Source organism: Pelmatolapia mariae, linkage group LG12 (assembly GCF_036321145.2).
Source record: "Pelmatolapia mariae isolate MD_Pm_ZW linkage group LG12, Pm_UMD_F_2, whole genome shotgun sequence".
Taxonomy (NCBI): Eukaryota; Metazoa; Chordata; class Actinopteri; order Cichliformes; family Cichlidae; genus Pelmatolapia; species Pelmatolapia mariae.
Window position 1 is genome coordinate 29,372,773 of NC_086237.1, and position 576,716 is coordinate 29,949,488.

At 39.8% G+C, this 576,716-nt stretch overlaps 15 protein-coding genes across 39 annotated transcripts; 5 read left to right on the forward strand and 10 right to left on the reverse strand.

Moving 5' to 3' along the window:
* Nucleotides 1-1,644: 1,644 nt before the first annotated feature.
* On the reverse strand, nucleotides 1,645-23,020 carry rnf122 (ring finger protein 122). 2 transcript variants are annotated; one of them, XM_063490539.1, is made up of 6 exons: nucleotides 22,590-23,020; nucleotides 16,164-16,320; nucleotides 5,581-5,626; nucleotides 5,451-5,492; nucleotides 5,253-5,332; nucleotides 1,645-3,491 (listed from the first exon to the last, which is right to left on the reverse strand). In XM_063490539.1, the coding sequence occupies exons 1-6, from the start codon at nucleotides 22,612-22,614 to the stop codon at nucleotides 3,377-3,379; spliced, it is 465 nt and encodes a 154-aa protein (XP_063346609.1). In that variant the 5' UTR covers nucleotides 22,615-23,020; the 3' UTR covers nucleotides 1,645-3,376. The 2 variants fall into 2 exon arrangements, with proteins under 2 accessions (XP_063346609.1, XP_063346608.1); XM_063490538.1 differs by having other exon boundaries at nucleotides 5,253-5,335.
* Nucleotides 23,021-23,546: 526 nt separating this feature from the next.
* LOC134639428 (gamma-glutamyl hydrolase) lies at nucleotides 23,547-33,208 on the reverse strand. 2 transcript variants are annotated; one of them, XM_063490606.1, is made up of 10 exons: nucleotides 31,756-33,208; nucleotides 30,713-31,592; nucleotides 30,452-30,566; nucleotides 30,031-30,081; nucleotides 29,850-29,934; nucleotides 29,251-29,389; nucleotides 27,347-27,453; nucleotides 26,871-26,964; nucleotides 26,644-26,781; nucleotides 23,547-24,024 (listed from the first exon to the last, which is right to left on the reverse strand). In XM_063490606.1, exons 2-10 carry the CDS (start codon nucleotides 30,828-30,830, stop codon nucleotides 23,906-23,908), a joined length of 966 nt encoding a protein of 321 aa, XP_063346676.1. In that variant the 5' UTR covers nucleotides 30,831-31,592; nucleotides 31,756-33,208; the 3' UTR covers nucleotides 23,547-23,905. The 2 variants fall into 2 exon arrangements, with proteins under 2 accessions (XP_063346676.1, XP_063346675.1); XM_063490605.1 differs by having other exon boundaries at nucleotides 30,713-33,208.
* Nucleotides 33,209-33,353: 145 nt separating this feature from the next.
* On the reverse strand, nucleotides 33,354-42,015 carry nmrk1 (nicotinamide riboside kinase 1). 4 transcript variants are annotated; one of them, XM_063489466.1, is made up of 8 exons: nucleotides 41,851-42,015; nucleotides 36,212-36,302; nucleotides 36,083-36,131; nucleotides 35,069-35,214; nucleotides 34,632-34,703; nucleotides 34,399-34,505; nucleotides 34,157-34,240; nucleotides 33,354-33,798 (listed from the first exon to the last, which is right to left on the reverse strand). In XM_063489466.1, the coding sequence occupies exons 2-8, from the start codon at nucleotides 36,292-36,294 to the stop codon at nucleotides 33,788-33,790; spliced, it is 552 nt and encodes a 183-aa protein (XP_063345536.1). In that variant the 5' UTR covers nucleotides 36,295-36,302; nucleotides 41,851-42,015; the 3' UTR covers nucleotides 33,354-33,787. The 4 variants fall into 4 exon arrangements, with proteins under 4 accessions (XP_063345536.1, XP_063345535.1, XP_063345534.1 ...); XM_063489465.1 differs by having other exon boundaries at nucleotides 41,847-42,014; XM_063489464.1 differs by having other exon boundaries at nucleotides 35,069-35,237; nucleotides 41,851-42,012.
* ostf1 (osteoclast stimulating factor 1) lies at nucleotides 41,448-52,767 on the forward strand. Of its 2 annotated transcripts, none has more exons than XM_063489461.1 (10): nucleotides 41,448-41,530; nucleotides 45,765-45,811; nucleotides 47,614-47,664; nucleotides 47,926-47,989; nucleotides 48,134-48,187; nucleotides 48,430-48,537; nucleotides 48,763-48,812; nucleotides 49,679-49,757; nucleotides 50,419-50,517; nucleotides 51,694-52,767. In XM_063489461.1, exons 1-10 carry the CDS (start codon nucleotides 41,485-41,487, stop codon nucleotides 51,750-51,752), a joined length of 657 nt encoding a protein of 218 aa, XP_063345531.1. In that variant the 5' UTR covers nucleotides 41,448-41,484; the 3' UTR covers nucleotides 51,753-52,767. The 2 variants fall into 2 exon arrangements, with proteins under 2 accessions (XP_063345531.1, XP_063345532.1); XM_063489462.1 differs by lacking the exon at nucleotides 41,448-41,530 and adding an exon at nucleotides 42,433-42,585.
* Nucleotides 52,768-53,536: 769 nt separating this feature from the next.
* On the reverse strand, nucleotides 53,537-71,143 carry mapkapk5 (MAPK activated protein kinase 5). Its single transcript, XM_063489531.1, has 14 exons — nucleotides 70,220-71,143; nucleotides 68,349-68,422; nucleotides 63,671-63,746; nucleotides 62,807-62,904; nucleotides 62,584-62,692; nucleotides 62,285-62,374; nucleotides 61,738-61,833; nucleotides 61,533-61,613; nucleotides 61,254-61,441; nucleotides 60,312-60,432; nucleotides 59,583-59,713; nucleotides 59,328-59,443; nucleotides 57,935-58,039; nucleotides 53,537-57,651 (listed from the first exon to the last, which is right to left on the reverse strand). Exons 1-14 carry the CDS (start codon nucleotides 70,253-70,255, stop codon nucleotides 57,557-57,559), a joined length of 1,416 nt encoding a protein of 471 aa, XP_063345601.1. The 5' UTR covers nucleotides 70,256-71,143; the 3' UTR covers nucleotides 53,537-57,556.
* Nucleotides 71,144-76,186: 5,043 nt separating this feature from the next.
* On the forward strand, nucleotides 76,187-97,846 carry atxn2 (ataxin 2). Of its 10 annotated transcripts, none has more exons than XM_063489367.1 (26): nucleotides 76,187-76,681; nucleotides 78,441-78,471; nucleotides 78,865-78,924; nucleotides 79,291-79,362; nucleotides 79,989-80,139; nucleotides 80,991-81,005; nucleotides 83,902-84,026; nucleotides 84,179-84,270; nucleotides 84,451-84,639; nucleotides 85,375-85,547; nucleotides 85,872-86,120; nucleotides 87,113-87,301; nucleotides 87,605-87,784; nucleotides 87,947-88,051; nucleotides 88,242-88,312; nucleotides 88,440-88,804; nucleotides 89,046-89,109; nucleotides 89,226-89,372; nucleotides 90,020-90,037; nucleotides 90,673-90,739; nucleotides 91,648-91,841; nucleotides 93,093-93,219; nucleotides 93,294-93,482; nucleotides 93,605-93,819; nucleotides 95,581-95,758; nucleotides 97,047-97,846. In XM_063489367.1, exons 1-26 carry the CDS (start codon nucleotides 76,569-76,571, stop codon nucleotides 97,073-97,075), a joined length of 3,408 nt encoding a protein of 1,135 aa, XP_063345437.1. In that variant the 5' UTR covers nucleotides 76,187-76,568; the 3' UTR covers nucleotides 97,076-97,846. The 10 variants fall into 10 exon arrangements, with proteins under 10 accessions (XP_063345437.1, XP_063345438.1, XP_063345440.1 ...); XM_063489368.1 differs by having other exon boundaries at nucleotides 93,608-93,819; XM_063489370.1 differs by having other exon boundaries at nucleotides 90,673-90,733.
* Nucleotides 97,847-102,079: 4,233 nt separating this feature from the next.
* On the reverse strand, nucleotides 102,080-164,899 carry sh2b3 (SH2B adaptor protein 3). Of its 4 annotated transcripts, none has more exons than XM_063489524.1 (8): nucleotides 164,880-164,899; nucleotides 142,710-143,843; nucleotides 112,273-112,374; nucleotides 111,217-111,305; nucleotides 106,965-107,062; nucleotides 106,261-106,475; nucleotides 105,850-106,027; nucleotides 102,080-105,562 (listed from the first exon to the last, which is right to left on the reverse strand). In XM_063489524.1, exons 2-8 carry the CDS (start codon nucleotides 143,814-143,816, stop codon nucleotides 105,180-105,182), a joined length of 2,172 nt encoding a protein of 723 aa, XP_063345594.1. In that variant the 5' UTR covers nucleotides 143,817-143,843; nucleotides 164,880-164,899; the 3' UTR covers nucleotides 102,080-105,179. The 4 variants fall into 4 exon arrangements, with proteins under 4 accessions (XP_063345594.1, XP_063345592.1, XP_063345595.1 ...); XM_063489522.1 differs by lacking the exon at nucleotides 164,880-164,899 and adding an exon at nucleotides 163,427-163,690; XM_063489525.1 differs by lacking the exon at nucleotides 164,880-164,899 and adding an exon at nucleotides 163,423-163,690.
* Nucleotides 164,900-172,975: 8,076 nt separating this feature from the next.
* Nucleotides 172,976-178,547, reverse strand: pheta1 (PH domain containing endocytic trafficking adaptor 1). Its single transcript, XM_063490486.1, has 3 exons — nucleotides 178,209-178,547; nucleotides 177,644-177,755; nucleotides 172,976-175,270 (listed from the first exon to the last, which is right to left on the reverse strand). The coding sequence occupies exon 3, from the start codon at nucleotides 175,236-175,238 to the stop codon at nucleotides 174,342-174,344; it is 897 nt and encodes a 298-aa protein (XP_063346556.1). The 5' UTR covers nucleotides 175,239-175,270; nucleotides 177,644-177,755; nucleotides 178,209-178,547; the 3' UTR covers nucleotides 172,976-174,341.
* A 392-nt stretch (nucleotides 178,548-178,939) lies between these two features.
* On the reverse strand, nucleotides 178,940-198,856 carry prr16 (proline rich 16). Its single transcript, XM_063490432.1, has 3 exons — nucleotides 198,060-198,856; nucleotides 190,798-191,878; nucleotides 178,940-183,591 (listed from the first exon to the last, which is right to left on the reverse strand). The coding sequence occupies exons 1-2, from the start codon at nucleotides 198,192-198,194 to the stop codon at nucleotides 191,012-191,014; spliced, it is 1,002 nt and encodes a 333-aa protein (XP_063346502.1). The 5' UTR covers nucleotides 198,195-198,856; the 3' UTR covers nucleotides 178,940-183,591; nucleotides 190,798-191,011.
* Nucleotides 198,857-200,791: 1,935 nt separating this feature from the next.
* On the forward strand, nucleotides 200,792-235,808 carry hsd17b4 (hydroxysteroid (17-beta) dehydrogenase 4). Its single transcript, XM_063489213.1, has 25 exons — nucleotides 200,792-200,929; nucleotides 201,427-201,480; nucleotides 203,255-203,362; nucleotides 204,871-204,930; nucleotides 205,074-205,095; nucleotides 205,303-205,349; nucleotides 205,565-205,649; nucleotides 208,655-208,842; nucleotides 210,296-210,387; nucleotides 210,535-210,559; nucleotides 210,703-210,831; nucleotides 215,438-215,550; nucleotides 223,373-223,485; nucleotides 223,759-223,882; nucleotides 225,238-225,289; nucleotides 226,931-227,002; nucleotides 229,166-229,269; nucleotides 229,397-229,462; nucleotides 229,825-229,894; nucleotides 230,023-230,129; nucleotides 231,721-231,807; nucleotides 231,913-231,999; nucleotides 232,204-232,342; nucleotides 234,142-234,269; nucleotides 235,323-235,808. The coding sequence occupies exons 1-25, from the start codon at nucleotides 200,878-200,880 to the stop codon at nucleotides 235,410-235,412; spliced, it is 2,214 nt and encodes a 737-aa protein (XP_063345283.1). The 5' UTR covers nucleotides 200,792-200,877; the 3' UTR covers nucleotides 235,413-235,808.
* A 2,325-nt stretch (nucleotides 235,809-238,133) lies between these two features.
* Nucleotides 238,134-300,337, reverse strand: LOC134639189 (dmX-like protein 1). 3 transcript variants are annotated; one of them, XM_063490293.1, is made up of 51 exons: nucleotides 299,962-300,337; nucleotides 298,322-298,560; nucleotides 297,098-297,223; nucleotides 293,511-293,588; nucleotides 292,875-292,953; nucleotides 292,543-292,687; nucleotides 292,163-292,229; nucleotides 291,774-291,958; nucleotides 289,352-289,559; nucleotides 286,838-287,009; nucleotides 286,037-286,213; nucleotides 285,665-285,900; nucleotides 283,299-284,016; nucleotides 282,773-282,894; nucleotides 282,260-282,349; nucleotides 281,754-281,856; nucleotides 281,537-281,656; nucleotides 280,852-281,070; nucleotides 278,095-279,359; nucleotides 275,477-275,729; nucleotides 272,105-272,238; nucleotides 270,798-270,984; nucleotides 270,593-270,703; nucleotides 270,172-270,341; nucleotides 269,715-269,812; nucleotides 269,400-269,565; nucleotides 268,196-268,324; nucleotides 267,932-268,070; nucleotides 266,011-266,762; nucleotides 265,597-265,695; nucleotides 265,101-265,268; nucleotides 263,371-263,562; nucleotides 261,486-261,562; nucleotides 258,841-258,962; nucleotides 256,917-257,174; nucleotides 256,394-256,599; nucleotides 255,993-256,144; nucleotides 255,702-255,787; nucleotides 255,385-255,586; nucleotides 254,151-254,268; nucleotides 253,711-253,773; nucleotides 251,170-251,256; nucleotides 249,843-249,961; nucleotides 249,313-249,460; nucleotides 246,026-246,086; nucleotides 245,436-245,563; nucleotides 244,800-244,877; nucleotides 244,567-244,658; nucleotides 244,382-244,434; nucleotides 243,696-243,913; nucleotides 238,134-241,610 (listed from the first exon to the last, which is right to left on the reverse strand). In XM_063490293.1, exons 2-51 carry the CDS (start codon nucleotides 298,406-298,408, stop codon nucleotides 241,377-241,379), a joined length of 9,297 nt encoding a protein of 3,098 aa, XP_063346363.1. In that variant the 5' UTR covers nucleotides 298,409-298,560; nucleotides 299,962-300,337; the 3' UTR covers nucleotides 238,134-241,376. The 3 variants fall into 3 exon arrangements, with proteins under 3 accessions (XP_063346363.1, XP_063346362.1, XP_063346364.1); XM_063490292.1 differs by having other exon boundaries at nucleotides 298,322-298,564; XM_063490294.1 differs by lacking the exon at nucleotides 253,711-253,773 and having other exon boundaries at nucleotides 298,322-298,564.
* Nucleotides 300,338-318,018: 17,681 nt separating this feature from the next.
* sema6a (sema domain, transmembrane domain (TM), and cytoplasmic domain, (semaphorin) 6A) lies at nucleotides 318,019-420,761 on the forward strand. 3 transcript variants are annotated; one of them, XM_063490813.1, is made up of 20 exons: nucleotides 318,019-318,390; nucleotides 363,693-363,843; nucleotides 364,702-364,819; nucleotides 376,133-376,193; nucleotides 377,493-377,555; nucleotides 378,193-378,294; nucleotides 384,618-384,708; nucleotides 386,030-386,149; nucleotides 386,647-386,735; nucleotides 388,422-388,639; nucleotides 390,305-390,436; nucleotides 392,527-392,682; nucleotides 395,180-395,353; nucleotides 397,385-397,525; nucleotides 397,647-397,724; nucleotides 401,532-401,590; nucleotides 402,511-402,531; nucleotides 402,744-402,764; nucleotides 406,052-406,231; nucleotides 417,652-420,761. In XM_063490813.1, the coding sequence occupies exons 2-20, from the start codon at nucleotides 363,744-363,746 to the stop codon at nucleotides 418,812-418,814; spliced, it is 3,087 nt and encodes a 1,028-aa protein (XP_063346883.1). In that variant the 5' UTR covers nucleotides 318,019-318,390; nucleotides 363,693-363,743; the 3' UTR covers nucleotides 418,815-420,761. The 3 variants fall into 3 exon arrangements, with proteins under 3 accessions (XP_063346883.1, XP_063346884.1, XP_063346885.1); XM_063490814.1 differs by lacking the exon at nucleotides 402,744-402,764; XM_063490815.1 differs by lacking the exons at nucleotides 402,744-402,764; nucleotides 406,052-406,231.
* A 57,773-nt stretch (nucleotides 420,762-478,534) lies between these two features.
* Nucleotides 478,535-552,241, reverse strand: commd10 (COMM domain containing 10). The gene is made up of 7 exons (XM_063490026.1): nucleotides 552,121-552,241; nucleotides 549,795-549,885; nucleotides 548,450-548,560; nucleotides 547,611-547,766; nucleotides 544,849-544,959; nucleotides 479,279-479,338; nucleotides 478,535-479,052 (listed from the first exon to the last, which is right to left on the reverse strand). Exons 1-7 carry the CDS (start codon nucleotides 552,147-552,149, stop codon nucleotides 479,014-479,016), a joined length of 597 nt encoding a protein of 198 aa, XP_063346096.1. The 5' UTR covers nucleotides 552,150-552,241; the 3' UTR covers nucleotides 478,535-479,013.
* Nucleotides 552,242-553,214: 973 nt separating this feature from the next.
* On the reverse strand, nucleotides 553,215-564,492 carry ap3s1 (adaptor related protein complex 3 subunit sigma 1). 3 transcript variants are annotated; one of them, XM_063489946.1, is made up of 7 exons: nucleotides 564,210-564,492; nucleotides 560,336-560,427; nucleotides 559,362-559,473; nucleotides 559,164-559,235; nucleotides 557,829-557,936; nucleotides 556,338-556,379; nucleotides 553,859-553,968 (listed from the first exon to the last, which is right to left on the reverse strand). In XM_063489946.1, the coding sequence occupies exons 1-6, from the start codon at nucleotides 564,276-564,278 to the stop codon at nucleotides 556,344-556,346; spliced, it is 489 nt and encodes a 162-aa protein (XP_063346016.1). In that variant the 5' UTR covers nucleotides 564,279-564,492; the 3' UTR covers nucleotides 553,859-553,968; nucleotides 556,338-556,343. The 3 variants fall into 3 exon arrangements, with proteins under 3 accessions (XP_063346014.1, XP_063346016.1, XP_063346015.1); XM_063489945.1 differs by having other exon boundaries at nucleotides 556,338-556,421; XM_063489944.1 differs by lacking the exon at nucleotides 556,338-556,379 and having other exon boundaries at nucleotides 553,215-553,968.
* Nucleotides 564,493-569,366: 4,874 nt separating this feature from the next.
* Nucleotides 569,367-574,579, forward strand: cdo1 (cysteine dioxygenase, type I). Its single transcript, XM_063489366.1, has 5 exons — nucleotides 569,367-569,626; nucleotides 570,963-571,040; nucleotides 571,782-571,939; nucleotides 572,473-572,642; nucleotides 573,613-574,579. The coding sequence occupies exons 1-5, from the start codon at nucleotides 569,457-569,459 to the stop codon at nucleotides 573,640-573,642; spliced, it is 606 nt and encodes a 201-aa protein (XP_063345436.1). The 5' UTR covers nucleotides 569,367-569,456; the 3' UTR covers nucleotides 573,643-574,579.
* The last annotated feature ends 2,137 nt before the right edge of the window (nucleotides 574,580-576,716 follow it).

Below are 576,716 nucleotides of genomic sequence, written 5' to 3' on the forward strand. Positions count from 1 at the left end.
ACTATAAATCTGCAATTAAAGACAAAAAAAAGATGAAAGAAATGCACTCACCTTCTGCTGAAGGGAAGTTATCATAGGGCGTCCATTGTCCTAAACAGCTTGTCTCCTTTACTTTAAAAATGTGTGGAGACATTAAAACATCTCCCTGCCCTATCAAAAAAAGAGGACTGAAGTGCCTTCACACTGAACTGAGGACCTCCTCTCTCCGTTCCTCTTTCCTCGTAGTCTCCACCTTTTTCCAGCACCTCCTTCTCTCTTTTTCTCTTCCTCCCTTTTCCCTTTTATTACTTTTCATACTTCTACTTGCCCTACAAGATCTCACACCATCTGCCTTCATCCTTAATTCCCTTTCAGTTCTTCCCAGGCTCCGCTCCACCCTTAAGACTACTTAGAAGGCAAACAGAGTAAAGAATGCCATTCAGACTTCGATGCTCTGCCACCTGCAAGCTGCTGTGAGGGAAGTAGCTAGGTATCCATCCGGTCCCACCATTAGGATGGGGTCTTGCACATTTAATGAGACACTGTACAGATGGTCCTTGTTTTCATTCAGCCGTCAACTCCTGAGGTCAGACTCCTTAGGGGCTTGAAGTTTGCTGATTCGTTACTGCTCATAGATTTTCTTTCTAAGTGCAGTTACTTCAATTTGATATTTAAGTATTCTCTTTTTTCATCAATATTTTAAATAGTGTTTCTGAAATTTCCATTATTGTAATGTAAGTAAAATTTAACTCAGGCACAGAATAGATGGGATTTAGTTAGTCTTGTTACATTGTCTGATTCACTGCTTTTAATTCACCCTATCCAAACACCTTCTTTTCACCTGCTTTAGTCACACTTTTCTGGATTTTGAACTCTTGAAAAAAACTCTTAAACACACTTTTGTTCATACTTTTTCGGTTTTTTTGTTTTTGTCTTTCATCGTAAAGCAGTCTCATGGGTGCATACTCATGGAATATCAAGCAAATCATTCCATATAAACATATGTTGCCTGCTTCAGTGCATACTGCTTAGAATTAACTGAAATTTGCTTTGTACTGAGTTTTGATCATGTTGGAGTCTCGGAGACAGAGTTAAAGTCTAAAAAAGATTCAGGAAAAACTATCTGCATGGCTAGATGTCACTGCAAGCTGGTGAGAAACATAAATTGGTTGTTATTTGTGCTATCTGACAATTAAAATCCAAAGTCTCAATAAATTATAACAACAACTGTTTCTGAAATATAAGTCTAGTATTAACAAAACAAACAACAATCAAGAGTTTTCTCAAGTTAAAAACAAATAGTGGCTGGAAAGAGGAACTCGAACATTACTTGTGTATTTAATTGAAAATCTTACATTTTTCCTGCTGAAATTCAGTGCAAACAGTCTGGTTTCCACCAAGACTCTAAAATCTTTGACAACTGTTTGACAAGTAAATAAACAACCTTAAAACAATGTACATCACATACACCTGGATACATGATTTCACCTGATGGTGGTGCCATAACCATGATTTTCAAGAAATAAGCAAGAGCCTGCATGACCAGAGAACTGTATTTTTTATTGTTTAACTTATTTACATCTGTTGGATTACAAAATGTGGAATGTGGTCAGAATCAGAGTGAACATTTCTTTTTCTCGTGTGCAGAAAATGAAACATGATCAACTCTTTTTTTGTTTGTTTGTTTGTTGTTTTCTTTTCTTTCTTTTTGGCACATGGCACATTTTAATTACAGTGCAGCTGCCTGCTGTATCTGGACAATGTGCTTTGTGAGTTTTGTGCTCAATTTAGGCAGTGTTTTGCTTTCAGAATCTGTAAATCACAAAATAGACAAAAATAACTTACGACTGAGGAATGTAAACCACCTGCAATAATGCCACGAAAATGCGGTTTATGAGAGTGAGATTTAGTTGCTTCCCAGGTGAATTCATTGAGGGCTTGCACTGCTGCTCCCTTTATCACCCAGCTCTGGTACTTCACAGACTTTTATGAAAGATTCACCACACCTCAAAACACAGCTGTGCTGTAACCAAACCGAAGTCTAACATTTATAAGAACAAAGGCATGGAAACGTGTGTGTGTGTGTGTGTGTGTGTGTGCGTGCGTGCGTGCGTGCGTGTGTGTCTGAATTCAAAGTGCAAAACCTAAAAATAAAAAACCTTTCAACACATTTCAACAAAACTGTTACCGTGAACGTCAGGATGTGTTCCTTCTATATTAACATGAGAACACAACAGGACAATAAAACATCCCCTTGAACAACAACAACAGAAAACAGCTAGAGCCTGTGGTACTGTAGGGGTTGGCACCAGTATGGATTTTAGACGTTATATCAGAAATAACTGGTTTGTAAGAGACTTGATGCAGACGTTTACCACACATGGACGAAAGCTGGAGTTGCATCTCGAAGGCTGTTTTTACAAACGTTCGGCAGTCCTGGACTTTTTTCTATATATAGAGCAGCCAACTGTCTGGAGGATTCACAGCAAACGGGTCTTCTGCACATTAAACCTAGGCACCACGCCTCAGCTCAGCCTTTCAGAACATTTCTAGTAAATTCATCACCTTTTGCATGCTACATGTGAGAAAGGGCAGCTTCATGTCCCGTTCTTTTTCTACCACTGTTCTGAGTTCATCTGAATAAATGCAATATGAATAACCGTTTCCTTGAATTTTAAGCAGCATGACCTCAATTTAATCATAAAAAAAGTATTTCTTAGTTTTATTAAGCCTTCTGTGTCTTTGCTACAGTGATATTTTTTCTCCTCGGCTGCAGTTTGTTGTTCTTTTCTACTACATCTTAAAAACTGACCTTGAGCTACTGCTGGGAATGTCAAACACAAACTATAATTTTGTCTCAAAACTTGTAAACTGAAAAAAAATTCATGGAGTGCCACGTACTGGAATAATTTTTCCCATTTGAGTTTTAAATAACTCAGCCAATATGGATAATATTTAACCCCAGGTAGCACATGACAGGCAGCATTGATACACACTCAGGGGGGATCGGCATCTTCTTGCGAGCACTGCTGTTCATAAACACTCATTTGTCCACTTCAGTGAGAAAAAGCTGCCCTCTGTTCAGTGCTGTTGTTAACCTCAGTCGAACCAACAAGAGAGGATGTGAGGGACGTGTAGAAAAGGCATGTAGAATGGGATCGTGAAAGGAGAGTGCTGGAGTGATGTGTGGGCGGCTGAAGTTAATCTCTTAGACACCACAAGGTGTTGTGTTGCTATCATGGAGATTGTTGCTAGGCAACAGCATCCTTCAGATCATTTTTGTGCTTTGCCGTGTTTAAACAGCAAAGCGGTCTCCCTCTTCCTGATGGTCTGTAACTCACACCAGCTAGTTTGGCCGGGCGTCGGCGTCCCAACCAGGCTGGTTGAGGCTGAGAGGTTATACCAGTTCATCCAGCAGAGTTCCTATACTGTGGTGCTGCTCAGGCGGGCCGGCTATGGGTTTGTTGCACATGGGGCAGACGCAGCGCACCTCCAGCCACTTTACCAAACACCTGCATAGAGGAACACAGACAGGACAGGAATGAGGAAAAAGAAAGCTGGACTAACTTCAACAAAATCTTCAATGTTTAACAGCTTAGTCGTTTTTTCACAGAGTGGCAAGCTTATGACCCATGCATGAGTACGTGAGAGCCCTTTAGAACTCACTTACACCAGCAATCAAAATGCAATGCTGCCGCCATTCATGCGTAAGCAGCATTTGCAGAAACTATTTCTAGGCTGGGGGCAGTTAATTCCTGGAGCCTGTGCTGGTTGTCTCACAGTGATGACAAGACTGCAGAAAGTTGGACCGAAAATAGACCTATGCACAGTCTCCCCAATGTGTCAGTTTTACAGTTTACGGAATGGACAAGCAGAATGTGCTTTACCTTTGCTGGTGCTGGTATGAAGGTTCTGTTACCTTTGGATGGAATCAGGTTCCCCACAGTTTTCCCAGTGGTCATGGTAATAGATTTTTAAGTATGCTACATCTTACTGAAGCTCTCCTTACTGAGAAAACAGCTGGACCGGTCACTTGTGCAAGCTGCTCCTAGAGTCATATTTTAAAACCAAGAAATCTCTTTGGCCATCTGAATTGATCCAACTAAAGCTGTGTGCAATAAATGAAGGATGCTTATATTAAACAAGACCAGAGTTTCAAATAATGGGATCAGAGTATATACAAATAATACCTGTCTGCCAAAAGCTCAGGCTTCAGATGGTCCTAAAAATTGGCAGATACATGCAGCTCTGGCTGTGAGCACAGCAGCTCGACGTGCCTGCAGTTCAGACCTTCTGTTTGTGAGCTGAAGCCAATCAGAAAAAGGAAGAATTAAAAGGGGAGGAGCTATGGCTCATTTTAGAGAGGGGAATAAATGAAAGGCTGCACCGAAGCCGATTATTCGGAAACTTGCATGAAGTGTAGAAGTGTTCAAGAATAATAATGATCCTGGGTCCCCTCTAATGGACTTGGTATCCTTGAAACCTAGAAAAGTGACATAACCCTGAAAAAGCCGTTTTGGTGCCTAAACCTCAACAAACCACAGGAAAAGTAAAAAAAAAAAAAAGACAAGCAAACAACAACAACAAAAAAAAACCCCACGTCTTATATGAGAGGTAAACCCCCACACAGATAAGTGTGTTTGCGCCACCTCTGCAACACCTATCTCCTAATGCAAGTGTCATCTCAGGAATGCTTGACACAAGTGTCTTGAGGCAATAGCAGCAACCCACATATGGTTGTTTACTTGCAATATTTGACTCACAGAGCTTTTTCAGTTCTATTTTTCTGTAAGAGAGTCTTAAGAAACCAAAATAATGTCCTGCTGCCTTTGACTGTAGTTAAACCATGAAGTAGAGAATGTTTAGCAATTTATACCAAAACTACTGTAGCCCAAGGCTGCTAGCCCAGAATATCAAATTGCTCCTCTGATAAGGCCTCTTTGCTTTTAAACTCTTCTCACAGAACCCAGTAAAAAAAAACAAAAAACCTTCTCACATTAAGAAGCATTTCAATTTTAGACAACTGAAAGCACAAGGATATAGCTTTGCCTCCTCTGCAAGGTCTTCAGACCAGCTCTGTCTGATGTGCATGCTGGGATCCTCAGCAGGAACCAAGACATGAATGAATGATGACGAGTACTCCACCAAAAATTTCCATTTAACTTTTGATCAATGGACTTCACATCAGACGTGACCATTTTCACTTTAACAAGCCCTAGCAGGTGCAAACTGGCAAGCGAGTGTGAAGAAAGACTCCACTGTGCTCTACTCACTTCCTGTGGAAAGCATGTTGGCATGGCAACACTCCCAGCTCGTCTTTCACTTTGAAGTCCTCCAGACACACAGCGCACGTCTGCTGCGTGAGTGACAGACGGAAGGAAGTGGGAGAGGACAGTCGTTAGATTAAATTATCCTGAGTCAACAGCTTAAAGCTGAACGCAAACAGGTAGAAATGTAAATTTCATTCTTACCCCATGAAGACTCAACTTTTTTGGATCTCCTTTTAAAACTACCTGTAGGAATAACACAAGATATTTTTAAAGAAATGCTTTTTTTTAAATTAACAGCTTAAATATCTTAAATTATCAACACCAGTCTTACCTCTCTGTATCCAAACCGCTCACTCTGTGCTTGGTGTCGTAGTTTGCTGTGGATGAACAGAGAAACACATAAATAAACTTTGGCAATTTGTAGAATGTTCCTTTAACCACAGTGTGCATGCATTTCTTGGTTTCTGTCTTAAAATACACCTGCAAGAAAACCTAAATTCTTTTTTAGAGGCAAATTTTTATTTTTAAATAGATTTGCACGATTCATTGATCAAAATAATCTTCATTTACTTTAAAGTGGACCCTAATTTTCTTCTGATTGGCTCCCCCTCCCAAACAAAAGGTTTAAGAAGCAGTTGGGTGGGCTGCTGTGCTCTCTCTGTGTGACTCTGACATCATGCAGATCCAAGATGGGATAGACCCCTTAATGTGCTCACTGTAACGATGTATATATGGCAGAAAATAAGGAAACAGATAAAAGCTCCCTCTTCATAAGACTTTTATTAACATCCTTAATTTTTTCAATAAATACCTAGGGTTGCTGGTTTAGCTCAGATGTTACTAAGCAACCACATACCTTGAGGTTAAATTTAGTAGCCTGGGTTCAACTCTGACTTGAGGCTTTGTCTGTTTCCCCACTTTTCTATCTAATCTTCACTGTAAGATCAAATAATGGCAAAAAGCCTCCAAAAATAATCAAGATTATAAATATCTATATAACCATGAACTAACTGCCAGAAATCCTTAATTTTTTGATAATGGAGTGTTTGTTGTACCTTTTAGACAAAAAATATATAAAAATATATCAGATTTGAATCTGCATGTATGACTTTTAATTTGTATCACATTTGCTACATTAGCCATATTTTTGGAATTTAGTCATTAAAAATGTGTCATGCAATTTATATCATTTTTTGAGGGCCAAAAAAGGTCACGCTGATGATGCAGAAGTCTCAAAAACTCACAAAAACACATGTATCAAATACAATACGCTTGGCTTTAAAGGGCTAGTGAAGTACTGTCTGCACAAATATATGGTATCATATTGACTGCTCATATTTTCTGTATGCAACCAGAAAAAATAGACAATGTGCAAATGGTTTTTGAGAAGCATGTCAATGTGGGACAAGGTTGAAAAAGCAAGCTTACTGATGCTTAGACTTATTAGAGACAATTTCATGCTGAAAATAGCTTAATGATCTTCCTGCAATCTCTTCATATTTAACTTATTGTGTAACCTTCTTGTCATAGTCAGTAGCTACAACAGGCGGGCCCTTAATGACACAGTTAGTCACACAGTTATGAGAGCAAGATTGCATAATTGTCCCTTGTGGTTCCACTTAAGAGTTTCGGGCACAGAAAGACACTGAATGTCCAAAAGGAACTGTAAGGTACTCTCATGCGAATCCAACATGGGGATTTCTTACATGCAGAACCCAAAGTGAATGCTGATTCATTTTAAATTAATTAAACAGTTTTAAAAAGGCAATTAGCCATGAATGGGTGCTTCTTGATGCATTCTTACTGTTTGTGCCTCGTGCTCTTTATTTGTTCTGCCTGTAGTTTCCTAATCAGTTTCTGTATCCGTAGCTGTGGTTTATGTATTTTTCAGTCTTACAGGGATTTCAAATTGTAGCTTATGCTAAAAATACTGAGGTGTGTGGCATCAGTTCATGCCATATACTCGGATATATTCCCAGTACTAATAAACTTTAATAAAAAATTTATCAACCACTTGATTAAATTAAATACAGTAGACCAAAAAATAGAATATTTACACATAAAACTCGATTTTTAACTGACGTTTTGTCATCAGTTTGTTGGTCTCAGATTAAAAAATTGTTTGGACAGTGTTTGTGGATAAATACACACAGACACATTGTTCACTCACTTAAGTAATCATGCAACTACATTCAAAAATGCTAACACACACTTATGCGCACACACATGCACAAACAAGTTAATGAGTATGTTGCCTCTTTGAAACTCCGCACCACCCCTGAACCCAACAATGGAGAGATCTTTATCACTTGGCGAGCAGTGTCTATTCAAGAGGTTATTTTTGGCCTCTTGTTTTTGAACCAACCGAACATGGACCAAATGTCTGTTGCTGTCCGTAAATTGGGCCTGAAAGTATGTGCAGCGACAACATCTGAGAACAAATTAAATGTTTATCTATGATGATATCCCCCTAAGCAGTGATTCAGCGCTTACAGTAAGGAACTGACCATTTTTTCATTGTTAATGAAATTTGGTTGTAGTGTTTAGAACAGTTACTCCTAACATTTTTCCACGTGAACAATGTGAGGATACACGTTTTTCTTGTTGAGGTTTCCCATGCTCGAATAATGATGTGAAGTGGGTGAAAGGGGCGCCATGACAGAGATTTCTGTGTTTCCCTCTAACCATTGTGCAGCAACATCTGCAAGACTTAAAATTCCTCTCGACAAACGTCAAAGCCTCTCATGCCATGTCCTGCTTTATTGTGTGCTCAAATATGAGACCCGTTACAGTGTTACAAAACACGGTTAAATGCTCGCATTGCTACACCTTTGAAATATATGTTTGAAATACTTTTTACAGTGGTCCTACCCTGGCTTTTCTAACACAGTTAATTCCAAGCCGATTACTTGGTTAATAAATTGATCTGCTAATCTGCTACAGTTGTATTAAAATAATCGCATCAGAAACATTTTCATAAACTTTAACTGACAAAAATTAAAAAGTTACTTAGCTTAGTCTTTAATACTGAATATCATTCAGATTCTAATGATACAGCAGTGGTGAAAAAGGCATGAATGCCATGGTAATTTTGGACTTTTAATCATTTCAATTTCAAATTTTAATTTAGTTTGGATTTTCTCCAATCAATCAAAAGTATTTGATTTGATATTCCTTTATTAGTCCCACAAGGGGAAATTTCATGTTAAGGCTGCCAACCTATTGCACGCAATGGCGGCGCCATAATACATTCAGTACATACATTCTTGGCGCCAGTATACATTCAGGCTCAAATATATACATACACCCCCAATAATATTTGATTAAATGTTAAATTTAATTAAATGCTACACTTTTGCTAGCCATGAACAAGCTTCTGACATAATTCTGGCTGGATATTTGAACACTTTTTTAAATGAGTTTGTATAAATTGGCTAGTTTCCTTGGCATTCCACTTTGTTCCATGTTGTGTAGAAGATTCCAGTTACCTTCAGGATCTGTCACTATTCCCTGATATGATTTAAACAGAGCAATAAATTGATTAGCCATAAACAACTTAATCAATAATTCCAACCCTACTACACAGAGACTTTTACGTAAATAAAACAAAGATACTATCCATACCAATCAGGTGGAATTCCTCATTAAAGGGAGTTGGACACAAATCTTTCATTCAAAAAACCCCAGCTAAAAATACTAAAAATACTCATGGGAGTCTTAAAAGGTCGAGTGAGCACAGGCCGTCTTCTGTGACATAAAGTCCTTTGTCAGTATAACCTGGGGAAAATGAAGAGCCCCTCTTATGTGCAGAACATCAGCAAACATAAAACTCAAACTAACACAGCTGAAAAGACCACCGCCATAAGCAACTGAGTAGCACAAGGATCAGTACTTCTACATCAATCCGAGCAGAGTTAAAACTGTAAAGGTCCCAACCAAGCAAGTATTTCCAACTAAGAGTCATCACAGGAAACTTCGAGTCCTTCCTGGTCAATGTTAAGATACTTCGACATGGACTCAAAGATGAAGTATACCTGGAGTGCAACAATGACAGAAAACAGTTCCAGGCCCAAACAAAGATGAGAAGCTGCCAAATCTGTGAGCTCCACCATAACTCCAAGACTGCACTAAGCCAAGAGTCCATACAGCATGCCCTAAACATAAATACCATCCCTTTGGCCTCCTAAGGCATGGTCATGTCCCAACTCAATAAACAGTCTCTTTTCCCTCCCCCTTCTTAATTAATGGTGTTCCAACAAAGTTCACCCATCTTGGCTTTGCACGCTCCTCCAACTACAGTCTTGTAATACCCGAAAGTTGGCACCAAGACTGGTGCATACACTGTGGTAATCTGCCTTCATGCTCGATGGGGCACAAACATGGACGCCATACAAAAGGTATATTTTAAAAAACAAAACTCTCCCAACATCTTGTGCCTTAAAAAGATGATCTTTTGGGAAGATCAGATCCCCCGGGCTGAGATCCTTTCCAAGACTAATCTGCATGGAAGCAGCAGTGGCCAAAAACCGCGTTTGCTAGACAAGCCATGGTAACCACATGACTGACCTACATCCACCCTTCCAAGCCCAGAAAACAAGCTGCTGATAGGAAAAAGAGGTGCTATAGAGAGAGAGAGACAGAAAGAGAGAGAGCAGATTCCTCAAAAAGGAAAGGAGAATTTAATAATTGCCAGTCAACATTCAAACTGGGAAACCTGTGCACAGTAGGCATATCTACTTGCTATCGTAGTAGGCATATAAATAAATGTACATGATCGTTTTATACTGTTCATTATTAGCATGGCTTTTTATCAGTAAAGTGAAACCAGTGAGGTTGAGGTCAGCACTCTCGACTAATGAAGCAGTAGTATCGTGTAACTTTCTGCATGCGTATCAGAAGAGAAAAAAAGTTTTGTAACTCTTATTTTTGGGGCAAAGTCGGAAACCATTTGAAGAGGTTTTCATTTCCATGTATTCCATAAGTAACCTTTTTTATATCCTGGAGACCTTTGAAATAAAGGTTATGGATCTCTCCCCATTCATTTCAATAGAGGTTAAAAAATAACTACCCCGAGGCTGCCAACGACTTGTTTGACTACACCTAAAGTCTACTGCACAGGAAATACCAACTATTTTGAACATCTGGCACTCAACAGATCAACCTGGACAGACTGAGACGACTGAAAGACGTGATAAACCTGGATTACCCCAGCATCTGGGCTCTTTTGCACCACATGTGAGCAAGCACAGCCGTGGTGCTGAACCCCGCCATTCCCCGGTGCAAGCGTCATTATCTGACACCAAGGACAGCTAGAAAAACCGCTGACTGTATCTCTGTTTTCACAGTAGATGACCTCCAGTATGCCCTTTTCGCTGATGTAGCATTTCTGAAATAATCATCCTTATATTTTGCTAAACTCAATCTGTCCTCAGAGTGTATGCAAGTGAGATGACATCAGTTTAATGATGACAGACGAGATTTAAGAAACTCAGTTTGAGACTAAACTGTTGTTAGATGCACAGTTTGGATGTAAAAGGCTGCCGTAGATGAGTAACCATTTATATTTCCATGTTTTCAAATTAACTGTCTGTTGCTGTTCTTGTTGTTTCTCTGGGGTTTTCTCCAAGATCTCTCCCAGCAAATTAAAGTTTATTTTAGAAAGCCATTCACTTAACAGCTTAATATCTCTCCTCAGTCATTCTATTGTCTGGACAAAAACACATTACCACCTCCCTTTTGAGCCTCGTGGATCTTAAAATATCTCTCTGACTAGCTGCTGTGCTGCTGAGTACAAACCCTGTACTGCACTGTAAGACCAGATGGGGACGTAATTAAAGTTGTGATATTTTTGGCGTGCCCTTGGTGTGGAACACTTGTGTCTTTTCGGTCTCGTACGATCTCGACTCTGTGCAAGAAGTGGCGTGTATTTGCTAAAGAAAGCTAAATCTTAGCAAACTTTAACCACCACATCTTAAAAATTAGAATAGTTTTAATAGTGGTGGTCGGGCATAGATTTTTAGGTCTCAATCTAATGTTACAGCTGTACATCACAAACATGATGACACACAGGATTAAGAAAAGAGCCTGTCTGAAAGAGATAATGGGAGACCTGCCCCCTAACACAGAGCGCCTTTCATCACTCAGTATTCATGTGATGAATCACCCGGTCTATAAATGAATTCACAATCACACTCCCACCCAAGAGTACCTTCAGCATGTTAATGGAGCCAAAGGAAGTGAGTCGCTGGTTATGATCCTTCAGAAAGGGCTTTAAGAGAAACAGGAAGGATCTGAGCTTTTTCAGACAGAGTTGATGCTCAATTTAGTGGTGAAGCCAGGTCACAGAAAACATTTTCAATCAAAGAAGCATGTCTTCAGCATGTGAACATGAGTCAGTCCAAACTGAAACAAATATTTACCACTTACAATTTATCATTATAGCTGCTGATCTTTTGAGCATATGAAGGACTTAATGGTTGAGGCTCAAAGTTATTCCAGATCTTGAATGCAAAAAGTGAAACATTAATCTCGCCACAAAGTCCATTTAGAGCTAGGGTTCGCTTTAGGGAGCAAGCACATCAGCGAGAGACGCAGAGGAAAAATGCACGCCTCAAACGCTTTCCATTAGTGTTTGTAATGAAACTGTTTAGAGGATGGTGGTTTATGAATTGTCATTTTCATGCTGCTTTATGGTTGTTTTTTATTTTTTGTTTTTTCTTACCCATTAGTGCATATTTGTTTTGTTTTTTTAACATCAGCTATACTTGTCATTGTTAGGACAGCTTGTAATAATGGCCTTCCTTCTTGTTCTGTGGTGCCACAGTATTACAGTGTGTGTGTGTGTGTGTGTGTGTGTGTGTCTATCATTAGTGTTATAATTTTCATAATTATCACTATTGCTACTGATTTTGATATCACTTCCATTTTTGGTGCAAACACTAAGTTTAAAAGAATTACTCAGTGATAGTTCTTCTTTTTTAAATGCATGCATACATTTTAGGTCACTTTGTTAGGTACACCTGTTCAACTGCCCCTGAGCACAAATATTTAATCCTTCAACCACATGCATTTAGCCATGTGGATATGGTCAAGACAACCTGCTGAAGCTCAAACAGAGCATCAAAACTGACTTCGGTGACTTTGAACATGGTTTTGGTTGTTAGTGCCGGTTGGTCCGGTCTGATTATATCAGAAAACGCTGATCTATGCCCACTTTCTGATGGCTGCTTCCAGTAGGATAACACATCACAAAGTTCAAGTCATCTCAAATGCATTTCTTTAAAACGATGATGACTTCAAATAAAGCACAGAGCATCTTTAGGATGTGTTGAAACAGGAGATTCACATCATGGATGTGCAGCTGACAAATGTGAAGCGACTGTGTGACGCTGTCATGTTAATATAGACCAAAATCTCTGAGAAATGTTTCCAGCAACTAGTTCAATACGTGCCACAAAGAATTAAGGCATTCCTGATGGCAAAAGGGTGTATCTTATACGTTTATAAAGTGGGTGGTGAGTGTATATCTCTTTAAAAGAAGAAAAAAAATTAAGATGAAAAAAAGGCATCAAACACAATGTGCTTCCTTTTGAACATAACCAAAAGAACAGGACTTCTTTGTTACTATTTTCAGGCAGCAGAGGAGGAAATGAGATGCACGCTTGTAGATACAATCTGACATAAATACGCCCGTATTCCCAACTTTCTGGAATATGTTGCCAGCATTAAACTCAAATGAGCATATATTTAAAGAAACATTTTCGTCATTTAATAGCTTCTCCTGTGGTGTAGGGGTTTACATATTTGCCTGACAAGCAGAAGATCCCCAGTTTGATTCTGGAAGGATGCACTAACACTTTTGGGTTTGTGTTAAAAGGAGGATTTGGTGTATATAAAAAAGAAAATCTACCAAGTCAAACATGAGGAGGTATCTGCTGTGGTGACCTCCTTGTGTAAAAGGGAGATGCTGAAAGCAGCTTTTAAATGCAATGATTTTTTAGTTATTTCATTGTTTTTATTGGCCTCTTTTAAAAACATCGTCGTAGTTTGGACATAAGAGTGGATGCAAACACCTTAAAATACCCAAAGAACGCTCTGAGTATATTTCAGAGCCTGTACTTTTTCACTTGTGGTTCAGCTTTTACCAGAGAATTTTATAAAACAACAATCTTTTCTTCCACTTAAGTGACAAATGTGTGTACTTTTGCCACCTCTGCTGAATTGCCTTTTGGGATAACTATATTTTGTCTTAAGGAAATTAACTTTAGGTTTAGATTAATTTAGATGTGTAGTGATGAAATTTATTTCACTAGATTTCCATTATATTTAATTATAAGAATTAAAACGACTGAGGTACAGAGGAGGGATGTTATCTGCACAAATGCGAATCAAGATTCTCGCTGACGTCCGTCTTTATTCTGACGTTATTTTTTCTGTGATTTATTTCCTGAACAGCACATTCGTCCTGCCTGTCTTCCAGACAGAAAATGTCTTAAACTCTCTGGAATTTTGATAACACTAAAATTTGAACATTTCAAATTCATTTAAATGTCCAACAATAGCACACCGCATTATGAGACATCAAGCAATTTTCCAAAGACAGATGCTTAGTCATCCAGAGAGAGCTCAAGATGAAACACAATCCCTACAGCAGGTGCTGACGTTTCCTTTTTGTTCACTGTGGACCTTCATGTATGATGGCTTTATGTTCTCCAACTGTGCGCTATTTAGGCTGTGTTTATTCTGAACACAGTTTCTCCTTTCCTCACTGCTGTCTTCACACATTGTGACGGGAGGCTTCCTGTTGCCTCACATCCCGTCCTCCCATCCTCAACTCATCAGGGAGTTCACAGTCAACAGCAGGATAGGTCACCCTGTTCCTCTTTTCTTTTAACCTCAGTCCCTCCTACAGTGTGTTTCTTGCCTCCACACACATACAGTGTCTCTACAGTGGAGATATTTAGGGATTACGATGTTGGTCTCGGTGGCGTAGTTTGGTCTAGGCCGGAATTCAATGCCTACAATCACAGATGCTTAACTTTTCCTGATGATTTATCATGAGAACCTTTTATGTGTTTATTTGTTTTCCAACTAAAATAAATGTATACAAATAATTTACAGACATTTATATTCCCCATTACATTATTTCCTATTGCTTAATAGGTCAATATTATCCCACTGGCCAGTTTACAAATGTATAACTGAATTAGTAGAACTTACAGTTTGTCTGAGCAGATCTGAATATGAAGTCTTTGTTTGTGGGGGGTAATTTATGTTACTCGAAATGAGAGTTGGCTGTATTCATTGTTTGGCTGTATTTCAGGAGGGAAAGCAGATCATGTACTAATCGGAAGGTTGGCGGTTCAATTTCTGGCTGCCCCAGTCTGCATGCATGTCCTTGGGCAAGATACTGAAGCCCAAATTGCGCTCCGATTCATCGGAGTGTGAATGTGTGCAATAGAAAGCACTTAGTTAGGAGAAAGTGCTTGTATGAATGGGTGATTGAGGCATTTTGTGTAAAGCAATTTATAAGAACAAGTCCATTTACTATGAATCTGATTAAACTATGAAGCATTTTCTGAAACTTAGGCTAAATTCTTGTAGTCAGGTGTACTTTAGATAACATAAACCCAAAGTTGTTAGCGTCTACAATAACCTGAGATCTTCTCAGTAATCAAACCAGATGAATTTGAAGTAAACAGAAATTTCTCCCTAATATGAAACATAAGTGTTTATTTCGCTTGCCTGTAGTGCTATTTGTCCATCTTGGTTCTTTTTCCATTCATGAATACATTTCACCGATTATTTGAGAGGCTTCTTAAGTTTAAAAAACAGATGGGAAGTCTTATCTAGTGGGGTTGTCCGCTTCAGTTGGTCCTGATGCTGCACTTCATTTGCTCCAGTTGAGCATGTTCCAACAAAAAACAGAACTCGTCTGGTCCTTAGCAAGGTAGAATTACTCATACATCACTCGCAATACGGAGCAATGATTTTTGAGAATTTTCTTTTTGCACTTAAAAACATTGTGGCGCCACGTTCATCAACACAGCCTGGTCAGTGCTTTGCGTATGACTTCTTTAGCCAGACACAAATACACAACAAGTTTTAGAGGTTTACCAATGTTTGCATGGGCAACTCATGCCTGATTCAGACTCCTTTCAAACCCTACGATGTAACCTTCCACATAACCTGACATGCACCTCTAGAGAAATATAACTACTGTTGGATCAACGCAGCCTTCAACAACTGAATGGCAAGCAAGGTTACAGCGTAGGGTTGAAAGCAGTTTCTGGTTATGTCGTCAGTTAGGCCATAGATTTTTCTGCAGAAGTCTAAATCAAGCTTTAGATTGTCAAGTTGAGGTTGGTGGGGCTGTTCCAATCTTCCAACTTGAGGGTCGCTCCAGGTTAAAATTCCAACATGGAATAAGAAATTCTGCCTGTAGACTTCAAATGGAACAAGCCATGGGAGTCAGTGACCCGCGCTATTTTTATGTGAGTTGTTAAGTTTTACAAGAGGTATGAATCAGGAGTGGGTCATTATGGTCACAACAGCCATTCAGTGAATTCTTGGTGAGACACTGCCACACTCTGACAAATGAGGACTGCCTGGCTCATAGCTGGTGTCACCACCTCCGTTCAATAACTCAGTAATTCACAGGACATAGATTTTATCCTTACTCCCCTTATTTAATTCTAATCAAGGGAAAGCAGATGTCTAACTGGGCAACTCTCACCAAAACAGTTCTGAAAGATAAATAGCACCACAGGCAAGAGGAGATATATAAAATTTATAATATTGTTTTGCTGTGAAACGTTAACATATCTAGAATCTGAAACAAGGAGAAAACATCTCTGCCCTAATTTGAAGTGGATTAAGACTTTGGTCTTGCTGTACGATTCTGTTGCCTCTCACCTAATGAAATAACAGCAGAAGATGAGGCTCAGGATGAAGACAAAGATGCCTGTCCCGAAGATCACCATGTAGATGTTGAGAGGTAGGTCCTGGAAGGTGATGGGCGGCATGGTGCACGACTTGTTGGAGTAAACGAGTCCGAGACCACAGAAGCACCCTAAAACAACAACAAAAGCAAATTTACAGGAAGGTTATAGCATGAAACAGCTAAACAATGAAAGCCTGACACTAACACACACACACACACACCCCCCCCCCCCCCCCCCCACCACACACACCCACACACACACACAAATATACCGCAAAACAAAAACTGAATTCAACCTGTAACCTCGTCTCTTTTCTTAGGCTCAGAGCTGCATTGTGAACCTCTACGAGAATCCACAACCCGAGCCTTTAAATACAACAGGCGGGTGGGGGAAATGGTGTGTTAGACTGCCACTGTGCACATGTGATGGTTTTAATGTACTTTCATATATATGTAACAAACTTTTTGTCTCTTAACAAGCAGTTTTCAGACTCTGAGACTCGCACACCAACAATCAGTGAATCTGTTTTCATTAAAATGGCAAAATACAAATGCACACGGTTTTCAGTATTTGATCAGGGGTGTTTATTATTTTTATACCAAAGCCACTGTAGTCTCCTTGGTTGAAATGTTTGAAATAACTGTAAGTAACTGGATAATTTAACTGTTTATTTGCTCATCTGCATCTACCCTAAAGGATTAAACAGTTGGTTAATTGCCAACAGCACCACCCAGTGTAATTGCATATCATATAATTCAAAATCCCCAAACAAATGAGGACTCATTAGCAATTGTGAAGCCTGGTAGTGTGACTCCAGGGCATAGCTGCAGAGGAAGATGTGGTGAAATCTCCACAAATGGAGCGCTTTGTAACCAGATCTCTGCTTGACAAGCTGTTTTCAATAATAACATGCAACAGAGCACATAGCTGTGTTCTGTAAAAGAAAGGCAGAAAATTCTGAGCTGAATCTTAAAGCAGCAGGAAACAGTGACTTATGCTCAAAAACAGGACATTAAGTTCAAAATTAGCAATTTGTGTAAATAAACTACCGCTAATCGACTGATAATACCCTCCAGTATTTGAATTAGGTGGTATCCAGTTTTGCTATCCAAATAGATAAATCAGTCTAAAGTTTGACCTTTATATACATTAATAAAATAATAAACAGGAAATAACCTTAAATTCACACAAGCATGAACTGACAAGCTGTTTTTAAGTTAGATAAACAGAGACGCAGAGAGCACACTATGTGTTTTGTGCATCTGAGTGAGTAATGAGAAGTCAGCATGTGAGAAGGAGCTTTGTGAGATCAGGGTCATGCTAACCCAGGGAGTGATAGTGAAGTGGAGCTCACGCAGTATTCGTCGCACTCAGGCTTCTCATGTCCAGATTAGAGCAGCAACAAGGCAGAAAGCTGAGAGAGTCTGCAGGTTTTCATTTTCATCAGACACCGCAGCAGCTGATTTCACTGATTAGCATATTCACACAGAGACAAGGCGCTAATCAGTGAACTTAGCCCGTGTGCTCTTTCACAGAGACACTTTTGGCCTTCCAGGGCACACGCATGGAAACAAATTTAATGTAAAAACAAACTGCAACAAACTTAGCCTGAAACAAATTTAACACCCACTCCGTCTGCTCTGCTCTGTCTGTGGGTGTTCGTGTGTTATTTGTCTGTGCTTACTAATCCTGTGCTGGACTGACAAGCCCTCCATCATCATAGGAAAGATCGATTTTCAGCACCATATTTTAATTTAATTTTAACTTCTAGACTCTATGAGAGGAGCTGTGTATGCCTCAGAGGACCAAATGATTGATATTTATCTTTAAGAGGTTTCTTAAGTGGCGTTGTGACCCAACCACAGGTCCCAAGGGAAATGTGTACTCCCAGACTGGTTGGTGACTGGTTGGTGAGTGGTTGCAGCAAGACAAGTTGATACAAAATAAGAGAAACGTCAGATATCTGCAAGTGACAACAGCTGTCACAAGGACATTTTCGACAGCCAATTAGGTACTACATGTTTTTCCATAACTGGGGCTTTTTTAACTTGACCAAACTGTGTCATGTGGTTAGCAGTGTGACTGTAAAATTTCAGTACTGGTCCTTGGTACAGCTCCTTACACCTTCCTATTATTTTCTGCCTGTAACAAACAAAATATTTAAGCCATAGAAGAGCTGGGCTTCTGTACCAACAGATGATATTAGCTCTCATTCACATCACATAGAGCCAGGATTTAAATAAATAAATAAATAAATAAAAAACACCCAAAAACTGAGCAATTAGAGCGCCTGAAACCTGAGATTTTGGCTCACAAGGAGCACAACCTTTGAGAGGCTGAGCATTTTTAATTTAAGCATCCACCATTATAAAAATATGTTTATTTAACAGAAATTCAAGAAAAGCTGAATGGGTCAACTTACTGAAGAGATGGATGAACAGATGGAGGAATAGATGAAGATCTTTACCAGTTTCATTTTCGTGGGTATTATTTTCTTCCAGCAGCACTTTTTAAATCAATGAGGATATTTCCAGTTACTCCCACAGCCAAAGTAATAGACTGACATTTCTATCTGACGCCTCTCCCACCTCACAGTGGAAACAGCAGTATCAGGGGATCAATACTATCCGCCTCTTGGTTCCACTCGTGCTGAACAAGCAGAGCATGTCTATTAATCAAGGATCGTTGAAGTTCCACCACTTCACTCAGCCAGAAGCAATCCATGGCAGATACACTAAGGGTTGAGCCTGATTTTTAACCAAAAAGCCACAAATGCCTGAAAAGAGTCTAAAGAGGACAAAACTTTTGTCAGCCAGGCTTATAATTATTCATGTGACTGACTGGAGAGAACTCACATCAGGGTTGGAAACTCCAGCTGACAGGATTTGACAAAGATTTTGAGAGATTTAAAAATGTAAGAGGCGAAATAAAACCCACAATATTTTTAATAATGCTCCTCCCTTTTCAAAAAATGTCTTTCACATACAATAATTTTTTCATCAAATGTGCCCATGCAACCAACACATGTGCAATAACCTAATAAGGGCCTATTAAGCTCTATTTGAAACCATTGTACTAAATACCCAACAGTAAGTATCCCTCTCATCGTGTAATGAAATGTGCTATACAGCTACTGTCGTTGTCATCCCCCCTACCAGTTATTAAAGGTAGGCCTTCACTACCGAGCCTGATTTTTGTGAGGTCTGTGCGATCACAGCTAACATCATTCTACAAGAAACAACTGGCAAAAAAGGTCAAAGTTACTTTGGTTTAGTAACAGCTGATAGAACAGCAGGTTTGTCCAATCACCTACCAAATATTTTTTCCATATTCTTGCCGGTGATAGCCTTTTATGTGCTATGTCTCCTTACAAAGACATGCAAAGTAATTATACTGATTGCTCACTGGCTTTCACACTTTGTCAAAATTTAGTTTGCTTGTCTTTTTCACACTCTCTACTTCCTGTATGACTAGAAAAGGGGTAGAGATGGTGATAGACAGCTCCACTAGTGCTCTGACAAGTATTTATGACAAGTGACTACTTGCAAGTGCTTTTGTGCACAAATTGTCCTCTTTGGTCATCTATACGATTCATAATTATAGACAGAATAAAAAAGGGGTGCAACTTCTGGGTCTGAAAAGTGAAACCAACACTGACGTGTCTTTCTTATGGTCACCAGGGTTTCACAAAGAAAAACAGGGCTCTGACTGGACTAAACACTGTCCTCTTGAGTTTAAGGCCTCAGTCACTCATTTCAGGTCATGTTGAGTAAATCATTAAGTCCTTTTTTTGTACATTTTGGTTGTTCTACAAATCACTGTGTTCACTTTTCCATCATATTGTTGCCCAGAATAAAACACACTGGAGAAATCCAAATATTCAAACAGTCCTGCTGAAAGCATGCATTTCTGTTACACGATTTCAACTCACTATTGTCACACCTCTATTTAGATGTGACACAGAGAAATTTCTACTACATAAAATGTCAGATAACTCTGTTTCTCACATTTTGAAATAAAGACACACCCTTTATTTTTAATTGCAGATGTTTACTCTCTCATAATTAAGTTTTATTTTTTTTTACACTGCAATTAGGTGGATGAATCAGACTGATGCTACATTCCCTGAATATAACCGAGGACACAGAAAGATGCAAGGCGATCGAATTTACTTCATCCTGTTTACACGTGTCAAACAATCTGCCTCACAAAAATCATCAGCATACAAAGAGACACACACAGTGAGAGAGAACGGTGTAAATGTCAGCCCCTGTATTCATGTCACTGCCCTGCTGATGACACAAATCACCTGAGCAGACTCACAATCCAAATCTAGGGCATTTGCATTCAAACCTTTGTGCGTGCTCACCATGTCACATCACGTCGCATTTCCCTCCTCCACCTTTGCATGTGGGGAGAGCAGCTATATTAAGTGATTTTTTGATTTGGTTGGAGTCTTGCATGACCAGTGACCTATATATCAGCAATCTTATGAGGCGCGCCGTTGCCATGGAGTAGTAGATGCAGAAAGCGGCTGAAGGTTAGCTAATGAAAGTTCTCATTTCAGGACAAAGAGAATCCGAGAGATTCTCAAGTTATTCTTCAAAAAGGCAGGAAATTCCCTCTGAGATTTGATCGAGCTGTAAAATACCTCGACTATTGCAGTTTCCCTGACAGCTCCTATGAGATGCCTGCTGGGGTTTTGTCCTATATATGTCGTGTTCAAACAAAACTGCTTTCTGCTGCTGTTGCTGCTGCTGCCTTTGCTAAAGACTGAGCTTCCCATCAAATATTCAGCAGTTCACATAGGGGGGAATCACTCAGGCCTGCCTGCATGGCTGCTGCTGTTTTCAAGACGAAAGTAGGTTGGGGCACAAATCTCCCCATCACATGCATGAAAGCACGACATGTGTCACATATAAACAGTGGAATGAATAGGCACGATCACAGAAACACTGACACACACACACAGAGTTGTGGCTGCCTGTTACAGCTTCATTTTTCCAGCAGAATGTTACTCTTTGATACTGTGTGTGTGTGTGTGTGTGTGTGTGTGTGTGTGTGTGTGTGTGTGTGTGTGTGTGTGTGTACTACTTCCCCTATGAATGGCAGGCGAGTTGCTGCACAAAGGGAGTAATTGTTCTTGTCTGAACACCAACAGTCCACTGAGGAGGCTGCTGTAGTTGTGCATTCAAACAGGCAAAGTCAGAGGAAAAAGACCCCCAATCCATCATCTTCACCCAGTCTCACCATGACAAAGAAACACTGAAAGACAATTTCACTGGAATGAAGGGTTTCATTTTTGTTTAAGTGTGACTGCTTTTGTTCACACTTTTGGCCTGTTGGAAGATTATCAGCTGAAGCTGTGAAGAGTGTAAGTGAGAGACTGTAGATAGGGTCAGAGCAAACAAGATTACCTAGAGAGGCAAAACATTATACAAAGAGCACAATGACCGGCCTTGGGTAACTCTCTGGAGTGAGTTTAGGTCAAAATAAAGGTTTTTATTGATCAGGTAGACTCTTAACCTACAAATCAATACAAAAAACTGACCAAATTTCTGATTGCCTAATCGCCCTTTTGGTGGATAGCGTATTAATTTAGATCGATTACAACGTTTATAACATGCTGTAATCTATAGGGCTGCATCTTATGATAACTTTCTTTATTGGTCATTTTCTTTGATTGTTGCGTCTATAAAATATCAGACAGTCGTGGCAAAAGCCTTACAGCCAAAAAATAATGCATTCAAGCTTCAAATTAATGATTCAAATCTTCACGTTTGAGAAGCTAGAACTGGGTGATGTGCACATTGCAGCTTCAAAAAAAGATTGTTTATTAATACTGCTGCTGATTAATCTTCTAATTACTGCAGCTCTAACAGTCCTTCTCTATACAGGGCATTTTTCTAGTATTCACTCTGCACTTCTAACTTTTGCTGTTAGTACTTTTCTTTTCTGTGGACTTTGACTTATTGGACAGGACGAAGTATAGAGCTGCTTGTGGACAAGAAATCACTTATCACTAATACCACTACTATGCAGCTGTCTGCCTACATTAGTCTATTTAACGAAACTAGATTTTTGTGTGTTTAACATTTATCACGTTTATGGGGTGTTTATATGTCATAGCTGTGGCATTATTAGGGACACTTTTAAGAACAAATGAAGCACCGAGCACACAGCTTATGACAACTCATTTTGTGTCTCTTTGTTAAGATCCTGCACATTGTCGTTGCACTCGCTGGGGATGTCTAAATTTAGAAAACACTGGGCTGAGTCAGTCTTGTTCTAAAATCTCTGTTTTAATCCTACTAAAATAATAGGACGTATTGTTCATTATTGTCACAGAGGCTAGCAAAACCAAACAACAACAACAACAACAAAAACGACTCCTCACCGTTACACCACTGAAACGGGTGCATCAATGCACCAGATGGAGTCCTTGCCGTCGGGATCCGATTCGTGTTTACCAACAAACCGCAGGCCTCCTCGCAGATGGATGACCGCAATGAAGTGCACAAGTAGAGCCGGTGACTGCCCGCCAGCTGTGTCAAAGGTGAGCGAGACAATAGCAGCCCTGAAGAGGTCGTGAAAGACGAATAAAAAGGTGGATAAAGGGCGTTTAATCTTTTTGTATCGGAAGTTGCAGCTGGGTTATGTCACATTGTCCACGTTGGCTCGTCTCAAAAAGCAGAAATGCTGATGTGAGTGTTTCCCCAGCTTCTCCTCGCTGTCGCTGTTTTGACTCTGTTATTATTAAAAGACTGCATGACACTGACCCAGCGGCAGCATCTGTGTGAGAAGAGAAACTAGAGCTCAGGCTCCCTGCTCCCGCCCCCTCTCCGGCAGACTGACGTCCGGGGAGACCAATGGCGAGGCCGGCTGATCCGCGTTGTGATGTGACGGGCTGGTGTGTTTCCTGTAGCTCATTAACGTCTGCAGCTTACTGATGCATGTATGTTTCACAGCAGGGGGTCTGGCTCACTGTAGCTCATGAGCCAATCACCAGTGTGGCATAATAACCTGTATATTAAAGCACACACACACTCACACACCTCTAAATGTCACGTCTTGAATAGATTCACAGTGCCCCCCAAAGGTACTGGAACAGCAAGGCTAATTAATTTGTTTTTCTGTGCGCTGAAGATGTTTGAGAGCTTTTATTTCCAGTTTTTTGCATTACACACATCATGAATGTGTTACCTCCTATGCTGAAGAGCAAAGGAGGTAACACATTTATGATACCCAGGTTTGTCATAAGAAGTTGATCGCTTAATTATTAAGTAGAACTGGAAGATATTTTTCACTTGGCCTTAAAAAAAATAAATAAAAACCCACACACATTAAAACATTGTTTATTAAATGACCACCAAGTACAAAAGACGTGGACCTAGTTGTCCTAAAATCTATCCAGATGTTCTACTTCAAACACAGTCACATTTACAGGGTTGATAGTCTCACTTCACTTTTACAAACGAGCACATCAATGTGTTATTTTTCCCATTAAAGTAATAGTTCTGCATCGGTAATGCCATAATTGCCAGCAAAAATACTTCCTTAGTAAAATACAAATACACTCTGAATCAGCTCAAAGGTTTAAACTGCACTTTTGATTATCTGGTATTAAAACCAGCAGACTTCGCAAGCGTCCTACAGACACTAGAGCATATAAACATTTACATGTGCAGAGATCCATTCAGCTGCAGGAGTAGCTCAGAAGAAGTAGACCTGCTCATATGCTGTGATGTTTGCAACATAGACAGGTGAGTAGTTGTAAATCAGTGATGATTCCTCTTCTGCAGGACTGTCAAAGTGATGTAAACTTCTCCTTGCTAAACAAAGCAGAGCAGACATACATGTGGTTAGGTTACGTTAGAATAAAATAGCTTAATGGAGGAATTTGATAGATCGGCATATATAAACTTTAATGGTAATATCTGTTGGTGCTGGTCTGTTCTGCTCTTATGTGGTTCATGTACAAATCCTGTGTACATTTTAGCCATTTATCATGGACTGATGGAATTTTGAACATTTAGTTTTAGATCTGCGGTCATGTGAAAATCCTGTGAAAAACTAAGTATACGTTTACTTCTTTAATAGCAATTAATCAAACTCACTTGATAAAATAATCGACAGCAAGTAACGATTTTATAGACCCCTCCTATACAAGCAGAAATTTTGACAGTTTGCAAGTCTGGAGCGTTTAGGTGTGTGCCATAGTTTTCCCAGAAGAGGACAGCCCAGCAAATTCACTTAAAGTGCAATACTCAGAAATTTAAAGAAACAAAACAAACAAGAGCCAAAACAAGACATCTCGTACTCGGGCCTTAGTAACCATGTTAAATGCTACAATTCATGAGAGTATACTGATGGATGCAAATATAGCTTGTTTGGAAGGGCTGCCAAGACAAAGCGACATTTTTCCTAAAAAGAACAAGGCAGCACAGTTTAGGTTTGCAAAGATGGATCTGAACAAACTGCAAGATTTCTGGAACAAAGTTCTTTGGATAGCCAAGACCAAAGTAGAGATGTTTGGGCATTATGCTAAGTGCCATGTTTGGAGAAAACCAAGCAAATGCAAATGAGCACTAACCCCTCACACCAGCTGCCAAGCACAATGGTGGAGGGTAATTATTTGTGCTCTTTTGCCAGCCACAGGACCTGCATGCCTTGCAGTCACCGAGTTAACCATGAACTCCAAATACTAGTGATGCTCCATCACTGCATCTCACTGGGTGTTAGCTCGCTCTGCGGTAAGTAGTATCACTTCCCGTTCCTGTTACAGTGCACAGTGGCGCCTGTGTAGCCTTTCTACTTAGCCAATTTAATCGAAAGCGTCTAAATTCATAGTGTAATCTTCACGTGCTTTATCCAAAATTGTTGGGACAACGATCCCAAGCACAGCAGCAAACCTGCAACAGAATGGCTAAAAAAAAAAAAAAAAAAAAAATGGAAAGAATCAAGGTGTTGCAACGGCCCAAATTCCAGACCTCAACCCTAGTGAAATCCTGTCACGGGAACCTAAAGGAGCCGTGCATAAACAATTGTCTGCAATCTTTAATGAACTGAAGCACTGCTGTAAAGAACAGAGGGCCCAAATTCCTCCACAGTGACGTGACAGACCGATAAAGTCATACAAAAGGATTACTTAAGCTATTGCCACTAAAAATGGTTCTGCAAGCTGCTAGTTTACACAGCACTGCATGGAGTCCTGTGAAAAGTTGTTTTGGGTTTTTTTTTTCTTTTCACGTCTGCAAGTGAAACTGATCAAAACAGGGCGATAAATATACCCACAGTTCTGAAAGCAGTTCATGAGAAGATAGCACGCTGTTTTATATAAGGTTTGCATCAGTGATGCTGATTAGTTAAGTTGGTTTCACCAGGAAATAGCGGTCACCACAAAGGAAGCAAAAAAATAAATACAAATAAAAGATTTAAAAACACACACACACACACACACACACACACACACACACACATGTCTGGTTTGCTATCCTCGTGGGGACATCCCATTGACATAATGCTTTCCCTAGCCCCTTACCCTAACCCTAACCATTAAAAATGAATGCCTAACCCTAACCCTTACCCTAAACCTAACCATAACCTAATTGTAACCCTGACAGTAAAACCGCATTTTGAGTGTGAAAATTGCTTTCAACCCCGAGGGGACCTGGATTTTGGTCCCCACGGTGCAGAAAGTCCCCACCAGGATAGTAAAAGTCAGATTTTGGTCCCCACCAGGATAGTACGAACCCGTACACACATACACACACACACACACACACACACACACAGGAAACTGACAGCTATTGGCCACATTAGACCGTCTTCATTGTCTTCAGCACTCAGTTTCACTTCACTACAATGAAGTTTTTTTTATTACCACTTATTTTTTTCCTCTGTGTTTTTGGTTATGCCAGTGAAATAAATGATTATGTATTTTCAGCATTAGGCACAGGGCTCACTAGAGCACGGCAAGCCCTCTTGCTACGGTCAGTTTCTGATTGTTTGGTCAGAGACATTCATACTAGTGGCCTACTGGAAGTGATTTTGTAGGACTCCAGCAGTGCTCATCCTGTTCCTCGTTTCAAAAAGGAGCAGATACCAGTGCTGGTGATGAGTTAGGACCTTCTATAGCTCTGTCCAACTCCTTTTGGTCATTGTACACGCTGCTGTGTTATCCTGGAGGTGTTGGACTACCTGTGCAACCTATGTAGGGTCCATGTATCACCTTATACTACCAGTAGTGACATTGACCCTAGCTGAATGCATCTGTTGATTTCATGTAATACCAATGCAACTGAAAACTGATTAACAACTCCCTCTGCTTCTTATTCGACTAGATTAATATCCCAGTTTAATTGGGTTGATACTATACTCTGATTAAAAAGTGTTCCTTTAATTTTGTTGAGCAGTGTATGTTTTTTGATAATGCATGCTTGTCATGTTACCTTCACTGACAAAAAATTCAGCTAGCACCGACGATAGCTGCACAGCGTGACGGGAGTGAGGGAAGTTCAGCTTTCTGTTCCACTGAAAACGATTCACCTCCGGGTGCCACTGAACTCCGTAGAAAGGATATCTTTTACCTGTCGTAACAAAACAATATATCTCTTGGTACAGTGCTGTTTCATGGAAATCCTTCAGCTTCCCAAATAAAAAAAATAAACCTTGTAACCTTCGAAAGTTGACACAAAGTGAGCTCCGTTCTTAGCGATGTTTGTTGACAAGATGGTGAAGAAACTCTGTAGCATCTCATTTTCCTGGAAGTCCTGTGAGAACATTCGTCATATTAGCAGTTATCATTTAAGTGTCTCTATTTGTTATTATTTTAACTCTCCTTCTTGTATGCAACACTCAGAACTGTTTGGATTTATTAGAAGAATTCACTTTTGGGCTTCATTTCTACTAATGCTTTGTTTAATGTCCGCTCAAATGACGACAACTCTTTTCATGGCAGACAAATTCATTCTGAATGCAGATTAAAAGACATATCTGTATAGTATATCTGTTAAACCCCTGCTGAGACGAAGGCTCCTAACTGTGATCATTGGCTGGGATTTTATTTCTCCAAACAATAACTATTCAAAACCTAATAGAAGAAGTAAAACTTTCTGTTTGGCGACACTGGTCAGAAGAAGGCTTATGCTGTACCTTTATTGTAATTCCATAGTTGTGAAAATTGCCAGTCAGAGGTTCCTGGGTCAAAGCATTGATGAGCTCATCTGGGAAAGTATTGAACATCCGGCTGGACTGCGCCTCTGCACGCAACACAAAAGGGTATTTGATTAAGTCCACTTATAAAATTGAACACATTTAACACAAAAGAAGAAAAAATGTCTGAATAGATATATCAGCTTAGGATAAGAGAATCTAGGCAATTTAACTGTTCAGAGGTCTTCAGAAGTCATCATAGCTGATATATCTAACCTCACACTCTGAAGAAAGGCAAAAATAGACTTTTGGGGGGAAGAAATTTGAATATTTTTTGATGCATCTCAGTTTGATTATTTTATTTGTTCTCTAACTGACAAAGCTTTTGAGAACAATTTAATAATTTAACAATTTAATGCTTCAAGAGATCCATCATCATCCCTGTGCCCAAGAACAACAAGCCCTCATGCCTAAATAACTACTGGCCAGTTGCACTGACTTCGGTGGGAGGCTGTTAAAAAAACATCATCTCCTCCTCCATCCCAAACACCACAGATCTGCTCCAGTTCGCCTAATGACTCAACAGATCCACGGAGGACGCCATCGCCCATGTTCTGCACACCATCCTTAGCCACGTGGACAAAAAACAAGGTAACTATGTGAGACTGCTGTTTGTTGATTACAGTTCAGCATTTAACACAATAGTGCCCAGCAGACTGTTCACAAAGCTGAGGGATCTAGGACACAACAGCCGTCTGTGTGCATGGGTGTTGGACTTCCTCACTGGCAGAACTCAGGTGGTGAGGGTGGGTAGGTGCGTCTCCGACAGCATCACCATCAACACAGGAGCGCCACAGGGCTGTGTACTCTCGCCACTGCTCTACTCCCTCTACACTTCAGACTGTGTGGCCACTCTTGGCTCCAATACAATTATGAAGTTTGCTGACGACACAGTGGTGTTGGGTGCCATCTCCAATAACGATGAGGCGGCCTACATGGATGAAGTGAAGAATCTGGCATCGTGGTGCCGGGACAACCAAGTCCAGCTGAACGTCTGCAAGACCAAGGAGCTGGTGGTGGACTTCGGAAGGAGTAAGCACAGAGACTACAAGCCCATTACCATCAACGGCGCTCCAGTGGAGACGGTATAGTCCTTCAAGTACCTCAGTGTCCACATCTCCTCAGATCTGACATGATCTGCCCACATTCAGGTCCAGTCCTAAAAGGCTAGGCAGCGCCTGCACCACCTACGACAACTGAGGAAGTTCAGGGTCTCTCCAGGGATCCTCAGGACTTTCTATGCAGGCGCTGTGGAGAGCATTCTCACACAGAACATCACATCCTGGTATGGGAACAGCTGTGTCAAGGACAAAAAAGCTCTTCAGAGAGCGTACAGCAGAACGCTGCTGCAGGACTGCTCTCCCCTCCCTTCAGGACATCTATACCAGGAGATGCTGCTCTAGAGCAGCTCGGATACTGAAGGACCCGTTGCACGCCAGCAATAAACTGTTCCAGCTTCTGCAATCAGGCAGAAGGTTCCACACCATCCGGGCAAGAACAGAGGCTCAAGAGGAGCTTCTTAGGGTAAGAGTAAAGTTAGGGTCAAAGAATTACAACAACAATCTCATCCAAAGAGCACATCACATATATGCAGAAAGAGCATTTAAAGTTGGGCCAAAAATCCCCCAGATTTGTAACTTGCCTCTACTGACACCAAGTGTTTTGTTCAGGCACTCTTCTGCAAAAAATTTCTAACCACTGAAAAAAAAAAGTTCCAGCTAGCTTGCTTGCATGCATACATACATACAAAAACACATTCCTCCTGTTAATTTAAAGAGTAAAAAAACAAAAAAAAAAAAAAAAAAAAACACAGATTCACATAAAGACAGCAACCAAGCATGAACCTGTGGTTAAGTTGAGGGGCAATGCTAAGTTCTCAGCTGGGGTTTTTGTCAGGAGATTTTCACCAGCCACCAGCACAGTGAGTAGCTGCATTCCCATGCATGTGCCCCAAATAGGGAAGTAGTCCCCGGCATCATTAGCCTGAAAGTCACAGGAAGTTGGAAATGTAATTTTTCTGCACCAACAGCAGGAAACCAAAACGAAAATTTACGCTAACGTACAAAATGTTGCTAAATTTTCTTTTTTTTCCCGTTTTGCAGTCAACAGTAGCTTAAATGTCCTGCAGATGTAGGGCAAGTGTACGTCATATTAACAACAAACTAGTCTTGATCTTAAACAATGTTCTCAGTGCAAAGATTAACCTCAAACTATTAATAATTGATTGAAGTTAACATTAATTTTGTAGAGCAGAATTTCAAAATGCCAAGTGTAATTGTTCAAATGTTGTTCAATAAGAAGCTCTTATTTTTCTTTGCTATTAACCATTGGAAACCTTCAGGACAGGTACAAGATCTTCCCCTAAGAGGAGTTCATTTCTGCACAAACGAGACAGGCTTTTGAAGCAAAAAACAATAAACAGAGAATGATGTTCTGTACTAACCGCCAGAGCGAGCCTGTAAAAAATCTTCGCCACCCGGGCAAAGTCTGAAGTCTCCAAATCTGCAGCTCCCCCGATGAAAATCAACCTGAACCGACATCACATGGCAAATAAAACTTGGTGTAATCTATTTAGACACAAATTTCAGTTACCAACACATTTAAATTAATATACAGTAGCTCACCCGTTTATCTTCCTGAAAATGTTCTCATATTCAGATGTAGTCAGAGTTAATCTGTGCAGGGAAACAAAAAACAATGAGTGTTGTACTATTTTCCATTGTTCAGACTACACAATGGTGAGCTCACACAGGGGTCAACTTCTTTTCCACAAAATGTCAGCAACAATGGAAACATCAGGCGAGTTAACATTCACCTAATGTTGAATGCAGATGCAAAGTCAGCAAGCTCCAATGACTCAAAATGAGTCTGCTCAAAGAAACCCTCTCTCTGTTTTTAATATGCAGATTTAAAGAGACTGTTGTTTTGAGTGAGGTTTAATAGGCATAATGATCTCTAAATACACCCAGTTCTTTCCTTTTCATCTGAGCCAACAGAACAGACTTCTTTAAAAGCTCATCTTTACTCTTAAATGACTCAACCCACCTTATAGGCATCACTCTGCTGCCCCCAGACTCAATGTATTTCACGTAAGAGGAAGGTATGTAAGTCCTCCCAAATGGTTTCATAATTTCATCTGTAACAACCTGAGTTAAAACACCTGTGGAACAAAAATCACAGCAGCTCTGATTGAACAGTCAACAGTGACACAGCTACAGAAATGCAGTGATTCGCTCTGCTTTCTAAAGACATGCATCTCTCTGAGTGAAATACCAAATATAAGTCCTGATGGTGTATTTTACTCACCTATCACAGATCTGTCATTCACAGCCTCGTTGCTGAGTTTAGTCGGCATAGCTCTGCTGCAGCAGAAGCAGCAGGCAAAAAAAAGGCACAGATAGGTCGAAACTCCTGTGTTAAACATGTTTTTGGTCACCAGCTTAGTTCAGCAGAGCAGTCTTTTTTACAAAGCTGTCAGAGCTGTGGATAATGAAAGCAGCAGACTTATATAAGTCGTGTTAGAACAGGATATAGTCAGTTCAGGGAAGTGAGGAATGCCCAGATTTACATGTGACAACTCCTGTACCGCACATGCCGGTCAAGCAACATGACTGCTGAGGCAAACATAAAGGTTTTGCTGACAGCGTGGAGTTTTTGGCAACATTTCTGATCATTGAGTGTATTGGAAATTATGTAGCCTCATTGGTTTGTGCTCAGGTTTATAGTAGAGGTCATGTGACCACTATAGCAGCCAGCTGCAGGTTCATGCATGGATAAAAACTGCTGTCAGACAAGTTTCTGTTCCAAAGATAAAGCGTGGTTCCTATTTAAAAGGTTTAAAGGTGTTGCAGGCGTATTTTTCCAATAGTGCTGTTTAAATACAAGTTCCTCATAAGAGACCAAAATAACAATCCCCATGCATGACTGTCGCAACTTTTCTAATGCTTTATGTTAAAAGTGGCAAAAGCAACTGATTTTGTAACCGATACAGTTGATTCACAGATTGTGTAACACATGGTTTTTTTTTTTAACTTCAACCACTGATGAACACACATTCCTACCTTAAATTATGCAGACAGATGGCTTATGGTTTAGGAAGAGGGTAAAAAAAGCAATTGGTGCTCCAAGGGTTTCTAATACAGCCCGCCCAAATTCTCGCAGGCATAAGGAAACGCTGACATGAAGGCTGCTTGCGTAAATGGAAAAATTCAACATTCGGTTTAGGCAAACACACGTTATGCAACAATAAGATGTTATTGTAACCACCAAAGCTTAACATGCATTTAAATACCATACATAACATTTATGTAAAATGTCACTTGCTTACTTTCATATTTTAAATGACTAACCTGAATCAACAGGAAGGATTTGAGTCACCAAAACAACTGTGCACCATTTGAGCACTCCAGCCTTTCCACTCATGGAGGATTGTTTGCATCCAGGGCTTTCTGCCAAATGGGCAAAAGTACAACACCAACTCCAAAAAAGGCATAGTTTGTTATAAACTGGACTCCGTGAGCAGAGTCAAGCAGATGTTTGCACGTCTTTATTAGAAAACGGAAAAGCAGGTTCTTTTGAGTGAGTAGTTGAGTTAACAGGCATGCTACTGGGAGCTCTGTCAGACAGGAGAGTGACTATTAGTGGAGTACCAGGTAAGTGGGAATGAGTATTGCTGCATTTGTAATTGATTGTAACAGTCTAACATAAAAAGATGGCATGGGGGAGCTCAAGAGGAGTACTTGGTCAACAGGAGGCAGGCGGAGACCTTGTAAGTCATTCCACTTGCAGGTAGTAAATAAGAAAAACTGCCTGGAGGTGCTCACAGTCCACAGGAGTGTTTGACTTGGAGTTCAAAGGTTTCCTGGCAGCTAGAGGAGGAGCAGAAAATACAGATTACACAAGGTAAGTGCAGGAAATTACTCAGAACCAAGGAGCCCTGACGGTCACCATGTTGACAAGGACAATCTGACATAGAACTGTGGCACCCAACAGCCTAGCTCTTGATTACGCCATAGAAAACAGCTGGGGGAACAACAACGCGAGCCAGAAGGCTCCACCCAGGGGCGGATCAGAGGGAAGGTGCTGGCCCAGCTATTCCACCTGAGGCTAAGAACAGAGGTTAACAAATAATGAAAAAAATAAATAAATAGAAGTAAACCATGACAAAATCAGGATGCTATAAAATGCAAATAAAAACTGAACCCCCCCAAAAGGTAAGTTGAACATCAAGAGATTTTTGTTTCTTATAAAAAAGCTTGTCAAGTTATCTTACTGTTACTAAAAGTAAGGTATATATGTAAGGCAATACTTTCCTCAAAGACGATAAAGAAATTGTCAAACATGATATTGAGCTGCCTGGTAGTCATGTCAACGAGTCACCCCTGATGGAAGCAAGCTTGTCAGATTTTGCTTTAGTATCTGTTTTCACATCTGAAGACTTTTCATATCATTCAAAAGGTCTGAACGGACGTTGTTGCCTGGAAAATATGAAAAATATCTGGCATAACCAGATCAAAACATGTTTTGGTGTCACTTATTCTTGTCACAGAAAACCTTGCAATCCCAGGGGTCATTTTGATGACATTTGCAGCAGTTGCCCTGCCATATAAGCCACAAGGTACTGGACTCCAAGAGATGGTACCGCTTTTGAATTTGTGTGTTACAGGAAGAGCAGCTTCAGTCCCCATGACCACCTCATAAGACCTCATATCATTGTTCTCTTCAGAAACCGGCTCATCCATATTTCTGTTTTGTGTCCTCTGCCTTTAGCAGAGCAAAATCTAAATTTAAATACAAATTTAAAAGGCCCTTTTATGTATTTAAAACCTAAAAAACAAGTCTGTGCTGACCCCTACACAAGAGGAAGGTTAATCTGTCTCCAGTATATTCAGTTCAGTCATCAGATAATAACGAATTGTGATGAATGATACACAGACGTCAGATAACATTTAGTGTTTCTGTTAAGTTGCTTTAATGGATGTACACTTAGCAATTTATTTTACAGAGCATATTAGAAAAAAGCAAACTTTAAAAATTTCCTCACAGGATGCAGAGATCGAGTAAGAAAATGGAGTTAAAACCAAACTTAAGCTTACACATACTGATACGATTATTGGATTAGTAAACTGCAAGTCCTCAAACATCACATTTATATGTCCCACAGTGTTTGTCTTTTCAAAATACTGTACATTTATGGTAAAGACATTTGCTTCAGTCTCCAGGCAGATAACTTCAGATGCTACAGCTCGTTTATTCCAGGATATTCGCACAGCTTAATTTGGTCCTTTTAGTCACACATTAGTCTAATTGAGAGTGGTCCTAACATCCATGGGAGCAGTGATCTTCATCTTCAAATGGAAAATAAATAATACTCTGGTCAATTCAGTTTTTCTCTGAAAAGAAAATAGACAAAATGGTACAAACTTAAACTCAAATAATAAATATTTATTTATTATTCAAATTATGAATTGGCACAGTTAGGTCCTCGTGTTTTTGCTGGTTTATACAGACTGCACTTCATATGATTCTTACTCTTAGAAATGATTTAAAACTAAAATTATTTAACTAAAAAAGTCTGAAAAAACTTGTTTTTCAGAATAAGGAACAATCATGCATACCTGACACTGATTTTTGTGATCAGATGATTCTCTTATAGTATACAGTATAATCACAAATAAAACGTAGTGATCTTTTTTTAAAGTAGATAATATATTTCAAACAAAATAGCAAAACAATATCAAGCAGACTTACCTCTGAGTCTTTGTATTTCCTGACAAATATCTTTATACACAGCTGCCAGCAGCTCTTCTTTTGGCTTCAAACCATCCAGAAATACTGGGAAAAAAATAAATGTCACATTAAAAAAAACACATCAGTGTCATTTATTTTATTATTCAGTGATAGTGCAGTTTGTTTGTTTTGTTTAATAATATTTTGTTCTAATCATCACACATTAATCTCCTCAACATCCTCAACAGCACATGCATTTTTACCAAATTCTGATGTGTCGCTCTCGATCTCTTCTCGGTTTTTCAGGTACATTGGCCACACGTATCCGTCGAAGTAGCCGGGAGGATCAGGAGGTGTGTACACTCTTAAACTGTTGAAGACAGCAAAGAAAGTAGACACAGTTACTTTCTTTTTTTGCATTAAGCGATACAACAGAAAAAAAGTGCACAAATAATGTCAAGAACTTCATATAAATACTCAATAAACAAATAGATACCTTCGTCTCCTCTTGCAGGCATCATAAGGTATTTCCATGAAATATTTTTTGTCAAACAGTTCATCCAGAGGCCTGGAAGGGTAAAACATAATAAACCAGTAGAAATCTCCATCAGATAAACACAATTCACAAATTCTTCAGTATAAATTATTATTTCTATTTATATCTTTCTTTCTTTTTTTCTAGAAACAAAAATACATTAATGAATGCTGTATCTTTGCCTAACGTTTGACGTAAGGCTCAATAATTGCCCCGAGTGATTTAAAAAAAAAAATAGAATGTCATAAAAACTGACATGAACAGCAAATTCCAGTATTATAAACAAAGTATTTAGTTACTTTCCAAAATATAAAGTCCTGTAAATCTTAAGATTTAATTTGCTAAATTTATAACTGAAACACACATGATGTCCTTTTATTTAATCCTCATTTGTGTACCTGTAGTTGAAAATGAGGAAGCCTTCCACTATGAGCACGAACACCTCGTTATCGACTGATGGTTCTATAAGCTGAGTCTCCAGGCCTTGCTGTCTGAGGAACGACTCGGGATCTCTTCGCCAGGAGTCAACGTCCCTCATCATCATCTGCATGTGCAGAGCCTCGAGGACTTAAATAGACCAGTGAGCATGACTTTCTTTCACATTTAAAATGAAAACAATTAAATAACTGAATGGATATTACAGTCAGCCAACTATTGTTTGGATACTTCTCCTTTATTTTCTGCCATTGTGGCATTTTTATATCTTTCAGACTGTTGATTGACAAAACAAGGGATTTTTAAGGTGTCACCTTGAGTTCTGTGAAACATTTTTACCATTTAATTTTAATTTGATTGCAATGAATGGAGAAAAACAAAATCAGTGATACCCCACATTACAATACATTACAATACCCTGCATTTCTTTTTAAAAATGCTTAGAAATGTTATTGTAGTCAACCAACCACATTTCTATATTTTACATACATTTTTATGTAATTTTAAAACATGTGAAAGGCTAAAAACGATGTATTAAAGATGTCTTAATGTCCTTACACTATTTTTCCCAGTTATTGACCCTAATAGTGGTGCATATTAACATTTTCAGACTTTAAAAACTTCTCCAGTTTGCTAAAACTTGGGAACTCGTATAAAAAAAATACCACAGGTCATATTTTTAGATGGACAGATGAACTACAAATTCTGTAGTGATCATAAGTCTGGATATCAAAGATGAACGTAGCCACCAAGTCTGTAATGTGAACCTGAAGGACAAATGCCCTAAAACCTGCAACCTTTTTACTGACCAGTAGGGGGTGGGTTTTCTTGCTGCACAAAGAAGTCTAATTGTATAGAGGTCTATGAGAAAAAACAACCTATTTCTAGCTTTTATCACCACAGGTTTTTCCAATAATCCGTCCTAGATAGGTCTTATCTAATATGTTGTAATACAGTGTAAAGCAAATTGTCCTTACTGTCATATTGCTTGAACCCATTGCTGTCCACCGGCACCTCAGAGTCATCCTGAAGAAAGAAGCATATGTGATGCTTGCACCAAGGCTGGAAAAGTAGCAGTACGACTTGAACACAGCCTCACAATCTACCTTAAAATATGAATCCTGTGCAATGATGCAGCTGTTGGGTATTTGCTCTTGCAGACTTGTGGCAAGTGTAGTTTTTCCTCCATTGGTCATCCTAAAGGAAAAAGAACATACATTAACTAATGAACATGTACTTTTAACAGTAAATCTACAAAAATAGCCTTGATATTTTTTTAATGTTTGCATCACAGTCAATACAGAAATGTTTATATGTAAAATGTCCTGCTCAGCCAGTGTTTACTTCCATTACTGAAATTACTGCAACTGAGAAAGCGGTTTCTTGCCATCTATATGTTCATGAATAAATAACTGAATATGTTTTTTAATTATTCTGATGCTCCTTTTTTTCTCTCCCTCTGTTTTGACTCTTAATTTCTTTTCCACTTCCTGTTTTGTTTGCCTTTCCCATCTCTTATTCCACCTGCACCTTGTCATCACATATGACAGTTTTCCTGCCCTCTTTCTAGTTTCAACCTTTGTCTAATCAGCCTTGTGTGTATATACACTCACTGGTCATTTTATTAGGTACACCTACTTAACTGCTTATTAATATCTAATCAGCCGATCATATGGCAGCAACTCATTGCATTTATGCATGTAGACATGATCAAGATGACCTGAAATTAAACCTTGATTGGGGGAAAAAGATGATTTAAGTTTTTTTTAATGTGGCATCGTTGTTGAGCTAGGTTGTTCAAAAATTGCTAATCTACTGGGATTTCTGGGTTTTAGAGCTGCAGAGGACCACGACAGGTGTCACAGACATCGGCTACATCAGCTACAATTCACACAATCTCACCAAAATTGGACAACAGAAGTTTGCAAAAATGTTGCTGGGTCTGATGAGTCTCAATTTCTGTTGCAATATTCAGACGGTACGGTCAGAATTTGGTGAAAACAACATAAACTGTTCAGGCTGGTAGTGGCCACCAGAGTCACCGGCAATGTTCCCTCTAAGCTGCACGCATGCGCAATTGCGCACTACTGGCACGGTCTCTGCGCAGAGAAAATCTGCGTTGCGCACAAAAAAAAATCTAACCTGAATTGAAATTAAAATTAAAGCTTTAACAATTCTGTTTAGCAGTGTTAGTCAGTAAGTGACTGGCTGCTCCCGTATGGGATTAGAGCGATGCCACCTTATCCCATAGTCCAGCCAATAATGTGATTCACATTCGTATATAGCCTGTCAACGACGTTGATTACTAATCAACGTCGTTGACAGGCTATGACAGCGTCCTTATGTGCCGACACCGGTGTTTTAGCTAGCAAAGCGGCGTGGCTGATGTGGAGTGAAGCCACGTTAATGACAACGTGTACAACCACTGGAGACGGAACAGGACAGACGGAACAATTGACGGAAAAAGTGTGGACTTTATACCAGTTTTTAAATTGTCTTGATGGGCCACGTAAAACCAGAGTTATGATAAAAATATATGCAATGTTTGTTTTTCTTCCTGAATACTATCGTTGTTTATATTTACTGCGGAAGAAACGCTAAAAACGACGTTTTATAAGGAAAACGCTCGAAAGCACTCTCCGCCTGTGAGCAAAAACAAAACCAAAAAAAACCCCACCCTTTCCTGTTGGTCGAAAAATGTACCATGTCGACCAATCAAAAAATGATATGGCAACATGGTTGTTAAGAAACGGGGGGAAGTTTTAGAAAGTGACGGCGGTGGTTTGAGATGTAAGAGATTTGCGACGTTTAGCGCAAATCTTGTGTAGTTAGAAGAGTGCAATGTAGTCAATAGTTTTGTTGTGTGTGTCAGAACAATGTCAGAACAGGTGTTACAGGAGTGATACATCTCCTGTTGTCAGCCCTGCAGGTGTCAGGCTGTTGTTCTCATTTATCTCATAGTGGACAGAAATTATTTTTTGGAGTGGCACAAATAATTTGTGTGGCATCAGATTTGATGCAGAACACCTGATTGTTCTGTAAATAGTTTGAAATGCTTATTTTAAAAACCGCCTTGGCTGCATTTTTATGTAAACGGCTGCAAAAAACTTTGTTGTTTGCATAACTCAGTTACTTTTTTGAAGAATTAACTATATAATTAATTGCCCAACATTGGTCATTATTTACTGTATTTTGCAGACAGAGAGTTACAGGACTCTCTCCCAGACCACAGACACATACTCATAATACAAGTCAGAGCTTTATAAAAAAAAGAAAGAAAGTTATGTTTTCAAAATTGGAGTTCAAGTTATTTTAACTTCCAATAGTGTTAACATACTACACAGGTCATGAACAAGATTTTTTTTAATTTTCATTGTAAGTGGGCTAAAGCAGTTAATTAAAAGTAGTCTAACATAAATGTAAATGCTGTAATTTGATTATTTTAATAAACCATGTAACTTGGATGGATTTGATGCTTGCGTGACCACAGTGCACACGTCTGCTGTTGCTCACAGTGGTCACTGGATCTGAATCTAATAGAGTACCTATGCGTCACGGTGAAATGGGAGTTTCACATCATAAATGCTGACAAACCGACAGTAACTGTGTTTCATAGCCTTATTTTAAAGTGTTGTTTATTTGATTTGTTATAGGTCAACTCTTGCTTTATTTTATGATCTAAGGTGTAGATGTCCTTATGACATTTTTCATATTTTGGTTTTCTTTTAATTAAATTACCTTTAACTTCACAGAAAGCAACATTAAAAGGCAGAAAGCTTGTAATGTCCTGATGCACGCTCCAGGTGAGGAAATCCCAGAAATCTGATTCTGTTCCTGTGGACATAGCGTAGCGTTTTTGTTGGGTCTAAACTCAGACCCCGCTGTATCCAGGACTTATTCCCATGAAAGAAAAACAAGGCAACAGCGTTCGATCGATTACTTGCGCAAGGGAGGCCTCGTCGGTATCTTAGCTCATCACGAATGACCCCGACGATGGCCTCCTCCTGCTGCCTTTTATTGAGAGACAGTTCACACAAAAAGTAACGCCCACATAGTTTCTAAGACAAGACATTGTGTGTGAACTTCTGTATGTAAGTAAGTAAGTGTGTGTGTGTGTGTGTGTGTGTGTGTGTGTGTGTGTGTGTGTGTGTGTGTGTGTGTGTGTGTGTGCGTGTGTGTGTGTGTGTGAGAGAGACCTCCTGCTGACCAAAGGGTCATAAACGCAGGAAGCTTACATCAAAAGAAGCAGATCTTCCAGATAGGATGTATCTGCAATAAAACATTACAGCCCCCCCCAACCAGAACCTCGAGAATCTGGGGGGAAGGACAGTGGAATCCCTTTCATCAGAGTTGGCAAGCATAGAAATGACAAACATTTAACAATTCACTCTAACAGTTTTAGCAAAAGTTTTTCCCACTAAAATGCTACATCCAGATGAACAGAATCAACATTCTGGGGGTAACGCTGTAATGTATTTACTGCCAGGTCATGCCAGTGAACAGCATCCCACTCTTTCATTGATAGTTCCTTCACAGGCTTGCCTCAAAGTTAATTTCATGACCTGCCTACTCCTTTGGCAGCAGGTTTTTGTCCATAGTCATAGTCAAATCATAACAACAGTTGCCTCAAGTCGATTTATATTGTAAGGTAAAGACTCTGCAATAATAAAGAGAAAAATAATCAGACGAGGAAGCACTTGGAGACAGCGGGAAGGGAAAAACTCCCTTTTAACAGGAAGCAACCTCCAGCAGAACCAGGATCAGGAAAGGGCAGCCATGTCCAACTAGCAGTTACTCCCATCACTCCTAGTTGTAATATGCACCAATCAATATATATCATGGTCACAAATATTTAAAAAAACAAATTTAACCCCTTAGTGCCTAGTGTACTATATTTCATACATAAGTTTTTTGTGAGTTTTTGATACTTCTACATCAACATCAGTGCGATTTTCCCCCCTCAAAAAACCTAAATAAATGTCATGGTCCTGGGTTAGTTTCTGGTTGTATATTTGTGACTTCTAGTTCTTAGGCTTTAGTTACTGAGCCTCCTCATGTGTTCCATGTGTCACATCTCGTCAAATTAGGTTCTCATTTCTGTTCTTCCCCAGTTCCAGCATCGAGTCTCTGTCTGTGTCTCATGTTTCCTGTTTTATTTTGATAGTCCCTCGTCTTGTGTTAGTGCATTCTGTTTTGCTTCCTCCCGGTCTCTTGGGTGTGATTAGTCCCAGCTGTGTTTCCCTCCTGGTCCTCATTCCCTCGTTCCCCTTTTGTGTATTTAGTCCTCTGTCTTCCACTGTCTGTCTTTGGTTTGTCTTTTCTCCCTCTGTGTTTCCAGGTTCATTGTTTCATGTATTGTTTAGCTTTCCCAGTTTAGGTTTTGTTATTTCCCTTTCTGCCTTTTGTTTGTAGTTTTGTTCAGCCCCCACACAAAGGCTCACTTTTTGTTCAACTCCTAGCTCCGTCTCCATTGTGTGCTTTTGGGCCCACACTCTCTTCACTCTACACTGTCTGCTACAGCAGACGTCAGAAAAATTGCACAATACATTTTTAAATGACATTTTTAATTATCTAGCAATTATTTCATGGTACAGACTTTAAAGGGTTAAGGTATCCTCGTTGCAAATGTTGCTCATTATTTTTATTTATTGTAAAATTAAAAAAGAATAACTGATTATTATGGTGCTATCAGCATCAGTTAGGCCCTAGCTGGTTCTGTTTATTTTTTATCTGCAAAATGTGTTGTCAAATGCAAAATAAGAAATGGTTTAAATTCTTTAAGAAACATTTTTTTTTTTTTTTTTGAAAAAAGTTGTTAAAATAGTACCAGTTGACATGTTTTTATAACACTCTCAGCTATTTGTATATCAGCCTAAAAATAGCATGTAGTTAGGGGTACAGCCAGTCCAGCATTTGCTCCATATCAAACTACACCCATCCGCAGTTTTGGGTGTGGTCTGAGGTTTAACTAGAAAACTTTAAAATGCAGATAAGTAAAGAATTCCTGCATGCTGTTGGTAATAAATGGGCAGTGCAAAGTTCAGTGCCCTATCTTTCATCCTTCCATCAGCCTATGTACCATTTTCAGAGGAAGGGTTATCTTAAAACTGCACCTTCTACTGTGGACGCAGATGTTCAAAGCATGGTTCGCAAACTTTTTTTGGAATATTTAAAATAAGCATTTGCAGACAAGGTTTGCATTGATCATCATTAAACACATAACATTAGATTAATACTAGGAGAATCAAAGCAATTATCTGTTGTATTTAAGTTATATTTAAGTAAAAAACCCAGGGAGATTGGGGGTCACATGTCTAAAGAGTAAACAACTCTTATCGGTGTTTTGACATCACTGCCATATGCAGTGGCTTACTGACACATGTGCCCTCTGCTGCTCTCTGATACATACATGCTAAACAGCACTGGTGAGTAATTTAACATTTAATAAACTAATATATTTTGTTGCCTTTCTTATCTGCCTGTAGTTTCTACTCATATGAGCAATTACCAAAAAGGATTTCACAATCTGAAATTATCTTGTGTGATAAATTGTCTGAGGCTAGCTTGAGTTTGACTTTATGACATTTGTGGTATAAAAATTAAAAATTAAAATAAATAAATAAAACTCGAGCATGGAAAATGTCCTCCCAGGCTATGTCCCAAAATGACCTACAGAGAAGTAGGCTGTAAAATTGGTGTTTTGCAAAAAGTTCAAAATTATTAGTGTGTTTAATCACTTACCCACCAATTCCTACAATTAGTGTCTTCATTCCAGTTGTCTGCGTCTGCTCGCTGCAAAGCTACCGATTTATAGAACTTGTAATACTAACGTAATTAAGGAGTCACGTGCAAATGTATACACTACGCTGGTAGCTAGTCTGTCCCTAACAGTCCTCCCACGTGCTATTCTGCCGGTGGACGCTTACGATTTGCCGTTGGAGCCTCTACGTCACTCACGACCTGCCCATTTAGGAAAAAAAATTTGTTTTGTTTTTTATTCATGTTGTTTTCTCTTCTTTAATCATTTATTACATTTTATACTGATATGTTCGTACTCAAATATTTATTTGCAAAAAATTTGTTTCAAAGTGTTACAACTTAAATCTAAACATGTACAGTTATGAAATAACAATACAAAAATAAAAATGAATTTTAAGAAAATGTAAATATATTTATACTTAATATATAGTCTATCATTATATCTATAATATAATCTATAATTTGTTTGTTGTGAAACGTTGAAAACTTGAAAAAAGCGCTGCATTACATCCAAAAGGCAACGAGCGAGCGAGCCACAGGTTGGCGCATGCGCTGAATAACTTTTCCGCGTACTGAGCACAACTTCCTCATTGAGGGTGCTAGCAGCAGAGAACTCGATAGTCTTGCGACGATTGTGACTGAAACAGCACAGCGCGTTTCTTTTCGCTTTATCCGCCAGCCTCACAAATGTCGAAGCCTCCTCCCAAACCAGCCAAGCCAGGTAAGACCAAAACTACGAGGACATGTTGTTTAAACTTAACACAAACTTGTGACGTGTTTATACGAGGACAACGCACCTTGTTGGCGTTAAACGGTTAATGGGCGGGCGCTCAACACTCCTCCACGGGCTCGGTTGATTTCTGTTGTTTGTCTGTGAAACCTTGTTTAGCTAATAGAAAGACAGGTCTTAAACTTTAATTGGAAGCCGTGTCGCTTTATCGCTAGCCCTGCCAGGACCGCGTTAGAGTTATTGAAAGCGCTTTCTCGCCATTCAGTACACTGACGGAGCTATCCAGCTCTTACCAGCAGGCCTCTGTCACTTCCCTATTTCCATCACTCATGCAAAGAGAGCACCGCGAGTCAGTGGCTTTGGGTGAATAGGTGATAAGTCTGCGTGGTCAGTGACATCAGCTCTACTTCCTCCTTGCTCAGGTTATTCTGGTAACCTCTTCCCAAACCTTACTTACCAACGTTAGAGCACGTCATAGCGTTAGCATTTACCTACGCACTGTGTCAGTGCAACAGGTGTACACAAGCAGCCTGTGTAGGAAGGAGAGGCGATATTCAGCTTAATAGGTATCCTTTGTTCAAAGCAATTACACAGATCTCCTGGTGCATGTGTTTGAGGCTAAAACCGAAACTCCCTCAATAAACTTGTAATGCTGTGGCAAGTGCTTTTTAAATTTCTATTTATTAAACGAAGTGCAAAATTTCATCCATCAAGGCTGTAAGTACAGCATATGTGCACCTGTGATGAAATTTTAAGGCAGCGTGATGAGAGGGAGGCAGAAAATTGTACTTTAATGCGATGAAAACACCTTTTGATTTATTGTTGTAATCATTTTTGAGCATTTCGTTTGTGCCCATGCTGCACTCTACTGCGCTGGTCTACCCATATTGAAATTGGGTGACTATGAATGTTTTTATATGATTTGTAAAACTTTGGGATGTACAGAAAGACATTTAAATGTCCACAATGTCAAATCAAAGCTTTCTAAAGGAAAACGTCAATTTCTTCACATCTTCTAGCCAATGGTTTCTGCAGTAGTGTTGGCTAATTGCACCTAGTACACTAGTCTCATCTTATGAATCAAATGTGGACGCAGGTAAATGCAGGTGTTTGGAGAAAAAAAACTCCATCTCACAGATGGGGAGAGAAGCATAAAATAACCTTCCTTGTATGTGAAGTTAAAGGTGGTTTATGTCTACAAACATGCTGACACGGCAAACACAGGCGCATCTCTTTACCCGCATGAAACACAATCTTTTGCGCTCCTCGCAGTCCTTGACGAATCAGTCACGACACCTCACCTGGCTGTAGGTGAGCTCGCCTGTCAGTGACAGGTGACAGGCCGGTGGGGCTCGTGCAGGAGTAACTAATCCATCCTGCTAAAGCTATTTTATCCAGATTCAGGATTGGTTTTCTGTAACTTTCCCTTTGGTGGATGTGCTCAGTGTCCGTGCATGAATTGGCTTTGAAAAAAACCAAAAAAACATTGGCAAGTGTTTGTAGCCATGTGTGACCAAATAGCACCTCAAGGTATGCGTTCAGCTTGAACAAGAGCTGGCATGTTTTTGGGTTTTTTTTGTTTGGTTGTTTTTTGCACCCACTTAGCCACATTTTTACGAGAAGGTTATGATTCTGTTTTTGAAGTATGTGCAGTTTAACAGAGGGAGCCCTGTGCAAACTCTGGTTTAGCAGATTAGAAGTTTAGATTGCGTTGTTAAACTGAGCACTGAACATGACTGAGGGATCACATAACCACCATGACCAGACATGCTTTTTCAGAAGAGCTGCTGCAATAAAGAAAAATGTGGGGGGAAATAAACCCCCACACAACTGGAGTTCATTAAAAAGCCCACACAGTCATAGATGAAATATATACTGTCATTGCTTTGCTCATGTCAAGGCACAAATTTTCTTCTGTTTATTCATTAGATTTCTTTTTATCTTATTATGTGCCCAGGGTTTAAAATGTAGCAAGAATTTAACTGAGTCAGCAAAGGCCTTCAGTATGGGTCTGCAAAGCAGACGTGCTTACTGTGTTTGAACAGAGCTGGACTTGTGCGGCAGCTCAGCCCCCGTCAATCTGAGACACCGAGGCAGTGTGTTCACTAAACAGAAATCCTGAGTAACAGCACAGGCAGAGGGGATTTACAGGGTCCAGCGTTTAGGCCTGTGAAGTAAAGAGATCAGGAAAGATGGACTCTAACTGGCCTTTGCATTTAAATGTAAGACGGTGAATCAGTCAGCTTTTGTTTAGTTGTGTTGAACACCTTTAACATATAATTTCCTCTGTTAGACAGTTGACACTGTGATAATCTTTCAAGTTCAAGGTGAAAGGATTAATAAAATAACCAAATAAAGGCATGATTGAAGATATCAGATATGCATCAATAGTAGGGGCGGACACATATTTTTTTCACTGGGTATATTATTTAAAGCATATTATTAAAGTCTGTCTCTATATTTAAAACAAAAAACGGGTGTGTCAAAATTTTAAAAGGAAGTCCAAATTACGCTTATCTACCAGTCAGATGCAAATCACAGGAAATTCTTTAACTTTGCAGGAGAGCATATTTAAGTCAAAACAGGGTCGGTATTTGAGGGCTGAGTGTAACCAGCTCAGTAGTCCGTTTAGTAAACTTTGTGTCTATATTGTAAACAACACAGCAGTCTATATGTAACCTCATGTTAATGCCCAGAAACGGGCAGCTAGTTAAAATATAAAATGTTTATATCAAGTATTTAAATACGTTTTGAAAGCTTGATCGTGGCTGTTCAAGCTTTTGATGTAGTTTAGCAGTCGACTAAAGCCACAGCATAGTAGCATCTCAGCAGCAAAGCTCAACCTCAAGTTTGAGCTACCAGTGGCCCCGAGTGCAGCTACACACAACAGCCACTCACACTGTTGATGCTGTTTTCTGTACGTGCTGAAATGTTTCTTTTTGTTTACATAAAAGATAACGTCTCACCTTTGATTTGTGCACTTGACAAAAGAGAGTAGTTTACCACATTAGAAGCTGCCTTCTGCACGCACTCACCTGCATACTCACCAGACTGAAACTAGCTGGGTGTTCTGCAGGGCTTAACCAGGAGTGATTTCACCTCACTTTTGTTTGTCACAGAGTGCACACACATATTGTGTCTAACATCTAGTCTGTTTTTGTCTTCACTAGGCCAAGTCAAGGTTTTCAGAGCTTTGTTCACCTTCGACCCACGGACAGTAAGAGCTTTTTCTTTGTTGAGATTGATTCTTTTTCTTTTTACTTTTATAACTTTATTCTGATCATCAATTAATCTTAGTGTTTCTCACAAGGGTAGGTTCTAATTGTGAAAGGCAAGTGGAATGCAACCCGACTTTGCCATCATGAACTGCGGCTGGCTTGTTCTGCTCTGCAGCCTTAGTGAGCTCTGAGTTACAGGTTCTGGTTAGAGTGCTTCTTTGTTTGTTAGGGACACGTCTTGGAATTTTCTTTTTCTTTAATACTGTGATGCAGCAGGGGAAACCGAGTTCAAGAGACAGGGTTGAGATGATTTTGGATATCTACAGAGGAGGAATAGTGGACATCCTGGGTAAAGGATGAATATGAAACTGCTTGGCAGAAGGAAAAGAGGAAGACAACAGAGATGTAGTGAAGGAGGGCATAGAGAGGGGGATACTAGGGATGGGGTAATGCCTGAACTGTGCTTCAGCTGGAAATCTACGACGTAACCAGAGAATCCTTTTAACCCTATGCCATAACCTGATGTGCACCTCCCAGAAAATGTAACTACACTGTGAGTAAACACAGCCAGCAACGACTTGAATGGTGTGAAAGGCTGTGGTGTAGGGTTAAGAGTAGTTTCCAGTTAGATCCTAAGAGGCAGCTAGAAGAAGATGATGATGACGCACGGGAATCAAAACAAAGTCCCAAAATCTGAATATTTGATTATAAAATCTTAATTATACTTAAATATTAGTACAAAGCTTTAATCATCATATTTATGCAGAATCACTCTTTCTGAATTAATATATTTGGTATCACAGTGATTGTATGTGTTCATTAGTTTAAGGCTGGAGCGGGAGAAGATTTTATTTATACTAATATATCCATACACTCCTCCACTGGTCCTGTCTAGGCTGTTGGCCAAAGCAATATTAACATTACTTCAAACCAGTGGCTCTGGTGGGTGGGCATCAGGAAGGGCTAGGGAGTACCATCCCACCACTCTGCACACTTCCTGCAGCTCAGAGCAGGTGTCTTGAGCAGAAGGAGGACTGCTGTGGCAAGCTGCAGTTCATGATGATGTAGGTGGATTGCATCCATCTTTGTGATAAGATCTCACTGGGGAAGTGGTTAACTGATATCGAGCACCACCACAATAGTAACCTAGACGGGAAGCTAGCAAGTACGTGAAGCTAAATTCGGGAAGGGTGGGGCCAGCTTGTTAGCAATGACTGAACTTTCAAAACAAGAGCGAAGGGATTGTTCACTGGTAAGTTAGCATCAGAAGGTGGCATTTTTCAGACTTACTAAGAATTAATAAATAACCTACTAAACCTACCATAGAAGGTAATTCTGTTCATGTGGGCATAGCTACGTCCACAGGAACAGAACAGAATCAGCTCTTTGGGATTTCCTTACCTGAATGATTGCACATGCATCAAGATACCGAACCTTTCCTCCAAGTAAGCGCTATACGTGGGAAACACTTTGGCAGAATAAGTCTAAACCACCGAATTGCAAACTGAGTTGCTTTCATGTTTTTCATGTGTTGGTCTAGATTTGGTTGCAGAAAAAAAAGGGGGGGGGGGGGGGGGGCTGCTTAAAATACAACACAAATCTGACATTAGTGTTGAGGGCAGAAAAGTGTGAATGCCACATCCTGGGTCACTGATGGTTATAAATGGCCTGCACTTGTATAGAGCTTTACTTAGTCCCTAAGGACCCCAAAGTGCTTCACACTCCATTCAGTCATTCACCCATTCACACACACATTCACACACCGGTTATCAACTTGTAACAGTGTCTTTTTGTTTTCTAGCCAGATGAGTTATATTTCGAAGAAGGAGACATCTTGTACATCTCTGACACAGTAAGTGGAAACCCTAGAAGCTACATCATGTAACAGCCATCTTTTATTCCACGGTTTTGTTTCCCATCGAGTTTTAATTTAACTGAGGTTTTTCTTCCCCTTTCTGTGGAATCATAATCTTGCTTTCTTTGCATTTTTTGCCTTCCTTTTGTGTTAACACTTCAGTGTTGTATTGAAGCAGATTAATTTACCTATTGCTTCATTTAGTTATTAGTTTATTTTGGTCTTTTCTTTCTTAACAAATATTTCTATATTACTCAGAGTGACACTAACTGGTGGAAAGGGACATGTAGAGGAAGAACAGGATTAATTCCAAGTAACTATGGTGAGTACACATCTCAATTTCACAGTTAAAGAGCAGATATATTAATGAGTACAGTACTATGAGGTGTAGCTCGTACAAAAACGATAGTTCTGTCCCGTAAGTTAATTTTCCATAATGCATTGATGCCCTTGCTTTGTTTTTCAGTGGCTGAGCAGGCAGAGTCTATCGACAATCCGATGCATGAGGCAGCCAAACGAGGTAGATGTCAATATTTCTACTAGTTTTTATTTGTTGCTCTTGATTCTTGGTTGAGGTGTGGCTGCATTTAGATACAGGAGGGGTTTTTTTTAATCCTAAGACAGTTCTCTTTTGTCTGTCTGTGTGACTGTTATGACAGTGTTTCTGTTCCTGCTGAAAACCTGTACCACTGTTTACATTATTAGTAAAGTTCTCCATTTGACTCTTTGTGTTCGTTGTGTACATGCTGGTTATTTAAACAGGCAATCTGAGCTGGCTGAGAGAATGTTTGGACAATAAAGTTGGAATAAACGGGCTGGATAAGGCTGGAAACACTGCCCTCTACTGGGGATGCCATGGAGGACATAAAGGTAAGAGTAAAGTAGTTTTTTGATGTCAGAGATTAAGGATCGGCTACTTATTACATTTCAGAAATCTTAAACGTTGACAGACACACACACATACACAGGGAGCTCTGTTTTCAATGAAAAGTTAAGTACAAGAAAATAGGAACTTGTTCTTTGCCCTTCATTGTTTCTCCATTACTGTTAGGTAACATTTAACATGAAATCTCTTCTCTTTTATTTCTGTACCAGATGTGGTGGAGCTTTTACTCACCCAGCCCAATGTGGAGCTCAACCAGCAGGTGAGGCAGGTTTAAAGTCACATTCAGAAATCACAATAGTTTACTCATTTAGTCTACAAAAAAATAATAATAATCTGGATTTCCACACAAAACTTATTTTGGAAGAAGAGTAGAATGAGTGAGAGAGTGAAAAGTCTTTCACAACCTCGGGATGCTGGACCAGCACAGCTCATTTCTACAAGTTTCATTCACACTGTCCCCTGTCTCACAGCTGATGAAGTAGAGCTTATCTCACAGGAATAGATATCTGTATGAGGTTATTTGTCAGTTTCCATTGGTGAGAGTAAGACTGCAGGCTGCACTCTTAACATCATGAATTTGGTCATTCTAATTACTGTTAAAGACTCCCTGAAACTATACCAGCATGCACTGAAGCTAATCTGGAGACTGCGTACTTTGTCGTATGTTTTGCCTGTTTGGTTGCATGTTCCATCCAAAGCCATAGTAGTTTATGCCCATTGGTAACACCTCTTAGAGTTAAAAGCTGAGCTAAGATTTGCGTTTATATTTGCATTTGCATTTATATAGCGATGTAGACTAAGTTCTGGAACCTGAAAAGACATTTCAATTTTTAGTTAGTTCTCCTCATTCAGATGGTATGAATGAGGTCTTGCTGCATTTCTAAGCAAGCTGCAGTGAGGTTTGGAAGGAGTGTCAACAGTTTTGTGTGTAAGGAAACTGATGTTATTCAACACCCAGTTTATCATGCTAGAAAAACAGAGAAGAAACTGTTGTGGACAAAAAATTGAACAACAGAAAGTTCAGTGTGATGATGTCTGTTATGATTTCATAAAGCTTGTGTGGTTTGGGTGAAAGTAGATGCTTGTCAGGGTGTTTGCCAGTAACAATCATGTTTTGTGTTTCAGAATAAACTCGGAGATACCCCACTGCACGCTGCCGCCTGGAAGGGTTACTCTGACATAGTGGAAATGCTGCTTAACAAGAGTGAGTATACATCCATGCTGCTTTTTTGGGTTTAAAAGAATACATTGGTCATCTTTGCTGTTTTGCTAGAAACTCTGCAGGGATGGACTGAAAGAAATCTCCTGAAATATTTTATGAAACTCTGAGATGGGAGCGTGCGGCTTCAGTTTGAGTAGACGATAAGTGACTGTGATCCACGCATTTAAAACAGCGTTTTTCATGAAAACAAGTTTCATCTTTATCAGTTTTCATTGGCTGTTGTATATTCTATGTACAAATTACACGTAAAAAAAAATGCTGCCAGACATTAAAATATACATAGGTAGGTTTCCATAGGCAACTGCCGTGAAAGTACTGACATTATAGAAACATTACTAAAATTACACATCCTGTTGGGCTGATTTAAAAAAAAAAAAAAAAAAAAAAAAAAAAAAAAAAAAAGTAGATCTTACCACTTGAGGGAGGTAATGTGGTATTATGAAGAAAAAGCCTGCATTTCCTGTTAAATCTACCCTGAGGATCTGGTTTACTCATACTCATAATTCTTCAGTTTGTATAACAAATAACGTCTTTTTAATCCAAGCAAAGGTGGGTGGCGAGATTTCAAGTTAAAAGAAAAATTCTAGCTGCAGACCAGTCTGGATGTCAGGTGAAAATTTTATGTTACTTATGTTTGTTTCAGATGCGAGAATAGACATCAGGAATAACGAGAACAAGTTGGCTGTGGACATGGCCACGAATGCCCAGTGTGCGTCGCTTATCAAAAGGAGGCAGGGAGGCCGTAAGTAAAGCTGCCGTTACGGAGCAGCCACACAGCATAACCCACACACACTCACACAATCTCACATTAACACAGTCACAGAAACTCTCTCTGCTCAGTCAGTGTAAGTTCAGCACCTACCACAAGAGTCACTTGTTGTAGTTACTGAGCTGATCACAGGATAACTGAACTACAGTCAAGTGAAAAAAGCACACCCTCTTGTAATGACAATAATAATAACGGGTGAAAGCAGCACATAACATATTACATCATGCCACCATTTATTTAACAAAAATGAAGCCAAAGTTTATGTGAAATGCTGTAAAAATTAGGTACATCTTTACTGCTTCTATAGGAATTAGAAGATTCATTGGCATCCGTGAATGCACTCGATTGAGAATCAGCAAATGTAACCAATCAAGCAAATTATAAAAGCAGAACTTTTGCACCTTGAAGTCATTGAGGTGACCATCAAATTGTCTGAATACCAAAGTGTTCTAGAGTCAGATGTGAAGACGGCTAAAGCTTGGCCCAAATATGGTCATGAAACAGGACAATGATCCAAAACATGGTGGCTAAAAAAACAGGAGAGAATGAAAGGTGTTGTAATGGCCCAGTCAAAGTCCAGAAATGCTGTGGCAACTTAAGAGAGCAGCACATAAATAAATGACCTCACTGAACTGAAGCAATGTTGTGAAGAAGAGCGGGCCAAAATTCCTCCCCAACAATGTGGACTGATAAAGTCCCACACTTTGAGTCACTGTTTCCAAAGGTGGTTCTACAAGCTATCAAATTATGGAGACTATTTAGTTTTTCAAACACTGCTTCTGCATTTGTGGTTTAATTATGTATACTTAAGTTTAATATATAGTGGCATGGTATAATATGCAGTGTTTGTGCTCATCCAAAGTTGTATTTACCTTAGAACCTGGTATGGGTTCTAAGGTAAGGTTCTGGTATGATCCTGACTTGGATCTACAAAGCTTCTGCAACAACCTGCCAAACTTTCTTAGATATTTACCAAAAGAAATGGTAGTTAACTGCACTGCACACCAAGAGTATTATATATTTTTTTTTTTTTTCCCCCATTCGTCAGTTGAGGAAAGACATGAAGTGTACAGAGATGATGCAGTTACACATAATATGTAAAAATACTGTAGTATGTTTGTCATTAACTATCCATTTCCTGTGTTGCAGAAACCACCCGCACACACAGCAATGCTGAAGAGTATTTGGACGATGAGGACTCGGACTGAGCTGGCCCCATTAAACCATTCCTCTGTCTTCCATTGGGTTTGGGGGTCGTGATCCTTGCAGAGTTTTATTACAGGACCTAAAGTGGAATTGCTGTGTAACTGTAACTTCATTTTAGTTCAGTTATTTTGTTCAAACACCTCACTCCTCTGCCCTCAGCCTCACTTCAGTGTGAGTCTCAGAGCTTTGAATTAGTGTGTTTTACAGTTGGCCTGCTTTTTCTACCCCGAGTGGATTTCCACACGTGGGGGATTTGCCTTGGAGGATCGATTGTGCACTGTGGGCTGAAGGGCAGAGTATATGTAGTAGCAGAAAAGGGACCAAAACTCTTAGAAACACATTCCAAACATACAGCTTATGTTTAACCTATTAAAGTGCCAATGCAGATTAAACATTGATCTGGTGTGTTTCTACTTAAGTTTTTTCAAGCTCCACTTAAATTGCTGAACTACAAACATGACCAGAAGGAATTGGAAACACATTATCACAACTACAAAGCTTTATGTACATTAGGAAGACTATTAAACATGTATTTAGCGCCAACATTTCCCCCCTAATAGATTTCCCCACGTATATTCTCAACACTTAAATTATGCATGCAACCGATGTGCATAAATGGGCTTAATGTGGCTGGAGTATGTGTAAGCATCACATCTAGCAGTAAACTCACTTGTTGAACTCTATACTGCTTGTGTTTTTATAACATTTCCACCGCCGTTAAGAGCCTGCTTTCAGTTCACTGTAATTAAAAATAATATTCCTCATGTAAACTAAACATTACTCTGAACTCTTTCAAGCTTTTGATTTCCATCTTGTGAGCATATTTCTGGTTTTATTGCTGCTTTCCAACAGATTGAGGGGAAAACGTGCCTTAAATGTAAATTCGTGCGAGTGTTTGCGGTTGTTTTTCTCTTCTTCAGTGTGAACATGTTTGTCTTCAGAGATTATGAATTTCTTAAGAGGACTGTTCAGGATTTCTGTCTGCTCTTTCTTCAATCTCAAATAAAGATTTTTTTTTAACTTATAATGTACACTGAATGGATATTTTTGAAAGCAAATAGAGAAATGCGTCTTGACAGAAGCAGTGCAGTGGGATTATACACTTACTGACCACTTTATTTGGTACACTTGTTCAGCTTTGAAGGATTTGATACCTGTGTTAATCACATGGCAGCAACTCTATGCATGTAGGCATGGTCTGCATTCACACTGAGCATCACAATAGGGAAGAAACTTTGAATGTGGCTCAATCATGCAGTTCGGAAAAGTGTGGGGGATAATTTATTGGCCTATCACCAACTGAGCATCATTTAAACACTACAGCCTGCCTAAGTATTATTATTATTAATAAATTGTTAAACGTTATGTGTACCTGTCTTCTGATGGTTGCTCAACACAGTCACCAGATCTCAATCCAGAAGAAGATCTTTGGTATGTAGAGGAACGGGAGATTCACGTTATGGATGTGCAGCGCCAGCTGTATGATATCATCATCTGAAAATGGACCAAAATCTCTGAGGGATGTTTCTGGCAACTTATGAATCACATGACAAATTAGGGCAACTCTGAAGGCAAAAGGGTGTCCAACTATTTACTAGCAAGGCATACTCAATAAAGTGGGCAGTGAGTGTAATTAACTACTCATAGCCTCTCATCTAAACAAATTCCTCTCATTACTAAATGCACATGTGAAAACATGTAATAAGGTTGTAAACTCTAATAATTATATTAATCCAATAAAGAACATGTTCCACAAAATTTCCTCAGACCAACAAAAATAAATTCATAAAAGTTAAAGATTTCCTTTATTACAAAGTCGGCATGTTGATGACATTCCACAAAGGCAAAAAATACAAGAACCCAAAAATACAGCAAGTCTTTGATGAGGGATTCATGCTACATGACTGCAGGACCAGAGAAACTAAGAGGACAGGTAGAGCAGAACCAGGACATCTTGTTCTTCCTCAGTTTCCTCCTGATATACTGACATAGTAAGAACTTTGTTTTTCTACATCCATTCAATGCCAAATCCAAAAATAAATAAATAAACCAAACAGTTACTGAACATGTTTCCTATACAGCAGAAGAAAGGGAAGCAGCTGCTTTTATTTAATCAAGAGCTGAAAAAGAAAATTCTTCTTTTTATTTGAATGAGTTGGTTCTTTTTTGTATTCTTTTAGGACTTGATTATTCTTTGCTGGGACAACTTTTTTGCTTTTTTAAAGAAATGTTGTCCTTTTCCTTATATAAAATTATGAAACTAATTTATCTTCATTCAGCAGACAAGGAAGAGAAGGTGAAAACTAGATTTTACCTAATATTTAATAAAATATTTCTGCAGCTGAGTGGTAAAAGAATGTAGTCTCTTCGAAAAAATCTACCCAGCAGGATGTTTAGTAACACCGAGCAGCAAACAGCATGTAAATGGTGTCTCAGCAGGACTGCGTTTCACTCCTAGGACTATCAATATAAAGATGCATGCCTTGACTTCACAGTAAAAAACTGGTAATAAATACACGGCTCACTGTCAGGTAGCAAAAGATACAAATGATGCTATCTGTGGATTCCACATTATCTGTGGAAGTCATTAAAGAAGCTCTGATTGACCTCCAGAGATACAAATAAGGTTCTTCATAGTGAACCACACACAGAGGCATACATATATGTATATATTTATAAATTAATTACACAGGTTCACACAGTCAAATAAAAAAACCCAAATCATGTCCACTCTTTTCAAGAAGCTCTAGTAATTCTGCAGGATTTAAAGTAGCAGTACTTGTAAGACTTACTAAAACACACTTTTCGTCTCTCTTTTTAAAGCAAGGGTGTCAAACTTATGGTCCACAGGCCAGAACCAGCCTGCCAAAGGATCCAGTCAGGCTCGTTGCGTGACTTTTCCAAGTGTGAAATTTGCAAAGAAGACATTAATTTTAGGTTTTCATTTTCTTTTGCACTGGTAAGCAAGTCGTTCTGAATAAACAATGATGAAAGTGTTATTGTCCATCTGAATCATCATTAGTCTGCATGTGGAAAAACAACCGTTTTTCTTAAAGATGTTTCAGTTTGACCATCATCAGTTTTATAAATAGATCATTAGCAATAACCTGAATGTACTGAAACTGCTCTTCACAAAAAGAAAGGGGAACAATTAGTCAGAAGCTTCAGCGATGCAGGCGGCCCACTTGAGCTGTAAGTCACTTATGAGCAAAGATGAGTCTGACACCCTTGTTCTGAAAATGCAAAAACCACATTTCCCCATTTTCCGTGACGTTTCTGTCAGACTGCGGTTCAGGCCGTTACAGGCGACCAGTTGAGCCTATTGGTTACATAAATGGTCTACATTGTCTACACTGTAGACTCTACAACACATAAAGCACCCTGTGTGAAGGGGAAACTAGGTTTTTAAACTTTTTTTTTTTTCAAAACCACATCAGATTCCAGACCTATTTTTTTACTTTTAGAGGCATCTGTGGGCAGAACCTGTTGCTGTGTAAACATACCAAGTGGAGCATTTTACAAACTAATCTAATCTTTCAGTTGTTAAAAAAAAAAAAAAAAATCTTTTTCCAAAGGACACTTTTTTTTCTGCTAATATGGTGCTACTTTAATTTCAGTGTTGTCAAATCCATAACCTTCATATTTTCATATAAAAAACAGCAAATTACAGCCAGAAGTTTCCCCTAATTCCTGTCAATTATTTCCAACTAAGTAAAGGATGGAGATGCCGCCCTTTCAAACAAGGCACATTTGAGTGTGAAACTTGAATAAGGCCTTGAATAAGACCTTTTTAAACACAAGCTGTGGTTATCATTAAGCTTCAAGGGGAACTGAAAGAAAGTGAAAATGATCCCGCCTAATTGTCGACGCCACCTAAATTAGAAATACAGACATAAAAAGGAAGACTTGCACTTTTTTGTTTGTATCAGTTTTAAACAGTGTGAAAAATACCAGCTTTCAACATGATTGCCATCTCCTGCCTCCAAAGAAATAAATATTAAGAAAAGCAGACATCTAGGCTGAAACTATGCTTTTTTTTATGATAATGCAATGAGTTTAAAATCTGACCATGTCCCCCCCCCAAAAAAAGGAAAAAAAAAAGTCAGAGAGAGCAGAGATACGCCGGACAGTGATGATATATTGCACCAGTGTTTGCAAATTACTCAGAAGAAACACTTCTTTTTAATGAAGATCACATAGTTAATGCAGTAATCTTGACAAAAATTTATGTTCACAGAAAAAGTTCTGTAAAAGACTTCATCAAAGGAGAATCTCAGGACAGACGAGGTTTTCTGAAACACAAAATAAACATTTCCAGCTGTTCAGCAGACTCAGTGTGGCCTCAAACACCTTAAGAGGAACCCTTTCTTCAAACGCCTCTTTTAAAGGATATTATTGTTAGATATGAGTAGACCACAAGAGTCAAACAGTGTAGTGAAGATTTCACTCTGACCAATCAACTAATGATATGCCATTAATCACACCTTAAGGGTGAGGATGTGGGAACATTTCTGGGTATTCAAACCTCTGAAATGAAGTGAAATGAAACATGGAAGGCCTCTGATAAACAGTAATACTGACACATTAGATACATACGGTCTCAGTATGTACATGCATTTGGAGCCCCTATTGCACATTCAGTTGAACATCAAGTTATGACACTGAAATCCAGTCCTTCCCCCCGATCTGCTCTGGTCTAAGACCACACTGGACCAAAAACACCGGGGTTTTTCTTTTGTGTGTGTGTTTCTTTGAGATCAAGTAACAACCACTCCTGCTAGGAAAGAGTTCAAATATTAACTATGCAGGTCTAAATTCCAGCAGATACAACTGTGACGTGAAAGCAGCAGAGATTGTGTCAGTTTCACAGATAAACAACTTCAAATAAAACAGTGGACTCTCATCAAAACCATCAGAAATCAGAAAAACACATTGTTATTTTTATTTATTTTTTTGAAAGGGGGGGGGATTTGGGGGGTGCTTCGAAAAAGTCTGAGAACGTCTTAACTAAAGCTCATAAAAAAGGTATTCAGATTTTATTTTTTGGCTCAAACGATTTAATAACTAACAAATTTAGTTGGAAGAGAGGTACTGTGAAAAAAAATGAGCAAACCTGCCTCCATTTTTCTGATTTATGATGCTTTCTTTTACCTGCATTTCTGCTTCTCCCCAACCTGTAAACAACAAAAAAGGTCGAGGGAAAGACGCACGAGACGACAGAAAACCCAAAGCTTCAGATCATTTCTCTCTAGCGTGAGATTTTAAAGGTGTGTGGAAGAACAAAATCACATTGTAGAGCGCTTCTCTCAACTTTCGGACCCCAACCTACGAGTAAGGTATAAAATAATGGAATTTTGTTTAAATAAATACATTCCTTAGCAAGGTTAAAATAAAATAACATAAAATAGAATAAAATGAAATAACTGGGATAAAACACATGACATCTTGAATAAGCTGGACAAACAGCTAATAAAAATTTCCTCCCAGAAAATAATTTCTTTCACAGATTTTCATTTTTTTTGTCTTGCTTTTTTTTTTTTTTTTTGCAAAAATGAAAATATAGTTGTTTTTTTTCTCCCCACGTTCTTTGCAAGTATCCATAAAAAAAAAAAAATTATAGTACCAATGAGTCATCTTTGAAATATATCTACAGCTGTACAATAGCTCTTGCAACAGTTTGACAATAAGTCTTGCAAGTAAATTTACAAAAAAAAAAAAAATTATACATAAAAAAGCCTTTTTACAGATATGAGTTAAAAAGGGTAATAACAAACAATATAAAAAGAAGATAGAAAGACAGCAGCTGCTAATGAGATTCTTGGAGATTTGTCTTCTCTTCGATGGCCTGTTTCACTATTTCAGCCAACTTCAAGCGGTCGACTTTATCGGAGAAGGCTCGTCCTGCAATGAAAAGCTGCTGGTTAAGGATCTGGTAACAATAAAATTACACTCCTAAATGAGAGCCATGCTTAGTCTTTTTCCCCTAATCTTAGAATAACAGAGACAATTAATCTGGTTTCTGTAGATTTTTGTCAATCTGAATAATTAGGGGTGCAGAGATATTGTTTATACAGTCTTTTCTGATCTTTGCAATAAGCTATTCATTCACCATACATAAGCTCACACCTGAAAAGTGAATGAAAAAAAAACATGGATGACTTTAGAGAGAGCAAGCAACACTGACCGTCCCAACTGAGCCCCTGCAGGCCATCCCTCAGCAGCTTACAGTCTCTGTTGAACCTCCAGGCTTCATACATCACCTCATTCAGCTTCTCATCCTCGTTCTCTCCTGCGCAAAAAATATTTTTTTTTTTACTTCAGAAGTTTTTTTTTCTCTCTGAGAGATGTGCAACATTGACAACAGAAAGAATTCACACGCAGACTCCATATAGACTTTAATGTACACCATCCATGACCACTTTGTTAGCTACACCTATTCAACTCCTCCTTAATGCAAATATCTAATCGGCCAATCACACGGAAGCAAAAAAATTAGTCACAGGGAAGGAAAGTGATTTCGCACACTAACATCTCTGGCATTTACAGAGACCAAAAAATGCCTTGTTGATGCTAGACGGACAGCTTTGAGCTGACAGGAAGGCAACAGTAACTCAAATAACCACTCGTTACAACCAAGGTATGCAGAAGAGCATCTCTGAATACACAACATGTCAAACGTTGAAGCAGTTGAGCTACATCAGCAGAAAACCAAACCTGGAGTCAATCACATCAGCTGAGAACAGAAAACAGAGGCTGTAAGTCACATAGGCTCACCAAAATTGAACAATGTAAAGGTGTGGGGGATATTTTTTTGGCACACTTTAGCTCCCTTAATACCAAGTGAGCATCAATTTAACACAGCCTACTGCAGTGTTACTGCTTATGATATCCATGACTTTACGGCTACAGTGTACCCATCTTCCAATGGCTGCTTCCAGCAGCTTAACGCACCATGTCACAAAGACCAAAATGATTTCTTAAACATGACAATGAGTTCTTTATACTCAGAGGGCCTGCACAGTCTCCAGATCTCAGTCCATTAAAGCACCTTTGAGGTGGAACAAGAAATTGTTGCCTGCACATCCATCATGCCAAATCTGCAGCAACTCTTTGATGCCATCATGTCAAAATGCACCAAAATCTCTGAGGAATGTTTCCAGCACTTTGCTGAAGAATTAATGAAGGATTAAGGCAGTTCTGGAGGAAAAAACAAGGTCCAACAAAATACTAGAAAGGTGTACCTAATAAAGTGGTCAGTGAGTGTCTATAACCTTATACAGCCTGATTAGAATTCCAGCAATTATTAGTCATAAATGTTCAAACATCAGTGAGTTTCTCTGCATTTTCAAGTTAAGTTACAACCAATTAAAGGTTTGAAGAAAAAAAAAAAAAAAGCTTAGCTGATCATCTGTTCCTCTGTACTTTGGCAGTTCCTATGTTTACTTTTCATCACAGACTGCCAAAATTCTTCTTAGTTGAATAGAAGTGAAAAACAGACGCCAAACTCAAGAAGCCAGCACAACTTTTCATACTTCTTCATTAAAATGCTAGTTGTATACCGGCGTGGGTTTACTGACCAGCTTGTGGTAGTATACACTGTGCAATGACATCTCGTAATTTTTCCAGTGCTACGTTGGAGTCTTCCCCTCCGTTTTCTGGGTCGTGAATGAAGAAACTGTCACTGGGCTTGGGGCTGCAACATGGACAGAAAAACATATTTCAGAGCAGATCCTTTTCTTTTTCTTTTCTTTTTTTTTTTTAAATACAAGGACTTCCAAATAAAAACATTGGAGACACACACACAAAGAAAAAAAACAAAACAGCAACTATACCCTAGAAGTTTCCGCTTCCTGAGGATTGGGTTGTTGACAGAGTTTAGGGGCTTCAGGCTGACATTCAGATCCTGAATTCTCATGTTGGCCAGCTGCTCTGCGTGGGCCTGCTGAATCCCTGCAACTACCGCCTGGGAAGCAGAAAGAGGACAGTCAAAGCTGGTATCTATATTTCTGCCTAAGGAGGGCTATACGTAGACTCCAAGCATATGCCCTAAAATGATCCGTGCTCTCCTCGAAAAACAAACTAAACATGGTGTTGACAGAAGGCAGAAACTGAAACTGATCCCCTGTGTCTCCCCATCATGTTACAAACGCTGGTGAAGTCTGTGGAGAGTGCAGAAAACGACGACGGCAACAAACTTCTAACAAAGAGATAACTCTTCAGGCCTTCTCCCCACAGTGCCTATACATCAGAAGCTCCCTATTCACTAACAAGAGCTACATAAATAACATTAAATATTACTGTGAAGCAGCTCCGGTGCTATTGATTTTTATGTGTAAATAAAGAAACATGAGACCTAATTGAAAATAACACAAGTATGCATCACTGAAGAGGTTTCTATCAGCTAACAATCAAAACCTGCAGCACGACTCCTGTTAATCTGAAATGACTATAAATCCAACATCAGGAAAGGTAGAAACTAAGTCTGTTATATTATAATAATTAAGAAAAATCATTTAGCACAGTTTCCTCTGCCAGTCAGATCACTGACGCAATGCACTCACCTTATCCATCATCATCTGTGCCGAGGGCAACACGTTGTCAAGAGCCTCGGTGCAGTTAAGCCAAGGATGAGCCAAGACTCCCTCGATTGTCAGCCTCTCCTCTGGCTTCACCTTCAGCAGCCTGTAGGGAGGAAACAAAGAGGCAACAGAAAATACATGTGGGTCAGAAAAAGAGTGAATGAGTGAGACTAACAGAGGGATGGGACGAATAAACACAAGGAAGACAGAGGAGAAAAGGAAGGCAATATGGGGTAAACAAGATGACAGGGGAGTTAATGAGTCTGCTGAGGGGTGTACTACAAAATATGCTGGACAAAGTCAGGTATTCTTTGCATCAACTGGATTGACAAACCTAAACCATAAAACAGAGATAATGGGTAGGACAGTAGGGATTGCCAAGTTTCGTTGTCATCAGGCTCTGTGCCTACTCACAAAAGGGGGGGGGGGGGCTTGATGGGTCATGTGATTCTTCAGTTTTCTTCAATTAAAAAGGTCACAAAGGACGATGAAGAACATTTAAAAGAATTTACATGGCAAAAAGCAAAACTTGTGCAGTGTTATTGGCGTGAATGACTATTTTATTATATAAATATTTAATATAATTTTTATTTTGGTCATTTATTTATTTTAGATAATTTGAAGGCTTTTTTTTAGTTTTTATTGTGATAGGAGAGTAGAGAAACAACAGGAAGCTGGAAATAAGATCAGATGAAGACAAACCCAGCCCTGTGCCCTCAGAGAGCTAAAGTGGCACCCCAATTTTCCATTTATTTCTCATGTTGGAGCTGCTCATCTGAACTCTGATACATACAAACTTAATATTTAAAAAAAAGGTGACTGAGGTCTGAAATCGTCTCATAATGAAGGATGTGTGATAATCTATTAGGTTATAGAAAAAAATCCTGTAGGTAGACAAAGAATAGAAATAGGAAGAAGACTTACTTGCGTACAATGTCCTTGGCCATCTCAGAAATCTGGCTCCACTCGTCTTCCGGAAAGTCAAAGCTGCCGGTCATAATCTTCTTCCTCATGTCCTTTGGGATGGTGCGACTGTGATGCTTGGAGTAGAACGGAGGGTAGCCACACAGCATTACGTAGATAATCACACCAAGAGACCACAAGTCACAGCTCTGTAGACAGAAAAGAAACCTTTTAAAAAATAATTCACCAGTGAACCAGGCCTGACGCACCTACAGCAGGAATCCCAGATATGAGTCTTGCCTTGTTATAGGTGTAAGGAGTGGGTGAGGTAGGTATAATTCCAGACTTTTCCTTCTGGTGCCTTCTTTGAGCCTCAAGTACCTGTACAGAAAACAGGGCCAGAATACATCATTAAGATATGATGCATTCAGTCGTTACTGATGTGTCAGTTGTCACTGGAATGAAAAAGCAAGTGCATCTTTTTTTTCCTTTTCTTTTTTTTAACCTGAGGTGCTACGTAGTAAGGAGTAAACTGAGGGGTCATCAAGTCTCCTTGGTCGATTTTGGCAAAGCCAAAGTCACACAGCTTCACAGGTGCATCCTGCAGAACAGACAGAATCACCGAATGAGAGATACGAATATGTTTTGAGCATAAAAACTTTTTATTAGCAACTTCATGTAAGATATTTTCTCCGGGGCTTTACTGAGTTTCACTTGATGGGATTTCTTAGCTGGAACACCTTTGGGACATTACTGAAATTGCTGCCAGACCAGAATTGATTTCCAAGTCTGTCACAGCCACTGCAGATTTTCTAATTCTACATTATCTTTGCCAAAGTCTTCTAGATATAGTCTGAGAAAAAAAACAAAACAAAACCCTTTGATCCACTGTGTCAAAAAGTCTAGCAAAGCTTCTACTCTTTTGGATTTCATTCTGTATTTTGTATGAATGATTAATTAGCTAAAAGTAATAGGCTGTAGCAGCTTTAACGTTACTTCAAAACTGCAGTGTTTACATCTGTGTGTGCAACAACGCAGCATCAGGAGCTTACCAGAGAGTTATCTTTGAAGAGAAGGTTCTCTGGCTTCAGGTCACGATGTGCAATATTAAGAGAGTGACAATGCTCCAACGCTTGGCTGATCTACAGGGAGGGAGACAAAACTGAGACACCATCTATAGATTTATTAAAAACAGCCTAGGGTTGAACTGGTGTGTGCCACTTAATCCAAACAGCAGGTAGTAATGACAAGGCGAGGCTGTGCGACATGTTACTGCAGCTTTACAGGAAAAGACAGACGATGTCACAAAACACAAGATAAAGGTGGGCCACAGTTAGGTCTGTTCACCTACCTGTTTGGTGACCTGACTGGCCATCTTTTCAGTAAAGTGCCTGTGCTGACTGATTCTGTGGAACAGCTCGCCACCCTCCATCATTTCCATAACAATCAGGAGCCTCGCTCTGTGAAGAACGATTGGAGGAAACCGTGAAAACCAGGAGATGGAGATATGTTAAATTCTTTCTTTTATGACAAGAGATTCACTGAATCCTACAAAAACAGACTGAGCGCCTCACCTTGGGCTGGATTCATGTGGGAATTGAACACTGTTGGCATAAACTTCCAGGATTTGCACTATGTTTGGGTGGTTGGCACACATCATATGGAGACGCACCTGGAGAAAAAACAATCAAAGTGAATTTAGAGTAACTCTCTTAAATAGTTTAAATTCTCCATGTTTAAGCCAGGTGAAAGTCATTGCAACAGAGAATAGCATCATATCATCAGTACAGTCACTCTGATGTGCAGTGTCCGCACTTCCCAGGTAAAAAGAGAAATTTAATGTGAGATCAATGACATCTATTAGTATTCAAATGTTTAAACTACATCAAAGCTGACACAGAAATCACTTTATTACACGTTTCCACCGCTTTACTAGTTTTATTAAGCAGATGAGTCAACTAATGCACATTCGTTACCAATGAATGCCAAAAATTGACAAATTCTGCAAATGTAAATGCAAATTAAGCAGCTGCAAATACCAAGACTTCTTCTAAATAATTAGACCATCGGAAATTATACAGTGTCAGACTCAGAAAAAAGCAGATTGCAAAACAGACAAAGACAGTACGCCAACACCAAGTCTGTGTAGCTTGTTTTGACTGCACTGCTTAACTGCTGCATAAGCTGCTTGATCAAAACAGGGGGCTGCTAATGACACGGAGAGGCTGCTAAGACAAACTGTTCACTGCAGGGAGACAGCGTTACAGACAAAGGCGCTCATACAAACAGGCTGAAGTACAAGAGAAGCAAGGAAGAAAAAAAACAAAAACAGGAATTAATACAGACTGATAACAGGCAGGCAGAACAAAGCATACTGACACAGCCCCAGACAACAAACAGCAGGTATTAATCACAGCCATGACAGTGTTTCCTCTAACCTCATTTCTGGCCTTGGGGCGATCAATAAGGATCTTCAGGGCCAGGCGTTCCTGAGTTGACTTCTTCACACAAACTCTGCAAAAGAAGAAAACAAGTATCAACAAACACCTCACGCACCATGATAGATGTGTGCCTGTGCCAAGAATCAGGAATTAAGTATATCTAAACTTGCAGGACTTTTCTCATTTTCTGGTGTTTCTATTAACAGTCAGTTGCTCTGCTTATCACTCATCTGTATTACGTCATCTGTTCTCAACAACAAAGACGGGCTAATGTAAGGAAAGATCTGAAGGGATGATCTGTTACAAAGCTTAGTGACAACATCTGAAAAGGTGGTGTTGTTTTAGGTGCATCAAGAACCTAATCAGATGAAAACCTAAAAACTGTGCAAACTCTTTAACACATTATTGACATAACTTTATAGCAAATTGGCTTAATTATTTACAGTTTCACCTGAAAACGATTTAAGCCTTGCCAGCTTTTCACGACATCCTGATAAACACACTAAATCATTAAAAGGCGTCTCTCTTATACTTGCAACCAGCTCCTCTACATGAGGTCACAGGTGAAATCATTAAACCACTATGTCACATAAAACAACCATCAAAGCATTTTACAGCATTCCCATATACCTATCTGATTAAGAAACAAGATTATCATCAAGTCCAGTCAGATTAAACTGCATTCCCCAAATCCACAACAAATAAAATGCCAGACAGTGTCCTGTCTTTACTTAAACAAAACAGCTGATATCAATGAGGGACAATGAGTAGGCTGACAATGTCTGGACACTTCTTTTTCTTTTAACTTGAGATGCCATTTCACCCTTAAAAAAAGCTTTAAAGTAGATAAAAACCATAATTCAACAGTATCTACAGTTTCAGATATATATTTTGTCTGCAGACAGCTAATTATTTGCATGTTATTTAAAATAAATATTCTTCTGTTAATAGACTAATCACTTATATTTATAATCTGTGGATGTGTAAATACTTTATCTGTAAAGCTTGAATTTATATTTGCGTAGGCGTTCTTATTGTATTTAAAAGACTTTAAAGTTGTAAAGTTAGTTTCTGTGTGCTAACGTGCCGTTTTAGACTATTACACTCCTACATACCGCCTGGATATGATCTGATGTTGAATTAAATAAGGCCAAACAAAAGCACAGAGAAGACATCAGCTGACTAGCTGGATTTAAGAACTTTATTTTGTCAATATCAAAGTTTGTTGTGGGAATGGTGAATCTGCTCTGCATCTTTGTATGTAGAGTAAACCAACGGAAAAGTCATCTGTGGATACATATTTTTCATCGTCACAAGGATAAAATGAAGTAAATAACTCCTGGAAATGGGTTTCCTCAATCCACATTTTGAACTGCACACTCATTAAATATGAAACGTGCACATACATAATTCATTTTTGGAAGAATCTAATAACTCCCTTTCCCTCTCCTCTAATCTACAGGGGCTCAAATATTCACTTTAAACACTTACTTTGAACTCAGATTACACTATTAAAGTATTACTGGGAGAAACATTCAGCTCTGGCCAAAGTTCACTTCACTAGAAACCAATACCTTCCCAAATGAATGACAGAATTAGTCCGGTGGCGGGGGATACAGTAAAAGACATGAATGTGCTAGCAGACGGAGGCAGGTAAGAAGGAAGTAATAAGACTTCCAAGCAAAAAACCGAGTTAGAAATATAAAACATGAGGTGAGCAAAGGTTGCTCAAAAAATAGCATGAATCATACCAGCATGTTTACATGGTGGGCTGATGAGTCAATTTCACTGTTTTCTCATCACTCAAGGCCAAAAATATACACATTGGGTAATAACAGATTGCTCTCGCTTGATCCAGACTAATGATAGCCTCAAAGTGCAGAATGAGCAGAAGAAGTCAGTGGCAGACACTGATATATTACTACTGGCATCTAACTAGAATCAGCAAGACAGACAGACCTGCACTAAAAAGACTGCGTATAGCATAAACAGACTTAAATCTGCTGGCAGAGCTGCTGCCTCTCTGTGAAGTTCAGCAGAAACAGACTGAATCTAAAAGTCATTCCTGTGAACAGATATCCCAGTGAAGCAGGGCAATGCAGTGTTTACTAATTTTTAATATTAAAAGGAGTCATTTATAACAGTGATTGCTACTTATGCATATGCGGTATAAGCCTTCCTGTGATCGATTACTCCCCATTTTACGATGTGAAGACAATTAGAGGAATATAGAAGGGAAATGGACGACTTAAGCAAACTGCTATGTTTTATAATTGATCCCTTGTGCATCCACAGCTAGACTAAACCCAACAAAGCCAAGGAAATGGAAATAAACTCACTTTCTTCAAGAGGATTACGATTTTAAGCTGTTAGTTTACACACCACATGGGTAGTAATGCTTTTAACAGTGAGTCTGTGAACTGAATCCCAGCGAGTCTGACCATTTGTTGTATTCCACTCGCTTCTCACACTTCATGTTTCTTGTCCCTCTCAACTGTTCCCATCAATATGGGCGCAACAGGCTTGTGCAACAAGCTTGAAAGAAACCTACCATGCCCACACGCTGCTGTGTTTTTTACAGCATGTCTACACATTTTTAAACTTTCATTCTGCAATGCCAAAAGAACCTGCACAAATGGGCACAAATGCTGAACTCCCAAACTCTGCTTAGGGCCACCGTCCTGTTAAAGGAACTTTCTTTTGGACTGGCTGCCCCTTGCAAACAGATTGTCTTCCAGAGCAGCTGTGTGGAGCTGCTGTGCTCACAGCCAGAGCTGCATGCCTGAAATGACCATATTATCACTGATGCCATAAAGAAGCAAGAGTAGAGACAAAAACATCTGAAACTGAACTGAGTAACTGAGGTTACTTGCACACATACTTACCTCATTATGGCACAATGCCAAGTGTTGGATGGAGCGGTGTAAAGTACACCACTACTGGACTCTGGACAAGTCTAGGTTTGGAGAATGCCAGGAGAACATTACTGACCTGACTGCACTATGCCAGGTGTTAAGTTTGGTGGAAGAAGAATAATGCTATGGGGCTATTTTTTCTGGGGTCTACCTGGGCCTCTTAGTTCCACTTTTCTAGTTTTAATGTTTGACTCTGCTATGAAAGAACTTGTCTGCCCTGACACCTTTGGGATAAACTAGAAGCTACAGGCCAGCTAATGGCCAGCTTGACTGACGCATGCTTGCATATCTCACTTAGACTGACTTCGCAGGGGAGATGGAGAGGGCTTAGCTTCCCTGCCAATGGAGCTATCAGGTCAAGATGCCAGGGCAGAATAGCATCATCCTCATCCTCATTATTATCATCTCTGATGATATCCATGATAACATCCTCCTCCTCGTCTTCTCCATGCTTCTCTTAGGAGTTGAAGAACTCCAGGTTCTTGGGCGGGGCTACAGACTGTTACAAAGAGGGTCAGGAAACCCCATGTCCTTGAAGTCATTGAGCTGACGTTGTGGTAGTGGAGCCTCTGTGAATGGTCATTCAGAGGTCATTCCCCATAGTGAGATACCTCACTTGGTTTTCAGAGAACTGGGGTTACGCCAGTAACCAAAGGATTCTTCAGTGTCTGATCTGATAAACGCTCTTTTAAATGAGTGGGGTGAAAAATTCCCACAGACACATCCCAAAATCTTGCAGGAATCCTTTTCAAAATTGTGGAAGCTATTATAGCCACAAATGGGGACCAACTTCATATTAATGCCTCATATTAATAGAATATGATGTCAGAAAATCGCCTGTAGGTGTAATGTTTAGTTAGTCTAATACTTTTTCCTCATATGGTGTACTTGAACATAACAAAAGGAAAACATAATGAGTCCAGTTTAACTGACTTCCACTGAGGTTTTGAGGGATACGTGCATTGGGTGGGATTCAAGTCCACCATGCTGCAATTACATAGACTGTGCTTGTGCCAACTGAGCCACCTCCAAAAACAACAGAAATCGTGCCTGTGCCAAACATTTTAAGCTCCCAGCTGCAATGCTCTTACACACGGGTAGCAGGTCCAGTCAGTTAAAGCAAGTGACAAGCACCTGGTCCTTTCATAATTTTTAATGTGTTAATGTGCCAAGGATAAGGTCAGGCTGTGCAACAGCAAATTTAATGCAAGAGAACCGCTAGAAATGCATACAGACGAGTTCGTCTAGTCAATAGCTCAGCTAACAAGTAAATCTAAATCAGCTCTGACATTGACTCTGCGGTGTATTCAGAGACTCAGATGTATACATAGATTTAATCATGCACTGCATGGCGACACAACAATCTCTGTCACCCTCTTCAATCAAATCACTTTACTTAAAAATACTCTGAATCACAATAATCTATTTTCAGGTATAAACAAAACTACACTGTAACCTCAGTTAACGCTGACTGTGTTCTCATAGTTGTGTTTAACCCAGGATGTTAAGAGTTCTCCCTGTGGGATTCTGCAGCGCTAATAAATGGCAATAACTCATTTCCATAGACGTCAGAAGCACAGGTAAAAGGTGATTTCTCGATCACAAACAGATATCATGATAATGTTTCCTGGTTGTGTAATACTCCTCACACTGGCCATAGTTCAAGAAAAATAATCCCGTTCCACATTTTGGCACCAACAGACTACAGCAGAAAAGATAAAATTTCAAGAATAAAGAAAAGTCTTTTTAAAAAGACTTACCTGACAGGGCCACTGATGCCAGCTCCCAGTTTCTGTGTCCAGTTTATGTTGTACTCGTCCAAAATAGATGTCTCCTGTTAAAAAGACAAAATAATACCATATAGTATATCAGAACATTGAAGAAAAGGCAGACCACCGTAGTAGACAGGAATGTTAAAAAAAGACCTAGGCTTAAGTTTATGAATCATCTGTGCCTTTCACAACAGTCAGCACGGGGTATGTAAGGCTTTATGATCATTAGCTCAAGAGAAAGAAAAGAAAATACTGTATAAAAAAAAAAAAAACCCAAAAAACCCCCCCAAACATTTGATCAATGCCAATACACAGGCAGTGATTATACCAGTACACAGAATATGATGTTTATTATAATACATACTGTATGTTATATTCATAACATATATTCAAAAGACTACTGCAGATACTAGTTACATTATACTAAATGGAAAGAAACACATTAACCCTACTGTGTTAACACTGGGTGGTGTAATAGCTATACATCTACGGGCTCTAGTTTCACAATACTACCATTCCTTGACAGAAAAAAGATTTAGAAAAAAGACAGCTTGGCTGGTATAAGACAAATGCACCTGGAAAATCATGCTGCTACTACTGGTGCCAAAATAAATTATTTAAAGACAAGTTCACCCAGACAAGTTCAGTAAACAACTAAAAATCAAAATAAAACAAATCAAGTTCTCTTTGACAAACCCTCAAACTTGAGGTCAGAAATTTTTGGCATTAGTCCCTTTTCATTATAACATAATTTTCTGGGACACGTGAACATTGGCTGATTAAAATATAACTGTTGCAACACATGACAATGTTTTACTACAGCTTGACAACCAGGAAAGTGCAATTTCATGTCAAGACACTATTAAAGAAATCCAAAAAAAGATATCCTCTTATTTGGTCGAGGTGGAGTATTCGGCCGAAATCTCCCATAGCTGTTTAACTGGGACTAGACTTGCTGATTGTGAAAGCCAGCATATGATTCACATGATGTTCACACTCATCAAACCCTATGTTTGATGAATGTGAGGTTTAGTGAATCACTGGTGACTCACTGAACCAAAAGACAGAAGCACTGTCATTCTGGAAAAACACCCCTCCATTTAGTTTCACTAAGAGATAAACGCAGTCAACAGAACAACTCTATTGATTTGCAGTGACTTTTCATTCTAAGGGGACCCAAATGATGTCAGCAAACCCCCACAACGTAACAAAGTCAACAGATCTCATCACTTTAAGAGGGAGTCCAGGGTTCTTTAATCACACAACTTGAAGGACGAGTGATCAAAAACTACGCAGATTTGTAATGCTTTAATACATTTTTTTTTCTGGAGCCAGGAAACATGCAAGATTATTTCCCAGCATTTGGTTTAATGCGCCAGGAAATTGATAAAACAGAGTCAGGGTTAAGCCGAAAGCTACTCAGCAAACGTGTGCTCCAGTTCTAGAGTACCTCTTGCCCAACCATGAAAGCAGGGGCCAGGACAACTCCAGATCACATTTTACTGTTGACATAGATGCCAGGGCAATGACACACTGAGGGGAGCCAGCCAGGAACAAACCCCAGATCCAGTTTGCAGGGAAATAAGGCTGGTTAATGATCATGACCATTGTTAAATGGGTCTAAACTGCAAAGAAATGAATATTATGTTTTTTAAAACATGTTCAACACTTCTGCCATGCAAATCACACATAAAACTCATCTGCTGTCAATAAATATGAGTTTATGACTGTCGAATGAAACAAGATAAAACTGCGCTCTTCATGTAGCATGCATTGAGCAACAGCTTTAAAAAGATAACAATATTTCCATCACCTGTGCGGACCAGTAACCAAGCAGAAGAAGTGTCATTTTAGGTTACCTTGATGAATTTGTCTGCGTTGTTATCCTCCGACATGGTTTTGTGCTCCGGACAGATGAAGTCTGCCTCCCCAAACTCAGACTGAACACAGTGGAAACGAAGCGTTTGTGTCTTGTCTGACCTTTATAAAGTACCCCGGGCCGCACCAAGGCTTTCTACACTACTAGTTATAACAGGAAAAGGCCATCGGGGCAAAATGATACTCGGCTACAGAACAACCAAAGCCGAGTGCCGTTCCCTTGGAAAACTGAAGCCCAGCAGCTGGTACGATTTAACGTTAGATCAGACCAGCTCGGCTCACAACCTCGGGGCCCGACTCGCTCTTCCAGTCGTCTCAAATTCACTGTAGTGACCATGTAGAGTGGCAAACTGCGAGCAAGGTGACCAGAAAAGAGAAGTCCAACAGGGACAAGTCCAGCACTTTTGGAGGCGCACCGAGCAGGGGGGCCTTACAGTGGTATTTTTAGCCAGCGCAGTGAGAGCAGTGCTCTGCTAACGCTGCGGAGACACTGAAGACTGGCCAAGCTGCTGTATGCTGCTACATTTCACGGTGAAAGCAGTCGATTACATAACAAAGACAACAGTGAACGATACGGCGGAACGAAGATACTCTCTGAAAATTAGTGATAGTACACTGGGTGACACCTGGGTTGATCTGACAAGAAGAGCACACTGCGTTCTCAGCAGCAGGACAATCTATTATGTCGTCGAGCCTTCTGACACGCTAGCTAACGAGCTAACCGAGTCGCGTCGGTTTTCCTGCTCCAGTCAAAGCCAGGGATGTTAAAATTCTCAGCAGACTGTGATAACTATCAGAACTCGTATGGAACAGCAACAATACATAGCAGATGACAGGAGTTATCGGAGACTGCATTCAGCGGTGGCCAAAAGATATCCGCATCTCTGGACTGTTTTGCTAATCCCATAGGGGTCTTGCCAGAGGAATACACACAACGCCTGTCCGAACAGAACGCCTGATCAAAATTATTGACAACATTAATAAATTCGGACAATATGTGAGGCTACACGTTTTAATCTATCACACACCACGTAATTTTCGGCGTACAATACATGTATTTGTTTTTTGTATTTTTGAAACAACAAATTATTTTTACAATCAAATACGTTTGAACTGGATACACTGTAATGGGTCCTTACAAGGACCTAGTTTTCAATGCGGACTCAAGTCCCATAAGCAGCATTGAAAACTACCAATTACTTAACAGTGGAAGAAGTTGAATTACAGCAGAACTACCCCTGGCGGAAATATAGTTAAGCTCAACTTAAAAATCTACACATTATAGGAAATTATATTATATTTAAAAAGTTAAATGCCAGCAAAAAACAAGCAAACAAAAAATCAACCATCACACTTTAATTAATATCAGAATGTGCTAAAATTAATTAATTAAGATCATTTGTAAGACACCTACCTTCCAAAAAAAAAACCTATCCCCCCAGGTGGCAGTATTCCATCAGGTAACCCCTAAAAATAAGACTTCCACGACTTCTTTAAAAATGTTTCTTATACAGAGATATTACCTGCACACCCAATGAGCTTTAGCTACATCCAAGTGTGAAAAAAATCTCCTTTGCTTTCAAATTTTTATTTATTTAATTAGATTTGATGTACTTTAACATAATATAGATTTTATCAAATAATCAGAAATACCAAGAAAAATAGATACTGTCAAATGAGATAACAGACTCTTATGTTCATGGCATGGGTACTCACCAACCAACGACTCATTTTGGGGCAGGATAATACAATTCACTAAACAATAGTAATAAATAACAATAAATGTAACAATAAATGATTTGGGGGAGGGAGCATTTGGTATGATTGTCTTTATTCTTTAACACAGCCTGACACAAACTTTACACAAACTTTATTGTAATTTCTTTAAGTAGTCTTCAAGAATAGTTCTTCAGGCTTCTTGAAACACAGTCAAAGCTCTTCTTTGGATGTTGGCTGCCTTTTGTTCTGTTCTTTTTCAAGATGATCCCATACTGCTTCAATAATATTGACGCCTGAGGATCCATCAATGCTTTTACTGCATTGGAAATGTGTTTGGGATCACTGTCATGCTAATGGTACTTTTCTGGATTCATAATTCCATGAATTTCCACAAGATCCCAAACATCACTGAAATGCTGAAATGCAGTCTCAAACCATAACAGAGCCTCCAGCGTGTTTTACAGATGGCTGTAGATACTCACTGTTGTACCTTTCTCCTGACCTCCTCTGTACATATTTGTGACAATTTGAACCAAAAATGTCAAATTTAGACTAATCATTCCATCAGACCTGTTGCCACTTAGTTTACATCTAGTTCTTGATACATCAGTCTTTTCTCCCTGTTTCTCTTCTTGATGGGCACCCTTTAACTGAGACCATTTCTGGTGAGGGCTCAGCAAACCAAATGCATCTCTGAAGGACCAGATAAATCTCAGGTGTTCTGTGTCAGATCTTTGCTGCATTTCCCCCCATATTTCTCAAGGACATGATTTTCAGATACTGTTCATCAGCTGCAAACAGTTCTTTAAGTCTGTTGCTTTTTCTTTTGTCCTTCCCCTGTCCAGTTTCCTCAATATGCACACCATACTGAGATTTGCCACATTTCCAGCTTATCTGTCTTTGGTAATCACCTTCTTTGGGATTTTTTGTAGATTCAACAAAAGAAATGGGGACAAATTATGCATTTTTGTGAAAGGCTGCTAATAACAAAGTCCCCAAAGGTACAATTTAAAATTGGTTCTTTGCTAAGATGGCTGTTATGTGTCGACACATCACATTGGTCAGTGTTAAGTGAAAAAATATTTAGTGGGAACAATAAGAGAGCCTGGATAACTATTGCTCTAGACTACTTTAAAAATGCTAAGAAAGTCTGGCTTTGGAAGTAAAATATAAAGAAAGAGAGGTGGGTTTGTTTTTCTGAAAGATTCAGTATGGTACTTCTGTACCACATTGAATCTTCAAGAAAAGCTAAACAAACTGTCCGAACAGTTTTTGTTCTACTTGAATCACTCTGCAAATGCAAATGTTAATTAACCACAAGCAAATTATTGAGAAAAACTGTTCAACTATGTAGTGCTCTAGTGCCCAGGACTATCCATAAAATGGTATGTAACTATGCTTGAGTGGCAAGTTTGTATGAACAGTTTATCTCCTGTAAACAAAGCTATTTATTGAATGCTAAATGGTTTTTTTTAATATTTACTTTATGTACATATGTTATTTACCTTGTGCACACATCATTATATCTAAATATTAATGCATGTGCACATTATAATTTACTACAACGCTATATGTCAGTAATAGTGTCAGAAAACCCAGCTAATTATGTTTTCTTCTCACCTCAGAATGTCATACAGTGAAATCTGTGCTGCTCAAGCACGTAAATAGGTGGAAATTTCTTGCTGCACCACCTATACTACTATACAGTCCTTTAGTTAGTGCTCAATTTATGTGCACGAGAAGAAGGAATTTTATTTTATGACCACCCAAGGTGAAAATAAAACTTGATAAGTGGAGTTATCACCATCACATGCATTTGATGGTGTTAGGCACTTATGGGCTTTTATTTAGTGTGCACAAGTTATCTTGTAAGATTATAACTTGTCCAGTCAAGATAAGAAACATCATACCAGAGAATCCATCCCAGAGCAAGTAGTAACAGCATCAGAGTATTGCGCAGCACTGAATCATTCTATTTACAATTCACCAAATGTGTTTGTCTGTGGGTTCTTTGCTGTGTCGGGTAGATGAAGAAGAATATATGGAACAAAGTAATCACAGCAAGGCTTTGGGGTGGGGTTTTATTTATTTACTTTTTTTAACGAAACCATCAGTTGGGGGCACATTGTGGAGGGCAAAATGGGAAAGACTAAAGTGTTATGACAAGATTAAGGAAAGGTCATACTGGTCATTGCAATTCTCTCTTTATGGTTGAAAAGCATAAAGCATTTTCTCCCTCTCTCACTTTTTTCTTTTTTTGAGAATTGTTAGATGACAGACCTTTGGGCCACAGTCCAGCTCAGATTGTAGTAATGCAACTGAAAGATGTTTGCCAACCATAATAAATCCAAAAGAGGAAGACAACAGAAAAATAGCACTAAATAGCACTTGATAGGCATACACTTTGTTCAGGATAACATCTTCAATAATAGCTTCAATATTAATACCATTTTAATAATTTACATGACATAAATATTTATGAATCTCATTTAATCCACATGCTACAACATTAAAGTGGCAAATCCATCAATACCTACTTAAAGGACTATGTTTATCTCTTATTGTTGGTCTTTACATATGTTTCAGTTCCATATAAATTATGAAGTAATATCTTTTGATTATTATAGAACAGAAAGTCCTGGTATTTCTTCATGCAGTGACTCATTATGTTAGACCAACAGGTCAAACCTTTGAACTTTTCTCAATAATATATTTAATATTTGACCGTGGAAAATTTAAATGAAAAAAAGGACAATGACAATTAATATTATTTATTTTAAAAAATATTGGAAATAAACTTCAGACACAACATGGACATGTTGTGAAAGTCTTTTTTCCCCAATGTTATTTATAATATAACATTCTATTCATTTTTCATTTTTATCAGAAATTAGTCTCTCTTTCTATTAAAAAAGAAAGACAGATGGAAAAAACCCAGGAAGATCAAAAGCAACATTCAAAAAATTAGAAGAAAATTAAGAAATGCTGAATTATGACTATCAAAATAAGTGCAGCATGACCCTAAATTGCATAAGAAAGAAAACAGATACTCGAATGAAAATCCCTTGCAATGACTGCCTGAAGTTTAACACCCATGGACATCACCAAATCCTGTTTCTACACGTAAGTTGTTCAGTTAGGTTTTTACTGCAGCCACCTCCAGTTGCTCCTTGTTTGTGTCGCTCTGCCCTTGAGTAAGTGAAAAGCATGCTCTGTTAGAAATCAGGTGACCAACTTGGCCACTGAAGAATATCACATTTATTGCTGTGAGAAACTTTTAGGTTGCCTTTGCAGTAGGCTTTGGGTCATTATCCATTTACATTCCAGTCAGTCTTGCACTATTTGTCTGACTCAGTTCCACTGGCAGCCCATACCTGCCCATGCAACAACATTGTCTCCACCATATTTGACATTGTGGGAAAATGAAATAAAATAAAAATTTAAAAGGTATAGAAATGGGCAAGAAAACACAATTTTCAGGCTCATGTGCAGCCCTGGTTCTTATTGCAGATTTGTTTTGTATAAAGTGATGCTGCACAAGAATTTAAGCACAATCACGCACTGTATAAATGTTTTGCAAAGTGGTAAAAAGTATTTAGACTTGTTACGTAAGATCTTAGGGGGATTGGTGCCACCCAATGCCCCTCTTCTAGACACGCCCCTTAGCCCTACTAGTTAGTTTTCTAGGTCCATTTATTTATTTTATTTTATTTTACTTTGTTTTTTATTTGATGAAACTTTTTTTTATCCCTACTTTGTTTTAGTTTAGTTTACTAGACTGAAATCCTCTTTGTACAGCTGTCTTGTCATATCAAGATTGTGGAAGTTACACCAGTTATTAACGAAAAATGGGACTATCTCAAAGTGACCCTCCAATCCTGCTAATTGGAAACCTTCATGCTGCAGTGGATACTAGCCATCACTATGCCCACACCCGCCGTGTGTGTGTGTTTGTGTGTATGTTAGTAGTGCGTTCGCCGGCTCACGTGGATGACACTACATAGTAATTGAAAATTCATGGACTTCCTGAAAATAGTGCCATGATGTAACTGTGTCTCTTTTAACACAAATGTCTGCATTGGGTTTTTACGTTAAAGATGGTCATGTTCATCTGTTTACAAGATCAATAGTTTTCAAATAACACAGCGTATAAAAATATAGCGTGAAGTGTTGCGAGTCGTCACGCCTCTCATATCCCTCCGCTGTTTTTGTCCCCCTTTCAGGCTGTTTTGGTCTTTTCGCTGTTAGCAACGGAAAGAATCCGAGATAGCTGCAAACCCGATTTTGAGATAATAATTATATAACAAATTGACAAGAGGTGTAACACACATGTTCATTTCGGAAAAGTTACTAGAGCGTGTTGTCTTTTTTAAATATTATTTTTTTCAGTTTTAATAGGAATTGTACAGGTCGCTAATTTAGCTAGCAACTGTTAGCCAGGCTAGCTGCTTAGCAAAGCATCCTCCTGAACAGGCACGTTGACTTTAGCCTGCTGGCTAAGCTAGGTCTTCGGATTGCCCAACGTTAGTGAGGTACCGCACACCGTCTCAGCGTCAAGAAATTGCGGCGTGAAACTGGTCTGTTAAAGACCCTGTCTTTTATGGGATCACCATGTCAATGAAGGCCGGTGGAAATCGCAGCAAGCCCGGCGGTGGTAGCACCGCTGGTGCCGCCGCCGCCTCCGGTGCCGGAGGAAGCGGCGGGGGAAGACAGAATCTGGGCAGGTATGTGAAATTAAAACGTTAACATAGCGAAGCAAGAACACAGCAAGGAGGGTTGGTTTGACACGTTTTCGATATTTGGCCATAGTCACTGCCAAACGGTAGCGGTTGTAAGAGATGACATTGCCGTTAAGTGGTCCAAAACTAGTGCGTGTTTGTGAACGTTGTGCGGGCCTTGCGACGTGTTGGTCAGCCAGTTGTGCAGTTCAGCTAGCGAGGCCTGCCTGTCTGCTTGGTCCAGTGCTGTTGCAACTTTCGACGTGACATTACCTTCTCTGGCACGTTAAATCAAACATGCCACCACGAGGTTGATTTTGCATAAATACATGTTCGGGTGGACATTTATCTTTCCTCACATGTGTGTAGTACTAGTGACGCTGCTTGCCAAGTTGCTGGTATCAGTTTACTCTAAGCTTGAAGCCAAGTCAGCTAGCGTTAATTAGCCAATTGACAGCCTATGCTTGCATTTCAGTTTTGTAACCGTTGGCTAATGGGGGACACGCAACTGCATTTGTTGTCTTTTGGCTGCCATGTAGCTTGGTACGTTACCGCAACATTGCTGCAACGGGGTTGCCAGGAAATGGATATAAAGCGTGTGGGCGCTCAGAAGAAAGGGGCGGGTGTGGAGACGGGGGTGAGGTGGAGGAGGAGAAGGGGGAATTACAGACCGACTGGCTTTCAACCTTGACGTTGCCATTGCTGTTCGTGAGAAATAGTGTCCTTGAGGCATGACTTTCTCTGTACACGTCGTCCCAAGATGAAGATAAAGCACACTGTCAGTGCATGAACAGCATGCATGCTGTGATTTTTGGTGGTCAGGCTGCTGTTCACCGGTCACTAGGACAGCACGCCCCATTCATTGCGTAGGATTCATCGTGAAGATGCTATAAATGAATATTGGACCAGTTTATAACCATGCTCACAAAACATGCACATTACAGCTCAAAATGGCATGGCTAAGTGTGTTTTAGAAAGCTTAGGGCTGATTTACTGCAACGGATATAATATAGGGGTTAGTGGCCATTGCTTACGTTGAATGGTTGGTTATGTGCCAGCTGCTGAACAAGGTGCATTTTAGGACATGCCTGGGAAAACTGTTAGCTGCTGAGCGTTTGGCTAGATTGCATCACAAACGTCATTAATATAAGCATAATGTTGTGGAGACACTGGGGAAATTTCAGAATTTACATTGTACATTGGAAATGTGATCTGCAAGAGCACTTCTGTCGATCTTAAATATGAAGTCAATGTCCACAATTAAAACAAATGATCAAGTAAGATGGCTGTGTTGATGGTTGTGGTGATGTCTCCACAGCTGGAATCGATAGTGATGGTGATAAATCTTATACTTGATAAAACCGAAGTGATTTCATTTTCATGTCTGCAGCTGCAAACATTTCACATGTGCTCTTCAGTCATAATCTCAGTAAGCATCATTATAAGACCCTCATGTATTCTTAAACCTGGTTCTCTGTAGTTTGCTACAAGTGATTGTAGTATGCAGATACTTGCAGTATGCTCTGAAAGTATATTTTAGAAATGAGGTTAAGGTTAAAGCAAATTATATAGCTTGTATTGATTAACTTCAAGTGCAGTTCTGTATCATCTTAATCACTGCCTCTTATGATTTCTCTTAGTGAGTTGCACATATCAGAGCATGTGCTAAGTCAAGTCTTTATTTATTTTATTTTTATTTTTATTTTTTTGATGGTGAGTTTGACAACAATTTAATCAAAATGCGATTTTTTTTTCTGTCCCTCAGGGGGAGACACAGTGGCAAAGGTCCAGCAGCAGTAAGTAACCTGTTATTTCTCATATACATTTGAGAAACAAAAATACCTTCAAGCTTGAGTATTTTAAAACATTTAAAAAACAAATTAAAAAAAATACAGATTTTTGAACATAGTGATGGTGTTTTTTCCTCTTGAGGCATGTCATTGGTGGGCACCAGAATTTTTCTTATGCAGGAAAAACCCTCACAATGCTTTAACACTTCTTTTTCTTGGTTTCCTGTTTTTAAAGCATTTTAACGCCAGAGAAAGCATAAATCCAGATATCGCATATGCCTTTTTAATTGCATTAAGAATGGAACAAGTGTATTGGTATTCCACAGTGATGAGACATTATTTGGCATCTTTTTTGTGCTCAAAATGGGAGCATCAAAATTAATTGTATCTTTTCTTTAGGTCATTTTCAATGGTGTATATGCAAATATGAGGATGGTCCATGTCTTGACTTCAGTGGTGGTACGTTTACTGTGTGCCTACCTTGTTCCTTTTTTTCTGTGTGTAATGATTATAAGAATATGCATAGTTGCAAAATTCCTTGGATGAAGCAGCCATGTGAATCATGCTTACTCTAAGTGAATTAGTAAGAACAGTATTTACTGCAGTCTGTTTTACCACATGCTGTTTCTTCAAATTGTTTACACAGCACTAAACAAAGCCTGTTTGTAGAGACAGCTGGTTGCATAAAAGGAAACCAGTGATTGATCAATCACTGGTTTACCTTGCAGAAAAATGGGTTTCTGAATTTATATTTTTGAACATGTAAATTAAAATTTGTACTGAACTGCACATACCGTATATAACGACAAGCCTCTTTAATTGTAGGGGACCAAGTGTGAGCTTAAAGTGAAAAATGGAGCCATCTATGAGGGAGTATTTAAGACCTATGGCCCAGAGGTAAGGCTCATGCATAATGTGGTATTCTTTATTGTGCCAATATGGAGGGAAATCTGTTACTTTCTCACTAGCTGAATATGATTAGGCTTAAATGTGATGGAGTCTTGCTAACACTTGGTACTAGTTTCACCCCTAAGGTGGTTTAGACCTGCATTGCTTTTTCTGATATGTGAGCATTTACCTTCCCTTTTAGGTTGAATTATTTCCCAAAAGTAATAATCATAAGTAAATTTGAGGTTTTCCTCTAATTCAGATCTATGCTAGTATGCTGATGCCAGGATTACACCAAGTAGTTTAATTGATAAGATCCCCTTTTATGTGATTTATTTGACTAATAGTTAAAGTAAGCCTGCTACAATTTTCCAGATCTTTAATTCATAACCATACACCACAAATCTTTTTTGTGATGCTTAAAACAGATCTCTTGAGATTTCTCAGTATGTTTTAGTTTTAGGGTTGTTCTTGAGATTGTTTATAGCCATTTTGTTTCTCTAGCTACTGTGGAGTATGATGAGCATGAAAGAGTGCATTGTCCCAGTCTCCTGTGTCCATAGTTTCTCGTGTCTTTTGCAGATAGTTTTTTTTTTCTCTCTCTCTGTGTTTCAAATTATATTTTTCTCTCTCAGTGTGACCTGGTGTTGGATGCAGCCCACCGAAAGAGTACAGAACCGAGCACAGGGCCCAGGAAAGAAGATATTGTAGAGAGCATCATTTTCAAGGCTTCTGATGTCGTAGTTGTGAACTTCAAAGATGTGGACCTAAATTTCGCCAGGAAAGGTAGTGTGGTCATATTTTTATTTTTTGGCAAAGATTTTTTTTAGTTATTGAAACTGGAGATGTTATCATGCGCATGTTGAAAACTTATGGACAATGCACAATGTTAACTGGGTGAGTTTGTCACACTGTTCATTTACACATACGAAAATATAAACGTATGTCAGTGAATTCCCATCTTTGCATACATACAATGTATTACCCTTCTCAGTCTTCTCTATCTTGATGTTGCAGAGGCTTTTCTGTGAGTTAAGTCTTGTGTGTCTGCTCAGAGTGGCCAGTCATTGAAGTCTAATTTGATCTATCGATTGGTCCAAAGGTTGCTCTAGTGCAACAAGGACACTCAATAAAGGCTGAAGGAGCCTGCTTCATGTAATTCATGTGCACCCATATGATTCTGCTTTTTGAACGATAATGGACTCTGCGGGAGAGTTTTGTTGTCTGAAAATATACAGGCGTGAAGGTGTGAGGGGTTTTGCTTCATGATTTGAAACTATGGCACTACAATGATGCCACTTCACTTTAACAACTTGTGAAGTGAGTGAAATTTACACAGAAAGATAAAACGTCAAAAGTACCAATGTTTGTCTGCTTGCCCCTTTATTTAATTTTTTTAAAGAAATGCTCAATAAGTGATCAGTTGAAATCATGGGATGTGAGGAGTGCGCTAGACATGGCTTGACCCAAGCTCAAATTGTTAGAATTGACTACCTTTACAACTTATATCTAGGTGAACCATATCATAAATATGTCTGGTATGAATTTAACTGTTGGTGTGATCGCCAGTCATTTTATCTGTCAGTCATTCTTCTGACTATCTGTCATCTGTGTGTCTCTCCTTTCCAATGGTCTAGTCTCCTCAGACACAGGTAATCTATGGCTGTTTTCTCCTTTTGCACATCTTTGTATGCTCTTAAAAATATGTACTGTGCTCTTATATTAGACCTGTTAAATTAGAATATTAAATTAGAAATGTAACTTTTACGAACATTTGGGCATGATGTTCTATTTATTTTTTTGCTATGTATTGTTACTGCATTTTGATTCCAGTATGATTCTCAAAGTTTTAGGATCACTGCTCTCATACACCCAAAAACTAAAAATTAGATATGTACTGCTGATCAGTGTTGCTTTATATTTTTACCGCGTCTTCAGACTGCATGTTGCTTTCGGTGGAAGAGTTATTCCCTCAAAGTCATTCAGGGTTTAGTCAAGCTGATTTTTGGAGTTTTTAAATATTATCCAGTTTTAACTGATTCGATACAGCCTATGTGATACATTTGGGTAATTTTTAATACTAATATAAACTAGAGCTGGGCGATAGAACGATAACGATATGTATTGCGAAATAACTTTTTCTCGATAGAAAAATTAAACTATTGCGATAGGCCTCATCTCTCTTGTCCTCTTAAAAAAAAAAAGGAAAAAAAAGAAGAACAGCCAATCCAAATTAAGTAGCGCAGAGCCGAACCAATCACAGCCGCAGCGTCACGTCACATGACTTGTTACGTACAGCACAAGTGCCAAGCCGCAATGTGTATTTGCCGCCGTGCCGCCCGGGTAATGGAGGACTGTGCCGACTAGAGAAAAATCAACCGAGAGCGTGACCGAAGAGAAAACAGATGATGGTTCCAATGCCGGAGAGATTGTCGAACGGAAGGGCCATAGAAGTTCCGTAGTGTGAAGGTGTTTTGGCTATTTCAAGTCTGACAAAACACAGAGTAGCACGCACTGTAAATTGTGCCGAAAGCAAGTCTGGAAATACAATAAACCGGTGCATGCTCAATCTCTGTCTGAAAGCGCTAATTTTTCATTCGGCTTTTGTCAGACTAAAGTAACTGTTAAAACTGTTTGAAAAGCTAAGCTATACCACAAGGAGAGATTGAGAATTTCCTTTTAGTTCTCAGTTTATTTGATATTGACAAAAGTTAGTCAATTTTGTCTGTTCTTCTGTAAAACGAACTAAGATTTATTTTTAGAATTAATATTTTGTTTCTAAGTGGAATTGACAATTTAGTAGTCTGTTTTGTTTGTTCTATTTTGAAACTTAAACGCTTTAGCAGCTGCCTTTTGTGTAGTTTGCAATATTCGCCTTTATTTATCTGAAAAAGTCATGTTCCTTAAGTACATCTACCCTGTTGAACTTATTATGGGAAATAAATATTTAAATCAAAACAAGCTGCTGATTATTTCACATTTTACTTGTGAGCAATGGCACATTTAAATCTTACAAATAGTTATTTGGCTTATATCGTGATATATATCGTTTTCGCCTGAAATGAAAAAAACATATCGTGATATGAAAAAATCTTATATCGCCCAGCTGTAATATAAACTCTATTTTTGTTAATAAGGTTACAAAGTGCTTTGTATTTAAAAAAAAAAAAATCACAGAAATTGTAAAAACTAGAGAAAATAGGATGGGGGGAAATAAACAACAAGCAGTGGTAACGATGAAGCAGTGACTTGTATAAGAAGAAGGTAATGTTTATTGCTTTTGTTTAGTTTATCTTTTATAGGATTTTTCCTAAACATCAGTTTTTGGTTTGTTTTTTTTGTTTTGTTTTTTTAAACCTTTCTTGGCCTTGCTCGCGTCATGCCACACTTAAATGGTAGATTATCAGCAACATTAATGTGATTCCATTGAAAGCAACTGATTCAAAAGTCATATTGGGCTCTCTTACATCATTTGTTTTCTGAGCATTGTTTTTAAAAGGTTATTAGGAGAAGTTTAATTTTGTTTGGCACTGAAATGCTTTGAGGTCATGTAATTAACTGCAGTCTAAATGCATGTTTGCTTACCTCTCACTATTCTCACATTTGATTTTAAAATTTTTCTTACTTTGTGCACACTGTCCACCAAAGGAATTATACAAAGCATGCCAGCAAACACTGGAAATATAAACCAGGCCTATTGGCCCAACTGCCCGTATGGTAGCAGTCTAATGTTTCTGAACTTGCTCTGTGCCTGAAACGCTTAAATGCCTTTTGTATTGTGAGATGAGTTATGATGTGTGAGATAAGCAACTCCAGGTGGCTGGTATGCTTTGAGCACATAGTTCACTGGTGCCAGATCTGCAAATGTGAGAGCAGACTTGGGCTAACATGAGATTAGAATTTCAATTCCGTTATAATTGGGGGTTTTCTTTGAGCACATCTGTCCATTTATGACTTTGTTGAGTCTATGTATTCCATACATTTACATAAAAATAATGAACATCCTGAAACCGCAATTAGCCCAAAGTAAATTTTTTAATTAATGTGCTCCCTTTCAAGATGTTGCTATGGTGATTCTTAATAAATAGGGTGAAGTCAAGCATTGTAGACACTCCTCATAGCTGGATTTAATTTCTGATAAAAGTTAGCCATCTGAAAATACTGTAGCACCTAGAGACATTATGCTACATACTGTGACAGTGATTCAGGATTCTCCCTTTATTCACAAGTCTTGCTCACACTTCCAGACTCACCAATGCTGGCTCAAGAAAATGGCTTCTTTTTTTTTTTTGTAAAGGAACACCCCCCCCCCCCCCCCCCCCCCCCCCCCCCCAAAATCCTGTTGAACCTGTGTTTGGATGTAACTCGGTGTGTCTTTCTGAACCATTAAACTCTCCATATAGACATTTGCTGTAAGAACTCTCTCAGAGGCTCTTGAAGCATGATGAGCACTTTGTTTTCTAAGCAGTGAGAGTGGAGCCCGCGTGCATGCGTGTGTGTGGCATCATGCAGTACATAAATATATACATTCTTTTCTTCATGTTTCAGACAACTTCACAGATGCAGCAGTGACTGGCCGGATCAATGGCGAGCATAAAGAGAAAGATCTTGAGCCCTGGGATGGAGGAGAGACCCACAACTCTGATAGCCTCGAGTCTCTGGATACTGATGTGGTGAGAAAACTATCAGACACCAGAAACAGGCTGGTGTTAAACTTGCTATATATTCAACCGCAACAAAGAGTTTGTTTCATGTGATCCAGAGCATTTAAATTTGTTCACATGCTGATAGTCAAATTCTGTCTCTGCTACTGTTTTCACATCAGTCTAATGGGTGGGATCCCAATGACATGTTCAAGTACAATGAGGAGAAATATGGAGTCTTGTCCACATATGACAGCAGCCTGTCCACATATACGTAAGCTTCTTCATGTTCTCCATGTATTTATTTGTATATTTGTCATACTAGATATGTTTAATTTTGAATCTCTGACAGTAAACAAACGTTCACTCTTTAATCTGGTTTTATTATAAAATTAAAGACTTAGAACCATGCTGTCCCATGTTACTCCTTGTCTAACCTGAATTTATTTCCCAGGGTACCTTTAGAGAGGGACAACTCAGAAGAGTTCTTGAAGAGGGAGGCGCGTGCTGCCCAGCTGGCAGAGGAGATCGAGGCTAGTGCCACGTACAAGGCCCGCGTTGCTCTGGAGAATGATGAACGGACTGACGAGGAGAAATTCACTGCTGTTGTGCGAGGGGAAAGGGAGACTCACACACTTGGCAGGTGATGCCAGGATATTAGTTTTTACAAAAATACTACTTGTTTCTGTGAATACGTTTTGTGTACACTTTGCAATTATGTAAATGTAATTGTGTTCGTAAACAGCGGGTTCATATTTGAACGATTTTTAATTTTCATTGCCTCTTGATACATTCTGTGGAGTTGTTAGAACTCGCATTATTCACAATTTATTGTTATAATAATTTAAGAGGAGCTGGAAAAGGATACTGCGGAGCTTTGCATACAATCATCTGTGTTGTAGCTGTGTGCTGTCACCAGGGGGCACTGAAATAAAACTGTTGCTTTAGTTTATGCTTCTCTTGCTCATTTGGCTTTGCACTGGCAGTGAAGAACACAAAGTCATAATACACAAAGAACTTCTAAACTGAGTGTTAAAAATTTTGAACAGGGCCTACTACTACTGCTGTTAGTGCCTTTTTAAAAAACATCTTTGTGGAGTTTGTTTTCTGTCGTTTTTTTTCTAATGCTTCTTGTGCTGCATGTAGAACTCTATTGCCCCTTTTCCTGTTCTTTGGGAGGAATATTTAAGCCTACTTGACAAGTAGACAGCAAATGTTCCTATAACAAATACTTTACTGGTAATTAAAATTAAAAAATAAGCTCATTTTAGCTAATGACCACTTACTGGAATGGAATAAAGTATAGAATTAATTGCTCATCTTTATTATTGCCTTGTGTATATGTTTAGCTGAGTTAAGTCTGTTTGTATGTTTGTAGAGAGAACAAGTACATTCCTCCTGGTCAGAGAAACAGAGAGGCAATGTCATGGGGGCCAGGGCGTCAGAATTCACCTCGTCTTGGTCAGAGCTCAGCTGGACCCCCCACTCCTCGACCAGGACCCCACGACTACAGTCCCAGCTCTGGATCCGACCAGAGGGTGGTTAATGGAGGTATATTTAATATGTCACCTACAAATCTGCTGTTACTTGCTGCAAATCAAACACAGTATTTGTGAGAGTAAAGGAGTGGATGAGTGAGTCACTGTTGTGGTCAAACCACGACTCGAAATAAGTTCTTTTGCAGTGGCAAAGTGTTTGGGTTATTCTTGTGTTATCTTGTTAGTTTATTTTTATTTAAGCAATTTTATTCCTGTTTCCCCATCCCTTGTCATTTTTTTTTTTAAATTTCTCTCTTCTTTCTGTCCCCACTATACCTTTGTTTCCCCTGCACTATAGCTTGTGTCATCCTTGATCATTTGTCCTTGCCTCTTTTAGGTTCATCCCATTGGCCCTCACCCTGTCCATCTCCTTCCTCCCGTCCCCCTTCTCGTTACCAGTCCGGTCCCTCCTCCCTGCCTCATCGGGCAACCACGCCCACCAGGCCACCTTCCAGGCCCCCCTCTCGACCTTCCAGACCTTCCTCTCATTCATCCCACCTCTCTTATCCCTCCTCTTCATCCTCCTTTTCCCACCATGGGCCCACATCGCCAGCCTCCGCTCTGGCCAAACGCATGTCTTCAGAAGGTACCCACATCTCTGTGGAGTAGACCTGGGCAAAAAACACGAGTTGAAGGTGGAGGGATTTAAGTCACAAAGAAATGTGAAATATTTCAAAGTTGATGGCGATCAGTTTTATTTGAAAAATAAGTTTGCCCAGGTCTAGTGTGGAACAGCAGAAATAGGAGAAATTGCTTGGTCAGACTGAGTTGGGATCAGATTTGAAAAACTCTGATTCTCTGTCAGTACATCAGGCAGTTTCACCTTGGCATGTGGGTGCACCAGTGTGTGCCGTGCTTTGGGTGTGGTAACACTTACGGCACCAATTTATCAACTTTTCTGGTAGATCATTCAAAAGAAGGTGCACGATGATATTCTAATTTAAAAAAAAAAAGGCTTGATGTTTGAGGCATGAGAAAGATGCTCGGAGATATTTGAATTGACAAATTTGATAAGTGGTTGTAATACCAGTTAAGTTTCACATGCAGTTTTTAAAAGTCTTCTCTGTATTCCACTCCATTGGGATTCAAAATGTTGACCAGAAATGTGATCCGTCAATTTCCAGAGTCCCTCCAAAAAAACCCCCCAAAAAACTGGTAGTGAGGCTTAATCTCTTGAAGTTAATTATTTTTACTTGAATAGAAACATTTTTAACTAGTGTTTGGCCTCTCATTCTTTTTTAATATGCTGTTACTGTAGGCCACTGTTCATCTCACTTTTTGACCTTTGCTTTCCCATTTCTCATCTCTCACTTTGCTTGGTTGTGATGTGGCGTTTGATCACTTTACAGGATCATGTGTAATTTCTCCACTAGCATGCATGCAAAAAATAACCTTACTGTTTGGTGTGATATTTATCAGCATGTAGACTTGAGTTTTTAAAAGTTTTTGTGAGGCACTGGTGAGTTAAAAAAAAAAAAGAAAAATTAACAGAGGGATGCTAGGAAACACATTTTACTTTGCTGTCACTGTGTGTTTACCAGTTTCTATCCATTTGCCTCTGTCTTTATACATCTCTAGGTCCACCAAGGATGTCTCCAAAATCTCAGCGGACGCCTCGTGCTCACAGAGTGCCACCCTGTCGGACCAGTGGAGTACCCCAAGGAGTGGACTTAATTTCCCATAATCCCCCTGGAGAGTCCATAGTGACTCCACAAACCAGGAGTAGCTCTTCCTCTGGAGGGACATGGTCCTCAGTGGTTAGCGGAGGTAGACTATTAATCTGAATAGTTTGTACCCCTCAGCCATAAAAGGCTGATGGGATATTGTTGTCACCCTGCTGGGCGGGCAGGTAGTGTGGACACCAAAGCTTGTGAATGCAATGCAACTTGAGAACAAGGCAAGATAGGATTTTTAAATGCATCCCAATTGTGAACCTACTAGTCCAGTATTTTTCTCCCTTTGCAGAGATTTTAGTTTAATGCCACTGGAGGGCATATTTCAAAGGACCTGTCATTGTTCGTTATTTAACCTGAATGTGTTGTAAACACCAAGTTCTTCTCCCCTCCTCAGCTCACAGACCTCGCTCCCCCCGACAGAACAGTATGGGTGGAGCTTCCCCTGGCTCCTCTTCCCTCCCATCACCTCAGACAGGTACAGCTCCTGTGGAAACTGTTACTACTCCAACATCAGCTTCCTCTCCTACTGCTGCTAGCCCTGCCCCCAGCATAGTCACTTCTTCATCAGGAGATGGTAAGCTGAAGTTTAACAAAGGATTTTTACTGAGTATGAATAGTGATATGAAAACACATGTCTGTTGGTTTTTATAATGTATAAATAAGTGCTACAATCAGAAAAAGCTATCGTTAAATCATTTTGATGGGAGTAAGTAAACTTTCATTTTTGTTTGTTTAGCAAAAGAATGTCGTGCCCAGGAGACTAGACAAACATCTCCTACAAACAAGGAGAACATCAAGCCTTTGGAAAGTTCACCTAGTTTTACAAGACAAGTTTGTAAAGGTTGGTAAACACTAGAAATTTGCATTAACTTATTCTTTTTAACCTCAGAATGTTGAGAAGCAATACAATTTTAAACATGAGTACGAGGGTTTCTCATCTGTTCCTTTCTTTAGTAGTCGCAATGTAACAATGTCTTTTAAAAATTGATATTTCCAGAATCTGCATTTATTTCTCTCTATTCACCTTACAGGACCGCCTTCTATACCATCAGACCACAGAAAACAAATAGATAATTTAAAGAAATTTAGTGTAGATTTTAGGGTAAGTATGTCTTGAATTTATATGACATACAAATTGCTAAGATATGACTGATCTCATCTCATGTTTGTGAGGCTTCAGCAGAGGTTGTGCCCCTCTTCCACTCATCTTTCCTCTGTCCCTCTGCCAGTTGCAATCTAGTTCCAACCCAGACCCTCCCTGTGAACCAGTGATGACCAAGTCTGCTAGAGACCCTGCAGACAAACCTAAAGATCTTCCCCTGGACAAAGCCTCCACAGTGGGGAGGGAGGCCACTGAAGATGGTGTTGTAGTAATTGCTGCTGGCACACCTAGTGGTACCCCTGCTCCACCGACTACCACCACAAGCACCAGTAAGCCTGGCAGCCCCGCTGCAATGTCTCAGTCTCCCTCTGCTCCTGACCAGAAGAGGCCAGGGCTTGATGTGACATCACAGGGAGTTCAGACGACGGCCACCTCAATGTTCAGCGGACCCAAGCATGAAGAGAAGGAGGAGAAAAAAGAAGCAGTGCAGGAGTGAGTGGACAGGAGACCCATTCCACCAGAAAACCCAAAATGCATTTATTGCATTTTGTGTGGTCTGTAGTCAGTTTACTATAATGCACAGTAGGGATTTATTAGTGTCCAAAAACAACAACAAATTATTTAATGATAAATATTTATTAATTTAAAGAAACGCAATTTAATCAAGTTTAAGTAGCTTCAGAAACAAATTCTTCCTTTTCATCCCTTTTCTCTATTTGTTTTCTCTCTGCAGTCAAGTGAGAAAATCAACCCTGAACCCAAATGCTAATGAGTTCAAACCCAGGTTTAATACACAGGTAAGTTATAACCCGCTTCTGCCAAGCTTAAAACATTTGGAAACCAAAAACTGGGTCTGGTATTTAATTTATTTATGTCTCTATATGCTTTTGTTTTTCTTTGTATTTTCCCTCAGCCCAAACCAGCCAACACCCCAACGCCTCCCCGGCCTCAAGGCCAGCCCAGCCCCTCCATTGTGGTCCAGCAACCTCCGACTGTTTATGGCCAGACAGTCTGCTTCCCCCAGATGTATCCGCTGACGCCAGTCAGCCCTGGAGTTCAGGTGAGATACACACCTGCATGCTGAAATGTGCATTATGGAGATATTCATTTTTATTCAGTGCAAATCACCCAGAGCATCACACTGTGTTGGTATGAAATGCAGGGTTCATTCAGACAAACCCCTAACAACAGTGACTAACATGTCTGTCTATGTTTGTCCTCGTGTGGTAATTTTCTTAACTTTTCTTTGATTCATGCCTGCCATCATTATTTTCTCAGTGTATTTTATGTTTTAAGGACAAAGCTCACATTTGTTGTCATTTGTTTCATTGTAAACTTTTTCCCTCCATGTAGCAGAAGAAGCATTAGGGGAAAAAAAGGTCCCCCTCCCCATGATATGTTGTTCCCTGTCTTCTTTTGAGAAGGTGTTAGTTACATGGTTTTCTTACAGAATGAACTGAGAAATGTTTAGGTGATTATTTTCTTAACAAGCTTAGAAATGTTTAGTCAAAGCATTTTTTTTAAAGTTTAATATAGATATAATTTTGATGTTGCATATATGTAGCTGTGATCAATACATTTCTTATGTTGCTTTAAGAAAAACTTGGTGATCCAACATCAGACACGTGCAAACGATAACAACTAAAAAGTGGTTCTTCTTCCCTTTTCTCCCCCTCCTCCTCCTCCCTCTCTCTCTCGCTCCATTAGAAAAGCATAATATGGAAGGTTTGTGAATTTTTCTAAGATTTCTATTTTTAAAAACTTTTTTTGTATTATTTTTATTTTATTTTTTAAGCCCAATAAGTACTGGGATGTTTTGCTTGCTTGTTGAATTAATATCATCAGATGTTGGTTTGCCAACTTCTTATTGCAATTCTTCAGATGGACTTAAAACTGTGCTCATTTCCCTTTGTTCCATCTGTTTTCCAAACAAATGGCTGCAAGCTAAAATGAGTTTAAGCTAGCTTGTTTTTGCTGAAGGGGTGTTTGTAACACAAATGCATGGTGGACAATGTTAATGAGTTCAGGAACTGAAAAAACAGTATTATGAATGCTGTAAAAACACCTTTTTGGCTCATGATAGTCAGGTGTAGAAAGTGCATGTGGCCCCAGGTAAGCGATGACTCCCACAAGCTCTTACATTCTAGTAAGCTGTTTGTGTGAGACAAGAGAAGATGAAAAGTTTCTCTGCAGCCAGATTGTTATTAAGGGTCCCAGAAAAATGAGCATAGATGCACCCATGTTTATCCTCAGACTGTCTGTTTTATAATCTTGTTGGAAATCTCACAGAAAATTGAGTATAAACATGTTTTTTATTTTTTGTTTTTCCCCACCTTTCCTCATTCCTCACCTCTCTATAGTCTCCCATGTACCAGGTTCAGATGCCTATGACAGTGAGCCAATCTAAACCCTACAGACCAGGTAAAGGTGAGAATAACCACCACTTTCTTTCTCTCATTTCCCTCCCACATAATCTTTTTCTCAACTTGGTGAACAATATTTACAAACCATGTGAATACATAAATATTTTTAACCAGCTATTTGGACAGTATGTGATAATAAAAGGCTTGTTTTCAGAGTCAGCCCAAACATTGTTTACAAAGCGGCATTGTTGTGGCATTTTTTTTACAAAACAGTTAAGTTAAAATGTCTTGTTGGTGGAGTAAATAAATTCCTAATGGGGTAAAAAACAAAGAGAGGGCTTCCTGCAGAAGCACACCACGCAGGAAGACTGCAATTTGAAATATTACCAGTCACTCAATATCATGATGAGAATAATGAAGGCTGAAAATAATTCCCCAGGCTTACATGAAGTGTGATGGATTGGTTGATTAATTACGTTGATTATTCATGTAGGGGATTGAGCTGCTTTGCCCACACAAAATCAAACGTGCAACAACAGCAATCGCTATACAATAATTTAAAAAATGTTGTGTATTCTTCTCACTACGCGGGACACCAAAAACCACTGATGCTGTATATGTTATTTTGCCACACATGCTTACCGACCTGCAATTATTACGCAAGTACAGAGATGCTGTTGTGCAAGTATTTTTGTAGTTTGCTTTTACAAGAGAGAGGCTTCAGGATTTTGTTTTTAATTTCTGATCTGGCCAATCTTTATTATCTTTCAGTAAGTTTAAATATGGCTCATAATATGATCAGTTGCTTGTGTTTTTTCTTTCTTCTCCCCCTCACATATAGACTTTACTAGTGTCTTTCATAGCCAACGGCACTTCTCTCTCACCAAAGCCTCTAGAGTTGGTATATATATGTGTGATATGTGATGGTGAACTTATTCTCCATCTTGCCCATCTCTTAACATAAATCTCTAGTACCCAACATGCCCCAGCAGAGGTCAGACCAGCACCATCCGCCAGGCACACCCACCATGATGCACCCAGCCACAGCAGCAGGGCCACCGATTGTAGCACCGAGCCCGGCTTACTCAGCGCAGTACTTCACCTGCAGCCCACAGCAGTTCACCAGTCAGCCGCTCGTCCAGCAGATGCCTCACTACCAGTCACAGGTATGATTTACTCTGGCACCAGCAGTATCACAACTATATAGCCTTTAGCAGCTCATTGAGCAAGGATGGATTGAACAGGCTCGTCTATTAAGACTTGTATGTAACCATTAAAGTTTCTCTGGTACCATCAATTAGAACTGGAAGTTTTTATCTCCCGCAGCTGTTCACTTGTCGGTGATTTGGCTGACAGATGCTGGTGGTCTTTAGCAGTTTGATGGGGTGCCAATGTCATGCCAGTTTTTTTTTTTTTTCCTTCTTTATCACCTCTGATTTATTGAGCTCAAAGTGTACTCCTGCTTCTTATCCTGAAGAGTTACTACCTGTTTGCTACAGGCTGTCATAGGAAAAACTGCAGCTTTTACTGCAGTGACTTAAAAAATCCTGGAAAATCCTCAGTAATACAAACGGCTAGGCTCAAGCACTTTTTGGAGCAGAGCCTACTCAAAGCACACATTTATATTTTTTATGTTGATTACTAATGAATAGTAGATGGTATTGACAAAAGGATATCTGAGGCTTGATGCCAGTACAAAAATGACTGTTAAGTTTAAGAAATGTAAAATAGGTAAATAAATGTAAGAAAAGAAGTTAAACCTCATGAATGTTGCATTTTGCTTTAACACAGTCATGAAAGGATTTGCCCTCTTAAATACATAATTCTTTAAGGAAGCATTTTTCAGGACATATCGAACACACATCGTACGCACATAATCATTGATGCCCCAAAAATAATGAACCTTATGTCACTTTGATCGTCAGTGCCAATTAAATTGAGTGGAGATGGGCAGCTTTGGGATGAGACAGACTCTGACAGACAAACATGATCTCACACACAGGCTCTTTAAATGACAGCTCGTGAGAATGTTTTATGCAACCTATGAACAGAGAATGCATTACTGTAGATTTTATCAGACCACAGTTCATGTGATATGCCAGAACCACAGAGTGAGACCATAGAAGCCATTTTTTTTCTCTTTCTGTTTCATCACAGCGCTTACAAATTGAGCTGGTGTTAAGAAATGCAAGTCGGCTAACTAATGATTACAAAAAAGTATAAACCAAGAAAGAAATAAGCTTCCTTTCTCTGAACAGATGCATCAGAAGCACAAAAAAGTGTTTATGTCCATATTTCATGTGCAGCCTTTGAACAAATGTTGGCTCTCTAAATTGGCACTCAGTTACCAAAACTGTGACGGCAGGAGTTGATAGAGGGTTTCCTCAGTTTTTTGGCTTCCTTTTTGTCTCTTTCAGGCACAGCATGTGTTCAGTCCAGTGATGCAGGGCAGTGCCAGGATGATGGCGCCTCCCACGCACGGCCAGCCCAGTCTCGTCTCTTCCTCTACTACACAGTACCCAGAGCAGACACACACCATGTATGGTACGTGTGCGGCCAATGCACGGGGTGTGATTTTTAATGCTTTTCACTATTACTAACGCTGACTGCGGTTTCAGTGTCTCCAGGGCCAATGCCTCAGCAGTACCCCCACCCTAGTGCCACTTTGCACCCTCACCCGCAGCACCCTCAGCCCTCTGCCACGCCTACAGGCCAGGCACAGCAGGGTGGACCACAACATGGAGGCCCTCCTAGCCATCCAGCTGCCAGCCCAGTCCAGCACCCACAGCACCCGCAGGCAGCAGCAGGTGAGTGCCCTAAGGTTGGCGGTAGTACTTATCGCGCCTTTACCCCCTCCCCCCATGGAGCTGAATTTTTTCAAGTGGAGCATTATGGTAATGTATACATGTGTTTATGATTTATGTTGTAGCAGCAGCAGCAGCAGCCCAGGCCCTCCACCTGGCTAACCAGCCTCCACAGCAGCAGATGTATTCGGCCTTGGCACCCACGCCACCTTCGATGACCCCAGGGCCAAATCCTCAGTCCCCACAGGCATCTTTCCCTTCTGCTCAGCAGGCTGTGTATATCCACCCACAGCAGGTCCAGCATGGCTACAACCCCAACCACATGGCGCACGTGCAGCAGGTAGGTCACAGTCTGCTGTGAACTTGCTCAACAGCGACCACAGTGGCTCAAGCCAGGCAATCAGATTGGCAGTGTTTCCTGTGCTGGACTTAACTGTCGGTGTGAGAAAGGTCTGGGATCCATTCCAGTAGGTGTTTGAGTTTATGAATGGGTCATATTTGGCTCTTGTTAATCCCTTTAAATGAGGTAGACATTTTGTTGGCAGTATGATCAAGTTGGGATGTAGCGCTGTCATTCTCACGGTACGCTGTGGGGTACAGAGGAAAAGAAACATTATTTCCTGATAAGAAGACAACCTAACCGTGCAATTCAGAGATATTCTTGGATACCCATAGCAGTTTGGCCCCATTGAGTCTATGAAGGAATTCTTTAAATAGACCTATTGAGAGTTCCCTTGTTGTGTGTCATATATAGGTTATAGAGTTAATCACAGAGAAGGCGCACAATAAACCTGCCCAAAGTTTCAAATGATGACTTCAGTGTTTGTGCACGACTTAAGTTACTAAGTGATCAGTTTCAGTCTTTTCTACTCTCATATGTATGAAGTCAGTGAGAGTGGATGACCTTAATATGATCATTTCAGACATGCAGCTCTTGCTTAGAGCAGCTGCTGTTCAAATAATCGGTTTATGAGGGGCAGCTAATCAGAAGGAAACTGGTTAAGGAGATAAAGCAGATTGCTTCAGATGGAGGATGACTAATAGCTGACAGTTTGTTTGTTTTTTGGGTTTTTTCCCCCCTAGATACATGAAACAAATGGGTTTCCCTAGCATTGTTACATTATGTGTCGTTATTTACCTGTTTGTGCTCTGCTCAGAATTGCACACCAGAGGCCACTCTGCAATCTGTCTGGCTGAAGAGTGTTTCACACATCTTTACTTTACTTCATCTATTGGCCATTATAAATGCAGATACCAATAGACTGCCAATTAGCTAATATTGCCATTCTGATACATCATTCTGTCTCTACTGAGGGCCTCCACCAAGGCCAAATATCAGATATGGATATTTTTAACTGTAAATTGTATGATGCTACTCGAGTGGAGTAGCTTTCCAAAGCCCTAAGATTGTGATTGGCAGGATTTCATACCCCTGTCTCAGTACAGTAGAGATATTATAAATCTTGTGTTTGGCTAAAGGAAGCTAAACTTTTTCTTCTAGTGGTGCATCCGTTTCAGATTTTGTCTGGGCATGTATAAGTCTTAAAAGCAAGACTTTCAAGGTAATCATTGTGCTATTGTCCTGTCCTCTGTTGTCCTGGCTCTTCCTTCCCCGTAAGTTAAGGGGACTTTTATGTGTGAAGGGTCGACCACAGTGAAAGTGCTCTTTTATTTTCTGTTTGTTCTACAGGTGTTAAAGTGCTCGCACCGTTTCATTTTACAGGAAGTTTTCGTTGCACATGGAAAACAAACGTTGCCGTTTCCAAGTCAAACTTGAAAAGTAAACTGTAACCTCGTGTTATTGTCTCAGCTGAAGTCACATGCTGTATGTGCGTTTGTCTCTGAGCCCCACCTTTATGTAAACAGGCTGCTGAAGAAGACAGAGAAAAAAAAACATTCAGAATCATGCGGTTTCTGGTCAGAGCTGCTGCTCCTGTCGGTAACTGACAGGCGGAGCCGTGAAACGCTGTGTCACTGAAACTCATCTGATTCATCCTTTTACCCAGTCTGGCTTTTGTCCTTCTGTTGGTCTCTCACTGTCACACTTTTGATCTCACTCTGGCGCACTCACTCACACTTGTGCTCTTTCTCTCACTCCCAGGCCCATATGCAGTCTGGTATTGTGCCATCCCACCACCCAGCACCCACCCACCCCCCAATGATGCTCATGGCTACCCAGGGTCCTCCAGCTGGTCCACAGCCACCTATGCCCCAGACTGCCCTTAACCCCATCCCTGTTTCCTCAACCACACATTTCTCCTACCTGGCACATCCACAAGGTATTTTTATTATTTTCTTTCCTCTATAAAGAGACTGTGCTGTTTTCCTTCTCTAATGTTCTTTTACATTACTAGCTCCTCTTTACACCTTTGTGCAAACTGAGGCAATAAGTGAGTACTCTTCATGGCAATGGTTGAAATATTTAGACTTAAATTTTTTTTTGCATGGAGGTGAGTGTTATTAATAGATATAATGGCAGTTAGCTGGGGCAATGACACATAATTTTATTTTTTGAATTCTTTGGACAGTTATTATCCCTCAGCCATGAAAGTCTGAGGTACTGTCGTCACTCCCTGTGCAGGCAGGGGGAGGCGTGGATACCCAAGTGTCGGTGCCATGGAGAACAGCAATGTAATCGGTCATGTTCATGGACACAAATTGTGCTTTTTCTTTTTTGGTTACAGTCATCTCAAAATAATGAATTTTAATGGGAAGTAAGATTTCTGTGTGGCGACTCCCGCGAACACAGAGGCCAAGAAAAGGTAGCTTTGAAAGAAGTGGCAGCTGCTGTGTTTGACCCAAATCATAAACTTGGCGTGTAAAATTTGTCCTGTGTAGGAATTGATTCAGATGAGAATTTATCCCCTGGGAAATAAAGCAATAAATAAAAGTTGTGCACATGTTACACCTTTCATCTGATTCAGTTAAAAATGACCATAAAGAGGTGATTTTTGTATTATTCCCAGCAGGCAAATATGTGCGTGGACACTGTTGACACATAGGTCAGCAGTCACTGGTCAGAAGATTTTAACATATTGTCATATTCTTTGGGACAAAGTAACAAGTGTCAAGTCAGTACAAGAAACACATTTCACCCCTGAGTCATAAAAGGCTGAAAGACGTAAAGGTGCATCCACTGGGAGACTGAGGGGCTAATAACTAACCAGCTCTGAGCTAACTGCATTTAAACACTGGTCTTTTGTAAGGAAAACATCTGTTCTCTATTCGATACACACGATAAGAGCCATGCAGATGGTCGAGTCATACTGTGGGCTTTGCAGAACCATCAGTTATTTAAAGATAGGTCTAAAAAGATTCAGCTTGGACACGTGATCAGCTAGGGTGAGATTTTTAGTAATGGTAATTTCAGAAGAAACACTTTTTTTTTTTTTTTATCAGATATTTAATTCTCCTCAGGTTAAACCAGGGAAAACTCCGTCTTTAGGTGCAGATTTAGATGATTGGAGGAGAATTACTGGTTTGTTATTTGAGTGTAATTAAAACAATAGTTTGTATTTTGTAAAGCTGTCTAACGTGTTACAAAGAAACTTTCTGTCATCCCTGCAGTGCAACCTCATCATCAGCAGCAGCTGTAGATGGAGTGCGTCAGCGAGGGACCCGCTCTGCGCCACGCTTCTCAACCAGAGCCTTCATAACCAGGCGATGAAGAGGATGAGAGAGCCCACCCTCTCCTCTCTTCCCTCATCCTCACCAGACATGCTTCACATCAGCTTTTCTCTTCCCTCCCTCCTCCCTCTCTCCCTGACCAGGCAATAAGAGAATGTTAACAGGTTGATGCAGTGACATGTTTTAACGAGCTAGAGTTTTAACAGACAAGACTGCTCCTATTCAGGCCCCCCCACACACAAGCACGCACACACACACATACACATACAGATCTGCAAACACAGATAGTTATACCTACATCTGCACACACTTTCAGGGGTCCCAAATTGCAACTTAAGTCAGCTTGCCAAGTAAGAAGTGAAAGAGAGTAAACAATCAGCGAGTGTGACGAAGAAAATTCAACTGGAACTCGTAATTTTTGTCCGCACCTTGTTATGAAAAGAATCTTCCAACCTTTAGACAGTATTAATCCTACTGTTTATTGCTGCTGCTATGTGCTGCATTTGTTTCCAGACTACACGACACGTTTCTAACCAAACTAAAAATGAAACATGACGAGAAACTTTCTGTGAAATAAACTCATGTTGGCAGCCGAGAGGACAGGAGAAAGTGTTATTTATGAAATTATAACGGCTGAGGTGATCAGATCCCACTTCTCACCCGACCCTTATGTAACTTTTAAGTTAAAACTTTTACTTTGTAGATAATATAAATAATTTAAAAAATGAGCAAAAAAATTTAAAAACAATAAAAAAGTTTTAAAAACTGAACTGCTTCTTGTGGTTGGCTTGTACTGTTGGTGTGTCATTACTGTGAACGTGCACTCTTGTGTTCTAGCTTTTTACAGTGGCTTGCAAAAGTATTCGGCCCCCTTGAACTTTCCCACATTTTGTCACATTACAGCCACAAACATGAATCAATTTTATTGGAATTCCACGTGAAAGACCAATACAAAGTTGTGTACACGTGAGAAGTGGAACGAAAATCATACATGATTCCAAACATTTTTTACAAATAAATAACTGAAAAGTGGGGTGTGTGTAATTATTCAGCCCCCTTTGGCACTGAGTGCAGTCAGTTGCCCATAGACATTGCCTGATGAGTGCTAATGACTAAATAGAGTGCACCTGTGTGTAATCTAATGTCAGTACAAATACAGCTGCTCTGTGACCGCCTCAGAGGTTGTCTAAAAAAATATTGGGAGCAACAACACCATGAAGTCCAAAGAACACACCAGACAGGTCAGGGATAAAGTTATTGAGAAATTTAAAGCAGGCTTAGGCTACAAAAAGATTTCCCAAGCCTTGAACATCCCACGGAGCACTGTTCAAGCCATCATTCAGAAATGGAAGGAGTATGGCACAACTGTAAACCTACCAAGACAAGGCCGTCCACCTAAACTCACAGGCCGAACAAGGAGAGCGCTGATCAGAAATGCAGCCAAGAGGCCCAGAGATCGAGCCGCAGAGATCTACAGCTCAGGTGGGGGAATCTGTCCATAAGACAACTATTAGTCGTGCACTGCACAAAGTCGGCCTTTATGGAAGAGTGGCAAGAAGAAAGTCATTGTTAACAGAAAACCATAAGAAGTCCCGTTTGTAGTTTGCCACAAGCCATGTGGGGGCCACAGCAAACGTGGAAGAAGGTGCTCTGGTCAGATGAGACCAAAATGCAAAACGCTGTGTGTGGTGGAAAACTAACACTGCACATCACTCTGAACACACCATCCCCACTGTCAAATATGGTGGTGGCAGCATCATGCTCTGGGGGTGCTTCTCTTCAGCAGGGACAGGGAAGCTGGTCAGAGTTGATGGGAAGATGGATGGAGCCAAATACAGGGCAATCTTGGAAGAAAACCTCTTGGAGTCTGCAAAAGACTTGAGACTGGGGCGGAGGTTCACCTTCCAGCAGGACAACGACCCTAAACATAAAGCCAGGGCAACAATGGAATGGTTTCAAACAAAACATATCCAAACATGTGTTAGAATGGCCCAGTCAAAGTCCAGATCTAAATCCAATTGAGACATACCCTAAAAGACTGGCAGCTGTAATTGCAGCAAAAGGTGGTTCTACAAAGCATTGACTCAGGGGGCTGAATAATTACACACGCCCCACTTTTCAGTTATTTATTTGTAAAAAATGTTTGGAATCATGTATGATTTTCGTTCCATTTCTCACGTGTACACCACTTTGTATTGTTCTTTCACGTGGAATTCCAATAAAATTGATTCATGTTTGTGGCTGTAATGTGACAAAATGTGGAAAAGTTCAAGGGGGCCGAATACTTTTGCAAGCCACTGTATCTCTGAACACTAACTGTATTTATTCAGTCTCAAGAACGCTGATAACACAGCATGGCAAGTGGACGTTAGATTTACAAAGTTTCAGGTCTTTACATGGCATTCCAGTAGTAGGGTACAGTACTGTGCAAAAGTCTTGAGCCACCCCACATTTGTATTTGCTTTGAAAATGGGTGTCGAACTGCATTTTCATTGATTCAAGTAAATAAATGAGAACAAATTGTGTGTTTTTGTGACAGTCTGTGCCTAAAGATAACCTAAGAACCAACTCAAAATATTATCTGTTTTGTACAAGAGTGTAAACACAAATTCATTGCTTGAGTTGGGTGCCTTTTTACGCTTGAGTAATTCATAAGTCACTTTTAAGTGGCTTAAGCAACTAAATCCATCCCTATGAAATGGTGAGGTACAAAGACTGGACTGAAAATAAGTGAAAACGTAGCCAGTATCCAAACAAGAGCTCCTTTTGAAGGAAAATGTTAAGAAATGAGTGACGGCTCAAGAGTTTTCCACTGTACTGTGCATTGAATAGTAAATGGAAAAAGTTGTCCATTTCACTCGTTGAGAGCAATTTTAGCAATAAAAGGACTGGATTTGATTTTAAGCAAGGAAAATACATAAGTGCAAGTGTTAAACTGCTTTTTTATAATATTGGGTTTTTCTTTGTTTAATGTAAAAAAAAAATAAATAAAAATTCTGTTTATTGTGAATAACCCATAATGTATCCATGTGGGTTTGCATGTGTCCAAAAACACTGAAAAAATCTCAGGGGGTGGAGTTTACAGTGCAAGGTAGGAGCTACCAAAAAAGTGTTTTATAAATTACTGGGCTAAGCTAGATCACAGAAAACTCAGATCTACTTATCTAACAAAATATACTTTTTTGCCTTTGTCAACAACCATCATGAAAATGACTACCATCTTGAGTTTTATCAAGAAAGTGATTATAAAAGAATGTATGTACCAACTTTGGGCATCCATCTGTGAACCATTTCCTTGTAATCTTAAGTTATCTGCTGCACTAAGATGGTTATGTGGGGAAAATCCCAGCAGAGCACACCACGTCATGTAAATCACCTTTCTTCTGATTCTCATTTGGAGTTTTAACAGGTCATCTTGACCGTGTCTAAATGCACTTGGTTGTTGCCATGTGAACAGATGTAAGTAAGGTAAGTGTAGTGACTGTAATCTCTGTATCTTACAGCTGTAAAACAGAGAAATGCCACCACTGTTCACATTCCATGTAACTGGATATGTCGCATTTGCCAACTTTGTTCTGTGTGATGAACAAAGACAAACATCAGACACACAAACTAACCACACCATTTTGTTTTTTTGGTTGGGTTTATTTTAAAAAAATGGGTCAAATATACAGTTGATATATATTTAATATAATTTAGATGCTGAAAGGGATGCAAACACAATGACAGATTTTCAAAGGTGGTTTTCGTTGACTGTAGAAGGGATGATGGGTTAAACTGGAATGTTTACAGTGGTGAGTTAAAAAAAAACAGGATGAACAGTATTGAGAACACATGACATTCATCTACTGGACATTAAAAAAATAAAACATGGATTTGGGGGGTGAGTGGGGGCGTTTCTGGAGTAGATGTTAAAGATTAAAAGACCCCTGAGGTACATGGGGATTTTCTCTTGTATTATCTCGATTCCTGCAAACATCAGCCATGAAGCAACACAAATATGCGGTAGCCCTGTTTATTTTTTCTTACATAGCACGTTTTCCCAGGATCTTGGGCAGTCATCGACTATTTTTTACTTCAATCTATGACCAGGTGCAAACACCAAAAGCCATCCATCCAAGCTTCTGATCGCTCCCTAGCTACAAACATGAAGGTGTGAAGCACGGGGCATCTCTCAGATATTGCACTACACAATCACACCCTGAGCTCTGGAGAGGAAAAAACAACAACAACAACAATAAAAAAGGGGAAAAGCAACAGCAGCTTTCTGGCAAAAGGCACAGTCATTCTCCCTTAAAGGGAAATCAGCAAAGAGACGGGACTGGTATTTTTTTAAAAAATAGTTACTGTTACCGTTGCTTTCGTTTAGCAGAAGAGAAACAGAGGTGTTGATGGAGAAGGTGATTTGTTTTGACTTTGAGCAACATAAAAGTTAGGAAGACCAACCGTACTTTTGCCAAAAACATTCTTGTTTTTGTTCCCCTTGAAAGATGTCAGTCTTTATCATGATGATTACATTAAAGAGAACTACACAACCATTGTAACAAATATTCCTTTGGTAGACAAAGCTGACTTGTTATTAGAGGAGTAATGACGACGATCTCGCGCTGATCGTGACAAGGAGGGAGTCAAGTTGCATTTATGCATTTTTCTTTTTCTCTTATTTAAAAAAAGGAAAGAAACCTCTCCAGCAAACTGCAATAATTAAGAGGACAGAGAGACAAACAGAATCATATCTAAACCATATATTAAGCACAGATTTACTGCAAGTAAACCTAAAATCATCTGCTAAAGTTAGTGTTAAAGCAAGGTTAGAAGACAGACAAGTCCTACAACACCATTCCCCAAGAAATCCTGCTGCTAGTGGCACTGAAGCTTCAATTATTAAAATAAAAATAAAGTAAAAATTACAGAAAACATGACATTTCATGTTTGGCGTGTGAAAAACGAGAACACCATAAAGTCTGGGGTAAAAATCAGCTCTTTAGATGCCCTTTGAAGAAACTCAACATGGTGGAATGAGAATTTTTTTTAAGTCAGCTCACAGCAATAAAATTTACACCTGAGTTGACAGCTGGCATAGTCAGTGCACTTTCAACTGGTGGGATAAACCTTACAAAAGCTATGATGACAAACTCACAAGGCACTTTATGTTATCGATTAAATCCAGTTTAAGTGCACAAAAACATGAAGCTGGAGGACAGAGGAACAGCGTCCGATCACTGGTGTCTAACATCTCGTGACACTTTCAAAGCGTTGCTGATTGAAACCAAACTTCTTCTATGATATAAACATACAAATTCTATTACAAATAACATATAGTGTAAAAAAAAGACATTAACTTCACAGCCATTCCTTGGTTTTTAGCTGCTGTGGTGAAGTTACACAGAAAATACTAAAAAAAATAATTAATGCTGTGAGTGTAAAAAATACAGATAAGAACATGACGCTCCTCCCCCAAATCAGGAAAGCACATGTTAATATTAACTGAGCCACCTCAGTTTTTCCGGAGCATTAAGGGTTTAATGCTAGATTAAGAGCCCAATGCAAAACTGATTGGAAAAAGGTTGAGACTCCAGACAACGTGAAGGATAAATCAATTAGACTTGTGTTAAATGCCCGACTTTGACTCAATTCCTACTTTGTTTTGGTCTGCACATAAAGTTTCCCCCCTGTTGTGCTCTTTGGAGTGAAGCCATTCAAGTTTATGTCTTTGTTTTTTTGACATACGAGTGCAAAATTCACATTGGAGTGCCAAGTCTTATTTTGGTAAATCGTTCCTTGCCACAAAATCAGGAAAATGCAGTGAAGGTGTTGCTGAAAAAACATAAAGAGACCGCTTAAATCACACATTACTCTATGCAGAAAAACTAAGAAGACCCTTATTCTTTCCATAGTAATTAAGAAAGTAAGAAGCAAATTAAACGCACTTAATTGATCATCTGCAAGTGTGAGCACCTCCATAGCATATTTAACATGTCTTAATGTTAAAGTCCATGACAGAACAAGTATGAATTGTTTGGAAGGAGACAGCCTCTTCTCTCTAAAAGGAACATGTCAGCACACAGATTAGGTTTGCAAAGGAGCATCTGAGCAAACCACAAGACTTGTGGATCAAAAGATGCCACAGTCAGTGCCACATTTGGTGAAAGCCAAACACAGCATACCTGCACAAAGCTGTCACACCAACGTTCAAGCATCGACTGAGTCGACTGGGAACTCCTTTGTGTACCAAAGTATTCTAGAGCCAAATGTAAGGCCATCTGTGTGAAGGCTAAAGCTTGACTGAAACTGGATCATGCAACAGGTCGATGATCCCAACCACAGCAGCCTGAAATACTGAAGTGGGTCCTGAACAGAGGTGTGCACAATGAATGCCCGCAAAAGAAGAGTGGGATAAAAATTGCTCCTCAACTGTGAGAGAAACTGATTCAGAAAACAATGACTCAGAGTTATTGCTGTTAAAGGTTGTTTTATGAGCTCTTAAATGCCTGCGACCTGTAAACCTGTGACAATGGAGGAAAACGTTTACACGTCACATCTTATAGCATATAAACCAGAGCAGAAGTACAACTTTCTGTCGTTAATTCAGTTGAAACTTCAAACTCTTAAAAAGTGCGTGTAATAATATCCACAGAACATCTAAACCCACCGTTCACAGCTGCAGGATGGCAACATATTAAAATTCTCTTGTTATTTTATCACTCCAGCTTCTCTGATTTTGTGGCAGAAATGATTTCTGTGGTGCTTTGTTGTTGATTTTTTGTACCTTGCATCAGAGATACTCAACTTGCTTTGACCTGGTGTCCCTTTGAAAAATGATCGGTGCCACGAGCCAGTTAATAAACATTAATATTTGTCAGATCAACTTAACAGTAATAATTTACTCTCCTGTAAAAAAGTTTATTTTTAAAATACCTGACTATATTACAAGTAAATAATATCTTTTATGGCATTCAGCAGCTGGATTGTAGCTGCAGCTGCTTTGGGTACAATTAAAGAGCCGGAACCTCGTCTATCCTTTTTATTTAGTAAATCTGAAAGGGTAGATATTCCAGCTGACACTCAAAGTGACCCTGATCTAGCCCATAAGTTGAGTATTACTGCCTTAGGTGATCAAAATTCAACATAACACCACACACTTGCTTTATTCTCACATAAACTACAACGGTCACATCCAGATGCACAACTCAAACTTAGATTTAGGGTAAAAATTAAAGAGCGGTGATGAAAATCTGATTCTGAATCCGTTCTTCTCTGTAAGTTTGAAGGAGTAGAAGCGGTGCTCAATCCATTTTTAGCAAAATGTAACAAAAGTTTCCCCTTTTTAACTGTAAAAAAAATAAAAATCATTATTATTATTTTTCTACAAAAGAATCTGTGCATAGAAAAAATACACATTGCTTTCAAAGTGCACTGAAGGTATACTTCAATACATAATAAAGCACAAGTGGGAGAATATCTAATGTAATAATGCTCTAAAATGAGTGCTCTTTGTCTGTGTACAAAAAAAGAAAGAAAGGTGAGAGTTTGCTCCACACTGGAAACTTTGTGTGGAGAGTAAATGTCTTTTAAATATTTTAAATTAACCAATTTTGCAGGGAGTGCCTTCCCATCAGTTCAGGTTAAGTGCCAAAGAAATGAAAACAAGTGCAGGTCTATAAAAATGACCAGAATAGAAATATAGAAAACTATTTTTTGCCTGGGCTTTAGGTCAATAGTCATTTGACTCTCCCACTCTCACAGAGAACCTCAACATTAATAATCAGCACTGTTATAAAGCTCCGAAAATACATTCACTGTGGACAGTCTGGGTGGAGGATGTGAAGGTCTGACACTGGTAAACACACACGCACAAAGCGAGTGTTTGTGTGTGTTTCCACATACACAGTGGTATGCATTCATCAGACAAAGACTTCTTCACTCAAGTTCATGAGTCTGCTGCAATCAGGTTATATACCTGTGGGAGGGAGCGACAAGCGAACACAAGTGTGTTTGTGTGTGTCTGAGTGTGTCAGCTTCACAGGTGTCTGCTGTCGTTCAGAGGTGTTGCAGGTTTTTGACTCAGCGGGGTCAGAGCAACATGTACTGGTTGTCTATTGCCCGCTTGCGACCGCGGTCAGGTTCCAGCTCATAGTCCGAGTCCCGCTGAGGGATGATGGGAGCGTGGGTGCTGGGGTGGCGTAGCAGGTTCCTCCTTCCCACCGACTCGCTTCGACGGAGTGGAGGCGGGGCTGACAGCGTGGGCTCCGGGACCATGCCGGTGCGGGTAAAAGAATGGATTCCAGACTGGGAAAAGGAGCTGGAAGTGGAAAAGCTGGTGCTGGCCGTGGTGTTGGTGGAGCAGGAGGAAGGGGGCTGGCTGGAGCTGCGAGCCAGGCTGCAGTGAGCCAAGCTGGGCTCAGAGCTCCAGCGATGGAGGGAGAACGGGACGAGGAAAGCGCCTGAGAGCTGACCTGAGGGAAACAAGAGGAAATAAATCAGCAAACATGAGCTGTAGAAGTTAATTATATAAAAGCTAAAAACCTCTTTATTCAGTCTGAATTTCAGATGTGCACTGATTCGCGGAGGTACTACAACCTACAGTGGAGCAGAACCACGAACCACTGGAGAAGCTGCTCCTTTTTTTTATATAAGTAAGGGTGTACTGCCTTTAAACGTGTGTGCATCACACTACTAATTTAGTGATAACACTGTTGGTACACATTATTATTTGAATGAGGTCCAAATCCACGAGTCTCACCCTGTGAAGGCGGGGTGGAACCCGCCACTACGAAGCGGGACAGAGTGACAGCACCGGCGGCTCCACACTCCAGTGGGATAGGGAAGAGTCTGAAATGACTGAGCATGTCCATAACAGATGGGAAGCGCAGGTGCTGCACCCTGCACTGACCCCATTCTGTCAAAGAGAGGCGCAGGTGCTGCAGAGAAGAAAGGGGGAAAAAAGATGAGGAAACAGACGTTTCACGTTGGCTGAATTGAATACTTTTTCCTAACCACAGTGCTCAGTGTTCACACTTGTTTATCTATGCTTGTGTAATGCTTCCTGTGTCTGCACAATTTTCATGTTTCCAGATGGAAAAAAAAAACAATTTGGGTTTCAAAAGACAATCTTCAACTGCAACCACAACTGTACCCACATACTGATCCGTACCTTTGCTTTTCCCTGGTAGTTGAAGGTGAGGACGTAGTCGCCCCTGCGTGTCTCACTCTGTCGGACCAGAAACACCCCGTGTCCCTCTGGCCCGGAGCTCTGAACCAGGTGGGCCGCCTTGACGCGAGAGATGGGTCCGTGGAACCAGGGGTAGGAGAACAGGAAGTGATCTGTCTTCTGGATTACCTGCTCTGGCAGGGTGAAGGTGACAGGAGCTGTAGGGATGAACAAAGACGGCAAATGTGTTTGTTTCTGTCCGAATGTGCAAAACTGTCTGAAATAATCAATACTGTGTAAACTGTAATGGTTCAGTGTTCACTGTGAAACACTGGTTCAGTGTTCAGCCATCCTGCTTGTCTGTTTTTATCTTTGAGCTGCTGAAGACAGCAAATAAGCTCTAAAAACACACCAGAAACCCGGTGACCACCCAGTTTAAGACAGAGGAGCGCTTATAGCAGATGAACGGGAGTATGTTGTTGTAGAGACTAAAAGCAGAGCTAAAGGAGAGCAAAACAGAAATAAAATAAATGTTTGCACTTCCTCTCGTGCTGTTACTTTATCTCTGGGTACCCACGTGTGAACGAACAGGATAAAACAAAACCTCAGAAATATAAAAATAACAGTTTTGAACTGAAATACACAGCAACACTCTGATTATCAGAGGATGTGTCGCCGAGGTAATGTCCCCTCATCCCAGTACTCACGCTGACTCTGACTTTCTGGCTCTGAGCTCCCTCTGTGATTGGCTGGGGCAGAAGTGTCAGGCGGGGAAGGGAGGGGCTCCAGATCCACGCTGACTGACCTGAAAGACAAGAGCAGACTCAGATTATACACACATGAATGTTATTCTCTCTGTGGACTTTGCTTGGGATTATTTCACCACACCTTAGTCACATTTAGGTTGGACCACAGTTCCAATAACACGGATTCAGCTCTGGGTGTACATAACCACGGTGATGAAAAGCTGCTAAGACACTTTACTGTCACTGCATAGATGTCTTTGTGAGAATTTATTCTGGTCATTGATTTATTTACTTGTCACAAAAAGGATTATTTGAACCCTCTTTGGTAGTCTTAGCCTTTACTCGCTAGCTATTAAAAACAGCTAATTTAATACTATACTGCTATAATATTACTCTATATTTGTGACAGAGATGCAAATTGTTTTGCAAATTGTCATTTGTTTTTTGAAATTTCTCTTGTAACCAAACAGCTGTTTGTCATAATGGATGCGATATAATCACATGCTGCTATGGAAAAATGTGTATTCCCCGACTGGTTGGCAGTGTTTCCTGGAGGTTTCTGGCTCTAGCGTCTGCTTTGGCTGCTGGCGGATTGCCGTGGCCTCTGTAGCTTTTCATGTTTGCCCGCAAAAATTCACTAAGTACTAAGTCAGCTGTAGTAGAACTTGAAAAAGTGCAATGCATACAAAAAATGAGAAAGTTCTCCTTCAAAGTAAAAGTTGTGCAATCAGCACTGGAGCCACCAAAAGGTGCAGCTCTTAATTTGAAGGTGAACCTGCAGCAGCCACTCGCAACTGGTTGGGAAATACTCATTTTTCCCTAACAAGCAGTGGTTGGCAGATGTTCAAAGATCGATCTCTAGGAGTGTGTGACTGCAACCTTATTTACTTGACCCTAATCGTCATCAAACCTCAATGTGTAAGCTGCGGTCTCCCCATTTCACTGGTGGGGCTTTTATAAAGTGAAGTGCTACATTGAAAGCCCTTCAGGACTTTACAGCTGTGGACTCGAACATAACACTGAGTTGTGAGCTTAGACACTGTCAGCTTCAAACTAATCTACAACATATCAAAAATGTCACTGGCGTGGCTCCATGTTGTTAGAATGGACCTCCAGAACGACTTAAATGCAGTTTGCATATCGCAGCTCAACAGCCAAGATGACATAATCTAAAAACTGTAAGCTGTCTGCAGCTTTAATGTTTAACACTCCGAATCAGCAGGGGTATATTTGAGTACGTGTCAATACATAGTGTACTACACAAACTGGTTAAAGAGTTGCACAATATCAGGCAACCAACTTCTACATTTGCAACTACTGTTGAATTTCTGAGACATTATGCAAATATTTAGACGCACAGTATAAAAACTGAAAGTTGAGCTTTTTACAAAATAAATAAATGAAAAAGTGAGGCCTAATATTTTTGACAGAAGGCCAAACATTGCCTACAGACTCCTATCTGCTTACTACCAGGCTAGGAAATGCATGACACTACTGAGGGTCCTCACAAGGATGTGTTGGTGGGGTGAGTCTACTGAACATGGAGGAAACTGCAGGCTGAAGGCAAACAAAGCCACAGACGGGAAGTGAGTCCAGTTGAGATCTGAACTTACATTTCTTCTGTTTCACTGCTCTCTCTCTCTCTCTCTCTCATACACGCACACACAAGTGGTATATCTGGGCCACTTGTGTGTGCCGCTTCCCGACAGATGAGAACGGGAAGGTTAAAGAAGGAAGTTGGAGTAAAATCCTGCTTAAATGCTGACTTGAGTTTGCAGAGCAATGAATAACAGGAAGACTTTACTTCTCACTGTGTATGTGTGTGTGTTCATTCTTGTTCTTCTATATTTGTGACAATCATTTTTTCCCTGAGTATGGACATCATTTCACACAGTCAGCAAATGTTCAAGGAATAGAATTTAGCCCTCAGCACACTTAAAGCACGCTACACCTACCACATCTGACCACATCTGAAGAAAAATGCGAGTTTATTTCCCTCACACTGCCTCCCTGATGTCTCATCAAGTGTTGTGTGCCTTTTGAGGTCCTCTGTAGTCTGCATGATGAATCGCACAAATAAAACCACAGACTTTTGGACAACAAGCCTTTTCCACAGTAGACATTGTGAGTTGTACTGATAGGAAAAGTATGGATGCTGTTAATAGGATTAAGAATGACTCTGCTTCACATAAGAAACAATGCTTTGTTAGATTTGGTATCTGGACCGTGAAAGTAAAGCTCAAGTGTAATTGTTAAAATTAATATTTACATTTGAGGCGTGTCTGAACAGCACTGCAGAGTCACGATGATCCAAGTGTTGCTTGGTGAAGTTACAAAAACTAAACCGGCTTTTAGATGATATTAGTGGGAATTTAGACAAAAACAAGCTGTTTTCAAAGGTCCAGGTAATGCATTCAAAGGATTATCAGATGCAAAGTACTACACACTTGATTTTACAACACTGGACTGTTATTTCTGTACGTCCTTTATTTTATTTTTAACGCAACACTACAGCGAAAGTTGATACAGAATCATATGATTGTTTCCAAACAGCCCTTCTTTCATCTGAACATCTTCCAGCTCCAACGCATTTGTGGGCTGCTTCCATTCAATTAATGCAACGTGCAGGCCAGCTGCGGCTCTAAACAAAGCCTTGAAGAATCTAACATGTACTTACTTTAAGACATTTATTCAAATTTAACGGCAGTTCTTTTTCTAAGTTCATTGTTTGTTTGTTTTTAGAGTGTGTGCACTTCCAGATATCTGCAGAAACGAGAAATGCCCCGAGATTCTCAGACCTCCCCCACACTTCCTTTCAGAGAAACGCACACTGACACACACAAATAGACACAGATTGTCTTTATAACAAGAAACAGAAAACCTTTGTACCACTAAGTTTTATTCCAGGATTGGGTATTCCTGTGAGTACAGTTTGCACTGATTACTGCTTAACAGAAGTAGCTTCAACAGTGCGGTCTGCATCTCCTTTTAGAAGATGACTGATAATTCTGTCTTCTTGCATGACTTCTACTCTTCTTACTTTTCCCATTTCTTTAAAATTCAAAGAAATTTCTTTCTTTCTTCTTTCATTCTTTCTGTCCAAAGTAGAGAACTGATAGGAAATGAAGGATCAGACAAAAGATCTTAATAACGGGGCCTCCAGGACTCTTAAAGCCGTCTCCTACTTTAACTCAGTTCCCTTTGAAAAGCTACATTTACTGCTACACGTTCCCTCTAAACATCATACGTTACCTCTCAAAGGTGTGCAGCGAACACTAAGTTGACTAATGTTGCTGTTGACTGATCAGTTAGGAGGAATACTTCAAATGGAGCAAAGGTGAAACCAGCACGGACAAACCAGAGCGAATACAAACTGTGCAGTTCAAGAAAAGATAAATACGCTCGAGGCCGCACACACACACACACACACCTGTTTGTCTACATATGCACATACATCAACATTTATTCTCACTTCCTTTTGCAAACACATACCTCAGGACAAGTAAACATCCAACACACCCACAAACACTAAAAACAGCCAAGTGTTAAATATTTCCTCTCGGGATGTGAATTTCTGGGCTGACGCTCGTATTTAAAATAACAATTTGGCAGGTAAGATTTTTTGACTTTTTGCATGCTTTGTTATTCTTGTTGTTTATCCCCCTTTTATTCCAATATAGACAAAGAAACCCTCATTATATAAAAACCCCCACAGTTTTAGGTTCAGCTTTTCGTCACGATATCTTTGAAAATGTACTAAATCAATAAGACGCAACAGATAAATATCATTTTAAAAATGCCACGTAACACTACCAATGTACTGATATCAGTCAACAAAGCTGAGATTGGCCAATGCTGACATGTCAGTGTGTTTCCACTTTCCACTCAGAAGTGAAAGTACAGCAAGGAAGTACCCACAGCAAGCTGAGAATAAAAAGGCTCGTTCTGCACTATATAACTAATGTGATTGATGAATGTAATCTTCTACATACTTTAAACCATAAACAAAGTTTTCTCTAGCGACCGGAGGTTACCAGGGGGTTGCAGACCTGTTGCTATGCCTCTGTGACGTTACAGAGTGTGATATTTAGGTTTTGATTCTATCTTCAGTTAATTTACACTCATAAAAACAATGAACGTGTAAAGAAATGAGACACGTGTAAGGCAGATCACACAAACATCTGTCCTTGTTTTGTGTTTACACATCTCTCACCTGCTGCTGATGCACTCTTTTAGCTCTGTGGTCCAGGAGCTGACCTGCTGCTCGTTGTCCGTCTCAAATATCAGGCTACCTCGATTAACCTGCAGAGATAAAGATGCTTAAAAAAAAAACAGGCTACACAAAATGGACATGATGCAAATGCATAAAATGCCCTGAACCTCTGCACTTACTTAGAGCTTTTTCGTTTATTTTCACTAAAACAGAATTCATAGTGTAACAGGAAGGAATGCACAGGGCAATAAAACACTGCATACTAATGTAACCACCGCAATTTAATAAGTACAAAGAAGAAAAAAAAACCCTCATAACAAAATGTTCTGTTAAATTTCAAAAGGTTTACCGTTAAAAAGGCAAATAGCTCGAGGGAAGGTGTGCTTACTGTGCTCCGATTAAAAACAAAGAAAAGCTGCCTGCACCTGCTACAGGAAAGCATTTCCTTGGTAAGGAGAGATACTATCAATATCAAGAGCCTCTGGGTGAAGCAGAACTTTTGAAATGAAAAACAAAGGCATGAGAGCTTTTTGTTAAATTTACTAAAAAAGAAGACAACAGTGAAAGTTAACACTTTTCACCACTGATGTGCAAAACCGCTATCAAATACTCGCTCCTGTGGTTGTGAAAACTTTGTAGTTTGCTTCTTCGCTGTGAACAAAGGCTGTAATCCTCTGCTGTGCACAAATGTGCTCAATAAACAAACAAAATGCCATTCAAATATCGCTGCAGATAAAAAAAAAAAACGGCTGGAGTGCAGCAACACCGCTGTCTGTTTGAGTGGTTTTATGTTTGATGGAGAGCTGAGCAGCTGGTGGATAAAAAAAAAGAGACTTTTTGGTTGAATATCGTTTCACTTCAAACCAGCAATGTCTACTTTGTCAGTCCACTTTGTGAGTTTTGAAATGACAGTGTTTATCCTGTTCTGGCTGAACGGTGAAGATCTAAGCAATGTGGATATAAACAACTCAGCGGTCAGAGTCCCAAACTACAGTTTTGAGAAAGACTTCTCTTAGGAAACATCATTTTTCCATTTAGCTGTAATCCTGTACAAACCTTTAGAACAAACGTGTTAAAGTTGTCAGGCATCTCCAGCCGGTTGCAACGCCGGACCTCTTGGATATCTGAGCAGTGAGTTGTCAGCTTGGGACTGGAGGCCTGAAACACACAGTGAGTGCATAATTAGCATCTGATACATGAGAGTAATTCCTCTGATGAACACATAAAAGGGAAAGAAACGGAAAGAAAAAGGGTGTCACAATTGTATGCATCGCGTCAACCTTCCTCATAAGCTGCCCTGATAATCTTTAACACATTTTTAAATGGGCTTGTGCAAGTTTCAAAGGTGCAAAATGAGTCATCAGATACGAGCATGTGCCAAATTCTTTGAAAGAAACAGGTCAGGGTTGCTGCAGGTAGTGTACGAGGAAGCATGGTTTTTCAAAGAAAATCCTTTCACCTCCATTGTTTTTGCATAGCAGATGATGTGCCGGTGACATACATCACATTTCAACACTCAAGTATTATAAGAAAAACACAATCAGCCCATCGTCTTTTAAACAAAATTAAAACATTTTTTTCATGCAAACGTCTTCTTTAACTTAGCTTAAAGCGTGCAGTGGTCAAACTTTCATGGTCTGTGTAGATTTGTTACTCATTTGGTTTTCCTTTTCTGAGAAGTAGAGACTGTTCCAAACAGGAAATTGCCCCCCAAAAAAGGATGTCATGCAACACTGTGTACTACTCAGCTCAATCTGGCTCTCATGGGTAACATTTAAGAAGGCTGCCAAGTAAGGACTCGTTTGTGCACTGGGGCCTTTTTCTATTTTGATTAGAGGCAGTTTGCACTTTTGCGATCACCTCTGTAGCTTTATTTTAATGTTGACCAATTAGGCTAAAAATACCACGGGACACAAATGAGCGTGACGCAAGCTCCCGCAGCAGGGCTTGAAGCCAGGCTGTGTTTGAAGAAACCTAAATGAGATATGAGGGGCTTTCTGGTGGCTGTTTGACCCGAGGCCCTCAGCATGAACTTATGACACTGCGAGTTTATTCACCACCAACAAAACCAGAAAGGATCCAGGCTTCAATATACTAAAAAATATACAGGATACTCTGAATATAAGAGCACATATGGAGATATTTTAAACTTCTCAAAATCCCCTCCCAGTAAGGTGAACCTGAAGCCAGCTGGACAGAAGGATGATGATGTGAAAGGATCTTGAAAGCAAAAATACTCCATCCCAGCCTGCTCTCAGATGACTCCACACAGCTGTTGCAGACTTGTGACATACTTTACCTGGAGCAGTTTGCACTGGACCTCGCTTTATTTTTTATTTTTTAAAACAATCCATGAAGACACATTTTTGGGGGGAAAATGTATTTTTAAAGAATGCTGAACAGATACACACACAAAAAATCCACTAAAACAGCTCTGAAGAGCCTCCGAACCCCTACATCCAAATGAGTGGTAACAGAGCCAACGGCATAAACAAACACACACTGCACGGACGAATGACTCAGTCAGCCATGTGTAAAGTGCCCGCGGCATGTCTGGGTCAGAAGTCACTGCTGAAACGAAGGCTGAGTGACAACTGAGAGAAACACATGTAGACAAGAACATCAGCAGCTACTATGAAAAGTTTAAAAACTACAGCGTGTCTTATGTGTCAGCTGCATATAGTATTTTCATGTTTGACAACTGGAAATGTCAAATCCTGTCAAACCTTGACATTTAGTAGTCAAGCGTCATGAAGAAGAAAACGGCTCTCATCACTAGTTTCTTTTACTGCACGTGTACGAGTGCAAACTTGGTCATACAGAACAGAATATGAAAAAAGCAAAGTTCTGGATTGAACTTCTGATTATTTTCGCAATAATCCAAAATTGGAGATAAAGAAATCTCTTGAAAGAGCAGAATTTAAGAGTGAACGTAATCACAAGCTGTAGCGACAACTCGTGACTCTTTACCTTATCGATTTATCTGACAATTATTAAAAAATGTGGCTCGCAAACTCCCTTCAGTCCAAGCTAACATCTGTCACACCCAGCTGTGTTTGACAAACGTTTCAAAACACAAATCTTAAATTGTTAAATCTGTCTCATGCAAGGGACAAGATTTCTGCAACGATCCAAGTTATATTTCTGTGTGGAGTTTGCATGTTCTTCTTCGGCCTTCGGCTCAGAAGACATGTATGTTGGCTTTACTGGCGATTCCAAATTGGTCAGGCACGAGAGCTAGATAATGTGTGTGAAGTGTACAAAAGAAAGCACTGAATGGCTAAATGTGGCTTGCAGGTGCTTTGAGTGGTAAATACTGGTATATAAATGCCAGTGCATTTAAATACTAAGCAAACATATTTAAGGGAGCATTGGTTGCATGAAGGTAAACAGTGCACACGCAGAAATGTAATCTCAAAAGCACTGACATCAATTTATCTTTATCAAATTAATCTGTGTTCATAACCAATGCGAGAAGTTGGCCTGTGGGTTTCCAGACTGCATGACTGTCTGCATCTGTGCATTAAATTCAGCTTTTTGTCTTAAAGTTTTGACCAGAAATAGTGATTTGTATCTGGTTGTTTTCTTTGTCAGCCATGCTGTCGAACTGCAAGACGAAGTGGATCTCCGAAGTGCAGCAATTTGCCTTAATAAATGCGTCACAACTAAGTGAACTCCGGTGTAGTCCATGCTGTGAAGCATTTCTTCACATGATCTGTTCAGTTCCTGTGAAAAGCACATCACCAGCCAGACGAAGAGCATCAAATTGCCCGCGAAGTGAAACTGTGTAATTAAACAGACTTGCACAATAATGGAGGCTAACTAAATCAGCACCGTGAGAGAGCAGAAGCAGCGAAAGGAAACAGACGAGACAGTAAAAGACACGGCATCGGGCGGGTAAGAGGGAGGAATGGAGGGCAAAAGAAAGTGCAGGGAGGACAAATTCCACTGCTTTGTGCACCGCATGAGTTTCAGCGCATGTGACAGTGCATGAGCCCGAGGAATGCATATGTTAATCCTTTGCACACGCATAAAACAACACAGGAGCGCACTCATCAAAAGAATAGTTACCTTTCTCCCTCACAACCCTTAATGCTATGAGTTTCAACCACAGTGTCTAATATTATCACTAAAAAGCACAATGACGCAGACAGGTCAAGGATGTGACTCATTTAGAGAACCTGAGTCAGTGCAAGAGGAACTGATTAAAGGGAGCTCGCACCAAATTGCTGCCGCAGCTGTATTTCAGTCGAGTATGTTCACAGAAATTTACATCAGATTCAGCGTTACAAGTTTCAGGCTTTCTAATAATTTCCCCTGTAGAAAGATTGAGATAAAGCCAGAAAGATGACATAAATACACAGTCTAAGAGAAAAACAACAATGCAAAAAAATGTTTTTTTTTACAAGATTCGTATGAAAATAATCATGTTGGCTGATAACAAATTGGAAGCTGAGTTTGAAAGCTAATATTAATCAAAGTTTAAAAAATGGATTATTAATTTAGAAATAAGAGGTGACAAAACTGTGCACTGAATAATCCTGCTTTTCTTTGGCCACTTGGGGGCAGTGAACACAAGTTTTAAACATCACCTTATAGGTCGAGTTGCTACCAACACATCTGGCAGCCACAGAGCAACATCATGGCTCATTTCAAGTCTTGCTGAATTCAATATTCACTCTGTCTTAGCTCTGCTTTTGGTCTCTACCAACTCCCGAGGGAAAAATCTGGCTTTTTAGCTGCTAAATACTTCACTGTGTGGATCGGTGAGTCGCTGACTGTCTTGGTGCTGAGCACTGAGCAGGGGGGTTTGTAGAGCTCACCTCGATAATGAACCACAACAGTAAAGCTTGAGCCTGGGCAGCCAAACAATGAGGTGAAACTTACTGTAAAGCTCAGAGGATTCAGGTGATGATTATCTGGGAGTGCGTACCTACATGTGACCCCTCTGATACCCCTTCTTTGATCTATCTGAAATCTGATCTATGTGCCACATTTCTGTTCGTTTTTCTGTTTGACTCAACCTCAGCCTCTTTTACGCCACCTCATGCATAGTGCGGAAACAGGGATGCGTGATAAATCAGTGACTCGAATATCATCAGCTCATCAAACGAAGAATAAAATATCTCCTTATCATTTTGTCAGCTTCTTTCTACTTAAAATGATCTAAAAAGAGATTATAGTTGAGCTTTGGACTAGAGTCTGAGCATCTGCAGCCCCAAAAAAAGCAGAAGAAGAAGCGAGACATTTGTACGTTGTTTTTTTTTATCATTTAACACGGCATGCAGTTAATCAAGAAAGCAACAGGCAGATTAACTGCAGCCTAATTTACAAATGCAAGTTAAAACTGCACCGGATGTGCGACAACTAATGCTATCAGTCACTCTCACTCTGGGTGTGTGTGCTGGTGAACATTCGAGCAAAGAGTGACTCATTGAGAAGAATTTATTGTGTGAATATGAATGAGAGCCTGACTAGGAGCATCTTTGAGGAACCATGTGTGTCTGTGAAGGGGAAAAAACAGAAGAAGAAAAAACATTCAGCAGATGTCTGACTGGTTGAGCAACAACGTAACAGGCCTGATTTCTGTGAATCAACTTCATCGAGGGAGCAAGTTCAAGCTCACAGCATATTTCCTATTACTGCAAACTGCTGCAGCCTGTAATACTCCCTGGAGAGTGTAGGCACGCACGCACGCACACGCACACGCGCGCACACACACACACACACACACACACACACACACACACACACACGCACGCACACACACACACACGCACGCGCACGCACGCACGCACACGCGCACACACACACACACACACACACACACACACACACACACACACACACGCACAAGGCGCAGTCTTTGCTGTTTTCCTTTCATTTTTTAATCTGGACCCATCTCCAACAGAACCAGTGAGTAATGTGGGAAAACAGTCAGAGCATTTACGAACTGCGTGAGTGTTAATGTTTTAAAGCTCTCAAAGAAGTGCAGAGGTCTAGGTCTCTTTTTCTTTCTGCTCACCCGTGGTGACCCCCCGCCCCTCCCTCGGCAGAGTCAAAGGAAAGAACACAGCAGTCTTGTTAGTGTCATAAACCGTATATAAAGACAACCACAGCCACAGATGCTATGAGGAAGAGATTCAACACTGCGATCTTTCTAACTTCCAGCAGGATCGAAGAAACAAAAAAAGACGTTCACAACATAAAGTATCGATTTGTGACCTTTTTAAATACTTTCCTCATGAGTTTATGGTCTCAAACTCTAGTTTCAGTTCTCTATGAATATAAAATTATCTTTATTTTGTAACTTATGGAGCACATTAGTGTTGAGAACATGAGGAAACAGTAGCCTGCCCAAAAAGATGCACAATGATCATGTAAGGGATACAAACGGACTAAAAATAGCAGCTTTCTACCCATAAAAACGTTTTTATTGTTCCTATAACTTTTTAAACAAGACTACCATGTTTTGTATCTTTACAATACAGGAACCAGCATCACAGAAGCAAGTTTTGGGTTTTTTTGGTGGTACCTATGTCCAGACAGGTACCTGCCTATGTCTAGCACAACTGACCTACATGTACAATGACTGATGTAGACGTAAATATATGAAGTTGTGTCATCAGGATTTTTAAAAATAAGCAACAGCCATGTTAGCAAGAATCAGGTCTAAAAATGGGCCTGGCTTTATTAACCACATGTGCAACAACAGCATTAAAACAAAGTACTGACTATTCTGATCTCAACTGGGACGGACCATCAAAAAAAATTATAACTGTGTAAAGTTGGCCAGACTGTCCTGTAAACCCACAGTAAAAAAAAACACAAATTAATACAGTAAATGCTGAAAAGTTATCATTTAACTGTTTATCCATTACTTAATTGCTTTGGTGTAATTAGGGATCTTTATCAATAGAGAAATTGTAAAAGTTATGAAAATATAGTTAAAACTAAAATCTATGCACTCCTTTTTTCCAGAGCAGTCCAGTGGGGCCGATTCTGGCCCCCGAGCCTTATGTTTAACACCGCTGCTCTATATGATACCATTAAAAAACCCCAACAACAACAAAAAAAATCCACACATAGTGCTCTTTTGAAGCTGCTGCTCAGCACACTGCCAGCTGGTTACTATTTCGACTTAGTGTTGGTGTGAGTACAAGTAGGAAACAGCCCCTGAAGCTATGTAGCCCTGACAATGCTCTGTTCCGAAACTACTGTCTGATGATGGAAAAGATTTTTTTTTAAAGTGCAATGTCCATAAAGACACACAAAGTGATGGCAAAGTGATGCAAAACACCTAAAAACACAAGCAGCACTACAGTGTGATGTGAGAGGAGTGGGGTCCTTTTGCATGACTTTGTGCAGAGGCCTGTTGATTCGTGACATATTATAATAATTAACAGATAATGCAGTAACAGCTATTTACTGTCCCTGATATGTTTGAATTCATTTTGCACCAAATAAAAAGCTTTAAAAATGTCAGTTTAGCATTGTCCACGACCGGGGCTTTAAATGTGAGTCACAGCAGCACATTCTCACTTCTGCTGTTTTCGCCCCCTCCCAGACAAAAACTTCAAACCCCGTCTGTGAGGTCTGCGAGCGACTACACAGCCTGATTCATTACTAGAGAGACATCAACACACAAAAGCTATGCTTGTACCAACTACTGCCTGGCATCGACCTCCTCCACATCCAGACGCAAGTAACCCTAGAGACTGAGTACATTGAATGCGTAAATATACAATAGCGCCCACGGGAAAGCTTTTCATTTATGTCTTAAATTACTGCTCCTCTTTGTCTCGACAGCTCGCTGCATTGTTTTGCCAGCAGACCTTGAGGCTATGGCCTGTTCCTCACCCTGCAACTGCGGAAGAACGCAAGGCTGCAGCACACTGCCACTTTCACTTTTTTAGCAATTATTTAGGACAACTTTCTGCAAATTATTGATGCATCCAATCTGATTGTGGGTGGTTTAAACAGTCAAGAGAAAGAAGCTCAAGTTTTACCAGTAAAACACAACATATATACACTGATACCGGACTGGTTGCGTGGATCCTCTGGCCCGCGTTAAAGGGCGGTTACATGCTGCTGAGTGCTCGCAAAGCTGCATGCGCTGTTGTCATGGTGGTGATTGAATTTGGGACCAATCACACGCCTCTGTGATGCTATCTGAGCTTAATACTAATTTAGCTCAGAATTAAACTTCCCTTTTTAATGAGGCCGGAAATCATCTTATTTCACAACGTTCAACATTATCAGTGACACTTTGTCAGTGTCAGCTTGTTCGGGCTCGTTACTGTTATCATTTATCTTTTATTGAAATATATTAGACATTATTTACGGATTAAACCCACCAAAACTGTCTTTTGAAGCTTTGACATCCCCACATGAACGATACTTGACTAAAAGTTATATGTTTCTGTTTAAAATCCAGATGGTGATGAAAGAACATACGAGATTATGACTTTTAATGAACCAAAATGTCAAATTTAATCAAGTCCAGCAGCAGGATTGTTTTTTGGGGGGGCTTTTTATTACCGTAAATTGAATATGACTGTTTAAAGACATTCTCTGAGTCATGTTTTATCCATCATTTTGAATTTGTTTTAACAAAATAAATTACAATTTATCTGATAATCAAAGTAATTATGGGTGGCAGGACAATTTAAAGTAAATCCTTTCATAATACAGTTTTTCTGGGACGAGAATGTCAACTATGAAATATTAAGCTGATGGTGATCAGTGCCAGTAATAATACGACACCACAAATTTTCACTTTGAGTCAACTTTCACTACTATGTTTCAACTTCAAACATACGCACAGTCACACAGATATGACAAATATGAAACACAGATATGCAGCAGTGACACTACAGCCTACATCCTGGGCTGCGAATTCCTAAAAATTAACATGAGTTTGTAATAGTTGCCTTGTATAGGTTACATCAGCCAGGAAAATTTAATCCAAATCCTACAGGTCATATTCGTACAAACACAGTTGCTTTAATAACGTGTGAGCTGCTTTTTTAACTTTTATATCATCATTAAAGTACCAAAATAATTATTTTCACCATACAATCATAAATTACTATTAAAATAACTTTTCTTTAAAAAATTTTAAAAAATCAAAGACAAAGTAATTTTCAGACATGACTCTTCTTTCACCTTGGTTTACACACATGGCAGCAGGTGTAAACAGTTGGTGAAAGTAGCGCACAAACAAACAGAGACACGGCAACAGATGCAACCATGCAACCTCTCACCCACACAAACAGATCTACAGTCTGTGCGCACACACCCACACACACGGGTGACACACAGGATGTTTGGAGTCCAAAACAATCTTCCCAGGGTCCCTTTCTCAAGGCCGTCGGCACAGCAACTGACTGATACTCAACATTCCTCTATCCCTCCGAGGGTCACCGTAGCCAACGCCGTCCGGGGTGTGTGTGTGTGTGTGTGTGTGTGTGTGTTGCACTGACTTCAGACTCTGCAGGGTTACCAAACTGGTCTCTGGAGAGATTCTGCAAACTGTATGTGCACAGTTATCCTACACACACACACACACACACACACACACACACACACACACACACACACACACACACACACACACACAGCTTAAATGGTTAGAGCACCACCCATCAGACCCTCTTCAAGCATGGGAGGTCATGACCTCAATCACAGTAACCAACACATCGGCCTGTACTTCCCCCGGTTTGACGTTGGGATCACTGACGATTTGTTTTGTGCTTTTCTTGTCTTTGAAATTCCATTTAAAAGGACTCACACAGCGCAGTAAAATAATCTTACTAAACAAGCAGAGACCTATATCCAAAACCTAATCCATTTTTCTGTGCAACAGAGTGTTATTGTTCCAAAATATATCAAGAAACTACACCAGCCAAGTTTCCTTCTAATGATATTATATTTTTCCATAAAAAGCATTCAAAACAAATCCTAACTAACTTTCCCAACCTAATTGGTTGTGATTTTTTTACATTAAAAAGAAATGATTTTGCTGTTCCTAATGTTCTGACATATTAAAGATAATGTTTATAATGACCCACATTTCAGAGAGTGAGGTCAACCTATATAAAAGTAACCCCTGTGAGCCAGATGGGACAGGGACTATCCCTGATACAGTTATCTCCGTGGGCATAGAAGCCCCGCCCAGCTACTACTCAATCTTCTGTTTGCGAGGGTCAGCCAATCAGCAGAAAGCTGGCTTAAAGGGAGACTAGCTGCACTACCTACTGAGCGTCTGCATCCAGGCCTGCTTTAAGAAAACAGTACAAAACTACTACGTTAGCTTTAAACTACGAGAGAAAAAATGTGCGCATCTGTGATATAACTAGAAATGTCAACTACATGCAAGCAATGTTTATTTTAGTAATTTCAGGAAGCTACACAGATGTCATGTGTTCATTTGCATGGTTGACATTTAATGACAACACAAATACTTCATATGAGAAATGCTTTTGTGCAGACTGGGGCGGACAGACTAACTCTGGCTCTGGTCTGTTATTAGCTACAGAAAATGGCCTGCTTTAATCTTCCTCTCTGTGTCTGTCTGCATGTTTTTTAGTGGACATTTTTGACCTATATATGTTACAGGATTGTGTTTATAATCTAAGATGAATAGCTTATTGCGCCGCCTGAATCTTGGCTACCGTACACAAATTCCTGGTATGTTTGTACAGAAAAAATTGTTCCCTTTTTAACGACTTTATAAACACATACAGCTGCAGCTGGCATTGTTTTTCCACTCTGTTGTTTGAATTTAGCACCTGTTGCATGTGTCATGCAGATAAACACTCCTGAGTTTGCCCTCCATAGCTGGTGGGACAGAAATAGACTTTCTAAACCCCAGCTAACTCCAGCTTTTGTCTTTGAGGAGGTCTCTTTTAGCTTGCAAAGAAAACAGATCCAAAACACGATAAGAACTTTAGGTCCCTGCTGAGGATTACATAGACGGAGAGCAGCTATAATCACAAAATAAAACATTCAGGCAAACTGAATCATGTTTGAATTTAACTCTGGCAGCAGTAGCATTTTGAGATTTGTGCAAACTTTTTTAAAGCAGCTGTGCTAAAAATGCTACTTTAAAATTAATCATCACTACAGGCATTGAAGTTTAGTTTACTTTAGTTTAGCTTTAAAAACATTCACGTCACTGAGAATAACTCAGTACATTCACCTCTGCGCAGACTAGCTGTGCATATAGGTGGAGTTCATGCAGCAGGAGATCACTAGAGCTGATCACATTCACTATCAGCTCTATCTGTGGCATCATGGAGGATGTGGGAAACGCACACACACTGAGCACTACTTGTGGGGTTACCAACACTGATGTGATGACTGTGTTCTTGGAAACCTGTCAGAAGCTGTCAGAGACGTAGCCTTCTGTAATGAATAAATGTGTCACTTCACTGCGCGCTGCCCTCCTTGCTTAGTTCTCAGAAATACTGATATATAAGCAAATATGAAGAAGTTAAGACAGCGCACTAAAGATTCACAGAACCTAGGGCAGTTCCTCGTAAATGAATTAGCTGCGGTTTTGCACACGAGTAAAGACCAATTAGTAAGTCTGACAGAGCAGAAAAAAAGAAGAAAGGAGCAACATCTTTCTGAGTTTGTGAAAACACGACTCCTGTGACAGCGAGCTTGAAAAGTCAGAGAGTTACAACATAACTTATCAACATCCATTTTTTATACACAAGCTTAAAAAACCTAAAGCCTTTGAGCCACAAGAATATACTATAACATGATATAAACAAGTCAACACTTCTGAGTAACTGTTTGTCAGCTATTGGTCATGCATAGCTGTATAATGTGCCTTTATTCTGCCAGTGTTTATGCAAATCACAGAGAAGCATTTTCCCCATTTCTGCCTTTTTTTAAACCCCTCAGCAGCACTCTAACTGTGAGATATTCACCAGTGAGACTTCTGTCATCGCTGAAACACAGCAGAGGGATATGGCATTTCATTTTCTTGTGCTTCTGACATTAAAAAAACACAACTTTTTAAAACCTCAACTGAAACAGAAATCGCGTATCAGTTACTCGAGATAATCTTCAGGCCCACTGAGAGTTTTCATTGGATCTTTCTTCTACCGAAAACGTGCACTGTTTGTATTGGGGCTGCTTTCGACCAAAGACATACTCCCAATAATAACATTTGACAGAGAAGTCTGTGAAATACTTTGCGGCACAGAAGTTTTTGGAAATACATCTTGCTTTGGAAATTAATCATCCTTTTTTAAGCTTGAAGCACCACAAACTGACCTGCACAGCATTGATAACCAAAGGGCAAAAGTGGCTTTATGACCCTAAATAGAATTGCATGGCAGCGACACCACTTTCGGGGTGTCTCACTGGGCCGACGAGTGGTTCTTAAACACAGGGCAGCCACTGACGGATAATCATGGAAAAAAATATGAAGTGAAACTAAGCTGAATAAATATCATCTCTGCAGGTTTTCCACTAAAACCTACAGTGTAAACTTGTGTGAACGGCTTGCTTATAATCTGGGATATATAGGAGGGTCACAGAAATCCCAATCTGAGTCCCCTTTCTTATTTAAAGCCATTTCTTTACTGTCACTATTAGTGCTGGGCGATATGGAAAAAATATTTATCACGATATGAATTATTTTATATCACGATAACGATATATATCACGATATACCACCTGACCTGTGGTCATCTGGAAAGTATGCAGTCTGTAAACAGCGAGTGGAGAGGGTGCAGTCTTTGTTTTGAGTTACCGTAAAGCATGTCGCAAATCCGGGTGCACGTAAAGCAGCACCATGTCGCAAAACCACAAGATGGAGTTTCTTTGCGAAAAATATCATTTTTTTTATACTTTATTATCTCTTGCATAAAGTTAAGAGTATGTATAGTGAGAAGACAACACTAATATATTTGCACAGGCTATTTAACCCTTTAAGATCTACCATAGAACCAAGTCCGCCAGAGCTTATCTTTACATTTTACATGCTGTAGTGCCATTTGTGGGAGCATTTCAAGTTGCTATACATCAATACAACCGTTATAGCCCAAATTTTAATAATATGTATGCATTAAGTCCATAGTAACTACATAAATTGCAAAAAAGTGCAATAAACTACAAAAAATTGAAATCTTTTTTTTTTTTTTACATACATTTTTACATTTTCTAGTTAGAGAAATTTAAGAGGCTTATCCCTCAAAACTGTAAATACAAAAAAGTTGCACAAAATAGTTTCCAACCACGAGAAATTTATTTTGAGTGTCTTCATAGTTTTATTTTTGAGATACACAAATTTTTATATACTACAGGAAAAATGAAAATAAATAAATGCAAATTTGCAAAAACACAGCATGTGCATCAAAATAAACTATTTCCAACAGTGCAATTTGACTTCTAAGCATCCCAGAAACGATACAGAAGAGCATAAAGTCAAACATGACTTTTAAAAACACCAACATAGGCTTTGAAGCTTAAAAAACTACATCTTCCGCGAAATGACGTCACTTCCGGTTTCGGACAGGTAATGGCGGACATGCGATAGTTCGCGCTGACTTATATTCCAACGTAGGAAGTGTTATGAACAGCTGATCGGATCGGCAAAGCCTGTTTCTGGAATATTACGTTTTTGTTGCTGCAAGTCTGGAATATTATGTTTTTGTTGCAATTTTTGCAAAGCTATATGTGGAAGAAAACCGTGACCTAGGGCAAGCTAATGGAATAAGATGTAAGTACAACTCCTACGGTTTCATATGCAAAAAAAAAAACATTATTGCGCTACCTTACGTGGTTCCAGTTCTACAGGGATTTAAAAATAGTTAGGGAAAACGGAGTGTGCCTGCTCCGACCGGTTGTAAAGGGTTAATTATATATTTTATGTAATAATTTATAAAATTCGGGTTAGAAACGATAGAAACGATAGAAGACAAATGGCACGATAGACACTTTTCTATCGTCCACACGATATATATCGTCATATCGCCCAGCACTAGTCACTATGGTAAATGGCAAATTGATCAATACTTATATACCGCTTTTGTTTTCTTTTTTTAACCACTTCAAGTGCTTTCACACTAAAAGCCACATTCACCCATACAGATTTACACAGCACTTTATTCTATAGGCGATAAGAGCTTTTATCCATCACTCAGACACCGCATCAAGGGTAGTTTGGGGTTCGCTTAGACACAAAGAGTGGAAGATCTGGAAACCGAACCACTAATCTTCCTTTTGACCCCCAAAAACTGTATTTAAAATAACTACAAACTATAGAAATATATTTTTCCAAACTCTCTATGGAAAGACAAATGTCTGTGGATAGTTGTTACTAGGTCATTGCCCTAACCGCTGTTCCAGTCGAATTAAACTTAAATCTCTTTATCACGTAAATACAAAATAATCCATTCAAGATGAATTTTCCCAAGCAGCACCTTTTTGGAGACTTTGCTCCGATGGTGAAATGTGCTTACTAAGAAGCAGAAAATAGATTATGCGATTGGGTGTAGTGGTGAGGCGAACGCGAAACTGCGCACGCTTACATGGGCTTTGCTGCAGCTGAGTTTCCAAGTACTTTAACTGATTCAGTTTTGCATCAATGAGCAAAATCTTGCAAAAATATTTTCACACCTGCATGACACGCTTTTCTCAGTAAAGAAGTTAAGAGATGTATCGTTTTGGAAATCTAACAGACTATGAAATAACAATGAAAAGCTGGCCCACAGCTCTTAGTCTTCCATAAACTATGCATGTAGTTGTGTCGTTATTTGCAGCGCGACACTGTTTATGCTTTTTACTGGCTGAGCACAAATTTGTAAAAAAAACCAAAAAAAACAAAAAACAAAAAGGCACCAAATTCATGCAGCAGTGAATGGAAAATTGCTTGTTTGTGTAGGATCTACTAACCCACATGTGTACTTGTGTCAGTTATGGGTGTGTGTGTGTACATGTGATGGTCAGTTAAGGGTGTGTTGGGTCCAGTAACTGTTCATATGTGTGGAGAAAAGTGTAATCCTCTCCAGCATGAAGCACATTTTTCTTCACTCCCTTTTTGCTGTGCATTTTTGTTTTCTGTTTTAAAACTGTGTGCAAATCCTAAAATAACAAATTAAACTCAACTTTAACTTTGACCCAGACACAAGCCGCACTAATCACTCCTGTCTTACTGGGACCAGAGAAAGCTCTAAATGTTTATAAGCTACAGCTCATTTAACAAATCATATCAGTTTGCAACAAGATTAAAAAAAAAAGAAAAACAAGAATGAGTCCCAGACTTTCTGAGGTGAAATTCAGAGGGGTAGATAATGAATAAATGTTAGTTGTGTTTGGCTCTCTAGTGGGAAGTGTTGTCCAGAAAGAACCGGGAGGAGGGAGATCTGCAGGGTTGGAGATGTGCCTCAGAATAAGCCGAGTGGAGAGAGAAAAGTGTGATGAGTAGAGGGTAAAGTACGCATGGACTTGTTACAGCCTATTTAATGCTTCACGGAAAAACTGTAATGAGAAGGAGACAAAAAAGTCATTAGTCTGCAGATTAGTTTCTCAATTAATATTTAATAACTTAGTGCCAATACACATGCCCTGAATGTGTCTGTAGACTGCACAGAAAAGATGCAGATATAGAAACATTTTTAGTACTGTTTGAACAATTTTAGTGCTTTTTACAGACTTTTTTTTCTAGTATGTGAATATTTAGAACACATACCACAATTTGTTAGTAAATAACACTTGGAAATAAATCTTGTTAATGAAATAGTTTAATCAGGGATTTGGACAAGCCACGGAAAACTCAGAAAAATACATTCGAGTTATATTAAAGTTCCGTATGCCTTTAAGCTCCTTTAGGTAGAAGTAACAAAGATGTTGTTTAGCGCAGTGGTTTGCAACAATTTCTAAAGTACCATTAATACATGTCAGTCGTCTGTTCTTTTATTGCAGTGTCATAGTAAAGCTCTTCTGGCAGCTAATTTGCAGCCTTTTTTTTTTCCAGTACTGTTGCAACTTCCTATATCCGACATATACCTCACCTCTTTGCTATATTACACAACCGAAAAAACTTGGTGCTTATCATTCAGATTCAGTTCGTTTTTTGAAACAGGCCAAGTTTTTCTCAGAATAATGATTAGTTTCACAGAGCCTCTTTAACGAGAATCGCACCATGTTTAAGTTAGCCTAACTCTCGTTCACATTCCTGGTCAATATATATATATACATATATACACACAAAATCTCATGTCTAATATATAAATCACAAAATAGTGCATTTTCTGTAAATTCTGTGAATCTCGGGCAACTCGACGTGTGTGAAGTGTATTCAGCTGGGCGTTGTGCACTGGGGTCGAGTGTTTTGACCGATGCATGAAACTATATATTTTTAGATATAATTTGTAACGGCCGTGATTTTTATTTTATTTTATTTTTTCGAGTATTTATAACATGGCATGCTGCGGGGAAAAACCTGTTCTAACATTGAGTCTAAGGTTTATTTTGAACACCTGACAGTTCTTTTTTGCTTCTCATCTGTAAACTCTCTCCATATTCTTGCGTAGGTGGTAGAGGAGGTTTGTCGCGTTTGAGTCTGTGGTGGGGACCGGTTTGCGGCATAATTTGCATAGTGCAGCTTCCTGGTCCGTTAAAAAAAAAAAAAGGTTCCTGGTCCATGTCAGACTTTTCATAGCCAAACCATGTCCATGCTACAGAGGTAGACCCTCGTTTAGGAACAAGGTCCTCGATTTGTTTTGACTGGTCCTCCTGTTTGGAGCTACCTGGTTCTGCCTCATCTTCACTGGTATTCTCTGTCTGCATCCACGTGGTGACCATCCAAAAGATGAAAAAATACTGCCGTAAACAGTGTATTTTGCGACACCACGAAACAAAAGATGCTGTATAATATGAAACGATAGACGTTTTATATTTTGTCATATCGCACAGCCCTAGTGGTGAGTGTCTGCACTGGTGTTGGCTACACAAAATAAAGTGATTCATGATCTCCCTTATTTACCAATCACAGGCCCATGATGCATTTCATAATTCCCAAAAGGCAAATGGGTGCATGCAATATACTGATTCAGTAATCTAATATAATGCAGTAATAATCTATTATTCCCATAATACCACCAAGGCACATCTGGTCCATCTGTGAACCACTGCTTTACATGTCTGAAGGTGCTGAAAGAAAAAAAAATATGTGTGCAATTTTTTTTTTGCAGAGTTTGCACAAAAGTGTTCGTTTCGACAGTAAAACCAAATATGAACAATGATAGATTTTCACACTAAAAGAGAAAACAAACAAAAAGCCCTCAATAGCCACATTTAAAGAACAGGAAGTTTGTCTGCAGCCTTGAGAAAATTTGTAAATGAGAAACAATTTTAGAGCACAGCCAACCTGAACAATTAGCAAATGTCAGATTCTCACAATGACCTTGTGGGAATCAGATAAGTGAATGATCAAAAACTGGTATTATTAGAAAAGTGCAAAATAAATATAGCAGGCAGAAACAGATCAATTCCCCAAATCATTGCGTACATTGAGCTAAAAATAATGCAAAACAGTCCTGTGACTAAAAAAGTCCTTCTTTAAGGTCATAATATTTATTTTTCCACACATAATGGTTTCCAATATTTGCTGAACTAAATTTTAATAAAGTTTTGCATAATCATTTCAACTGTGTGGATCTAAAAAAAGAAAAGAAAAGGGCAACCATGGAAAAACCTGCTCCAACTGTGCCTTTATGTAAAGATGTAGAAAAATCCCAGCACTATAAAAGTAGGGGGTACAGGTTAGGGCATAGCATTGCCACGGCTAAAGCAGTACACAAACATGGTGTCGGTTGAGGGATGTGCTCTGCTGAGCGCACTGCACTAAAGAAAATTAAAGGAAATCACAGAGCATGCAATATGTGACCTTTGAATTCCTGTCTGAGGAGTTCAGCATTATGATTTTGGGTGGAGGAAGACCAAACAAAAGGGGTCAGCCTTGTCTTTGTGCAACCCTTTCTGCCAGTGCTTAGTCTGCAGCTCATGCTCGTGCTGCATTAAACATTTCCAGTTGATTTTGCAAAACAACTATACACGAACTTCATCCTCTGCCGACTGCTATGCAGTTCGTTTCCGTGACAACAAACCACCTTCGATAAATGCACATGCCTAATATCGCTGCAATTCTGCTTACTCAAACCGTGACATAATTGTTCTTGGTAATACAATAGCCTTTGCAGGTGAGTGTGAAAGTGTGCAGGTGTGAAAGTGTGTTCAGATCTGCATGGGATCTGATGAAGAAGATGAACAAAGGCCAAAAAAAACCCTGATGGGTGAGGGTGCTGCACAGCTTGGGGGCTTTCCACACGCCACTCAGCAAGGTCATGTGCGCTGGCACTGTGGTTGTAGGTTGCACACACACACACAAAACAGAGGCCAACAAAGAGCTTACAACACGAGGGGGGAAAAAACACATTTAAAATGCATGAACAAATAAATAGTAGCCATGTCATGAGTCACACATATGCAGTTTTCTTTGACACAAGCAAAGACACATAAACGCAGCATGAGAGGACCTTGTGCAGAAGAAGACAGAACTAGAAAGACACAGCAAGAGATCTGACAAACATCTTGACCACATGACTCTAACCACTCTACTTCCTTTAGATGTTTCTCTACATTTTTGTCACACTGAAATACACACAGGCAAACACGTGCATTTTCAGCACTGTGAGAGAGGAGAGAGAGAACTTTTCCACTCTGCATGAGAAATATGTTGGGCTCCTTTAGACTTAATACAAACAAAAAAAAGAAAAAAGAAAAATGATGTGACAAGCTGCCTGCTGCCATGAACTTTTTCTCGTTTTCACCATATCTCAGCTCAGCTGCTTCTGCTTTACAGTGTTCTTTTAGGTATTAAAAAGCAACCTTTTGCGCCTCAATTTTAAAAAAAAGAAGATTAATTCAAGTATTTAAAATAGCATCAATTTCTTTACTATTAAACCTTTCCAGTCACAGAGTGAGCAGGCTATGAAAGGTAGCCCTGATTGTTTTCTGTGCAGGTACAACCTACAAGCTGCTCGTGAGGTTAACTTTTATTCAACCAGGAAATATAACTCGTGAGATTAAGAATCCCCCTGACAGGCTGCATATTTTACGATGACAGGAGAAACCAGAGTTCCCGGTGAAAGCGAATCCCGTTTTGCTGGAAAACTTATTGGAAGTAAATTCTTGACCTGCCATGAGATCTTTTACAACTTCTACTTGCCTACATCCTCCTCAAAGGAGTCAGATATCCAAGTCCAGTGTCTGTGCTGCTTAGCTGGCTTCTTTTCTAATTGCAGATATTCACTCTGGGCTTTTTAAAAATGCTGCAAAACTATGTGGAGGAACAACTGCTATGCATTAGTAAAATGCATTGCACAAGTCAGATGGTACACAAGTCTGTTAGACTCAAGCTGGACTTTCTAGATTGCAGCTTAATGGCTTCATGGTAATGGGTGACCTCTACCAAAGACCAAGGAATAGTGGGAAAAAATTACAGAAAATTATGTGGTTATTATTTGACAAGCATCCAAAGGCACAAATGTGTTTGGTTTTGTGGTTTTAGGAGGCATATTTTTGACTTTTTTTCTTGAAACCTGTCTGAAAAATTAGGCAAATTTCCTAATAGTTCCTGGCTATTTTTCTGCGCAGGTCTTACAAAGTTATTTTTCTGGGTTTCCATTCATCCTCTCCTACGGATACTGTTAATGACAAAGTTATGGAAACACTGAAACATAACTCAGATGTTCACTGAAGGCTGTTCTGCACTGAATAAATGAAAACGAGCTGCAGATGGAAACATCTGATCTGTGTGGACAGATGAGGCCATCACAATGCTCCTCAAATCAATATGCGAAACAAACACTAATGCAAAAGTTTGGTGAAGGAGTTCATATTGTTTGCCATGGCTTGTGGGCTTAACTATTTCCCTGTTAATTATATCATCTTGTTGTAATTTAATGGCAGGCAGCTGGAGAATTAGTGCAGCCAGCTGTTTAACAAACCAACTCCTCATAACAGTGGATGGAAACATTAATCTGCATTGTTTTCAGGAGATTTTCTTAAAACGTTATTGAAAGTGCAACGCTCGAATGAAAACATAGCCGGTGCTCGTTCCATATAACTAAAGCTGAATGACAAATTAAAGGAGAAATTACCAAAATAAAGTTATGGGCCGGTGATTCTTCTAGTCTAAAGTCTGATGGAGCGATGTTCGTAAGCTATTCCCCCATTTGGTGGTTTGGTGATGAAGGTGGAAGGCAGTGTCAGAATACAGGCCTAATCTCTCAAAGAGGACTACAAAGGTCATAGCACAATTGTCATGCACACAGTACTCAAACCATTCGGTGACTCTTTGGCCCTGTGAACGAGGGCTTTCTAGAAATATTTCTGAACAACTCGGTATTGATTTAGCTTTCCTTAAACTATGCCAGCATCTCCTCGCAAGGGTTCAGGATTCCCATTAATATGTAATCCATCTGTACTAGAAATATGAAATTAAAGCAAAGATGCTATTTGATTGTTAGTAGTCAGGAACTATTTGACTATTCTTCCACAAATAGCAGTAAAATGATGTGAAACGTGCTAATTTTGCTTGCAGCAGTGTACACTGCACCTCGTTATTTTTTTTTCCTTAAGGGCTTTATGAGCTGTTTCTTTCTTCTGTTTGTACTAATCTCACTGCAGCACACTTGCTTTACCTGCCGCCTGGTAGGTAGTAACACATCCATCCTCTATTTTGGTTGTTTAATATTGGTTTTCAAACAGCGTGTAGGTGCATTACTGCCACTTTCTGGCAGAAGAAATGCCTTACATCATCCAAAGCATTGGCAGAAGATGGAAAGTTGCTAATTTAAAATGAAAAATACTTGCATAAGCGATCCCATTTTTGTTTTCATAATTTAATGACTAATATATTTGAAAGTCATGGCCATCCCTGGAAACAGGATCAGCTGTTCCTTCCTGCTGTGAAGTGCGTGGGTAGACAGGTTCATATAAACACGTCAACCGAGATGGATCCAGTACATAAACTTAAAGAGTGTTTCCATCACAAATCTGTACATAATTCATATCACAGGACATCAATGCAGAGCGAAAAGAATTAAAGGTTAAAAAGTGCCTTTGTTTTGTCTGCCCATATCTAGATCGGTTGAGGCAAGTTGAAGAAGAGGAACGTTTGCCAGTGATCTATTGTCTGTAGTCTAGAACCTATGAGAGGTTTTACTCCTTTGAAGCCTTGAGATATATCAACACCAAGTGCTTTTCTTGGAAATTTGTGGGCTTGTACTTGGCGAGATTTCTATGAGTCCTCATGTGCTCCTGACAGGAGTCATTACTGCCAGTTCTTACTGAACACTGGTTTTCTACTCAGTCTTAATCCCTCAAGCCTACTTTCATGCAAGACTGGTCTGTGAAGACTTTTTAATTAAGATGCAAAATCTAAAATTATATATATATGAAAAAAGACTCTGGACGGGGAATTGTCTGAAATCCAGCACCGGCAAATGGAGCTCTTATGTTTAACCACACAGAGAAAATGGCCTAATGAGACATTCTGGTAAAGAATGACTAACACTGACACTAGCAAGCTACCCGTGCTCACTTTTCACTTTCTAATCACCAGGCTATGTACTTGAAATCTTTCGTGCTTATTATGCTCACTAATTCATGCTCCTGTTGTATCACTTCATAGCACTGCCACTTCAGCTCCCACTGTGACAACATACAGAGGCAATTTTGTGACTAGTTTTGTCCAAGCACTTCACTGCACTTTCCCATGACTTTACTTTCAACACTGGTGAACTCAGCCATAATTCAGCACCTCACCTTGCCAGCAAACCTTTAAATCCAACTCTTTGAAACTCCACAAGAAACTGATTTCAATAAGCTCCACACAGGACTTCCAGGTGATGTCATATAATAACCGATCCACATAACTTGCTGAAGCTTCCAGCCTCTGTCAGCTGCTTTTAATGCATCTGATGTTAAGTCCAGGTGCTTTGTGAAATGTTTGTTTTTAGTTAGGGATAACCAGCAAGACTTCATTTGGTCAGCAAGAGCTGAAGTAGAAGGATTCAGCCCTTGTGCAGGCTGTAGCCTGTTGAATTATGTAGAGTTGTGCTTTGGGTGGTTCTTTTAATATTTACTTTCTTCCCGTTTGAATATAAATGATTAAGAAAAATAAACATATGACTCAAATTCAACACGAAAATCAACTGACTCGCCTCTAAAGCAGTTTCAGTAATTAATGAAAGTTGAAAACTTCATGAAGTTGGATTTTGTTTGCTGCTGACTTGGTACATGAACAATGGAAAACAGTTACACAAAACACAAAATGTAGTGTTAGAGACTGGCAAAGATCAAACAAAAAAGCCAGCAAAAAAATGGGACATCGAAAGTAAATACAACTTCAGCAAATCAATCTGTGCCTTCAAAATAAAGAATCTTTGAATATTGCCAGAGGGAAAAAAGCAATACAAATCCAGTTTTCCATCACAAATAACTTTTGGGCAGGCTACCTGGGTATTTTTTTCAACTCTATTTTATACATTTTTTAAAAAAAATATTAACAGTTGGACATTTTAGCCTTTGTTTGACATGACAGTGCACAGAGTACACAGATAAGTAGGGAGACAATGTGGGGAATGGCGCCAATCGTTTAGCCAGCAATACAGATTCTAGCCTTTGGTTTAGAAGTCTCCAGTGCACTCAATTGAGCTACAGTGGCATCCTCCTTTTAGTAAAATAATTTCAAACTTGTGCACCCAATGTTTGTTTTTCAGAGCTGTTATTGATGCTGTACAAGCAAAAAAGAATAGATCACATAAATCATTAAGAGCCCAAAAATTACCACGACATTCATGCCCATGATGTGGGTATATAAACCTTTGACCACAACTTCATGGCATTATTCACTTAGTAACCTGAGAATGTGTGGGTTTGCCGTCTTTCACACTCTCACCCGCACAAAGGCCAGCCATCAATCATCTACCCGAATGGTCACAGACAGAACGTAATGTAAGCCAAAAACTTATGGCTATCTTTTTTTTCCCCACTTTGACTTGAAGCCATTTTAAAAATCCTGCTCTAATCTCTATATAACCCTCCAATCAAATCCACAGTAGCGCCACATACAACTCTTATTAAAGAAAAAAAGACATCAATAAACTCATCCAGCAAAACAGACCTGTTTTTCCTTCACTTCAGAGTCACTATGGGCGGTCGTTACATTTCAAAACATTTATTATTCCAACCAACCACACATGCTCAAAGCCAACTGGCTAGCTGTGTAAGGTCTTTGCAGAGCTCTAACTATCCTGATTTTTTTTCTTTCAAAACATCCCTCAGATCTCTGTGGGCTGGATGAGATCAGATGATGTAAAATTAGAGGAAGTGAGGACGAGTTGAGGCATGTGAGAAGAACCTTTGTCCTCTTCAAACCTTGTTGCCTTTAACGTCACAAACACGAACATGAACATTTAGTCTCGAGTCTGTTTCATCTGTCTCGTTCCACCAAATGGATTCGTTACCTGAAAGTTTGCACCTAAATACATGCGGTAAGCACACCTTTGGTGAATAGTCAAAAATGCAAGTGCACCCACACATATTACATGACTCAGTTACTTGAAGGCATCATTTGAAGATTTCATGAAACTCGATCCCTGGAAAGCAGAAAAGATACAACTTTGTGGGTGAGATATGAAGACAGTTCTGAGTAAGAAGGAAACTATTTCTGAAGAGAGACAATCTCTGCTGTTCTAAATACTGTTGCGAACGGTGACAGACTGATCATTGTGCTTCTCTTGGAAGAAAAGACATATTGCATTTCACTTTGCTAGGGTAATATCTCCATTATTGATTAATCTGCTATTTGATTTGAGAATCGACTGACTAAATGTTTGGCCAGACAATGGAAAAACATTATAATTTTTTTTTATTTTTACAATCACAGCTGGGTAATGTCTTACAGGCAGTCTTTTTTTGCCCAACCACCACTCCCAAACCCAAAGTTATTCAGTATACTAGAATACATAAAACCTAAAGATTTTTCTAGATCATGTAATCAATCTATTTCTTTACTGATGTGCTTAAGTCTGGTTTGCATTTTCTGAGAAAGCTGAAATCGACTTTGTTTCTAAATTAGTGTAAACAAGTAGTCATCCGATGTCATTGGCATACTGGAAACATATCGAAAAAAAAAAAGAAGTTTGTAGCAGAGAAATATTGTAGTTCCAATAAAGCCTCAGCACTGTGCATGTGATCCTCACGAAGTAGGACATTATTTATGGAAAAACACACTGATGTTGAGCCTTTGAAATGCCATTTGCAAAAGCTTGGAACAGCACAAATAAAATTTGATTCACTTTGATTGTGCCGGCTTAGCAGCAGAAACCACAGAGGCAAACTTTTAAAAATATGCATGTCTCAATGTGAGAAAACATGCATTTTTAAATTATTCGATATGGATAAAATGGGCCTGTAAATATGCCTATGTGTGAAACTAGAGAAGACTTTTCACGAGGGAAAATTAACTTTAATACATTCTGATATTTTTTTGATTTCAGCCTAACCGTCAGTCTGTCTTTCTCATGTCTCCTCCTGTTGTGTTTCCTGCGTCTCTCTCGCCTGGTTTCATTCTGTTTCTCGGACAGCTGACTGGGGCCCATGTGTTTAGGGCTTTAGTTGTGGTATGCAACGAGCCAAGCCAAATTAACGCTGCATGTTGCCATATGAGAGACTGAATTACAACAAGTAACACAGAACAGATGGACACCAGAGTCTGTTTGAAAACTATTTTCCACTGATGCTGCAAACTCCTCTCTTACTGTCAATAAGAAAGTGCAGAGGAAAAAAAAGCAGTGAATGTTCACTCAAAGAAAACAGCATCTAATGCATATAAGAAAGCATTTGATTCTGTTGATCGTTGTGGTAAAAATCCATGTTTGACTCAGAAGATCCATTTTTGAAAGTTCTATTTCAGACTTTTTGCTGCAGCTTCATGATAAAGCATGACATATTAAATGGGAGGCAAAAAAGAAGCTTGTACGATACATGCTCACATACATAAAAGTATGTGTGCGAATGTACAAACACACTAAGAAAGCGAAGGACCTGCTTGAAAATCAACAATATACATCATGCATGCACATGTACACACAAGCATGAAACAAGAGCATGTGGGAAAGATTAGAAGAGCTGGAACAAACACATGCGAATGGACAAGCACGCACATATGCGCAGCTGAGATGAGATGGGATGAGATGAGAGGCGTATGATTAAGATGAAGTCTACAGGAGGTCTGAGGAAACATATCAGACTGTAGCAGTCTGTGGGAACTCTCTCTGGAAGACAGAGCCACGATTTTCCTGGCAAGACACAAACCTTGTCTGTAACCTTGACTACTGAACATCAGATAAAAGGAAAAGTAGGAATCGCTATTGAATAAACAGCCTCAGCGGTACAGAAACAGTCAAAGCAAAGAAAAGCTAAACGAATTATGTCAAACATACACACAAAACCTCACAATAAAACACTTCATCACAATAAATAATTTAAATTAACTTGTAACATGAAGTTCCAGCGTTGAATACCGAGGCGAAATGAGAATTTGGAGACTGCTTCTCTTTTCAGCTGACATAACAATTTTCACTTCTGCAATATATCAAGAGTTACATTGCCTTTGTTTGCACACCTAGGATTCCAAGTAGCCACACCCCCTATTCCGGTCTCATGTTGGACGAGTTACACATAAAAATTCACCCCTATAGAGGTCTTTAGAAAGGGGGAAGCCATCCACAGAAACCAGAATTGTTATTTGTTCAAGGCAGTTAATAATCGATGGTTGGACATTTTGCTTTTTGGAGCATGCCTCAAGTGGCCATTTGAAGAACTGCAGTTCATCCAACTAACATTGCGGGGGTGCTGGAGTCTATCCCGGTACACACTGGGCAGGACTTGAGTGCACATTAGATGAGACATCAGTGACTCACATAGTTCACACAGACAGTGGTGGTTCAGCAAGCAGCAGCCTGCAAGCCTAAAAAATGAAAGCAATTATGCTATTGCTACTAATTTGACCAAAGCAAGCAAACTAAGCAGGAGAAAGCAGTTAAAGTTGCGTTAAGTTCCTTAACTAGAACACTATCGTAATTTTAGTGCACTGTTAGGTTAGGGGATGATAGGTTATACAATTTTCACAGTATGATAACCATCTGAAGAAGGAGATCAGATGCTGTGATATACTTTAAACATGAAACCAAGTTATTAATTTTGACAAGCTGCTGATGATGGAAGGATAAAGATATAGAGATATATTATCTCTCTTGTTGCCCTTTTTTTAAACACTTAAAATGCACATTCTGTGTTACTCATCAATTTTAATATGAAACCCAGTAAAGTGTTTCAACTCTACTATAAATGTGTGCAATTTATGACCAATATTTGACATTATTTTTCTGTAGAATATTAAAACAGTATAATATATTAACTTTGCAATCACCAAGGAAACTCCCACAGCTGTACAGAGATAAAATGATGTGATACAAAATGTTCTTTATTGTGTTGCCATCAGATAAACTGCATTCACAGATCAGTTCCTTAAAACTGCACTTCTGGGATCTCACTTTTCCTTGATTATACTCCATGCTGCAGATACGGACACGGATGGAGTCCCAAGAGTTGAGAAGTCATTCTCTCAAGTCGACAACTGGGGTGCACATGCACTGTAATGTAAACGGGCTGGCAGGCAGACATCCGCGTGTACCCTCACCTTCATCGTCTGATCACAGAATTGACGTCACTCAGGCCCGTGCGGACCCAAGTGTACTCACGGTGTAATCGAGGCTTTAATCTTCCACACAGTACCTATAGCAGCTGCATGCTTCAAATCTATTTCAGGCCTAAATATGGGCTAACACTTCAGATTATGCAGAAGTGAAACTGCCCTCAGTTTTAACTATAATTATAGGACAAAACAGACATTTGTTAGGACTTGGCTGAAAAGCGACTGCATCTTTCCCAGAAGTAACCTAGCTGACTGTTGCCTTTAGCAAGTCAACCTACTAAAACAGCAATACTCAAAGACAACCTAATGTGTTGCATAAAATCTTACAGGGTATCATCTTACTGGTTTATTGCCTTTTCAGGCTAATACTAAGCAACCGACAACTGTGCTGTTGCCTGCTGCTTTCTCACGCAAACTCATTATCAGTTTCCATGCAGCTTGCGCCTTTGTGCTAAATGAGCTCACTGATATTACTTCTGTTTCTCACACATAAATAAAAATGCATGCGTACTTTGCTCATGGATTATTATGTTCTGTGCAGCCAAGATATGTGTGATGTGTGCAGGCGTGCATGCTCACACACTGACACATTGCCTACAGATGTGAAAAACCCCAACTTTCATTCAGAATAGGGAAACTGTACTAATAGCAACCTCAACGCATTCCAGCTTGGTGTGTTTAAATAACTGTTAAGGGCATTAATGCACAAGTTTTTCATGTGTACATTAAATGTGAGAATGCTAGTCCACAGCTCTCCTTCCTTTTAAGGTCATTCTCAGGCCCTTATCTATCTGCCTTCCAAGATCACACATGCGCACACACACACACACACACGCGCGCACACACACACACACACATTAAGAGAGAGCGTATTCAGAGCACCAGTGCATTAAAGCAAAATTGCAAACAGCCAGGCAAATCCTGCCAATGTCTTCCCATTCTAAATAAACACGCAAGCACGTGCACACATGCACAACTCTGGCTCTGAAATCAACTGAATTACCTCACACACATGGTTAGGGCTGTAGGCAGCTGAGGACTCGAGGGCTGCTAAATATAAAACTCTACAGACACACATACGCCCTCAGACACATGCACATGCATGCAATGTCTCTCTCATGGACCTCTATTTGTGTCTGAATGCACACTTGCACACACCCTAAAGAGACTAAACTCTGCTCACAGTGACCTTATAGATGGCAGGGCCCAGGACAGCATTCGACCTGCTCTGATTACTGGTTTAGGGGCTAAGTGTGCAACTACATGCAGCCTCACAGCTGGCCCCATCTGGAAATATTGCAGGGTTTAATGCCATGAGGCCTTGTGGGGGGAGCTAAGCATGCGGGGAGAGAGAGAAAAAGAGAAAGAGAAAAAGAAAGAAAGAAATACATCCTGCTGTGCTGCGAAGAGCTTACAGCAACAACTGATGTCATGTTTCCAACTTACAATTGCCACTTGGCATTAACAAGTGTTAATTAAGAAGTAATACACCAGTCAGGCACTGCATTTAAACCACTGACAACTTTAGTGAATAAAACTAATCATCTTACATTGAGTCCTATCATCCATCACCACCCACCTACACATCGTGGCAGACCAACATCCCCCTGGAAATACACTGTACAATACAGAAGGGATAATCCTGGCAAGTTATTTACTGGTTGATTAACTGGGAAGAAATACTACTACTAATAAATAATAATAGTTGACTAATCCAAAAGTCAGAAAGCTTGTTGACATGTGTCACTTTCACGCACATTATCAGATTAGTTTGCTATGTGAGGCACTAATGTTTGCAGTGCTAGCAGCAGCAGCAGCCTTCTTCTTTCTTTACTTGCAGGTTAACATTAACATGCATGTGCTGAACATGGCTACCTACTACTCCTCTCCAGTGGTTATATGCCAGTTTACTCTGTTACAGCCAACATATGGATCGCATACAGTTCAAAGTACTGCTGGTTTGAGGGTTGTTATCCATCTAAGTTTCCACTTTGCTTGTTTACATCTACCTGCCACTTGCTGCAGCTACAGTTCGGTTAGTGATGTCATAGACCTAACAGTTAATCTGAACTGCACTTTGATAAAACGTAAATAATTTTTGAAGCTATATAAGCATTATTTTTAATTATTTACTAAAAATCTCTACTATATTCAAACCAAAACTGTTCAGACCCCAGACTCCAATCTGACCAACCATCTGTGGGATTATTGTGAACAAGCTCGATCCACTGAGGCCCAACCCTGCAGGTATCAGGTCATTGCACAGTCCTGACAGGGTCAGAGCTGTTTTACTGGCATTTGGGTAAGTTAACTAATGTTAGATCGACGGTTTTAATGTCGTGGTTGCTTCGTGTAAGGAGAAAAGTTGTGACTGGCTGCAGAAAACCCCAAGCAAACAGGAAACAGTGTGGGAGGTGTATCTACTCACCAAGGATTAAAAGAAGACATGAATGTTGCAGATTCGTTGATGTAATCGAGTGAAAATGTCACAGCGAGAAAATACTGAGCTATATTTCTGAGCTATAGAAATGCCCTGTATATGTTTGTAAATTAATAAAGGGATGAGTAACAATAGTCAATGAAGTACGAACTGATTAAATTTATCTCATATGACTAGCAACTTAATTTCCACTTCTTTAACTAGGTTAAAGGGTAAACCAGTTAGGCTAATCTTTAAAGGGTACCAGTGTGAAACAAATCATCTATGAACTGTGATGACCCTATTGTGCATGGAAAGCATGAGTGAACCTGAAGCTCATGCTCTCCTTTAAACTAAGCTGTGAGTATATGACTAATATCTTTTCAGTTTTTGTTTTCAGTTTGGTTAACAAAAAAGCTTTGTGTTTATCATCAAAACACTCCCTCTAGATGCCACTGAATCACCAGAAGCAAAGGTGAAATGCAAACCGTCAGTAAGACAAGACGTTTTTTTTGAGGCAAAGCTAAATGTCATCACAGTTTTCGTCTTGTTTTGTCATGTGGCAAACTATTCACTAAAAGGAGCTTCTTAGAGGCAGTAAAAATACCATTTATGCAAACAAAAACAAACACAGGCAGAGAAAATAGATGATTTGAAGGAGGGGGGGAAACCCCTGCAACTAAACAGCTGGAAACAGGAAATGACTTTGTGCCTTAATGTGTGTGCGCTTGTTTTTGTGTGTGCGTTAACTTAAGAGTATGTGACACTGCTTGGCAAACTTTACCCAGCCCTTTAAAGGCAAATGTGGGTTTCCATCCAATTGACACAAACAGATCTAGTGACCTACCATGCATAGATATGAAACACAAGATGACGAACCTGTCAGCTGTAACATGTCTCAGTGTGAGCAGTTCTGAGAAGAGGTTATTTAAAAAAAAACACACACAAAAAAAACACATGCACATCTGCAAAAGCGGCAGACACAATCCAGTGAAACTCGGCAAAGCTCTCCTGTACTGAGAACAGCAGCAACAGAAAACGATCAGTGGTTTTCATGAGCATCTGCTTGTTGCAATCAAACTAAGCATCAAGAAGATAAATCGTGATGTGTGTAGATCAGTAGACAATATTTTGAATTGACTTCTTCAACATTTCTGAAAATACATTTGTTTTCTTTCTTTCTCGCTCATATCTATAAAGTACTGAGGATGCACTTGTAGTGCATGACTAGTCTCTTTCCATACACAGTTAACAAAAGCTGCAGACTAGCATAGCTAAATTCTATTTGTTTGAATATAGGAGGATATGAGGTGACAGGAGGGGTTACACCGTGACTTTTCAGGCAAAAAAACTCTAGTCTAGTGTGCCGAGAAAGAAAGTAAACGATTTGCAATCTCCTTTAATTTGCAACATCATGGCATAATTTTATATGTTTAGTTGCCTGACAAGCTAAACAGTATTTCTGTAACCTCTTGACTTAAACACTCCTCACACACTTTGATGACTTTTATGTCCAATAGAAACCAAAAGAAAACTATAAAAAGTGTGCAACTAAATAATTATTTTACTAAAAAACTCATACTCTTTTGTCTTTTCCAAATGATAATAAAGGCAGATAAAGATATTCATACTAGCCTGACTAAATAAACTTGAAAAAATTGAGAATAGTGCCATCGGTACCATTCTTACACTTCATGCATGCAACTAGAGGCGAGCAATCAGACCAGAAGATCATACAAGGGTTTTACAGTTCATGATATAAATGATACTTCTTTCACATATTTAGTTTAACTCAAGATCACATGAGTAGTTGTGTACACGTGAGATGGGCTAGGCCGGGGCTAGCTGGTTAGCAGCAGTGGAGCTTTCAAAATAAAATACTTACACATAGCAGCATTAATGATTTAATCTGTATGATTTCTCTGCAGATAATGTGGCAGATAAAGAGAGACCACGATAAACGATTGTGAGATCACCTAAACCTACACGAAACACCAGTCCACTGATAAGGATGTCAAGACAAATCTTTCTCTATCTTTCTCTTTGTAAGCAAAAGTCATGAAGCTGTTTCAGATGGAAACCCCAGGAGTCAAATTTTGTACAGAAAGCTATTTAAAAATAAAAATGAATACTTTTCACCGGCTGTGAACTGTTTTCAAAGAAATGCCCACATATTATCATGTGAAACCACAGCTGAGCTGTTAGAGTTTAGTGAATCGCGTGTACGATGAATATAAAGTGCGCAAAAGCTTGTGTTTCTACCTTTGGAGGATCATAGAGCTCCAACTGGTAACTTTCCCCTGCTCCTCTTCCTCCTTGAATGTCTCTGATCCTCCTGACCAGCAGGTGGCAACGCTGCCAGCGGGGCTGTGAGTCTGAAACAGTTTCATCCACCAGAAAGTACCTCAACTGGCCCTCTTTACAGCAGCCGCTCGCCTCGGATCGCCTCTGCCTTTTACTACGAAACCTATTGAAAGGAGCCATGATCAGCTCCTTCATTCCAGGACGGTGTGAAGCAGCTGTGGGTGTGGCTTCGGAGGAGTGGGAAGAAGAGGATGACACCTCTTCGCTGATGGAGGAAATTGCACCCACTCTGTCACCATTATTTGGAAGATTACTGTTGGTGGTGGTGGGGTTCCTAGGAGTAAGGTCCCGGGATGAGCGCGGACTGGCTTGGGGTGATTTCTTTAAAAGCTTATTTACAGACTTCCGGATTTGGCTGAAAGAGAAATGTGTGACTTCTGAGTTTTCAGGGTTCGAGGTTAAAGAGTCAGAAGAGTACCGTTCAGATACCTGGCGATGATCTGTGCCAGAGATCTCCTCGTTGCTATGGCTATGAATCACCAGTGTCCCGCTGCCAATTGTGCGAGATCCTGAAAAGGAGTTTCCCGCAGCGCATCTCAGTGGCAGCTCCTGCTCCCGGCTCAACACCACCGGCTCCAGTTTCGGTGACGCAGTCAGTGGAGCAGCTCCTCCATTTGGTCTGCCAGTCTCCCGATAGTCCTGCACCCGAGGCAAAGTCCGCACTCGAGTGATTACAGACTGAGGACGAAGGACCACTGGAGACGATGAGGGAGCGCTACCGGTTGCGGCAGAGCTTGTGTTCTGACCCAGTGGCGTGCCGTCTTTGTCGACCTCGCAGCAGAAGTGTTGCTGGAAGAGGTCAGTAAATTGTTTTGAAAAGGTCTCTGGTGGAAGCACGTCATGGTGTGGTCGCTCTCTTGCAAAACTCCGGTAGTGCCGGGCCAGCTCCTGGGCTGCGGCGATGGCATGCAGCTCGCAGAATTCCGTCCAGCCTTTTTGGGCAACTGCCACACCTTGGCCTGCTGCTGTTGTGGTGTTGGCTGGATGGATAGTGTTACCATTCATTGCAGTAACCAGAGTGGATGAGAATCACTGCGGAACAGAAAAAGAAGGCGGGTAAGAGAAATGAATGGATGAAGCATGGAAGAAAAGAACGAAAAAAGCCAGAGGAGCAAATAACGAGAGCAAGATATGGGAATGCAATTAGATCAGGATAATGTGGAGGGTTGTGCAAGACATGCAGCACTAAACATGGGAAATGGCACAACAGTTACAGGACATTTTGAACTGCTTCAAAGTTTAAAAACAGTTCAAACACTAAGAAAGAACATTCAAAACTCTGATTTCATCTGAGCTTGATCTGTAACCGCACAAATTGGATTACATGGGCCTGCAAAAAATCTCTGGCAATCAACCAGAGTATCCTAGAGTATCTCAACACAGGGCCACGGTTCACTCAAAGGACAATCGGTTACCATTCAGTTAATGGGAGAAAACGCAGCGAGTGTACACATTTTAAGTAAATTTCAGGAAATTGTTTCCTACAGCAGAGGCGAGCAGAGAGAAAGGAGAAACTGCGTTCTAACCTCCACTGATACGGATGATGGCAACTCAAGTATTTTATGAATGGAAACAGTAATTAGCCAGTCAGACAGAAGGTGAATGAGGCCCTGACTGAGGAAGTACGGTTAGAAAATCTCTCAATCAGCCACACTGCCTGTATGTTCATCCGTGTGTTTGTGTATTTACACGTGACCTATTTTAATGGTCCTTCCGTTTTTTCCCCCCAGTGTATCATTCATGTTTTAAAACACGATACACAAACAACATGATTATTCATTAACTTAACAAACATCATAAGTGTAGTGAAAACAAAAGTGTTTATTTATTTATTATACTTAAAGGGGATTTCTTTAAGTACAATTAACACGAAAAATAAATAAATCAGTGGCGTTGGTGGAGGGGGACAGGCTCATCCGGTAGAGAGCGATGCCCATATTAATGAGCGTTTTTGACCCTATAACCTGTCTCGCAAGGGTAACCACTTCTGCCGGCTAGCCTCCACCACAACATCTGCAGGTGTGGGTGGAGGGGCAACAAGGGGCCCAGGCAGAAGCTGACTTAATAGACAGAAAGTCGTAGCAGTCAACCAAAGGGCATTTCAGTCATATGCTGCCGAAACCAGGTTTGGTGAGAGACCCTCAAAGATCTGGAGAGAAAAACAGCTGCAGACAACATCTAATAAACCTCCTGAAAGATTTTTAGCTTCTGTTGGACAGCTCTTGTTGACCAAAGCCGCGCTTTTCATAATCTTTGCTCAAACTGAAGTAAACACCGACTGAGTTTGGACTTAATGAATGTGGCAAAATCTTAAAATTTTAAACGGATTAATCATCCAACCTTAAACATTCACACACGTAACCTCATTTTATGAGTGAGACAGTAAAGATGTGACATGTGGTAATATACTGCACTGAACTTGATGTGTTCGGGTTGCCTTGGAAGGCTTGGCCTCCTACAGTAGGGCTCTGCTACTTTTTTTTGTGTGCACTGTTTCACTTCCTTGCTTCTGTTAATGCACAGTGCTTCAGTGTTTGCTGATTAGTCTAATCCCACAAGGCTTTCTCTGTACAAACTTGTGGCTTTTCTTATAATAATCAGTAAATTGAAACTATCAAAAGCCATCTACCATTTTACTCATCAGGGCCCACAAACACATTATCAACTGTAGGCACTGCATCATTCGGTGCACGAAGAAGTTAACACGCAGCTTCTCTATACAGTGCACACATGTTTCAACCTGTCCACCACCGTTAAAAAACTAGTACTGTTGTAATTTAAAAGAACTGTGTGGTTAAAGCTGTTAACCACACAGTTCATCAGAATAAAGGAAGGATGTATTCCTAAGTATTCACCAAGCCCTTCTCTTTTCTTTCTTTTTAAACGCCCATTTGCTGTGTGTGTGTGTGTGTGTGTGTGTGTGTGTGTGTGTGTGTGTGTGTGTGTGTGTGTGTGTGTGTGTGTGTTTATCCCTTTTTGACCTCGAGTAAATAGGTATAGGGGATCAGGGAGAACACACTTTTGGGCATGTAGCATAAGGATGACATAAAAGTGTGTTGACTTGGAAGTGAGTAGCCCAGGCATGACTGGGTTTTTATCCTAGTTTTGAGAGACCCCAAAATGGTAACTGGAATAACTGGACACGACTTGTCCAGATATCTGTTCAGGTATAGCAAGAATCAAGTGACGTTTAGAGACATAGCCAATGATGGCAATGAAAGAGTCCCATTTTCCGTAGAATAAAGAAGCAGAATTGTGTCTTCTGGAAATGAAAGAAGACAAATATGATTGGACATTTAGATAAAGTCCTAAAACGCTGACATATTAAATTCTGAAGCAGACAGGAAGAGCCGTAGATAGGATATTTTAAAAAAAAAAGAAAAAAGGATGTAGCTACTGTGATATCAGCTGTGTGGACTTTTGGAGCACATATTTTGGTACTTTGTGCGTGTTCATCTTAAGTTTTTGTTTCGACCCAGACGTGGCCATATTGGAACAAGAAGGCAGAGCTGTGGCATTATCACCTGGTGCTGGTGCAAGCTTACTTAGCGAGCTGTTAACTAAAACAGAATGTTTCCTGACTCCATCGAATGGACAGAAGACGCCCACAATGATGCCGAACTTTAAGTCTTAATATGATTTAGCCAGGAAACAGGAAAAAAGAAACTTCTGAAGGGGAAAAAAAACATCTGTAGAGACCATAACTGATTTTTGTGCTAAACTGTCAAAATGTTTCATTTCTGCACTAACTAAATGTGGGCATTTTACCACGAGAGTCTATGGCGACTGACTCACTTTTGGCACCTCCTTCAAATAGCCATTAGTTGCCATCTGCAGTTCCTGGCACTTCTACATTGGCTTAATTTTACAACTGGAAGTTTGTGCTTGGGTATAAGACACTCAAACCCACCACTGGAAGAAATACAGTCACATACACAGACATACATACAGAGGTGAATTTAAGCTTCATCTTAAAACTGCCACTTTGCACGTGTAAACACTGCAGACACATGGTGTAACTAACAGACTGTAACTAGGATACAACAACTAGTCAGATTTCTTCTTATGTGTTGCACAGTAAAGCGGTGAACACAGGTAGAATATTCACCATAACACAAACCAAAAGCAACACCTCAAGGTGCTTTTAGCAAAGAAGTCAACATGCATTATATATAAGCTGCTTCTTTTTCTGCCCTGCATGTCTTTCCATAATAAAGTGTTGAGCAACAGCTGAACAGTTAGACTATAAGACGTAAACTGCAGTATCATTAACAGGAGTTTAACCTTCTAACTTCAACATGTGCCTACAGTACATACCATCTTCCTCCAGTGCTGCAGAGAAGAGTCTAATCGGCATACAGGAAGTGTGAGAGTGCTTTTGCATATGGGTGCGTGTGGGCTGTTGTGTCTCTGTGTCTGGTGGGGGGGGGTTGTCACAGACTGTGGTCCAACAGATCACAGACAACCACAAGAAACAGGGGGTGGGGGGATGGGGGGTCGCGCTGTGGTCGGGCCAAAACATGGAGCAACACGTCTTGTTATCTAATTTCTCTCCGTGTCCTGAGCGACAACCTTCTGAGATGTAGACTTGTAAAAGTTGTGAGGTCACATCTGAAAATAAGCGTGCCGTTTTTTCATTAGCACCATCAAACATATCAAGGGGACACGTACGTCAATGAGGCAGTGAAAAGTTGGCATCGTGAAATATTGCGTCACTAAAGTTCCTGGATGTGTCCTGTCACAACAACTAATTCCCTTCCTGTACTTTTTCAGAGCATGCTCAGTGCATGCCTCACTTTGCCCCTTCAGCTGGCCTCCCAGAAGCTTGGTTCTATCTGCCTGGCCAGCCCAGCGATGACTCAGCACTGCCTAGAGAACATACACACACACATGCACACAAAAACACAGACACACACTTCCTCTCGCCGTATCCATTGGGGTCTTGGCCGTCTCCGTTCCCAGGGTTTTCCCTTTCTCTTCATCCTCTCTGTCCTCTGAGGATCTCCAGATGTGTTTGGACTCAAACTTCCTTGACTTTTTACCTTGACGAAGAGCCATATTCAAACTGTGAGGGGAAACAAAAAGGCTAACACAGTGTTTGTGTCTCCTTTCTCTGTTCTTATCCGGGACCTCTAACCTCAGCTCAGTGTTTTGTTATTGTATTATTGCTTTCCTAGACAGCATTCGGCAGGAGACGGCAGAAAAAAAAGCCAATCCAAACACCCGAAATTGCAACTGGAAAACATTTGTGCACTCCTGCCTTTTTTCCTTCCTCACCTTACTCATCACTCCCTCAAGCTCCTTCTCCTCCCCTACAATGCCCGCATTCTTCTTCTGCGAAGCACACGCATGCTCGCGATGGCACACTGATTGCTTTCTTCGTCTCTCTCGTGGGCTTTACAGAAATTTGGCACCGCTTTTTTCTCCCCCATCGACACCACAAAACAACCTGAGGAGCTGCTGCACTGTGTCGAGATCAACGTCAGATTTTTTGGCAAGAAGAAAAAAAAGAAAAATGATCTAACCAAACAAATGCTACTGTGAAACTACTGATGCAGCAAGTCAACCACTGCTGTTTAAAAGAGCAAACAGGTAGTGACGCATACCACACAAGTCTTTAATGGACACATGCAAAATGTCAAACAAGTGTCAAAACGCAGCAGCTAGTCACACTTGCTGACATTTAGACAAATATAAAACAATCTTTTCTGAGCATGTGACATGAGGCAAAGTCCTTCTAGAAGCAAGCCTAACCACTCAGCAGCCATCTTGAATCACCTCCACAATAACTTAGGCAGTAATTATCTATTATCTAAATTAGCTTGTAGTTGGTCAGTGAATATAAAAACTGTACTCCTGACCTTGACCTATAAAGTTAACCCCACACCAGGTCAGGTTGCAAGACACCACAATGAGTCACACAGCTCTCATCTATCCCTAATACTCATGATGTACACGCTCCAGAAGTGGACATAAAAGAGTCTGATTTTAATCAAGACGGAAGGAAACAGGATGTGTGAAACACAGACATGAATCGATCTTGTTAGCGTGAGTAACCTCATGACTCAGGACTTACTGGGGAAATTCATGTGTTATATTGCGGCATTTTATTCCCACTAAATGGAAGTGCTAGCAGTATGATTTACAGTAAACAGCGTCCTGGATGTGGTCTACAGGGAACAGAGACAACATGATCTTTTGCTCAATATTTTTTTTGTTTGCACAAACATTAACACCACATGGCTCCTCTCAAAAAGAAAAGAAAAAGCTTTTTTGGAGCAAAAACAAGAAAATAAAATCTCCCAAGACTGTGGCTTATATAACACTACAACTCATAGATAATAATCTATGCTGCTGGTGGATGTAGACTGCTATTTATATCTCACAGGCCTGGTATCAGCTCTCACACACCACTGAGTTACCCTGTTGTCCCCATTAGGGAACAGCTCGTTTGATGCAACGGACACACACACCCATGAAAGTGTTGAAGTGACCTGAGTTTTCAGGTCATGCTTTCAAATTAAGAGGTAGGGGTCTGGTTTGAGAGTGCTGCAGCACCTCTAATGGCCACTAGATGCTGGATGCATAACCGAAATGCAGACTGGGTGGGAAAATGTTACAAGTCTGACAAGTACTAAACTACCTCGTAAAATAAGATTTTAAAGGGTTTTAAAAACAAGTTTACTTAACCAATAAACTGATCTCGAGGCTCCTGTGAGTTCGTATAGGGGAGAATTTTTGAGTGCCGCTGCCAACCGAAGCTGAAATGATTTGTCACCCGAGTCATATGGCAAAAAAAGCATTATTAAAATAATTTTAGCTTAAATGTAAAACATTTGATGTTGGTAAACATCAAATAGCACAATTATCTAATTTCTTTTCTTAAATTTTACTTAATGCCTTTGAGTTTTAAGTGGTTTAACTCAAGTTTGCCAATGTAAAATTATCAGACCTTGCATACTGAAAAATGACAGTATTGGAAGATCCTAACACCGACAAGATGACTATATGCCAATGAGTTCTCTGAAACAGTATCAATTTAATTTCAGCAGATTCTGTACATCTCGGAGTTGTTGGGGTTTTTTCATGCTAAAAGTACTCAGCACTCCTGACAATACTCAGCTCAGAGTCCTTGATAGTACCAAAGAGGCACAGCCTCAGCAGCTTTGACACTTTGGTTGCTAAACAGGTGCAGGCATAAATACTCAGAGAGCAGCAGCATTAACTTGTCCCTTATTGCTGTTCCGCACTTGTTGTGACATTTGGTCAGTGTGTTTCTCGACCGTCTTTCCACTGTTACTGGACAGCTGGTTAAGCTAGGAAGAGGTGCACGGCGTGGAAAAGATGACTAGCACCTTGTTACGTTGCTACTGCTGTTTTTGCCACTGTAAACAACTGGAAAAAGCACGCCAGACTCAGGAAAAATAGACGAGACTTTGCAGATTTATGGAGATTACATTTGGATGTTTCAAAGCATACCATTTTTCATAATGTAGTCTTCTTTTCCAGCTACTAAACTACCATTAAACTGGTCCAGGAAGGCTATTGGTGTTGCACTTTTCTCCTTATAAAAGTAAGGGGTCAGCAACCTCCAGTCACTTAAGGAAATATATGTATTCCCCAACAGGTGGTTGTTTCTAGGTGAAACTGGTCACAAAAAGGATGCTATACCAAAACCTTAATGTGATAGTTTTGGCTGCAGATTTCTACAGTTGCCCATAGTTTGCATGGAAGATGCCAACTTGACTGAGACGTAAAGTGGGAAGTGATTCAAAAGATCCAAGTTTGATTTTGAAGGCAACCATTCTTGTTCTCAATTTACATCACACTCCTCACAGTTTTAACATCACTTGGCAAACATGTTTGCAAACAAGTCAGCATCTTCCATGCAAACTATGGACACCCACAGCAATCTGCTGGCAAGCAGCTTGGTTTCAAGCAGGTTTTCAGCGCAGTACCACACAGGCAGCAATCACCAGCAATCACTTGCCATTCAACTGAAGAACACACATTTTCCAGAGTGACCTGTGGTTTTCAGGGGATCACCAGTCACTAGGCATGTGTGGCCGGGGCTTGTCAAAACCTATAGTCATGTAAACAATATCGCCTAAATAATCAACTAGCCAACTCTATGATTACAACTCTACTAATCAGCAAATCATTTTAAAATAAAAAATGTTTACAAAAAATTCCAAATTCACTGAATTCACAGAGGAAATCAAGCAAACTTTCCCTAAAGAGCAAGCTGTGAAGAAATTGTAAACTATAAGAATAAAAAGATGAATATGAGAAACTAATGACAACAGAAGTGGAATTGAACTCCTTTTTGCGCAAAGACAGGAAGAAGATGCAACCACAGGAGCTATAAAGAAGATCTGTTAGATTTATCAACACTGGAAATAAACATTAGTTACTACTTGACTGCTACACATCAGCTCCAACACTGCATTCCCTCCAGACCCTCCAGACATGACATCACAGACACTACCTCCATGTTTTTTCAGACACACTTAAACATGAATAGATATCAGATTCTTGGGCGATGAGCTAAACTGTTTGCTCTTGCTCTAAAACACACAAACATACAGATGTGTGAGCAACTGGTCTGGGAATGTGTGTACATGTACACCTCTATGTGCTGATTAGTTGTATATTATTGCAAAAAATAGGATGCAGTCCTAACTGTCACGCTCATTAAGTAAAATGCAATTTACAGCGAGCCACATCCGTCCGACCTTTATATAGCCCGAGCCTTATTACCGAGATCAGCCGGATCCAATCTATTGCTTATGACTCAATTAATCTGCATGGCATAAAGGCTCACAGAGACATCAAACACTCGGCGTTTCCTGTAAAAACTGCAGTGGAAAATTTATATAAATCACACACACAAAAACCTAAAGCCAAAAAATAAAAAAAATAACACAGCAACATGTGCATTCAAGGAACTCGGGTGAAAAACAGATTTTATTACCTCTGAATTTTCACTCCCTGAATCATTGAATGAATCACAGAGATACGGATAAACTTATAAAGCAGGGGGACAGTAAGTGATTGTAAGAGGGGGGAGAAGGCAATAAAGCAGTGAGAAAAGGAAGAGGAGGAGGAACAACAGTCACAAGGACAGAGAGAAAGACAGATGGGCGGATAATGAGAGGCCAGGCAGGAAGTGAGAATAACAAGCAGGAGAAAGCTGAGAGGAGAGGAGACGGCGCCAGGTTTGTGGATGAAGGTCCAGGTGGCAGAGCACAAGAGGAAAGGAGACCAAAGGATCACTGCTCTGCTCTGCCTGGGCAGCAATCACAGCAACAGGAAGCCCTGCCCTGGCAAGCAGCAAACAGTGCACACATGCAAAGACACCGTGCATGTACACACACATGCACACCAACGTGCTGCCTTACGTCAGGGGTGAGGAGAGAACTAGAATATCAAGTACAAGTGCTGTTACTTAAAATATTTAACTGTGAGCATGATGAATACACATTTGTGGTGAAAGCTGCAAGTGAAAAAAAAACAAGCAGTTCTGGGAACTTTTCTGTTTTCGTATTTTAGTTTTCGTATCGTGTACTGCGATTTATCGCAGTACACGATATTTGAAATTGTTAATAATTGTTAATAATTAATTAATAATAGTTAATAATTATTTGATAATTATTTAATAATTATCAAATATCAATATATTTAATAATTATCAAATTGATAATTATTTAATAATTATCAAATATGTTAAATTTAAAGGTACAGTGTGTAAAATCTCACCACTAGATGTCAGTAGATAGCAGACTGCCATCAACTTAATTCTGTATTCTTACTGATCCTGTTTTTGCCGCTGTTAGCAACACCAGTCTTTGGAGTGGAGCTAAGGTCATTGGACTTGGACACTTAGCGAATAAACTGTCATATAATATGAGAATATAATCAATCTATTTATCAGAGGGAAAGTGTCATTTTTAGGACACCTAAGCCTAACATTAGCCAGCATAATGTTAGCTTATAACCATCTGTTAACCCTTTAAGACCTACCATAGAACCAAGTCCGCCAGAGCTTATATTATATTTGTACATGCTGTAGTGCCATTTTTGGGAGCATTTCAAGTTGCTATACATGAATACAACCATTATAGCCCAGATTTTAATAATATGTATGCATTGAGTGCATAGTAATTACACAAATTGCAAAAAAGTGCAATAAACTACAAAAAAATTGAAAATCGCTTTTGTTTTTTTAACATATATTTCTAGTTAAAGAAATTTAAGAGTCTTATCCCTCAAAACTGTAAATACAAAAAAGCTGCACAAAATAGTTTTCCACCACAGGAAATTTATTTTAAGTGTCTTCATAGTTTTATTTTTGAAATACACCAATTTTTATATACTGCAGGAAAAACGAAAATAAATATTATAATGCAAATTTGCAAAAAAACAGCATATGCATCAAAATAAACTATTTCCAGCAGTGCAATTTGAGTTCTAAGCATCCCAGAAACTATTCAGAAAGTCATAAAGTCAAACATAACTTTTAAAAACACCAGTATAGGCTTATAAGGCCCTGAAGGTAAAAAAAACTACATTTCCGCGGAAATGATGTCACTTCCGGTTTCGGGCAGGTAATGGTGGACATGCGATAGTTCGCGCTGATGTCTATTCCAATGTAGGAAGTGTTACGAACAGCTGATCGGATCGGCAAACCGTGTTTCTTGAATATTATGTTTTTGTTGCTGAAAGGTTTTTATGCAATTTTTGCAAAGCTATATGTGGAAGGAAACCGTGACCTAGGACAAGCTAATGGCATAAGATGTAGGTACAACTCCTCCGGTTTCATATGCAAAAAAATTTATTGTGCTAGGTTACGTGGTTGCAGTTCTACCCGGATTTAAAAATAGTTACGCAAAACGGAGCGTGCCCGCTCCGACCGGCTTTAAAGGGTGAATGATCTGTTGTGAGCCAACTCCTGAGAAGGAGAATAACAAAAAATAACTATCGGAAAACAATAGGCATGCTTACGCACATTTTCGTCTCTTCGCCACTACATAATGTATTTTAATAATTATAATTCCCCAAAACAGCTCCTCAGATAACCTAAAGAGTATGAAACATATGATGTATAAAAAGCATCCCACTAAACTCTGTGTTAATGAGCATTTACTTCTAAGCCATTACAAACTCCTGCACAACCCTACAAGTTTTAAAGAAGTTTAAAAACAACAGCTAAGTTGTGATTTCAGCTATAGGGTATTTCTAACTTAGACTAAGGGGGTGGATGCTATGCGAAAGTGGCTGATGCTAATTTGGCATATGATCTTCTTTTCAGAGAAATGCCGCAGACCGTGTCATTAAATAAATATATAATTAAGTACAATTCAAGCATCCTCTCTCCACAAGAACAAAGCAAAACCGAGATCATTTGTGACACAGCTAAGACAAGGTTCACCACAGCCTGCACGATGCACCTTGGAGGTGCAGTTTCTTAGATTTATGCGTTGGACCTTCAGCTTAGAGTTGCAGGGGTTTTTATCCACATGCACAAAAAAATTGTTGAGAGAAAAAATGTAAGTCAGATCATAATTCAGCACCGAAAGCTTGTGACATGATCATTTGGTCAGATATACGAGAGCACACAAGAAGCCAAATTAGTTACAGAATGTTCCCGCTGAAGAACAGCTGGTAATTTTAGCTCTTATCAACATGATATTAATGGAAGGAAATGGGTCAGTTTTTATCGGCTTCTGAGATAAAAATAAACCGAGTCACAATATGAAACTGAAAAAATGTGAAATCGCTAATTGTTTTTTTTGCCATCGCTATACTGAGACACGTCGTCACTAGTGATCTTAGTATTATGATTACTTATTTTTGCTATGTTTTAACACTGCTGCTATAGATGGGAGAGTGAGAACGGCGAGCATAAATGGGCCATTACAATCCCATTTTAAGCAGCAGCAATCACGTTAGCAGCCTGATACAGAAACTGCTTTGGTCTCTATAGCTTATTTCTCCTTAATAACTGTAGAGTGGATGAATAAAACCATTTAGATTTTGACTGCCTTGATTGACAAGTATACAAACAGAGACCATTATAACCAGTAGCTGTCTACTAATTAGTCTTCATTCAAATCCTCTCAACCGTGTCTGTGCTGCTGGTGCCTTTTTGAGCATATTAAGTAAATTTTTTTTAGAACATGTGGGCACCACTGAGTGAAAGTTCAATTTTAAATTTCATCTTTTTTTAGTGCTATCAGATTTTAGATACAACTAACCAAGTTTTCTACAGTTAGCTGTTAAGTTAGTGACAAGACAAACTGGCAGTGACCAATAACCTAAACTAAATACTTTAAAACGAGGAATCAAGAAATTAATGGGTACTGCTTCAGTGGCTGCCTCCATCTTTTATATACAGTCTATGATACGAACTAGCAAATTTATACTTTCATAACTTCCCTAGTTTGGTTGGTAAACTAAGAAAAAATATCGCCATGCCTGTGAAGAGACTGTTTCATGGCTGTAAGTGTACATAAAGTTAATAAATGTCCCACCATGATCAACAACATCCATAAAAAACAAAAAAATAGAAAACCGACATGAATAAAAATCCACATACCACTACTATCCAAGTCTGTTTTCAAGAGAAAAGGGTCCAGGAATTCGCTCTAATACAGCCACCATTCAATATTGTTTTGACAAGCACAACTGCCTGCTGTACTGATAGACAACATACCAGTTAACACAAACCGACACCATGTGACCTTTTTTCCATTCCTTTCACTTCATGTTTTATACTTGAATGCAACAAGCTGCTCTGCATCACGCCAAAGTGGCACGGCCTGACATCAGCTACCCGCAACGAGCTGCGTTGAGGCCGATTGATCAGGTGCATAAAAGCAGAGGCCGACATGAAAAAGACATACAGTCGCAGGGTTGGGATTGGCTGAGGCTTACTGTTCCTGTTTGTGTGAAGTGAGATGTGAAAGAGCTTTGATAATACACAGAGCAGAAAGCGAGACGCACACAGCTTACATAATTGAAGAACATATTGTAAAGGAGGAAGTAGAGCTGAAACATGAGATAACTTTGGGCTTAACTTCCCATAGCCAGAGGAAAGCATCAGCTGATTCAAAGGTATAACACGAGGGGAGGCGGCGATTGCAACTACTAGGCACAGCCAGAGACCAGTGGTGTTGTTATACAAGGTTTAATCTGGATATCACAAAGACATGGAGAAGCTTTGGCTCTGTAATCCCTGTTGCAAACGCTAACTTGTTGCTCTGTGAGAATGAGCAGGAAACCTTTTGTCTAACACACGTAAAAGGAAAACAATTCGGATGTAGCCACATTACTCACAAAGAAGCTACGGAGTAAGAGCAGGGGTGTAACAATACTGAAACTGAGACTGAAATCACACTACAAAGGTCTGCAAATCTGGACTTGCCATGCCATAAGATTGAAAGTGTTAAAATATTCCTATATTACAAAATAAGTTGACCAGCCATCTATCCCACATGGTGATAGGAGTCTTTCAAGTTTCCCCAAAATGCACTTTTTCAGGTTTCCTTCATTGAATTATCAAAAAATAGGTCAAACATCCTGGATTGCCAGTGCTTGTTTCTTTTATTTTGTATCATCAACATCAAATTGGTGCAGTTTTGCTTTTATATCTCATCAGACAGATGCTTACATTTATGCTCAAAAACTAGATTTTGGCTTTAAATTCTGAAAACGTGTTTCTTCAGACCTGAAGATTTCTTTATTGGTGTGTTTTAAATTTATGACCTTATAAAGACTCAAAAATGCTGAAATAATAGGAAAGATTAAAGAGCACTAAATGTAAACCCAACTCCACGGGCTTCAGTGTTGGCCAGTACATCGGATGTACTGATATACTCTTTATAATGTCAAGCGCGATATGAATTTTTCAAATACCACTGCAGTGCTGAACAGATAACATACCCACTGTGGCTTTCAAGTGGTTTAAATGTACTTACTAGAGGCCACAAGAAATGGTGATGGGGCCTAGAATAAACTGTTCAGTCTTCCAAAAGCTAAAATACTTCACATTGATGCTCCAGGAGAATCAGAAGGAAATATTTTGTAAAATAAATCTCCACGTTAGATGTGGAGTGAAAGCAGGGGGTGTAACAGTTGTGAAACCGAGACCAAAATCAGTCAAACGTCTGCCCGTGTGGAGCCTGCTTTAATCGTACTAGTCGCTCATGAGGAGTTTAGTTTTTTATCTGTGACTCAATCAGAAATCACATGATCAGACCTCTGGTAAAAATAATTTTTACCAGTCTTCTTTTTAAAGAAAAAAACTAACAAAACCTAAAGCTGTAATCTAAAACCGCTGTTTCTGAGAATTGCTACACCAAATCAGACCTTTACCGGACCTGATTGTAATGAAGTGTTTGCCTGTAACACAGACCTCATTGTGTGTTGTGTTTTGTCAGCTTTGAAGCCTGTACTGTCTGTGATGCCTGTCATTTACTGCTGACTTCATTCCCTCCTCACATGTCAAATCCACACAATCATAGCAAAGTCATAACTTGCCTCTCTCTTTTTTCTTTTTTTTTGCCTGTTGCTACACGAGCCCTATATTTTAGTATTTCCTTGACATGCCAGGGTCAGGATAATGACAGACTGCAGATTGTGTAAAGATGTTTTGTATTAGTCATTGGTAGGATGTCGGACAGCTGGAAGGATGTGTATTAGTCAGGACACATAATATCATCATATTAACCGTTTCATTTAAGCTAAAACCCCAGTTTTGTTTTCCAGTGCTCAACATGGATTACTCCTGCACACAGTCTGAATTCCTTCTTATCATCGTAGACCCAGCCTTTGGTTTTCCTACTTTCCCAACCTGCCTCCCTGTTTCAGTTCCCACACCACAGGAAATAGGCAGAAAGTGGCTGGACTTTCTGTGTCTTAAGAATAGCAGCATTGTGTTATTGTTGTCGGAATGCAGAGGCCTGAGCCCCCCACCTCCTTAAGTAATAGCAATTTGCCCATATGTAGTGTATAGCAAGAAACAGTGTAACCAATACAAAAGACAAGTCTTGACCACTGTTTTTATCCCCTCTTGATTTCTCCAGCTCTGTGATGCAGACTAATGCAAACATAGAGAAGAGAACAAGAGAATATCCACCACTGATGTGTCAGAAATCTGTTGCATTTCTGCGTCATCACAGGATAAAATATACGCTCCTGACTTTTAATATTTAATTATTATTTTCCCTAAAGCTACACAAATGAGTCACAATATCAAAAAACACTGACAGGTGGGTTGATCATCTTGTTACAAAGCAATGTTCTGCTGACATTCATATGGATATTACTTTTGACACTCAGCTCCAATAGAGAACTGAAACTGCCAATCAATAAATAAACAGATGTATGAATAATTACAAAGACCAGTGGCCAGACTCACTCACAACAGAAATGGCTGCCTGCAATCCAAACAGATCACTGAAGAACTGAGCCCCTATTCACACAGGTCTGAAAACCGAGCCAAAACTTTACCTCTGACCTTTTGGGTACAAAATATCATCACATTATCAGGAGATATTCAAATTTTGGTCTAATTAGCTTAGAAACTGTTGGCCAAGAACAAATGAGAGTGATCTTTTTTTTTTACCGTTAAACACAAAAATCAGTTCACTGTTGAATTTAAAAAACAGCTTCTCAGCTCGACTGTCACCGAAAGCTCGACCTCAACTTCTTACTGGAAGGGAAGGGAACAAAAGCTTAGTTTCGGAAAAGCTGATGACACAATCCTTGACTCAGCTACTCACCACTAAAACTGAGTCAAATCAAAACAATTCAGTCGATTCAAACATTCACGACTCAAAACTCCAGATGCATGTCTGTCTGAAATCCACAAGCACTTTATGAATGAGTCACGTGATTGTTCTGATTCACTTTGCCAATATTTAAGAGGTGCAATACTCTAACACTGTGTTGAGTTGTTGTCGGGATTTGGCTGAGACATAATTGACTCCATCATTCACTCAGATCAGCAGTGAATCATCCGCAGGCATCTGACTTCCCGGAAGGCTAATTCAGGAGTCTAAACTTTTCTACGTTGGGGCTTATAAGGAGCCAACAGAGTTTCTGTGTTAGGCCTTACAAAGTGCCTCTTTTTGGCACAAAGACATTTCCCAAGAATCCTGTTTTTCTGCACTGATAGCAAATTCTGTGCTTGTAATGGGAACAAACTTATGCGACTTGCTGCAAACTGGACATTTTGTGTGAGAAATGTATCCCTACTTTCACTTCAGCTGAGACACGACTCGTATTTCTGCTAAATAGAAAAACACAGTTCTGTCTGACATGCAAGGGCAGAAAATTCTCACATTTGCAATACTACAACCATGAAGTACTTAGCATTTTTGTAAAAAAATTAAACAACAACAAAAGAATAGCACAGTTTAAATGCAGCGACCAACTCCAGCTCTGCACCACGCAGCCAAGGAATCTGGAAAAACTTGTCATGACGGGCAGTGTTTCTTTGGACAACTTGAAAACAAAACAAACTCTTGACCCCATCATACACCTTCACTGTGTGCAACCACCCACACACACATATCCATCAATGTCCAGCAAATGCCGAGCCTACAAGCGCACACATGCTTTTAAGTGAGATCCTTATGCTGCTGCAGCTAAATCAAGACTATAATCAACATTCTTCCAACAACAAGAACAAGGGTGCATTGGAGTAAAACACACACCCACACACAGAGACACACACACTCTCTAATTATTGCTGTTTTGGAAAAAACACAGGCACGCATGCGTATCCCCTCTCTAACACTTGCACAAACGTGTTCACAGGCAAGTACTTAACCCTAGTGAACGCCTTATATGTATATGTTTGTGTGTGTCTGTGGTGGGAATCCACAGTTAAAGCTGAAATTTTAGGCTTCAGATGCCAAAAGCTGTGCAAGTCATATCACATAAACACACGCCAACAGCTCAATAATGTCCGGGTTATTGTAGAAAGTCTGTTATGACCAGAAAATAGCCTTCTTTCCTTCCCCTTTTTTTGGTCCTAATTTGTTTCTTCTTTATTTCTCAGTCAACTCCCAGCTCCCTGCCAAATTATCTCCCATGGCTCTCCTCTCTCTTTTGCCGCCTCCTCCCTCTTCCCCATAGGGCCACTGTGGGTCAGACCTCTCTCGTGGTCTCATCAGTGGATTTCTTAGAACCCCTGGGGCAAGCGGAAAAGCTGACTCTGATAACATCTCAGTTCAAGATATCGAACCATGACAGTGTCTGATCCGCATCTGATAGCCAAAGCTTCAGAGTTCACTACTCTCACTTATTTCTGGATGCACAACTGGTTCAAAAAACAAAAATGATCACGATGAAGCTGCACTCCTTTCTTTCAAGGAAATACGTCTCAGACAGCTTCCAGGATATTAATGTGCTGTATTGCATAAAATCCCCAACCAAGTAATCATATCAAGTTGGAGAAAATCTTGTTATAATCATGCTGAAAAGAGTCATGCTCCTCTCTAGAGAGACTCCAAGATACTCTGGTGGTGAAAAAATTATGGCAGTATTGCTAGGATGAGCCACAGAATTCAGGTTTATTATATATTTTTATGTTTGAATGCTTACATGCGTACACCACACCGCCTCTTTAGTCCACGGGTGTTAAACACGCACCACCAGGAGCCACTGCATGGCTTTGCAAAGTGTGAAAACTGAAAACAAAATGCACTGCTAATCCTGGATAGCACAGGAATGAAAATGTACAGAAAGCCAAAAGGATTTTGAGATCTAACCAGGCTGTCGGATTAATAAAGGTCATAAAACACTAATGCTGTTTAGTTACAAAAACACCACATGTGAAGGTTTTGTTCCTTCTATAGCTCCACTCTGATCAGTAAATTGCAATGAGAGCAAACTCACTACATGAATGCCAAAGGTCAGGCATAATGTTCAACTCGAGCTCATTTTTAATGGCTCTGTTTAGCTTTTTTTTTTAAAACATTTTCAGAATATTCTTGTAGTTGTTTACAACTATATTCAGTTTTTTCTTCCCTTTCTTCCTTTTGCATTGATACGGTTTTACGGGCATAGCCCACTTGAAATCAAATTGGGTTGCATGTGGCCTATGAGTGTGACACCCCCACTTTAGCCATACCACAAAGAGCAAAAGAGAAGTGAAGACAGAACCAATGCATCCATGCATCAGAAATCAAGAAAATCTGTGGGGAAGTAAAAGGGTTTTTTTCTGAGAAATAACAGTTTCGCTTGAGACTACACAAGCCAAACAGGAATCTGGAAGCGCTGCAAACCTGTAAAAAGATTACAGATAGGCTTTAGTCTGTGGAGGGTTTTCACCAGCTTATAACAATGACAACCAAGACTGAAGACTTTTTTAGGATGCATTTTCAAACAAAAGATACTATCACAACAGACAAAAGAGTTAAGTTGTGGTTAAACTACAAAAAAAGGAATATTTCATGACTCAATACAGTTTCACCTTCTGATGCAATCAGTTCAGTCATTTTAGTTTGTGTCTGATATGATTCACTGTTTTCCAGCTGGTATGGCCTACATTACATTCTCTTCATGCTGGAAGCAGGAACTAAACTCCTTGCTGTCTTCTTTCGCCTTTCTAATTCATTAATTTCTGCACAGAAGACGTAGCCATGGCTGCACCTACATCGCTCAGCATCGCTCTTTATCCCACACTGTAAGTTATGGTGACTGAATAGTGCTCCCTTAACCCAATGCACCATTAAATATTCTCCTGGCTTTGCAGGCCTGTCTGGCATAAACCCGTCAGGTTGGCTCGACAGAGTTAAAATTATCAGCCAAAGAAACTATATACAAAGCCGTGTTACTTTACCACCCAAGAGGCATATTTTTTTGTCTTCGGTGCCTCTGTGGCTCAAGGTGTGACTGTTGCATCGAAATGACTCAGTCATCAAAGTATGCAGACCTCATAAGGTAAATATGTACCTTGCAGGTAAGCTTCAGCACCTGTTTAGATCACACACGGGCAAAAGTAAAATAACATGACCACCGAAAAATGTAGAAGAGGCAGAATTATGCTAAGAAAATGTTAAGGTGAATGACAGCTCATTATTACCTCCAATATAATGTTGTAATTATATTGTGACCCAAACAGTGGTGCATGTAACGGGCCATCTAATTTTACTGAAGTCAGCATGTCTTTATGCTATTTTACCCATTTGATGGCGATTAAGGAGGGCAAAACATATCTGATGGGCATGAAAATTTTTAAATAAAAAATGCATTTAAGCCTTGATGTGGAACTCCCCAAGTTATAACACTTACAACAAAACAAACCCCAATCGAGTGTTAATACATTGGTATTAACATGTTTAGCAGCCTCTGGTGTTTGTTTGTTTTTTTTCATCTGCACCATAACCCCAATATTTTCCAAAAAGCATCTTAGAATGTAGTTTTCCATCTGCTCTTTACTACACATTTTTGGTCAGAGGATTTCAGCAACCACCACAGCTAGTGAAGCTTTTACTTTGAAGGATCATGCTCCTGTAGTACACACACAGACCAACGTTGCCACATAAAGCACTCCACAGTCACACACCTTGAACTGAACCATCACAACTAAAGGCACGTTGGCCAACACGCCTTCACCTTCCCAAAAGTACCTTCATTTCAAAGCTCTAAAAGCTGGAGTCGGTGCAAACAAAGACACACACACAGCCATGAGCCAGAAATAGACCTGAATTCCTTCCAACACACACACACACACACACACACACACACACACACACACACACCAAAATGAGTACTTTGATTTACACACACACACACACACACACCAAAATGAGTACTCTGATTTACACACACACACACACACACACACACACACACACACACACACACACACACACAGCACTGGACTCTCAAACCAAGTGGCTTCTCCCCACTAGTTTCTAATCTCCATCCAGCAGTCATGAACAGGCGCAAACTAAATTGCAGATGCACGTTTTTAACACGGTATTTTTTTTAAAGCGCACTTTATCAGTGCCTGTCTCTGTATTTAAATACCTGACACGAATCACTAAAATCAAGGGACAGTGGGATTAGTATTGCGTCATCACCATGGCGACCACTGCTGAGTAAATTTGCGCCAAAGCCTTAAACAGTTTTTTTGAGTGGCATAAATTCACTCGAGTTAGTTACAAACTTGCCAACTGCACATTTTCATGTGTGTATATTGTGACAGCTGTGCTCGCTGAGACAGAAGAAGCTGTTCTGTGGTTTGACAGGACCAAGTTAATTTCTAGTTAAAAGGAAAAAAAAACAATTTAGGGGCAAAAGGGAAAAGAATTAAAGGAAAATCTGCGCCAGCACCGCCTGCATGCAACCAAATCGGGAAGCTGCTCCTGCAGACCCTTTAAACTATACACGACCACGTTTTTTTTATTTTTTACATTTCTTTTTTCCGACCTTAAAGAAAAAAACGTTCATATCGCTGCTGCACATTTTGGGATTAGTCTCCAAGCGGCTACATTTAATAAAGAAAGAAAAAAAAGAAAGACAGAAAAGTTTAGCAATGCTAAGAAGAGAGTGTGGGAGAGGGAGGGGGGTGAAAGTTACTGCCACAACATACTCACGTTCTCCGTTATCTCGGATGGGCACCCACCGCAGCACGACGACTAACCAACAAGTTGGACTTCGCATAACGGAAATGTGTTGTGCATTAAAGTAAGTCTAAACGACGTCAGTGAAGAGCAACGTGAAGTGGACACCGGAGGAGAAGCCGTGCGATAAAAAGTCCTTCGCTTTCTCCCTCATTGTGACTGCATGCGACTGGTCCTCCGCAAAAGGGGGGAAAAAAGAGAGAGGAAGAAAACTTTCAGCCACGAACTTGACGCGGAAAAAATGGTTAGCCCTCATTTCCGTCAAAAAAAAGAAAAAAAAGTGTGGCGGTCCAGTGAGCTTTCGCGATTAAACTTACTTCCGCGCTGGTATTTTCAAAATAAGACTTTCTGTCTTAAGGAGGCAATATCCGAATTGTAACACCGTTATTACAGTAGACTAAAACAAAAGTAAAATATTGCGTGGAAAATATTTTACTTAAATTAAATAAGAATTAAAAATGAGTTTTTTTATGAAGACAAACAAACTGTGTGCTTACAAAACTCATTAGAATAAAAACCACCAAGGTAATGTGCTTAGTTTTAGCGTTTGCTTTTTTCATGTTCATTGAGACTGCAATGTCTACATGATAAGAAAGCATTGTAATAGACTGACAAATGCCACCCCAATTAAAAAATAAATACCAAAAGTAACACTGAAACTAATAAAAACTGAACTGAAACAGAACATTTTCCAACAATAAAAACTAAACTGAAATGAGCAGATCCACACAGGAAAGGAACTGAAACTAAACCAAAATGAAAATAAAAATTCAAAGTGAAATGTAATGTACTTTTCTTGTCTTACTGCCCCGTAAAAACAATTTTTTAATCATATATTTACAAGTCACCTTTTCTGCCTTACATGGCGAAATTAGAATGACCAATAAGTCTATAATGCATGTCTTTGGACTGTGAGAGGAAGGTGGAGTAGAGGAGGAGGCCCACGCAGGCACACGGGAAATGTCCAACCAAAAGGGCAAATGGAGAGTCAGTACAAACAAGACAGAATACGTGTGTGTGAACTGTAAAGCTGCAAGGAGTAGAGGTAGTGAAGATGCATGAGTTTAAATACCTGGGGTCAACAATCCAAAGCAACGGACAGTACGCAAGAGAGGTGAAGAAGAGAGTGCAGGCCCAGAGACGAGTGTCAGATGTGATTTGTGATAGATGAATACAGCAAAAGTGAAAGGGAAGGTTTACAGGATGTTGGTGAGACCTGCTATGATCTATGGTTTCGAGACGGTGGCACAAACATAAAGACAGGAGGCCGGGCTGGAGGCAGAGTGGAAGATGTTTACAAGTTTGTTGGGAGTGACCAGGATAGACGGGATTAGAAATGAGTACATCAGAGGGACAGCTTGAGCAGTTTTAGGACAAAGTTAGTGAGATGGTCTGGACTTGTGTAAAAGAGAGACACTGGATATACTGGACAAAAGATGTTGATCACAGAGGAGGCTCGTGGATGTAGTGAAGGAGGACAGTGCAGATGGTATGAATCCTAGGGATAGGGTCAGCTGGAGGCAGACCATCCACTGTGGTGACCCCTAAAGGAAGCAGCCAAAAGAAAGAGTAGAATTAAATTGTCTTATTCAAATAGATGGCCATTGAGATTGAGATCTTCTTTTCAACAAAGGGCATACAGTTTAAGAGCACAAAGTCACAAAGACACAGTATACATGCTCAGAAATGAAAAAAGCTATGTACAAGAGGTCCCTTTAGGGGTTGCTTTGGCAACCCCTAAAGGGACTTGTTGTAAATAAGAAGACAGAAGGAAAAAGAAAAAAGTACAAGAGTAGTTGCAGATACACAAATATAACATTTTAAAATGCTCCAATGGAATCAGATAAGATAACTTCATAGGTTTTTGTAGCTTGTTCCATCTGTATGCAGGAAAGTATTCAAATTGAGTTCTTCCACAGTTTGCTGTGGGTAAAAGGTACAGCCAAGGTAACAATGTCCTGTGAGCTGACATTTAAAGTCCTATGTTTAAATTCAGGCAAAACGCAGAGATAACCAGGCGATCTTTGTGGAGTCTTGCAAATAAACCCCGTACAGTGCTGTTTAAGATCTCTAGTACAAGATGAGAACAAAACCCTCTGTGATGAAACAGTGATACATGAAATCAACATAAACCACACCTTACCTTTTTGTGCTGTTTTGTATTTCTAATGAATTTTCCTTTATATTTTTCTTTCAGTTTGTTTCCAAAGTTCACTTTTAGTTCATTTTTCATTAGTTTCAGGTTCAGTCTTTTTAATTATTATAATATGTTGGGTGTTTCATGTAAGTAGGCTATTACAAAACAAGCATCACATTGGCAGTTAACATGAAATCATGAAGAAATGTGGGGCTTGTTGACAAATATGACCAAAATTACACAGACAAAAACTGGGGACATTTCCTGTTTGATTTATGTATTTATTTATTGTTAGTGTGTTTTATGAGAGTGCTTTACTTTGTTTTTATTGGTTTTCAGAGGCAAGGTTTTATTTTTATTTGAGTCAACTGAAATTCTATCACGCCTACTTTTAGGTTTCAGTTGTTGTTTTGCTATCAATATCCTCACTTTGCATGCAATATGGCCCCTGTTCACATTATAGTAAATATTTATCATCACCTTAGTGAGGTGTTATTATTAATTATACACGTGGCAAGTATTAAACAGCTGACTGCATTTAGCAAATGCTCTGTTTAAATGCAGAATTTATTAAAAAATACAGTAACTGAATGTGCTCATCTAATTCTATTTGCAAACTGCAGCTGTCAGATATTTTCCTGTGACATGCATGTGGCGCAAGACAAGCACAAAACAGCATGAAATCAGTCTCTTAATTGTACAGCTCAGTGCACACCAACTAAATTACTTACAGCCACTTTTCACTGGCACTGTGCTCAACATGATACAATCAAATATGAACCTATTTAGGAATATGCACCAAATATTGAAACAAGGCACAATCTGCCTGAAAATACGCATATCATTTAATTTATTGTCATCCTGTATGACTACATATTCACAAAAAATATGAAGTTAAATGAGCTCACAACAAACACAGGATGTTTGGGACAGCTGGGCGGTCTATAATCACTCTGCCCAGCAGTGTCAGCAACCTATTTCCTGTGCAAACATGCTTATATGTTTGCCACCACTGACCCATTTTTATGCACACAAACACTGTATTGTGTCTCAGGTGATTTCACTCAATGAGATGTATCCACAGCTGTAAATGTATCATTTAATAATCTTCTAAAACTGTCATAAGGACAGATTTTATGACAGAAGTGTGATATACATAGATGAAAAAACACTTTCTGAGTCATCAGTGTTTAGCTTTAAGCGTGTACTTTTATGTTGAAATTATCAGGGAGGAAGTAGCTCCTACTGAATACCATCCTGGGCAGGTTACTGCAAAAGGTGTCTAGTTTCTTAGGTGAAGTCTTTTAGTTATTGTACCTTTATTTTGGTACTTTATTTATGGATGCAGATCATTTTTTTAAAAATTATTATTAACAAAACATCTGTGCAGGTGTGTAATGTTGTTTGCTGTGGCTTTAACCCAGTAGATCTGCACTATGCTATACTTTAAAGTAAGGAGATCACTTAAATGTGACGTTAATATTTTCTCTTTCTCTCTAGCACATAAGACAGGGGAAATAAAAACAAAGAGATATTTTATCTTGACCTACAATGGATAGTTGTGTTTTTATGTTTTGTTTTGTTTTTTTGCTTTTTACTTCTCTAGAGACCCGAAATCCGTTGTTTATTTCTTGTTTGATGGTAAAAACGTTAATTTATATTGCCAGGTATGAGTATAAAGTTTGCAGCTATTTGTGAAATACATATCTAAAATTGTTAAACAGTGACATCTGATGGCAGACGGACTGCAGTGCATGAGGAGCGTGTGCCTGTTTATAGAAAACGTCTTTTTTTAAGGTATCATAAAGGGAAATTGGTTAAAAATCACTGGATATTTACACAATAAACTTACATTTCCTGGAGTCTATCCCTTCTGTCACTGAGCAAAGGCAGGATATACCTTGGACAGGTCACTAGTCCATCCATTCAGACGTATAGCCACACTTACTGACATTTCAGAATCACAATTTAATCTAACTATGCATGTCTTTGTACTGAAGGAGGAAGCCACAGCACCCGCAGTGAACCCAGCCAGCAGAGTCGAGGCATCAGACTGCATGACAGTGTTAATTTGGCACAGTCACATATTCCTTCAGTCTGCGATTACAGTAACGAACTTTCAGAGTTGTGAAAAAATGTACCCATCCAACTAGAATTTTAATGATACGTGCTAAAAATGAAAGCTGTCTTAATATTACATTTTGCAATTTGAAAAAAACCAAACATAAAATCACACTGTATCACTCCTACCACTTTTCTGCGCAAGTCATTCATGTATCAGTGATAACGGTGTTATGCACTAATGAAAACTGACGGAACTGAGCCATGGTACCAAAAGTGATTTGAATAGAGATGAGACTTTGTGACAAAATTAAGAAACCAAAAAAAGAGCAAAAGTCAGCTATTGTGGCTGTAGATATATGCTAATGGCTGCAAGTGTAATAACGTAATTGTGAATATAACACAACGCACACATAATGTGAACAGCTCCATGACTGGATATGCTAGAATTTCAGTGTCAGCAATTTTGAATTTAAAAAGGCCCGTTGCAAAGTCTCTCAGTTTTAACATCCAAAGTTTAATACTAAATATTCATATAAACCAAGAGCACCACACACATTTTTGTGTGAGTTCCCCTTATCTAGAGATTTTCTACCAGTCTGCCGTGGTGAGAACGGTATGTTGTGCTCTGGGAGCAGCATCGGAGCAGACTCAATAAAGTAATTAGTGAGTCTTACTCTGTGATTTCCTGCAAAGTGGGAAAACACTTGAAGTTAAACAAACTGTTATCCATTATGAGCAATACTGATGGCCCTCTGCATCACTGCACAGACAGCAGAATCAGCTCTGCTGCCACAAGGACAGACATAGAAAATTTTTCATACGTCATGCAATAAATCTACAATGCAACCTTGAACTTACTGAAGTTGAGCATGAGCTACAACAGTACAAAAAAAAGGCTAACTATGCGTTTTCATGCTCATGTTTTTCATTCCCCTCTTTTCCAATCTCTCCTTCTGTGCTCCATGTTTCTTCTAGAGGAGTCAGCATTATGCCGATTGACTCCACTAGAAGCATGTACAGGCTTTACAGAAAGAAAGTAAGAGCAAGCCCACATGCACTTCCCCTTTGGGGTGCTCACCATGAACCCTGCAGAGTCACGCCTGAGAGGTCCGTCAGCTCTCTTGTGTTTGCTGTGACTTTGCTGCTCAAGTTCAATGCATGTTCACTGACGGTTCGCTGCAGGCCGAAAACGACCGTCAGGCCACCGGGAAATGCTCTGGCAGTTTGCAGGTTTTGAAGAACCTCACACATCTATTCTCTGAAAAGCAGAAATACATCTTTAAAGAATGATTTAATTTCACTGCAATTTAGAAATGCAGTTGGTGAGACAAAGTGTGAATATGTGTTTATGTGTTACTGTTTAGATCTCCTCTAGTGAGCAGAAGAGCTCACAAAGATGCAGGAGAGATGTGTGCAGTCTGTGTCTGTATAGCTATTTAATATGACTGTATGCATTCAGACTCATACTGTACCAAGACTGATATAAAAGCTAGGAAGCGGCAATAAAAACTAAAAACCAAACTAGGTGTAAAACCTTTGCAATTAAAATTTTAAAAACTAGAAAAGATAATAGTCAGGTGCATTTCCCTTAATGTCTTGATATGATATGCATGCATATTCAAATAGAACTAACAGTGAAATAAATAAAATAAAAAACACTGAAACAAGAAGCTTGCCCTCGAAACTAAATTAGGAGAAAAGTGAAATGAACTTCAAGAAAAATGCATGTGTGTGTGTTTCTGTGTGTGTCTTTTTTATGTGCTGCAGAGCTAATGGCAACCCAACGAAAGAGACATCTCTCTTCTGAATTGAAAATGTCAAACATGCATCATCAAAGAATTTCTTAATCCTTTTGCAAGTGAGAAACTGAGCGTATCAGACACCAGACATACAGTTATGTAAAATGTGAGTCTCCATTTCTGGAAGAGAAAAAAAGAGACAAACAATAAAAATAATCATGTAATCCACTGTCGTCCTAAATGTCTTACTACTTACATGGTAGTATTCAGTTCATTAAGGCACTAATAGGTCAGGAGGTGCAGGTAAATAGAGCAGGCAGTAAGCAACACTTGCAACCCTGCAAGACTAACGCGTTGCAGAAGTTCTGCAAATAAGGCATTGACTAACAGCCCAAGGCTAACTGCACCTCACTGAGTGCGCAGTCGTGACAAGCAAAGTAAGTAGTTTCTTGACCAGTTAAAGTTTGAGACAGCCACCAGAGCACAGCAAAACACATCTCTTCACGTATCATAACAACTTTCTCTCAGGTGGCAGTTGCATGGGGGATGTGGATGGGCGGCATGCATTAATGATATTCATGTGCAGAAGCCTGGAAGGACTTCACACAGAAAATTCAGATTAATTAAGAGAGGGAACTCTGAAGTCCAGTGATCAGTTTGTTAATTACTCTACCTTATGTTTATGTGTTTATCAATTACCTGTACATAACTTATAGTTAACCATGCCACATCATACCCGAGCATTTTAATTCTGCTGTGCTTTTTAGCTCTCATATTTATATAGTTTCCGTTCTGATAATCAAGACATAAGGCACTCTGCAGATCTGCAGTAATATGCACAGTGAGGCAGTAAAATACAAGGTTGTGACAGGAGTACAAATACTTTAGTTTTCCCATTTTGTGTGAATTTAGGCTATACTTCCTCTGAATTATACCTCAAAGGGAAATAATACATATTTTGTACAGAATACGGTGCATTTCTATAGATTACAGCACTGAAAGACTGACAGGTAAGATATTTTTGTGCTGCAGAGTGGTGATAGAGTATTGTTGATATTTTAAATACATGTTGCCGGTAACATTTACATAATTTTATTCAAGTAAGGTTTTGAATGGAGTCTTTTTATGCATTTGACATGCTCACAGGCAGCTCAAAGGAAGAAGTTCTTACACAGCCAGGTGAGACTGCCAAAAGGTGAAGCTGTGCAAGCAGAGTGGAACAGGAGAGATGAAGGTAAGAGAGTCCAGTTGAAAATCACAAAGTGGTTTGCTTTAGTCTGCTTTACTTGCTGCTAGATTTAGTGTGGATATTTTAGTGTCGCAGCACTGCCTGCATTTTTGTAAAAGTCATGCCACTAAAGGTGGAGCAGTAGACAGAATTCCTATTAAAGCTTCAGGTGCTGAACTGTGAATTGTAATTCACCCACAATGCACAAAAGTTCTACACGGGAAGCAAAGCACGCCTGTGGGGGGAAATAAAGGTGGCGACTTACCTGGAAAAGTTCAGTGCTTCTTAAGTGAAGTTTTGACAAAACTCCTGGTGGAAATGAGTAAAGGTTTTGGAGTCTCGAAAGGAAGGAAAGCAGCTTCAGCGACCAGGTCACAATGCTACAGGTGCAGGCGAGAAAGCAGTGATGGTACCGAAAGCGTAGTGACTCTGCTGCTTTGATCTTCATGTCTCAGCTCTCACACTGCCACAGAAAATACACAAAATATAGAGAAGATCCCTCAAAACCCTTTCCGATGATTATTTAAAAAGCAGGTTAAATGGGCCTTTTTTTCTGCACACATGACATCTGATCATGAGATTATTTCCATATTTCAGTGCCAGTGCTGACTCACACAGACCTCTCTACGATTCACCAGACTGTAATTCAGGTTCTCCCAAAATGTTAAAAGGGGTTGACTTTAGTTTGCTGCCTCCGGCTGCTTTTAGGATTATTTCCGATGAGCAGAACTGTGCTAAGGGGGCCTGCTACCTGACCTGCATGTAAATTGCTTTGCAAATCAACACCTCGTATCCCAAAGGGCTGTTAATATAATTCCTTAAAACCGTTTGTTCCATCTACGAAAAAAATCTGTGCAGAATTAAACATAGACAATAGTGTCAGAATATGAGTGAATCATATGAACCATATGAAGGTGAGTGACCTTCATATGGTTTCTGTAACCTGGAGGATATTGGACAGGCTGTGGAGGATGGAGGATTTAAACAGATTCAAACTCAAGTCTGACTACTGAATACTTTTGTATTATTTTAATTTTGCTCATTAGGCATAAATCTGACCATAATGAATAACATTTGGTCAACTTTGACAATCAGGGAGTGAACATAAAGGTCTAAAACAGGGATAATTACTGATGGATATTTTCAGAGGCCTACTGTTTCAGAGGCCTTGAGAAAGATATGTGTGAGAAAGACAAGCTATGAACAGGGGTACAGAATAGCGATGATATGAGTTATAACTGTAGAGATGAGACCAAAGTTTTGGTTTTCTTCCTGGTAATTACAATATAATACAATTAGCTTGGGTTATGCTGAAAACAAGCAGCAATAAAGGCTGCTGCTGTACTAGGCTTGTATTAGTCGATCTCCTCAAATGAAAAACTTCAGCATAGCATTATTAATTCTGTCAACCACACAATTGCTGCAGACTTTTTGGTGGCACATCCATGACACAAGTGTCCCGTTCCACCACATCACAAGGAACTCTACTGGACTGGGATCTGGTGACTGTACAGTGAACTCCTTGAGATGATTAGAGCTTTACCAACTGGTATGATATCCTGCTGGAAGCAGCCCTCAGAAGATTTGATCATCAAGGAATGGTCGGCAACAATACTCAGATAGGCTGTGGGATGTAAATGATCCTCATATTCGCTTTGCTTGGCCTAAGCAAATATGTCCCACACTATTACATCATCAGCCTGATCAGTGCTTAATTTTGACCATGATCTGAATGTTGCACTAGAAATTAATTTTTAATTTTCCAACTTTGGTGAATTAGTCTGATTACAGCTATCATAGTTAGTTATCACCTATTCTTAGTTGTCAGGAGTGGGACTCGGCATGGTCTTCTGCTGCTGTAACCCATCTGCTTTAGGGTTAGATGTGTTCTGCATTCAGATATTCTTTTCTGCGTACCTTGAATTCCCGTTGCCTTCCCATTCTCCTCTGAACTCTGAAATGAGCAAGGAATTTCTACCCAAAGACCTGCTGCTCACTGGACGTATCCTCTTTTTCTCACCAGCCTCTTTAAACCTTAAAGATAGTGTGGGAAAATCCCAGATCAACCATGCTCAGTTTGAACTTCATGAGGTTGCCTTGACCATGTCTACGTGACTAAATGCTTTGAGTTGCTGCCATGCAATTGACTGATCAGATACTTGTGTTAAAGAGTGTGCCTAGCAAAACGGCTGACACACACAAGCAAACAAAATGTGCAACTGTGCGCGAAAACAGACTTACTGAGATTTACAAATGATGTCTAATTAGGTGAAAACGGTTAAATGTTTAGACAAAAATATCCTAAAGAAATTCAGAGAAACTGTAATATGTATAATAAAGTTTATTTATGCAGCACTTTTTTAAACAAAGATACAAAGTGCTTCACAGAAACAAATTAAACAGAAAGCATAAAAATGTGGAAATGAACAGAATATTAAAGACATTCATAAAAGCTCTCAGTAAAAAGAAGTTTGAAGCAGACAGAGTCAGTCAATATCTGCAGAAGTGATTATTGTATCAAAGTTATATGCATTGATCCCGACTACTATAGAGGACATGACCTCTTTAATCATTAGTGCATAATATGGCAATAAGTAGCCTAGTAATGAAATGAAAACACATTTTTTGTGCCTTATATTGTTGTGGTTAGAAGAATTTTGCCTGTTTCAAGAATGACAACGAAATATCTGAGGTAATATTGGACCTCAAGTAGACTGTGGCACTTCTCACCCTCGGGTATTTAAAGATTTGAAGGGCCAGGTCACCTAGATCAATAAAAAAACCTGGCGATGGCCATACACAGTACATACACCTGCACCTTACTATAGTGAAGTATCTCAGCGTTACGGCAGTTTGAACAAAACAGAAAATCCTGAATTTATAACTTGAAATATGAAAACTTTCCTGGAGCCCAAGTCATTAGGTTAAACACGATTCAAAAATTCAGTCCAGCAGCTTTGAAAAGTTGCATCACCAAAAGGGGTGAAAGCTGGACAGCACAAAACTGGGACTTCAATCATAAAGCTGCAGAATTGTCTTTGCACTATAACGTGGTTAATGTGACATAACAACCTCAAACTATGTGGATTTGTCTTGTGCAACGTCTCCAGATTGTTATTACACAACAGAAATCACCTCATGCTTTTCCTTTTCCTTATAAAAAGACTTTCCTGTTGTGACCTTATCAGTTACCTGTTGTTTTTTGCAATGTCCACATGCTTAGCAAAGTCATTTGCATGTACAATCTCTGCAGAATGATAAGGAAGGAATGACAAAACTTATTAAGGGAAAAAGGTCACAGCAAATATAAAGCTGCATATTATTTTATTTGTATCTAATAAAGGATCAATCAAGGCTAAACTCATTGCATCTTTTTTGAAAAACTGATGATTGTAATACAAGAATTATGATTTTAAATACTGCAGATTTTCAAATTGCCATTGGCAAATGTAACTCGGTTTGTGGACAAAAGAGCATATTTTGTGTTTCTTGGCTTATACAAAGGATAGTGTTAACACTTATGGCAGTTTTTTTTCCTCTGACAGGATTTTAAAATAATCTCAAATGCTTTTTTTCCTTCATTTGCCATTAGTTAAGACTGCAGTTAAGTCTCCATTCAGTCACTTCACTGTATTGCTGGGTTCAGATAGGTGAAGCACTGCAGAATGATCAGGAAGGAATGATATACTGTGGAAAAAGAGGCGATCTACCTCAGTAAGCTTACTGGCTCTGCAGCCACTGCACTCTCAGTTCCTCCACCTCTTTGCCGTACCAGTCATGGAGTTTGGAGAAGCAGCCGGTTCCAGGGCATACGGGGCTTTCCAGAGATGCACCTTTTCTCCGGGGAGGCACAGGCGGAGCCCTCGCTCCATCAGCTCCGTACCCAGTGACATTCGCAGGGTCCCCGGAGCTTTCCCATACCGCACAGGATGAAGCTCCCTCCACAAAGCCGTTAGCCAAGGCAGCTGGTGGTTTACTCCATGCAACTCCATTCTCCTTGGAGGGCCCAGAGATGAGCTGCAGCTCATCCTGTTGGTTCTTCTGGGCAGAGAAAGAGGCTGAAATGGGAGGGACACTTGATGATGACGATGATATGGAGGACGAGGAAGATGAAGAAGAAGATGCTCCAGACCTGGACCGTCCCATATGGTTTCGCTTTGAGGACTTGGGCCTGCCCTGCAGGTTTCCAACTCCAGCCCCAACAAAGCCACCTCCGGCAGCCTCCTGGATCTCCTCCAGCTGCCTCTCCAGCTCTTTCACCACCAGCCTCATGTAGTCAAAGCTGGCCCTTGACAGCGCTTTCACCCAGGACTCCATGGCTGCTTGGTTCTCAGCAGCCATCTTGTACACACGAGCTTTGGCGCAATCAAACTTGATGGCAAAGGCGAACTCCTCGGTCGACTCACACAGCTCCACGGTGCATCCTTCAAGAACGATGACGCCAATGGGCTCTCGGCTGTCGCGCTCTTCGAAGTAGAAGAGCATGTTACCCTTCAGGACAAACCAGCGGCGGTGATAAGCAGTGTTGCGCTCCCCCTTTTTGAACAGGAAGCCCGTCTTGTCTGGTGGTGAATCACAGGTGGCGTAGTGCGCCACGCTGCGCTCGTTCAGCTTCATCTTCTCCCCTCCTCCGTTTCAGATTTATTTACCTAAAGAATATTACAAAGTCAGAGGTCATCACAAGGTTAAATTTATCAGCTCATACTCAAAAGGTACAACAAGAACCTGCACAATGTACTTCCTGCAAACTTTAACTTGTGCTTATCTATGTTTGCTGAAAGAAAACAACCCCCCAAAAAACTTCATCACAGTGCCACACTAAATTGTGGTTCACTGACACTGTAAAGTAGTTATAATAAGTACTTCAATAACAGTCTATTTGCGTTTTTCCTTTCAGAAAAGGTCAGAGCCGTGGGGCAGGAGTTAAAAACGAGTGACTGAATGTTGCACTCTTGGGAACTTTAGAAAGGGCACATGCTCACAAAGCATGTTCTTCTTCTCCCCGCTGAGCCATCCTGCCAATGTAAACACTGTCCATTTACTTTGTTTTACCTGTCATAACACCAACAGAGTGCTGTAGCACACATAAATACTGCAACCGCCTGCAAGTGCAAGACAAATTGAAAGTCTAACTTGCACAGCATGGACAGATTAGTGCGTTACATGCTGTTTAATCACATGTTCAACTGTAAACTGGGGCTCAGATTACCTCCTGCTAATCCAATTTTACTCTTGTTAGGAAACAGAAGTAAGGCACTTTATTATCTTGATGGTAGTTAATAGCTTGTTTGTATTATAGCTTTCGCTTTTGGTAATGAAGCTATTATCTGAGGACCATGAGAGTAAGCTGGAAGGGAAACTTGTCTGGGAGGCAGTGGAAGTCATTGAGGAAGATGTGGTGGAAGATCGGGCTGGAAAAATGAAGACAGTGGAGCGTAGGAAGGTGGTGGAGCAGGAAGTCCACCTTGGTGTATTCTCTGTAGCTCCTTGATGTCAAGCAAGGCTCCTCCGAGTGTTCGAGATTCCTTAATTTTCTAGTCCTTGAAATTCTACAAATGTTTTTTATTTTCTTTTTCCTTTTTAAAATTTAAACTAGATATGTACTGCCTTAGGATACAGGGGAAACCCCACGTCGATAGTTTTCCCAAAATGGGCATCAATACCCCATCAGACAAATTCACCTTCGCACATGCTATAACTCATGTTTCTTATTTTCTTCCAACATCAGAATAAAAACAGGAGATACCAATTAAAAAGCTCAGATGTATGGGCTATTCCCTGTCAGGTTCACTGAGTATGCACTAAGTTTATTATAGTTCATTAAAAGTATAATAACTTAGATATGAAACAGTATTTTAGTTAACTGAGATATAAGTACTTTCCAAAAGTCTCTAGTCACCCCTCATGTCTTTATATATTTTGCAAGGACAATGGTAAACAGTTGCAGTGATTTATTAAAACATGCAAACGTGACAGGAAATACAGCTTATACAGTGTTGAAGACATTCAGAGCTCCTCTCTGGATGTTGGCTGCCTTTTGTTGTGTTCTTTGTTAAGATCATTGTTTCAGTAATCACTAATAATTGCTTCCATCAGACCCGTTTCCACTGATTTTCAGTTCTTCTGTAATTTGGCATTCCTTTGCCTTTTGTGTTTCCCTTCCTTAGAAAATGGCTTCTTGACTGCCATTCTTCCACTGAGACCATTTCTGATAAGGCTTCATGGAACAATAGATGGATCAACTAAAGAGCCAGATGCATCCCTCAGATCTTGTGTCAGATTTCTTTTCTGTTTCTTTGGAGCACTGTTCATCATTTTTAGATACTGTTCATCTGCCGTAGTTTTTTTTTTTTTTTTTAAACCTGCCTCTTCTTCTTTTTTCCTCCTCTTGTCCAGTTTCCTCATGTGCTTTAAGGACACACTGTATACCATGCCAAGATATGCCAGGTTTTCAGCTAATAGCTCTTTTGGAATCAACCTTTGGTGCAAGAATGTCATTTGTGTGCCTTTCAGACTGTTATCTTTGGCATTTTTCACAGATTCATCTGAGGAAATGGGAACAAATTATGTGTCTTTGGAACAGCCTGCTAGTAACAAATTTCCTGACGACACAATTTAAAATTGGTTCTTTGCCAAGTTGTAGACAGAACACTGGTTCATCCTTTGAGTCAGGTGCCTTTTTTATGCTTTAATGACTCATAGGTTAGTGTTAAGTGACCTAACAAACAAGTAAAAGACTGCCCTGAAAATGAGTGAAAAAGAGCCAAAGAAAAACTTTGAGAGACCTTCGGAAAGCCTCGACAGCCAATGCTCCCGACCACTTAAAAAAAGAAAGGAATAACAGAGGTAGCCAAGTGTTTGTAACACAGATTCTTAACTTCTTAAATCTACTCCTGACAAATAAATATGCAAGTAAGGAAAAAGTATAACTAAGAGTTTAAAACAGCTGAAATTAGACTAAAAAGAAAATAAAAACATGTCTTGCTTACTGACCGTCCAAACAAAACCCATCCCTCACTTACGTGCTTGTCTCATATCCAGCAGACATCCACCTCCGTCCTCCCATCACATCTGGAGCTCTTAACTGAACAGTCTCCCACTTCTTCTGACTTCTTCGCCCTTCTCGAGTAAATACTAAAAAAAGACCAAAGTAACGAGTTTTATTTCACGTTTATTTTACACTCAGGAAGCCGCATAAACGTCAGAATCCAAGAGGAAGCGGCCAGTTCCTCGCTCGTTTTAGACGTTAAGAGGATTATTAGCCACAAGTTTTTTCCACCGCTTCGTGTTTTTTTGGAGCGAGTGATTCAGCATCAAGGAGGGCTGACTGGTCACAAGCAGTTGACACATCAGCACTTTACAGGAATTCGTGCTGGCCTTCAGTAACACAGCGAGAGCAACACGAACGAGCGTGCTTGAAGGCACATCTCTCAGTGCCAACTAGCTTCACGCCTTTAGCCTCTTTCGTGGAAACAAACATGCATCCAACGTCTGTCCAGCCCGGAGACTGCAGACGAGCTGTTAGAGGTGGACTCTCACAAGTTAGGACAATATTATAATAACCAGCTAAGTGTTAGTATTCATTACCTGCACGTAAACAGAAAACCTCCCTCTTCTTCCAAGCGGATAGTCCCACAGTTTTTTTTTGGTTTTTTTGCTTTTCCCTTTCTCTCTTCCTCGCCTCTTTCTTTTTTCTTCTTTTTCCCCGGTCACGTGACACACTAACAGAGCGCGCGTTGTGCTCAACCCTGCCAGCTTGACAGGGCGGGGTGATCACTTTAGCTCTCGTGCCGTTCTGGTGAAACAGCCGTCATCCGGATAAGCAGTAATATAAAACAGGCGCGCCTGTCTGTGCCCTTGGAAAGGTGGCTGCTGTCTGTTCCACCTGCACAGATGGAGCATTGCTAGATATACAGGTCTGTGCAAAAGTCTCGAGTCACCTGTCATTCCTTTATATTTAGGGTTTAAATAGAGTTTGTATTTAAAAAGAAAATGTATTGAGCAATAATTCACCTGGATTTCCGAAGGTCTTTCAAAGTTCCTCTTTATGACTTTATGCCTGACCATTTTCATAGACATTTTTTTTGTTTATTGGGCCACTTAACACTGAGCTATGAATCATTCAAGCATGAAAAAGGCACCTAACTCAAGGAATTAACCAGTGTTGTGTCTACATCACAAACAACTTGGCAAAGAATCGATTTTAAATTGTCTCTCTTTAGGCACTTTGTTACCAGCAGCCTGTTGTAAAAACATATAATTTGTTCCCATTTCATTAATTATATCTACCCGAAATACCAACAATAACACAGTTTGAACGGCTTAAAATAGTATTTGGTACTAACAAGGTGATTCCCAAAAGACTATTAGCCTGAAACTTGGAATACCTCAGCACTTTGTGCAGTGTGGCCTTAAAAAAATTGAGGAAAGTGGACAAACGGAGAACAAAAGATGATCTGACAGGCCTAAAAAAACCTCTCTATAAGCGATATCCTTAAGAAACGGCAAAAAATCTAGCAACAGGATCCTGAGAGATCCCTTCAGATGATCCAGCTAATGTTTGGAAATGGTCTCAGTGGAAAGATGGCTGACATGAACCCTTTCTTAAGCAGGGAGAAAAGGCTGAGGTATGGCACATTTCACAAGAACTGGACTGAAAATCAATGGCAACAGGACTTGTGGTGTGATGAATCCAAATTTGCCTCAGTAATATTGATGCAGTGATCTTGACAGACAAAAGACACCCAACATCCAAAAAACTCCTTCAAGAAACCTGGTTAACTATTCCTGAAGAAATAACAAGAAAGCCTTTCTAACCGACTTCAGGCTATGATGCACAGCAAAATTGATCATATTAGACATCAATTTTCAAGCTTGTTGAAATTTGTAGGGGTTTTTTTCTCCCTTATTTACTGGATTTTCATGTATGCTTGCACATATTTTAATTAATCACCGCGTTTCCCATTTTCACTGCCAAACATAAAGAAATTGGTGACTTAAGACTTACATGGTATTGTATTAATCTGAAAACATTGTTTTAAACAGTCAGTAGCTTCTCGGGATTCATGTGGTCCAGATCTGACAAGCATAAGAGTAGTTGTTTTTACTCTAGACATTATCTGGTCTCTTGATGTGGTTTGATGTGGACTAAATGGAAAATACGAACACCAGCCTCCCTTCTTGTGCTTTCACTCTTTCTCTGTAAATCTAATCGACTTTAACAAGTGCCTGAATAACATATTTTGTTAATCATATTTCAAGTAAAATAATCACATATTATGGAAATTACTGCCTCAGCATTCAAAATATATTTAACATTCTCCAATCAGTAGGGCTATTGGTTTCTAAATTTTTAATATTGTAACTAAATAAACATAGCTTTGTTATATATCAGTAACACATTCATTATAGTATCATAGCACCACGAGCATCTTTAGTTTGTTCTGCTTTGTGAAAATTTGCACATTTACTATAATTACAGCATAAGGCAACCCGGGATTAAAGGCAAGTAGTTTTTTATTGTCATGGCCTGATTCCCATTCATTTGGGCTGCAAACAGCTGCCCAGCTCTATTGCAGTCCTTTCATGGAGAGCCCTGCTTGAGGGCACTCCAAAAGGCAGAGTTAAAGATATCTTTCTCTCATGCACATTCTTAGCAGAGCTTTCCAGTTCATGCATTTGAACTTATGATGTTCCCCTCTGTCCTCTAGGCCACCGCTGCCCCGTTCCTGTAACCCTGTCACTTTTATGGCACTGAGCTGCTGGCTGCGGTCTGTTTTTGTATGACCATGACAAGCCACCATGAATTCATCTGAATTATTCTAATGAATACGATATTCTGAATATCTTCGGGAGACAGCTGATGGCCTTTAGCACTGCCAGCCTGCTATCTCATCACACTAATCTTCAATTAACTGATGCAGCTGCTGATGCCATTTTCTGTCATTCTCTTTTTGAAACGTTTGCTCTCACTGCTTTTTGGTAACTTTGATGAAGTGTGACGCTCTCGGAGGCGGTTTAATTTCCTCCGTTGGGCTCCCGGTTCACAGAGGCTCAACATATCCGTGAGATAAACGCACAAGAGGACAGCTTTTAATAGAGAATACAGACATAAAATCAGCACTAAAAGTATTGTTAGGTTTAAAGTGCACACACACACGCACACTGACCAAGTGCAAAGTGTTTACTTCTCACAAGTTATTTCCCAACAGTTTGTGGACACACAATAAAATATCACAAACAACTTTTTGAGACATTCCAATCAGCTTTAAAAGTGATTCATTGCTGAGTCAGAGTTTAGTCTTTAATTCAGTATCTGAACAAAGAGGTGAGGTTTACAAGTGTGTGATGCCTCTAATCTAAATGTATCAAGGGGGTGTGTTAATAAAAAAAAAGTTGCTCACCAGCAATCATGTTTGCATGAAATACCAGTGAATGCCTCTCATCTAACCCCCCAGAAAAGCTATTTTTGTGTGCAATATCTTCAGCATACCAAATGAAGTCTTGCAACATTTTATGTTCATACTGTGGATATTTTCTGAGTTACAGACCTGAAATGAGTACATGGAGCGGATGGAAATTTAGTCGCCTTTTAAGTCGCCTTATTTTTTTAAAGCATTTTTTTTTAGACCTCAATGTACTTCTTAAGTACATGAAGTACATGAAACTATCAGAGTGGAAAAACACATTTAACCTTAACCAAATGAATTTTACATCCACCCACCTAGAAGAAGTCACAGATGAGCCTGGTACCAAACTGTAGGTACAAAGCAGACCTTTCATGCTGTTGGTTTTTACCAGTTACACACATGGTGATATCATTAAACTAGAGCCTGACTGATGTAGGACTTTTAAGATACCCGTATTTTGTGATTTAAAAAGTCTGATATATTGGCCAATATTTTTTTTCTTTCAGACACACATATTTGTTTGTAGTTATTTATTTACTCCTTTATGCCGACTCTCTTCAGAAAGGCTGGTTGTGTTTCTGGCATTCCAAATAAGTTGCAAAGTGCCCTCTGCAGCTTCTCTACGCAATATCAACACTCATACCATATTTGATGGGTGTTTCTGTTACTCTACTTCACAGATGTTAAATTAGTACAATTTTGCTGCTGAAACGGTGATTATATTCCATAATATTGATGCTTACAGTTGGTTTTAGAAAAAAATATACTGAATTGGCTGTAGATGGGGACACTTGGAGTGGGTATAGAATTTATTTAATTTTAGCTTTTAACTGAGTTTAGTGCCTTCTCAGTGCTGAAAAGGTCATTTGGTTATCTCCTGTGGTGAAATTGCAAGGAATGAAAAGTGAAGGAAAAAAAAAGTTTTAACCCTTCTCTACTCTGATGGCCAGTAACTAATTTTCATTGTACTAAACCTTGCATGATTTCATTTAATATGTAAGTTATTGCATTTTTTGTTTAGCTGATTTTTTTGGATGTCAGGTGGGAACTTTGATGAGTTTTGACTGATTTTCTATGTATATACTGTATATATTTGATCTATTTAGAGCAATATTCATCTTGTTACTCTGTTTCTTTATAACTTATTTGGTTTTTATAAGTGCTATATATATATAAAAAAGCACTTCATCATTTTTTTAATTACCTATGACTCATTACCCAGAGCAACATGGAAATTTGTCAGGTTTATACTGACGTCAGGATTGACCCGATGGATGAGGGAATGAGAGGGAATACTTCTTAACTCTGTTCTGAAGGGCAGAAAATCCAGCATTTCAGGCCCACTACCAGGCAGCCTCTCCACAGAAATGCATAGAAAAACAGTGATGGCAGGACAAAGTGAAGAGTCAGTCATGCGTTCATTCAGTCCCATGCCTCTCTTCTGATAAAGCACAACTAGGTATTTGGTTTTCGTCACTTTTCATCTCTGCATTATATTTTCTTCCTCCCGCTGCAGCTCACATTGTAAAGTTTCTCTAAGTTATAATAGTTAAGTTTTTCATTCATGTAAACACGATTCGGCATGTATAAATAACTCATCTGGCTCTGCCCTGAAAAACATATACCTCGAGGGAATGTCAGCTTTCATCAAAATACCTCTCAGTCATCCAACACAATATCAAAAATATCATCTCTTTAAATGTTAAAGTCTCTGTAGAAAAATGCCTGAAATATACATGTACATTTGTATACAAAAAAAATTTGATGCAAATTATTACTTCTTCAATAACCCTTTAAAGCTGTAACTATGCCACACTGTACTGAATCTCTGCATGTCATTGTGAAATAAACACAGCTTGCATGGCACCAGATGAGCGGATAGATTTTGATGTACAACGAACATAATTTCTGGACAAGGATCAGTGACCGCATCATCAACCATTTCAAAACACGAGTCTTTCCAAAAACATGCTGTGGTTGTGCATATGGCACGTACTGACATAGTTATTATTTTCTGCTTATCTGCAGTCCAGCAGAGAGCGTTTTGCTCCCAGGCAGAACTGTTGGGCTTTCCAGACACAAACAATTACAATTCTTAAAAGGCAAATTCCATCGGTTGAGTGGAGCTATTGATTTCCATCTGAGTACGCACAAAGCAAAAACCTGTATAGACATCAATCAAATACTGGCTGACATTATTTCAACCCATCTTGTACTGGTTCATCTTTACTTTTGATGATAAGGTTTCATCGGTGTTTGAATCTTTAAATCAACCTTTTATATGAATGAAAATATCACCTCCACATCTATAGATTCATCTTTTTGCACACACACAGTGACTACCCTTCCTGCTTTGCCAGTTAGACAGTAACACTGCTCCAGCACAGCTGGTTCCCAGAGGTTGCTTAGTGCACAAACAGCACAAGCACTATGCAAGAGCTTTGCAAATGGTGGTGGATGCTTGGCCTCAGCTCTGGCTCTTCCCTGCCTGATCAACCGGGGTCGATCGGTGTATGAAGCAAGCATCCCCTTGTCTCGTATCTCAAGTGTGTCAATGGGCCCTGCAGAGAGAGAGAGAAAAAAAGAGGAAACATATTAGTGTGAATATCTGGCTGCACAGTGGAGAGCCACTTGACAGAGCAGTCACAGCACTAACAATCACTTTTCATTGACCAAAATGAAAATATGCCAAAGCACAAACGCCCAGTAACACATACACGAGCCATCAAAGTTATTAAGACTGAACAGTCTTGCATTTTTCTTTGTGGATTAAAAAGCCTTCCCTTTTGTGACAGACAATTTGCCCAGACTTGTGGGACTTCTTAAATAGCATTTTTTTCTGTGTTTCTCACTCAAGTCTGAATTGGTTCAATGAGCAGAGGACCCCATCTGGGCCACTGTGGCTCTTACAGATCTGATCCTGTTGTTGAAATATTGTTTACCTTCCCCGAGTAAGGTGCAGCTGATGCCTCTAACTTTTAACAATCTCCAAAGGAGCGTGAAAGCCTCAGATTAAGTTTGCTTCACCACCAAAGCTTTCTAAGTTGCACCGAGCCATCTCACGGCCTTTGACTCCATCTTACACACATGGCTGCATACACCCATGAGTCTTTTTGCACTCTTTTTCACCTTTTAAAACTCATGCACACGTATCCCCTTTAAAATGAAAATAAATGCATATGAGCACGCACATGCATTTTAATAACACACATGCCCACTCACGTTCCCAAATCATCACTTTGCCTGAGTCACTGACAGAGAGGCACCAAGACGAGCCAGTATTCAGGCCTAATGTGCACCAGATTTACTTCTGAATGCTCTGGTGTTTGGCAATGTAGGTCATGTCTATTTGTATTCTAATGAACCCTGCACACAGCATCTCCATTACAGATGTAATGCCTCTGGCACAAAACACCAAAATGATTTGGTTTTCATTTTGTTTAATGCATCCCCCATACCAATTTAATTTTTCAATGATTGCTATGAAATATAGTTGATTGAGGGAAACAAAAATCAAAGTAAATGATGCATGCAGAATGGGATGAGCAAACAGACAACTGTGTCTCTTGGCAGACTATCACCACAAACAATCAGACCGAGACACAACAGCTAATTAATATTCACTGGCAAAATGTGTCTCACTCTGACACATCTTTTGGGTTTTATCGCACATTGTGCACATGCCAGGTTGGAAAATGGAACGAAGACAATACAGTCAGTGGGAGCACTATAAGCACATGCATTGACTATTATAGCAAGAAACAAATCATAGTAACAGAGCTGAGGGGTGTACTACAAAGCATGATTAATGGGTTAGCAAGCTATGTTAAGCTTAAAGTCAGAGTTTTATGTGTTATAGAGGTGGTTATCACCTGATTAGATCACCAAGGCAACTTATCTTGAACATATAGCCTGGTCTGGAGCAGGTTATGTTCTTAAATGTATTTATAATCAGCTGGGATCACCACATTTACGCTGATTTATTTACAGTGTGCTTTAAGTGCCATACAGCTTCTCTGCTGAAGGAATACAACCTGTTAACACTACCAATTGAAGCCCAGCTATAAAGTTACACCAGCACAAACTGTGCTTCGTATTGTCTGTGGTTTTACATTCATTCAATTGGTGATGCAGAAAATGTTTACCTCTGCTTGAATTGCAGCTTCTGGAACACAGAAAATCGATCAGGTGCATTTGTAGGCTATGTATCACCAAGAATACCAAAACAATCAATAAAATTAATTTCACTTTGATCTGGGCACAAAATAAACTGATTTCCACGTCTCCTTTATTAGGCCGTGGGACAGGTTTGGATTTACAGTTTTACTAAGACTCTGTGTGAGTCTTGGATCCAAATCCTGGACAAGCCCCTGTTTAAGTTACAATAATGTGAAATGGAGACCTACACATGTAATTGGTAATTCTTAAACTTGGATTGTTTGTTAATTTAAATGAACCCCCGTTCATGAGCTCATCCTCTCTTCTGCACTTGTTACTGTAACATATCTAAATTTACACATCAAGCCTTTACATGTAAGAATTTTTCAACTCATTATGGAACGCGGGTGTTTACCAATTCACCCGATAAATGGACAATTGACGTCAGCAGGACGTGGGATTGAAGTGTAAAAGCTGTACATGGAGGCGGTGCTGGACGCATAACAATGGGGAGTAAAAGCCTTCATCCCTAGAAGGTTTTTTGTCATTCAAAGTCAGGAAGTGCCTGACCTTTTTTATTAAACCTACAAACAGGAGTGTTTGCTGTACAAAGTGTCAGATATGCTTTAATAATAGCTACCTCACCCACATGTATATGGAGCTGCATGTGCACAAAGACAGTGTTATGCATACAGATGCTGCTGAGTGGGAGTAAAGCATCATCCAAGGGGAAAGGAAGAAAGAAATGAAGAAATAGTGAGAGAGAGCATGAGACGGGGGGGGGGGGGGGGGGGGGGAGTGAGAGAGAGAGAGAGAGAGAGAGAGAGAGATGGGTTATAAACAAGAGCTGTGAGCTGTAGGGAGTAGGTCAGTGCATTTGAGTCAGTCCTGACTCATGATGGAGGCGGTGAATATCCACCTCCTCCCTGCCCATTACAACTTCATCCTCAAGCCTGGAGCGCTGGAGCTCAGCTAGCCTTTACAAAAACTGTGAAAAACTCCTACACCCATGGTCAGAGGAGTAGTGATTTTTGTGTTACAAGAACAATCTGATAATAGGTCATGCATGTATTAAACCAGTGACTGATGAAACACTTTTGCATCGGTCAGCCAGCCCAAATGGCAGAACAATTTCTCCCACTTCATACTGGCATCCTTCTGTCACGCATGTCTGGTAGATTAATACAGAGTAGGTTGAAAGTAATACCAGAAAGGCAGAGCAAATCTCAACACACTGAAACATGTAAACCTACTGAAAGCTAGCTGTAGTCTGTGTGTCCACAAATTATATAATTTAATGTCACTTTTGCAAAACAAAGTTCATGTGTACCTGCTTCTATTTTAACAATGTTTAATGGTTGTGAAATTTTATTAAGATGAATAAATTGCCACTAGTGCCAAAACATTTTAAAGGTTAAGAACAGGTTGATATAATGATAATATGTATTGCAGTGTTGAAGTTAGAGGGCAAAACAAACAAATAATCCAAAAAACCCTCAACAAAATTTTGGAGTCAGCAGATTTAGTTTAAGAGAGAAATACTTTTTGAATAAACATTTAGAAACACTTCAGAAAAAATGGACAATGTGAGCCACTGTGATGTCTTGTATTGGTTAGTCCTGTTGTGAAACCTTAAGCAGAGCAAGTGTTCTAGTCTATCCTTACATGCCACGCAAAAGGCAGCATGTAAATGATGCAAACATGCTTTTCAGACCAAGGGAGGAAATACTTTCACTTTACTGAAGCACCTAGTTATCCAAATCTATAAGAATTCAGGCTGAATACGTTTTACGTAATATTAAAAACATTTAAAGTATTATCCTTCTTATGTTATCCTGAAATACACATTACCATTTTGTTTAAGACAGCTTGTTGCCACAGGCTAAAATGTTTGCAATGTCTAATATAACGTACTTAAGGTAATGTAATGTAATTGTAGTAATGTAAGCAGGATTCATAATATTTCAGTCAACAAAATATACTGTTAGCTTTTTAGGTTTTGTACTGTTCTTTGTACTGTGCTTTAATATACAGAAATGCCATTTTTGTAATTTTTTTAAATACATGATCATACATTCAAATACATGGGAATATCTTTGTGTTTTTATATCAACATGGGTATTGAGAGCCATGTCATTCTACTGTTTCTGGTATTGACCACCACCTTTCTGGTACCCTGGCAACTTTATGTTGATGTGGCAAAAGCTTATTAATGCCAATGTAGGCACGCCCTAAAACATACCAGAATTGAGCACTTTTGACTCTAACAAGGCCCATAATTTACAAAATGTATATCATGCTGTATTCAGTAAGACATCTGAGTGGAAGGTGCAACAGCAAATAGCCACAAACGAGACAGAGTGGGAAAGGAAAAATAGAGCAGATGCCTCCAATGTTTTCAATGTTTTTCTTTTTGTGTTTAGTTATTTGATCACAGTTTTTGATCAGAAACAGGTAAATTTGGTATGCAATTTGGGTGGTATGATGTTTAGCGCTGTCGCTTCACCGCAAGAAGGTTTTGGGCTAAACCTCAGTTGGGGCTGGCCCTTTCTATGTGGAGTTTGCATGTTCTCCCACAGGTTAAAGTAAGGGTTAGGTGACTCTTAATTGGTTGGATGTGATGTGAAGTCTTTCTCTGTCTATCTGTCTATGATCATGTCTGACTCTGTTTATCTATGTTAGCCCTGGTGACTTGTCCAGAGCGTACCCCACCTCTCACTCTGTGACAGCTGGGTTAATTTCCAGCCCTAGATACTGAGGTGGATAAGAAATTAAAAAAAAAAATATGGTAAAGGAACCTCTGCGACAGACTGGCAACCTGTCCAGGGTGTACCCCGCCTCTCGCCCTAAGACAGCTGGGACAGGCTCCAGCGTCCCCCGTGACCCTGAAAAGGACACGCGGAAGTGAATGGATGGATATGGTAAAAGATTTTTAAGTTAATTACTAAACTGAGCTAGCCTAAGAGTTTTTAAGCACAGAATTTGCACCAAAACAACTTTAAACATCTGTAATCACATGATTACACTGTGCCAATTTCCTCAGCTACTAAAAAACTACTACAGTGGCAGAAGCCCATATGAGTAGGATCTACTGATGATGTACCTATTTGTATGAGTATTTCAATATGTACGTATGTGTGCATGCTGCTGCCAGACATAAAATCCATGAATACAACATTAATACAGTGGATGTTCTGTGCCGTGAGCACTAATCGAGTGGAAAAACATACATCCACATTTGCTACATAACAGCAGGGCAATGCAGCTAAAAGAGCATCAGCTTTCACTGCATCACCATCTCTCTGTCTGTCTCTCTCTACAGCACACTCACTTTCTCTCTGTCCCACACTTTCACCCTATGTGCCCTCATCCCCACTCGTGCTTACTCTTTCTCATTTTTCTCATGGCTAAATATCCACTGATCCCTAATCTAGATGCCGATTTTAGATTGTAAGGCCAGCGAGGTCTTGCATTGGATTTAGTCATCAATGTGCGATTTTCATTCCCTGGTTTTCTCAGCTTTAACCTTCAAGATTTCCACCCCCACCACCCCAACAGAACATATAAGTGATATACATATTAAATTCACTGTTTATATAACATGCCTCCTGAACATCACAACTGTCCTCCACACGTCTTTACCTTGCTCTTATCTTCCTTATTTCTTTCCTCAGTTTCTCTGCTTGTCGGCTTGCTCTCTCCTCTCTCACTGTTTGTCATAAAAAATATGTTTAGCAGCGGTTCAGAGCTTTGTCAAGGCTAATGTTGGTACAAAGGCTTTCTGAGGCAGTGCTGTTATCTCCTCAAGTCTAATCCAGCTAATTAAGGGCATTGCTGGGAGGAAGGTGCTACTATTCTCATCTAACTCCTGGGTGTGCTGTCTCCCCAGTCTGGCAAACTGACTCGTGCTTTTACACACACCTTTGTAAATACAAAGACGTATATGCAGACACACACACACAGATTTGAAAACGATCTCACATGTACTGAAATATCAGCCATATGCTCACACATTTCTCTCTCTCTCACACACACATGCAAAAATAACAGACTTTCTAAAACATACTTTTTAATGGAAGCCAATAAAGTGGAGACTACCAACTGTTCATATAGACTGAGATGGTCCGATGTTACTGCTGATTTATAAGGAAATAGTTCAGCATTTTTTCTGCCTGATTCTCTCCACTCAAGAGCAGAACTGATAGGTTTACTGTCCATTTAGCTTCACATCACAGGGGAGTGGTGCTGATATCACAGCGGGTGGAGGGTAGATGTCAACAAAAATGAGACTTGCATTGCTAAAGACAGATTTTTATTAGAAAATAAAGTAAAAGATTTTTCAAATAGTATGCGCTGTGGAGACGTCTGTCGACGCAAATCAAAATGCCAGCTGTGTCAGCTAACACTTCTTTCTCTCTCTCTCCAACCTACCGTGTCACTCTTTTCATTTTCTCTCCCTCCTTTTACTTCTACAGTCTCACACGTCAACAAAATGAATCCTGGAAGATGATGAAGGAAGAGGTAGTACCAACTCACTTGTCTGTCTCACAACCCTAACTGTGAATCTAGGCAGGTATGTGAGAAGATATATTCTGTTTATGTGCCAGCATATTGGAAGATCTTTAAGTCTTTGTATAAAATCTTGGGGAAGTGGGTGCTATTGTTTCATCTAGAAAGATATTAATTAATTATATTATTATTATTATTATTGCTAATGGAGAAGATCCCAAGTAATAGACTCAGTACCAACAATCTCCTGGAAGAAACAAAACAAAAAACAGCCTACCAGTATCAGTTGCTCAAGGACCAACAAACAGATGCAGTGGTGTGTCCAGAGGGGAAACATGGGGTGGCACTCGCCCCATGTTTGAAATATGAAATAGGCACTCCTGGATACAGTGCCCTATATCTTTAGATAATAGCATTAGCAGGAACAGTACTGGGACATAACTTGTTATATTTAACAAGTTACTTTATAGTGTTTTAATGTACTTTATTTAAGTATTTCTTAAATTAAATATACAGACTTGGTATGGCATATGCACATGAAATTTTCTTTTAGTGCTTGCTATTTCTTTTTCACTATATTTTAAATTCAAATATACTATGTGCTCCACAACAACTGTTTTAAATTGTAAGAAACTGTAATTACCTTTTTTTTTTTGCTTACTTTAAAATATACTGTCGTTTTAATATTTTTTAAGCTATAAGTAATGAAATAATTTCCAGCTGCAACATTAAAAAGATACAAATTCATGAATCAACAGTTATGATCTAATAATATCATGTATATTATACATGCTAATATTGTGCCTATTGAGGCTTGGTAAGTTGCAGTGGCAGTTTTCAAGCAATGGCATCTGTATGAGGGCACAGGAGTACCCATGAACGTGAAAATTGTAAGTTTTCTACACCAATTTTAATTCCCTGTCTTGTTCTTGGTTCTTCCTGTGTTGTGCTCTTTAAAAATATCCTGGGAACACCTCTGTACTGTACATACGAAGATACTCTAAAAAAACACAAAAACACAGACAGACTCATGGGGATGTGCTGGAGCAAACAAACCTTCCTGATGAACAACTCGTATAGGCACACTCAGGAACACTCACCGCTTCTTCCTGATCTCTCGATGTACGTCTCGATGCCCACGGCGATGCCTTTTTCTGTTCCACACACTATATCCGCTCTTTTGTTTCTTATTTCCAATCCTTTCTTCTCTCTGGATAATCCAAAGTTCAACTGGAGTAGAAAGCACTCATAAAGTAGAAAACACTATGAATGATTCAAAAATGTTTAAACTAGACACAACAAGGGGGGTTGGTGTCAAACCGTGGTGGTGGTTGATTTGCGAAGGATTGTTTTCTGGGGCTTGAGAGAAGGTGTGTGGGGAGGCACACAAGGTGGAGCAGTGTTTCCTGTTGGTGGGAAACTGTGGCTGACTGGTAGACCGCCATTTTCCAACATGAATTCATGGGAAAGAGAATGAGGAGGAGGAGGGGAAGAGGAGCAGCAGTGTACTGGGCTGAGCCTCAAGTCATTCAGCTCAGCCTGCAAGTGTAGTTCTGTGTCATCTACATCGTACTGGAGGTCGCAGTCCGGGCAGTAGCCATGAAACTGAACCTTCTCGCTGAAACGTACACGTTCCCTCTCACGTGGCTCCCTGCCAGGGGCCTTGGGGCATTTGTTCTTTTCATGCCGCAGAAGAGGCATGGGTCTGGGCAATGTAGGAACAAGACCCGACTCAGGGATTCCACTGTCATTAGAAATGAAGCATGGTGTGGAGGAAAATAAATCCCTGTTTGATTTCAATGGGAAAACCCCACCATTCCTTAATAGAGACCCGTTAGCCTTGGATAGATTCCCTGATAACACTAAAGTTGGATGAGGCAGATTTTTAATGTTGTGGTCCTCGGCTCTCAGCGGGGTATGTCTTGGTGGTGGTAGAGGTGGGTGTGGCTTCTTGAGTACAGTCAGGACTCCAGGAGGGTTGATGGGGACTGGCATTAGGGAAGCAGGTGTTTTAAATATGCAGTCTTCGGGAAAGAGCTTCATCTTCTCCAGGCTGGATGCAGTGGTAGTGGTGGTGGTGGAGCTCGAGCTGGAGTTCAGTGTGTCTGTCTTTGAGCTGTCTGTTAGTCCGTCTTCCTCCAATTGCAGGTCACAAGTTAGGGTGTCAATCTCATGAACAACCTGTTGGTGATAATAGGAAGTGTCACTATGACAGCTGAAGGGAAAATAAATAAGTGTGTCACAAGAAGATGAAATTAGGGCATTTAGATTATGGTATAAACTGTAAAAGCTGCGTCCTTATTCACAAGGGATGTCCACAGCAGGTATCTCCACATGTTTCACTTGGCAGAATTTTTATGCTGGATGCCCTTCCTGATGCAAGCCCAGAGGGATTTGCGTCTCCTCCTGAGACTCTCCCGAGGAGCTTATGATTTGTTAGGAGAATGTGTGTAAACCACTTCACCATGGAGCCACTGGTTATGATATAAATTGTAATGATGAATATTTTGGTCAGTGATGAGCTGATTATTAATTAGATTGACCTAATTTTGAAACATTGTTTTCTAGAACCAAAGTTCCTCCTAACAGCCAAACTCTTGTTAACAAAAGGTTCTCTTTTTGTCATCCTGGTTGAACTGAGATGAACTAAACCAGCCAAAGCATATGGGAGAGTTTGTTTGGACTTTTTAGTAAAGGGCAAAAGTGTAACGCTTTAGCAGATAGCCCACTTTAAAATTATTTGTTTTATATCAATAATCTTATTTCCATAATTGAAGAAGCCATCATAATTTTATTTAAATGTAAATGAATTGCGAAGCCCTACAGAAAATATTAACTATTACAGTCTCATCTAAAAAAGTTACCAACTTGGAAAAAACGCATTAGGATATAGGGTAAGAAGATGAAGTAGAGGAAAAGACAAATTAATATCTTTGTAAGTTCTTAATTACATTTTAAAGAGGAAACACTTCCAAATTTATAAGACTGAAGATTGATTAATACATCCCAATGACAACCACAGTGAGAGAAAATAAATATCAATAGGATTTATGAGAAAAGCCATGAGCCTGCCAGATTCTGACCTAAGTGATAGATTACATCAATCTCATGCACCAGCAGAATTCAAGAGAAGTAGCAGCACCAAACATAACCTGTGATGCAAGACGGAAGAACCATCATTTGTAATATGCAACCAATTTTGAGAAAGAAGAAAAGAGGAAAGATGACAAAGACAAAGGAATGTAAAAAAGAACAGTGCAGAGGAGTGAAAAGATCACTAAACTGTTTCTCTTATCAATCAAAATACCATGAAAAAGACATAACCGAAGGCTTTGTTTCCTTGAAATGTAACATGTGACAGCAGACCATTAGGAGACATTCAACAAATCTGTAATGAAAAAGAAAATATGTAAAATGCCCTACTAACTTTAGCAGAAAGGATATGAATACAGTAGATACAGTAGATATGAAACAGCAGATAGAAAAATACATCTATGTGTTCCCATTGGAAGTTTGCATCCACATCCTACATAATGAAAGTACTTAAGAACTGTTTGGGAAGATAACAAGCAATATGTACTGCTAAAAATAAATAAAAACAATAAATACAGGAAAACTTTAATCAGAGTATAGAATTAAGCCAGTTAAACTTCTCGTCATTTAAGTTGCAGAGAGGGTTAACAGATGCACTAAAGGTGCTACAGTGAGACCCAATACAAGAATGGTTTTATAGATGAAGGCTACTGACCCCTTTTTTAATCCTCATCTTTTCTGGTTGTTTTTTCACTAGTTTTGCATTTGGTTATGGTCAGTGTCACTACTGGTAGTGTGAGATACCTGGACCCTAGAAAGGCTGCACAGTCCAACACCTCCGAGCACAGTCTCCAGAGCATGGAGGAGAATTCAGGAGACAGGTAGATACTCTAGGGGTGCTGGGCAGTGTTGTAGAAGATCCTTACCCATCAGCAGGGCATTCCTTTGTGTAAAGAGGAACAGGATGAACATTGCCAGAGGCCTATAAAATGAGCTCCAGCAGACCACCGATGGGAATGTCTCTGACCAAACAATCAGAAATAGCTGGGCTGGAGAGCCCAACATCCTCTAGTGGGTCCTGTGCTCACTGCCTGGCACTGTGGAACCTGATTTGGCATTTGCCATAGAACCACAGAATTGGCACGTCCACCACTGGCACCCTGCGCTGTTTACAGATGAGAGCAGGTTCACCCTTAGCACATGTGACACATGTGATTTTGGAGACACGTGATTGTTCAGCATGACCAGTTTGATGATGGGTCAATGATGGTCTAGGGAAGCATATCCATGGAGGGATGCACAGACCTCTACGAGGTGAGCAACAGCACCCTGGAATGAAATCCTTGGACCCATTGCTTTAAATTGGCAGACACACTCAATTGAGCTAAATCCTATACAGCCAAACTGAACCCCAGACTGTCCAGAAGCTCAGATCTCCTCACAGATCGGGGAGGAGATGTAAAAAACCATTACTCATCTCATTAGGAGCAGGTCCTGATGTTGTCGGGCATGCATACAAGCACGTGGGGCCCATACACCAATGAGTACCATTTTGAGCTGCTGCATTTTGGCAAAATGGACTAGTCAGCTGCATAACTTTTTCACTTTGATTTTATGGAATGTCTTTGAATTCAGCCCTCTGTAGGTTGATAATCTTAATTTGTGATATCTGTGACAATGTGATATCCTTTCATTCCTAATAAATCCAAAACCCAGTCCATATCAGTAGAGGTATCCAGCATGATTTTTTCCCCATTGAGATCTTATGTGTTTTTAAAATGTTCCTTTAATTTTTTTAAAATTAGACCTACATATATTCAAGTGCACATACAAAATGCTATAGCTGAATTTCCTCTAACACTGTCCTGTTAGATTGTCACATCATGATTATTGTTGTTATAAAAAATGTATCAAATGTTGATAACTATATTAACTAGATATCTATTAAAAACAGAGATAAATACTTCATCAATATTCACTGGGAAGTGTTTGACCATTCTTGGAAGATTGCACAATACACCACGCCGTACTGCTCTCATACAGCTAACAAATGATGGAAGTAGCCAGGTTAGTGATGTCCCTTCCTATGTGTTTTCACTGTTGCCATCTTGGTGCTTTGAAACTGGATGCGATTAACAAATGGTGGATCTGAAGGTTGGATGGACTACACATCTAAGAATGATTAATATATATATATATATATATATACACACATACATATATATATATATATATACACATACATATATATATATATATATATATATACACATACATATATATATATATACATGTTTTGTTTTTCTTTTGTTTGTTTCTGGAATTGATGAATAGAATTCAGTTTTAACCAGATTATTTAAAAATACTTCTGAAACAATGGCTAAAAATATTTTGCTAACACTTTGGTGGTGATTTTTCTTTAGCAAACATTTATAAATCAGTAGAACAATACATGTAATATTATCTTATATTCATTATTGACACAATATTAATATTTCAATTTTAAATATCAATGTTATCTCAGTATGTGATTATATTTATCAGTGGTTCAGGTGGTAGAGCGGGTCGTCTACCAATTGGAGGTCAATGGACCCATCCCATATACTCCTGTCCATGTGTCGAACCCCAAGTTACTCCAGATGCATCTTTCAGAGTGTGAGTTTAAGTGAATATTAGATAAGTGCTTGCATATAGATAAAAGCACGGCCTGAATATGCGTGTTGTGTAATTGGATGAACGAGACTTGTAGTAGAAAGTGCTTTAAGTGCTCAAATTAAGTAGAAAGGCACTATGTAAGTACCAGCCTATTAACCATTTACCATCAAAACCAAGGCTATTATAGTTAACTAGAGTTTACTATGTAAAAAGTCCAGTTAACTGAATTGAACTAATGAAAAAAGAACAAAGATGTAGACTGTAGAGGAAAATTCTTTATGTTCTGAACTTCTGCTTTGCCCCTGACAAATTTTAACTACAATGGAAAATAAAATTAACCTTTTTAATTATTCAAAATTAAACTGAACATTTTAAACAACTGGCAATAAATTGAATAAGTAAACTCACTAAATAAAATCATTAAAAAGTCAAAATAAATTAAAAAAGATAACAGCTATATTAACCCTAACTGTGGGAAATTCCAGCTGTCGACCAATCAATATGCACCCACCTAAAACCAACCAAGGGCTGACTAGACAACTAAAATATGATAGACCATGCACACTTTATCTGTAGAAATTTAAGTACTTGCACTTTCAGCACTTCCATGGACACAGATACTCTACTATTCATTTACACCTACAGTGCTCAGGCAATATCTGGATGCTGGAAAGGTTTATAATACATCATAAACATTGCCCAAGAAGTCTTTAACACAGCAGATAAAATTTAATAATCATAGTAAACTCTACTGGGAACTAATAACTGGTACTTAGTAATATAATGCCCACGTTATTGAGGCATTTTCAGAAGTCTTTCCAAAAACCTTCCCTTTAGAGTACATTTCCTTCCTGCTTCTCTTCCCTTGTTGGAGAGTGGCGCTTCCTTTGAAGCCCAGAACTGAAGTGGTGTTGGACATTTTGCTAATGTTTAACTCGGTAGCTCTCATAGGGTCTAAAAAAAGTCTAACATAAGTTGAGCTGAGCATGCATAGGTTCACAGTATCCTAGCCATTAAAGCAACCAAGGAGAAAATTTCTCAAGAAAGTAAAATTACAACATTTGAGACAAAGATGTTGTTTATCTTTTGGATTAGGGGTTCTCATCTTAGAGTACCCAGTATGTTAGCCTGCTCTCAAGCACATTTGCTATCATGTGGTTTTAAATGCATGTACAAACAGCAACTAAGGAGAGAGCAAGTGACTGAGAGGGAGCGATAAAAATAAAGATGAGAAGGCTAGGGCAGAGTGCTAAACTCTCCATGCAGTCTTTAAATGGATAATTTGTTGGGACACACACAAGAGGTAATACCAGTATCCCAGTGTGCAGCCCCTGCTGTAGGCCAGGCAGCTTCGGCGGCAGTGCCAAGCATCTGGGCAGGGTCCCTCCTTGGAGCCAGGCTCGGCTCCAGCCCCGTCTGTGAGTTATAACAGATAACTGCATTTCAAATGGATTACACCCCAAACACTGGCTTTGATAGTAACACCCCCCGGAGGTATGTGTTTAGTGTGTGCGGTGTCAGAATAACTGATCCTCTACACAATCTCCCAGAAGCAAAAGAAAAAAAGCAAGAAGGGAAGAAAAAAGGAAGGGCACATCACATAAAAAGATCACAATAGACAGATTACAATGGCTTCTTCTTCTCATTTATCTCTGGTGCCTGCTGTGAGATATTGTAAACTGCTGAAAAACACAAAAGGAGTGTAATTCAGTCAAAGTTGCAGGAAAAAATGAGAGTGAGGGGAACAGAGCGGCAGAAGGAGACAGATGCTGTGTCGGCTACCCATCCATAATGTACCACAGGCTGTACGCAATAGAGTTGTATTAGAATGACAGCTTGTCATGTTAAGGTTAGAGGTTTGGCAGAGCGGACTGGATGCCTGGTGTGCGGTCGGCAGAGGAATGCAAGCATAAAAGCAGGTAAGACTGCAGGTTATTTCAAGTGAGGGGGTGAGACTGATTCAGAGAAACCACTCTAATGTGAATGAAGGGAAAATATGTCACAGAGGCAGCTATATATTACTGGTTCTGTGACTGTGAATATAAACCTGAAATATCATCCTGATTTCTACAGAAACATCTGTAGTCTCTCCATCACTGAGATTTGAGACCTCAGTCAGACAGGTCTAAGAGTTTTGATCTTTTAGGACTAGAGAGGAGGAGGACAACCACAAATACACATGCCAAGAGACAAAGAAAGATGAAGATAAGCAAGACACCACAAGGACTCCGGGGAGGTGACAGGTGAAAAGAAGAAGACCACTTTCTCTCTATTATTTGGCAGGAAATCATTTGGACCAACACAACAGTCAGCATTAAGATGATGAAATTCAATGCAAAATCACCTTCCTGCTTGCACCAACTTGTCCATTAAATATTAATTGTGATCACATTTTTTCACACTTTCATCAAAGCTTATGAGTCAGGGTGAAGAAGCTGTCCTGCCATTTCACACCCTATGTCCTCCCAGTGCCAAATGTCTCTCATGTTGGTGATAATGATCACATACATTAGTGGGAAAGGCAGGAGCACGGTGTGTAGTTTTTCCAGGCCCCACTGGTGAGGTCGATGTCAGCCCTCCATCTCCTCTCAGTCAAGGATGCTCAGAAAAAGCACCCTCACAGCAAGCCTGTGGAAATAACACGACACATGGCAGAACACTTCTTCTAATTTACCTCTTTGAGCTCTTTAGCTACATCCTTAAGATCTCCCAGGATGGTTTCCAAATTCTCCACGATTGTCTTGATCTCCTTTTTCACTTTTACTTTGGAGACTACTCCTTCAGCTTCTGCATTTGGTGTCCCTGACATTCTTCAGTTTATGGCACAATCTATTTCATGAAGGATCTCAAGTCAAATCCTTTGCTCGCCACGCTGCCACTTTGCCAACGCATTTTCTCTCTCTTTTTTGCTATGTAGTCCCCCAGCTGCCGTCACTTTTTCTCTCCTAAATCACGGCCAGGACGGAGAGAAGTGGCGTCGGGCAGCATTCTATAGCTAACACTAGGCATGCGCAATAGAGCGTAACACACAAAAATAACGGTTATGTCAAAATATTGTATCATACTGCCTGGGAAACGGCGCCCGTCCACAGGTTTATGTCCAACGGCAACAAAAAATGACGTGCCACGGGCATCCTTCACGTCGACAGAGCGCTAAATTCAACATTTTGTGAGAAAATCACCGACGCCAGCGCTTTAAAAAATGTTTAAGCAAAGAAGGGAAAGAAGAAGAAGAAGAAGAAGAAAAAGAAAGAGGCAGCTGTCCGAACCGTTACACCGTTGTTCGTTATTGTAACGGTCCATAATCCTCAGGCATCGACAAAATGATAATAAGCTCCTCCTGTTCTCCACATAATTAATAGATGGTAATGATATACCATGACAGGTAACGACAACCGATAGGCACGGTCCTCGGAAAAACACCCCGCCAGTTTCATCCTGTCTACATCGCAGCCTCCTTAGAGAGTCTGAGCACAGGATGCTCGTGCGCGGTCTCTCTCGCTGTCCTCACGCGCTCTCTCTCTATCCTCCTCACGCTCTCTCTCTCTCCCTCTCTCTCTCTCTGTTACATCAAGAGGATGCTGCTGATTTAGTCACTTTGTTTGGTGTTCTCGTCATTTGTCCTGCAAATTTGTTAACATTTCTTCGTGATTCGGAACGGTTCTGTTTGTTGCGTTCAAATAACATCATTACATCCCCACCACAGGTGGGCTATCCCTACAGTCTAACTACTGCCAGTCCCGCTACTGTTAGTTAAGCGGTGGCCTGCACAGGTGATCGTTCTGGAGCAAACAAACCCGCTCACATTCTCTCTGAAAGTGGAAAAATGATCTAGCAATAATCAACGGCATCATTCCAGCTGCGATCAGCCCCATGGATAACAGCTGCAGTCAGAGGTTGGGGAAAATTAAAACGTTTATTTAAGTGTATTCTATAAAGTCAAACACAGATTTATCCAAACTAAAGTAACGTAAAGAGATCTGTAATGTCTATAAGCATGAATCTAAAGAGAGAAGCCCATTATTCAGTTTCAAAGTTGATATTCCACGAATCCTGCAGGATCTACACCCTGATGTGATCAGATTTTCCACCTTCAGCATGCATCTTTACAAAGAAAGCATTATACTGATTAACTGATAAAATAATGATGAAAATAGCAGATGCAGTCATACAAAACAGTTAAACCCTCTTGAAAATTTCTCTTTTACTCTTTCTAGGGCAAATCATTCCTGACCCCCCCCCCCCCCCCCCCCCCCAAACAAACAAACAAACAAACAAACAAACAAACAAAAAACTACAATTACTATTGTCCCAATCAACATTTACTTTTACTTAATATGCATAATTAATATGCAGGACTTCTTATTATCTCTACTAGGATATAGAAGAAATAGTATTGTAAGGGCTGTAAAATAAATGTATTAAATATGACTATTATGAATAAAATTAGGATATTTGCCAACTTTATTTTGTTGATTATTTAGATATGGGTACGTAACGCTAGGAGATAAAAACAGTGATTTAAAATCAAAAGCAACCAAACAATCTGCATCTCTTAAACTAGCTTTGAACTGGCTTATATTGCAACCTGTGAAGCTTCAACTTATTTTAGGCTACAGTTTAATATTCTGATTCACAGAGGAGCAAAGGACTTCTTAAAATGGTTAATCTCTCCCTGATGAACTCTAAACTATCTGCCTGATGGTAGCAACTCATACAAAGAGTACAGAATGTACTCAGACGGATCACACAGCATTCTCTGTGATTGTTTAAGTAGCCTACATACTTGTTCTGTTGTACTGGCTCAGACAGAGTATTGTTGAACTTAACCTGCTGAGTCCTATTTGTTAGAAATTCGTTAGAGAGATACCACTTGATAATTGAAGAAGTAACTCCTAACTGTTTGGAAACTAACAGACACTAAAGGGGGGGGGGGGGGGGGGGGGGGGGGGGGTAAAACACTAAAAGGCAAATGAGCATATGCTTTCCTCAAGATGTTTTGAAACTTAGTGGATAATGGAAGAAAGAACGTCATCCGTGCTGAAAACAAACTGTTTTGTAGTTTACAGCTGGAGATATGAAGAAAAATGGTGTTTTAAAAATTGTTGTGAAACATAAGAACACCTGCACTGCTGCTAATACAAGCAGTCTTTGAGATTTCATCACCATTATCCTTTATCTTTTTTTGACTGATTATCTTTCTTGTTGTAAAATTCAGATGCTACAGATTATGTGAATTGGACAATGTCATAAAACAGCCTGAATAATTTTAATATCAAAATTTGAGGTCAAAGTACACAGATTACACGTGTAAAAACTGATAAAAACGTTGTAATAAAATCCTTGCTTCTGATTGGTCACTGCTCGTTACAGCCTCCCTATATCGCGGAAGTGGAACTTGTCAGAGTTCGTCCTGCTGTCTCAGAAAGCCAGTGCTGCAGCTTTTGTAGCCTCTGTGACCCTCTCAAACCAGACAGTAAAATCTCAAAACAATGTCTCTGTCTTTCGAGGGAAGAGTCGTGCTTGTTACTGGGGCCGGAGGAGGTAAATATCGCCGTTAGCTGAGCTGTCGACTATGTTGACGCTAAAATAGCCTTTGTATTGTTAGCACCAAATGCTAATCTGGTAGTTGTGGAGTTAGTTTCTTAGTAAGCAGCCCAGTTATTAGGACGGAAATTGCATTAATCTTTTCTCTTCTTGCGCGTTTGTTAGCTGCACAGCTGCTCTAATCACGGCGTCTTGCTGACTGCTAACACTGGGCAATAACTGCAATATAGTAACCTAAGCAAAGTCAGTAAAGCAAGTCTTTGTTATTGTTATACAACATGAGCTATTTTAATTCGAGCAGAAACAGACGTCTGTCGGTCTTTTTATTTAATGGAAACGGAGAGCAAAGTACGAATGTTGCAATGGCTTGTAGCTCCAGGGAAAGTGTGTGAAAGGGCATGCAGCAACGACACAGTGCTGCAGGTGGTGATGGGTTTTTTTCATTCTTTGGAAGTAAGCTTATACCTTTTACTCATGTGTCTTTCTTTGCACAGGTCTTGGCAGAGAATATGCACTGGCTTTTGCTGAGAGAGGTGCCTCAGTGATAGGTAAATAAAAGATATTCATTTTTCACTTATCTTACCTTGTGTTTCTATCATAGTATTGTTAAGATGTCCTGGGACACGTGCAACAAAGCAGAATTTGGCTTATCCAGGTCAATGAAGCAAAGTCAAATCTTATTTATTTATATAGCACCTTTCAACATAAATATTACAAACAGCTACACAAGAAAAATTCCAAAACATTAAAACGAAAAAGTTACTTAAATTTTTTTTTTTTTTAAAAAACATTGAATTTTTGCTGCTCTTTCAAAGACATCACTGAGTCGACATATTCCAGGGTCAGAGGGAGAGCTGCTGTTGGAAAAGCGCTGTCTTCCTTTAGTTCTCAGCCTATTATCCTGCATAGCCAGCCGACCCTATTCAAAAGACCCCAGGGATCTCCTGGGGATGTACAGATGTAAAAGTTCACCGATGTGTGCTAGTGCTTGTCCATGCCGAGCTCCAAAAGTCAAAACCAGAATCTTAAAAATTGGACTCTGAAGTTAATGTGGAGCATGTGGAAGTTAATTAGCAATGCTGTGATATGTGAAATCTTGGAAGATTTAGTCAGGTTCCGAACAACCTGCAGACATTCCAGGGAGGTTTGGGTAAGAAAAGTGAACACTTAATTACAATAATCCAGACGTGATGAAATCAAGGCATGAATAACAATTTCCAATTCAGAGCGTGACACAATGGAACTCAGCATAAAAGCAACAGCGAAGCAGAGATGTAATATGAGCATCTAGAAAGAAAGCTGAGTCAAAAGTTACACCAGGTTCCCTGATAGATTTATCAAATGTGGTATAGGGACATGGAGTTTCCAGGTAGGCAGTGTACCAAGTTAAGCTGCCATGGTAACACAGCTGTAGACTTAACCTGTGCTGGTAAACACCTAACATGTAATTTAGTTAGTTTACATACTCCCTCCCTTTAGGGAGAGAATACTCTGTTTAGTTAATCTGTTTTTTAGCAGTCTAGCATCTTCAAGTTATCATATTCAAATTTTGTGTGATGGTAGACACCAATAACAGCTCGAGCTGATTCAACTTTGGTGAAAATTGATTTAAGGTCCCACCAAATGTGAAAATCAGTACAAACTTCATATTACCCACAATTTTTATGGGTTGTCCTCAGAGCGTTTACTATGAATCCAGCTAGTTTCATATGTCCCTTTAATAATTTGAACATAAGGGTTCAAATTAGGTTTGAACCTTCAAAGGTTCACACTTTATGTTCATATCACTTGCTGCTGACTACACTAAAGCACCAGCTGATTTTTACCTGAAATGAGCAAAAAATGTGCAGATTGCTGCATCTGCATGACATACTGGTGAAAATACTTGCTGGTTTAGTGGCGTTCCAGGCTGACATTGAGTTGATTTGGGATTCACTGATTCAGTGTTAAGAGACTGCCACTGACTTCCATATTACTAAGTGAAAAACTGTGGGGCACAACAGAACTCCTGTATCAGATGTCCTGAATTGAGGTGCTAGACAGAATTGGTGGAGGGAGAAGTTGTACTGAGATAAATTATATCGAAATTGTCAGTAAGAAGCTTGCATTGCAATGACTGTTGGTTATTTTATTCTTAAAATTACACAGTTGCAGGCATAAATATTTTCTAATTTCAGTATATTCCTCCTGCCATGACTGAATTTGATCTTAACTCTGTCAAGGAATCAGCTTGCCTATGCTGTTTTCTTAACCTAATCACTCATGGAGAATTGCAAAACTCACCCCATTATTGCTAATCTTTTTCTCCTTGTTGCAATAAAGTGAATGACCTTGGGGCAGACACTAAAGGAGGCGGAAAGAGTTCTGCAGCTGCTGATAAGGTGGTGGAAGAGATAAGAGCGAAGGGAGGCAAGGCAGTGGCGAACTATGGTGAGTTCTCTTCTCTTCTTCTCTTCTCTTCTGCTTGCTTCACGTATTTAGTTCATGTAATGGTTGAGTGAAAAATAGTATTGATTTCTATCAGTTGGACTTGCTCCGTGATGAAACTGTTCGAGTATTGAAGATGTGTCTCACCTTTAGGAGAAAAGTAGTTTTTGAAAACAAAACAATCACTCTGTTTTATTGGCAATTTTGAATGTTGACTTTTTGTCCTTTTTTTTTTTTTCTTTTTTCTTTTTTTTTTTTGCCACACATCACATCAATACTTAAACTTGAAAGAAGAGTGAGGCCATAAGCTTTATCACTATAAAAGTTTCTTATATGCATCCCAAATCTGCGCATTGCTTCTGTGTATATATAACTATGAGCCAACTATAAAGGAAGTTCAATATAGTCAGGCTTTCTTTGCATTAGCTGGCTTGATAAAATCCCAGTTGTAGATAACGGGTACTGCAACAGTGGTTATCAACTTTCTTTGTTAAGCCCGGATTCCTGCTTCAGCCTCTGTGAGTGCTAATATAAAAAGTGACTTTTCACATGTCATCAGAAGAAGAGTCTTCTTCTGCACAAATTGCTGCCTGCTCCGATCATTATCACATGATGATAATGATAAAATGGTGATAACATCTATAAATAAAATAAAAATAAAGCAGTGAAATGCAACATCTTGCAAATAAGACAGGAAATAAATTCTGCAGAAAAGCATTAATCTTTGGATTTAGTGCACAGAGTGGTAAAATAAACAGTTTAACTCAAGTTAAATATGTTAATGCTGCTGTGTATATCTAAGGTGTTGGCTGCACATGTCAGCTCTGAAACTTTACACTAGATACATTTAAATTTTAAATGTTACTGTCCCCCAGCCTAATAGAGGAGATGTGGAAATGGCTTTGTGATAGATCAAAGTGAAATAAATCTTATTGATTGAATCTTTGTATGTTTCGTGACTCTGCAACTCCAACAGTGTAAAAGAGACTTAGTAGGAGATTAGACCCCCATCATATGTTCATTTGTACACCAAATGAACCTATGCACATTCCAGTTGTATGCTTCTGCTTACAATAAAGCTTATCTTAAATCTTAAATCTGATAAATCTGATGGTTTACACTGATGTAACTTTACAGCTGAGCTTCATTCATGACATTAGTAAGGTAGACTGCTTAACAACTTGTACATATAAAATGTATTAACCCAGCAGAGCATCTGTATTAAATTTGGTGAAAAAATGCTGATTCCAGTCGATTTTAACCTAAAATTCCCAACTAGATTATATATTCATATATTCAACATAAGTTATCGCTGTGATTGTACCGGGGGGGGAAAATAGTCACTTTTGTGACATGAAAAACTCAGATTTTAAATTCAGTTAATCTCACTTTGAAGTACACCCTGAACTAAAGCTAACAAGAAGCAATCTTTTAAGACCAATTTCTCAAAAAGAAAAGAAAAAAAAAAGAATGTAAAACTGTGAAAAAATGACAGTTTTATGTCTATGCAGATTCTGTAGAAGATGGAGAGAAGCTGATCCAGACAGCATTGGATGCATTTGGAAGAATAGGTGTGTATAAACCTTCTATGGAAATCCTGCGGCCACTAATGCTGATACCTGTCACTACTGATTTACGAAATGATCATAAAATGATTGTCAACAATGTCGTTACAGTTATTCACTGACTTTAATATCTTACATTTTTTTTCCAGATGTTGTTGTAAACAATGCTGGGTAAGTCCTCTAACAGCAATAATCACACATTTTTTTTATTTCTTATTAAAAAAATGTTTACTCGTATCATCTGCTATTAGAATGGCCATTTGGTTGCAGTTTCCAGATTCATTTGAGCATGTAATATTGGCTTATTAAAAAAGGGGGAAAAAAGCTAAATGCAGAAAAAAAAATGCTAAAACCCTTTCTTTGCTTTTCCCTACCAAGAATACTTCGTGACCGATCATTTGCCAGGACGAGTGATTTGGATTGGGGTAATTACACTTTTATCTTTATATTTACTTTACTGATTACCTGTGTGTCTTCTTTTGTTTGCCTCACAATGATATATGTAGATCAATATGTTTTAAATTGTGTTTAAAACCTGCCATATGCTTCGAACCACACTGTTCTAATGCTAAATATCAGAGATGTGTATGTGTTATGCATTAATGTTTACTTGTGTTTTTCCTCTTACTCTGCATCACAGACCTCATTCAAAGAGTTCACTTGAGAGGCTCTTTCTTAGTGACTCGAGCTGCCTGGAACCACATGAAAAACCAAAAGTTTGGCAGGTAAGTAGCTCAGCTTGTAACAGCTATTGACGCAGGTAAAACTGTGTCATCCTCTTATTACGTGGGTAGGATATTTTTCTTTCCTTAGATCTGTCAAGTTACAGTATCCTCAACAGGCAACATTACTGGAGTGTTATCAAGATCTCGGTACCATGTGATGCATGTTCATACGTCAGCAACAGTACTAAAGATAGTCAAAGTTTTTTGTCGGCCTTAGATTAAGTGGTCTCTTGAGGATAATTGTCCTAGACATATTCAGATGCTGCTTTAGTCAATATTCTTTAATACAGATAGACCTCAAATGGTGCAAAACCAAATTCATATCTTGGGTTGTTTTTGGGTTTTTTTGATGATTTTTTTTTTTTTTTTTTACATGCTTTTATTAGCATCGTTTTTGTGATTTATGGTTTTGTTTTTGTTTTTTTCTCTATTATTTTACACCATAAAAACTGCTGGATCAAGACATGCAGTGTTAGAGTCTGTAAACCTTTTGGAATTACCAGGATTTGTCCGTGTCTAATACAGTTTAGTCTGATTTTTGTCTAATTCCCAAAACACCAGCTTGATGTTCCATAGCACCGTTGGAATATTGAAATAATCAACTTGTTCTCAACCTGTAGTCATTTTACAAAAGTTGTCTTTTGCCCGTAAGGCACCGTACACAGAGGGATATCAGGAATATTTTAGAGATCTGCAAACAGATCTGGGGGTTAGATGAGTGCCATTAGCATTAGTCCCATTTTTATTAGCTGTGGCTAACGTCCAGGTGGCACCTTAGTGTTTTGCTCTTGGTGCAGCTTTTTACTTTCCGCCACTCATTATTTGTAGAGGGACGATTGAACAGCTGTGTCGAACTTGACCACATTGGAATTGTGGTCAAGTTGCACATCTGTTCCATATGAAGCTTACTGCCCACTCCACTGAGACTATCCTACACTTCTTTTGCCTTTTCTAAAATAATTAATTTCTTTGGCTGCCTTGGAGCAAAGTGGACCACAACCGAGTGAATATGTCAGTTGTGTTTATGTTCTCCTTTGTTAGCATTTAAGACTTTCTTGAACTTGTACTGAGGATATGTACAGATTGGCTTTGGCGACAGTTATTTTAGATTACAATGTATTAATATATACATTGTTTATTTGGAACTGATGAAACAATTAAGTTTCCCTTTTTGTTTCATGTTCTTCTGTAAAAGCTGAAGATTTTACTTTATTATATGTTATATAAACCTGTGGTAGTTGTGTTGTTCTTCAGTATATTCATCATGTTCAAGTTCGGACAGTAAAATAAATAGTATTTGAAACAAAATTAACCTTAATCTTCACTTAGGAGCAAAAATGAACCTTTAATCTTGACAGAAATTGTGATTTGATTTATAACATACTAATATTTTTTCCATGTCGCTTAGCCATTCTAGTGGATGATTGTTACTAACTTGAAACAGTGATGAAGTTAGCAGATGAAATGTGTATTGATTTTTGCTTTAACGATGCCATGCGTTGCTTATGGAAGATAAATGATGACAGTGTAGGCTTAAACAGACATGCAGTGCATATTCCGGTGTTTGATTAATGGGAGTTTTACTAACAGGCCTCTGTTGCATGTGCAGCTAATAACATTAGCAGTGGATGCTTTCTGGAACGGAACTGTTATTGAGATTTTTATTAATTACAGATGGGCTTTTTGTGACATGCAAAACATACTCTGAACAAAAGCCTGTTTTATTTATGTTCAGAAAAAAGTCTGTGTTATAGTTTGCAGAGGAATGTTGCTCAAGTGTTATCGTAGATGTCCTTCTCAAGTGCACACAAGCCATTTTACACAAATAGCAGCTCATAAACACTAAAGTAACATTTGTACTGCACTGAGCTCAAGAGCATCTTATTACTGTGTAGAATAAAAAACCTTTGGAAATAATGATGCTGATATTGAATGAAGGTTGTCCGGTGGCTGTGGTTGGCTGCTTTTTGGTATAGTTTGGATCTACTTGCCCCAGTTAGAGCAGTGCTTCTCAAACCTTTTTCTGCTATGCCCCATTTCAGAAGACAAGTCCAGGCTCCACACCCCACATTTTATTTTTATTTTTTTAAATTATTCCTCTTCCAAAGAGTTCTGAGTGATTAGCTTTAGTTTTAAACCATCTATAACCCAATAACACAATGTCCCCGTCAGTGGGCCACGAGGAGGTCATTAAATGGTGCAAAAAAGGATGTACTGATATCTTACAAGAAGCTGTCCACCACCATCATCAGAACACCAAAGGAGGGACTGTCTCTAGAATGAACAATGTCAGTAGAGTTCCAAAAATGTATAGAAATAATGTCAAGCTTTATTAAGCCTGTTCTATAAGCACATCTTGGTCCACTGCCTTACACTTTGTGTTTTTGTTTTTCATTTAATTTGTCATCCCTCTGTATTTTGCAATGCTCATGGGAAATTTTAAAATCCAATCTTGGTGTGCAGTCACCTCAAACAAAAGTGTACGGTACATTTAAAGGTAAAACCACAGCAGAAAGAAATGAAATGATAAAGGTCATAGCCTGACTCCCCTGCTCACTCACTATATGAAAACATGAAAGAATACACTTACATAATGTGTTTATGTTCTGGATCAAGTCCCTGGTGCAACATTTTATCATGCGATGCTCTTTAAATATTACTGTGCTGAGACTCAGAAAACTGACTGAGACATTTGAGCACAGAAATTGATATTATTATACAGAGTATTGTATCTGATGACCGGCAAGGTGTTCCTCAGAAGTTTCCTGCACCTAATGTAGGGTTGTTTGATGGTCACCTTGTTAAAGCTAGTGTCTGTGTAAATATGCTAGGATTGCATGACTAGATGCTTACATATGCACGTTCCTGGGTGTAAGCAGGCATGAAAAATATCTAAGTCTTTGTAAGATTGTGTGTGGAGAGGCCGTCTGGGTCTCTTATGACTCCTTCGTGATGCCTGTCACTTTGCATTAACCCTAACGTTGCCTCCGGTTTTCTGTGGCCAGAATCATCATGACGGCTTCAGCCGCAGGGATCTATGGCAACTTTGGCCAGGCCAACTACAGCGCTGCCAAGCTGGGCTTGCTCGGGCTGGCTAACACTTTGGCAATCGAGGGTCGCAAGTACAACATCCACTGCAATACGATTGCTCCTGTTGCTGGGTCACGGCTCACAGAAACAGTCATGCCTCCAGGTAAGAGTAAAAAACATATTGTATGCAGCTGGTTTATATGATGTAGGTTCACACACTCTTACAGAGATACTGTTTTTTGTTTTTTTTTCTTTTATCTCATTGGACAGGCTGAAATGGACAAATGGGTTTTAACCAAAGCATTTTTTGAGAGCAGTTGCATAATGTAATACCATGTAATGTGGATTTACAAAATTTGAGGCAACAGCACTCCCGTTTGACATGCAAATTTTTCATCTAATATTCAAGAGCAGTGTTTTCTTGCTTTTCCAAGGGCCATGATGAAATCATGCACCCTGTGAGTGCTTTAAAAGTTTTAATGTGTCAGCCCTTTATTTAAGCAGGCGGCTATGTCCTCCTTGCATTACTGTATGTGTTGTCTTCCAGTATTAAGAGAAAAAGTAAGCTAATAAATCATTTGTAGTTTTTGTGTTGAACGTATTTTAGAAAGGGGGCATACAGCATTGAATGCCTACAATTAAGATTAAGCAACTAAGATATAGAATTGGCAATCTTGTGTATTAATATAACACAAAACAAAAAAACATCACCCTTAAGAATAACTGGGACTGGGAATGTTTTTCCAACCCCTGACTCAGTATTTGTAAAAGTCTGAACGTTACAGTTACACTGAGCATGCTCTGACTGCAGCTCTGGAATAAGAAGTATTAAGTGAATTAAGGGAAGGGTTTTGTTGCCCTGCCGTGCCAGCCTACGGTAGCATCTGTCGCACACTGCGTTGTGCCAACTGTCACAGGGGCCTCACCTTAGTAAATGACTTGGTTCCATATGCTTGCTTTCACTCACTGACACTTTTCTAAAAAAATTAATGACAAAACCCATCTTGCTAAGCAGCAGCGAGTTCAGTGAAGCAGAAGGGCTTCTTTTTACCACTAGGGTACAGATATTTTCAGCACACGCAAGGGATATTTAAAAAAAAAAAAAGAAAAAAAAAAGTTTAAGCTTGTGCCATATTTTCTTTTTTCAGTTAATTCCAGCATGTTTAAGAAATATTTCCCTAACAGATTGCTAGTACTAGGACTCATACTGACCTGGTCTCATGAATTCAAGCATTCTGTTTGTTTCTTCATGTGAAGCCAGTTCATGTTTTTGCCATCTGTCTTGCTGAAGATTATAAGTTAAGCAAAAAAAAAAAACAGACAGTATGTAGTATCACTTCTTACTGTGTAATCATGGGAATATGTACACATCTGATGATCAGGGGCATTATTGCAGACCATGTTGGTTAACCTTAAACAAACTGCATATTTTAGGGTATTAATAGCTAGATTAAATCATAGTTCAAGAGCAAAAGGAGAGGTGCTTTTACTTTTTGTTCTCTGCTATTTTTTGCTTGTACTCCATGTATAAATGAACCAAATGCAACATATTTTAAAAATCAAGACCTCCTTTGCCCTTTATTACAGATGTAAACCAGATGTTTTGTTTTATGTAGATCTTGTGGCATCTCTGAAACCTGAGTATGTTGCTCCTTTGGTCCTCTGGCTCTGTCATGAACAATGCCAGGAGAATGGAGGACTGTTTGAGGTACTGAAACTGTCACTACACTGTTTGTAGCTTTGTTTCATCTTAGAGAAAAATAATATACAATAGCATATTCTTTTTCTATAGAGAGGCAATATTTCTTAATCTCCATGTGCATTTGCTCTTCTGTTCATGTTTGACTCCCTTTAGGTTGGTGCAGGCTGGATTGGTAAATGTGAGTACTGTGTGTTTTGTCCAGAGGAAATGTCTGTATGCATTTGCCATATTCATTAGTCCCCCAGACTGCTGCTACAGTATGTGTGGGGTTTATACTGTGCCATGACCCCTGTATTTGTGTGTGGGTTTCTGTGTGTGTAGTGCGCTGGGAGCGTACTCAGGGCTATATAGTGAGACAGAAGAACCAATCCATGAAACCCGAGGCCATCAGGGACCACTGGGAAAAAATATGTGACTTTACAGATGCCACCAAACCTGCTAGTATACAAGGTCAGTGATTTACCAGGCCAAATACACACTTATACATTTTTCTGTAGGTTGTGTAAGTGTGTGTATATCGTCACACTTGAGGACAATATACACACACATGACTTCAAGTCCGTCCTCGTGGGTTTTAACTGTATTTTTTACTATATTAAAATATGTTTAATACAATTTAATCATAAAAGCAGATTGTTCACAATAACTAATACATGGCTCACAGAAACAGTCATGCCTCCAGGTAGGAGTAAAAAACATATATTGCATGCAGCTGATCTATATGATGTGGGTCCACACACTCTTACAGATACTATTTTTTTTTTTTCTTTTATCTTATTGGACACACTTGAGGAAAATATACACACACATGACATGATAAAATATGGGCTCAGAGAGAAAAGAATGAATAAAAACACTCTGAATAGGCAGGCTTTTCCCCCTTTCACTCCTAGTGGAGTGGAGTAAAACTTAGTAATTCAGCCTAAACAGGCAAAGATGAGCTAAATGGAATTAAAATGAATGCTGTTGAGGTGCTTGTCATTTGGATTTCAGATGTGATTTAATTCTGTTGTGCTGAACTTGTTGTCTGTGTCCAGACTGGATATTAAAATTACCATCATTACCTGAGGCCTCAGTCAGATAGTTTTATTGATCTGCAACCACTGCACTGGCGAGTAATCTGTACTCCCCAACTGGCTGTGAGTTTGCTGGCAGTTGCTAGCATGACACTGGTTGCAAAGAGGCTGCACTGAAACCTCCTTGTGATTGCTTTGGGTGCTAACAGGGAACCATTAGTTTGCATGGAAGATGCCAACTTGTCTTGCAAACTAATTACTAAGCAGTAATGAAACTGTGACAAATGCAGTGCAATTCAGAAACATAAAAATGTTTACCAGTCTGGATGGGCAAGACAAGATACTCATGGCTGTGAATGGGTAAATGAGGCGTGTAGTACAGGTCGGACTCGAACCTGGGCTACTGTTCTTTAACCATATGCTTGTCTGCTCCCCGCTGAGCTCAAGTGCCTCCCAGAAAGTTTTTAAGTTAAAAAAATATTACACTCTGAAGTGATCAGGTTGTCTAAACATGGTCTCACAGCACTGCAAGCCACTGTGGCATCTGCTTTCTCTGAGCAGATAGTCGTCACAGATGTGCTCTAGTGTAACGTTTCACCAAGACTGCAGGCACGGCTTTTGACAGTTTCGCATGTGAATTATTTCATGTTACTGAAGCTCAGTGGTCTTATCCTTCAAAGTAATTGACAACCATCAGATTTGTCCATTATTGTTAAAAGAAAACAAAAAATTCAGTCAGTAATGGAAGATTCAATCGAGAGATTTAAGCTTTTATGAAAATGTAAAACATAGTCTTTAAGAATTGATTTCTTGCCTTTAGTCTTGAATGGTCATTTATTCACTGTGAGCTGAATCATTTCTCTTCAAAGCAGTAACCACGCAACACAGACCAGAGATGAGACTATTTTCACAGCGGCTTTCCTTATTAGTGCCCGGATCACACTTTCACACTTGTTTGACTCACTCTTTGTTGAGTCAGAATTATTCAGATTTCAGATCATTACATGGCTACATAATTTGCCCTTTGGTCTTGGAGTAGTAGTGGGCTAACTTTGTGCTACTCTAAAGAAATTCATGTCTTTCATGTTTTAGTAACATGGCCTTAGTAAATGTCTAGATATACACAACCTTTGAGTCATTTTCCACAATACTGGTTTATACCCAAATAAATCTGCAGTCTTGTTGCAACATGTTATGTGTTATTGGTTGATTGTTTTAAGAGAGGGAAATAAAAAAGCTGTGTTTTGAGACCTGTCTTTTAATTAAAGTTGTGATTAGCCTCTTTTGAGTGGAACCACTTTTGAAGAGCTCAATGAAAGGAAAAATAAAAGCACCTGGCTTGTTAGCCCTCATGTAGTCATGCTGTCAGGTTGAGCACTTATGAGGGTGATAACCTTCTGAATTGACATTTTCAGGTCATCTGTATTTACAGTGAGTTAGGTAACAATCAAAGACTGAGGACCAGATGGTGGTGGAGATGATGTGAATGAGGTGGAGAAAAGAAGCCAAGTTCAGTATGATGTTGAGTGTGAACGAGTGCAGTATTGTTCAGAAAAGAGCTCCAGCAAACAAGAGGCTGGCGATTGTTGATTATTATTTCTCTCCACCTCCTCCACCTTATCCTTCCTTTCATATCCACATTCAAAGAGAGGGTGGCGGTGTTAACATTAACAGAATGGGGGTGGCAGTCCCACAGGGCACTAGCTGGTCTCATTAGCATGGCTTTGTAGTACCACCTCATTTGTATCTTATTTGTTGCTACCTCTGTTTGGTAAGTGCCTGCCGCTGAGTGACGGTAATAGGATCTCTGGTTTTCTCAGTCTTACCCTGGTCCCGGTCCGTGCACGTTTCAGCTATTTTCCTTTGTTCGTGCAACAACAGGTTGAATCCGCATATATATTTAAAGAGTTGTGTCGCCTGTGTTGTTACATTTACACTTTTTGGGTGTTCTTAAAACAACCTGAGAACCCACAGTGAGGACTCGTGCAAACAACTGTTTGAATAGAGAAATGTTTATTCTGCAGGTACATGAGGGCTCTCATGTATTTCCATTTTAAAGCTGCTTCTGGATCAGTATGTTTTAGACTGAAATTCATTTAATCAGCATTTGTATAGTTTCACTGAAACATGAACCCCAGGGTTGTTGTTCTATAGCTGGGTTAAAAAAAATCAGTCTTTGCAGTTTTCTAACTGTGAAACCAGAATGAGCAACTACACATAAGAGACATTTGAAAGAATATTTCGAAATTCAAAGACCTCTCAGTGTAATCATCAACTCAGAGTGAGGTTCGAAAAACGGGACCAAATTCCTGTTTTGCAGCCTTTTAACAGTTAAACAATAAATGCTAAAGAGCTGAACCTACTACTACATGCCCATGCTGCTGTATTATTTCATCTGCTCATACTGATATTTAATCACACGTAGAAAATGTAATTAACTATAGTAATTACAGTAATTGTAGGTCTCCTGCAATGCTCAGGTCCTGCTCAATTATATAAATGTTGTTGTAGTCTGTTTGGTTGTTGCTAGGCGACGTGATCACATAGTATGTCATGCATAATTCAACCTTTTGTAGATATAGATTAATGTTATTGTCATGCCATTACAATGATACAATGGTTTTATAAAGTATTATAGTTGCATAAACACTAGAAAACTGGTCATTTTAGCTCATTGGTAAGGTGTATACTGATTATGTCATAATATACAAACCTCCAGGGGACTAAGATGTTCCTTCGGGCTTATAGATGGAGACTTTTTGCATTATATTAAGAAAGATATAATGTTTATTTAGAGCCGATATGACCTGGAAGGTGACGTGTGGATGCATCTGTAGAGCGAACATTAACCTTATTCCTGCAGATGTGTTGCTGTAATTTAGATTATCTGGCTGATTGCTTCCCTCAAATGAACCCCAAAGACTATCAAACTGTGATAATTTTTTTTTTTTTTTTTTTTTTTTAAACACATTTTGCATCTCTAAGGAGCTGTTATCATGATTTTAGATTGAAAACACCCATATTTTCATTGGTCGTTATTTAACATTGATTACAGTTTAACCGTTTAATTTCTGCAATACAGATTTTTTTTTATCTGTTAATGGTTTGTCTTATATTGAATTAGTGAAACTTGAATAGATGCCATTTGTTTATAACTATTTGGTTTAAAAAAACATCATTATATTTGGCTGTATACACAAACTATATATAATTTATGTGGAGCAAATTCTAATATGTAATAAATCTGAAATGGCATGCAGTACCTAGATGATGAGTATTTGGTCAAATCCAGCATGATGGGGAGGGGGGGAGGGGAAAAAACAAGCGGTGCAGAAGGAGTTGGGGGGAGGCAACAGTCTTTCTTCTGTTTGCAACACACATGCATGCAAACTGTGTACTCAGCTGGAGACTGCCCGGCATGGTGAAACACACTCAAGATACTTCTTAGACTTGCTGCACAGCTTGGGGGGGGGGGGGGGGGGGGCGTGCGTACGTGTACGTGCGTGCCCGTGTCCAGGTTCCAGCATGCTGCTATATAAAACTGCTCCCTGAACTAACCTCCTTCATTAGCCGAGTTGTAAAAACCGCACCCCACTCTACACAATATGCTTAATGAAACATTTGACATTTAGCAGATGATTATGTTGATGCTTATTCGTTATATTACCAAGAGCTACACAAGAAGACTAATTATTATTGTCATGCCTTTACAATATATTAAGCTAAGTGCAGCGTCTAAATTAGTGGCACAATAAAAACAATCTGTGTAAGTTATTGTTCGCATAGATAAAACAAACCTCACACAGTTGTTTTACAAATGTCGTTGGTTTTCCTTTAAGACGGGTAGTTTCCTCTTCTGTAGCAATTGTTGATTTCTACTCATATAAGAGAGCCAGTTTCAACACTTCACTCATGCTGTGTTTATTTCCAAATGAAAATAAAACTCTTTGACTATTGCTGAGGAATAAATTCATCTTGCTGAGAAGTAACATGATTATCTTGGTTGGCTAACAGCATGTATCGCTCTCACATTTATTTAGAGTCTCTGCAGTCAATGGTGAGTGTGCTGTCTCAAGTGGAATCGCAGGGTGATGTTGGTGTGAATCCAGCAGCAGCTGCAGCCTCTGCAGGCTCGGGATCAGGGATTTATCCTGTAAGTAAAATCTGTTAATGTAGTAGTAATGTAGTTTTCTTGCTTTTTTTTTTTTCTTGCTTTTTTTTTTTCTTCTTTAGTTCAATATTGATATAATGTTGATATAGAACTAAATCATAAAGTTTAGTTTAAAATCTGTATTTACAAGAGTCCTAACTGCTGTCTCTTGGCTCCTGTGTGTTATATGAAATGTGGAACATGAGAAACCTCAAAGGTGGATGTCAGATATCAGTCAGACGTAAACAAAAACTCAGAGCAGCTGTTTATTAAATGGTTTGCAAAACGCATGTCTTTGTCTGGAGGGGATCACTGCATGTGTTTAATACAGAGCCAGTGTATATTAGTAAAAGTGGAAGTAGCTACTGTGACAGGTCTAACTGATTTGTGGATTGATGTTTTGAAGGCTTTGCCCAAGCATCTAGGGCATCTACCCTAGCATCTGACTATAAATCGAAGGACTTTCATACTCGTATGGTAGCAATTTGTCCATGACATGGTATCAATGCCTGAAAGGGATCAGGGTGTGGAACAGTTGCATCTTCAGGTACAGAGTAGCATTATAACATTTGAGCTAGCTGGTTAGTATTGTAACTTCAGGAGATATATCTGGAACAGTTTAGATAACTGTAGACATAGCTTTTAATTGAAAAACATCAGGACTTTATTATCTAATGCATCTGGGATGCATTTAGGAAACATGAATAAAGAAATCTTAGGCTGTGTGTCCCTGATAGCCATTCATGCTTTACTTTTTTATCATGTAAAAAAACAGAGTTACCTTTATAAAATCTTGCAAACAGACATACAAGATTTTTAAAGTCTTCCACTGTTTCCTGGCTTCTGCAGTTCTTAACCTTATTGCCATCAATGTTACTCATTTATCTGTTTTGTCTTCTTCATTTAATTTCTATCATTCTTCCTACTGAGACTGTTCTACTCTCTGATATAGCTGGGTCATAATGACACATGCAGCTGTAGACCGTGTTTCAAACATGGCAAATCATGACTTTCTAATGTCAACACATTATTATTGTTCCCAACTAAATTTAAACCTCTCAGAAACTGCTCCTACGACATGCATGTATACTTGGATGTCACCTGTAAATATTGGATGGTACCAGACAAGGGCCTGCTCAGACTAGCTTTTAAAATGTAAAGTACCTAAGCTGTTGGAGCGCCACAGAGCAGCGATGAATCCCTGGATATCTTACTTTACTGTTTTTCCTGTAAAGCTCAGAAAAGGGAACTTGTTACAGCTCAAACATGGCTGAGTTCCTAAATAAAACATCAAGCTACAAGTAGTGCCGCATCCTGGCATGGTTCTCCACATAAACGGCCAAATTGAGCTTGTATTGAGCTGCGTGTAGTATGCAGTAGTTAAACTGCCCAACAGATGTCCAAACTGCTACTCAAACCGAATTCTCTTTTTGCACAAATATTTAGAAACTTATTTTGAATTGTGTTGTGGTTGCCTGATAAAATGGCTAATTAACCATGTATCTGAATTGCCACATGTAGAAGAAAGAAGGAATGAACACAATTCAGTGGAGTGTGAAATGTGCATTGGTTAGGGTAATGCATTGCTTAAAAATATTATTAGGTGCCGGATTATGCACAGTGAGGGTGTTTTAATGGTTCAGTGGTTACAGTGTACACCAAATGCATGCCTATACATTTCTGGACAATATTTGGGGTTTTCAGTAAATGGCCACAATGGATTCATGTAGAAATTACACATAAAACTCAAAATGTTTTATAAAAAACAAGATTTCAAAACTATGTTAACCAACAACAACAAAACTTTCATCCATAAGAATGAAATAAGATAAATAGGCCTGCAACAGGCCTGTCTAGTGTATATTCATACTTTCACCCAGTACAAGTCAAAGATAATGTCAGTATTACTAGCTGCCTTGGTTAAATAATTGTTTCTTCCGCTGTGTCTTATGGTTGAAACAAAACTAAAATCTGCTCTGTGTTAAACTGTACTTTCACATCGGTGCACATTTTGTTTCTTGGTGTTTTATTGATTTGCCTTCTCAAAATTACCTTTTTTTGCAAACTGTTCTTTTAAATCCTGTGAGACATTAACAGCACTTACTAGCCAGGTTCAATAATATCATGATTCAATGCCTAAATGTGAAATGAGGTATACTCACTCTTGTGTATCACTGTCCTCTCTGCTGTGGCTCTCTGAGCTTTTGTGGCTCCCTGGTTAGGAGATTTGGAACAGAGTCACACTGTAGCCTCAAGACAAACATCACAATCGTGTCCTCAGCTGACGTGTGTGTCTGTGTGTAGTTCTGCCCACACATGCTCTGCTAGTTGCATTTGTGCCTTTGTCCTTGTCATGCTAAGAGGTACACACACTGCTTAAGTTATCAGCTGTGCTGCTTCTGTATTGCTGGCATGCCATGGAGCTCAATCTGTATACAGGTCTGATAGCCCAAAATATTATTTGTTGTAACATTTATGTAGGCGAAGCAATATACCAGAGGCATAGCAAGGTTAAAATATAGGTTTTTATTCTAGTTTAGTGCCATGTTCATTCAACAATAGTAATTATGATAGTGTCATTGAAATGTCTTGGTTCATACAGAGAGGTGTTTCTATGTTGTTTTCTAAATGGGGTGAAAAAGAGAAGAAAGCACCTTTTTTCATAATGCAATTCAAACTCCAGGTTTCAAGGTTAATCTTTCTAACACTTCCATAAAACAGACAGAAATGGAACTCGATCATATTGAAATGTATTTATTATGTTTATTGTGTGAGCCATATATTTTTGTTCTTGCACTTCTTACTAAAGTAGGCTGGCCTTATTCAAAACTCAATAGTCTTTAGTTATCTTATACTAGTCCATAGTGCAGCCCTGTTCTGTTTCATTCTACCTGACTGCAAGAGACTGTATGAAGTAACTGGATATTCATTGCACACATGCACAGGGATAAAGACATAATGCCGTTAAAATTACATATGTGAGCTGAGTGGTGCAAGCAACCTGATGAGGTATCTGGCTTTTTAACAGGTGTGCACAATGAGGCTGCAGGCATGCTGCTAGAAGCCCTGTCCCAGTGAAAGGATATATGGCAGTGTGACAGTCAACCTGTTTGGTGTCTCAACATTTCCAAAGCAATCTACTGTTCTTCTCTCCCTTAAAACCAACTAGGCTACCAGAGCACACACTGGCACACTCCTGGCCAGATTGCCTGCTGTATGTCTTCTCTTGCTTCCTTTGCTCATGCACTTCACAGGATAGAGGGATGCATACTGACCAGGGAGGGATTGGTTCCCAGTGATCCCACTGAGTTTTGATGTCCTATCTCAGCTGCAGGGGTGTGTTTTTTCTTCCACACCCAGATCTCCTTCATCTATATGTATGGCCATTGAAGAGCTGGGCAAACCTTTGAGTTCTTGTGAGGAAACTCGGGACCAGACCATATTAATTAATTGGGCATCATTAGTTAGGGTATTGTATCACCAATAGGTGAAAGCTCATTTCCAGCTGATGTAAAGATCAACATGTGGTCCCTTAGCAATGCTCTAAGCTTGTATTTCCAAATGTTACTGAACCACCGGCTCTCAGTCTTAACTATCAAAGTGTATGTCGCGCCTGTCTCAGCCCATCATGTTGTGGTGGATAATTGTTATGTTGGGTGTCATCCTCTGGTGGGTCATTTTCTGAATGGTGCTCTTTGCCTTTGGCCACAACATGCTGTCACTTCCTTCATGGTAAATACAATCGCTCTGGAAGCTTCGTCTTCTCCATCCTTTGAACCCCTCGAGGGGAGTTACCAGAGATGGTTATCTGGTAAGACTGCCTTTCTTCTCACTGTTGCATCAACAAAGCATGTAACTGAACTTCATGTCCTGTCTGCTGCCATGGACTGTTTGTGTTGTCATCCTAATGGCCGTGGGATTACTTTGTTGCTCAACACTTCTTTTCTTTCCAGAATGCTGTCCACCTGTCATACCTATTATTTTGTCTGCCTTTGGTACTCAGAGAGGGGACAGAGGAGCTGTGTTCTAATGTCAACTTTGCCCTTTTCAGGCTGTAAGATTGTAGATTGGCACGAGTGCTGAGTTCTATAAGAAGGATGCATTCTTTGTCCGTTATGGGCTCAGGATGGGATGTGCCTTTCACACTGGGTTGTTGATACCACTTCAGAAGCATAAAGACTTTGGGGTTTCCAAATTCTGTGCCGCTGTAGCTTGGGCTTCCTTCTTTGCCTGCTTCTACAGGGGTAATATGGCTGCCCCCCCTTTTCCCTGCAGTCTGAGCTTGTCGTGAGTGGAGATCCCCTCTGACTTTGCGGGTATGAGTCATCCAGGTATTTCATGCCGTCTCTTGCAGTCAGGAACAATGGAATGAAACAGTTAAAACTGTAACTAAGGGTCTATGAATTCTGGTTGACCGCCAGAGTTATTGTAGGAATTTTGATGATTGCTGGGTGCATGTGTCACCCAAGGCACACACGTGACTTTCTTGGTATTTATTGACCTCTCTCCACATGCAAGGTGGATATCTAGGTATTTCATATTATTTCATACATTCATATTCATATTTCATGGCTGCCATTCAGAATTAATACAGTCTTAGTTACATTCATACTCTTGTTTTAAATCCTCTCCTCTTGAGACAACAGCAGTTGTGTGCCTGGGATGATCACATTATCCTCCTTCTCCTTTAATACATAAATAGCCAAGTGTAGGGGAAGGAAAAAAAAAACCTGTCACAAGGTAGTGAACTCGTAGTGCCAGTCCCAATCTGGGATAAATGTGAGGATTGTGCCAGGAAGAGTGAAAAGTCTGTGCCAACCCAAATATGTGGATCCATCTGCTGATAACTGCTTGGGCAGTAATGAAGCAACTGAAAGTACTCCTTTAGTTTTAGGTTGGTGTACTTTATCAGAAATTGGCAACTATAGTTTTAATATAAGGAGTACAAATGATTAAAATGTGCATCAGTTTCAGGTGGAGGTGAAACAGTTGTTATGGATTTTTCAAACAGAATTAACAGAGTACTGTGTGTGTGTGTGTGTGTGTGTGTGTGTGTGTGTGTGTGTGTGTGTATATATAAGTGTTTTGATCAGCTAACTGAGTAACAATTAAAATTTTATCACCAGTCTGACTCTTCATGGGAAAAGCAATAATTAATATATGAGGAAAAAGTGGCAAAATATCAGCAAGCTTAATTTGAAGTCACATATTTGTACCCTGAATAATAGATGGAAAGAAGAGAAACAAAAACATAGATCTGCAGTGTGGAGCAGACAGTAAATGAGTGAAGAGGGACAGGATAATAAAGCTGTCCTAAAACCGAAATCGGTTTTGCTTTAAACCTTTTTTTTTTTTTTCCCCTCTCCCATATCATCTCACTCAAGTAACTGACTAACTTGACTTACTCCTACACAAGCCACTACTGCTTTTTATCCCCGCTCCTCAACTGTAGCTTTAATCTCGCCGTGTGCATGCAGGAGAGCAGGCACTACTAATATTCCCAAGTACTGGGAAGCTGGAATGGGTCTGAAAACGCACTATTCCCCACATCTGCATTTAAATGCAGTTTTAATTAAAAACTGCTCTCCAAAAGCCAGGTTTTATGATGTCTTTCGATCAGCTGAGAGGTGATATTATGCAGAGTGTGAATTGCACCATTCTGCCAAGCAATATTGTTTCAAACAATAGCTGTCATATTTACAGCACAGTGGCTGTAAACATGACAAATGAGTAACTGCAGTACTGCTGTGACTGTAATGTTGCCAGAGATGTATATTTATAGTGTGCTTTAACTGGATTTCTTGTATGTCTTAATAATACTCGCTAACATGAAGGAGTCAGCGGGACAGTTTCACCGCCTTTCCTGCTCTGTTTGAGTCAGACACTTAATACAGTTTGTGCTCTTATGTGTCGCATACTAGTGCTTCAGTACAATGATAAACAACATTCATATTACACAGAAAGCAGAGCAAGAGCTGCTTCTGAGAACCCCGAGGACCTTCATGCTTTTCCTGGAATATGTTTTGTCCTTCAGTTAAAAATACATTTTTTAAGCAGTTTTGAGTTTATAGGATGCAGTCAAGCATATTTAAATTTGACAATATTATGCTGACAAATAAAATATTTATTTAATCAGACCTCAGTTTCTGGGATTGAGAAATGGCATTTTTATCAAGGCCTTAAAATTCTGAAAAAATTATTTTTTGCACCATCATTCTTTCAAAAGATATTTCTTCTTTTGGTGGTTTCATGATGAGTTTCAGTCAGGCCACAGAAAATTATTCAGATATGCTATATTCATAAAACTTCTACCAGTAACAACCTCCTACCAACCTCAGCCAGGGATTAACGAGGGCTTTAAAATATTTACAATACCGCTGAGGCCTTTAAAAGTGACTTTGTCATTAACACTCGATTACTGCGATGGCGTGTTCAGGAGTTTCAGTCCATTTTCTGGCTGCTCGTTAAGAGAAGTGCAAGCACAAATTTAACATGGCTCAATTTCTGGCCTCCCTGCACTGGCCACCATTCAAGACCGGGATTGTTTTGGACTGATTGTGCTGATCGCTCACAAAGCTCTGCCTGGTGTGACACAGGAGTGCATTTCTGAACTGCTGATTCCTTTCAACTCTGAGGTCCCACGAGTCCTCAAACTACCTCCCTCACAGATCACAGCCAAATCAAATATGTGATCATCTGGGGAGAATCTTTTTATATCTTCTGATACGGTCTCCTTTTATAATATTTTATTAGCAGTCATGCATACTTTTGTTTTCTACATGGTTCTTGTATATTAAAGAATAAGTTCAGCAAAATCTTTTAAGACAGCAGTCAGGCGTTGGTGTGGACACCTCTTTTTCAGACCTGATGATAAACTCTTTAATGCGCTTGTAATGTGATGGGTGATTAAATCTAATCAAGTCAGAGTCAGATGAGCGAAGAGGAAACGATCCATAGTAACGATTAACTGTAAAATTTCTTTGTGTTACTCTAGACAGCGACTCACTGCTTAACAACAGCGGAGGGTGATAACAAAAAGAGTCTTTCTAACAAATTTCCTTCTAACTTTGGAAGATATGCACTCACTTGTTTACACTGGATGTCTGCAGCCTAATTGTTGTCAGATTGAATAAATTTTTGAAAGAGGGAGGGGTGCATTTAAAGATTTATCACCGGCACCTGAAGCGCAGCAACAGATCTTCTCATAAGCCGGCATTTTACCTACTCCTCAGTAGTGCTGGGCGATATGGAAAAAATATTTATCACGATATGAATTATTTTATATCACGATAACGATATATATCACGATATACCACCTGACCTGTGGTCATCTGGAAAGTATGCAGTCTGTAAACAGCGAGTGGAGAGGGTGCAGTTGTTTTGAGTTACCATAAAGCATGTCGCAAATCCGGGTGCACGTAAAGCAGTACCATGTCGCAAAACCACAAGACGGAGTTTCTTTGCGAAAAATATCATTTTTTTTATACTTTATTTTCTCTTGCATAAAGTTAAGAGTATGTATAGTGAGAAGACAACATTAATATATTTGCACAGGCTATTTAACCCTTTAAGACCTACCATAGAACCAAGTCCGCCAGAGTTTATCTTTACATTTTACATGCTGTAGTGCCATTTGTGGGAGCATTTCAAGTTGCTATACATCAATACAACCGTTCTAGCCAAAAGTTTAATAATATGTATGTATTAAGTCCATAGTAACTACATAAATTGCAAAAAAGTGCAATAAACTACAAAAAAATTGAAAATCTTTTTTTTTTTCTTTTTTTTAAATCCCCTTTCTGTTTTCTCTTCTTTCTCTTCTCAGACTAAAGCAGTGGGACAAAAACTTCCTCCAACCACTTTCAGCTTCAACCATACCCAGTGTATCCTGTATGCGCTGGGTGTCGGCATGTCCACCAAGGACCCAGACCATCTGAGGTGTGATTCTGCATGTGTTTGTGTTATTGACTGTAGTTTCCTCAGTAGTTGTAAAAAGGCAAATTACATGAAATTAGACAGAAAATAATGCTAATCATGGCTTCAATCATTACTTTTACCTTGACCTGCATGGAGGGGGGGAAAAATGCGCTGGATTCCATCCACGCTGAAACGCCTGTGCAGCCATCTGTGCTGTTATTTTTATCTGTCAGCAACCTATTCCTACAGAGGTATGCTGTTTCACTGAGCACTAACACTTGCATTTTAATGTAGGTTCCTGTATGAAGGCCATCCGGACTTCAGCTGCCTCCCCACCTTCGGGGTCATTCCCTCCCAGGCAGCTATGATGGGTGGTGGTCTGAGCTCAGTCCCTGGACTCAACATAGATTTTACCCAGGTTAGAGAACGTGCATGTTGATGTCTGCCGTGTCTGTATTTGTCCTTGTGTGCAGCTGAGTTTGACTTTTTTTGTTGTTGTTGTTGTTGTTGTTGTTGTTGTTGTTGTTGTTGTTGTTGTTGTTGTTGTTGTTGTTGTTGTTGTTGTTGTTGTTGTTGTTGTTGTTGTTGTTGTTGTTGTTGTTGTTGTTGTTGTTGTTGTTGTTGTTGTTGTTGTTGTTGTTGTTGTTGTTGTTGTTGTTGTTGTTGTTGTTGTTGTTGTTGTTGTTGTTGTTGTTGTTGTTGTTGTTGTTGTTGTTGTTGTTGTTGTTGTTGTTGTTGTTGTTGTTGTTGTTGTTGTTGTTGTTGTTGTTGTTGTTGTTGTTGTTGTTGTTGTTGTTGTTGTTGTTGTTGTTGTTGTTGTTGTTGTTGTTGTTGTTGTTGTTGTTGTTGTTGTTGTTGTTGTTGTTGTTGTACGTACATGTTCATATCGTACGGGATGCTTTTAATTATGCTAATGCATCACATCGGCAGTTACGCTTGCATCTCTTTGTCGCGTCTTTGCAGCGAGAACGTGAGGGAGCGATACAAGGACGGATAAGCCAGAGCTGCTGAATGAGAAATGCTTAACACCCCAACATCAGTCTTAAGCGATGCCAGTTAGTTGTGATGTGCCAAACAGCTTAATCACCTGGCCTTTTATATATTTAGATTTGTAGCTTTGTTAATGGAGCTGATGATTTATCATCTTCGTCCTATTAGCAGCACCACTCACTGGCGTTTGTTCTTTCTTTGCATTGTTTGCACAATAACGCACCACATAGCTGTCGACAAATGTGTGTATGTTTTAAAAACAAACTGCCGCTTTGTGAGACGCTAAAACACATTAGTGTTAAGTTATCCCATATATTCAAATGTGTTGTCACACCCGGGGTGATGGCACATTGTTTGCATCTCGCCGTCTGACTGTGTTCTGTTTTATTATCTGTTGATCCATATGCACAAACACTACAAAGTATGCACTGTAAGAATCAACTGTCACACGGAGGTGAGGAGTTTATGCATCACGCCACTTGATTATAAAAGCTCTTAGTTCCTCCAGAAGCTTCCTCTCTAAGTTTCCTCAAGGCAAATTCATGGATTTAAAAGATCATGGCAGAGTGAGGGGGCGGGGGGAGTGACAGTTTCTGAGTATTGGGAGGAGAGGAAATACGAGGAAGCACAAGCTGGCATTAAAGAGAGGGGGGGGGAAAAAACACCCCTGTTATAACATTTTACAAAGTCTTGCTTAAAACAGTAACTGAGGCTTTATGACTTTTATAATTATATGTCACAACTGCTATATTCATTTTTCTTTTTTGCTTGTTTGTTTTTTAGGTGTTGCATGGAGAGCAGTACTTGGAGCTTTACAAACCTCTGCCAACTTCAGGTATTTTCTCTCTGATAATTCTGCAGAAAACATTTTTTTTTATTGCTGGAGAAATTCTGGGAGATGAAGCAGCTTGTTTACAGCTGCTGACTCTGGCAGCTGCCGCTGCTGCCTTCTTGCAGGACTTGCTCACAGCTGCGATGGCGGGCTCTCTGTCCTTGCAGCTGGCTTGCAGCTCTCAAAGCTGGCAGCGGCGTGGAGCTTTGACCTGCCGAGGGTTGGGAGCATGTTTGTAGCTGAAAGCGCATAAGAGACAGAGCGTGAAAGTTGTGTAGGGTTGTTTTTTTTGTTTTTTTATAACTTGGCATTTCTGATCATGTGAAGCATTTTGCCGTAGGCCAGATGTGTCCATTCTGTAGCTTTTACAGTTGTTACAGTATCATTACAAAATATTAGATTCAATTATTTTGGCCATGCCTACAAATGTTTGTTTGATGTAAAACACACAAACAAAGCTCAAGGTTGTCCAGACATGGAATCTACAAAGTTTGGTTAAAAACTTCATGAAACGTGAAAACAAAACGTGTCAATCTGTTCACTGAATCAATAAAAGACTGAAAAAATGAACTTACTGAGATTATAACTAAAATATTTTATAGAGCGCTTCCTTGTGGCTCCATGGTGTACTGGTTGACACATTTGCTTTTCACAAGCAAGATCCCTGGTTTTAGACTGGGAGAAAACACAGCCAGCCTTGGGGGCTCAGAAGCTAGTGTACTAACACTGCCAGTCTCAAGCCTGATAAATAGGAGTGTTGCATCAGGAAGCATAAAATCTGTGCCAAATCAAACATGTGGATCCAGCCACTGTGAGAAATGAGGGAGCAGCCGGCTGTTGTTGTGATTTAGAATTGAATATCGACTCCAAACATTTATTTCTTTTAACGTTTAAACATTTCTGTTCATTAAAAGCACTTTTAGAGCCCTTCTGTGTCACTTTAGCCTAAGTCACGCTGCAGTGCATAACACATTACATACAGCAAAGGGACGAGTTTAGGTGTATTTACATGGATGGGTATTTTCAGTCTCATTTTTTTATGATGCGTCTAGAAATCTAAACTCTGATATGACCGAGGTTACCTCAAAAGCACTGATACATTTTGCACGTGTCCTATAATAGGACTAATAGGATTCTGAGGAGCCCAGCTCTGCCTCATGCGTTACCATTACAGAGAACAGTTTTTCTTTTTCTTAAAGATGAATGCCTCGGAGTTTCTCACAGTAGCCGACATGTCCTTGCTTTGTACAAAGTGATCAATAAAAAATTTATTTGAGACCAGATGGTGTTTTTTTTTTTCTGGTTTGATCCGTGTTGTAACACCCAAAACTCTATTTAGTTATCCATTATTTAAGACAAGGAGAAGTAGCACACCCTCGTGAGTCTTGGTGTTTTGGCTTGAAAATTGACTTTAGTAATTAACCTACTGCAGATTAACTTTCTGACTGACTAATCTGTAATTGGAGAATTGAGGATCCAGCACATGCTACACAGAGGTTTGGAGATTTGTCTCAAGGCTTTTAGAGGACTTGGGGGAAATGGTTTGTATGTTTACAAAGTATTATTAAATGACCTTATGTCAGATAGTTTGACTTAAAACTAATGAGGGCTTGAATTAAATAAATAAATAAAATGCATTTTCAGGTAAACTCACCTCTGAGGCCACGATAGCAGACGTGTTGGATAAAGGATCTGGAGCCGTCATCCTCCTGGATGGTAAGGTTTCTTTGTTTTTGTTTTTTTTGTTTTGCCATATAGGCCAAGCACGTGATATCATATACAGTATTTCTTCCATATTCATTTGTTTTTACCACTTTAATGTGTTTCTTCCTGAGAGTTGCCTCTAAGGCTGAATTAACACAAGTTAATTTACAGTCTGTGTCTGCAGGGACTGAAATAAGGGACTGAGAGCGGCTCTTATTTTTGTTGGACAAGTCCATAGAGATGGAGGATATTAGAGCAACACTGATTTATAATTAATCCAACTTAAAACAAATAGCATGGGACACAAGGTTCCCTGGAGCCTTCACAGAAACGTCTTCATGCACACAAAACCAGTCAGCTTCTGTTAGGATAAAGTCATTTCTCAGTAAGATGGCCTGTCACAGTCATGTCTCATACAAACAGCTTTGTTTGTCTCTGTGCCTGTTATGTTTTGAATTGACTTAATTAAATTAATCAGGCAGCGCGTCGACTATGAAGAGGATTTGATTCCTTCTGATAGCTGCTAATTGTTCCTCTTCATTCGGCTTCCGTGCGGTTATTCGTGCGCTTCCTCCTGCTCTGGCTTGTGTCTGGCTGGTTTGTTTTTACCCCTGTCTGTTTATTGTTTCAGGTAATGATATGTGTAAGTGTGTTGAGTTCACCGTCGTTCAGTGTCTTTGCCACACTAGGGATGTTTGTTTAAATGTTTTAATAAATTTCTCACTGCGTAGTAATCGTGTACTACACAGGGATCAGTTTAGCTTTCTGAAACTCAAAGACATCTCACTTCAAAACATAAAAAGTCTTCCTGGACTGTTTTGCTGGACGTTAGTTGAACATTCAGATCTATCGATCTGCTGGGGTTTTTTTTGTTTTTGTTTTTGTTTTGTTTTTTCCCCACACATCTCACAAGAGAAACTATGCAGGGAGTGTCAGTTATCTGGACAAAAGTGTCTTGTTGATGTCAGATGATGGCCAGACTGCTTCAAGCTGATGGAAGAGAAACGTTAACACAAAGAACCATTTGTTAAAATCTGAGGTATGTGGAAAAGCATCTCTGAATGCACAACACTAAAGTGTTGAGTGCCACTCTGGCTAAGAGCAGGAACCTGAGGCTTGCACAGGTTCACCAAAATTGACCAGCAAAAGGTTGCCTGGTCTAAGTGTCAATTTCTTTAGCCACATTCAGATTGTTGCATCAGAATTTGATGTAAACAACATAAAAGCATGAATCCAATCTAGGGTGTATCATCAGTTCAGGCTGGTGGTAGTATAATGGTGTGGGGATGTTTTCTTGTCACACTTGGTAACAACTAGGCAACATTTAAATTACTTGACCTACCTGAGGATTGTTGCTGACCATGTCCATCTTTTTATAACCAGAGTGTAGTCATCTCCTGATGTCTGCTTCCAGCAGGATAATGCAGCATGTGGCAAAGCTCACATCATCTAAAACTGATTTCTTGAACATGTCAATAATTTCACAGCCTCCACAGTCTTAGGCATGTGGTCCAGCTGGAGATTCAGCTCTTGGATGTGCAGCACCTTGTGATACTATTATATGACACATATGTAAATTTTTCCAGCACATGTTTGAATCCACACCACAAAGAATTGAGACAGTTTTGAAGGCAAAAATGTCCAACCTGGTTCTAGCAAGGTGTAATTAATGAATGTCTCGAATGTATGTAACACAGTTCCAAAAAAAGTTTGTATTTCAGGTCTAAATACCTCAATTATTTACATGATTGGTGACAAAGGAGCATCATAGAGTTTTACAGTAGGGGCTGGGAGTGGTTCTCTGCTGTGAGAGACTGCGAAAATAATTAAGAAGAACAATATTTCTAATTGTAAGGTATCTACGGTATGCAATATAGTTTATAGATTTGGAAAATCCTAAGTGTGTGTGTGTGTGTGTGTGTGTGTGTGTGTGTGTGTTTGTATGCAGAGGAAAAGACTTAAACTACTGAGTTATAAAATAATAAATGGTTGTATTTTATTTTTTGTGTGCAATTCATTGCAGAAGTAAAATTTTGCATGTAGGGCTTTAACATAAAGTGTTGTAGTAGTAGTAGTAGATCATTGTGGATTTGCTTTCCCTTAAGTAAAAGGACATGAATGTTCTCTCTGGCTCTGATATTTGTCATTAACTGCAAGAAATTGTGCTTCCTGCAGTGAATACCTACAGTGGCAACGAGCTGGTGTGCTACAACCAGTTTTCAGTGTTTGTTGTCGGCGCTGGAGGCTTCGGAGGAAAGAGAAGCTCTGAGAAAGCCAAAGTAAGTTTTCTGTATACAAGCTGTTTTACTAAAAAGGGACCGTATAAGAAAATGTTAAAAAAAAAAAAAAAAGTTATCACATGTCAATTTTTAAAAAAAAAAAGTGTTTGTTTTTTACTGCCTCCAGCCTCCTGTTCCTCCTCCTAAACGCTCACCAGATGCTGTTGTGATTGATTCGACCACAAGAGACCAAGTGAGTGAGTCTGTGTGGGTTTTGCCGCACAATAAATTAGCTGCGTTTATAATATATGGGTGATATCGTGTGGGTCTGAAATAAACGTGAAGTTTTTCAGAGAGGCAGAAGTGTTTGGGGAGGGGGGAGGGGTGTGTGCTGACTGTGTGATGCAGGGGAAAAAAGAAGAGGAATTTAAAACTAAATCCCTTAAGCAATTTAAAGGGCTGTGACTGTATTACTTCAAAGATATTCCTATTTTAGGTATCTCTTCCATTGCCTTCATGATAATTTAATTTCATCCCAGATCTGTGCATGAGAAGTTCAGGGGTTTATGAATTAGATATAGATCTAAACAATTTCTGTTTCCCCTGTGGTCACAGGCTGCCTTGTATCGCCTGAGTGGAGACTGGAACCCTCTTCATATAGACCCCAGCTTTGCCGCTATGGGAGGTTAGAGTCTAACATGTTGGGGGTTTTTTAAAAAATTTTGCTCAGGACTAAATCTTTGTCTGGTATTTTGAATGAATTTTGGTCTTATTTAAACGTGACATGCTGTACTTGACGTGCTCTCTGGTCAGGCTTCAAAGCTCCCATCCTGCATGGCCTGTGTTCGTTCGGCTTCGCTGCGAGACACGTCCTCAAGCAGTTCGCCGACAACGACCCCTCCAGGTTCAAGGCCATCAAGGTGAGCGTAACCTGTGATTTTAAACTGTGTGATCCTGTGAATGAGGCTTTGGAGTTCATGCAAGGACTACTTTCGTGATTTCAGAGAATGTCTTACGTCAGTGCTTCCTGTTTGATTTTGAGGGTGAAAAGAGCTGATGAGCAATCATTAGACTACCGTAGGTGCTCCAAGAAAAGTCTTAGTCTTTACAAAACCAAAGATGAATGGAGGTCGACCTCGTAAAGCACGGATGTCAGACTAATTTCACATCATCAGCCACATACAGCCAACTTTGATCTTAAATGGGCCGGAGCTGTGAAACTACATGATAAATGTATAAAATTACAGAAAAGTTTAGGATGGTTGATTACACAAAAATGTCTTGTAATGATAAAATATAAAGCTTTTATAAATTTCCGGTGGGTTCACTAATCGTGGGGAAAAAAGGAGCTTTGTACAGTGCAGCCTGGATCAATGGGATAAGCTGTAAAACTGGCCTTCCTGTTTTCTAAAGCTGTCCAGTGGATTCAAGTCTTCACTGGGGCCGATTGTTTGACACCACTGCCCTAAAGTGTGAAAATCTGATGAACCGCTCTGATGCAGCTGTAAATGAATGATTATATTAAAAAAACTGTCCAATTTTATTAGTACAGAATGATAAAATAAAACGTGAAAAAAGAGGAAAGGCATGGGTGGATCGTTACTCTGGTCCACCGTCTCTCTAGATGATTTTCTCTAAGAGACAATTACTGACAGATATCATCTGAACCTGTCATTCAGGCTGTGCGCAGAGAGGCTTTCTTTAGACGAAGGAAAAAATCATTTTGATTTCGATCATCTTTGATTGAGACTGAAGTCTAATATTCCGGAGTCAGAATAACCTCAATAAAAATGCAAAAGTAGACCTGCAAAATTAATATTCTGCCATAAAGTATCATCTTCATGGTCGGAAACTTTACCGAGGTGTTAGACAGCGTTTAATTTTGGCCACTTGTACAGCTGCGTCAGCTTCTTTAGGCAAATTGCTTTCCAGGTTAACGTCATCCGTTGCACCCGACAGCGTGACAATAGTTTAATATTCTCTTATTCATTCCCATGACGTCTCACACTTCAGTAATGGACTGATTCACATTAACATAACATTTTATAATCTAATTCTGTGTCAGATTGCTCCCTCCTTATTTCCATCACAGCATGGCTCTGCTGTAATGATGTGTCACTGAAGCTTACGTCCTTTTTTAGCTCCGCAATACCGTTGACACTGTTGTATGGTTTCATCTCCTGATTTCTGTCACAAGGCCTTTAAGCTGTTTGATGTGAAATTCCTTTTATGCTTTGGAAATATTTTTTTTGTGATGGAAGCTTGTGTGCAAAAAGGAGTGGGAAGTGAAGAGCTAATATGGCTACCATCTCAGAAACCTGTATCTGCACACGGTCTGAGCACGTGACGAGTTCAGTTTAACTTCTAATGCAATCAAAATTCAGACAGACAAAAACCAAAAGGCTGAGTGAGTGATTCAGAGTAATCTCTTAGGCTGATTGAATGTTAACACTATAGATCCATCAGATCCGCCACCCTTGCTCTCCTTAACCGCCCGTCTTTGCTCCTCAGGTTCGCTTTGTGAAGCCGGTGATGCCGGGTCAGTCACTGCAGACTGAGATGTGGAAGGAAGGCAACAGAGTTCACATCCAGAGCAAAGTGAGTGTCTTTAAGTTTGGCTTGGACACAATCGGAACGATTTTAGGGATGAATGGGTAAATGTTATGCTACAGTGAAGTTTCAGCTCCAGTCTCTCTCATCCAGGTGAAGGAGACCGATGCAGTCGTGCTGGCAGGAGCCTATGTGGATTTGCACGGAGCCTCAGGAGCATCTCCAGAAAATCTCTCTCAGGTACATCAGTCGGAAAATACTCCATTCAATTAACAATAGTCTCTTTTACCTAACTCTGTCCTAGAGCACCTGATGTCTTTTCATTTTTCATATCTGTAGGTAATTTGGACAAAATGAATTTGTACTTGGGACATATCACGATAATGGATCCTGAAAATGAGAATGGAGATGAGCTTTTCATGTCATTTCTACTTATTTGTGCAGGGAGGTGGCCTTCAGAGTGAGCTGGTGTTTGCAGAGATTGGCCGTCGTATCAAAGACGTGGGCTCAGAGCTGGTCAAGAAGGTGAACGCTGTGTTCGGCTGGGAGATAACGAAAGATGGGAAGAAAGCGGCACAGTGGAGTAAGTCTACTGAATGCGTTGTGAATAAATCATGGAAAAAATATAACTTTAGTTCAGGTAATTACATTTGATCATCAGTATAACACAGAGTCAGTTTAATATCAGGTTGCACAGGTAGTCCAGCTCCTCCAGGGTGGCACCATCTACATGTGCCGCCTCAAGAAGGGTTTCTGTCTAAAGGGAGGAGAGATCATGAGGAAAGCTGGATGGGGTTGTACAAGAGTGTCAAGTTCCAGTGTTCTACAAAACGACCTTCATCATGACAGTTGCACAATGGCGAGCACAGATCCTTAAATGAAGTGTGTGCACCATGCAGCTGTGCACCATGCAGCTGTGCACCATGCAGCTGTGCACCATGCAGCTGTGCACCATGCAGCTGTGCACCATGCAGCTGTGCACCATGCAGCTGTGCACCATGCAGCTGTGCACCATGCAGCTGTGCACCATGCAGCTGTGCACCATGCAGCTGTGCACCATGCAGCTGTGCAATACCATTCCTTTTCTAGGGGCTGTCTGATTGCTTTGCTAGTGGATCTGTTGCCTCTTTCGGTTGCACCAAAGTAGGTCTGATGCAGTGTATTTTCAGCAACGCCGGGCAGCGCGGTGGTTGTATCATATTTAGAATGTCCTGACTTATATGTGGAATAAATAAATACTACAAACATCCTGTGGATGTTTGCAGATGACACTGTGATGTGTAGTGAGACACGGAAGGAAGTTGAAGAGGGCCTGGAGAGGTGGAGGAATAAAAGTCTGTAAGGAAAGGTGTAACAGTGAAGCTGCTGAAGCTGAGGCAGTAAAGGTAGAGTTTAAATACCTGAGGTCAACCTTGCAAAGCAACAGGGGTGAAGATGAGAGTGGAGTGGGTGGAGACAAGTATCAGGGGTGATTTGTGACTGGAGGAGTGAAAGGGAAGGTTTCTAAGATGATAGTGAGACCTGCTATGATGTATGGTTTGGACACAGTGTCTCTGACAGAAAGACAGGAGGCGGAGTTGCAGATGTTAACATTTTTGTAAGCAGGATGGAGAAGACTAGAAATGAGTGCATCAGAGATACAGCTAGAGACAAAGTAAGAGATGAAAGGCTGAGATGGTTTGGATGTGTGCAGAGGAGTAAATATGGAGCTGCCAGGGAGGACGAAAAGAAGAAGACCTCAGAAGATGAATGGATGTAGTGAAGAAGGTTATGCAGAGGGCTGGTGTGAGACGGGGGAGATGGTGCACTAGACAAATCTTAAAGGGAGCACATGAAAAAAGAATAAGAAATAATAAAGATTTGAACCTTTTACATGCAACTTTTGGAAGTGGGATGGTTCACGTATTCCAGGAGGATTTATCATGTTGTAATTGGTCTGCTAAACATATCTAACAAAAAAGGCTGTTGCTCGGGTGGTTCGGAGTTCGCACATTTAAATTTCCCCAGAGAGGGTTGGGAGTGATTTTTGTGATGGATTTACAAGGCTGCAAACCTCCTGTCAGCATAAAATTGATTGTGCTGCAGCTCACTGGAGTGTCCCGTAGTAAATTTGTGCTCGACTGTCTTCCTCCTCCTTTCTTTTCTCAAAAAAAAATCATACGATTGGCTCCCACACGCACCCATGAAACAAAGGTTAAGACACAGGTCACGGGTTAATCTGACCCTCACTGACATTTTGCTGTCCAGTGTACCATTAAAACCAGAAAGAGATTGGTTAATGGCTGAAGAAGAATCTCTGATGTAAACTGAAATAAGCCATTCAGGTCAACTTTGAAGCTTTGATTTTGATTTAGGTTTTTCTTCTGTGCCGTTTTTCTTTAGCCATTGATCTGAAGAGCGGCAGCGGGTCATTGCACAAAGGGCCTTACAGCGGAAAGGTGGATGTGACCATGACTGTGTCGGACGAAGACTTCATGGAGGTGGTGCAGGGGAAGCTCAACCCTCAGAAGGTGACTGTTGAGTCGTAATAAACCTCTAACGTGACGTTAATTAGTTGCTGTGTGAAGAATGACCTCGTTTTTAATTATTTATTTTTTTAAATTCTGCACATTGACTCACCTGCTTCATGCTCTTTAAAGCTTCTGTGCTCACACTGGCAAATATTTTAGTTAAAGTTTACAAAAACCTGCAGAAATCCTTTTATGACCAAGCGGTTTTGTTTTTTAAAAAAAGCCTCATATTTTAAATCATGTCTTCTTTGGGATGTTAAAATCACTTCTAGTACATTCTAATTAAAGGGAAAGTGCCTTTGAGGAGCCCTTCAGTCTGTAATGACTACCTCCCTGATCTCGTCATGTCAGATTTTTAAAAAAATAATGGATGCAATGATCTATCAGATCAGAAAGCTCTCGGCGGGGGTAATCAATCGGCAGTACTTGTTATGTCTGTAGCATCCCATCTGTCACTGGCGATGGCCGTCACTGTAAAGAATTTATATGCTTCCCGGAGCGCCTGATATTGATCTGAGGAACGCGTGTGCGCGCTCTTAACAACGAGTGTCATCGGGCTGGGTGCCGAAGATCCTGCGGGCGGGGTCCTTTTCCACTCTCCCTCATGATGAAAAGGAGCAGCTGGAGGAAGATTAGTCGATGGGGTTGAAAGGGACACCGCTGTCATTGCAGGGTCATCATAACCTCATCATGTGATTGATTTTTTTTTTTTTTTTTTTTTAAATATAAATCTTATCTGTGGAAAGTGGTACAAGTCGGCAGTGGTTCAGTTTTTCCCAGTGAAGGCGCTTCTCTGCTGCACGCTTGGCTCCGGACCTCATGGATATGAATATGAATATTCTTTGATTGTTCTGCTGCCAGAGAACCAGTAGCCACAGATTCCCTTTTGTCCGAGACCTTGTTGGTGTTAGCTGCAGGCGTCTTGGCCCATTTTGCTCTCTCTTTGTTCTTGAAAACGATTAACAGCCAGCCCGCTCCTAAACAGAAGAGACTGTGGCTCTTTGGGAAGAAGAAAAAAATAAAATAGTGTTTCTTTGTTGTTTTCTTTGTTAGGCCTTCCTCTCTGGCAAGCTGAAGGTTAGAGGGAACATCATGCTGAGTCAGAAGCTCGAGGTTATCCTGAAGGACTACGCCAAGCTGTGAGCTCCTCAGCCAGCCAATCAAACGACTTCAAGAACTGACCGACCTACAAGCTCGCCTTCTCCTTCTGTGCGTGTGTGTGTGTGTGTGTGTGTGTGTGTATTTACATACTTTTCCTCTCGAGGGAAACACACAAAGTGACCCTGAGAATTAAGTCTGAAGTGTCACTAATCAAGTTTCAAAGAGTCTGAAATAAAGTGTCTTTATTCTCAGCCATCATGAGGAGAAACTGTAATTCAGAGCACCTGGTTATTTACACCTGGGTACAGTCGGTCCTTGCTAACCTGTGCCTAATGAATCATGTAGAAAATAACCAAAGCATTTCATATATGTAATTGCTTCACAAAGACTGTGCTCAAATGTGTCTAATGAAACGATTGCTCTTCTATTAAAAAAAAAAAAAAAAAAAAAAAGAACTAAATGAGAATAAAAACTCATCGTTTAACACTTAAATGGCTAAAGATGTCTTGTTTTTTACTTTAATGTATCTACTGACTGTGTTTAGTGTGAATGAGAGACCTGCATCTGCAGCAGCTCTCTCTCTCTTTGTCAACACTGTTGTTTTTTTGTATTTTTCGCAACAGCAATACATAAACGCTCTAAGCCCCCCACCTCGTATATGTACCTATACTCACTGGCTAAGGGGCCCCGGAGGGGAAAGCTATAAGATTGTCAGGCTGTTGGAAATGCCACTCCAAATGTCAATGTTGTGTCCAAAAATGTCAGTTATTGTAGGTTAATAAGAACTCACTGACCACTGGAGCAAACGTTTTTTTATGCTACAGTCCTGTTTTGTTAGTTTTTCTGGCAGAAAATGTGGGACACTGCTGCACTTCTTTGCATGTTAGCCAAACTGCCAACCATGGCACCGAGGAAGACCTGTCGTATGTACAGCGCTCTGGGTTTTAAAGTATAGAAAAATACCATATTTCCTGCAGAATGACAGATTTGCTTCACATAACTCCTTTTTAAAAACAGTATTCATCCTGTGTTTTTGTTGTACAGTTATCTGGAGTTATATATAAACATTTAAAGAGTGTGTTTTGAGTGTTAATATAGACGTAAACTTCAAGCTGAGACTGATTTTTGTCTGAAACGGTAACAGAACTTTTATTAAAGCATTTACGGTTGGTCCATTTAGAGCATCTAAATTGAATTTTCTTTTTTTTTTTTTTTTTTTTCCTTTGTGCACCACCGCAGTGGATTTGAAATGAAGCAATCAAGATGTGATTGAAGTGCAGAACTTCAGCTTTAATTCGAGAGGTTTAGTAAAAATAAATTGCAGCCAGGTGTGGCTTGTTTCTAACAAATGAAAGGATAGAAGGTCTGAAGGTAATTCTTTGAGCTGAATTTGTTTTGTAGCTGCTCATATTGAAACTCTCATTATGTAGATCCACAAACAAGAAGGCAAAGACTTTGGAAAATCACTAACTGAAGAATTTTAAAACATAATTCTATGTGTAATTACTTCTTCCTCTTCTTTGTAAAAGTACCACCTAAAATAAACATGTAATTTTGCAGTTAGAATCACGCATTGATTGTTCATTTCAGGTCTATTGTGGTTTTACACAGAGGCAAAAACTTGTCAGGTGGACCTTGTTGTAACTACTATAATTACCACCAAATCTTTATCAGAGCAAAGGTGATGTGCTTTTTTTTCTCCCTCCCTTTTTAAAGGAAATGAAGTGATTCAGAGTCGAAACAAAGAGTCACCACCGGCAGCTCTTTAAAAGAAAAAACTGAATTTAATGTATTTTTAGCTGGTGTTGCAGTGGTTGCCACTATCAGCCTACAGTAAGGACTCCTCTTTATGAATATGTTAGTCTTACAGTGGTGGATCCTCATTTTATATATAGTTTAATATGAGGTCAGTGTATGTGCAGTTATTCCCTATGAACCAAAATTTCTGATTCTAAATGCTCAGATTAGGATTTATTTTTCTACCTTGGCTCTGTATGATGTCACAGAGAGCGGATGTCCCTTACGTGGTCATTCGTGGTACACAACTTTGGCTGTGGACACAGAAGCTCCACCCGCCTTAATGCCGAGTGTATCAAAAACTGCATAGTTGATACATGCAGTTTTTGAGACTTCACTACATCACCAGTATGACTTTTTCCCCTCTGAAAAAACTAAATAAATTGCACAACGCATTAAAAAAGCCAGATGCAAATTAAAAGTCAATATGGAAGTTAAATTTATTTTTTTAAACAAATTTGTCAGATGGTTTAATAAACTCACCATTGAAAATTAATTTAAAAAAATGAATTTTCAGGCTTTAATGGGTTAAATCTTTGGTTTGTAAGAGATAGCTCGTATGTATGTAACACCTATAGGTGGAATAAGTGTGAAAAAGTTAACCATTATTTATTAAATTCACTTTTATTCATATAGTGCCAAATCACAGTAAAGGTATTTCAGACCAGCTCATCTGACAGTAACAACCACGTCTCGTTTAAAATGACTTAAATCATCGTTCTTCCCCATTCTGATGCTTAATTTGAACTTCAGCAGGTCATCGTTTCCATGTCTACGTACCTAAATGGATCGACTCGCTGCCGTACGATTGGCTGATTAGATTAATATGCAGATTAACAGGTGTAACTAATGAAGTGACCAGTGCAAACGTGCGTATGATGAATTTGTACAGTTCATAACTTTTATAAGTGAAAACACAGATATGATTGTGTATTGCAATGCTCTGACATCACAGAACACATCTGCTCGTGTTATACAATTCTTTTATTACATCAGTACATTTTCCTGTTTATAATACACTGATTTATACAATATCTACTATAAAATTAGAATAATCTGATCAAATTCACATTTTCAATATGCAAGTGTGTTTAAAGCGCTTGATATGACGATCTGCTTCTTTGTCATCAAGCCAAGTGAGTTTTTTCTTCATCTACGACTTGTAAAGTTAAAGAGAATCTGAAATGTTCGAGTCTTTGAAAGAATAATGAGAAGTATTAGATTAAAAAACAACAACAATTATTTATTCTCCAGTGTCTGTACGAGCAGATATCGTTTGGCTTTGATAAAACTCATTTTATTGTCCATCTGCTGCAGGAGTACACAGGAATCTCCAAACACTTTAATTGGTGTGAAAAACAAAACAAAAATAGTAGTCCACTTCAGAAAAACAAAAAACCCCAGAACAAAACAAAAAGAAACAATGACGAGAAAAGAAAAATTAGTAAGATTACATCTGCCGCCTTAACAGTATAATTCTAAATATGAACATTTTCATAAATATACCTGTTTGTACACAATGATTTTCTTCATAAAGTGGCTTTCGTCGTTACCTACCGCTAATCTACGACTAATCGTTGCGATTATGCAGGTATTATCAGAAGCTAGTTCATGGATCTTTATATTTACACACGCAGTATGTAACTGATAAACCTGCTTCATATAAAAGGTTTTCTATACTTCATCCACCCTGAAATCAAAGCTAATCTCTATTTGCTTCCCTACAGCAGCAAAACAAGGCTCTATGGGCAGTTAGCTTACTGGATTAACTCTGCAGTTTGTAAGAGCCTCTTCCTCACTCAAGTGGAAGACGCATCATGTGATACAACAGCCTAGATTGCATTTTCCAAACGTGTACTGAAGGCAATGAGCTGCATGTGGATGATATAAAAAGAAGTTAAAGAATTTTTAAAAAGATAATTGATAATTAAGTGTGACAAAAGAAGAAGTAAATCTAATAAAATTAAAATAAAGGCAAATAATTCAAAAGACATCTGTCAATCATGGTCCATGTGAAAAATTAGAGTTAGGAGTCGATGAAAGGGAGGTGCAGGGTAACCGGAATAAAACATTTCCACAGCAAAACTGAATTTCCATAAAATTTGAACCCCTCCCCTCAAAAAAACCCTTTCCATTGTCAACAGCAAAGCTTCCTGCTACATGATCATAAGCTTAACATTTCCAAAAACAAAACTCACCCAGAGGTGGTGTTTTCAGTTATGACGGCCCCATTCAATGTGTTAAATTGAAGCTACCTTGTGCAACCGATTATCAATAATAATCAATATGAGCAGGACCAGCAGTCCTAGTGCTGTGCCAGGTTGGCAGAAGTAGCCTTCAGAGATTTAAGGACACTTAATAATGAATGAATACCTCTGGTTCTAGGCCGAGATGAACAAATATCTCATTACGTATTGTCATCATCTCATCACCAAAGACTATGCCTGCCTTCTATCCTTATATTCATAACACTACATATAATTTAGCTTAGTTTTTATGTGCAAATACACAAAAATCTGGCGCAATCAGACAGTCCACTGGGTGGTGGCACGCACACACCGATCAGCCACAACATTAAACCATCCAAAAAGACCGAAACGGTTTCCCAAAGCTGCTCAGATGAACAGCTCTGACCGGCTGAGGCATGGAGCGAGTGGTTTCGGGTCGGTGCAGCGGATCCTTTGGGTCCTGTAGGGTTGTGAGTTTGGGGCGGGGGGGTGGCCCCCGAGGATGAGGCTTGTTCTGGTGGCAGATCACATTGGAATCTGGGTGTCTGGGCTCTTTTCCAAGTTCTTCATGCTGTTCCTGAGCAGTATTTGTGGTGGCTTCTGGGAGGAGACGCTGGGGAGTGAGGGCGGTGTGCTTGCATGGTTGGTGTGTGTAAAAAACAAACAAAAAAAACAGAGGTTTCCCGGCAGAACATGGATGATGTATGTTACTCACGTCACGTGAGAGTGGTTTAAATGTACTAAATCCTGCTAGCTTGGTTAAGGAGCAGCTCAACATTTTGGAAAACACTTGCTTTCTGACAGCGTTCGACCACTTTCATGTCTGTCTGTTAAAAATAAAGACAGCCCTGATGTGGAAACTATTGGCTTCGTCTAGCAGTAACAAAATCAGCCAAGGAGCACTTGTACTGCTCTCTGATGGTGTGTATGAAGGTAAAAAGCGTCAATATGCCAGACTCTTCTTTAACGGACGGAGCTAATTACCTATGAGTGCGTGGATCCCAGGAAAGTGTGTGCTGGTCGGCTGATTTTGTAACCGTTATTAGCAGTTTCCCCATTTCTGGTTTTTGTTCTAAGCCACCCAGCAGCTCGCTGAAGGCTCATATTTAAGCGGACAAACACGAGAGTAGTCTAAAACTGTCGGGTAAGGTCTGTATCAGAAAACGAATGAGAGAATCTCCCAAATATGTTAAGCCGCTGCTTTAAATTCATGAACCATGTTTATTGGTACCATAGTTATGAATCCTGCGTTCATTTCAATTTCAGCTGGGTTACAGAAAGGTGCCTAAAACTAAACACAGCAGCAACATGAAACTAGTCCGCTGTGAAGCGTCCTGATCCTCTGCTACTCCAACCAAGCTGGTTTATCTGGAGCACCAGAACTTGATATGATGTGCTTTGAACGTCCACCGACTGTTCTGCTTTGTGCCGAGGGCTCTGAAACCTCTAAGTGATCACCTGAATGCTTCCAGAAGAGCTTTTGCCATCATCACAACTGATTTCCTAATACAAACTAAAACGTATCTTGTATAAGTGAAACAATGCTGCAGGTTTAGACTTCACACCTGCTCCTACAGCTTTCACTTCCTGTGCAAAAACTGCTCTCCATGTGTTGTTCGGTGGAGACAGAGATGGCAGTTTGTTTTGTGCAGAGTCTCCAGCTGCGTCTTTTGTCTCTCCTTCAGCTGATTCTGACTGAAGGTGTCCCGCGCACGTTAGCCTGCATTTGCCTTTCTCTACATTTTAAAACACTTGTAAAAGCTCCTGTGTTTGGTTAGCTTTAAAGTCAAATTTGGATTCAGGTGAATCACAACAGGTGACACAGCATGGTCACGCCCGATCAACCGACGAGCGCGCCCTTCTGTGAAAGTCTATAAATCCTAGAAATGAATCAGTTGCCATTCTTCCAATCACGTATGACGCGCACTTCACAAATCGTGCCTCTGCTCACATAAACTGTTTTAATGCCACACTTTTCTGTCTATAAGAAGAATTTCACATCGTTCTTGAGGTTGCCGTGGTTGTTGTTCGTAACGCTGAAGCGGTTTGGGAGGATCCTCATCTTCATGGTACCGTCGGCGCCGCAGGAGAAGATGTGGTTAGCTGGTCCCACCTCGAGCTGCATCACACCTGTGCCGAGGTTCCTGAACAGCGACTGGCGAGCGTGTTCGTTGGGAAAGGTGTAAAGGAGGCTATGCGTGGTCAGGCTCCAAACCTGGAGGAAGCAGGGAAGATTTGAAAAAAAAAAAAAAAATCAGAAACAGGACAGTTTAATGGAGTTTGTTTCAGTCGAAGTGAGAATGCGTCTCTATAAAAACATCTATAAACAGGACCAAACCTGATTGAACTGAACCTGCTAAGAACCTGATGAAGCTCATTCTCTGATTAAAAAAAATGACCAGTATAAAAAAATTAATTAAAATCCCCCAAACCAAATATCTTTTGCCATAAATTCTCTCAGATTCTCTTACTCCAAGATCAAAAAGTCACAAACTGTTTCTTAATTTGATGATTGTGCTGAATTCTTTGTTTCATACAAGTAGCTGTGGCAACTGGTTGCCTAGATGCCCAGACCATCGAACAATCATGTTCTGACTCTGTCTGAGACTGATTCCAGTCTAACTGGTGAAGGTTCCAATTTAGAAATGCCAATTCCAGTATGTTTAAATTCATGTGAATCAGTCTGGATCAATGAGTGCAACTTGTCTGCGACGTGTCTCAATGTGCAGTAGGAGATTCAACTCAACTGTTTGCCAACTGATTGCATCCTTGTTTATATTCCTGTATAAAAGCAAGGTTACTAAGCAACTATGTCCTATGACTTACAGTTAATAACCATCCTGCAGCAACTGGGTCACTGTTTGCGGATGATTTTCTGAATTTCTCTTTCAAATTGTATATAATTGCCATCTTGAAGCATGAAAGTTGCTCCAAAGAATGCAACTGACTGCAAGTGGCTGCAGACCTGGTCCAAGCCTTCAAAACTACTATTTCAAAAGCAAGTTCACAGCAAACCGTCCTAATAATCTTTGCAGTGCCAGGGTCTCATCACGGTTATGATTATTATTGTGATGTTGGACCCCCCCCCCCCCCCCCCCCCCCCCCACTCCTCTCATCCCTTTGTAGCCGATAGTCACTAATATAGTTTAAACTTAAATGTGCTCTTAGTGGTATCCAGTTCAAACTTGAGATTAATTTGGTACCTTTTATTCTGTCATGGCTACAACTCGCTGTTGACATTTCATTGTTTCATGCATTCTTACTTTGGGACTGCCCCTTTAAGCCTGTATTTAAGAATTATTTCTTCATTGAAAACAACATCAATGTGACACGGTCAGGTTTGGGTGCTACTGTAGCAGAAAGTATTGTGGCATCTTTACCAGAAAAAACAGAAATGCATGGCTGGGTTTCCACTGAAGACCTCGAGAGGCTCTGAACAACTTGGATCATTTGACTCGTATTCTCAGTCTGGGAGCTGCATGATTCATTAAGGTATCTAATTTATTGAAGTTCCAGCTCTCATCAAACACTTTAATTGTATACTGACTGACTGCAAACTGAAAACGGTTGTGCTGCACATTTATAAGCTTTTAAAGACTTCAGATGAGTAACCTCACACACAGCTTTGAAAGGTTTTTTTTTTTCTGAGCAATTATCCAGAGTGAAAGTCATTTGAATTTCAAGCAGATGTGCACTGCACCATTCTACATCTGCGCGACACAGGGGCTTCATCCTTGGAGTGACAGCTGTGTGATCTGCAGCAGCATATCCAAGTCAAAAAGATAAAAAAAGACCTGCTGTCTCTGGTAATATATTAGCTGCAGACATTCACATCCTCCTCCTACTGCCTTCTCCTCTGCCTTTCCCAGTGTCAACCCACTTTCACCTTACATGTTAGTCTCCATCAGTCACACAGCTGTCCCGAGCAGGTGGTTAATCACAAGTGACAATGCATTTCTTTTGCTTTGCTGGAGCTCACCGTCTCCACCGATAAACGCAACAGTGTCCTGACTGAACCAGAGACATACACGTCTGGGTGCCAAACGCCCTGCAGGACAGTTCTGCCGGGGACGAGTTTACGAGGGTAGAGGAAAGTCTCTTCGTATAGATTTTTAGGATCACTGTACCCAGCGAAGCTCATGTAAAATTAAAGACCTTCGAGAAGAAACTCGAAGAGCATTTATATCACAGCAAACTGTCTGCTTCCCACTTGCAAACAAATTAACAAGTGCTGTACACCTGAAAAAAATGCCACTCAGAAAACATTTTATCACAACGTCAAAGAGACTAGCTGACATACCTTAATGTTGCCCTCAGCTGATCCACTGATAAAGCAATCCTCAGTTGGATCGACGGCTAGTGCTTTGACCGGCGAGTCATGGGCCTGGAAGCTCTGCCGCTGGTGCTTGTGGGAAAGCTCCAGCACGCTGATCCAGCCCTTCCTCCCACCTGTGATAAGCAGCTGCTGCCTGGGGGCCATGGAGAGCACGGTGGCACCGGACTCGTGGCAGCTGAAAGCTAAGGATAGAGAGGTAGACCGAAGAGAAAAATGTCAATCATAGCTCTTAAATGTTTTTCGGCATTTGATTTAATTTGTTTTCAAACTTTCTTTCCAACACCAAAAGGTATTTATTATAGAACAGCGGCTCTGAATGTGGGGACACTGGCAATCTCCAGGAACCTGTGAGCCATAACCAAGGAGCCTGCAAGGCATCCTCCATTAATTTAATATCTTGTCTTTTTCCCTGCTGTCATAGGGGGAGAAAACTCTGAATAGTCCACCAGTCCATCACAGGGCTAACACAGAGACGCAATCACTCATGCTCACATTCACAAGTACTGCCAATTTAGAAAGACCAATTAGTCTTATATGCATGTCTTTGGACTGTTGGAGAAAGCTGGAGTAGCTGGAGAAAATCCATTGAAGCATGTGATTAACCATGCCAAAGACACTACTAAATAGGCTAATTAGGTGCAGTATCTTACCTTGCACAAGGCTGTTAGCAGGAGTCACTAGTGTGTCCCACAGACACACATTCCTGTGGAGTCAAAAATAACCAAATTACAATATTTTCTAACATTTTAGTTACAGAACGTATCATTAGACACAGCAGATTCAGCGTTTAATGAGAGGTGGCATAGGATTAAATTGACTGGAAAGTCTGTGGGACCTGTTGTCTGTTGAAAGACCCGCAGTGGCGATGAGGGAGGAAGAGCCCACAAAGAGAAAGTCATTAGCTGTCTTGTTGTGGCACTGCAGAGTCTGGTAGAGGGAAACAGAAGTGACAGTGACGTTAATAATAAAGCAGGACAAGAGTAAACAAAAAGAAGTGTGACAGAAAAACAGGAGGACACTCGAGGGATATAGAAGAAAAACCAGCTAAATGAGCTGCGAGCATCTCACCAGGTATGGTTTCGGTGTAGTCCCGCTTGTGTTGGTCTGCCAGAGACTCAAGGCTCCATCAGCATCTACAATCCCAAACTACAGAAAACAAGCACAAAGCAGATATCACACTTTGCTGTAAATAGGATAGAATGATCCCTTATATTGCATTTGACATATATATTAAAAAATGTTTGTGCTCACTCCCTCACTGTGAATTTGTCCTCCAAAACATGTCAACAGCCTCATACGGCCAAGCACCACTTACATAACTAAAGTGCTTTCTATATCCTCTCATTCCTTTTTTCCCCTCTTAAAGCATATTTTGCGCTCTGGGCCGCATCAAGCAGGTAAGATAGCGCTGGCACGAGAGAGGCACCATCTGAGAAAATTATTAGCTTGAGGCGAGTGCCTCAGTTCAGAGTGTTTGAATCACTGAGCTGAAGAACAATGCGTGCTGAAGCCAACCTCCCCGCTGTGGTTCGTGCCTGAACGGCAGAGGAAGTGTGAAAATGTTTCTGAATGTGACAGGCTCACATCACTCTGCAGTCATGTTGCAAAGCTAAGAATAGCCTGACATCTGTATGGCGGTAGTCAGCAGGCCAATGTGTTCACTATCCTGGTACATAGAGCAGGAGGGGTGTGAGAGTTTGTAACCTTGTTTCCTTGATGGTTGAATCGTATCCTGGTGACTCTGGAGTTGCCTGGACTTCGGAAGCAGATGATCTGCTGGGAGTGACCCCATTCAAACATCCTCACGCTACCATCCTGAGCTCCTGTCAGGTCTGATGAACAGAAACAAAACCGCACGTGACAACAGCTCATCTTCCAGTACATCCCAGTGACCATTCAGACTTCAACAGGAGGTTTTTGCACTTCTTTTTTCCCAAATTCATCTACTACATAAGCGAAGACCAGGTTAAATTCAATGAAAGCCGTTTTCATCCCAGACAAACACTCCTCAGCTGCATCACCAGTCTGCAGTTTGACTGGAAAATACAAGTTTGCAGCAAAGTGAGCGCACTCAGCCTTTTCTAAATCAACAGCAGCACTGGGACTAACTGAAAACAGCTCTGCCAGTTTACGAATATCGACATAAGAGAAACTTTTTTGGGGGGGTGGGGGGGTGGGTGATTATATCATCCCCTGAAGGCTGTTTTTCAACAGCAGATATATCATGTCTGAATACCACTTTTAATAGGCGAATAGTTTTCTTATCTACTGACAGACATCGGAGTTGTACTTACAGTACGGCAGTGTGGGATGGGAGGTCATTCTTCGCACATTGTTGATATTTCTCTTGATCATCTGGGAGAAGAAAAGTGAAGAGGGGGAGGAGGAGAAATTCAGTGAGAAAACAGAACTTCATCATGGTAAAGAATAAATCTTTAAAACCGGGTGAAGTGCAGAGAGATGTAGTGAAACAGTGTTATACTGTTTTAAAGCCCCTTTTACACAAAATACACGTTTCCTGACGGTGTCACATGACTTGAAGGAATGATTTTTAAATCCATTCTCACATGGCTCCCTCACACATGCTTCATTCAGGAATGACATGATGTAGATTCTGATGATTAACTTTAAGGTGACCCCTTTATTCATGATCATCAAAAGCAAGAAAGGTGCTTACTCCTGCTTCCAGTGAATCCACTGACAACCTATCATTTTCTCGTTAAAGTAAATTCTGTCTACGTTATAGTCCAAAAGGCAGACACTAAGTCTAACTTAATGTCTTCACATGCTGTAGGTTAGGCATTTTAATTGATATTCAATATTTTGTTCATGCAGCTGATGGAGGGTTGGCCAACTGCCATTAGCCAACCCTCAGCCTCCCAGTCAACACATCTATGGTATTATTTTGAAAATCCTACGTTGCCTTGTTCTCAAATTACTACATTCACAAACTTAGGTGTCCACGTTGCCCGCACGCCCAGGGGGGTGAGGACAATACCCCATCAGCCTGAGCGGAAAAAACTTTTGCCACTTTGCTTCTAGGACTGGGCCATACCATAACGTTCACGGTAATACCGGTATAATATTGGGCAACGATAAGAAAATGAAATATCGCGATAGAATATGGGTAAAACGCGCATGCGCAGTGCCTTTGTTTTCATATGCACATGGGGGAGAAAGAGAAGGACGAAAGCGGATCGTTGAATGAAACGGATGAACCAGAATTGGTTTGTAAAAATGCTGCAACTTCAGTGGTGTGGAACTGGTTTAGCTTTCGTCTGTCAGATACACAACAAAGCACTATTTTTGGAAGAGCATGCTAGCGGGCCATCGTTATTACCGTGTTTTTTGAAAAATACGGCACCCTTAAAATCAATCTTTTGATTTGTCTGAAAATCGACAGTGCCCCTTATAATCCCGTGTGCCTTATGTATGAATTCTGGTTGTGTTTACTGACCTCGAAACGATTTTATGTGGTACACGGCGCTCGAAAATCTGTCAAATGTTTTAGTACAACTTTGCTAAGCTACGAAGCCGCACCGCTTGATGGATTGTCGAAGCATTACGGCTATCGCAGGCAGGAGCCTCGCGGAGTGATACGTACTGTGCTTCAACATAATATTACCGTATTGTGTGTGTATAACCTCTTTTTAAGTTTTGTGGATATTATACATGGTTATGCTGAGGATATGTCGGCCAGTTTCCACTGGAAATGCCTTTTGGTTAAACTGTCAGCAAGGAATTTGCATTTGCACTGTTAAATTTTTATATAACTTTAATGCACATAAAAAACAGCTGCTTGTTTAAGTGAAAATACATTGATGGGTTTTTTTTGCACTAATAAAGTTGTGGAGTTGTAAAGTATTTTGTCTCGTGTCAATTATATTGTCAGTTATATCGTTATCGCAAATTTTCAAATGTATATCGTGATAAATATTTTTGGTCATATAGCCCTGCTCTATTTGCTTCCCTCCTGTTTGACGCTCTCTTTCAGGGGTGACTCATTTGTAACTCCATATTCGTTCTTGCACTCAGAAATAATCAGTTAAAAAAAAAAAAAAAGATGATAAAATAAAGGAGGATTTTGAGCAGTTTTATCTTGGTGCATTCCATGTTTACTCCTCTCCTTTAAAGGCCACTGTTTCTTCTGATTGGCTGCCCCTCATAAACTGTAGCATTTACATGCTCAGTTTTGGCTTGAAGAAACTGATGTTCATACAGTGAACCCATTATTTGAAACTTCTGGCATGTGTAATATGAGAGTTAATAAATAACTGTAGGAGTACACTAGGGCAGCGCCATATCTTACCATCCTCATCTGGTATATATTTTTACACAATTAAATATTCCCTAGCGTTCACACAGAGCTAATCACTTCTGTCTCTAAGAAAAAGTTGCCAGATCTGGTGCCCAAAACCACTGGGTGACATCACATTGACTACATCCTTCATTTAAGCAAAGAAAGAGGACACCGTTCACATTAGTCAACAGAGACCATCCTAGTATTTACTGTATTTCATCATCTGATACCAAACTGATACAAGTATTAGAGTTCTCGTGTGTCAATTTGTTAGCTAATAATAAATCCTGCTTTGAAGTTAAAGAATAAATACAAGGCTGTTCTATTATAATCATAGGAGGAAAAACCTACTGAGCCTCAGTATATCAGAGTGAAAATATGCAACATGACTGTTGGCTGAGAGAGGCTGAAATTAATGGCAATGTATTTTCTATCGAGGATTTCATTTATCATTCATCTCAAAATATACTCCACTCCGACACTGAACGAACTGACTGGTTGGTAAAATACTTACGATGCAAAGTGGCTCTTACTGTCCAGTCTGCATATCAGGAGCAATAAGTTAACTAGCTGAAATAACAAACATGACTCACAACTACTTGACTCAATGACACCACAAGAACCAAATTATCTCCCTCCTGCTAAAGCAAACCTGCGCTCGGTAAAAATCAGCAGTTTTCCACAAAAACAGCAGAAACGTTTGATTCATACATCTCACAACACCATCTCAGTTCCTCAGTAAGCCAATGAGAGGAGCTAATGTTAGCAGCCGCAACGCTTTTGGCAAAATAGACAGAGACAAAAATGAATTATTTATTTAAGCTATGCTTTGAGGATTTTTGCTTTGAGTACAAAAAGTGCAGACAACATCAATTAATTACACAAAAGCAGCAGGGAGTATTATAAACCCATTATCACTGCGTAGTGAATGAAAGCTCATGGAACCAAACTGTGAAAAACTGTGCTTGATATTACATCTGATCGTTTCCAAACATCAAAACAACAGAAATCTGCAAAAATCTATTTGTTTAGATAATCCGGCGAACATTCAGCCAACTTTAATTTCACAACTGTTTTATCAGGTTTTGGTGAAATGCAAATGTTAAAAGTAGCACTTTTAAAACAGTAGCACATTTTTGAAATCAGCCCTATATTATACAACAAAAGTCACAATTATGTTATTTATATGTAAACACAAAACAAACAAAAGAACCCAACAAAAATCCCAGCACTCCTTGTGATTTGGCTGTTTTATTGTATAAATCCAGGTTCGGAGCTTACCACGGCGGCACCTCTGCCCGTCTGCACGCCTCCTAGCCACGGCACATTGATAGGAGTGCCAGGGTTACTGTGGGTGTACGGCGTGGTGCCGTGGAGGGCGGCAAAATCATCGCGTGTATGGACCACCAGGAAGTCGTCACCACCCACACTTAGAGGAAAAAAAAAGAAAAAGAAGTGATATATGTGATAAGATGAGGTGCCTGGCTGGTTCAAACCAGTCATAAAGAGCCATCATTAGCAACAATGAGTCCTGCAACAGCTGGACTGATATCCACAGAGGTTTCAACAACAAACCTGCAAAGTACCTTAACGCCTAACGTGATTTGTGAGCTAATATTTATAATTCTGTATATAAAAACATACTCTCTGTGCTACACAGAGAGAAGCAGTGCAGATGCATGTACACAATCTAAAGTTTCTTTATCCCACGCCTACATTTTGCTCTTTTGGCACGAGGGTGAACAGTTGATGGCACTCTGGATGAACTCATGGCTGTTTGTATATATGTAAAAAGCAGACTGCTGTCTTACCCTTTGGCTTCAGCCTCGTCATCATCGATCCATGTCAAGATCTGAGTAGCCAAGATGGATGACACATCCAACTCCTGAATGTCATGTGTTGAGGCCATGACTAAACAGTTACGATTGGCCTGGGAGAAACACGGAGAGAGAAGTGAGCGCAGAGAGGATTGGGGTATGGGAAATATGCTGAGTCCCAATGTAAATAAAATTGGATTGGATGCATGTGCCAAATCTGAAATGTAGAGATTCACCAGCACTAAAACCACCCTTTTCCATTTTCACTTTTTAGAAGAAACCAGTACTAATGCAGCACTCTGGATAAACACACAGCTCAGACTAATGTAGACTAATGTGAACAGAGATGAATATTGAGAAGAATTCACTAATACCAGGTCCGAACCATTGAATCAAAACACAGAAGATAAAAAGACTTGCACAATCAAAATCTGCACTTTAGTTTGTCATCGTTTTAGTCTGCAGCCCTGAGAGTGCGAACACGTCAGTCTGATTTAGTTTGCACCGACGAATGCATGTAAACAAAGCATCCGATATGGATGTGAAAATGTGAAAAGAGTAAATCGTGATTTGCAATAAGCAAGTCCTGTAAGAATTACATATAATCATACATTATTTATCAAAGGGAAAAGGGAAGAGCTCCCCCGCCCCATATTCACAATACATATTCCTTAATTTGGTAAGTGGTACTTTTGTTTTACCACACAAGATCGATCTGTCACTATGCACAATTGGGGTAAAGCTACTTGTTTGATTTTTTTGCCTCCTGAGAAATGCAACACTGACATATTTATTGCCTATTAGTCCAATCCTCCTATTAGTCTCCTTCTTTGGTCTGCACAAACTACTGTTAGAAGTATCTGTATCTTCTGCGAGTTCTTCCTCGTAACTGACAACAATGTTTGACCCCCTGCACACATGAAAATATTGATTAGAGAAACAAATATTCTTAAGGAAGATTTCTGGAGGCGAGATTCTTATCCTGGGGGTGTATATCACATTAAATGTCTAACTCCCACAAAAGGTTACCTCACACTTAACAAGCTGAATAAACTTATCAGTTTATTTAAGGTGTTAACTTTTGTTTGTATTACAGTTTTCCAATAGATAAAGTATGATTTCAATACTTTTGCACTGAGGAAACTTTGTGTTTATTTAGTTATCCTTCCAAAAACTCTCTTAAAGAGAGAGATTACTAAATCAATTTAATGGTAATTTTCTTATATTAAATGTTTAATTAAATTGACCAATACAGGCTGCACGCTTGCATTCTCATAGTACTTCATATTGTTCGATGACATCTGTGTCAGCAAATTGTTACCTTGTTGATGGCAAAGGCTGTGATGATGTCAGATTCCTTGTGGATGATGCGTGCTTTTCCTCCAGGGCTGCCCAGATCTGACTCAGTCTGCAGACAGCAGAAAACACACACACACACACACACACACACACACACACACACACACACACACACACAGACACACACACACAGACACACACACACACACACACACACACACACACACACACAAAACACACACACGGAGATTCAATCATTACAACTGAAACATTTCCTGCAGACAAATATCCGCCATAATTTCAGTTTCCTTTCATGCTACAGGACCAATGACCCGACAAGAGAAGGGTTGACAAGTGAACTATCAAATTATTTGCTGTAGATGATGCTCATAAATCTAGGTAAGTGTACTCACAGTTTTCTCTGCTATGCAATTTGTGTATTTTATGTTTATGTATTCGCTTGTCTTGCCCTTAGGGTTGGGAAAGGCCATGTTCAGTGCATCAGGCCACACTGTTAAATACAGCAGCCAGCATAACTGGGCTACTGCCATTAGACAGCATGAGAACAAAAACCCTTCAGCAATAAGCACAAGTACACACTGTACCACTGTGATCCTGTGGGATATTGTATAGAGATGTTACACTTTGATGCCAAAGACAAGCATCCTCTAAGCATGAGATTGAATTAACGTCTTCACCGCATTCGTTCGAGAGGAAAAGACCATGTCATTTTCTGTCGGATGGAATAAAATATAACTTGACTTGCAGAAATCTAAATATGGTGGTTTGCCATTTTTGCCGAGCACATAATCCCTGTAGGATGCAGATTCACTGCGACAGTGTTGGGCCCATTAATCAGAAGCTATTCAGCTTCATAGCTTGTCCTCAGAGAGACTGGGTTAATTAACACTGAGCCAAATGGAGTAGCTATAATATGGGAGCTTGCATGGTGAGAGCAAGAAGATTAGAAAACCTCTATGAAGCATCAGTTTACAGTGCAATTTAAAATTTATGGTTCACATTCACATGAATATTTAGACAGCTAAATGCAAGATTAATATCAAACTCTTGACAAGAGCATTCAGGGTACATGGCACTAAAAATACATGTACTGTAATTTGGTCCTGATCACAGTTTTAGCATTTAAGATAATATGTGACAGGTTCAAGACGTAAAATGTGCACATCTGCATTTAACAGTACGGTCTTGTTTCATATGGTATTTACATTTCATACAGTGTATAATGGCTCAGCCACACTAGAGTAAAAGTAGGACAGCAACCTCCCTGCGACTAGAAACCATTGAATGTTTTTGCTGTTGGTAAATGAATGCAACAGATCCCACAGGTTCAGTGTATAACCCCCGAACACTGAGCAAAAATTTTGATTGTACAGATTACATCCAAACAACTGCAGTCCAACCTGGATCGGATGCAAATAACTGGCATTTAACTTCTAAATGCAGACACATTGTCAACACATTGCAGTCAATCAGACTCAGTTGAGTACAACTCACCTGTGACGCCTCTTTGACTCTCGACTTCTACTCTACTGGTTGTATTTTGGTTATACTATGAAAAGCACAGCTTGTAAGTATTTATAGAGAAGTTTCTGAATTTCAAATCTATGAGGTTTTGACTGAACTCTGAATGTAAGTACTTAATGTTTAATGTGAATTTCTTTGTAGATGGCAACAAATTTGCAAGTGACATCAAGAGACTTGTGATCTTTACCTATTTATTCCAACTGCAGTATTATCACAAACTCAGAGCAAACTGACACCGATTTCAAAAGCAATGAGACTGCAAGTTCTCTGCACCCGATCGCCAACAACCGTTTTTCCTTAGTGTGACTGTAGCATAAAGAGGGGTCTTGTCAACTCAGACATACTACTTTGTTATGCACGTCTTAGTAAACATGCTACAAGAAAAACAAAACGGCAAGGTACTGCAGGCTTCAAAGCTTTAAGTTTGCAGTTGTGTCATAGGGACAATATGTAAAACTCATATTTAAGTCCCTTATAAACTATAAAACTCTGTGACCAATTAAGCAGCCTTGAAGCGACAGTGATTTTCACTTATATATATATATATATATATATATATATATATATATATATATATATATATATATATATATATATATATATATATATATATATATATATATATATATATATATATATATATATATATATATATATATATATAAAAAAAACACACACACCAAAAAAACAACCAAAAAAAACGAGCAAATAAATGTAAGAGGATTTTTTGAGGCCGACTTGTCAAACTTGTAAAAAATTTACACAACATCTGACATGAATGTTACATTTCTCGCAAGCATGCTATACTTGCAAGGCATTTGATCACCCGCAGTCTTTCAGTATCCATCACTGTCGACGTATGTACCAATCTTAGGCATCAAGAACTGCATTCAAGCTTTTGCTGACGAGCTTCAGTTTTTGATTTTTCAGTTGGTTAAATATTGCAACAGATACTGAGGTTTGATCAGCAACCCATCCCACTGCAACATCATGAGCAAAAATTCATCATAAGCAGTACCTGATTGTTTCCTGTCTCGTCCATCCCTGAACATTTCATATTGTCAGTCTGGTCCTCAACCGACTTTAATGACAGGGGAAGCAGCACAGGGTGGACACACAGACAGACAGACACACACACACACACACACAAGTGCAACCACCACCAGTGGCAAGCCATGCAAACACATACAGAGACTCAATTATTGTGCTGTTAATCAAAAAAGGTGGAATTATTTGAATGAAAATAATGCAACTGGAGGCAGTAATAAGAAAAAAAAAAAGAGGCTGGCATGCAAAACAAAAACAGTATAACAAGGATGTAAAAGCAACAATAATGCAGTTTAGCTTGGGAATGATGCATTTTGTTATCATATCAAAATAGTTAATGTGTTATTCAGTGACTATGATTACAATGTGCCAGCAACGCAATCATGCAGCAGGGGGATATGATGTAAATACCTGATGTGTGCTCGGTTTCTTGGTGAAGATATTTCTGATAAAGGTCTCCTGCACTTCTTCCTGCTTCACCAAAAAGTGCCATAAACGTTTGACTGGCAGCGCCGAGTGGTGGCTGGACCTGAAAGGAACATCGTCAACAGTAATGTGCATTTAACATTCAACAGCGACCAGATGCTCACTGAATCACGAATGATGTTGTTCAAAGAACAGTAAATCCATGGACTATGTTACTGTGGTATCCACCGGGGTCAGTCTGCACATGGATAAAATGGTGGTCTAAAAAAAGTGAGAAAAACTGATTTCTGTTTGAATTTATTGAATATTTTTCTATTTATGCCACAATTTATTAAAGATAAGAGATATTTGAGTTATCACAAAAATTGGGATTTTACTATCTTACAGTAGCCAGTTAAACAAGAAAAAAGTAAATAACAGACAGTAATTAATCTGTCTTTATCCTTGTGTCTGCTGTTCTGAAACAGATGTTAGCGAAAGTGTTGCAGCTGGATGTTCACTAAGTGGCAGGGAGGATGACTTGGATCCATTAATTATCCACATTTATTTATTTATGGATTATTAGGTTAGCCATTTCCTTTCTTTTGTTTTACTTTCGCTTTTAATTATTATTAATAATACCTTTAATACAAATTTTCATTTAGCATTTTTCCCAAACCAAATTAACTGATGTTTTTCTTTATTTTCTCCTTCAGTATGCAAATTGTGTAAGTTATGAGGTAGTCCACTAAGAACTCTGCAAATGAATTTATTAGAACTGCCAATCGGAATTTTCTCCACTCATGTGGACGCTGTTAAAGACAGTGTTTTAATTAGCAGTATACATTAGCAGTACACAGAGGTGTACTTGCTGTTCATTGTGATTCATAGCCTGAATCTGTATGTAAACAATGCAGGGACAGTTGGGCACTTTCCTCTTAAGCTGCATGCACAAGCAGGGAATATTGTTTTTTTTTGCTGATCCGTTTACTTTGCTGTAGATGGAAACTTTACCCCAGGCCACAAACTGAATCACTGCCACCTCATTTACATGCCAAAATAAATAAAAAATATATGAAGAAGTACTGACATAAACAGGTTTGTGGAAATAAACATGGGGAAAATGCAAAGCATTGACTAAGGACCTTTGTGAATACACAAGAGAAAAAATGAATAAATAAACAAACCACAAGACAAAAAAAGTTAAAAAAAAAAAAAAAAAAAAAATCTGATTCAATACCTGAAAGGGGTATTTGATGCTTCAAATAGGGCTTTGTGTCTGAGGAGGGCGGGGCCAGGTGTGGCAATTTCATCATGGAGGTGGGTGGAGATATACTTGGAAGGGGGGCCCCCGAAGATCTCCAGCCTTTTCTGCAGCACCTGCTCCCACCGCTGCAGCGTCTTCAGCACAGCGTGACACAAAGGAGAGGCCACAGGCAGATCTGTGGTTAAAAAGAAGACAATAAGACTAGCTGAGACAAGCAGTAAGAAATAGGACAGTGCTTATTTACATCCTGGATGTACATCCGAGGGGCTGGCGTATATTTTAGTGTTTACCTAACAAATCATATCCTGCCGTAAGGTAGAAGGACTTGAGATTGGCCAACACCAGCTGAACCATGGCCAGCCGCATCAAACACCAACTTAAAAGGAGAAGAAACCAGTTTAGAACCGAAATAGAGTCTTTAAAAAACTACATTTAGGTTTATTCAGATAGAGTGGAGAAAAATTTAGAGGCAGCACAAATAAATAAAAGACAAGCAGCTGTAAAGAGCTTCAGGTTAAATCTTGGCAGCTCAAAAATGAGTCACTGACTGGAGAAATATGCACTCAGTGCTGTGCCAATACCTGTACGAATTGTGGTTTGAATGCTCCCTTTGCGGTGAGTTGGGATCAAACACATCATCATATTCATCGTCGTCGTCGTCGTCTTCATCTTCGCTGCCCTGGCTCGCCTCGGAGTCATAATCAACTCTGTTTTCTGACAGTGGTAGTGAAGGCTTGAATGCAAGAAAATAGAAGGCAGACAAAAAATTGTTTAGATCAACAACAACACCGTATAAGGAAAGAAGAGACAACTTACAAAATTTAATTTAACATCCTCTACAATACATTTAAGTTATATTAAAATGTCATTCTATCATAATACAGGCTGAAGATGCAACAATATCCCAACAGAAATGAGAGCAGATATGCAGGCTTATGTTTTAAAACCACTTCTTAACCACTGTTACTAATATTTGGATTACCTTTGCGATGAAGTAATCCCAAATGCTGAGCTCTGGAGGGACGAACTGTTCTTTAAAGATAGAGGGAGCTTCCTGTTCCACAACAGGGACATGGTGCTTTGGACTCAATGGTCCCTCCCTCTCTATCCCAGACTCTTCCTTGGATCCGCTACGTGATGAGAGAAGCCTGAATCGTTTGGACTTCCTGTCTGTGCCACTTGGTGAGGCTGAAGTGTTGAGAGAAAGTTAAGAGTGTGTTAAATCGCCCTTTCAAGCTGCCATTAAAACGCATCTGATTGTGCTCATATACAAAAAAAAAAGCGCCTAGATTTTTTCCAAATATTTACAGTAACTTTATATCAGGTCTACCAAACAGAGTAGCAAGCACTAAGGCAAACCCACACCCACACAAATAAGTTGGTGGATTTCACTACGCTAAGAGTCCAATTAATTTAACAGGAGTAAAGTGGTTTATAGTTACAAGGTCACCTTCAGAAGAACACACCAGTGTCACAAAGGAAACTAGATCCTCCAAATGAATCACCTGGTGGGGGTGTCCTTGTTGGACTGCTGGGTTTTTCGATGACAGGGATTCGAGCGCCTCCTCCAAACACTGTCACCCAAAGCTTGCTGTTGAGTGGGTGTGCCATGATGCGAAACAGCTCGTTGCAGGAGTGAGTGGCCATGCCGTGAACAAACAGACTGAGGAAGACAGCAGTCAGGATCTCACACAGCAGCACAGCTAAGCCTGGCTGGCTTTCCTCACCTGCTGAGCTCAACAGACGAATCAGAGAGGCAATACCTGGTGAGAGGAACGAGTATAGGAGAGCGGGGGGAAAAAAGAAAAAGAGAAGATATTTAGACAGCAGAATCTGAATACACACTTAAAAACTACATTTGCTAATTGCTGAGTAAAATATTGAGCCCCACAGATGGCATTCTTTTTTGTATTTTAAGAAACATTTTATGGAAAATAGAAGTATACTAAAAAGTAAGTAATACATTTAAAGTTTTAAATGAGTCTGGTGACATCATATACAGTACATGGACAAATGTATTAGGCCACACTTCTTAATCTTTGACTTTAGTTTTTAGTCTCACTGGGACAGGTGCAATAAATCAAGCACTTAGCCATGCATTTGTTAAAAAAAAAAAGAAGAAAAGAAAAAGAGTCTTTCGAAAGAGCTCAGGGAATTTGAGCGTGGTACTGTAACAGGATGCCACTGTTGCAACAAGTCCATGAAATTTCTTGCCGTCCTAAATATTCCACAATCAACAGAAAGTTGTCTGACTGCAAAGTGGAAGCGTTCAGGAACCACAGCAACTCTGCCAGTGCAGACCATGTAAAGCTACAGAGCGAGGCTGCTGAATGCTGAGGTGCATTATGTGTGCAAGTTGCCAACGCTCTGCTGGTTCCAAATCTCCTCCTCCATTAACATCAGAACAAAAACTGTGAGCTGGGAGCTTCATGGCATGGGTTTTGATGGCTGAGCAGCTCCTGCAGATGCATTCTGCATTCTACTATACTTGTGAGAACCAACAGTCACTTGTGAGGACACACTCACCGGTCCTCACATGTTTGAAGGCCTTTTTGAGGCTCAAAATGTGGTTTTAGTGTCAGGGTTACAATTAGGTTATGGTTAGGTTTAGGGTAAGGGTCAGGGTTAGGTATTCATTTTTAATGGTTAGGGTTAGGGTAAGGGGCTAGGGAAATCATTATGTCAATAAAGGTCCTCACTAAGATAGCTGAACGGTGCTATGCTATGCATGGTCACATTATTAATAGTGTTCATAATTAAGAGTTCAAAGAGAAGTTTAAAAAAAGTTTTTATCTTATTAATTTAGAAACTTGTGCAGTAGGGAACACCACAATCCCATCAAATCCCCTATGTATGGAAGACCTGTGATATTAAGACATTTATGCAGTGCTTCGTTCTTGAGTTTTCAGGCTCACAGTCGGTGTTCTTAGTCCATTAGCTAATTAATTTGCACAGATTTGTAATGACACATTCGTCTTTAACACATTTGCAAACCACTTATGAAATTTCAACTGGATTTTGTTAGCTTAAAAGCAGTTTCATTATTGAAATAAATAAATTAATTAAAAAAAATCTCAGTCTTTCCTCATTTAAAAGCAAATTAATGCAGGAAAGTACTTGAAAATCTAATCAGATCAACTAATCTGTACTTTCTACCTGTGGCGCAGGTAGCTAAAGTGAATTATTCAGACAAAAGCATTAAAACATAACCATGTGTGTAACATGTGACATGTTGGTGTGACGTAGAAATAAAACAGCATACCGATGACAAGATTTGAATAAGTTACAACTGCAAAAAACTCAAAGGGTTTATTGCAGCGTGTCACAAACAGCAAGGTTGAGCTGGTAAAGACTTAAGTGTGTTGTTCTTGTTTACTGAAAACAACCAACGTACGATTCGGTGTGAAAAGTTTGTTTTGATTGATTTACCTGGCCACTGTGCAGGAGAAGTGTTGGGCTGAACAGACTCATCCATGCTTATAGTTTTGAGAGGCTGCTTCTGAGACAGCAAAACACTCTGGTACACAGTCCCAGTGAAATGATTCACGTGGCTGTGGGAGAAACAGAAACAAGAAATCGACCCCGCAAAGTATGAGGTTGCGAAGCAAAACATTTATATTAAACATGAAAAGCTGTACAGAAAAGTGAGGAAAGGAAGGGGTAGGTGGTGTAAATATATAATGCTAAAATGTTTTACTTTGTTCCCAATTCTAGGATGTTGTTTCTAAGAGACACCACTTTTGAGCTCTGTTCTGTCAGGACATGAAATTCTAATGGGCTGCATCTCAGGTTAGCTGCCTATCTATGCTGTTTGGTGATAGAGAAGAAACGCTACATAATAAAGAAAACATCAGTGCCCGAGTTCTCACATCAAGTGGCTTTCGAACATACAAAAATCCTTGGACGGTTAGAGAGGAAATCTTTATAGAGAATATGGAATGCTCAAGTCACCAGGGAGTCTATTAAGTTTGTAACATCCAATAAGTCCCCCTTTAAGCTCCTACAAAAAAAACCAATTGCCTCCACTTCAAACAGAATTCAAAAGTCAAAGGGAACGTCATTCAGAAGGAGCGGCAAGTCACAACTCTGAAGACATTTTTTCACAACAAACTTTATTCATAAAGCCACACACGCTGCAACTGTGCAGGTATTGTAACCTCACGTATGTTTAGGCTTCATTTTGATACAGCTCTTGGCTGATTTCCTAACCAAATTAGACTGAAGATAACAAAATCACTGGAAGGAAGGAAAAGAATTAAAACCCTGTCAACCTTGCAACACTCAACCCCCGCAACCTACATCCTCAAAATACCTTTTGAAAAATTCACACACTTGCTCAGATGCTCAAGAGGAAAAAGCACTTCATCAAACCTCTGCAGCGACACAACGGGAGATTTTTATATTATAATTACCATAACAAAGAGTGTTAAATTAGAAATTGCCTTGCAAATTTAGTTACACTATTTAACTCATAACAGCATGGGATAGATGGCTGTGTGTGTGTGTGTGTGTGTGTGTGTGTGTACGGGTTCGTACTATCCTGGTGGGGACCAAAATCTGACTTTTACTATCCTGGTGGGGACTTTCTGCACCGTGGGGACCAAAATCCAGGTCCCCTCGGGGTTGAAAGCAATTTTCACACTCAAAATGCGGTTTTACTGTCAGGGTTACAATTAGGTTATGGTTAGGTTTAGGGTAAGGGTCAGGGTTAGGCATTCATTTTTAATGGTTAGGGTTAGGGTAAGGGGCTAGGGAAAGCATTATGTCAATGGGATGTCCCCACGAGGATAGCAAACCAGACATGTGTGTGTGTGTGTGTGTGTATACACGTTTAAAGTATTTAGTGAAAAAGATGCCAAACCATGTGCTCATTTAATCACATCACTTAGAGTCGTGTTAACTTTGAAATAGTGAGGTCAGACAGCTTGCTCTGAAAGAATAATGAAAGTTTGCTCTCAGTTTAAAAATGAATCTTCATCTTTTCTGACACATGACACACGAGCAATTCTCTCTGCAGTCACAGCAGTGTGACTCAGGTCCCAGTCTGGTGAAGCACTAGTTAATAAAATTTGCTACATTATTTTAAAAAAAAAAGAAAAAAAAAGGAACTCACATAGCAACAGGACTGTAAGCCAAATGGGTCATTAAAAAAATTTAATAAATAAAAACACACTCATCCATTCTAAGCTTAAATCCTTCTGGGTTGTTGTCAGAGTGATTGGGAGTTATGGTAGATAAGAGTCTTAAATAAACAATGTTCCTCCCATCTGTCAAAACCAAGAATCTAATTAAGTATTTACAATAAGAATGACAAACAGCAGCCTTGCAGCTTTTATAATTCATTCTCAACATGATCAAAACAGACAAGTAACTGTCATACTTCTGTGCGGTAAACGTCCAACACATCTTTATTTCACCCCTCCCAAAGAAAAGTGCAAATCTGAAACAAAGAATATGCTTAGATGATCTTGAATAGCATTTTCTACATTGCTATTACATGTATAGTGTTTGGCTTAAACTGTATGACTGCATTACGCTCCCATTATCAAGTATGCTTGGTTACCAGCAGTCAGGTCCTGTCCCCATTATTTCTTATTATTCTGCTCCAATAAGCCTAAAAACACTAACACATATACAGAGAGAACCAGAGGACACAAATGTGCATTATTATTGGCAGCATTTTGGCTTTAATTGAACCACCAGGGACATATAATAAGAGTAGTTATGACAGATTAATAATTTGTCTTAATATTCAATGTGAATGTGATGGAAAATGAACAAAAATTTCTAATTAGCTTTGCTTGAAGACATAAAGAATTCAAGACTTTTGCTCAGAGATGCGGCCCAGTGGATACCCACAATGAGCTCCAACCCTTTTGGGTCAGGTTATGTAAGAGTTTTTCCAAATTGCCCTGGTGGATTTCAGTTTAGTATAAAGCTACTCATGTACTCATGATGCCTTGGTGAACAGTGTCTGTAACATGACAGGTTAGGGATTAAAAGTCTAAAAAGTATAGTAAAGTGGGTGTATTTAGCAAATGCTCAAGAGGAAATAAAGTTCTTGCAACACTTACCTGTATGTGTGTCCATCACACAAACACTGATATATACAGGCAGACAATGAGGCTGCCAGTGTGTGCATCACATAGATCTGAAATAAGAAGTAATGAAAAACAAACAAACAAAATAAAAGATGAATTAGCATGAGAGTTTAATAATTAAGCTACACTTAAAGTTTGTTTTTCAATCAACGCATAGTTGCCAGAAATCTGATCAAGAGCAAATAACAGCTAAAAGACAAGTGACTGACACATTCATCTGTTGAATACAAAAACACATTCCTTTTCATTTCCCAAATGCAAATGCTTCATGTGCAAACAGCCTCCTATATGCAGCATAGCAAATATATGTTGACTCAAAATATTGCAAAATTAACCAAAATCTCTCTAGAAACAAGTTTAATGATAAGGCAGCAATTAGCAGTCATGGAGAGACTCATACACACACACACACACACACACACACACACACACACACACACACACACACACACACACACACACACACACACACACACACACACGAACTGCATCTATTAACATCAATTCTGATTAAAACTGCCTAACATTTGCCTTACTACCCCAGGTTATTCTTATGTTACGTATTGCAAAGTCTCCTGAAATTTATAGGTTTATTTACAGTTCAGTCTCATATACTGTATATAAAAGATCAATATACAAGATTTCACAAGACTCTCTGCGGTTCTCTGAAAAACTACGTACATTTAGAGGATCTGAGAGGGCAAATAGCAGCCAGGTGCAACACTTGATCATTAACAAGTGTGAGCACCTCCATAAAAGCAGAAGTGTTTGCTGGTCTGGCGCATTCAGGTGTGTGTTAACACAATGCCACATTCTTCCCAGGAGAGGATGTCCCAGCAAATTCACCCCAATATCAGACTGTCCAATGCTCAGAGAAATTGTAAAACAAAGAAATCCCAAGAGCTACACCTCAGACTCTACAGGCCTCAGTTAGCATGCTAAATGTTAAAGTTCATGTCAGTGCAATTAGAAAAGGACTGAACAACTATGGCTTGTTTAGAAGGGTTGCCAGCAGAAAGCCTTTTCGCTCTAAAAAGAACATGGCAGCATGGCTCAGGTTTGCAAAATTACATCTAAACAAACCACAAGACTTCTGGAACTATGTCCATTAGACAGATGAGACCAAAAGTGGAGATGTCTGGCATAAAGCATGGCAACATGTTTGGAAAAAAACAAAAAAAAACAAAACCAAAAACAAGCACCTCATACCAGGTGACAAGTATGACGGTGGATAGGAGGTGAGCTTGGCTTATTTTGCAGCTACAGGATCACCTCTCAGTCATTTAGTCTACCATGAACTCTTTTAAATACCACATTTTTCTAGAGTGCATCTGTCTGACAGCTTAAGCTTCAATCCATACTGGACCATGTCAGAACAGTGACCCCTAACACAGCAGAAAGAGAAAAGAATCAAGGTGTTGCTTTGGCCCAGTCTAGTCTAGACTGACCAGGCTGCCTGAAATGCTGTGGAGGAACCTTAAGAGAGCTCTGTATCAACAAATGACCATAACCCCCAAAGAAACAGAAGCAATGTGGGAGAGAAGAGTGTCGTATAGAGGTTTCCATAGGATTCGGTACAGCCCTACTAATAAACTTCATGGATACCAAGAAAACTACACAGTTGAAACTGTTGCAAACCTCTACTGTGCACATATGTTGGTGCGAAAACACAAACAGCTCACTACAGTATTTAATATTATTTGAATGCAATGTCTCTCCATCTTTCAACGGTTTAGCACACACATAATCCAAATAAAAAGCATATGTACACAACAGTATGCAGTATATAACACTACAGACATAACACAACAAAATCAACTCTTAATTATCTGGATAAGGAAGAAATTAATTGTCTGACCTCGTTGGTAACAACATCTGGATGTGGAGGAGAATCGAGTGCACTGATGGTTTGCAGGATGTCGTGAGTCAGGTTGGTCAAATAGACAAGTGGATTGGCCACCACTGTCTTTACATTGGTTGTACAAGCCATCAAAAGAGGGATGGAGGTGGGCTGTGAAGTCACCGTCACCACAGATTGGATGAAGTCATCCTGGGTACAAATGTCAGAGATGAGTGTGTCAAATCACTATGGTACATCTGTAGGTGTCTATCATAGTAAATACAAACCCCCACACCTATATACAAGGACACAAACTAAGGTTACACAACAGTAAACTTAACAAACTAAGAAAATGTAGATGGGTTCAACTTTCTTATTTCTTTCTTTAGGATGAAGAAAGAAAGACAGCTCACTAAAAGAACAAGATACAGAGGGGAGCTGCTTTGAACCTTTGACAGCACAGCCTTTTCTGTAGCTATAATGACAAGATGAGCCAACTCCTGGAAATGTCATACATGATTTCTACATACATTTTGTGTGAATGACAGTTAATGAGCAAAAAAAGAAAGCTTTGGCACTGGAGGGGTGTCTGGTTCTTTATGTATCTACCAAATTCCTGAATATGACTGTGTGTGTGTAAGAATACCACAGACTTATGTTCGTCACTCTTGATGAATCACATTCAGCTGTCACCATCTTAACAGAAGCTCTGCACCCTGACTGAAGTCAAGGCAAAAGCAAAAATGCAAAAATTTCCTTGACAGCAAAGTTTAAATTTGACAACCATGGGAGCAGAGCTGGTACAAAATAATCCAATTTTATCTCAAATCAAAATAGAAAGGACTTCCAGTGCCCATTGCTTGTCCTAACATTTAAGAGCACTGTTCCCATGTTGGCTCATTGAATTGTTTACCTCCTAAAATTTGACTCTCTAATCGCCAGCCTAAGGCACGACCCTCCCTTAGGATCTCCAGGAATCAGCACAGCCTGTCAGCCTATTGCTGGCAGTGTGCAGACAGTTGCCTGGGCACAACAACGAGGTCTGTGCATGCGTGTGGTGGTGTGTGCTAACACAAGCTATTCAGATGGCTTTATGTTCCGTCTATCATGTGTACTCTTTGACTCATCTGCCCAGTATCATTCCCTTCAAAGAGAATATGCTTCAGTTAAATTAAGTGGAAACTCTGGGCGGATTATACTGCCCAGAATACTTTACTGTCTGTAGTGAAAAAGACCTGCTTTAAATATGACGCAGTATTCAAGTACTGTAAGACAACAGAGTGGCCATAAAGAGAGCACTGTCATAATTAATTATTCCTGACTTGCTGCTTAAGACTGAATTAATAATACTATAAATTACTGCAAGTAACCCCTTTGAAAAAACAAAACAAAACTACAAACTAAGAAACAATAAGAAACATGGCAGTGTTAGAAAACTTTAAAGCTATACGCATCAACACTAGTAATCAATGAGCAAAAAACAGTTTCATGTTTAATTGTAAACACGCTGAAAAACGCAAAATCAAAGAGAAAAGCATGAGAAAATCTTCCTCTGAATCACCTGAATTATAATATGTTGTGATCAACTAATCATCTCATATCAACCCCCCCCCCCCCCCCCCAAAAAAAAAAACCAATATTACTATTGTTCATTCATTCACTGACAAAACAGCTCCCACTGAAAAGAAAAGTTGCTATGCTTCGTCTATCAGTGGTCTTCTGTTTCAATCTGTGAACATTTTAATTACCTGGTGAGATTCTTGAAGCAGCAGTATGAGCTCCATGCGTACAGAGGCCAGACCTCCTCCGTGTGAGCCGTGCAAGCTGCAGTAACTCAGAAACATCCTCAGTAAGGGCTGGTTACTCTGCAGCCAGTGTCTCCTGCTCCTGTGGCTGTCACCACGGGGGCTCCCAGGCTGACAAAAACATTCAGTCTTCATTAGTTTTATAGACAGTCATTCAGCCTTTCTGTAAATCCACCCAGCTGGGTAGGGCTCAAACAAAAAGCAGCATTCTTTGAAATGGTATATATTAACCTGTTCTATCAACAATGGAGAAAAAAAAAAAGTAGTGGGTTTTCTAAAGTAATTTGTAAACACACAGTAGGTGCATTGTGCAAGGGTAAGTATATATAATTGGGTATGCATGTCTGACAAACAGAGATAATATTTCTTCAAAGTACGTCATTAGACACTGTTGCTGTTTTAATTTTAATATAGCAAGCAGCCAGCTATCAACACCCACCTGCTCCTCCTCCACTAACCCAGAAACAGGGACATCACCCTGGACCGACAGCTCTGGCAGGCAAGGCTTATAGCTGCAGCAATACTGGAGAGCCACCACCTGGGGGGAAAAGAAACAAAAACAAAACAAAACAGAACCCGATCTTAAAAATCAATTAATCAACAAGGCGTTCCTCATCCATGAAATGTAACATTTATATGCACACAGACAAGATGTTCAATAATCATAAAAGGCAAGAAGAAGATGCGTGGGCATTATGTAAATTACAAAAGTTTTATTGCGTGGCTTCAAGTCTGCAGAAAGACTTGTTATATAACACAAATGAATGAATAAATACATTTTTAAAAAAAAGAAAGAAAAATGAAATTTGACCTCAAAGTTTGCAAAGATGTTTAAATATGTGTATGTCAGTACCTCTCTTTCTAACCACAGGCAGAGCTGGTAACGTAGCTTTCCTCCATCCAGTTCGTACCCTGTTGACAGTGTCCGGAGCTCATTGGTCATAATCTTCAAGCACGCTGCAAATTTCAGTTGAGTCACCAGGATGTCATCAGACGGTTCAATGTAATCATTGCTGTCCTCGCTCTCCTCAACCAGAGATACTGGTTCGTGGAACACACTACCGCTGCCACTCTTGCCATTTTTAGTTTCTTCTTCATCCTCATCATTTTCTTCATCATCTTTGTCGCTATCCCATTTCAGCTCTAGGGGCTCATCTGGAACTACCACTGACGGCTGGCTCCAATCGAAACTTAACACTGAATCCGACCGGCTGTTTGATAAGCTGTTGCCATCTGACTCGTAGCCATTCAGAGCTGACTGAGACCAATCCGGGTCCGATGCTTGTCCGTTCCTACTCCCAACACTGAGCTCAGCAGTGTTGCCTGTATCATCCTGGGGTCTAGAATGCTTGCGGACTTTGGGCATCTTGGAGAGGACTTCGAGTGCAAGCATAGGGCACCCTGCATGCAAATGTGCATATGCAGCTGTGAAAAACAGTCTTCTCTCATCCAGGCTGATGGAGTCAGCTCTGCGAACCTCAGCAGTCAGACCAACTTTTGCCTTGTTTGATGAGCCAAAATGCCGGCGAAGGAGGAGTGGGTGAGTACGCAGGTAGGTGTAAAAGTTGAAAACCTCAGGGTTACATGCCGACACAGAAGAGGTACCTGCCACAGACAGAAAGTTAGACAAAACGGTTTCATCTATTTCTTTGGTGAGTACTAGCAACAATACCTGCAAAGACAAGCTGTGATATTAGAGGAAAACAAAATAAAACTATACCTGACCTAACTGAATCACTGCCAAAGCTTCAGGCAACTTCAGGTATGCACTTATGAGAGAACTAATGACTGACAAAACTACCTTATCCTGTCACTCGAATGCAAATACAAGATGTAGAAGCTCAAAAACTGACAGTTAAATTAGTACCTATTAGTTAAATTAGAGTACCTGACAGCAGAAATGTCTACAGAGTTAAAGAACTGTTTTGAAGTTTTTATAAGCTGTGTTACCTTTGCTAGAACCATACTAAGCATGCTCTGAGAAGCATCATTTACCAACCACATGTCACAGAATTTTAATGTGGGACTGGTTGGGCCCTTAAGTCAAAGTGAGGTTCACTTTGACTTAAGTTAATTTCTTCATCCATTCTTAATTCATGCTGGTTATAATTTCTTTTAATAAATTGAGCTCTGTGGTCAGAAGGTTCCTTGTGCAATTTCAGCTCACTTAACGAACCAAAAATAATTACAAGGTTGTGAATGAGGACTTGACCTTAGTGTGTATTACAATCTGCAGCACTTCCAGTCTACCTCGTGTTATTACCTGCCGACCTATATTGGACAGCCCTTTGATATTCTGACAACACAGGCTATATCAAACAGAAATTTACAAAGGAATCTTTTGACAGGCAGATTCTGGCTGAATTACATTTTTCCATTCATAAATAAAATGGCCCTTGAAACAACTGTTCTCTTAATATTTTAAAAGAGTGGTAAGATAAAAATCAGAAAACTGGATTGGATTCCTATATTATACTTAAATTTATCTGAGAAACTTCTTTTAGAAAAGCTAAAGTTCACTGTAGACAGCTATTAAAACAAATGTGGCCAGAAATGATGGTATGTGTATGAACCTAAATTTTCACTATGCTCTATTTTCTTGATTCTTCTCATACTTATGTACAATTTATGTTTCTTAATTAGCTTTAAAAAAAGAAAAAGATTATAGTAATGTGAATCAGACAGTGAAACCAAGTGTAACAGATCTATTGTTACAAATATATTTTTTGATGGAATTTTCTAGTTAAAGAACATAAAGAGCACAGCAGACCTACCAGTGTCATATCGGTTCTCAGCAGACCCAGATCTGGCAATGTTAGCTTTTTGTTCAAGTAGAGTATCCAAGGCTTTGCTGTAGTCCTCCAGGACCCAGTAAGCCATGCTCCGCAGAAATGGGTCCTGGTGTGCCGGAATCTGAAATTCATGAACTAATTACAATGGCTCATCTTTCGTTTTTTCATGTTATGGATTCAAACATTTGGTATTTTGCTCAAATTATACACTTAAAACTGAAAAAACAACTTTTGGTGTCTGCACACCTGTTTGTCTTGTCCTAAAACATGTCTCTGGAGGATCTTTTTGTAGGTGGATGCCGTCTCAAACTCAGACTCATACAACCTTGAGATCACCAAGGCTAGCTGGAGGTCCTGCATTTTCTCTATACACACCTAGAGGACGACAAAGAAGCCAGGTATTTTTTAGCAGTGCATTCTGTTACTGGCAAGACTGAGTGAGATAGAGCAGATAAATAATACATATGACTTGGTATGTGTTGATCATCTGAAACTGTTGTTTACCTGTCAAAATGGAAAGGAACGGGCCAAAAATGCAAACAACAAAAGCCTGTGCTCACAGCAAAAACCTAGTGACTAGTTCAAGTTGTTGTGGTTGCTCCCAACTGGGAAGGTGTGAGGTGCATATCAATGAGACTACCTCCCAGTCAGACAGACTTGAGCAAAGTCAATGATAGCCCTTTGCCTGAGTGGTGCTTATTTCCATAAAATGCTTAAAGGGCTTCCAGTTACTCATGCAGATGAAATAATGTGACCCACTGCTTCAGGGACTCACTAAACAGAAATAACCTTGACAAATTAAAGGTTAAACAATCGAGATGACCAGGAGCAGCTTTCTGGACATTTCTGTGGCTCGCACTGATTGACGGCAATCTTTCAAACCACTATTCACAACAAACACATGTTTTCACATTAACTAACCAGCACTCTCCAAATATAATGTATGAGGCATTAAGTAGAGTCTAAAAAGGGGGTCAGAGATGCTGGTTTATGAATGAGATAACATGCAACTGATAATTCACCCAAAAAGAAGTAGCGACAGCAACACCCAAGAGTCAACTGCCAACATCAAAAATGCTTCAGAGAATTGTGCTAAAAGCTTTTGACAAAGACACCACAGTGGAAATGTATTGAGGTGTTTTAATAATACAAAGAACACCACAGAAATACTGCTGGTGTGCTCTGTTTTTGAGCAATGTGGTTTCTCTGCTTTTGAATAGATCATTAAACATTGCCCTTGACTATGAACTGTTGAGGAAAAAAAAAACAAAAAAACCCCAACGCTTACAAAGTCACAGGCAGTTTGCAAATGAAAAGGAGGAGCACTTGACTTAACTCATACTGCAGTAAGGTTTCTAACTGAGGTTTAGCGAGCTGAGATGCGTCGGAGGTGTTGAAGGGAAAAAAGATGGTTCTTGGAAACACTGTTTTATGTCTGTTTTCCACTTGCCTCCACAGCATCCTTAAGCGAGCCGGCTAGAAGGAAGAAGGCTGCAGAATGCTGGAACCGCTGCTTTCCCAGCAGAGAAAAGGCATTTTTCAATGCTGCTTTTCTCCACCGGTCCTCGCTGAAGTTGTTGTGGAAAAACTCTGTCATTTTAGCATTCTTCTGAGACCTGGGGAGAATGAGATTAGGGATTGAAAGCAGAAATATTAAATTCACTGGTCTTCAGCGTTCTGACATAGCTAGCCTTGGTTAAATCTAGTAACAAATGTGATAACTGTATGTGTATTTCATATGCAAAATGATGCCAGTTTCATCTACCTGTACAGTCCCCAAACCACTGCCTTCTTTTTCAGTGCAAGGTAAAATATAGCTGCATCCAGAGGATCATTATTTCTCTGAAAAGAAGCCTTGGCAACCTGACAAAATAGAAGGAAAAGTACATTCAGTCTCTACCACCGCACACCACACAGCATTATCCACAGAACAAGTTGCAAATTTATGGGTCATTTTAGGGAGTAACTCAGTATGCTGCAGTTTAGAGCAACCTCAGCACAACTGTACCTCCATATACCTGAGAGTATTTCACTTATAAACTGAACACTCATGAGGAAGCAAACAGGGCTAACATACTATTTGACATCCTTCAGAGCTGTTAAGTGTGCAAGTTTAAATTATATGGATGCTTTTTTTTGAAGAAAAAAAAAGGCAATCTAGATAAAAAATTAAATTACAGGGATTAGCATTTGGGATCTGACAGCTAACTTGTTCACCTCACCTTTTCAATGCATCTGCGTAACTTGTTAGTGCTGCGAAGCCACCAGCCAACACCCATTGAGCGCAGCTCAGGCCAGGTTGGCTCTCCCTTTTGCATTGCAGGTAGCATGTTCAGGAGCTCTTCCTCAGCTTCAGAGTGGAAACCCCAGGCATAGTGACATGTTGACAGGCCTGCAAAGAGAGGAAAATGAAATTATAAATCTCTATTTGTACCAGGGGCGATGACATTACTGTGACAGAACACAGTAAAAAAATAAAAACATCAATAACTTTTGTTTCTTCTCATTCAGGAATTACAGTGATAACAGGGCTATAAAACTACAAGCAGCAAAGCAGAACTTCACAAAAGACTCAAAATCAAGACCTTGCATCATTTCTGAAGGACATTTGACATAAAAGAGTTTGAAACAAAACCACTGTACCTTGCCGTAGTAGTTGTGCTCTGTGGGCTGGAGGCAGCGAAGTAGAGAGGAAAGTGTGAAGTCTGACAGCTAGCAAGAACTTCAGACCACACTCATCCAATGTCTCTCCCCCTGGAGGTAAAAAGAATGATAACAGAGCTTATTTACTAAATTTTTTTTATCCATCTGAAAAGTCTGTATTTATGTTATCATTTCCCTGCAGTACCTTTGCTCTTGCCCTGGCTGTCATTGAGGTCTATGCTTGTAGAAGCAATGGTGTCAGCCAGTGCCATGAGAGACATCTGCTCCATACGAGTTAATCCTGGCAAACTGGAGTGGAGGAGATGGCTGGACAGAACCTGGGCATGTTCTGGACCAAAGTATGTAGGACTGTACTGGGACAGGTCTATAACCTGTTAAATTCACCGTTTGATATTTCCAATTTACAAAAGACAATACAGAGTTGGTCAATAATGTTACAAAGCAGAATACAGCATCACTGGATTCAATTTCACAACATAAGCATGATATTCTATGTGTAAACTGACTATATAAGCTTTTTCAAATGCAGTAACCTTTTTTTCAAAAATCTAGAGATTAGTTAATAATGTAGATTTTTAATGCATTAATAAGGCTCATCATGAAGATTCGACTGGCCTGCTTTTTCAGGCAGGAGTAAATTTAAAATAAACCTTGAGATGCATGTCTTGGCTACCAAGAACAGACAGCCTGTTAGGAGCACTGGGACATTTCCTGCCGTAAAAAGAAGCTTTAGCCAGATGTGACACAGCAGGCAGGAATGAGCTGATGGACCTTTCAGAAAGAGTCTTATTCTCACTGCAGTGTCCCTGGTACAAGGATGTGTGCACCAAAGACGCATATAAATGGGCAAGCATGCATGTACTCATGCGACATTCCATTGCATTCTTTTTGCAATGACAGCAAAGTTTGCCTGTTTAGACAAATTAACTGGAGAAGTAGACAAGAAAGATACAGGAGAGGAGGTGAAATTAATAATTTCCTCAGTAATTTCACCTCCTCTCCTGCACTTGCTTCAGGTAAATAACCCACAAAAAAAATCTCTTTTTGGTACTTGCAGGTCAGAATAATCCAGCTACCTTAGATTAGTCTGTCTTAATATGTTATAACAGCCGTTTCTTCGATCCAGTTTTACAAAGCTATCATATTATATTTTGTTAGATTACAAGTTAAAAATGTGTTATTTTTATATCGTACTAAAGCAAATTTCTAGAATTAATATGAATACTGCTTGCCAAAAAAACAAGTGCTTTCAGGACTGGGTGATAATATGTCGATTACTGAGCTCGCAGCAGTAAATCCTTCTGCATAAAACATCTGAGTCTGGATGTCTAAATGAACCCGGTGAAACAAAGTTTTCACAACAGCACAGAAAATCTGTTTTCTTACAAAATTAACAGTCATATGCTTTGCATGCACTGAATGGTAGGGAGAGAGTCCCAGTTTGGATTAATGCTTCTGTAATCTATACAATGGAATACCGAAAGAGCTCACCTTATTTCCTGTTTTCTTTCGATCATTGTCCAGGGGGTCCAGATCCATCACGTTGGGTGAGTGAAAGAGCTCATCATAAGCATCGATGTGGCTGGAACCATGCCCACTATCTCCACTCACACTGCCCACTTTATCTGTAAGGAAGTGTAGGACAGAGTTAAATAACACGAGACAAGTATTTCACAAGAGGCCTGAAGAAAAGTATCCTCCTGCTGGGAAGATGGCAGATTAAAATATCAGAGAGCTTTAAAAAAAACAAAAAACAAAAAAACCTGAATACATGCATTTGCTTTCATTCTTCTCACTATGTATCCCCAGACAGATAATGAGGGAAAACCTGAAAGAAGTGTAGCTGTTATTCTCAGTTTCTTCACCTTAAGGCAAGGTGGTTAATAATAGTAACTGGTTTTACAATGTAAATACCATTTCTTTGTTCTTGTTTGTGTACCTGCTTTAATGCATATCCGCAGAACATTTTTGATTTCTGACACATATTGCAGGCATACTCTGAAAAAGTCACAAACATTCATTTTCAATTCAGCACTATCAAACTGTCACCACTGGTCTAGCTTTAGCTTTATGTTCAGGGCTGTTATTGCCTCCAGAGGAATAAGCCCTATTCACATGGGATTGGTATTAACAAGGGACTTTATGTGTGACCTTTAAAAATTACCCCCAAACATCTGCGTTTTATGCTGCATATTCACGTGGCATGAGAAGTCTGTGTTTCACTCAGATTTACTGACGTCTCTAGTTACCACCTGGAGACTTAATTTTAATATTAATTAGTGCTGTCAAAATTAACGTGTTAACGTAGATTAAGCCGTCATCACGATTAACGCGATAAAATTTTTTAATGCTATTAACGCATCTGGAGTGCAGAATGACTCAAAACCCCTGAAATGTTTCTGTCCACGCATTTCGGGCAGTTTGTCCAAGTAGTTACCTTCGCACATGCGCAAATGGGCAGTTGATCTGGTAGTAACGGGCAGCTGAACCAATCACATTGTGCAAGAAGGAATTTTCTTTTCACCGAAGCACTTGCAGCTTAAAATATCACATTGACGCGAAGCATACGTTAGTCGGGGATGCTGCTAGGACTTTGGCTAACATGTCACCCAGCTTGCGACAAACCACTCACGGAGCATCAGGGACTCAGTAAGTCTACCTCGGACATACTGACTGACACAATTGCCAAGTGAACTGCAACAAACTGCAGACCTGTTAATGTCGTTGAGAATATGTGCTTTACATAGCTTTGGTTTCTCGTTTCCAGGACTTGAAGTGCCTTCCCAAGCGTGACAGAGAGAGAGTGGATAAATGTTTACAGAGTTTTTTGTTAACATGAATGTTCAAGATGTTCAATAAACATGTTAAATGCGTATATTTTCCCTTTTTTTTCCCTGAGTCTGTTTGCTCATGCAAAATGAAATGCGATTAATGTAGATTAAAAATGAATGATATTTAATTGTGATTAATCAAAATTAATCCACAGTAACCCTGTGATGAGTCCGATTAAAAATTGTAATTGTTTGAAAGAACTAATATATATATTATATATTAGTGTATACTTAGCTATTAGTATGTAGGTTTTTAAAAAGTTGTATTTCACAGGAGAGAACCTGTGCAAAAACTATTCAAATTCTCTTTGAATTTAAGCATACATTGTTTGTGTTTATTCTCCATTTACTTCATTATATTGCATAAATGTCTGTTACAAGCTTAAATATAAAGTTGAAAAAGTGTAATTGCAGCCAGGCTATTGATCAAGTAATTGCGATTAATCGCAATTAATCACGATTAATTAGAGAAAATTGCGAGATTAATTAGTTAATTTATTTAATCTATTGACAGCACTAATATTAATATTAATAAGCTGCCACATAACTGCCGAGCATGTTAAAAAAAGGCAACAAGTTCTTTACAAAACACTGCCAAGCAAGTCATGCCTCTGACTTTTGTTATTCTGATGGATTCAAGCTCGCCTTTTACCTTTCATTTATTTTCTGTTCACTGCCAACAGAGCATCCATAATGCTGTTTATAGAAAATATCAAAGAAATCAGTGACATCCTGATTATTAGTGGACTTATACTATCACAGAACATCTGTGTTTGATGAAGTATGTTATGTTATTAGCTGTGGAACATTTACTTTGAATCAGGTCACAGATGACTTCTGCAATCATTACATAGAGGTCCCAAGGTAAACGGCAAATGGACTGGTTCTTTTATAGCACTTTGCTTTTCTACTTGAGCACTCAACGAGCTTTAGACAACAAGTCTCAAATAATAATATTAGACTTGTGTGAATAAGGCTTCAGTCTTAGTCGTGAAATGCTTTCACCTGCAGAGTGCCAGGTCAACAAAGGAAAACAAAAAGGCAAAAACAGCAGCAAAAAATAGAAAAACAAAAAAGCCTGGGCTTATGCTTTTGTACCCATGGTGCAGAGTGTTTTCACCAAGTCTTCTTGTTCTTCTGCTTTCAGTTGCTCCCTGTCCCTTGCATCGTCTTCTATCACACCAGCCTTCTACATCTCGTCCTTCATTACATCCATAACCTTCTCTTTTCCTGCTGCCTGGCAGCTCCATATTTAACATCCCTTTGCCTAATATATCCACTATCCCTGCTCTGCACACATCCCAGCCATATCAATCTTGCATTTAACATATTTTTGCATGAGTTTCAGTAATTTCACTTCAACTTGTGAAATGAATTTAATACTTTATTTCTATGTTTTTGCAGGATTTGACTCCAAAACTAGACATCTGACATTTTACCAGTATTTAATTAATTACTGAATTTATGTACAGTGGTCCCTCGTTTATCGCGGGAGTTACATTCTAAAAATAACCCGCGATAAGTGAAATCCGCGAAGTAGCCAGCTTTACTTTTTTACAATTATTATAGATGTTTTAAGGCTGTAAAACCCCTCACTGCACACTTAATACACTTTTCTCAGACAGGCATGAACATTTTCACACTTTTCTCTCTTGTTTAAAAACCCTCAAAGTTCAAACCTTCGTAGAAAAATAAGTCCAGTATTATAGAATGAAACCAAAGTTGGGGAAAAAACTTACAAACACAAAATACAGCACTTCTGAGTCACACTGCTAGCGATCGAAGATTTATATAAATGTGACAAGCTGAACGCATTCTGTACTGTACAGGAGACACGGCACGGAGGAGACTGAATGACAAATGGTCTACAGCCAATCAGGACGCAGAACACAACGCACTGTAAAAAAAAAAAAAAAAAAAAAGCATGCAAAATTGCACAGAAAAAATCCACGAAACAGCGACGCCACGAAAGGTGAACCGCGTTATAGCGAGGGACCACTGTATTCTTAAATCACGTGCTGTATGTACCCACCAGGTTTTGGTGTGTCGTCATCAGCTCCTAGAAGGGCGTAAAGAGGCAGTGGAGGGACGGAGCTTATCTCTGTGTAGTCGGAGGAGTTCTCTGCTTTGCTGAACATCTTCTGATCCGTGGCTGTGCTGCCCCCAACACTGATGGTTCGAGACCGCACACGTTTTTCGGGACTGGTGGAACTGTCTTGAAGTGTTACGATTTCTCCAGCAATGCATTTCACGAGATGGGAGAGGATAGCTTTGGCACGGTGAACCTGAAGACAGATGAATGATGTCAACATAATAAATCAGAATACATTTCATATTTTGTTCAGCAACCACAACAAAAGCAGCTTTTGGAAATTTTCATGGCTTTTAACTGTATCGGTCCACCTTACTACAGCTTAAGCTATTGTGAAAATCAGACCGCTATTATTAAAAGGTTTTTTTTTTTTAAATAAAATATTAAACAGCCCATAAATAATGCTTCTTTGGTGCTTCAAACATATTGTAGCGATACCAAATAGCAGCTGTTGGCATGTACTGATTATACAGTGGATGAGTGACATTAGTGCAAACATTTTTACTCAGCACTTAGTTCTGTCAAGAAATGTCAAGAAACCACACCTGAAGCTCCATTAGCTGAAGCAAGACGCAGGTAACTGGAAGCCAGCTACTTAATACTTCAATCCAATTTAGTCGAACACATCATCGACAAACGCATCCTGTGTACTCACGCAGGGTTTAAAGAGGGATCTGAATTGGCATTCGAGGTCCTTCAATTACTGAGTAATTAGATTTGACCGGAAGTTTAATACAAAATGAGCTCAGGTTTCATATCCTGCAGTTCGCTGGTCCTTTTAGCTGATGCCACACAGAGCCATTGATTAAGTAACTTACTCAATGGCTCTGATGTAATAGAGATATTGGATGAGAAATTTGATCTGTACATGACAAGTTATCTGGATATTCCACACACTAAAATGTTTTTGAGTTTTTACAAATGAAAAGACAATAAACAATTAAAAACAATTTAAAGTTTACACTGGAAAGTAAGTGGGTAGTTTGCTCTGTTGTGGTTTAGTTTATAGTGACTGCCTATGTTGAACTACTGCAGTGTGGACTGTGGAATCCTTTAGGTCCCGGGTAGCAACAGAGACAGCGAGAGAGATACGCTAATCAATTCTGAATTGAAATTAATGACATAATTTTATAAGAGCAGAGTTAATGGTAGAAGTACAACGTCCAGGAAAAAAAATAAAAACTCTTAAAACTTTGTGTGCAAAGTCAAACTTTTATGGAAAACTTTCAGTATTGCTGTTGAATAACAGGACTTGCATCTACAGTAGAAGCTGTTAGAAATTTGAATTTAAGATGATGTTCTTTAGTAACAATTGTAAAGATATACCATTATACAAATTTTATAACAGATAAGAGTTGGAAAGCAGCCAAAAAGCACATGTAACATGGGTGTATATTGTAGAATGGAGTTGGCTAAACCTACAAAGACCAGAAATGTTAGACTGATGGACTTTCAACAAAGCTGTAATGTTTATCTTTAAGCTCTGCTTGTTTAAACTAAGGTCAGAATTGTATCCTAAAGTGGGGTATGCTCATTCGTATACCTTTTATTTTCATTGTAACATTGTCCAAATGGAGGTCTGTAACATAAAGATAAATCATCTGACACTGTGTGTTTAATTTCTTCCTTGATAAATACAAAAATGGAAATACTCCATCAATAATAAATCAGCTTTGGATGGCAGGAGATATGGGAAAAAATGAAAAGACAAAGATAAAGAAACAGAGGAGTTGACAGAGATGAAAAAGGGTGACCACCCTGTGCTGTTCAACACAAACAACAACTTACCTGATTTTATTCACACAATGTTGGCCTAATTACTGCAATTGTTCTATAACTGCAAAAGAACCTATAGCATCAACTAAAGTAAATTTGGCAAGATTATACTGTCCTAATGTTATTAAAAAAAAAAAAATCTAACTTCAAACACAAAGATGGACTAAAGAACATATACAAGTTTACTACATTATTTTTAGTTGGAAAACACTGTCATGGGAGGAAAAAAAAGAGGAAGGAATAAATAAATACTAATACGAATGGAAAAAAAAAAAGATTTAAGAGTAAAGAAGATAGAGAGAGAAATAGACAGAATGTAATCTTGAAGACTGAAAGAAAACAGGAAATGAGAGACGGGGAGCAGGATATTGAAAGCAGAGACACACAGAAAAGGAGGCTGGAAGAAAGAACACAGTGGACAAAGGAAAAAAGACAAGAGCACACAAGCAAAAACATCTGATAATACACAAATAGATCAGACACATACACACGCAGGTCCACAAGTATTTAGATAATGACATTTTTTTGTAGTTTTGCCACCACCGTGGATTTCAAATCAAAGAATCAAGATGTGACTGAAGAGCAGACTTTCAGCTTGAATTCAAGTATTACAATATACAAAAGTAATACATTAACTGTTCAGGAATTAGAGCCATTTTTACACACAATCCCTCTCATTTTAGAAGCTCAAAAGTAATTGGAGACTAGACTTACACTTAAAAACAGCCTATTACTGCTAAAGACTGAGTACAAAAAGTAATTGAGTAATTTATTTAACTTACCTTCCCTAGGTCCATAAGCTCTAGCAACTGTACAGGGTGGTATTGGGGTAGAGTTGGAAAAAGTTGGTGAGCTGCTTCAAAAAGACCAGAATCTTCCATTTCTACAGGTAAGTCATAAGCGGTTTTCTTCCCACTGAGCTTCTGAGCCAGACTCGTCATTGATCTTGTCAGGGTCTTTTTGGGAAGAGTCAGTGAAGAAGTGGGGGCCCCAGGGCTGAGACCCTCCTCCTGGCACTGTCTGACAGCTGAGATTATGGATGAAACACTGCTGCTGATGTCTTTGTCCTGGGCAACTGTGACAGTCGGTTTGGGTGGTGCTGGAGGCTGCCACTGAGAGTACACGTGCATTTCACACTCCATGCCGACTACCAAGATTCCATCTCGTACCCAGGACAGGGAGACTGGGATAGGTGGTGAGCCTTCGACAGAGGAGAACAGACTGACCGATCGAAGCAGAACCAGGCGAGACAAGCTTTGGTCTCTATTAGCATCAGAAGACACTCCCAGATCTGGAGGCTTTCCAGACAGACGACCATACATATATATCTTTGTCCCAATGCCAACTGTCAGAATGTGTGATCCATCCTCCTGGGAAACCCAGTCCAAGTGAACCAGACTCTTACCAGTAGAACCAAGACAGTTCTCGTTTCGTATGGATAAATCCATGTTACTTGGAATGCTGGCACTTGCAGTGGTACTACTACTTAAAGGATAGCTGGACATGGAGTCTGTATTGTCCAATACTATGGTCTGCTCCAGAATCCACTGCGAACCACCAGTGGACTCGCACTGAAAGATGCCAATGTGGACCAGCGGCTCTCGAGTGCTTGCATTAGGGCTGTGAATGGGTTTTGGGCTATGCGGCACATTAAGGGTCGGGGTCAGGTGGGTGTTGGTGGTGCTGTAGTTTACAAATGGGGAAGATGCAGAGGCAGGGGGAGAAGTCAGAGGTCCATGAGCATTCAGATGAGGAGATAGGTTCAGAGGTGTGCTAGGCATCTGCTTGTAGGCAACTGCAAACCGTCCAGCGTGACAGCAGCTGACCTCAATGGGCCGGCCTGGCACACTTACTGCGCTGCTGCTGGGAAGTTTTTCCTCCACCAGGAGAGGCCACTCCTCCCACTGGTACACCAAGTTGTCCACAGTGGGGGGTTCTGTTGTCATGACATTACACCTCCAGAAGCGCACCTTACCATCAGAACAGGAAGTAGCAAGGAGATAAGGCACGTGGCCGGCTGGAAGAGAACATGACGCACTCAGGTGACCTGAGAAGCAAAGCAATGCACCATTAGCAAAGAAAGATTTGAACTATAATATCATTAAGAGTTTAATTTCTGTGATTTATTCAATTTTGAAGACATTTGGCAGATATATAAAAAAAAATACAATGTAAAATGTAAACGAAACAAAAGATTGCCTTCGTCTATTCTTATGTTTCATTCCAATAATGTTAGAAGCAGCTTTTTACTCAGGCCTCTTTCAGCCATACACGCTTTTTTTTCCTGTCTCACTGTGCACCCTGCTCATTTTTATCTTAACAGTGTTGCCACAATCTTACCACCTTTGACCTAAAAACCATTTATGTACCATGTTCAACACAGAACAAGCCTGAATGCATTCTTTCATATTAAGGTGCAAGTACACACTAAATTATAAGTCAGTTCACAAAAATACACCACTGCCTTGATAAATAACCTAAAGAAAAATAAAGAGAAAAAATAAATCCAATACACTTTTTGCATGAAGCACCCTCTTTTAGACTGTCTTAGGTTCTCACTATATCCAAACTAATCTTATAGAAGCATTAAACCACTTCATTTGTGAAAAGAAAATAAGTGTACATGATAAATTGATTTAAGCGCAGGAGAAAGCAAAGTCACAATCAGGTATTTCCACACTCTAGCACCAACAATGGACCATAAACATCACACTGAGTGGAAGAGACACAGTGGTTGGTGGTTTACACCGCCTCATTAAAATCATTAACAACTCAACTTCAAGGGGAATTCTTTACATGATGCAGACAGAGCCTGCGATACCACAGGTCAGATCAAACACTAATAATTATCAACTGAGTTCTGATGGCAATCTGAGTTTGTTGGTAGCTTTCAGCTGTTTTCTTTTTTAAGTGTTTTTCTGTGATTCTTACATTCCACTCATAACATTTTTCATCAATTCATAATCGCATGTCACAACAGAGGCAATGTCATTAATTACTTATAATAAATCATCCCCAATACAAGGACATTGATGGAGAAATAAAAGGAAACTATGATGTGCACTTTACTTCAGACGGGTAAGATGTCATTTATACGCAACGGTTTAATAATTTTTGATGGGTTTACTCAAGAGTGTGTATGGATGTTGTCCCATGACTACATATAGCATATAGACTACATATTAGCTTTCTCTAAATATCAAAATTGAACCATCCCGTTAGGAAAATGCTACACAAACTGTTACGTCTCGCTTACTGTACTGACAAGTCTTGCCAATAAAAAAATGCTAAGTACTGCACCGATTGTGTGGAGGGTATGTCTGAATAATTTCATGTGATTTCATGATATTTCATAAGATTTAATGCCTAAAATGACTTTAGTGAGTAACTTCTTCCATCATTAGCTAGCCGATCAATTATTTAGAGTTTAGGTTCAAGCTGCAACATTGAACCTTAGCATGCATCAATATGCATAAGGAAACAAAGTGGTTTTGCTTTGCGTCCTTGGAATAAGAATGCGTGTCCTCATTGTCCCTCACCTGCCGAGGGAGTAACACTGATGGCTTCCACTCCTGCTGGAAGAGCCAGCTCTTGGCTGTACAGCCTGTGTGTTGTGAGGCTGAGACGACAGGCACTCTGCAGATTGGAAGTGCAGGATTTACTCTTTTGAGTTACTGGAGAACTGGGTGCGTCATAGACAAACTGAGAGCCGTTCAAGGGAGAAGTCGTGGTGAGATCCTTATGAGCTGTAGTCTCCACTGTGGGGATACAAAAAAAAGGGAATATGTTTAGAAAAGTTAGGCTTGGTCAAATCCATTCACCATTACTACACTGCATCAGAGTCATTATTTGAAAAATCTATAAAAAAAAAATCTTTCAACAGATGAATCACCATCTGGCTGAAGCACACTGTGATACTGGAGGTCTCTTTCAATCATTAGAGATACTGTTAATAATTTCACAACTTTTACACAGCAGACTTGTAATAAAGATTGCAAGGGAGACAAATCTGGACTTGGAACTTAAAAAATGCAAGGCATCTACAGTGATAAAGTCATTACTTAGTTACTAATTATAATTTTGCAATGCTTTCAGCTCTTTTAACCCTTAAAATTGTCCTTTAAGGTCTGCAATCATTTATTTTGGCTAAGGATTAAACAGGATGGCAGAAAACCTCTCTTACATCACACAACTTTTAGGGTGTATGAGTGTATAAGTACCCACCCATAGTGACAGGTCGAGCAGCAAGATGGAGATGCCACATGTGGAGCAGTGAGCGACCTGTTGGGCTTAATTCTACCACCACCAGAAAAAAGCGGGCTGAGAAGGCTGGTTTACTGGAGGCTGCAGGGGGGAAAAACCCACACAGTGATTTTTTTAATGAAAGGTGCAAGCAGCTGCTATTAAATACTGGCATGAAAACTAGGAAAATTGGTTTTACCCATGCGAGGAGAGTCTGGAGTTTCGTGTATGCTCTCCGTTTTCTCAGTGCCAAGAATCAGATGTTCCTCAAAAACATGCAGGAGCTGTGTCTCCTTCCCCTGCTGCAGAGAACAGCAGCAGATATTGTCAAACTACATCAGAAGTAGACTCTGAACATCATTTTCTGTCTACACACTGACATAGACACAGGCTGTATTAATAGTACATGCACAAAGACACACACACCCTAAGGAGACGAGGGAGGGTTTTTTTTTTTTTTCCTTTTATTTTTGTGGTTGACCTTTCAGCGACTCAGGCCACTGCAGAATGCTTCATGCCACAAATGGTTTGCAAGTCAACAATGGGGTTTTTTTTGTTTTGTTTTCAGGGGAAAACCTTCAAAGATTTCTGACAATGTCTGTCTACTGTTAGATGAGACAATCAGAAAGTCCCCAAACAAAGGAGGTTGAACTTTGTTTAGGGTGAGAAAACAACTCAGTTCTCTTGGACTCCATGTATACTTACAAAGTCAGTAATGGCATCCAGTTCGATAATACACCCTGGTTTTGCTGTGGACTGCTGACTGATGATGTTGAAAACCTCCCCAACATATTTCTGAAAGGTGACAAACACACACAAAAAATTATCTGCATACATTTATAAATTAGTATTACAGTTTAAATAAGCAAGCAAATTATTTTACCAATTTGAAAATCACTTAACATCTTGTAACTGACAGCTAACAGGTGGCATAGTAAATGCAATAAAAGAAATGCAAAAAAAAACCCCATTTATATAACTATTTCTCCTCTTCTTGCTGCATACTACTTTTTTGTTCTGAGTTTTAAATGTTTCACTGCAATTAATGTTTCATGTTATATAATTTCGCCTGCAGTCATTTTTCTCCACCAAGTCATCTCAGGCCAACACTAGTAATAACAAATTGGCAAGACAGTGACGCACATTATTTGACAGATTCTATAAACGGCTGAGTGTTGCTATTAATGTGCATGAAAATTGTCAGGCTTGATCACTTACTGATATTTCCGGATTGGAGAGCTCACTCAGAAGTTTCTTAGCCTCAATGACAGCCTGGTAAAGCCTGAGTGATTGGCCATCACTTGCCACGAAGCAGGCACTGGGAGAGTTACAGTACAAACCTAAAAAGAAAAACAATTGAAAGTTACCACTGTTATGCTTGTTTTTTCTAAATAAATATGTCAAGCATGTCAAGCGAACACTACTGAGATTTAACATTCACTCCTGTTGAATTCAGAAAACCTGAAGTCATTTGGTAAAGTAAGTTGCTTTTGTACATTTATCTACAATGCACAGTAGATGTGTCAAGTGGACTAATAACCACACATGGAGACTCGTCTCCGACCTACTCTTATTTGGACATAGTTAACTATATAGAAAACAATAACAATAAACAATCCCTCACATCAATCAACCCCCCCAAACAAAAAACAAAAACACCAAACCAAAACAAACAAACAAAAATCTCATTACTGCCTTTTTGCTAAAGTACTTAGCAATCTGACCAATAATAATATTTTCTCACCTAAACAGCTGCTGGGAATGAGCGTGGGCAGCCAGGCTACATTAGCAAATGCTGATGCATGGAGAGAATTGATTCTAGCAAGCTCCGAGACCCCGCCTGACAACGACAGCGGGCCGACAGGGTCCACTCTCCATAAAATAAGCTCACTGTAGATCGCGTTGGGATCCTGGGAAACCATACCCAGGGACACTCGCATGGGTCGTGACCCACGAGATAGAGATGCAGAATGAGAAAAACCAGAGGAGGAGGCCTCTGGAGGAACCAAGATGCTGTCTGCCTCTGGCGTCCTCAAGGCATTGTGGTGTGAGGTGGTGAGGAGAAGAGGGAGCAGTGAGTGACAGGCCAGGTCATTGAGGTGAAAGCGGTGACCACAGTACCGTGACTTGTGAGAGACACTGAGCACAGTCGAGAAAGCAGAGTCCTCTGCAAAGCTGACTGCCCACTGGTTTAAAGAGCCATCAGCATGTTTGGAGATCATAAGGACATTGGGGGTGAATATGCTTAATCGAAGACTACTGCTGGGTGCAGATTTTCCTTGACCTCCGTAGCTTATTAGAGCAGATTTGGCTTGAGGTAATGTGCTCCCAGGTGGTCGCTGTCTGCCATGTTGGATAGCTAGATCCACGTTCTTGTTGCAGGCATACATTACCACACTTTGGCTCAGGGAGATGGCGTCACCTGCGGGGAACGCTACAGGAATGCGGGATGCAAACGACACCTGAGACAGAAAGAGATGTCATAGCAATGTAATCAAAAGTGACTGTAATTTACAGCTCAGATTTAAATAGGAGGACTAATTAAACTAATTAAAACAGCCAGGCCTAAAAAATGAATGCCAATGAAACCTGAGATACGGTTTTGTGCCTGAATGACCAGATTCTCTGTCCTCATTATTTTTACTGCTCATAAAAATGCACTAGGGCATGTCTGAATTTAATATGAAGTCACAGACAATTACAATATATTTGTGTGAATCGCCAGATGAGAAGACATTAGAACAAATACACCATCACAACTGTCAAAATAAATCACAACCTTACTCTGATGATAAATTAATGATTTTCCCACAAAGCACTTTCTGAAATTCTGAATAAAAACAAATAACCAAATAGAAAACTGTTTAATCTAAAGTTTAAAGTTATATTTTGAGCAGAATATAGTTTCCTTTGATTCACTGTAGGGCTACAGGATTATGGTCAAATGATTAACAATTATTTTTATCAATATTGAGATCACGGTTATTTATCAGGGTTATTTATTGATTATAGTGGGAAAAAAAGGTTTTAATTACAATTTTCATTAAACATAAACTTGCTTTTATGTTGTGCAATATTTCCACTAATGTAAAATCTTTGCTTAAAAATAATACTGAACTTCCTCATTGACCTAAATTAAGTAAATCTCTTAGAAGAAAAATTAAGTCTTTCACCCCATCGATTGTACCTGCATGATTGATGTTAATAAAACTTAGCAGCAAATGTTTTGCATATGGTGTAGGTTTTACCAGTCTAGAAAAATAATTCCAGAATAGATAACAGCAGCATGTTGGCCAATTTTACAAAGCCTTTGTTATTCACTGTGTTTACTGGACACTTATCTCTGCCCAAATAAAATGTGATTGGATGGATGATTTTAGTGCGTCTTTGGGAGCTAGATGGTTATGCAGATGTGGTGTACAGACTTGCTTTTATAAATGTCTCAGATGAGGTTGAATGACACACGCTGGCAACATCTGCATTGTTTTTCTTAGCCTTCATGCATTAATAATACTGCAGTTTTTGGCGTGTTTTCAGGAGGCTGAATATAAGTTAGTAGTCTTGCCTTACAGAATAGTCAACCCTACAGCACTTTTTGCAGATGATTTCTTTATAGTTAACGTTACTTGTGCCAAATCAGAAGTACTTCCAAACAACGGATGACGACCCACTTTGAGGGACAAGCTCTTCACCTTCTGTTGTGCTAGACATTTAAATTTTGTAGTATCTGTATTTTTAACAAAGAGTTTCTTATTCAGACCAATCAAGAAAATTTCAAGCTTGCATGGGGGAGGAACTGACAGATGCAGGCACACTATTAGGTCCTGATCAAGGGGGTGCTTGACTTGTTTTTACTTTGTGTTCTTTTGGAAGAACATGCATTTTCAATAACAGTTATTTATGTTCATTTATTTATTATACAGAAAAATCCATACTGAGATTCAATTAAGACCAATTGTGCAGCTAACTGTGCAGTTTCTCTGTGTATCAACCTCTGAAATAAGACTATAAAAGATAAAGAGGAAAGAAACTGGAGGAATACTTTTTCTCGTGAAACAAACAGAATGAATGTACAACTGTTTTATATAAAGAACAACAGCAGCAAAGTACCTGAGCTTGTCTGAACATGCCTGGGTGGTATTCATCTAACCAGTCCACATGCCAGACCAACAAAGAGCCATCCATGGGATGAATACTGAACAGCATGTCGGCCCCTTTATTCCACTCCTCTAACAGCACATCCACCTGGTGCTCCACTGCTGCCAGAGGCAGCTCCACAGTTCCTGGCCCTTGGGGTTCACTTGGTCTGTTCTCCTCTTCTTCAAAGTCATCTTCATTTTCAGGTTCTGGAAAAGAATACAAATCATGGTAACCAAACAATATGTTAAATTCCATCTAGAAGGTTAGACTTTAACTGTCACTGTTATTACAGCTTCACATGCACACACCCATTACTGACTCATCCAAATCATTTCTCTCTACCTTCATTGGAGCACTCGTTCTGTTGCTCTACACTACTTCGAAGCTGCTGCAGAAAGACTTCCATGGCTAAAGTAAAGTGAAGCTCTTTGTTGTTGAGCCAGTGGACAGAAAATGGGCCTCCTGGTTCCTCATCATCCACAGCGTTCATAGAGGAGATGGAGGGCAACAGGGGAATGTCTGTGAAACATACAAGAAGTTATAAGCTGTTAAACATTTAGAAAAAAATATGAATAAATAACAACAACAACAAAATATACATTAGACCGGGCTGCTGACATGCAGGACAAAAATATATCTGCTGGAGCAAATTAACTTTCATGAATGTAAGCTTGGTTTAGTATCCTAAAACATAATCCAAGCATACAAATCCTGTAGGACTTCTCAGCCTGAAGGCTGAAAGAGTCTACATGATTTTATCCTAATTCAGGTCAAATTAAGCTACCCAACTAAAACAGAGAGGAAGAAAATGAAATCCTCACAGTTACTCTGAACAGCTCTCACTGAGCACAAGCTCACTGGAATGTTAAAGAAACAACCTCAGGCAATCTGCAAAATTAATGGTATTTTTGCCAAGAGGTTAAGACTTCTGACTTCCAGCTGAGTTAACCATCCATGTACTCTGTATAGTTCAGGAATAGCAAATGATGTGCTTTAGTTCATTTGTCTTTATCAAGAACTTTATGTCATGTTAAAGCTTTAGTTCTTCAATATGTTGTGAGATTTCTTTTGGTATTTAACAAAATACCAGTGATGGGGATCAACAGGATTATTAAGTAGTTTCAGAGTGTGTTCAAGTCAAACCTGTGGCTGGGTTGATGCTGGCAGCAATGTGAAAGTGGCAGAGAGCATTGGCATGGGGCATGTTATTGCTGCTCTTCTTGTGGTTATAGTGTCCACTTTGAAGGTGAGGCAGGCCGCTGGTCCACGATAGCTGAGGTATGTCCCGATAGTGCCGCGATTCTTGAAAATCCAGCTGTGCAGGAAACAAGTATGATTATTATGAAGTATTGCTCAAATGTCAATTTAATATTTTATGACTGCAGACATCGTCTGTGCCATCCAAATGCATAATACTAAATGTGGGAGGCACTAAAATATTACATTAACCTGTAGAAATGTGGAACTATTTAAATAAGATTAAAAAGAGGAAAATGAAACACCATTGTTCCCTGTTGCCTTTTCAGGCAGAAACAACAATACAGATTGAGCTTGCCTTTTGGAGGTTGATGTGAATTAATCAACTTGTGTCGACTAACAAACCTCTCCAGCTCTCATCCCAGTCTGCGCTAAGCTACTCTGCTTTGGTTAACAGGTGGTCCCCTCAGGGTGGGATTTTAATTTATGGGTATTGATGTTTAAACTGCATTTAAGTGAAGTGCCCAATTTGTCTTAAAACAGAGCAACAAGGAGCTGGCAACATGGAGGAGTGGCTGTCACAGAGAGTGTATAGAAGAAAGTTTAAAGTTTATTTGGTATTTAGGTTATGTAATTTGGACTTTGCTTTGCTGTCTCACAGTAGACTGCAGCTAAATGCTCCAATTGAAAACAAGTCTCACAGGATGACAAACAATAATTTAAAAGCAGAGTTTCTTTAACCAAATATGTGATTGTATCTAGACTCACAGGTGCAAAATGAGTAAGATAAAACGAGCTGTAAACCTGCAGGTTTTGAGATTTCTTCACCCACAATGAGAATTATGACGACCACAAGTAAACTCACCATTAAAAAGACATGACAAAGCAGGTACAAATACTTTTAAATGAAATCCCATAACCTTGCCTCCTCCAGATGTTCTCAAATAATAACTTATTCAGAATATTGGGGCTTAATTAACTGCACTGATTTGCAAGAACATTTCCTGGGATTTCTAATGAATAATTCCATACAGGTACTCTTACAGACTCTCCTTTGGCACAGCAGAGAAATCTGCGTATCCATTTTTTTTGTAATCCAATATGCCACAAGCTTTTCAAGCACTGGTGACACCCACAACTTTCCAAAGATAAAATGAATGTTGGTTAGGATGTTGCGAACAAGCTGGGTCACTTAAAACAGAACACACCAGTATTGCAAACACAAACATGCGCCAGAGAACTGAAAAAGATTAAACACTGATCAAAAGTCAGAGGTATAATTTTAAGGTATCGTACACATTACAAAAAGGCAGACAGTTTCAAAAACCTTCATGTCTGAGACCATTAATTTTTCCTTTTAACTGTACCAAACCTCTGTTGCTCTCTATCTACCTTCTCAAAGTTGTTTTAAAATTTCTCAGTGCCTCTTTGTTCTTTTACTCTCATCCCTAAAGTATCACTGTGCAATACATAAAAATACAATAGCTTGGAAATTATTTCTGCAGAAATAAGGGGAAACCACAAATCATATCATCTGTACCATCTATTTCCAACTACACAGGAAATTACAACTTATTTCTTTTTGCATGTTGTATACAAACTAGAGAGTGATACAGCTTTACAAATAATACTTCCGATACGGACAAGTTATACCCAAAAAGCACAAAGTTTCCGATGCAACAGTGTGATGAAATGAAATGAAATTTCTGCAGCCAGTGTAACACTCTGTCAGATTATCATTTCAAAGCAAAAAGGAAAGAAAGCATGACATCTGAACACCTGATGTAGTGCATATATGGGAGTATCTAGGGAAGTCATGAACAACACTGATGATCAGTTCGCAGCTTTTGTTCACTGTTATTAAGATATAATAATTTACACAAAATGATGTGAGGTCCTTTTAAATATTCAGTTCATCCTAATTATTATTATCACTTAAGAAAAAATAAAACACTGACATACAAGTCTTATTATGCAATGCTAGACTTAAAGTTGGCGTATAAAGAGAAATTCTTCAGATCAAATAAAGCACCATAAAAATCATGTGTTTTACTTGTGTTAGTAAACTATATTTAAACTGACCACTTGGAACATTTTTAACTAGTGACTCACTAGCAAAGGGTCATGCCAAATTAAAAAAAAAATTAAACAATTGCACATTTTTTTGTTTATCGAAACAACAAATTGCATTTTTGTGTTTGATTTTAAATTTCGAGCCTGTGTGCAAATAGTATAGATTTTTACATTTCATGTGTTTTCAGTGATGTGTTGCTAAAAAGGCCTTGTTTTCTGCACTGGCATACAGCCACACTAACAAAAAGTGAACACCACTATGACTTAAACTGAAAATAAAGGTCAAATGCAGGAATGCTTAATTAGACTGCGTTAACTTTAGCAAAGTCCTGCTGATTATACTGAGTGTTTATTTTAAGCAGAAAAGTCAAAGTCATTGTGGCTTACTTCTTGTGAGGCTTGTCCATGTGTCTTCCCATTGCAGGTGTTTTTCTTTGAGAGGCCAGCAGAAGATTTAAGCGTTTCACTGTGTTGGCCAGAAGACTGGTTTTTATGGTGACCAGATAAGAGGCCGTCACCTGGCAACAGCGTCTCTGCCCACAGCCGACATACACTGTCCTTACAGCAGGTGAGCAGCACATTACACACTGCGCCCCTGTTAGGATATAGGAGGGAGAAAAAGAGAGTGATTAAAAAAAAAAAAAAAAAAAAAAAAAGTGTGCCAAGTTGTACTGACATTGACTGTAACTCTGCGGCTGAGGTTATTACTCAGCAGGTAAAGCTGTGAAATTAATGGAATTTTAATTTCAATTACAATTCCGTCTTACAATGATTATTACATCAAGATAACTGAGACAGAAATGATTATTTGCCTCAATCCATTTCACATTTGTGCTCTCGTTTTGCATTTCTGCCCCTTATTTTCACTTACTTTTGCCCCTAATAAAAAATTCACATTGTGACACCTTGCCAGCTCACATTTATTTATTTAATTCTTAAATTATAGCTGAAGTTCAGTTAAATCTCTTTAATTAAGATAACTGTGTTTTTCCTTTTTCAAAGTTCAGTGTAGTTTTCTTAAATTTAATTGTGTACGTAATTGTGTGGTTCTTCTGCTTGATGCCTGCAACAGGAGCACCAGATTGCTGCAATTCCCCTCCTGTGTGGAAGCCCTCTGAAGGTCACATACGATTACCAATATTATATAAAGCTATGAAACAATTTGGAATGTGCCAAATTGATTCAACCCACACCATCTGCAGGGCTCGCAAAATCGCTAGCCCGACGTCCCGGGGCTAGCGATTTTTCCAGTCGGGCTACCAAAATCTATCTCAGCCCTGCCCGTCGGGCTATCATAGGAAGGAAAAATATATGTCAGGGCTTTTGCATTCTTTCGAAAATGTAGCTGGGTAATTATGTCATTGGCATCGATGAGCCACTGTCAATATGTGACATATTGAAATCGCGTTTGAATTTGCGCTTGTTTTTTGCTTTCACTTTGCGATCGCGCGAACGATGTATAGAGAGCGGCAGCACTGATTGGTGAGTGATGATTAATTGCGCAGCAATTCCTCTGGCATCGTCTTATCACTCATTAGCTTACTATTCAGACATGACAAGTGAAATCTCCCACAGCAAGCTTAAACATGTGAGAGGTTGATTGCACAGAGAATCGCTGACCGTTATGCAAGTGCGTGTGTAAAAGCAGCAGGATTTAAGCCGATATTTTAGTTCTGCTCAGCCAAATAAGACAGGTCAGGGTGAAGAAGGGACAGCCAAAGAAAAGCCTACCACAAAACGGAAAAGTTATGACAAATCAGACTATGAGGCAAAAAAAAAAGCACAGCTTTTTTGGTTTCATGGACAAAAGAATTTCTGTGTCTGGAATATGACAAGCTAAATAACATGATGTTCTGCCAGGTGTGTTGTGAGTTTCATTCAATTTCTGAGTCGACAAGCGCCTTTGTTACTGGGACCAGTAATTTTAAGAAAGACCCCATCAGAACCCATGAGAAATGCAAGAAATGCATTATTGCCCAGTCTGCAATATCTTTCCCAGAACAAACAGCAATTGCAAAAACCATACTAAAAATAAACCAAGCACAAGAAGAAGTCCTGAAAAAGCTGTTTAGAACAGCGTACTATGTTGCAAAGAGTGAACTACCATTGGCAAAATTCAGCAGTCTTTGCAAACTTCAAAAAGCAAATGTCCTAGATCTTGGTTCCACTTACCTCTTACCAGTGACTCCAGTGGAAATGTCAGATTCAGAATCTGACACAGACTGATTCATGTTCTACACAGTTCTTACAAGTTCATAGAAATTTCTGTTCAATGAGAACCAAGTATTTGAGTTGATGATTGTAATTTTTATACAGTTGTTGTGATTTGTATTTTAACAATTTTTTGATTAATTTTTGTTTCCGTTACAATATTATACATTAAAGTATAATATTGTAACGGAAACAAAACGGGAAACAAAACATAAAAAAATTGCTCTCTTTTTTATTCGGGCTACTTAAATTTATTTTGGGCTACCAAAAATTGAAGAGTGCCGGCCCGAAGGGCTACCAGGGATTTTGAAATTTTGCGAGCCTTGATCTGTAATGACAGATTTTAAATAAACAAAGACACATATCAAACCTGTCCACAACAGGTTACCTCAAGCTGCTTTCTACTCCAATGTAAAGAAGATAAAGACCTAATATTTTTCAACCATCCTTTCAACCAGCTTGTTAACTTAGGCATTTTTTTTTCCTTTTGCCCAGCTGTGGAAGGTTAGGTCAAAATGACCTAACCTTCACAGAAAAGGAAGTTAAAGAAAAGGAAGTTAGAAAAGGCTAGGAGATGACAAATTAACAGTGTCTGTACCGTGGCATGTACTTGCTGGTCTTCCTCCAGGAGAAACCGGTGACAGAGCGGGGATGAGCCAGGTAGATAAAGGAGAAGGCCAGCTCTCCCTGGTCACTCATACTGGCTTCTGGAGGTGTAAAGAGTGTGGTAACACCCATTTTCCACTTACTGGTGCTGTACCAAACCTTTATTAGGCAATCATCCTGAAAAGAAGAGGCAATGAAGGATATAAGCGATACCATAGGTAGTTCTAACAAAAAACACACGACACCAGAAGGTAGAAGTTAATTGTTATCTACTAATTTCACATGAATCTACAGTGTTCAGTTTTTAAGTGTGATTTAACAAAGGGACACAATGATGACTTGCACACACTAGTTTGAATCCATACAGATTTGGCAACTTACCTGACCAGCTGTGGCAAAGAACTCACCGTCAGGAGAGAACTTCATTAAATTGACTGGAGAAGCAGTCCTTGAGATACAAAATAAAATTATATTCAACACTCCATGTCAATAATTTTAGACTTGAAGATATAAAATATATAATAAGTAATGTTTAGGACAAAATAAAATAGGTTTAAACAAATTGCAGCAGGACATGCACTCAATCAGATAACTGAGTGCATGTCCTGCTGCAGTCAGATTTGTATTGAATATAATGTTACAGAAAAATGTGCATTAGCTGATTTTATTTTAATGTCCATTTGGTGCTTACAAGATAAATGAAAATCCCAATTTTAAAGTCTTTGACTTGTTTGTGACTATTTTACAAACTCTGTTCTTACTTGCTCTGCCAGATACACCTCCAGGCAGAACGACAGTCTCTTATGGTCATTTCTGCCGGCTGCCCCCTTTCATCAGCTTCATCCTTTACTCCATCAACATTAGACCACAACTGCAGGCTACTAGAGCCTGTTAGGAGAGTGCAACCTGGACAGACAAACATATACAGATATGATCTTTCAGGACAGCTATCATCAAATTTCTGTTTAAAAGAAATTATTAAAAATTAATATTTTGCCAGACCTGTAGTACCACCCCAACACTTCTTTTTAAATCATAACTGTTTATCTTAATATGTCTGTGTTACTTTAAGAAAGAACAATGGTTAGAGTACCTGTAGGGTGCCATGCTAGGTTCCGTACCATAGACTGTAATACAAATTGACCAGTCTTCTGCCATTGGCAGTTCAATTTCTGTACAGGAAAAACAGAAAAAGGCAACATTCAAAACAAGTATTTCATGTTCTGGCAATTATGTTGGCTGAAACTTTGTGCAATAATTCCCTATTTGAATAAGCTCAGAAATAAATCAATTCCCTGTTTCGATGGTACATGTGTAACTATAGATGAAGCTTTAACAAGAGCTAACAGTGAACTTTCAGTTGAGTCACATGCAATCAGGCAACACGCACACACAGCATTGTAATGCCAGGGAACTTCTGCAATAAACGAAATACGGTTTGTAATTAAGATGTTGTAAATTCTTCTCATTTCTTGTGGCTATTCTTTGACTTCTCTAACAACAGCTCAGACAAAGCAAACGTCTTTACGGACTACAGCATAGAAAACAAAACAGTGAACATGACAATAATCGCATGATTTATGCAAGTAGTTGCAGAGGAACAATATTCTGCTCCATTTCAAATATCAAGAGAGTTTTGCCACACAGAAAAAGCTTCATTCAATTATTCTGGATGACCTGAAAACATGCATGACTATACTGTGACTGGAAGAAAGTGCAGGCTACTCACGGTCAACGATGCGTCTTTTTGATCTGGTTGCTGAACAGGCTCAAAGACACACACAATGCTTCCATAGGAAGCTGCAATCTGCCAGCAAAAAAAGGTCGACATTTTAGATATACTACAAAACAAATAAAAAGGTATCACTGCAAACAGAAACATATACTGTCCTCCATATCAGTCTATTTATCCAAATTTAAGTAATTCAAAAAAATTCTTGAAAGCTTAAACTTATGCTTTGTAATATAGATCGAAAATACTAATACTTAAAGATCCTAATCAGAATCAACTATAACTTCCTTTATGAGTCATGACATATCTACATAGTAAGAGAGAAGACACCTTGACAACAGGTCAATAAATAAATAATACCTTAAGTCATAACAACTCAGTGATGAATGAATATAGTCTTATCTACTCTATTCACACCTCAATTTCATCAATTTGTAAGGGCTAAATTTTCAAGTAATTTCCATTGGACCCAAGAGTCATAATGTTAACTGAGCAAACGTTTGAAATTTCCATGAAGGATAATACAAGCTGTGTCTTTAATGTGGTAAATAATATGCCAACTGTCAGAGAGGGAATTCTGTGAAGGGGTGAGTCACATGCACATGTTTAAATGTGTACACAGACATACAAGTCATCACATGCACAAGCATAGTCACATGGACACTACACAATGGCTCAAAGTATAAGACAGGCTTTTTGGGCACAAATATAGGTTCTGCAGAAGCAGCACAGTTCAAATTTAATTAAATTCTAAAAGCCAGACACATTTATGCTGAGATCAAGTTCTGGGGATAAAGCAGTCAATTCAACATGAGCCTTTAGAGCGACTGACAAAAAGAAAGAAAATGTGAGTTATAAAAAATTAAGTCTCCTTCTCTGTGGTTATAATGATGACTACTCTTTGGTCTGATTTTCATAAACCCCCAACTGAGACTTTAAGATGGTATTATGCTAATATATATGAATATTACAAGAGACATCTTAAGGCTCTCATGAAACCATTACCTTTACCAAGAAGAGATGAACAGTAGATTTGCAGGGCTAACTGTGATGGATGCAGCTTTTAAAAAGTTATTTTTACTGCTTTATGATGTTTGTAGAGCTCGCTTGCGCCACCTCCATACTGACTTTCTTTATTTGATTTCTCATCACAAGTAGACATATATTTCTCAAAATAGTATAGTAATATTTATGCTGTAATCATTACACCTAATTACCCTTTAAAATAATGTATTTGGAAAATATATCCTTAATAGGAACAACTCATTAAAGCTCATAAAATGATACGAAGTGCTACAACACTTAAAGTATGAGCACAAAGGATGTACTATGTAAACTAATAGCATTGCAAATATCACAGTGAGCAGAGGGCAATGAAGTGGAAATGGCAAGCAGACCAACTTGGCATACTTAAACAGATGCTAGACCATGCTGGAGGCGTGTGTGGGTAGTTCTGGCCCAACGGAATTGGATTTAAGGTCACAAGGGAAGAAGTGAACGACTGGTTGAGCATGTTTTATATTTATTTAAATTATTACAATGTTGCCTGCACTTTAAAAAAAAGGCTACCACCCTCCCTAATTAAAAACTAATCCCAGTTCATTAGAATTCTGCTATATGATCTTTATTATCAGGTTTATGCAGAATAGAACAGAAAGACTACATTAAATAACTACATCTTTTTTTCTTAAATGCAAATTACAATCACAGAAGATCTTTTGTTTGTGCCCACATTAAAGGACTTGTCAGTGACAACAGCAAATGCACTTGCTGTACAATCACCAGCTTTACTTGGTGGTTTTTACTTCACTTAGAGCTGATGACGGGAAGCTCGAGTTCATTAAGCTGCTCATTGATGCTGCCCGCAAGTGACTTTCCTGAAAGCATAAGCTGCCAACACTTAAGACAGCAATAGAGATTGCTAATAAATTGCACTGCAAAACAGCTAATATACCAAAACAACTAAAAACAGAAAGTCACAAAGTGGAACTTGCTTACCTCCCAATATAATCAACCACACGTGTGGTCATTATATTAAAGTCAAAGAAAATGGTATGTCATGGGGCCCTGCAATGTTTAGCACCTTCTGCTTTTTTTCTTTTTAATTTAATTATGGGTCAGATGTTTTTTCAAACATTAAAGTTAATTTATAGTTGATCGTTGCTTTGTCCCAAATAACCAAAAGACAGTTTATGGGTTTGGAATGAATATGATGTCTTATAACTTTATTCAAGGCTGGAACTAAAATATATTTAAATTCCATTTTTCAATCGATTATCCATTTTGTCTACAAAACAAAACTTTTAAAAAGCCATTCAGAGCACAAACTAACAACTTAAAATGATATACAACAAAGACGAGCACTGAATCTGCACCTTTTCTAAGCTCAAGCAACTAAATGTTTGGTATTTTTATGTGGAAAAATAAATATAATTAAAACAATACATGAGCTATAAATAGGGCTGGGCCATATCATACCGTTCACGGTAATACCGATATAATGTTGGGCAACGATAAGAAAATGAAATATCGCGATAGAATATGGGTAAAACTTTTGTTTTCATACGCACATGGTGGAAAAAGCATGGCAGCGACGGAGAATGAGAAGGGCGAAAGCTGATCATTGAATGAAACGGATGAACCAGAATTGGTTTGTAAAAATGCTGCAACTTCAGTGATGCGGAACTGGTTTAGCTTTCATCCGTCAGATACACAACAAAGCACTATTTTTGGTAGAGCATGCTAGCGGGCCGTCGTTATTACCGTGTTTTTTGGAAAATACAGCACACTTAAAATCAATCCTTTGATTTTTCTGAAAATCGACAGTGCCCCTTATAATCCCGTGTGCCTTATGTATGAATTCTGGTTGTGTTTACTGACCTCAAAACGATTTTATGTGGTACACGGCGCTCGAAAATCTGTCAAGTTTTTTAGTACAACTTTGCTAAGCTACGAAGCCGCACCGCTTGATGGATTGTTGGAGCATTACGGCTATCGTAGGCAGGAGCCTCGCGGAGTGATACGTACTGTGCTTCAACATAATATTACCGTATTGTGTGTGTATAACCTCTTTTTAAGTTTTGTGGATATTATACATGGTTATGCTGAGGATATGTTGGCCAATTTCAACTGGAAATGCCTTTTGGTTAAACTGTCAGCAAGGAATTTGCATTTGCACTGTAAAATTTTTATGTAACTTTAATGCAAATAAAAAACAGCTGCTTGTTTAAGTGAAAATATATTGATGGGGTTTTTTTTGCACTAATAAAGTTGTGGAGTTGTAAAGTATTTTGTCTAGTGTCAATTATATTGTCAGTTATATTTATCGCAAATTTTCAAATGTATATCGTGATAAATATTTTTGGTCATATCGCCCTGCTCTAGCTATAAATATATGTTATCGTCTAATGGTCTTACATAATTACTCTATGTGGCAAATCCTTTATCTTTTACTGAAATCTGGCTCCATTTATTTTCACTGGGATTTGCTTTAGTTACTATCACTGGGATCTCACGCTTGCGCATTCAAGCACAAGTCAGCCTGAGGACCCCAGTGAATAAAAGCACCACACCATTGGCCTTACCTGCCCACCCTGCAACGAGCAGTCGACACAGCCGACCTGTATGTTGCCATGTTTGGCCCCTGGGATGATCTGCAGTCGCTCAAAATCACTGCCCAAAATCACCACGTCACAACCTGATGCATAGGCCTATCAAGAGACAAGACAGTGAGAGGGTTAGAGAAATGAACATGATACTCTAAGATTCATCCGGCCAGGATTGCATGAAGGGTCACTTGAACTGCACTTGTCCCAGAGCTATTGTCAAGGCATCAAACATGCCATCATATGACAGCTCTCAAGTCCAAGCAGATAAGATTAGAATTCCATGCTCTATTTCTGTGGCACTCAAAAGGAGCTCCTCACATGAACTGTGATTCACTATGACTTTTCCTCTTTCACAGGAGGACATAAGGACACAAATGGCTCCCCGATTAATCCATTCCTGAAAAGCACGGTACCAGTGTCTGAAATTAGCACTCTGACTCACCTGTCAAGGGGTCAGGTAGACAAAATCCATCAATAAGGTTTTTTTCTTTTTTTATACCAGTCTCATGAGATGGAATTACATTTTGAATAAAACCTACCCTTGAAGGAAAAAAGAAGTTGATTTCAGCCCTCAATGCTCTGAAAAATTAGAGCATTAAAAAAATGTAATGTAATTTAATTACTCTAATCAACTTAAATCTCCTTTCTTCACTGTTCAGACTCTACTGCAATCACATTCTTCTTTGCATAGTCTCAAAGGTTTGGCCGCCTCCTCACAAACTCATGACACCACAGAATGACCAGTACAGGCAGGTTTTCACATACTGGTGATTAGTTGGTGTTTATTACTTACTTAGAGGCAGAGCTGGGTGACAGCAGAACATACAATAACATTTTGACAAATAATAAAACAATGACACAGAAAGCCTATAATACAGCAGAGACTTTCATTATTGTTGTTTTTTTTTTTAAAAATTACATTTATTTTATTTACAAAGTTGCCACCAGTGTGGCGAACATTTATTTAATTCTCTAATAGAGTTTTAAGCTTTGAGATCACATGTATTTCAGCTTCTGTTTTTCATACATAACAAAGTCCCAAGCCCATTAAACAACTTTGTGCGGTACATTAGCACATTAGGTTTCAAAGGAATCTGCTAGGAAATCTGCTATTGTGACAAATCAGTTTAGCCAACCCCATGAATCAAAGCTCCTAAACTGCTGAGGGGGGAAATACTTCCAGAGTCTGAAATATCTTACCGTGAATGGCACATTGTTGACGCTTCCTACAGAGAAACAGTTGTCTCCAGGGTTGACAGCTCCCGTAAGGACCTGATGGAGATTCATGACTCTTGATTATAGTCCACGTGTTATCCTTCCTCTTCTTGCCCTTTTCACAGAACCCTCCCACTCCAGGTGAAATTCATGGGAAACCATGAGAAGGATTTGCTCATCTTTGTGTGTAACCTATAATTTCACGTCAGCAGCATCACTACAGACTTGCTGTCACAAGAAGAAGAGGAGGAAGAGATAAACAGCACATGAGTTGGTTCAGTCAGCGTCAAGCCTCAAGTACATTACCGACTCCCGGATATTGACTGCAAATTAATTTTAACACTCAGCACTTGTAATATTAGCATGGAAGAAATAAATGTCTCTAAACAGTCTTTGTCGAACCACACTATGAAGACAAGGCATTCAGTAATCTTAAAAACATTTTGTAAAAGAGCCTTGGTGTACCTTGGTATTAGTCTTTTTATTTAGCAAACAGACAGCTTAGCAAACTGGCACCAAAGCTCTTTTGATCCCCGTGACCCATCTCCGAATTTAAAAATGCACACCATTAGTTCAGCATCAGCACTTTTAGAGGTTATAACCAAGAGGGCTTTAATTGAAAGAGATATGCAGTCAGCTTGACAGACCAGTTTCTAATTGTGCTAGAAAAGTATTCAGAATCTGTAATAAAGTGAGTAACAACCAGGATGGATAAAAAGTGATAGGGGCTAAAATATGAAGGGAATTTTTCCACTGTGGCTAAAATTGGGAGCACTGCAGAAGCAAGGTGATGGTGTAGCTCATGTTTTGCAAGTTCTGTGCACATTATCTAGTTACAGAAGGGAAATTTGAAACCACTGTCAAAGGTACATATTTGCACATAGCTGAAACAGCACTGACTGTCTTAACAAAAGACAAATACAAAACAGTTGTCACAGAGTTACTGTTCCCTCAGTAACAGGAACAGATGTGGGATTTAAAAGGGTTTACTAATTAAACTTTAACAAACAGTATTTCACCTTTGTGTGTTTGGCAGCGAAGTAAATTCAATACAAAGAGTCCATTAATCAAAAGGGTGCAGGGAATTTGTCAGGAGGGGTAAATGGATCACCGGTGCAGGTTACACCTTACTGTAACCCTACAAGCCCGGTTAATCAACTTATCATACAATCAAGGCCTGAACAGTCTATGCAAATCACACGTTTAAACAAGTATAGATTACGTATCGACCGCAGGTGCGCTACTGAAAATAATGAACGAAAAGTTTCAGAGACAGTTTTAACAATCCAAAAATTTAACGCTACATAACAAAAATAACACCACCAGAAGGATAAAAAATCCACGTCAGAGGGGTTAACCTATGCTTCCTGTGTTGTGGCAACTCACGTGATAATGTTTCGCAAGCCAGCGCATTAAAACACAGCTACCGATACCTCATCTGACTAGCATTTTTTCTCCCGTTTAGACAAAAGCGTGCATTTAGCTCACTGTCACTGTGCAAAAGCAGACATTTAATACATGTTTTCAATCCCTCCAGTCGTAACGCTAACTTAGCTGTCAAGTTTAACTAGCTATCAGCAGTCTTTCAGGACACACAGTAACACCACCAGTAATTATCTGCTTACCTTATGCTGCTGCTTCTTGACATCTCCTGCAGATATAACATCAACGGTTACTCCCGTCGCCTGATATCTTCGGTGAATACAGTTATAATCTCACGGATTCGGTCTTAGTTTAGCTAGCTTTTGCTAGCGTTAGCTCGCACTAGCCTCTGAAGCTCGCTCTCTGAGCAGGCTCCTAGGCTACAACGCTAGCTCTAGGTCACTTATGGCGCACATTTGCCCAACAGTCTCTACTTTACGAGAGAAGGAACTATCTATTGACTCAAAATGTTGACTCTGAGTAGGAGTCACCCTCTGCCCGAGGTTAGCAAATAAAACCCTTCCAAAGAGGAAGCTTTTCCTTATGTTGAAGATATGTGATGATAATGACTGTTTCGCTGCAAAGCATCGTGGGTCTTGTAGTTTTAAAACCTTGCTCACACTCTCGCGCGTGACGTTCACGCACACAGGGTTGAAGCTAACACGTTTTGCGTTGTTTTTCGTGGGTGCATTGGCTTGTATAGAGAAGGTAAATAGTTAAATACAGTCATACCTGGAGATGGTTGTATTTAACGTTTTTCTTTTACACTTTAAAAACGTAAAAACGTAAAAATATGACCAAAATTTTACATTAGCACTATCATACAGTAGGAGTATTTTTGAGCACTGTACTGACTGTAGGTTGACCAGTTCATAACTAAAACGTGTGGGGTAAGGAATATGCCTGTATGAGGGACTGGGATCTTACCCAATAATGAGAGGAAGTTTAAACTGTTGATACATCTAACACACATCTGTCATCAGTCATTTGAAGGACTAATACTATATTTAATAAGTGAAAACTTTAGCTGTAAATGACAGCTAAAGTTTGTATTCATAGAATGGCTATTAAAGATGTTAACTCATCCCCTTTTGAGCTGTATTTTTCTTCTTTGGGTAAAATATTTTTAAAATATTTGGAAAACTATAACCTTTGAAAATGTGGGGCGTTTTCTCAATTTTTGGGAAACAAGAGGTAAAAATACTTAGCAGTCCCACACAAATTTGGACACCTAGGCCACCTAACTACATTTACACAGCTGTGAAAAAGTATTTGCGCCTTCCTGATTTCTCAGTTTTGGGTTTTGTTTTTTTTGGGGTGGGTTGAGGGGGCTGGATTGTGCATATTTGTCACACTTCATCACCAAAAGAAACCAAACCAAACCAAAATGCAGTTTCAAATGATGATTTAATTTATTAAGTGAAAAAAGTTATCCAAACCTACCTGGCCCTGTGTGAAAATCTACCCCCACCCACTCATTAATTAGCTTAAAAAAAAAAGAAAAAAGAAAAGAAAAGGATAATAACATCTAAGAATAATCTAAAGAAACTCAAAAACAGATGAGATACAAAGTCACTGACGTTTATGAGTGTGGCAAGGGTTACAGTAAACCACAGTAAGAGCCATTATCCACAAATGGAGAAAACTTGGAACAGTGGCGAACCTCCCCACTACCAAAATTACTTCAAAAGCATTTTGACTACTCATCCAGGAGGTCACAAAAGAACCCAGAAATGACTGAACAATAAGATGGAGGCCAAAAAAATTGCATCCATGGGAGAGTTCCAAGGAGAAAACTGCTCCTGACCAAAAACAGCACAAAGGCTTGTCTCACATTTGCCAATAAAAATCTTGATGATGATCCCCATGAATTCTGGGAACATATGGGTTTGTGACCCATTACATCTGGCCTAAAACAAACACGGTGTTTTATAAAAATAACATCATACCCACAGTCAAACGTGGTGGTAGTGTGATTGTCTGGGGTTGCGTCAGGACCTCGATGACTTGCTGCAGTTGATGGAACCATGAGTTTTGCTCTCTATCAGAAGGAGAATATCCAGCCATCAGTTTGTGCCCTGACCATTTATGCTCAAAAACCCTCCAGTGTGGCTGAATTAAACAACTGTGCAAAAAATAGTAGGCCAAAATTCCTTTACGGTGATGTGATGTATCACAAATGCTTGATCACCATCAGCTGAGATTTGCAATCTAGAGATGTCTGAGTTCTATGTGAGACTTGTAGCTAAAAAGCCACTGTTCAGATGTGGAATCAAGATGAAGCCTCACTTCAGCACTGAAAATGTGTGCAGAAAATAGCAGCAGGTTCAGTGGACTGATGAGTCAAAATGTGAAATCCTTACCACTAACAGAAGCCAGTTTGTTCTCCAAAGGGCAGACGATTTCTGCAAGGAGTGTAGTCTAAGGATCCCTCAAGGTTTGGGGTGTAATTTTGGCAAGTTTGACGATTTGGTCAAAATTATCTGTCTCTTCAGTGTTGAGAAGTACACATCCACCAGGGAAGCATCTGATGAGCCCCAAATGAATTTGGAAGCATAACAATGATCCAAAAGAAGCAAAAAGCTACATCATCAATTAAAAGAAGTCCCACAGAGCCCTGATTTCAACATTCTGGAGTCAGCATAAGGATAGTGAAACAGTCTAAATACATGAAGTAATGTGGGGAAGTTTTCCAAGATGGTGTAACAGCCTAACTCCCAAAGTAAATGGAAAAACCGTGCAACTCTTGGAGAACTGATACTAATTTTTAAAGAGAAGGCATGATCTCAACAGCTGCTGATTTGATTTTGATATTATTATTATTGAATTGGAGAATAAAGTTTATTAAATAAAGTAATGCCCAATTATTGTTTTTGTTAAAGGTAAATAAATATTGGTCCTTGCTTGTCCAAGACTCCAAAATGTATAACTGAGGCGACTGAATTTCTTGTATTAATTACAAATAACCACAGGGTGTCATTGTTGTTCAGTACACTGCATTCCAGTTTATTTTCACCAGTCGGAATGATTGAACCATTAGGCTATTAGGCCTAATGATGTGATGCTTTTCATTTCCTCATGTCGCACCTCTATAAATACTTTGTGCTATCGCCTTTTTGTCTAAAACAATATAATTGGATGGAAATGCATTTAATTTTAGTGAATGAGCACAGTATAACTGTAATCTCATAGAGGCCTATGCTCTGTGATAATTTATCCCACAGATAACTTCTTAATGTGCACTATATTTTCACGAATTCTGCTTGAGCTCCACTGTAACGAGCAAAACAGTGTTGAACGGGGATGAAAATGAGGATGGTGGGGAGTGCAGGCTTCAAACTCAATTAAGTCATGTTGAGATAAATGGGACAGACACTCTCCATTACTAATTAAAATGGCTGACATGTTAGTGACATTAGGGAAGGTTGACGGCGTTTAGCGATGATGAAATTGTTGACTTTCCAGTCAGGAAGTAGGTCACAGCATTATTAAAGATGATACTATAAGCTATTTCATACTGGGTTTTTTAATATTCTTAACATGCATGGATGATCAGTGTACCGCTGCCAGTTAAATGTAACCTATGTCTACTATACATGTAGAAAACTGACATGGGAGTCATTTTTGCACACAGGCTTGTGCACACCCACGTATTTCTCCACCCACACACAATCCATCTTGCTGTATATTGTCACCCTGTCTCCTTTTACCATCTCAGTTTTCTAGCAGTGGGTTTGACTTTGAACACCATTCACAGAGAAAATAAAAGAGAAATCTTTCATAGACAAACTCTAGCCTGCAGTGTAGAAAGGATATTGCTGCTCAGTGTACTATTGAATGCTGTGAGTTTGACTAAGGGGGATTAGTTCTTTGCCAACATCTTTCTTTTTTAAAAAAAACCAAAAAACCTTTTTGCTGCAGAGATACAGTAGATGTGTGCCATAGTGTGCCTTTTTTTTAAATAAAGAAAAAGGCACACTATGTTGGAGTTTTTATTTGAAACTGGAAATAGTACAGCTTAGTTACACATTTAAGTTACACATTTTTAGTTACACATTTAAGCCAAACAAGATCTTAATACTGAATTACTACAGGAAGTATTAAGCTTCCTGCACCCCTCTAGTCTATTTCAGTAATAGGCATGCCAAGCTAAAAGAGGCCAAATAATGTCTCTGTGCAAGATGTATTTGTTAGCGTCCCTCAAAACCTACAAGATAGTACATCTATGGAAAATGGGAAGAAAGTTTAGGTTTTAAAATACTGGGTAGGATGGAATACATGCTGTACATGTTATGCATTATTGTACTTTTATAAACTAGTTTACATGAATCAATAGCAAATTGTAACAAATTAAGTATGTGTGAAAGATTTGTTCATATATACCTACTTTGTATTTTTTGGAAAATACTATACACTCTACCAAAGATGCAGATGCAATTTCAAGACACAACATGGTTGAAGGGTGTCTCCCCCGGTCTCTTTTTTACTTCTCACATATTTCATAATTTACATTTATTGGCCATTATCAATGCCAACATTCATATATATTGGCAAAAACTTGATACTTGACCTACTGACAAATCAGTCAGGCTCTTTGTTACTCTAATTTGGCTTTTTTTTTTTTAACAAGAACACAATCAATACAGTTAAATGTTTTCATTGCGTTGCTAAAATTGTTACTATATTATTATTATTATTATTATTATTATTATTATTAGTAGTAGTAGTAGTAGTATTGATTTGAATTGCTTTAATAGCAATAAAAAGAACTATTGTGCATGTGCATGAAAAATTATTAACTGTTAGTATATTTGGCCTTACTGAAACTTTCACTGTAAAGCTGTGCAGTCCACTTTGAGCTCTACATATGTTTGTGCAAATGAATCAAATTAAAAGTAGCCTCTATAGTAATAATACAATATATAATAGGAAACAATAGATTTATAAATAGTAAAACCTTCAGTTTGATTTTGACAAAAGTCCAGCTGTAGATGAAACATAGCAGGGCAGTGTTATGGTGCTGAAAGTAGATAAATAAAAATGTAATTACTGTTAGTTACTGTTAAAAAATAAACCATTGTTAACTTTAATTTCCATCTAGTCCTTTGTTAAAGCCACAGGGATTCACTGAAGATGAGAAAAGCAGCTGCAAGTTTGTAATTCCTGCAATATATTAGCACCATTTAATTTCCTAAAGTGTACATTTTGTATTTTTTTTTCACCTCGTGTTTGAATCTTGCGGTTAGTTTTGTATTTATGTACAGTAACACGCAGGTTATGTTTCCTTTAGTGTTTTGTAGTTGCTCATAATATAGTATTTTATTTTTTGAATCTCTTTGTTATGTTTTCTGTTCTTTTTCCATGTCAGGTTGAATTGAGAATTTCAGACGTGGAAAGGATTAGTGAGAACATTTTGGTGTGAAACTAGACTGCGGAAGGTTCTAGTCTAATTAGGAGAAGAATATGTTTTTTAAAAAGATACAAAACTTGTATTTTATTTTTCCATATTGAACAAAGACACAAGAGGGCAGTATTGAAATGTAAATAAAATCTCTATTGGCAAGACTCTAAACTGACAAGGCACTGCAGTTTAACCTCATGGTCTAAATTCATATGCGGCTGCTGCATAATCCTATTGTTCCATTGAAAAACTGCATTATGAATGAAGGTGAAAACACCTCAAACCACTGGCCTGCTCGGTTTTTACAAACACGTAAAATTTAGTTTCAATTTAAAGCCAACATAAATCTTCATTATGAAGTTTGGATCCCGTTCCAGATACCGTGAACTGAGCCACAGAAGGTTGAATCAGTCCTTCCTAATGCATAATCCATGAGTTTTTATTTTTCCCTTGAAATCTGAGTTGCCTCTTTGAAGTGCTTTGTGGTGTTATTATACAGTGGTTTGACGAGTAATAATGTTGATGTCTTGTATGAACTGTAATTACTGGATCTGGAGGTAGGAGGGCAATGCCAAAATGGGGCTTGAAGTTTCAGTGTGGCCATGCTTTGATGTTTCAAGGGTTGGGGGAAGTGGAGCAAAGCTGCTTTTTCACAGCAGAAAATTCCCACAAGGTGCTGAACTTTGTCTGACAGACAGGGACATAAGTAACTAACCCTAATGGAGCATAGCGGCGAATAAAACAACTGTTCTTTCACAGAGAATAGCCATTTAACATTTGGCTTCAGTAATCACAGAATGCTAAAGAGTCTCGTCGCAGTGTAATTAAGTGTATCCTTTAAACACTCTTTAAACGATAAGCTTTCATTTGGATGTGTATGTATAAAACTGCACTGAGAGGGATAATGGGCTTTGTTTGCACACAGTAAACCAAACCAGCTGCACTGCACTGCATGATAATATTGTTTTCACTGGTGCCATCTCTGGCAGGCTTTCTGTATTTGTAATCCACCAGCTCCTCGTCCTCAGTTCTATAATTTCAACACCGTCCTTCACTTCTGCGTAATACAGTGACCGGAGTGAAAGCGTCCTTGGCTGTGACTGTTGAGTCAACTGGAGGTGTGGTTATGTGTGTGCCCGTGTGTGTTTTTGGCTGTCAGCATGTGAGAGGGCCTGAGTACATCAGGGCATGTATCCATCTGTGCGTGCGCGTGTGTGTGAACACGTGTGCGTCATTGCATTAGAAGTCCGTGAGTGTTTTCTGTGTGTTTGTGTTGCTCTTGAGCACAGTCATCCCGCAGAGGTGACTGTGAAACGATGGGAACAGGCATAACCGATGGAGGAAGAGGGGTTAACGGGCAGGCAGCAGGATATCCCATCACATTCGGAGTGTTGCTGCTGCGCCCACTTCCCTTAACTCTTCCCAGCAGCTGGATCCAGGAAGAGGTCAAGAGGGGTCAGGCAAGCTCCTCCCCCTGTCATTATCCTTCCATCACCTGCCGTCCTCTCTGTGCTGACAACAGAACTTTCTCTTCTGTCTCTTTTCTCCTGACGTATGCTTCTGGTCTTTATGGCCCTCACCCTCTTATTCTCTCTGTGTGACACTGCCTTTATGATTTTCGCATCATTTCTCCCCTCCATCTGGTCTCCAGTTTTCCCCTTTCCTAGCCTTTTATTTGTGTCTTTTTCCTCTTTTGATAGCCCGGCATCACCCTTAATTTCCTGATGTCATTTTCTCTTGTGGATACGGAGAATTTATGGGGTCCCTCTTGCTGTGAGATTTATTTATTTATTTTTTATATTCTTGCAGTTTATCTCTAGATCGCAACTGAGATACTATACACCCAGTACTGCTTTCACAGACAGACTGGAAATTGAACAAAATTCTTTCAGAGGAGAATCTCTAGTGAGGAAGAGAGGCGAGGACTAAGTGTGTGCTGAGAGCCTAACGCAGCCAAATGTGTGTCAAAAATCAAGCTGAAATCTGGGGCAAGTGGTAATGCAATATAGATGTTATGTCATCATAAATATTTGAAGATACACAACAATGTACTGTAATAGAATAATGTATGGGCATCGACTGGAATGAGCAACAGAGGTGATAATTTGACATCTTTATATTCTCTGTCATGCAAATTTAAAGTCAGATCTTTCAGCGTTGTCGCAAAACATGCCAGTTGCCTAAAAATGGGCCAAACCTTTATTGATATAACTCAATCTTTAAACAGCGCTTCAATTCTTTAGCAAGGAGTTCAATATTTTAGGAAAAGCTCTATCTGTGAGTGGACCAGTCAAAGCTAGAAGCTGCTGAATTGCATCTTACTCATTAGATTTGAAGTTCAGATGCATTCTTTATCTCGTAGATGTCTTCTGGTTTTTAGAGGAAAGTTGGTGCTCAGTGGTTCACAGAGTATTTAAGCAGTATTTTCCCAGATGTGTTTTGACTTTCTTTGAACTCAAATCTCTTTATCGTCAGATACTTTGGCATCATTCTTTGTCTGGCGGCTTCCTCCTGTCTACGGAAATATGGAGTGAACTTGCTTAATGAGCAGACAAGAATATTTTTCCGCGATTTGAACAAAGATCACAGAACAGACGTCCAGAACACATCTCTCTCAAACAACATGCGCCTGATAACAAATCAGAACCACTGTTGAAACTTTGTAGATGAAAAACATTTACCACAGGAATTTTCTTTCCTGCCTGTCATAAGAAGCTAGTCCCACATTCAGAGCATTTTCAAAATGTTCAAAGCTGCAAAGCTATTTTTGACGATTTCTGCCACCTTCACTAAAATGGTTGTTATTAAAGTGGACATCGCACCTGTAAGTACTATTTGATAAACAGAGTTCACTCCAATCGAGCTCGAATCAGGAATCACCTCACGTTTAAACCACTCGGCTCGCCGTGTTTTTCTGCAACATCAAATTATCTGTTAGTAGTAAAATGTTCAATCCAGCAGTTAGTGGCTGCGGCAGATTGTTGAGTTATAGCTGTTGAATATACCTGTAATGGCTCTGGTTGGGCCATTATCCTCCATGATATCTGGTTATTATCCCTGTCTGATTTATGCTGCTTCCGTCGACCCTCACCCACAGTGACCTACATTCCCTTTCATCTCACCCATCAATCATTTAGAAGTTCAAAGCTAAGGTCTGTCTGGGGAGGAACACAGAGGGCTTGATCATAATGACATTAACTCTCGAATGAAACTGTGAAAAAAATTCCTAATATTTCTGGATCTAAACTTGCTTTTGCCGTGAAGCTGGGGACAAGAAGGGATACAAACTGCAATACAAACTATAATAAAAACACGCTGTTTTGACAATCAACTTCAACACACAAAATTATCCAGGCAAGACTGATTTAAGGGCAGCAGTAAATGCAGTTCCCGTGGTTTTTCATTACAAAGTCCAATTTCGACTGGTTCTTTTACCACCTACTGTTACATGGATCACAACCACTCAGCCCCAACCAGAAACAAACAAACAAACATCAGCAATTCAATAGAAGCAACCCATTAGGACTTCCCAGAAAGCAGGATTGACTCTAACAGGAATCATACCAGAATATGTCGTTGACTATGGGACATATTATTTACACAGAAACAAACAGACAGGCAGAGAGACATGGGTAGACAGGCAGAATGGCAATGAAATGGAAAAAGAAATTCCCAGGACTGAAAAATAGATGAACCTTATGGGTGTGTCAGTAGAGGCTAGATGACTTATTCAGTGGGGTCTGTGTGTACCTGTTATTAAATCAGCTACCATACACAAGGTGAAGTTTAAAGGTGGAGTTCGGGCACAAAATTGAGATGCTGGAGTTCAAATCTAGATTTGGAATTGGATCTGGATCAACAGTCTGGCATGAAGATGGGAATTATAATATGCAGTGTCAGGGGAACATCTGCTTCCACTTTGTATGCCGTTGTAGTTCTTCAGAGTGACGCTGCGCTCTGCAGCATCATTTCCTCATAAAATCAATTTCACTCAACACCTGATATGCATTCGTGGGTGCAACAAGGTACACTGTACTGTACACAATTATCGTGCTTGCTCATGTAGACAGAGCAAGGAGACAAAGGTCAGCTGCTTCTGGCAAAAAAGTCATAGGATATAAACCTGGGAAAACTTTTTAAACCTTTCAGTCCAAATAACCACAATTAACCTTTCTGTTGCATCAGGTCATGGAGATGAAGGGAACTTAGTCGATTATTCCATAACAATTGCTGGATGTCAAGTCCTGGTTTTGCACTCAACATGCTGCATGTGGAAGAAGTGAACAGTTGTAAAGACATGAGGGAATTTTATGATGGTCAAATTGTTGGTGACTTAGACGAATGGGTCAGAGTATCTTCAAACAGCAATAGAGGAATAAATCATGAAATGGCGACAAGGTGGTGGGGGAAGTGCATGACCAATATGATCCGTGGCGGCTTCAAGTCACATCTTACAGGCCTTAAGGGATCTGCTGCTTAGGTCTCGGGTCCTAGGCTTGAGAGGTTCGAAGTTGTTTTGGCAGCACACAAAGGAACAACTGCATATTAAACAGGAGTTGTCGTAATTTTTTGGCTTTGCTTTGTATACATAATAGACTGACATTCATTCAAAATCAGTTGCCTTTAATGATATCATCGAGGTAAAATTAGAGAAACTTCTGCTTTTAGTCAAATTTTCAAAGCAGTATCTCCTCATGTTGTGAAAAGAGAATTCTCAGCATAAAATGCAATGCCATAAAATCCCTTTTAAACAATACTGGAATGAAAAATATTTTACAAGTTACTGCATTCATAGTGGTTCGGATAAACACAATTCATTTGCAAAAACTTTGCACTTTCTATTGGATCCCCCAACATAGCAACTAAGAGGGCAAGTCAAACAAAATACCCACTCTTTTCCCAAAATGCATCATCTACTTTGTCACCCTAATAGTCAGACAAATGATATTGCAGGAGATTAAGCCTCCAATACCTCATTTTGCATATCAGGTACATTATCAAGGACTTCTTGAGGAAATTTAGCAGGAAAAGTAACCCCTACGTCAACAAAAAGCTGGAATTGCAAGACATTTCTGAAGAAGCATGATCACTACTGTGACCATAAGAAGCAGCATCAACTTTATGGCTTTAAGCCTCATTGCTAAAGTTTGAGACACTGGTTAAAACCTAAATAAAGAAGAGCTGCAGCCTATCTTAGGTGACAGCCTCTCCTAGTGTGAGACACCCTGGAGGTTGCCTGTCCATCACAGGTCTAATACAGAACGACAGATACACTCCAGAGAGAAACCCCCTTGCTGCCAATATGCAGGACAGAGTGTATTAAACACTCTTCATTTAAATAAACAGTAAATCCACATTTAGATTTTACCGTGTTTGCACCTACAGAAACAGAAATGAACTTACTGTATCCCAGTTTCTACGCACTTGTAGAATACTCTATAGTAAAAGTAGCATTTGCTCTTTCCCATGCTGATGTTTCTATTTTGTTTACTACGTCTACCTTTGTGTTATCATTCTTGCATTTACCAGATGTTACAGAATTACCCATCTGTTCTAAAATGGAAAAAATGTCAATAAACAGATTGGGGAACAAAATGAAAAACATCAAAATGTGGGGGGAAGCTAAAATGAAGCGTATTGCTCTAAGTGTAAGTACCTTCATAGACAAATTTAAGGAAAGGGAATATCCATATCTGAGCACAGAGATTCATTCAAAGATTAATTATTTGAATAGAAGACTCCTGTAGCCTACCCGCTGAGTATAAGAAAATTTGTTATTGATCTGATAAAGTTCCTTAGGTGACATGATGACACCTACAAAGCTTAGGTGAGAGGGCTAAAACACTGGATCTAAATTTCAGGAAAACATATGTGGACCTCAGAATATTTTATCCCAGAAATAGAAAATTTATTCCAGCAATACTGAGGTTTGGTTATGAGGAACCATCTGGTTTGCTTGAACTCTCTTTCCATTTGCTGCTGACGTCAACAACCTCTCCCCTCTCCCTTTCAGACCTCATCAGCAGCATGACGTCCATTTGTGAGGGATAAGGGAGTAGGGAGCACACAGGCGCACATGGACAAGCACTCAGCCACCCCACCCACACACACACACACACACACACACACACACACACACACACACACACACACACACACACACACACACACACACACACACACACACACCAACATGAGTCTTTGTATCCAGGGCTTGAAAAGATGTTAGATTGACTTGCATATTAATTTCCTGGATACTTAGACAAACATAAGAGCTACTTGCCCAACCCTAAACTTAAAGCATGTCGCCACCTTAAATTCTGAAAACTTTAATAATTGATTTCACAGAGAATAGGCAGTACCAAAGGGAACTCGCCATCACATCACTATGTAAACAGCTGTATGTCCCCACAATAGGAGTAATACCTGGAGCACGTAGATACACATTTATTCATGCACACATGCACACTGAATCCCATCTGAGATCCTAAAGACTATGCTCTCTAACCATCACTCCTAGTTACAGACCTATCATGCAGAAATGCTAACTTATTCATGGCTTTCATGCCAACCTGGATGCAGAGAGGAAACTGAAGCTGGCTAGGGCAAGGCACAGCAGGCTGCTGTGTGTCTGCATATATGCATGTGTGTTTTTGCACGGATAATCATTCTTACAGCTTTTTTTTTCCCGGATGCTTTAATTGGCCATGTTTTACATCGATTTACGGTTATAGGTTAATTAATCAGAAATGAGTGCACTTAAAAACAGAGATGCACACATTTGGGACATAAATCCTGACATACTTGCCTCTGACTTATGGCTTTTAATATTTTTTGAAACTGTTGACTTCATATCCTTACCAGAATAGAAATACTGTGCTCTGCAGTGTCACATATTCATATTACAATATCACCTCTTAGTGGGAGCATTTGTGGCCAGTTTGCAATATCATAAAATTACAGGACACACACAAGCCCCTGATAAAAAAATGATAAAACATTGTGAAAAATGTTAAACTGCTGCCGTGTTAAACATTCAGAGTTACCGTCGTTCATATCCGTTATAAAACAGAATAAAGTTCGTGCTTATGTTGTTGCTGCTGCTGCAGCTAGTCATTCCTGAATACAAAACATTTTCTTTTATTTAGCTAACAGCCGTTCTACTTGATTGAGTAGCACTGTTAGGGCAAAAATAATAACTAGAATTTTCCAGGAGACCAATTAAACTTGTGTGTAAACTTGCCAGTAACACTTGGTGCTAAAAATGTGGTGACAATGGGAGATCTGTATATCCTGTAATACTTAATATTGTCTCCCAATTATCATAATATCACCCCCGAACCTCATTGTCTCACTCTGTCTCTCTCTCTCTGTGTTTGTGTTACAGGTTCAAGTGCGCAAATGTGTTAATCTAGGTTAATGTGCATTTGTGCACATATACATCCATAGGAATCCACCTGTGAGTGACGTCTCCCTGTGAGAACTTTCAGGCATTTGATGATCGTTATTCTGCTGCTTACAGGCAACGGTTCCACATCGTTTTCATTTATATAATATATTCCTGTCTGTCTGCATAAATTGACTATCATCCAGGATCTGTAGAGCCTTCACTTGAGGTATTTGACAGTTACTTCACAAGGAGGAAATATAATAACAGATGTGTGATACACATAAACACAAAGACACGCATGTGCACTCTGTAACGAAAAGGAAAAGCAGAATATGTCCTGCTTAATTCCTGTTTTTTTGTTTGCTTGTAGGCATTGTTTTTAGTCACCAGTATGAACTATGTAAAAACAATCTGCAGCTCATACATGTCTAACTTGCTTTATTGGGTATCAGGTATTATAATAGCTTCCGTTTAGTGCAGAGAATAATTTGGTGTTCGTTAATTTAACAATGATGCTACACTGATTTTTTTTTCGGATCATATTTTAACACAAATATTATCCTTTTTGTGAAAACCAGTGAGAATATGCGTGCACTTTGCGACATATTAAATCCCAGTAGGTTGAATAAGCTATCCTGATGATAAATTGGCCTAGTGTCACCATGTAGCTTATTTTAGTAGAAATGCACATAAGTTTTGCAGAATAAGGAATTCATTTTCTGTAGAAAGGGCAGTAACTTGCAACGTGAATACATTTTAAATTAAACTTCAATTAAAGCTTATGTTTGCGTATAAAATTATACGCATTAACAGAATATTATGGCCCTGAAAGTTTTGCAGACAGTTTAGTGAACTCTGACAGTGTTTCCAAAAACCAACAGCATCATTTTCAGGCATGCAGGTGTTTGCCAGTGTTAGATTAGAACCTTGTAAGCCTCACTTTCCTGTTTGTTTACAGCATCCACATTGGGATATCAATTATAAGATGACAGGAACAGCTGAACACAGAATGCACCAAACGTTGCATATAGAAAGATTAGTGATCAGCAGTATGTTCGCCTCAAGTTTTAGATGAAAATACATATCTGCTGTTTTTTCTGTTTATACTTGGAAAATAAACAGGCTGCAGCACCCATTAGAGTACAAAGACGGCAGGTAGCATGCCGATTCAGTGATTGGCTGACAACAGTACAATAGCAGTTACCTCTGTAAATGGGCTCTGTTTCTTTCTCAGCTGTCTGTATGATCCACAGGTGAGCTACAGCCATTAGGACTCAGGCAACAGCGGCAATGGCAGTTTTAACAAACGATGCTCCTCCAGCAGTCCAGCTGTAAAACACACAGCTCAGCAGGCCTCAAATAGACACCCAATCACCTACACCGTTTTGTGACATAAAGCACAACAAAACTCCAGTGTCTCCTGCAGGCTTAGTTACAAAACCTACACGAGTCTTTCAGATAAACACTGGAATGACTTGTGTGGAAACTGGTGAGTCCAAGTACAGACATGACGTGCTTAAATATCTTCACATGAATGTAAAATTACATATTACTCAAATACAGTATTTAAATATAACTTAGATTCCGTTTCTGCTTTTATGTATGTTTTTTATAAACGTTTTTTAAGTTTCTATGTAGAAAATATGGTGCATTTTGTATCTGTTCAAACTTGACTAGCTACAACATTAAACACAGTCGTTCTGTATTGGGTAGGGAGTCTGTCTTGCTTTCACTTTCCTGGGAGTATCTATTTAAGTGCTACTTTAGGAATTTTGGCATTCATGGCCTAGCCATCTAAAAGATCACTGTTTCATTTCATCAGCAATGCTAAAGCATTTAGTCTTTTCCAGCATGTTTTTGTTGGTGTTCTTGTTTCACCAATAGATTTTAAGGATTTTTATTTTATAGCTAGCTGTTTTTGGAATGATTCTAGTCTCTGGACATCAGTTTGTGTTATTCAGCGGCATTCTGAACCATATAGCAGAAGTGATTTTACATCACTGTTTAACATTCTTATCTTCGTGTTCATGCTGTAATTACTTGATTCCCAGATGGGCTGAATTCTGGGATAAGCTGTGCAACTTTTGACAATTTTGATTGTATGTCTTTATTTCTTGCTGGCACTGTACATTTAAAGGTAGATTCACTCTTGGATGCACAACACATTATTTAATTTATTAGGATGTTGTTTCCATTTTAATTCAAGCAGGTTATGAGATCCATTCCACATGAACTGTATGTTGCAGTCATAGTACATATCAGTGCAACAGCGGTTGCTTATGTAAATGTAAATAAATACACACTCGCCTGTTATGAAAATTTATTTGTGATGATGTGTTAGCCCTGTGAAAGATTGGCGTACCCTGCCTCTCACCCTATGGTAGCTGGGAAAGGCTCCAGCTAACATAGCCACCCCCCCACCCTACCAGACCCTGACAAGGATAAGCAGAAGAGAAGGGATGTATGGAGGCATGGATTACATTTATACAGTATTTGGGAGGTAATTACCTAAGACCAAGTGTACAGTTTTGATATGGTATGAATTATTTTATATGTTTCCATTTGATCCTGCTTATCTTTCACTTTGTGCCACTTTATATAAATAAAACATACTTATGTCTCTTCTGCATTTATCTGACAGCTGTAGTCACTTTTCATGTGATATGCTGTTATAGATGATACCAATGCTTCCAGCATTTTGGTGTTGTGATCACTTGAAAAACTCTCTTTAGTCTGAGTCTTTTGTGCCATTTCAGTTATTAGTTATTTGCAGCTACAGCAAACATTTTTGCTTTAGCTTGTTTGATTTAAAAAAAAATTATAAAAACATTATTTTAAATGTATGTCAAAAAGCAGTTCAAAGCAATGAATAGAAATGACGTTAGAAATATTTTCCTGTTTCTTACATCCTTATTTACCATGTCATAAAATGTAATATTTGACTTGTGCCACTTTAGGAAAGCAAAGGGTTAAACTACAGATTATTCAATAAAGTAGTAAAACCTAGAACCACCTTGGTTAAGCAGAACAGTAACGCATTCTACATTTTATAGTTTTACTTTATTTTTTACTTTGAAAGCAGGAATCTTACTTACTTGTAATTAAGTATTTTTCCAGTGGTAAGACTTTTTGCTAACAGAAGAAAAGGCAGCAAAGGAGGCTGAAGTGCCAAAGGAACAGGAAATTGCTGCACGTTGCTACTAAACTTTTAAAGCCACACAGTGGCAGAAGGTGCCTGTGATCCTTAAAGGCTAGCACAAGGATGTGAATTAGTTGTAAGACATTACTGGAAGCCAATAAAATGAGCAGAGGATTTCTGTGACACTCCAGGAAGTTAATGTCATGGATTCTGTTCTACAGGCTGGAGAGAAGACTGGCGAATATAAGAGCTGTACTCTTTTAGGCAGGAGACGTAAAAAGGCCTGAGTGTGAGCCGAGCTGAGTCCCTGAAGAATCGCTGTTGTGTGCCTGCTGTCTGTCCCAGCCTGGGCTCTGATGGTTGCTCTATTTCAACCACAGTTCTTCCACACACAGAGTCCTAATGCGCCTGGGACAACTTTACCAAGATAAGCGAGATAAGCTCTGACATGAGCATATTTCCAGAGTTCAAACTAACTGGCGTATATCTTGACATTATTGAGCTCGAATTATATCCCGCCCGCCTCCCACACTTTGCAACACTTCCACTTCAAAGTGTATGTGAGAGTGAGAGAGAGAGCGACTGAGATAGAGGGAGAGAGATTAAAGATTGTAAAGACGGAGTATGCGAAATACACAGGAGTTGTATGTAGTTTGATTTGGTTTGAAACTTGGAGCATTTGCCTGACTATTGATGTTAGGAGATCGAGATGCTTTTCTCATCTGGGTTTGTGTGTATCTATAATGATTCACCTGCATTTGTCAACAGCACGCAGTACATTGATATCAAACGCGTTTCTCACGCAGAATTTTAATGATTTCACACAAAGTTGTTGCTTATAATTATACTATAAGATGAGATTCATTCCAGCCAAAGAAATGCTAAAGAGGTGCTTTTGTTTGCATGCACCTCACGTTTTAATTCTAGCCGGTTCAATATAAGATTTTTCTAACAACTACACAGATATCTGCAGTGAAAAAAAGATAAAAGCAGCAAAGCGATTATGTTTCCTCCATCACATTGCACAGCCCTCTATAATGCCTCAACTGCATGATGTTAAATGAGTTTTGCTTTTAAAGCAAATTAAATGATAACAGATGAGGCAAGGGTTGGCAGACAGGAGTGCATTAGTTTACACTGAGGAACCACTGTATAGAGTTTGGCATTGGGCCGGTGGAGACACACTGTACTGAACTGTTACAGTAACATTATAGCAATAGTGCCTGACAGGCTTATACTCAGGAGCACAATTACACACACACACACACACACACACACACACACACACACACACACACACACACACACACACACACACACACACACAGCTGCATTCACAGGTGGCTTGTTATAATGTAATGATAAGCCCAAGACCTGACACAAGTTAGCTTTGCCTCTCATGAGTTTTTTGACATGATCTAGATGTCGACATACATGCTCACAGGTACACAAAACACAGTATATGACAGAACACACACACACACACACACACACACACACACACACACACACACACACACACACACACACACACATGCAAGCAGTTATGTTTGTGCTTTGTGGCAGGCTTTCAGTTTTAAATGTAACAAATTGATGTTGATTTTGGCTTAGTTTAATGCTGGGTGTACACACTAGTGTGTGTGTGTGTTTGTGTGTTTGTGTGTAAGAGAGTCGGGGAAAGGCTAAGTGGAGCACGCATCGCTAACATCAGATAGTTCATGTAGCATAAATTTAAGCAACAACTTTTTGAACTTCGCGGTTGTTTTCAGATTTTTACCTGATGGCCTCTCTGATGAGATGAGGGTCAAGGAAAGTAAGGGCTCATTTGTAAAATCCCAGTTACAGCAGTGTGCGTGCGCGCGTGCCAGGCCCGGGACCACCTAAGAGGGAAGGCGGTAGGCGCCCTGAGATCAGCGCAGAGACAACTGGCAGCAGACTTTGAACCTGATCATATTCCGATTCGCATTGACAAAAGCGGCGGCGGGAGGGCTGGGGGGTCGAAGAAGGACCTGCATCTTTATTGTGTCATCAAAATTACCAGTGACAGTTTGCATCCGCGGCCCGGAGCAGAGCAGCATACAGAATACCAGTTAATCTTATTGACATTCCCAATAACCTCTTTGTTTTTTTTTTCTGTGTCGACACTATTAATAGCCCCCAAGATTTCTCTTTCTCCAACGCGCATTCCACTGCGTAAAAATAGAAATACAGTTGTCCATAACTGGCACCCATTGACACAATAGCTCCCGTTCCATAGACGTAGCTCCTCCCTATGCATGTGTGAGAGAGAGTGTGTGTGTAGCGGGTGGGTGACAGCTGGGCTTGCTGCGCTCCGCTTCAGTCTGGTAAGAAGCTTCATCTCCAAATAGGATGACCGTCGGCTTTTGTGGAAGGGACTGCGTTCAGCTCCGTAGCTAGTTCTGGGACACCCGGTTGTTTGTGTTCGTACAGTTTACCTGAGGGAAGTTTACGAGGCAAAGCGTCCTTTTTTGTCACTAGTGTGGATTTCCGATGGATATTCCGATTTGAGTGGTGTGATTTGAGCGCGGCATGTAACAAAAAGAAGCGCATGAGAAAAGTAGCGCTCGTATTGTTATCCTAAAGCGAGCACCATCTGAACTGCTTTGAGGGACACATCTCATGGATTACTAAAAGGCAGAGCTGTGTAACCACTCCGAGGGATATCCATTCATGAGCTGAAGGTGAGATTTCTTTGTTTACGTCTAACTTCATGCGCTCATAGCCCGTACCAGCCTTTCTCAAACCCCGGAGGCTTGTTTTCTGTGCAGCCAGGCTACCGGGCGACAAGTGCACCAGCTTCGCGCGGTAACCGTATCAACTTAGTGCGCTTTCGCGTATTTATAAAAGCATTTTTATTAAATGTGTGAATCAGAAAGTGTACATTTTAGATTCATATGAGAACTGTGATCCTTTTCCGCAAGAAAAATACCATCTGGTGATATAAACAGATCATAATTTCGTGCGTAATCCCTCCTATGCTGTTTGTTCATATAGTAGAAAGAAGTGTAAGTCTCTCAGGACCTATTCTGGATCAAGCTAGTGCGTCTAAACACGAGAAAAAACAATACCAGTGTATAATTTCAAAATATGAAAATAAGGAGGGGAAACGTGTTTGTAGGAACTTGCTGGAGTGGACCGACTGTAGTCCTCCCGCCCCTATGACTTCACAGTGCTTACTTTCAAACTACAGCCATTAAACACACTTATTAAGATATTAATGTTAATGTTATGAAAACGCATAATACTCGAATCCTCGCTTCATTATTACAGTGCATGACGGGATTTTCATTTGCAATTTATTTCCACATTACGAACAATGTAAAGCAGATATTCATAGGGTGGACTAATTGTGTTAACAATCTTTCTATTTCACAGTATTTCTACAAAACTCTGGATTGAATCACAGGGATGTGATGTGAATTAATCATTTTACATTCATGTTTTTATTGCGAAGTGAGCTACTCTGCGGGCTGAGACTTTCTGCCTCTCTCTCGCTTTCTGCGTGTGTTTCATACACACAGAGGGACAGGCACACTGGTTAGGGTGTGTTCAGCCACCAGGTGATGGAGTGGTCACTGTTACTCTTTTCCAAAAGATCAGTCAAATGTTTCTAATATTGACCAGGGGCGCAGGTTGAGAAGTGGATTTGCCAGTAGAAGAAGTGCTTCTGCACATTATTTCTATTTATTTAACAAGCCTGGAGGAGAGATAGAGGCCTCACAAACCACATCCAACACAAGTGCCAACACCCAGTTACTCTGTGATTGCCCCTCTCTTCCCTTCTCCTCTCCTCTCCTCGATTTCCCCAGAGGCACTGGGAATAGCTGGAAAAGGGATTTTCAAACTCTGAATGTAGGTTATAGATTAGTAAGTGTGCAAGTGAGCTGATAGAAATGGGTGAATCCAAGCACTTTGAATGCACACTGCAAAATATGCATCATGTCAACTGTTTTCCAGATGCACCACATGGTGTATCAGCCTTTTTTTTTTTTAAGTGGAAAAAGAAAGAACAATTTCACACCAGCTCTGAGAGGAAAGGGTGTTGTAGTTCATGTTTTCCCTGAAATGCCTGGAAATATTTGGGGTTCCTCTGTGTTTTTTCACATGTGACCTTATGTTTTTTTGCTGTCAGCATACACACTGTGCTGGGTATTACACACAGATCTTAAATGGGGAAAGAGCAAAAATGTTTTAACATGTTACCTCTTCTCCTCCTACAACATTAGCCTTGAGGCATTGAAAAATCCTGGAGGCATTTTTTTTCTTGAAATGTTGCACAGCCTGCAAGTCCCACCATATTGCCTCGCGCAGCCTACAGCACCACCAATAAGAGTGCTAATCCTACTATTAGCACTTTATATGTTGACATGTTGGTTGTGCTGACACATGAATTACAGCATGATTACCTTTGTGACAACAGTCTGCCTGTTGTCCTCCTGAAAAAACCCCAGAATAAAGCAGGGCGACCAGAGTTGCTGCTTGTATTTGGAGCAATGCTCTGTGGAGCGTTTGATCCGCCGATCCCCTAACAATAGCAACGGGGATGGCATTGTGTGTGACTGATGTGAATTTGTCACACTGTATGTGTGCGCGCGTGAGTGTGTGAGACAGAGAGAGGAAGAGAGAAGCAGAAATAGAAAGAGTTAGACAGAGTTTGTATTTACCTTTGCCAGTTAAGGACAGATGCAGATGTTGCTTTAATATAGTGGGTCTGAATAATTGATAAAGAGCTTTGCTCCTGTTCAAATGAATTGGCCTTCTATTATAAACAGCCACAACAGTCAGCCGCTGTTAACTGCTGGTCCTCATTCAGTCAGTGTCAATAGTCTGCATTCAATAGTGTGTGTATTTATGCATATTTAATAAAAGCCATGTTTTATTGATGCACATCCTTGGTGTGTGGGCTTTTTTTTTTTTTTTTTTAGAAACAATTAGACTACAAGAAAGCATCAAACGCATCTTAGTCATCTGAATGTGATTTATTGATGCTTACCCCATTTTCAGTTTCCACGTCTTTCTAAATTGCTGCCGCCTCAGTTGCGCTACCGTAACACTAAATAACAAACCTCTAGCAGCAGAACAAAGCCGGAGAAAGAGCATAATCCCGGCTTTGTGGATGTGCTTTTAACACATTTTGTTTTAGAAACGCGGGTCAGCTCAATCAAAGAAGCTTGGGTTTGAACTTTTGCATCACAGATGTTATGGCACAGCGTCTGTTTTTGGCTGGCTCTCTTTTCAGATTCAGTGGGAGTCTGCTGTGATTCAGAAGGTGAAAAAAAACAAGCAGGAAGATATCCTAACCTGCTACAGCAAATTATACAACTGCTCTATATAAACATTATTTTGTACTTAACCTTCTGCTGCTCCGTCTCACTTTTTATGTTGGCAATGAGTTCTGTGATTATTTGATAAATACATCATTTTATCTGAAAAAAAAAAGGTTGACAGAGAGATAAAAGATAAAAATTTGCACCTATCCACCCTTTTGTTTAACTTATGTTTGTGATTTCCTTAAGAAAAAAAAGTTTATTTGCTCATTATACACCATACAGTCTTCTTTTACTGGAACATGTTGTTTATATGAGATGATAAATGGTATTCACTGTACTACAGGCACTTGATATATATCAGTGCTGTAGAGTCCTGTATGCTCTATTCACAGCATGGCTCATTGAGAATGTAATCACTAATCACTAGCTTCTGCGCGTTGTTCTTGTTCTCGCTGTCTTTCACACATTCACACACACACACACACACACACACACACACACACACACACACACACACACACACACACACACACACACACACACACGCATGCATGCATGGATTCAATGTGTTGTTCTAACTGGCTGCTTTCTCCCACTTAGCCTTAACCCTTGTGGCTCCATAAAAAATGACTCTACAGTGCATCCGCAGAATTAACCATCCATGTGTTAAACACTCTTCATACTCATTACATTAGCATAATTGATTGAGCATGTTGTAAACTGCATGCCAAAAAAGCCAGAGGCATGAAGGACCAAGCAAGCAGTGTCTGTTGGTGTTTTGGCTGTTGGTCCTTGGCAATGCTTTGTTGTTGGAAATTAAGTGAATTAGAAAGTGATAGCCAGCTCATCTAGGAGAAGACTGAGAGAAGCCAAACTTTGCCATGTGCATGCTAGATGAAAACCCATCCACTGAAACATTTCAAATCAGCTTAAATTGTGCACTTTCTCTTCATATTATTATTTTAAGCACTTAGTGTATGCTACATTAACATGTGGTAATACCTTTGTCACAGCTGGGTTTGGTTGCCTGTCATTACTCAGATGGAATGGAAAGGAAATACATTTGCAGGGATAATCCAAAAACAGCAGGGCTTTGTGTGATTGCCTGGGAGATGGATGAATGAGTGGCCTTGAAAACAACCAAGTCTTGGGCTACAGAGCAGATGATGTAAATCACGGCACACAGTGTTAAAATATGATGTCCTAGTTCCCGTCCTGCTGTTGTGCTTTTGCAGGTAAGAGAAGCCAGCTGTGAGTCATGGACACATCCACAGTCTTTTAAGACTCATTAGGGCTGCATCCGCTACTGTGGTTGTGGTTATTTCTGTGGTGAGTTTGCTTGTTGGGAGCCAATAAGAAAGTGTGTGTGTCATGTGGATGTTAAGCATCAGGAAAACCCTGCTTACTGCCTCTTAATTTGCTTATGTGTCTGTGTCTCTGTGTAGTGCCTAAGTCAGACCCTTTTCCGTGCGTATAGTACCACAAAGCACAGAGGGTGGCTAATGGCGAGGGGGGGTTTGAGTGTGCTCTCATTGTGTGTACTCTCTGCGACTATGTGTGCGTGTTTGCGTGGCGTTGTTCGAGTGCATCTGTCCCTCCTCCCCAGGCCCCAGCGATTGGCACTGCATCTCTCATCTATTAATCATAGAGAGCGCTTGCTCTCTCATTCCGTTGCCATAGTTTCAGGACCTGAGACAGTGTTGGGGTGCGTTACTGCCTAGAGAGAGGAAAAGTGAGAGAAAGAAGGGGAGGAGAGAGGAAGAAAGGAAAGGAAAGGAAGGAGGTGTGACTAAGGAGGAAAAGAGGAAATTATATAAAGAGTGTAGTGTGGGGAAGACTGAACAATTGAAAGAGAGCAGAGGAGGGAAGAGGGGAAGTGACTGAAAGAGCAATGCCAGGATAACGCACCGAGCAGGTCCTCACACTGTGGGTGAGAGTGCTTCAAGAACCAAAATGGATTCCATTTTTATCTCAGCAGTAAATCCTCTATCTCCTCTCTCTTTCACACACATACGTACATAAACTCTTTCCATCTCTCCGCTTTCTCCTTCCTAAAGAGAGCAGAAGAATATTTTCACAGTAGGCGTCATCTTGTGAATAGCAGGCTCATGGGGTTGGTGCATCTCCAGTGTGTTACAGTACATTGAACTGCTGCTATTTCACCTTGCTTTACAATGGAAAAATCCTTCCACTAAGCTGAAATGGAAGATGGGCAAGGGTCGCCTGTTTCATGCTCAGTTGGTTGTTTTGATGGCAAATCATGCTGAATTCATGTGTTATTCCATGATGGATTAGTCCATAAATCGACCACTATGGAAATTTCCAAGGCAGGGAATACCTCATGCTATCAGCTCTTGTTTCTGTCTCTTAGCATTTTATCATCTGCCTATCTCGTTGCTTTTTTTCTTTTTTTCGGCCCTGTTCTCCTTCTCTCTAGATTTATATTTGCTTCCTTTCACGCAGAAGGAAAACATGAACATGTGCCGGTACTTTCACAGAAGGACTTCTTGTTTTGGCTGTAGGCTTTGTACCTCCCATATGACCTCATAATCTCATCTGGGTCTTTTAATGGCTAACCATGCACTAATGTGGTGGTTGTATTATCGCCTTGTCTCATCACATCATTCCCTGCTTGTGAGTATTTCCAGTGGGGGCTTCTGGGAGTGCGGTCCACTGGCAGCACTGTAATCATGGGATTCTCACTGCACAACCACCTTTCACTCAAATGCGTGTACACAATTACACACAAATTCACTCATACGCACACATGGCACATTTTTAGTGCACACAAATTCATGCGTCAGGGCAGTTTCTTTCATGTCAGTAAGATTGAAGAGGGATAAAGAAAGCTTGTCATTGTTACAGTGGTGCACGTAATGGGTGCTAGTGGGCAGAAACTCAAGAATACCTGATTGTACAGCACACTCTGTAATTCTCCCTTCACTGTGTATGGACTTTCTGCTGGGGAATTACTATTAGGGGACATAGGGACAAAGGAAGAAGTGAGAGGGTGTGTTTGCTCTTTGTACTGATGGCACTGAGGTGCTTTTGTGCTTTTGAAGTAATGGGATTGCAGGTGACATCATAGTGCTCGCATTCTCAGGTGCAGCAGGTGAATTAATCCAGGTGGGGGAGGGGTTAAAGGTGTGTGTGTGCAGATTTTATAGCTCCGTGAGTAGCTGTGCAAACAGACATGCACGGTTGTGCACGTGTTGATGTACACATGTATGTGTATCACTTGTCAAAGTAAAGGAAAGCCAGTGTGTAAGGTGATCGGTATGCTCAAGGCAGAGCAGCAGTCACTCTTCCAGAGGCTATAAGCCTCGCTGAATGTGGGAGGAGCAGTTGTCTCTGAAAGCCGAACTGCTGGTTTACATACGCGAGCCAAACAGGACTTGACAGATTTCGTTTATTATCCACGTTTCTGGATTTTTTTTCCCTCCACAGCAATATTTCTGTTTAAATTATCTGCCATTCGATAATCTAATGTTGCTTGCTGTGATACAAACAAGCATTAGCTTGCTCTGAGCTGGGCAACTTACCTTAAGCAACCTTTAATTGATATCCGAGTCAGCATGTGATTTGTAACAACCATCCCAAACTCATCTGATTCACTGATGATGATCATAGAGTTCTTGTAATTGGTCCCAGGTTCATATTAATTATTTACAGTGGTCTCTAGAGTTCTAGGCACATAAACATGAACAGTATTAAGAAAGGAGTTTTACATCTGGTCATATGCGAGCAATCAGAATCAAGGAGTAGATTTAGTTACTAACATGAAAAACCTTACCCAACCAGTATTATCTTAGTTTATATTCAGTGTTTCTTATTAGAGGTAGAAAAATCCAGACTCTGTGTGCTTCTTCAGCATTTGTCTCAACCCTTGTTAAAAAATCTGTCTTCCCCTGGTCACAGTGGCTGGTAGACTACAAGTGATTCCCCTGAGGGTCCTCTATTTCAGAATCCAATCAGGCAGAACTCCGAACAATATTACCTCTGTGTGTGTGTGTACATTTATTACATAGTTAATGAACAAATTGCAGCCATGTGGCAAGCTCTGGTGGTGTGGCTGGTTAACAAAAAAAAAGAAAAAAAAAGCAACACCGAAAGCACGTGCACACACGCATGCACGCACGCACGCACGCACGCACACACGCACACACACACACACGCACACACACGACTCACCACAAGGCTCCCAGTGTTCTTGGCCTGTCTGTCCATCAGCTCATGCAGAGCGCTGGGCTGGGAGTACTTATCATCACTATGCTGAGTGGAGGCCTTACAAAGGCGTACACACACACACACACACACACACACACACACACACATGTCTGGTTTGCTATCCTCGTGGGGACATCCCATTGACATAATGCTTTCCCTAGCCCCTTACCCTAACCCTAACCATTAAAAATGAATGCCTAACCCTAACCCTTACCCTAAACCTAACCATAACCTAATTGTAACCCTGACAGTAAAACCGCATTTTGAGTGTGAAAATTGCTTTCAACCCCGAGGGGACCTGGATTTTGGTCCCCACGGTGCAGAAAGTCCCCACCAGGATAGTAAAAGTCAGATTTTGGTCCCCACCAGGATAGTACGAACCCGTACACACACACACACACACACACACACACACACACACACACACACACACACACACACACATTCATGCATGCAGTTCAGTTAGCTCAGGGAAGCTGCTCCTGTAATGATTAAATGTATGGTGTGACAGCAGCCTGAGCTTAGGAAACTAAACAGATAGGCAAACAGGGTGACTAGCAGGCAGGTAGGCAGGTAGAATCGCAACTGTATCTCCAGTTGAATATATTTAAATAGCTGCCATAATGGTGTTTACAGGTAATGTTTTTGCAATCCACGAAACGTAAATCCTTATACAGCAGAAAAGTCACAGGAAGGAGGCCTGGGTAAATGGTGCAGAATGCAGGACTTTGACATAAACACCAGTAAACAGATTCCTTATCCCACGTGTTGTTAGGTTCCTGAAACACTTGGTTAAAAGAAAAATTGTTGTTTTGGTTTAGTTAAAAATCCGAAGCTTTGTCCATTTATACTCGAAGCCAGCTGAAGGCCAATTTATGGTCCCGCGTTGGTGTCTGTTTTTGTAGCTTCCCACCTACGCAGGGAGATGGATTATGGGAATTCAAACAACGTGGAGGCTCGCGTACAGTCCTTCAACGAGCAAACACCGTGTCGCCCCTGGGCGATGACGCTGCGTGTAGGTCAAATGATGATTGGTTGAAAGGTTGGCTTAACCAGGAAAGCGAATTAACACAGTACACCGCAAGAAGGAGAAGCGGGAGAAACAATGGAGCACGAAGAAGCACATAGGAGAAGCACAGACAGTAGCTGCAGGGGATCATTTTAATTATTTTTACACTCAGTTTCACCCACCTAAAACGAAGTTCTTTGTAACCTTTGACTTTGGTGTTTCTAGCAGCAAAGAACCAAAAACAGTGCACGCATAAAAATAGAGAATTCTGCATTTCCAGTTGTTAAACATATTTTTGACTCTGCCCCCAAATGGCAGCAGATAGCCAAGCTTAGCAAAAATATGACAAACAGGGAAAACCAGTAGGCATGTTTCAATTACAGTGAAACTTAAAATTAAACAGAGAAATTACACATCATGGTTTTGTAGCAGTTTCCCAACGTAACTCAATTATTGTAAGTTGCTCACAAAATGTATTTGTTAGTGCTAATTAGTGACATAAACGTAATGTATAGACAGCAAACTTGAGCTGGGAAAATAAACAAGACTGTCAGATAGACAGTTATGTGGGTATCCAGTAGGCTAGGGGCATGCAGGAATGCAGACTTAGAGATAACTGGGACATTTAAGAAGACAGGTACAGAGGAAGACAGCCTGTCAAAGAGGGTAATAGAAAGAGTCTGGACAGTTAGGAAGGGAGGCAGTGAAGCTTTGAGGCACAGCAAAGAAACCAACGCATCTCCTTTTCAAAATGAATTCTCGTGAAAAGAAATAATATTTCATCCTGCCCCATCCATCCCCCTTTAATCTGGACAAAAGGTGCTCTGTATGTGGGCAGGTAATCAGGCAAGCAGGTTGATAGGCAGGAAGACAGACAAGCTGTGAGGCAGGAGAAGAGAATTTGTGCCTTGCATGATAATATATTCATTCATCCCCCACTCTGATAATGTTCACAGCATGCTTGGGTTGATTCATTCATCGCAGCCTACTGGGGGCCTTTTTACGATATTTGTTAAAAAGCTTTGCTTTTCTAAACCTGTTAAGGTTTGCTGACTGGATTATTCTGGAGGTGAATGCTTCTGGGCTTGTGAAGGTGGGTAAGGCTATAGTGCATGTATTGGAACTAGTGTCTTGTTTGTGTAGGTATGCACTCTTGCATAAATTGGTGTGTGTTGAGACTGAGAAATGTGCAGCGAGGCTTATTTTGGTCTCCGAGTTTGGTTTGATTGGGCAGTGCAGCAGCTGCATACAGAAACGCTGTATCTTTTGATGTGCTCCCATCCTCAGCTAATCTTGGACCTTCTCATCTGTTTCTCTGATGATTTTCTGTACTTTCTGTGGGATCTGTTTAACTTCATCCCAATAACCCAGACATTTTCTGTATATTGATTATGGTATTATACAGCAGTTGAACCCTTGATTATTTAATTGAGTTTGGAATCAGAGTGAGGAGTGATGGCTACGTGCCGAGCTCCTCTGAAGAGAATTTGATGAGTCAACGCTGGTCAGGCTTTATCACAGAGAATTATTTCTGTTTCTGGTAGATTATTACAATCTGTGCATTTTCTCAATATCAAATCTTGTTTGCATAAAGGTTTTTAACTGTTCTCAGTTGGTTGACAGGTAGGAAAAACAGAAGACAGCTAATTCATTAGTCAATCACTTCAGTTTCTCTCTCCCTCGTGTCTTTTTTCCTTCTGCAGGTTTTTGTCATGGTACATGTGAGCTAAGCCTGGATGGACAAGATATCCTAATTTTACCTAGTCTAGTAATGCTAGCCTGGTAACTAGATAGGAACACTGGGTGGAAGGTGATGCTGTGTAGACGCACTATCAGTTAATCATTTACAAGGTTTCGGAGGGTTTTACTGATGAAGGAAGTTTTTTTTTTTTTTATAACTTCTTCCTTAAGTAAATTATTTTTGTGTTTTAAAAAAAATCATATTTATAACAGAAAGTTATGTCTTATTAGCTGGTTCCCACCTTTTAAATGTGTATTGAAGGGTTTATGGTACTGGGAATTAGAAAACATTTTAGAAGATTATTGTTTTGGTTCCTCCTTGGCTGACTTATTCCAAAAACTAGTTTTGCTCTTGTCTGAGTGTTTTCACACAGGAAATCCACGGCTTTGCTACCTGGTCTTCATCTTGAGAGTTTACACTGCAAAATTACATTACATTACATCACCACCCATGACAACAAAGAAATCAAACAGCAAGAAAAGGCAGTGTGATGAGTCTGTGGAGGTGTGGCTCTGACCTAGATAAGATTGGGAGTTTGGAGCATTGAACTGATCCCGTGGTGTAGGCCTATTGTTGTCATTCAGTCTGTACCTGACTTTGATCTCCATCCTTTCCCCGTGCCGCACTGGATTTGCTTCTCTGTTCAGTCCTGTGAGGTGCAGTCATCCAGGGCCAGTTGAATCCCCTCTAGCAGACTGGTTGATTGTTGCAGACTCTATCTAGAACAAACAGCGTTTCATGCAGCCAGCTGATAAGATGGGACATGGTGGTGTGTTCGCTCTGGCGCCGCTGCAAGCGTCATTTGTTTCACACATTAACAGGTGAAGGACTTAGTTTGTGCTTACAACTATGATGGTGTATGTGAGTGTGTACTTTGCGTTAGTCAAGCTATGTAACCCTGGCTGACCCACACTGTGGTAATTTAACAGTCACAGATAGCACAAACCCTGTGAAGAATGAGGATGTGGTTACCAGTAATTGCCCTAGCTTAAGTATATTGCCATATGCTTTATATGCACAGTGGTTCATGTGCTTCTTACGCACACATGACACCATGCACATAAGTATGCGCAAATATAATCATGTGAGCTCAGGACCCCGTGACAGCTGAGCAATTAAATGACAGGCTTAAATACATCCAATAGGAGAATTCAGTATTTATGGCTACTGTGAAGTGTGCTTCAAGCTGCACATGTTTAGAGTAACATTATACGTATGCGATGCAGTTGCGCTTGCCATTTTAGCACCACTTACATTTGTGATATTTAAAATGATACGACTCACAACTCATCCATCCATAATGTAACCTGCTCACACTGTCTGTCTTTTAATGCTTGAATAGTTAATATTTTATTCTGGTTCTGATTACAGAGGTCAGACCACTGCAGAGTTTCACTTATTTTCACTTCCACTTTACATCAGCATCTTTCACTTCACACCAGGCTTGTTCAGGGCAATTGTCTGTAAGAAGCTGCCTACACGACCTTAATTACCTGGGGAGGCTGTATTTCTTACCTCCACCACTTGCATAATAAGGCATGACTGTCTGTTTGAGTGCTCTCGTTTCCTGTCCCACCCTGGAGGCATTCAGATAGTTATTCCATCATCACGGTGATTTCCATGCCTGTAACTCTGGGCTAATTACTTATAGTAAATACTGCCTGGGTTGTGACTACAGCGTCAACTGGAGCGGTGAGCACAGGGGAGGTACATTTCATTAATTAATTGTTATTTGGAATCCTCTGTGAATGATTGGAGTCAGTTTGACACAACACAGGAAGAGAGGCGCTATTTTTATCCAAAGTACCTTACTGGATAGCAACAGAGTGGATTTTTGAGCATGTCTGAATCAGTTGCAGCCACACAGGAGTACTGTATAAACTTTAGATAGGTGCTAAGATTTAGTGGCTAAGCTTCAGTCAATTTAGGCTAACCCGGTGTCTCTTACTCTGTTCGGACTGAGCAATTTCTCATCTGCTTTTCATCCTTAATTCCTCGTGCCACTATACTGAGATTAAATAAAGATTGTGGTTGGGGGAAATATTGATTTTAGTGGCTAGAATGTTAGCCGATTCTCAAGAGCTTTTTATAGCCATTAGCAATGGTTATTCGTTCCCTGGGATGCATTGTGTTACATCTAACGAGAGTGTAGAAGCGGATGGCGAGATTGTAATCAATAGAAGCATTAATACTGTTTGCCCTGTGTGCCTTTCCTCCTCACACGGATGACCGCTGTCTTCCTCTTTTCGGTGAAACCACTGCTATCATGAGTTCAGCTCATGGGTCAAACATGCTGCAGTCACCATATGATGTGCTCATAAGAGTGCACCAATAAAACCGTAGTGGAAAGGTTAGTCATAGGAAACAGCTTGCTGACTACTGTAGGCCTGCCATATGCCTCAAGTAAACAGAGCTAAAAGAAGATATTATTCACAGTGGGACCTAATGAGGAGCTGAATGTAGAAAAAAGGGGGGACCTGACAAGTGTAGAGGCTTTGGTTACCCTTTTAACTGATAACTATCTCTCAAATGGACAGAGAGACGAGCGCACCTGTATTGCAGACATTTGTATAAGAGAACAAATAGTGTATTTTATTACCTGGCAGATGATGGAACTTTATCCGCCTCTGAGGGGTTTTAAGGTGGAGTTTGATGAACAAACATGTGTGAGCGATAACAAGCTTTTGACAAGCTTTTATGGGATTATGACCGTTATCTGGAAATTCTAGAAGACCTCCATAAAATAATATACACGGTCAGGCTCAAGCACGCAGGTACGTGCACAGAGGTATCCAAAGAAACACACTTTGCCTCAAGTTAAAGGCATGCGATTCGATGGGCTGGGTTACCTGTCCGGTATCTGCTATCCAGGTTTTGGGCTGGATTCTGTGTATCAAGTGACGGTGGGTCAGACATGCACTGGGAGTCAGATGACTTTGTGGTCAGATGAAGATCTGATCCATGAGAAGGTGGATTCTCTGACTCAGGTTTTCTTTGTTTTCCTAGTGTCAGGTGCCTGCTGGAGACCACAATTTAATGATGAAGGAAGGAGGCAGCTGGGATGTATGAGCTTAAACTGAAAGAATCAAAGGGTTAATCTATTAGGCAATCCACTAAAAATTAATTAACAACTAGAGTGATAGTCAATTACTCATTTGAGCCATTTAGTGCAACCATTGCTGCTTCCAGGATCTCACTTATGAGTAGGTGGGGGTTTTTTGTCATGCACTGCTGAGTATTTGTTATAAATCAAACTATTCAATTAGAACACTGTGAGTTCTGGAAGAAGTTGTGTGTTTTTTACTGGTGACATGTGGAGAGTCCAGACCTCCCACCCCCCCACCCCGAGACCCTGAAGTGGATAAACGGTTAAGAAAATAAATAGGTGTTCCTTTTTTTAACTTCTTCTGATGACAATAAAATAATCTATTATTAACAGAAACAATATGGTGTATCAAATTGTTTTCATCATAGAATTACATTAATCATTACATTGATTGAGATACTTTTTAAAAATATGTACTGGCCACTCATAGTACAGTGGTGTTATATAAAATATAATCAATCCAATGTTTTAGTCAGAGAGAAAGAGAGAGAGATAATAGCGAATCTCTCACACTTAACACAAATGCTAGATCTCTCTGGCTTGATTGTTTTTGGCAGCATCATTTCCTACAACTCAACTGGGAGCACTAAAACAAGGTATGGTACAATATTGCTGCATAATATAACACTTTGTCACGCCATCTGCTGTTTCCAATTTCTTTGAATTACAATATGTTCACGAATACGAACATCAGAGCGAGGCCAAACTAAGAACACCGAGTCACGGTTTGTAACAGCGTGAGTATTTCTGCAATTACAATTTTTGGCAGTGTGGTGAATTTAGCATTTTTTCCCCCCTCTTTGTAATGTGGAGAAAAGACATGTCACTGTGATGTAAGTAGATCTGATTGCAGGGTGTGCTCTGCGTTTCCTGTTGAAGCATATTATAGATCTGGTTTGCTACGTTCAAGCAGAGAAGAACATTAAGTGTTCACTTGAACCCATCTGATTGTGCTCCTGCCCACCCACCCTGCAGCCTGAGGATGTAAGCTATAAGCTGTAGTGGTGGATCACAAAGAGCCATTGAACAAAACTTCCTCCCCTAACCAGATCAAATATATAGATAAGACAAACAAACTCGTGTCGGGTGCCCAACCAATTCATCTGATATTTCCCCCGTCTCCGTTTCAGTCAGTATGGCTGGTCTTGAATGTAGCAGGTTTGTTGTGTTAGCCTTTAAGGTGTAGAGATGCACAGGAAAGTATCAGGTCACGAGAAAAGCTGATCTACCTGCCTGCAGGTAGATTGAGAAATATTACTCGCAAGTACAGTTTGTCCTTGTGCACATACAGATATTTTGGCCAGGTAAAACAAGCCAGGAAAATTTAATGACACCTTTCATAGCAAGTGCCATACTGGAGTTGCATTGCAGTGCAATCAGACAATGAAAACCGACACGTTTCAGTTTCATTCGTTTTTGTTCCCGTTGCTGTCTGCCTTGTTTGTGCCGTTGGCTCACGGTAGCGGCTCAGTTCTTGCTATTTACTCTCTACAAACCTGTTGTCAATACAACGCAAACTGTTGTGCATAAGGAATTTTCTCGCAGAAAAACTCAGACTTCCACTGAGCTGCGGTAAACTGCAGTTTAAATTAGATCTGTGTTGTAGTGTGAACTTTTCTATTTTAGTTTGAAAATATCGAAAAAGGAGAAGAAAGTTTTCATCCTTCTTAAAGATGTCAGTTGTTGACATACTGTACTCTTTGTGTGAGGAGGTGGATGAGGGGAAGAGAAATAGATCTGTCTTTGCTGGAGGTTGGCTTCTCAAGTGCACAGTATGGCACTCTCATAGTTGAAAGCGTGTGCATGTTTTTGTGTGAACATGTGTGCAAGTGTGTGTACATCAAAGTTTTCATTTCATGTTCCGTGTTCTCTGTACTTATGCCCACACCCTGCTGTGAGCTCGTGTGTACTTTACGTGTGCGTGTGAGTGTGTGTGTGAGTGAGCGTCTTTGCTGCTGACCCCTCATGAGCTGAATATTGCAATGCTGGGAAGGCAGAGCCAGGCAGACCAGGCTAGAGCACCAGAGGCGAAACAGGGCAGACAGCCTGCACACAGACCCTTCTTTATACCCCATTAATAACACAATTCTACGAAGGACAGCCTGAGGCCACAGAAGGTCTGTCAAGGTAGTTCATTGTGTGGTAGGAAGTGAGTTGTTCATATGGTAATAGCTGCTGAAGCGGGTCCCTTCAAAGCCCGTTTGTTTTACTGAAAGTTGTAGTCACTCACTGAGTGGGACTGGATGGAATGTGACAGGGTGCACTGCTGTTTAGTTACTGTAGCTTAATTGACCCTGAGAAAGGCGAGCGAATGCGGAGGGGGAGGGTGGAGGAGGCTGGGAGAAGACTGAGTGCAGAAAGGAACAGAGGAAGAGGGAGGAGAAAGAAATGGACAGGGCAGTAGGGGGCAAAAACTGACAACAGATAGAGAAAGGGAAAAAATGAAAAGAAACAGAAAGAGAGAAAGAAAGAAAGAATGCTACTTCTGCCATAATGAAGCTCTCCAATGGAATCTGTTTAGTCGACAGGAAAAGTCTTATTGGTGAACACGCAAGTCCCTTTTTCTAATGAACCGGCTTGTCTAGAATCATCATCTTTCTAATTATATACTTCATTCTTATTTATGGTTCAATTTGTGGTTTGTCTATTTATCGGATGCTGATCCGCTGTTTCATTTTCTGGGTCAGGGAAAAGCTGAGTCTTGTCTTTTCTCATTAGGCTACATTAAGGAAACGGTCAAAAAGATGCTGTGCCCCTGCAGGGAAGCGTATGTGAACGTTTTTGCAAAACAGCAATATCGTCACCAATGTGAGATAATGCTAATGTCTACACCAGAAGTGAGAAAAGCCTTTATGTCTTTGAATGGAAACTTGGCTCACACACAGCAATCAATATTAAGAAAAGTAGAAAGGACAAAAAAGTATAAAAACAACAGTTGATGCAATATATATATATATATATATATGCATATATATATTTATAGAGACAGAGAGTGAGTACAGTGCTGCATGAGTAAAGTGCAGTTAGAGACATTGTGGTTCAAACAAGAGTGAAGATATACTGCAAACTGCCATCAAGTTACCAGGTAAAAACATTCTGACCACAAATGGTCTCCTCAGTTTATCTTCTTCAGCTGAGGAAACCATTAATGAACAAAACATTGTAGCTTTAAAGCAGAGCTAAAAACAAGAGAGGGTGAACATCTGTGGTGGATGTACGTATTTGTGCCTGTGCCACCGGATACAAAGTAGTAATGGCCCATATCAGATTGCTTCAGATTTTCTTTTTTTTTTTTTTTTTTTTTTAAATCTGGAGTCATTAAAGTTCTTTTAAAAAGAAAAAAGTTCATACCATATGTGTTAATCTTATTCTAATGTCTGCTGTAGAACTGTTGTCCCTTCAGAAGAGGAGTCTTTAATAATACTTACTTAATGTCAAGCTATGTATCTTGCAAAAAAAAGTCTTAAACTGTGTGTGTGTGTGTGTGTGTGTGTGTGTGTGTGTGTGCGTACTTGCATGCGTGCGTGTGTGTTTGACTGTTTGACATTTGCCTGAAGCCATTACTAGGTAGGTCTAATCTGACAGATATGATGGATGATTACTCAGACACAGCACACATGCTCTAACAGTACACACACGAACCTGTTGTGCATGAGCTACATTGACACCTTTCTCTCTGGTTTTATACTCAAAACTCTAATTAGAAAAATAAAATAAAAAATATTGGCCAAGGCTGTCTCACAGAGACAGAAAAAGTCAGAAAAAGCTCCTGTCCCACTTTTCTATCTCGTCTGTATGAAATCTGTCTTCTGTTTCTACTCTCCGGAGGTCATGAGCTAATCAAAAATGTACAGACCTCGGCAGACCTTGGTCAGCCTCTCCATTATTTGGGTTAAAGCTGAGCTCCAATCGGTAGAACTATTTTAAGGCATCGGCTGCTGCTCGCCCTGTACTTCCTATCTCTCTCTCTGTGGAAACACGGAGTCATTGATCTATTGCCTAGCAGCCCTCCTGCACTCCCCCACCTCTCAGTGAGAACCCACAAAGCAGCTTTCACCTTCAGATGGCATACCAGCTATGCTGTAAGGTAATAAAATACCATTGTGGAAGAAGACCAGGTGAAAATGCTTTAAGTGACACCGTCGCCTTTACATCACAAAAACCTGAGCCTCAGCAGAGGTTCCTGTTTTGTGTTTGGTACACCGCGACTGTGAATTGTAATTCATAAATTACAGACTCTGAGACACTTGCCCTGTGTAACATTTGAGAATATAAAAGTATTCCTCAGGTATGGGAACTGAAACAAAGATAAAATGCTGCCTGACTCTCCAGCCAAGCATTAAATAGCCTGGCGGAGCACTATTGTTGATGATGATGAACAAAGAGCCCATGCGCCTCACTTGGAGAGCAGATATTTCTCTGTTTCTGTTTTGCTGTTGTTCAGAGGGGAGCCTAGTTTTTTATTTATTTATGTATTTTTTACTAAATGACTTTTTGGAGAGGATCATTTAACTGAAGCATGGCCTTGTACATTTTTTTATTCAATAAGCCTCTACAGCACGTAAGATTTAAACTTCTTTCTATGGAAAATTTATGATGCAATTTCATGATGTTTTAGGAAAGACTGCTACAGTGTCACTTAAGAGAATTTCAGAAAAATATCATCATTATGGTTCTGTTCATAACTAGCATTATTATGGGTCTTGGAGGATTCAGTCACCAGTGGATAGCTCTAAGTAAGCTACAGGCACAAATGCATGCAGGATGTATTGAGGATGCAATGAAATCCGATTGCTCAGACCAGGTGGAAGGTGTCCTGGATCTGGTCTGAGCAAGCTGGTCTTTCATTTTTAACTGGGAATGTTGACAACACATCCTTTTATGCCTCAAAAAACTATATCAAATAACAGAACATATCAATTTTATGTTGCAGTTAAGTAAAGTAAGTGAACCTATGTGTCTATATATTTTGTTACAGTGGATTGTGGGTCTTATTCCAACTGACTGGAGCAAGTCTAAATGATAATTTCAGGTAACAGGTATTTCCTAAGTGTGGCTATATAGTATGTATAGAAAGATATTAGCTGAAAAAGAGAGCTTGTGTAACAAACAGCTACTTGAAGTCTTGTGTACAAGGCTCTCTTCTTGCAAACAGCTGAGCTAAGATGCATGTAAATGCATGACCACAGCCTATCACAATAATGCCTGACAGTCGGGACTTTTTTTGCCTTACTTTTGAAGAGCTATTTGATCAGATGGGAGGTCGCCGTAAAAGCTTAACCTGTCTTGGCTTGTCAGTACTCAGTTCATTGGACAGGAGGATGAGCAGCAGGAGAAAGGATTGCTGGAGAAAACTCATGTCCATAAATATCTCACATTCATCCTCCTCTTTCCTCCGGTCTCTCTCTGTTTCTCCCTTCTTTTGTGTTATGTTCTCTTAGCTCTCTGCCAATGGCCAGTCTAAAAAAGGTGAGAACAGAAAATGGCACGTTTAAATCTGTGTGTGTATGTATGTGTGTGTGTGCGTTAATTAGACTGTCTGCTTGCTTCTTGGGCGCCTTATCTCTTAGAGAAAAAGTCAATGCATTCAAACTGTTTTTCAAAAGGATGAGGAGATGAATGTTAGCATAGTTAAAAGGTGTGGGGTTTTAAATTCAGACAAAAATCTCTTGAGTCTGTGTCTGAATAATTTTTGTATCAAGATAATTTTGACTTACAATTTTGACTCATGAAAGCCTTTATTTCATCTATAAGCAGGAAGAAATTAGCCTTTTCCTGCAAATTAAGGCTCCCCTTAAAAGCTAATCCATCTCCGATAAGCACTTGAGGGAGGGGCTCGTAACAGTGATAATGCAACTATTGAGACATCTCGTCACTGTGACTTGTTTTACGGTTCACCAGCAATCACTGTGTTCATTCAAAGGCTCACCCTGCTCCTACTCAGTCACCACTTTAGTTTACATAGCTTGTCCAGCCGTGTTGGGTTCCTGTTGCAGACTCTCCTGCTATGTCTTTGTTTGTTTTGGTAATGGATTCCAAGTTGGTATTGTTGCTTATGTCACTTGGTGATTGATGGGAAAAATTCACCTTCTCTTAACCCCCCCTTCACCTCCCAAAAGCCATCCTTGTGTGCCTTGCGGGGTGAACACACAGTGAGTTCCATCGCATTCTTCTGACAAAGTGACTCGCTGGCATCCGGATGCTCGCTTTTTGGACCAGCGAGCCGTGTCTTTAAATCAAGAAGGCTCTTCTGAAAACAAGGTGGAATCTGTGTGGCTGTGACATTGTAACTTCCAAAGCGAAGGCTGAGATTATATGCGTGGACGGTTTGGGGGTCTTTCTATTCATCGCCCTTGTCGCCCCATGGGGAAGGACTAATTGGTGGCCCCAAAGAGCCCCCTGTTTTGTCCCCGCTGCTCACAAAGGCATCTGGGTGCGGTCGCGTAGAGGATGGGGGTGGAGGGATGCAGCAATGGCGATGGAGAGAAGAGCAGGTTTCCCATAGAATAGTTGGCTGAGATGAACTTGAGCTGGGGAGGAGGGGGGGCCCTCACACCGCTGGGTTTGCAAGGGGACATGACACACTCATTCACTCACCCACTCACTCATTCACACGCTCACACATATACACCCTCAGTGGGGGATTCTGGTGCCAGTTGCTGGCCTTCTAGTCTACAAATGATCCTAGGCTGACCCACATAGTCAGCCATGTGTGAGGCTTCCCTTTATCCCGAAGCCCAGTTGAAACACTGAGTTATGGGTGTTTTCTGGTGCTCCCTGCCTTCTCGGCTGGGACTGCACAGGGGCCCCATGTGGGACGACATTGTTCACCCCGACCCAAGGACAATGAAGCTGTTGGCTGGGCTGAGAGAGAGAGAGAGAGAGAGAAAGGGAGGGGAAAAAGATGGGTAGAAGGGAAAAAGAAAGGAGAGAGTGAAATAGATTGAGATGGACAGCCAATAGCTGGAAAGAGAAAGAGTGGATGAGTGGCTCAAATGGAGAGATAGGAGGTATAGAAAATGATTGGGGGGGGGGGGGAGAGATTACACCTTTGGTAACAGAAGAAGAAGAGATACGAAGGCAGTAAGACAGATGGTGAGATTGACAGCGAGCTAAAGACTGAGCCAGTATGAGAAAGTATTGATTGCAGCGTGTGCTGGGTGTCTTCAGCTGTCGTGGCTGATCCAGAGCGAGGTCGTTAGTGTCTGCGAAGCATGGAGCCACGGACATTAGTGGCTCTTTAACAAACTCTGTATTGATTGGGACTTAGAGGAAGACTTACATGTATACCAAGGGATAATGTCCTGTATGTAATTAGCACCAAGGCTGTGACGGTGACATTGCACAGGACGTAAAGAGGGAAACCTTCAGTTGCAAGAAGAAAAATGCACTTTTTTAAAAAAAAAAGTAAAATCTTTATTTGATCATTTCTCATCTAGCAATTTTATGAGGCTTTTAGCCTTTTCACCTTCACCAATAGTCAATCTATATTCATGCATTTATGCTGCTAAAAGCAGCTGATGAAGCTAATGCCAATAGTTTATCTTAAAGGCATAAAAAGGATAAATCAGAGAACTGGAGCTACAAAGGTTTCAAGGATCATTTAATTTGTTCCTATTCCCTTCTCACCACCATAATTTCTCCCTCTCCAATTGAACATGATTTGTGGCTGGACTCGGCTCTCAAAAGAGGGCAATTTAATTGACAAATGACTTTGAAGCTAATCCAGTGATTGAGGTGACTGAGAGAAAGTGTTGACTCATATGCAGCGCAGCAGGTCAAGCACACACAATTAAAAAGTGTATATTTACTGATTCTGTTGCTGGTTTTTTCACATGTGCTCGCCTGATATTACACTGTTGCTTCTTCCACTAGGATGAAATTCTTTTTCTTTTCAAATATCATACAATGTGTGGGAGTCATCTATGTTATGTGTAGCATATCTACATATATATGTGTCTGCTTGTCAACACAGACACACACATCCACGCACCCTTGCTGAGTATGATGTTTACATTACCCGAGACAAGCAGATTCATCTGTGAGACGTCTCTTTCTTGAAGTAGTTCCTCTGAGCTATTTGTTTTGACATTTTGCAGCATTGGCATCCATAGGTACAGTTGAAAGATGGTGCTGAATAGGATGATAAAAGCTGCTGGTTTCTACCGCAGTACAACAGGCAGCTGATGTATGTCACCTGTCATGTTTTAGGTGCATCTGGGAAGATTAAACACTTGTTCATGTTGGACAGTAAAGAGTCTGTGGACATTTTAGTCTGCATCTTTGCAAAGAGTTTGGCATCAAAGGCTTTGTTGCAGTTAATTGCTTGTAGCATTAAAGAATGTACGGCAAAGTACTGATTTCAAGGCTTTTCGTGTGCTTCAGTCAGTGGCAAGCACTTCTGCGATGCCTCATTTAAGTTCTTATTCTCAGCTCATATTCCAGCTTCTCCTCAGTTTACCACATAACCTAAATAAAAACAAAGGACTTGATGGTTTTTCTCACTGTGTGCGTGTGTGTGCTTGCACGTGTGAGCAGTGTCACTGATTAATGATCTTCATATGCATCTTTCAGCACACATACACGCACACCAAACCAAACCAGTAGCTCATGATCAAAAGCTTAGACTTAAGTGCTGTGTGTACGCAGCATGGTCGCTTCTGGAACCCATTTTAGAGTGGGGTAAAACCACATGAAAGGTCTGCCCCTATCCTCAGACCCTTATCCCCATCCCTCCATTTTTTAAATCCCTACCTCCTTCCTTCCATTGCTGTTAGAAGATTAGACAACTTTACTGGATCTTATAATCAGAGATGTCAACCACAGATTAAAATACCCAACCGAATGCATTTTGATAGCTCCCAAAAAGAAGGAGACATATGCAGGTCATTACGCTTTTTCCTCAAAGACAGCTGCTGCCTCTGGATCTCAGGACTCCCTGAAAGTCTCTGGCATAAATGGAAGGTAATTACCATATCAGAGATCAAGACTCTGGGCTCTGACACCACTTTTTCAATTACTCAGAAAGGTTGTTAAGATGCAAATTCAACAAAATGGCTCAAACCCCCAGAGAGGGATACAGTTTCACACCCAAAGCTGCTTCTTAAGTTTCTTAGCTCATCACATTTTGACAGACAAAGAGAAAGATAGAGGCAGAGATAGACTCTGGGTGGGGTGATGCAGGCGATCTATAATTCATTCAGTTTGTTAGCATGACGACTCAACGTCTGTCATCTGAGCACAAACTTAATCTTAATTGTGCACTCTTGGCAGCGGGTCTTCATTTTAAAGCATGAAAAATCACCGCATTCAAACTCGATTCGGGTCTAACTTTGTGATGACACTGTGGACGGGGGAGAGGAGAATATGGTTTTTCACATTAAATATACACGAGAAAGTTTGGCTGTCCTTAAACCGAGGTCTGCATTTCCCCCTTAAAACTTCGCAAGTGTCTCCATGCCATTGCATATGGAGGCAACTCATTCCGACTATCCGTTCGTTTGCTTTTCAGAGTTCTAATATTTGGTTTTCTTGGATTATGTCTTGCAATGCAGATGAATTATGCAGCAGCAATGTGCAGTATAGTACATCTCTTGCTATAGTTATGCAAATCTAGGATTCTGCCTTTAGCACAAGCTCAGAGGAAATGATTTGCATTATATGTAAGGTGGATGGTGGAAAGATAATAAACAAAATGGACTTAGTCATGACAAACTGGATGTGGACAAAATAAAAAAATGCCCACATTGGATAGAATAAAATAACAAAAAAACCGCTTGTTTTGTTTGTTAAAGCTGAGCATGTAACTCACTGGTCACAAGCTCAGCTCTCTGGGGTGCTAGCAAGGTATGAATGTTATAAATAACATAGCTTCTGTACAGTTTCCTTGCACTGACTAAAACATAAAGAAATCCAAAGAATATTTTATTTTGTATGGCCTGTTAGGAAATTGGCTGTAGGTGTAAATTTGAATGTGAATGGTTGTCTATGCGTCAGAGTTAACATGCTGGAAGTACCCTGCCTCTCGCCCTGTGACAGCTGGGATGGGCTCCAGCCTATTCCTGAACCTGAACTTGATAAGTGGAAGAAGATGGAATGATGGCTGTTTACTTCTTATGAGTCCATTTTGATTAAATATCTCTACAACAAGAAGATCTGAGGGTTTACCAGTGGGAACCAACAGAAACTGTAATTTTGAAGTTGTTGAAAAGCTGAAAAATTTGTTTTCGCTAACCGCCTGCCTGACGGTCTAGGCGACTGACCAACATTTGGCATCCTTACAAACCCAATGCTCTTGCTACCACTGGGCTAGCAAGATCTGACTGATATGAACACTGAGTGAAACTGGCATACCCTGTGTTTGTGCTGTTGAGTAATTTCACAGTTTCAAGGCACTGAAAAAGAAGAAGAAAAAATCAAGACCTTTTTGGAAAATGTTTTTGAGAGGACTAGATGGTGCATATTTATTGAACTTTAAGAGTTTTGTTTTGGGCTTTTTTCCGCTAAAGCTACCAGTGGAATAAAACCAGATATAAGAATGATCATGGCTGTACAGGGAGACTTAGAGGAAATCATCAGAAGAAGTTACTAAAAGATTTGGCAGACCACTCTGGTTGGACTGGTGCTGCCAGGAATGCTGGGAACACTATATATCTATATGTGTGTGTGTGTATGTGTTCATGGGTGTACATTTGAGTGCCAGGGCCTGGAGGAGGGAAGTCTCTCGCTGAGGTCATGCCATGTAAGCCTCTCCTTTGGGGCCCACCCTGCCTGGCAGCCACACACACACAGTGGAGCTAGCTCCACACGGAGTCTTGAGGAGACTCCGCGGCTTTGTGCTATGAATGGCTGTCTGTTGACTCTGTGTTTCCCTCATCATGATGGCCTCATTATGACGGACCTGAATTGTGTTGGCATGGATGTGTGTGTACGTGTGTGTTTTTGAGTAAACTGAAAAAAGGAGGAGAAAAATGAGAAGAAGATTGACAGATCCAGTGACACAAAGGCCTTGATGTGCGTTCATGTGCAGCATGTTCATTCAGTGTGTGCATCTGTGTGTGTGTGTGCTCAGGGGGTATTCACATTTACTAGAGTGCTGGAGTGTATCAACAGGATGTTTCTTCTCGGTGAATACTTTTGGTAGGATGTCTTTATATAGTGAAAGAACAGGACTCCTACAGTTTCAAGGAAAGCACTGAGGGGCTTATGTAATAATTCATTAAACTACATATTATACATCAAGTTTGCTTTCTATTGTTGCTCCTGTGCCTTGTGTTTCCCTTGACAGTCTACGCAGAGGATTCATGCATTATGCAGATCACACAGGGGGACTGGTTTGCTGTGAAAGGGGAGAAAGAAAAACATAACTCCATTGCGAATTATTACAATACATACACTCAACAACACTTATATTTCAAGAAAGAAAAGGCATGAGAAATGTAATAATTGGAGTGAAGTTCTTTTTACTTCTCCCTTGCCACATGCAGTTTTTTATACAATAAAAAGACTTTGGTGGCAAGAGGGGATTTATTTGTATTTCCATGCCAGGCTTTTCAGTGCCAGTCTTTGTTTTCCTTTAAGTAAACAGGAGTATATCCCATGAGCAGTGCCCTCTCTTTTCTCACTTCTACTTTCAAAATCCCCCCTCGCCTCCGCCTTCTATAGCCTAGCACTTATCTCTTTACTCCCTTGTGTAGATTATTTGTAGTGCCTCATCTCCTTACCCATGATCATTCTCCACACATTCATAAGAAACCCTTATATTTACACCCAAGTCTGCTCCTGCGTGCCCTACTTTCTCCTCCCTCTTCTCTCAAGTCGTGTCATCCCCTGTATCCCCTGTGTACTCCCCTTTTTCTCATTGCACATTTGTGCTGCTCCCCATGGACAGAGCCCTCCCCGTGGCCCTTCACCCAACCCAATTCACACATTGGTGGCATTGCAGCAGCATAATAACTTTTAATCGGCACAGTCTTCCCTGTGCACCCGGTGCTTTCATGATGGCCTTGGCTCCACTCCTGAAACAGGCATTTCTGATTGTCGCTCTGAGTGAGCATATGCCTGTCTCCTACTTGATTAAAAGAAAGCCTGTGTACATGAGAAAGGAGTGTGAGGTGAGAAAGATGAAGACAGAAAGTGAGCAAAAGATGCTACAGGGCTAAAGTAGGGAAAGGAGAAGTAAACAAAGAGAAGGGGGACCGTAATCTTACTCAGAGTTTCAGAACGTGGGCTAGCCTGCAAAGCGAGCCAGCAGTAGACGTCACCTTTGCTTTTAAAATAGTTAATCTGCTCCCAGAGGGACAATGACTGCTTTAAGTCCCCCTCCCTTCTCCCTCTCTCTTTTCTAAGTCCCTCCCCAGAGCTAAACCCCTCGGTGGCACATTGCACGGATTAGCTTGTGTTGTTGTTGCATCTCTTTAGCTCTAGTCTATAGCACCAGCTATAGATGCAAATACAGCAGTTAAACTTTTTACACTGGCAAATCCACACACAGGAGTTTATATTTGTGGATAGAAGGGGCTGGCAATTTTCTAATCTGAAGGCGTATCGGGTGTTAACACACAGAGTAAAAAAAGACATGAACAGTAACTGGCTCTTTTCTTAATATGTAATGTTGTATTGCTTTTACACAAGATCAATACTTCCGACTTGCCCTCACTACTTGTCTTGTTGTTGCACTTGAATGGAAAGCAACAAGAAAACTGCTCTGTTGAAATGTGGATCTATCTCATATTTGTGAACACAGCCACCAGGGCACTTAGTTTTGCAAATAAAAGTATTTGGGTCCTTGCCCAGTGATGTTCTCTGGTTGTAATTTGTATGCCAATTTATTGAGACTGCTTCGGCCTCTGGTTTGAGGGGTAATTTTACCTCGGGCCTATCTGAAAAATGAAAGGCAGATGGGGTTGGTTGAATTCTGATTCTTACCAGAGAACAATACTACCATTACTGTAGCTGATAAACTGTAACATCACTGAGCATAATGAAATGACATGTCTCGAGATTATATCTGTATGCCCTCTAGATTATCTATTCCATTTGGATTAATACTGTGTATTAAATTCATTTTAATGTACACTTATAAAGTCAAATGTAATTAGAGAGAATGCAGCTCTGTGAGTCCTGTGGTCCTCATCCAACCCCTGTCCCCTAGAAATTACATTTATGTACTACTAATTTGTTTTTCCAATTATGGTTTGTTAGGCAAGGTAATTGTGGCCTGGATTATGTTGCCTGCCAATGTTTTTTTTTTTTTTTTGTTCTAGGAACTATTACCTTTTTGTACTGAACATAAGCCATAAGGATGCGAGTGACGCAGGTTTTCTGTGTTGGAGTAAAAAACAAAGTATAATTACTTCCTTTTGAATTTAGGTTGAAGGGCTTTATCACTTCCGGATATAGAACCCTATCACCTTAGACCTCTGTCCTCATTCACCTCATTCAGCCGACCTTGTCTGAGTCTTCTGTGCATGCTTGTGGTCTGCTCTGCTGCTGCAGCACGAGGGGATTAGCTGCCGCCGCTACCATCGGACACCAAGGTAGCAACAGTGCCCTTAGCAATTCAGAAGGGCTATTTTGCTCCCCAGCCGCAGTTTGACAACACTTCACTTGTCAGTTTCGGTCTTTTGACAGATGTAGAAATGGTGTCAAAGGGCATGTGTCTGTGTTCTTTTGCAGACATGTCAGAAGCAGGCACACCTCTGTGTGCTTGTGATTGATTTTACAGTAATGGCTTGGATTCAACATGACAGAAGGATACAGACTTTGAGTCTCTTTTTACTTGCTTGTTGCTCTACCCCCCCCAGGAGAGGAACTCGTTTGAACAAGCTTTAATTAAAGACAGCTGCTGGCCACACAATATTCTCACTTGCTTCAGCTGCAGATAACATTTGACACAAATCCCGCTTTCCTGTTTGCTTATTTAATTCCAATAATACGTGTGTCCTTCCGATTAAATATAGTTAAAAGTGCCGATATGAATCTGGACCTTCTTGTTAAATCTACCATCATACAACCACTAAAACACCTCATAAACATCCATTGTAATTCCATCCTTACCTGTCAGTGTGGGATTTTAATTCATCACATTAATATGCCACGAGAGAATGAACCTCTACAGTATCATTTCACAGATGGCTTATCTTTGCAGGAGAAAAATGAAAATGAAAAATGAAGTCTTCTGGACTGTCACACTGAATTGGTTCCTCACAAACTAAAGGGACTACCAATTAACAACCCGAAAGAGAGAAACAAAGACAATAAATGATTTGACATGCAGTGTTAAATGTTATTTGCACATGCTAATGACTATTATTTATTCTAGTCAAAGTTTTCCTGTAAAATCGGATTTAGATCAGAAACAATGGGCAGTCCTGCCTGTAGTCAGCATTGTGTGATTACATTTTCGAATTTATAACCTGTAGTTACTTACTACATAAGATATGGGATTGACTGATTGTGGGATTTATTTATTTATCTTTTATCAAAAAAATTCAAAAACTTTTACAAAAAAGTAGATTAAGAGAATGGACTGACACTAAAGGACTTATTTTACATAGTTTTAGCACTTAAAAATGGCTTAGAAAGAGAAGGAACTCAAATGTACACAGAAAAACAAGCCTGAAAAATTAGTCCAAGACAGGTATAGCATTGTGTTTTATCGGGTTAAGTCCAAAAAAACCCTGTAAGCAGTGCTGCTAATTATCTCATTGCCATTGTACTAGCCTTGTTTTGCAGATTTAGTTTTAAAGTAACAATAGTAATCCGTAGATCCTCCTTTAACAATGAGACTAAATGTTGTGGAGGATCCGGACTGCAGCACTTAAGCTTTTAAGTTAATTACACAAAGACAAAGTTTGCATTTACACAAGCACACCATGCTGAGTTTTTTTTTTTGTTTTGTTTATTATTGTTTCAAAGAAAAAAATAAGAAGCCAATTTTAAAAGTCCCTGCACCTTTTTTTCTAAAATATTAGAAAGAAATACACAAAGTGCAGCTTTTCCACTGTTAAGGTTGTTAAAGTCTCTTCAAACGAGAAGTCCTCCAAATTCATTTAGGTTAAGAGTCTTAAGCCTCATTGTTTGACAAGACATCTCCTTTGCATTGTTTTCTGTTTAAAAATTGCATGTCAATGGAATTAAGTGCACAAATGGTTAAATGGTTTAAGTTACCGGATGAGCAACTTGATCCTCTTATGTCTTTAGGGGTCCTGACTCTGTCAGTAAAGCACAGATTTCATTGTTGCAGCTAGCAGACTGTAAAGTGCTGTCTCTTAGGTTTTCTGTGTGATTGTGTGCACATGAAGGTGCGTGGTGCTACAGCCGCTGTCCTTGGATTAGTGATGGTGGTGGTGCTGCTGGTGGTAATGGTTTGGATGGGATCATATCTGGTTGGATGAGAGGATTGAGTGGAGGGACGGATGTGAGGGAGGGGCAGGGTACTCCAGGGACTCATAGTAAGAAGACAAAAGAAAGGAAAGATGAGGAGAAAAAGGAGGACTTTTTTGGTCTATCCTCCTCTTTGTTTCCCTCAAAGGCCGGTGTGACAGCAGCTGAGGCCTGCTTACTGCTTTTGCATTTCGGTTGAGTGGAAATCTGAACCCTGAGCAACCCCTGTCCCTCTCCTCCTCCATCTCTTTTTCCCTCTTGCTCCTTCATTTGGTGTCTCCAGTTCCATTAGGTTGATTTACGTTATTCAGACAAACTCATTAATCACGTTTTCCCCTGGATATAATCTGCTTGTCAATCTGAACCCTGGCGAGTAAGAGGGGAGTAAACCCAAAAAAAGAGGAGTGACTGAGGTAAGCAAAGACGAGGCAGACAGATGGATAATGTTCCGCAGGAGGGTCACTTGGACTAAATAACCAAACTGTGATTACGTTCATCTTTATAGATATTTTGTCTGGGTGAGGAGAGCCAGGCTTGCGTTTATCTCAAGAGCCAGATGGACCAGAGTAAGATAGAGAAACATCAAGAGAGGACATGAGAGGTAAAGCCAGAGAGGCAAAGCCAAAAATGGGGGCAGAAATGGGAACGAAGAGGAAACCTGGAGACAGAGGGAGGGAGATGGAGGGGAGAGAGATGTGAAGTCGAGGGAGGCTCCAGTCCCAGTCTTTTAGTCGATGATGATGAATTACTTTGACAGAGACAATCAGGATGAAATGTTAATGCGAGTGTGCTGGAGGATGCAGTCTCAGCCAGACTAAGTCCTCCTATGGGGAAATGAGATGGTTGGTTACAGCACAAACACACAAACACAGGCAGACATACTGAAATGCGCACACATGCGCGCAGAGATACATACAATAATGGAACAAACCTCTGGAGAAATGGAAGTTATATTTGCTGGCTGCTAGTTCGTGTATGTACTGGCGATGTGCTAGAGTAAGCAATGAAATGTATGAAATGCCACCGCTCTCCTGACCTCTGTATACAAGTAGGTGTGCATATGTCTGGTTAATGTTTACTTCAGGAGCCAAGGAGAGATTTTTATACAGTGTAACAGAGGCTGTGTGGGCCGCAGGGTGTGCTGTCACAAAACAACAGAAAACTTTAAAGCGTGAACACATCCTGCGCTCTCTGTTTCCGCTCATTTGCTTACTTTACAATGACAGCTGATTCTCAGCAGCTCATTGTCAAAATACTTTCCTTTTTCAGATTTTAAAAAAAAATCATGCAAAAAAGGCCTGGCTCTATGAATGAGTCTGAACAGATCCCACTAACTATTGCACGGCTATGAAAGGGCATTCCTGGACTTCCGAGGAATAACCCCACTACACTATTAATCATCTGGTTTTTCATCATGATCAGTTTCCAGTTGAACATAATAACATAATTGGTAATATCCGAAATTTTCCTTTGTTGCTACTGTCATTTTAAAAAAATTGTCCAATCCACTGTTTAATGAGAAGTTACTGAACTAATTCCACTTCTATCACTCTGAACTTTCCCTTGTGCTAATTAGCAAATCTTGGCATTACTATGATTGCCCTAACCGCCAAACTTTTACACTTTTTTTCCCTAAAGAGAGTCAAAACATCAGTCATCTGCAATAGCGTATACTGCAAAAATGAAGGTGTACAGGTATGGCACTGTGGGGATAAATCAATGTCATCTTGCTCTCAATCATTCATCTTTGATAAAGCACTGCTGCTCTTTTGTCTCTTTCAAACTTCAAAGTGTTTGAGACAAAGAAGGAGCCCCCCTCCATATGATTCATCAAACTCCCATCATCCTCTGGATAAACAGCTATGATAGATATGTCTGCTTAACCAGACATTAAAAGAACCTTTTTTTCATCCCTTCTTTAGCACGCCTCGGCAACCGATCCCCAAACTTCTTCTTAAACTCTCCTGAACGTTTGAAACCATATAATTAAGAGGAACTGGTTTACCTGATTGTGCTGAGAGTTTGTTGTCTGGCAGTCAGTCAGTCAGGCAGACAAAGCTGTAGACAAAGATATCAGGCAGTGAGGGAAATAACTAGGTTTATTTTCAGGGTTTTGATTGAAAGGAAGCAGTAATCTTGGCATTAGCTTAGCATCACGGTGAGTGGGCTCGACTGGCTCAGGTTTCCCTCTGTATGTCCCACGGTGTAAAAACCTGGGAGCTGCAGGTAGGCGCACGCCCACCATCCGACCAACTGACTGTAACACAACACCTGCAAGGGCAAGCACATAACCACGTCTCAAAAACACTCACAACCCTCCATCACTGCAGTCTCTCTCCGCGGTGTCTTCGCACTCCATCCTTCATTATCACTTAGATTGAGCACAATAGTTCAGGGCTGAGGTTTACTCTGGCTCTCCTCACTTTTATTTTCTCCCGTACTGCCCTTTATGCTGGCAGGGTGTCGTAAATGCACATCTTTAGAAGTTGCCTGAGTGGGGTAACGCAAGAGGTTCGAAGGTTACAGATGAAAGGCAAAAGATTCGGTCGAGGGTTTTAGCAGAAGGTTCACGTGTTTGAGGTTTCCTTCTAAACTCTCTGGTGGCTGATTTAAAAGCAAGTTTTAACCCCTCCTACTTCCCATCCCAAAAAAATAAAAAAAGTAATCAGGATTTGTAGGCGTGAAATGGTAGGCTGTTGAAGCTTTTATCACTTGAGAGGAACAACACTTGGTGAATTATGGTGTGAAAAGGAGAAAATAGCTAGAATGGAAAGAAAGAGTAATTGTATCTTCCACCTTCCAAGTAATTATGCGTAAACAGGCTTTCTTCTAGTTTAATGTGCACTTGTTTTCTGCAAATTATACTTAGCTTTTCTTTGTGTGACTCTTAAATAAATCTGTCTTTTATTCTTGATCACACATATTTTTTCTATATTGTTAGGCAATAGACAAAAGTATCCAGTGATCGTGATCCTACCACCCAGATACGGTGGCCTTTTTTTGGATACGAAGAACAAATGCATTAGACGCTCCAAACATAGCGTGGTATGGTTTCATAGAAAGTCTCTAGCGTTGTCTGGCCTGGTTCACCTCAGCTCCCACAAGGGAAATATACAGGCATGATGTATGGCCCGAGCCACTGAATTAATGCAACATTTCCATTAGAAAAATTGCTTGACACGGCCGATATAAGAAGTTAGTGATCACAAAGAGGCTCTGACATAGCATGGAAAATTACTTATCGGAGAACCGTCATCTGCACTTTGCTGAAATTTGTGATGGAAGGCAGAGACAGGGAATGCAATATATGTGATCCTGTGCATGGGCTGCATCTCCTAATCGCTCATGCAATACTTAAAATACACTTCGGCGCAAATGTAAATTGTGTTCTGATGCTTACAAAAACAGAAAGGAGGTGATTCAGATTTAATTTGACACTTTTTAAATACGAATTAGGTATGATTTTGAAGTCTGAAGTACAACCAGACAACCAGTGCTCAGTGTAATGGTACACTGTAATTATTGCATGATTACTGTGCATATGAAAACTCGTGATGTGAGTCTTGGTTCCAGCAGCTTTATAAAAACACCATTGTACAGTACGTCTTAGCTCTGTGCGTCTGAATTGCAGCTTTTCTTTTAAAACCTCTTCATTGTCAAATATGGAACCCAAAGGTGGCTGTACTGCGTGTGTTCAGCTTTTTCGAAATTACCTCACAAAAGAAAACAGCATGTATTCTTACTTCCATTACAATATGTACTTTTTCACTTGTGCTTCCAAACCAGTCAGGCATTTAGAGTGCCACACAAACTTTCATTACGATTATGCAACAATCGGAACATTGGGAGGATTGTATTTCTTTTCCCTGAGCTGATCACATAACATTTTTAACTAGATTCACTCTCATCCTAGGGCTTTCCTTATATCCTGCTGCCTAAATGAACTTGCAGAGCTGCGCGGCGTCTCCTCTGCATTGATTTTGTGGTCTCATTATAAAGAATGCACCTCTCTTGTGGCACCAGTATTCATACAGCTCATTACATAATGCTGGCATTCAGTGTTTATTAACTTTTGCTTCAGCGCCTGCCATGCGAATGCTCTCAGTTTTAGGATGTGTTTGCCAGTAAAAAAACGGATCCACAGATCATGTGGTAATAGATTAACTGTTACCTGTTATTTGAGACCCCAAATATACTACATGCACCAAAACCTAAATCATACCTCGAGTTTACTTGGGTTTTGTAATAATCAACCCTCATGGATGCTAGGGCTGTCATGCTGAAAAAAATTAAATGGGTGGATATTACAATAATGTATTATTGTAGGGTGTTTATCTTACAATATAAAGTGCCTAGAGGCAACTTTTGTGATTTGGTTCTTGAACTGACTTGAATATTTTTTAGCAACAGTGTCAACTTTGACCGCTCCAGTTGACACACAACTCCTCTCCCTCCCCTCACTAGCAGCTGAACACATGAACTTTATGAGGAAATTTGAGAGGTCAGTAAAGCCCCCCATTTAACAACTCTGAAATTATTATAAATGTTAACCTGGCACCTTAATGTGTTAACTATTAGCAATTACCTGATAGCTAAAATGGCTAATAATGTAAAATTAACGTGAGAGGTTCCCATCTGTAAATGTATTGGATGGTGTTAATTAAATGAGATATCACAAGAATTTGTGTCTGAAAGGTTTTTCTTAAAGCCCCAGATTTCAGCTGAGTTCTGTCTACCAGCAAGTAGACAGAGATAGCGATAACCTGCCTAACCAACTCTATTTGAGACACAGTGTCAGCAGTGAGTCACCAGAAGCACACCAACACCTCAGACAACACAAACTATTATCTTTTTAATTTGTTTTTGCAACACCTAAGATAATTTAAATGATATATAGTATAAATATTTCAACAGTTGGGTATTAAATGTTTGTGTCAGATAACTTTATTGTTTGTATTGTTCTAATCGACATATTTTTTTTTTCATCCAGGGTATTGAAAATTATTTTTAGTATTTTCCTGTGTATTTATATTGAGTTTGAAATTCTAGTATTGTAGGAACCTTAATGTATGCACAGACTTAAAGGTGCTTTTTAAAAAGTTTTTTGCAGACTTGCAACTCATTTCTAGTTTGGGTGTGGCTTTATGAATACAAATAAACGTTATTTATGCTTTATTTTATAAGACTGGAAATAAAAAAACAAACATATTTGTTCACATTTTATATTTTACATTAAAAATGTTACATTACCATGGGCTACCACTGAGTCATGGCTTGCCTTTAGACAAGCTTGCGTTTATCTTGTTATGAAACGTGTCTTACGTCGAGCTACAGTAGCATGTGTAGCGTGGGCATAGTGACACACTAATTACACTGATCGGCCTGGCTCTCATCAGGTTTACAGGCATAGACAGTGGTTTGTAAAGGATTACTAGGTTATATCACTTCTCTTGTGTTTCATTTAAGGTATTTTGTCTTCCCTTGCATAAATGTACTCATTTATCTATATTCTGTTCTCCTGCAGGGTACATTATTGGCAGTTAAGCCAAAACACAAAGAAGAAATAGCATTCAAAAGTCTTCCCTTTGTCAGAGTTGGTAACTGTACTTGTTATATTGTGTTAGCTCATCCTTTGACAAACAGTAATAACAATCTCCGCTGCAGACTGACAATATTCAGAACTATTTGCAGGTGTTCGGTGTTGTGTAATAGATTTCATTTCCATACATTTTGTTTTGGACACTGGTGGGATGTCTCAGTGATCTGCCTGCTGGAGCATTGTCATTTCGTTCATTAGTACAGAGCTGGATGTGAGCTGCATCACTCCTACAATATGGTCTGCGGAGATAACAATTCAGACAGATTCATTCTGTACATTGGCAATACAACAGCTACTGTGGTACAATGTGTTGTCAGTAAGTGACTGCGGCCTCGTACTGCGGCAGGATTGAATGTCCTGGTTTATCACAGATGATTCATAATGCTATTGGATATGATGCACTAACACAAAACAAGATACTCTGTTATCAGTATCACAATATCACGGGCTAACACAGACCATAATTGTGTTTAGTTTATTCCATTCTCCATTATAAATATATGTTTCCTGTCATAAAAGAGCGAGCATCTGTGGGAGGAGTTTTTATTCTATTTTGAAGATGGATTTGGGGTTTGGTTGCGGGGTGTGCAGGGAAGTAAAAGAGAAAACATAAGGTATACAGACACTGACTGAAAATGTCTGAGACAGATAATTAGAAAAGGACCGAGAAAGTGTGTACTCGCGGTGTGCTTTTCTCTTCCCGATCCGTGGCCACCTTAATAGAGATTAGGATCATGCTCAGTCAGATCTGATAGGCCTGTTGCTGTGGAACGGAAGGCCAGCCAGTCAGTTATCAGCGAGGACACAGACTCAGTCACTTAGCATAATGGAACCTGCATCAAATGAACTGGAAGCTCAACGAGAAAAATGTCATTAACAGAGCTGAAATGATTTTGTGTGATGGTAAAATCAGCAAATTAAATCAAGGTGCATTTGCAGGCTTTATGACAGAAACAGATGCACATAACGTGTTATCCAGCAGCATCATTTACAAGGTTACATGGCATTTATACAGCTTGTGCTTCTTTCTTTGGACCCATTACTTATGATATGTGTACATTGATGTTCCAGTGTTAGCAGCACAGGGTTGTGAATACTTGCAATAGCCTAAAAACAACTTTGGATTGATTGTCAAAAAAACACTTGAACATGCTGTAAAGTGTGCTGAATGGGAATATATAGTGATGACTGCATTAGGTACACAATGAGGCACTGACAGAGACTGTATCACACCTCGTAAAACTCTGAAGCACACCTATTATGAAGAAGCAGGAGGCTGCGAGATGTGAAAACTGCACCAGATGGATAGAACAACAGAAAATCATAACACTTCTTATTCAGTCCCTGCAGGCCACCCTCTTATATCCTGTGTCTGCTTTTCTAGTTTAGTTGCAAGCAGAGGGAAAGAATGCAACAAAAACAGCTGCATAGGTTGACCGTTAAAGCATGTGCAAATCTAAAACAACAACACAAAAGGCCACAAGAATTATGAATTTATATGTGGTATATTCTTTGTCTTTGTCTGGTTAGTCACAGATATGTGTGATGCAGGATTTTTAGATTTTTTACATACATGTCATATTGATTACAACTTTGTTTATTTAGTCAAGGTCCAGGAAGGAGAAAAGAAATTCCATTTCTTTCCTCCACATCTCCTTGAGCCTTTTATAACCATAGTAAAAACCATTTAGCGAGCCGTCGTTGAATATTGACTCTGAGACTTTTCTCATTTACAGCCCAGGCCTGTCGAGGAAAAGGGTTTGCAACTATCCAGCTCTTGGGCCAGAATTACAGCTATTGTTTTATTGATTGCTCATCCTCTTTTATTTGTGGGGAAAAAAATACTCCGGGGACACAATGTCCCTCAGCTTCTTCTCCTATGCTTCTCTAAATGCCCACACTAATTTCTGCTGTGACTCAGAAAACTTATGCATGGATTGCTGCAAGTTTATCCTGCTTTCCCCTCTTCCTCCTAGTGAACTTTTTTTCTGCTTGTAGAAATTACATAAAAAATCATTTTAGGGCTCATGCATTTTGGATTTGGCAATACCGCAGAAATGGATTTTTCTGTTATGCTTCTCCCTGCTGATGGCTCAGCTGATGTTTACTAAAGACAAGAGTCTGAGATTCATTTAGTTCTTCCTGTATTGGGCACACATTTCTAAATATGTTGTCATATGTTTCCAACCCCAGGCACCCTAATTTAAAGCATTACTTGACTCACCAACCTTACAGACTTGAGGTCCCAGGTCTGTTTTATGACTAAGCATAGCATGAAAGGGTGCAGCAGTGCCTGAAGGCACCCTGCAGTTGGCCTTCATGAAGTGAGTTTCTAAGTAAAATGCGCATTATGCCGTGTGACAGTTTCAACACCCCAATCGCTGCTCCACAGGGCACCACTTCACTCATTCCAGCATCTGTCTCCATAGAGTTAATGTGTCATTTAGCTCAGTGACATTCTGACTCTTTTTTTAAAAAACATACATATCTTCCCTCAGAAAAAAAACCACTCTGAGTCTCAGTTGGTATCGCTTGGCTGCTTTTGCTCTTTTGACAAGGTTTAAACTTAACAGCACAGACAGCTGATCTTTACTCAAAATGACCAACTATGTGTATTGACAAAAAAATGACCTGATGTTACAAGACATATTAAGAGCAAAGGGACAGGCAATATTAAGAAACTGAGATAGAAGAGTTTCAGACCAAAGAGATAATTGGATCAAAAGAGACAGAGAAGGCCATGTGCTACCAAGCATGTCCTTATCAGCAGCAATTTTCTCTGCTTTGCCCACACAGCTCTGTATCAGCTGCTTGCAGAGTGATTAGGGTGCCCTGCTAATATCGTCACAACCAATGATTGACAGGGCTGGAAAAGGTTCTGATATTTAAACGTGTAACCTCCTGTTTTTTGAGGGGGGGCAATCTCTTAAGCAGCCGTTGTTTGTGTGATGTGAGTTGGGCTTTGTGTTGGTGTGTGCGTGGTTGAATGTGTGTCACTGAGTGGGTCTTGTTTTGATTCATAAATGCCTTTTTCAGACGAAGCAAAGGAAAGGAGCAACCTACATCCCACATTCACCTTTTTCTTCTCTGCTGCTGTTCTCAGGGAGATTTGGAAATATAATTAGTAGAAAGAGAGGAGGAATGATGGTGATAAGGGAAAAAATGTTTTCATTATGCCTGAGAGAGGTAGTGAGGGAACATTTTGGGCAACTTGTTATGTGGGCCTGACAAAGAGAAAGAAATCAAGACTTAGAACAAGAGTCTACGGTAGCTTTCCTGACACTGGATTAAGACACTGCAGGTTAGGTGCTAAATGCTGAACATGTTCACATGCATGTTCACATACAAAGCAAATTATTGGCGGTTTTCACCTGATGATGGCACTAGATGATACGCTAAAGTAATTACAAATTATCCAGTACGAAATATGAATGTGTGTAACAAATTTCACAATTTCATTTATTAAGCAATCAGGAAACATAATGGTTAATCTGCTGGCTTGAGGAGTGCTAAAGGCTCTGTCCAGTTTGGGGGATTTTGGGTGTAGCCAGCACATATCCTGGCAAAGATCTTAAGTTCTGTGCAGAAATTGCTAAAGCAGAAAAATGTAAAAATTTGTAATAAAAAGCTAAATGGTCACCAGATTATAGCTAGTCATTATCCAGTGCATTTTGGCAAAAGCCAGCCCTCATTTGCACTGAGCATGGACTGTTAACTTGCATGCAATCAAAGCCTGCTGTGACTTGACTGATCAGTAGCGCATGGACTGCAGTGTACTTGCACTTTTCTAGTCTTGCTGATCACTCAAAGACTACAAGCTACATTCATATGGCGCTTTATTCTGCACACTTCAACCACTCTATCGGCCTTGGAATCATTCACGTCTTCAGACTGTGGGAGGAATACCTGGAAACCCGTGCAGGCACAGGGAGAACATGCCTGCTCCACACAGAGAGACGCCAGCTGGGTTTGAACCAGGAACCTTGTTGCTGTGAGGTGACAGTGCTAACTACTGCAGCACCATGCTGCCAAAAATGAACTAAAAAAAGAAAACTGAAATTTTTTTCCACCAAAAATGTGTTGATTCCACTAAAAACAAAAGAATTTAGCATTATTTCAAACACAATACATACAGTTTTTTAATGGCAAAATAAGTTTGCATTGCAACTGTTCAGTATTATGGTGGATTCACTAACTGCCTGACCAGTTTTGCCATTGCTAGAGCCATACCCTCTTAGCAGCACAGTAACAATTCAACAGTAAAATGCACGCTATCTCCCTTTATCATTTGTTTCTAGCATACATTTAAACTAACTCTACCTCTGTCTAATATATTTGTCTTGAGGGTTAAACATTTATCTGTTAGAGGTTTTCCAGGGTAAATTTGGAAGCTCATCTCTGGCCCAGCAGCCCAACAAGTTCCTGACCTACTTTCACGAACATTGTAGAGTGGTAGTTATCTCCTCTCATCTTTCTCCTCTGCTGATTTGTGCTGGTGGCGAGGTTGGTGTGATGTCAGTTTACTTTGGATCATTCTCAGACAGTGAACACGCATTAACCTTCCCTCCTTTTCCCCTCCCTGCTTTGCTATCTTTTCTTTTCCTTTCCTCGTGTCTCTTTTAGGTTTCACTTTTTTCTTTTAATCCTCATTTCTATATCTATGGTAATTTGCTACGAAGAGTGTCCTGAAAACGTCCCGGAAAAGGATATCCATTACTTCACAACAGATAATTGTTTTTAATGATTAAGAATCACAGAGGCATGTCGAGGCCTAATAGCTGTTAGATCACAGAGGCAGTGTTATAAAGATAGGCACTTATCACCAGTCTCTGAATATCTTTCCTAGGTTACAGTTGTTTCAAGTTGGCACTTTGCCTCTCTATTCCCATGCTGTTCTCCTGTCTCTCTTTTTCCCCCTTTTTTCCCCCCCTCTTCGTCTTTTTGAGTCGTCTTTGGCCGTCCTCCAGAATCAATCCGTCACCTCTTTAAAGGGAGACGTTCTCGGATTTTGGCTTCTGTTTCCATAAAGAGCCTAAAGCGACAGGGTGCCTCATTCATGTCCACTTCATTGTCTTTTAATAATCAAACCATGATGGATTACCACCATACAGATATTCGTTTCAAAGGAGCATCTGAGGGATGAAAAACGGAGGAGGAACAGGAAAACACCAGTATGCTTTTTGATAGCTCAAGGATTGTTGTAGGAGTATGCATGCTAGTGTGTATCTGTCTGTGTGTGTTTATATTGGATGCTAGTTTGGCTCTTGGTCTCAGAAAGACAGACAAGTTCCTCCTTCTCACACTCTTTCCATTCGCTCTTCTTATCACGGCCTCTTGGGTTCAGGCAGACAGCTCCTCCTGTCTTTTCTCTCTGATTATCAGGCCAGGACTGACAAGGTAAACACCTGCCAAGGTATCCTCCCCATTTGGGAGCCCTAGGTGGTTGGATGTGTTCCATTTTTTTATTCCCATATGGTGGATCAATGCATTGCTCTCACCTGTCTGTCTTTTCAACCTTCTCTACCTGGTCCAATTCTCATCTGCTTTCACACTTCACCTCCAAACAGCATTTCTTCCAGCAGGTCTGTGAACAGGTGACATAGTGGATAGTAGTGGCATCTCGGTTAGGGTTTAGCAATATGATATTTTTGTGGCTTTGTTGTAAAAGCGTCTGGTTTTAGTGCGGTCTGGTGTTGTGATTTGTGCTGTGTTAACACGCGTGTGTAAAGCCTGTTTCTTCTCTTTAACGCTGGGAGATTGTCACACAACAGAAACTTCTGAAGTTGTTGGAATTACCCTGCTGTCACTCATTCGCCTGTAAAATCACTTTAGCTTTCATTTGGTTCCAGCAACTCTGAAAAGCAACAACCATACAAAGTACTACTTACTCTCAGACATACTTCTTTTTTTCTTTTTTTTTACTGCTTTTACTGATGTTTGAACCCTTGCTTTATCTCTTGTTTGGAGGTATTTTGTCGGTTCTGATTCCATTTGTCCAGGTTTTGACCCCTCTCTTTTTACTTTTCTGCCTCTACCCAAGCACACTGCAGGTGACTCAAATCACAGAAATACAAAATGACTTTTAAAAAACACACACACACACATAATAGTTTCTCTTCTTCACAGAACATGTGTTAACAATTTTCTTAGGAACTATTTCTTCAGGAGTAGTTCCAAAAGGTCTACAGATTGCGAGTAAAGTTGACAAATGCGTGTGTTCACGTAGTTAGGCCAACACTTTTATTACTACTTAAAATTCACAAAAAGAGATAAAACGAATACTAATGTGGCCTCCATTATGTATACTGTGAAATTCCAATTACAGATACAAATGGCTGCAACTGCTGCAAATGTGGTGACTGACCATAATTACAGACACGTACCAGCACATTGCCAGTAAGCTACCCTTCTCTTTGGCATTCCTGTCATCTGTAAAACCTTCAAAACCAATCTGTGGACATTACCCAGATTGCCAAATATAAACACAAGCAGACTGCACTCATATCAAAGCTGTCAGACAGCATTTACCAGAAGCTGTTACTTTAAAACCTTTATATGGAACACTTCCTCCATTCCTTGAGATGATCAAAAAGCCAATTGCAAAAACAAATGTCTCTTATACTCTGTAATGACAATGAGATGTTTGAAAATATCATCATCTCTGCTGCGCAATTTGTCTGATGAGAGAACATTAGGCACACCCACACAAGAGGACTGTTCTGTAAAGCTGTGCCTTGTAAATCCACCTATACGTAGCAGCAGTCCAAAGGCAAGGTCTCAAGTACAGGCTGATGGCCGTGAAGCGAAGTTAAGTGCGAACGATCAAACACAAATACATGAGTATCCGGCATGAGTATCCACAGGAGTGTGCAGCAATTGCAGCAAAGCTGTCATAAATAAACTCCTATCTGATCATACAGTGCTACAGTTACACTTGGTTAACGCTAACACACAGTTTGGGTCAAAATGTAGGAAACAAAAATAAAAAGCTGCCTTTCGTGTTAAATTCTACTTTTTGTGGACCCATCCACCCACCCAGACAGCTTCCCTCTTCAGGCTGTATGGCTTTGTACCAATTTCACATCACTTTCTTCTGATAGACAATCCTCCTAGATGGCTTTGTCTCTCAACAAAATTATTGTTTTTTAGCTAACAGACTGTCGCTGCTGTTTCTCTTGGGCTACCAGCAAATTCAGAAGCATCAGTCTTTCATCAGCTGGTCTCCTCCACATGTAATTGAATGGCAGTCTCTCACTCCACTGCAATTAGCAAAGTGGGGACTTCAGAAGTTGAACATTTGGGACCTTGTCAAGGCTAACTAGGTGTGTAGGTGTGTGATTGTGCGCTTTACGTTTGTTTGTAGGGTTAACGAGACCGACAAACAAACCTATAGCTAAATGTTGCCCAACATTTCCTTCCCGTTCATCACCTAAAGCGCACTGTGGCTGACCTTGTCTTTATAATAAATGTGTGTTATTGTGTTCATGTTTAAGCTCCAAGCAACCATAGTTAACATGTTGATGGAACAGCGGCAATAACATAATTAGGCAGCTAATTTGTTTATTGTTAAAGGTAATGCAGCTTGGGTCAGCTGCCCCCACGGGTAGCTGCTTGCATCTGTGATTGTTTGTCTTCTTCGAGATGTATGCCTTTGCTTATTGCTTTATCACTGGGATTTATGTGTGTTTTTTCAGGCTCTCCGCTTCTAGTTTTGCGCACCACAAGGCGACTGAGCGTGAATGAATGTGCCCGCATGCACATGTGCGTTATTCATAAGATGATGTGGTACGAAGAGGGATTCTGGGGGGTCCTTGTGTTTTTATTACCTGCTGGCGGCCTCCTGCCAACATCCAGCTTGATTAACTCCACCCCCTCTCTCACGCGCACACACACACACACACACACACACACACACACACACACACACACACACACACACAAAGAGCTACTTTATCACTACAAGTCTGCAGGAGTTGTAAAGGCGCAGCAGCTAAGGTTCTCAAAATGTTATTAGCTATTAAAAGCCTGAGTAGGAGACAAAGGGATCCACTGTTGCACTTTATTTCTTACGACACTTTCTCAACGAAAGCTTTTACAAAAGAGGAAATCCACACGCTCCCACCTGTGCGATTCAGATGTTTGCTAGCAGGTAATTTATTACCGAAGCTTGAATTGCTGGATGTTCTCGGTTTGCGCGCGTCTTTACAGATGTCTACAGTACTATATAAAGGTAACATTTTAAATAAGAGTCTAAGACACACAGTAACACTCTCACACAAGGAAGCAATTTGCTCTTCCATAGAACGAGTGTAATTTGGTAAAGACAGACTGTGTCCAGCTCCCTCCTGTTACTCATGTGTGGCAGCTGGTAATGAAAGGGCCACTGGAAGTCTTAGGGGTTTCACTTAAGCCATTTTGTGCTCAATTTATTTTGTGTATCAGAGTAGGCAGTGTGAGATGGTTTGCCTAACAGTTTTTTACAACCCACTAATATAGATGGGCGATGCGCCTCTCCTTAGGCGTCCACTGATTAAAAGAAATGTCTACCATATGATTAATCTCTTGATGTTTTTTTTTTAAAAAAAATATGAGTACAGGATCTATGTGGAAGAAACAGGTATTTCCGACATAATTAGGTCCTATCTAAAAATACAATTATAGTTATTCCTCCTTACTGTACAGCGCTCACATCTTGATTTCATGGTCAGTGCAGCCTCCATCCATCATCCATTCAGTTAGGTCCCTATAGGGTAACCCCTCTGTCTTATGCCACTTTCTGCTCATCAATCAGTCAATTACTGGAGGAGTTCAGGGTCAAAACTCAGGCCAGACATACATTTAAGCCCTCTAAAGTTGTTCATTGTACTGTGTAGAAAAAGCCCATTTTTATTTACAATTTGTATAAAGTCGTAGTGTGCAGTACAAGCTCAGCTCAGTCAGCCTGAACTGTATGATGAAGGAAAAGCTGCAGGAAAAATCAGTTTTTGTATTTTTTTCCCTTCATAAAATATAGTAGTACATAAAAAAACGAGTGTAAGGATAAGAGGACTAGACCAGGGAGTGAGAAAGGAGGGAGGGGAATGGAGCGGCTTGTGAGATCAAGGTCGTATCCAGGCTTTAGTATTGGTATTCTCCTCAGTGTTAAAATGATTCTACCAGTGAATAGTGTTTTCATTCCTCTCCTGAATGAGATTCACAGGAGCATGGAGAGAGAGAGAAAGGGGGAACAGGAGATGGAGAGAGAGCGAGAGAGAGAGACATGACAAAGAAAAGAGAAAGCTACCCCTCCCCTCTCCCTCTTTTTCTCCCCCCTTCCTCCCTACAGTTTGTGCTCCCCTTGGACATACAATAGCAAATGAAAATACAGCGTGGGATAAACAACTTTTATCAGACTGGAGAAAATGAAATCGACTATTTTATTCAATTCTTCATCCCTGAAGCATCCCTTACTCCATTTACCCAGCAACCTCACCCCTGCAGTTTCATCGGAGAAAAAAAAAAAAGAAGGTGCTTTATGCAAATCAAATGCTTTATTCTTGATTAGATTACAGACGCAATAATTGTCTTGGATGATTTATGGTTGTAATTGGTTGCCACAAACTGCTGCAACAAAAGCTCAGTTGCCATGGTTTGTGCTATGAAGACATTACATCAACACAATTTAGGGCATCTCCTATAAAATCCACTTCTGCGGGCACATATAAGTTACATTTGAAAAATTAACTTGCTGAGCATGTGGAGTTTTCTAGGTTTTCTATTACTTAAGCTAGATGATGATGTCCACAGTTGCACTTTCCCCCCACCACAGACCATATAAAAGATGGACAATGTTTAAAGGTCTGAAAATGAAAGTTTCTTAAATTTCCATGTGTTTAATGACCAGCAGGGGCCACTTCTCTGGTTGCAAAAAGACTTTCGGTTGTATAGACGTCTATGGGAAAAGGGCTACGGCTCCTGTGCTCTACGACCTCAGTAAATGCTTTATGGGCTAAATGACTAATTTCAGGTCATACTGAATAGAACATGAAGGCTTTTCTAGAAATTATGGTAATTCTAAGAGTCAGGAAAGAGAATTATCCAGGATATGTTAATTAGCTACTGACTTGTGGTTGACAAGTTGTTAGCCTAGTCCCAGTCCCTTATCTGTCATAGCGCCAGAAATGATTGCTGAAAAAAAGGCCTCACTAACCAGTGGGTGATGTAACTATGGTTACGTTCACTTTTTATATAGTGTCTTTGGTTTTTGCACATGAGGGATCTCCCTTCACCTCAGCTTTGGAAGATCAATGGCCAAGCTACGAGACCTGGGGTGGTTAATTAATTTTCCCAAGGGGCCACAAGAAAAATTGGGGTTATTGTGGAGGGCCTCAGCAATAAGCTTATAAAGAGATAAAATTAATAATGAGCCGAACCGGGTTCCTTTTAGGGTTGTGGCCCTCCACAACAGTCCCAGTTTCTCATGTGGCCCCATGGTGAATTGAATTGCTCACCCCTGTACTAGACAGTGCCACAATAGATGATTAAAATTGACTCTCCCTCTCCTACAGCCTCCTACATCATGCAAACACTAGGCTGCACCTGATTGGTTGAAAGCCTCATGGGGGCTGTCTTCTCATGGATTATAAAATGTAACCAACATGGTGACTCTTTGACAAACTTTTGAATCTGGCAAAATTATTTTTGAAAACACTGGAAAGAAATGAGGAGAGTTGAGAATCAACTTTCATTTTACATCGACAATGGATGGATAAAAAGTTTTGGGGGAGTTTCCAGAGTCATACTATATACCCCTAATTTGCATAAATGAGGAGCGAATGACTCGACACCCCATCGTTTGAAACCCAGCGCAACCTTATCAGCATGCATTGCCCGGCTGGAATAGAAGCGATGAATGGTGAAGCATGGAAATGATGAATCCTGTGAACAGATACCACGTGTAGAGACCAAATGCAAAAATAAAAAAGATGAATAGGAAATAATGGAAACAGTTCTCCAACCAGAGCAGTGCTGAAAATGAAATATTTAATAGCCAGACTGGTAATTGAGTCCGTGGAAGTCATCAACCTGTAGGAGTTAGGACATGGGATTGCTACCTTTGTAAGAGACAAGTGGCAAATTAGGTGCCTGCCATGCCATTCCTTTCCATCTTCAGGTGCTGCTGATACTTTTCAGCAGGCTAATCTCACCGAGAGCTCTCACACTTCACTAAGACCCTGTCACAGAGAGAGTGAGTGAGAGAGAGAGAGGCACAGAGATCTTCTCTGCTTGACATCGATCTGTGACGCATATTACCACCCCTAATCCAATTAATTTTGTTTTGCTTCCATCGTGGCTTACTTGAGTCATCAAAATTGCACACACAAATACATCTCTGGCACACTGCATTGGGCCATACAAAATGCACAAACAGCTAAATCTGGTAGAGTGAAAATTCTTTAGGTAATTCCTTGCTGTTTCTGCCTATCCTCGAGTCTCCAGCCTTCCTCATTACTTTGTTTCATGCAGAACCCAAGAAGGAAAGCAATTTATGAAAGAGTTAATTGAAAACACTGTTTGACAAACTCCTTTTTTCCCTCCTTTCGTCACCTTCTGTCATCCCTCTCCACCTCCTCCTTGTCCACCACTTCTGCCTCTCTTTGTACAGGCTGAGGCAAATCTCTAGTAGAGGACCAGCAGCAGCAGTGTTGGTGCGACCATGAGGTCAGAGGCCTTGTTACTCTACTTCACACTACTGCAAATAGCCGGGGCGGGCTTCCCCGAAGACAGTGAGCCTATTAGCATCTCACACGGCAACTGTAAGTATATCCTTTTTCTTGCTTCTCTTCACTTTCTTTATGTCTTTCTTTCGTTCTCTGCTTGAGCACCGTCCCTTCTCTCATTACAAGTCCTCCCTCGCTCTCTGCGTGCACTCTTTTCCCTTTCCTCTTTGTTTTGCACTTCGCAAATCCCCTTCTCGATATCTGTGTCACTTGTTCTATCCTTTTTCACTCGTCCACATCCCTCTCAACCCTTCTTTCCTCAGCAACCCCCACCATCCCCTGCACTCAACGCATTCTGAAGGCATGGAGTGTAATTTGGCGCCCAAGGATAGCCCCTCTACACACACAAAAACGAAAGACTTAAGGCAGAATTTGAAATGGAGCCCACCCTACATCAAAGGATAATCCGCTATTTTTCTGTTGGGCTCCTAATGCTGTGTGTGATAGTGTAAATGCTGTGGCAGGCTATAAAGATATGGTCATTGTTTCCGCTGATTCTCTCTGTGTCTCTCCCTGTCCTGTCCTGCTGTGCTCACTTTGGGCTTAACGCTGTCCGAGGGAACTGAAACGCAGGCCAGAAAGCCTCACATAGACCTGCGCTCCTCTATCACAGTGTTTATTCAAACTAAGCGCTTTCATCCAAAGCCACTAACAATAGAACGATTGCATGGTACAGTGCAGCATATTTTTAGCCTACAATTTATGGTTACACGAGAGCCTCAGCTGACAATTGCGGTGGCGTTTTCTTATCCAGCAAAGACACATAGGTTGACATTTGACCCCAAACTCCTGGGACGTATGACAAAAGCTGTGAAAGCCAAATTACAAAATCCCTCACACGAGCTACAATAAGTGGGCACACACAGGGATTAATTTTTGTCCTCCTTCTTGCAGACACAAAGCAGTATCCAGCATTTGTAGGCCACAAACCTGGAAGGAACAACACGCAGCGGCACAAACTGGACATTCAGCTCATCATGATTATGAACAGGACATTATACATCGCTGCCAGGTGGGTGATAGTACCTCAATTTGTGCAATTTTAGAGAGACAGGCATTAATTCTGCTTTCATTTATGGAATAATTACAAGGAATAAATTCAGGCCATTGTAAGTTAAGCATCTTCAGGATTATTTTATTCTTTATGACCTAATACTAATTACAGTTGCTTTGTGAACTCCTGTTTTAGCTCAATAAATGTAAAACCCTCACATTTTGAACCATCAGGCTGAACTTCGGGGGCCTGCTGCGCTGGTTTCTTTTAAAGTTTTGGTTAATCAGGAGGGAATAATTCAGAGCAAAATGCTGAGACCTGAAATCACTTAGCAGTCTGGACTTTTTCCCTTCATTACCTCTTTGTTGTTTTCTATTTTCAGCTCACCGTCTGCCAAATCCCTCTTTACCTTGTACGATGTCCCTATAGACTCGTGCCCTGTTTTTTTTTAAAAAACATCCAAGCACACAAACACAGAGATAAACTGCAGATAAGTTAAAAACTAATGTCAAAGAGAACCGTTTTTTCTGCTTTTTGTGTTGTCAATAAACAGCAATACAGGACATACAAAAGGTATTCCTTCATTTTATGGCGGCCTAGTTGCTCTCAAAAATCGATTTTTTTTTTTAAAACTCTTTGTCGCTTTGTCTGGCTGACCCCCACTCCCCAGTCTGTCACCTACCTTTATTGCTTTTTGTCCATCCATCAATGTGTTTTTCACCTGTGCATCTTTATTTGGGTGTGACTCATTTTTCCTGAGATAATATAACTCACTTACAGCATCTGGAGCCATGGCGAAAATCAGTATTGATTTTTGTCTTTCCTGTTGTCATCAGTATTTTTAAAAATGGCGATGTTGCTTCGCCTCATTGCAAAGTGAGTGGTTTGACAACCAGTCAGCTCCATTAACAGGCAGGTTTACCTTCAGCATATAACATTACAGTAGCATTAAAAAGGCCTTAATAAAACTGATCCTTATGTGCTTGTTCTCTGCCCTCCATAGCTAATTGAGTGGCAGGCTTGATTGGATCCTGTTGAAAGCCACAATAGGGGTCTTTCTTTGTTTCCCTCCGAAGCATGTCAAATTAAGTGGCTGAGGGAGGCTGCTGCTTTAAGAGAGCTGTTTTTTTTAACATATCTCTGGTCATTAAGAGGAGGTGTATGGAGAGCGAGAAAAACCAGACTAAAAAAAGAGAGAGACTGTGTGTGTGTGTGTGTGTGTGTGTGTGTGTGCGTGTATGTATGCATGTGTGTGTAGTGGTTTTTCCAGAGACTTTGGTCTGCCTGTCGCCCACCTGCTCCACATGGGGTGCCAGGGCCTTAGGGATAAGGGAGGGAAATGAGACACATGGGGTTTATTGGAGGGGCTTGACTGTGTGTGTGTGTGTGTGTGTAAGAGAGTGAGTGAAAGAGGGTGTGTATATGTGTCAAGTTTAGTATGCTGACCAGTTGTCTGATTGCCACATGTGTGTAAATGAATATATACATTCAAGGGTAGTGAACATGTGTGCTGGTGGGTGTGGAAGCTAGTCTGTGATCGTGTCTGCAGTGCCTTGCATGTGTGAGGTGACCCGGTGCAACAGTCCTACACTTGCTAAAAGCAGACACATGTCCGAGGTATGTGACCCCCGAATGACTGGAATGGCTGCCTCAGATTAGACTGAGTCGGATGACCGCCATTGATCCGGACACAGAGAAGAATGCTGGGAGTCGATAAAATGGACACACAAACGACGGCCCTTCCTCAAACATCCATCGGCTCTAACAGAATGTCGATAAAGACACGTGAAAGTTAAATGACAAATAGTTTAAGGCAAACAACACAGACAATTACCACTTCAGAAATCAATGTGAAAGTGAGCCAGCAGTTAACCCAGCAAGACTCATGCCACGAAACAACGCACAATGGTGGAAACCAGCCCCCCCACATAAAAAAACTAGGCAACATCAATAGTTGCTTTTATGACGGTTGTCCAGTCAAATGGCTTGTTTATTCTGGAGCCAGCGTCACACAGCTCTGCCATCATGCCTCTAGACCAGTGAGCCTCAGTTCTTGGTGTGCAGCAGCTTGCAGATGGCCACTGTGAATGCAGTCCAAAGCCCAACACTGTTTCAGGCTGTTTTTTGAATGACTGCTCAGTGTATTAAATCCCTTTGGCTCCTGTTTTGGTGCTGGCAAAAAAATCACAAGATTTTTAAGCTGTGAGATGCATACAAACATAGCAACTAATGAAATTGTAAATAGACAAAAGTGCCTTAATCCATAGAGAGAAAGAGTCAAGTCTTTGGCAATGTGTGAACTGAGCAACAGATGCAGCGATTGATAATTTATCCTTAGTTTTAAGCCTTGAATGAAGTGTATTGATATGGTGAAATCAGGCGATCAAGCCCTGTTTTAGCCAGTGTGTCTGTACAAGTGTAAAGAAAATAGCCTCTGCTGATGAGGTCATATATCTCTTCTAATATTTGTAAAACACCATTAGCCTTATTAGACTCGTATATATTGGGTGTTAATCATGTATTCAGTTCATGACTGCTGTAGGTTTTTAATATTATGAATATGATTCCATGGCCAAGTTTCTATCAAAAGCATTATCCAGAGGGACACTACAGCTTGATAACATATCTGACTGCAGTCTTTTCATATGCAGCCTTTCAAAAGCCCTCTTGTTTGTTAGGATTTAATAAGACTGGCACTGGATTGAGTATAGTATTGATTTCTTTCACTTTAACTTACATATTTTCTCTTAACAAAAGGGATGCATAGCAGATCTTCTGCTAATAAGATCTTAAAAAGAAATAAAGTAGAATAGAAATACAACATGGAAGTTATGCCAAAAGGTGTTTGTGAAGTCATACTAATGACCACTAGATCCAGCCTTGGAGCAAACTAATTACTTTGAAGCAATCAACAATACATTATCCATGATAAACTGAGACATGGTGTATATTAAAGTGCAGGTAATGAACATGAAAACATCTTAATGTGCAAGCTTGGTGGTTTATGCGTGTCTGCTGTCATGTGTATTTTAGATGTTTAGCAGCAGAGTCACGTTTGGTAAAAGCAATAATTTGTTCAGTGAGAGACGGACGCGGGAGGACTCGCATCCCAGAGGTCCATATTTCATGGTCAGGGTACACTGTGTACTCCATTCAGAGGGAATTCATCATGGTGCAGTGGGAGATTCATCATTGTGATCTTTGCACATGTGTGTGTGTCAGAGTAATATGGTTTTGTGTGTGTGTCTTCAGCTGTAAACAAAATAGTTCGTCACAAACCTCCACTTTCATGAGAACTGCTTTTTAGTTTGGAAACTTTGCAAACTAAGTCTAACCTTAAAGAGCCTCAGTTACTTAAACATTTATTTTATTGTTTTAATACTTTTGGTTTAGATCAAGTTCTTTTGGGATATATTTTTTCTAGTTTTCAGTGATATCTTGTCAAATTTTGTTAATCCTGTGCTCCCCAGTGAAATTGCTGGACTCTGGAGAATGTTTAATTAGGTGAAACAGATAGACCGGCTCTTCACATGCTAATATATGAAAGAAATGGGATCACCAAGACTTTCTGTTTGGATGCTTTTAAAAAAGCTGTTGTTCAAGGTAACCACTGGTATTGCCAATTGCTCTCCACAACTGTTTGCCTGCATGCAACCAAAGACTGCCCAAACCTGTTTGATCAACAGAACTCAGACTATAAGCAGTTTCCAGTACCAGACGTCTCATCGATTGCCTACAGATTCTCTATATTCACAAGGAGACTTATTAACACTCTGCTTTTATCCCCTCACAATGTCTAACCACCTTTATTTGGAGGTAAATAGAAAGGATAAGGGCAAAATAGGGGTGATAATCACCCACTGCTCGCAAAACCGTGTGCAATACTTCAACCTTGGATGAAGAAGTCAGTCTAGAAATTTCAGAATTGCTTACAGAAGATAGACATATGGTATTTTTTTTTTTTTTTTTGGATTTGGCACATAAGTTAAACTGACATGGATATTTGTTTAAAGTCTGTACGATCATGTCATGCCTGTTTCCAATATGTCGTTTGCCTAGTGTTGCCAAAGGACGTGATGGCTGAAACTATGAATAGTTTTCTCAAAGGTTCACGCCAGCTGGAGAAAAGACATGCAGAGAATGATTAAGACAGTCCATACATGCTTGTGCTTGTGGGTATGTGTGAACGTGTTGCTATATACCCTGCCTTGCGAGCATATCCTAGACCTCTCCACATGCAGGGCATAGTCGCCATTCCTAGGCCACAGTCACCCTTCACCATGGTAACACCAACCACACTCTGTTTACACCCCTCTATGAGGCTGGGAAGCATGGGAATCAGAGAGACAGAATGTGTATGTGTGGGACGGACAGAGAGAGAGAGAAAGAGAGAGAGTGATCGCCGTGAGTGAAAGACCAAAACTTGTGATTACAGCGAGACACGCTCACAGACGCACACTCAAAAATCCTGATTACCTTGTCTCCGTTGAATCCTCTAGAACAGCCATGCCTCTGTGGCTGCTGTTCTTCCCTGTTGGGTCTCTTTGGGTCTCGCAGTGGAGGCCACTAGAGTCTCTATTATTGTAGCTCCACCAAATCCTGTTAAAACCCACTAATGATGGGGATTACACGGTTGCCTCCTCTCCCTCTCCTCGCAGCACCGACGACATCCAGCTATGTCCACCCTCTGAACCAACTTTTGCAGCTTCGGTAATCATAATCACCTGAAATGAAAATTGGAACAAGTTTAATTTCATAAAATAACTCTGCAAGCATGTAGAAAAAATGTCCTTTCACCCATTCTTTGGACATTTGCTGCTGATCATATAAGAAAAATGTACACACAGCCTGGCTGGAGTATACTCCTGCACTAGAATTAGTGCCACATTGTTCTTATAGCTTGTCTGGTTAGCTAGTGAGGAGTATCCTGGGTGATAGCTGCCTGCAAAAGGCACTGAGATGCTACAAAACTTTATGTGAGTTTATATGAAAATGTATGGTATCCTGATAAATGCGTGTATAGAATATGAATTTAAATTAATGTAGTTTAAAGGCAAAAGTTAAAACTATCATGTTGAAATGTGTTAGACAACAGAACATCTTCAGCATTATTTTACTGTATGTTAACAGTTTGCTTAATTGCATGTTCTTGGAATTGGGGTGCACAGGCAATTCACAATTTAATTACAAGGGAATACAAAACAATTAATTAAAAATTAGGAATGACAAACAAAATATTTCCCATACTGATCTCCTTGGAAGTTAAATGGAAGATTACTGGGTAAGGTTCAGTAAAGAAATCACATCTTATACTGTGATTATGCATATCTGCTTAATTGTTCCAAGAGTGCACCCTCAACACATGCCCCTTACCATACTGAAGCAGCCATGCACAAAAAACACACATACATTGACATACAAATACACACAAAAGGAAAGGTGGAGGGAATGCTGAAAACCATAATGAGAAATTCAACCTTCGAAAAGAACAACCTGCCTCAGCCTGGGGGTGAGTGAACCCTGGCTTGTTGGATTTCATGCCACCACATCACCGAGGGCCTCTCGATGCCCTCAGCCCATTCAGAACTTCAACAGCTCCCTTCACAGCCTGAAGGTGCCTGCTGGCTTCCCCAGTTCCCTCCCGCCTACTTTGTGAAGAGGATTTGAACCAGTGAAAGCCAAAACAATGCAGAATGGGCCATCCTCCACCACCCATGATCCAGTTATGAAGAAAGGGGAATATAGGTGAAGAGGGTGACGAGAGAGAAAGTGTGGGAGGGTGGATTGCAGGAATTAGGTTTGCGGAAAGTGGAATGGTGGAATAAGGTGCGGGGCGCATGCTAATTGTGTTCCCCTATTTTCTGCCACTGGAGTGGGAGATAGTTTCACAAAGGCCCAGCAGATGGACCGCGCTGGCCTGTGGTTACCCCAGAAGAAATGCGCTGTTATGAAAACGACATTCCTCCACACAAAGAGCCTGTGTTCTCGTGGCCACGCATGGCTACATGTCCGACGCAGACCCTTTCTGTCATTCTGTTGCACTCAATCTCACACTCTTGCCCACGCTCAGTTAGTCTACTGTTCTGACTGGATCATTCAGCTCTTCCTCACTGTGTACCCATCTTTTTACAGTGTCTCCATCTTTGCCCCTAAGAGGATATTTGCATACCTTCCGTCCTACTCACGCATTTTTTGTCCCAGGATTTCGGGAAATGAGAAGCCCACGCCAAGTGATTCACATTGATACCCAATGTATCGCGTTCATCCACTGTCAAAGACGCCTGTTATTTCTCGTTCCTCACAATCTCACGGTGTTTCTAATTTCATCATCTGCACCACAGCGCTATAGAACCGATTCCTTTGTGTTAAAGTACTGTGCCATCCTCAGGCTGTTTGATTTACAGCTGGAAGCGGGAAAATTATGGGAAAGTGAATGACTTGCAGCAAAGCACCCTGTGGATTTTAGTTAAAAAGTTACTAAAGTTTTAACCAAGTAAAGACTGGATCAAACGCATTTGCTTTTAAAAAATCGCACTGGACTGTAAATTTTAACGTCAGAACAAGCAGAACTTGTAAAGAGCATGGCAAAGATTTCAAGATGTGACGAGTACCTCTTGAGGAGGTTATTGGGAGGAGGAGGCGAAAGAGTCGTCAGAGGGCACGAGACAAATATACTGCCTAAACTAAAAGATACAGGTGCATACTGGTCTTTTAAAAACAATGAGAGGTTTGCTAAGGGTTACCTCTCACAGTTACTGCAGCAGAAGCTCCTTGTAAACACTTTTGAATTCGTAGCTGATTGTTGCAAGTTGTGTCAAAACTGTAACTTTAAACACACTCACACAAATTGAGCATCTTACAGGATCTGGAGATGTAATTATTTATCTCCCACATTCAGCATGAATAAACATCTATGAATCTCATGAGAAATAAGAGAAAAACAAAACTCCTGCCAACTCCACGACTTGCATGGGAATGATTAGGCTTTTCTCAGTTTCTTCACTACCAAAGTAATCCAGTGATAGTTTTGTATCTACAGTTACACTGCAGAGCTGCTAAGTGCAGATATTTCATTCTTGTAATGTTGCCAATTTGCCAAACAAATGTAGGCCAACACAACACGGCTCAAGTTATAGCCCACACTAAATCTTAATTTTTAAAGTATTGAGGTTCAGAAAAGCAATAAAGCGTAGACTATACCAATACCATGACTTTTTATATTCCTGAAGTTAGAGAAAGAAGGGTGAGGTGGTTTGGATGTACGGAGGAGGGATAGTGGATATAATGGGCAAAGGATGTGTAACAGGGAGCTGCCAGGCAGGAGGAAGAGAGGAGGAATACAGAGAAGGTTCATGGATGTAGTGAAAGACAAAGGCTGGTGTGACAGAAGAAGATGCTGGTAATAGGATGAGATGGAGGCAGATGATCCAGTGTAGTAACTCCTAAAGGGAGCAGAGCAAAGAAGAAATTCTGTGGATAATCTATGTGAGCTAAGACTCATTATTACTTATGCCATGCTCTCTAATTCTTTACAAAACTTGATTCTAAGACACTTATCTGATCTAAAACACCTGGATTAAGCTGCATACTGCATGCAAATTAAACAGAGTATCACATTTTTCATTCTCATAAATAATTTTACAAGTAAAATTTTTACATCGGCACGGCAAATGGATTCCAAGCCTGAAAACAATAGACAATAGGACACCTATTTTTGTATTCTCAGTGAACTGCTCAGCACATATGGAAATGGGCTGTTGCATAATAAAAGTGGTCTTTGCCATACTTTTGCCCCAGCAGAACAAAAGCTTTTACTCACAACAGGTTGTTTAGTCTGTACTGTGCTCAGCAGGCAAGAGCGTCTCTGAAATCAGAATATTTTGCGGGGTTATTTTGGGGGGCTAAAATATTTGCAAACCATCAGATGAAATGCTGAAATATATTCAAAGTGACATCTACGATGAAGGTGTCCTATTTTGTAGTAACATAAAAATAGTAGTAAAACATTTCCTGGTTATTTTCCTGAGAGTTTTTCAAATTAATGACTTACCTTCAACCCACCACAATCTGAAAAAGAAAATCAATTTATGTGCCGTTCTCGAAGACTTTAGATTGAAAAGTTTATATGAAGCCTTTATTATCCAAGAGTCATTTTTTCAGCAATAATTTTTTTTAAAAAAGAGAAAAATCCATTATTCATTTCAGGTATGTTTTCAAGAAAATATGTCAAAAGATTCTCTGGCTGTGTGAAGATGTGCTGTTTTTCTCAGAACTTATCCTGTTAAGAAAATATGCATTGGATATTTTGTGGGTGGGTTTATATGACAAGAAAAATTTACATTTTAGGGGGTCTATATTGGAAACAACCATTTTTTGTCATAACATAAGCTGAACGTTAATCAATTAATCAAGAATGAAATAATAGTAACAGTTTTAAAGCGTTTAAAAGGTCGGATCATACTTCATGACAATAACTAATAACAAATTAGCAACAATGTGACTGTGATGGATCATGTGTTTTATGCAGGTTTCATCTCTGGAAGTTGACTTTCATATAATAAAAGATAAATATAACTTGGAATACTGAATGCCTGGAAGGTAGATAATTGATTTTAAAACTTCAAATTAAAAAAAAAAATAGTACTGATGTTTACAACATCCAGTTTAATGTTGTACAGATACATGTTGTACTCTGCCTCTGCTTCTTTTCTTTCTTCTCAGGGTTTCATTGATGTGACTCAGAGACCACAAGGAAGTGACTGTGTTGTAATATGAGTTCAGGTGCAGGGCTGAATAGGGGAAAGGGTGCATGTGAAATTTTGTTGGGGTAAAGACTCGGGGGTGGGGGGTTGTTCCGTGCACGTGTGTGTGTGTTTGGAAAGCTGGTGTTGACACAGACACAGCCGCTCCATTGTACTCCCCCATCTCCAGTCAGGATGTTTGAGGAACGCCTCATCGCTTGGCTCGCTCTAATCTCTGCTGGAACCAGAAACCTGCGGCGGGAAGGCCTCAGCCCAGAGGACTTTGTCAGCACCGGGATAAGAGAGGCACAAGTCAGGGAGAATTGCTGGGATGGTTACTACTGAAAATTATGGAGAAGTCAATTACAGATTGCTCGTGAGCTGCTTTAAATTTGCAGACAGTAAAATAACCCAGGGGATTGCAATAAATCCGCTAAGTAATCCTTTGATTTAATAGCTTTTGATTTATTTAGGTCTTTTTCAATATGAAGTTTGAATTTTAATATAAAGATAAAACAAGTTAACTTGCTGAACTTAAGGAGACAAATCAGAACATTTTAGTGATCATCATCCACCGTTTTTATCACCTCGTGTGTTTCATCTCCATTTAAATGTGTCTCTGTTTTTCCACTATTTTAAATGTAGTGGTGCTGATTTTTATAAGCCAGCTTTTTAAATATTCACATTTACTCTAGAACATGTAATTCTGACTGCAGTGAAAGGAATACTGAAAAAGGCAAGACCGACTGACCCGGGAAAATCAGTCCAGAACAATTAGCACAGAGCAGTTCAATGGCAGTGGAACCAGTTAGGCCTAATGAAAAACATTTTGGAGGGGAGATTGTGGTTTTGGCCTGAGCCGCAACAACCTGTAACTTGTTGTTGCTCAGTTTTTAATCATGGCAGACTGCGCAGTGACAGTCAGCATCTGGCATTTGCTTGAGCAAAGGAACTTGGAAGGAAGGCCATGGGATGAATCTGAGTGACCTAAAGCTGACTTTGCTCTTGGCTTTTTTCATGAAAAGGGTTTTCTTTTTATTTCAGCTGAAAGCAATAATCACAAACATTTAGTTATGAGAGGTAATCCACAGGCCAACTTTGAAATTAGTCAGTATTGTCCATAAAAATGGACTTTTGAGTGTGCTGTGTTGTGAAAATTAGTTTGAGAAGGGATGGTAAAAAATTGAACGCGTGACATTTTTTGTTCTTAAATGTTAAATGGCAATTTGCTAAAGGAATTTTTGTGTTTTACATGACGGTGATGATATTGATTATGTGTATTTTTTTATACTGATAGGTCTGATCAGTGGACAGTTACTATAGAAACCATAAACAGCCTCAGTGTGGAGAAATGAAAAAAAGAAAACAGGCATTCATATGATGTATTTTACAGTTTCTTTGAGAAATTTCAGAAGTTAAACCGACAGAAAAAACAGGTATTTAGCCCCCGGCCTCTCTGGAAATGTGATGAAAGCTGAAATGTTTTCCTAATTTCAACCACTCTTAAAGATTAATTATTCAATTTAAGAATTGTGGCTGATAATGTACAGTAGACTGGGTTTTATCCACGATGAGACTGAGGTGGCCCCCAGGAAAGCGATATAAGTGGATTCATTTCAAGATGCCTGTTCCTCCAAAGACTTTATTAGATTTAGTTAATGAGAGAGCAAGGCAGGCAGGCTGGCTAAGCGCAGGTTGGGGAGCTGGAATATAATTAAGCCGTGAGTCTGATGATGCCACTGTTACACACTTTGATTAAAAACACGTTCAACAGCTAATCTTCAACAAATTAAAGCGGTTACATCGTTTGGCACGGTCACCTTTGGTTCTCTCCTCAAAAGAAATAAACCAGCTTTTCTTTCTGACTCTTCCGTTCATGCCACCTCTACACCTTCTACCTCCCACCTCTACACCATTGTATCCTCCCTCTCCATGTCCGCACCCCAATTCTCCACGGTAAGAAGGTGTAGCGGCATGGCTGGTCAACTAGCCATGTCTGCCTGTCTGAGATGTAGTTAACCCTTGTGATTTTTATGTCTTCCATATGCCCTGCTGGGGCCTTTATGGCTGGACTGTGTAACACAGGAGAAGCTTGTATATTTCCAGGCCAACACACATAAGTCTTCTTGTCTGAGCTATAATGAGTGTTAGTATAGATTTCCTGTGGCTCAAACACTAGGCTTAATTGACCTGAACAGCTCTGAGTGACTTGGCACCTCCCGTCTCAAGCCTTCCCTCCTCCCTCACGCCCCACCAAGACCTTTCTCTGGGACAAAGAGGCTTTTGTCCCCAGGCCTGCGCCACGGCGCTCCAAACCTTTGTTGACTGTTTCTGTCTGACAGAGCAAATAGATCTGGCCTCCTTTTGTTTATTGTCATTTTTTGAAGTTTGAACAAAGTTTATACAAAGCCCCATTTTCTGACGCTGTTTGCTGCCTGCAGGGGGAAAACAGAGAGGGAAGAAAAGAAATGGGTTTATTGTTTGTTGAATTTTGACTGTCTGCTGCTGTCTGACCTCTTCTCATCTCTCCCTCTTCTTTCTCCCAATCTCTTTCTCCCTTCCTCACTCGCTTTCCCTCAATCACTTGCAGGGATCATATATACACAGTGGACACAGACACTGCCAACAGTGAAGAGATATTTTTCAGTAAGGTGAGTGAGACGTCTGCCTCTTTGAGGATGTGTTGTTCTCTGCGTGATTGACAGTGTAACCTCACTCTGACTGCCACAGTGTGTACGTATGTGCATGTGGGTGCATTTGTGTGCCTGCCAGCAGTCTTACTCACCCGCTCACCGATTGGACCTGGCGCGTTCGCCATGGTGACCCTGTTAAGAAGATTATTTAATCAATCAGCTAGCTTGCGTCATCCACGCTCATCAGTGGGACAGCGAGAGGTCTGATGGGTGCGTAACGGAAGCTGAGGGGACAGCGGAAGAAGAGCGAGAGGGAGGAAGGAGAAGGGGGGAGGAGCAGGAAATGGAGAGCGAAAGCAAAGGTTAGATGAGTAGCAGAAGAAAGACAATATAGATGCAGAGGTGAAGAAGATCCCATTGTATAGTTTCAAATTATTCAAAAAAGGGGCCTCATATTTACATAGGGCCGCGACTGTTATAACCTACTCTTTATTCCATTTCAACCACTCTTTGCTGGCATCGCTTGCCCTAAACATAATGCATGCAAACAGAATTCAGACAAGGCCATTCTCGTGTATACAACAACCAGCAATCCTTCCACCTCATCCACTTCAATGTCAGAGCCTGGCAAGTGGGTCTTAATGAGAGCAGGCTGCAGATGAAAGGCTGGTGGGAGACGCGCAGATTGATTGATGACTGAGGGTCTTTAATCAGTGGCTGAGCTCCAAACATGTTGTACAACAGCGGCAGGTACATAGTGGTCTGAACCTGCGGCTGGGAGCTGACCCTCAGGTGACACAGGCCAGGGACATGCGTGGAGTGTATGTGTGTGTACGTTTGTGTGCATGGCTATAACTTAAGTATAATTACCCGTGTGTCTGTTTGTAGTTGAGTGACAAGTAAAAGAGGGCTGATCCACAGGTCAAGGCAGTGCGTGTGTGTGTGTGGGTATGTGCACACGCAAGGATGGCAAGCCTATTAATCCACAGATTTGTCCACGGATCTGTCCTTGGACAGTCTGTTCTGATCCGGGGTCAGTATTGTATTTCCTTCCCTCTGGCAGAAAATTCGATGTTCAAGGAGGTAAAATGATCTCCAAACAAACTTAGAATAAAGTTTGCCTCAGAGCAGGTGCCTCATGAGAGAAATCAATGATGTAGAATCTCAAATGATGATTATTGATCTTAATATAGATGGGTTATTGAGCTCCATAGTGCTGTCTGTTTTTTTCCCCTCCCACCTCACTGTTTAGCCTGCTTTCTTTGTGACTCGCTATTTTTCTCTTTAGCTTCAATTCACTTCCATCTTTTTCTGCAGAAAATGACATGGAAGTCCAGACAGGGAGATGTGGACACGTGCAGAATGAAAGGGAAGCATAAGGTAAGGAAAACACACACACACACACGCTTAGACACACAAACACTGCAGCTTCCATGCTTACACCCAACATCATTTGTAGAGCAAACGTCACTCACGTTTTTCCACTTTTTTTTGTCAGTCACACACTGTGCATGGCAGACAACCTGTAACTGATGTAATTGCGCACAGTCTCTGTTTCATTGTCTTTCTCTCTCTCTCCCTCACACACACAGACACTCTAACACACATTTTAAAGACACAAGATCCTGAAGGTGCAATAACACACTTCTTGCAGTTCATATAACCTTCTGCTGTCAGAATTTATAGAGCATATCAGTGGGAATCTTCATATTTCGTGGTTGTATAACTTTATTTTTTTCCTGAACTTAATAACACTTTCATTATTGTTTGAGAAGACGTTAAATGGCACATTAAAATCTCCTGCGGATTTGCCTTTATGTGCCGTGATCAAATGCATGTCACGATACTGTGTTTGTTACATATGCCTCTCCCTGCTCACCGCGTGCCACATGCTGCACTTCAAAAGACAGAAAAGCAAAAAAATAACAGCCCACATGTGGCTACAGATACAGATGTCACCATGGACTTCCTTTCTTCTTTTTCTCTTTCTTTTTTTCCTGCCCTGCTCTCCCCGAAGGATGAGTGTCACAATTTCATCAAAGTCCTTCTGCAGCAAAATGAAGACACCTTATTTGTTTGTGGAACAAATGCTTTCAACCCCTCCTGTCGGACCTACAAGGTAGGAAAACACACACACACACACACACACACACACACTTTTGTTTTATCCCCGTTGACATTTTTGACATCTACCATATAGAGAAGGTTTCTTCAAATTCCTCTCCACTTTGTCTTTTTGCTCTTTCACACACACACACACACACACACACACACACACACACACACACACACACACACACACACACACACACACACACACACACTTATAGGATTTTTGACCCCAGCCATGTGAGAGTTTAGAGAGGGGTGGGCTATGGAGCCACGGACATAGATGGATGACTTTCACAACTCAGCAGGCCGTCCTCCTGTGCCTGTACCTCCAGGTGTACTTTGACAAACTCAGTTCAGAAGCAGAGAAAACTACTCAATCTTACCTGCTTTCATGCATGCTCGCACACCGCCAGATCTGTTTTAACCTTTTCCTGAAAACATATTTCCAGCCATATTCAATTTATGGAAAAGCTTCAAGATTCTTTCAGGAAAAGTAAAACCACGAAAAGACATGGTGCATTTTATTTCCTATGAGTCACTAAGGAGAGCACAGGTACACATTAAGATTGACTTAGTGCACCAAAATAGAGATGCCAATAAAAAAGCAGATACAGCAAGATGATTAAAGTTTGGCATACATGGAAGCAGATGGACAAACATTAAAAGCAGATGGGCTGTGTTCAAATTGAACCTTTTTTATTTGCTGTTGACATAAATCTGATGTTTCTGATGCTCCAGTGTGAAAAAGTGAACACAATTGCCGTTATAGTCTTAGTTCGTTCAGCTTGGCTGACCTACTAAGTTTGCTAAGCAATAGTTGAAAATATTGGAAAATATTACAGTTTTAATTGGTATTTATCTATTTTTTTTTAGCATACTCTATGACAAATCTTCTGGAAACCAACCAAAGATCAGTATCAGAGGTTTAATCATAGTAATACTGTACAAATACTGTGCACTGCTGTCTGGACAGACCCAGTATGACGGACACCTTACAGAAAAGAAAAAATGTGGGACAGTGGGACAGTCAGATAGACATGCAGACAGTAATAGAGACAAAAGGACAGGGAGACTTAGTAGCAGTCCTGTCCTGAAGGGTGTTGTTCTGTGGTTTATAAGGATGTGTTGTGATGGTCAAAGCACACAGAGATGTTATCTAGGTGGCCTGTGGGGAAAACGCCCCTGCTTTGGTTCAGCAGATCTGCTTACCAGAAAAGCAAGACCTCTTCGCTCCACTGCCTTTGTGGTTCAGCATGCTAAGCACACAAAGTGGACGTCTTTCAATTCACTGACTCCTCCAATAGGGAAAGTGGAATTTATGTCTCCGCATTTATCAGGCATGGTTAGCTTTTATAGTGCCTCCGGTTATGGTTTCAAGGTTTGTGTTTTAGCTGTTACTGCACTGATGTCGCTGCTAGTCGGCTGAAGTTAATGGGAAGGGAGGGGAAGTGTTGTACATCAGTGTGAGGTTTGGTAAAATAACTGCACATTTACACACAGCCTTATATGCACCTGTGGTATAAAAATGGATGCTTTTTATTGATCACTTATGTTAAAAGTCAAACTTCAGTCAATAACGGTATGATAAAAAAAGGCAACTATTGTTCTTTAAAGAACACCGATCATTAAAATTCATGTTTCGTATTTGCTCAGTCCCTGCCCTACCTTACCCAAGTGAATTTATGTGTTTGCAACTGCCCTTCCACACCTACTAAAACACTCATGTTTAGTTGAATAAAATAGCTGTTTTAGCCAGGAAATAACTGAGTTATTACCAAAATCATTACAAGAAAGTCTTGAAACCTTTTAAAAAGCAAAAATTATGACTGATTATGGGCGCAAAGATACAAATCCACACGAAACACATATACAAGAAAATGTGCACCCATGCAAACACTGACTGTGAACTGTGTACATTTTAAAATAGGCATCTCTCTCTCTCTCTCTCTCTCTCTCTCTCACACACACACGCACACACACACACTGTACTGCTGGCAGGCTGGCAAACTCTCTGGGCAGATACCAGACCTTTGATGGCGTGCTGGGCTCATCCACTTCGCTTGGTCAGAAGTGTATTTGTGTGTGTTTGTGTGTGCGTATATGTGTTTGTGGTTAAATCCACCTTGGCCACAGTTTGCCTCTCCATCTCCCCAGTGTGACAGCACTGAAAAGAGCTTCTGTTTCGGGGCCAGCCTCATCCCACATTAATCAACAGCGCTGTGAGGGCAAGCGGGAGGGAAAGGGAGGCATGGAAGGGGAGAAAAGGTGGTGGAAGACAGAGGAGGGAGACAGAGGGGGCAGGGAGGGCAACCGCCCAAACCAGCAACACCTCATGTTGGTTTTTGTGTTGTTTTTTCCATCAACCCCCTGCCTGGTTACCTCTGATTTTACCTGTCTTTGAGTTTCTGACATTTATTTTTTTTAAACAAACCTACCAATTTTCTCTCTTTATTAGCTGCTTCTTCAATTGGTGGTGTCAACATAAAAAAAACCATGCACTGTCACAGATGCATTCATATAGAAAAAACACAGGCAGACACCTTGGCAGCATGGCACAGCCCTCTCCCTTAGCACCACACAGCACCCAACTCCCTTTTTTCTTCTATTCATCCTCCCTCCTACCTCTCCTCTTCTCCCGCCAGCCTTAATCCCCCCCCTCCACTTCTCCCACCACTCCGCCATCTTTCCCTCTGTTGCTTTCTCCCTCTGTCACTCCCTTGCTGTGTTGTAATAATAAACACTCCGTCCAGCTGGGCTGATATATGACTGGAGTCAGTTTCATCGCCTGTTGCCGGGTGAAGCAGGGGGAATCAGTGGGGAGTCTTGGAGGCAGCGACTCCCAGGTGATGCGTCTTAGACCTGATACCGGCGAACCGAGGTGTACTGGGAAATTTCATCCGTTCCAAGTCTTTGCATTTGAAATGACGAGGTGAAAATGCTTCCATGCATGCCATTTTTTGCTGCAGCTTTTCCAGAGGCTGTCTGACTGACACGTAATAAAAGACAATACAAATTTAATACACTGCAAAAGCATTAATTAATTAATGAATAACTCTTCATTAGTAACCACACATAATTAACAAAAGCAATTGTTATATTTGTGTAGTGATTCTTCAGCAAAGTGTATTCAAAAAGATCAGTAATTTTAGTTTATATATATATTTTATAAAACAAACTAAAGACCTATCTCTTTCAGCAGCTGCTGAAATTCCTTGAATTTCCTGCTCTGGTGTAAAAGGTGGTCGGGGAAAGTTTTCACCCTCCCACTGCTCAGAAACAGGTTGAAGAGAAATGGGCCATGACTATTAATCTCCCCAGGAGATATGTCCTTGTTTGGTTTATACAACTGCTCCTGGTCCAGGTGTGAACTTGTGCACTTGACCTTTATAGATGTGGAAGGTTGTTGCAGGTGTATGGATGGCATACAAATAAATTTTCTGGGTCTAAAAGCGTGCTACAAACTTTAGGTCACCATGGAAAAATGTATCAGTATGCCAGCGCCAGTATAGTCTGACAGTGGCTGGCCTTTCATGAGGTGCCTAAGTCATGCATTATTTTGGAAGCGCAGTTTTGCGAATGGATATGTCTCAGTAAATATGCCCTTTACTGTGCTTATTCTATTAAATAAACAAGTCTGTGATATTTCAAGGAAGCTGTTCCGAGCAAACATTTATAAGTGGGACGCCGGTTCAGTTTACCCTATGTTTGTCCTCAGTAAGATATCTCAAATCCCTCAGCAATGATAAATAAAGCCCATAAAAGCGTCCTCATAAAAACAACAGAGACATGGAATCAGACCATGTCCCTCACCCCCCGAATACTGGAGCTGATGCTGAACCAATTAAAACACTCCTGATGGGCATGTTTTGGATCTACATTGTATTTGTCTAATTAATTAGCATATAGCCTATGGAAAACAGCAATGCGCTGTTGTAGTAATTAATTCATCTAGATGCACTGCGCTCCCAGCCAAGGTTGCTGTACATTCTTCTGCTAAGCTACAGTAGATCCCTATAGATCAGTACGCTTTTAAGGCGGGCCTGACAAAGTGTGACAGCGCCACTGTTCAAATTACTTTGAATTGTGCTCCCACTAAGTTGAAGCACTTCTTTCTTTTTTGCAGCTAGTGGAGTTGACAGTATAATAACATTTTCCGGGTAAACAAGGTAAAGGAATAAGAATCCATCTGGCCGCTTAGACATCAAATTTCTTCATGGTAGCGTTTTAAAAAACATTGCGGTTCAGCGTGGCAGCTTTATAGATTTCTTTTGCCCTTTCAAAAAAAAAACCACTGGTTATTGCTTTAGACAACGACATGGAAGTCGGCTGTTGTTTCTCTTCACATGCAAACTTGACAGGAGATTGAAGCCATGCGCTATCTGCGGCCGGGTTGGGAGTGTCTTCCCCTGTTCAAACGGCAGGAATAGATTAATGACAGCCAGCCAAACCCAGTAGACAAAGGTCACTACCTTGGTGAAATCCAACGGAGGAGATGGAGTGCTGGGGGTTGCTCCTTTGGCATGAGAGATATGTGAGTGTGCGTTTGTGATGTGTCAGAGAAGGAGGGAGTGTTTGTGTTAGGTAGCTGACACAGAAGCTGCTGACGTTTCAAGCTTAACTAAGTTCCCATGTCACTCTGTACACACAGACGCTGTGATTCAGTAGACACACATGACCTTCAGCTACTCACGTCTCTTATGATTAACTCAGTCTAATCTATAATTACAGCCCCCTCCCCCCAATCTAATAACAATATATGTCCAGCTTGCTTCCATATATTGTCCTTCCACAATTTCTGGAGAAACAGAAGGAATGAGAAATCGAGAAATACACTGCCGCTGGTGGCTCTGTGTTTGTTGTAAAAGGTCACTTGTAATATTCTCTGCCAAATCAGCCTCAACAATTTCTCTGGCAAGCTTTTTTAGCGTTGCGCCGGAGTGTGTGTGTGTGTGTGTGTGACCTTTTTAGTGGGCAGATGATAACCGTTTCCGCCGAGACAGGAATAGAAAACAAAATGACCTGTTTAGAAACCAGAAAGGGCGGCGTAAGCAGTTTGCAGCCTTGGCAAGCTACGGACCTCTTTGTCGAGAGCAAGGGAAGCAAGGAAGAAGAGTATGGGATAGATAGAAGTAGCGATAGAGAAGAAAAATGACTATGTATTTGTGAACTGTTGGCTAAGTGTGTGTATTGTAATCTTCTTTGACCTCAGCTTCTGGTCAGCGCAGCGCAGCCTCTCCTCTGTGTGCATGTGTGTGTTTTCCTGAGCTTAAGCCATAGAGAGTGTCCTGAGGCATGCTGGGGAAGACAAGCCTACCCACGGTGGGATGATAGTGACCTCTCACCCACATCTGATTTTCTGCCATGCTCTGCCAATTGCACTGTAACCAAACTGGACTCAAAACAACAGAAACTTGTCTAAATTCCAGTTCACAGTGATCAACGCACTAAGGAGGCCCAAACTAGCACTTTTTAAACAATGAACAGTGGCTCAAAATAGTTCTAAGAAACGAGACTGCTGAGTGACTGAATAACAAAATTGAATTACTTAACTCACAATGCTGAGAAAAGACAACTTTCAGATTGTCTAGGGGCAGAATTAAAATTAGTGTGTCTTATGAAATATACAAAATCAGGAATAAGCATTGCCCAAGGAAGAGCTCTTAGCACATGAAAAAGTTTGTGCTGCAAAGTACGACTTAAAAAACGGCAGCCGTATGATCTAGTATTTAAAAAGTACTCTGGTTTTGTGAAAAATTCTCACATTCCCAGCTCAGGGCTGTGTGCTAATTTATTTTTCCTCTCTTCAGAACAAAAGTGCAAGCTTTAGAAATCAGGACAGGGGAAAGCGGTGCTGTAAATGGGCTGAAGATCGGTCTTGAGGGTCATTATAACGCTTCTTTAAAATGACTACAGCTGAAGGATAAAGGATGACGGGGGAAGCGAACCACTACTGTGAAACGTGTTGCTGCGGAAATGTCTTTTTTTCCCCCCTCCATGACAGTTTTGAGATTTTCCCAGTTGCTTTGGCAGCCCTCAGCAGGACACCAGAATGGCATACAAGTGATATTAGTTAAGGCTACACTCAGATGGATACACTCCCGGGCTGCTTTTTGAGGGCTATTTTATTATGACTCACACTTCAACACTTTTTAAGCGCTGCCTATAGTTTTTGATTGTCTTGACATTTGGACACATTTCCTCTGCTAGAGTTTTACCTCCAACTGGGAACCAAGACTTCCTAAGTTTTTTTCAAGTACATTGTTTTGTTTGACACCGCACACCACTTTGTTTTGACCCCCTCTTGACCTTTCATCTCATTCCTGACCTTAGATTGACACCTTGGAGGCTCAGGGAGAGGAGATCAGTGGAATGGCGCGCTGTCCGTATGATGCCAAGCACGCCAACGTTGCCCTCTTTGCTGGTAAGATTAAACATTTCTGCGCATGTTAAACTGACAGCGATTTATAATGCATTTAATATCACTGTGATTTTTAAACTTCAGTCACTGTCCTTTGGGTTAAAATGAAAGAAACACAAGTTTCCATGAGGTTAAAATATTTTATGTGATATTTCTACTCTTCATTGGATGCCATGAGGCAAAAACATTAATCCCAATTTTCTCCTATCTGCAGTTACTTAACGCTGGAAACAGTTTGAGCTAGATGGGAAAGTTGAGTGTATTTGAGTGAGGGATTAGTTGCGGTTGTATTTAATATTCTTCTTAATACCCTGCGGTTTACTCTAATGGCAATACTCTGACATGTCAAAAAAGAAAGCCAATCTATGTTACATGCACTAGAGCAAGTCATTCGATTTGGCACTACATTGCTCTTCTTATTGGAGCCTTTTGGAAACACTTTAATAGTACTGTGGTAACAGATTCATCTGTCTGCGCCTTCTATTGTACTTTTCTGTCATTCTCTTTGTCTCTCATTCACTTCCATTCAAAATGCTCAAGATTAAAATAAGTCGCACATGGATGTGACCAGAATGAGTCAGCTTTCCGTCGGCGTGGTGAGATTCTTCTGGTGCAATGAACCCACGGGCTGCTAAAGACATCCAGTCCCTATACACATTTGCTGTGAAGCGATTTATGGCAGTATTGATGATCTGTCCCTGCCGGTTTAAAGTAGAGGACAAGAGTAAATGCCTAGTTTGACCAGTTAATGTGTAGCAGAGCTGCTTGGAAGAAGCTGGAAGCACTGAGTAATCAACAGGGTTCCTCTGACTGCTATCCTTTCAATTATGTAGTTTGAGTTTCCACTGTGGTTATAGCTGAGGCAGTCTGAGGTCATGCTAGCGGTGGATTGTGTTTGTGAAGAATGTGTGTGTATGTATGTGCATGTAAGCGTGTGACTTTGGGTTTCTGTGGTGCTCGAAGACTGTATGCGAGTGCAGGGCTGCAGTGTTTGTGCTTTTGGAGAGTGTTTGCAAGATTGGCCAATTACAAATGTTTAAGTGCGTACAGCCTGTTTGTTGTCCATCAAAGAGTGCCTTCTGGTTGTGTGATTCATTCATTTTCCAGGTCTGAATCATCTGAAACATGTTTGTGTATCTCACCACAGGGAGCAGGAATCTCTGGGTGGCTTCATGCATTTCTGTCTTGATTAACTTTACTCTCTTCACCTTTTTTTCTTTTCCTTTATGTCTCTCTGTGTCTTTCGCTTTTTGTCCATCCTCCTCCCTCTTCGTCTACATCTTTCCTCCTTATTGCTCTTTCTCCCTCTGTGTTCGCTCACCAGATGGCAAGCTGTACTCGGCCACCGTAACAGACTTTCTAGCGATCGATGCGGTCATCTATCGTAGCCTTGGAGACAGCCCGACTCTGCGCACTGTCAAACATGACTCCAAATGGCTGAAAGGTGAGTGGGGGACACAAACACGGTCCCTGTGGTTGGAAAGTGCCAGGTTGACTGACAAGTTAGAAAAAAAAACTAGGGTTCGGACATGCATGCTTGACCACGTGTTTGTATTTTATGATTCATGTGCAAACATGTGTTTGTCCCTCTGTGTATGAATGACGGTATGAAGAGCTGGAGCATTTATGCTACATGCTCTGTTTGATGCAGTCATGTTGCCAACCTGCACAAGTAGTGTTGAAATTACTCTGCCCTGGGGAGAAACAAGCACAAGTCCAGTCTGTCAAAACTCAATAGAGAGATCTGCCTTTTCTTGCATGTGAATTGTTTTGCTAATATGATGGATGATAGTTTGAGGCTCTCAAGGCTCGCAGTCGCTACCTTTCTGCATAATATGACAGATATTCTGGCTGTTTACTGTGAAATATGGTGTCAGAACTGTTTTGTCACAGCAAAAATGCTTCTTTGACTCATGATTGTTTTTCTTTTTCCCTTCGCAGAGCCCTACTTCGTCCAGGCAGTCAATTATGGAGACTTCATTTATTTCTTCTTTAGGGAAATTGCTATGGAGTACAATACAATGGGAAAGGTAAGCACATACACTATTGTTTTAAACTCTAATCAGAGGTGACTTCCTATTTACAGGGAGAATCAGGAAGCACCCAAGGAAACTAACAGGATATGGGTATCGCATAACGGGAAGGAGGCTTTTAGGAGCAGTAAAGTGGACAAACCCTTTTCCAGGAACAGATAAACACTAGGCAGGAAACAGCACCTAAAATAGGTTCAAAAAGAAAATATATGGATGTCTTGAGATCCCATTTTGAAGTCTAAATATATTACTTGAATTGCACGTCCGCATCCATCCTGCATTGCTCCCATCTGGCCTACCCTCTCAGTGTTTCCCAAGAGAAAAACCGCCCAAGTGTCTCTTAGAAGTGAGACAAATATCAGAAGAAGACGAGAAAAAAACCCCAAGCTTTTCTCAGGTATTACACCATAGGGACAGAAATGTTTCTATTAATCTCTTCATTTCAGTTTTGGGCCCTGTCCTGCAAAAGTTTAATTGGACACCAGGTAGAAGAAAATACGTTATGCAAATGAATCACTCTTTTTATATTGTGCAGAATAAATGAAAGAAAACACATAAGAGAGAGTGAGAAAGACAGAGGGGACGAGATGAGAACAGAGCGGAGGTAACATAGAAATAATGGATTCACTGCCAGAAGTGACAGCCATGTGTTATTGCAGAGCATGAATACAGATCAGGCCTCTCAATCTGCCGGGTGTTTTGAAAGCAGTGTCAGTATAATTATGTATGTGGTGGTAGAACTGATGGCGCAGAGAGCAATTTAACATTTAGTGAATTGATATCTCTTTATTATTACGAAAAAGACTGGCCTACCCTGACAATGTAAACAGTCGTCTGTGCTTTATGGCAAACTGATAAATCCGCTGTGGCAAGTTGTTTGCTTTAGGTTTAATGTCGGGTTGTTATGTTGTTATCTAGAAAATACAAAAGGATAAACCTTTCAGTGCACAAGTGAATTAAAAAGCCTCCACTAAGGCGTTTGTTTGGCGAAGCGATGTGTATATTTGGACCATTTATGTATATGCGTGTATCGAGTTGCGTCCAAGTCGCTCACAGATTAGCGAGTGCAGAAATGTGACCCACTGATACACTGTGTAATCTCAGTAATCTGAAATTTCACACTGAACGGGCCTGTGCAGGTTCTAGAGTCTTAGTTGGAATTGCTGCATTGCTTAATTCATATTTGTGCATGGTTCAATGGGAAAGCGGAGGGTCGTGGTGTGTTTGCAAGAGTGAGGGTGTGTGTGTGGTTGTCTGTGGGTGTGTGAGTAGGGATCTGTTTTAAATGCATGTTTGTTCCCATTCACACCATCAATTTCAGTTCAGGGCAAGATTTATAGCTGTTAAGTATAGTGTCACAACAACTAATTACAATTCTGGCTACGTGAACTTACGACAGAGTTGTAATTACAGAGCTCGGGCCTATTTGAAGCCGTATACTTTAAACTTTCTGTTGCCAGGTGCTGACTGTTTAACAGCATATCAAATGCACCACTTTTCTTCTGTCTTTAATTTGCTATAAAGTGACGAAACCCTAGATTAACACATTGTGGTGTACCTACAATTTCTCCCATTCAAAAAGGCCTTATAGCAATAAGATTATCGATGTGAAATGTGTGACTGTAGAAATCTCAAGGTGAAATCGTAAGCTTCTTAAATATAACCCACGTTTGACTTCTTCAGGTGGTGTTTCCACGGGTGGCGAGGGTTTGTAAGAACGACCGAGGCGGATCGCCGCGTGTTCTGGAGAAGCAGTGGACCTCGTTTTTAAAGTCTCGCCTGAACTGCTCCATCCCTGGCGACTCCCACTTCTACTTCAACATCCTGCAGGCTGTGACCGATGTCATTCACATCAATGGGAGGGATGTAGTGATGGCAACTTTCTCCACGCCTTACAACAGGTAATGACGACAGAAGGTAAAAGTAAACAAGCGGTGAAAAGTGAGCAATAAACTGGTTTTGCTGAGGGTATTTTTTCCAGCGTTTCCCAGCATCTCAGATAAATTCACATGCACCAGCACATGAACTTTCCCTTTATTAAACCGATTATCTTTCTCAGTTTGAAAGACATTTTGAAATTCATCAACACTTTGACAGTCTGACCTTTGTTAACGTTGGTAGCGTGTGTCCCTGCCGTGCCTCTTGGCGGCGTGTAATTTCTAAACCCACTGGGTCAACATTCACATCTTCTGTCAAAACAGTGTTGTTGCCCTTTTGACATGCAGGTGCTTAATCTTATTTTCCCTTTTATAATTCATATTTTGCACGGCTTTCATGTTCGCAGTCAGTGGGAGTTTTTATCTAAATTGAAAATTACCACAAAGCCATACAGCTTGGCTGATAGCTCACACATATTGTAATTTTCCATTTTATGGCTGCTTTTTAGCAGATAAGACAATTGCTTGTGACAACGCAATTGAGCATGGTTAATGGACATTAAAACCCAATGAAGCAGTGCCTCTGAAAATTTCTATAAGCGGGAGTTTTGATCCTAGCATTAATTTTCCATTTCATAGGGGGTGAAGGGAGCACATTCAGACAGTAGGCAGCACTCAGGGTTTTGTGTCATTCGATTGTCTTGCTGAGTTGCTTCACGGCCCAGACTTTTGCTAACCGGCCAGCTAATTCTGTCTCGTTAGCAGCCCGATATAAACAGACATATGACTGTCTAACTTTTTGTACATATTCAATGCAGAGGGTAATTACTGTAATTTAGTAGCTAAGCCAAGAATTAACAGCTTTCTGACCTTGCTCTCAATAATGCTACCCTTGTGTCTGCTGTCTTCCAAATGTCTACATGATGAGTTTAACCCATGATGTAACAGCATGGAAATCCAGCAAGCTGAGAGAGAAAGAGAGGTTTCTTTCTGTAAACAGCCCTTAGTTTTTATTTCTGGACAGAAAAAAAGCATAAAAAATAGAAAAGTGACTCAGTAATCTGCTATGCATTGATTTCACACAGACACAAAGAAATCAGTGGCTCCACTGCAATCATAAGTTGGGTATTTTTCCCCTTAAAATGAAAAGTGATAATAAGATAATCTGTTGCCCATATTTGGCCCCAAGCGTGGACTGGTGATGAACTTTGATGCCTGGAGGCTTTCGGGGAAAGTCAGTGTTAGAGGTTACTGTACGGGAATGTGTGAACTCATAAATCACTACATTCAATAACACATAAGTGAATGCACGAAAGCTCTGACATGGTGATCAGTAGAGAACAAAAGAAATAAATGCTTTTATTAATGAAAAAAATTAATCAAATTATGTTAAAAAATAGAGGAAAGTGTAAAGTGTCTTCTTGTATACCTAAGGGAAGTGAGGATAAACAACGTGCCTCTTTTTTTTTTTTTAATCTGGCAGAACCTTCACAACACTCAAAACTTGACTGTATCACCCAGTGTAAACAGGCAACAGCTAAAATAAGCCATCCTCAAGGGATTTAACCCTTCTGAAAAGGGATTGTAAATCCATTTTTCTGTCTCCTGGTGATAGCAAGGTGTTTCTTTGATATGCTCAGTCAAGAGGATTGTTTATTTAGTTGTGTGTGCTTGTGTGTGCCGTCGCAGTATTCCAGGTTCGGCAGTGTGTGCCTATGACATGGCGGAGGTGGCCAACACGTTCACAGGGCGTTTCAAAGAACAGAAATCACCAGACTCCACCTGGACACCTTTTCCTGAAGAGAAGGTTCCCAAGCCAAGGTACAGCAGCAGTTAATTAACCAGCGAGCACACTTGCATACACGCAGGCACGCACAGGATTTAAGGCAGTCTCACACACACGCACACACACCAGTCACTGAGTGTTTCTCTTCCTGTGTTTCTCCTCATTCCTGGCTGTCTCACACGTGCACGCACAGACAAGATATGTAACTATGCAGTCAATTCATAAGGCTTGTTATACCACAATGTGATAATAATCACATATTCTTAACTCATGTTGCCTCATATTTTAGTGCATCGCTAATTTCGTCAGAAAATGCTCATCATGTATCAAATTGTGTCACATGCAGCACGCACCTACTCATTTAGAGACCACCTTTCTTCACAGTTGCACTCATATCCCATTACCTCACCTTACCACTGCCACCCACACCTCACACGCAGCTAATTTAGTATCAATAAACGAAGCATGACATCATTTTACAGATGGCTGGCTAATTCCACAAATGTACCAACCTGATCAATCTCCCATCTATTGCAAACTAATTAGTGCGCTAACAGGATGCTCTCCTTTCCTCCAGAAAAGAGAGAGAGAGAGAGATTTGCGACAAAGATCTGGGCCGTGATAAATGTGTGTGTGTGTGTCCCATATGGCTGAGGACACAGTTCCTCACCATCAGAGAGCCCGTACTGTATTTTGTGCATTAATCTCCATGCATTGTGTAAATGTGCGTATCTGTGTGAGTTCATGCACTTACCTCAATTAGCATGTAATTACTTGTTTATGTTCAACAAGGTCAGACGCTTCAAAGAGCAGGTACAGCCACCATTGTTTTTGTAGTAACTGATGTGATTGATTTCATTTCCATCTCTTGGTTCTTTCAGACCTTTTATCACTGAGCAAACAGACGGAGAGTTGTAACAAAGCCACCTAGGTCTGGCTCCGCAGCAGACTGTTACTCCATGTGTTAGACACTCATACTGAATCATTTACAGATTTTCGTATTTAAGAGATGTCTGCTTTCGTTCTGCTGCCCATATGCGCCCGGACGTAAATGCAGTAACAGAAATGTTATAATTCTAGCATAAACTATTATTCTCCTCTTTTACAGTGAAGCAGTAATACTTTTGAGAATAGCTTAACATTAGAATCAGCTGACATGTTTTCTATGGTGTTCCCTAAAGTCCTGTAAGTTGATGTTTATATCTGGTGTGTTCAAGTTATTATCTTGCGCACCCGAGATAATTTGCTATAAACGACTTCAGATGCACACAGCCGCCATATAATACAGAAAATTCTGCTAATCATGTTCAGCCCACAAGGTAATTTGTTGTAAATTCACATGCGTCTCTAATGGCTTTAGATGCACACAGCTGCCATATAATGGAGATCACTTGTCTAATCAAATTTTTGTTTTGCACCAGAATGCCATACAGTGAAGTTCTTGCATGTAAACATGGGGATTTCATTATCACGAATGAATTTCTATTTCATACAAATCAGCAAAAGTTTCACTGCATCATTCTGTCAATAAAATTCTAATTAAATAAATTAAAAATAACATGTGCATATACACATAGTAAGGTTTGTATATTTTTATAACAGACTATAGGGTTTGGTCTTTTCATGTCACACATTTAGTGGCCAGATGGCTAATATTTCTGGGATCTGTTGTGGATTATATGCTATGGCAGGGTATCAAAGACCAAGCAGTAAAGGGTTTTAAAAGGCTCTCAGAGGTGAGATGGCTGCAAAGGGGATATGCTATCAAAAGAAGCTTCTCTTTTACAAGAAGCTCACCAACTCCCCGTAAAAGGATCAGATAGATACAATGCCTCAGTGCTTTAGCCTGAAGCCACAGAAAAGGAGACATCTTGCGCCCTCCTATGTGACCAAAAGCCTTTTGGAATGAGAGTTTAGTAATTTAAAGCAGCACTTTCATTGATTTTAAGAAAGTAGAACTTTCTTTCCTCCGTTGAAGCTCTTACCATGAAAAATGGCTCATTCCTACTGCGGTCAAAGTGGTGGTTTTTCATTTGTGCTTTTTTCCATATTCTATTCACAATTTTTTCCCTCTGCCATTATCCCTCCTCTTCATTACCTTCCTCTTCGTCCACTCCATTTGTAGGCCTGGCAACTGTGCTGGTACTCCACCGATGGAGAGGTATAAGGTATCCAATGAGTTCCCTGATGACACACTCAACTTCATCAAGATGCATCCTCTGATGGACGAGGCCGTACCCTCCATTGCTAACAGGCCCTGGTTTCTCAAGACCATGGTTCGGTAAGTATCGCACACTCCAGAGGCCATCGTCATCATCAAGGCTACGAGCCTCTTCAGCCCAGGACAATAATTACATGAAGTGCTGCTGTGAGAATCAGGCTCATTAAAAGAAAGCCTGAAGGTACTCCAGCCACTGACCTATTTTCATTGTAGTAGAGGAAACACCTATCCATACTAGCTTTCTCTCTGAGTGACAGCGTGGTGATGTCATGAAGACAAAGCAAACAGTTTGAATCCTTAGTGATGCTTATCTTCATGCTGAAATGTGTCATTTACATGAGAACAATGAGTTCAGCTCTTTGTCACTTGTTTAAAATCCTCTCGGGAGATTTCACAGGGAAAAAACAAAAAAAAAGAAAAGAATTTTTTTTGTTCAGTGGTGACTTTTTCCTTTGAGTTTCTGTAGTTGAGCCCATTTCTCAAAAGCCAGTGCACTGTGGCTGATGCCGTTTGATCATAAAGGTCTGTCTGGCTTTTACTTGCGCTACACACAGACATTTCAGCCTCTGGGGGGAACGCGACAGCACACCGCCATCCCATCGGCAGGGCAAAAGTAGCTGACAGAGCATTTGGTAAAAAGTAAAAAATCTAGTTTTTCATTTGGACTTGGATATGGATTACAGCTGCTCAAGATTTAAAGTTGGGACAGCTTGCCAGATCCTTGACAGGCCTCAGTGGTGGTAATATCACTTTAAAGATAGCTACATAAAGAATTCTTCATACGTTTTACAAGTTATTTGCATCATATCACATCTTGCTGCTCCTTTGCCGAGGTCTGACCTACATACTGCAGTGGCTTAGTCAGAATATGAACAGCTTTCATCAAGGTTATCCCTACAACTCTGTGTTCATTAGTGTGCTATATCACAAGAATACATTATGAGTGACATGCTTTTTTTTCTTTATCTTTACATAATCAGCAATCAGACTATTTGATTTGATTTGAAATGTCATCACAGCGAGCACAGTGAGTTTGTAGGGAAGTCAAAGGCGGTTCTTGAAAGTATTATGTAGGCCCAAAAGGCAGCATGAAAGCATATGCGGTGGAAGAGGAGTGAGGCTTCTTATGATATCTGTCAGGGTTTCAATGTGGAATACTGTTCTTCAGCTGAAGTCAATTGGAAATGAAATCGGTAATAGGATTTGATCCTTGTTACACCCCAGAGGGGACACCTCAATACACAGAAAGAAGTTCAAATTTGAAAAATCTTTTCCATCTTGAGACCGCTTGAGACTTGCTGTGCAGTGGCACAGACCTCAGCTGTCTGGGCACAATGAATCACCAAGACGGGTGAGACAGTGAAGAATCCCCTTCTTGTGATTTTTATTATCTTGAGTAGGAAAGACAGTGAACGTCTTATTCTTTGAGACTGTATTATTTAACTGGGATCAGCCTCATTGAAATGGTTATTGGAGCATCTGTTATGAGTGAATAGATCAAAATTAAATTAAATCTTCAGACCGGTGGTAATGTTGACTAGATAAAGCTGGAGGCACAGAGTATTTCAAAGGATATACTGTATAAAGAAAACAAAAACAGTGAATGGCATAAGAGGATGTGGCTGTGTTTATTTTTTATTTTTTTAATGGGCTCATGGTGTAAAACTGTACTCGAGTAGGGTTAAGTTTAGTCTCATTACCCCCAAATAAATATGATCTGATGACAAACTTTTTCACCTATACAGTATCTAGTAAACATTAACGAGGGCAAAACAAACTTCCAAGATTTCTGAATACACTCTCATCTTTAAATCACATATACTTCAATTAAAAATAATTGGTGATTATTGGTGTTCACATAGGCAGCATGCCTTTGTGATTACTTAAACAGTATCTTAGATAGATATTTGCATCAGTCGATAAGAGTAAACAGCCTCAGGAGGTATTTCTAAAAACCCGTTCACCCACAAGGATAACAGGGCGCCGGTCCAGAACTCACTGACTGGCAGGTGTCTAATTTTCCAACCTTAAAGTGTTTGGTATGCTTCTGAGTTTTATGCACATCCAACTGGTGCTAAGCCAAACTGTGCGATCAGCAGCTGTCAATTAGAAATTGAAAGTAGAGCTTGTTATCTGTTGCTTGAGCAACTTCTTTGCAGTGTTTTTACTTGAGGAACCACCTGACAGGCCCTATGGCAATCTGATTGTGAGTTTCTAATCAAATGACAATCAGTTAGTGAGATTAATGCACACCCCCTGCTGTTCTTTAGTCTATTTTAGACCTCTGACATGCGTGGTGGAAGGTACGTTAATTGATTGGTTGATTAGGTAATTATTATCTGGAAAATGACATCCCCCTATTTTTTATTTTATTTTGTTCTTTGGCTAACTTTTTCCAGTGGCCCAGATGTGGAAGAAAAAGTTGAAAACAGTTGCATTAGGTCCCTGCTGTTGGTGTTGCTTTTCTAGTGAGCAAAGATTTTCCTCTGCTTGCAGGCTAACAGACTAATTAATTGACTAATTGGTTTTTTTTTTTTACCTGCTGCTCCTTTTTCAGGTATCGTCTGACGCGCATTGTGGTGGACAATGAGGCAGGGCCGTATAAAAACCACACAGTAGTATTTCTGGGGTCTGAGAAAGGCATCATCCTCAAATTCTTGGCCAAGATGAACAACGGTTTCCTCAACGAGAGCCTGTTTCTTGAGGAGATCAGTGTCTACAACCCTGACAAGTATGTAAAACCGAGCATACGTGTATATGCAATGGACAGAAATAGAGAAACACATGGATACAGTTGCTATAAACACAGAAAGTACAGTTATTGCATGCGTGTGTGCTCTGTAGAGAGCGAATGTGTTTAATTTTGCTTGTTTCCACCATCTATCGGCTCAGCCAACCCACCAACCCACCAGCTCCATCACTACCAGTCCGTTCCCCTGACCCAAGCTATGTTGCGAAGCCAGCCAACCAGATGGCTACTCTATCATTTAAAAGAGTTTTATCAGGTTACACTCTGCCCAGCCACAGCTACTAAATTAAAGACATAGACCCTAAGGCTCTGGATAACGTAGCACTGTGGTTCGCAACCACAGCAGAGCCAAAACCTTGGCTGATTAAAGGAAGCACACGCATAGAAACTCACACTGAGGTCTGTGTGTGTCTCAGAGCCAGCCTGGGATCTCTTGCTAATACATTACACATCTGTTGGTGCATGTATGGATGTAAGTCTGTTTGTGTGTGTGTGTGTGAGTGTGTGTGTTCTTGAACTTGGTACAGAGGGTCGAGCTGGGTATTGTTGTACATCTGAAGTATAAGTTAATAAGGAAAAATCAGCCACAGTTTCACTCTGCCAAAACAAATATTTGGTTGAGAGGTAATGGATGAGAGGGAACGAATGGAAGCACAAACACAGGAGGGAGAGAGAAGAGTGGTAAAGACCAGAGGGAAGAGATGGGAAGACTAGAGGCTTGTGTTAGGCAGCAGAGAAGAATACGGGAAGGAGACGGAAGACTTGATGGGAGGGCTTTCAATGCTCCTACTGTTGATTATCCAACATGCTGCGACCATGTGATGGGCCATATGTCCGGGATGCAGGGCAGGCCCTCGCTTCTACTTCTTCACTTCTACTTGCTGTGTCTCCTTTTGCCTTCTCCCAGTATCGCCTCTCTTTGTTTCCCTTCTCTCCTGTTCTGTGTCTCTCTGGCTGGGACCGAGCATTCGTGGGCTGATGGCCATCTGGCTTTAGCCGCATACGGCGTGTGACTTTGCCTGCCTGCTTCCCTGCCTGGCCGGCCGGATCAGTGTAGGCCTGATTGCTGTGCATTACCCGGTGTAGATGGACTGTAAGCCCCAATTTAGAGCGTTAATACAGGACCAAAGCTCTGCGAAGGAAAGATTAAATCCCAGGAGTTGGATGGCAGAATAGACAGAGGAACAGAGGGAGAGAGAGAGAAGGGATAGAGTGATGCTTGACACGCCCCAGAGGGATTACAGTGCACTCCTATGGGGCTGTTGAGACAAAGAAGACTAGCTGAGATAGAGGAATGTTGGAGCTGGGGGGGCTTTGAGTTAGTGTTAGAGGATTCTCCAGTTAAGTGCAGTGTTATTGCTGACTGCTCACAGTGCCCATCTGTCTGTTTATCTGTTGTATCTGTATCACCCTTTTCTTTATCTCTCTTTATCTCCCGCTCTGTTTGTGACCTCATGTTCCCAAGTCCAGCATTATCTCTGTCCTCCCTGACCTCACAGTTTGTCTCTCTGCCACATCCTAATCTTCCCCTTTCTTTCATTAAATGAGCTAAATCTCATTTTACGATGCCCAACTTTTCTCTAGACTGTCTTTAAACTACCATATAGTTAAGGGCGATATACTCTAGATCAGCTTTGCTAATGTTCCTCATTTATCTTATGCTGGCCCTTTAGTTCATTCCATGAAATGAAACAAAGAGTTTTAGCTGCTCCGAGTCTGCTCCTTAAACCAACTTTTTCTGGTTGCCTACCCCTTGCAAACAGGAGAGTTAAGGAGCAGGTAATTTCTTGCGATCACAGTCAGAACTGTACTTGATAAGACCTGATTATAGATATCCGCTCTCTTTGGCACCATGTGGATCCAAGACCCGATGAAACTGTGAAATTTATTTGAAATTTTGCCTGTATTTTATTGAGCATTCACCATTTTAACAGCATCTACTGAAAAGCACAATAAATCAGCTGAAAAAGAAAATACACAGTAATCAGTTTTTGTCTTCTTTTCCTCCTCTAGGTGCAGCATAGATGGAATAGAAGATAAGCGCATCATAGGTATACAGATAGACAGCAAGAGTCACGCTCTGTGGGTCGCCTTCACCTCCTGTGTGGTTAAAGTGCCGCTCTCTCGGTGTGAAAGGCACGGGCGGTGCAAGAAGTAAGTTTGCTACTCTATTAAATCATCATTCCTACTCAAGTGGTTGAGCAATGTTCATTCCTTCTGAAAGAAGAAAACAGTATGTGCAGAATGGGCCTAATGGTGTGCAATTCTTCTCCAGGTCCTGTATAGCCTCCAGAGACCCATATTGTGGTTGGGTCCCAGAAGGAGCCTGCAGACAGGTGGTTGGCAACACTAAGTAAGTAATAAAGACAATCGAAGTCAAAGGAGCTGCATGCTTTGAGTATTTGGCTCCATGAAAATGTATTAAATTGCATTCAATAACTTAGATACTGTTGTATATGTTAGTAAGCTGGTTAATATGCTCTGTGGAAATTTAGCACTTATTTGTTAGCTTTTTAAACTGTTTTATTTTGCTGCTCTTCCTTTTCCTCCAACTGGAGTTGAGGCTCATGGGTATTGTAGTATTTAGATGCACGTACTATGCCCACAACATCATCTCATAATACATTTATCTCTAACAGTGTATTTTTTCATTTAAACTGTTACTGTGGACTGCTTTGGAATTGGCTGAATCGAACTAGTAAAACAGCATTTCGCCTTTTTGTCATACCTGGTGCCAGTCCCTCTCCCTGCTTGTCATATCTGTGATCTTTCTAATTTTATGGTTTGTAACTGCAATTTCCTTCAGCTGAAGGGACTATTGGAAGGATGAATGGAAGGAAAGTGTTGTTTGCAGCGGGCTCGGGGTTTGGTACGCAGCGCTCGGGAAAGCTGGATGGTCGCAGTAACTATAATTTGTGGCTGTAGTCATGACACAGAACCAGTTTATGCTTTCTGAACAAACAGCATATGGAGTTTTGTGGTGGGAAAAAACATTTTGCAGATGAAGTCATAACAAAAGGCGCGGTGCTCCACTGGCTATTTGACGATGAATGAATTTGATCCCCCTGCTGCAAAATGATTGGTCTGGCATGCCAATACACCAAAGGCACACGTTCCCGCATGCACACACAAAACTTAGGGGAAAAAACACACACACACTCACACACGCAAGCACACTGCCCATCCTATTATTACTCTGCAAAGCCAAAGCGGTGGACTGTTCTGATTGAGTTTCCACAGCAGGAGGAGCAGGAGCTGACACACAGGCATTAGGAGGGCAGATGACCTCGCTCCTTTACTGTACAATATTTTTAAGTGAGAGAGGGACGGGATTAGATCTGATAGGAACTGCAGGTCTGTGGTGAGCCATTCAAAACATTTGCCAGGCTGGACAGAAGGATGGATAAAATAAGGGAGGGGAGAGTCGGTGACATTTTGTTGTTTGCTTACACAAATGGATCCCTGCAGAGAAGACAATTTCATTCTGCTTTTCTCACTTTCCGTTCTCCTCATTAAAATTAAAAAACAAAACCCTGCTTCCTTGACTGTCTACCTAATCAGCTACGCGTTACTTGCGTATATCCATCCATGTCTGTGTTTCTATTTTTACCCATCTTTCTTGTTCTATCTTTCCTCTGACATATTCTTTCTCTCTTGTAACCCTCCCCTCCTTTCTTCTTCCATCTGGCCCTGACGCTAGTGTGCCAGCTTTCCCATGTGAAGTTATGCCTCTTATACCCGCTGCCTATAAACAGCTTGCACTCTGGTTTCCTGCAATATGGCCCCTAGTTGCCCAGTGTTCATACATTTAATTGCATATGATCCTGGATGGTACTAATTTTGTAAACAAAAAACCCAGTTATGTTGTTATGAGCATCAGCAGTGTTTTTCCACCATTGTCTAAAACACTGCAGTGAGTTTTCTCTGGATCAAACTGAGTGAATGTGCTCTTGTGAGCCCCCTGATCCTTTGTAAATCAAAGCCATGAATCAAAATGAATGGGTGACTTTGAGGGAACATTATGCTTACTCTCTTTACACTGTACACCCAGTATATGAAATCCCTGGCCGCCCATTCACTTCTGATATGAATAATTAATGCTATTATGCCTGACCTGCATTTTCGGAAAGCAGTTCTCTGTGCAACCACATATCTCACATAATAATCACGTCTGATGCAAGGTAATATAAAACGGAGGGCTTGGCTGCCTCCAGTTATGTACAATGTTGCTTGAATCTGATTTAAATATGCATTATGTAGTTTCGGTGGGATCTTAACCCCAAGCTGAACCATCTGTAATGTCACACTTGAACAGACTGCACTTCTGTTGCTATAATGCAGCCGCCATGGGACGTGAACCCGTTAACTAAAGGTTCGCACTTTGGTTCATTCACTTTTATATGTGCCAAGAAAAGCCCAGACAATGCATCTGTATAGCATGTCTGCTCATTACTAATTCGCCCTCCTTGGTGCTATTAAGTCTGAATTGGAAACCATGACGCACCTGTGTTTTGCAGGCCAAATAATATTTTGTGATAGGGTGGGACGAGGTAATGATGTTGTTGAGGAAAATCCAGCAGATTCCTAGAGTGCCTGGACTGTATTTGTGCTTAGACAGGTTCAAATGTGCAACTCTGCATCTGCTTTGTGATTATGACTGTGGACGATAAGCAAATCTGATAAGCTGATTAACTGTACCCCCAGATATGAAGAGAGGATACTGCTATTGTGTAGTGGTTGTTGTTGTTGTTGCTGTGCTTGAAACTGAAGGGGAAATTAGCAATCAAAACTGTAAAATTAACCCTCTCCTTTCAAATTAAAGGTCTGTTAAACCGGGGCAAAAAAAAAAAAGAATCGTAAATTAATTTGTGACTATATTTCAAAACATATGATCTGAGTATCAAACAAAAAGGCTCCAACTGTCTGTTCTTCCTAAATGTGCTGCTTTTTTCACACATTTTCGACTCCGATCAGGCCACAAAGGTTGGATGATGCTGTTTTAGAAAATAATTCTTTATTCTGTAATTGCGACCAGTGGAGGGTGAAGAAGGTGGGAGGCGGGTGGACAAGCAGGAGGAGGTGGAGCAGCAGCAGAGGATGGGTGGGGAGTGGGGGTAGGCTAAGGAGGACTGTGAAGAGCTGTCATGCGTGATCGTGATCCTGCTTGACAGTTGGTCCGCTCTGTTTCACAGATCTTCTTACTGCCTGCTCGGTGGTCTTTCGGGGAGAAAACAGGTCTTGGTGCAGATTGCATCAGAAAATCACATCTCTAAACTCTCTCCCTCTGTGTCATATGATGGCCCTCAAGCACGGTTACCCCTCACTGCTCTGGTCTTGGCCCATGTGATTGTAACTACACACTCATCTCCTCTAAAGCGAGTTGAGTCACACACTGCATTCTGTAATAGAAGACAAGACAGTGCAAAGTGAAGTTCTCGTGAAAGCAGTAAATTGGGAAATACACCCTTTTGCTTTCCTTTCTAAGAGTACGGTGAGATTAAAACTTCTGTCGCAGCTATATGATGATTATGAAGCTGGAGCAAGCTTATCTGAACAGGAAGTGCTGTTTCCAAAATAGCATGCTTTCACGTTAATAATAAAGCTCACTAAATTTAAATTTAGTCTTTCAGCAAACAACATATATGCTGGTAATGACTGAGCTATAGGCTGTTTCTCCATGTTTTTCCACATATGTTATTGCACTAAGTTGGGTTAGCTAGCTTCACATTCACCTTCTAGATGAAGAAATCAGTCCCATCTAACTCCCAGCAAGGAAGCAATTAGGGATACAAATTGTTGAACACTTTTTTTAAGCTTTAGAGCACGAGATAATAGTTTTCATTGCAATCACATAAAAGAAAATCTGTTTTTATCAACACTACTGGCAATAAGTCTTGTGCCAGCTATGGATTTACTAACCTGCTTGCATTCTTCATAGCCACTGATTTTAGGTCTCCGGGGCACCTGCTAGGTGTTCTTTGATTCTGATCCAGCAAAGGGCTTTCTGCAGCTCACACTGTGTGTTAGCATAGAATATGCTGCGATTGGTGGTGTTTTTTGTAGTTGCTTTCCTATAGCTTTGTTACTTTGTTAGGTGTGGCGAGCCTGCATGGCCTGGCCTGTTTTCCACTGCTGACCATGATGTCTCTGTTCCCTGCAGATCAGCCTTTGAGCAGGACGTGGAGCATGGCAACACAGATGGCCTGGGAGACTGCCAAAGTAAGCAGGCCCTCTTCACTCTTATCTTTCCTCCTTCACTCTGTACCCCCACCAGCACCACCAACACAACCACCCCCACCACCATTCCTCTCTTCTTTGTTAACTCCATCTCCCTCTTCTCTCAGCTCTCCGTGTGCTTCTTTGCTGCCGTTACCTTTTTCCCGTCCGCCTGTTCCACTCTCACAATCCTCTCTTTCACCCACTTCCATCCATCTGTCCTTTCGGCCCTCGTCCTCCTCTGTTGTTTTCCCGCTGCTTTTTGGTCCCCCCGGTCAATAGAGTGCTGTGTCCTATTGCCGAAAGACTGAGGTTCCTTCTTGCAAATCACTTCGAAAACACAACACAAACATTCAGAAAAACACAGGGAAGGGATTTCGCTTGTGAGCAGTCACAGGGTTCATTTTGAAACACAAAACAAGAAGGGGCTCTCAACCGAGTCAGGCCAAAAAGTCTCGAAAAGGCCTCTTTTACTCTACAACAGTGAATGGCGCATATACAGAGACAGTATTTCTTATCTTTTCATGTCCAAAATAACAGCTTGGGTTTCTCCAACGGGAAACCTTGTTGATATTCTAGTGAGCAGCTCAGTTTGCGAAAGAAACTTCAAAACAATTTGATATTAAATCATTCATTTTGGTTCATCTCATCTCAATTTCAGCTGTTTACTGAGAGTAAATAAAGGCGATGCATTTTCCCTCTGGTTTCATTAGTATGTTTAGTCAAGGGAACCCACAGTGTTGGACCTTCATTAGCTTTAGAAGCTATATAGATCACCACTGATTAGGGCTGGGAGAATATCGAGCAGCCAGTCGATTTTAAATTACTTTAAAAGTCATGGCTTTTGATCATGTTAAAGCATAAGCTCCCTTTACTGCAAGCAATAACAGGTTTCTCCCTCGTTTCTTTTCTTTTTCTTCTAGATACATTTGTGGCCCTGAATGGTAAGTACCCCACATGTCCTGCACAGACAATCCAATAAAAGACAGGAGCTGCATTTCATCTCCTTTTAGTCTTTAACTTCAGCCACACCTTTTCGTCTAGTCAGTCAATCATCCCCTCTCAAGGAAATGAAAACTCCTCCCACACGTATAAAGAAGGGTTATTAATGACTCAAGGTTTTAACTGAATTGATTTCACTCCTTCTTTTTGATAGACGTCCCTTCCAGTTACGAAGGTAATGAAACATTAAAGTACACTCGGTCACTTTCATTGCTCATATTATTTCTCCCTGTGCTCCTCGCAGTGTTTAGAATAAAGGTCGTAGTGATAGAAATCAGAATTAAAGGTCTTTAATGCTGATTGTGATTCTATTAGTTCTCTTTTCCCCCTCCTTGTTCCCAGTGCCCAATCACCTTATCCCCATGTGCAACAGCATCGATTATCCCTGACCTTTGCTTTGCTAATTGGATAGATCTAGTTGTTAGTGGTTAAAGGCCTTGGTGGTAAAGAAATACTTCAGCATGCACATTAAACAGGATATGTGCTGACAGAGAGAGAGAGAGAGAGAAAGAGGGCGAGAAATAAAACCGGCCTGTTTAGAGTCTGGAAATATGTTCCCGCTAACTGCACAGACTCTTTGCACAGTTTGAGATGCTTAATTCAAAAGGGCTAATGTAAACATGCACAGACATACATGCACACTGTTCTACGGCTGGCTTCCTTTCCTAGCAGATATGTTTACTCTCTTAATCCCACAACACAATATTACGATCACACTTCACTGCCGCCGATTGATACCATTTTCCTCACTGAAGTCTCTTTAAGGAATGATAAACAGATGTGATTAGCCTGCACTAAAGTCCCTTTTATCCATATCACCCACACCTACGCGCACATCCACCTTATTTTTATCTAATCGGAGGAGGCATTAGTTTTGTTTTTAGTGAATCTCTTTCTCTCTCACACACAAACCTCGCAGCTGCCAGATCAAAACAGCCAGATCCATACAGAATGACAAGAATAGATATTTTGAAGCCGTACCAGAAAGCCCAGCACTTTCTCTCGCTAACCCTCCTGTGGCTGTACCCCCACTGTGAATCTCCCTCCTTTTGGAAATCCAGGGTCATGGAAAAAGCATCTGTGTTGGTGTACACCCCTGTAGCGCTGAATATGCTCCCACAGGCTGGGCTGTGTGTTTTCAGGCGCACACTTAAACACACCTAGTTTACAACACCCTCCCCCCAAACAAAGTCTCAGCCCTTCCATCTATCTGTCAGTGGTTGATATGGATTTGAAGATAAATAAATGCCCTTTCTCTATTCTCCTCTCTCCTACTCCAGACTAGACTTCCTTGCCTCTCTTTTAATCTGTAGAGAGAGAGAGATGTGCATCCGTCGGCAGTTTAGGCCCCCTTTTTTTTCTCCCCTGATCCGTGGAGGAGCTCTGAGGCTCCGAGCTCTCTCTATGTGTGTCATCTGCCTAAATTGCACTTCCCCTGGCGGTGGGGGAATGAATTATAAAATAGGCCTGTCACACTAATCTCTCAGCCTTGGGCCAATAGTTAAATAAATCATTTTAATGATTGCCACGCCACACAGAAGAGGAGGAGGCTCTGGGTGGTGTTGTGTAGGTGCCTGTTGTGCGTACTCTACCAGCAGCATCAACCTTAGCCTTTTGAAATGCCTCCCCACCTTCAAACACACGCCTAAACACATATTGAAAAGGAACACACATGCGCATGCACACACACACGCACATTGCTGTCACCTCCTTCACGCAGATAGCGTGTCAAAATGGTAACTGGGGGCTGAGCTCCACAAGAGGCTGTTGATAAAAGTGTTGTCACTCTGCATCTAGGGAAGATCAAAAAACAAAAAAACACGCGGCTCATTACATTAAACACAATGTATAGCTTCTTCAGAATTGTGTAGGGTGGCTTAACTGTAAGCATGTGGGATGGTAATGTGATTAGCATGGTTCAAAAATAAACTCTCCAGCAAAGCTTATGTACAGATTTTGCCTATGAAACAAAATGAGAAAACTTAAGACAGACAGAGACAGGCAAGCACAGACTGTATGAGTTATATGCAAAGCTGGACACAGAGGAGGGGGGTATGATCCATCCTCCACAAACGAAAGAGTACTGTGTTGCAGTAGCACTGAATTTATTTCCTCTGAGATACAGCTGGTGTATTTTGTTCAGTGTTAATGGGTACATTTACATGGAGCCTGATATTCTGCTTATAATCAGTTTAAAAGCCCAAATAGAATAAAAGTGCTCCACAAAAATCACCTCAGTTAAAATAAACGGTGGGATTCAATGAGTTTCCGAGGGGTGTAAGAAGCATCTGATCAGTAGGAAAACTGTACCAGGTAAACAGTTTATCAGATACTTTCAGGCTGCATTTTATTCTGAGCGCGCCCTCGGTGTTGACTCAGATGCACGGGGACATACGCAACATTGGTTTCCAAAGATGGCAGCTTTCCAAGCCAAATTTCTCCTCTGCAGATGGTTTGGTTTTAATACAAACTCAAAGATAATTAAAGAATTAAGAGCAATGCAAAAACAGCAGCTTGTCCACCGCGCAGAGGATAGACATGTGTTTGTTTCAGAAACTGATAAAACACCTGCCAAAGAGTTTGACATTTTTATGCATGCCACACTTTTTCAGTTAAATGTATTGAAGTATGTAAACACTATGTCATAATGATATTATATCCCATCTAAGCAGTGAAGACAAGATGAAAATAATATGCATTCTGTATTGTGCAGTTACTTAATGTATTGTCTGAAAAAACCCTAATTATTAAATTGTATGTTTTTCTTTTGCACACTATTACATTCAGTAACTAAAAGCAGTGAATCTTAACGGTCTGGAACTAGAGCTGCAAAATATTTAGGATTTTGGCTTGAAAATGATTTAAAAAATGGTTGCAGAATGAATATTAATTTTCTTTCGGCTGCTGTTTAATACAGACTGCAATTTTGAGTTGGAGAAGCCATCGGTGCACATCGAAATGAATTAAACATTGCTGCAGAAATGATTGGAAAGCCAGATTTAAAGTTAGCTTGAGAAAAGGAGCAGGATGAACATGAGCAGAGTTAGAACCACTTTAGCTGGAGAAAAGTTACAGGCAGACTTCTTGACAGGAGCGATGGAAAAGAAATTTTGTCTCTTGTCCTTCATATCAAAGGCAGGCACCCTACGGTGATTGTACAGAAATACAATTGTACTCTTTTCAGCTGTGACGGGCCCAACAGTGTCAGTCAGAACAGGAGGGGGGGAGAATGATAAAGATATAGAGACTCTGAGAATGACAGACAAAAAGAAACACACACGCACACATTCACTAATGAGTTGCCTAGGGTCACACTTTGTTGCCTTACACAGCCCAGCAAGTGTGTGCTAGTGTGTGTGTGTGTGTGTGTGTGTGTGTGTAAGCACCCCTGCTGTGCTTTCATGCACTGAATCTGGTCCCTGACTGCCATGAGAGTCAGTTAACCTGTGTTGTGTCCGGCAGGCCACCATCACCACCGTCACCACCACACCCTCTCCCTTCCCACCTCGGCCCTGCCTGAGGCCGCGGATGGCCCCCTGGGGCGGGGCCGCATGGTGGAGCGGAAGGACCCCCCCATGAGTTCAGACAAAGGGGAGGACCCCTACATGGCCGTACCCTCTCAGACTCAGCCAGAAGCCAATGGTAAGCCTTGGAACGTCACAATAGCAGTCAGTTTGGTCCATTGTCACCTGTGGCAAGGGAGGGGGAAGGGAGGGATAAAAGGGAAGAGAAGGGTTTGCGTAATTGAGATTTACAGCCGCCTAGCTGCTTCCAGCTGACGAAGTGTAGAGACGGTGGATCGCTTTCTCTCTAGGGGACAAATCGCTTCACACTGTGCACATAAACCCCCCACTGAAACATATGCGCACACATTTACATTTGTAGGTACATGCACATAGACATTCGGTGGTCATAAGGTAGCATGTAGGCTATGTACACACCAACCCTCATGCACACACCACTCTGTAGGATGGATTTATTGTCCGTGGATTGTAATGCCCCACAGGAGATGTAATATCCAGACCATTACACTCTGAAAAGGAAGATGGCGATGTATTTATTTCCTCGGGAAGATGGCCCAGTCCCCAGCTCTGTCATGCTTTGCGACACGGTGACATGACATTGAACGCCCTTTTCTCCTGTGTTAACAACCTGCCTAATGCTGTACCGCCTCAAGGACGGCTCACTGGATAAATGAGTCAGAGTGAAAAGGGAGGAAGGGGAGGAGACGAGAGGGACAACCCACATCGTAGAGGGAAAGAAAAAAAGGTCACTGCGGTGCTGCCAATCCAGCCTGCTCTTTACTATCACAGACAAAGCTTAGAAGCCATTATAGCAACATGCAACATGTTTCTGCTAGTTTGTGCAGTCCATACTAACATAGGCATTACCCCGAAACATTAATTGAAATGACATTAATATTTTCATTCTGACTGTGGCCTGAAAGATGCAGTAGCATACTTTCTATAAACATACTAAATGTAAAGAAAGTAAGAAAGACAGAAAAATCAGCTAACGAGCGGAGTCTAAAATGTCTCCTTACTGAAGTCAGTGTTTAAAAAAAACAGGCATGCCTCTTTCAGTTACCCAGGGCATAAATGCAGTTTCAACCTAAGAAAGAACATACAGAATACTTTCTCATTCACAGGCTTGGAAAAGACTTTGAAGATGCTGAAGTGTTGACAAGTAAGATTGACAGGTTGATTTTACCTGCGCTGAATAAATACATTTCAGAAGAGTTTAAAAATACATGACGGTATGACTCAAATGCAGTGCCTTCACAAGAGAACCATAAACTGGGGCTAGCTAAAGTCACTAGTGCACATTTTAAATGTCTCCTGTCTATGGGATAAAGTGATGAGGCACAGCAGTGATTGAAGCACGTCAGCTGGAAGCAGTTAAGCACCACTTGGTAGATCCAAGCACAATGGTGGCAGAGACTTCAGACAGCATGCCTACAACCAGCATCACAACATGCTGTCGCTCCCCTTGTTGCCTTTGCCTGAGCAGGTGTAACCCGACGAGGAATGGCAAGAAATGCTGAGAATCAAACGTAACGAGAGCCAAAGCTGTCTTACGGTAATAGCTTTTTCCAAGATTAACATTCTGATTTCGGGAGACTTGTGGGTAACTCCGTGCTCAGGTAACTGCAAGACGACTTCATATTTCAATACAATGCTTCCTGCTGTTGTTGTTTTTTTCTTTCTGTATGGTCATTATTATTATTATTCTTATTATTATCATTTTTATGAGACACTTTTGCAGCTTGTGTCACTATTTATCTGTTCAATTTTAGCTCTACGGTCTTTTCTTTTTCCTTCGTTATGAAAGTCGGCTCTGATGATATTTTTTTTTCTTATTTTACTGATTTGCGTGTTTTCTTGTGAGCAGTTCTTGATATTTTGCATGGCTTGATCTCACACTACGTCTTTTTTTGCTATTTATATATTTGCCTTTCTTCCTGTGTTGATTGCTTTGATGGTATTAAGCACAGTTTTGCCTCCATACAGCTTAATGCTTTCAGCATGGCAAATTGAGCACCACAATCAAGAGTACTCATTTCCCGCTCCACCCATCCTTCCTCCTGTTCCTTCCTGTCTCCCTCAGTATGATTGGCTTCAGGTGTCAACTGTACTGTGAAAACTTAGCAAACTGCATGTATGAGAGTGAAAACCCAAACATGAATAAGCTATATTAGAAAAAGAAAGCAAAGAAGTCATTTTATCGGTATTTTAATTGCAAAGCAACACATCCACGCAGCCTATTTTGCAGAAGAAATCAGGGATAAACATTTAACCGATCAATCTCAAGTTTATGCTTGAGTGAAAATGTATTAGCTCATATCCAAAGTCTTTTGCGAGCTTATTTGTGATTTAAAACAAATTACAATTACGTCCCTAACTTTTTCATTTGCAGTTGAGACATTGTGGAATCTTATCTGCTAATGAATATTACAGTGCTGCCAATATGTATTAGTCCAGCACCACCAGAGTAATTAGAAATGCTGCAAAGCGATGGGTATTTGCACGCGAATGATATTCAGCACCCAACAGCATCACTGTCTGCCATTCCAGTGGGGCCATCACAGTAGTCAGGTGGCTGCTTGTGTTTCACAGTACATTTGAGCTCAGGGTCTGTCTGTGTGTCTGTCTGTCTGGGCATCATCTGCCTCTGTTATATTTTCTTCTACTTCTGTCATTCCACCATACACTCGTCGTCTGTCCTCCCATCGCTCATCCAACCCCCAAAACCACCACCAGCTCTGCCTTTTCCACCATCTGCTGCCATTGTGATCAGTCTCCCTTCCACAGGACCTCTCATCTGACTGGGATGGCATGTTCCAAGGCTATACCTTACCTTAGCGCAAATTAATTCCTGAACCAATTTATGGAGAAACCTTCCTCAAATGTCCCTCCCCCTCTCTTCCTCCACCATCTCTGTATCTCTTCCTCTTCAGTTTCTCCCCTTGCAGTCTGCCTCTTCTCCAACTGTAGTCATATCTCTTCCCCTGTCTGCAGGAATGAATCCTTGCTCTGCTCCCCACTTTGCTCTCTCTCCTTTTTTTTTCTACCTGTCTCCCTTTCTCTGGCAGGCTCCGATCTACCCACCTCATTCCCTACTTACATCCACCCCTCCCCCTTTAAACCCGACCTGTAGCCACCGCTGTGTTGCTCCAATTTATGGGTTCATTACAGCAGCTATCCAAGGGAAAAGGAAAGTGGAGAGGTGGAAGGAAAGGGGGATGGAGCGAGACAAGAGGGGAAAGAGACTTGGGAAATGAAGGGATTGAGGTACACATGATAAAGATTTATTAGACAGAACAGGGCAATAATGTAACATTGAACAAAGCGGTAAACAGACAGCAGGTGAATGAACTAGCTGAAAGATCTGAACAGAAAAGATGCAGGACAGGTGAATCAGAGAGGAAATAATATATTGTAGATAAACAAAGTGAACAATATTGTTTCTCTCTATCCCTTTCAGTCTATATTTTATGCTTAGTTAGCTAACGCTAAAAGAGCTGAATGTGAAAAAAAACAATCAAACTGTACATCTGGTTAAACCGTGAAACAAATTGCTCTAAAAATACAGGATGTTATCTGCAGTAATGTAGCATTTTCTGTGACTCAGGTTGTGAACAATAAGTGCTGATGCTTTTGAGAAGCAAAACATGAACAGCAAGCAGTTATTACTTTTTACAGTTTAATATCACTTTTGCTAAATATTTAATTTTCAGTCATTATTTTGCATATTTTTATGGTTAATTCAGTTAGGTTGCGTTTAGACTTGAACACTGGTTTCATGTTAAAGTCTAGCTAGCAATGGGCCACAACAAGAGTCTGGTAGTGATTAATCATGTTGAAGGTCTTTGTTAAAATAGTAATTACATTAGCATTCAAGTAAACATGGGTATGGGAATTTCAGCCAAACTGATATCTTGTCATACTTCAAGACAGGAAACTGAATTCAGTTAAATTTACCTACAAACGCTTTGTACAGCATATTTATTCTTGGAAAACAAACAAACAAACAAACAAAAAACACCCAGATTATCAACAGAATAGATTTATTAATTACAATTAATAACAATAAAAGGTTTTCAAATTAAGTATTTTAGTTGTGGTCAACAAAATATGGCGACAATAGTCCAGTTCAGTTTTAATGTAAAGGCTTGTATTAAGCTTTAGGTTCATGTTAAGGAACCCCAAGGAAGCCTTTAAAATGTCAGCACCAACATGAAGCAGGAGACAGTTTAATTAATGAATTTACATAACCCCTAACCACCACAGATGTGGTAGCAAAAGGATGTATAATAGAAGAAAGTATTTTTGGTTGCTCCCTTATATTCAGTGGGTCAACTTATCATTTAGCTCCACGTGTTTGTTTTTTTAGTGGTTTATTTTCCATTTTTAAGTGAAAATAAAAAACCTTTAATAACACAACATGCATTAATATTAGTAACAAAAACACATTAGTAATGTTCTAACAATAACAAACTGTACAAGTTTGATTTAAAGTGTGTTTAATGCTTTTTATAACAAATCTTATCCATGTTTCCTAACAGTCTTTTTTATTTTGTTTGTTTTGTTTTTTGTTTTTTTATTAACTATTAATCCTGTGACTCCATAGTGTACTGGTTAACGCATTGACGTAACAAATATAAGATCCCAGATTTTAGACCAGGAGAAACTAAATCCCGAGGACGGCTGCATATGCATATGGTGTGTAAACCATAAGACAAATAAGGGGGCAGCCAAAAGAAGCTTACTTATGAATATGTTATGTAGTCTAACTTCTTAACGATGCTATATATGTTCTTCATATTTTAATAAGACAATTATTATTTCCTTATTACCAATTAACTAATGTGTGGAGCTTGAAGTTAAGTGTTATCCCTTCAAGAAACTACGACTTATTGGTTGCCATGAGTGTAAAGTATAGCATATAGACATTTCTACACAAGCTTTAATGCCTGAGTATTACACATAATCCAGGCAACAAGTGTAATTCTTACTATAGACTAACTAAGAAAGTATTAAAAAGTGTTAAGAGACTAAATGCAAGTATTAGAGGCCATAATTATCTGATGAAATGTTTTGCTCTCTCGTGTAGTACCATTAAGTATTGGTTTACCACACTGATTAAGAAGAGGAAACAGGACGAAGAAAACTTCTTTTTGGATTTAATGTGTTTCTTGTACAGCATTAAATTTTGATTTTAATTTTTTTTTAATTTTTAATGTTACAAAACAACAACTGTACTTTTCTAGCGGTATGCTTTCCCTCAGTGTCAGGTTTTCACATTAATAGCTGTTGTCATCTGACAGCTGCTCTGCAAGGGTTATTTTCAGCTGCAGGCAGCTCTCTGACACCTGTGTGCCAAGGTGAGGCTGCTATGATAGAAGGAGAGTATGACCCTGCTCAGACAGGATTGCAGCACAATTCTTTCTGTGACAGAAAGTCTTGAATTTGACTTCATCTCAGTTGCTGGAAAGCAGTTGACTGAACATCTCACCGTAGTTACTGGGGATGCCCTGTCAATCTTAAATGTTAGCTTTACTTTCACCAGGAAAAATGTTCAATTATGCAGCAGAGAAAATAGCACATGTTTGTTTACAGTCAAACAATTGTTCCAAACATTACTGTATTGCACTCTATTTGATTAATTTTAATGATGCATAAGGATGGCTTTAACCATTGATTTGTCTTTATATTATCTCTACAATTCATTCAAAAACAACTAGTGTTAAATAGATGAAGAGGGCATAGTCATAATCTCGAATGTGGCCAGTAATGATCATATTTTACCATGTAGCTGCGTTTCTTTTGCAACCTGTGAGCAACAAAAAAAGATAAAAGATTATTTTCTTGGTTGTGTGATTATTATGGATATGGCTCTTGTTTCAGAATGCCCTCTTTTGTAGGTGAGCCAAGAGGTTTTGAGGTAATAGAGGCTTAGACTTAGTTTACCACGAACTCTGCTCACTGTCAGATAATGCACTTGGCTCCTGAAGTTTTTAAGGAGCCTATGAGGTTTAGCAGATTTGGAAATTTAATGTTAGTAGTTTCATATGTCCTTGCAGTTGAATGATAGGATTAAGGTTAATCCTGTAAAGTAGGATGATAGGATTTAAGTTAAAAGTTTATGGAGTGGCCCTTTAGGGCAGGCTGAATGTCTGTGTGTGTGGCAAAGACTAAAAAATTTTTAATTAAATGTTCCCACAACCCATGTTCCTGTCATTCCAACACCTTCACAATTAAGTAGTGGATTTCGGTTCCGTGTTTCTTACTGGTCAAAGATTGGGCTGGGTCTTTGTGAAGCAGATGAATTATTCGCAGCTCATTGTGAATCATAATAGAAACAGCGAACTGGATGCGTTCCCAGCATTACGCACTTCCCGGACTGACGTCAAACCATAAGCCATAATTTCCTCCACTGATTAGCTTATTGTTCTCTCAAACTGCTTTTGTTTAAAACACACATTCGCTGCTTACTTTTCCACTTTTATGTTTTGGTTACGCTTTTTAATAAGACCCCCTAACCGTTGACGGCTCGTACAAGAGCTTTGCTTTGTCTCTCGCCCATGTGAGACTGAATCTCATATCACTGCGGCTCATCCCTTTGTGCTCTTGAAGCTTGTCTAACCCACATTCAGCTGTCATTATTATACTTTGAACTGGATTTAAACAGTTATTTTCACGTTGTCCATGAGTGAGCCCTCATCAAGTAGATACAAGCCGAGGTTTTGTTCTCTTGTTGAGCACTAAAACATTTCTAAACAATTACCAATGGCTGCCTTTATGGATTCAATGAAATGCAATGCGTATTAGCACACACATAGCACTCCAGTGATACACAGAAGTCATTTTCTGCAGCCGACATGGTGAAATACACTTCGGTGGGTCACCAGCTGTATTACAGTGACTCATCAAGATTGAATATTAATTGAAAGAACTCAAGATTATAGACACGAATGCACACATAATTTAAAAGTCTACATTGTTTAAATAGTGACAAGCTGTTTTAACAGTTGCACTTAAACTCTAATGTGAGGGACCTTTTTGTGTTCAGTATATCAGCATGTAAAAATCTATCACCCAGTAATCTGAACGGGAGCGCTGTCAAGTCAAGGCATCAAATAGCTGATGAAAAATGGGATGTTTAATTTATGCTGATATCTTGTGACTATTAAATATTACAGTTTGTATGCAGGGAGTTGGATAGGTTAGTACATCAATGTTAATACCTCAGGTGCTGAATAATATAATTAGGGGTTTAATTATATCTTAACTCGCTCATCAGTATGCATTGCTCTGACTCAGGATTGTCTGATGAATGCTTTAATATTGAATAACACCATTAATGCAAGTGGCTCTTAACCCAAACATACACAAGACTTAATGGGATAATTTCCTAACAGGGGATTTAAATAGAAGTTAATGAATTGTTGTCACCATCCAAATACCAGTGTCCTTTTTAAAAGATGACAACAAACTGGTTCCTAATGAAAAAATAGGGCGTTTTTCGAGCTCTCGCGTCAGAGTAAATAAATGCGCACCACTTAACATTATCTGCTTTTTCATCCTTCCTTCTGTCTGTAGTCGGTAAGGTCCACTGTTTTATCTTTCAGCGAGTGAAACATAGTAAGTAGCAGTTAAGTCCAATTAAGATTTTTATCATTTTGCAGACAATGTCTTTATGCAGTCGCTCGCAGTCAGAGGTTAGGGCCCTCTCTGTAACCCCTCTGTGATTTTTAACTGCCTTTGAAGTTTTCTTTACACCAACACAAAGACAAGCTCTGTGGGCTTAAGTCAGTTGGTGCGTCTCAAAAGATTAAAAGAGTGGAAGAGCATCTGTGTGTGTCAGACAGATAGAGAGAGCATTCACAAGTTCCAGTCACAATAGATTACAATGTTTCTGATTTATAAGTAAGTGTTGCCGACCCGGCCTGTTTTGACAGCAAGACATATCTGAGTATCTGAGATATGTGTTTAATATCTGAATGTTGAGGCTCGAGGCGGTGTGAAATTCAAATCAATTCATCCGCTGAGAGAAGTGTTGAACTGCAGGATGCCTTATGATGCATTCTGGGGGCGAGGCAAGAGCGAAACCAGAAGATTATAAGTCACTGTATAGTCAGAACCTCAACAAGATGAGACTAAAGCGGAAAATCTGTGAGTTTTAGCAACACTTTGATACTTTTCAAGGTCAAGTAGTGGAAGTTTTAGAAAGTTTACAAAGATCGCAAATGATCAGAAATGAGCGGCATAGCCATCTTGATTCAAAACCCTGAGGTCCCGTGATTCAACTGAGACGGCCTTGGTGTCCTCTGTGGCAACTTTCATCCTCTTTGATGTTAAGATGAGAAACAATTCCTCACTTGAAAGATGGAAGTCTTCAAAGTTTAGCTTTTTTTTTTCTTTGTGTTTTACCCGAGGCCTTGGGCTAAGTACCTTCTGGAAATGTCTGTGTGTGCAGGAGAAGTGAGTGATGGAGGAAGGAGAGGAGAAAAAGAATAAAAGCTTTAAAAGAAAGAAAAAGGAGCCTTACAGGGCAGGTTAAATAGGGTTTTAACTTTAGCTCACACACCCACAAGAGAAGACAAAGATCCAGCTCCACAGTTCACCTCCTTCACCAGAATGGACAACCATTTGGCTCTGCCGCCCTCCGGCTTTGTTATTCAATATGAAGTCCAAACGCTCTATCGCAGAAGCTTAACCTTTAGCAGTAATAAATTCACTGTCATGAAAATTCATAACAGTTTTGATTTCCTCTTTTCAGCTTCTATGTGAGCCCCACAGACAGAGACATATGAAAGTATTTACTTTTAACAAGGATTATGGAAAAACGAGAGATTTGCCAATATATTTGTTTATGCTTGCACTTTTATTTTCCTACATAACTGTCCTTTGGAGATTTCCAGGTCTCCTGATCTCAAGTGAAACTGAATTCCTTTTACATCCCTTCCGTGTGCGCTGAAATATTTAACCCAGCAACTCTCAAAGAGCAGCCAGCCCCCACCGCCGCTGTTGTTTCTGCTAAAGGGTGATAACTTAGAAAGATCACAAGGTTGTAATTACAGCCTTGCCGGTCTCCACTGAATTGAACACTTACCATATGGAGGCTGAACGGTGTGAAAGAAAACACTCTGAAAGAAGAAGAAAGTCAAAAAAGTGATTCATTGTTTCTGCAAAGGAGAGAAGTAGCAGAAAGTGTGAATGAAAGATCTAAGTGAGGACAGTGGAAAGTCAAAGTTAAAGATAGCAGCGCAGAAAAGTATCTCTCTCGTTCTCAGATGTTACAGGATGAGATGGGAAGCAGATGTTTCATCAGACAGGCCGGCCATTTGGTCACGCAAGTTCGCAGCGTAACACTCGTCAAACGCGGATGCTTCGCTGCAGATAACACTCATCACTTCTCACACTATCCACACGGCTGAGCGTGTCCTCGATAAGGAAAGATTTTGGCCGGGAAAGATGCTTTTTTAAACCTTTTGTTTAACTTTTAGTGAGTTATGGCTGTGCTGCATGTTGTCAGCACCCTATTAAGGAGAAAAGTGAAGTTTTGTTTTTACAATAAATGAGGAATGATCTGGGTAAATGTAAGTGGCCTTTCTTATCCAGGTTGAGCTTCAAAGTCCAGACAGAGACTAAAGAGTGCTTAACTCCGGCTAGGAAAAAGGGGCTTTAACTCATGTTGTTGGGCTAATGAAGTATGACTGCAGCGAGTGAGATTATGGATGTTAGTTTGAGACAGTGTGGATTTCAGATCCATGAGAAAAGATTACCATGCTTTCTCTGTGTCTGTGTTATGTCTCACTGAGGAAACGCAGAAAGAAGATATTCTCCAAGTACATCCTCAGTGACACCGCTGAGCTGAAAAGCCAAACATGATTACCCAGCTCCTTCAGGATTTCGGAGAATTATTGGAACTAATGTTTGTTCTGCGGAAACTGCTTTTGAAAAATTACAGGGCAAATTGAAAAATTTGCAAGGAAGATGAAGAAAGTGACTCGTGAAGACGGCAAACTGTAAAAGGACGAAATTATTTGTTGCTTGTTGACAACTGTTGTTCAGCTTGCCTGTGAACAAATGTTTATATTCATGCAGCCATTGTATACTTCATTATCTGCAATAATACCTCAGGCAGGCCTGTTCCTTGCACAGCGTGTCACTGTTCCAAATTGCAAAAACTGAATTTCAAAATATCAGAAAAAAAAGATTAACAAGGCAGAGTCTGAAGTTGGCAGCGGAAATATTTTATTAATGCACTTCAGTAGGAGCAATCTCAAAGAAGTGAAACAAAAGGAACAAAAAACAAATTTTCATCCAATTTTTCCACCTGTAGCTGGATTAGTAGTAAATGAAAATGTCTGATTTGTAAAAGCTGTTATACAAATCATATCACCCACCTACTGCTTATTTTAGAACAGCGATTCATTGTAAACAAACCTCCTCTGTACAGGAAAGACTCACGGATATCAGCTTAAATTACTTCACATACATTCCAGCTTGTTTTGGATTTTTTTCCAGCATTTTGGGGTAAAGATTCCTCAGTGTTGAGGAATCTATTCATGCCTTACACATGTGAAACTGAGTCACGTTGTGGAGACGAGCGATGCCCCTGCTGTAGCCCCTTTACACGATAGAGGATTAGGCAGGTGGGCTCTATCTGTGGTAACTGATCTGTACGGGCCACAGGTCATGTGTGAAGGCATTATAAATCTCTCGGCTGTGGACTGGTGTGTTTAACCCAAAGAATAGTGTGCTGCATTAGATGTCTGCATTCATCCACAGGCTGCAGGCTATCATCTTTGAGCATGCATGTGTGGGAGGTGCATGTGTCCACGCTCGTGTGTGCGTGCGTGCAGTCTGTTGTTGACCCTGTTTTATTAAATACAACCTGCCGCTCCCGCTCACCCACCGCTAAAATGCTCCATAGCTTCCTTTATTGAATTATCTTTTATTTGGCCGTATCACAGTGCGTCTTTGCCAGTCTTTGAAAGTGGCGCTTTCATAAGACACTGATGACACAGCTCATTGGATTTAGCGCCTAATCAGAGGCTTTTTAATGTATTCTCTGTGATTCATGAGATTGGATCCAAGCTTTATGAAAAGTCTTCCATTTGCATCTATGAGAAGAAAGGGCTCGGGTATTTCAGGTTCCTTTATCGGAGCTCATATCTTTTTTCATTTCAGCAGAAGGTTTTATCTGGGATTTAAAATGTGAATCATAATCACCCCTCCAAAACACATTTTCACTCTGAGATTGGATTTTTGGGGGAAACATTGAATCTTGCTACTTGAAGCTACAATTTTGAATAGATGTTTCCTATGATGGAATAAATCCTTCTGCATTTGCATGTTTTTTGTAAAATTATTTAAACCGTTAATCTTTTTGCCCAGAAGATATCTTAATTATTGTAACTGGTTTTTATGTTTTGCTTCATCTTTTAAGAAGAATCTTTTTCAGCATCTCTTTTATTTTCTTTGAAACAATTGGCTTCAAAACATCTCTTTTTAGTCTGCCTGTCTGAATGTCATCTCTGTGTCTCTCTGCAGGCGTGATCCGTGAGAGCTACCAGAAGGGTCGTGACCAGCTGGTTCCTGTAACCCTCTTGGCCATCGCCGTTATCCTAGCATTTGCCATGGGCGCCATCTTTTCTGGCATCATTGTCTACTGCGTCTGTGACCATCGTCGTCGAGACATGGACCTGACAGGCCGTAAAGAAAAGGACACCCACCACCTCCACTCCCGCCGGGGATCCATGAACAGCGTAACCAAGCTGACGGGTCTGTTTGAGACGCAGGCCAAAGAAGGTCGCCCCGAGGCAATTCTCACACCTTTGATGCACAATGGAAGACTGACGCCAAATGGGAAGATGCTCATAAAAGCAGACCAACACCACCTGGACCTTGCGGCTCTGCCAACGCCTGAATCCACCCCCATGCAGCCGCGTCGTAAGCCCAGCCGGGGAAGCCGTGAGTGGGAGAGAAACCAGAACCTCATCAACGCGTGCACCAAGGACATGCCACCAATGGGGTCGCCTGTTATCTCTACCGACCTGCCGCTGAGGGCCTCACCGGGGCACATCCCTAGCGTTGTAGTTCTACCTTTGCAGCAGCATCAGCACCAGCTTCAGCCTCATCTGCAACAGCACCAGCAGTCCTACCAACATGAGTATGTGGAGCAGCCCCATCACAGTGATATGAGCATGGGCCACGGTGTAATGGACGACCAGGGGGCCACCCTGGAGTACAAGACAAGCAAGAGCCCGTGCCACAACCTCAACATGGCTGATCCAGATGCGGTGCTGCCACCTCGTGTGCCCCAGCGGGAGGCCTCTCTCACCATCCCACCTGCTGTCCCACAGATGGGCAAACGCCTGGAGGTCCACTCGTCAGTCTACGGGCTTCGGAAAGGATCAGCATCTGGTGCTTGTGGATCCTCCGCCCTCAAGAAACACAACACCAACTCCTCTAACTCCTCCCATTTGGCGAGACACCACAGCTTCAACCGTGTTGAGACTCCACCACCTGCACCTCAGAGGGTGGACTCCATACAAATGACAGCACAGGGCATATCTCTGTCAAGGCAGCCTGGAATGAGCTCCTACGGATCACTGCCTCGAACGGGCGTCAAATATCTCAAGCCTGATGTCCCCCCCAAACCCTCTGTAGTCTCACTCTCCACAAAAGTCAAGTCCAGTGACTCTGGCACATAGTTAGGTTGTTAGCCTGTCGGTCCAGTGTGAACAGACAGTAGTGAAAGGTGTTTTCTGGCAGAGAGAAAAAACAGGGAATACTGTACAACTTGCATCTCCTTTTTGTGTTTTTGTTTGTTTTTTGGTGTACAGTACAGTGGAAATGCAACACAGTTTTTTTTCTTAAAGAAAACACTTTCTTTTTATATAAATATGTAAATATTATACCATGGTTGTTGTCGGTTGTGGCAGTCATTGAGCTCATGCTCTGGCTGGCTCACAGCTCCTCTGTAAACACACATGGGAACATGTGCTACTGAAAAAGAAGATGATGCTTGTCCTGAATATTTCATCCATTGGCACCCTGTAGCATTCAAGACAGTGGCTCTCTTGTTTGTGGTGTCTTTGTTTACTGAGACTTGATTCGATACTTCGTCATGCTGGTAAAAGCACATACGAAGACGTCACAAGGGGGTTGGAGAATAATTGTTGTACAATACCTTGAGGACAGGAGGATCTGCGCAAACAAGCACTCAGAGAGAACGAGTTCGGACTGAAAGGACAGACAGCTGCCTGAGTTCTGGCGGAAACTGTGAAAAGCCTCTCAGTGTTACAGCAATCAAGTCCTGCCTGGGCATGACTGAAAGCCTGGGCCAGAAGAATCTTCTACTGTACTGGTGACTGAATAACACATGACTGTTAATACTAATAGCTTGTTGTATTTATTTTTATTAAGTGCTTTTGAAAAACAAACAGACTGACTTTCTAGGCTTGGAGAGAAAGAGGACAAAGAAGAGATCTTTTAATATTAATTAATCAAGAGTGAGGAAGAAAATATTTAAAGTCATTAAACTGGAGCCAGTAGAACTTTCTTAATGACTAAAGTTCAACTAGGTCTTACTGTGTGCTCAGTGGGACCTGCAGCTTGAGAATATACGTGACCTCTGTGACGACGAGGAGATATTTATTTAAACTGTGCCAGACCAGGACTTTTACTTTTACGGACCAGAATCTCCTTTGTTTTAGACCAATCATTTAAAAAAAAAAGAAAAAAAAGAAAGGAATCCTGAATCTCACCCTTTCACTCCTGCAATCAGCACTGTGGTTTTGTGTGAGTCCCAAACATTTGTCCTGATTGGTTGCTGGCTTACTGGTGCCATCAAAGCTCACTGTTGCATGTTGCAAATATAAGAGAAGCAGCTGCAGCAACCGCACGGGGGGATCTGCATACAAAAGGAAGCTGTAAGTGAGGCTGCAAGCAAACGAGCGGTGCCTCCATCTTGGAACGTATCGTCTTTTCTAGCGGCGTCACGCGGAAGAGCGGGCGAAAAAAAGGAAATTATAGGAACATCTGTCTTGCCTGCTTCTTTTTCCACATGTAAATTTGTGCCTTACACCCTGAAGTAGTGACAATGTTTTCTTTAATAGCTGTTAACTCTGTCTCCTTGTTGTATTTTTTTTATTTTCTTTTTTTTTTCTTATGTCATGATATTTCCCTTGTTTGATAAAAATGCAATTAAAGAATGTAGGTGTTATTGTTGTAATTCTGGTCCCTAGACAAAACACACTTACAGACCAGAGGGAAGAGAGGAAGGAGCAATTCCTTTCTTCATTCACACACTCTCTCTCTCTCTCTCTCTGGCACACACACATAAACACATGCACACATACACACACACACTCATCTTTGTGATTCATTTCTGATTGTGCCATTAATGCGCTTGAAACGACCCTTTATGTTGTGCTGGCAGTGTCGATAAAGACTTTGTGAGTGTTTTTGATTTCCTGTTTTATACAAAGTCCTGGTATTTGTTTTTACTTGTTTTTTGTGTTCGTTTGGAGTGATGGTTAATTGGTTAACGGAACAATTAACATTTGTTGCTTAAGGAGGCCAACGTAGGTGTATCTTCCCTTGGTGCACTGTGATAGCACCATAGCAAACGTACAGTATGAGATACACGTGAACACCCAGTGTACTAACACAAGCCGAGGCTTCTTGCGCGCATTGAAACATTCATTTGTTAGACGGTTGCATAAACAGGCTGGTTCCTGTGGAAAAGAAAAAAAAAAGATGACATTTTGAAACAACACTATTAAAAACTGTACTTTATTTAACCCCCTTTTTGTAAGCGAACACAGTTTGGGAAGTTTAGAGATTTTTTTTTTTTTTTTTGCCTCACTAACTCTCGTTATCAAAGCCTTGTGAATGGCTGAGAGTTTAACTAATCAGATGATTTCACTTCCTTTTTACTTGAGGGTTTTTATGGATCACCCCACACTGAAACACTTAAGTCATTGGAGCACTCCCTTAGTGTTGTATGTGTAGATAGGTTAAAGTTTTCTCGATATCAATATTCTTTCTGGAGGAAAGCCAAGAGTGTCTCAGTCCACAGCTCGAATAAGACTGACATGCAGGATCTGGGACCTGACTAATGTGTACATAGATGCTCGAAGGGAATGGTTGCACGTGACGAGGTCATGGGCAATGGATTAGTTCAAAATATGAGCCGAGAGCAACGTGTCCCATCTAAAACATGGTCTGGGATAAGCTGCAACAGTTATAGCATTGATTAACTTGAAGCGAGGACCTTCAAAGTTCAGATAAGCATAGACATGTGTTCACTCTAGACTTTCATAAAACTACTTTGCTTTAAATTAGTGTCTGAACACCTTATTTACACCCTCCGGTGCACTGAGTGCATGAACCAGCAACATTCCCACGCCTGGAGTAAGGCTTATCCTCAGCTGAGTATTTCTGGTTTTGAAATGCTCAGTTGCGTTGTCTCCCACCTGGATGAATTGTCATGTCCACACTGAATGTGAACAAGAGAACCTGTCTAGGTTTGAAGGTTAAATGTCCACATCCTGTGTAGACAAGTACTTTTGGCTGTGGGTGCATTTATGATTCAGCAACATCAAGTGTTTTGATATTAGAGAAAAGTTGAGCGTTTTAAAGGCTGAAGGCTGCTGTGGACAGTGAGGTTCTTTGGTGTGTGCCTTTTTGTCTTTCACCCTTGTTATAATACACTGCTAGATGCAAATCTACTCTCTTCTCAACTTCTCAAACTTTTGAACTTTGTAAGCTTGTAAGATATCGTGACGTCACAAAGTTTTTTGCCCTACTCTCTCCACTTCCTTAACATCTGATTCACAGCTTAATGTATGTTGTAAAGAAAAAAAGAACTCTTTAATTTAATGCAAAATGTAATAAAAAAAAAAAGAAAATAAAATTCTTGTCATGAAGACTGTGATATGTCCTTGACTCTTTCCACTTGTTTCCTAGCCTGAGGTTATCTTTATTCTGGGAACATCTTTAGTTGCTGGATTTTGTGCAACACTGTCTGGGGAAAACCAAACCTTGGTTTTACCCAGGATTTAAACGTTCTTTTGATAGAAGATCCCTTTTAAGAAAATATTGTACTTTTATGACCTGAAGTACACTATTCTATTTTCGCTTGTAATACCACCACCAACCCCTTGAGATCTGACAAACATTTCCTACAAAGCAAGCTTGAGCTGATAAAAGGAAACTTAAATTTAAGTAGTTCTCAACTTCATTATAGATAAGTGAAAAAAGACAAGGTTATGAGCAGAGGGAAGAAGCCTGTACTCCATTTCTATGGTTGATCATGTTGGTTAAATGAAGCAGGCAGCTTGATGCAAACTGAAAGCAGATTTCTGTATGCAGGTTGGTACTCTGAGCACTCCAAATGACCTTTTAACCTAGAAGGAGCTTGGCCCATTATACTTTTGTTGTAATCCATTTAATGCCATACAGGCAATCAACGGAATTCTTCACAGATGTTTTGAAGGCAAATGAAATATAACAGAGATTTCTTACACTTCCATTCAAAAGCCTTGCAGGTTTTTTGTACGTGGACTTTTAAGTGAAATCAATTCAATCCCTTCTCAAGGGCAGAGACAGATGGCTCGACGTTGGAAACACAGATACAGTGGGATGCAAAAGTTTGGCCAATCTTGTTAATAGTCATTATTTTCCTGTATAAATCATTGGTTGTTACAATAAAAAAATGTCAGTTAAATATAACACATAGGAGACACACACAGTGATATTTGAGAAGTGAAATGAAGTTTATTGGATTTACAGAAAGTGTGCAATAATTGTTTAAACAAAATCAGGCAGGTGCATAAATTTGGGCACCACAAAAAAAGAAATGAAATCAATATTTAGTAGATCCGCCTTTTGCAGAAATTACAGCCTCTAAACACTTCCTGTAGGTTCCAATGAGAGTCTGGATTGTGGTTGAAGGTATTTTGGACCATTCCTCTTTACAAAACATCTCTAGTTCATTCAGGTTTGATGGCTTCCGAGCATGGACAGCTCTCACACCACAGATTTTCAATAATATTCAGGTCTGGGGACTAGGATGGCCGTTCCAGAACGCTGTACTTGTTCCTCTGCATGAATGCCTTAGTGGATTTTGAGCAGTGTTTCGGGTCGTTGTCTTGTTGAAAGATCCAGCCCCGGCGCAGCTTCAGCTTTGTCACTGATTCCTGGACATTTGTCTCCAGAATCTGCTGATACTGAGTGGAATCCATGTGTCCCTCAACTTTGACTTTGATTCCCAGTCCCTGCACTGGCCACACAGCCCCACAGCATGATGGAACCACCACCGTATTTTACTGTAGGTAGCAGGTGTTTTTCTTGGAATCAGTCCACAGCACCTTATTCCACAATGAAGCTGGCTTGTCCAAATAGGCTTTAGCATACCTCAAGTGGCTCTGTTTGTGCTGTGGGCGGAGAAAAGGCTTCCTCTGCATCACTCTCGCATACAGCATCTGCTTGTGTAAAGTGCGCTGAATGGTTGAACGATGCACAGTGACTCCATCTGCTGCAAGATGATGTTGTAGGTCTTTGGCGCTGGTCTGTGGGTTGACTCTGACTGTTCTCACCATTCGTTGCTTCTGTCTATCCGAGATTTTTCTTGGTCTGCCACTTCAAGCCTTAACTTGAACTGAGCCTGTGGTCTTCCAGTTTCTCAATGTTCCTAACTGTGGAAACCGACAGCTTAACTCTGTGAGACAGCTTTCTGTATCCTTCCCCTAAACCATGATGGTGAACAATCTTTGTCTTCAGGTCATTTGAGAGTTGTTTTGAGACCCCCATGTTGCTACTCTTCAGAGAAACTTACAATTGACCCCCTTAAATACTCTTTCTCATTATTGAATTCACCTGTGTATGTAGGTCAGGGGTCACTGAGCTTACCAAGCCAATTTGAGTTCCAATAATTAGTTCTAAAGGTTTTGGAATCAATAAAATGACAACAGTGCCCAAATTTATGCACCTGCCTGATTTTGTTTAAACATTTATTGCACACTTTCTGTAAATCCAATAAACTTCATTTCACTTCTCAAATATCACTGTGTGTGTCTCCTATATGATATATTTAACTGACATTTTTTATTGTAACAACCAACGATTTATACAGGAAAATAATGACTATTAACAAGGTTGCCCAAACTTTTGCATCCCACTGTAAAAACATTACCTGTTAACTTCTCAAAATGACAGTAATCAATATTGTTATCAAATGACTATGAGAGGCAGGTGGGCACTAGAGATTAACCCACAGAGAGTGATCCCCCAAATCCATTCACAGTATCCCATCAGCCCACAGAGTACTACAATGTCTTGGAGTTACTACTAAAAAAAAAGTAATATATTACACATTACTTATTACCTTTCTTTAAAACAATGTGGTATATTACTTAATGACTCAATGAAGAAAATAATTTGTTACACTACTTGTTACATTAATTTCATATATTGCTCTGTAACATGACCTATAATGCATTGTTACATAATTAGTAGTTAATAATATCAACCTAATGCCTAATGCTTCAGCGGGAAATCTGTCTGTAACTTACAACATATGCAGAAATCCTTCTTAACCCTACGCTGTAACCCTCAGCACAACCTGACATGCACTTCTCGAGAAATGTAACTAAACGTGAGGTCAACGCAGCTACGACTCTGACTGGCGTAGAAGAGGGTTGCAGGCTTAACAGGGGTTTCCAGTTACTTCGTAAGTTACGACATAGATAATGACACAAATCTTCATCATAACAAAGAACATTCAAGAGTTTTGTTCTAGTGTTTTTTTTTTTTTGCTTCTAGTGCTTAAGGTTGAACACAAAAGTCAACAACACAAGGAAAAGTTTATCCTTACAAAGAGTCGAGTTCGAGTCAGCAGATTGTTTCCGTTTTGGACACCGCTTGCATTTTACATCACACTCTTGTCCTTTTGTACAATAACAATAAATTTAATTTCCACATCTCCAGTCCTCAGAGGTTGTGGACGACATCATCATTTTCTTCACCATGAACTAACATCAGCTGTTTGTAGTGTAGGAAAATACAGTCATGTTTGATGTTTTTATTGTTTTTTTTCTTCCCTATCATACCATCATTCAGATAATTGAAGAACCTTTATAATGGAAGTAAGGACATAATTCTATCTCCAGTGTAATTACCGTATTTAGTACAGTTACATTACCACGTTACTGAAAAATATAATGTGATTTCAGTAATGCTGTACTTTTGAATGTGTTACACCCAGCACTGACTTTAATTTATGTTTATTTCAGGCACATATCTTGTTTTATCAACAGCACTAAAAACTAACATTAGAGTCCATTTTCTTAGCACAGAACTCGTTTTTTTCCCCCAAACTAATATAAAAAGAGGTGAAATAATGGACTTGCATTTATCAAGTGTACACGGACACTGTGAACTATATTGTCTTGTAATTTTGAATAAGACTCAAACATGATTCCCAAGATTCTAACACAATGTTTTATGCTGTCATGATTTTTCACAGTGTCTCTCTGGTTCCCTGAATGTTCTCTTTATTGGGTTAAATAATGTTTAAGGGCATGCTTAATTCAAGCCATCACTCAGTAGTATCAGGTGGGTGATTTGTGTAAGAGATTATTGTTTTTCGGTGCATGAGAATGAATCAAGGCATTAGATGAGCCTTCTTAGGTTTCACATAAAAGGAGACAAAGGAGAAAAAGACAGTTCAAAACTTCACCTCAAATTCCCCTACTGACAGTCAGTCTGACCTTATAATACCTGCAGTATAACTTTCATTAGATTCCTCACTCACAGATCATGAAAACAAATCTCATTACCTGCAGATGATCACTGCTGACTAACACTGACCAGAAAAGCTCCCATTTCAAATAAGGGTCTCCAGTTTCGCACTCTAGCACTTTTTTCTTACTGCTTTGTCATGAAATGTGGCTTTGGCATGTAGTTTGACACTCTGCCTTTGATCTTGAGGTGAGTCACGAGTCACAATCATTGGTATAAGTCAGCCTTTGCATGGAGATCAGATAACCAGGATGCGGTGCAGCTAATGAGGCCTGTCGCTGCCTTCACAATGCTGCATTGTGAAGTTTCCTTTCAGGCACCCCTGTGTTGTTGCACTACTCAGAGATCAAGATTCAGATATTCACCACTAAGTCTTCTCTAACATGACAAGCACACAATTGTATCTAATGATGACTAGTGTGAGCTGGTATTTTCTCAGAGCTGGTCAGAGTGTACTTCAAAGGTTAACTTTCAAGGAGCCAAAACTGGGGTATGGTTGAGGGGCAGATTGATGGTGAGAGATAAAGACAGCAAGTAATGCCTAACACTGTGATCAGCAGGACACACAAGCAGTATATTTTATATATTATAGTATCATGGAACAATATGAAGCTCTGCGATATACTGGTCACCCGTCCAGGGTCTACCCCGTCTTGTCACCCTACAGCAGCTGGGATAGGATCCAGCTCCCTCCCAACCCTTAATTGGATAAGCAGGAGAAAATGGACGGATGGACAGAAGAAAGAAAGAAAATGTTGTTTCCTTTCAAATAATTATGAATCATTATAATGCATTCAGAGTTTTTTTCTATGGAGCCTGCAACATAAGTGGATGAGTGGGACAACAGTTAGTTTTATCTGTCACTCCTGTAGATCTCCGTTGTAGATGCAAGACAATAAAGTGCATATTATCTATGATTATTGACAACAGATTCTTTAATAGAACTTATTTTATAATAAGTTTTGAAAATAGCAATTCAAGTCATGAATAGAAAATTAGCATGAATATTACCAAAGAGTGTGTTGTTTATACCTTTATGCTACTATACTACTTCTTCTTTCTCTTTTGTTTTTTACTAATGGAGTCATGGTGTAGGGCACCTCTGTACTGGCTTCATGTTTAAGACCCTGCAGCTACATCCATCTTTTTAAGCCTGCAGCTTATCGGGAGGTCTCTTGTAATTTATTGAGTTATTTCTTCCACCTCAGATCAATTTTCAGACTAATTTTTTTTCTAAATCCATGACATCTAGAAAAAGTTCTTCAAGGCTTTGTTACATCTAAACTGTGATACTTTAAATGACTGTAAACTGGAACTGATGAATCGTCTTTTGCTTTGTTCACAATTAGTCCAAATGCTGCAGGCACGTTACTGACTGGGAAAACAAAAGCAGATAAGAATACTCCTGTGTTAGCAGCTTTGCACTGTACTCTGTGTCTTATAGAATCCAGAAAAAAGTGACAACATTTATTATTTACTTAAATGCTCTTTCATCTCCATATACCAGTCAAAAGTTTTAGAAAACTCTATTTTTTCCAGTTATTTATTGCAATTCACTTTGAAGTCCAATGAATAGCTTGAAATGGTAAAAAGGTAAGCGGTGAACTGCCAGAGTTAAAAAAAAAACAAAACTGTAAGGTTACCCAAAACTGAAAAATAATGTACATTTCAGAATTATACAAAAAGGCCTTTTCAGGGAACGCAAACTGGGTTAACAATTTAAAGCTGTTCTGCAGCAGTGGAGGTTGATCAAGCCTTGAAAGCTGGTGCTACTAATTCCTACAGGTGTTCCAATTTTTTTGGATTACTTACAACCCCTCTGTCTGCATAAAAACAGTGTTGGAACACACTGTGATACCATACCCTCGTACTGTGTTGCTACAAAAATGGTGAGAAAAAGCAATTAACAATGGTAGAGAGACAGACCATCATAACACTTACAAATGTAGGTCTTTCCTGCAGAGAAATTGCAAAGAAAGTCAAGGTGTCAGTGAGTACAGTTTCTTTCACCATCAAAAGGCACTCAGGAACTGGGGCAAACTCTGGGAGGAAGAGGTCTGGCAGACCCAAAGATACAACTGAATCAGAGGACAAGTTTCTGAGAGTAAACAGCTTGCGTGATAGGTGGCTCACAGGACAACAGCTTCAAGGATGTCGTAGTAAGCAAGTCTTAGTTTTAACTGTGAAGCGAAGACTTTGAGTTGGAGCAAGAAAGCCATCGTTAAGACGTCAGAATAAGACAGAGAGGCTTGCCTGGGCCATGAAACACCATCACTGGACGACTGAAGACTGGAAGAAGGTATTATGGACTGATGAATCAAAATCTGAAATCTTTGGTTTATCACTCAGGATCTTTGTATGCCATCCAGTAGGTGAAAGGATGGCTCCACAGTGTGTGGCATGAACTGTTAAACACGGAGGAGGAAGTGTGATGGTCTGGGGCTGTTTTGCTGGATCCAGGGTCAGTGACTTGTACAGAGTGAGAGGCACCATGAACCGAAACGGCTACTGCAGCATTCTGCAGCGCCATGCAGTACCCTCTGGTATGTAGCTAGTTGGTCAAGGGTTCATCCTACTCCAAGATAATGGCCCAAAACAAAAGTCCAAACTATGCCAGAACTACCTCAAGAAAAAAGAACAAGAAGTCAAGCTTGAAAACATGGAGTCTTCCACAGTCTCCAGACTTAAACCCCATCGAGCTGGTTTGGGATGAACTGGGCAGAAGAGTGAAAGAAAAGCAACCTACAAGTGCCACACATTTATGGAAGCATCTGCGACAGGTATGTGAAGAACTTTTTAAGAAATATTTGGTTTATATTGTACAAAGAATGCTACAGGTGTGTTCAGCTGTTATATCTGCCAAAGGTGGCTACTTTGATGAGTCAAAAGTTTAGAATACATTCTGGTCTATAAAGTGATTTTATGATTTCTTTTTTTTTTTTTTTTTTAACTCAAATTGCTTATTTGTACTATGTTTTAATTTCAGGGTGCAAAGAGGCATTAAACTGCATCACTTTCAATAAAAAACTGTAAAAATTGGGGTGTTCTAAAATTTTTGACCAATAGTGTGGTTGACATGGGGCATCCGTATATACCCTCTAGATCATTAAGGTTTGCATGCCAATAACTTTTGACTATCCCACAATTGAAGCTTATAACAAAAAAGATGGGACGAGTTTTTGCCCTCATTGCGCCAAGACCCTGGAATGATCTCTGAAGTGGTCTGAGACATGCTGCTGATCTCTGGAACGTTGATCGAAGTTGATCGAAATGATTTCTTGTTGTGTTATTTGTGCAAGTAGTATGAATGCGGGTTGAGAGAGTCATCTGGAAAACCTTCTCTTTTTCTTATTGGGAAACACTTTGGTTTAAAATGTGCTACATAACTCAATTTACTTAATTATTTGACTGTATTTAGTTTAAACTGCATGTTTCTAATAAATATAACTTTGACTATGGATGCCAGCGAGATTCTATTTAAATCGCTCAATGATTAGCTGCTTGGGAAATACCACATGCTGTAAATCTTTCTAGTTTAAATCTCAATGAATCAATCAAAACTGCCTCATAACCTGACATTATGACTTGTTGATCCAGAGCTTGGTGGCTATTTTCCCCAACAGATGGCAGCCTGATGGGCTTTCAATGAGCCAACAATCCAACCTCCTACCAGCAGACCAGTAAACCAACCAACAAGCCAGCCGTTAAAACCCTTCAGACAAGTTGCTTTTAAGTTAACCTAGTCATTCATGGAGCCAGCAGGCCCCCCACCCCCTCCAGACCCTCACAGCTCTAATCCACCTTGCTTGGCCGTGGCCTAGAAGTGCTCATTTTGTGTGCCCCACAATCTGTGGTCACAACAAGCTTAGCTGCGTGCTAATCCGCCTTGTTCCATCCAGCAAATCATTATCCTCTCACTGATACTGTCTACACCCGTCACTGCTCTTAATGGCATACATCCTAATGTTTTTTTCATGCATCTTTCTGCCAAAATACGGTTTCTCCTACAATGACTCAGAGAAAAAAAGAAAAAAGAGTAGACACAAAGACACGCACGCGCACGCACGCACACACACACACACAAAGGAAAACAGACAAATAAACAAGCGGAGGGAATAATTACCTGCCAAGTGGAAAAAAAGGGACCATGGATTTAAAGTCAAAATAGACAGCAAAGCAGACAGACAAACAGATTTCCGCTCTCACACACGCATTAACATGATAAATTATGTGTCCCTTGTGAATTTATATTGCTCTCTATGAGTCATTAATGGGGGTCAGTAGGTCTCTAAATGCCCATTCCCATGTTGGCTGGTTTGTCATTAATGTATCACGGTCAGTGTCATAATGGAGTCTGCTTTACAATCGTGTGTGTGCGCGTGTTATAGTCTGGGATCATACTGATGAGGATGCTCAGGTCATGTCATCTGTAATTATTCTGGCAATTTGAGGCTTTGAGAAACACAGTTTACATTCCAAAGTAAAAAAAAAAGTGCTTAATTTAAAATAAACAAACAGAAAAAAAAAACCCTGTTTAAATCTAGAGGGGAAAAAATCAATAAAGAAGTATTTGAATGTGTCAGTTTATTCTTGAGAGCATAGGAAAGACAATATTTGCACATTATATGCACATTATGTCAAATGATTACAGTACATGACATTAACTGATTTCACTGGTTTGTTACAGACAAGAAATATAATAGTAATCAAAGTGTATTAAAAAAAACAAGAGATAATTTCCATTTCAATTCAAGCTTATTTATTAGGCATATTTGAATAGCCAAATCACAACAGTCACCTTAAAGCACTTTATACTCCAAGGTAAAGACCTTCTAGTCTTATAGAGAAAAACCCCAACAATAAGACTAACCACTATGAGCAAGCATTTGGTGATGGTGGGAAGTAAAAACTCCCTTTTAACACATAAAAATCTTGAAATCTTGTGACCTGTTGGGCGATTAGGGGAAAATGAAAAGAAAAAGGAGAGCCTAGAACACACACTATGAGAGAGAAGATGTAATTTAATGACATGTGACAGTGGGAGTAGTAGATCTGTTTAATTTTGGGGTTATTTTTATTTACGTATTTCCTGTATTGCTGAAAAATTATGAAAAATAAATGACAAGGAAACAGATGATTATGGTAAGCTACCATGTTTCCAGATGCAGTAAATACAAGGAGTGATAAAGTTACATGGATATAATATTATGGAATAAGTACTGCAGGGATAGACTGTACATAAAGGATGGATGAAATCACCATGTTCCCAGCTGACCTAGGTGTAGCTTTTGCTACTTCAAATTTCTGGGACGATGCAAAAAAACATGAAGGCTCATGTTTAAAATAAATAAATCCCAGGTTAGGTTGGGAAATATGCTCCTGGATCTAATTCAAGGTCATATCAACGTCATCCTTCTCTTTCTTTTTCTGCATTTGGGGAAGTTTGCTTTACCCACTTTTACCCTTTAGATAGCATTATATTATATGCACATTTCTTAATCCTCATTATAACGCCTTATCTTGTTCAATGTGACGACCAGATATATCAAACACATTTGGATAAAAAAGGGAGGCGGGAGCTAAAAAGGATTATGTGAAAGTTAAATAACTGAGACACTCTACACTGCAGCATCAACACTTTCTGTTAAAAAGTCAGCCTGAAACACCAAAAAGTAGTCTGGAGGCAAACACTTCAAAGCAGCAGTGTCAGCTTAATTAGCTAGCTAGCCAGAGCTGTTAAAACCTGCCAGAACCAGTTAGCCAGAACAAAAAAGTCAGAATGCAAGGGGCTTTTGTTTACCTGTTTAACATAATTTCACCACTCTGTCAAATAAATGTAAATATATGAAGTAAATTAGAGCCTAACCTTGCGTCTCCATATTTATCTCAAAGAACGTTTTCCCTTTCTGTTTATTACGCTGTCTGTGCATATGGCTGCATGTGCCCAGTAATTCTGTCTTTATGAATTCTAGTATCTGGGACTCCTTGAAAAGAAAAATTATTTTCCTGTGGACATGCCCTGTTTTTGCTGCTGTGCTGTAAACAGCCCCACAAGATACTCTTACAATTAAACATAATATTTATTAATTACTGGATTAATTTTTGATGGTGTTACTTTTTCTGTACCTTCATTAAGTTCTTGATGACATATAATGCCAAGCAATACATTTGTTATCAACTGGAAAGTAAATGGAATAATTATTATAAAAAAAGAGTGGCAGTAAGGACCACAGCAGTAATCCATGCTAAGTGGAGGATCTCTTGCAGCAGCAATATTTCACATGGCACCTGGTGCCTTGTGCACTAAACACCGTCTACAGTAATTCATATTAAGCTGAAATAAGTCTTGCAATAATCTGGATGCTGGCCAAAATTCAGTGCAGAGCAGACGTTATTGCCTTGTAGAATACATAAAAGTACACTAGAGACATTTTACCCTTGTAGGAAGCACATTAACACATCTCAAGCACTTAAACAGCACTAAATGTACCTTTAAGGCATTTAGGTGGCCTTGTTGTGAAGTGGGAGAAACCTGGAAAGGTTTAAACAATGAAATAGGCCTCCAAGCGGCTCGTGCAATTGAATCATGAAGTCTGGCAGCCACAGAAAACAGAGTCAAATGTGGAAATACAAAAACATAAAAATAGATGGAAGAAAATAGATTATGACCTTATCCAGACACAAAACTGTGAAGATGAGAGTCACTGTATTAAACTACAATACAGTGAATCGTTGTATGACCAGTAGCCACTCTCATTTTTTGTCCATATTTATACAATGTTAATTTCTAGAATTCCCGGCCCGCACCCGGTCCATTTACTTTAACCAGGAATCCATTAAAATTTCCTTTAAAGGGTGTTATGATATGATGGTTCAGTGAGAAAGCAGAAAGATGCAGCATAGCATGCCGAACACTGTCATGGTGATAACAGCCTATTCTTGTATGATTTCCAGTGCACTGAATCATGCATCATTCAGCTCAAACTTCTCTGAACCCAAAAAGAATCCAGCCGAAGAGTCTCAGCAAGGATTTGCAGGAACCAGGGCGAGAGCAACTGTCTCTCACGCTTTTGAAAAAAGCCTTAGGCTGTAAAGAAGCAGCAAGAGAAGTATACCTCTGAGAGTTGTGATGGCAAAGTGAACAGGGGAAAGAGCCAAGCCTTGCTCTGCTGTTATAAGCCCTGAACTGCATACGCTGACGTACAAGCAGGGGAGAAATTGGCAGTGGGAATAAGGGCAACACAGTGTAAATTTGGAGCACAAAAGGCTTAAGGGGACACTGTGCATTCATCCCTGTGGCCCTGCACACACACATTCAGTACAGTATGCATGGGGCTTAAGAGGTGGCTGTGGAGAATGGCTGGTGAGGAGATCAAAACAAAGCCCATGGGTGATGTTGGAGGGGAGCTCTGAGAATTGGGATGGAAGTCTGCTCCTCATCTTCTGGTCTTATCCACAGTGGCATGTGCACACACTCACACATATATTCACTAAGAGCATAATGACCATAAGAAAAAGGGAGATAACCCAAAAAGGCACACCAGCAGGAGAGAAAGCTGAAACCCACATGCATTCGTGCACACACACTACCAGCACAAGGCTTTAACTGGCTGATATTGCCAGGAGTTCCAAGGATAATCCTGTGAAACTGTGTTTGTGGGGAGAAACTTGCTTTCAGTGGCCAGGAGAAAACACCCTCCAAATGTTGAGTGAAGATGCCAATCAACTTCATACCACAGTCATAATCTGTGACCTGGTTTCTCAGTGTTGGCCTCTTTGAGGGGTGAAAAATAACAGCAAAACAGCTCCATCCAATTATTTTTGTTCCATGGCATTTCAACATTTTCTGCAAACATGACTGGTGTTTTCATAGTCACAGCTCAGAGCTACGATTGGCCTGATCTGAACACCATATGTATATATAGTGTGGAACAAATAGTGCGAGTTGTATTTGCACAAGCCCTTAGTGCGATAAAGACTGCCACCAGAGTAGGTGCGCTCTGCAGCAGGAAAATGTGGCCAAAAATGTACAGAGAACCAAAAAGACAGAATTTATGGGAGTACAACTCCTATAAATTGTGTCACCCTGCGAGGGGCCAAGAACCACAACTGAGGTGACAAAGATAGAAATGGGAAATGCCATTTGATTTATGAATTCACATATGTTGTTAATTTTGCACAGGACAGACTCATCACTGCGTTTGCACATAAACAACTCACTCCCAAAGCTGTAAACTGGCGTAGAGGGACTGTTGAGGGAATGTGAAACAGATCTTTGCGGGAATGACAGTTTTAACAAAATTAACAAAACTATCAGCTTGAAGTCTGAGGATCTGTTTTGCAAGTCTCAGTGAGATAACACAGAAGACGGTTTGTATTTGTGTTCAGACGTAAAGCTGATTTCACACATAAACTCCAGACAATGTCGGGAGAATCAGATCAGGACATTGTCTGAAACTGCTCTTCTTTACACACAAACACCACCACAAGTTCTTGCCAGTGAAAATATTTTATTTGTTTTAAGCGAGGATAATGCTTGGATGGACACTGGACGGAGGAGGCAAGACACTAGCTGGCTGCAGTCCTCACAAGCACTCTATCAGACATCAGACAGACTTTGTTCGGGAGCTGGCAGAGGCAAGGCCGCAAATGTCCAAGTCGACTGTATTGGATTAATCTAATATTCACCTCCACTGGGTAATGTCTAGAAAAGTTTAAAGCTTTAGCTCTGACTTTCTGTTATATGGCTTGACTTTAGCACTGTTGGTACAATCAGCAGCAGAAAGAAATCGTGATCATTTCAAGGGTAAAATTCATAATTTATGGGAAAAGAGCTCCTCTTAATGGTGTCATCACAGGAGGAGCCAAGAGCCGCAACTGGGGTGACAAAACCTTCAGTATTGCAAATATTCATAACATCATTATGCTTCGACTCATCTGACTGCTCATCAGATGTTGGAACGGCATCTGAAACCTCCTTCCTCCGTGTCTCTTGGTATCAGAACTGGGGGAAATGAATCCAGCAATCATTCATTTCTGAAACCAATCCAACGTTCACTTCATGAAGTAATTAGCCGGGCGTGCAGAGGTTAGAAAACAACCAAGGTTTCTCTACTTTTTCACAGTTATCTCATGCAGCTCTGTATATTCCTACAATCAAACTTTGGTCAAATGTGTTTACTATTTGATTGATTATCATCATTAATGCTATTTCCTATTACAGTAGAGTTTATTTTTCTTTTGCTAACCTCATAACCCCCTGGAATGCAGTTATCACTGGCTTCAGATGTGAGTAATACACTACTTATTCTTATATATCATCTAATGAATTTTTTAAATATTTTAATTTCAGTGTCACAAAACAATTTCCTCCCTAATCACTGCTTAAATAGAAAATTAGACCTTGTAACCACTATTTACTGCTGACATCAATGGAGCTTCTGTTCTGTTTAGGAAGTGAGCCTTAATTATTGTGATTAGTGACACCTGTGGTTGCCATATAGTGCCACAGTTTCACATCAACATGGCCACTTTAAAAAATGTCTGTCATTTTGTCAACGTGTGTGAAATTGCCATCACACAGTCTATGCCAAACAAGTCAATACAGGCAGAGAAGCTGTTTGATCCTTCAGACCAAGAAGCAATAAAACAAGAGCAGCTTAAATAGAGGGACTTTGTTTCTTTTTGTTTGAACTGTCATTGTAGTCCTCGCCCCAAAACCTGTTTTATGTCTTTGCAGTCATCAAAAATGTGAGAGGAAGAGGTCATAAGAGTAGTTTGCTGAAAGTCTCTCCTTCCTCCCTCCCTCTCAGGCATCTGCCACAGGGGACAGAAGTGAAAACACGCATGTGTGAAAGCTGTCACGTATTTGTTAATTTGCTGACAGGTTTTTCATCCATCTACACTGAAGGGGTTGTGATCTGGTCTTTTCCGTCCCTGTGAAAATGTACAATAACATCTTGCTTTAGTTAAGTTCTATCTTTTTTAATCCTTTGTCTGGGTTTATTTTATATCATCTTTCACTGTGTATTTATTTTGCAGAGGCCTTGCCCCAGTGTTGCTCTCGCTGTTGCTTGACCAAATTTCCAGGATAACATCAACATAGAAAATTGATGAAGCTGTCATCAATGATTAAGTATCAAAGGGATTCATGACTGTTTACTTTTTACTCCCCTCTCTAAGTGCCAGTCATTCAGCTGAGGAGAGAAGAAGTGTGAAAAAAAGATGAAAAAAGGGGTTGGTGAACATTTAGAGACAGATTCCTTTTTAAATGGAGAAAAGCTTTCTTCAGATAACGATACAAATAGTTATGTGCAGATAAAATATATAGCAAATCTGCACCCAACTTGAAATTTGATTTATGAATTTCAGTATATATGGGTCTGTGAGGTTCCACAGTGCAGTTCTGATCTAGGCTAATATCAGGATGATAGCACCACATTCCAGTGATAATGTGACCTGTTAAGTATAGGAGTGAAATTCTGGTCTAAATAACCCAAGATTGGCCTTTTTACTGTAATAAGGCTGGAAACAGGAGTATGAATGAATATAGTCCAAGGAATAATAATAATAAAAAAAAACTTCAACCCAGCATTATATGAGGAAAACACAAGACTATTTACAGAAAAGAGACATGGAGAAATATAACAGATGCCATGACAAAGACTAAGGGGAAGCTGGGACTTTTTATACACAGAAGGCTGATCAGAAGGGCAAACAAGATTGTGGTGAGACATGGGTGCAAGCAATCATACACAAGTGATGATAATGAGGAAAATCATGAGACAACAGACAGGAAGTGGAAGAAATAAGTAAAAAGACAAATTATGAGACAAGAGACTCACATTAATATGAACACAGAGACAGATGAACACAGGTATTCAAAACTACTAGCACAGCAAATCATAAACAGATCTCCAAAAATACATGATAACTGCACAGCAGCCGCAAGTCAATAATGTAATAAGGCTAGACAACATGCTAATAATTATGTAGTAAAGACTGAAATCAAAGAAATAAAAATATCTCTAGGAATCAGATTCACTATTAGAATAACAAAGAATAAAGGACTCCGAACTCAACCTACCAGGACAAATTGTCCTGGGCACGATATTAAACTGTAGCCAGAGGCTTCGGCTCTGGTTTGGTAAGTTCAGAGCTCTGGAGAAAATCGAGTAGTCCCTTAATTGCCACTGTTCCCACTTTTGCTCTGGCCCAGAATGAGGGCTTCACCTATGGTTTAAATAGTCAGCCTGTCAGCATCCCATTTGGTGGCAGCCCAGCCAACTGGGATTGGGTAGACAAGGCTTGTTAACCTTGGTGGGTAGCTCATCTAAAAATGCTACTTTCGAACCTCTGATACATTGTGGCAATACTCATATGTGGAAAAGGCCTCAGGAGTCCATCACTACAGAAAAAATCTAGAGTGGGAGTCCCAAACGCTGCTTGAGGCCCCACACATCAACGATCTGGCAACTCCTGCAATGGTGCTGGAAAGTGTATTGGATTTCATCTTTCCAATAGACCATTTCAGCGACTTTGGAGACAGAGTACACGCCACATGGGTGAGCTTGTCCTCCATATCCACCAAGCACTATGTCATGTTTTGCTTGGGAATCAAATCGTTAGTTCACTACCATGAATTTGTGTTCATTTCTTTGTAAGTGAGAAAACGTCAACATTCAGCAGGGGATCAAATAATTATTTCCACCACTGTATACCTACCCGGGCTTTGTACACTGGCGAGGTCACTGCAGCGTCAGTATGCAGTGTCGTCACAACATCAGCAGTCTGCCAGTGATGACAAATAGCCCTAACTGAGACCGATGTGTATGCCATTAGTTCAAGTACTCAATCAAACATCAAACTGTTGGATACGTTAAAAAGGACTATTGCTCTAGATAAAACATGAGGACTGAAGTGATAATAACTCCTATGGGAAACATTGGCAAGTGATTTTTATAGATCAGTGGCAATAAAAGATGGAAAAGGAGTCACCAAAGTCAAAGTATTTCATCATACTGACACCATAAACATATGAGTCAAACTTAGTAATGCTGGATAGGTGAAAAATTGACTCCAGGTGCTGTTAGACAGAAAAAACAAATATATATATACATATATATATATATATATATAAATATATGTTCTGGAGATGCTGTTGTTGCAAATCTCTGGTGGACTTACAGATTAGCTCATGCCACTGTACAGCCATGATGCAGAAGGTGCCAATTATGTTGAAATGCGGTCCACATTTGGAAAGACCTCCTGTCGAAGACTGCAGTGATTCATTCATCTTACACAGTGGTCATTCATCCAGGAGAGATATGGCTGTTGATAGCTGCTGTTGGATGAGATTGCCTGGGCTTGTCAGTCACAAGAGTAAAAAGAAACATGTTGTTTTGCGAGTGTGATTACTCTTCTCTTTTAGCAGCCATACCCTAAAAAACAAGAACATCCTGCTGAGATCACAAAGGGATTTATAAGCAGGCTTTGAGCCACCAGTCATCCCCACTGGGTCAGAACATCTTGTTAAGAAAAAGTAGTTTCATGATTCAAGTTATTCTATGGCTTCAGCAAAGATCAAGAGTGCCTTAATAGCATTTCAGCGGTCTCACATGTTTGAAAAGAAAACTGTCTGAACTCGTGACACCTGGCAACTGTTGTCTAAGGAGATTGTCTGGTTTGTCTGACTCAGACATCCACATTAAGCTTTATAAGACTGAAAAAGTGAAAGGCTTGTCATGATAATCATTTTACTCGGTCTCTGTCTCGCTGAGCCTTTCACTTCATCTAAGTTACAACTTGAAAAGAACAGCCTTGATGTTGAGACGGACAGGCACAAACTATCTAAATATCTTTGGCACAGAAAGGTTATTTTGGCTATAATTCAGCTTGTTTGTAATAGAGCCAAAATAAAATATGTGACATGCCAGCAATATCATCTTTGGCTTGGATGAAGAATTGATCATTATTATGTTGAAGGCTAAATTCTTTTAAGTTGATATTAGTGCAAATATGTGCCCAGGAGATCATATTTGGATGGAATTGGAGGCAGAGGAGCCTTCGTGACCATTTTGTGAACTGCACTGAAACTGTGTTATGAAGAGACAAGGAGTTCAACGGCTCTGAGTATTGAAACAGCAGCATGAGTGAGAAAAATATTACAGTACGTGGGAAGGATGCTTGTGTGCTTGTGTAACATCTTTGGCTCTGACACAGTCGAGAGGAGTCAGCCTCGGACTGAGGAATGGGTTATGCTGAAACACGCCCACAAGACTGCAATTACTTTAGTGTACAGAGAGGAGTGGAAAGGTCATCGGAAGTTATTTTCTCCAAGATATGATGTAAAAGGGAGATGAATTCAAGTACAGAAGCAGGTAATGCAGAAAGATATTGCAGGGATAGCTGTAGATATGCAAATAAAAGGAACATTTATGGCTCAGATTTATTATGCAAATGAAGGAGAGAATCACGTGTTTGAAAGCAAAATGATTGTCTCCACATAAATTTTTATGGTTGGTTTTAAACGATTATACACATAATTTTATCATTACATTTCTTTTTAAGCATATGTGTGCAAATCGGATGGTTTTTTCTGTCATAAGGAGACTCCCCATTTTCCAAAATGTGTTCCCGGGAGAAATATACAAAAAAACTGTTTTCTTAAAATACAGGCCTGCGTAAGCAGATCCCCTCTACCAGATGATCCACCTCCCATATCTTCACACATTACAGCCTCACGGTGATATCAGCTCAGCATGTGCGAATGCAGATGCAGCCGTGTGTAGTGGTGGCAGTCGTCCCAAACTGCAGTTCTGATATCAGAAAAGGGATATTTTACTAACCACAGATGTGGCCACTTAAAGCAGTCGCTCTGCTCCCAAGAGGAAGGCTTTTTCAATAAGCAAAATCCAACATAAGTACTGCAGCTCTAAGAAATGTGAGAAGAAGCAGGCTAAGCAATTTAAAGCAGGTGTGGGCAAAACATTTCAAAACAAACTTTCCATCGCACGATAAATAACATTTTTAATCTTACTCTTCTTCTAGAGATGCAGTCCCAAGTGTTTCAGATATAGCCTCGCATGCAAAGGGGGCAACAACATTTTACATTTCAAGTGATATAGAACAGATTTCTATTTTATGTTCCAGCTATTGGTTCATTTGAAAACCATCATCAGAACAGAGAGACCACAGATATCAGAGTCCCAGCTGATGCCCTAGTTGCACGAGTGCTCTTGAATACTGCAACAAGTCTGGCTTGCTGAGTTCTTTCCCTCTTGCCATGCTGGCCATCAAAGGTCCGTTTCTAATTTAGATTTTCAGACATGATCCCAAATCAGTTTGAATCTAATACACGAAGGATGAGACCCACAGTCCTTGTGTGTAAACATACATGGAAAAGTCTGAAGCCTATATGGGTAGCAGTTGAGTGTTTCCTTTCCTCAACTACATGACCCGGCATGAAGAACAGTGAGAAATGTCTTCAAAAAGAGTGGAACTGCAGACGAAATACATTTTGTTTTACAGACTCCTACAGATAAAACCTCATATGAACATCTGACTTATGGTGGTTTGTATGTGTGTCCTTCAAATCTTCTTTCGAAAGCACTTCAGGGATTAATCCTTTAATGGTAAGCATGACGCTAAGGAACCAGCTGGCACACCCAGTATTTGATAGCTGTTATTTGATTGTGATGCTTTCACATCTGCACTCTCTGGCGGTGATGTCACTGAGTATTGTTTGTTGGTTTGGGGTTTCTTCTTCACAGCTCAAAGAAATTTTTCTGTCATCAGCTGCAGTTGCTTTATGTGGGCGATCTGCCCTGTGTTTATTTTGAACTCAACCAGCTGTGTCTTTTTTCTTCCAAACCTTCCACGTTGCGCTCCTTGATATAGATTTTCTGCACTGAGGTTCTTTTCTGTGTTCTCTTTTTCTCAATGAACTGTTTTTCTTTCAGCTCTACAGTCTCCATTTTAATGTGTGTGGGGTTTGTTTTGCCTTCAATCGCAACAAATGAAGAGATGACTAAGGTAAAGTCTGGACACCAACTGGCCTTTTATGTGTGAAGGAAAAGAGATGTGGTTAATAGCATATAAGTCAGTACTTAATTAACTTTTGCACACTTGAAAGTGGGGACGGTTGACACAACATAGCCACTTTTGTGGGATGGTAAAATGCATGACCCTCCTTTTGTTTAATGTTTTATTTAAATTAATGGTAAAAACAGCAAATGTCCCCTGCTGTTAAAACACTTTTGAAAGATGGTACTTATGTGCCAACGAAGGATTAAGGTAGCATCATGGTGTCTTATATTTTTGGCTGGCTGCTGAGTGGCTGTGTGTGTGGTGTGTGTGTGTGTGTGAAATGTCTGCCACTGTCAAAGCTCCGTACAATCCATCAGCTCACAGCTGTGACTGCCTGTTGGTTGGTCAAGGTCGCGTCTCTGCTACAAACACACATACACAGACTGTCCTTGCATAGTGATGTTCATGATATATATATATATAGATCATATCTGTGTTATAACTGCACCTCAGTGAGCCCTAACTTTGGGAAACATACTTTGAGTTTTTAAAATTCTATGTGATTTTTTTCTCTACCTTATGTTTATAAAGCATTTTCTTTTTGAGGTTTGGAGCATGTTTAATTCGATGTCTTTTTCTGAATGTTTCCTCAGTATGTAATTAAACTGTGACTGTCCATCAGCCAATCAGAGCCCACAGCCCCGCCTCTTGAAATGGCTGAGCTCAGTCTGAAGATTACCACAGTCTGAACAAATTTGTCCTTGTCATAATGTCTGTCCAATTAATTTACCTTTTGCAGCTGAGGCTTTGTGCAGATCTTGGCTAATTGCTGCCGCCTCAGTCAAAGTCATCACAAACGCAGAACCAGAGAAGAACGGGCCATCTGCACAGTCTGTTCAAGCAGTGACGCAGTTAGTGAAACACAAAATAAAACCCAACAGGTCCACGGTATAGACGAACCACTATCTCTTTATTGAAGCTACAAGCACCAATTTAGCCTGTGTGAAAGTGAGGTTTGGACATTTCAATTTAAAACATTTAAATGTTAGAAGTGCAGAGTTAAAGAGTAACTGAATAAATTGAAAGCAAATTGTTGTCATCTTTACAAGGTACAAGTGATTTAATTGAGTTTGATCATTCCAAATTGTTATAATTTTCAGTTTTACAGAAGCTGGTAATAACAATATTAGCTCATTTTGTTTCCAGCAAAGCCCAGACACGAGTAATATGAGATGTTCCGCCGTGTACGGGTTTACCTTTGTCACCACCTATGTTGATGCTGTCTGGTCCTTGACAGTGGGGGTGGGGCGGAGGGGGGTGCATGTCTATGTTTAATTCAATTCGGTGTTGGTGATAATTGCACAGATTACCTGAAGCCATAATCACATGATGCATGACGATGGGAAGGTAAAACTCAGGCCATCTGGTCTTCCTGGGTGTGGCTGAGATAAAGCACACACACACACACACACACACACACACACACACACACACACACACACACACACACACACACACACACACACACACACACACACACACACACACTGTATGCATACATGCCAGCAGGTAGCACATGCAAGCAATGCAGTAGCAGTCACATGTAGGAAAATCTCCAGTTATTTCAGTAATGAATTATATCATGATTTTAACAAAGTACACTATAAAACATGTCCAAACATATGAAGAAAGTATGTATTCTTCTATCCTTCTTAATTTTTTCAACAAAATGTATCCAAGAATTGACTTTAAGATAAGATAAGATAAGATAAGATAACCTTTATTAGTCCCACGCGTGGGAAATTTGTTTTGTTACAGCAGAAGACAGTGCAAAGTTGCATAGAAAAATTAGAGAAAAAAACACTGGAATAAGACATCAATAAGAAACTGTACACAATAGAATAGAATGAAATAAAATATTATATACAATCGAATAAAATAGAATACAAATGCTATATACAATATGAGTGTAATACAACGATAGTATATCTACTATAACGATAATATATTTACTATAGTATATAAGAAGTGGGTCGATTTTACGCTAGCCCAACAAAGCCTGTTTCATCCGCATCTGTTTAAATTGATTGTTTTCATTCTTTTCTCCATTTTTATGCTTGTCTCTTCATTTATTGTACCACAGCAAGGAAGCAACTCTTAAAGAGATTTCATTTTCCATTAAAAGAGCTTGATATGTGACAAAATGTACATTTATGTATATGGATGATCAGAGACTTTAGCCTACAACTATTAGAAGTCAAAACTCTCAAATATACCAAAACAAGCAAACATATTACAAAATCAAAGACATGCAGTAACATATTTATATTATTCATATGCATCCATAGACTGTATCTGTCCTTGCATCGACTTTAAGCCCTCCACAGTCAGTGATAATTCTATCTTTTGTTTCTTCCTATCTCCTCACCTCCCCTCATCATTATTGCATCATCTTTCTTGCTCCACCCTAATATCACATCCCTACAACTCACTCCTGTTCCTCCTCCCTGTTATCAGCTCAGTCACCAACCTGTCACTTATTCCTCAGAGCAATAGGACACAGCTGCTGGGTATCTGTAACCTCAATACACATGCACACGCATGTGATTGTCCCCTTCTGCCACTCTGGGCTGTAATCAGTGGTGTCTCAGCTGCAGGTATGACCATCTCTTCTCTGAGGACTGCAGAGACCAATTTCCCCTCCTGGGGAATGACAGTATGTGTGTGTTTGCGTATGTACTACAATTTTCAAACATTTAGGGACAAATTTAGGGTTTAAGTTAATTGCCCTGTCTAATTAGCGAAAAAACTGGTGTCCCCAAATACTTTTTACTGCAGCTGCATGCAATGTTAGCTAAAACAATTTGGACTATCTGAGCATTTCATTCTGAAAACCTTTTAAAACAATGTGCAGTGATGTTTGTTTGGCCCCACATCAGACTGACCTGCTGACTCATGAAACTCTGTGGCAGTTAATAAATTCAGCATATCTCATAACTCCATCAGCCAAACTCAGCCCGAATAATGATTATTTTGTGTGTGTGTGTGTGGGGGGGGGGGTTCCTGCTGTTCACTGAGCTGGTTATATATGAAGATTTCCATTCACATGTGATCAGAAATCCTGTAATTAAAAGTTAAAAACAAACGAGTAAAATATGAATCACAATTTAAACACAAGCAGTAAATGCTTACAATGAAAAACAAAATGAAACAATGAGTTGAAAGATGCTGAAATACTGAACTGCAAAGTTTTGTCAACCATGATTATAGCGATTAACAACTAATAATAATGATTTTTTCAAAAAGGCCACTCATCCAATGAATGTTTCATATTCTGGGGAAGAAAGTGACCTTTTTTATTCCATTCCTGCATTATTATTATGTATTTTATGGAGTAGTTAGGTCAACGTGTCAGTGTAATTATCATAGAAGGAGATTTAAAACAGGATGCATATCTGAGAGACAGCTTTTGAAGAAATTCATTAATCTGAGCGTGTGTGTGTGTATATGTGCAAGCTACTGTGTGTTTGTCAGCCTATCCATATTATACGTGCATGAATGCACACATGTCAGTGCCTGTGTAAGTTCTCCTGATCCCTGAAGGTCAGCGGTGAGGTGATTATACTTCAGCTACATCCAGGTCTGGAACACAAATGGCTGAACTTCCACATTGATTTCCTGTCACTCCAGATGGAAATTCGTACTGTATGCCAGATTGGACTCCACAGCCCCACCTCAACCTCTCTTTCTTGCTCCCTCTCACACACAGACACCATAAACACACATGCAGACTAATCATCCTCAAACTGATGAATCATTTCAAAGTTGGCGGTTAAAAGGTGAAGGATCGGTCTGTGTTTGTGACAGGTTGCTGATGGTTTTTGTGGATGGGTGGAAATGTATTCTCTTGGATCTGGATGAACTGTCAAATGAGGTTATAGGAAACGGTTTCATCTGGAATTTTAATTCTGAAATTTTAAACGTCTGACATGTTATTGAAATTCAAATGACCACCTCCCCAGCATTTCTCAATCTTACCACATGAATATGAATGGAGCAATAGCCTCCATCTGATTCTTCCTTAATATGCATGAGAGCAGAAGACTTGATGAATTGCTAAAATCTGTGTACTGATCTCTATTTGAGATTATTGGACCAAGAAACCAATTGTTCTATAATGAGAACCATTTACGCTTGCTCCGAATGGACTTTTAATGTTATTTGGTTTCCATACTGACCTGGCCTTCTTATATGAGAGGTCAAGGGTCGTACTTTTTGTGAAGGGAGCATCCGTCACACTTGACATTTTGTATTGACCTCTGTAGAGAGCGCACTGAGGAAGCTGTGAGGGTGGGGAAGCTGCTGACAGTTCATCAGCAAAGGTGCAACGAATGGAAGCGCACATAAACACAAGAAGACACACATGCATACACGCACACACGCTTTCCAGTTTCAAACCGCACGTCCTCCATCCCACACGTGTTTTAAAAGCTTTTCATTTCAAACAGTGATTGTGGGCTTTAAACACAATTTGTGAATGGGGACCACCATTACGCGTTGTTCATTGCTGTGCTAACAGCCCTGCTCCCGGTGACCTGTCAGGGCTGAGTAAGTGGAGCCACATAAGTGATGAAGTGGCGCAGGATGAAATCAATGCCTAATTTTTATGCAAAAAGCTTTGCTGCAAATGAAAATCATCATTTGGCATCATGCCATGTAATGAATTTCAACCCGCCATATTTGACCCGCAGTCTATAATTTTACTCTTTCTTCATTTTTTCGATTATTTTAGACTCTAAATCTCAGCAAGTTGGATTCGAAAACCATTTTCTTTAAAACATAAAATTGGTGGTGGATGCTGTATTTAACGTGAAGCTGCAGGGTACTTTTTACTGGTGTGACTGGGTGAGGTCACCTGTGAGCTGGACTCTTATGGTGGCTGCAGGACACATCTGTGATGTACACAGGTCTAAGGTTGTGGTTTGCAAACTGCTTTCTAACACTTTAAGGAATGAGGAAAATAATATACTAAAATTTTATAAAAATGCAGTGAGCATACAAGTAATGAGATGCATAAATGCATTAGTGGAAATTAACATTTCTTCAAATGTTGAAATTTTTATATATTGCTGGGTAAATGTAACATTAAAATCAGGCACCTCATTAAAATGCTGCTCATATGTTATTGCATCAGCAATCAGAGGTGAGAGGAGGTATTCAATCAGAAACACCTTTTCTGAAACCCCTAAGTAGATGTTGGTGTGTAAACTCATAATTTAAAAACCCTCTTGCAATGCAAAGTTATAACAGTTGGCAGATTATATATAAATATGCCCTATACCCTCTGCTTACGACTACAGGGCAGGAGGAAAGACGGGGCTTTATAATATTGTAGATATAAACAGTTAATAGTACAGTATGAAGTATAATGTTTATCACGAGGAGTAATTCTAGTATAGTATGGATTTTAGTTATACATGCCAGCAATTATACTGAGCTATAATAACGGTACAACACAACCTGTTAAATACATATTTTTGAGCATACCAATTTCAAATGAGTGATAGCTTGAACCTTTTTACTTATAATGTATTTTTTCTTATTTTAATTGTAACCACGGTATCTGATTACCTTTCCCACCACTCCATTTAACTGCAAATTTGAGCTATTGTGTCTTTGTGCTGCAGTGGTAATGATTTCCCCCTCAAAGAAAAAAAGTTTAGTGCTGGAATAAGGCTGATTGGAGCATTTGTGTCTTTGCAGGGAGGGTTAGATGGACATGACCAGTGCATTTGTGCAGGAGTTTTCCTCACAGACACACACACACAAACACACACTTTCATAATTGATGTGGGAGAACGGACTCCCTAAGGGTCATCTCCTCTCTCTTCATCCCTCCCAATTTCCCCAGCTGTTCTTGGCTGTCTCCCACTCACTTTCGCCTCTCCTTCTTCCTCGTCTTTACATTTTCAACCCTTCATCCCCTGCCTTTCATCTTGTCCATCCATTTACATGCCTACTGGCTCTCAGCCATTTAATGCACTGACAGAGCTAGGGGTTACCCGTTTGAATCCAGAAAACCACTCATAGCAGCGTGCTTTTCTTTTTCACCTCCTCGCTGCTTGCTCCTCTCCCTTGGCGTCTCTGCACCTAGTGCATATATGTATCTCCAAATAAATTCACCCTCCCCCACAGGCATGAATTCACACAAAACCCTCAGTTTGCAATTTACTCATGGATAGGTGCTCAGACATATAAGCACCTTGTATTCTCTGACTATCTCTCTCTCTCTCACTCACTCTCTCCTCAGGGGCTTTTATCCACCATACCTGGGTCCCTATCCAGATGTTAAGTGTCTTGCTGGCTGGTGGAGATAGGAGTAAGGAGAAGTGAGGCAGAGGAAACACACAAAAACACACACTGGATATAGATATCCATGGTATGGTAGGGACCACCAGCACCTCACACACATACGTTTACGGAAACAGAGTAAGACAATAGTTTAGATCTTGCTGAAATCTTTACACACACACACACACACACACACACACACACACACACACACACACACACACACACATGTATATATACATATATAAAAATTACAAATGGTGCGTCTCAGTTTATCAGACGTGACAGTCATACTTTCTTCAGCAGTAATTGTGGCACTACGAGTTGATGTTGCATTAAATTTCTTTTTATTGGATTTATTATCGTGGTTGCTGAAATGGAACATGTTTTATTGTGGAAGTGAAAAAAAATACACACCTCATAAAATCACTCCGACTGAGTGAGAAGATCTGTTACATTCAAACACACAAAAATCTTATTCTGCCATCCTTGTGCAGAAGCTCATCAAAAATACTGTGATAAATGGAACACGGATGTGTGAAAGAGTTTGGGGAAGTGTAGGAGGCTCAACTTGTTCAATAATTGAAAGTGAACTTAAATGAATTAAAATGCAATTAGATGCCTCCCTTAATTTTCCAGAGTCTATTTCCTTTTGTCCTCTTCACTTTAATGTTGGCAGTTTGATTTTGTCAGTCTAAATGAATGAACTCACTGTTGTTCTGCTGCTGATTTCAGCTGGAAAAAGGTTGATAGCAACAGAGTTGCCTTCCATTATTACAGCATGCTTGAAAAAAAGAAAAAAGAAAAAACAAAGAAAAACACAAGGTGCAGTTGATCTTTTTGCTCAAGGTTGCTGAGCCTGTGTGTACAACCTGAAAGGAAGACCTGCGAACACTGTTCAAGGCTGGGAACAGGTTTTATTTTGAGATGCTTGTAGAGATGTCAGATGTCAATTATTTTTCATGCACAGTCATTTTGAATAATTTATTTTGCACCTAATTGATTTAAATGTTTCAAAAATAAAGCGAACCACAATAAGCACCCATTTCTCTTTTAAATGACAATGCTTGGGTGGGTTATAGGTCACACCATAGCCTGAGGAGACTGTCTGGAGACTCTGTCTGGTTAGGGTGCCTCGCAGGCAGCCCCAGAGCCCAAGGAGGGTCCCTGCTCCCTGGGGGCCATATGACCAACCTCCAATCACTAAACCAGCAGATGGTGGAGCACTGATTGATATGAACTCCCCGCTGAAATGGTCTATAAAAACAAGTGATATAAGTGAAAACACGGCCACACCAAGGAGCAACAATGAATAAAACATAGGGCTGTGACTCCTATTTGACTCCTTTCTGTTGACATTTTTTCTGTAAAAAAAACAAAAGGAAAAAAAGACAAGCTCTTCAGTACAAGAGTCAGGGGAGATTGGGTAAATTTACATGCAGTAGACTTACTGAAATGATTTTATGTGACAGGAGAAACTGACGATCATGAGACATCTCTGCTTTAATACTAGATAGCAGGAGAGGGAGTAACAGGGAAGATGGGCACAGGGAGATGTGAAACAATGTCTTTGAGTTGGTATCAAACCTGCAAAACCCAAGAACTCATGTACACAGAAAACACGAGGTTTGCTCTGTCAAAACACGGGAAAACAATCACTTTCGCTTGAACTGGAAGTTTTCTCATTTAATAATATTATAATAAAGCTCTACGCTGTCATGACAGAGGCAAGTTTAAACTTCATCTCTCCTCTAGTTCCTAATAGGCCAAAGTTTTTGATGATAATCTATTGCAGCAACAACAACTTAGTTTCTATTAACTTTGAAGAATGCAAACTTTGTCCTTGTAGTCCTCTGGAGTAAATTAACATCAGAGTTTGAGAAACAGTTAACAGGATAAGTCATGCTTGTAGTGTTCAAGTGTGTTCAAGTGTTCAAGAGATTAGGTGTGCTGCTGGAAAATTACTAACACATTTACTGAATGGAATTCTAAATATCAATGTAGTCTTTGTTTCAGTACGAGTTTGCAGCATTTGTAGCTGAAGTAAAGATGAAAATAATAACATGGTGTTTAATTGCTTCAATAACTGATGTTCAAAACATAATCGAGCATATACTTATTTAAACAGTTTAACTTTCCAGGGTGACACCCACAGTACTTCATCAAAAACAGCTGAGAAAAGAGGGTTAAATTTGCAAATGTATATCAGTGCATCAGCCTGCATCCCCAGTGGGTTTCACACATGGGTCCTGCACATGCTGCATATTAGCTGATGGATCACACGATTACAGGAGTTCATGCCGGTTGAATGGGTGGTAATCATGCATGTTGCAAAGTGTTTTTCACCACTGTATTAGTTGCAGGGCCCACATCTGCTAAGCCTGAGAGAACAAATAGCTCCATCTGAAATATTCGATCAGACACGCATGCTTACAAACACACACACACACACTGGGTTATGTTTACTCCGCAGAGGCAAGCTCATTTACAACAAATGTGTAGCAGCTTTTACCATCTCTCACATAGTTCATGATCATCTAAATATTGTGAAGTGTGTGGAGAGGTTCATGGCACGGTAGCGCTGATGGATGGGGTGAAGCTCCCAGAGTCCTTCCTGCTCATATTGGATTAACACAAACACACTCAAAAACAGAGCTTCCCAAACCAATGAAATGGTCCCTTCACATGTGATAAATCAGAAACAACAAATATGCAAAGAAAGGGGTGATCTGATTATAGCTGACACCAGTAAGTGTAGTTTTGATACAATAACAGAGGCCAAATCTGCTTGATATAATTTAGTTTAACTGGCCATTTATCTTCCTCAGTTTACCGCCAGTTACTAAAAAGGTCTCTGTCCCTCCATTGCAGCTGCCATGCACCCAATTAATTTATATTTCAGAGGTTGATGAAACCTTCAGCAAGGTAGTGTTTGTGTTTCCCCATTTTGAGAATCAACCCTACCTGCAGGCTTATACTGAGATGAAAACTGTTGCACTTGTTTTAACCCGAGACCACTCTGTGAAAGATGGCTAAGGGGGTTCAGGCTGAAGGTTAATGAAGAAGAGGGAAGAATGAATGTGTTAGAAATGCGCACACACACACACACACACACACACACACACACACACACACACACACACACACACACACACACACACACACACACACACACACACACACTTCTTTCTTTGTGAGGACAGTCTTTGACACATTGTATTTCTTGACTCCATAAAGGGTGCGTACACAGGAAAAGACTAGCCTTTCTGCTGTGATATTTGCGTGGTAGGGTCAAAACTTAGCATTAACAACATGAAAGCATGGATCCATCCTGCCTTATATGAACAGTTCAGGTTGGTGATACTGGTGTAGAAGAATATCTTCTTTACCTCCTTTGATTTTCTCATTAGTAGCCCTTTTTATTGGGTGACTGTGGCTCAGGAGGTAGAGTGGGTTGTGTAATATTACTTATTTTAGTTAGATGTAGGAGTCATTAGTGCAGGCTATGGGTGACTGTGGCAATCTGCTAAGAACCAAAGCAATCACAAGGAGAGTTTTTTAGTGCCGTACCCTTGTGACAGACAGCAAATACCAGAAACCAGTTAGTCTACTTGGAAAGAAGAGGCTTGGTCTCCAGCCTACATGCTGAAGTATCCTTGGACAAGATGTGTGTGAATGTTAGCAGTGTGTGTGTGTGTGTGTGTGTGTGTGTGTGTGTGTGTGTGTGTGTGTGTGTGTGTGTGTGTGTGTGTGTGTGTGTGTGTGTGTGTGTGTGTGTGTGAGTGAGTGTACCAATCCATTTACTATTAAGTATCAAATGAGTATTGTTTAAATGCCGCATCATAGTCCTTTATGTCACAGCAAAATGATAATTTCTTAACCTAATTTTAATCAAGTAAAGTTTAATCCTTAAACACTCTTTGAAGGAGTGACACAAAGTAAGAACCTGCTAAAATGTCAACCAATATTAATTTGGATGTATCACTTTTCTCATTTTACCTGAGAACTGAAAGTGCTTGACACTACACCCAACATTCATACCCTGTTTACCTGCTAAGTTACAGCTGCTCTGCGTCCTCACTCAGGAGGTCTGTAGGGGTAAATACTCTGACGCAGACACAAACAGCTGCAGACAGAAGCAGTAATCATTCCTGCTTTGTTTTATTCAAGACATGTGTGCAGAGCATCGTGCCCACCATGTGATTTTTTTAAACATGGAAACAAGTAGACCCTTGTGCACTCACAGGCAGCGATACTCTAACACCTATCCAAAAATCCAACTGGTCCTCAAAAAGATAGGTGCACGGGCTAACACACACTTTGAGGGGGAAGAGTGAATGTGGAGGATTGCACTCATTTGTCAAAGACCTATTTTTGTTCCCATCATTTTTACAGTTTTAGGACTATCCAAATGCCAAAATCCAGATGGGAAAAAGGCTGAGTTGATCAAAATGTAAAAACTCTCATCTGAGTCAACTTGAGTTATTACTCTGTGCTCACAGATTTAAGCTTTACAAGCACTAGCAAATCATTTTGTGGATCTTTGTGCCCCATGGCAACATTCAGCACAAGCTACCCTACAAGGAAGACTGCAGGTCACTACTTAAAGCGATAAAAGTCATCCAACTGTTCGGCATTGTTTTTGCAGAAATAGATCATCAATGAAAGATAATGGCACAAAGATAGCATTCTTTATCTTACTCAGCTCAGTGAGCTGCATGCAGCATGGCTCCTGCTTAGTGGTGTTGTCACTCTCATTAGAACACACATGCTTTCCAAGTGCTTGGAAAACACATATCTTTGCCATGGATGGGGACTTTACACACAAATACGAGTGTTTTGAAAAATAGAGGCAGACAGAGTAAGAGACAGAAGGCATAAGCGCAACGATCCATACAATTTTTCTGAAATCCCATGATGTTAATAAAGCACTTACAGGTATTTAGTTGAGCCGAGAGCACAGAATATCTTCCACATACTCTCATTTACACACACACAACATAATCCATGCTGTTGGCACTGGAGTCTTGGAGCAGTTGCCATGCTGCACACACTGAAACATCATCTGGCTACTGAGAAAAGCCTGTCAGCTATCACACATTTGGACAGACGTGTACAATCCTGAACTTGCACATCCACATACAAGTACAGTCACACACTCTCGAAATGTCACAAGCACCCACATCACGCAATAAATTATGAAGTAAGCTGTGCAGATTGAATGTAGGTGATCTTCTCTTCTCTCTTAGAAAGGAACACTTGAGCTGCACAGCAATAAATACGACCTCATGAATTCTTCACTAAAACTCTATCAATAAACAAACAGAACAATAAATAAACCACTAAGTTTAGTTGCAGCAAGACAACAGACTGGCAGGAAGGCAGGCAAAGAAAGGCACGGAGTGTCCCATTTGTCTGTTAGCTTTTTGTGTCTGCTTGAGATATTCTGCACAACAATGCACGCAGTAATAAACTTGAGACATTGTTGATTATAGATGGGGTGCAGGGATTTAGAGAGTGATTTACAGGAGAAAACATCCGGGAAGGCAAGCTGGAAGGAGACAAAGGCAGTCTGGAGGACAGTGGATGCCTGTATGCTAAATCATATGGAGAAATGTGCAGCACCAATAGGATTTTCTCAGAGGAGTCCAAGGTAGTGGGATTTGGGCAACAGGATTAGCTGCTGTGTAATAATGTGGATGTGATGGGGGCAGCATGCTCAGAAGGTTCAGCCCATGTGGTGTGTGTGTGTGTGTGTGTGTGTGTGTGTGTGTGTGTGTGTGTGTGTGTGTGTGTGTGTGTGTGTGTGTGTGTGGAGCGAGGGGTTGAAGAGAGCAGTCAAAGGGATTAGGATGGTCCTGAGAATGAAATGTTCTTCTCCGTCTTCCTTTCCCAGTTGACAGATTTGATGTATCCATCCCAATTTTAGGGCGTAATGTAACAAGAATGAGGCCGGCTTGGTTTGCTGGTTTGGGGCCGTTCTCATCTCTCTCTCTCTCTCCCTCTCTTCCCTCTCTCTCTCTCATATAGCCTACACATGCACACTGACACAAACAAGACCAGCCCAAACACAGGACTAAGCCTCCCAGTACAACAAGTATTAATTTTAGAGTGAAAATAAAAATAATCCCCAGTGTTTTCTGATTCCCCACATCATAACAGGTAAAAACTCTGAGGTGAACACAAGAAGCAGTTATCAACACATTAAAAATAAGAAATGATAAAATACTTTTCAGATGCAGTCAAGAAAAACATTTCCAAACAATTCCTGCTCTGATCCCTGAGAGCAGATTTTTCTAATTTGGGCATTTTTTTGAACAACTGAAAAAAACATCATCACATTTATGAATTCTGTTACTGGGAGTAACCACCATGGAAATTCACACTTGGGAGGCAGACAGAGTAAACAAAGAGCACACCTTTATTGGTGTGCAATCAAAAGAAACAAAGTCCGTGAACAAAGTAACCTACATGGAGGAAAAATTCTGGGAAACACACCAAGAGGTTATACAGACACTGTAACAAAGGACAAAGGGAATATGGCAGTATTTATACACACAGACATACTAAAGGGAATAGGAAACACTTGGGTAACAAGCCACAGATGAAAACAATCAAAACAACAAGACACAATGAAAACTCAAGGGCACAGACACAGACAAAAAGGGGGGAGGGGGATGACACAGATATTCTGATGATATCTGTGTCATGAGGGCTATTGTAAAAATTATTTTTTTCCAACATAAACAAGAAAGATTTGGCCTCAGTCACATAGGCCTAGACCCCCTGACAACCTCTAGGCGCTAGGAAGTTGGTGAGTGGTTTTAGGTACTAGTTGCTGTCTGTCTTTAGTTGAAATCTAAAATAATCCTCGTGATTGCTTTGGTTGCTTACAGATTGCCACGGTTGTCGGGTATTTGCATGACAGATGTCAACTTCTGTGCCAACACTTGCAAAATACTCTGAGCTGTAATGAAAGTTGCATCTTTTGACTTTGAAGGCAATGGTCGCCGTTCCTAGTTTGCATTGATCTTTTATAGCTTCACCACCTTTCTGTTTGCAGACGTTTGGTAGTTGGCATTGTCCGTGAAAATTACTGGCGACTGTGGCAACCTGCTCGAGACCTAGAAAATTGCAACTAGGTTTTTACTGCACTACCAGGAATTTCACACTAGTGACTGCCAGCAACCACTTGCCAAACACTTGCCAACCACTTGGGGAATATAGATTTTTCCCTGGCAAAGTCCTTCTCTGTGAGGTTGAAAGAGCGGCAAAAAAAGAAAAAGAAAAAATGTTTGGACTTTTCTCAGAGGAACCTAATATTTTTTAAAAAAAACTTGCTCAGTCAATCCTATCTGAATCCATTATCACTGTAGCTGTTATTGTCCCTGCTGGGTTTTTTTTGTTTGTTTTTGTTTTTTTAAACTGTTCACATCTGATAAATGTTTAGCCAGCCTGAGGACTGCTTTGTTAGAAAACAAATAAAATAGAAAGACATGAGATTACTGACATTCTGTAAACCACTCACCAGGGCTATATTATCTGCTGACACATAGTAAAGCTAAATATCTGAAGTACTGGATTGTGGGGAGACATTTTAACTAAGAAGACATGAAAAACATGTTGAAATCATGCTGATCTGGAAACCAAATCAGTGGAGTATTCGTTAAAGACATCCTGTTTTCCACCACAGTAGGAGGAATGTCCGGACCAATGTCTAAATCCCAATTAAACAGAAAAATAACCTAAAAATTGTGGAAGAAATGCACCACTGACACACTTTTCCTTGTCAGCTATAAGTGCACTTAAATGCAATTAAAGAATGATCTTTTTTATGCTAAGTGTGCCTTTTAAAGCAGAGACACTCAAAAAAATGACAATTTAAATGTATTGATTATATAACTAAATACATCGTGTCATTTTTAGACTGTCATGCCTGTTGCACAAATCATCAAGAGAAAAAGCAGAAACATTTACCAAGTAAAAATGCAGGAGCTTCCTTATTTTGTCAGTGTAACAGATGCTGATAGCATTATCTGCTGTGAAGCATGTATTGTCTACAGTTTCTGTCCAGATCAGACAATAATCACCATCAGAAAACCCAAACTATGAGTCAAGGTCAGACTGAAATTTGCTGAGACTAATCAAGTGGTTGTGACATGTCTACCTCTTGACCTTTGCATGTTATTACATTCGTCTCTGCAATCCCATATCTTTTTCTCCACTGAAAACCAACTAATAGAAAGAACTTCAGAGGAATCATATCCTAAAATATCATCCGACTTTCTGCCTATCTTTTCATATTTCTGTTTACTATTACTGTGCTTTGAAGCACATATATTAAAATAAGTAGATGGAAGTGATATTGCTGTATTTTCACCTCAAGATACCTGCAGATAAACAAATACAGGCACAGGGAAAATGAATCTAGATGAATGGAAGAAATAAAAGAAAGTCAGTTTGCATTACTGTGGTCTACACAATACTAACATGGCTGTCCCTGGATCCACTCTGCCTTTGTTCTTGCCTGTGCTTCATTTAATATCACTGCTAGAAAAAAAAAACAAACAAACAAAAAAACAAAGGGCTTTGTTTTTCAGTTTGGGAGCTCAGTATTGCAGCTTTTCATACTACAGATCCAGACTGACAGGTAAGGATGTGAATTGTCCCCCTTTGTTGCTTACAGTACTCTGACCTCTGATGTATCATCTCATATCTGAAGTAGGTTGACTTCAATAGCTGTGCATAGCTTTCTGCTGTCTCAGTTAACAAGCTCAACTCTCTCTCTCTCTCAAATATTGGTATCCTATCATCAACATAAGTGCATTTTTAAAATTGCGTCTCAAAACCTCTATTTTTGGTTTTTTTTGGGCAGTACATTGCAAAAGTCTTGATCCAACCCTCATTTATATTTATTTTGTTTCCAAGGAGCCAGACCAGACTTAATTGTAATTTTTTAAAGTGGTCTTAAGCAATAGTTCTCCAAACCACTTCTTCATTCATTCATCATTCACGTTCATTTTCAGTCCAGTCCTTAAAAAAATATTAGGGAACTGGATAAGTGGGGGACAAAAGATCAACAGTATCTAAAAGTAATGTCCTTAAGAAATAGGAAAAATTCAGCAAAGACCTGACACAGGACCTGAGAGTTGCATCTGGCCCTTCAGTTGACCCATGTGCTGTTCGCTAAAGCTCAATCAAAAAAGGATCAATTGTGAAGCCCGGAGAACTATCCCTGAAGACTGCTTAAAGAAATGACAAGAAAGCTTGCATAAGAGGGTTCAGGTTGCGTTAAAGAACAAAGGTGGTCATGCCAAATATCGACTTTGGCATTAGAAATGTACAAACCTTGTTTTTGCCTTATATAAAATATTTCGATGGATGTTCGCGTGTTTCAATAACCTGCTTCTGATTTTTCTTGCAAAATATACAAAAATGAGGAGTGCTTGAATTTTTGGCACAGTATTGTGGAAAAATGAGTCCATTAGACCACCTATTTTACTGTCCAGTTGTTATTGCTTGTGATTCAGAAGTTGTCCAAATGAGAGATATTTATTAAAAATTATTTCTAGGCTTTTTTTCTCTTTCACTAATGCCTAACCCATATTGGAATCCAAAATACACTCTCATTTCTCTCAGTACAATCCCTCTAGCCCCAAACCCAAAGGTATTCAATTATATTCATAAACAGCAGGGGAATGTAAAATACTTGAGAGCCTTGAATCCAAACATATTTTGCTTTGTTTCCTCAATGCATGAACTTACAGAGGCAATCGATAATCAAAATCATTGCTATTCTGCTTCCAGTCAATTAAGTGAAAAATAGACTCTTCTTTTCATGTCTAGAATGTTCAATACAAGCTGTAAACAGAGCTATTTATCTTTAGTTGTTTATGTATGTTTTTATTTAGTTTGGTCCTTATTAACTCTTAGAGCGGTAAAGCTTAGAAAGGCATCATATGTATGTATGATTTGTACTGTTTTCTTTGTGTTGCCAGGTGTTAAAGCGTAACCACCAGATATTCTGTCTTGATTCCTTTTATTCTTTGTGATTTTGTTTGTTAATTCAAATCCTGAAATATTTCATTCCTCATAATTTAAGAGTTAACAGTAAAGTAAAAGATTCATTGTGACAACATCTAATCAGACTTGGCAGGTTCTACTGGAAGAGAAGCAATCACTTGACTGAAAATTTAATTTCCTATCCATAACTTCAGGAAACTCTGTGTTGAATTGGCTGGATTGGTTTGTAACACACCATGTTCACTGAACTAGGGAGCAGAACTTCCCCACCAGGTCCAATTGCAAGACCAGCTACAGCTACAAAATACCCAGAAGGATGTAACAGTCAGTCATCCCTCTGTCCTACTTTCCCTGTTTTCATATTCCTCCTCCTTCTCCTCCTCCTCTCACTACTTCCCACTCTCTAACTCCATCCCTCCATTTTACTCATTCAATGCAAGAAAATAGCATCACTGGTCTGATTGCTCTAAAGTGGCATCAATAAAAATAAAAACACCACTTTGTGGATGTATCTGGGAAAATTCACCAGAACGCTGAAGGCTGTTCTGGCTGGCTTGGATCATTGGATATTAAATTACAGTTGCCCTTCATGGGAGAAAATTTGGGTAGCAATTCTCTAGTTCTCACTTCATATGTGCAGTAGCTAAATATTAGAAATGAAATAAATTATAAACACGCACAAAGGGTAACTAAAGAGTAGATGCGTGAGAGTCATTCCAAATTGATAAATCTAAAAAATTTATTTCTCATCTATGTTCCTTTCTTTTCTGTGTCCAAAGAAAAAGTGCTGAACAACCAAGAAAGGAAGTCAGTATGGAGGCCTGCAGTGTATTAAACTGGTAACTACACATATAGTATTTAAAACAGCAACTTATGCAATTCATTCATACACATTTTTTTTCTTTTTTTACAAATGTTAAAGCTTCTTTTAAGATGTGCACACATCACTGTAATTCTCTGCCCTGGTGTTCTTTTAAAGACACATGGGCTACACAACAAAGCCTATTTCAGTCTGCAAAATAGTCAGGAAATTGTATTTATTTATTTGTGTTTTTTCAAACAAATCGTAGTACTTCCAAATCCAAAGAACAATAAAGTCTGCATATTGAGGCAAGATTTTGAGTCACAGCCAGAAGTCATTCATTTAATAGACTTTAAATCCCAGCAGCAATCTTATAATACCAATAATAGCAAGCTTTGGCTGTCATTCTGTGTTTACCCTCTTTTTCACTTGATGTTTGGTTAGGTTGATTAGATTTTGGCACCAAAACTGTCTGGTTAGATTAAGAACTAGATCATGTTCTGAGTTAAAATAAAACTTCTACCAATCACTTTGTTAGGTGCAGCTTGCTGGTATGGTGTTGGCCCCACTTTTGTCTTCAAACTGCTTCATGGCAAAGATTCAACAAGGTGTTGGAAACATTCCTCAGAGATTTTGGTCCATATTGACATGATAGCATCAAAGTAGCCGCAGATTCTAAATTGATACTGAGGGGCTCAAAGTGTGCCAAGAAATATCCCCCACACAATTACACCACCGGCAGCCTGAACCATTAATGCAAGGCTGGATGGATCCATGCTTTCATGCTGTTTCTTGCCAAATTTTGATCATTGCAGCAGAAATCAATACTCAACAGACCAGGCAATGTTTTTTACATTTTTTGTTGCCTAATTTTGGGGAGCCAGGGAGAGCTGTGGCCTCAGTTTCCAGTTCTTAGCTGACAGGAGTGGCACCGCATGAGGTCTTCTGCTGCCTAAGCCCATCTGCTTCAAGGTTCGACATGCTGTTTGTTGTAACGAGGGTTTATTTGATACTCTTACTGTTGCTTTCCTCTCAGCTTGGAGCCTGGCCATTCTCCTCTGACCTTTGGCACCAATAAAGCGTTTTTTTCCCAGTGAACTGCCCCTTAGTGGATATTTTCTCTTTTTTAAACCATTCTCTCTAAACCCCAGAGATGGTTGTGTGGGAAAAATCCCAGTAGATCAGCAGTTTCCGAAATGCTCAGACCAGCCACCCTGACACCAACAAACATATCATGTTCAAAGTCACGTAAATCACCTTTCTTCCCCATTCTGATGCTCGGTTTGAACTTCAGCGGGCCATCTTGGCCATATCTACACGCCTACGACTATAATGTGTGTACAACTATCTTCCCATAACTTGTATATGGAACAAAAATGTAACCCTTCCATTCCAGAAAAGCATAACCAGCAAAAATCATGTCTGGTTTATGAATGTATTTGTGGGACACAGGATTCAAGATTTTAATGGTGAATAAAGTAATTATTTGCCAATTATGCTTTAACTGTGCTGGGACTAGGCGATAGTCGGTATAGCAGAAATACATAGAAAGACATACAAAACTACAGAGATGCAGAGAGACAGACACAGAGAAAGACAGCGTGGCAGACCAATAGAGGCAAGGTCAGCAGGAGCAGAAGACAGGAAGAAACACAGAGAGGAAAGGACATTGACAGACATATAAGACAGAGAAAGACGAAAGGCAGGAAGAGAGGAGGATGGTGAGCTCCCCTGGCTGTGAACCTGCCATGTGTAGAGGCATGCTGCACCATCTGTGTTGAGACTGTTTACGTAACACACCGCTGCTGCAGAAACCCTGCAGATGCACACCCCGTACCACCTTGCCTAGGACATCACAGGGCAGGGCGGTGCCATGCTTCACTTCCCAGAGCAATGAAAACAACAACAAAAAACATCCACAGCAAAATCCAATGAAAACAAAAATAAAAGTCAGGATATACACTAGACTACAAGCACATGAGGAAAGAGGATATAAAGTTTTACATTAAAACATATGTTTAAAAAAAAAATATTTTCAAGAAAGCACTGGCATTAAATTCAGAGCCAACAACAGTCAAGAGGGAAAGAAATAGTGCAATAAAATCGAAAGAACTCGGCAGCCTGATACTGCCAACACTCGTCACCCTGTAACAAAACATGACCCTAAACAGCAGTGACAGCCATTGACTGTTGTCTGTCATTAGACCCAGAATCACAGCTGTAAACAGTGACCCAAGATACAACCACCACATTATCTGCTGAAGCTACGCACTGAGAACAAAGAGAATCAAGAGAGTGAAAGAAAGAACAAGACAGAAAGAACAAACAACAGAAGTGATGTCACACATATTGACAGAGAGGGCAAGACAAGGCAAGATGTGAGTTTTGTGAGAAGGGAGCCTAACAAGTGTGAGAGTACTAGGCAGGGCAAGTGGGGTAAAAGTAGACCATGAAAAAATCGCCAGGGAGGCAGGGAGAGTCTAGTGCGTGTTGACAGTGCTGTCGTGTCTTGGCAGTGCCAGTTAGACTCTGGAGACGTCTTCAGCAGACATCGCCGCTTTTTGTCCAGAACCAAACAAATGTCCACAGGGAGGTGGTGGTAATTGTGGTGGCCTCTTAAATGTTAGACTCATTTTGCCGTCAAGCAAATATTACAATTTTCACCTCATCTTCATTCCGTTTTATTTATATAGCAACAATTCAAGACAATAGTTGGCTTGAGATGTTTTATTTATTTAGTAGGCTAGAACCCTTACTTACTCACTTAGTACTTAGTGACAGTGGGAAGGAAAAGCTCTATTTTGACAGGAAGAACCAACAAGGACAAGGGTCAAGAAGGGCCAGCCATCTGTCATGACTGGTTGGAGGTGAGGGGAAAGTGAAGAAAGTATAGGCAGACAGGGCAAAAGAGACATTATAGAGTTAAATAATTACTAATGCTGGTTTAAACCTCTAAACACATTAAGAATGAAAGGAGGCGAGTGAAGGAGAAATGCTCAGTCCAGTGGGAATGCCCCTAACATCAGAAGCGTACCTGATCGTGAACCATCTCTTAGCTTTATCAAAAAGGAAAGTTTGAAGTCTGATCTTGTGAGTAGAGAGTGTTTGTCTTCCAAAACCAAACTGGAGGCAGGTTCCACAGCAGAGGGGCCTAATAGCTGAAGGCTCATGCTGTTTTTAGTTTTTCAGCATCACTTCGAGACAGGATGTTTCTAATTTTAGACTGCAGTAGGAGGCACAAGAAGGCAGTCCTACATATTTGTTTAATGAATCCGTTGAAGGACATATCCTGGTCAGAACTACAGATTCCTTAGCTAAGTAATGTTGTGCATTGCAGCGAGGAGTGCTCAGACCTCCGCATAGGAGAAACCAAATAGCCACCCCATAAATGCATGGCACAACATAGACCAGCCTCCTCAACAGGACAAGACTCTGCTGTACATCTGCATCTAAAGGATAAAGGTCACTCAAGACAGATTGTTTAAAAGAGGCACAAAAGAGGCCATGCAAATCCACTGTGGACAACCATCTTTGAACAGTGGCTGTGGTTTATAACACCAACTGTCTACCATACACAACGCAGTTTTGAGATTAGAACTGAAGAAGCTTCTTGGATGAGAGGTGTCTTTGAGAAACTTCAAGAAGTCCAGTCCAGTCGCTTTCTTTCTAAGCTCTTTAGACTACCATGACCTGGATGACTGAAAACCTACACAGACATATGCACAATGAAACTGTTTGGATGATTCAATTTAACCTAGCCTACTAGCATTTGTGGTAATTGAGCATAGTGTTAGATTAGATAGGCCACCTAAGTAATCCTTCAAATTTGGTACATGAGCTGGGAACAGTGCGTTTTAGTTCATGCCCTTCTGTTCATTATTTTAACAAATTTAATCTGGCATCTCTTATTTAAGTTCCCTTAGCCTGACTGCAGTTGGTGCTGATTCTGCAAGCAGCTTTGCAAGCCACCTCCAATTCCAGCTTTTCCTCTTCACATTGTGTCTGATTTAATCAATGTCATGTCTGTTCTGCTGTGGTGGATGATCTGCTCTCTTCACATACCAGTAAGGCAGGGCTGGGAGTTCCCAGAATGGAGTATTTACTAAACAAATTACTGTAGATGAAAATAAATACCTAGTTTTGACTAAAGTGGTCCAGACTGACAAAAAAAAAAAAAAAAAAAAGATTTTAGCAATATCTGCATTAACACAACAATAGCTAATGGCATTATTTTGTGGAGCTTGAGATTTTGTTAGAAGAAAAAAAGACAGAGACAAGAGCATCTAAGTCTAAGTTAGTTAATCAGTCCTGGATTCATTGTGCACAGTTTTTATTTGTGGACATAAATTAAACAGTGTTTATTGTCATGAAAATAAAATGATGGGTGTTATAAGAAATTGGTCATTTTAGCCCATTGGTAAGTGGTTGTACATATTCTGATTCTGATTTTGATATCATAAAGACATAAAATGTGATGTAGAAAAGACTCTTCAAGGTCTACAATATACTTGTATGCCAAGTTCGGCTGCCCATTTGATGTGTAGGACTAAAGAGAAGCAACTGTGTTCTAGAGTCTGATATCTTTATCCTAAAATCCTTCCCTGATTCTGTTACATTTTTTTTTTACTCATTACTGTTGTTAGGGGCAAAACAGCTAAAAAACCTTGGCTTTTCTTTCATCTTCTCTACACAGATCATCACCTGTAATACATAAAACCCTTTAGTAGGACTGAGTTTTTAATCACTCTGCGAGCACTTGCTCAGAGCAGCCTTCTGTTTCTTGTTTTGCCCTAACCCTTATTTCTGTTTTGTTTTGTCAATCAGCTCCTTTTTCTGGTCCATGAACCTGACTTCCTGTTTTTCCACCATTGTGATTTACATTCCCTGCCTTATTGTGTGTCTCCAGTGTTTTTCCCTTGTCGTATTTGTTTCCCTGATATTGATTCCCCACCTGTGTATTAATCCCTACTTGCCCACTAAAGACTTGCCCTGCCTTGTCTTGTTTTGCGGTCGTCTGGTTGTTAGACAACTACCAGAGTTAAGTTGTTAAAATAAGCTTTCATGAGTGAAACATGAAAAGCTGCTTCTCTGTGTATGTTGATAGGATACAAAAGGTTATTTGGTTAAAAATCTGATTAAAAATAGTAATATCATAAGACCTAGGTAAATACAGCACCCGAGTGCATTGACAGAAGCTGAAACTGAATATGAATGTCCTATAAAGTCAAAGGGACATGCAGTATCAAGGTTTCCGTTTCACTGAGAGATGCAGAGCACCATATGTGAGACGAACCTGCTTCAATGGCATATATAATTCATCAAAACACACAGAAAACTGCATAAAAATATTCTTATGCCACAGTAGCAAACTTCTTTCATTTATGCCAGGTGAACTTTGCCTGCGCCAAGGTCGTCTCCATAATATCATATCGCAAGATCAAAACCGCAACTTGTTTATTGGAAAATCTGCCCATCTGGCTAAGCATCATGGCTGGCAGCAAGATGAAAAGATGACTCACAGAAATAATGTTGGGGAATGAGGGAAAAGCAAACGATGTGAATCATGAGTATAGCCTGGCAGTACCCGATTGGCTCTATAATGGAAACCAGACTATACTCAGCCAGACGAGGCTGGGTGCCCAGCATTGCCACCTAGGGCAGTGGACCAGCAGAGAGGCACTAGCTGAATGAACATGCCTATTCAATTTGCCAACTGTGCAGTCAGCTAGGCAGAGCATGGAGGCAGAAACAGAGAGAGACAGAGAAAGATGAGAGTTTGAGAAAGACATCATGGTCATAGCTAGAAGGGTTTGGAAGAGCAAAGACTTTGAAAAAAAAGTGGGGATTGAAAGGAGGACAGGAAGTTAGTTTTAAAAGAAATAATGATGTATCTGCTTTGAACAATGTGGACAGCAGGACAGAAGCAGTGCTATGACCTTTCAATATAGCGGCCTTTGTGGTAGTGTTTCCTGTGCTATGCTTTTTAGTGAGGAAACTTTGACAAGTTTAAGTACTATGCAGGAAGCTCAGCAGGCTTTAGTGTCATAGCAACACTGCACGTGTAAAGATTTCAGACCCTTTTTGCAAGTTTTCTGCATTTTGGTTTCAGACTAATCTTAAAATGGATTCAAGTCGTTTTTGTCCACATCAATCTGCTCACAATATTTTACAATGGCAGAGCAAGCAATGGGTTTGTGAAAGGGTTTTTTGTGTGTGTAAAAATCATATTTGCACAAGTTTTCTGATACCTTCAATAAGTCGTGTTCTACCGATATTCTTGGCAAAACCATTCAAGCACATGGAGTGGGGGGTTGGGGTATCTATGCACCGTCATTTTTTTTTTCTTTCCAAGATGCTGTATCGGGGTCAGGCTTGAATTCTGGCTGTGGCACACTTGGACATTCACTAAGTTTTCCTGAAGCCCATCGTGAGCTTTCTTGGCTGTATGTTTCTGGTTGTTCTTTATTTGGAAAAATGAAAACCTTTTCTCCAGTTTAAGCTCCTGGACAATCTGGCTTAACATTTTTTTTCTGCAACCATCTTTCCCCTCTGTCCTAACCACTAGTCCTTGTCACACAAAAAAAAACCCATCCCCAGAGCATGATGCCCCCTCCCCTGGGTTTGACTGCTGTATTCCTTCCTCTCAGATTTGACAAAAGGGATGCATGTAACAATATCAGGTGCTATGAAACTCTAGTAGATAGGAGGCAAGTGGAAACAGGACATACCAAAAGAAAACTGCAGTTCAAAAAGAGAGTCATTCCCCATACTGTCAAAATGCCTATAAGGAAAAAACCTGTTGCCAGCCTAGTACCAAAAATGATTGATATCTAATTTTGCTCGGCTACTCTTATGGGACACAGTTTGGAATCACATTCTTGCGTCAACTGTATTTAGGTAAATAGCTGAGAGCGTTTACACTTTTAACGACAGATAGATGCCAGTAGCAATCTGGGTTAGCAGAAAAAAGCCTTTTCTCTCTCTCAAAAAAAAAAATGGTAGCATTGGTAATATTCCAGTGTCTAACGTAAGGCCATCTATCTGAGTACTAAAGTTTCAGTTATTGCTGCGAAAGGTGGTTCTCGGAGTTACTGAATGATTAAGGTGAAGTTTTTCACAGGACTACATAGAAAATCCTGAAAATTAGCTTTAATAGCTAGCTGTCTGCTAGATGTTCCCTGAGCTAACTCGAGCCACTGAGCTAGATTTCATGAACCAGTTGGTGACCTCACGGTATATACACCCACTTTTTACAGACAGCTACACCGAAAACTGTGTTCATTGCAGATTTTTACAAATCTGTCATATTATCATTACATGGTAATTAAAGTACCGCTGTTTAAAAAAATCCCCACTTTCTGTTAAATTCATGGAAGCTCTGAGTTTTGAGTTTGTCTCAAATCCACTTAATTTTTGATGTCCTTCCTTGCTCGTTTTAGTCTCCTGAATTCTTGAAACTTGTACTAATTAAAGCAGGACCTCCTGATTGCTGCTTCTCAAACTGTGATCTTCCTCAGAAACAATCCCATAAACCAGTTGTCAGAGAAGTCCCTGCTTACATTTGCATTACCACAAGCATAAACGCAGCTTTGGCAAGAAAATAAAGGTGACTCATTGCCAACTGTGATAGATGTCATGCCAACTTCCAGCATCTACGAGATAGTTTTCATATTTTACTATCATGAATGAAACAAATGACTCCCTGCAAGGTAGAAAACAAATCAGTGAACTTGTGTTCGAAGATGGCTGGCAGCAACATAAAGTACATGATTTGTAGTTAATGGGCTAAAACAGACCTTTCATGCATCCCACTGTGGAAAAAACAACAACACAGTTAGCATATTGAACTCTTTGAGCATGTTGCAAAGGTTAAAGGAGCATCAGTTTATTATCTTTAGTTTTATTGACAGTCATTCATCATGCTTTGCCATGTCTAACTTTTAAAAAAAAGAAATTAAAAATTTATATATTGGAGCAGTTCAATGTCCACATTTTTGCAGACATAAGCTAAGAAAGTTGAGTTTGAAAAGGGAAAGCTGGAGAAAGAGTTTTAACATCCCCTGTCTAGAGGAGGAAGACTTGGTTCTGAAGCTAGAGAGGAGCTTATATGTGTAGAGCAGACAGAGTTTGGAAAGTCACGAGAGAATGTTGTAAAAATCAAGACGATGGGATACGAGAAGACAGAACCTGCGAGAAGCTGGGTGCCCCAGTTCATTTTAAAAAAACGAGATGAAACTCCATTCAAGTCAGCAACTTTCATATAAACATGCAAGGAAGATACCGCTGCTATAACTTTTCCTGTCTGTGCCCCGCAGCAAGATGTTAATTCTACAAGGATAATAACAGAGTGGAAAAAAGAAGAAATACATAATACATACATAATTGGAAAGAAGAGAGTTTTAGAATAGAAGGGAAAATCATAATTTGCAAAACATTTGTTTGTGTGAGGACTGACCACAGGTGGGTTATTGGGGCTTAAGGTTGAACGGCCAATTTGGAAAGAAAACAAACGTAGAGCACCACTGAATATCTGATGTGGCGATTCTGCTCGAAACAGCCAGAGGAATGATATATGACCATTTATCACCGTGAGACCATGAGAAAAGTAGTGCATTCTCCTAAAACATTGCCAAATTCCCAAATTAAACCAGCTACAAGTCCAGAACTATAAATCATGTAACAGGACAGAACCCCTGAAGGGTCACAAAGGTAAAACATTGATACCTTAGCTTGCAAAAACGTTTGCATTTCTTCTAGCCCTTACAAGAAAGCTCAGCTGTATGATACAGTAGGCTATTATGTACAGTAGATTGCCTCTTGTTGTACAGTACAGCCGGAGTAACTGCACTCTCAGCTCTAGCAGCACAGGCACAAGTTTGCACCATTGCATTTAGAAACAAAACCAAAGAAAGTCACTGACTAGCTCTCAGACTGTAGGTTAGATTATGACTGCAGCCTTGAAAAATATGGTCAGGTAGACAAAAAATCAAATCAAGTACCTGCCACGATTCAGCAGTTTGTAACAGCAATAGCAAATTTACTCTCTTCTCTTTGACTTTATCTGTCTGTCACATCATTGTGGAGGAATTTTGGCTCGCTCTTCTTGATAGATTGCTTCAGGTCATTAATGTTTGAGAGCATTTGCTTATGGAGCAATTGCAACACCTTGATTCTTTTCTCTTGTTGCAGATGCATATCCCAGTTCAGCCCAAACTTTAGCTGTCAGCCTCACATTTGACTACAGTCATGGTGCCCAGGTCCTATTGCTACAAATCATTCCTAAATCATGATCCCTCCACACTGTGCTTCATGGTGAGTATGAGCCAAACATGTCACTGTGACCAAACATCTCCACTTTGGTCATGTTTTAAACATGCTACCTGAGCCCTGTAGAGTCTGAGATGTAGTTTTTGCAGTTTTTGTGATCAATGCATGGGTGAATTTGCTATAGGATCTACACTCCTGGGAAGATTGTAGCATTGTGTTAACACACGCACACACGAAATGAATGACAGACTTGCAACTGGCCAAAACTTCTGCTTTTATGCAGGTGGTCGCTCTTAATCAAATTGATAATCAATCAATTTGATTATCAGCACCTGGCTGCTACTTACCCTCTTAATTCCTATGGAAGCAGTAAAGGTACACTTTCTTTTTCACATTACTGTAGCTGTCATAGTGATCTATCGCTGGGGCTTATCACAGCAAAAGAGATAAAAAGGAAAATAAAAAGCTATTTATGCATCATTTCTAGCACTATACTCAGAGGTTAAAGTGGATTGGAACAAGGGCTGCTGTCCTTCTACAGAAGAGGAGCCGGCATAAAGAGAGTAGTAATGTTTTGTGGCAGTTTATTTCAAATGCAATTTTCTAACAGCTCAACAAATATCAGCAAACACACAAACTGTGTCTGTTCAGCGTGACACACAATGTGCCTGCTAGCTAAAGGTACGGCTGCTTTATTTCCCAGGGAGAAAAAAGAGAGTGTGATAACTTCACTCAGAGATGGGAAAAGATGTGAGAAAGAAAGAAGAAGAAGAAAAGAGATTATTTTTTTAAAGGCAAGCGCTGCCCAGTGACATTTGATAAACTGGAAATTTAAAGCTTACACATAATGTCCTCATTCATTCTATTTTTTGAAAATAAATCTGATATTGGATGTGCACATGATGTGAAACATCCTGCAAAACAAATTGAGGTAACACTAACTTTGGGTTATTCAAAGGTGCATAAAAATAGTTTGCAGTTTAGTGCAGGCTACAGTGTTTAGTTTGCAGTGCTGTGGGGAATTTATAATAATGGACTATGTTGGACTGGCGCAGAGAGGCTGTGGTGTTCAGCGTCGGTGTTAGGTTACATCAAGCGTAGCAGACATCAGTTTGGATTTAAGCTGATGTTGGTGGTTAGATTAACTCACTTTGCACCTTTGCATTGTCTAGATGTTGGAAATCAGCCATGATAGAGCTCGTGTAACATCTGTCCATATTTTGATGAATTGAGCTGTGTAAATCCACAATGAGCAGTAACCCTCAGAGCAGCAGCAGCAACACATGTCAGCTGATCACAGCCTGTACACAAAGAATATCTACTTTCACTCAAAAATATGAATTAATGTGACACTTTTGTAATTTATTTGTTTCCTCCCATATTGCACTACAAGACCCATCTGCCACACTAAACCCTGACTGTATTCAGTTTTCTGTTCAGGTGTGGAGGTAAAGTTACTTTACTTTTTCACTTTTACTCCAGTAAAGAAGTTGGATCAGTACCTTAACTTTTACCAGGTCATTTTCTTTACAACACATGTATCTGTATTTCGGCTTGCCTGTACTTATGTGACACCTGCCATAAACTGTACCAAAGGATGAGCCACAGCTTCACCATCAGATCCAAACCACTTAATAATAAACACCTTCATTTAGAAACTGTATTTTGTGTTTACTTGTGTCATCTGTGTCTAATATTTAAGTGTATTTGATGATCTGAAACATTTAAGTGTGACAAACACTTTAATGGAAATCAGTTTTTCACACCACTGTATGCAAAACATAGTTTTTTGACCTTGTTGTAAATTTCTCAGCTGCAACCAGTAGCGGTTTTTGATACGGGCGACACGGGCGGTTGCCCGGGGCGGCATCGTGGTGGGGGGTGGCATCACGGGCATCGGCAAGAAAAAAAGAAATTGCTCGTACTCATGCTGCTCCAACATCAGCCAGCGCATATTGGGAATGGCATAGGCACCGAACGGTTTTCTATCGCCCATTTGCTGGGACTAAGGGCGCCCTCCGTTTGTGAGGTGCGCCTGCTGCTTGCAGCACAGGGAGGAGAGGGCGGGGCGGCGGGGGATTCTGTGGCTGGCTGGAGCAGCATCTAATAACCAACTCGCAAAATAAAACAAAATAAAAACAAAACAACAAACACGAAAACACCAGACATTATGATACAGACTTATAATTTGCACCGATGTTTTTTTGAAATTCTATACGCGAAAAGTGAGCGCGAGAGCCCTCGGTGCGCCTGCTTGCTGCTGAAGTCAAAGCAAACTTTATTATCATTTCCGCTACATACAATCCAGTATATAGAGAGACGAGACGACGAGGCTCCAATTACAGCAGTGCAAGTAAACAAACAATAAATATAAGAAGAGTAAGAAAATAAATATACACTTTAGGACTAGGGGTAAAGGGATCAATAACAATTTAAAATTTATAATTTACAGTTTGATGATTTAAAGTCTCACACACAACCTGTTGACAGGGGAGGGGGGCCGGCTGCTTCCAAATAGAGCACATTTCATTTATAATGTTGTAAATCCAAGTATGTATTCATGATTTGAATCCTGGGTTGTGTGAAATCCCAGAAATACACCTTAGACAAAGTGAATCTGTGAACTAAGGTGTAGGTCTATTAGGTTATGTTGTGGCGATCCTCGAGTTGGGGGATTTGTTTTCATACTGGAGTGCAAAATTAAAACCAATGGAAGATGGACAAGAAAAGCTCAAAGCCATCAGGTGCTCAGTTTAGAAAAAATAGAAAAGAAGAGAAACGAGCAAAAGACACAGGTAAGCAGATGTGTTATTGGATAATGGCAGGTCATCCTGAAACAGTCAGAATCAGAATATTTTATTAATCCCTAAGGAAATTATGTGGATTACAGTTGCTCCAAAAAGAAATGGTAAAAATAGTAACAGTAACAGACTAAACTCCAAACAATACATTATGTTACAGATTTTAATATTAATTAGTCAGTGTCAATTGTTGATTTGTCCTGTTCTCATTGTATGACGAATTATGATGGCTGTTTGGTAGCTGTTTGCATACAATGCATACTCTCTCTCTCTTCGTGTGTGTGTGTGTGTGTGGGGGGGGGGGGGGGGGGGGGGGCAGAGGGAGTGTTCGCCCGGGGCGCCAAACAGGCTAGGACCGCCACTGGCTGCAACTGTTACCGACTCTGAAGCGGAAATCAAGCAAAACAGTGCTTGACAGCAACCTTCTAAAAAAGGTTGCATAGCTGATACAGACTGGTCCCAGTACAGCAATTTCCAAGTTAAAAGGTGGTAAAAGTTGCACAACCTAAATGTGTGAAGACACTTTTGCACGGCGTATAACTGTATACCTTAAGCTGTGAAAGCAGTGTGTAAGATTTAAAAAAAAAAAAAAAAGTGTGTGTGACAGGCAGTAAAGGGGAGAGGAAGTGGCATAAAAACAACTGTTAACAAGTGAAGAGTGAAAAAACAAATAAAAGCAACTGAAAGTGCAAAGTTTAAAAGGAAACAATGAGTTTAATGAAGAACTATCAGACCTGCTTTTAAAACTATTGCATGGATGTATCATTTAAGTCCAACCTCAGAGGTGAGTGTAAAGTTCAGATGTTTAACTGTTTTCATATTTGTTTCAGAGTTGAATGTGTCCACTGGTTTCAAACTCTGCTGTAGATTAAAAAAAATATCTGCACTTTTTGATCCACGCAATTTGAGCTGGGATCATGATACAGCTTTTCTAATGGCTCGAGCTGACAACGTGCTCTTAAATCGCATCAACCCCAGAATGCCTCAGATATGTCACAAAAAGGCTACGGGGGCAGGGTGACATGTCTCAAGGTTGCGAATTACACGAAGAAAGTAGCCTGATCTACATTATTACTAATTTATTTCACATTAGATATCCTTCAGCCCATTTGCAGAGCTTGTTGGGAGCTAAAAGGAGTTGAGCTGTGAATCCAAAAGTAACTCAGTGTTTTAATAATTCAGCTGTCACAGATTCTGTGACAGGAAAGAACCTCTTCACTCGAATGCTCGTCATCTCTTAAATAAACAAAACAGTCAAAATAAACGTACCTTATTAAAGAGCTGTCCTTATTTGATAAGCTGTTGTTTTTGCTTCATGTTCTTTACTGGCTCTGAGTTATTGTATTTGCACAGTGGTTGCAGCTTTAGACATTCATGATGTCTTAATAGACACAAAGTGATAGATAATGTGCACTGGAAATAAGTAGCTGCAAGGGTTTTAGGAATCACTCAGACTCTAAAGATGCATCAGGAAAAATGCTGTTCCCTGTCATTCGTAGGTGGAATTGCCTATATACTACAGTTGTGTACATTGCCTGTAAATGCTCTCAGTGTGTTATAGCCTTAGGAGAAATTATATTACTTGTCAGTTTTTGCAGGTGTTTCACATTTTGCAGCATCATGCCTTAACACGCCTCAAGAAACACATCAATTCAGAAACGTGTTCGGATATTTTCGTGCCTCAGCGGTAACAAAATCACTTGCACAGTGCATCTGTTCAATAAACCTGACGGCAGCCAATCAAATTGCTTGAGAAAGACATCATTTGTTCATGGTTGGAAGAGCGGGGCTTAGTTTTCAAATAGAACCTCTTTATCTTGCGCTAATAAAACCCAAAACTTCTTTAACCCTGTCATATTACTGGTTACGACCTTATAACTAACCAAATATGCCCCAAATAAAAGTTTTTATTGAGTTATATTTGGTTGTAGTGTAATGCATACAGTGCACTTCATTCTGATGTGTTCAGTATTTTACCACACATGCGGAACATCAGCTGTTAAACAGTCATAATTGTGATGATTTTGTGCTTTTGGGTGTCTGAGAATAAGTTGAGAAAATACTTTAAAACTAAAACCACAGTCTGATTATTTGCAGTAAAATGAGAACTCATTTTAAAAGGTGAATAAATACATCAATCAATCAATCAATCAATCAATCAATCATTAATTCATCAATCTTGCACTTTGACACTGGCTTTCCTGAGCCGGCTGAGAGATGCAGTCACAGTAAAGACAAAGTACACACTCTCAGTACTAAGGCATAATAAAAACAGATAACTAGTCTTTATCAGGTCTTAAAATACTGGCTCACACTTCTTTACAACTTTGCTTCAGTTCATTTTGGTTTGTGGGCATTTATTTAAGCACAGCTCCCACCACAGCATTTCAATCAGGCTGAGGTTTGGACTTTGACTCAAAAACTGGAATACTTTGATTCTATTGTAGATTTGCTGGTTTGCTCTTTTTCTCATTGCACTGTCCTGTCACGTGAACAGAGGCTTGTAGACTCTGAGATGTAGCTCTTAAGTTTTTTGCAGTTTCTCTGAGCATTTCACTGTCTGACCTTGAGGTTAATTTGCTGGGACATCCACTCCTGAGAAGATTGTTCGTAAGTGGAAAACATTCAAGACAGTTGCCAATCTTTCTCGCTGTAGAATGATAGATTTGAAATTGTTTGGAAATGGACTTATAACCTTTCCCAGATTGATGGGCAGCAACAATTCCTCCTTGGCATTGTGTTAACACACACCTAAATGCTTCAGACTAGCAAACCGCCCAAATGTCTGCTTTGATAAAGGTGGCCACACTTGGTGATGATCATTTAATAATGAGCACCTGGCTGCTACTTACCCTCTTAATTCCCTTGCTTAGTTTTCCACACACTGCTTCTGCATTTTTGGCTTAGTTTTGTTAAATAAATAATGACAGGGTGTAATATGCCATGTGGTGGTGTTCATCCGAGGTTATATTTACCTAATTTTAAAACCTGGCAAGGACCAGATTATTTTTATTACGTTTTGATATGTAAAACCTCTGAATTGAAAGTGGGTGTACTTTCCTTTTACCTTGAATATATAATCACTCTAGAAGTTTCTGGGTTTGCCCCGGGGCCTCCTGCCAGCTGCATATGCAGGAAACCCTTCAAGGGGAGCTGGATGCCACCTTAGCTGTCTCCTATCAGCGTGAAGGAACATTAGCTCTATTCTGACCTCTCTGCTGACGTCTGAGCTCCTCACCTTAGCTTCAAGTCTGAACCCAGCCACAATCTCCCCCTCTCCTTCTTTTTTAGGCACTACTAAGTTGAGGATTGGAACTTGGATTGGAAATACTTCACCGTCCCACTCAGCGGTCTCTTCACCACAACGGTCTGCTTTACACACGCTCCATCAATCCACACGTCCATATCTCACACGCTACCTTCCCATTATATAAGACGATCAGGATCTGGAGCTACTTAAACTCCTTCGCTCGAGGCAACAGCTCTTTCCAAATCAACAGGGAGAAATCAGCCATTTTTATCAGAGAACTGGGGCCTCAGATTCAGAGTTTGAGGCACTAATTCCAGTCACTTCATACTCAGCTGAAAAGTGCTCCAGTCCGTCTTAAAGGTCACATTTTGATAAAACCAACCAAAAAGCAAGAACCTGAGTTTGCGCTCTCTAAGATAAATATATATTCCTTGAGATTCTGTCTATGGTAATCACAAGAATGATGGCAGACAGGGGGCAACCCTCTCAAAGTCCAACACCCACTGAAAATATATTTGACTACCTGCCAAGGACACAGAATGGCAAAAACAGTTCTGGAAATGTGGGAGGTATAGAGGTAGGTCAAGTTGGTCCTTTTATAACTCCACTTTCTACTGGAAAGAACATTTTAAACGTTTCAACAACCAAGCACACATAAGAGACAATGACATGCAAAACAAACTGTTCTTGACACGACACAGATTTATTTTGACTACCTCTCTCCCTGCCATTGTTCACTTTCTATTAGCTGCTCATAGCGTGCGTGTCCATTGTGAAGGGTTGCTCGTCATAAAAGACTGGTGCTATCTGTGCAACTTAATACTACTGTTGTGACTCTCAGCCGTTGTTCATCTCTTACAAAAGACACTCATGATCGTGTCTCCTTTGTTGTTGGAAAGTAGCAGTTGTCAAGCAGGCCCAAGACAAGCGTAGCTGTAGAGATGGGGATTAGACATGTGAACTTACTATACACACACACACACACACACACACACACACACACACACACACACACACACACACACACACACACACACACACACAAGCATGTAGCTCACTGTCCACTGTTTAGACATAACGCCTTTACAAAATATAATAATTATACAGACAAATGCAAACATCTATGCATCTATGCTGAACCAAAAAAGTTACATCTATTTTACTTCATGTACAAATTGAGCTAGACAACATGTTTTTTGCATAATTGGACAAATAATCCATAAGAACCTTTCCTATGAATTATTTTTTTCTGTTAACTGGACTCTTGTACTTCCTCTTGGTCCTCTTTTTAGAGTTTAGAAGATCTTGCCTGTGATAGAAGACTGACCAATCACAAGGCTAGATCAAGTGAACAGTGAAAAAGTCTGCATATGAAAAAAGATGCAGTTAAGCAAATACATTTTATCTGGTTACTAGAGCTTCAAATACAAGGTGAACCAAAAAGTTTGCAGTGATTTCCTTTGAGTGCTTATAAAATGTGTGCATATGCTAATCTGATGGAAAGGGCTACAAAAACAGAGGGGAGAGACGCATGATGACAGCCTATTCTGAATTTCTGCCTGTAGATTTCCTAGTTAAAAGTCAGTTAAAAAACTAAAAGCTACCAAAGGTAATTGGATGAATTACTGAATGCAGAGCAACTAATCTTGAATGCAGTGCATGTGCAAGCTAGTTTCTAATGTAACAGTTATTCTGTACCTACAAGTCTTTGTTATTTCTGGCTCTGCATTTCTTTATTTCCACTTTTTGGTTTGCAAGACCTTACTCTATTTACATCTTTAGGTATTAGCTTTTGGTCAAAGCAGCTTTAAATCAGTACCCTTCAATGAAATTGCCTCAGTTTGCCCAGATCAAGTACATTCATGTGGCACTTTCACATTCCAATGTCAAAAGTTTCAACTTTTCACATGTAAATGTGCAGTGAGGACTGCTCGCCAACTACTGAGTCTGAAATTGAGAAAGCATCCAATTTTATACAGACGTGTTCTACTGACTAGGAAGCACCATCAGTAGAGTTTTCTCATTTGTAACAATTTGCCTCAAACTAAACTGGCGACATCCAATGACGAACCCTGCACAACCTGCAAGCCACCATTTCAATGAGCTTGGAATGAATTTCACAGGGAGATTTTTTTTGCAATGACCAGGCACTTTAAAGGGTAAGGGTAGGTTGTGTTACTGCTTCTTTTTGTATTTGCTCAGTCTGGGTTTTTCTTGGCGTAAAAGCTTGCGTAAACATTGTTGCAACTTACTTTTAAAAAGCTTCCCTATCCGCAATACATAAACCTGTTTTTTTCTACTTTACGCAGAAGGCATGACTGAGTAAAAACAAAGAGGAAAATTGAGCCAGTGTTGTGGGTAGTGGCGCACTACTGGGTTCAATTGTTTGTTGGCTTTTGTGTATCCTAGAAGGGAACCATCAGTGTCTGTCATCTGTGGCTCAGCGCTGTCAGCCCTACAGGACCACAGCCACATACGGAGGTAAGTCCATTTGAGACTTATTAAAGCTAGACAAGTACAACATCCCCCGACTAGCTGCTTCGTAAAAAAAAAGTGTGTTCCTCTCTGTGTGGTGTCCAGCCTGACTTAGTTTGCCTCATAACACACACCAGAGCAAGTAAACTGCTTTGACAAGTACACGCAGAGACCCAACTCACCAGACATTAATACACAGGCATAGACACATACTCCTCCTATTCCTCTCATTGGGACTGTGTGTGCTGTATCTTGCTGGATCTCAGTGTGAGTCTCAGTGTGTGAGCGTCTTTTTTCCTCATCTTTTTTTTTCTTTTTTCCAGGCATCCATCTCTGCATCTCGGCCTTGCCATCTGTTCTCCATGCTGTGGAACATGGCGCTCCCTCTGGCTGCAGGCGTTTTCACATGGTGGCAAAAATTGTCAATTGTGGAGTTTTAAAAAAAGGAAAAACAAGCTGAAGATAGAAATTGTTTAGGATGTGGTCTAAAATGCAGCAATTCAGACGTGTGTAAGGTGTGGATTTTTTATATATGTCTTTGCATATTACTTCTGAAGACATAGCAGTTTTATCTGTTGCCTTTTTTCTTTTTTTTTGCACTATATTTAAATAGTTTAACAGTTGCTACGCTAATTGGCAATTACCGGACCTACTGCAAGCAGGGTTCCCATAGTAAAGTTGTTCCATTTTACAAGCTGGAAGCGGCAGTAATTTTGTTTGGTTGAGTGCGTATTTTTGTTTTTATCATCTGTCTACCTGCTGATTATCCTATTAACAGAGCTTGCCACCTGCTAAAGTTGGACATAATCAGCAGTAGAACCACATGAAAAGTTGCCTTCTGACTGAAGGAGAACTTTTTGAAATGCAAATATAGTTTGAGAATATATTTTTTTAAACATTTCTAAAGCAAAGACAGGCATGAGAAGTTTCTCCTAACGTCATATTTATGACTCCATTTCTCCACCACTAATCTGGCTTTAGAGCAGCAGCTTGGGGTTAAGAAAAGCAGCTTTCTCCCCAACATCTTTCTGCCAGGAGAAGGAACCAGAGGGGTTCCTCAGCCAGGTGGCATTTATTATCACTCTAGTGTGTTTTGCACACGACTCATGAGATGTCTCAAATGACATATCCAAGAAGTATCCTGATCCGAACCCCAAGCCATCTTAACTGGATCCTTTGAGCTCCTCACCCTCTGGCAAAAGAAAATTCCAGGCATCCAGCAAAGAAAGCTGATGTTTTTCATTTTTGAGTGTTTCTACTGATCTAAAGGCACAGCTTACTAACACCAACACAGCAATACACCACGAATCGCCTGCTGATGTTATCCTGACTCATTAACAAGACTTCTGAGGTATTTGCAATAACAACCTGCTCCAAAAACAATCCCAAATAATTTGTCTTCAGAGAGCCACAGACAGAGAAACTAAGGCACAGATGGCTGGAAAGGAGCCTTACTAAATAAATGTTGGAGATCAATGTCTGAGGGCAACACATCAATATCACCAGCAAGAAGCATGAATGCTTTCTTGAAGTTAAAACGCCATCTCTTAGTAAGGAAAGGAAGAATCATGACAAGGTACAATCTGTTTCTTGTATGCTCATAAATGGAACTTGTAATTAAGGCCGCAGTCACACAGGGCAAGGGGCTGGTTGGCCTGGCAACCTCTGGTTGCTAGGGAAATATGTATATTCCCCAATTGGTTGGTGAGTGGTCGCTGTCAGCCCCCGAATGAAATTGGTCACAAAGAGGCCACAGCACCCAAAGCTTCCTTGTCATGGCTTTGATTGTTAAAAGACAGGTGCAGCTTCCCATAGCTTGTATAGAAGATGCCACCTTGTTTGCAAATGCTCGCAACCATTTGCCAGTTAGTCAAAGAATATACAGGCCACCCTCCCAGCCTGTGATTGGGGCCTCTGACTAGTCTCCAGGCCTGCATCACTGGGGCTTTTACAATCAATCTCACCCTAACTTCAACCTCTAGCAACCACTTGCCAGTCTGTCAGGGAGTACACATTTTCCCCTACTGGTGGTTGCTAGATGTTAACCTACTGTTCCCTCTCTGATGCCTCATTGACTTAAAATTTAAAAAGTCATGTGACAAACACTACATAGTTTGAACATATACACAAATAGGAACTAATCACACAATATACACACACCACTGACTCTACACTTTACAAATGAAATTCTTCATTTTGCCAGACAAAAAAACCCCCAAAACAGTCTAACAGATCAAATCACCAGAGAAGGCAGAGAAGAGCTATTGGATAGATCTAATAAAGTAAATGGGTTCACTAAAGCTCCAGGGGAAAACAACACCTGGGAATTAGGGAACTTCTCAAGCTTTGGTTCAGTGTGGACGTGAGGAAATTATGCACATACACGCATACACAAAAGGGCAGATGCACAAACAAGGACACAGTCATACACCCATGTTCGCACAGACACACATTCGTGCACACAGTCTCATACACACAATCACGCTGGAGGTCTGCTGTGCCTCCCAGAACTCCCATCTGTTGAACCAGCAGTCCAGGTTGGTCTTAATGAGAAATAATGAGCCTTCACTAAATAACAACAGCTTGGATGGATTTCACCTCCACTTCAGATTTTATTAGAATGGCATGGAGAGTAGTTCATTCTTCAAGCTACACAATACATTTGTTGTAGTTCAAATGACATTTTGACATTTAATTTCCTTTTTTTTTTTTTTTCTGAGAGTACAAAGGAAACTTGAAGCTAAATGACTGTTGGCACATTTTCATCATCTACATCTTGTTATAAGGAATGTATAAGGAAAACAAGCATTAATTTACTAGAGAGTGGAGAAAACATTATTAAACAAACTTGTTCAAGTACAACTCCTACTGATGAATTTGGGGTAATTTCCCGCTATAAAATCCAGGCTCTGAGTAATGAGTGCAAAAAGGAGTTCAAAAGGGAACTCCTTCCTTCAAACTTGACATATTTCTCAAATAAATCAGAGCACAAATTTAATTGCTAGGCCTCTAACAGCTGCATGGCTGTCAGCAAAAACACCATTAACATATAGTTCGCGTGCTTGTGTGTGTCTGTGTGTGTGTGGCTGTACAAAGTCCAAAAGGCATCATGTCAGGGAATCCAGCTGTCCTTGGATGATTTCGAGCTGAAAGAAAGAGGGGAAATGATGAGTTTTTGGAGCGAATATGTGCACAAAAGAATGACACAAAGAAGGAGAGGAAGTCTGAAAGAGATATTTAAAAAGAGAGGGAGTAGAATGTATCGAAGTATGAAGGAGTGCAAAATGCAACATGGATACTTGGCACAAAAACACGAAGATGATGTGGCATGAAAGTGGCACGGACACACACACGAAACATAACGAAACGAACCTTGTTGTACAAATCAAGCATTTGCTGGTGGTTAAACTCAACGAAGACATTTTCCTGAACCTGGAGAGACAGAGAGAGAAATGAGGTTGGAGACAGTCAGAGAGGCATAACATTTATGGGAGGAAACAATCGAAAAAGTAAGAAAAGTTCAGAAATATACAAAAGCAGCAGCGATGAAAGCACATAGGTAAGAGGCATGACGCAGATTTCTCGAGCTGGCTTCTTGTGCCTTCTATAAAAGCCTTCATTAATTATTACTGCTCTCTGACCAGTATGCACCATCTTTTAAGTCTTATCCATCAGTTGTTTAAAAATACACAGAAGAAAAAAGCTGTCCACCATCTTGCACAGGGAAAACCTATCACTCTGTCTCCATTCTGTTGGCTTACTTTTAAAACTTGTAGACCTCTGTCACCGTGTCACCAACCGTAGTACAAAACTACACACATGACTAAATAATACAGGACACTGCTTCTTCTACACTGTCAAGCATATAAACCATCATCCGCTTTCTATATTAGAATTAAACAAAGCAAATAGTCTTTTTTCTGTTTATTCTTAAACGTTTTTTTCCATCTCATGAAACAAAAAAATATCAAGTAATATAGATGTGAAACACCATGAATGCAATCATGTGACAGTTTAATGAAATTAGTCCTGTTCAAGAAACATTTGCATATGCATGGTGTGACTTTTAGAGCTAAAAACATTTCGATTCATTTGTCTACATTTTTCCTTTTACCAGCAGACAGGTGTAGTGTAATGTCACAAACAGCGGGTTACCCAGGGGAAGCTCATACAGCACACTGACTTGAGGTTAGCACACTGCAGACATTCAAGAAAGAAATGTGTGATTTGAGTAATGGGGAGCCTGTGCCACAGTAGATCTTTATGTCTAACAATGCCTCTGGCTCCAGTTATAGACTCAGGAGTGAAGTCATGTTAATGATGGATCACGAAAGTTACAGGAGCTTTTGTTTTTTTATACATTAAATGATGCATTTTTCATCTGTGAAGCTGGAATATCAAACTAGTTTGAATGTAATAAACAAGTTTGCCTTTAGTTTCATAAAGTTTATTACTTTATGTGCTAATTCTTAGGTTAACCCTGGAGCCTTTTTTCTCTGCAGACTCTGTAGAAAACTATACAAAAGCAAGGGCATCACTGAACTACCATCGTCATCGTCGTCATCATTATCCCATCAGAAACTCAGACTGAACGATAATCCACCTCTGTGAGCGGGCGTAATGGGGAGACACTTTATCAACACCCATCACAGAGAAAATAGCTATAATGTGTGAAATGGATGGAGAGTACAGAATGAGAACAGCAGTTTTGTAGCCAACTAAAGCGCATTTATTGATGTTACCCTAAATGTACCAAACTCTGATCCAAGAAGGATAGCAGACAGGAGGGAAAAGACAGAATGAACGAGATAGACACAAAGGGGAAAAAAAGGAATTAAATAAGTTCATGCTGAAAGGCAGTAAAACTAAATGTGAGTTTTCTGATTGTACACTCCCATCTAAAGCTCCACTCCCAGCAGTTCGGTGCTCGGAGACTAAACGGAGCTTGGGGGCTTGAAGCTAACTGCCTGGCTGGTTGGGTGGGTGGAGGGAGGCCATGTGTCATGGTAAATTAATGACAGAGATATTAATTAGAAGCTACATTAAAAGTTCATAAAAGAGAGCACAGAGGGCTGTTATCTCTTGTCAAAGCTCCCACTCGACAGCAGCTTCACAACACAAGGAAAATGTAGGACAGCCTTGAATTTAGCTACAGCTGAGGGAGCGCTGCAAGGACAGCCCAGCAGGTACTGAAACAACTAAATAAAGTGTTGTTACTGAGCGAGATAAAATGAAAAGAAGATGCACATCAAAGAAGATCTACGAGGTGATAAATCATTTCTCAGAGGAAAGACAGTTGCTGTTAGGAAATGATTTGATTCGAAGGAAAAAATTGTGCATGCAGTGAAATTAGTTGAATGATGAACACGTTTTGCTTCCAGTAGCATTAATCAGCTTCAATTCATGCAACTCCCTCCCATTGATCTCCACTGTGGCAAACACTATTATAATGAGCAGACTCCTGTGCTGCGTAATAACTTGTCTTGGTTAACAGTCTTTAAGTGTGCTCGGGTCACGGCAGCACCAGGAGACTTGGTGGAAAAGCAGAAATAAACACTTGTCAGCTGGCTGAGCTGCCTATTGTTTTCTGACAGAGGTAAGACAAGGGACAGCCAAAATGACGGTTGTATGTGTGTGACTATGATCAAAACTAACCTATGAGAAAGTGCGTACAACAAACCGCTGTAACGCTTGGTGTCTTCATGTGTTACGCTTTTGTGAATGCGAGACTGACACTGTGCTCTGATAAGATTTTCAAAAGACTGCTGTGTGTGTGTGCGTGTGTGTTTTATCTTGGAAAACACATTCCTAAATGTGTATGTGTATGTGAGTGTGAGTGTGTGTTTGGCCCATCAAATTGTTCCTCAGGGTTGAGATTTTGCCAGGCAGTAACCCAACAAGGCTCTGACAGATCTGGGCTAACACTAATGGGGATAGGATGCATCATCCTTGTCATCACAGCCCTATACAGCCCTAAAGTAGGCACACGCACGCACGCACGCACACAGATATACATAAACGTTTCATCTGCCTTAGTGCTAAAAAAACAGAAAACAGGAAACAGGATAAACCCATTAACATAATCACAGATTCACTTGCATCTGGTGTTCCATATGCACTACATGTTAAACCGTATATAGGCTAGACACTGAGGGAAACCCAAAGCATGAGGGAGAATGAACAAGCAAAGGCGTAAATTAGCAAATAAAGGAGCTATAAAGTCATAAAATAAATCAACAAAACTCCTTGAAATATATCCTTGAAATGTAGGACAAACTTTTCTTCTCTCAGTGCTAAAAGCTCTCAACAATGTCACTTGTACAATTCTCAAGATGAGTCAACAAAGTCACAGAGGATAAAGACTCTTTGGGGATTACAGCATAACTCACCATGAGGACACCATGTTAATTCTTTAGTCTCTGGACACTTCAAGCGAAATTACAACACGCACATCATTTCCACAGCTCTGGCCTTCAGTGCTATCAGTAATAACAATGTTGTTATGTCAGTTTCTCCAATCTGGATGTGTTGTTCGATAGCAGAGAAACAAAGACAGTGAGATATTAAATAGATGCACATTATAGGAAATGTTAGAAGAGAAAAAAAGGTACCATTACTATCAAAACTGACTGTATAGTCAATGTAGCATCTTATTTGCTTTCATTATGTAATAAATGGTTACTTATATTCTGGCTGTGTTCACTTGAAGTTTTACTTTTAAATCGTGGTAGACAGCCCGTCTAATTGGCAGTTTTAAAAAAAAATGGACCCCAAACATCGACCAGATTCTCCAAATTTTCTTATAGCACCAAAATTGGGTTAAAATTTTGTTATTATTATTATTTTTGTTATTTCATTTTTTATATAGTCTTTTTATCCCCAGGACTGCCTTAATTCTTACAGGTACTGGAAACATTCCTCAGAGATTTTAGTCCATATTGACATGATAGCATCACACAGTTGCTGCAGATTTGTCAGCTTCACATCTATGATGCAAATCTCTCATTCCATCACATCTCATAGGCGCTCTTCTGGATTGACATCTGATGACCATGGGGGCTATTTGAATACAGCGAACTCACTGTCATGTACACGAAACCAGTTTAAAATGATTTTGAAGCTTTGTGACATGACACGTTATCCTGCTGGCAGCTGCCGTCAGAAAATGGGTACACTGTGGTTATGAAGGGACATGATCAGAAACAGCAGTCAGGTAGGCTGTGGTGTTTAAACGATGCTTGGTTGGTACTAAAGGGCCCAAAGTGTGCCGAGGAAATATCCCCTACATCATTACACTAACACCTGGCCAAACTGCAGGTACAGAGCAGGATGGATGCATGCGTTGGTTGTTGCTGTTTTTGGCAGATTCTGACCCTACCCCAGCAAAAATAAAGGCTCATAAGACCACACACTGTTTTTCCAACCTTCTACTGGTCAGTTTTGGCGAGCCTAGGTGAACTGTATAACAATTTCCATTTCTTAGCTGACAACAATGGCACCCTTGAAGCAAACGAGCTTTAGTTGCTGCTATAGCCCATTTGCTTCAAGGTTCAACTGTTGTATTCAGAGATGCTCTTTCCCCTACTTTTTTTGCAACAAGTGGTTATCTGAATTATATCAGCTCGAAGAAGTATAGCCATTTTCCTCTGTTCCTCTTTGGCAATACAACCCTTTCTCCCAGAGATCTGCCACTCACTGGATATTTTCTCTTTTACCTTTTTCCCCCTTCTGATGCTGGATTAGATATAAGATATTTGTATTAAGGATAAACTGTGGCTGTTGCTCAGGAGGCAGAGCAGGTCATCTACTAATCGGAAGGTTGGTGTTTCGTTCCCTGGCTGCTCCAGTCTGCATGTTAAATATCCTTGGGCACGATACTGTGAATGTGTGCAAATGTTAGACAGAAAGCACTTAAGCACAAAAAAGGGCTTATATGAATGCATGAATGGGGTATGTTGTATAAAGAGCTTTGAGTAGAAATATATAAGAATCAGTTGCACAAGTGTACCTAATGAAGTGGCTGGTGAGTGTATATAGTTTTCAACGATGGATTTCTATGAACTTGGCACATACATTTGTTGCACCCAGGTGAGGAAACCTAGTAGCTCCAGTCATCCCCTGACTTTGTATCCAGAGCTGCAAACACCAAATCTTTCACAAATACAGTGAAATAGCTCAAAATTAGTGAAATGACTTGGCACAGATGTTGGACTTCATCTCTTTTTCCACCAGCAGTTTGACATTTGTGATTCATAGTGCAGGTCTGGAGAAACCTTAGATAAACTTCCAGGCTTAAGGTGACCTTTGCTAGTCCTCTGACTTTACTGGTCCATTGACTTTCCATTGAGTGTCACAATCAGGTCAAATAAATATTGGCATATTTGTATGACAGGTGTATTTTCTTTAAGTCAGCATTCTAGCTTTTGTGAGAGTGGACGCTTCCTCTCTTTGCTCTTTAAATGCTTTGCTTCTTTTATTGATTTTTATTGATTTCTATGCTGATTTTTTTCCCTTTTTTCCGTATGAGCTTACCTGCGGTAGCTTCTGGACACTGGACACTTATAGATCATTAGGACTAAAGTGTTCTTAACAGAAACAGCAACATTTTTATAGTTACCTTATCTTCAGCGCTCCGTGTGTCTGTGGCCTACACACAGCTGAAGCCTGATTACAGCGTCTGGGCACCGAACAGCCTCAATAGCCTGGAAAGGTGCTAACCGCTAGGCTAACTAGCAACAAGATGCCTTCCCTCTCCACAGATGACTACCACAGCCTCCTGCAGAAGATTGCAGTACTGGAGACAAAAATTCATCGCTTAGAAGTAAACGTGGAGGTAAATGGACTGTGTGGAAATGAAACAACCTTGCCTTTGATTCAAAACAATGGCGATGAGCAAGCTAGTACACAGCTAAGGAGCACAGATAACATGACCAAGAAAGTAGACTCTGTGCATTATAATAAATCCTCAAGCGATGATCCCCCCTTGGACTGTCTTGGTGCAAAACCAAGACATAAATCATGTCTCCTGGAAGGGAGAGGACGTATCACAGGCAGGGCACAGCGAGCTGAAATCTCTGAAACCGACTGGCCTTCACTTCCTACGAGACAGAGAAGCTCTTCTACCCCTGTATACGGGAGGAAACAGGACTGGACAACCGTGAATAGGAAGGTTAACAACAAACCTCCAAAACAACTGAATGTGAAACTGCAGAACAGATTTGCTCCACTATCAAAGGACCTTGGATCTATATCGGACAATCATCCATCTAAAAGTAGCGAAGTAAGGTCTGAAAATCTGTTGAAAAGTAAAAGGCCACAGGGAAAGCTAAAGGCTAGGCCTGAAACTCTGATTGTGGGTGACTCTGCCGTAAAGGATGTACAAAGGATGTGCGGTAAGAACACTAAAGTCCTCTGCTTTCCTAAGGATATGGTCAACAACCTGAAGGAGAGAATTCTTCAAATTGCAGATGAATATCCAACTGTGACAAACATTGTTCTGCATACAGGGTCAAACGATGTGTCCAAACAACAGTCGGAGGTTCTGAAATGGGACTTTACTGGATTATTGTCATGGTCCGTGGTCCTGCGTCTGTGGAATGCGCGGACAGCCACACCCCCCGGGCTGGGCCATCCTCGGCACACCTGCTCTCCATCGCTGTGATTACAGGAAGAGCTACTTCACCCGGCGCTGACGGATGCTCCATGCCAGTCCGTAATCACCTCACAAGTGGTAACTAGGCTCCCATGAAAGAGCGTATCGCTTCTGGTTGGAACTGTGTCTAATCTGCTTACTTGTGTCCAGGTTTCGATTCGGCGTTCAGCGTCTGCCACCTGCCTGTCCTCCTGCTCGACTGGATCGCTCAGTACATCACCTGGCTTTTCCACTATCTCCACAGGACTTCCCGCTCACGGACTGCCACTCTACCCTCCCGAGCTCCCACGGTCCCGCTCTATCGTAAGCCCGCGACTCCCGCTAAGTCCTGATGTGTTTTCCTGCTTTCCGGCTTCCTAGTAATCTTCTCCCCTTTTTCTTGCAGCCTCCCACGGTCCCGATTCCGGCTTCCTCGTGTCGTTTCCTCCCCGGGTTTTTCAGTTCCTCGTTTTGCTCTCTAGGTTTCCCGGGTCGCCTTTCGTTATTATAATAAAGTGCCTTTTCTGTTAGTGCTGAGTCTGCGTTTGGATCCTTTTGTGCACACGCGCCGTGGTGCATGACAATTATTAAATACTGTAAACTGTCTGAATGCAGCTGTATTCATCAGTGGACCTGTACCGCCCGTCAGAGGAGACGAGAGATTCAGCAGGTTGTTTGCACTGAATAAATGGGTTATATCAGCATGTACTGACCACTCAGTGCATTTTATCAACAATTTTAATATTTTTTGGGAACGCAGGCATCTGTTTAAAGCAAATGGATTTAATTTTAACAAGTCGGGGTGAAACTGTTCACCTCCAACTTGTTTTATTCCATACGTCATCCATCTGTGCTTGGTGCCAAGGCTGAGATAAATGAGGAGTTATCTCATAAAGAGGAACAAACAGTACTCCAAGAACCGACAAAGCCCAGCAGAAACCTTGAGGAGGAGCTCCATCTGCCCCCACCCCGGAAGAGCTTCAGAAAGGAGAGACATCAGAGGCAAGAAGAGGGGTCCCTATTTGCCTCCAACTCTCTCAACAACACCAACGACCAGGACCAGGGACCACGACCTTCCCCAGTCCCCCAAACCCCTGACAGGCCATCACCCTCCTCCCCCTCCCTTTCTCCCTCCTCCCCACACCTGAAATTCACTGAGGAGATGATGGAGCGGGTCAATGCTGGGCTCAGATCTACCCCCGGCCCAATCCCTTTTTGTCCCCCATAAACCCCCCACCAGAGCAGCCAAAGGTTCGCCATCGAGCCCCGCACTCAACAGAGCAATCGAAGTTACATTGCCCAGCCTCGCCCCCCTTAGTTCCTCCTTACCACCTTCATGCTCTGTCTCCGCAGTCTGATGTGTGATGTGTGGAGGGTCCAGGCTGTGAGGATTATGGCAGTGGTGAGTTTTCCCAGGATAAGCTGGGACCCTGTTTATTAGAAGGTTTTAAAATTTCTGTACTTTTAGGTGACAGAAGGAGACATGTGGCCTGGACAAAACACAGAGAGCTGCACTCTAAAAGATCTTTAAATATAGTAAACATACCTTGTGTGCCACAGACTGCTCCCAAACACGAGGGGGCAAATAATACCTCTAAAACACTTAAGTTGGCTTTATTAAACGTTAGATCTTTAGCTGGGAAAACATTTTTAATTAATGATTTAATCACTGAGCACAGCCTTGATTTTATGTTTTTAACTGAAACTTGGTTGGACCAAAGTAACAGTGGAGCTGTTCTCATCTAGTCGACCCCTCATAACTACAGTTTTATCAGTGAGGCCAGGGTGAGCAGGAGAGGAGGAGGGGTTGCTGTCTTATTTAATGAATCATTTCAATGTAAGCAGCTATCTCCTGGAAGTTTTCAGTCCTTTGAATATGTGGCTTTACAGCTGAAGGCCCCATCCAAAGTTGTGTTTCTTAATGTTTACAGGCCTCCCAAATACTGCACAGACTTTTTTAATGATCTCAGTGAACTGCTGTCTGTGATCTGTGTTGATTTCGACTGTGTAATTATTGTTGGGGATTTTAACATCCATGTGGACAACCCTCAGGACAAAGGGACTAAAGACCTGAGTAACACTCTGGGCAACTTTGGGCTGACTCAGCATGTAACAGAGGCCACACATAATAGAGGACACACTCTTGACCTACTGATTTCCAAGGGCCTGAGCATTTCAAAGGTTACTGTGTCTGATATGGGCCTGTCTGATCATTACTGTGTTTTCTTTGAAAGTAAAATTTCAGCACACACAAATATATCAACAGCAGTGATCACAAAATGGTGTATAACTGAATACAGTAGTAAGATCTTTAACCAGGTCTTCCCATTAACACCTGACCTGTCCAGAGGTTCAGTCAATGAGCTCGTCAATAGCTTCAATGCTAAAATGTTAAATGTAATGGACACTATTGCTCCCATTAAGGTGAAGGTTATCTCTGGAAGGAAAAGGTCTCCATGGAGAAACTCCACACTGGTGAAAAATGAAAAAAGAGAGTGTAGGAAAGCTGAGCGCAGATGGAGAAAAACAAACCTCCAGGTTCATTATGACATCTATAAAGAGAAACTTCACAATTATAATTTACAACTGAGGAGTGCAAGTAGGTCCTACTTCTCTGACATCATCAACAAAAACAGTCATAATGCTCGGGTCTTATTTTCTACAGTTGACAGGCTAACAAACCCTCCTGTGTCAGTGGCAGCTGAACTTCATTCGACCATGGCCTGCAATGACTTTGCCAAATTCTTCACAGAAAAAATCCAAAAGATTAGACAAGCAATTGGTACATCAACAGCAGATCCAGGACATGTACTGTTTCCACCGAAAAACTGTTTAAACACCATCAAACAGTTTCACCCTATTAACAGCAAAGACCTGGAGGACATCTTAGGTCAACTGAACTCCTCCTCTTGCTGTTTAGATGTCCTGCCAACAAGTTTTTTCAAAAAGGTCTCAAAGACTTTGGAGTCAGAACTGTTACAGATCGTCAACTTTTCTTTAATGTCAGGTGTGTTTCCAGAACCACTAAAAACTGCTGTAATTAAACCTATACTGAAAAAGGACAATCTTGACAAGACACAAATGAACAACTACAGGCCGATCTCAAATCTCCCATTTTTAAGTATGAACATTGAAAAAGCAGTTTCTCAACAGCTCAATTACTTCTTAAAACAGAATAACTGCTATGATGCCTTCCAGTCAGGTTTTAGACAGAACCACAGCACTGAAACTGCTCTGACCAAAGTGTTTAATGACATATGTCTGAATACAGACAGTGGAAAAATGTCAGTCTTAGTTTTACTGGATCTCAGTGCAGCATTTGATACAGTTGACCACAACATATTACTCAAACGACTGGAGAACTGGGCAGGTCTTTCAGGAACTGTACTAAACTGGTTCAAAACATACTTAGAAAACAGGAAATACTTTGTATCAATAGGTAACTTCACATCTGAGCAGACAAGTATCACATGTGGAGTTCCCCAAGGTTCCATCTTGGGACCCCTTCTGTTTAACATTTACATGCTCCCACTGGCACAGATTATAAAGAACAACAAAATAAACTATCATAGCTACGCAGATGACACACAAATATATATCACAATGTCACCAGGAGACCAAGGCCCTGTACAGGCTCTTGGTAAATGCATTGAGGAAATTAATGACTGGTTGTGCCACAATTTTCTTCAGCTAAACAAAAACAAAACTGAAGTAATATTCTTTGGTGCCAAAGAAAAACGATTACAGGTCACCAGAGAACTTCAATCTATACACCTAAAAACCACCAACCAGGCGAGAAATTTGGGTGTAGTGATGGATGCAGACCTAAACTTAGAAAAACACATTAAGACAATAACAAAATCAGCTTACTATCACCTCAAGAATATATCAAGGATAAAAGATCTGATGTCTCAACGAAACCTGGAAAAACTAGTCCATGCATTCATCTTTAGCAGGCTTGATTACTGTAACAGCATCTTTACAGGTCTACCTAAAAAAATCAGTCAGACAACTACAGCTCATTCAGAACTCTGCTGCTCGAGTCCTCACTAAAACCAAAAAAGTGGACCACATCAGTCCAGCTCTGAGGTCTTTACACTGGCTGCCTGTCCGTCAGAGGATAGACTTTAAAGTTCTGATGCTGGTCTATAAAGCTCTGAATGGTTTAGGACCAAAATACATCAGTGACCTCCTGACCCAGTATGAACCTTCCAGATCCCTCAGGTCATCTGGATCCGGTTTTTTATCAGTTCCCAGAGTCAGAACCAGACACGGAGAAGCTGCATTCAGCTTTTATGCTCCATATATCTGGAACAAACTCCCAGAAAGCCTCAGATCAGCTGAAACACTCAGTTTATTTAAATCCAGGTTGAAGACTCACCTATTCTCAGCTGCATTTGAATAAAACACCAAATCCACACTCTTAAGCTTAAATTTCAAAACTTACATTTTAACTACTGATTTTATCTACTGTTCTGACTTTATCTACTGTTTTTTTTTAATCAATTTTAAATCATGCTTTTTATTTGTTTTTGTTTTTTAATGTCTCTGTAAAGCACTTTGAATCACCTTGTTGTTGAATTGTGCTATATAAATAAACTTGCCTTGCCTTGCCTTATGACCTCAGAGTCACAAGTGAGAATGCCGACTCTGTCTTGTTCTCGTACAACCTGTTTATTCTTGAGCTCCTGAGTTTTGTTTTGTTTGGTTTTTTTTTTTGCTTGTCATAGTTTATTTTATAGATCTTACTATTTCTGATCTCACACATTACTCCGAGGAACACAACAAAATTTGACCATGACCTAAAACCTAAACCCAAACTAAAGCATTTTAAACAAGAATTTCCCCTTTAAATAAATATGAAACTGAAAAACACTACTCCTCCTGAAGCTCAGAGAGGCAATCATCTACTGTCATCTAGACGAACAACGGGTAACTGCAGCACTGACGTTGAGAACAGAGCAATTTCGTGTTATTCAGCTTAAAGAGGTTTGTTGTATTCTTGAGTGCTCCAATCAATGTGTTCCAGTTGATAAAGAAAACGACACTTTCAACAAATGGTGCTTTTATCTCATCAAGTTGTTACTGTAGCCAGTTATAACAATTTTAAAGAGACTGTGGTGGACAACATGGAGCAATAGCGGCTTTTAATTCACATGAGTTCATTGGAATGGGGCTAGGAGGACGCAAAAACGCACTCTTCATAAATTATTTGCTCCAGTACAATAAAGTAAAGCTTGGATTTGAAACACTTGTCAAAGGAGTGATTTTTTTCTTTCCTGGGCGCTACACAAAAACTGGATTTCTTACTTCTGACAAATATAAAACAAAGAAGGGCATTGTGGGAATAAGGAACGGGAGAGTGAGTACAACATGACAAGGAAAATAGAATGACAAAAAAAGAGAGGATGGGAGAAATGAGCAGCATACCGAAAGAGTAGAGGACAAAGTGAAGAGTCTCAAAGACAGAATAGTATCTTAAAGGGCAAAAGAACTGTGATTATCTAAGAGAAGGTTCTTTGTAACAAACAAAAAAAACCCCTCTTCTATTACTTAAATCCAGAAATTTGCAAACCAGATATAACAACACAGCTGTGGATAATTTCACGGAGAGCGATAGAGACTGAAAACGGGGCACTTTTCAATGTCAGGGTGAAGCTGTCTGCTGGGTGAAGCAATCTTAAAATATGCATGGCAGAGTCGATACCAGACAGACACGATGTGAAGCAAATCAGACTCAAGTGTTGAATACAAGTGACAATCAATCTTCTGCAGAATAGTTAAATGATATGTGTGGCCGTGTGAAGGGGCATCACAGTGGTGCCGCGGTGAACACTGTCACCTCACAGCAAAACAATTTCGTGTTTGATTGAGAGCCTTTCTGTGTGGAGTCTGCGTGCTGTCCCTGTGCCTGTACAGGTTAATTGACCATAATCTCGAGTGTGAGTGAGAAGGGTTTGTACTCTCGCATTTTTGGAAGATTGTTTGCAAATTCAAAGTTAGGTTCTCAGTACAGCAGTTTTTTTGTGTTTGTGTGTCTATTTTCAAGGCACATTCTGTGAAGTTCAGGGTTGACAGCACTCACAGTCCTCTGTGCAAAAACATGCTCACTGTACAGTTTTGTTTTGCTGCTGCGCTCACGACAGTTTCAGCTGAAAATAGTTGTGAAATACGACTGCGCTCGTCTGCATCACTTCTCAAGAAGTGGCGGCATTTACAATACAAACACTGTCCTGTCACGTCTGAGGTGAAACTAATCCTAACTGTGACTAACAACCTAATTATTTTGATCTACTGAACAAAATACTTTTTAACCTTGTAAAAACAAGCGGTTTTCAAAAAAAGCCCCTCCAGAAACAAGGTCATTAGAGATTCCAGTGCCTGTGAACACAGACCCTTAAACTTTTCTGCAAGAGGAATTCACGAGTTATTTTTTTAATTCTGGTGCAGCGATCATCACGTGATTACCTTCTGTAACTTCTCAGCCTGCCTCTGTCATCTGTGTGTGAAGAAGCAACCAGCTGTGCCATAGACATGACAGTTGGGAAAGAAAAAGCATTTCCCTAGATAATCGTTTTCCCTCTGGGGCACCTAGATACCCATGTGGAAGGTTTTTAACATTAAACTTGGCACTTCTTCCAGAAATTATGTCACATTCATGAGACGTCTTAATTAGCAGAAAAATACATGAAGGCTATAAAAAAGTTTTTAAAAAAGACTCATCCTCTTGGTATTTACACAAACTGTAAAGAGTAATAAAATATATTTAGGCCTTGATATGTCCCACATGTTTATGGAAACTGACATAAATGATTTAAGAAGTTTTGAAGCCACTGATTCTGACAGATTTTGAGAGCATTAAAGTTGAAATATTTATCACGAAAAAATGTTTTGCAGTTCATCTCAACCAAAACAAATGTGATGCAAAAGTTTTAATGAAAAACTTTCGAATAAAGGCGCTATTAACCTGCCTTTAATACGACACAAGAAAGAAAGAGTTGCTCTAATTTCACCAGCTAAAGAGCTCTGCAGTAAGAGGATACGGTACAATCTCTGTGACTTTGCTGCATTACAAGTTTTCTGTGACTATGAGCTCTTTCAAAGTTTGTTCAATCGGCAGACTCTAATGCCGTCTCTCTGTTGACTTTTCCAGACAAAGAAATCTCTATTCTGAAAGACAAATAGATAGAAAGGGAGATGGAATATGCAGGAGGTTAAGCTGTTGGATTTTACTGGCCCTATTCTCACCACACACACACACTTGTAATTAGTGACCATCTTTTGATGGCAATACATGAGCTGTGACACCGGTGAGCTCTTGGACCTCAACTGCTGTGGAAAATATTATATTTTAATATACATAAAATGATTTTAAAATTTTTTTAAAAAGTACAGTGGCCTTGAGAGGTCAAACACACTGCAGCGTATGAAAACACCCGCAAATAGAACAATGCTGGAAAAACCTTGCAAAACACAGCGGAAATGATTAGGGAAGATAATGATGTTACGGACGCCCTGTCGAATGGCAGAAACTGAAATATGTGAAAGATTGCACTGAGACACACTTAAAAGAAGTGGAGGATTCATCGGTACTGTGAGGGGAAAAATATGCACGTTAATGTGTGTTCTTATTGCTTTATTCAGATAATTCTGTAGTTACAGGCAGCTGCTCCAGCTCATTGTTGACTCCTCTAAATCACTTCTTTTTTTTCTGTTAATTTGCTGGTGTTTTCTTCAGTTTCAGTGCGTTTGACCTAAGGTAGGATGACCATGGGATCGTTGCCTGTCCCACAAGACAGTGAAAAAAAAATATAGGTACTCAATAAAACGAATTGATATTAAAAATTACTATTGGATTAGGTATGCATTGGTAACAGCATTAGTCCCGTCTTCACCTCCTCCAGTTAAACAACTTATAACCAGCATGTTTGCAGACTGGCAGGCACTCGCAGTGGAAGTAGTTCATACCAAGTTAAGCCCCAGTCACCCAGGTTTAGACAGTGACCTAGTAGCAACCCGACATCCTTGCGATGTCCGGTAATTGCTAAATGACCGAAATAAAAATTTTCATTTGCTCGCTTATTTTCCATTTGCGGTTGGTGTGTTGGAATACACATTTTTCCCTCGCGACTAGTGGTTGCCAACCTGTCACTAGGCCTGCGTGCTCGGGGCTTTACTCAGTACTCATATCTCAGACCAGATCCATCTTCAGACTTGAACTTCATTTGAAACCACAGCTGTAAAATTTGGGCTTTGCATAACTAGCGCTGTTATTGTGTTGACAAACTCTATCTGGACAGACCGACATAAACATCTGCCAAAGTGCTCAAAACCCTCTTTGTCCTTCTTTGCCCCTCCAGGGCCAGACTTTGTCGAGATGACACACAGACACACAAGGTGAAAACAATACAAGCTTTGCTATGGCGGGTGGTTACAAATACACCCTTCCCTTTCCTGGTTGCTATACGGTATTTTAAAATACACATATGCTCTTTGTTTCAGCTTGGCTTCACTGAACATACAGAGCATTAACAAAAAAAACAAAAAGGAGCAACAATGGAATGAGTGTTGGTTTATCTTATTCTTCTGGCTCCAAGTTGTCTTTATGCTTGACTGCCGTCCTGTCTCTCTGTAGCCAGTTTACAGTAAGTCCTCTGTACACCCCTGTATGTCAGTTAGCCTAAAGTGCATGCATCACTGCAAACCTGTCTGCTGATCCTCTTCTCTGTGTTCGTGCTAGCGAAATTTCACAAGCTCTACCTGGCGTCTCTGTTGCTTTCTGTCATCTTGCTGAAGGGTGATCAGCAGGAGTTACTGAAAGAGGATACGCTCGTCTTTCACTGGGCATGCAGACAGGTGATAAAACTGTGGCATAAAGACTGAGTGGCGTTTAGGAGAAAACAGCAATTACATCAAATACGCTGGAATCTCATCATTGTTGATGTACTTAATAAAGTTGCATACTAAAACTTCCTTTAATATCCAAATTAACAACCAAACCACATCTGTTGCATCATAGCAAAAAAAAAAACAAAGTCAAAATCAAATGTGAGCCTAGTTTATTTATATATAAGAGTGCTTTTGGTTTGTTTGGTGACACATGTGTTTCCATGTACATGGTTGTAAGGGTGCAAAGCTGTCTGTCACTAACAACTCAAATACTGGCAGGTGTGCAGACAAAACAGTCTTTAAACCTCTCAAACATTTTTGTTGTTTGCTGCACAGCCACAGGTGTGCTACATCCTCTTTCATGCCACGAGTGCTTCTGTCAATGTGTCTATCTCATCAATACTTCTGAGATTTTCCTAGATTGCAGGCACCTGATTCACCTTGTTGGATGAAGAACTCAGGTGGGAAAATCAGAGACAGGTCAAAGTTGCAGCTGAGGGGAAAAACTAATTTGTTTAAGCATTATACTGTGTTGGGGAGCTTTAAACTCATTATGGCACACCAATCAAACAAAATGTAATGTATCATAAATCTAATATGTGCTGTAACTACATTTTCGGAACAAGCACAGGGTGCCATAATAAGACAATTACAAAATGGTGACTACTGACCCTTAAAACTTCCAAAATGTCATGATCTATTAGAGCCAGCATTTCTCAAATTAAGGCATGTTGCTGGGTATTCCCTCAGCCAGTTAGTGGACAGGCACAATACATGGTATTAGTATTCAGAAGGTTTTTTGGGGTAAAGCATGATTTGCAAGTAAATGGTCACTACTGATTACAAGACGTAATTAATACAAAGATGTTTCTACTCAAGAACTCCACCCAGTGAACTGAAAACTGCCCACAGGTTACAGAATATAGAATTATCCTATCCTAGCATCCAACATTTGCACTATTTTTGCGTTAACAAAAGTGCTACCTACATAGAACTTCAATAAAGTATGACATTCTATCTCTGCAAAACCACAAGACAATTACCTGCTTTTTTGTTTTGCTATTACTTGCAAAAGGGGCGGCAAGGTTAAAGATTGTTTCATCTCCCTGAGCCGTCAGTGTCTGACATTTTTGTCCTCACATACACCACCATTAGGCAAAGATCAGAGTAGTTCAGTGCTCTTCAGTGCTGTGATCTAACTTTCGTTTTAGATATCTGATTGCCAGAAAAGTGAGTCGAAAACACTGAAATACTGGTATTATTTTAACTTTTTATTTTATATTGTAGTAGTAAAATGCACAAATAATAATAGAACTGTGAAAAACACATTTTCAGTAACATTAAATCTTTCTTTTAAAAATATACAGTGTAACAGTACACAATAGCTCTTATGTTCAGAATTAAAAAATAAAAAAACAGAAATCACCAGCTCAATAATTAACCATGTTTAATCTTCCCATGACCTATTGAGACCATAGCCATTGAGAAAAAGAAGTCTATAGGAGCCTCATATGCTCTGTGCATAAATGCTGAAAGAGGGGCAACCATTAACTGGTATCCACTCTACAACACTGCCCTGTAGCCATCACACAGTGACAGACATGGAACCTCAAAACGTCAGCCATTCACCAAAAGCCCGTTGAGTGCAACAAATAAGAGCTGTCAAAGCCAAACACTAGAAACTGTCAATCACCTCTGGTATTTATAACAGAAACGGGCACAAGCAGATATGCGCGTACACGTGCACTCCCCACACAAATACACAAAGAAGAAAAGTTATTTTCCAAAGCTCTGTCAGACTTATGACATACAATAGATGACATGATGGAAAACCCATCCTGCAAACGGTAAGTCAGGGGCCTTCTGAAAACATGTAATGGGGCCAACACGTCACTCAGACTTTCTAATTTCTTTGATTTGGAAAAAAAAAGCATTGAGCAATAAACTGGCCCACTGACTTTATCCCTCTAAATATTTTCTTCCTTTTTCAACTGTCCTTTTGATAAAATCCTCATTTTCTCTAAACTCTGAAAACCACGGGGAGTAACTAAAAGCATAGAAGAGTGGAGTGCACGTCAGGGGAGACAGTGGGAACTTTGACGACAATAAAAAGATAAATAAAGAAGGCAACACAATAAACAAACTGTAGCTCTTGTTTTGGTATGAAGACAAGAGGAAGCAGCAGGTTCTAAGCCCAGCGGGTAGGATTCCTGAAAGCACACCAGGACACACACACACACACACACACATCTCTAACTAGCCCCAACGACAACAAACAAAACATAACACATATATTTTAGGCTCATGGGGACGTATATACACAAGCACGCACGGTTACAAAAGCTCACCCACCCAATAACACAAACAATAACCATATACATATTTAGGAGGAAGTAACATAGAAGAGTTGCTTTTATGTTAAAACGCTATGAAAAGCACAGTTTGTTTGCATGTACACTAACACATCAATTACCCTCTGGATGTTATATTAGGCCATTTATTATTTAAAAGCAGTTGCTGCAATGATAGAAATAAATAATTAATATTTTCCGTGTTGGTCTGGGTGAATATGTCAGTGGCCATTAATTTCTGATGAAGGACACCTGCTAAGTGGTTCCAGTTAAGCTGTCTGTTCATTCTTCTTGATTAATGGGTAGCCTCTATCTAAAGTAGGTTAAAGTTTGCCAGTGTATTACAACAGTTAGCGAGTTAACCAGATGATACCAAATTAAATAATTCACACGAAGCACTGTCTAGAACAACGCTCACAACTGTCAGTGATCTGTTTTTTTGTTCTTATCGTAACACCAAGCATTACACTGTAGAATCCTACGTCAAGGTCTTGGAGCAGCTGCTCCCTGAATTTCCTCCTGATGAAACATCTGCTTGAAAGATTGGGAAGTCCTGTGTTCAGAAAGTTGAGCGAATTTCTGCCCACTTCCACCAGGAAATTCTTTCCCAACTTCAAAACTTTGGCTCAGGTGGCACTGTTAATTCTAGTTTTGAGTGGGGCAGTAAAGCCTAAACTCATAGTTTAGAAAGTATAAATTAAACTGGACATGAAAAGCAGTCACTCTGGGGCCAAAACCTGAAAGCAAATGACAATCACCTCTGTAGGCAACCTCTTTCAAGTAAGTATCTACTTCAAGTCTTTCTTTTTTATCAAAACTGCTTGTTTAAGCAAAAAGAGTGTGGTGTTTTAGTAACATGGGAAAAAAATCATCTGCTTTCATGTGATGCCTCATTTTCATCTCTTCTGTCTATCCCCTTACAAATGCACACTCTGTGCTCCATCTATCCATTTTCTTTCGCTTATCAGGGTTTCTGAGAGGCTGGACCTATCCCAGCTGTTATGGGGTGGGGTGCAGCCTGGACTGGTCACCAAACAAAGAGACAGACAACCATTCATGCTCGCATTCACATTTACGGTCCATTTAGAATCACCAGAGATTATTGGGAGAGCATGTAAACTGCACACAGAGTTGGAGCTGGTAGATTTGAACCCAGGGCCCCTCTTACTGGGCCATGACAGTCCTAACCGCCACACCACTGTTCCACGAATGCGCATATCTTTATACTCTGTCTGCTATGTTGGTTATTATTGTGATTGTTTCTTTTAAACTACTTCAAGTATACAAGAATTGGGATGCAACTAATAAAACAATAAAACTATGAAATGGGCAGTTAATACACTGAGAGTCCTTCTAGCACATAGAAATGAAGGATCTCCCCTCTGAAAAACTGCATTGCCGACGCTCTGAATGTAAAACTACAGGAGTTTAAAACTGCTGTGCACTCCAACAAGGCAGATAAAAAGTACAGTGTTACCAACCTAAGGAGCAGAAACTCTTCTAGTAACCATAGTTTAACTAGATTTAATGTCAAGACTAGAAACGAGGTGTTTAAAGCCAGACAAGTGTGTTACATTATAAGTGGTGAAGAGACCAACCTCCACCCCTCAAACCTCCCTGCATCTCTTTCTACCAGTACATCCCTCTGCCTGGTTACAAAAATGTTGTTTGACATCCAACTGTTTTTTTGGCTCTGCCTGACAGGATGGGCAAGTGAGCAAACCGTCTTTCATCCTCCACAGAGATGGAGTCAGCCTGGTGCACAGTCAACAAACTAAGAATCATAAAAACTAGACTAACACCCACAAGGAAAACCCAAGAGGCTTTTCTGTTTGAAAAGTCTAATGATCTGCTCGAATCTGGTACAATCTTTAAGAAATATATTCCTAAATATGTCCATCAGGTGCCAAATGACGAGACAGTAGGTGTCTACTACATCACGTACACATAATGTCTCTTGATAAAAAAAACATGACAGGCTTAGACTAAATATTGTCTCCTCCACCCCCAAACCTATGAAATATCCTTATTATTTAACACCTTAGGCATTTACCCAAACCCCAACATTCAAAGCAATGCTTCGGGTCAGCCCTCTGACACAGGCCCAGAGAGCTATCAGATAATGTCAAGACATTAATGTGAGGGCAGCCTGCAGGCTCACTGGCCCCCATCACTGTGGGAGAGATGAGCACAGAGTCGTGGCTTGTCATATTCCAATGTGCCAACAAGCAGTACCAACCATGGCCAGCTGACAGCTGACTAACAACCTGCTTCATAGGTCACTCTGTTTTCTAGTTTTTAGTCTTACTCAATGCAAGATTATCTTAATTTTGTAAATTATGGTTCCTGTTATTGTCAGAAAGGAGGATGAAGCAACTTTAGGGTGGGTCGACCTGTGGATTGACAAGTTGCTACCTCGTGGGCATGCAGTGTCCCTCAGTTTCTTAGTCACCTCTACCACTTACTCGTCATGACTAGTTTCAAAAGCGCTCAGCTAAATGCTTTAAAAAGTTATCTGAATAACAAATGGATGATGTCACAATTGCCAGGTTCATCTCTTGCATACAGTCTATGCTATGCATTACATTTTACTAAGCATTTCAGGACCTGCCAACACATTTGCATGTTCTAAATATTTACTTAATGTATTTTAACGCCGAATATATTTAATTTAACTACCTAAAATGTACTTTTAGCTGTTATTGTCAGCTAAGTAGTTCTGACGCAGGTTATTATTGTTCCAAATAACTGGCAGCCAAGTTGGTATCAGCTGAGCTTTGAACATCTCCTCTGGTAAACCCAGTTAGAAAGCGTCGCACACACAAATCACAAGTTTGCAGACTCACAGAGATACATCACTGCTAGTACGTGACCTCCTTCCTGTCACACATGCCATGTGGTTTCACAATCACTGCCCTCAGATTGCAGTAGCATGAGGTGAGGTTTTGCTCCGTCTCCTTCTTCCTGTTGAGGTAATTTCTGCCTCCCTGTCCCGCTTTCATCTTTTCCCCCATCTCTCACTGGCAAGAAACACTACCCTTTCTTGATGTATGCTTTTTTCTTTATCTCTGTAACTTCGCCTCATCTCCTGTCTTGCCTTGCATTAAGTGACGTCTTGTTATAAACAGCCCATCAGTGAGCTGTCCATCCGTAACCCGCCCGTGGACTGACATTTATTAAGAGTCAGCTTTGCCTGCAGTCTTTCTGCCTCGTTCTGCATCCCCACATGAATACAGAGAACCAATTAGAGAAAGAACAGGGCATATGTAACGTCTACATGCTCAGAGAGGTTAAGCCACATACACAAACAGATATCTAAACAGAGACAGCAGACAGATGGAGGAATGGATAGAGAAGAAGAGGAGAAGGGGACAGAGAGCAGATGAAAGAAGATGGGAGTAGATGAGAAAGAAAAAGGTGCAGGGGAGGATTTGAATGAACCTCAATAAATAGAGAAATAGAAATACTACCTACGGTGCTAAATGGCTGCTGCAACAAAGGCAGAGAACGGAAACACACTAGCTAAATAAACACACAGCACCTTTATTCAAGAGATTAAAAACACTGGGAGACTGCAGACAAGTAAATTGTGCAGCAAACTCTCATTCAGCAATGATGAGTCTTGACATTTACCATGAGCAGCGGGAAGCAGCTCCTGGGGCTATACAAATAATGTCCTCAGTGGTGGACTGAATAGAACGAGGGATATTTTGCCTATTGGTTTAGTCCCACATGGATGAGGTCACCTATGTCCTGCCTGTCCAGTTTCGGTGCTTGTGCTTGTTCCTTATTTGTTTGTGTGTGTGTGTACAGTCCACCACATCCTGTGTTGTGGCTAGAGACAATGGGACATGACTAGGTTTCCACATCCGCCTCTTGAACCTTTGCATGCTATGCAGCAAAACACAGCGCAACAGAAACACAAACACAAGTGACTTATTGATGATGAGCTTCATGTGACGGATTAATTTAGGCATGACTCACACTCGGATGAGGCAGGGAGACACAGAAAGAAATAAACTCCAGTTAGGTATGAAATCTGGAACAAACATTGTTTTGTCTGCCTTAACCTTACACGAACAGGCCTTCACTTTGAAAAAGTTCCTTCTAAGCCTAAAACAAAACTGTTACAGAGTTTTATGACTTGCAAGATCAGAAATGCAACACAGAAAATTTATTGCAGGCACAAGTTGAGAGACTGTTTGCATTCCTTACAGCCATCACATTATCTCCCCCTGAACAAGCAAAGACTTTTCTATTACACATATATTTTCTTCCACATGTGCAACTTTGATCACGTACCTTGCAGAAGTCTAATGCCTTCAGAGTAAATCTCCCACTTTGAAAAGGATTCTGTGATCAGCTTTTTTACGTAAATTATGAGGTTTAAGAATGTAAAATTTTAATCTAGGTTTCCAGTGACAGCCTTTGAAAATATATGGTCATTGAACTTTAATTAAAATCCCTACATACGCCGTTTACTCGCCAGCATTTTTCCTTAATACTCCTCTTCTCGGGACGGTATAAGCAAAAGTGCTGACTGATACGTTGTGTTTTCATCATAATCGAGCTACGAAAACACATCACAAAAGACTGCCTGAAATGCAGTGAACTGGAAAAGTTATTTTAGTTACCTGTCTCATACAGCGTGCAGGATCATTTATTTAATTTCTTTGCGTTGGGATAGACTGTTTAATGTCTGAGCTTTCTGTAAGCACTATACCTATTAAAGCAGAGACACACAGGAACCGTATACCTAATATGGATACTTCAATTTTATTACCAACTATTATCACCACGTTGAAAAATATTATCCCCAATCACAGATTTTTCTCACATCATGCAGGCTGTTATTAGTTTATGTTCACAGCATAGTACCGCACAACTTCATTCTGACTGGAGGACTAATTAGCATGATGATTGAAAACGTGGAGTGTGTGCAGGACCTTTAATCCTGCTACGAGCAATGCTTTTCACTCCGCACGTAGTAAACTTTATTAACAGGTAGAGTGGGTATAAACATGTGGAAAATAAATAGTTTATGTACTAATATGTGATGGCAAGCACACCGGTAAAGAAGGTTTTATTTAGATTCTTAATAGTAAACCTAAATGTCTAAAAACTAAAGAGCGTGAATTACTCAGTACACAGTAGTAGTTATATAGGTAAACAATAAATAAACAGTGGAAGCCACTTGATCAGCAAATTCTCTGCTAAAGGCAGTGCCAATCCTAACGCTGTATCTCAAAAGTTTAACGAAAGTGATGCCAACACGCACAAAAATTGATTTAGATTTCTGTGGGAAATCTACATCCTCACTCAGGTAGTAACCGGAAACTTCTTATATGCCTACACTGCAACCTTCTACACTATGCAAGTTGTTATGGTATGTGTCGACCCAATTTGTAGTTACATTTCTTGGGAGGTGCACATCAGGTTACGTAGAAGGTTGTGGTGTAGGGTTAAAATGGGTTTCTGGTTATGGCGTAAGTTTTTATGACTTGTTTTGGCTCATTGCACTGACCAGAGGAAAACAGGCAGAATTTACATGGATGCTGAGATAATAGTCTAACCACACAGACAGTGTAATGCCTGAGGAAAGAGTGTACAGAGGGACACAAAGACAAACAGAAAGAGACAGACAGGCAGCAACAGTGGAGCTGGGTCTGAGAGAGAACAGTGCAGCGCCTGCCAGAGGTCATTTGTCAGGCCATTAGGTTCACCAGTTAATGCAATAAAGGAATAATAACAAATTCCCCTGTAATGTCCAACACAGAGACTGGCTGTTAGTGTGGAGTCCTTTTTCACCCACCACTTCCCATCCTACACACATATGAATACATGTACACACACACACACACACACACACACACAAGCACTGTTTTTTCTTTCTGGGTTTCTTTCTTTCTTGCACGCATACACACAGAGCTGACAGTCTCTAGGTGGGCAAGGGTGGGATTTTCACACGCCTCACTCCCCAGAGCACATTCAGTACAGTACAGAGTGTGGCAGCAGGACATACACACAAAGGCTGGGATTGTCGGCACCCCATAAGCCACTCACTGAACTAGAATGACAGAAACACACTGAAGCAAGGATGCACACACATACACAGGCTCCTTGGGGGCATGCCTGAACACACACACGCACACACACAAACTCACACCGAATTCAGATTCACATTTTTCAGAAGTCAGCAGAGCAAACGCTTTGCCTTTTGGGGCCCCACGACAAGAATGAAGACATCGCCATACAGATTCATTATTTCATCAAAAAAAAAAAAAAAAAGCTAATTATGCAGAGATGCAATCACTCAACAACATTAAACTCACACACTCACTCACTCTTTGGCAAGCTTTGGACTCAGGCATGTTGTTTACAAGCTCAACAAACACAATTTCAAACAGAACCAATACTCTATATGCAAATAATACCCTTATCAACCTGCAGTCAAGCCTTTGCTAACTTGAATGCATTTTGACAAAAGTTCAGCTGTTCCACTTTGATGGCCCTCCTGCAGAGTCATAAATTTTTTAGGCATTTTTAGCAGTTAATTCATAAATAATGACCAAGGCCACGAAGGACTCTGGAACCTAACTGAAATAAACATCCGAATCTCACTTACTGTTCGCTGAATAAAATATTCTGCTCTTCTTATTTTATCAAGCATGGCAATATGAAAAGCTCCCTGTATCTCTGTCAAACATGGATGGTTTCTTTCAGGACTGGCTGTTGACATGCTGTGCTGAAAGATTCATAGAGAATGGATAAATAGTAGAGAGTGGCATATGCACTAAGAGTGCTAATTGTTAAATTTCCTTTCAAAGTGTGGTTTGTGCAGTTTGTTACGGACAACACTTCAGTTTTGTTTTTGTTTTTTTACATTTTAAGTACATTCTCATTCTTTTCTTACTTCTTTACTTCATCCCTCAGTAGTTTAGTGACACACTGAAAACAGCATGCCAAAATATGTTAAAAACAACAAAACTGAAATAACAAAAGTATAGATTAGCTGTCTAATAACTGACATTATCACTTCTCCAAGAAAATAAATAGAAAGATTCTTTCCGCTGCTCCCTTACTCACAAGGCGTTCGCATACTTGATCTGGCAGATTTTATGCTGAATGCCCTTCCTGACATAACCCCCCAAAGGATTTGTGTCTCCTCCCTGTCTCGAACTGGAGACCTTCCACTTCACAGTCAAATGTGTAAACCGCTAACTATGGACTATGGGCCACTGCAAGAAGGAAAATAAGTCACCCTTGAAAGATCAAATTCAAGTGCCTACAGTAATTGATCTACTTCACATGCAATGAGTCCACAGGAATACAGTAAAGAGGTAATAATCAGCATCCAAGCAGATTATGAGCATCTGAACTTTTAGCCTTTGTCAACCTCGATGAATACTTAAAAAGACACTGTAATTATTAATTACTGTAATGTTAACAAGTCACTTGGGGAATCAAACCCTGGACCTTTGAATCCTCTGAGAAAATGACTCACTTGTATCTCTGGGAGACATTATTTTTCTCACTACCTACAAGTTGAGGCAACGGTATCAGATGTCCAAAACTATTTACAGTAAAAATGCTAACAAATGTCAAATGAGTGAAAAAACACATCATTCTGCTTGTTTTGAATGGACTGTCAAATACTTTGGTGAGGTTTGATTAAAAAAAAAAAAATGCGGTGCATACGGTACTAATTCCAGTAAGGAGGGATTCTGCCAGTGTGTTACAAACCCCAAGAACCACCAAACTGACCCCTTGGCTTAAGCCCCAGGAGATTTAGTACTTTAAGATCTTTACGGATATAAACTGCAACTGCTAAGTCAGCTAATGCATCTTATTAGCTAGTGTAACCTGAAAGGATTATTAAAACTATAAAGAAAAGAAAAAGTAGTTTAAAAAGGAACCAAACAGATGTTATGTCTCATAACTGCGTTGCTAAAGTGGTTCATCAATATGGGTTGCGTTACATTCATATTTATGAAGTGGGAAATGAACTCCCTATTGTACCTCTCACTCTTTGCACCAGCAGGAGTGCATCAGGTGAGTCGTAAGACCTGCACCTATGCAGCTCTGCATATTTTAGAGCAGATGACCAACAGAGCAAAGATGCAGATGACTTTAGAGACTAAAACAATGAAACAGTTTTTAATCCTCGCCAAAATATTTTTGCAACAATGACACAAATGCTAACTCAGTCGTTACAGCTGGTACACTTTCCTGAGTTTTGTGGGCTGAGTAGCGGCTAGAACCAGTATCTGACACAGACTGCTTTTGCATCATGTGTGCGCATTGGACATGTACACAAAACATGATATTAGTATGTAACTTTAAGTTAAATGAAAGGCACGGGTGACCCAAAATCAAAAATTTCAGACTTTTCCTCTGGCCTGTAGTACTAATCCTTCTACCTTGTTTTATCAAGGGTCGCTTATATTTTGAAATACGGGCTGTAGCTCTACTTGCTTCACTGCAACTAGCCCAACACTAATACTGATTTCTCTGCACTGCACTGATGACATAACATTTACTTAATTAAAGAAGCAAAATGTCAGTTTTGGCCAAAATGTTAAGAGTTCAAATAGTTGGGTTGATAAAACTCTAACAGATAAAATGAAATTAATCATTTTAAACACCAAAGCTTCCATCTAACACTGGATCTGATGAGAAATCTTATCATGGAAGATAATCACTATGTCTTCCAGATAACTGTGTCATGACTTCACTGGAAGGCAAAATATCCCCGAATTCACTTAACGTTTCATTAAATGAACCAAAGCCATAGCCTGCAGGTACAAAAATGCAATGTGGATTTTAAAGCAAGATAAATACGAGCTGACAGATACGTTTGTCTGCTTGTGATGAGACGAAGGGTTTCTAGTGACTTTCATAAATGGGTGAATGTCAAGCCATGATGTTTTGGAATAAATCTGGTTCACATCTTGCAGGGGCGTGCACTCGTGGTGCTTCAGAGGCAGCATCTGTGCTGATCAGTGGCCTCTTTGAGGCTAAATGACGATGACTGGGACTACCGCATCACTTCCACATCCTTTATGCATGTCTGTCACTGCTTAGCAGCTTCAACTTTAATCAAAAACACAAAAACATGCTCGGCCACAAAAAACTTCTGTGGGGTTAAAAGCAATGCAGTACTTTTTGTGGTGCCAGTGACTCTTGTGAACTTCCATGACAAATGTTCCGATTTCTCTCCTCCTTCCGTGAACCCTGTTTCTCCAACTTCACTCAAGTGAGGTGCAGCCAAATTATTATTCATCCACTTGGGAATCTCTCTCTTCTTGCTCTAGGGAAATATGACAGTTCCTCAATCCCTCTATCCTACTCCTACTACTCCCTCCCTACTGTGGTCACTGTTGAATAGAAACAGAGCCTGGTTCTGATCATCCTTCTAGCACGTCTGCAATGCGTCATCTGCCATATGCTGCGGTTGCTGGTTTCTCCATGGCTTCACAGGCTCTAAGCCTAAACCAATATACAAGGAATAAGTGCTTATGTTATTGATTGGCTGCATTTTCACTGCCTAATGTTAATATGCATCCCCACTGCCTAAAGATTAAACCAGAAATCAATAATTCAAGCTTTCAGCTATGAGAGTTTTTCCTTAAAAAACACCATGATGTTATTTTAGACTGGCTGTGGTGGGTTTTTTCATTCATTTATTCATTTATTAATTTACTTTTTTTGCTTGGTCATTTTCTCTGCCTAATAACTGTCCTTATATCAAGCCTCATGTGTCAGCCAGGTTCGATTATGCTTCCAGGCAGCATTGCCCAAAGCTGAGCCAACGGCAGCAAAAAGGAAACAATACACACCACAGCATCTACAAAACAGCTTTTAAATTTTTAATAACTGAATCTGGGGCACTTTCTTCATTTTTTAGAAGACACTGAAATACTTATTGAGGTTTCATATCAAAAACATCCCATCCATTTTATATATAGTACATTTATTTCTATGCTTTCTGCTGGAGTACATTTTAATTCTGTGCCTGACACACTATACTTTGATATATCAGTAATTCCCCTTTTGAAGCCCAGCGTCTGATGCATGACTGATAACTGCTCACAATAAAAGAAAATACATGCAGAAGGCTTTATTAGACTCTGATTAAACCTCTCCATATGTGGTGCAGGAAGAAGCAGTGAAAGCCATTAAGTTTTTTCGACATCAAACCAGTCCCCCAACCACCTAAGCTTGACAATCTTAATGTGACAAACCAGAGCAGTTCATGACTATTTCATTGATGTATGAACTTGAAAATTTGTAACAAAAGCCTCCAGAGAGTCTTTAAATCCAAGTGCACCCTTAAAAACTCATCTGAGACAAGGCTCAGGCACCTTTTCATCATCGCAAGAGGAATCCTGAGGTTTCAACCCTGTAGTAAATTTCTGTACTGTGAGATGCACAAAGCAAGAAAAAATACATTTAGCTCCCACCTACAAACCTCCAACTTGTATTTCACGCTCTTAAAATTCACCCCTTGTTGTATCTTCCAAAAAACAAGCGCTGTTTAAGCTACTACCAAAGTATTTTACTCATTCACTCTGTTGTTCTGCTGTGGAGCTTATGAATATGGGATTCACAGAAAGAAAGCTGCACTTTGAGAGGAATTTGGTCAAGATGAGAAAGTCAGCTTAATGCCAGCTTAACATAAGTGGAAGCTTGTGTTTAGGCACTATGTAGTGTCTGCAAAAATCTTCTCTGTACCTGACCTCATTTTAAATATTTTCTCAACAAAGTAAATCATGAAATGACAAACTGGAGTATTAAAAGATAGAAGGTACTAGGGAAAAAGAGACAAAGAGAGCATGGAAGAGGACGTGAAAATAATCCAAGAGCTGGGACAGCAAACTGATGGAAGAGGACAAAGAGAGAAGCCCAAAGATGAGCAATTTCATTTTGATTGTAAGAGAAAAAAAAGTTAATCCATTTCATAGTCACCCACCACACCACCCATCATATGTGGTCTGTGGGAGTGGCAAGGGCTGGGCTGGCCTAGATACATGCAAAATGAATAAAGCTATATTATCCTTTGATACAAGTCTTTGAAACACGTTCAGCTTCGAGCAGCATCTGTTCCCACTTTTAATCTGGTTAGGGTATTTCTCTAAATACAGCCAAGTATTATCGTCATCAGCAGGCGTTACGGATAGGGGGATGTGACATGATCAATGGAGTGCACTAATTTAGTGGAAAATAATGTCAATAATCCTTGTTAATTCAATTTCTCAGTGTACATTTTTAACTTTGTCAGCGACTGTGAGATCCGTATAAGAGCGCCAGAGGAAAAACAAAACCCATATAAACACAATAATATTGATGAATAATAAAACAGCTAATTTGGGTGTATATCTGAGAGAAAATAGGTTTGCTATTTGGCTCATACTGTGCTCTATATCTCCAACAATCTCCCCTATGTGGCCTATTTAGCCCAACTAACATCCAGCATCTGAAAAGGACCAGACCTCAAAGTGTGTGAAGCCTCTCCCCGTGCTCGTCATTACCATGTTTGTTTATCTACTGCTCACTCCCTCAAAGGAACCACCAGCCTTGTTAAGGAGGGAGAAGAAAGCTTTAAAAGTGGAAATAAGGCATACATTTGAGTCCGATCCCAGGACGATGCGCAGCGCCGAGCTATTTCCATAATGGTAGCTTAACGGGAGCTAGCCGGCTGAGCGAGGGGCACGTCGCCCTCATTAAGGCACTCGCTCAGGAACAGATTAGCGCTTCATTAACATACAGAGAGAAGCGGGGGAAATTACCACTCTCCATTTCACAGTCTGAAAGGCAGGCAAAGACCAGTTAGAGATAAGTGGTAGGGAAAAGATGGACTCAATTTAGGGGATGATAAAAATCGGTGTACGGTATAAAATTTCCTATTAAAGCATCCTGAATGTCTCTGACCATAAATGTGCATGACAGAGTTTCCTGTTTCTGTCCCCATATTTCTTTCGCTCCTTGTCAATCTCTCTTTTATTCTCTCTTTTTAACAACTTTGTCACTCTTACTGCCCCATTGCTTTTAAAAAGATACCTTCCCGGCCATCATTATACATTAGTTTGAAGAGAATGCGAGTAGTTGCCCTAGGCTGTATTGCTATATCCTAATACCCTAAGTTTCTGCACAATCAGATGCATCAACAAAGCCAGACTTCCCTCTTCCTAATTAGCCTGATGCTAAACGGGAGGAAGACGAGACTTGCTATAACCTGCCGTTATAGCAAGTCACACTAAAAATTATGAATCTTGAAATTTTACTTGTAATGAGCTCCTTTAACTATCCCAAACCAACAATGTACATATGAAGGTCATTTGATGTTCATTTAAGTTGGAAAAAAAAAATACCGTCATATCGTGGTGGGTCCCTTCTGTCAAAAGGCGAAGCTCAGGGAGCACGTTTGGCAGAAAAAGATTAATTAGCCCTTTGTGAAGAATTTTAAAAGAAACCAGAGTGGTCAAAAAAAGCCTTTTAGAAAAAAATATGATTAGGCTTTCTCCAGCCAATTCTCCAAATGCATATGTACAATGTTCACAACAATTTCCTATTAACCTGCCCTTCACCTTCACAGTCTCATGGCCGATCTCTACAATGATAAATTCCGCTAAAATGTATTTACTGGTTACATTTAATGCGCCTAATTAGTGAAACTACCTGTCAGAAGATGGCAGAAATAGAAATGACCCTTTCGTTAAAAACTAAAACTTAGCTCAAAGAAGTGTCTAATTAGGGAAGCTACCTGCAACAGGACATTTGCACAAAAAGGAAGAATGAACTTTTCTCACCTCTAACTTCATGAAGCGACTTTTACACGTTTCTGCCCTCATGTTAGTGACCCTCACAAAACTCCATATTTTAACCTTTCCAGGATGTTTAATTAGGGAGAGGTCTGTCTTGGCGCTCTGGCCAATTAACATAAGGAAGATGTGAGCATATCCTGGATCCTCTCTGTATATAGGATAAGTATACAGCTATGCTAACTGATCCAAACGCAAACTGTAACAAAAATATTTTGAGCCCTGCTTGGCTCTAATTAGCCTCTGGAATCTAACAAAGACAACTTAGTGCTGAAGTTAACTTACCTATTTTATTCCCTGTCCCCCCGCTGGTATGAAATAATTTACAGTAATTTCCAACCTACTTAGAAAATTTTCCCCTTTGTCGATCTGTTTGCTATTGATACCTTTCTTTCACTTTAACTCTCAACTGGACTCTTGGACGGAAGCTTATTATCCAAAGGTTGGCAGGGTTATTATTATCTACACAGTCTGAGCTGACTTTGGCCAGACGGACTCTGACTGAACAATGTGCTCCAAGTTAATAATCTGTGCTTCATTCTATATAGAAAATAATATATATCAAAGCTCTGTGAACTACACCTCACTGAAGCCATATATTAAACTTGCAGGAGTTGTTTTAAAATCTCTGGCGTCAAAAATTATTGTTTTTATTTTTTCTATACACATTTTTTTTAACCTAAGCCAGAAGGTCAAGCATGAGATAAAAGCAAAAAAAAAAAGTAGTCTGGTATGACACCACACTATGTCGTATTCTCCAAAAATCAAAGCCTTAACCCTTCAAATTTCAAAACAATCAACAACACAAAAGATTTTTGCCTTCAGGTTTCCTTTTTATTTTTGCAGCTTATGGTGACTTAAATGACCACTAAAAAGCTAATCTACTACTACAACATCACTGTAAGTTAAAAAATAAAATGTAAGCGCTACATTTAGCTTTGTGGATTGTGGACAGCTTTAAAAACTGTCCACAATCTTGCAGTTTACGTACTTGAAATCATTTATAGAACATGTAGGAATATTTGCAAAGGTTGTCTGAGTAGTAAGATTTCTGTGCTGCTCTGTAGCTCACATAAGAAAAGAGACCTGTCGGACACCAAAACAATATAATTAACATGGAGTTAGTGGTGTAAGATACACTGAACTTTAACTACAGCCTACAGATTGTGGTAACTTGCAGTGCAATAATTAAAATTCACATTTTAACCTTCTCAACTCTCACAAAATTAAATGAATTAACTTCAGCTCTCATGCAGTAGTGTTCTCCTCTCCCCGAGGAGTATGTCAGTATGACTACAGTTGGAATTAAATGATAAATGAACCATACAGGCAGCACCACTACTGACAGTGAGAACACTGATTTACAGCATAATGAGCTCAACCTGTGCAATACGGTTCATTCAAAATGAGACAATTGCGTCTTGCAGTATATTTTATGTTTCTCAGAGAGCAGCCACACTACTTTACGGTGAAAGCAAGAAATTGAGTTCACTTATAACCCTTGCTGTGTAATAATAAATACATACGGGCATTTTGGGAGTTAAGTTCTTTTCAGAAGTTTTTTCATTATCTCTCAAAGTATAAACAGTCATAACTACTTTTCTATTTGTTATACAAATGAGATCAAATTTAATAATTAGACAGCCTTAAAGGTGTCTGCATTCAGTTTTGTTTTAGTTTTTCACTGAGCCAGGATAGCTGTTTTAAACTGCTTCCTTTACATCAAGCTAAGCTGAGCTAAAATAAACCAAGATAAGATAAGCTGAGTGGCTTTGAGCTCTTGCTTCACATTTAACACATACAGCAAGACGCCATTTCAAAGCTTGGATTTAACCGTCAACTCAAACCAGCTTTTACTCACATATTATCCTGATTTTATCAAAATTCTCATAAACTTGAGTAGAAATCACATTAAACATCAACTCGATAGACAAAACATTCACAACACAGGAGCCAGTAAGATAGCAGAGGTTTCCACATTTTCAATCGTATCACATGATCTTCCTTAGCAGATGGAGCTCACACGGTTATCATGCAAGTAAACAAGTTCAATCTCACCTCCAATCTTAAAAAAGGCGTCTGTTGAGCATTTTCCAACAGTTGGTGTTTCCAGTTTTGCAGCTGAACTCATTTTAACTTGAATATTTCATACTGGATGTCATATAGTGATATACAGTGGCAAAACAGTTAAATTATAATAATTATTAATTATTCTATAAAAATAGAAAAAAAAACTATTTGTATCCACTGCATCATACTGAATTTGTAAGTTTGCTCACGTGCAAGAAAATAATTTTTATGATTTCATTTTAATGGAGAAAGACAGAATATCCAGCTCCCATGGACTGGCCATGTGCCCATGTGGCACAAAGATTACAATCGATTAATGCACAAGGATGGAATATCCATCAGCAATAAGCTTGGTGAGAAGGTGACAACACCTGGTGCGATTATTTGGAAACTTAAATAAATATAAAATGACCATCAGTCTCACTCGGTCTGGAGCTCTGAACAAGAACCTCCTTCTTTCACCCAGAACATAACAATGACCCAAAACATACCACCAAGACAACAAAGGCACAGCTAAAAGAAGAAGCTTATTGAGGTCACTGCGTGGCCCAGCCAGTCTCCAGACTTGAATCCTATAGAAAATCTGTAACGAGTGAGCTGAAAGCAGCTGCCAAGAATTAAAAAAGATTTAGAAAGTTTCAGTCAAGAGTCATGTTTTGCTTAGAGGTCAAATAGCTATATCATTGAATAACATGCAAATCAATTTATAACTTTTATGTGGTTTTTTTTTTGGTTGATATTCTGTCTTTCTCCATTAAAATGAAACTACCATAAAACGTAGACACTGTTTATTTCTTTGTATGTGAGCAAACTTGCAAATTCAGCATGGGATCAAACAATTATATTCCCCCCATTTTACTTAAATCAGTATTGGACTAGTTATTTAAATATTGTTGTGATAAAGATCCCAACCTCCTCACCTAGTCTAAATAGAAGAGTAAACATTCATTCATTATTCAGATTAAATAAATTCACATGCAAACGGAACCTATGTTACAATTTCAGCATGCTTTAAAGTGATGCATTCCTGAAATAAAATTCAACCCCATAAAATAACATCACAGACTCAGCTCATCCCAATGCAGTAGCCTAGTTTCTGTTTCTCTCTTTCAACATCTCACAGAGGGGGAAAAAAGATATGAAAGCTTTGATTGTACTTTATCCTTGAAGTATGAAAAAGTAAACGCAAAGAGAGAGAGAACGGGGAAAAAAGGTGGGAAAAGAGCTTCAGGTGCCATCCAGATTCCACCGCTATCTTTTAGTCTTTCATGACCAAATCAAAACATATCTAGTGTCTCTCGTCTTTATTGTCAATCCCTTTAATGTCTTTTCCCCTGCTTCAGCTCCTCCATCCATCCATCAACCCATGTTTTTCTAACCTTAAAGCACACAAAGGCTCATGCGCAGACAAATAAACACTGAATAGTATCCCATCCATCTCACACTACATCCATAACCACACACTTATTATGCAGAAACAACACATGCCCGTGCACTTACACATGCACACCTGCATGTGCCACCCATTCAGAGAGCCACACACCTCAACCACCTTTAACCATTCCTGTCTCCACACTCAAGTCGTGATGGCTGCTTCCAAGATGTGGGAGACAGTAGAAGCGTAGCCTCTGCTGAGCCTCCTGAAATGCTAGAGTTGTTTTTCAGCCAGGCTTTCACGATCTCAGGTCAAATATGCTTGCTGCTGAAGGCATTTCATCATCTCGCAAATTTTAGAAAGGTCTATGAAAGGTTTTCCGATGTTTCGAGTCCAGGTTGCGTGCTGTCTCTTTCAAAAATGGATGACTTCTGTCAACTTAAGTGCCTTGCTGGAAATGCAATTCCAAGCTGAACCATTTACCTGCGTGGGTACGTTCAGGTGCTATCCAACTTTAAAAGTCTTTGTGGTGTCAGTGTTAATAAGAAACTTTATTCCATGCTGCAGGTACAAAATATGAACTCAACCCTTAGACTAATGTGACAGCCATCCAATTTGGGATAGTCCAGATAACTTTGTAGGTTTAAAAACTGTAAAAGCAAGAGTGAAACATGCCTTCAGATAGAATTAACTAAGTATTAAACCAATGGTGACAAAGATGAAGCGTTAAAATGTGGGGTGTATGTTGGGGTAACTGTCTCCCTCTGAGGGTTTCTCCCATCTCTGCTGTGACTAAAGGGATTGCAGAGACTTTTTTTTTTGACGTAATAGCAGAGAGAGGAAACAGCCTTCTTGGAAGCAACTGCCAAAATGATTTTTCCATCCTTGCCACCCCCTTTGCCACCTTCCTCCTTTCCTCATCTCCTTTCTCCTCCTCCTCCTCCTCACTAACCTATCTCTTCATACTGCTCTTCACACCAATGTGTCTTTTTTTGAGCCTTCAGAGGCTGGGTGTCTTATCGAGGTTTCCCAGGTCTACGGGCAAAGCTGAGGAGAAGCTACTGTCAACTCCTTTCTCTGCTATCAGCCCCATGGCAGTCACAATGACACTGACATGCATACTCAAGCAAGCACATTACCACACGCACACAAATGCACGCACGCACGCACACACACAAGGGAATTTATCAACCCCAAACAAAAGTCTGCTTTAGACTGGAGTCATTTTCCCAGAGGGCTGCAGCAGAAAGAAAAATTGTGCTTAATGGACATTATTGCAAAAGTGCTTTATGAAATCTGTCAAAAGGCTACCAGACCAGTAAATAGAGCAGGGTGAAGCTTACAAGAAGCCGACACCTTATTCAAATAAGATGCTGAACACATCTAAATCCTATCCAGTCGGTGAAAAGCAATGCATAAAAAGCACATTCTTGCCAAAATGATTTCAAGAAACAAAGAACAGGACCATTTATTTTTTTCTCCTCTGTTCCCTCAAAATGATGTAATTGACTATGTTTCTCAGTGTTAATAAGACAAAACAAAAAGATCTTCTACCAACTGTTTTAACTCCATATATCAGCTGTTTGTTTACTTCATTGCTGTCATTTCACGGCTAACTGTCATGCTTGTCTCTCTTAAAAAAAAGAACAGTCTCTGTCAAATCGAGACTGTGTTTCTTATTGTAAATTGGTTAACTACAAATTTGTGATGAGTCATGTCATAGACAAAAAAGTACGCTGAGAAATCTTCCTGTTCCTCAAATTTACATAAGATCTCTGATAACAAAAAAAAACAGAGAATGGAGAGCCATTCCAAGAATGAGGCAACATGAAAAGACTTGCAGACACTTTAGTTCTTTGTCCATTGTTCTCTCACCCTTTGCCAGCGTGTTTATCAGATGAGCAATGTGAACCACTCCCACTGGCTTAATTGGTGACCCATGTATCTCATACAGTAAACAAACACTCTGAAATAACTTATTACGCCCTGTGCCATGTTATTAATGTGTGTGTGTGTGTGTGTGTGTGTGTGTGTGTGTGTGTGTGTGTGTGTGTGTGTGTGTGTGTGTGTGTGTGTTAAAGGGGGGCTGAGTTGGAAGGAGAAAAGGTGGGTGTGCTGTAGCATGACAGAGAAAAACATTCTCACAAATTAAAATTACTACACTAAAATGGGCTTCGCTTAGCAGAAGGCAGCCAAAGAAATTAACAGGCATGTCAGAAAATTCAGCCAGGATCATCTATCTATATCATCAGAGGTTCCTAACTGAGAGAGTTTGTCATTAATATTGCTTAACATAAAGAGACTTTTAATATATGTATATATTTATATATAAAATGAGTAATATCATAAGAGACACCACAAGTCTCCACACTTTAAGTCTTTAAGTAATGTTAGATATGTTACATGCTCCTTGGGGAAATTTGTCTTCTTCATTTGACCCATCCAATCTAATTAGAGGCAGCAGGCACTCACAGTGCAGCACCCAGTGGCCAGCTCCAGCTCCTTGGTCAAGGGCAACAGCAGGAGTATTCCCAATATCTAACATGGTGTGAGAGAAAAATGGCACACACAGTGAAAGCGAATGCAGAGAGGACAAGTAAAGTTTTTCTTCTCTCTTCTGTTCCGTCTTTATTTAACCAACTTGGCTTCTCTATATCTAGGAGAAAATTGAAAACAATATCAACTTCATGCAAAGCGAGTTTAATATTGCCTTGGAGAGTTGGGGCATGTGACATTTAGCTCTGGTAACCTTTGCTTTCTGTGGCTTTACTCTCAAAGCTGCAGGCAAAGTTAAATCCCAGCAGTTTTGTTTACACAGCGTCCAGTTTTCCTGACATACACAACAGGATGTGTGTGGGGGGGAATCACCTGCAGGATGCATTTAATCAATAACAACCGCTGCAAGTTGTTTGTGTAAAAAGATGTGCAACACTAACGTGTGTATGTTACATGTCCAAGAAAGGTTGCCTGTTTTGCTGTTGTACAGAAACTTACATATATGTATGAAGGGGCCAAAGTCTGTGAAACGTAGAGGAAGAAGACGCCTACATAAACAAGTGGGTTCTGACACTTGTACTAGACTTAGAACAATGAGGATTACTTCTCAACACCCACCAACACTGGCATGTTCTGGCCTATCTGACAAGCTGTCATCTTCTACATTGTTCACTCTGTGCAATTGCACAGTGACAAATGGTATGAACAAAACTGTGTAGGAGAATAGCACAGATTTAAGAAAAAAAAAAGTCAAACTACAGTACATAATCTCTGCCACTGGCAATCATTTAAACAGCTAAGCTAGAGCCATGTGCACTAAATCTACCTACACATCAAATATCGAGCTGAACGCCCCATCTGCACTGTCAGATATCTTCAATGGTAATCCTTCGCCATTCATATCAACTGTACAATGCTAATGCTAATATTGAAAAACAGTGCCAACAGCTACTGCCCTTCTTTAAACAATAAGTTGGCTGTCTTTCATGCGACAGTGTCAGTTTTATTTGGCTCTCAACAACACATTATACAAACTGAAAATTAATGCAACCTTCAAGCTGTTGAACCATCACCAAGTCACAGCTGGGAGCCACTTGGAAGGCTTTTATAGTTGCTTTAAAATGGGGGATATATTCAGAGCACTAGGGGGAATTACAGCTGAGTGTGTGTGTGTGTGTGTGTGTATGCATTACTCATTTAGTGGGGACATAAATCCGTTTATATAGTCACAGTTCAAGGGCTTTTCTTTTTTTTTTTTAAATAAACAAGAAATATGACAATTAAATTAACTAAATCAAATTTTATTTTGTCCAGTCTAATGATGGCCTCCTTCACTTTCATTGACATTTCTTTGGAGAATTCAGTTCAACACTTGGATCCAACTTCAGATCTTCTATCTGCTTAATTTGTCATGAAATAATGAGGGAGCATGCTTCACCTGGACCTCATGACTGCTTAATTGTCCAATTAACTTTTCAGCCCTTGAAACTGGGGGGAATGTGTATAAAAATCACTGTGATTCCTAAACAGTTAATTCAATACTTTCATTAAACCCTTCAAATTAAATGCACTCCAATCACATCTTGACGGTCTAGAGACAAAATCACCAAATATTACCAAAACTTTGTGCTGTCCAAATACTTTAGGACCTCACTGCACCTGTACCGTGTTTGTGTGTTGAAAAGAAGGTGTGCTTGAAATGTTACAGCTGCAATAAAGAGGTGAAATTGAAGTCTTCTGGTGTGTGAGCTGTTCATTTTTTTGCATTCAAAATGTTGACTTGCTTTGAGCCCAGTACCTTCCCCGTGTTTTTTTGGTATGGATGTGTGTGTATTTTTTTCTCCGTTGCTTATCTGTACCTAAAGCATAATGTTTAGGGTACGCATCCCAATGAATGTGTCCTCGCAAACACAAAGAAACCAACAAGTGCGGAGTGTGTGCACTGCACATCTGTTTGCACATAATGCCTGAACATGAGAGAGCGTGTGAGTCTATGCATATGTGTGCACCATCATTAGAGGAAGGTCAGTGTGACACCCTGTATGCTTCATAAATAATGTAAAACAGCACAGGAATTAGACTTTGTAATTATAACTCTTCACAGCACTATGGCTGCTGTTTGCATGTATACATGTGTGCATTATGAGCATCTGTGTCTTTGTGTGTGTGTGTTTGTCTAATCTCTAATTAGCTCCAAGAGAATACACTGCCTACTAAAGTGTTGCATTACTTATTGCTGAGGATGAGGGAAGTGGTGGAGGGCTAAAAATGCCTCGGCTCATTATCATTTGTCTCGTGTAGTTTATGTGGCTGTTTTAAAGAAATTCACAAAAGGAATACGTGAGAGAAAGAAAAGGGGGAGAAAAGAAAGACAACATTTAGAAATATGCAAGCTCACAGGCTTATACTCTATTTGTATGAATGAGCATGAGTGAATGGCTCATGTTTATAAAGTGAGACTGGCAGTGAGTGTATGTGAGTGTTGCACTTGTAATCATATTCATCCCTGTCAGGTCAGCCACAGTTTACACTGCCACTTTCAATCTAGCGGCTGTGACTTCGCTTTAAACAGCACACACATGGTATTTGGCTGCTATTCTAATGACATTTAACGCTGACCGATAGGGACTGCATGTCACTCTAATTAGAAGAAGCGTTCCCCTGTATGGCTAACTGTTAGACTAACATCGACTCCTCCCTGCAAATTTGGGGATGAATTATTGAAAAGGGCAAAGCTGAGCACCTTGATGAGGATGGCACATTTGGCTGGCTGAACGGTCAAACTGACACAGCTCAGAGAAAGAGAATAAAGGCCATCACTATCACACTAGTTCAGAGTGCAGCTTTGTGTGGAACCTGGACCTTATCATAGAAACTACTGGCAATCCATCCCAAAGATGACCTAAAAGCCAGAAGTTACCAAAGTTCAAATTAACATCAAATTTTGAACAGCTGCCTTCGTGGTCGTATTTATCAGAAACCAGCATTATGGCTCAGCCACACTAGAGTAAAAACAGGATGGCAACTCCCTCGTGATTAGGAATAACTGGTGTTTGCACAGTAATTACAATTAATTTCTTTCCACATTCAGCAACAGACTGCTGGCATTTGGGGTGAACAAGTGGTTGTCCAGAGGTTGAATCACAAGACAACTGCATGGCTCACCTGGTGGGAGTAAATCTGTCTTCAAATAGTCGCAGTCTGAGAACTGACTGTAATCACCTTCAGACAGACTGGCAAAGATTTGCAAATAATCGCAGTCTAGTTTATAAATGCAGACACTGTGCTAAACATTCAGTCAGTGTGTTCATTCAATTCATTTATGACATCTCTTTTCAATAACAGACTTTGCTGAACTGGTTGTCAACTGGTTGTATGAGTTTCTGGCTGAAGTTACTGTGAAGTCCTGTTTAATGAGAATTTCTATGCAGCAGATGCAATACATTTGCAATTTTCACAAAATTAATCGCCGAATGATCAGAAAGAGTTCTCATATAACTGCCAACATGACTGGATAGCGGACATATTACTAGTCATGTTATTGTTTTATCGTAGTCTTGATAATTGGTCACAGTAACTTTGGTCATGCCACAGTTTCCAACCTCTGTTTTCCCTACTGTGACTAGGGCAGGGCAATACGGCCAAAAATATTTATCAAGATATATATTTGAAAATTTGCGATAACGATTTAATGGACGATATAATTGACGCAAGACAAAATACTTTACAACTCTACAACTTTATTAGTGCAAAAAAAACCCCATCAATGTATTTTCACTTAAACAAGCAGCTGTGTTTTATGTGCATTAAAGTTATATAAAAATTGAACAGTGCAAATGCAAATTCCTTGCTGACAGTTTAACCAAAAGGCATTTCCAGTGGAAATTGGCCGACATATCCTCAGCATAACCATGTATAATATCCACAAAACTTAAAAAGAGGTTATACACACACAATACGGTAATATTATATTGAAGAACAGTACGTATTACTAGGCGAGGCTCCTGGCTACGATAGCCGTAATGCTCCAACAATCCATCAAGCGGTGCGGCTTCGTAGCTTACCAAAGTCGTACCAAAACATTTTTTGACAGATTTTCAAGCGCTGTGTACCACATAAAATTGTTTCGAGGTCAGTAAGCACAACCAGAATTCATACATAAGGCGCACAGGATTATAAGATTTTTCAGAAAATCAAAGGATTGATTTTAAGTGTGCCTTATTTTCTGGAAAGACATGGTAATAACGACGGCCCACTTGCATGCTCTACCAAAAATAGTGCTTTGTTGTGTATCTGACGGACGAAAGCTAAACCAGTTCCACATCACTGAAGTTGCAGCATTTTTACAAACCAATTCTGGTTCATCCGTTTCATTCAACGATCCACTTTCGCCCTTCTCATTCTCCGTCGCCGCCATGCTTTTTCCACCATGTGCGTATGAAAACAAAGGCACTGCGCATGCGCGTTTTACCCATATTCTATCGCGATATTTCATTTTCTTATCATTGCCTAACATTATACCGGTATTACTGTGAACGGTATGATATGGCCCAGCCCTAACTGTGACTGTAGCATTAGGTATTAAAACATTTTGAATGCAAAAGGTGTAGCTTCAGTGCACCTAGCAGCAAGAGCTTAATGGCCCTCATTTACTAATATGTGTGTAAAAATCTTCTTATCCTCTGCAAATAACAAGTGTGTACACAAAATTACCGCCAGATTAATGAAAGGTGCACACTTGTGTATTTGGTTCTTACCACCATTCGCACATTAATAAATCAGAACCAATAGCTTTGTGTATTTTCCATACAATCTGTGTACCATCTAGATATTGCCACGACCTTATTCCTCTAAACTCGTTTGCTTCACCAGGAAGCAAACGCAATGTTGTGAGACAAAAATCTACACCTCACAGGAAAGAAAGCTTGAGTGTGTGTGTGTGTGTGAGAGAGTGAGTATGAGTGTGAGAGAGAGAGAAAGAGTGTTGAGTGTGTATGTGACTTTGTCACGAAATGTACTTAAAATTGAGGGTGGCACTCCACAAAAATGCCCCCCCCCCCCAGAAGCCAGAGGCAGACAGAGATGGATCCAGGAGAACCGGGCCATCCACAGCCCCCAAGAGTACCGAAGACCTAAGGCTACACATCTCGGTGATATCTGTGCTCCCATCCTAGTAAGAGGCTCTAGATGGAACACCCACGGCCAAGGGGTGGAAGTCCCAGAGGACCAGAGTCGACTGGTATGAGCAGAGATCAGGGTCCCAGGGCTCCAGGCGCCCAAGAACCGCCCAGTACCCACTAGAGCAGTTTATTAGTCAGTGTAAATGTCTTTTTGAGGACACTGAAAAAAGAACCAATACCCGCCTGTTTTAATAAAACCATAATATGTAAGTGAACTGCAATAAGCGATATGGTGTGTTTTTTCTGGATGTCACTGGTTAAAAGCTAAAACTGAATTCTTAAAGGCTGCAGAAAAAAGATCAGACTACCTCAAAGTGTCCGGTGAGGTGTTGATAATCAATTGTACATTCAGACATAATCAAATAAATGTACTTCTTTGTTTTCAGTAGCAGACGCAGGAAAACAAAACAAATTCATTGATATGCCTTCTTCAGCTACTGTGGAGACATTTACTTAAATGACTAAACTGAGATGACTGAAGATTGAAATCTAATTTGTTGCTTTGCTACATTCCAAAAGCTTTCTTACCAATCGCTTTGATGGCTGAATCCAAATTTTGCTACAGAGCAACCCAGATAACCAAACGATTCAGTGCAGTTGTAGATCCTGAATATGTGTATAAACCTCTTTCATGTGTGAGCGTGAGAGAAATAAAGAGTGTGTTAGCCGTTCCCAAGTGATGATTGACGCCGCTGATGACAGAACGGTGGCATCGGATTCTTTTCCGTCTTGCTCCCAAGGCTCCTGACCCACCTAATTGGTTTTCATTGTTTAAAAGACCAAACCATCAAAGGCACCACTGTCAATCTGACGGCTTTCACTTTCAGATTAGGCTCTCTCTATTATTTATAACTGACAAGAAACTTTCTGATATACTCTCTCAAATATACAGACAACAATCCCAACTTGTCTACATACAGACCACACTTTGGTGATCATATATGCGCACTTATGCTTTCTCTGCAAGCATGCGCACACACAGAGTGTAAGTACGTTCAGAGACAGCCAGCACACCCTGACACAGCAAAGAGAATATATGACCAAAGGGACTTTTTCAGTGTGTCTGTGTGTGAGTGTTTGTGGATGTGGTATGTTTGAGAGAGGAAAATGAAGATGGACAGTGTGTGTTTGCATATGTATGTATTTCAGAAGGAGACAGACTGATTTTGTGAGTGTGTGTATGTGTGTGTTCAAAGCCTTCATATTTTGCCTCTGTACAGACTCTGCAGAACTGCTGTGACAGTGCAGAACTACCGACACTTTTACAAGTTCTGTGAGAGTTTTTGCTCCAGACAATACAGAAAAGGCTCATTCTAATGATCAAAGCACTAGAATAACCCAAGGAAATGTCACTACATAATCCTAGACATTAAAAATAGCCTCATAAATTCTTGTTTAACTTTGCTGAGCACAAAAATAAATACCACGCACAACGGACTCGGAGGCTTAAATGTTAAATTCCAATCAGAGAAATATTTGACATAAAATAAATGTTTCTGAACTCTCTCTTCCCTCAAAATGTCTTTCCCATCTCCACAAATAGGCTAAACTTCAACAACTCCTCTGACAGCTACACAAACATCCTCCCGTTCAGCCTGTTCCACATCAGCACGTTAGCTAACGGCTGAAGAAACAGCCAAAACCACTACAAACAACATGGTTTTCCTTCCTGCTATGCATCTAATCTGCACCTATCTCCCCTAACTCCACATCAGGGATACAAATTTAGCACAGATTGAGTCGTACTTTGACAGGAGGCTAGATGCTGTAAAGCTATCTTTCTAGTTTGGTGGAACCCCAGTATGCAGTCTGATAACATCAGATACACCTCAAACCAGGAGAAGGTCTGACTCCACCTACTTCCACCCACACACGTTCAAGGTATTCACTACACAAACACATACACACACCTCTTTTATCCCAAGCTCTGTTTCCTCTTTAAGATGCCAATCAAACATTGATAAGCACTTGCTTTTAGACTTACAGTGACAACATCCTTCTCTACCTGCCCGTCTATTTTCCTTTCTTCTTTACACAATTCTGACAATATGAGTTTTGTCAATATTGCATAGCAGCCTCTCTTTCATTCTCCCTCTTTTTTCCTACTGTGATAGTGATCCAAGCGATAAAGCTTGCCTCTATTATTAGCAGAGTAATAGAGGGCTGTGGTTGTGAGGATCTGACAAGGAGATGATAACAGAAGTGCTTACTCCTCCGTTCTCCCCGTTCTCCTCCTATATCATTTAGAAAATAGTTGCAGTGCCGCAGCAGATCATGGCTGGCTAATGGCCTTAGAACATAACTGCTGCCACAGTAAGACACACTTACCATTACTCAATTTGTACAGACATTAAAAAGAACATCATTAAATGTAAGAATGTATCTGTTATTTCACTACTCAAACATGCTCCAATAAATATTTGTGACCAGGCACAAGGACCAGAAGCCAAATTAAGAGGTGTAATTAAGAAAGAGTGAGACTTTAGCTGCACAAGCCTAGGGCTGCTTTCAGGATTGAGCTTCCTATTACGAACTCACAGCTGCTTTGTCTGAATGTGCATACCTCCTGGTTTTGGCAGCTCTCAACCAAAACATGCATCTTTTTCTTTTGAAATTGCCAGTGGGTGCATTTCCAGACATACTTATCTTCTGTTGCAAATTATTTTCTTTGGAGAAGCTCCAGATCTGACACCTGGCGACATCAAGGAGTTAAAATTAGGTCTACAACATTAGGCTTTAGGGGAGTGTGCTCATTCAGTCCCGAAATACAGATCACATTTTGTCTGCCCAGCAATGTAACATCCATGGAATAAAGTAGAGTGGAGTAAAAGACCCTAGTTGAAGAAGGAAACCACTTTATTTGCAGTTGGGTCTAATTTCAATAACAATATGCAAATGTAAGAAAAGTAAAATATTGAAATCTGAGAAAACAAAGCCAACACCGCATCACAGTAAAAGAGGGAAGGAAACAAAAGCAGTCATTGTTAGAACAGCAAAAGTAACCATGACCAGTCAAAGTTATGGTCACTTTTAACAAACAGACTGGGTAAAACTGTTATAAATGAGTTCATCTTACTGTATCTGAGGGTTTCTTTACAACTTGTAACATGCCACGCCTTTTGCTGTCAAGTATATTCAATTTTATTGCTCTTATTTTATTCACTAACCTTTAGTGTAATTAATTTGTATATTTTAATCAATTTTTTGTCTTTTTTTATTAATTTAACAAAGGGTTTCTTTGAAGCTTTTTCTTAACTGCTCGTTTTTTTATAACACTGTGTAATTACCAGCTTGTTCAATCGTCCGTGAAGTACTCTGAAATACACTATCCTACATGAAAGATCTTATACAGCACAAAGCCTGATTGATGTTCACTTAGTCCGTACGATGCTGTTATTACCAGCATGAATTTTTGTATGGCGTCCAACAACAACAGAAGACAACACAACATAATGTAGTAGTGTGGCAGTGAAGAAAAAGAATGAACAGAGATGAATTAAGATTTCAGCAGACACGACGTAAAATGGACCACATCCCAGTTTGAAAATATGTGTGAAAAAGTCCTGTTAAGAACGTGTGTGAAGTTTCTCTATCTGTTAAGCTCAGAAAAAGAACTATAAACCACGAGCTTATTTCCACAGGCTAATGATTATTACACTGCAAGTATTCCTGAGCCTGTTCTGAGAGAAAGGTCAATAACAGGTGCTTTTTGTATGTGTCTGCTTTCACTGAGTTTGGCTCTGACAGCATCACTGAAGACAACCAAAGCCTGCATAGATTTCTAGGGGGTATGTATTTGGAGCGCTGTGGGTGACTATGGAAAGCGTTCAGAATAAAAAAGGAATAGTTCTCCAAGAGACCACCTGCTGTGTGTCTCTACACTATGAGTTTTCTGCTATGCATCTGTTACTTACATATACACAATTTAGGCTCGGTTTGAATACATTCACCTCAAATGGTGTGCTTCTCTGTGTGTTTGTGTGTCTGCATCGAGTCTAGCACTCTCAAGTGTGTGTTCCACCAAGCCTAAGAAGGTGACATATCGGAGGAGCTTCCTGTATCTATAATTCATACTGCAGCCTCTAAACAAAGAACTGAGTGCTCGACTCCCATCAGATATGCTACAGGGGAACTGACAAGGTTGCAAAAGCTGCAAACAAAATATAGCTGGATAGCTAGGACCTGGAGCTAATAAGAGGTATTACAGACTGTGATAACAGAAAAGAGTACACAGACTGACAAGCAGGCTGACAGCCACATGTGGAATAAGGAATACTATTTTCTTTCTGTCTCTTTTTCTCGCTGCCTTGATGGATTTTCCCTGACCCACATTATCAGGAAACAGACAGGCAGACGTGTAAACAAGTTCAAATATGACTCAGTGTGCTGTCTACACTGAAACAAAGGCTCTTTCAACGCACTGCAATATTTCCTTTGTTGTGATAGACACCTGTAATCACCCCGTGCTCACAATGAGGACAATCATGCAATATTTAGAAACTCAAGCTCCAATCATTCTCTGAGGGAAGATGCAACATTTATACCTGTTGTGTCCTGAGGTTTGTCTTCATGCTACACAGGTAGAGGTTTGTCACATTAGTCAAGCAAACCACTCATCCCTGCCGAAACATTGTGCACCTTTTTCTTTAAAACACAGGGTGGGGCGAGCACAGATCATTTCAAATAAGAGAACAGCCAGAGCACAAATATTGAATATAGCACAAAGGCAAATAACTGTAGAGCTGAGAAGATGAAAAGCTTATTTGTGTTCGAGAAAAATTAATAATCTGCAATTTTTTAAATCAACTGAAATGTTTAAGTAATCTTTTATATCTTTTATATAATTAGCCATTGAATATATATGGATTTTACAGAGTTAATATAGATGATCCCTCTGACCACACAGACGTATATGCACACACTTCTAGCCTCAAAATGTGTTCATCGTGTTCTGCTTGTTGGTACTCGCAGTAAGTGACAAAATCAGTTGCGTGAAAAATGAACAGAGAGTTTAAGAATTTATCTTCTGCCTGCTGCTTGTGGCTGTGCATGTTTGTGAGTTTGGACATGTCTTCAACAAAAAACGTGAAACCTGAAATTTATTATTTGCAGAAGTTCAGACAGACCGTAGTTAATCCTAAACAAAGATAATCAACAAATCAATATTCTGTGTTTAAATCTGTAAACCTATTTCAAGTTCCTACATTTACCTTTCCTAGAAAACAAAATCTACTGGTGCAAATAATGAACACTCAAGTCACACACTGTCTGAACACTAAGATGCAATGATGGCAGCATATAGCACCAACCTCACATCTGTTCCTGTGAGTCTGTGTCCTCTTAATTAAATAGCTCCATATTGTTAATAGCAGGTGACAAATGTGATTCTCTCAAACACAAATTGTCATGGGCTTCTGATAACAATGCAATGCTTGCTGCAATTATCGCACAGATGAAGGAGCCAGGCAGAAGGGAATATGTTCATTAAGATGGTACAAGGAAAAATAACCTGAGTTAGAAGAAGACAAAAAGAGGTGGAATAAAAGGATAAGTGATTCCAAAGTTGGTAAGATACACTTAGATTGGTGTAGACGAGACATCGGCAATGATGGAGTGGGAAAAAAGTGGCTTTTTCACCACTGATGGAAGAATCATTCCTCGTCTATTCAGATGTAACTGGCTCATCCTTCAGTGCAGCCAAAAATAGCTTCCTCGCCAATTGCACATGGTACATTCCTCATCTCATTCATTCTGCTCAACTCAATCAGAGGATGAAGGAAAGTAAAGGATAAGTTGGGATTATAATTCATATAAATATGTAAACATGTGCAACAGCATAAGACTAGTACAGTTGGACTGTGATATGTTCACTACGGTGCAATAATGTTCCACAAGCGTAAGCTTTTTTATAAAATTTGCTGTGATTACTTCTGGTTCTAGAAAACTGTCACATTTGCATGAAATGATTCATTTATTTCTTTAAAAAAATCTGTTTTTATTAGTTAAATTATCATGATAACTAACAAGCTTTCGAATTAAAAAAAAAAGTATTATTAATAAACTCCCTAAAGGTCTGTACATCAACACTCCCCATCCCAGCCAAGAGTCTGGCTGATTTTGCCAAGAAGAAAGGGAAAAAACCCAAAAGAAAGCTGTGCCAAGCTTGTAGCAAAATTTCCACAAAGACCTGAGTCTGTCAGTGCTGCCAAAGGCGGTACAACCAAGTACTAAGTAAAGGGTCTGAATACTTCATATTTTATATACCCAAATATACTGTTCTGTAAGTTTTACATTGAGAAAATTAATACAATATAGAGTGGTGTGTTTAAATTAATGTGAAATATATTAAATTAATTAAGGTGCATATTAAATATTACAAAATTGAAAGGGTCTGAAAAAGGGCCAAGTATACAGGTATTCACTGAGTGAACACAATTGTATTCTTCAAGACTTGATGTATTGTGCATTCAGAGTTACTCCTGCATACTTTGGTTGTAACAAGAGGCTATTTTGGTTACTGTTTCCTTCCCACTAGCTTAAAGAAGTCTGGACATTCTCCTCTGACCTCTGACATCAACAAGGTATTTTTGCCCATAGAACTACTATTCACTGGATATTTTCTCTGTTTCAGAAATGCGTCTGTAAACAACTGAAGTGGTTGTACGGGAAAATCTCTGTAGATCAATAGCTTTTTAAACAGTCAGACCAGTTGGTTCGCCACCAACAATGTCAAGTAATTTAAATCACCTTTCTATGTGACTGGCTGATTAGATACATCCATTAAAGACCAGTTAAACAGGTGTACCTAACACCTTTCGTAGCCAGTGAGTGTATATAAAGCACAACTTTAAAGTTTTGCAAGTTTGTCAGTACTCCTGATAATGCTTGATATTGGCACCAAAACAGGGGTTTGGGGGAGTTATATAATACTCTTTTTAAAACAACTAGTAAAACAAACTGTAAACAAAGGCAAGAGTAGTTGGAGAAATGTAACTAATGTGGAAGTGGAAACAGATTTAACAGCAAAAAAAGCAACAAGTACAGTATATCCTATTAGAATGGCACCTGTCTGGAAGTAGCCTGGTGCTTTCACATTGTTTGTTCACACCGCCCACGCTGCTTAGTTGGAGGGTGACAACGCTGAAAGGACGCAAATCATATTAGGCACCTAAAAATTACTGAGTCCTGAACTGGAATGACTGGAGCTGGCAGCTTATCCGTGGGCAGAGGAAATGCTGCCTGTGTGGATCGTTTATCCAGTGCTATTCAGCATCTGATTTTCAGATCAACCCTCGCAATGCTTTCAGCTCATTTAGGCTATGCCCACACCAATGAGATACAATTAAAACGCCTTAAACAGGTGAAGAAGATTTTTTTGGAATACTGCCTAGATTATTTTTTTTTAAGTTGAGGGCACAAGGGTAGTCTGATATGTTGTTTTTAAGCAGCTTAATTTTTAAGCAGTAAAATCTTCCCTAATTAAAAACTAAATAAATAAATCAGACTTTTTAGAAGTTCGATCGAAATCAGTCAAAGTTTGTCCAATTTTAAACATCACACTTGTCTAAGTTACTCACTGGATTGGGTTTGAGTTAAGAAGTCACAAATCTTGGTCAGTGCTGAAGGAGCTCATCTTCAGCACGGATTTTGAGTTCAAACTCTCAGCAGAAGCGTTTCAAAATAAAATTTCAAGTACTTCTAGTGAATTACTTTGCCTCAAATGCATTCGACAGCTGAAACAGCAGTCGAAGAACAAGCCGTTTATTTCTCATAAACATTAGTATTGATCACATTTATTTATTTATCCAAAAATCTTCAATAAGACAACTTTATTTATGATGTAATGTTAACTTTAAATTAATGTTTACTAATGCAATGAGTATTGGAATGAAAAATAAGTTAAAAAAGGCATCTACCCTAAAGGTATTTTCCACAAACTCAAGGCAACTAAATGCTGGCACTGCGTTGTGCATCATGTGGAGCTGAAGCAAGTCGTGTGTAAGGCAAGGCAAGGCAAGGCAAGTTTATTTATATAGCACAATTCAACAACAAGGTGATTCAAAGTGCTTTACAGAGACATTAAAAACAAAAACAAATAAAAAGCACGATTTAAAATTGATTAAGACAAGCAAACAAACAAACAAACAAACAAACAAACAAAACAGTATTTAAAATCAAAAATCAAAACAGTAGATAAAATCAGAACAGTAGATAAAATCAGAACAGTAGATAAAGTCAGTAGTTAAAATGTAAGTTTTGAAATTTAAGCTTAAAAGTGTGGATTTGGTGCTTTATTCAAAAGCAGCTGAGAATAGGTGAGTCTTCAACCTGGATTTAAATAAACTGAGTGTTTCAGCTGATCTGAGGCTTTCTGGGAGTTTGTTCCAGATATATGGAGCATAAAAGCTGAATGCAGCTTCTCCGTGTCTGGTTCTGACTCTGGGAACTGATAAAAAACCGGATCCAGATGACCTGAGGGATCTGGAAGGTTCATACTGGGTCAGGAGGTCACTGATGTATTTTGGTCCTAAACCATTCAGAGCTTTATAGACCAGCATCAGAACTTTAAAGTCTATCCTCTGACGGACAGGCAGCCAGTGTAAAGACCTCAGAGCTGGACTGATGTGGTCCACTTTTTTGGTTTTAGTGAGGACTCGAGCAGCAGAGTTCTGAATGAGCTGTAGTTGTCTGACTGATTTTTTAGGTAGACCTGTAAAGATGCTGTTACAGTAATCAAGCCTACTAAAGATGAATGCATGGACTAGTTTTTCCAGGTCCTGTTGAGACATCAGATCTTTTATCCTTGATATATTCTTGAGGTGATAGTAAGCTGATTTTGTTATTGTCTTAATATGTTTTTCTAAGTTTAGGTCTGCATCCATCACTACACCCAAATTTCTCGCCTGGTTTGTGGTTTTTAGGTGTATAGATTGAAGTTCTCTGGTGACCTGTAATCGTTTTTCTTTGGCACCAAAGACTATTACTTCAGTTTTGTTTTTGTTTAGCTGAAGAAAATTGTGGCACAACCAGTCATTAATTTCCTCAATGCATTTACCAAGAGCCTGTACAGGGCCTCGGTCTCCTGGTGACATTGTGATATATATTTGTGTGTCAACTGCATAGCTATGATAGTTTATTTTGTTGTTCTTTATAATCTGTGCCAGTGGGAGCATGTAAATGTTAAACAGAAGGGGTCCCAAGATGGAACCTTGGGGAACTCCACATGTGATACTTGTCTGCTCAGATGTGAAGTTACCTATTGATACAAAGTATTTCCTGTTTTCTAAGTATGTTTTGAACCAGTTTAGTACAGTTCCTGAAACACCTGCCCAGTTCTCCAGTCGTTTGAATAATATGTTGTGGTCAACTGTATCAAATGCTGCACTGAGATCCAGTAAAACTAAGACTGACATTTTTCCACTGTCTGTCTTCAGACATATGTCATTAAACACTTTGGTCAGAGCAGTTTCAGTGCTGTGGTTCTGTCTAAAACCTGACTGGAAGGCATCATAGCAGTTATTCTGTTTTAAGAAGTAATTGAGCTGTTGAGAAACTGCTTTTTCAATGTTCATACTTAAAAATGGGAGATTTGAGATCGGCCTGTAGTTGTTCATTTGTGTCTTGTCAAGATTGTCCTTTTTCAGTATAGGTTTAATTACAGCAGTTTTTAGTGGTTCTGGAAACTGTTTGATGGTGTTTAAACAGTTTTTCGGTGGAAACAGTACATATCCTGAATCTGCTGTTGATGTACCAATTGCTTGTCTAATTTTTTGGATTTTTTCTGTGAAGAATTTGGCAAAGTCATTGCAGGCCATGGTCGAATGAAGCCACTGACACAGGAGGGTTTGTTAGCCTGTCAACTGTAGAAAATAAGACCCGAGCATTATGACTGTTTTTGTTGATGATGTCAGAGAAGTAGGACCTACTTGCACTCCTCAGTTGTAAATTATAATTGTGAAGTTTCTCTTTATAGATGTCATAATGAACCTGGAGGTTTGTTTTTCTCCATCTGCGCTCAGCTTTCCTACACTCTCTTTTTTTCATTTTTCACCAGTGTGGAGTTTCTCCATGGAGACTTTTTCCTTCCAGAGATAACCTTCACCTTAATGGGAGCAATAGTGTCCATTACATTTAACATTTTAGCATTGAAGCTATTGACGAGCTCATTGACTGAACCTCTGGACAGGTCAGGTGTTAATGGGAAGACCTGGTTAAAGATCTTACTACTGTATTCAGTTATACACCGTTTTGTGATCACTGCTGTTGATATATTTGTGTGTGCTGAAATTTTACTTTCAAAGAAAACACAGTAATGATCAGACAGGCCCACATCAGACACAGTAACCTTTGAAATGCTCAGGCCCTTGGAAATCAGTAGGTCAAGAGTGTGTCCTCTATTATGTGTGGCCTCTGTTACATGCTGAGTCAGCCCAAAGTTGCCCAGAGTGTTACTCAGGTCTTTAGTCCCTTTGTCCTGAGGGTTGTCCACATGGATGTTAAAATCCCCAACAATAATTACACAGTCGAAATCAACACAGATCACAGACAGCAGTTCACTGAGATCATTAAAAAAGTCTGTGCAGTATTTGGGAGGCCTGTAAACATTAAGAAACACAACTTTGGATGGGGCCTTCAGCTGTAAAGCCACATATTCAAAGGACTGAAAACTTCCAGGAGATAGCTGCTTACATTGAAATGATTCATTAAATAAGACAGCAACCCCTCCTCCTCTCCTGCTCACCCTGGCCTCACTGATAAAACTGTAGTTATGAGGGGTCGACTCGATGAGAACAGCTCCACTGTTACTTTGGTCCAACCAAGTTTCAGTTAAAAACATAAAATCAAGGCTGTGCTCAGTGATTAAATCATTAATTAAAAATGTTTTCCCAGCTAAAGATCTAACGTTTAATAAAGCCAACTTAAGTGTTTTAGAGGTATTATTTGCCCCCTCGTGTTTGGGAGCAGTCTGTGGCACACAAGGTATGTTTACTACATTTAAAGATCTTTTAGAGTGCAGCTCTTTGTGTTTTGACCAGGCCACATGTCTCCTTCTGTCACCTAAAAGTACAGAAATTTTGAAACCTTCTAATAAACAGGGTCCCAGCTTCTCCTGGGAAAAGTCACCACTGTCATAATCCTCGCAGCCCGGACCCTCCACACATCACACATCAGACTGCGGAGACAGAGCATGAAGGTGGTAAGGAGGAACTAAGGGCGGCGAGGCTGCGCAGTGTAACTTTGGTTGCTCTGTTGAGGGCGGGGCTCGATGGCGAACCTTTGGCTGCTCTGGTGGGGGGTTAATGGGGGACAAAAAGGGATTGGGCCGGGGGGTAGATCTGAGCCCAGCATTGAAACCACTTTTGAATTTCTCATGAACAATTACTGAATGACTTTATTAAACCATTTAAATGTGTCTGGCAGCACTGCAAACATAAACAATGCTCTTCTGGTGCCTTCCTGACAAAGTAGAAGCTTAATGAGTGTTTGTTCACTGAGCTGCACTCATTGAGCTTATTGTTAATACCAGTAAAACTGTCAAAGAAGAGAATTTTGGGAGGATCAGGTCAGGATATTTTTCCACAGTTGTCCTTTCTAACATGCAGAACACCTGCAGGAAACACACTAATTGCTTGTATATATTTCTCATTAACACTTTGTTAGAAGCTCACATCATCAGCTTGTATCGAACAGCTGCAGTTCCTTGCGTTTTCACCCACATGCTGATCTAACACAGTCCGTTATTTCCTCAAATTCATACCGCTTTCTTTTTTTAAACCCACAACACTCATGTTTAAGAGCATCTAAATCAGGAGGCTTGACGCTGCGAGCCAGGGAAAATGGAGACACGATCAGCTCAAGCGCCAAGACAAACAAGCCAAGGAACACGAGCCGCTTGTGAGCCATAACAGGATCATTATGGTGGTGGCAGCTAGGTACCCTCGCCTGATATGCAGAAACAGGGAAGATGCCATGTCATGTACCAGTCTCTGCTGCCAAGCTCATACACTCGGTCTCCTTTCCAACAGGGCTGGGAAATGATGTTCCCACTGATGTGCAGCTACCACGGGAAAGCTGCAAAGACCATATATTGACTGCATGATGTGAACTAATTTAAGAGCTCTAAATTTTGGGCTCCTTTTGCATAAAACCCCCATGTTTGACAAGCCCCAAGTTCTACGAGCAAATTTAAAGTTTCCTCCATCAGACCCGATGCTCACCTCTGAATCTGCTTACTACAACATGATATCGAGACAGCACAGCTAAAAGAAAATCTGTGTCAAACTTTAATCATCTAAATGTGTGGGGGTGAGTTGAGGAAGAAGTGCAGCTAGCCAACATCTTATAGCACGAGCCTTAACTAAGGCTTGGTGTGCCAGATTTAAGCATGAGAGGCACTCAACCCCTTCAGCCAGGGCCTCCATTTTGAAACAGTAGGCATTTTAATGTATTAAGTTGGCACAAGGTTAGAGTGGAGGTCATGGGTAAATGAGCTGGGTCCGTTAAGGAGAGAGAGAGAGGCTTGCAGAGGACGAGTAACGGCTGCTATTCACCACTGCCGGCCTGCTTCTTTCTGCTATGTGGCAGTCCTAGACGATTACCAAGGCAGCCACCCTGTGCCCCTATGGTATGTAGACACTGTCGCTCTCATACACAAGGAAAGAGAAGGGGGAGTACTGAAATGTGCGTGTGAGAGAGAGACAGAAAAAGAGATATGGGGTGGGGTGGGTTGAGGGGCAGTTTACAGTACAGATTGCAAGAGACAATAGCTGTGATCCTTCCAATACAGTAAAACATTCCATGTCGACAGAACAACACAAAGCCAGATATAAATATGGTGTCATCAACAAATACTGTAGCTATGACGAGACAATGAAGTGTTCCCACTTCTTTCCTGTTCTATAGTTAATGCCAAAATACAAAATCTATTTATTGAACACGGTTGGGTGGAAACCTAAAAATGTAAGTACCAAAAAGAAGGAGAAAAACAGGTATTCAGTGTCAGGTGTAGTTTTCACTTAAACCCCCAATTCTGAAAACACAGAGACGTTTTGCAAAATGTAAAAAATGAACAAAAAAACCAACCAGAATGCAATAAATTTGTAAATCTCATAAACTCTTGTCTTATTTACAATAGAACACAGAAAACATATCAAGTGTTCAAACTGAGAGATTTTATTGTTTCACGAAAAATAATCGGTCATTTTAAAATTGATGGTCTGTCTACAAACTGTGCAACAATTTCAGAATAAAGCCCCTAAACATAAAATTGAAAATTCTTTGAATATCTTATCGTCTACAGTATAATATCATCAAAGTATTCAGAGAATCTGGAGAAATCTCTGCACACAAAAGACAAAGTTGGAAAATCAATAGTGGATGCCCGTCACTTCTGGGTGGCACTGTATTAAAAATCAGGCATGATGGAAAACACTGAATGGACTCGATGATTTCTTAAAATGATTCCAGAAATCACTGACTGTGTATACAGTTTGCTGTGCAATCCAAAAAATGCTGGTTAAAGTGCTATCAAGCAAAGAAGAAGTTATATAAGAATATGCTGCTGCCTTCTTTGGGCCAGAGCTCATTTTAAATGAACTGAGGAAAAGTGGAAAACTGTTCTGTGGTCAGATTAATCAAAATTTTAAATTATTTTTGGAAAACATGGACATCACGTCCTCCGTGCTAAAAATTACAGAGAGACCATCTGGCTTGTTATCAGTGCTCAGTTCAAAAGGCTGCATCTCTGATCGTATGGGGGTGCATTAATGCCTATGGACCTAGCAGCTTGCACATTTGGAAAGGTGCCATCAGTGCTGAAAGGTATATACAGGTTTTGGAGCAACATATGCTCCCATCCAGACAACATCTCTTTCTTGGAAAGCCTTACATATTTCAGCAAGACAATGATAAACTGAATACTGCCGCTACTACACCACCATGGCTTTGCAGTAGAAGAGGTGGACCTGCAGTCCAGGCCTGTCACCAACTAAAATTTCATGCATCATGAAATAAAAAATACAACAAAAAAGACTTGGACATCTTTCCTCTCCCAAAAGTCCAGAAACTGACTTCAGACGTTTACAGGCTGTTAAAAGAAAAGTGGAAGTGACACAATGGTAAATGTGGCCCTTTCCCAACGTTTTGAGACATGTTACTGCTGTCAAAAATGAAATAACCTCGTTTGTTAAAAAGTTCATTTCCTTAGTTTAGACATTTAATATGTTTTTATGTTCTATTGTAAATAAAATATGAGTTTATGAGGTTTGAAAATAAGCACTTTCTGTGTTTATTTACCTTTTTACACAGCGTCCCAGCGTTTTTTTGTTTGTTTGTTTTTTTGATTGGGGTTATATTTCTTTGTTCTTTAATTACTACACATGCATGCTACAGTAGCGTTTGGCCTCTTGGTGCAGCTGACTATAAAATGAAAATGATTCAAAACTTTTTAGAGAGCTGTAGGTACATATAGGCAAAAAAGAGGTCATTTTAGCCTATTACTAAGTGGTTGCTAGGAAACATGATGACATCATGATCTCTGATATGTACCTTCAGCCACCTAAGATGTACTTGCAACACACAGACAGAGATGTTGTGTATTACAGTACAATACTTGTGTGTATTTAAAATGGCCATTTCTTGTATGGCTTCCTGTTTTTAGACACCATTTGAGATAATTGATTCATTTTTGTTAAATCAGAAAACAGGTTTTGTAGAAAATCGTGTTTATTTGTCCATCTCACAAATGCAACGGATCGCATATGCTTCTGATCAGTCAATACAGCTGTCTGCACAGCAGGAGCAACATTTGGTGTTCCACTGGTGCTTTACAGTTGCAGTCAAGAGCCTAATTGAATCCATATATGTCTATACATGTATAGTGTGTATACATTTATATCCATGGTGCAGGTGAAGCAAATAAATTCCACTCTGAAGTAATTTCAAAAGTACTGCTTTATCTTTCAACAGTCAAATACCAGTGTATCATCAAAGAGGGTGGGCATTCAATAAGAAACTGGTGACAATTTGTTGATATAGGCAGAGGGAGCAGTCTTTGCCCTATCATTGCAAGTCAGACGACAGCAGCGTCAGGCTGCAACCCACTCATTATAATCATTATTTCAAGGCAGGCAAAAAGCCTATAGCTCAGATCCTTTCATTGTGATTACATCTCGTCACAGTGTGATGCAAGCAGACAAAGACAGCTCAGAAAACAAAAGAACACAGCGACAAATACAATAGAAACCAGAAGAATAAACATCCAAACCTGTTCCTGATGCGATGATATGTCTACATTACTATCAATATCTGGCATTTGAATAAACCAAAAACAGTCTTTTCATTCTGTATGCCTATCAGATAACTTTCACTGGAATGAATGGATGTGATTTGGCTCTATGCTTCTGCAATCAGTGCGTCTTGTTTAAACTCAAATAGATTTCTCACCCCAGCATAGTTCAGCCAAGTGGCAGAGCAGCTTCTCAAAAATAAATGCCAAAAAAAAAAAATGAAACGACGAACAGAAAAAACACACACGCACATCTGAAAATGGCACTCTTAAGCATTTCTACCAGCTTCTACAAAATGGCCAACAGATTAACAGGGGATTAATGATTACTTCACAAACTGGGTGTAAAACAAAACAGGCTGAATAACCAAAGAGAAATAAAAGCTGATCACAGGAGTGGGAGATGTGAGAATAAAAGGGGGACGTTAAATCAATGAGATTTAAATGGGAGTTGCAGTTGGATTTGCAGGGTTGATGGTTCGCCTATCTGGGTGTCAAGCATGTACCGTGGGTGTGCTAAACAACATCCAAACATACCCAAATCCCCCAGGCGCCTTTTAAGAGGCGAAAGAATTTGGGAAGGGGATTGGCTGAGGAAAACAGGAGTGGAGGTTGGGGAGAGAGCGGGGTGGACAGGAGAGATATAGAGAGTGTGTAATGGGGAGATCGAATCAATGGGTACCCCCGGAGCAAATAGGAGCCATGACATCATCGTATGGCAAGCAGCAAGGAGTGGGGTGGCGAGAAGTTGGGGGGAGAAAGGGAGAGAGAGAGAGAGAGCGAAGGCAGAGACGAGAGCACCCACAGTCACCCATTCTGCATCTCGGGGCCCATCCACTAGAATGGATAAGAGCTGAACAATGCACTCTGAATGAATGGGATCCCAAATCCCACAGGAGAAAAACAAATCACCAGTGGGAAAGTGGAAGGGCGAGGGAGAGATGGAGAAAGAGACAGAGAGAGATGGAGAGAGAAAGGGAGACCCTTAAAAAGATGTGCACACAAAGCAACAAAGCATCTTGGGACATGTAGAGCAAGGCAAGTAGAGACTGAGACAAAGCTGCTTTTGTCCTTCCCGGCTGGTGGGTGGCTTGGTGTGAAGGATTTGAACGTGGTACCATTTACATCAAAGCTCTCAAATATATTGATTGGGCCATGTAATCCCTCAAATGGAAAAATGAAAAGGTTGGATCTACACTGGATGAGTTGTTTTTTGGGTCTACATGACGACAGCATGTGGGAGGCAAGAATGAGGCCTTACGTAACTTGTCAGGAGGACTTCGAATTGCGTTTAAAGTTTGCCCCGCATCCTCGTGATGCCGGTTTGAGAGAGACACGTGAGGCAAGCAGGGATGTTCAGGGAGGCTCTGATCACAGCACCTCCTCGCAGAAGTCAAAAAGGGATGTTTAATTGCGTGCCTCATCACACAGTGTTAATAAATAAAGTCACAGCCTTCACTGAGAGGGCTCAAAACGTGTGCCGAGTGTGTATTGTTGTGTGCTTTCGAGCACAGAGCTTTCATTCCTCCTTCATTACAGCACTGGTGCTATAAGCCAAAACAGAGAAAATAAATTAGAATCACACAACAAAAAAACTCTTTCATGTTGGATGCCTTGATAAGAAAAACAAGCAGGTTTCCACAAACTACATTTAGTTGTCTTATATTTTGGAGCTAGCTAGGGACAACTTGACACACAAAAAAACAATAATTTATGAGATTCCCTCATAAAAAAAAAAATCACAAATAAAAGATATGAGAGAAAAAAAACTAGGTCGTGAAATTTATTTGGGGATCGATAAAAAGGAAAAGCACTGAAAGCGTGGACTGGAGTAAAACAATGCAAATTTGGAGGAATCAGACAGAATAAGACCCAGAAATGTGAATTAGGAATCAGAAATATGCTCTTTCTGAAAAGATGCACTTGCGTATGAATGAGCACAATTAACAGCATGCTTATTTGATGCTTAGAAACACTCTGCCTACGAGAGAGAAGCCGCTCTTCCGAGTCCAAATTTTATTGAGAGCTGTTTAAACTACCACAGCATCATCCACCATCCATCAGGAACAGTGAGGCAAAACAAACTCAATTGTTCCCTTTCCAGACGCTACAAGAAATGGACTGTTGACTGTTTTACTTTGGTTACAGTTTTGTGTTATAATATAGTGATCTGTTTGTACTCTGTGACATTTAAGAAAAATGTAAGTGCAGTGAGCGCAGTTTAAATGACAGATGCATTTAAACACAATTTATATAGCAAAAAGCTGAGATTGTGAGGTTTAAAGCGAGCCCAGACATTGAAAAGAGGACCAGAGGAGACACTTGTTAATAAAAATCAAATCTGTTAGTGGACTGAAATTACCTGGAGTGAAATACTGTATCTCTCTGAGATCAGAGGTGCTGACCCTAATCTCTAACCTCTGAACTTCTTTTTAAGTAAGAAAGTATTTTCTCTATACTTACTCTGGCTACATTTTTCAATCAATTAATTGATTAGTCTACAAACTGTCAGAAACTGTGATAAATCCTCGTTTTCTGAAGCCCACAGTAAAATTCTTAAATTGCTCCTTTTATCAAACTAAACATCTGTTAAAGTTAAACAATAAAAACAGCAAACATTTACATTTGAGAAGACAGATATAGCAAATATTTGCCATTTTCACTTTATAATTATAAATTACTAAAAAAACAAAAAACAAATTCCTATTATCTTGGGTGACAGACACTTAGAGAAGATCCTCCTCGAGTTTGAGCTTCTCCTCTTCTCTCCTTCATGTGTATATTTGCTTTCCCTCTTATTTATAACGGGGAGGACATCGCTAGAAAATTGTCTGATTTAAATTAAAAATTGTCTGATTTTAAAGAAACATTTTATTTTTATCGTTAAAAGTTTTTTAGAGTGAGTTTTCCTTATCAGGATTGAGGCTCTAAGTCCAGCAGGGTGTTGTATCAACCAGTCACTTGAGCCCCACAGTGAAATGAAAAACAACAAGACTGAATGAAACAAGTACTTGGGCGGCGTCCAGTGGAAACTCCAGCTCTAGGGGAAAAGCTATTCCTGCTTACAAGTTTTTGATTGAATAGGCCATAGGAAGAACATAAGAAAAATCTGTTGGGAAAAGTCTGGGATTTGTCTCAAAGCTGCATTTAGTACATTTTTTCCCCTTTGAGGCTTAAAAACTCAGAAGAGCTTTGCTTTATCAATTCTCATCAAGTCTGTCTGAAGCTATCAGGCAAAGATATCCTTTGAAGTCGGAGCCAGCATGTAGAGGGTACATTAGCTCACTTTTGCAGCCTAGCATGCGCACAATAAATATTAAAATCGACAGAGTCTGCCTTGCAAGTGGATGTTCCATATTATAATTTTCACCCTAGCCTTTGGTCAGCAGGGCAGTGGCTCATCCTAATGCCAAAAGATAGAGACAGACACCAAGAGCGGTAAAAGATTTTAATTTTAAGACTCATTAAAGTGACATCAGAATTTCCATTTTATGAATCTATGTTTAGAAAACAAACTTAAGCATCCAAAGGTTTTTTAAATCAATCAGTCTATCTTAAGGTGATCACAAGTAGCACCGCTAAAAGGGGTCAAAAGGCTGATTTGCAATATTGTTTTACAAGCTAACAAAAATGTTAAACAAATGCAGGCTGTGCACACTTGAGTATAGCCACTTGTACTTTCCTCCATGGAATATCTGTCTTTTCCTCGAATTATTTATCCGAGTGTTTCAAAACAGAAAAAGACCCAGTGTGCTCCTTTAAGCACTGTTAAGGATGTAATATCCACTCACTCATTTAAAGCCTCCTCAAAAAGCCTCCATCAGAAGTGGGTTTTCTCTCTGTCCTATTCCCAAAGCATTGTGCCGCACAAATTAATAGTGCAACTGATTGACGTGTTTACACTAAGCTGCTTATTCTGTGGCCAAATATTTTGAGTATGACTAATGGCCCTGCAAATGCTTACCTTACATCATATACTTAAAAGGATCGTTTGATACTGTGTCTTTATTTTTTTTGTCTCATACATATACTTTAGAAATTATGGCTGCCAATACCAAACATGCCCAAAATTTCAAATAATGAAGTTGGAATATGTACAAATAATTCTCATGCTCTAAAAACTCAGGCTTCACTCTAGTCTAAACACTGAGATTCAGACAATCTTTCTTCTATACGATGTCAAACACAGTTCCTAAATATGATCACAGTCATGGTAAAATGAAGGTACACTATCTGTCAATTTAAATGTTTCATACAGGGCATAATTTAAAAAAAAATCTACTCCTTACTGGTCTAAAAATTAATTCAGTGCCAGCTCAGATCAACAACATATGGCACATTACATCACATAATGCCATTATTTATTTAGTGTGATTAAACAAACCCCAAGATTAAACAGAACCACCTTTAGCAGAAATAACCTGAATTGTTTGCTGTGTGACTTTATTAGTCGTTCAAATCATTGTGAAGGAATTTTAGCCCGCTCTTTTTTACAGCTTCAGTTTATTGAGGACATTTATTTCCCCACAGCTCTCTTAAGGTCCTGGCACAGCACTTAAGTCAGGATGAGTTCTTGACTTTGACCGGACAACTGCAACACCTTGGCTATTTTGTTTTTCAGCCATTCTGTTGCCAGTATGCTTGGCATGATTGTCCTGTACCAAAACAAAATATTGCCTAGCTTCAGCTGTCGGACAGATGGCCTCACATTAGACTCTACTTTGGTATACAGAGGAGTTCATGGTCGACTCAGTGACTACGAGGTACCCGGGTCCTGTGGCTGCAGAACAAACCAAAATCATCACACCTCCAACACCATGCTTGACAACTAGTTGATTTAATAAACAGTACATGGCTGCTACTTACCCTCATAACTCCTGTGAAAGCATTAACTTTACTTAGTTTTTCACACTGTCTGTTTCTGTTAAATAAATAATGACACGGTGTTAACAGACCACGTGGTGTTTTTCATCTTTTAAGACCTGTTAAGGACTAGATTCTTTTTTATTATATCCTGATACTTAAAACATTAGAAATGAAATAAGGCGTACTTTCTTTAAATCTCCAATCATCTCCGCCATCTCTGTAAAAGCAGACCCCCCCCGCCCACCTTGTGTTCAAATCCTTTGCTTTTGAGAGGCAGCCAGTGTTTCCGCACCTCAGAGATAAATAAGATAAATAAAGATTATTTTCAACTGTGAATAATGCAGAGTTCCTGCAGTTTAGTTCAAGAATAATCCACTTTAATGTTTTACTTTCAGCGCCCTTTTTATCTTTGCCTTTCTTTTATCTATTATTGAAATATTCTCCTCTTGCATGTTTGCTTTCTGTGAGCTGTGTCTTTTTACAAATTCAATAATCACAGAAAAATAATAATATCTTGTTAAATACTTTGTGGCCCAGTCATTGTGTGATCATGAAAACGTATGGCTAAAAAAAGATCTCACTTCCTCAAGTTTTCAACACTTACGTTTTTGTCTCTGCTGCTGTACAAAATTGTGCCATCTGGTTTGTTGGCATGTTGGTTTGTTGTACTAGAGATGCAAATACATAAATTTATGAAACTAAGAATCTTATTTTTTTTGTCAATTTCTTTCATTCATAACCTACCGGCATATTTGAAGATTTTCAAAACGTTTTGCACCGAAGGATAAACTCAGTAACTTGGAGAATGAAAGGGAGATGTCCATGTGGTGCTACAAACTCAAGCAGTCCAGTATGCATACAGCAGATGCTGGGTAGAAAGCCAGTATCTGCTTTACACATCATTATTTCTCTAAAGGCAAAAGTCTCACAAACAACACACCTCTGACATAAAATGGAAAAAACTATGCATTTATATCTCAAGGTCTATGCAGCTGGAAATGTTTAATCGGGTTATCTGCAGTCTAGCTAGCATGCCAACAAAAACCTTCTCGAAATACAGATAAAAGCAGACATTCCTGTTTCTCAGAAGCTCAGAAACACTTCCTGTCGTAAAGTCGCATGCCATACATACTACTTTTAAGAGGACTTCACATATTCTAATGCAAACTGCATGAGAAATTTCAGCAAATTCTCACTCTCATCTTTCAGTTGCAGTTCTCGAGTTTTCTTTGTAGTCTTTTCTCTATTGTTTGTCCTTGCTATCACCTTCTGCTGCATCCTGATCTTCTCCCTTCCATCATCTGCTCACATCAAGTTTTCCCCCTAACTTTTCTTTCCTTTTGACAGCAGATCAATCAAGTCATTTTTCTGTCTCAGCCCCCTTCCCACTGGGATAACAATGCAACAGGTCTTGCGTCATACCTTCACTGAACGAGGCCAATCTCACCGGTCCTTATGAGGGTAAACTAGAGCTCTCACTCCTGAAATATTAAGGAGTGCATGAGAAGACATTTATGCCTGTGTGCCGATGTACTGCAGTGCTTCCTCGGTTTTCATATCTGAAACAGCAACTTTTCACCAAACCCGATACAAATTCAGTTATGAGGAAAATAGCATCTCACATGGGTGAGGTCACACAATTATTGAAACAGAAACTATAATCCATAAATTCTGTGTTGGTCCACACACTTTAGAGACAGAGGGTGTTATGAAGATCTTCCCCTGATATTATATACTTCAATAAAACACAGAAACAAATATAAAAATCCACTCCACTCACTTTTAATTTCAAGTATGCCTTCTTACATCTTATCCACTCTACTGCAGATACACTGTACGTCACATATAGTTTGGAGAATGAGATGTGAAGCCCCCTGGCAGTCCTCCTCCTCAGGAAGAGTGCTAATGAAGTAGGAGGCCAGTCGGATGAGAGAGTCTTACTCTCCACTTAGGTTCCAAGCAATCAATAAAACACAAAGTGCCACTGTTGCCATCCCCTTACACATCTTTTGCTTTCTTTTCTTGATCCCAATTTTCTTCAGTATTTCTATCCTCTTTAATTGTTTTACTTGTTTTCACTCCCTCTCTCACCTTTATATCTCAATATTTCTGTCCTTGTCACCTCTTAATTCTCTGCTTTCTTCCATTTGCTGTTTTCCCTTCCCCTCGCCATTAGACAGCCAGCACTGACGGTGCTATAAATCTGTGCTGTAATTAGTATGACACTTGCAGCAGAATTTCATTTCTATTCACAACTAATTTACCTCTCCGTCATTGCAGTGTTTTGACATCTCAAAAGTTTTACTGAGGGATTCTCAGAGTTTGGAAGCAAACAAACTTACTGTCAAGAAACTCTAATCAGAAAGCACCAATGGAAATTTAAAAGAAAAGTGCACGCTCAAAGTACCTTAATACAAACTTAAACGAGGAATCTTATCCATCTCAGACACTTCACTGCCCCTGAGGGCTGCTTTCCAAACTGTGAGGCAACAGTGCCCCCTATAGGTCAACGGTGAATGTGCACCTCAATGATGTTCAGTGAAGTTGATCCCTTTACACTTTTAACCAGCCTTGTTTTAGCCCCCCAGCTATCTCCTCCCACAAGGGAAATTGTGTAAGTGGATTTAAATAAATTAATACCTCTTCTGCAAAGCCTAGAGAGAACACAGAAGAAAACCATAAAAAAAATAACGTACTGCTGTTGCATTCACAAAGATAAAGCAAAACACATATTTTTTTCTGGCTAACGCCTATAGGCCCGCATTTAAGACGACAGCAATTTGAATATGTCATGCCTAATTCTACGTTTAGACTGAGCCGACATTCTCTAGGGTCTGAATACAAAGCAGTGTGCAAGAAAGACACTTGACTAGTCAGCTGGAACACCACTATCCAGGCTGTGGGGATAATCAGTCCCACCATTCTGAGACAAAAAACTGCTTTACAAGAAACCGTTCAAGTGCCCAAAGGCCAAAAATTAATTTTTAGTATCTGTGCCAACAAATAAAAGTCGTGTGCAACACTCATAGTCGACAGAATACATTTTAAGTATTTCTCCAAAAAAAATAAAAATCAACAACATTTCACTAAGTATGTGTTCATGTTTGAGGCTGAGCTTGTTAGGAGAATTAAATCATTAAGACTCAAGAAAATGTTTCAATTAAATCTCAAACTTCAAAGGTTGAAAATCATTTAATGTTAAAAAGACACTGTCTTTTGAGTTCTGATTGCTTTCACTACAGCTACAGAGCTCTACCTCTCCCAGTGGAAAAAGAATAAATGAGTGAGGGAGGCTCATGAGGTCCCAGTTATCAGAGTAAGTACATGGTTTTAGCTAATTGGGATCCAAACAAACTCTGAAACTGAATAAAAATAAATAGAAACAGGAAAATGCTTTGATAGAAAACAAAAAGTCAAAACAATATGTAGCTCATGCTTCTTGGTGTTTTCCTTTAGAAGAGCAAATATTTAAGGTTAATTAGATTGCTGCTTAATTATTTGTCCTACTATTTGTGGGCAAAAATTGCCTATTAAGAATCTTAATGAAGAAACTCACTAGTGACCTCAATAAGGCAGGCGCCGAGACTAAATCATATTCCAACAGAGCTTAGATGCTGGGCATTCAAACAATTCAGTGCTGGTAACAAAACAATGCCCCAACATACTGACCAATTTCAACCACACAATAAGTCTCTCAAGAGAACAAAAAGACCCAGGAGGTTTCTGATAACAAGCTCCCTGATCTCTGATCCATACACTACAGTTACCCTGGAGCTAGATGCAAGTCTACCTCTGGGTCAAGACAGAGAACAGAGGGATTAGCAAAAGAACAGAGAAAGACTGATGGTGCCTCTTAATTGACATTTACAAAGAACAGCTCTGTGATCAAAGTGCACAATAAGACTTGGAGCAAATAGGATGTTTACAATAGATAAGTAAAGCTATAAGAAAAGCAGACTGTCTGTATGTGTCCATACCTCAGAGTCTTCACCCTGGAGCCCCAGCTGGAGGACGGCACTGGGAGACTTCAGTCTGGCATGGCTGGACTGAGCCATCTGCAGGTTCAACTGCCAGCCAACATACTCCAGCTGAAACACACAAACAGAGTTTTAGAATTAACATAACTGTAAAAATAAAGCCTCACACTTCAGTTTAATAACTGCCTCAGGCAGCTTGTCAAAGACTTTAAAAAAAAGTGTTTTTCCCCATAAAATAATTGCTATTTTATTATTACTTCTGCCTCATCCTCATTATCTTGGTACTTTTGACCTGATTTTTTTTATCCTTCATTTCCTTCTCATTGTTTTCCCCTCTTTTTTTTTACTGTTTTATGTTTCCAAAGCACTTATTAGTCAAATTAATCAGCATTGCACTTTTTTTTCCAAAGTAGTTATTACTAATTTAGACTTTTCAATATTTCATCTGTTCGTGTTAACATTTTGCCATATTGCTTTGTTACAAGGACAAAGGAAAACTGAAAATTGTTTTATTTGCTGCATGGCCACATTTGTGTAGACTTTTACTTTATCCCTTCATCCAAACTTTTCTCCAACAAAAGTGAAAAAAAGACGGTCTACGTGATGTGATGTGAACTTGTAAAACTTGCAGTGTCTCCTTATACCAACCTCACCAATTCCCCCACCTGCTTGGCTGATTTAATGACAGACACTTCACCAGTCAGCTGAAGCAGTGTGATAGATTAGCAGCGGTGAGTCAAGGCGGGGCAGTTAAGTGTTTTATGATGCAGGGAGAGGCCATAATAATAAACCATGTGTGACTTATTGGTTGTGGATGCATCACAGCACAGGTGTGAGGTGGGGAAGGACTAAAATGCATTTATTTATACTGTAGAAACATTCAAATTAGCAGGAATAAACATTACAACTCTGCGGTCGTTGGTCTTTAAGTTTCTTTATATGTAAAGGAATAAATCTGAATACATTTAATAAACACCTGCAGTATTCTATTATCTTGCATAAGATAGGTCAAAATACATGAGCATTCTAATAGTACAGTACATAGGCATTGCTTTCTAACACATTTCTGCTTTTTCTGCTTGATCGTAGGTCAGTTTGCTCATTTTTTGATAAAAAAAACAGGAAATGAAAGGAACTGTCCCGACAACCTCACATGAAGGAAAAATTCTTAATTCTCGATAAACAGCAGAGTTAATTAAAACAGCAAATAGCCAATTCAATCACACAACAGCCAGTAGCAAGCATAGAGATTAACTTGAGGTCCTGTTCCCACATGTGTGATATTTATATTATTTTGGTATTTAGTTCTCACAACTATTTAGATCGCTGGGGTGATGCGGTTTGTGATTATTTGTAAGACCGTTGCTCATTTTTGCTGTGCATTCAAAAAACTATTTACTTAATTTGTCAATCATGACACACACACATATATTTGACACCAGCACTGAGCTTACAGCTACATCTCGCAGTTATTTTCCTTATTGATTCATCTGCTGATTGTTTTGTCGTTTGCTCTGTAAAATGCCAGAACACAGGGGAAAATGTCATTTATAATTGCCCAAGGTGGGATCTTCAAATGTCAGCTTTTTGTCCAACCAACCAAAGATATTGCATTTACAATTGTGATATTATCAGTGAAGAAAAAAAGAACCAAGTCCTGATATTCCAGAGGCTGAACTCTACAAATTCTTTGATACACGCAATTAATTGCTTAATCAAAAGCGATGCCAGTTAACGTTCAGTTGGTTAACTAATACTTGTAGCTTTATTGTTCACACCCAGTTTTGATATTGAGCAAGAAATTTATGACTTTATGTTCAATGAGCATGTGGCAGAAACGACAAGATGCCTGCTGAATGGTGTGTATGAATATGAGACTCAATTTAATCTCAAATGTGCATGTGAGACAAAACATATTAGTTTAATTATTACAGTATTAGTATAATTACAACTCCATTCTCAAGGATCAATAGCTGTCACATCCTTCCATGTATAAATTCATTAGGGAGCGAGGGGAAGATTTGCCAGACACGAGCAGGTGAGACATATAAATGTCTGACAACAGCAACAGCCCCAGCATAATGTGACTGATGTGTACATGCTGCGTATTTATTCTGTGTTTGATCTTAATTCCCTTGTCTCTGAAAGGAATGCTGTTTGAAGTGTCGCTCTTTAATCAAGTTATAGAGCGAAACAAGTTTAGAAATTAATGAAACAACTTGTGTGAGCTTTAAAAGAAGTCTTTGTAATCCAAATGGCTGGAAAGGATTCACATAAAAGCAGGTCAGTCTTAATGTGGACAGTCTGATGCTTATTTTCAATTCAGTATCACATTATGAATTCAATAGAACTCGGCTCGCGATGAAAATAAAATATAACAGGCAGCTTTGGGTTTCAAAGACGTTATAGCAGGTGTAGTCAAAGTTCAGGTATATCAACACTAATAATGTTCCCAAAAAAATATTACACTGTATACTGTATCGCTTGCTTTTACTGATCCTCCACAGACTTACAGCAGCAGAAATTCTATTTCTCATTTACACCAGCACAGGCTCAACTCGTGCATGAATGACAAGAATAACTGGTTTACAAGCACTGTAGTGTGATGGATGGAGTTTCTGCATCAGTGGTAAAACTCTTGTTTGGATATATTGTTTGTAAAACACAAATAACAAACTGTAAAGGGTTTGCTGTGTATATTCTGCTAAATAAAAATAAGAAGTATGATGCTAACGAGGACAAAAAAAACCCTTAAACTGTACCTTCTTCGGGGCAAACAAATTACGTTTCAGTTTCTCCACCAGTTCGGGTCCAGTAGTTGCCCAGGTCTGAGAGAATACCTCAGCCTTCTCTGGGGTTAGATGGACCATCTCCAGCTGTTGTTGCAAAGAGGCCGGCTTTACGTTATGATACACTGCCTAGTAAAGGTGATGAGAGAAGAGGACAGGATGTGTTAATCAGCATCAAATGTATGAATTTATATCGAGTTATTGTGCAGTTACAGTTATAAAAGAACAGTCCATTTAATCTAATACCAAACACAACATTGGAAATACAACTACTCGCAACACAACAGTGACCCCAGGTGGAGAAATAGGCTATCAGTGTGATTCAAAAGCTACAGTACACACTCCATGCCAATCTCCTCATATTAGGATATTTAGAAAATATGCAAAATAAGCGCTGTGCATCATTTGAGTCATTTTTTATGTGCACTGCAGGAAAAACAATGTAAAAACTTGTAAACCTGTCTGCTCACGTGACTTTGGTGAACCATGTACAGAAGACCTCTCTTATCGCTCTTATATTTATCTTTCTTACAAATACACGTGTATGATGTACACAACAAGGGCAAAGAACAGTAACACATTTAAATGTACAGAAATGTTTCTATCTGCACTGCAGCAACATATCTAAGTGGATTCAAGTCATGTCTTTGTTCACCACCACACAAAACCTATTTCTTTTTTGTCTTCTCCATCATGTTTAACAGCCATTGCTGCCTGCTTAAAATTATATAATATTCTCAAACTAGCAAGAAGAAAGTCCAGCTTATCAAGATAAACACAGCCGTAACACAGGATGTCTGGTGACCACTCACTTGCTCTAATATAAAGGCAGAAGTTTCCAAGACTAGGTTGAGAGCATTTTTATCCAATGAGAGAGCAGCCTGGAGTTTTTCCTCCTCTTCCTCACTGAACGTTCGCTCTCCCTGTGTAGAAAAAAATCCAATGTAATGTAAAAGCATCCTGAAATAATAACTAAATATATGAATGAAAAGCCACTGTCTGCTTAACAATCAAAACATTTTCAGAATTAGCTTTAAAACACAGTATGTGGGTGTCAGTGTTAATCTGACAAGTCTGACAACAACAAAGGTTTTCCTTGAAAGGAGCTTATATTCATTAGCAACATACAGTATTAATCTCATGTTACTCACACTAATGTTTTGCTGCGCGCAGCTCCTCTGCTGCCACTCGTGAGTGATAGTCAGTTCAGTCAACAAACAGATTTTTATTATAGTTTTATTTTTATTTTGGATATTTTTAAAGCGAAATGTGGAACATTGCAGTATCACAATTACCAAAGTTAAGTCCTTGTCACTCTGCTTTCTTCAACTTATCCAATTCAGGGTCATATAGCAGCTAAAGCCAATGTCCCATCTCAGTAGTCATAGGGTAAGAAAGGAGGTACATCCTGGATAGGTTGCCAGTTTATCAGGGCTAACGTTGAGAGACAGCGAGAAAACCATTCACACCTACGGCCAATTTAGAATTGCCAGTTAACCTAACATGAACATGGCTTTGGAGGAATCCAGAGTACCTAGACATAACCCACAAAGCAAGAACGTCACAGGTTTGAATGCTTCTGAGTTTGCAAGTTCTCTATGGGCCTGTGAGCCAATGGTGCTAACTACTGTACCACTGTGCCACCAGTTAAGTAAATAAAGCCCCTAGTCTTTATTTAATGTGGATGCTAGGTCATGGACAGACTGAGGCTTGTAGCACTTGACATCAGACATGCAAAAAGGTTGAAAAACTGCTACTCTATGAATGAAAAACAAAGCATAAACTAACAAGCAGTTAAAATATTCATTCTAATTTCGCTAGGCTGAATTGCAGCATAAGAACATTAAATAATGTGATCGCCTGATGATACATGTCAAAATGTCTATTGCATTAAATATTATTATTTTAAAGCGTTGCACTGCCTCCCATTAGCACTTCAAAAAAATAAAGAAACCACGCAAAGAGTCCCTTGAATAAAACATTTAGTTTGACGAGTCAATCTTGTGACAAACCAGAAAGATTAGCAGATCCAGGTCTGCGTGTGCATTAATTAGAGTCAAGTGTGAGCGATGCTCCAGTAAGTCTTTATGCATGCACGACAGCTTTGCTGCGAAGCCTCTCATCTTTGGCACAGATAACATTGTGCAGGCTCCATACCTTCAGATGAAGCTTCTGTATGATGCGGGAGATCAGTCTGGAGAACTTGTTCACATCAATTGCATTGATGAAAGTCACTGCTTCTTTTATGCTGTTTAAGAAAAAAATAAGAGTCACAAGTGTTAATGACAATGATGTAGGACATTCTCAGATCTCTTAGTTAAGAATCAGAGCTCAGGGCTCAGCATGAAAGATGGTTCTCTCAGACTGTCATTGAATTTCAAAGGTGCTTCTAAAAACATAAAGTGCTGATTGTTTTGTACCAAAGTAGCAGATCTCACAAGGTAAAAAAGAACATCAGCTGTAGTGTGAAGAGTGCATGGCAGCGTAAAGAGAGGGTATGTACTACAGAGTGAATGTAGAATTCTGGGACAATATTAATAACAATGTGGCAGATACACATGTTTTGATTTTATTGTAATTTATTTCATGTTTTTAAGCCAGACAGATGCATGAATGATCCTTGATCCTTTCATTTCTTCATCACTATATTTGAGCATCTAGCTCAAAATTGATGCCAGAGCTAGATGAAAATTATGCACCTACTTCGGTTTACTAGCAACATATCAGTAAAATCACTGGGTACAAAAACAGCATCTTAGAGAGACAGAGACTATCAGAGGTAAAGATTGGCAGAAGTTCACCAATCTCCACAAAGAGAATCTGGAGAAATCTCTGTGCACGAGGGACAATTAAAAACAGGCATGATTCTGTCATAAAAATCAATGCATGCAAGAATACGTCTGTGAATGCAGTTCCCATGCCATCCACAAATGTAGATTAAAGCTCTAGCATATAAGAATTCACATGTGAAGATGATCCCGAAATGCTGCTATCTTCTCTGCGCCAAAGCCTAATTCAAATCGACTGAGACAAAATGGAAAACTGCTCTGATGAATCAAGGTTTGAAATTCTTTTTGGAAAAACATGGACGCCACATCATCTGGGCTGAGAAGAAAAGGATCAATGAGCTTGTTATCAGCACTAAGGTCAAATGCCTGCTTCCCTGATGGTATGTGTGTGCATATGTGCACCGGCAACTTGCACATCTGGAATGTCTAAACCCATATATACGTTTCAGTGCTGAAGGGTATATGCTTCCATCCAGATGATGACTTTTTCAAGGAAGGCCTTCTCATATTTCAACATGACAATGGAAAACTGAATACTGCACTTAATACAACAGCACGGCTTTGTAGTAAAAGAGAACTTTCACCAACTGAAAACATCTGGAGCATCATGATTTAGAAAATACGGCAAAGAAGACTCAGGAATGTTGAGCAGCTAAAATCCCAAAAGTCAAACAACTTGTCTCCTCAGTTGCCAGATGTTTATGTACTGTTGTTATAAGAGAGGATACCATGAAATTAACTTTCATGAAATAATGAAAAGTCTTAGTTTACAAATTTGATATTTTTTTCTGTTATATTATTCCCAGATCATTGCCCATTGTTTTATTTAATACTGCACAATATCCCAGATAGACAGATGCACAGATGTCTGTCTATCTATGGTTGAGTGTACTGGCTCCTGGAAGAGGTCTATCCTCTTGGGCTACATAGGCTAAAGGTTATCACCGAGTAAAGCCTGATGGAAACGGGAATATTAAGACTGTTACAAATACAGATAATCAATTATTTAAAAATCCAACATGCTGAAATACTGGCCGATTTTTTTTTCTTTCAGACCCACTAAACATAAACAGATTTCCCTAATTTTTATAATATGTAGTTATTTACGTACTCTTGCAACTATACTACATATAGTAACAGAAAGTCTAAATGGGTAAAAGTTTTTTTATTCAAATCGGTTACATGATATGATTTCAACTGTCTTATTAAGTGGTTTAAAGGCGGCCAATACTTCTGCCCAGTTTCAAGTTGTAGTAGTTTTGTTTTTTAAGCATAAGTAGTAACTTGTACAGACTTAATTCTAAATATATCCTTGTGGGATTTTACTTAACCCGGCACCCCAGTAGTATTTTTATTTTACAAAGACACTGCTTAAGTGGAGTCATTGTGTGCATAAGTTCGACCACTGTAGCACAGTATGACTCGTTTATCCAGCCCACCAACATACTTGCTAATGTTACCACACCAGAATGAGCAAACGCGTAAGGCTAAAATGGAAGAAGGCGCATTTGTGCAATTCAATCTCACCAATATGTAAAAAAAGATAAATATAGATATCTTTTTCTAATATGTATTAAGGTAACAAATTACAATATCGACTTCTGACATGCCTTCGTATGCTACAGGTAGCTCAGAGTTTGCTACAAGATTAAATGTCGTTGTCATTTTTTTTTTCGGGGGGGGGGGGGTCCCACCTTTGTGTTTCTTTTATAATGGAAGTCATTGTAGTCTGCGTCCTTAAAAAATAGTGGTTGAAGAGTTGAAAAGCGTCAAAGCGACAGCAGCATCCTCACACTGTTGACATTCCGGCTTCCTGTTGTCACAAGACATGTCACGTGACCGTCAAAGCTGCGCGGCGATGCGCAGTCACGGCAGCGCGTGGAGCGCTGGCTGCTGTTAGCCTGCTGGATGGAGGGAAATCATTTACTTGCATTAAAAAAACGAAAACTTACTGCTGACATATGTGATCATTTCACTTTTAAAGTTTCTGTGATATTTGTTTTGCGTAAAAACTGCGCACAGTGAATCTCTGAAAATGCAACAGTCACTACGGAATCAGCGTTGGACAAATCAGTGCCTGTCCTGCAAGAAAAGCGCTAAAAACGGCAAAAGTACATAACATTTATTTTATAATGCTTTATCCGTCATTTACCAGAACAAATTTGGGGCTCTGCTGAATTTTTTTTTAAAACTTCCCCGTTACAGATGGACTGTTCTTCTGATAAAAGCCCAAATACAATGATGATAATACGTCATTTTAGTTTTCGTTTTCTGTTTAACTTGTTTTTAGGCAATAGAGGCGCGACATACTGGATATGAAGATTTTTGTTTTGTGTGAGTTTTGTGTGATTTTGTCCCAAATTTATTTTAAATTGTCCATTACACTGTTCTTTTTCCCCACCTCCGTGGTTTAAAATTAAGATTTGATACCCCAAAAATGTTTTCTTATGAATTGAAAGTAAAGTACAGTGGATCTGAGAATTTGTAATAAATGTTAGGCAGCATATTTATTTTAAACATTTAGTTAAATGTAATGTACCACATACATATTTAGCCAAGTATCAGGGGTGATTTGTGGCAGGAGGAACAAGCGTGAAAGGGAAGGTCTACAAGATGATAGTGAGACCTCATGTGATAGATGGTTTGGAGACAGTGGCACTGGCAAAAAGACAGGAGTCATCAGGAGAAACCGGGATAGGGTGAGACGGAGGCAGATAATCCACCATGGTGACTCCCAACAGGAGCAGCTGACATAAGATCGTTATAAAAATGAAGTAAGCCAAGCACACAGGTTTCATTTTGACGTTTATTATGTTGAAAAAAGAAGAGAAAATAAGTCATATACACACAAAAATTAAGAGCATCATTTGGTAAGACATGGTGAATCTTTGAAAAATACTTTGCATACAAATAAAAGAAAAATCATTTCATATATATTTTTCTGTCACACAGCATATCTTCAACATAATAATCTTCTGTACCCTAAATCTCTCAATACTGTACTAAACTGGTTCCAATTTTGGATTCGAAATAGTTTTGCTTTCACTTTTACTTGACTGATTCTTTTAGTCTGGAAAAAAACAAACTTGTAAGACTGCCCCAAAAGGCCACTTCCTGCCACGCAATTCTCTTTCAAGTAAACACTTTAGCAGATTCCAGTGAGCTGAAAGTCATGAGCCAACCTTCAGTGAGGCGTAAGGAATGTACCATTCATAAATAAATACTTACTTTTACTTCAAACTGAAAAAAATAACACAAGAAGAAAGAGAAAGCACACGTACAAGGAGTGTCAGATCACACAGTACCTTGAAAATTTATAGTTTTGATAAAAGTTGGTGAATTGAGGTTGTGGTAAACAGATTGCATCACTGTAAACATTGGCTGACATCTGCAGGTTCGGGATCTCGCTGCCACTATTTGAAGGAGGGTAAATTTGGCACTTTTATGCTGATGTCACCAATGTTGATGTTTCTGGGCATTTCCGGGAGGTTCATGTTCTTTACAGCTGATACGGCACGAGCGGGTGCTCCTGCAATACCGGCCTATACACACACACGCACAAAAAACACACACAAGGAGGGTTGATAAGACACAAACCAGTGAAGCAGAAAACATGCCGTTACAGGACGAGACACTGAAAAGTGAACACTCGACACACACAGTGCTAAACAAAGTACTAGACAATCAACTGCTGACAAAATGCAAAAGCACTGACAGCTACTGAGACAGACAACATGTGCAAATGTACATTCAGATGCCTTCATAGCTTCATACGCACATGCATTATTTTTCTTATTTTCTCGAGAATGATTGGATCACAACCAGAGCCAATTATGCGTCAACGGTGAGGACATACTGTACTACACCATTCACTGATTTTGAGCACTACTGGACATTCATCAAATGGACAAAAGGCAGCATTGCTTGGAAAGTGAACCCACCGGACTCTTGAGGACCGATAAGGTTAAAATGGAAGGAGAGAATTGGGTAAAGCAGAAGAATGGATTTGATATGAAGACGGTAATGATGTTCGGATAGATAGGTGGGTAGATTTTAGAAAACGTACAATGTTTGCTTTAGGAGTAATAGTACAGGTGATACTATACCTCTAGTGAGTTGAATTACCTCTGGGAGCCTACACATGACAGTAGCTAACATTTTTCTGTCTAAATACATATGAACAAAAAAAAAAAAAAAATAGTGTGTCATTTGCATGTGTGTTGTGTTAACTACTGATGATAGGAAAAGGCTGTAAGCCTACTAGCACTAAACTACAATGGGAGATCTGTTTTCAGTTACAGAGGAGGCACTTCACTCTAACACAATGAATCTCAATGTGAAATTATATAAGCGAAATTGAGCGTTTTTAAGGGAAGAATCCAGCCAAGTATAGCTTTTTATGATCAATAACACAGATCTGAAGATACTGAATGATTTGATGTTTTTGTCTCGAGTACGAGCAGACATTTGAGAATCAGTGCGGTTAGAGAACCCCCAGCTAAATCTTTGGAAGACAGACCCAAAAATGACCAAAAGGATAGAAAACTGCATGATCGCTGCCTCGCTAGAAATGAACACCCTTGTAAATAATTTCAGAGCCTGACAGGCAAGGTACGCTTGGAATGGAGATTAATCCACTTCATGTTTCATAAGGTTATTTCAATAGGCTGTTTGTCTTAAGGGGTGTCCCTCCCTCTGCCAGGAGTCAAGGAGACTTGTGTTAGATGGAAAGATGACCGTGTCGTTAATCGAAAGGAATGCTGAGCCAGCAAATTGGCTCAGCATTAACAGTGAAGGATACTTTTTTGCTTTGCAGCAGGTCGCCTGGAGACCTGCTGTGCAAATCCATTATAGTGGGTTTTTAATAAAGTACTGTGTGACGAACACACACAGAAATAGCAACACCAGCTTCGTGTCACATAACTGCAGTTTGATTCTGTGCTTCATGCAAATAAAGAGCCTTTTGAAAAACTCAGTCTCGTTTATAAATGATATCAGTGTTAAAGAATGCTAGAGGTTTTTCATTTCTCATTTACGTCAATCTACATGTACTGTAGTTTAGAGGAAACAGCTCATTTACTTTCTCACCAAAAGTTTGATGTAAAGGTTAATAGAAAATGCGCCCATGCTCTGCGGCCTTAGCCAGTAATTTAGCATGTAGATTGAAAACCCCGGGAAACAAATGAGTTACTTTTGTCTTCTGGCTCTGGTAAAAAATAAGAAAAGTCACCTTCCAGCTCCTCCAAAGCTCGCTGTGCATGTGTAAAAACAATATTTCACTGTTTAAAAAGGGACATTTTTGCTAGAAATGTTCTTGGCTGGGACTTCTATTATTATATTGTTTCTGCTGGGCAACACACAATCCTACAGTAAAGTCTCGAGCCACCCCTCATTTCTTTATATTTTGCTTCCAAGCAAAAATTGGTGTTTAACAATAGTTCTCCGTGCTGCACCTAGATCCCATTTTCCTAGTAAAAATAGAACTCAAGACTTTTTCATAGTAGCGAATAGCCCAGTATACAATCCCAGACAAACTGCACTTTGGTGACCTTTAGAGATGCTAGTTGGTTTTACATAGACAAGGTAAAACATTTCTTTATTTCTATCTATGCAAAGCTAAGTTATCCACCTGCTACATACAAACCACTCACACATAAAACTTGTATCTTTTTATTTAGTTTTTTTATTAGAAAGACAGCATGCTACTACATCTCTAGACTGCAATTTCAACGACCGTGACCGTTTTTGTTCCTGATTAAGGAGGGAAACATTTTTGGGTCTGCCACGAAAGATTCCTACTGTATGTTAGTGACGTCACTTTACTTCAACATGGAGGGCCATATGAAGAGACTCAAGAGGGGGGGTAAACTGCAGTTAAGGTTACAGTACTTGGTTGTAAATTTAGCAGTACCTGTGTCTACCTGTCCTGCCTGGTAGACTGAAAGATAAACGTCTGTAAAGAGAGAGAGAGAGAGAAAGAGAAGAATGGAAAGAACTGGACAGGGTCAGGAAAAAGAGGAATGAGGAATGTTAAAGCAGATTAAAGTAATTACAGTTTATCTCCACAGAAAAAAAGTGATAGGACCCATCATACACCACAACTGTAAACTGTATACTACAATTATGTATTATGTATGCGAAATATAGAGATATTATGTGACAAGAACGTGCGTTTTGAAATGCGATTAATATCATAATCGTTCCTTGCCAGTCGTGGAGAAGAATGGCTCATTCCTTGGTCTCCAGAGACTGACCTATAATAGAACAGTGTCACTTTCAATTAGCATCAGTGTGATAAACGAACTCTGTGGTCTACGATAGGTCCAAGAGGGAAGAGACAGAGCAGCTCAGATGATCGTAGAACAGTAAAGGATCTGCTTACAGAAGGTCAATCGAAAAGGAAGAGTCTGTCTGGTTAAAAGCACACAATGCAGCTCAGATTATTAAAAAATATATACACTTTTAAAAAAAAGAAAAAAAGGAAATCTACTGTTAGAGCACACAATTAATCAGCCAGTTAAAAACCTGAACATGAAACCCTTCAATTTGTCAAGGAAGCAAACAAAGTAGAAACAAATTTGTATGACTTTGTGACTTTCGCTGCAAGAGTAAAAAAGGATTTCACCAAAACTCTGACTCACTGCTGATACATTACTGCAGCGTGCTGCAAGTACTTTGGAAACAAAGGACCAAATCATTAGTGCAGTTAGATTTTAGGACTATCAAATGCTACAATCCACATTATTTTGCAAATAAATGATTTCATAAAATTGTCTCTGGCTGTCTGTCAAATTAAAATCAAATTAAACTTTTCAATTCGTAAAATGAATGTTTCTCTGCTAGCAAAAGCTGTGTGCAAAGCAAAGCAATGTCCTTGCATAGAGCAGTTATCTAAGCAAGGACACTGGCTTGTAGATGCAAGAAAACAAGTTTGAAAAGCATTTACTACAACACGGATAGCGCAGAAACTTCACATTCTCTTCTAAAATAAAGAGCATATAAAGACACAGCCTGGAACCAGCATATTTTCACTACTGTATTTCAAATATAGATGATATGGCTGATTTTATGGTCACTGAATCTGGAGGTGCTTTGGAAAATGGTACAGTTAAGTCTCCATAGAAATGGTAGAAGTGATGACTATGACTGTATAGTATACTGAGAGATACAGGAGAGAATATGTTGAGTCTTGATCTGAGTTGAGAGCAGTGCAGCAGCAGGAAAAGAGGCCCAAAAAAAGAGCACAAACACTCAAGAGTGGGTAGGGAGCATCCACAAGGTCACTGGAGAATAGCATGCAGGGTGCAGCATACACACATGCCTGCATACTGTATACACCACCTCAGAGTTTGGCGGTAGCATTAAGTCATACATACAGTTGAACTGGCAGGGTCACGCTTACCTCAGACTTCTCCATCTTGTTCTGGGCATCCACCTGCGTGATGATTTCATTCATGTTGGTCTCCAGGACCATCCCACCCATTACCATCTCGGCCAGAATGTTGTGGACCTGAGAGGAATTAGACGTGAATCTAATCATCACGCAAAGCTTTTTCCTCATATTGCAGTATTACAGTGCTGTGAAAAAGTCTTGAGACACCCCTTATTCTGTGTATTATTCTGTATAAACATGGCGTGTCTTGGCATGGTGTGTAGTGACTCCTTAAAATAAAACTTTTTTTTTTTTTTAACTGGGTATGTGGAGGACAAAATAAGACGTGGTGGGCCTGGATTAAGAAATGGGAAAAATCCAACAAAGACCTGACAGATACATCTGGCCCTTCGCCTGATCCATCTACTGTTTGCCAAAGCCTCATCGGAAACAGTCTGAATGCAAGGGTGGCTGCCATGAAGCCATTCATAAGGAAGGAAAATGTGGAGAAAAGACTGACGTATGCCAAACTGCACAAGAACTGGACTAAAAATCAGTGGCAACAGGTCTGATGGAGTGATAAATCCAAATGTGACATTTCTGATTCAATTCTCATCAATATGTACAGAGGTGCAACAGTGAGTGTCAAAAGCCATCTTTAAAACACAGAGGAGGCTCTGTGATGGCTTTTGATCTTGACAGAATTGATGGAATTTTGGACGTAAAAAATTACCATCAAATTTTGAACCACCATGCAAAATCATCTGGAAAGCATTCAAATAAAAGCTTTGGTTGTCCTCCAAGAAGCCTGGAGAATTATTGCTGAAGATTCCTTAAAGAAATTCTAAGAAAGCTTGTCTAACAGAGTTCAGGTTGTACCAAATATCAGTTTTCAAAGCTGTTTTTGCCTCATATACTTCATTTCCATGTTTGCACCCATTTCCCATTTTCTTTGCTAAATATAAAAGTAAAGTATGTGACCTTTCTAAGCGTTTTATTCTTAAAATAACAATACAGTGATTTTTCTGATTTTTTTGGCTCCCCCTTAATCAAGTTTAACCAGAACCAAAGCAGTATTGCCTGAACTATCAAACAAAACAATGAGGGAGAATAGACAACATTTGTAGCCAAACTACAGATCAATCTGAATCGGTACCCTAAACACTGAATTAACTATATAAGAACAAAAATGCCACTACACAACATGTTATGGAACAAGGCAGGTTATCAAATTTTGTACCATAACATGAGTCACTAATGGCTACAACTGATTTCTGATTTCATAAGAGGTCGAGGTCGTTCCAAGGCTCAAGCAAATGGTATTATAAACATGCTACATCATAAAGAGACAAATGAATTTATTACCTTGTCGACATGGAAAATTAAGTCAAGCTCACAGACGTTCTCAAAGCACTTGTCCAGCGTTTCCACAAATACCTGCAAACAAAATAGAAGAAAGGGCTTATAGACCTAAAGGAACACAGTCTGCAAGAAAGATCCTGAAAGCACACCGACAGCTATGGTGAAACAGATGGTGGCATTATTGTTTTCCCAGGCTTTTACCTGGATTAAGTCTAAAATTCCTAGTTCACTCTCTGAGGAGTCGACACAAAAGACAAAGTACAACGTGGCATAGTGTCTGTAGATCAGCTTGTAGTCTGATCCTCCAATCAACCTGAAAAACAAGAGGCAAGAAAACATTAGAGAGATTGCTCCTCGTCAAATATATAATGAGGCCTGTCAGGCATGCCATAGAAACTACACTCTACTATACACTCAGATAAGGGAATCTTAATGTATGCTAATCTTTTGAAAGTACGCACAAGGTTCACGGGGAGTTTAACACTCAGAGAGAACTCTGAACCCTGAGAATGACCTGATTTAACTAGTATGAAGTAAACACAGATAAAGACGTGAAGAAAAATAACAATATCATTTCAGTTATTATGAGTCAGTGTAAAGGTAGTACACAACATATACTAGCGTGAAAAGCTATAAAATGGTAGTGGTTATTCATCCTCTTGCTGGGTTTGATAAGAAATCACAGTTTCTGTTAACAACAGGAAATGTAGTAACTCTCCCTCGGTATTATGCAATTATTAAATAAAATGAGTAAATGAAATTAGTTTTGGGTTGTGGGCTTTTTTTATGCGTTTCTTGCGCTCTCCATTCAGTGACTAGATTCTTATTAGGTGTTTTTTTGCTATGTATATTTTTTCATTACCCTTCAATTTTGCAAAGTGTAATGAGACAAAAAAAATATGCAAGAGCAACTGCGAGCAGTGATGTTTCACAGTTCCACGCCTAGTTCCTCATTCATGAATGTTAAATGAAGATCAAACGAACACCGTTGCTATTGATTGTCATTCATACAGCCCTCCAAGCTTTCCTTTGGAGAGTGAAATTAAGTCCTGTAATGTTGCGTCAAAGTCAATTAGCTTCTGGAGTAGATTACTTCCACTAAAGCCTGCTTCTTTAGCATTTAGACACAGTCGCGTATGCACAAACAGACTCAACCGAGTGCCCTCATAACTTACATTCCTCCTTCGAGGAAATTGCAGACATTCTCATCTCTTTTTGAGACCAAGTGGAAGGTTTCCCTGATGATCTGTTGCTCTGTGTCTTCATTCTGGAGGATAAATTAGGAAACAAGAGGCTGTTAAACACAGAAGCGACAGTAAACAACGTGATGTTTGCCCACTTAATTGCTTCCAGTGAGCCAGTTCATTACTATTAGCCAGAAGACTGGTCTGACGGGATATTAATGGTTCCTCTCACCTCTCCCTTTTTTTTTTGTTTTGTTTTGTTTTGTTTTTTTTATTAAATACGTGTATTCCTAAGTAGCTAAAAATAAAAGATTTATATAACAAACATTCTGTCAAAATCAAATATACAATACCCAGAGGTCACAGAGGCTCTTACTGAACCTTGTCAAGGAGGCTTATCTCTGCAAAGAGATGAGATTATGTTCAAAGCATTCAATATCCTTAGGCATGTTTGAATGAATAAGGGAACAAAAATCTTCTTCATCAGATTGTTCTGTCTTTTAAAACATGTTGAGGGCCCAGAGAAAGGATCTAAAAAGACAGTCTCTGCACTGTCTTAATACAAGCTCAACAACCTTGCTAAAAATCTGCTTTATTGCAACTCTAACAATGACACAGTCTCACCAAAGGGTGCTAATGTCCTCTCTGGATCTATAACAGTTCAGTGAGCAAAGGGAGAGCAGAGGGTGACCAGTATGCAGCTGGCTGGAAGGCTAAAAATCAGTCATGTGACGTGCAGCATGGGACTTAATGAAACAGTCACAAAGCAGAGCAGAGCAGTGAGCCTATTGCAGAAACAGCAGCAGCTTTTAAAAATGTCAGAGTTTGAGAGTTTCCCCATCTGGCTACATGAACCTGTCAATCTATTTGAAATTCTGGAGGTTCACAAGCAGCAACACAGTATAAGTTACATTTAAGGACCAACAGGAGGCTAAATAAATAACAGGATAATATATGTTAACATATTTCATGTGGTAGCCAAACATACCAGAAACCCTAAGATTATAGAAGGAGATTTTTAATTACTAGTATTCAAATTTTAAACTGTTAAAAATATTACCAGGTGAAGCAATTTTCTCGTTATGATACTGAGAAAATCGTTATCAATAACGGTCACCAGCAAAAATCTGAGCCCTACTCACCTTCTTCAATCCCCCTCCACCTGAGGACTAACCAGTTATGGTGAAACCACACCCACTGTAACAATTGTTGGAAATTGATATCACCATGGTGACAAATGCAAGTCAAAACAATGACCAAAACTACATATGATGGTCACTATACAGCATTTCCCATTATGCAGTAGTTAGTATGCCAACAGGGGGCCAAAGAAGGTCAGCCAATGAGCCTGTGACACAGGACATGGCTGCCTAAGGCTCACTGATGTACAAAGAGTGCAAAAAAGATCTACTACAGCACAAGAAGCTGACAACCCTAATACTGGCTGTCATAGAAAGTTGAACCTTTATTTGTATGGGGCCTGTGTAGCCACAGACCACCACAGAAACCACCAGCAATGAGATCAGAACAGAACAGTGTAAAAAGGAGAACTGGTCTGAACATTTACACCACATGTGCCATCAGGTCTGTGTTGCATTATTTACGCGTGGAAAGAAGGCAGCCAGGAACTGGCTTGCCAGCATAGGCATTGTGTTATACTCTGTGCAATATCCAACTGGGAAACGGTGGCTAGCAGTTATGTTTATGCTACATTAACAGATAGCGTATACCCTTTCACAGCAACAGTTTTCACTGATGCAGAGGTGTTATTCAGCAGAATAATGTGCTCTGCAACACTGCAAAAAATAACTCTGGAATGGGAATATGACAGAGGTCAGCATCACTGTGCTTGATAGCACAGGACACCTTCAGAGCTGTTTGGACAGCCCGGAAGAAGGGGAGCTACAAAATATTAGGCAGGTGGTTTTAATGTTGCAGCTTTCACAGTGTATGTTTATCCACCAGCCTCCACTCATGGGTCTGCACATCTATCCTATAGCACGTTTTAGTTTTTTGTTTTACTTTTAATACAATGAACCACAATGTCCTCATCAAAAAAAAAAATAAAAATAAAAAATCATAAAATAAGCAAAGCAACTTTTTTGTAAAAGCAGTAGCACAAAAAAAGTCTATACTGCTACATAAAAGTTATGGCTTACATTACTTACTGATGATGAATGAATTATATATAGGGAGAATTTTTATGTGCACATATTTCTCCCTCATGTCAGACTGGACAGATGCTTTGGGTTTATGTCTGAGCCAGCAGGCTGGATTTAACAACCAGAACAACGCCTCTTCAGCTCTGCCACTCAATGCAGACACACGCACACATGCATATATAAGGCACAGCCACACTAAGACAAACAACATACCAAGGCCGAGGCTTAACAATAAACTCTTATCAATAAACTGAGTCCTAAAGATAGTTTTCAACAGTCAGCCGGATGTGTGAAATTGTATATGCAGCCAGCCTGTAAGCCGACACCTCAACTGGTAACATAACAGATGGCACCTACATGGACTACTTCTAATCCAATCAATTTGTGTTTACCCTCCTGAAATACAAACGCATTAATGTCCATCTCAATAAATAATTATGCAACATGGAAAATGAATCTGAACAAATATTTTTATGGTTAAATTCATTTGCTGCTTTCTATTTTGAAACCAAACTCCTTTTAGAGATTCTGCTTTCTAAAAATGATGCATACATAACAATGAATACATAAAACAAAGAAAAGCGCCAAATCAGCAGACTGGAGGATCTGTAATGAGGATGCCAGACTGACTAATCAATCAAATTACCACTTGGTATATACTTATGTTTTTAAATACAGGCTGCTGGGTGATGCACATCATGTGTTTTCTTAAATCTAATCTTTTTGGGATGTTGTTCTACCCTAAAAACATTCAGTTATCTAGGCTGAGATCAAATCGGAAATCTGCATTTATGAGTTCCAGCTGAATCAAACTCCAGTGCTTCTAAATCCACTGTTGAACAGCGCAACGAAACTCACATGTGAAAAGCAGGTGCTTGGAAAGTGTGCAGAATTTTTAAGCAGGCTTAACTTTTTTCTGGCAATTCATCTGTTAATCAACTTATGTTTGTCCTCCCAAATTGTCCCCAAGAGTTCATTCAGGGAGCTGGACCAATGCATGTGCAACCTTGTTATTGTGATACCTACATAAAAAGAAGGCCGAGGTCTTGAGGTATAAATCCAATTATAAGACCAAGCGGGCACAGCTCACACAGCAAATGACATTACATAACCTGCCATTTGTTACCTGTAGCTGTTTAAACAGAGCAGGTATCCTGCTTTAGTGATGACAACTTACAGGCAATAATCTCACGGCATCAGTGATGGTGATGGGATGGACTGAGCACGAGTTACTCACAAGGGCCACAGCTATTACAGTCATGTGACACAAACAGTAAACCTGCTTCGGGCTGTGCATCACACAGACTGTATATAGGCTGCATGAGATTAGATTTAATAAGCTAAGTGAATAAAACGGAGCTCACTCCTGTTCACGCAGCCTCAGCGGGAATGTGATAGCCTCGCTTCGGCTTGCACACGTTTAATTATTCATATTTTTAAAGGCCAGCGTGGATCAGAGTGGCATCTTATAGCCTACATCAGTTTGAAACAACTGCACATTATTGAAGTATCCACAGCTTCCCATTCAAACAGTGTGCAGCACAGTATCATTAATGCTGACAGTGATTGAATTTTTTTAAAAGTGTCCTCAGCACAGCTGTACAGCTTGTGATTTTTTTAATTAACCGTTTCCACGTTGACCCGTGAATCACACATATGTGCAGTAAATAAATGAAAAATATTAAGAAGAAATTTTCACTCACATAATGTTCGTAGAATTTAGAAAGCCTTGGTTTCCCGTGGTTGTTGAATATTAAAATGGCTTTTATCATGATTGTAGCGGATCAGAATGAGGCGGGGAAGAGAAAGGGATCAGTCTGCGAAAGACTGGTGTCCGTCAGCTCCGGTGAACCCAGATCTGAGCGGGATTCACGGCTAAAGCCCGTCTCGATTAAAGGTTAGTAAACGGGATAGCTTCGAGCTACACTCTGCTACTCCTTCATCGTCTCTTTACGGAAATATTCCACGTCAAGGACCAGTCATGCTCTCCTCCTCCTGCTACAGCAGCCGAGATGGCTCAAACTTTGCTGTGGGTAAATGCAAATCACGGGGTTAAAAAAGAAGAAGAAGAAAGAGCGTTTATTGATTTGTTCCTCATTCTAAGAGTGATTCTCTGCACATTCACCCACTGGGGTCAGCCCAAGCATTTTCTTTATCACTGAAATTTGGGAAGTAAAGCTTATTTTACTGTGATCACCATTTTTCATATTAAGTTGATGTTTCTTCATCTTCTTCATCTTAGTGGAACTTAGATTACCCCTAAAAAGTCCTGAAAACTTATTAGAGTGACTTTAAAGGTAGGATAATATTCATAACAGTCACATCTTTGGCCAGTTAACCTAAAGCACATATCTCTGGACAATGAGATGCAGGTGGTCAATGGCGTCACCAAGGGGGGGGGCACTGGCCATCCACCACGACTATCCTATGTTGCTAATAATGTTATTAACGTGATTACAAGAGAGCAGAAGACACCCAACAATCAATCGATCACTTAAAACAGATTATTATGGATTTCAAATCTTATATCTTATTTTCATCTTATCTGGTTAAATTCTGGTCCCTATTTTCAGTGATATCAACTTTAATAGCAGGAAATTAAGTAGGTATATAATAAGCTATATTTGACAACAGCATAATAAAACTAGAAATTCTGCTTTTAGTGTGCCACCCCAATATTTTTAGTGGCCCCAAATAGCCACCCCAATGAAAAAATTCTGGAGGTGCACCTGGGTGAAGTAACTAGAGGAAAACCACCCAAGCACACGGGAGAGCATGTAAACTAAAACCGTCTTGCCATGAAAACACAGGACTAACCCTGAAGCACTGAATGCCAAATGAAAATTTTATCCAAAGTTCACAAGGTTGATTATCTGGGAATATTTTATATATTGTTAGTGCATTCTCCAAAAATTTGCATTTGGGTCTGGTGACATTAGAGGAAAAGTGATGAGGTCACAAACACTGACCAGGTTAACAAAGGACCAAGAATTCAATCATCAAATTTCATGACGATATAAAAATATGAGATATAGCCATGCTCAAGAAGAGTATTTTCTGCTCTGTTAACTCTGTAACATCCCCAATACATGTTAACAACAGTAAAATGTGTTGTAGTCTTGTTTATGTTCTCAGTTAAACTTTTAACTTCAAAGAAACTTTTTTTGAAATTATAAACATAAGAATTTTTAACATTTGCCAGTGTTTGGAAATGTTGCCTCACCTTTTGGCACACATTTAGCCTTTTAATTTAAACATGTTTTTAATCGTTTTTTGTTTTTTGGTCCATCCATCCATTCTCTTCCAGTTATCCACGTTAGGGTTGCAAAGGGGGCTGGAGCTTATCTCATTTCTCATATGGCAAGAAAGGCCAGGTAGACCCTGTACAGATCACCAGTCTATTGCATGGTCAACACATTTGTGCTTAATTTTATGACACAAAACTTTTTGATTTTGTGTTACAAAACTGGTTTAAAAGTAACTTAACTCTAAAGCAACTTGTTTTTTAAGTTAGAAATTCCACATTTTTCACATCATCATTGATCCTGGCCGATTTCAGTAATATTTATTATAGTAAACGTTAGAACATCTGGTCCTCTAATGGTTTTTATATGGTTTAATGTAAACATCTGCATGAAAAATGCTATGCAGTCTAAAGGTCCTCTTGCACTAAAAACACAAACTTGAACGATGATTTAGGCAGCTAGTAACTGTTTTTTGTTGTCACCATACAGCATACAAAAACAAGGCTGTCTTTTAAAAAGATGAATTTACAAAGAAGACTCAGCATTGTAAAAAAACAAAACAAAAACAAATGCAGTCGTGTGAAAAGTTTACTCCAGATGCTGTGCAGTCCCATGAAAAACTGTGTTCACCCTTATATTATAAAAGAGTAAATAGCAGCCAGGTGCTGCTAATCAAATGCAATTCACTGACTGATAACCAATAAGTGTGACTACCTCTATAAAACCAGAAGTTCTGGCACTTTGCTCCTCTGGAACATTCAGGTTTGTGTGAACACTAAATGTTAAAGTTCATAGTAGAAGAATTAATAAGAGACTGAATAGAAACCTGATTGAAAGAGGTCAACACCAGAAAGCTTCTTCTCTCTATAAAAAACATGGCAGCACAGCTTAAGTTTGCAAAGCTGTCTCTGAACTTCTGAAGGACGTGACCGAAGTGCTGATGTCTGTCATATTTCACAGGACCACATTTGGCAAAAAAACAAACACAGCTTATCAATGCAAACACTTCATACCACGTCAAGTACAGTGGTGGAGGGGTGATGATTGGGTTTGTTTTGCAGTCACAGGACCTGGGAACCTTGCAGTCATTGATTTGACCATGAACTCCTCTTTATAAATATCTCTATAAATATACATATGAGGCCATCTGTCCAAAAGTTAAGGCATGGATGAAACTGGGTCATGCTACAGGACAATAATAGCAGCAGCAAATCTAAACCAGAATGACTGAAAAAGAAAAAGAAAAATCAAGGTGTTGCAACAGAACACTGAAGGTACAGACCTCAACTTGGCTGAAATGCTGTGACAGGACTTAAGAGAGCTGTGCATAAGCAAGTGTCCGCAAACCTCAATGAACTGAAGCAACATTGTAAAGAAGATTGGCCAAAATTCCTCTACAACAATGTGGGAGACTGACAGTCATACAGAAAACAATTCCTTCAAGTTATTGCTGCCAAAGGAGCTTCTCGAAGCTACTGAATTTTGGAGTGTTTTCGGGGTTTTTTGCAGAACTGCAAAAAACTTTATTTTTCACATGAGCACGCAAACTATTTTGGAACATTAGCTATATTAAAAGCTTGTTGTTAGTTTGAGAGTAAATTTTTGGATAATATTTGCCTTATGTAGCCTTTTAGGTAGCCACACAATGTCAAATTGCTTGAGTAAGCTTTAAGTTTAGCTATATATACAAAGCTAGGTAAATATTATTCAGTATAATTTTCATTTAATCTGGTAAATATTTATTACTGCCACAAAAGAGCTGCAGTTTGGAGGGGGGGGGGGGGGGGGGGGGGCTTTTTCCTCAATGTGGGCAACTCCACCTGGATAATCAAGATTCAAAGTTTCAGCCACAAGGTGGAGCAAAACTTCATTTTACAATGCTGATGTGGCAGCTCAGAGGAAAACTTGGCATATTGTGATGCAAAGAAAGTTCACCACTCTTGATTCTAGTAAATACGAACCTGATGCTTCCTCAGACAGGTTGGATTTTCCTCTAAAGTACAGATACGTGTTGGATGACAGAAAACAATTGCAGAGTATTCCTGCTGGAAAAACCTGAGCTCAGCCATGGATTTAGACTCTAATCTGAAGTCAAAGTAAATAAATAAAACAAATGATAACAATTAAGTTTTATGATAAAATTTTCAAAAAAACAACAATTACATAGATTTATGTAAGTTATGTACGAAAAACGTAAAAACTGTCTTTTTCATCTCCATTTGAGCATGACATGGTGACCAAACTTAGCTCTCTAATATCTTTTTATCTTTTATATTTTAATCAGTCACTGCACTGTACAAACTATTTATTCATTTATTTATTTCCCGTATTGACCCACGGCACACACTTTTGTCACATTTTATTTTTGAGACAAGCATGTGGAGGACTGGAAAAGAATCACCTGTGTGGAATGTGTTGCGTGTCTTAAGAAAAATTTGCATTAAGGTGGGACTCACTGATAAACAGCTGCTAGAACACAGTGTGAAGATGTTGGCTATCTCATCCAAAATATTTGTCTGACTGGTTCTCTTTGTTTCTATTTGAAAGGAAAATTTTCACAGTCAGACAAGAAAATGAAAGCATTTAATCTTTTTGATCTCCATACTATGTCACATTTTATGATCAAAAATGTGCATAGATTTAAATCTACCTTTATTTCCACTTATGCTGACAGTCAGCTGGTTATGTTTGTTTATGAGTCTCCCATCATAACATATGCTGGTCTGGTACTTTTCCACCAGTGATAACCTACACCCAGGAAAGAAAGAAAAAAAAAAACAGCCCGTGCTCATTGCACAATCTGTAATTGAGTATTCACCCATTTTTTTTTTCAAATAGATAACAGCTACTTAAGTTGCCTTCTTGAATTAATTATTTTATTTTATTTTTATTATTATTAAAGGATTTTCTTTTCTTTTTCTTCTTCTCTTTGCATAGTTTATAATTTACATATATAAAAACTTGTTGTAGCTTTTTTTTTATTTTTAATAAAGCATTTTTTCAGTACATCTCTACAGTATTAATCTAATGACTTCGTGCAACTAAATCACTTCATGCAACTAAATCAAAGCTAAGCTAATGACAAATACTATTAAAATATACAGTAATATATGCAGACACACATTTCATGTCTCCCATAACATGCCTGCTGCCAATCAAACTTTTTTCCCACGTTTTCTCCTCCATCCTGATTTAGGTCTGCAACAAACACCTTGGATCAATTCAGAGGAGAGCGCCCACAAAAAGAGGGGAGCAAGGCCATTACTAGAGGAATGTCTCGGTGGGAGAAGAAAAGGAGACAGAAAGACACAAGAGGTGTCTGTGTTTGTGACAACGTGGTGGAGCCGGTCTCAGAGAGGATTAGTCCAAGTTGTTAAAGTGTGAGATTAACGGATATCTTAGTCAGAACATACAAACATAAAATTCACACCTTGTAACCTCTATAAATTAAGTGCGGTGAAAATACAACCCCGTGTTTCTGTAACTTTCCAGCGAGAGAATATTCAAAATTTAAATTGGACTGTTAGATGTGGGCGTTCACCACTTTCCGTAATGGTACAGTCCGTCTCCAGCTCCCCCCAAAATTTGCGGCGCCGGCCTATAAAAACTAGCGGACTGCGCAAAGTAGAAAGTCTTCACCATCTGAAGTTTTAACTGAAGCGAAATACCTGAGAGAGAAAAAAAACTCTCCTCTGCAGCACAGTGATGGAGCAAACCGAGGTGGTCAAACCAGAAACCCTGGACGACTTGATAAAAATCCTGCACAGCATCTTCGAGAGTGACTGCATCAATGTTGAGGAGGTTCAGAATATAATGGAGTCATATGAGAGCAATCCTCAGGAGTGGATGAAGTATGCAAAATTTGACCAATACAGGTAAAATATTCGTGTTTCTGTTTGTTTTGGGGTTTTTCAACACCTACCCACCCAGATATTCCTCATCTATGCTGTTGTCCTTTGGACCTTTGCACCTTGACCTAGTGTCGTGTTGCTTTATCGATATTCAAAATTATATTTACTCTATCATGTTTTTGTTTACCCTAAACATGTGTCATGAGTCCCTTTTCTTCCCTTTTTTTAATTGAAAATGTACTCTTGAAAAAAAAATGCTGTGGCAAACTACTGCATGCATTTGCTCAGTAGCTAAAAGCATTTTTTTTTTGAATGAAAGCGGCTGATTTATTTATTTTCATGTAGGTGACAAAACTGCTGCTCTAAGGTTTTACTTTGAAAAGAAAATTGCTTGGGCTATATTAGTGTGCTTTATTTTGAAAGGTAGTGTTACAATGAGGAGATATGCAAACCAGTTCATTCCTCAGTTCTCTGTTCTATTCAAAACTTTAAAGAGTCCCCCCCCCCCCCCCCCCCCCTCCCAGTGTTTTGATTAGTGGGGGTTCAATGGAAGGCGGGTGTGTGCCATCCAATCAACACCGAGAACTGATACACACCCGCTGATTTTTGGCAAATGGGACAAGTTTGGTCTCTGCCGGGCAGACTTTCTTTTTCTAAGCCTGGTTAAAATTGTTGAGCAGTGAATTTCAACCAAAAAGTATAATATTTCATTAAATCTAGTTCAGGCAACAAATTAGTTTTGTTGCCTGAACCCTAACCAAAATGTGACTGAAAATTTTGAATAGTCATTAAAAGAGCATTTTTATTTGTTTGTTTGTTTGTTTGTTTGTTTGTTTGTTTGTTTGTTTGTTTGTTTGTTAGAAAGTCCTGAAAGCCATCACCTCTCACTAGTTTCCCAATCTCACAGCTGCATCTGCTTGCTAATGTTTGCACACGTTGCAATTGCACAGTCCAGAAAATACAGGCCTAGTAAGAACACAGACACAAAAGTGGAGGGTATGAGGTTTTCTGTATGAGGACTATTGGACAATGATTAAAACTCTTCTGTTTCTTTGTGGGCTCCAGCTGGATGACGTGAAAGCTTCTTGGATTTCCAAAATAAAATTGATTTGTATTAATGTAACGTACAGCTTATTGTGAAAACGTTATTTCAAGTCCATCATCAGTTTTCTGCATTTAAGAAAAATAAAAAGGAATTTAATCACTTGAAAATCAAATATTATATTTTGACAAGCCGTTTAAATCAAAAAAGCTCCAAACTGCTTGTAAATTCAGCCCTTCACTCCTCTGTAACTGTATAGTTGTGACATAATGCATCATATTTTTCCATGTACATTTGACATATTTCTCATTCCTGCAGATACACAAGGAACTTGGTTGATGAGGGTAATGGGAAGTTCAATCTCATGGTTCTCTGCTGGGGTGAAGGCCACGGCAGGTAAGATATTTGTATCATTAAAAATAAATAAATAACTTAATTATAATTCATATAAATTATTCATATAAAATAATCTGATCAGAAAACTGAATTTGTTTAAACCTTTAATAATAAGATTTCTGTTTCGGGGTTTCAGTCATGTTACAAGCCTATACTCTTAGATACTGTAGGCCACACGGCCATGTTTCTCACTGGCAATTATTGCATTAGTTAATAAAGATAACAAAGTCCAATGTTCTACACACTGAGAGATTATGTAAATAGACATTGTTTGATATCTTTCTCATGTCCCACTTTGTCAGCAAATGTCACCCAAACACCGGACTTTCAGTGATAGAAAGGCTGATAATTCCTGGATGTGTTGCAAATCTTGTCGGCTGGTCTTTTTATATGATTACGTATTAAAAGATGCAGATCAGCAGCTGTCTTTTTTCACACAAGAAAAGACTGTTTTATCACATGGCTGTACCACTACTAGTGTTTTAAAACAGGGACTTGTTAAGTAAGACTGTTCTGGGAATTTCTTGTTTTGTTTTCTTGAACATACAGTATTGGTGATATGATATGGGGTATGACTTATAAACATAGCTGTTCAAAGTACGTTTAGCTCTTGCCGTGAAAACTTAAGATTTGCCTCGTCTTCCCAATTTTTTTTTTTTTTAACATCCTCATCATCTTGTCTAATTTTTATGAAGAGAGCAGTGTTGTCATATTCTGACAGTGTTCTTTAACGCTTTGCAGTAGTATCCATGACCACACAGAGTCCCACTGCTTCATGAAGCTCCTGCAGGGTCAGCTGAAGGAGACGCTGTTCGAGTGGCCAGAGAGCAAATCACACGGAGATATGGTCCAAAAGTCACAAAGAATTCTCCAGGAAAACAAGGTTGCTTACATAAATGGTGAGAAACCAAACTGTCTGACTATCCTTTTTAAACCAGAGCTTGTTCTCCAACAGAATTTAGATTGATTTAGATTGATCTGCTGATATCTTGATATCTGTATATTGAGTCATTTTAACTGGTTCTTCATTTTACTCACATCTTTATTATGCCTATGCAGTGTTCAATACAATAGACCAAACAAACGTATGTGATCATTTGAGATATGCTAATGTGAAATTTCCTTGAAACTTAGGCAAGGCTGTTAAATGTGTGGCATCTCTGTCAGCGTGCAGTAAAACCCAAGTTTCCAACCTCTGCAGTTACATAATGTCTAATTGGTCTCACAGGCAGCTGTAAATTTACAATGAACATTTTTTTTTTTTTTTTTGTCTATCCTGCAAATCCCTGCCTGCCGTGTATGTCCCTGAGGCAAACAGAGCTCTGGTGTCATGTTTCTGCCTTTAACTGTTGTTGAGCCCTGTTTTACAGCATTCCAATGTTACATGTATGCTGTTTGTTCATACATGTGTACGTGTGTGTGTGTGTTTTAGACTCCATTGGTCTGCATCGTGTGGAAAATGTCAGCCACACTGAGTGTGCAGTAAGTTTGCACTTGTACAGTCCCCCTTTCGAGACCTGCCAGACATTTGACCAGCGGACAGGACACAAGAACGCTGTCAAGATGACCTTCTGTAGCAAATATGGAGAAAGGACTCCATTTGTAAGCAGCTTTTTTATTACTTTAATACACATATATTGAGTGAAACCTGCTGATTCTTTTCTGATTCATGCTTTGAACCCCCCCTTTCCCCCAGAAAGGCTTGAGTACTGAAACTTAAAATTCACATAGATGCATTTGTCAGATGCATAAAATCAAATCTAGTCAGTGTGCATTACAAATTACAGTGCAGCTCGGTTACTGTACAGTGGGCACACTGCTTACTCCATTCCCCGCTTCCCCGTGTCTCACCCAACAAAAATACCTTCTAAGCAGGAAATGGGAAGAGTTAATAGTTTCTTGCTTCTCTTTTTAAGCAGAGCCTATAAAGAATGAAGGCAGCACTCCTTGAAGTTTCAAGAATTAGTAGAAAGTTTCCATTTCCTTTCCTTCCTTTACTTTATTGTGCTTCCAAATGCTTCAGCTTTAACAAAAAGTTACTTGAGTGAACAGAAGAGTTAGGTATTGAACATATAAGAGTGTTAAAGTTCAGAGACAGAGAGAGAGAGAGAGAATAATCAATAATGGTTAATTTAATATAAACTAGAATCAGTTCATCAAGATCTTCAATAAATTAGTTATTAATAATTACACAAAGGGGGAAAAACAAGACCAATTACACTGTCAGACCTCCGCCTGTTTTGGCCACCCTGCCAAAGAGCATCAGCCTTATCTTAAATCTACAAGTTGTATAAGCATACCTTGGTCATAACACTGTTAATTAAGTTCATTTGATTGCAACACCAAACATGCGAGATAAGATAAGTATATCGGTGTGAGCACACAGTGAACCTAACTCGGCATACATCCATAGTTCTCAACAACTGTTCGAGGCTATTTTACAGACTTTACATGTCTCAGTTTAGAACCTGACTGTAAACGTTCCTGTTTTAGCTTTGGTCAGGACTTGATATAAAGGAAAATGTGACCTTATCTTAGTCTAAAATTGTCTTTCTTCCCAACCTTTTCTTAGGAAAGCACAGTTTCGCAGGAGAACAACTAAAGGCCACCAAAAGAGACTCCAGATGATGAAGACGTTTGAAGTGACAATGTTATGATATTGATTCAACGGGAAACTGCTGGTGAAGCGAAAATGTGGACCTATGACTAAGCAACCCATTTAAAAATCAGGAGTTGGCTAGTTCAAAAGGACAACCCAGTAATTAGAATGGCTTTATCACTGCCCAGTGTGAGCTTGGCAAATACTGATGAGCACAGGACGAATGCATGAATAGGCTTGGACATGGATTGAATCTGCCTTTTGTTTGCTGGGCCTGAGGAGACCCTTTTCCAATAACAACATTCCTGTCTATCCATGACCTGTGTAACCACACTGTTGTGACGTTATGGCCAATAGTCAAAGACTAGACCTTTAGATTTTCCTAAATTTTATGTATTTCCAGATGGGGGGGGGAAAAGATCTTAAATCGGTTTTGATCTCAATGATGTACTTTTATAGTTGTATTTACTGTTGATTTATGCCACTGACAATTGTCTTAACACCTGTTGAAAATTGTAATGAAATGTAACATTGTTTGTACAGTCTAACAAGTTTTTTTTCTTTTCTTTTTCTCTTTTTGCATTTGGAAAATTAGTTGTAAAGCTTTAGAGCCGTGTTGTTTTTAAAGTGTCATGCTTGTAATTTATTTGCAGGATCTTACGTACACTGAAAGAGTGTTTAAATCTGCTCTTAAATGTGTTCATATTAAAGGTTTGACCAGGGGAAGTGAAGCGACTACTTTTATTGGCAGAAAATATATTTAGGTTACTTTCTCTCAGGATTTTAGCGTATTGTGATTGTAACTGTATTTGTTTAGTGTTTAGCTTCACAGCAAACCACTTCTTATAGTGCTGTCAACATGCTAGAGTTTTCTGATGCAGTAATTGATACATCTGGCCATAACTGTAGTCCATTAAACACCATTACTGTTTGCAGAAGGTTTCAATCTGTTTTGTCTTTATTTTTCATGATCTGAATTTTTTTCAATGCTTATTGTTATTCATAGAATTTTTAAGCTTAAATTTCTTTGGATAAACCTTTACAATCACTTAAATCTTATCTTTCTAACCAGGAACAGTATTAGTAATGAAAGTTGTGGGTCAATAACATTTGGAGCGTTGGTTGGTAATTACAAGCTGCCTGTAATTATAGTATATTTGGGGTATTTGTTGCCTTACAAAATTAAAGGTGGGTCTAACTGGGATCTTTTAAAAATCAAACAGAAACCATTTTTAAATATTAACCAGTCATGTAACCATGAATAACTTGCTGTCTTGTTAGGGTATTTAGTCCGTCTTATCATTTGTTGTGTTTGATTTTTGTGTTTTAGGATGCCTTTTGATTTTTTTCTGTTTTAAAGATCCATTTAGGGACGGGCATTGCAGACTAGATTAGGCAATAAATGCTGTGGTGTGTTCCCTGATTCATGTTACATACTTGTCCTTATGTAAAAATGAACAAAACTAAGACAAACTCAGTTACTTTACTCACATACTCTGCCTAAAATTCCACATAGTGCATTTGAGAGACATTATCAAAAGTTCCAGTGTTACAACACCAAAGCAACACAGTGAATAGTTTGAATTTCTAACCTTTAATATCTCCCGCTGATGTATTATACACTCACAGGCACTTTATTTGACACATTTTGTCAATACCGTCACTATTCTTCATGGTATAAAGTTGAAAAGGTTCCTTGGAGATTGTATTTCATATTCAAATGATCGCATCACACAGTTTCTGCAAAATAATCAGCTGCACATAGCAAACCTCCCATTCCACTACATCCTAAAGGTGCACTGTTGGATTAATATTGGTTGTATATGGAGGTCATTTGAGTACAATGAACTCACTGTCATGTTCAAGACACAAATTTGAGATAATCTGACTTTGTGACATATCCTACTGGAAGCAGGCATCAGACAATGGGTACAATGGGTGGTCATGAAGTGATGGCCGTAGTCAGCAACAATACTTTAATTAAACATTAAACCCTCACCACAGGCAACATGGTGGCATGGTGGTTAGCACTGTTATCTCACAGCGAGAAGGTCCTGAGTTCAATACTGCCATCAGGCTGGGATCTTTCTGTGTAGAGTTTGGATGTTTTTGTGTGGGCTCTATCCGAGTACTCCGGCTTCCTCCCACATTCCAAAGACATGCAGTTAGTGGGGTTAGGTTAATTGGAAACTCTTAATTGCCCATGAGTGTGAATGGTTGTCTGTCTCTATGTGTTAGCCGTGTGACAGACTGGCGACCTCTCCAGAGTGTACCCTACCTCTTGCCCTAAGACAGCTGGGATAGGCTCCAGCCCCTCCCCCCGACCCTGACAAGGATAAGTGGAAGAGAATGGATGGAACCCTCACCACCATGAAACATTGATACCCTCATCAGAATAAGGACAATTTTTTAATGTTCAATTTTGGTGAACCTATGTGAACTGAGGTTCAGTTTTCAGTTCTTAGCTGATAGGAGCAGAACCCGATGTGCTCTTCTGCTGCTATAGCCCATGTGCTTCCAGGTTCGACCAGCTTGAGTTAGTGTTGCATTTTGATAATCTCAAAGCATTCTTCTGGCAACAACAAGGCATTTTCACTCAGAAAACTGCAGCTCACAGAATATTTTCTTTTTTTTCCCGACCATTCTCTCTAAATCCTTGAGATGGCTGTGCAGGAACAGAGTAGAACTTAGCAGACCGGCAGATTCTGAAATAGACTGGCCTGTCTGGCACCAACAGCCGTGCCGCATTCAAAGTCACTTAAACCATCTTTCTTCCCCATGTCTACATGACTTGAGTTGTTGGCATGCCATTGGCTGAGTAGACATCTGAAACAAGCAGTTGGATGGATATAGATAATTTGGTGGCTCTATACACAGAGCGATGCAACACCGGTGTTAACTCACTGATTATATGTTCATAGTCACATAGAAGTACTCCAGCATTATATTTACAGGTGACAATAGCATGGTACCAGCATGCAAAGAAAGCAATCAGCTGCATTGATTTACATGTTTCTATGTGTACTTTGGTTAGAGGGAAATATTGATTGGCCATTAACTTGACTAGCAAAAACATT

Bases quoted from the DNA above. Each gene is read 5' to 3' on its own strand.
- rnf122 (XM_063490538.1), bottom strand. From the start codon at position 22,614: ATGCACCCGTTTCAGTGGTGTAACG. The intron at 16,321-22,589 runs GTGAGGAGTCGT...TTGTTGTTTTAG, and splicing joins CCCGTTTCAGTGGTGTAACG to GGTGCTTCTGTGGTCTCGGA. The intron at 5,493-5,580 runs GTAAGACTGGTG...TTATTCCTACAG, and splicing joins AGCGGTTTGGATACAGAGAG to GTAGTTTTAAAAGGAGATCC.
- LOC134639428 (XM_063490606.1), bottom strand. From the start codon at position 30,830: ATGTTTAACACAGGAGTTTCGACCTATCTGTGCCTTTTTTTTGCCTGC. The intron at 29,390-29,849 runs GTTAGTACAGAA...TGTGACTTTCAG, and splicing joins TTTACAGGCTCGCTCTGGCG to GCTAATGATGCCGGGGACTA. The intron at 27,454-29,250 runs GTTCATGCTTGG...TGTTGCGTGCAG, and splicing joins GCCCCTCAACTTAACCACAG to AGGCGCAGTCCAGCCGGATG.
- ostf1 (XM_063489461.1), top strand. From the start codon at position 41,485: ATGTGCCCTCTGCTGCTCTCTGATACATACATGCTAAACAGCACTG. The intron at 47,665-47,925 runs GTAAGTGGAAAC...TATATTACTCAG, and splicing joins TCTTGTACATCTCTGACACA to AGTGACACTAACTGGTGGAA. The intron at 48,813-49,678 runs GTGAGGCAGGTT...TTTGTGTTTCAG, and splicing joins ATGTGGAGCTCAACCAGCAG to AATAAACTCGGAGATACCCC.
- nmrk1 (XM_063489463.1), bottom strand. From the start codon at position 41,875: ATGAAGACACTAATTGTAGGAATTGGTGG. The intron at 34,506-34,631 runs GTATCTATTTGT...TGTCTTCAACAG, and splicing joins GCCTGCAAGAGGAGACGAAG to TTTAAGAGTGTACACACCTC. The intron at 34,241-34,398 runs GTAAAAATGCAT...TTTTTTTCCCAG, and splicing joins GAGCGACACATCAGAATTTG to TATTTCTGGATGGTTTGAAG.
- mapkapk5 (XM_063489531.1), bottom strand. From the start codon at position 70,255: ATGTCGGAGGATAACAACGCAGACAAATTCATCAAG. The intron at 62,375-62,583 runs GTAGGTGAACAG...CCCTCCCTGTAG, and splicing joins CCAGTCAGGTCACCAAACAG to ATCAGCCAAGCGTTGGAGCA. The intron at 61,834-62,284 runs GTAAGCTCCTGA...TCTGTTCTGCAG, and splicing joins TCTTCAAAGATAACTCTCTG to GATGCACCTGTGAAGCTGTG.
- atxn2 (XM_063489367.1), top strand. From the start codon at position 76,569: ATGTCAATGAAGGCCGGTGGAAATCGCAGCAAGCCCGGCGGTGGTAGC. The intron at 76,682-78,440 runs GTATGTGAAATT...TCTGTCCCTCAG, and splicing joins GGAAGACAGAATCTGGGCAG to GGGGAGACACAGTGGCAAAG. The intron at 91,842-93,092 runs GTATGATTTACT...TGTCTCTTTCAG, and splicing joins TGCCTCACTACCAGTCACAG to GCACAGCATGTGTTCAGTCC.
- sh2b3 (XM_063489524.1), bottom strand. From the start codon at position 143,816: ATGAATGGTAACACTATCCATCCAGCCAACACCACAACAGCAGCAGGC. The intron at 111,306-112,272 runs GTTTGTACAGGA...TTATCTCTGCAG, and splicing joins TTAACACGTTTGTTCTAAAG to GTTAATCGAGGTAGCCTGAT. The intron at 106,028-106,260 runs GTACGGATCAGT...TCTTCTCTGCAG, and splicing joins ACTACCAGGGAAAAGCAAAG to CACCTGCGCCTCTCTTTGAC.
- pheta1 (XM_063490486.1), bottom strand. From the start codon at position 175,238: ATGAAGCTGAACGAGCGCAGCGTGGCGCACTACGCCACCTGTGATTCA.
- prr16 (XM_063490432.1), bottom strand. From the start codon at position 198,194: ATGTCAGGGACACCAAATGCAGAAGCTGAAGGAGTAGTCTCCAAAGTA. The intron at 191,879-198,059 runs GTAAATTAGAAG...TATCACCAACAG, and splicing joins TAGCTAAAGAGCTCAAAGAG to GTTGTTCATGAGATTGACAC.
- hsd17b4 (XM_063489213.1), top strand. From the start codon at position 200,878: ATGTCTCTGTCTTTCGAGGGAAGAGTCGTGCTTGTTACTGGGGCCGGA. The intron at 200,930-201,426 runs GTAAATATCGCC...TTCTTTGCACAG, and splicing joins TGTTACTGGGGCCGGAGGAG to GTCTTGGCAGAGAATATGCA. The intron at 223,883-225,237 runs GTTAGAGAACGT...TTTGTTTTTTAG, and splicing joins TCAACATAGATTTTACCCAG to GTGTTGCATGGAGAGCAGTA.
- LOC134639189 (XM_063490293.1), bottom strand. From the start codon at position 298,408: ATGAATCTCCATCAGGTCCTTACGGGAGCTGTCAACCCTGGAGACAAC. The intron at 285,901-286,036 runs GTAGAGAGAAAT...ATTCTTTTCCAG, and splicing joins GAACGAGTGCTCCAATGAAG to AACCTGAAAATGAAGATGAC. The intron at 249,461-249,842 runs GTAAGACAGCAG...TTTTCCTCTAAG, and splicing joins GACGAGGCTGAAGCCAAAGG to TGTGGGTGGTGACGACTTCC.
- sema6a (XM_063490813.1), top strand. From the start codon at position 363,744: ATGAGGTCAGAGGCCTTGTTACTCTACTTCACACTACTGCAAATAGCC. The intron at 364,820-376,132 runs GTGGGTGATAGT...AATCACTTGCAG, and splicing joins ACATTATACATCGCTGCCAG to GGATCATATATACACAGTGG. The intron at 390,437-392,526 runs GTACAGCAGCAG...CTCCATTTGTAG, and splicing joins GAGAAGGTTCCCAAGCCAAG to GCCTGGCAACTGTGCTGGTA.
- commd10 (XM_063490026.1), bottom strand. From the start codon at position 552,149: ATGACTTCCATTATAAAAGAAACACAAAG. The intron at 544,960-547,610 runs GTACAGTTTAAG...TGTGTGTTTCAG, and splicing joins ATTTGTTTGCCCCGAAGAAG to CTGGAGTATGTTGGCTGGCA. The intron at 479,339-544,848 runs GTATGGACACAT...CTGTCTCTCCAG, and splicing joins TCCAGGGTGAAGACTCTGAG to GTTCAGGAAAATGTCTTCGT.
- ap3s1 (XM_063489944.1), bottom strand. From the start codon at position 564,278: ATGATAAAAGCCATTTTAATATTCAACAACCACGGGAAACCAAGGCTT. The intron at 559,474-560,335 runs GTAAGTTATGAG...CTTGTTTTTCAG, and splicing joins AATTTCCTCGAAGGAGGAAT to GTTGATTGGAGGATCAGACT. The intron at 557,937-559,163 runs GTAATAAATTCA...AATTCCTCTCAG, and splicing joins TAATTTTCCATGTCGACAAG to GTCCACAACATTCTGGCCGA.
- cdo1 (XM_063489366.1), top strand. From the start codon at position 569,457: ATGGAGCAAACCGAGGTGGTCAAACCAGAAACCCTGGACGACTTGATA. The intron at 569,627-570,962 runs GTAAAATATTCG...TCATTCCTGCAG, and splicing joins GCAAAATTTGACCAATACAG to ATACACAAGGAACTTGGTTG. The intron at 571,940-572,472 runs GTGAGAAACCAA...TGTGTGTTTTAG, and splicing joins CAAGGTTGCTTACATAAATG to ACTCCATTGGTCTGCATCGT.